The sequence below is a fragment of the Callithrix jacchus genome, chromosome 8 (assembly GCF_049354715.1).
Source record: "Callithrix jacchus isolate 240 chromosome 8, calJac240_pri, whole genome shotgun sequence".
In the NCBI taxonomy this organism is placed as follows: Eukaryota; Metazoa; Chordata; class Mammalia; order Primates; family Cebidae; genus Callithrix; species Callithrix jacchus.
This window is the reverse complement of record NC_133509.1, coordinates 127,155,186-127,731,901: the sequence shown is the minus strand read 5'-3', so window position 1 is coordinate 127,731,901 and position 576,716 is coordinate 127,155,186. Positions and strand designations below refer to the sequence as shown.

Here is a 576,716-nt window from a genome sequence, read left to right as displayed (position 1 = left end):
GGTTCCAAATCCCTTGAAACAAGAGAGGACTTGCCCTCCCCTTGCTTGTCCTTCTAGTTTATGTCCTCCTACAAAAACTGAAGGGGAGATTATATCTTCAGGTGGTAGGGACACCCTGTTCCTCAGCTCAAGGTGTGCTGATAGGTTCTGGGAGGCTCCTGGGAACACACCTGGTGCCTTGCAAAGAAAGGATGAATCTATACGTCTACAGTGAAGATGGCGTGGCTTCCTTCCTAGGGGGAAATGGACATTGATGCACATTGGACCATTTGATCTGTAACAAGTAAACATTAGGCCCAGTTTATAGATGTTAAAACCGAGGCCTGAAGAAACTAAACAGCTTGCCTAAGTTCGCGAAGCTAGGGAGTGGCTGAGCCAGTATTTCCTCCTGGATTTGATTGGCCCCAAAACTCAGGCTCTTTACTACTTAAATAACTTGAAGGCTCGGTTCTACCATTTCCCAAGTCAATCAGACAATATTCATTCATTCCTTCACTCATTCAACAAATATGAATAAGCTGCTGCATACGGACAACCAGACACTTGGTTTCTGAATGCCCATTAGCCACGGGCTCTGCACTCAAAGAACTTACTGTCTGGGGGACAGAGATGAACGAGGTGGGTGAAGAACCGTCCCACTTTGTGGGATACAAAGTGCAGAGACCACAGATGTACCTGGTTCATTCTGTGCATAGAAAATCTGTCTATTTTGAGTCTCAGTATTTAGCAGTTTCCATAGATACCAGATCATAACTAATCAGACCAAATCGAGTGTTTATTTCCATCTTCGACGTCATCTACTTCTAACCTTTTATTCAGTTACATTTATTTCAATCATCCATTCAACACTAACCAAGCACCTACAAGGCCTTGTACTTGAATGAAAAAATAATGGTAATAATCATAACAACAATAACCAAAAAATTACTCACATTGATTGAGAATTTCTTTCTTTTTTTTTTTCTGAGATGGAGTCTTGCTCTGTTACCCATGCCAGAGTGCAGTGGTGCGATCTCTGCTCACTGCAACCTCTGCCTCCCGGGTTCAAGCGATTCTCCTGCCTCAGCCTCCTGAGCAGCTGGGACTACAGGTGCCCACCACCACATCTGGCTAATTTTTGTACTTTTAGTAGAGATGGGGTTTCACCATGTTGGCCAGGCTGGTCTCAAACTCCTGACCTCAAGTGATCTGCCCGCCTCAGCCTCCCAAACTGCTGAGACTACAGGCGTGAGCCACTGCACACAGCCCAATGATTGAGGATTTATGTGCCAGGCACTATTCTGAGGGCTGCACAGTTATTATTCGTTCACTGTGCAACAGCCCTTTGAGGGAGGCACTGTTATCATCTCCTGCACAGGATGAGGAAACTGAGGTGGAAAAAGGTTAAGGATTTTGCCCACTCAAAAATAATATTGGAACAATATCCGTCACCATCTGATTTCTGGTGATCCAGATGCAGCTGGATCTGAGAGTTGACTTTCCTCCCCGGTTCCAAGCCCCACCTTCCTCTTGCTGGTCTCTGATTCTAGCACCAAGCTTTTACATCCTTGTGCCTTCTATATAAGGCTACCATGAAAACAAGCATGTGCCCTCTGGCCCAGGCCTACAGGCTGGCTCTGTGACAAGGCCTACCTAAACTAAATGCTCAGAGTTGGGGGCTGGGGAGCACTTCCAGCCACCCCGACACACCCAATGGCCTCAGGACAGGAGGAGGTCTCTGAGAAACGTTGTGAAGGAAGATGTAACTCTCCTTCCCCTAGGGCCTCTTCTCACACCTCACCACACCCCAGCCCTCATATGTGACCAAGTGGAAGTCAGGCCCTGAGTCCGGGGGGGATGTTGTGGGGATCTGAGCCAGGCAGAGCACAATGGAAGCCCACTTCTCATCCAGAGGTCCTGGGAGTTAGGGAACAAACCAGAGGGTCCTCAGCGCTGAAATCTGGGGGATCTGTACTCACTTGTTACAGTGTCACTAGAACCCTGGGGACAAGGTTGCCTTCCCTTCTCCCTCCCCGCAGCACCCCAAGGCCAGCTCCCCAGGGAGGCCTTGCTGCCCCTTCAGCCCTCACGGACCTCTCAGAGCTTGTGGCCGTCAGATCTTTGACCCTGAAGGCACCCTACCAATCACCGTGATGAGAAAACCAAGACCAGCCTGAGGACGAGTGGAATTTGGACTAGAGTCCACAGCCTGGGACTCCTGTGCCCTGGCCCTTACTCCCTGCCTCCTTCCCACACCCTAGGAGTGGTTTCACCTGCCAGAAACGCAGCCCAGTCACCTGGTCACCCCTCCTTCCTGTGTGTCCTGTTCCTCGCCTGCTCAGGAAGTCAGGGAGGGAGGGCACAGGTCTTCCTGCGGGTGTCCCCACCCAGAAAGCTGTCTTTGGGTTTATTCCGGAAACACGAGATCAGAGGACCTTTGAGCTGAGACTCAGAGAGGCCTGGTTCAAGTCTGAGTGCTGATGGTTTTGGAGGCAAGACCTGGAGCAGGTGACTCACCCTCTGATCTCAGGTGCCTCGTCTGCACGGTGGGACATGGAGGCTCGTGCTGGCTGGTGAAGGTCAGATGACGGGCATCGTCACTGCGCCTCCCAGCTGTAAGCTTCACACACAATATTCTGTGTGATGAGTAGCATCGAGACTTGAACCTGAGATCTCTGCTTCCAGCGCTAGGACTCTTCTGCCTGCACTACTCTGCCTCTTGCTGTGGAAAAGGTTCTCAGAGAGGCAGGGGCGGTGTCCTCTATCTCCTGGGATTCCTAGCATGCCGATCACAGGTGTCCCAATAGACATATTTCTGTGTCCTTGAATGTCCCATTTACATTTCCCCGACTTCTGAACAGCCTGTGCCTGAGCTGGCAAGAAGCCTCCCTCTCGGGCACCTGTGGCTGCCTGCCATCCTGTTCCCACGCCTGAATCAATTGGTCCCCAAGTTCTGTTGTTTTCTCTCATTGTTTTCATGCGGAGGAGTTACCTCCTTCCAAATTGGGAAAGGAGGTTGGAAGAAAATAGCTCAGCAGCTGTCCTGAGCTGCGCCGCCCTTGATTGGCTACGGGGTTTGGGTCGGGTTTCAGCATGGCTTCGTGACAGGGTTGCTTCTCCTTTGGCATCTGTAGTAGACAGAGCATCTGTTGCTCTGAGCCTCGTCCCCTCGGCCCCCCGCTGACATCAGCTGTGACCCTGGTGACCCATCCTCATGCTTGCTGGTGGTTTCCCAGCTTAAAGCTTGACTGTGTCTCTCGGCTTCTCTACTTCAGATCTTTCCTCAGCAGAGCATGGGGACTAGGGACAGTGGTCAGTGGGTACACACCCCAGCCTTGTCATCATTCAAGACAATTCTGAGGTACATTTTACATATTTCCTCACAGGGTCCCCAGTGGAATCAAGCCCCACTTACCCGCATCCTTAGCCAGCTCAATAAAGCACGCTGAGTGGCTCTGTCTCCTTTCTGGTCTCACTCTCCTATGCCTTCACTCTGGCTTCCTGGCATAGATTCCATGTCAACTCCCTGCACCTGAGTCCTTGTCTCAGGCTCTGCTTTAGGAGGAGCCCAAGCTAAGACCAAAATGTGAGCCAAGCTTGCAAAAGGGAGGGGGAGGGGGAGGGAAGCTCTGGCTGAGGAGTCAGGAGACCTGAGTTCCAAACCTACAGCATCTTACATACTCAAGATTCATGGGTTGAATGCATAAATGAATGTATGAGTGAGAAAATTAGGCCAGGCATGATTGCTCATGCCTGTAGTCCCAGCACTTTGGATGGCCGAAGCAGGCAGATCACCTGAAGTCAGGAGTTTGAGACCAGCCTGGCCAACATGGTAAAACCCGGTCTCTACTATAAATACAAAAATTAGCCAGGCGTGGTGGCGCACACCTGTAGTCCCAGCTACTCGGAAGACTGAGGCAGGAGAATGGCTTGAACCTGGGAGGCAGAGGTTGCAGTGAACCGAGATCACACCACTGCACTCCAGTGAGACTATCTCAAAAAAAAAAAAAGAAAAAGAAAAGAAATGGTGGTAGATATTATCTTGACTATTTTGCAGATTTAGGAACTATGGTTGGCATTTCTAGTGCTCATCAATAATTTGCATTTTTTTTCCTTTTTTGATACAGAGCTTTCTCTCCTTCCTGGTCTGACATCCAGGCTGGAATGTAGTGACATGATCTCGGCTCACTGCTGCCTCAACCTCCTAGGCTCAAGTGCTCTTCCTGCCTCAGCCTCCTCAGTAGCCAGGAACACAGGTGTGTACCACCATGTCCTCCTGAGTTTTGTATTTTCTTTTTTTTGGAGAGATGGGGTTTCACTATGCTGCCCAGGCTGGTCTTGAATGCCTGGTCTCAAGCGATCCACCTGCCTCAGCCACCCAAAGCGCTGGGGTTACAGGCATGAGCCACTGCATCTTGTCTTTTTTTTTCTTTTTTTCTTTTGTTTTGGAGTCTGTTGTCCAGGCTGGAGTGCAGTGGTACAGTCATGCAATCATGGTTCATGGTAGCCTTGACCTCCCAGCCTCAAGTGATCTCCTGCCCTAGCCACCCAAGTAGCTGGGACTACAGACATGAGCCACCATGCCCAGCTAATTTTTAAATTTTATGTAGACATGGGGTCTTGCTATATCGCCCAGTCTCAAACTCCTGGCCTCAAACAATCCTCTAGGCTTGGCCTCCCAAAGTGATGGAATTACAGGTGTGAGCCACCATTCCTGGTCACTCACCAACAATTTTAGACATACATTGTCATCCTCTGATGATGCCAGCTTGCTCACCTGAATAAGGGTGACCACATGACTTTCTTTGGCCAATGAAATATGAGCAGAAGTGATGTGTGTCACTTCCAGATGAATGCAGTTAGAAGCCCCTGTGCATGCTCCCTGCTCCTTCACCTGCACTGGCAGCCCTGGAGCAGTGCATTCAGATGGAGGTGCTAGGAGACGGAAGTAGCTGGATTGTTGAGCCACTTTATAGAGGACAGTGACCCTGGAGTTGCCCGCACCAGCAATGCATTTTTTAAAAATGAGTGAGAAATAAACTCTTGCTGTTTTGAGCCTGAGATAAGGATGGTCTTACTTGTTACTGCAGAATCACCTCGCTCATCCTAACTGATCCACAAACAAAGGCCCAGAAGAGCTGACAGTGGAGCCTGCCCGGAACCCGGGCATTTCCTCTCAACCCAGGTGGCCCTGGCCAGTGATAGAGGCCTCTGTTTGTTGCCCTGTTGGTAAGATTTGGCTGTATCCCCACCCAAATCTTATCTTGAATTATAGCTCCTATAATTCTCATATGTTGTGGGAGGGACCCAGTTGGAGATAATTAATTCATGGAGGTGGTTTCTTCCGTGCTGTTCTCGTGTGGTGAATAAGTCTCACAAGATCTGATGGTTTCATAAGGGAAACCCCTTTCACTTGGCTCTCATTCTCTCTTACTTGCCACCATGTAAGACGTGTCTTTTGTCTTCCACCATGATGGTGAGGCCTCCCCAGCTACCTGGAACTGTGAGTCCATGAAACCGCTTTTTCCTTATAAATCACCCAGTCTCAGGTATGTCTTTATTAGCAGCATGAAAACAGATGAATACACCTGTGTTTGAAGTGAGGCAGTGTGGCCGTTCCCACTGTGTCCTGCTTAGCCAACAGCTCTTCTCTTGTCCGCTTTGTGCTGGGGACTCCCGCCCAGAAGAGGATACACTGAGAGGAGTTGGATGAAGGCTGGGCTGGGTGGCCAGTGACGCCAAGATGAGAACATTTTACCTCCAGACTCCTGGGCACTTGAATTCCTCTAATCCCAGACAACTCTGTCCAAATGTGAAATTGCAGGGGCCCTCATCCCTGACTCCCAGCTACCCCATAAACACTCACATTCTGGATGGGAACAGCAGGAAGAGGACACATATTCTGTGGACGTGGCCTGTGTGTCCAGAGTGTGTGGCCACCAGCAACTTGCATGGTTCTTCATGTGTCAACCAGAGGCACAGCTTCTCCTTGGCCTCCTGATCTCATGCCCTTCTGGGACAGGAAAGCAGCTCCCAACAGAATGAAGAACATGGCAGCAGGGCCTGGTCTCTAACCCCAGCTCCATCTTTCACTTCCCATGTGTCTCAGTTTCCTTTTTTGTAGAATAAGAATACCAAACATCAGAGGGCAGACCAGTGCTGTGCTCAGTAGGCGATGAGCCATGATAAAGGCCGTGCCACATGAGGAGTGGGTAGGGGAGGTAGGGGGCTTTTGACCGCAGGAGAAAAATCAGATGGGGACACGAGAGGCAGCTTCAAGCCTCCATGAGGCTCTGACAGGGAAGGCGGCTTAGATATCATTTTTCATCATAGCAATTATCACTAAAGAGCAGAGTATTTTCTATTTATTTGTCTAGAACATCAGCCCCATGAGGCCAGGATAGGGACCTCGTCTGTCTTATTACTAATAGGGCAAAAATGGGGGTATGGGTATAGTAGGTGCTCACTTAATACTTATTGAATGATTGAACTAGTCCTCCGTGGCTTCCAAAGAATGTCAGTTCCAGGGAAGTCACTGAAACTTCTCTGCACCCCTCAACAGCTCTGTTCATCCCTCCCTCCTCTGCCCCATGCCCCCTCCCACTCCCCCTCCCAGAGTCAGCCACTTCCTCAGCTAATTGGAGTCCGAGTGAGACTTCCTGCTGCTCAGGGTGGTGGCTCCAGTGAATCGCAATGGAGCTGACAGAAAGTGGGTGATTAATTAGCTGGGGAGGCTGGAGGTGGGTAGTTGCTGAGCTGAGCTGAGGAACAGATGGAAACTATCCCCACAAAGGGAAAAGGACCCCCACCCCACCACACACCCATCATCCAGCACCAGGAGCTGTGACTGTCGAGTGGTAGAAATCATTATGTTGGCCCCGTGGGGGCAGGGCATGAATTGGGACTCGCTGCAATCACGTTAGTTTTAAGTGGGGTACAGAAGTGGGACTGGCACGGGGCTGTCCTGCTTTGGCCTAGAGGTGAGCCAGGATTGGACTGATTCTGCAATTGGGAAGATGAAACACCAAAGCTGGGGTCATCTCAGGTTACATTACTAGAAGTCTATCCCCGAACACAAGGGAGGGGAAAGTCCACCATGGATCAGGCTAATTAAGTCCTCACTTGCCCACTTCAGTGGCCTGGAGACCTGGTCCTGAGCCCAAGACCCTCCAGCTGAGCCTGCAGGGATTCAGTATGCCAGAGCTGAGAAGCTGTGGGGTCCAATAGACATGGGGCTTGGATCCTGCCTCCATCCTTCACAGCTGTGTGACACTAGACAAGTCACATGACCTCCCTGAGCTTTCGCTTTCTACATGTGTAAAAATGTGGCCAATAACACTTTCTAGAGTTGTTGCAAAGATTAAATGAGGTGAAATAGATAGAGTCCTGTCCAGTGCCTGGAACACATCAGGGCTTCACAAATGTAAGTTTCCTCCCTAACCTCCTCCCCTCCATGGCAGCCCCACTCCCCACCCATAGCCTGCCTGCATCTCTCCTGGTTGACTGAGGCTGTGCCCACCTCACCCACCTGACTGCAGGGCACACCGTCAGGGTCCACAGAGGACCCAGGCTGCTGGAGTCTGAATCTGGTCTCTGCATTAGATCAGCTGTGTGACCCTGGTCAAGTAACTTTACCTCTCTGTGCCTCAGCTTCCTCATTGTAAAGTGAGGACAACACCAGCACCTGCTACATAATACTGTGCCTCCCTCCCATACATTTAGAGAACGTATTTGAAAAGCATGAAATTGTTCCTAAATACAGGAAAGAATCCGGGTTCACATTTTGCCATTTGCTTCAGACCTTTTTTGTTTAGTCAATGATTTGCACTGCCCCTGCCCCCACCAACATCCTGGTTCCTTGCACAAAGCCAGAGCCTGCAGCCTAAGGCAGGATCATGTTCAGGGTCAGAGCCTGCAGCATAAAGGAGCTGCCTGCAGTCTTGGGAGCTCGCGGTGGCGAGCAGGATTAGTATCCCAGAGACATCTGTTTTAGGCAGATGACTTGGGCAAACATTGCAGGGGTGGATAGAAAAGGGGAAGGTAAAACAGGCAGTAGGCAGACCAGCTGGGGGTGGTTTCTGTCATCTAGGGGAGATGGGTAACGGCTGGGAGTAGGGTGGAGGTTGTGGGAATGCAGATTTGGGGGTTAGGCGGTGGCTTGGGGTAGAGAGGGGAAAGGAGTGAAGGTTGGATTCAGGCTCAGGTGGTAAAGTGGATGGCGCTGCCTGTGGCTGCAGTCCCAGAGGGCAGTGCCAGGCCTGGAGCAGATGGAAGCAGAGTTGGCCGTGGTGAGGGGTCAGGGCCCAGGACCAGGGGTGACGGGGAGGTGACCAGCGTGCAGGAGCTGCACTGGAGAGGTGTTAATGAGAAAGGGGGAGGATGGGCTGGGGAGAATGGAGGGGAAGAACAGAAGCTCAAGGGCACTGGGATTTCAGGGACCCATGGAGGAGTCACCAATGTGACTTGTGCCCTTCTGCCCTCCAGACCCCGAGGTGTGTTTCTGATGCCCACGTTCCTATTCACAGTCCTGAGTCTGCTGGAGGCTTGAGCCCTGCTGACCCAGCCCTTATCCTGGGTCCACACCCCTCACTCATTCCCTTGTACGCCAGGGAGCCTGAAATTGGGTAAACCCAAAACCCACCTTGCCTGATGGCAACTCTACTCCTCCTTCAAGTCACATCATCTACTTATAGGAGAAGACCTCCCTTACATTTTAAAAAATTTGTTTAAGGTCATGTAAGTTTCCATCCTTTGTAAATCAAAGAATGCTCACTAACATATGTCCCAAGGCTAATGTCTCTTGGATGTCACTCGAGTCCTAATGTGAAAACTTTATTTTAAAGATTTTTCCAGCCAGGCATGGTGGTTCTCACCTGTAATTCCACTACTTTGGAAGGTATAGGTGGCAGTATCACTTGAGCTCAGGAGTTCAAGACCAGCCTGGACAACACAGCAAGACCCCATCTCTACAAAATAAAAAAATCAGCTGAGTGTAATGGTGTACACCCAGCTACTCAGAACACTGAGGTGGGAAGATCACCTGAGCCCAGGAGTTCGAGGCTGCAGTGAGCTATGATTGCACAACTGCACTTCAACCTGAACAACAGAAAGAGATCTATCTATCTATCTATCTCTCTATCTATCTATCTATCTATCTATCTATAATCTATCTATCTATCTATCTATCTATCTATCTATCTATCTATCTATCTATATCTGTCTATCTATCTATCTATAATCTATCTATCTATCTATCTATCCATAATCTATCTATCTATCTATAATCTATCTGTCTATCTATCTATAATCTATCTATCTATCTATCTATAATCTATCTATCTATCTATCTATCATCTATCTGTCTATCTATTCTTTTTCCAGAATCACCCAGACCTTTATAGTGCTGTTTCTCTGGGTATATCCTGTTAGTATTGGTCATCTATTATTGTGTAACTAATTACAGCAGTGCCCCCTTGCCCATAAGGGATATGTGCCAAGACCCTCCTCTGCCCTGTGAACGCCTAAAAGTGCAGCTAGTACCAAACCCCATATGGACTGTGTTTTAAAATCTGATACAAGATGGCTATTAAGTGACCGATGGGTGGATATGCTGGACAAAATTCACATCCTGGGTAGGATGGAATGACAAGGTTTTATCATGCTACTCAGAATGGCAATAATTTAAAACACATATTTAAAATTTTTGGACTGCTATTGACCAAAAGTAACTAAAACCACAGTAAGTGTAACCTCAGATAATGGGGGACAACTGTACCTCAAAAATTAGTGGCTTAAAACAACTCTCAATGTTTATGATCACACAGTTTCTGAGGGTTAGGCTCCAGAAGTGGCTTCGCTGGGTGGTTCTGGCTCAGGAATCATGAGGTAGCAGTCAAGTGGTTGTAGTTGTGAAAGTTGTAAGGATCAAAATGGAGTCACTAATGCTAAGAAAACCCTGACAAATAGAGCCAGGAAAGGCAATGAATAGAGCCTTCTCACACTTGTATGCATGATCATGAAAGACTACACAAGCCACAACCTAGCACAGAGGCTGTCACAACCTTACAAAAAACATACCTCTGCAAGGACATCTGCCCAGCAAATGCCTGTTCACGCTTAAACTGGCATCACCCTTGTTACTGGTTTTTGTAGCCAAGGATAATTATTTCAAGACAATGATGTAATCTTCCTCATTTTTTCCTTTAAAAACCTGTCTTCCTTTACCTCCCTGAATATGCACATAATTTACTGTGGCACACATATTCCCATTGCAATGCTGTAGTTCCAAACAAACGTCTTTTCTTTTAGAGAACCTCTCTATAGCTGTTGTTTAGGTTAACACGGTCAAGCTGTGAGCCAGGGTTGCAGTCATCTGAAGGTTCAACTGGGGCTGGAGGATCCACTTGCAGGGTAGCTCACTCACACAAATGAAAAATTGGTGCTCCAGCCTGGGCAACATAGGGAGACACTGTAACTACAAATAAAATTTTTAAAAAAAATTTCAGCTGGTCATGGTGGCATATGCCTGTGGTCCCAGCTACTTAGGAGGCTGAGGAGGGAGGATCTCTTGAGCTTGGGAGGTTGAGGATGCAGTGAGCCATGACTGCACCACTGCACTCTGTCTGGGAGACAGAGTGAGATCTTGTCTTCAAAATTAATCTGTGAAGGAGGCTTCAGTTCCCTACTTTATGGGTGTCTCCACTGGCTGCTTGAGCATCCTCCTGACATGGCGGCTGGCTTCCCTCAGAGAGAATAATCCAAAAGAGTGCCAGTTGAAAACTGTAATGTCTCTTATGATCTGGCCTCAGAAGTCATTTACCATTATTTTCATAACATTCTATTGGTCACAAAGGTCAGCCCTATTCAGTGTGGGTAAGGACTGAACCAGGGCATGAATACCAGGAGGTGAGGATGATTGGGGACATCGTGGGGGATGCAGACTCTAGGCTACCTGGTAGTGGTGACTTGGGAACCTTCCTAATACCCACTGTCATCCTGGAGAGAAAGGCTAACCCACCCTTGTCTGCATGAGCCAGCCCCATCTGGCTGTCTCTCCCACCCCTGCGGGCAGCTGCCTCAACTTCTTCCCCAGAGCTGCAGGGCTAATAGGACCCTGAGAACAACCTCCAGCCCACCAGTCTAAGCTGGACACTGTGAAATGGGCTGTCATCCACTTCTCTCTTTGGTCATCTGGGGGGTACTACTGTAACTTTGGTGAACTCTGGTTTCCTTCTCTGACAGGGTGACAGGCTGTGGGCCAGAGAGGCAGGCCTGAAGTCATATGTGGCAGGACATGGGCCAAAGCTCCTCTTCCTAACACAGCTACTCCCAGTGGCAAGTATACAGGAACTAGGGCCATTATTTAAAATCTCATTTTTAAAAAATGGTGTAGGAAAGAGAACAAACACGGGACCAGATGACCTCAAATTTCCACCACAATTCTTGCTATTTTTCCTTGGCTAAGACAACAAAATGTCCTGATTCTCAGTTTCCACATCTGTAAAATAGAGGCAATAATAGTTGTGTTTGTCCATGTTGTGTTGCTATAAAGGAATGCCTGAGGCTGGGTACATTTCTAAAGGAAAGAGGTTTATTTGGCTCATGGTTCTGTAGACTGTACAAGCATGGCACCAGAAACATGATGCCAGAATCTGCCTCTAGTGAGGGCTTCAGGAAGCATCTAATCATGGCAGAAGGGGAGGGGAGCCAGCGTGTCACATAGTGAGAAAGAGAGCAAGAGAGATGCCAGGCCTCTTCTAAACAATCAACTCTTGCATGAATAATAGAGTAAGAACTACTCATTCCAGTAGGGGGAGGGCACCAAGCCATTCATGAAGGATCTGCTCCTGTGACCCATACCCCTCCTACTGGCTCCACCTTCAACACTGGGGATTACATTTCAATATGAGATTTGGAGGATACAAACATCCAAACCATATCAATAGTGCTGTCAAAAGATTAAATTACAACAAACTTCATTATAGATCTAATTGTCTTTTTTTCATAATTCATGAATCAAGGCTGCCTGTACTCTACAAAATATAATGAGTGCTTTCACTAGGCAAAGCAGAGCAGCGGGCTTTGTAAGGTGGGAATAAGGAAACAGAATAGCAGAGGAGAAGCTGATTCAGTAATGTCAGATTACTTCAGGTTACTTTCTCATAAAGGTCAAAGAAGAGGGAACTTTCTTATTAGGCTGACTCTGGTAGGTGGAAATTTCCTGTTTTCAGGAAAAAAAAAAAAAAAAGGTCTGTCTTAGGATTTACCTGCTTCCTTAAAGTCTGAGTATGTGACATTTAGCCTGAGTGACTCCATTTTAATTTTGTCTGATGTTTCTGGGCCTAGTGCAGGGGCTTAGTCCATTGTTTTGTTTAACAATGCCTGTCACCAGTGTTGTAACCACCAAACAGGTTCCTCTTGCCCACTGCACAGAGAGAGCTAATTTACTGAGACAGTGGTATGGCAGTAGAGAAAGGGTTTAATAAATGCAGAACCAGCTAAGTGGAATACAGGAGTGTATTACTTAAATAAATCTCCCGGAAAGCTCAGGGGCTAAGGTTTTTAAACAATAGTTTGGTGGGCAGGGGCTAGGGAATAGGGGATGCTGATTGGTTGGAGATGAAATCCTGGGGGTGTGGAAAATGGACCTTATGCTCTGAGTCAGCTTCTGAGTAGACTGGTTGAGTCATGAATCATGAGTCCAGGTGGAGTCAGTATGTTGCCATAATGCAAAAGTCTGAAAAGCATCTCAAAAGACCAGTCTGAGGTTCCACAATGGTAATATTGAAAAATGACTGGTTATCATCTAAATGTGACTACATTTTAGCAGAAATCAGGTTCTTCTTACAATTCTAATCTAGTAGACTTTCATTAGTTTTACAAAGGTGGTTTTAGGAGTTAGTTTTTTTTTTTTTTAGACGGAGTTTCGCTCTTGTTACCCAGGCTAGAGTGCAATGGTGCAATCTCGGCTCACCGCAACCTCTGCCTCCTGGGTTCAGGCAATTCTCCTGCCTCAGCCTCCTGAGTAGCTGGGATTACAGGCACGTGCCACCATGCCCAGCTAATTTTTTGTATTTTTAGTAGAGACGGGGTTTCACCATGTTGACCAGGATGGTCTTGATCTCTTGACCTTGTGATCTACCCGCCTTGGCCTCCCAAAGTGCTGGGATTACAGGCATTAGGGGTTAGTTTTAAGGAGGGACTATTATCATCCTTTCTTCAAAGTTAAACTACAAACTAAGTTCCTCCCCTGGTTTGCTTGGCCTATGTTCAGGAATGAGTGAGGACAGCCAGCCTGTGAGGCTGGAAGCAAGATGGCATCAGCCATGCTGGACTCTCTCACTGTCATCATCTTTGCAAAGATGGTGTCAGTGTTGAATGAGAAAACATGTAAAGTCCCAGCCCACAGCTGAGACTGAGGGTGACTTTTGTGTGATTATGATTGTTAAGCTTTATGCTCATGAGAGGAAGGGCAGGGAGGGATGTAGTAGCTGAGGCAGGATTGGAACCTGGCTCTGGTGATGCTTCCTTCCCCTGGGGCTGCAGGAGCATCCCTGTCCCCTTCCTCAGTGTCCCCCCTTTTACTGGGTGCTGTCCACTCCCCCTCGGAGGTCTTGGCTCTCTCTGCTCTTTCCCATACAATGCCTGGAGCTCAGGCCACAGGATTTCTTTTCCTGATGGAAACCAGGGCACCTCCCCTGACAATCAACTTCCCATCAATCCTTCCACTGTGTGGAGGGAGAGGTGCTGAATTGTAGAAATACCTCTGCTCCTCCTCTCCTGAAAATCCTTCCATGGCTCTTCCTGGTCTAAGACGAATGCCGAAGGCATGGCCCTCCTCCAGGGCGCCAGGAGTCCCAGGGTGTTGGGACAAGGAAGGGGCTTTTATCAAACACCTGCCCTTTCAGAGATCCTGATCTTCCTGTTCACCCCCCACACCTGCCCTTTTGATGTCCCCTTACTGATGGGAGTGGGTCCTGCCCATCAGGGTAATCAGAGACAGAAAGAGAAACAGTAAATACATTGAAAACTGCTGATTTACACTACAGATGCTACAAGATATCATCCCCAGACTCCTAACCCTAACCTTCCAGAGTGCCTGAGATTCGATGCTGACCTGAATGTGCAGCTCTACAGTCCCACCCCGACACAGCTGGGCACATAGGAGGTCCTCAACAAACATTTGCTGAGCCACTGAAGTTGCTTCAGAAGGGCTGCCTTGGACTGCTGAGTCCTTGCCTTCCATTTCTCTGGGTGGTGGGTGCAGGAGCTTGGGCTGGAGGAAACTGGGGCGGCTTCATCCCGTGAAGCTGTAGTAGGAGATTCATTACCTAGAAGCACGAGGCCTGAGAGGCTGTAGGTTCCTGGGGTAGCGGGTGGAGGATGCTGTTTGCTTTAGTCTCTACCCAAACCCTGCTCACAGGTTGCCTGGCAACCATTGTTCATTTACTCACCATTGACTTTGAAAATAAAAATCAATTTCCTTTATGACGTGAGCCCAGGGGCCACATTAACCCACAAGTTTAAGCAGTTCGATTTCATTGCTCAAAGATTTATGAGCAAGGATGCATACAGAGCGCTATGTATAATAGGAAAAGCTTTTCTGGGGGGTGCTGAACCGCAATGTCTATCAGAGGGGTGTGATTAAAGGGAGGCCCTTTCTTACAACAGAATATTCTGCAGCTGATATAATAATAGAGGTCTGAGTGTACTGAAGGGAACATTCTCATCACGTAAGTGAAAGATACAAGCAGGTTACAGAACAGCATGCAGAGTGTGTTGCTGTTTTATTTGACAAGATGTGCGTGTTACTTAAAAACATTCTGCAAGGGAACACATGCTAAACATACAGCGATTTTCACTGGGGAAGGGGGTTGCAAATGTCAATTGTCTATCTTTCTCTACCATTTAATTTTTAAAATAAAGAAAGCATGTGTTACTTTTTCAGTATGCAAAAACAATGTCATTTTTTTTCTTTTCTTTTCTTTTTTTTTTTTTTTTGAGACGAAGTTTCACTGTTGTTACCCAGGCTGGAGTGCAATGGCACAATCTCGGCTTACTGCAACCTCCGCCTCCTGGGTTCAAGCAATTCTCCTGCCTAAGCCTCCCGAGTAGCTGGGACTACAGGCATGCACCACCATGTCCAGCTAGTTTTTGTATTTTTAGTAGAGACGGGGTTTCACCTTGTTGACCAGGATGGTCTCGATCTCTTGACCTTGTGATCCACCCGCCTCAGCCTCCCAAAGTGCTGGGATTATAGGCATGAGCCACCACACCCGGCCTATTTTTTTTTTTTTTTTTAATGGAGAATTCCAACTCTGAGGGCCAGAGGAACAGCCTCTCAAGGTCCCAGTGGAAGCTGAGACTGCATGGATAGTGCCTTAGTCCATTTGGGCTGATATAACAGAATGCCTTAGACTGGGTGGCATAAACAACTCACGTTTATTTCTCATAGTTCTGGGGGCTGGAAAGTTCAAGATCAAGGTGCCAGCAGATTCAGCGTCTTGTGAGGACCTGCTTTTGGTTCATAGATGGCCATCCATATTCTCCCATGGTGGAAGGGGCAAGGAAGCTCTCTGGGGCCTCTCTTATTAGGGCACTAATCCCTCTGCCCCCATGACCCCCACAGGCCCCACCTCTTGAAACCATCACACTGATGATTAGGTTTCAACATATGACTTTTCAGGTCATATGTTGAAACCATCACAGGCAGCCAGGGCCAGGCTGGGGTTAAGCAGAGGAATAGGAGGAGGAAGGGAGGCTGAGGCTTCCCCTGAAAGGGCAACCAGAATGCTTCCAACTAGGGAGTCCTTCTCTCCAGGCCCTGGGAGTGTCCAGGCTGAAGCTGGGTGCTGGGGAGGGATGTCCTACAGTGGCGAGGCTGGGCCAGACGCCTTATAGAAATTGTTTTTGCAGACTGAAAAAGTAATATGTGCTTGCTCCATTTTAAAAATTAAATGGTAGAGAAAGATAGAAAGACAATTGAAATTTGCAACCCCCTTCCCCAGTGAAAATCACTGTTTATGTTTTGCCGTATGTACCCTTGCAGAATGTTTTTAAGTAACACGCACACCTTATTCAATGAAAACAGCAACACTCTGCATGCTGTTCTGTAAGCGGGAAGGTTGAGCCAATTCACCGATAGGGATGGGGAGGCAGGGCATGGGCCAGAGTTGGAGGCAGTGGAGGGGTCCACCTCTCTTGACTGCTCCTCTCCTCACTGTCTCTTTCCAGGCTGGCGTCCTGCAGGCTCCCTCTCGGCCTCACATTCTACACCTTCCTTCTGGGTGTTCTCATTCATGCTCATGACTTCAGCTACAGCCTAGAGCCTGACCATGCCCACACCTGAGCCCATCCTCCAGGATGCTCACTCTCTTGCCTGAGATTTTCCATGGGCTTCCTTATGCCAACAGGAAGGAATAGAAGACCGTCTGAACCTGGGTTCCAGGCTAAGCCCTCCCCAGTTCCATGCATCTTTGCCTTTGCATAAGCATTTATCTCTGCAATGCCACCCCTCTCCTGTCTACAAAACGAACTCTTCTTTAAGACCCAAAGATCAACCTCCATGGTGAAGCCTTCTTAGTTTCTCCAGACACCGTATCCTCTGTGCTCCCATGATCCTTTGCACACCCCTTGATCACAGCACTCATCACACTTTGCCGTTACTAATGTTGATTTGTCTTTGTTTCACTCTCAGCTTGTGAATTCTGTGAGGCAGATGGCTTATTCACCCCAACTCCAAGCACAGGGCCTGCTCATAGGGGTGCCCAGGAAGTACTGGTAGGATGGATAGATAAATGGTTGAGTGAATGGATGAGGCGGATGGATGCATGCATGGATGGATGCATGCATAGATGGATGGATGGATGCATGGATGGATGCATGGATGGATGGATGGATGGATGCATGGATGTATGGATGTATGGATGCATGGATGAATTGTTGGATGCATGAATGGATGCATGGATGCATGGATGGATGGATGGATTGCACTGTTCCCTTCAATATATGAATATGTAATTTCTTCCATCTAAAAAAACAAAGCAAGAAACTCCCTTGATTCTACATCATCTCTCTTTCTTTATAACAAAGACCCCCACAAAAGTTGTCCACCATATTAGTCTGTTTCCTCTTCTCCCATATGAGTTTATGCTCTCTTGTACCGCCTCCAATCAGGCTTTCACTATTCCACCAAAACTGTGCTGAAGGAAGTTGCCAGTGACCTCTACAATGCTAAATCTAGTGGCCAGTCTCAATCGTCAGCTTCCTTGACCTTGGCAACATTTGACACACCCCCTTTTCTTGGAAACACATTCTTCTCCTGGCTTCCGGGAACCTTACTCTCTTGGCTTTCCTTCTACCCGAGTGGCAGCTCACTCTCACTCTCCATAGCTGGCTCCTCCATATCTCTCCAACCTCAGACCTAGGACTCCTCTGTCTGTTATAACTCCCTTAATAATTCCATTTATTTCATGGCAAATGCCTTACCTTCTCCTCAAAATGTGATCCTCTCACAACTCTCCCCATCTGAAGGATCAGCAATTCCATTCTTCCAGGCACTCAGCCCAAAGACCATGGAGCCATCCTTGACTTCTTTCTCTCTCCCACCCACATCCAACTCTTCAGTATCTCCATGGCTCTACCTTCAAAATGTATTCAGAATCCACCCACTTCTCTCCACCTCCATGGCTACCACTCTGATTCAAGCCACCCGGCTCTTGCCTGCTAACAGTTCATTCTGCTGTTGTCCTCCACCCTTACGGTCTCTTCTCAACCCAACCACCAGAGTGGTCCTTTTAAAACTTAATTCAGATCATGTCCCCTCTCTGTGCAAAAGCAGTCTCACGGCTTCTTGTCTCACTCACTGTGGAATCTGAGGGCCTCACAGTGGCCCTCAAGGCCCTGCAGGATCTACTTCCCCTGCCACTGTTACCCTCTGACTTCATCTCCAGTCTTCTTCCCCTGCTGCAGCCACACCACTCCTCAAACACGCCAGCTCTGCTTCTGCATCACAGAACTTGCATTTCTCACACCTTCTTCCTGGAATGCAATGTCCCAGATACACAACTGGCTCATTCCTTCACCTCCTTCAGGTCTGGTCTCGAATGGCACCTTCCAGGTAAGGCCCTCTCTGCCTCACTGTTCTCCAGAACACATCACCAGCTGTCACTCTTCAGAGCTTCCCTCGTATTTATACATCATCGTCTCCTCTGTTAGACTATTAGCTCCATGAGGGCTGGGCTTATGAGTTTTTCTTCCTGCTGCACCTTCAGTGCCCAGATCAGTGCACAGCATGCGGTAGACTCCTACGTGGATGAGTGAATGAACGGTCTTATGAATCCTCACATAGCCCTACATGCAAGTATTGCTATACCCATGTTTTGGATGATGAAGCAGAAGCCCAGAGAGGTTCAGGGAGCTGACTCCAGTGTAAATGATCTAAATACCATGCAATACTGTCTGGAATGGGGACGATAATAATACCACTGTCCTGCAATTCTCACAAGGTTGTTTGGGGCTCACGTGAAATGACACTTGTGTATATTTTCTCAAACTATAAAACTGGATACAATGTTAACTATTATCATTCTCCCTCTAGTGAGAATTAATGTCTCACTGGACAGGAACTGATATGAACACCTTAGAGATCACCTCGTCTAAACCATGATCGTAAGATGGGCATGAGAGAGACTTAAGTTCAGGACAACTGGGTCACTTTCAGGCATGTGCTGGATGGCTTTAGACAAAAAAAGCTGGGTTGACCTCTCAGACCGCTACTTCTGTGTGGGGAGCAGAGTCTGTAGGTATCCATCTTTCCACCCATCCATCCATCCTATCATTCTTTCATCCATCCATCTGTCCATCCATCCATCCAAACATCATTCACCCTCCTATGCATCTGTCTACACTTCCTTCCATCCACTTATCCATTCATCTATCCTTTTGTTCTTCCTGCCATCCATCTTTCCACCATTCATCCTTCTGTCCATGATCTATTCATCCTTTTGTTCTCCACTCATTCATCCCTTCCTCTGTCAGTTCCTCTATGCATTCATCACTTCCTCCATCCTTCCACTCATCTATGAATCCTGCATTTCTTCATTTATCCATTTTTTTCCACCTAATCATTTCCCCAACTATTCATTTTCCCATGTACCCATCATCTTGCACAGCTCATTTCCTGAGAGCCTGTTGTGTGCCAGGCCCTGGACTCAAGGCTGGTAATACAGAAGTCAATAAGACATCCACTCTCCCAAAGCTGACGGGAGCTTGAACAAGTGCGAAGAGATAATGTGGGAAACTACCCAGCGAGGCTCTTGGTGTGCACAAGTACGCAGGTCCTGGAGCTCTGTTTGTGACAGAGCTTGTCTGAGGCCCCACACTAGGAAGGACTAGGACTAGCTAGACTGGGAGCTGGCCCTAGAGCCTAAGCTTTGTGTGATATTCTTCTCCCCACCCCCCACCATGCTGCCTTTTTCCCAAGAGAATCGCCTGACCACTGTCAGCTGTGGGGAGAAGATGTTAAGGAGGGGAAATGCCAGGCCAGAGCTGCATGCAGCGAGGAGCCCATGCTGGCCATCCTCCTGGTGCCATGATCTCCATAACACAAATGCTTTCGGCTCAGGGAATAGGCAGGCAGGAGAGGGGACCTGAGAGCCAGCTGGGTACCAGCAGGCAGGAGGCCTTACAGGGGAGGGAACAGTTAATTCATTAGTCCTGCAGGCCAGCCATGCTTTACACATTAAGCCCCTTTATCTCCTTGCAATTGCATCTGATCAAGGCCATAGAAAGTATTTTGGTTAAGTGGGTAATTTAATCACGCTGCAGCCGTTCAGAAACCACTTAATGCCTCTGACTGTGATTGGCCCCCATTCTTTGCTTACCTGGAATGCACGCTTCTTCCAAATACAAGGCTTCCGGGCCCCCAGCAGCTGGGTTTGCAGAATGATGAAAATGACAGCTCGCCTTCCTGGCTCAGCCCTTTCAGCTTGAAGACCTGAGAGAGAGGGAACGTGATGAGTTCCATGTTCCCCAGTTTTTCCTCCCAACAATTGTATGGGTGTAGGCACACCTTCAGCTCACAGACGCTGAAACGACCTCTCAGAGAGGTGGACTTCCTTCCATTCCAAGAAGGTCTTATTCCTAAGCCTTTGCCTTCTAGTCAATTGAATCATTTTTTAATTACCTCATTTTCGCTTATTACTTTTGTAATTAAAATTCTTTTCATTATACTACCCAGCCCCCTGAGTCTTCCATTTTATCTCTGAATTGCTTAGCAATTTGCTGCCCTCTCCACCCACGGCCACCAAGGTCAGGCCCATATGACTTTGTGCCAAAACAGTTGCCACCCCTATCCTGCCCCTACCATCTCGCTGTCCCTATCTTGATGTCCTCTACCTGTAGGCTGCGTTTCCGCCTACCTGTCTTTCTAAAGAGCTGATCTGGCCAAGCCTCTCCCCTGCTCCCCAGTGGCTCCCATCACCCCCCGGGGCAGCAGAGTGCTTCCCAGAGCCCCAAGGGATGGCAAAGTGACCAGGGAGGCTCCAGGGCTGCCTTTCTGTGAGATTTACTCTAGAACTCAGCTCCCTGGGTGCACAGAACAGGACAGTAGTGCACATTGCTGCTGCTGTGTTCTGTTTCTCCTTGGCTCAGAATCTTCCCACAGCTTCCCACTACCTGCAGGTAAAATCTAAGCATGTTAGGGCTGCGTTTGAAGCCCTTCACATTCCAACCAACCCTCATCTGCCTTTCCTCCCACTCAAAAGCCCTCACCATTTCCAAAACAAAACACGCACTTTCAACCTCAAACTTAGCAAGCTCCTTTCTACCACAGGGCCTTTGCACGTGCCCTTTCCTCTGTCCAGATCCCCATTCTTCACACTCTTCTCCAGAATCCAACTCCTCTGCCTTCCCCTCGGTGGCTCACCCCATGACTGGCCACTTCTCACACTTTAGGTCTCAGTTTCAGACTCATCTCCTCACAAAGGTCTTCTTAGGCCAGGCTCATTTACACCAAATCCTGACCTGGTGATTCCCGCATGAGTGATTGATTAAGAAGTGCTGTGCCAGTGGAGATGTCGGGAAGGGGCTGGGGAAAGCAGGGCAGGCAAAGGGGAGAGGCCGAGCAAGCGTGGGATCTCAGCCCAAGTCCCAGACTCAGCCTGACCCCATGGAGAGCTGTGGGCAGGAAATTAGATCTCAGGTTTGGTTTTGTTTTCCTGGAGACAGAGTCTCACCCTATCACCAGGGCTGGGGTGCAGTGGTGTGATCATGGCTCGCTGCAGCCTCAACCTCTGGACTCCTGCTATCCTCCCACCTCAGCCTTCTTAGTAGCTGACTACAGGCACTTGCCACTACACTCAGCTAATTTTTGTATTTTTTGTAGTGATGGGTTTTGATCATGTTGTCCAGGCTGGATTCAAACTCCTGAGCTCAAGCAATCTGCCTGCCTCAGCCTCCCAAAGTGCTGGGATTACAGGTGTTAGCCATCGCACCCAGTTCATATTTTTTCTGGACTCCAAGCAAGGGACCTATTGGGCATTCATATTCCTGCACCAGTCAGTGAGTGGCTACAAGCCTCCTGGAGAAGACCTGCAAAGAGTGCTGAGTCGCAGTGTCTCCACTGAAAACGGGGCTTTGTAATTAAGAAAGGGAGATGGAGGTTAGGTTAGGCAGTTCACAGGGTCTGCCACAGTCACGATCATTAGATTGTGTTTTGGAGATTCTGGTCACTAAAAAAGACATAAAGCAATCAGAAAAGTTATAGCTCTCAGAAGGGAATAGAAACAGTAACCTTATCTGAAGATAGTGTAACTTACAAGTCTAGTGAATCTCTGAGGGGAGAGACCTCTTTAGAAAGATACTGTAGAATCTCTGGGGAACGGATGATTGGAAAATGTTGACTGAAGGAGACAAGAGAAAATGTGAATACTGAGCAAATAAAATGAAATAGCTGCAAAGTTCTTTGCTTTTAAATGTAAAATATTTACTTTTATCTTTTAAATAAAGAAAAAATTTATAAGTTGGAAAAACCGGGCATGGTGGCACATTCCCGAAGTCCCAGCTACTCAGGAGGCCGACGTGGGAAGATTGTTTCAGCCCAGGAGTTTGAGGCTGCAGTGAGCCGTGATTGCACCACCGCACTCCAGCCTGGGTGACACAGTGAGATCCTGCCTTAAAAAAAAAAAGTTGAAAAAAAGAAATGAGCATTACCTAATATGAAAATATCAAAAGACAATAATTAGGATGATGTGGTAGCGGTGTGTAGGATTGAACAGATAAATGGCCACAGTGGCATCACTGAAGCAGACTCTAATGGATGGTTTGCAGTTGTAAGGGACCCTATGGAGACACTTGAACAGAGACAAAGCAAAACAAAACAAAACAAAACAAAACAACAACAAAAAACCGCACAGATGTAGGGCTTTCAAGAGCACTATACTCAGAGTCAGGGGACTCGGGCTGAAATCCTAGCTCTACCACACACCAGCTGAGGATCCTGAGATGTCATGTACGTGATATGTACATTTTATGCACATGACATGTACATTACATCATGCACGTGACACGTACATTACATTACGACATGGCACAACATGATGTAATGTATCTGAGCCTTGATTTTTCCCTCTGTACAATAGGGATACTCATGCCTGACTATTGGAAGATGGCAAAAGCACTTTTAATGGTAAAAAATAAAAAATAATACTTGTGACAAATGACAAGTATTTTGGAGTAAGGGTCTGAATTTGTGAGGTTAAGAAAAACCAAACTTCTTATTATCATCAGACAGTAGATTTTTCTTTTCATTCATTCATTCCTTTTTTTGGTGGGGGTGCAGGGTCTTGCTCTGTCACCCAGACTGGAGTGCTGTGGCACAACCATGGCTTCCTGCAGCCTTGACCTCCTGAGCTGAAGTGATCCTCCCCACTCAGCATCCCATGTAGCTGGGACTATGGGCCAACTTTTACATTTTTTGTAGAGACAAGGTCTTGCTATATTGCCCAGGCTGGTCTTGAACTCCTGGCCTCAAGCAGTCCATCAGCCTGAGCTTCCCAAAGTGCTGAGATTACATATGTGAGCCACCATGCCTGGCTGACAGTAGACTTTTCTGAAACCCAATCTGAAAACCCTTACCTTTTACATTTCTTATAAAGTTCATTTACTTTTATTGTGATTAGTCATAGTTTGGATTTATATCTAACTCTATTTTAGGTTTTCCATTTACCTGGCTATTTCATCTTTTCCTTCTTTAATGTTGTATATTGAATTGATCAGGTTTTCTTAATTCCTCTTTGCTGCTCTACCAGTATAAAGTTATACATTCTAATTTTCTTCATTAGTGGTCACTCTTAAAATTTTAACACATTTGATTTAATAAACCCTAAGGTTAACCAAGATTTCTTTTTCATCTCAAATAATAAAAAGACCTTAAAGTGTTTTGGGAAAGGATAACACAGGGAGAAATGCCAGATATAGGTGATGGGGGATGGAGGCAGCAAACCACCTTGCCATGTGTGTACCGCTGCAACAATCCTGCATGATCTGCACATGTACCCCAGAACCTGAAGTACACTAAAAAAAGAAGAGGAAGAAGAAAAAAATGCAAAAAAAAAAGTGTTTTGACTTCAATTCTATCCTCTTGTCTCACATGTTATTGTCAAAGAGTTTTTATGCTTAAACTTCTTCAAATTAATCATATTTACAATTGTGGTTTCCCATCATGCATATTTATTTAAATTTATCCATGTTTACCCGTTTATTTGATCAAGATTTCTTTGAATAACGATTCCTTCCTTGTGATCGGTTTTTCTTTTTTTCTCTAGTGCATTCTTTAGCAGAGCTTAACATGGGTTAGTGATGGTGACTCTCTCAGCCTTTATATCACCCTCATTTATTTTTTCGAGATGGGGTCTTGCTCTGTTGTCCAGGCTGCAGTGCAATGGCGAGATCTTGGTTCACTGCAATCTCCACCTTCCAGGCTCAAATGATTCTCCTGCTTCAGCCTCTCAAGTAGCTGGGATTACAGGTGCACCATGCCTGGCTAATTTTTGTATTTTTAGTAGAGATGGGGTTTCACCATGTTGGCCGGGCTGGTCTCGAATCCCTGACCTCAGGTGATCCACCCACCTTGGCCTCCCAAAGTCACCCTCATTTTTGAATTAATGCATATGTTGGCTGGTAGCTATGTCCCCCAGCACTTCAGAATCTTATTAGAATATTATTCCATTATTCTCTGGATTCCATTGCTATAGGTTGAGAGTCTGTTGTTCCTTTGTAGACAATTTGTCTTTTCTGGGTCTTTGAGATCTCTTCTACTTTAGGGTTGTAAAGTTTCTCTAAACCGTGTCTAATTATGGAATCATTTATTTTTATCTTGTTCAAGGCTCATTGTGCTTCTTCAACTTCAGATTTTATATCCTTCCTCTATAAATCACGGCTGGGAATTTTCCTAGTACAAGGAAAATCCCCAGCTATCACTTCTTCCAATATTAACTTTCTTTTATTCCTGTATTTTATCCTTCTCATTTTAGCCCCAGGCCTCTGAATTTTTCCTTCGTATTCTCCATCTCTTTAACTTGTTCATGTTTCAGCTTCTCTTTATGTGAAGTTTCTATTCCTATTGTACAGAGATGAGCACCCTCCCTGCCCACCAACTGCTTTTCTGAGTCACCCCTGATGCAGGGTGAGGATCTCCCAAGCCCACCCCAGAAACCAGTGGCTCCCAAGGCTCCAGACGCTGGTGTTGAGCTGGTGGGAGTTGTGAGAAGACTCAGAAGCAGGCGATGAGTCCTCCTTCCTCCAGTCTGCCTCAACCCTGGGCCCATGGGCGTGAGCAGAAGGCACAGCAGCTTCTGGCCACATCCGAGGCCTGAAGCGGGGAGATGCTTCCCTGTAGCCTTGATGGAGGCCACCTGGGTCCCCTTCCCTCCAGGGAAATCTCCAGGGCCCCTTTGCCATGGCCTGGAGTGATGCACAGCCTGGTTCCCCTCTGCTGGCTCCAAAGTCAGGGCCAGGCTCCAGGCGTGTTTGCCTCTTTGCTATTCTTCTTCACCACCCTGTGCCAGCCCCATCCTTCATCTTAAAATAAGGCCGACCTTCTCCTAGCCATCATGGTATGATGGAGGGTTTTACTGTGCTCTGGGCTCTGTGCAGTGTGAGGTGAGGGCTGTCTGCCTTATTTTACTTATGGGAAGACTCAGAGAAATTGGCCTGTTTGTCCATGTTTACACAGCAGACGAGAGGCAGGGTCAGGATTTAGAACCACGCACCTAACCACTGGACAAACAGCCCCTGAGGATACCAGGCCAGAGTAGGGAAAGGAGCCTCCTGCAGCTGGTGAGGGCAGAGACTACTCGAATCCAGGTCTCCCGACCCCCGTATTTGTGTTGGGGGTAATTGAGCCAATTCAATGGAGGTGGCCCCCGCTTTATGCAACTCTGCCGTGACCCAATTCTTCCCCATAGGGCAAAACCAGAAGGTGGCTCATCAAACTGCTGAAGTGTCCCTGCAGGTTTGTTAAATAGCAGCTCCCCCTAGTGCACTGAAAAATGACGGAATTGATTATTCAAGAGGGGAAAAGAGAGGAGAGAGAAGCGGAGAAGTGAGGGAGAGAAGGAATGAAGAAAAGGAAAGAGAAGAAAAAAGAAAAGCTGTGAATTGCTTACAGGGAGCTCTGCTACTGCCATCTCTGGAGTTATCAAAGAAGGGAACCAGCATTCACTGGGGCCCTGGGAACAAATGTTCCAGTCCATGTGACCAGGAAGCAGATGGATCTAAACCTTATTGGGAAATCTGCAACCCAGGTGGGCTTCCCAAGCCCCATTCCTGAGTGCCCTGTTAAGGGTCCAGCAGTGGCTGTGCAGGGAGCTGGGGCTCCCTTGTACTGGGTAGACCAGTTGTCTTTGGTTGTTGGGTCGGAGAGACTGGGCTGAGTTTACTGTTGCTAAGCAGAGACTCCCCTGGAGGCCATATTACTCACTGATTCCAGAAAGCAGCCCCATAGAAGAGCCTGGAGACCTCATGGTCCATCTCCCTTACTCCCTTCCCCATGTAACAGACAAAAATACTGTGTTCAGGCCAGACATGGTGGCTCATGCCTGTAATCCCAGCACTTTGGGAGGCTGAGGTGGGTGGACTGCCTGAGATCAGGAGTTTGAGACCAACCTGGCCAACATGGCGAAACCCTGTCTCTACTAAAAATATTTTTTTAATTAGCTGAGCATGGTGGCAGGCGCCTATCATCCCAGCTACTTGGGCAGGAGAATCACTTAAACCTGGCAGGTGAAGGTTGCAGTGAGCTGAGATCATGCCATTGCACTCCAGCCTGCGTGACAAAAACAAAATTCCATCTCTAAAAACAAAACAAAAAAAACCACTGTTCCACCCAAAATGGCATATTCCTGGGCCAGTAACAGAGCTGGTCTGTTGATTCCCATCCTTAGTGTTCCTAATTCTTTTCCATACCCTCTTTAAAGGAAATTCACACTTACTGACAGTCTCCCCGGGATGCTTTCTCCTTGGGTTGTCAAAACAGCTCTCAGTCTGAATAGCAGTTTGCAGGAGATACAAGGGACAAGGAAGACTAAAGGACACTATAAAACAAATGCAAACAGCAAAATGCAAAGAACTCTATGGGACAAATGGCCCAGTTTCATCCACAAATGTACTGCAAGAGAAAAAGTGAGGGAAGGATAACAAATAGATTAACAGAGATGAAGAGACATGCTGTCTCAGACCATGTGAATTGCAATAACAAAATACCTGAGACTAGGTACATTGAAATATACTAGGACTAGAAATTTATTTTCTGCAGTTCTGGAGGCTGGGAAGTCCAAGATCCAGGCACTGGCAGGTTTGATGTCTGGTGAGGGCTGCTGTCTGCTTCCAAATGGCACCTTCTTGCCTCTTCCTGCGGAGAGGATGAAGACTATGTCCTCACAGGCAGATGTTGGAAGAGTAAAAAGAATGAACATCAGTTCCCTCCAGCCTTTTAATGAGGTCATTAATCCCATTCATGAAGGCAGAACCCTCATGACTTAACTGCCCCCTAAGGGCTTCACTTTCAAACACTGGGACTGGGCACGGTGGCTCACAACCACAATCCCAGCACTTTGGGAGGCTGAGGCAGGTGGATGGCTTAAGACCAGGAGCTCAAGACTGGCCTGGGCAACACAGCGAGACTTCTGTCTGTACAAAAATAAAAATTAAATTTAAAAAGTTAGCTAGGTATGGTGGTGCTTGCCTATGATCCCAGCTACTTGGGGGCTGAGGTAGGAGGATCGCTTGAGCTCAGGAAGTTGAGATTGCAGTGAGCCATGACTGCACCACTATACTCTAGCCTGTGTGACAGAGCAATAAGTAAATACATACATAAAATAAATATAAATAAATACTATCACCATGGAAATTATGAATTCAACATATGAATTTGGAGGACATATTTTCCCCATGGTACATGCCAACCAAATGCAAATATAAGCCTTGTTGGGATGATTTGAACAAAGCAACTATAGAAAAATGCAGACACTGACTAGATAGTGACTAGATACTTCCATGCTACTATCAAGTCATTGTCATTTTTTAGGTGTGGTTCAATATTAAGATGATGTTCGAAACAAAGGGATTGTTATCTTCTGCAGATAACCCACAAATTGAGGTGTCTACAGAGGAAAGTCGATGATGTCTCAAGTTTGTCCCATGATAATCCTGAGGGAGTGTCGTAATGGGGGATTGGATGAGACCACGTACGATGAGGATCACCTGGGGGCTCATCATCCTATTTTCTCTCTCATTTTATGTATTTACATTTTCCTTCATTAAAAAAAGTTAAGACATGGAAAATCTGTGATGCAGAAAAGCTAAACCCAGAATATTGACATTTATTTTGCTTATATTTTTTTTCATGACTGCATAAAAGAGTGATAACTGATGTAATAACAATTTACATACAAAATAACAATGGTAAGCAACAAGACAGCACGGTGTCCTGGTGGCCTCGGCAGGATTCTTCCCCTGTTGTCTCAGTGTCTGTGAACTTCAGCATTTTCCATCTTTGCAGAGGAAACAAGCTCTGCTCCATGAAGGAGATTATCCAGGTTCAGCAGGTGAAGCCCGTCTGCATCCTGAGCTGGGGGTGGGGGGCGCAGTGTGCCCTGGGAGCTTTCCATTGCACCACAATCCCTTCTCCAGGGATGCAGACCAGGCCTCGGATGCCAGGAACCCGCTGGAGCAGACATTGATCAATGGCAACCTAGGAGGCCACTGACCGCTGCTGACACTCAGCAGGTGGCCTCTTGGAAACAAAACCGGGGTTGGCAGTGGGTCAGATCCCACAGGAAATGTCGAACCCAAACAGGAATAACTCTCTGTACTCCCTGGAGTTTGGAAGGACAGATGGGGCGTCCTTGCTCAGACCAGACAACTGTACTATTTCAAAATCCCAGCCAAGCTGCTGATCCAGGGGGACAGGACCGGGAGGATCCAGGGACAGCAGATCATCGCTTTCTCCAGGACAAGAGCTGCTTGCTGAAGGTCATGTCTGGTGACCAAAGCGCTGGGGCTGGTATAAACCCAGGAGAGAAGCAGAGTCAAAGGACACCACTGGGCAATGCACTAAAGGAAATATGCAAGTGAGCAATTCACACCAGAAGAAATATTCAGCTTTGCCAGAAATAAAATAAATGAAAACAACAACAGTACACGTTTGTGCCTTTAAAATTGACAAACGTATTAAAAATGCATAATGCTCCAGATGAAAAGGGTCTGAGAAGATATAACACCTAAATGCAATGTGGGATTCTGCATTAGGATTGGGGTCGGGGGTAAGTCGAGAGGGCATTATTGGAAATTTGGTAAAATTTGAATATGGATTGTGGATTAGAAGATAGTAGTAACTCCTGACCTCAAATGATCAGCCTGTCTAGGCCTCCCAAAGTGCTGGTATTAACATGGTGAAAACCCCATCTCTACTAAAGATACAAATCTAGGTGGGTGAGTTGGTGGGTTCCTGTAATCCCATTTACTCAGGAGGTTGAGGCAGAAGAATCATTTGAACCTGGGAGGTGGAGGTTGCAGTGAGCCAAGATTGTGCCACTGCTGCACCCCAGCCTGGAAGACAGAGTGAGATTCTGTCTCAAAAAAAAAAAAAAGAAAAAGAAAATAGCAATAATCACATCATCACATCAACGTTAAATTTACTGATTTTTATAATGTACAGTGGTTATGTAAGAGGTTTTTGGGAAATGCACACAGAAATAACTAGGGATAAAGCATTGTGATGTTTGCAACTCACCTTAAATGGTCCAGAAAGCAAAAGAAGGAGGATGGATGGGGTTGAGAGGGAGGGAGAAGGAGGAGGAAAGCAAATGGGGCAAATGTTAGCACTTGGCGAATCTAGGCAACAGGGGTGGTCTTTGTTCTCCTCTTGCAATCTTTCTGTAAATTTGAAATTATATCAAAATGTTTTTAAAAAGCTTATAGTGCTCGGTGCTGGCAGAAGTGCAGGGAAATGAAAACTCTTGTTTTGGAGTAGAAGCAGAGGAAATTGGCACCTGTGTGCTGGAAGAGAATTAGGCAATGAACAGCAAAGCTTTGACTCAGTAATTCCGCTTCCAGATATTCAGCCTGGAGAAATAAGTATACAGTGGAGAAAGAAAATATAGTCTATACATGCAGTAGAATATTGTTCAGTCTTAGAAGAAGGAAATTCTGACGTGCTACAACATGGATGAAGCTTGAGGACATCACTCATTGCCTGTTGCAGAAGGACAAATGCAGTACAATTCATTCCACTTACGTGAGATATCCAGAGTGGTCAAATTCATAGCGACGGGAAGTAGAATGTGGCTGCTAGGGGCTTGGGAGAGGGGAATGGGAGTTGCTGTTTCATGAGTATAGAGTTTCAGTTTTACGAGACAAAGAGTTCTGGTGATGGATGTACAACATTATAAATGTCTTTAATACCAGTGAAATGTGTACAGTTAAAAATGGTTAAGATGGTACATTTTATGTTATGTGTATTTTACCACAATAACAAAATTGGGGGGGGGAGAGAACAAACCATAGGTGTGTACACAGATCCAACCACAAAGATTTTCACCAAAGCACTGACTGTTCCAGAATAGAAAGTGAAATAAATGGTAGGTTCAGAGAATGAAACCCTGTGTAACCATTTAAACGATATTGTGAAAGAATCACATGGGAAAGTGTTCATAATACATTCAGTGGGGGAAAAAAGGTTCCAAGACATTAAGTTCAGTACCAGTCAAAACCAAACCAACTCTGTGAGTGAGTGTGTGTGTGTGTGTGTGTGTGTGTGGTGGTGGGGTCCATTGTAAGCTCCTTGAGGTCAGGAACCAAGTCTTATTCATTATGGTATTCCCAGTGCCTAGGACGGTGCCTGAAATCCAGGGGATGCTAGTAAGTGTTGTTTAATCAATGAGCAAAGAGCCATTGAAAACAGGACCAGAGAACATACTTCAAAAGGTTCACAGCTGTATTTCTGAATGGTGTAAAAGGCAGGTGATGTTAATTTTCTTGTGTCTGTATCTAAGCTCTAACTGTCCTACACAGAACACTGATCTATTTTGCAGTATATTATTTAAAACAACAAATGAAATTATTTTAGGCAATCGTGAATTATTTAAAGCAATAAATGCAATTACTTAAAACAATTGTAAATTATTTAAAACAATAAATACAAAGCCAGGAAAGTGGCCTTAATCTCAGTGCCCTTGGGTACAGGATTTCTCTGGCATAGGGTTCAAGGTCACCATAGACCACTAGAAATTACTCCAGCCAATTCTCCAAGTGCGTCAGTATTCCAAAAGCCCAGTCACCCTGGGGCCAAAGGGGACAGTGACCTTAAGCAATTCATTGGCTCTCTTCTTGGCCTCTGCTTTCTCCCCTGGAGCACCCAGGACAGGGCCTGTGCCATTAGCCCCTCCCCTCCAAGCAGACATGGATGTGGCAGGGATGGGAAGGAAATTATTATTGTCTCCATTTGACAGATGTGGTGGCTAATGTCATGAGGCTGAAACCCCAGTGGGGCTGTGCGGTTGTGGGGTGCTGTGGCAGGTTTTCCTTATATATCTGTCCCCATTCCCATGCCGGATAGCCAAGAACCCCTCCCCCACCCTGCTGTGACACTGCCTGATCCCAACCACCTGAAAACCTACCTGCCCAGGAGGTGAGACTCACAAGTGTCCCTGTCCTGTGAGTGCTCCTGGAGAGTGCGGTTTCCTGCCAGGATGATAAACAGCTGCTCTCCAGTCCTGGCCCAGACCTGTCACTTCTCTGACCCAGGGAATGATCTAGTGCAAGAGCGGGGCCAGATCCTCTGGGAAGACAGACAGCCTATGGAATGCTCATCACAGGACGGCTGTAGACACAACCCAGGGCTTGTTTTGAATGAAAAGCAAAATGAGTATTAAAAAAAATAGACTTTATGTTTGGGGCAATTTTTAGGTTTACATAAAAGTTGAGTGGAAAGTACTGAGTTCCCAGATACCCCGTAACCACCCGCTTCCCTTGTTAAGTTATATAATGCTACCGTTGACGAGCCAATATTGGTACATAATTATTACTTAAAGCCCATAGTTTACCGATTCCTTGCTCTTCTTTTAATCATGGTAAAATACACACAACATAGGTTTTTGCCATTTTAACCATTTTTAATTGTACCATTCAGTGACGTTAAGTGCATTCGTACTGCTGTGCACCATCACCACCATCCCGCTCCCAAACTGAAACTCCGTACCCATGAAACCGTAAGTTCCCACAGGCTTCACTCTAGGCGTATATTCTGCGAGTTTGGGCACACGTGTAATGATTGGTAGCCACCATTACAGTGTCACACAGAGTAGTTTCACTGTCTTAAAAATCCTATTTATGGCCGGGCGCGGTGGCTCACGCCTGTAATCCCAGCACTTTGGGAGGCCGAGGCGGGTGGATCACGAGGTCAAGATATCGGGACCATCCTGGTCAACATGGTGAAACCCCGTCTCTACTAAAAATACAAAAAATTAGCTGGGCATGGTGGCGCCTGCCTGTAATCCCAGCTACTCAGGAGGCTGAGGCAGGAGAATTGCCTGAGCCCAGGAGGCAGAGATTGCGGTGAGCCAAGATCGCACCATTGCACTCCAGCCTGGGTAACAAGAGCGAAACTGTCTCAAAAAAAAAAAAAAAAAAAAAAATCCTATTTATTCCTCCCTCCCCCTGCTCAAACCTGTGGCAACCTGGTCTTTTTATTGTCTCCATAGCTTCGCCCTTTCCAGAATGTCATAGAGTTGGAATCATACAATCTGCAGCCTGTCTAGATTGGCTTTATTGTTATTTTTATTATTATTTTGAGACAGAGTCTCACTCTGTCGCCCAGGCTGGACTGCAGTGGTGTGATCTTGGCTCACTGCAACCTCTGCCTCCTCGATTCAAGAGATTCTCCTGCCTCAGCCTCCTGAGGAGCTGGGATGACAGGCCTGCACCACCATGCTCAGCTAATTTTTTGTATTTGGTAGAAATGGGGTTTCACCATGTTGGCCAGGCTGGTCTTGAACTCCCGACCTCCGGTGATCCACCCACTTTAGCCTCCCAAAGTGCTGGGATTACAGGAGTGAGCCACTGTACCAGGCCTCAGTTTGGTTTCTTTCACTTAGCAATATGCCCTTAAGACTCCTTCGTGTTGTTTTATGGCTTGATAGGAACATTTCTAATATGGTTTAGCTGTGTCTCCACACAAATCTCACCTTGAATTGTAATAACCCCCACATATCAAGGGTGGGGCCAGGTGGAGGTAATCGAATCATGGAGATGGGCTTTCCAGGCTGTTCTTGGGGTAGTGAATAAGTCTCACAAGATCTGATGGTTTTATAAAGGGTAGTTCCCCTGCACACGCTCTTTTGCCTGCCACCATGCAAGAAGTCCCTTCGCTCTTCCTTCGTCTTTTGCCATGATTGTGAGGCCTCCCTAGCCATGTGAAACTGTGAGTTCATTAAACCTCTTTCCTTTATAAATTAGCCAGTCTCATTTATGTCTTTATTAGCAGCATGAGAACGAACTAATACAATTTCTTTTTAGTGTTCAATAATATTTCATCATCTGGATACACCACAGTTCGTTAATTCAAAAATGAGAAACTTTTCATGATAAATAATTATGTTGGCTAGGTGCGGTGGCTCGCACCTGTAATCCCAGCACTCTGGGAGGCTGATCACCTGAGATCGGGAGTTCGAGACTAGCCTGACCAACACTGAGAAACCCTGTCTCTACTAAAAACACAAAATTAGCTGTGCGTCATGGCGCATGCCTGTAATCCCAGCTACTCAGGAGGCTGAGGCAGGAGAATTGCTTGGACCCAGGAGGCAGAAGTTGTGGTGAGCCAAGATCACACCATTGCACTCCAGCATGGACGATAACAGTGAAACTCCGTCTCAAAAACAAAAAATTATGTTAATTTTTAGAAACCGAGAAAATCCAAGAGAGAAAGAACAAAAACCAATCCTCTGTCACTCTCCCTCTTAAAGATCATGCTGTTAATATTCTGCTATATTTCCTTCCGTGTGTGTGTGCACGCACACGTGTATGCATGAATGTGTGGAATCATTTTGGCTTGACTTGTAGCTACAGTCGCATGGTACAGAAAATTTCTGATTCCTCTTTTTTCACTAATTATCACTTGAACTCCCTTCACATTGTAAATTCTTTATAAGCATTTTTTCTTGTGCATTCTTGTAAATGTCTGCAGTGATTTCCCTTGAGTGGGGATATCACAACTTCTTAATCATGCCTCTGTTTCTGGACTTTGGGGCTGTTTTCAATTTCTTGCTAATATAAATAAGTTTATCCTGAGCTCTGGGTCCATAACTAGTTGTATGGCTCCCCCTGCTCCACCCATCCACTTGCTAGGAAGTGGAATTGCTGAGACAGAGAATGTGAATGTTTTAAGACATCCCCAAGATTTCTTTCTTTTTTAATGCATTTTTTATTTTGGTGGAAAACACACAATATAAAAGTTACCACCATAAACCACTTTTAAGGGTACAGTTCAGTAGTGTTAAGTATATTTACATTGTTGCGAAACAGATCTCCAGAACTTTTTCATCTTGCAAAACTGAAATTCCATATCCATTAAAACAGCAGCTCCTCTCGCCCCCACTGCCCCAGCCCTGGCAATCACCATTCTACTTTCTGTTTCTATGCTTTTGACTATTCTAGGTACCTCACATAAGTGGAATCAGACTGGCTTCCACTTGGTGCTTGTTATTTTGTGACTGGCTTCTTTAATTTAGCATTATATCCTCAACGTTCATCCATGCTGAAGCAGGTGACAGGATTTCTTTGCTTTTAAAGGCTGAATAATATTTCTGCTGTGGTCTGAATATTTTTGTACACCCCGCCTCTGCCAAACAAAAATTCATTTGTTGACACCTGATCATGAATGTTGTGGTATCAGGAAATGCAGCCCTTGAGAGGTGATTAGGACATGGGGGCAGAGCCCTCATGAGTGGGATAGTGCCCTTTATTAAAGCAACCCAAGAGAGGCTCCTCACGCCTTCCAACGTGTGAGGATACAGCAGGAAGATGCAATCTATGACCTAGGAAGTGGACCATCATCAGACACTAAATCTGCTGGCACCTTGATCTTGGACTTCCCAGCCCCCAAACCTGTGACAAATAAACTTCTGGTGTTCATAAGGCACCTAGTCTAAGGTGTTTTGTTCTAGCAACCTGATTGAACAAAGACAATTCCATTGTATGTATATATACCACATTTTGTCTATCCATTCATCCATCAGTGGACATGTGTGTTTCTACCTCCCCCACTTTTTTTTTTTTTTTTTTTTTTTTTTTTAAGACAGAGTCTTATGCTTTTGCTCAGGCTGGAGTATAGTGACACAATCTTGGCTCACTGCAACCTCTGCCTCCTGGGATCAAGTGATTCTCCTGTCTCAGCCTCCCAAGTAGCTGGGATTACAGGCATGCCACCACATGCAGCTGATTTTTGTATTTTTAGTAGAGATGGGGTTTCACCAAGTTGGCCAGGCTGGTCTTGAACTCCTGGCCTCAGTGATCCACCCACCTTGGCCCCCCAAAATGCTGGGATTACAGGCATGAGCAACCATGCCCAGCCATCTACCTCTTGATTATTGTCTATAATGTTGCTATGCACAAGGGTGTACACTATCTGCTAGAGTCCCTGCTTTCAATTTTTTAAAATATATACCTAGAATTGAGATTGCTGATTGTTAGTCCATTTGCACTGCTATAACAAAATACCTAAGACTAGGTAATTTATAAACTACAGACATTTATTTACTCACAGCTCTGGAGGCTGGGAAGTCCAAATGCAAGGTGCTGGCAGGTTTGATGTCCAGTGAGGTCTACTTTCTACTTCCAGGATGGTGCATTCTTGCTGCGTTATCACATGTGGAAGAGAACAAAAGGGCACAAATGCTGCTTTCTTGCATGGAAGGGCCCAGCAGTTCCCTGGAGCCTTTTTTTATAAGGGCATTAACCCCATTCAGGAGTGCTCTGCCCCCATGACTCTATAGCTTCCCAGAAGGCCTCATCTCTTAATACCAACACAGTAGGGACTGAGTTTCAACATGAAATTTACATTCACACTATAGCAGCTAGATCACATGGTAGTTCTATTTTTAATTTTTTAAAAAAGAAACTTTATACTATTTTCCATAGGATTGCAATCCCACTAACAGTGCACAAGTGTTCCAATTTCTCCACATTTTCCCTAACACTTGTTATTTTCATGTTCTTTTTTGCATGGGGGTGGGAGGATTTTTTTTCAGAGCTAGAAGGGATCATCTGGTCAGTGAGTCCCAATCTAAATGACTTTTTGACTTTGAATCCATGTTTCAATACATTTTTGCCTATCAAACAAATTTTACCAAAATTCATTCTTTTCTTTTCTTTTTTTATTTTTTGAGACAGAGTCTTGCTCTGTTGCCCAGGCTGGAGTGCAGTGGTGTGATCTCAGCTCACTGCAACCTCTGACTCCAGGGTTCAAGTGATTCTCAGCCTCTGTACTTGGAATTATAGGCACCTACCACCATACCCAGCTAATTTTTGTATTTTTAGTAGAGATGGGGTTTGCCATATTGGCCAGGCTGGTCTCAAACACCTGGCCTCAAGCAATCCTCCTGCCTTGACCTCCCAAAGTATTGGGATGGCAGGCGTGAGATACTGTCCCTGGCCTTGTTCTTCCCTTCTTCCTGGGCATGCTCCCAGCTAGCGAGGGCCTTTCCCAAAAGCCAGCTGTGGCCATGACACTGTGTTCTCACCAGCAGAATGGGGACAGAAGTGATCTACACCAGCTCTGCCCTTGGCTATTTAAAGGTCTTGTTTGGGCTGGGCACAGTGGCTCACACTTGTAATCCCAGCACTCTGGGAGGCCGAGGTGGGTGGATCACCTGGGGTCAGGAGTTCAAAACCAGCCTGACCAACATAGTAAAACTCTGTCTCTACTAAAAATACAAAACATTAGCTGGGCATGGTGATGGATGCCTGTAATTCCAGATACTTGGGAGGCTGAGGCAGTAGAATCTCTTGAACCAGGGAGGTGGAGGTCGCAGTGAGCTGAGATCGTGCCATTGCACTCCAGCCTGGGCAACGAGAGCGAAACTCCATCTCAAAAATTAAGTAAAATAGAAGTCTTATTTGCCCTGGACTTTCTCTCTCCTTCCTGTAAGCAGAATTCAGGATAGTGGCCTGTCCTGCCAGCCTTGGCTTGCTGTGCTGCTACACAGTCTTTTTGTTACAGAATGTGGCCTGTTCCCTGACTAATACAAGCATAAAGGACCACACACACCCACGCAAAAGGACCTGTGTTATTCGTTGTTCATTCAGCATTATTCCTTGGATATTGCTTGTAATAGCTGAAGACTGGAAACAACCTTAATGTCTGCTAGTAGGTGACTGGTTAAAGAAAATGAGACACATCTGTCCAGTCGAATTCCATGCAGCTATTTTTTAAAAATAAGGAAACAAATCTTAAAAAATAGACTATTTTTTAGTGCAGTTTTAGGTTCAGAGCAAAATTGAGAGAAAGGTACAAAGAATTCCTATATACCCCCTGCTCTGACCCATGCACAGCCTCCCCCATCATCAACATCCCCCACCAGAGTGGTGCATTTATGACAATTGATGAACCACCACTGATGCATCATAATCACCCAGAGTCCATAGTTCACAGCTCACTGCAGCCTCTATCTCCTGGGCTCAAGGGATCCTCCAGCCTCAGCCTCCTAAGGAGCCGTGACTACTCAGGTATGTGTAGGTATGTGCCACCACACACAGCTAATTTTTAAAATTTTGTCTAGAGACAGAAATGTTGGCTAGAGTGGTCTCAAACTCCTGGGCTCAAGTGATTCTCCTGCCTCAACCTCCCAAAATGCTAGAATTACAGGTGTGAGACACTGCAACTGGCCCCAAAGTCCATAATTTACATTAGGGGTTACTCTTGGTGTCACATTTTCTGTGGGTTTGGACAAATGTGTATCCACCATTACAGTATCATATAGAGTAGGGATCCTCCAGCCTCAGCCTCCTAAGGAGCTGTGACTACTCAGGTATGTGTAGCTTTCCCTAAAGGGAAGCTTTTTGGTTAAAGAAAAAAGAAAGGAGGAACGATCCAAGATGGCTGATCGATAACAGCTCGGGATTGCAGCCCTCAGTCAAAGCGCAGAGAACTAGAAGACGCCACACTTTCAGACAAATTCTGGTCACTCACGGAGCAGAAGATCCCCAGTGGAGGAACCACACGAGTCACCAGCGTGACTCTTGTGGCTGGTGCAGTGGTTTCGCCAGCACCTCGGCGCAGCAGCTCTTGGAGCAGAGTAAACAGGGCCAGCTCCCCTTCTGACCGAAGCTTGGAGGACCCACATGGGTCCCCAGCACGACTCTTGTGGCTGGCGCAGCGGCTTCACCGGCACCTTGGCGTGGCAGCTCTCGGTGCAGAGTAAACGAGACTGGTTCCCCTTTTGACCAAGGTTTGGAGCCCGGGGAAGGCAGAGTCGCCCATTATGGACACAAGAAGGAAGCCAGACAGGAGAATCCTGGGCAGAAAAGCACCATCAGTCTTAACGCCGCGGTTCTGGCCCTGGGAACTAACAACTTGGACGTCCAATCAAGAGACATAATCTGAAAGTTGGTAATTTCAAAGACGACAGGAGGATAAATTTACAATGATGGGAAGAAACCAGCGTAAAAAGGCTGAGAATACTCAAAATCAGAACACCTCTCCCTCTAAAGATGATCACAGTTCCACATCAACAATGGAACAAGGCTTGACGGAGAACGAGCACATCCCAATGACAGAATCACTCTTCAAGGAATGGATAATAAGAAACTTCTGTGAGTTAAAAGAACATGTTGTAGCCCAACATAAAGAAACTAGGAACTTTGAAAAAAGGTTTGATGAAATCCTATTGAGAATAGACCACTTAGAGAGGAATATAAGTGAATTAATGGAACTGAAGAATACAATACAGGAACTCCGAGAAGTATGCACAGTTTTAAACACTCGAATTGTTCAAGCAGAAGAAAGGATATCAGAGGTTGAAGTCCAACTTAATGAAATAAAATGAGAGGACAAGATTAGAGATAAAAGGATAAAAAGGAATGAGCAAAGTCTCCAAGAAATGTGGGACTATGTGAAAAGACCAAATTTAGGTTTGATAGGTGTACCTGAATGCGATGGAGAGAATGAATCCAAGCTGGAAAATACCCTTCAGGATATTATCCAGGAAAATTTTCCTGAACTAGCAAAGCAGGACAATATTCAACCCCAGGTAATACAGAGAACACCACAAAGATATTCCTCAAGAAGAGCAACCCCAAGGCACATAATCATTAGATTCACCAGGGTTGAAACAAAGGAGAAAATACTAAGGGCAGCCAGAGAGAAAGGTCAGGTTACCCACAAAGGCAAGCCTATCAGACTTACAGCAGATCTCTCAGCAGAAACCCTACAAGCCAGAAGAGAGTGGGGGCCAATATTCAACATCCTCAAAGAACAGAACCTTCAGCCCAGAATTTCATATTCAGCCAAACTAAGCTTCACAACTGAAGGAAAAAGAAAATCTTTTATGAACAAGCAAGTACTCAGAGATTTTATTACCACCAGGCCTGCTTTACAAGAGCTTCTGAAAGAGGCATTACACACAGAAAGAAACAACCAGTATTAGCCTTTCTAAAAATATACCAAAAAGTAAAGAGCACCAACATAAAGAAGAATTTTCATCAATGAATGGATCAAACAGCCAGTTAACATCAAATGGCAGTAATCCTAAATTTAAATCGACTAAATCCCCCAATCAAAAGACACAGCCAAAACCCAATGGCATGTTACATCCAGACCTGTTTCACATGCAAGGATACACAAAGACTCAAAACAAAGGAATGGAGAAAGATTTACCAACCAAATGGAGAGCAAAAATAAATAAATAAATAAATAAATAAATAAATAAATAAATAAATAAAAAGCAGGAGTTGCAATTCTCGTAGCAGATAAAAATAGATTTTAAAGCAACAAAGATATAGTGGTAAAAGGATCAATACAACAACAAGAGCTAACGATCCTAACACCCAGATACATAGAGACTTAGATTCAATGAGACAGAAAATTAATAAGGATATCAAGGACTCGAACTCAGATCCGGAACAAGTAAACTTAATCAATATTTATAGAGCTTTCCACTTCAAATACATAAAATATACATTCTTGTCAATACCACATCACACCTACTCATAGGTTTAAATAAAACATTGATTGGCCATTATTAATACCCATTTTTTTTTCAGAATAAAGCAATATTTCCGTTCACCCTCCCTCTCTCTCTTCCTCTTTCTTTCTCTCCTTTACTCATTTTTTTTCTTTCCTTCTCTCAAAAAAAGAAATCAACTTGTAAACCTCTAGATCCAGGTCAGCAATGTCTCTCTCATTGCTTGAATTCCTTCCTTCCCTTTCCTCCCTCCCTCCCCCTCTTCCTCCCTTCCTTCTTCCCTCCCTAAAAAAAAAAAAGAAAAAAGAAAGTTCAAAACATGTGCTTGTTGACATTTGTATTTTTAAAAAAGCTGGAGAGAGAATATATATTTAGATTTGCTTGTATAAGCCTAATGGAGGTCAGGGTGGGAGGAAGATTTTCGGTTTGTCTTTTTAAACTTTTTGTTTTTTGAAACTGAGTCTCACTCTATCGCCCAGGCTAGAGTGCAGTGGTGCAATCTCGGCTCACTTCAACCTCCACCTCCGGGTTAAAGTGATTCTCCTGCCTTAGCCTCCTGAGTAGCTGGGACTACAGACATGTGTCACTATCCCTGGCTAATTTTTATATTTTTACTAGAGATGGAGTTTTACCACGCTGTCCAGGCTGGTCTCAAACTCCTGGCCTCAAGTAATCCACCTGCCTCCCAAAGTGCTGGGATTACAGGCATGAGCCACTGGCCTTTTTATACATTTTGATGTTAGAATCATGTGAATGCATTACCTATTCTGAACATAAATAAATAAATAAATACAATGTAAAAGTTTAAATCATTTGGCCAGACTCGGTGGCTCACACCTGTAATCCCAGCACTTTGGGAGTCCGAGGTGGGTTGATCACCTGAAGTCAGGAGTTTGAGACCAGCCTGCCCAACATGGTGAAACCCTGTCTCTACTAAAAATACAAATAAATTAGGTGGGCATGGTGGCAGGCACCTGTAATCTCAGCTTCTCGGGAGGCTGAAGTAGAAGAAACGCTTAAACTCAGGAGTCGGAGGTTGCAAGGAGCTGAGATCACGCCACTGCACTCCAGTCTAGGTGACAAGAGCAAAACTCCATCCCCTCCCCCTACCAAAAAAAAGTTTAAATAATTCATCTTTCTGTTTCACTGTAACTCAAAGTTCAGATAAGTCTACTCTGATTTCTAATGTTGACCCCCTGAGCTGAAAACCTGCCGGCAGAAGGAATGGGGCTGTGGGTGTAGCCTCCATGCACAGAGGGAGTTGGGCTACACCCCCTGACCCTGGGGCTCCTGCCCCTGTCCTGCCCACGTGTGGCCTGCTATGCCCAGGGGAGACCCAGCCCTCCATCTGCCATCCCAGACAGCCAAGCTATTCACCCTCTTCCTGCCAACTGAGCATTCTAATTACACAATAAATACTAATTTCCCATGACTAGGCTCTTCCACAGCTGTAGACATTAACCGAGGCTCACCATTCATTATCTGTGCTCGCTGCTCCAGGATTTAATTATGCTTTGGCAGACATAACATTTCACGTAGGATGATTGAGGACACAGAGCTTGCAAAGATGCCCTCTTCTCATCAGGTGGCCTGACAAAGCTGCTCCAGCCCCTGGGATTTTCCCTGTGAATAGAAGGAGATACCAGAGAAGGAAACAGACACCAGTGCCTGCTGTACACTGGGAAGAACGAGGCATTGTCGAATACATCATTTCATCAAATTCTTGCAACCACTGTGGGAGATGTGTCCCTACTTTACCGATGAGGAAAACTCAGACTCAGTGACTTGCCAAGTAACTGGCAGAGCTGCAGGCCCAGCCAAAGCACTAACAAGAATTATTACATCTTAGTCTCACATGTGTTTGTTAAGAAAACAAAACACTGAAGTATCTGAAGCCTAGAAAGATTGTGACGTACACACAGCCACACACCCAGATTCACACTCTCAGTGTCATTGTCAGGAAGGCAGCAGAGAAGGTGGGAGAGAGATCGGCCCTGATGTTAGACTACCTGGTTCAAGTCCTGGCCTTATCATTGACCTCACTTTAACAAGGAGACCTGAGTCAGGTTACTTGCTCTCCTCACCAATGGCACCTAACAGTTTGGGTGGTCACAAAGATGAAACGATATATTTATAGGGTGTGGCACCTGGGACTTTTTTTTATAATTTCCCCAAGATTTCTTCCTCTAGAGCCACAACACACTAGCTTGTGGCCTTTATTTCAAAGTCACTTTGATAAATGTGGGGGGAAAATCGCCCCACTGATTCATGATTCCCCTCCCCACCTTCTTGTAAGATGACTTTTTGGCTTCTTCCACTCAGAGGTAGAGTCTGTTTCCTCACCTCTTGAAGCTGGGCTGGCCTTATTCTTTGACCAACAGAATAAAACGGAAGTGACAATGTGCCTGGTCTTGCAATTTTCCTCACTCCCTTGGAGCTCTGCCACACTCATGTGAATAAGCTCAAGCTAGCCTGCTGGTTGGGCAAGACACATAGCCCAGCTGCCCCCATCACTCCAGCCAATGGCCAGCCTACTCAGATATATGAGTAAGGCCACTTAGACCAGTCAGTGTCCAGCAGACCTACTAGCTAACTGTAGACCATGAGTAAGCCCAGCTAAGATCAGCCGAGCCTAGTCCAGATGAACAGACTGTCCTATTGACTCACGAGCAATACCGTTGTTTTACATCGCTGAGTTTGGAGGGATTTTGTTACATAGCAGTAGCTAACTATATCACTGTTTATGTAACTTTCTCAGGCAAGAATAATGATGGGGCACAGTATGGTTCACATTTCACATTCCCAACTGCTCAGGCTGGGGCAAAAGTAGACAGCCCAGAGCAACCTGAAGGCAGGTCATGGGAATTATCCTTCTTATTCTCCCAGAATCCGGTGTAACTCACAATTGCATTTTTTTTTTTTTGGTCTGAAAATGTCTTTATTTCATTCTTATTCTTAAAAGAACTTCTGCTGAATATAAACGTCTAAGCTAACAGTTTATGTTTGCTCAGACATTGAAGGTAATCATGCCCTGTCCTCTGGCTTCCACTTTGTTCATGAGAAGTCAGCTGCTAGTCTCATTGAAAGCAATCTTGTTTTCCTTCTTGGCTGCTTTAAAGACCTTCTCTTCCAGGTGTGGTGGCTCACACCTGTAATCTCAGAGCTTTGGGAGGCCAAGGCAGAAAAATTGTCTGAGGCCAGGAGTTTAATAGCAGCCTGGGCAGCAAAGCAAGACTCTGTATCCACAAAAATAAAATTTAAAAAAATTAGCCAGCATGGTAGCACATGCCCATAGTCCTAGCTACTTGGGAGGCTGGTGTGGGAGGATTGCTTACGCCAAGGAGTATGAGGCTGCAGTGAGGTATGATTGTACCACTGCACTCCAGCCTGGGTGACAGAGAAAGACCTTCTCACTCACAACGAACAAATAAACCAAAACTAATTCTTTCTGTTTTTGTGCAATTTCATCATGATTTGTCTATGCGTGGATTTCTTTTTATATATTGGACTTCTTAAATCTAAAGCTTGATTTCTGTGTTAGTTAAAATAAGTAATATATTACTTATATTACTATAACAAACAACTTCCAACTCTCAATGGCTTAGTAGAATAAAAGCTCATTGTGTGATCAGCAGGTGGCCAACTATGAAACTGTCTTGAGGGGAGTGGGGGGGAGGGCACCGAGGGACCTAGGTGTCTTCCATCTAATGCAAGGATTTTCAACCTAGGGTCTGCTGTTGCATCTCTGAGAAGCCCATAAATAGAATTTAGGGAGACAATTAACTTAAATGAGGGAAAAATTACATTGTTTTTTTCTTTACTCTCTAAAATTTAGCATTGGCCAGGCCTGGTGGCTCACACCTGTAATCCTAGCACTTTGGGAGGCCAAGGTGGGTGGATCATCTGAGATCAGGAGTTCAAGACCACTGTGGCCAATATGGTGAAATCCTGTCTCTACCAGAAATGCAAAAATTAGCCAGGTGTGGTGGCGGGAACCTGCAATCCCAGCTACTCCGGAGGCTGAGGCAGGTGAAGCGCTTGAACCATGGGGGCATGGGGTTGCAGCGAGCCGAGATTGCACCACTTCACTCCAGCTTAGGTGAAAGAATGAGACTCCTCCTTAAAAAATAAAAATAAAATAAAATTTAGCATTTTATGTAATTGTGAATGTAGACAACAAACCACAGTTTGATGCCTGTGAATTTGTTATCAATGGAAGTCACAGATATTCTTATATCATATTTTAGCTATTGCAAATATCTTAAATGATTGTTTACATTTATTTGCTACTTTGAAACTGTTGTATTAAACCTACAGTGGGATTGCATGTAATCAAAGACTTTCCATGGATGCTTGGTCAAATTAGCTGGCCCATTACCAGGCAACCTGATACTCAACAATCATTCATCCAAAAATGGTGGCATTTCGTGCTCTCACATTGGTGAGAGCTGTGTGTCCTCTGCTGTGTCCAATATTCTCTATCAATGATTGCTTACTGATCAGCACATGGAAAGGAAGAGTCAAAACCACTGTTAATGTTATAAAAGCAAATTAAGACTAGCCCGCCAGGCACGGTGGCTCATGCCTGTAATCCCAGCACTTTGTGAGGCCAAGACCGATGGATCACGAGTTTAGGAGTTCGAGACCAGCCTGACCAACATGGTGAAACCCCATCTCTTCTAAAAATACAAAAATTAGCTGGGCATGGTGGTATGTGCCTGTAATACCAGCTAACTCAGGAGGCTGAGGCAGGAGAATTGTTTGAACCCAGGAGGCGGAGGTTGCAGTGAGCTGAGATCGTCCCACGGCACTGCAGCCTGGGCAACAGAGCAAGACTCCATCTCAAAAGAAAAAGAAAAAAAAAAAAAAAGAGCAGCCTTCACCCTGATACATCTCTGAAAATACAATTTAACTTTAACTTGCCTACATTTCAATGAATGATCTTGTTTTTTAACGTATTAATAGAGATGTATATATGGTTTTTTGTCCTTTTTCTCTCTTGGATGCCTGCTTCTTTTTCCACTAAGTATGCCATTTCAATTATTATACTTTTAATCTCCAGAAGTTCCATTTGATTCTTTTCCTTTTTTTTGACCATTTTTAATAGACTTTTAAATTTCCTAAACATCTTTTCACATTCATATCCTGCTATAAACTGAATGTTTGTGTCCTCCCCAAATTCATATGCTCAAGTCCTAACCCCCAACGTAATGGCATTTGGAGGTGGGGCCTTTGGGAGGTAATTAGCTTTAGATGAAATCATGAGGGTGGAGCCCCCATGATGCTATTAGTGTCCTTATATGAAGAGGAAGGGACAACAGAGCTCTTGCTCGATCTCGGCCATGTGAGGATACCACAGAAGGCAGCTATCTACAAGGCAACAAGAAGGCCCTCACCAGACACTGAATCTGCCAGCATCTTGATCTTGGACTTCCCAGCCCCTGAAAACATAAGAAATAAATGGTTAAGCCACCCCATTTATGGTATTTTGTTATAGCAGCCTGAGCTAAGATGTATCTCTAGCACCAAGCATAATGCCTGGCAAATAACGGGTACTCAATAAATAGTTGCTGGATGAAAGCACACCTGTTACTTGGCATCATGTGTGCTTGAAGGCAGGGGGTGGGGCCAATGGAGGGAAAAGTGCAGGCCCTCCCGCTGAGGACTCCACAGGGCTGAGCCAGATGCAGCCACACTCACTGCTTACCATCTGTGGTTTCTTCATGTATAAACAAGGGATAATAATTATGTTTCCTTCCAGACAGTAGTGGGGCTAAATTATGAATCACAGCAAACGCTCAGAACATTGCCTCACAGAACTTACTAAGTGCATACTCATTAGTATACTACATATTCCTATAATATCAGTAACTATTTTATTTATGTTACAGTTATTGTTGTTATACACCAAGCCCTGCACAACACACACATCATCTCATTTAAATCCTTATAACCTTACCCAAAGCAATGGACATCATTAGCCACATTTAACATGAGGAAATGGAGGCTCTGAGAGGCTAGGTAACTTGCATTTGTTCAAAAAACAAAAGCTATTATGATTATTATGTTCCTAAGTACTGTAAGAGTGAGACCAAGTTCTGCGAGGGGTGAGGAGAAAGGGTGGTTTTCCATAGGAGACCACATGTGGTGCCCCTTACACAGTTGCTTCATTATCCTCCACTCTAAGCCTCCAGTGCCCTGTGACCCAGGCATCTTTGTCCTGCACAGATGGGGTCAGCACTATTGAGTGACATGTCCAGGCCTCCAGCACAGTCAGAGCCCAGGTCTGCATGACAAGATGAAGCTCCCTCCCTGCCCAGGTGCCTTGGCATACTCAGCAGTGGAGACACTAGTGGCCTTTCAGAAACTAAACATGGCCCGGAGTGAGCCAAGGCAGGGTGTGGAGTGGGGTGGGAGTGGGGAAGACGAAGGCCTGGGCAATCCTGGCACAGCATGAAGCAGGAGGACTGTAGACAGTTCTGGGTAGAAGGGGCCCTGGCCAGGTGCTCTTGGGGAAGGAGACTGATATGGTTTGGCTGTGCCCCCACTCAAATCTCAGCTTGAAATGTAACTCCCACAATTCCCACCTGTTGTGGGAGGAAGCCAGTGGGAGGTAATTGAATCATGGGGGAAAGTCTTTCCTGTGCTGTTCTCATGATGGTGGATAAATCTCATGAGATCTGATGGTTTCATAAAGAGGAATTCCCTGGCACAAGTTCTCTCTCTTTGCTGCCATCCATGTAAGATGTGACTTGCTCCTCCTTGCCTTCCACTGTGATTGTGAAGCCTCCTAAGCTATGTGGAACTGTAAGTCCATTAAACCTGTTTTTCTTCCCTGTCTTGGATATGTCTTTATCAGCAGCATGAAAATGGACCTAATACAGAGACTGCCCTTGAGCTGCAGGCTCTGTAGAGGAAGTTGGGGAGAGGGATCTGAACTTTGTACTCAGCTCCCAGGCTGTGAAGTTCAGTGACCCTTCTGGGCTGGAGTGGGTATCTTCTATTTCTTTTAAGGTCTATTGGGCCCCAGCTGAGTTTCCATGACCCCCAGCAACTCCAGCCTCGGTGTTTTTTGTGTTGTTTTAAGCAATTACAAAATGCTTCCTATATGTTGTTTCCAGTTTCTCTAGGAAGGAATCTCAACTGGGCTTGGAAGCCATGCAAAAGATGATCTTTACCTAAAATGGCTGATTTCAAATTTCCTGTGGAGCCTGAGACCAAACTATATCAGAGCAGGATTCTGCACGCTTGAAGATCATCCTTATCAGGCCACAGAACTTCCGTTGTATACAGGGACAAAAGGTGAATGTTCCCAGAAATGCTCATGTCCCAAAATTCAGAAAGGTTCCACTTCTCACCAGTGCAGAGGTTGAAGCTCTTGGTGTTGAGAGGGTTTGTCCCCTGGTACCCAGCTGGTGGTGGTCAGCGGGGACAGTGTTGCTGCCTCTGAAAGCTGAGTTCATTGAGCTCCATTTATCACTATGCCCTGGATGTGTGTCCCTGCTGGCCTCTGTCACCATTCGTGTGATGGAAGGACCAGAAGCCAGGCATCCTGCAAGGGGACACAAAGATGATCATGATGTAGTTCCTGCCCTCAAAGAGTGCCCAAGTGGTGAGAACTACAGCCAAGGAAACCCCTCCAGTGTGGGTGATGGGAGTGGGGTGGAGGGCTATCTGCCTGGGTTAGTGGAGCCCACCGTGGTTTCTCGTTGTAGCCTTTACTTCTCCATTCCATCAGGCATTGCAATCCATGGCATTGGAAATCGTACATTTATCTGTTATTTAATTTGCCTCCTCCCTTTAGCTATGAGCTCCCTGTGGGGGAGCAACAGATGTGTCACTGTAGTCCTTGTGTCTAATACATGCTTGGCACGCGCCCAGTACATGGTTGGCTTACAGGACACTTTTGGATAACGAGTCAATGAACGAAGTTGGGGAGGATGGTGGGCATGGAACAGGTGTGTAGCCAGGAAGGGGTTTGGGGATGGTGATGGTGGTGACTGAGCTAGAATAAGACAGAATGAGTGAGGAAGATACTTTGCAAGTGCATGTGGCATGTGGGTGGGTGGGTGTGGCATGAGAAGTTGGGGTGCTTGGGTGAGGCCGGCATGAGAACCCTGGGGTGTTACTTTCTCTTCATAGAATGCTCTCATTTGCATTTCAACCCCATCTATTTGAAATATTTCTCCCTTTCAAAACCCAGTTTGAATGCTCTTCCTCCTGACAGACATGTTAACCCTCAGAATGATGTACTTGGGCTGAGGTAGGGGGGTAGGGACCCACCACCTGTGGCTTATACAACTATGGAACTGGAACTGGGGGCTTAAGTGTTGCCTTGGTCCAGTTCTCTCCTGTGGCTGTTTGCCATGGGTAGGGGTACTACCTGTTCCCCTGGAAGCCCCTGGGTCCTGAGAGAAGAGGCTGCAGCAGGCACTGACTGGAGGGTGGTGGGGCTTTGGACCCTGGAGCCTTATTTGCTGGTGATGACTCCAGCGGTGTGTCTGCCATGGGACAGTTTATGCCTCGGAGTGACCATGTCTCCACTGAGTCCTCCTGCTCCTGGATCATGCTGTGCATATTAACTGTACATTAGGAGAACATCAATAATATTCACTTAGTTCTTCTTTCACGGAGTCTTCCCATTATAAAATAACCTGATTATATAAAACACACTCAAATTATCAACATGAAACATGTTCTGCCTGATGATACTCAACTGAGCCATTAATCAAAGACACGAATAATCTCTCAGGAGAACCAAGCTCTCTATGGATTTGCAGAGGTGCCCCCTCCCCCTCCTTTTTCCCCCTATTTTTTAATTATAATGTTACTGCTGGTGAGAGTGCATTAAGAATCGGATTCACTTCTGGTGGGCGGGCAAATTATCACAATCTTTCTGGAGGGCAACTAGGTGATTTGCAAAGAGTCTCAAAAGTGTCTCCACTCTTTAACCCAGTTATTCTAGGATGTATCCTAAGGCATTCATTCTCAATTCAAAAAAAATATTTTTATGACACAGCCTTTTATCACAGAATTATTAGAATAGTAAAAGATTCTTACTCTTCAGAATACCCATTATCACTAAAATAGTGAAGCTGTACTCCAGCCACTTCATAGAAATATTATGAAGCAATTTAAAATGGTGGTTAGCAACCTCAAAAATTGTCTTGAAGATTCTAAAGTGAGGTCCTTGGATTCTAAATGCCATTCTTGACTGGGTGCAGTGGCTCACACCTGTAATCCCAGCACTTTGGGAGGCTGAAGTGAGCGGATCACTTGAGGTCAGAAGTTCGAGACCAGCCTGGCCAACATGGCGAAACCCTGTCTCTACTAAAAATACAAAAATTGGCTGCGTGTGGTGGTGCGTGCCCTAAGTCCCAGCTATTTGGGAAGCTGAGGCAGGAGAATCATTTGAACCCAGGAGGTGGAGGTTGCAGTGAGCCAAGATCATAGCATTGCATTCCAGCCTGGGTGATAGAAGGAGACTCTGTCTCAATATCATAATAATAATAAATAAATAAAATGGTGGTTAGCAGCCTTAAAAATTGTATGGAAGATCCTAAAGTGAGGCCCTTGGATTCTAAATACCATTCTCTGCTAAAAGGAACCACAGCTTTCTGCAGAAATGGCTGATTCCAGGTCCAGGGCAGGGAAGAACTAGATTAGACTGGAACATCTTGGCACGCAAAGAAGCAAAGTGAAGAAAGCAAAGACGTGCTTGAAAACTAATGGGGAGTGGTCAGGCCACAGGTTGAAGGGACTCCCAGGGGCCAAATCTGGGACAATTGAAATATCAACAATGGCCGGCATGGTGGCTCACATCTATAACCCCAATACTTTGGGAGGCTGAGGTGGTAGGATTACTTGAGCCCAGGAGTTCAAGACCAGCCTGGGCAACATAGGGAGACCCCATCTCTACAAAAATATGAGCTGGGTGTGGGGTGCACGCCTGTGGTCCCAACTCAGTTGAGATGGGAGGATTGCTTGGGCCCAGGAGGTTGAGGCTGCAGTGAGCCATTATCACACCACTGCACTTCAGCCTGGGCAACAGAGCAAGACCCTGCCCCCCTGCCAATATATATATATATATATGATAATGATTTTAACATATTTAATTTTTTTAAAAAATCTGTAAGTAGATAGTGATAGTATTTTTTAAAAGGGGGAGTAGAGAGATAGAAAAAAGCCAACTAACAATAGAAGGACTGATGATAGAATTAGAAAATCACCATTTTGCATCTAAATATAATCTAGACAAGGGTCACCAATGCATTGTAAAATTGCTGAAAGTTTGTTAGGGAATAAGAAATTTGCAAGGTCTCAAGGTTTCACACATTTATTGACAAAGAATACACTTTTATAATGGAGAGAACGAGAAGAAACCATTTTAACCAAGTGATCAACGTTAGCATCACTGACATCGCCTGCCTCTTGAAGTGATGTAGTGATTCACATTGCCTATATAGTATTCTTTCCAAAAGTGTTGAACTTGAATCTAATCACAAAGAAATAAATTCTTATGTTATGACTGGCTCATACTCTTCAAAATATCAACATATGAAGGACCAAAAAAGGGAAGAAAGAGAACTGTTCTAGATAAAGGAGACTGAAGAAAATGATAATCCAGTTCAATTGTGGGTTGGATCTTGGATCAGAAAGGAAATTAAAAATAGCTTATAAAAACATTTTTTGAATTGTTAGAAAAATTTAAGTATGGACCATCTATAATATCATTGCACAATGTTAGATTTATTGGATGTGTTAGTGATTTTATTCTTATATAGGAGGCTACTTTTATTCTTAGGTCCAAGCTGGAATATCCTGGGATAAAGTGTCACGACATCTATAATTCAACTTGTTAGTCAGAAAAAAAAAGAACAGCTGGGGCAAAACGTTAACAGTGCAGTCTAAGTGAAGGGTCTATGGATATTCATTGTGTTATCTTTTCAACTTGTCTGCCATTTTTTTTCTTTTGAGACAGAGTTTTACTCCACCCAAGATGGAGTGCAGTGGCACAATCCCAGCTCATTGCACTTCTGCCTCCCAGGCTCAAACAATCCTCCCACCTGAGCCTCCTGAGTAGCTGGTACTGCAGGTGAGTGCCACCACTTTTTTTTCTAGAGACAGGGTTTCCTCATGTTGCTCAGGATGGTCTTGAACTCCTGAGCTCAAGTGATCCACCTACCTTGGTCTCCCAAAGTGCTGGGATTGTAGGCCAGAGTCGCCCCACCTGGCCGTCATGTTTATTTTCATAAACATGTTGCAAAGTTTATGGGAGGTATTTACTGTGACACTGTTATATAGTTACATCAACAATAGATACATGGCTATGGATCCAAATGACTATGCAATTCCATATTCCATTGTCTGCAATATGAATATACATATCCATAGTCTGGATGGCTGCTGTTTTAATTCAGCTTCTGTTCCATCTTCTCCACCTGGGACCATCCTTATTTTCTTTTAGTGCTCAGCTCTCCCCACTTTTGGCTCATGAGGTCTGGATGGGGCATATGAACCACATCCACCTGTTCCCAGGGACTGGTGGGCACATGTCTTAAGTTAGTCCAACTGGGAAAAGGCAGCATTCTTTTTCCCTGAGGCTGCCAAGCTGACTGGATGTGAATTAAATGATGTGGTCATCTTTGAGAACTAGATGCCTATGAATTAAGCTGACACAACAAAGAGCTATGAGGAGAAAGCTTACAGTGTTTGAGCCACTGAAAGTGAACATATCTGAACTTAGGTGAAACTGGATTTCCCTGACAGTGTCAGTTGTGTATTTCCTGCTTAAAACCTGAGGAGTCCTGAGCACTCCAGGATGGAAATTCACAGAAAAGCTAGAGTAGTTTCCTCCCTCTGCATAACAGATTACCACAATTTCAGCAGTTTTGCTTAAAACAACACACACTTATTATCTCACTATTGCTGTGGGTGAGGCATCTGGGCATAGTTCAGCTAAGTCCCTTGTTCTTGGTTTCACAAGGCCACAGCCAAGATGTCAGCCAGGCCTGTGGTCTGGTCCTGAGTCGCCGCTGGGGAAGCACGTGCTTCCAAGTTCATTCAGGTTGCTGACAGAATTCCTTTCCTTGCACTTGTATTACTGAGGGCCTGGCTTTTTGCTGGCTGTCAGCTGGAGGCTGCCAACGCCCTAGACGCTGCCTGTAGTCTCTTGCCACATGGGCTCCCCTCAGGGTTGCTCACTTAATCAAGCCAATAGGAGGATCTTGCCAGCTAAGATGGAATTCTCTATAAAATAATATAACCATGAGCCTGACAGCCTTTCACTTTTCCATACAACGTAACCCAATCTTAGGAGTGACATTCCCTCACATTTGCCATATTCTATTGGTTAGAAGCAAGTCACAGGTCCCACCTGCACTCACAAGGAAGGAATTACATGAAGGCATGGCCAGGAGGCAGGAGATCACTGTGGGTCAGGTAAGGGCCTGTTTGCCACTGATGGAATGGGAAGTATCCATTTACCAACTGCCATGCCTGCCCTTACCCAGTGCTAAGCACTTACTTACTGAATACTTATGAATACTAAGTAACCCTAAAGTACTGTGTGTATTTATTCCAGTTCTTCCTAATTTAACAGAAGTTATCACTGGAAAATGGGAAGAGGGTGCAGTGCTGAAGAGCACTAGAACTTTCTGCTCTGCATATGGCATTGTTTGGGATCTTTACCGTGAGCACGCATTCACATGTTATGTAATTTTAAAATGCAGTTGAAAATGAAAATTGCGGCCGGGCGCGGTGGCTCACGCCTATAATTCCAGCACTTTGGGAGGCCAAGGCGGGTGGATCACGAGGTCAAGAGATCGAGACCATCCTGGTCAACATGGTGAAACCCTGACTCTACTAAAAATACAAAAAAATTAGCTGGGTGTGGTGGCGCATGCCTGTAATACCAGCTAATCAGGAGGCTGAGGCAGGAGAATTGCCTGAACCCAGGAGGCGGAGGTTGTGGTGAGCCAAGATCGCGCCATTGCACTCCAGCCTGGGTAACAAGAGCGAAACTCCGTCTCAAAAAAAAAAGAAAATGAAAATCGTATATAGAATATGGCCTCTACTAAAAGCTGCTCTCCTTCTACTTCCAGACTTTCCGACCTACATACACATTCAAAATTGGGGGAAAAAAAAGGCTGGAAGGAAACAGACCAAATGGGACAACGTTAGTCTGGTGTGTGGGGTCTATGGGTGAATATTTTCCTCTTTTTTGTATTTCCCACAATTAAGGAATGTAATTCAAATAATCAGAAGGAAAAAAACTCCAAGTGATTTGAAATGCTTTTTTAGGTCTAATTTTATGGCTAAGAATAAAGAAAACCCTCTTGTTTACCTTCTGCAGAAAGGCAGTTTCCTGCTTGGGTGGCTGATGAAGTGTCTGTTCCAAGATCTCAAAGAAATAAATCAGATGTCAGTGGGGAACCCACACCTGCTTCCTCTCATGCTGATAAAGAACAATTAACTCTCATCAGAATGTGTCTGGCTTCGTCCCAGAACTGAGCATTATCTGAAAGAATATGGCAGGTTTTCTTCTGGCCTAAAAACTACTGGAAGGTCCTAGTCAAGATGAAAAGTAGAAGATTCTGTGCCAGACAAAAGTGATACACTGGCATATTCAGCAACCAAATAGGCCAAACCCGAGGCTATGGAAAACAAACACACACATGCTTGATCTCATTTCTACTGCTAATTGGAGGACCTTGATGGGTCTTTGGATCTGTCTGTCTGTAAAATCACAGAACTGAATATGAGGAGCTTCTATCAGTGCTGACTAAAGACCACACTTGTAGTCAAATAAACAGAACAGAACTACCAAAAGTAGGTTTTCTTAGACTTGCTGCAGCAAGGGAGACTGTGTACTCAAGCACATCTCAGTAGTGGGAGATAATAGGGGCTTTTTTTTTTTAAGAGCTAGGGTCTCCCTCTGTTGCCTAGGTTGGAGTGCAGTGGTGTGACCACAGGTCACTGTAATCTTGAACTCCTGGGCTCTAGCAGTCCTCCCACCTCAGCCTCCCAAGTAGCTAAGGCTACAGGTATGCACCACCACACTTGGCTAATTTTTAAATTTTTTGTAGAGACATGGTCTCACCATATTGCGTAGGCTGGTCTTGAACTCCTGGACTCAAGTGATCCTCCCACCTCTGCCTCCCAAAGAGCTGGGATATAGGTGTGAGCTGCTGAGCCCAGCTGACAGGGGTTTCTTAAAGGGTTTTGGCTTGTGTTGGAACGCTGTGTGGGAGATTAAGTAATGGGGGCCAGTTCTGGGATGGATGTTAAGAAGCAGGAGTGGCCGGGCGCAGTGGCTCAAGCCTGTAATCCCAGCACTTTGGGAGGCCGAGGTGGGTGGATCACGAGGTCAAGAGATCGAGACCATCCTGGTCAACATGGTGAAACCCCGACTCTACTAAAAATACAAAAAAATTAGCTGGGTGTGGTGGCACGTGCCTGTAATCCCAGCTGCTCAGGAGGCTGAGGCAGGAGAATTGCCTGAGCCCAGGAGGAGGAGGTTGCAGTGAGCCGAGATTGCGCCATTGCACTCCAGCCTGGGTAATAAGAGCAAAACTCCGTCTCAAAAAAAAAAAAAAAAAAAGTAGGGGCAATTTGGTGACTGAGTAGCTCACTCATTGTTATCTAGGAGGGTTAAAATGGGGGCTTGAGTTGATACTGGCAAAGCATCTGTTCAGAAAGGAATAATGCTTGTTAGAAGAAGGGAATGTTTAGTTAAATTTTTGTGCTCCAAGACTGGCCTTGTCAATGTCTTGTTCTGAGTATTGTTTATACTGTGCTGGAAACATGGTTGATTGTCTAGCAGGGCGGTTTTTTCACTATCTCAGCTTCATTCGACTTTATAAACAACCACCCAACAAACTCAAATTTGAATGCACTTTACAACTTAGAAAATGCTCTTTTTACCTATGGAGGAGTTCTTTGTGATGGTGGCAATTTCTCCATTCTTAACAACAAGGAAATTGAAGGTAAGAGATATTAAGTGGCTTCCCAGGACCACAGCTACTTAAGCTTTCAAATCAGAAAATAGTAGCATTCAGCTCTAAGTTAGTTGTGGTTTTGAATATTGTTCATTCCACAAACCTGCACTGAGTACTTACTAAGTTCCTTGCACTATTCTGGGCTCTGAAGAGACAACTGTGGTAGTGTAGAAAGGTCAAGCTTGGAGTCCAGCTGGCGGGGTGGAAAGTAAAGACGCCACCCTGTGAAGCACAAGGACCCTCATCACTGAGGGTGCTCTGGGAGCTCCTCGCCAGGGAGGGATGCCACGCCCATATTCTATGGCTGCTGTAACAAATTACCACAAGTTTAGAGGCTTAAAACAACACAAATTTATTCTCTTGCATTTCTAGAGATCAGAAGTCTGGAGTGGGTCTCACTGGGCTAAAAATGCAATCAGCAGGACTGCATTTCTTTGTGAAGGCTTTAGGGGAGAATCTGTTTCCTCACCTTTTTCAGCTTCTAGAGGCCTCCTGGAGACTCTGGCTCAGAGCCCCTTCCTTCCTCTACCTTCAAAGCCAAGAACGGCATTGCTGCAACCTCTGCTTCCATTGTCTCATCTTCTCTGATTCTTCTGCTTCCTTTTCCATCTTTTAAGGATCCCTGTGGGGTAATTCAGGATAATCTCCATATTTTGTGACACTTAACTGTATCTGCAACACCCACTTTGCCCTATACGATGACATATTTACAGGTTTCAGTGATGAGGGCACAGCCGTCTTTGTGGGGAGCATTATTCTGCCTACTAACACCTAGGCTAGTATTTTTTTCTTTTTGCAGGGAAAGAAGGAGTTCTGATTTCACAAAGTTGCATCTATGCTGACATCAGGAGGGGACAAGAGCCAAGAAGGGTAGGTCTGGAGGCAGGGAGAAAGCTTGGCTAATGCACTGGTGGACACACTAGTCAGCTATTGCTAGCTGTTCCTCCTAAATTTCAGGAACCCACAAAAGCAAAGATTTACTTTTCATTCAAGCCACATGTCCACGGTGGACATGCTTCATGTTTTGCTCTGCTCCATGACGCTTCGTTGCAGGGCCTAGGCTGAAGGACAACCCTTATCTGGGACATGCCAAACTCATGGAGGAGGAATGAGTTAGGTGTTAAAGCCACATATGACTCTTAAAGCTTCTGCTGAGGAAGGGAACATGTCTCTTCCACTAATATTTCACTACTAGTATCTGGCTGGTGAGTCAAAGCAAGTCAGGTCATGTGGCCAAGGCTGTCATCAGTGGGACAGGAAGTCAAATCCTCCCACAGGAAGAGGCAGTGAATAATCAGAACAGTAACAGACTAGCACGGTGGTCAAGAGCTGTGGGTGGAATGAGATGTGGGAAGTGGCCTGAAACTTATGGGGCAGTGAAGGCCAGGTTATGCATGACTTTAAAACTGGTCTCTTCTTCGCAATAGCCAAAATATAGAATCAACCTAAATGCCTATTATTTATGGATGAAACGATAAAGAAAATGTGGCATATACATACAACGGAATATTAGCCATAAAAAGAATGAAATCCTGTCATTTGTAGCAACATGGATGGAACTGGAGGTCATTATGTTAAGTGAGATAAACCAATTACAGAAAGATAAATATTGCATGTACTGACTCACGTGGGAGGTAAAAACCTTGGATCTTGTGGCCAGGCGTGGTGGCTCATGCCTGTAATCCCAGCACTTTGGGAGGCCGAGGCGGGCGGATCATGAGGTGAAGAGATCAAGGCCACCCGGGCCAACATAGTGAAACCCCGTCTCTACTAAAATACAAAAATTAGCTGGGCACAATGGCGCGTGCCTGTAGTCCCAGCTACTTGGGAGGCTGAGGCAGGAGAATTGCTTGAAGCCGGGAGGCGGAGGTTGCAGTGAGCCCAGATCACACCACTGCACTCCAGCCTGGCGCCTGGCAAAAGAGCAAAGAGCAAGACTCTCTCAAAAAACAAAAACAAAAAACCTTGGATCTCATGAAGATAGTGGACTGGTAGTTACCAGACACGAGGAAAGGTGGTGGGGAGGAAGGAATAAAGAGAGGCGAATTAATGGGTACAAATACACAGTTGATGCAATAAGACCCACTGTTTGATAAATCCATAGGGTGACTATAGTTCAATCATCTATTTTACATTGTAAAATGGCCAGAAGAAAATATTTAGAATATTTCTAGCATAAAGACAAATAATTAAGGTGATGGATATCCCAATGACACTAATTTAATCCTTACAAATTATATAAATGTATTATCACATGTACCCCAAAAATGTCTGTTTTGTGTCCATTTAAAAATGTAACAAAAAACCAGTTTCATTTGTTAGAATGTCAGCTCCATGAGGGCAGGAAATAGGTCTCTGCCTATTCGAGCTCAGTGTTTCTCAACATTTTTTTCCTTATTACTACCCCCATACAATCTTTTTTTATTTTTTTGAGACAGGGTGGTTTTGCTCTGCTGTCCAGGCTGGAGTGCAGTGGCATGATCATAGCTCACTACAGCCTCAACTTCCCAGGCTCAAGTAATCCTCCCACCTCAGCCTACTGAGTAGCTGGGACTACAGATGCATGCCACCCCCACTGGCTTACTTTCATATTTTCTGTAAAGATGAGGTTTCACCAAGCTGCACAGGCTGGTTGTGAACTCCTGAGCTCAATCGATCCTGGCCTCCTAAAGTGGTGGGATTATAGGCATGAGCCACTGTGCCCCGCCCATGCATACAAACCTAATACCACAGATACACTGTTACATACTACATGCATATCTGGGGTCTTTATATATAAAAACAGTAAGGTATCTTTGCCCTTCTAGGAAATTTAACCCCTTTGGGGTGACACTACCTATGTTGAGAATACGTGTTCTAGTCCTGATTACATAAGCTGTAATTAATTCTTTGATTTGTGACTTGTACCATATTTATGAGTTAAAGCAAATTGCTAGTAGTTAAGTTTATTTGGAGGTAGTGCCTTTGGAAATGGTTAGCTCCTGAGGATGGATTATGAACGGTCTAAGTGCCCATAAAAGAGGCCCCAGGGAGATCCCTCGCCCCTTTTGCCATGTACAGTTGTAGTAAGAAGAGTGTCTGTGAGGAAGGGGACCCTCAGTAGACACCAAATCTGCTGATGCCTTCATCTTGGACTTCCCAGTCTCCAGAACTGTGAGAAGTAAACCTGTGTTGTTTATAAGCCACTCAGTCTATGTGATTTTGTTATAGCAGCCAAAACATACTAACACAACTATGAACATCTATGGCCAGCAATATCTTCAGGTCATATTTTGCTGTTAATTCTTACGGCTTTTCCCATTTGGGGGGATGCCCTGCCAAGCTGCCCAATCTAAATCCACACAATTGTCAACGTATCTGGCCAGTTACAATTTCTCTTCTTTGCTATGGTTTTAGAAACCAGATGGGCCGTATAACAGATGCTGAGTGAAGGTCTAGGAAGCTGTAAAGGCTCATGCCTGAGCTTAATGCTTTGCCTGATTCAGTCAGTGAGGTTCAATGAACATCAAGAGCAGGCCAATTATGTGCCAGACACTGTTCTAGGCACTGGGGATACAACAGTGGCTAAAAAAGTAATGCCATTCCCCTCAAGGGATCAAAAGACATTTCAGCTGATGAGTTCTGGCAGCATGAAAGTGGTGGTGCCAGGCAGTGAGTCACGCTAAGGTTGGTGAAAGGATGGAAGATGTTTGCCTTCAGACATGAAGGGCTCTACTCTCGATTTCATTTTTTGGTTTGTCCATGACTTGAACAAAGATGAGTTGACTGCGAAGGTGGAGACTGAAGGTTTCGGGGAATCTATAACTTCACTGATTTGGTTTCTTAGTATGTAGCAAAGTACCTCCTCAGGTATACCCTGTTCTCACCTCCACAAAATGAATTATTACTCTTCAGCATTTGCATGTGGAGCAACTGCAGTCTGTAGATGCCAAAACTTTTTTTTTTTTTTTTTAGATGGGTCTCGCCCTGTTGCCCAAGCTGGAGTGCAATGGCATGATCTCGGCTCACTGCAACCTCTGCCTCCCAGGTTCAAATGATTCTCCTGCCTCAACCTCCTGAGTAGCTGGGATTACAGGTGTCCATCACCATGCCCAGCTGTTTTTTGTATTTTTAGTAGAGACAGGTTTTCACTATAGTGGCCAAGCTGGCCTTGAACGCCTGACCTCGCGATCTGCCCACCTCAGCCTCCCAAAGTGCTGGCTCACAGGCGTGAGCCACCATGTCTGAACCCAAACATAGCTTTTTAAAGGTTTTCTCTGTTTAAAGAAGGTAGTGGTTCAGGGGCAAAGGGGGTTACCAAACAGAAAGAAAAAGCGATTTTTAATACAAAGTCCTAACACTGGCCTACTAATCCCTACAGGATTGGCTCCACCCTCCTCCTGCCTCCACTTGTCCCCTTGCAGTCACTCTGGCCTTCCTGCCAGTCTAGTTCTGGAACACACTAAGCACTCGCCCACTCAGAGGCTTTGTGCCTCGCAGAACCTACTCCCTAGAAAGCCCACCCTGTATTTCGCATGGCCCAGCACCTCACTCAGGCCCTGCCACTTCCACGGAGAGAACCTCACTGGCTACTCCCCAACTTACTCTATACCTTCACCCCATTTTATTTTTCTTCACTCACTTAACACTGAGTGATGTATTATGTGTATGCCTAGAGTCCGTCTTTCCCACTTCGGTGAAACCTCTGCAGGGGCGTGGACTTTGTTGTTGACGACTCTATCCCCAGTTCCTAGAAGTGGCCAGTACAAAGGGTCCTCATAATGCAAATTACTTTGCAGCCTTAGAGTGGTTTAAAACAAAATTACTTCACTATCCACTTTTTTCCTTGAGACGTCTTCTATAAATAAGCCTTCTATATGCAGCACGTTTGACGCTCAAGCGTGCTTATGAAAGAGTTTTACTTATTTTGAGGTGTTTTTATTGTGTCTGGAAAGCAGATCACTGATTAGAAGTATGTAAGTTTAGGGCTGGGTGCGGTGGCTCACGCCTGTAATCCCAGCAGTTTGGGAGGTGGGCGGGTCACCTGAAGTCAGGAGTTTGAGACTAGCCTGGCCAACACGGTGAAAACCTGTCTCTCCTAAAAAAAATACAAAAATTAGCTGGGCATGGTGGTGGACACCTATAATCCCAGCTACTTGGGAGGCTGAGGCAAGGAGAATTGCTTGAACCTGGGAGGCAGAGATTGTAGTGAGCTGAGATCCTGCCACTGCACTCCAGCCTGCGTGACAGAACAAGACTCCTTCCTCCCTCCCCCGACCCCCGCAAAAAAACTATGGAAGTTCAGAATCATTTCATTCACATTCTTCTCATTCAGGGAAGAAAAGGAATAAAGTATCAGTCTCCATGTGTGCAGAACAGCCACTAAGAGACCTTTCTCGGGTATTTCTTTTTTCTAGCCATTTAGAGCCTAAAGTCCCTCAGGCCTTTAGGCTTTACCAGTTCTTTCCTTCTTCTTCCTACCAGACCAAGATGCCCACACTGGCCTTTTCCAACACTCAGCTGGCCTCTTGCACCAGGCAGGAGTCCAGCAAAACACACTGAAGTGGCTCCCACCTCCCAGCTCCACAGTGTGAGAGGGCTCTTAGTCTTCTTCAGATAAAGCTGAGCCGCCCCGCCCATTCTACTCCCTCATTTACAGAGCTAACAGGGAAAGCCTATTTCCAACATATCTTAATACAATCCATGCCATTTCTTTGAAGTTTGTGTTCCATAGCAATAAATATGGCATTTTCTTTTTATTTTTTAAAAAATATAGACAAGGTCTTACTCTGTTACCCAAGCTGGTTTAAAATTCCTCACCTCAAGCAATCCTCCCGTCTCAGCCTTCCAAAGTGCTAGGATTATAGGTGTGAACCAGCACGCCTGACCAAAAATGGTATTTTTCAGTAAGCACAAAGTCTAGAGAAAGGGAAATTTTGGCTGGGCGCAGTGGCTCATGCCTGTAATCCCAGCACTTCGGGAGGCCGAGGCGGGTGGATCACGAGGTCAACAGATCGAGACCATCCTGGTCAACATGGTGAAACACGTCTCTACTAAAAAAAAATACAAAAAATTAGCTGAGCATGGTGGCGCATGCCTGTAATCCCAGCTACTCATTAGGCTGAGGCAGAACTGCCTGAACCCAGGAGGCGGAGGTTGCGGTGAGCTGATATCGCGCCATTGCACAGCCTGGGTAACAAGAGCGAAACTCTGTCTCAATAAGAAAAAAATAAAAATTAAAAAAAAAAGAGAGAAAGGGAAATTTTAAAATAATCTTATTTTCCAATTGACACCTATAAATAAAAAGCAGTGCAAGAGCTCTGATAATATATGTGTAAATATATGTATGCATATTTACAATGTCTTTAAATACATTGATTTGAGAAGGAAAAAACTCTGCTCTCATGCAACCACTTTAATTAGGTCAAGGAAATTTTGTGTCATCTGAGTATAAGTGAATGGTAGCAGTTTAAAAAAACAGCCTAGTTTGTTAGCAGTCAAGATTTCCTGAAACTGAAACCCAATTAAATATTTAAGTAACTGCAGAAAAACAATCCCGGAAGCCCGTTGTCAAACTATTTTCAAAGCCAAGAATGTGTAAAGACTGAACAAGGGACCTAGAGACATCTAAACAAAAGCCAGGGGGACATCCACAGAGACGGGAAGTCTGGCAATACATGAGGATGGAGCATGGGCTGGTTTCTGTTTTAAGTTTGTAACCTGGTTTTAATCATTTTCCAGAAGTATTTCCAAATTAGAAGAGGGAGGAACAACTTTAAGATTTATTAACAAGGCCAGGCGTGGTGACTCTATTCTGTAATCCTAACACTTTTGGAGGCCAAGGTGGGCAGATCACCTGAGGCTAGGAGTTTGAGACCAGCCTGGCCAACATAGTGAAACGCCAGCTCTACTAGAAATATAAAAATTAGCTGGGTGTGGTGGCACGTGCCTGTAATCCCAGCAACTTGGGAAGCTGAGGCATGAGAATCACTTGAACCAGGAGGTGGAAGGTACAGTGAGCTGAGATGGCGCCACTGCACTCCAGCCTGGATGACAGTGTGAGATTCTGTCTCAGAAATAAAATAAAATAAGATGTATTCACAAGATTATTACTTTATTCTGTTTGAGAGAAGCCATGACTTAACAGCTGAGACAGCAATGGGCTACCACAGCTGAGTAAGACTGTGCCGTAAGTCCTAGACAGACTTAGTCCTGCGCCTCTACCTCCAACTCCATCTGCTTTCATATGATGGGGAGCTTTCTGCCTTTTTCATCCATGCCAAGTTGAAAACAAAAGCCCACACACACCCAAGATGACCTTTAAAACTTCATTTTCTGATGAAAAATAAGAAACATACACATCTAATAATGTGCCAGAACTTTTGAAGGATTTATAGGGCTTCATGATGGAGACACATTTAAAGAATAGAAACTTCAGTCTGGCTTTCAGTGAGGCACCACGCAGACTGCTTCCAAGATGTTCCCTCTGAAAGGAAGGACTACACCCTTGCACAGCCCACGCTCCCCATATATTAATTATATATGACGAGAGTAGCTGGGTGACAGACCCTAAGAATTCAGACATGTAGGACCAGGCGCAGTGGCTTATGCTTGTAATCACCACACTTTAGGAGGCCGAGGTGGGAGGACTTCTTGAGGCCAGGAGTTTGAGACCAATCTGGGCAACATACTAAGACTCTGTCTCAAAAAAAAAAGAAGAGAGAGAGAGAAGGAAAGAAAGAAAAGAAGAAGAAAGAAAGAGAGAGAGAAAGAAAAAAAGAGAAAAGAAAAAAGAAAGAAAAGGAAGGGAGGGAGGGAGGGAGGGAGGGAGGGAGGAAGGAAGGAAGGAAGGAAGGAAGGAAGGAAGGAAGGAAGGAAGGAAGGAAAGATAGATAGATGGATTAGTCAGGCATGGTGGTGCATGCCTGTAGTCACAGCTCCTCGTGAGGCTGAGGTGGAAGGGCTGCCTAAGCCCAGGAGTTTTCGGATGCAGTGAGCTATGATGGTGCCCCTGCACTCTGGCCTGGGTGCCAAAGTAAGACCCCATCTCCAAAAATTAAAAAAAAAGAGAAAGTTTAAATCAAGTTGGAGGATATATAGATATAAAATTTAACTCAACATGGATCATAGACTTAAATGGAAAACCTAAAAGTATAAAATTTCTAGATGAAATGATAGGAGAAAATCTTTGTAACCTTGGGTTAGGCAAAGGGTTCTTTGATAGAAACACAAAATATCAACAAGATAATTTAAAAACTGACAAACTGGACACCTCAAAATTTAAAGCTGCTCTTTGCTGGGTGTGGTAGCTCATGCCTGTAATCCCAGCTACTTGGAAGGCTAAAGCAGGAGGATCACTTGAGTCCAAGAGTTCAAGGCTGCAGCTAGCTATGACTGCGCCACTGACCTCCAGCCTGGGTGACAGAGTAAGATCCCATCTTTTTAAAAAAGAAAAAAAGGGATTCAGAGATGTAGATGAAAATGAAAGTCAAAACAGACAATACATTGGACCAAATGTAAAACAGACAACACATTTTCAAAGAAAATGTCTCATTTTGAAGAGTATCTCTGCATTAGAGTACCTCATAAAAGCATAGGTTGCTAAGGCAGATTTGATTTCTAAATGCTACAAGCAGGAGTTGCAGGTATCATGAGCTAATCCAATGTATAAGCTGGAAAAAGGAAAACAGGAGGAGGAAGGCAATGAGTGAGTGAATAAGAATCCAAGGAAGACAGCACAGGGGGACGGAAAGGGGAAGACTGGAGCATCCATTGGGAAGAAGTGGCAAACACTAAGAACTACTCACAAGTGACTTCAGCTGCTTTCTGTCTGGCTCTACTCACTAATCTGGAAAAGTCTTGTGTAACAGGCATGAAAAACCATTATTTTAGAAAAGAAAAATGCAGATTTTTCTTTTATTTATGTACTTATAAAAAGATTTACACCAATCAGGCCTATAACATGTAAAAAGTAAATCTTCTTTGCAAAGTTAAATATATGAAAATCCAAAAGCAGACTGAATTATCAAAAAAGAAAACATTTTATTTTTGTCACTAAATACAATTAATTTCCCTGATTATAACCCATAATCAATGTCACCTAATATACAGATGGTCTGTACAGAGGTGAACAACCCAGCATCTTTCTCTACATATATATTAGGACCACTGAACTCAGAAAAAGCAGAGCTGAGCTTGTTAAATTATTGTTTTAGAAACTCTTACCAGTTAAAGGAAATAGGAAGATTTAGGTAGCAGAACAGTTGTATAATAACTTAAAAAGTTAAAAGCTGTAGTGATAAAATAATCTTGTGCACTGTTCTCAGAAATGTTAGGCAATTGGCCTTCCTGCAGATCCCAAGTCTAGAAAAAGACAACCAATCACTGCAACAACGGGGCTTGGTTCATTTGCTGTATGGTTGGTCGTGGTGCATTTCTGGTGTATAAGTCAATAGAACAATCATGACCCAGAGGTGAAGCAAAGCCTAGAGAAAGAAAAAGTAATTTGTGGATTAGTCAATAAACCAATCTTTGCCAAAGGCCCACTGAACACTAAGGGCAGGCACTGTGTCTTATCTGCCTCTGTATCCCTTATGGGGCACATGAAGGAAGGAATGAAAGAAACAACTAGACGAGCTCAGTGCAATGGAGGGTAATACAGAGTCACTCCTACAGAATTCAGTTGAGAGGAGTAAGCCCTCAACTCCAACACATTCACAATATGCACATGTAAGCAAAATAACCAATCAGGTGATTATAATGCAAAGTGATTAAAACTGTTACATATACATGAAGTTGGTTAGAAAACATTTTTAGAACAGAGTTATGGTTAATATTTTGAAAGGGAGTTTAACCAACGTTTGGTGAAGAAGAGATGGGAAAACATTCTAGACAGGAATAATGTGTCAGGTTTCAGAGGCTGACGTAGGGCCCAGAACACGATCCCCAGTGACAAATTTAATTCCCTCATGGTAGTACTGAAATGATATGAGATTCTATCACTAAGTGCCTCACCACTTTGTAGTGTGCCAGAAATCACATCTCCCATGGGCACTATCTCATGACAGACAATGTCCATGTTACTTGTAATCAAGAACACCTGGGAAATCAACCCCTCCAGGGCATATTCTGAATGCTTTCTGATGCCATTCAATTTTTTTTTGTTGCTGTTCTCCCTACTCTTTCCTTCTTAAAAACTTGTTATTAAGCCAGGCATGGTGGCTCAGGCCTGTAATCCCAGCACTTTGGGAGGCTGAGGTGGGCAGATCACTTGAGGTCAGGAGTTCTGGTCCAGCTTGGCCAACATAGTGAAAACACTACTAAAAATACAGATCTCTACTAAAAATACAAAAATTCGTTGGGCACAGTGGTGCGTGCCTGTAACCCCAGCTACTTGGGAGGCTGAGGCAGGAGAATTGCTTGAACCTGGGAGACAGAGATTACAGTGAGCCAAGATTGTGCCACTGCACTCCAGCCTGGGTGACAAAGTGAGACTCAGTCTCAGGAAAAAAAAAAAAAAAAAAGCACAAAACCTTGTTATTTGAAGGAATAACTCTTCCCTCTAGTGGATCACAGAGAAATTTATTTTTAAAGAAAATAGCCCATTTTAATTCAATCCAACTACTTTTAGACATACCTACTCCAAATAGTAGCCTTCTTAGGCACACAGTACATGTGAAATGGCATCCCAAACTACTGTAACCATTTTACCAGAGCTGAGAAATCCAGGAGAAAGTAAATCAACCTGGAGACTCTTTTAGAAAATAAAGCAAAACACATAAAAATAATTAAAGCAACTTTACAAAATCAAGATAAAAAATGGTTTTGTATTGAAATTGTTGTTATCATTAGAAGGGCTTTAAAATGGAGGTAATTATTAGACTGCATTTAAGTTAATTTTATTTGTAGCAAAAGCGTTTGAGGAATTTATATTCTAGACATAATGAATTATCAATTTATAATCTACCAACTTAAATTACTAAAAATGAGTTTTCTCTTTCAGAATTGACTGCTGGCTGGGTGCAGTGGTGCACACCTGTAATCCCAGTATCTTGGGAGGCTAAGGTAGGAGGATCACTTGAGCCCAGGAGTTTGAGACCAGCCTGGGCAACATGGTGAAAGCCCATCTCTACAAAAAGTACAAATAGCTGGGCATGGTGGCATGTGCCTGTAGTCCCAGCTACTTGGGAGGCAAAGGTGGAAAGATGGCTTGAGCCTGGAAGGTAGAGGCTGCAGTGAGCCAAGATCATACCACTGCACTCCAGCCTGGGCAAAAGAGCCAGACTCTGTTTCAGAAAAAAAAAATTTATTGCTAAAATGTCGATAAGATCAGCAGCCAAAAAAACCTAGTTAAAAACAAGTGCAGCACTGTTTTTTCAAACAAGTTTACTTACCATATATATAATTACAAAAACTCGTGCTATGGGGTATCTTCGGAGGAAAATTCCCAGACGAATACTGTGGAGACATAGGTGTAGAGAAGAGAGGAGAAGAGAGTTACATTCAAAACACATCTTCCTGTGGTAATATCTAACGATGCTGATAAATTTCACTCACTTAAACTATTTATGTACCACAGAGAAACAATTTTTATAGTAGACTGCTAAATGATTACTTGAAATAATAATATAAAAGTGCATAGAGGTAAACGAATACTTTTATCATTATTTGGGGCTTGGCTGTTAAGCTTAAGCAGAGGTATTTCTCTTCATTCTATCACCACAATGTAGGAAGCAAACTTGATCCCTCTGTAAATCTTTTTTATTTTTTTAATTTTAATTTTTTATTCGAGATGGAAGTTTTGCTCTTGTTGCCCAGGATGGAGTGCAATGGTGCAATCTCCACTGACTGTAACCTCCACCTCCTGGGTTCAAGAGATTCTCCAGCCTCAGCCTCCCAAGTAGCTGGGATTACAGGCATGCCACCACCATGCCCGGCTAATTGTTTTGTATTTTTAGTAGAGACAGGATTTCACCATGTTAGCCAAGCTGCTCTCAAACTCCTGACCTCGGGCAATCTGCTCGCCTCAGCCTCCCAAAGTGCTGGGATTACAGGCATGAGCCAGTGGCCTAAACATTTTTTTTAACAAAATTAAAGAAATTACAAAAGATAAGGTGGTTGGTCAACTATGTGAATGGGGGAAAAAAAGATTCTGGTTGGTATTAACCTGTAAATAGCAAATCTGGAAGCTTTTGTATAGGTATGTGCTTCTAAAAGGTACAAAGCTATAAAAACTCATGCATCTGAATAAATAGTGTGGAAGCAGTATGATGTCCAGACCTACTATGCCTCTGCAACGTTTTTTTCCTATCAAGATAGATACCTGTAGAAGCAAATACGCCTTTCTGCTTCTTTCACTGCCACTAGCACAATGTCTTACACATAGGTTCTCTAACAACTATGTATGTTGAATAAATGAATAGTTGAACTAGATGTGCTTAATTTGGAGATAATGCCTATGGCATCCTAGTTCTGTGGCTTCAGTAACCTTGGTATATCATTCTTCTTACTTTTAATACAATGGCTCAATTCTGACACAAAAGGTACAAAGATTATTATGTCACAGTTCATTAAAACTTTTCATTATAAACGCTACAAAGAAAAAGGGTATAGGTTATCCAGACAAGAACTTTACCAAGACTATATGTAACTATTAAAATATTTTCTTGATAAGGCAGATGTCTGCTAATGTAAAAAATTTACATATAAACATATTTTTGTTATTTATGTAATATGCATATAAAGTATACAATAAAATGAGTACTGCTCAGTTATATATAGTAACATCTTTTATTCTAATCACATGATAAAGCTCTGGGATAAACATTCAAATGGATATTTTATCTGAAGTAGAAGCTTTCTTAACAAAATTTAATGACGTTTCTAAAAACAGAATGTATTATAGAAAGAAGAGATACAGTCAGGGTTAATCATCTTCAACAAAATGTAGGCATTGGTAAACCTCTTGAAGTAATTTCATGACATTCAAATACCATGAAAAGAGTAAGTCACTTTATGAAAGTGTAAGATAACTGTAAAATAAAGAAAAGTGTATGTAAGTGTAACGTATCATGGAAGAAGTCAGTCACTTTCAATACAGACTCTGTCTGATGGGACTCACTATGATTGAAACCCTGGCAAATGTGAAAACAGCTGATGGCCCAGCGCTCATCCCTCCTGGCACTGCTTACCTAAACTGATCAATTGAACTAGCAGCTTTGCGAACTTTTCCGTACATTCCTGCCAGATTAGTTTCTGTGTCATTAAAAAGAACAGGAACATTTCGCAGACGAGTGCCTATTTAAATAAGAAAATAAATTAATGTAGTGACACAAAAATTAACTTTCTAAGACAGTTATAATTGGAAATACATTGTATTACATGTGAAAGAAATTTTCAAGGCAAACTTCCTCAGCATCACCCCAAAGTAGATAAAACCATTAAAAAAAGGACAGGTAAATTTGATTACATAAATGTTCAAATGTCCATATCTACAAAAAGAAAAAATTTTAACCTAAGAAAATGATTTTAGCAATAATTAAGAAGTTTACAAATACTGAGCATTGACAGGAGTCGATATTAATGGGCCCTCTATTCCTGTGTGAGGAGTGAGGCGGGTGGCCTTTCTATGAAGCTGAGGACTCCCAAATTTGTACTCCAGCCCAGAGCCTTCATCCCCTGCCAGACTCATCCAACTGCCTATTGGCTTCCATCTGGATGTCTAATGGGCACCCCAAAGCCAGTCTAACACTACGATTCTGAGTTCTTGCCCTCACTGTCAACCTGTGTCAGCTGCCATTTCCTTGTCTCCAGGACATCACAATTCCAATCTTTCCATCTGCTCAGGCCAAAACCCTTGACTCCTTTCTCTCAAACTCCATATTCAATCTGCCAGCATATCCTGTCAGCTTACCTTTAAAATATATTCTCAGTCCACCCTCGAAATCCCACTTGGTTCTAGACCACCAGCTCTCACATGTTTAACGCAATGGTTACTCACCCACCTCTGCCCCGCTCTCACCCAGTCTCCCTGCTTCCACTTTTAGCCCTTTGCAATCTATTCTTGATACAGCAGTTACAGGTAGCCTATTAAAATGCAAGTCAGATCAGTCCCCTGTCTCAAGATCCTTCAATGGCTTCCTACTTCATTCAGAGTAAAAGTTCCCATACAGGCCTCAAGAGCCTACTCCAGGCTCTCTGGATTCATCTTACACAAGTATCTTCTTCACTCAGTCTACTCCACAGGCTCTGGCCTTCTTGTTGTTCCTGAAACATGCCAGGAACATGCCTGCCTCAGGGCCTTTGTACCTGCTCTTCCTTCTGCCTGGAACACTTTTCTTCTATGCCTCCTCATTGTTCACTATCTAACCTTCTCTGGGACTTTTCAAAATAGGTTATACTTTTCAATGAGGTCTTCCTTGACCACCCTATTTAAATCACATTGCCATCCCCATACCTGGCACCCAGTATGTCTTAAACATTTTTTTATTAAAAGAAATAATTTAAAGCCAAAGAACTGAGAAATTTGCTGAGTGACAATTTGTAGACTTTATGAAGTTCTAAGATTAAAAATCTGACCTGTTGATACTTATACTATCTTACAATTTTTTTTATTATATATGTTGGGAATCTATAGATCTCTTTATTAAAATTATAGTGCACAGATACAGTTATGTGAACTATGTATTAGCTCTAATACTCCTATTTGCTGGAAGATTATTAAAGCAAATCTTGCTTTAAGTGTCCTGAAAGCTCCTCTGTACTGAACTTCTCACCTTGCCAGCATTCTCTTAAGTATCTTACACATTTCAATATGATTATTGGTCCTCAGACTATTTTCCCCAAGTCTAATACCAGTGAGGAATACCATTATCTGGTTCACTAATGACAATACTAAATAGTACATGGCCCAGGTCTCATATCAAAAAATTGAGTCCTTCATTGGATGAAGTTTCTTTCAAATAAAAATGATCTTTCTGTAATTTTTCAAAACTATGTTTGAATGGAATGTTCTTTTGAGATTCCTTTTTTTGGTTAGTTTACCTTCACCATTGTCAATTCCAGACATATTAATCGAAGACCCATTACTACTACTTCCAGAGGCAGAGTTCATCTGCTGCTCAAGGCGCTCCAGTTGGAAGACTAGTGAGTTCTTTTCTGTGCTGAGGCTCTCTAGCATGGTCTGCTTCTGGATGAGAGTCTCTGTTAGCTGATGAAGTCGACTTTCTAACTCAGACTGACTGCTATTGCTTAAAGTTTTATTGGTAAGCTGAAAGAGAAAATGTTCACAAAATTATTAAATAAAATGAAAGTCATATAATACAGAAATCATACTACTATATTTTCATAGGTAAACTGTGGCATTAATTGATTTCTCAAAATATACTGACTCAGTGTCTACAGAAGTGATTTTTAAAAACAGTGGGGTCACGAAATCAATTTGGTAGCTCAAAATCAGTATTGAAAAAGATAGAATAGAATGGGACATATTCTGATATTTATATAACACATAGTATGTGAGGGTACGATTTTGTGAAACTCCTGTTTTGGTTTTGTACATGTAAGTGCATGTGAGTATTGAGACACGGTATAAACTGTATTTCTCACTGAGGCATCATGGTGAAAATATTTCAAAGCATGGGTTTAGAGGACACAGTCTACACTTTTCAACAGGGATTCAAAAGCCTCCATAATTCAAAGTTACACTGCAGTGCAAAGATCACACCCTGAGGTTTTCATCTCTGCTCTGTAATTTTCAAGCTATTTGACTTTGGATAAATGGCTACACTTCTCTGAATCTGTTTCCTCATCTGTAAGTGAAGGTAACAGCACCTGTTGCACATGGTATTTAGGGATATTAAAATTGCTTGAACCCAGGAGGCAGATGTTGCAGTGAGCTGAGATTAGGCCACTATACTTCAGCCTGGGCAAACAGAATGAGACTCTGTCTCAAAAAATAAAAATAATTAATTAATTTGAGATTTGAAAGTCAAAATTAGGCCTTGGGCTGTCAAATGGATATTGTATTAGCAGGTATGAAAACAATATTAATCTCCTTGTATAGCTCTGTTAGAGCTCTTAGGTGACCAGGAGTATTGTCAATTAGTAGTAACACTTTAAAAGGAATTTTTTATTCTGAGCAGCAGGTCTCAAGAGTGAGCTGAAAATACTCAGTAAACCATGCTATGAACAGATGTGCTGTCATCCAGGCTTTGCTGTTCCCTTTACAGAGCACAGGCAGCACAGATTTAGCATCATCCTTAAGGGTCTTAGGATTTTCAGAACTGTAAACAAGCACTGGCTTTAACTTAAAGTCACCAGTAGCATTAGCCCCTAACAAGAGAGTCAGTTTGTCCTTTGAAGCTTTGAATCCAGGCACTGACTTCTCCTCACCAGGTATCAAAGTCCTAGATAACATTTTCTTCTAATAGAAGGCTGTTTCATCTACATTAAAAACCTGTTGATTAGTGCAGCCATTCTCTTTCTTTCTTTTTTTTTTGATATCAAGTCTCATGCTGTCTCCAGGCTGGAATGCAGTGGCATGATGTCAGCTCACTGCAACCTCTGCTTCCCTGGTTCAAGCAATTCTCCTGCCTCAGCCTCCCAAGTAGCTGGGATTACAGGCACATGCCACCACACCCAGCTAATTTTTGTATTTTTAGTAGAGACAGAGTTTTACGACGTTGGCTAGGATGGTCTCAATCTCTGGACCTCGTGATCTGTCTGCCTTGTCCTCCCAAAGTGCTGGGATTACAGGCGTCAGTCACCACACCTGGCTGGTGGAGCCATTTTCATCAGTGATCTTAGCTAGATCTTCCAGATAACTTGAGCAGTTTCTTCACTGCTGCTTCACTTTGCATTTTTACATTCGGGAGATGGCTTCTTTCCTTATACCACATAAACCCAACCTCTGCTAGCTTCAACATTCTCTTTTGCAGCTGTCTCAGCTCTCTCTTAACTCTAATTGTGTGATTTTTTTTTTTTTTTTTGGCAATTTATTAAGATGCTGATCTCTTTTTAAATTGTACAAGTCAACTTAATTCTACGGGACAAAGGTTTTGCTCTCTTCTAATTTGATGAAAAACCTTGAAGAGAATTCCTCCTGGGGTTAATTCTTTCTTTTTAAGAAACAATGTCTCTCTCTGTTGCCCAGCTACAGTACAGTCGGGTGATCATAGCTCATTGCAGCCTTAACTCCTGGGCTCAAGTGATTCTCATGTCTTAGCCTCCAAAGTGGCTGGGACTTACAGGTAAGTGCCACTATGCCCAGCTAATTAAAAAAAAATGTTTAGAGATGAGGGTCTCGCTATGTTGCCCAGGCTGGTCTTGAACTCCTGATCACAAATGATTTCCCTCCCTGCCTCAGCCTCCCAAGTAGTTAGGACTACAGTCAAGAGCCACCCTATGGTTAATTTTTTTAAGACAGGGTCTTACTCTGTCGCTCAAGCTGGAGTACAGTGGTGCACTCATGGCTCACTGCAGCCTTAACCTTCCAGGCTCAAGTGATCCTTCCTACATCAGCCTCTGAGTAGCTGAAACTGCAGGTGTGTGCCACCATGCCTGACTAATTTTTTGTAAGGTCTCACTATATTGCCCAGGCTAGTCTCAAACTTCTGAGTTCAAGAGGTCTTCCTGCCTCAATCTCCCAGAGTGCTGGGATTTCAAGCATGAACTACCTCACCTGGCCTAAGTTTTGATTAACAAAAATAGTGCAATACTTCAGACACAGTAGGTACTCAATAAATAATTAGTAAGTATAGAAATGTTTAAGGATTAAACCAATTGGTGGTTTTTGCTCCTTCTTTTCTTTGACTTTCTGCTAGCACATCATGTTACCATTTATAAGTATTTCACGCATAGGCAAGGGAAGGAGAAGGGAATGCTCAAACCAGTGAGCTATTCTCAATTCTTATAAGAATTAAGGCAAAATATTTCAAAACATTTACAATTATGGACTACTGGTGTCCAAGTCTGGAAACCTAAAAAACTGAAATTATTTGACTTTTCATAGTTCAAACTAAGTCATTAACTAAAAAATAAAGAATAAATCTTTATGTAAATTACTTAAATGATTAGTAGTCAATTAAGTCAATCACCTAAATATAAAGAAGGAAAGAACAACTACAGTTACAGGGAACGTGAGTGCATGAGTCCATCAGTTAATGAGAAAGGCTTTGGTAAACCTGGGTGGGAGCCACATGAGTGGCATTATTTTCTGTATGTTTTACATTTTCAAGGTTTAAAAAAAGATCTGGGTGACTTTATGAAAGACTCATCAATCATTAACAGGAAGACTTGTCATTAGATTTTTCTTAGGAAAATGAAACGACAATTATAAAACTGGCAATAAGTTCAACCACACTGATGTCAAAAGGTCTGAAATTTCAGGGTAATTCTCATCTACTTGGTGACTTTGGCTACAAGATACTTCTATAAGAAGCAAATTATGGAACAGAGGAAATGTAGACTCAAATGGCATTAGATGAAATTTCTATACCAGGTTGAAAGTAACTAATGTCACCACTGTTACAACAGAACTCAGATGAAAACATGGGAAAGGTCTTACTGCATCCTTTTTTTAAAAAAATGTAGCTTTTCAGTGGCATCTTCTCACAAGTTGTGAATAGTGATTCATACCTGATTCCTGAGTTTTTGAATTTCTTCTTCTCGATCTTTAATTCTGCTTTGCAATGTATTCTTTGTTCGATAAAGATCTTCTTCTATATAGTGAAACTCCTACAAAGTAAGGCACAAATAAAACAAAAGCTAAATATGTGTCCCCTATCCAACCTCAGCAACAAAAACCGTGCCGGGCACATAGCAGACAATCAGTATGTGTTGAGTGTATAACTGAGAGTTTAACTGAGTGTATTATATAATGAGTGTATAACTGAGTGTTTAACTGAGTGTATTATATAATGAGTGTATAACTGAGAGTTTAACTGTGTATTATATAATGAGTGTATAACTGAGAGTTTAACTGAGTGTATTATATAATGAGTGTATAACTGAGAGTTTAACTGAGTGTATTATATAATGAGTGTATAACTGAGAGTTTAACTGAGTGTATTATATAACGAGTATATAACTGAGTGAATAGATGAACAGACTTGGATGGGTCTGATGAAAAGTTAGCACTTCAGCATACATTGTAAACAAAGGCCCATGATAAATAATTATTAGCAGTGTAAATAATCAGAAAACAAAAAAAGTTGATCTTATAGTAATGAGAAAGAATGGGTCATCTCTTCAAGAATCTCGGGAATATAACATTAATAATAATGACAACAAACTGGAAAAAACATAAAATATGTGATAAAGATTAATAACAATATAATGTTCATAAAATAGACTAAAACCACAAACCAGGAACATTTAAAAAACAGGCAAAGTACATGAGACAAAGAAAAATGATAATTCAGTAAGGTGGCAGAATAGAAAATAATATATTGATTTTTATATATTATTTTATATAATATATAAAATATATTAAAAAATTCATTTTTATTACATTATATTTTTACTATGTTATTAAATCATCATTTTTGAATTAAATTAAATTATTAAATAAATTGAAATTTTAAATTAAATTATTAAATAATTAATTATATTTTTATTATATTATTTTATACAATATATAATAATATATAAATTTTTGAAATGGAGTTTTGCACCGTCACCCAGGCAGTAGTGCAGTGGCATGATCTCAGCTCACTGCAATGTCTGCCTCCTGGGTTTAAGCAATTCTCCTGCCTCAGCCTCCCGAGTAGCTGGGACTACAGGAGTGCAACACCATACCCAACTAATTTTTTGTACTTTTAGTAGAGACAGGGTTTCACCATGTTGGCCAGGATGGTCTGCATCTCCTGACTTTGTGATCCGCCCGCCTCAGCCTCCCAAAGTGCTGGGATTATAGGCATGGGCCACTGCGCCCAGCCAAAAATCAGTAGTTTTATATAAAGCAGTTAGAGATATGAGAAAAAGGCCCCAATAAATAATAGCAACAAAAACAAATTAATTTAACAACAGATGTGTAAAACACATATAAAGAATACGTTAAAACATTTCTAAAGGGTAAAAAAATACTAGAACATATAAAAAGTCATACCATATTCTTAGACAGGAATACATCATAAAGATGTCAATTCTCCTCTAAATAACTAATAAGTTGGACAGGATCTCAATAAAAACAAAAGCGGGGTTTTTTCGTTTCATTACATAGGGTTATTCTACTATTCATATAGGAAACTGTAAGAAAGAAAAGCCAGGCTAGGCATGGTAGCTCCATCTGTAATTCTAGAACTTGGAGAGGCTGAAGTGGGTGAATTGCTTGAGCCCAGGAGTTCAAGACCAGCCTTGGCAACATAGTGAGACCTCATCTCTACAAAATATAAAATAATTAGCCAGGCTTGGTGGTGTGTGCCTGTAATCCCAGCTACTCAGGAGGTTGAGGTGGGAGGATTACCTGAGCCTGAGGAGGTCAAGGCAGCTGCAGTGAGTTGTGATTACACCACTGCATTCCAGCCTGGATGACAGAGTGAGACCCTGGCTCAAAAAAAAAAGGAAAAAGAAGAAAATGCAGAAACTCTGAAAAGGAGAATGGATCATAAAGACTTTAAAACATATAAAAATCTCAGAAATTAAAAGCAATGTAGTACTGACACATAAATAAATAGACAAACTGACTAATGGGAGAGAACAAAAGTCCAGAAACAGATTTAGATAACTTGAAAATTTTAGGACATGACAAAGGTGGCATCTCAAATCAATAAAGAAAAGATAAAACTATTTTTTAAAAATGATACTAGGACACTAAGTAGCCATATGGAAGAAAATTAAACTGGATCTGTAGCCCACCATCAGAGTAAATTCCTAATAAAGTAAAGATTTATATACAAAAATGAATCCAAAAAAGTACTAGAAGAAAACTACAAGGGCAAATTTCTTTATAATTTCAGAAAGAGGAACACCATGGCTGAAAATCCAGAAGCCTTGGTAGAAAAGAATGATAAAGCTGACTATATAAAAATCAACTTCTGGCCGGGCGAGGTCGCTCAGCACTTTGGGAGGCAGAGATGGGCAGATCACCTGAGGTCAGGAGTTCAAGACTAGCCTGGCCAACATGGTGAAACCTGGTGTCTACTAAAAATACAAAAATTAGCTGGGCGTAGTGGTGAACGTCTGTAATCCCAGCTACTTGGGAAGCTGAGGCAGGAGAATCGTTTGAACTCAGAAGGTAGAGGTGGCAGTGAGCCAAGATTACACCACTGTACTCCAGCCTGGGCAACAGAGCGAGACTCCGTCTCAAAAAAATAAAAAATAAAATCAACTTCTGCATAGCAACAAAACAAAATGAAAACCCTTCAAACTAAAAGGCAAACGACAAACTGGGAAAAATTATTTGTAATTTATATTACAGACAAAAGGCTAATCTCCCCAAAAAGGTTAATACTTCCAAACTCATTAACAACTGTACTAATGCATTGTTCATTTGTACAATGGATCACTCAGAATCAGCTTAGAATCTAATAGTAAAGCACATGCCAATCCAAAAATGTGTCCAAATCACTGAAATACAATGTAGAACATAGAAGATGGAGTTATTAAGTACTTCCAAAAGCTTTACGCTTAACTGTGAAGACGGTATAAGAGTAAAGCAGCAGTTCCGGAGCTGTCTGAAAAAGTAAAGGTGATATGGCAGCACACTGCTGCAGACTCTATTAGATATTTAGCTCAAGTTGTTCATCTCACAAATGGAAAAAAAATAAGATAGGTGAGAAGAGAGATCATGAGAAAGGCAATTAGGGTAGGAGAATCACACTTTACAAGGTTTGCCTGATTTCTTTTAAGCTCTAGGCTAGTACAAAACTGAAGGTTGATATTACGTAAATTAATAAGCACTAAAGGACTCTTCAATTGCAAGATTAAATACTTTCCATCAGGAACATCTGATTACTAAATAAATAGCCAGAGCTCCATTAAGCTCCATTTTCTTCTACTTAACTCCCTCATTTTAAAATGGACACTGGGAAGAGGTTCAGTAAAACCATCTGCCATAATAAAATGAAAATTATCTCATTAACCATCAAGAACATTAAATTGTTGCCTTTTAATATATAATAGTGCCTTGAATAAGATAAATGCAATTTCTGAAAGGACAGCTAACCTCATAACTAAATTATCTAAAACAGCCCATGACATACCCTGCAGGTGGCTACTTGATGAGTTTTTCTCTGAGTACTCAGGAAACAGATTGGAAGCACAACTTTCATAATTAAAAAAAAATTTCTCTGAGGAGAGAACCAGTTTCAGAAGTAATAAATCCTAATGAAAAACATCTTTAAAGAATTTAAATACACAAAGATGGACATGCTAACAGTAAATTATAAGAATAGTTTTCTCTTTTGTAAAATAAAAGAGAATAATAGTGATTTACTTGTGAGTATGAAATAATATGTACTAAATGCCTATAACAATGTTGTCAGTAAAGTGGTGATGTTATTAACGTTATAGAATCTTATTCTGAAAATGTGGCTATGTTTGTGTTAATACTGAAATTATTATATGGGTATATTAAAGTAAAATAATTTGGCTTGGGAAAATACAACTGCTAATTGAACAATGAAATCTAATTCTAAACATGATTTGTAAGAAGAGTCTGTAATAAGGCTTTTTTCTCAAGAAGAAAGAGCCATTAACATGGCACTAATATTGTATCAGTATTTTTATTAATTATTTTCTGTCGTACCTAGAAAGCAAAAATGCAATAAACTATGAAAACCAACTGATGAATATTTGTTTTTAAGTTTTCTATACTAGGAGATATAACAAAATACAGACAGGATAATGGAAAGCATTCTGGGCTCAGAAACAGGAATCCTTGGTTCTATTCCATCTTTAATTAGTTGTACAATATTAGGCAAGTCGAATCACCATTCTGTGTCTCCATTTTTCATCTGTTAAAAAACAAGGCTACAGTAATCAAAACAGCAGGTACTGGTACCAAAACAGAGATATGGACCAAAGGAACAGAACAGAGGCCTTAGAAGTAACGCCACACATCTACAACCATCTGATCTTTGACAAACCTCACAAAAACGAGCAATGGGGAAGGATTCCCTGTTTAATAAATGGTGTTGGGAAAACTGGCTAGCCATATGCAGAAAGCTGAAACTGGACCCCTTCCTTACACCTTATACAAAAATTAACTTCAGATGGATTAAAGATTTAAACATAAGACCTAACACCATAAAAACCCTAGAAGAAAACCTGGGCAATACCATTCAGGATCTAGGCATAGGCAAGGACTTCATGACTAAAACACCAAAAGCAATGTCAACAAAAGCCAAAATAGACAAATGGGATCTAATGAAACTTAAGAGCTTCAGCACAGCAAAAGAAACAATCATTAGATTGAACTGGCAACCAACAGAATGGGGAAAAATTTTTGCAATCTACCCATCAGACAAAGGGCTAACTAATATCCAGAATCTACAAAGAACTTAAACAAATTTACAAGAAAAAAACAAACAACCCCATCAAAAAGTAGGCCAAGGATATGAACAGACACGTCTCAAAAGAAGACATTTATGTAGCCAATAAACATGAAAAAATGCTCATCATCACTGGTCATTAGAGAAATGCAAATCAAAACCACACTGAGATACCATCTCATGCCAGTTAGAATGGCGATCATTAAAAAATCTGGAGACAACAGATGCTGGAGAGGATGTGGAGAAAGGAACACTGTTGGTGGGAGTGTAAATTAGTTCAACCATTGTGGAAGACAGGGTGGCAATTCCTGAAGGATCTAGAAATAGAAATACCATTTGACCCAGCAATCACATTACTGTGTATATACCCCAAGGATTATAAATCATTCTACTATAAAGACACATGCACATGCATGTTCATTGCGGCACTGTTTACATTAGCAAAGACTTGGAACCAACCTAAATGCCCATCAATGATAGACTGGAAAAAGAAAATGTGGCACATATACACCATGGAATACTAGGCAGCTGTAAAAAAGGATGAGTTCATGTCCTTTGCAGGGAAATGGATGAGGCTGGAAACCATCATTCTCAGCAAACTGAAACAAGAACAGAAAACCAACACCACTTGTAAGTGGGTGTTGAACAATGAGAATACATGGACACAGGGAGGGGAACATCACACACCAGGGCCTGTCCGGGGGGTGGGGGGACTGGGGAGGGATAACATTAGGAGAAATATCTAATGTAGACGATGGGGGAATGGATGCAGCAAACCACCATGGCATGTATATACCTATGTAATAATCCTGCACGATCTGTGTATGTACCCCAGAACTTAAACTATAATAAAAAAATAAAATAAGATAAAAAATAAAAAATAAATCAAGGAGGATGGGATGGGAAAGCAGGAGGAACCTGTCGGGTAACCCTGAGCCTATACTTTAAGATTTCACTAAGCTGCTTTCCTAGGAGGTCTCCTCATATGACCACTAGAGGACACAGTTTCAGTAGCCATCAATCTAAAATCCTGACCTGCTTCAGTCGCTCCAGTTCTGTCTCTAGCTCTTGTTTAGATGCTTTCTGCCCAGCTATTTGGTCGTGCAGTTCCTGTAACTGTTCTCTTGCTGATTCTGCTTCATTAACTTGCTGTGCCTCCATATCCTAAAGACAAAAAGCTTACATGTAAAAGCAATAATTAAACATTCAGTTCAACATTTATTGAGTAATTATTATTATTTTTTTAAAGAGTCAGAGTCTCACCATCACCCAGGCTGGAGTGCAGTGGCACAATCATAGTTCACTGCAGCCTCAAACTCCTGGGCTCAAGAGGTCCTCCCACCTCAGCCTCCCAAGTAGTGGGACTATTAGCACATGCCACCAGGCCTGGCTTAAATTTTATTTTATTTTATTTTATTTTAGAGATGGGGTATTGCTTTATTGCCTAGGCTGGTCACAAACTCCTGGCCTCAAATAGTCCTCCTACAGTGCTGGGATTACAGGTGTGAGCCACCACAATCTGCCTACTGTCCAACTACTATATGCTGTGAACTGGGCTCAGGAGGCACTGAGGAATAAAGATGAGTAAGACATGCTTTTAGCCTACAGGGAGTATACAACCTGACACCTTCATTGTCTACTATGGCTAACAGTGAGCAGAATGAACTGGGGGCTACAGCTGCTGCAGTAAACAATAGCTACTGTAATTATTTACAATTCTTCCACTTTGTTAGACCTAATACTTATGATATATTGCATAAATTTTTACGAGAGTAAGAAAATGGGTCAATGTCATTAATGATGCTGAGCTATCAAATAAAAAAAATATTTTTCATAATCTCACCAAAAAGTCATGGAACAGATATGAGTAAGTTTAGCATCTACCCAATTTCTAAGTTTGCAGGACCGAATTCTTTGGAATTCAAATTTACAGATTAAAAAAAACAATCCTACCTTAATGAATAAGAATAAACCCCGAAATAATAGCAGCTATTATTTATTGAGGGTCTATTACATGTCAGAAACAATACTAGGCTCTTTACATATTTTCCTTTGTCAACAGAACCTTTGTTTACCTACATTCTATAGATGAGAAAACTAAAGCTCTGCAAGATGAAGTGTCTTGTGCAAAAAGCATCTGCTAAGTACCAAAGACAGAATCTATCCAGGCCTGTCTGCTATTCAAGTCTATGCTCTAGACAAGATGTCCTATTCTCACAACTTCCATGCTTTCTTCTGTAGTGCACAAGTCTCACAATATGCAGAGTTAATGCATGGATGAACATTCTTTACAAAAAGTTTCTTTCTTTTAAGAAAAGGAGGATCATTATGCTGTACTTTATCTTCTCTCACCCTCAGAGATTCCTTCCTACAATCTTTATGTCAAAGACTCCCAAGTTTAAGCAAAATAAATGGCCCAATTTTACTTTTAGATTAAACACAGTAATTATACATAAATTATAAATTATAAAAGTAGGGATGAAACTATAATTAGAAGACCATCCCTGAGCCCACACTCACATCAGAAGAATCTCAGCTTCACATATAAGCTCAAATCTGATTTGCTTTTAACCACTAGAATGTAAGATTTATAATTATGAAGATTCTGTTCTAACTCCAAACTTAGGCACATGGCAGGCACTTGGTAACTGTTTGTTGAATGAATGAATCTGTTTCTTATCCCCATAACCTTATGGTCAACTTAGGGATTAGAAACCTGGTTGGGCACGGTGGCTCATGCTTCTAATCCCAGCACTTGAGAGGCTGAGGCGGATGGATCACTTGAGGTCAGGAGTTCAAGACCTGTCTGGCCAACATGATGAAACTCTGTCTCTACTAAGAATACAAAAAGTAGTCGGGCCAGGTGGCACTTGCCTGTAATCCCAGCTACTCAGGAGGCTGAGGCAGAAGGATCGCTAGAACCTGTGAGGTGGAACAGAGGCAGCAGTGAGCCAAGATCGTACCACTGCACTCTAGCCCGGGTGACAGAGCAAGAGTCGATCTCAAAAAATAAAAAATAAAAACCTACTGCTTTAGCCCAGCATGGGCTGCAATAGCCCTGCAATCCCAGCACTCTGGGAGGCTGAGGAGGGAGGATCACTTGAGGCCAGAAGTTTGGGACCAGCTTGGACGACATAGGGATACCCTGTCTCTAAAAATAAAAAAATTAGCTGGGCATGATGGAGTGTGCCTATAGTCCCAGATACTTGGGAGCCTGAGGAGGGAAGACTGCTTGAGCCCAGGAGTTTGAGGCTGCAGTAAGCTATGATCATATCACTCTAGGCTGGGAGACAGAGCAAGATCCTGTCTCCTTAAAAAACAAAACAAACAAACAATCAAACAAAACCTACTGCTTTAGTAATGCTGTTTCCCTAAAATACAGAATCCATCGCCTCTTGAACTGGTAACATCTGAGGGTAAATGGTGTCTATTAAGCTGAACCATGATGAATCTTACCTGTAACTCGGATCTGAGCTGATGTATCTGACCCATCAGCTTCTGTATTTCCTCCCTCTGCATCTCTTTCTCATGTCGAAGTTCTTCCAGCTCCATGCTATTGGCAGTGCTGCTATCCAGGCCTTCAAAACCAGAGCCTTCCTTCAAGCTGTTAATCAATTTTTCCTTAGACTATTATTAAAAAAAAGAAATATGCTTAAGCAAAGTAGAAATTAGTTTGTATACTGAATATTATCTACCATTCAGAAAATAACCTACTACAGAAACATTCCATTATCTCCATCAAAAAGTCCACAGGTTTTCTTAAATTCACATGGATAAAAAAACGCAATAGAGCCTTGCTGTATGATGTCCTTGGACTTTAGCCCCCACAATCATGGTAAAGTTGAAAACTTGTTATAAATAAGACATTTTTTTTCCGGCGGTGGCTCACGCCTGTCATCCCAGCCTGCCCAAGATGGTGAATCCCTGTCTCTACTAAAATTACAAAAACTAGCTGGGCATGGTGGCACATGCCTGTAATCCCAGCTATTCAGGAGGCTGAGGCAGGAGAATTGCTTGAACCTGGGAGACAGAGGTTGCAGTAAACTGATATAGTGCCACTGCACTCCAGCCTGGGCAACAGTGTGAGACTGTATAAAAAAAATTTTTTTTTTAATTTTCATTTATTTATTTGAGACAAGATCTTGCTATATTTCCCAGGCTGGTCTTGAACTCCTGGCCTCCAGCAATTCTCCTGTCTCAGCCTCCCAAAGAGCTGGGATTGTAGGAGTGAGCCACCACACCCAGCCAAACAAGATTTTTCTCACATTTTCTTCTAGTACTTTTTATTTTCCATCACATTCTATTCAATAAGAATTTATTTGGCATGTTGCTAGCTGTTCTGTACAATAAAGATAATGTCTCTCTCTCAGACAGTACCCACTGCCTTACAAACTAAAAGAGAAGTTACAAGTATCCAGCAGAAGGCAATAAACACAAGTGGAGAGAGGGGTATGGTCGGATTACTTGCAGAGTTCTGAGAGGAAAAACCACTTCTGGGTAAAAAGAGGCTTTAACTCTAAGACAGCCTTGAAATATGGGTGGACTTTTTTAAAGTGCAGAGAAAAACAGAGAGCAAAGCATAAAAATGCAAAAGCACAGAAAGTCTATAAGAAAATATTGTGAGATGCAGATCAGACAGCATTTTAAGACCAATTTGGAGGGGCTCCAGATCCCAGGCTGTTTTAATATTATTTGACAGGCTAAAACAAATTACAAAAAAGTGGATATAGGAGTGACATGACCAGAGAAGCATTTTAGGAGGCTAACCTTGCAGGGCTATGAAGAAGGTGTTCACAAACGATGGTCCATGGGCCTGTTTTTGTACAGCCTGCAAGCTAAAATTTTTTTTTACATTTTAAAAAGATCATAAAAAATAAAAACAAAGAGTATGTGATGGAGACTACAGGTAGCCCACATAGCCTACAACATTTGCTATTTGACCCTCTAAATGTTTTCTGACCCCTAGGATAAAAGAGGAGTTGGAGAAGAGATTTGACATGCAAAGACCAGTTTATAAAGTCCCAATTCTAGACTAGCAACAATAAGGACCAACAGCTTTCACCTTAAATTAAAATATTATAAGGTCATTCTCCTCCATCAAAAATAATTTTTCCTTTTCTGGGTAGTAGGATTATGGGTTATTTCCATTTCCTTCTTCAAACTTTTTTTGTATTCTTCAACTTTTCTATGATAAACATGATCATTTATAACATTTTAAGATTTTTTAAAACTAAAAAACCAGAAACCTCCCAACCTCATTCCCCCTTCTAGCTACTGTCCTCATGACCGTGGTCAAACATGCTACCTTCACGTCTCCAGCTCCCAGCCGCCCTGGAACTCTCCCTTGAGAGGTCCCCCATCCTAGTTGCCAAATCTGAGAACTCAGCTTGGTATTCGGCACATCAGAGCTGCCTGCCACGGCTGGCAATCATGCCCCACATGAAACTCTCCCCCTGCTTGGCTTTACTGGATGGCATCAGTCTCCTCCTGGTTCTCTCCAATCTCTGACCACTCACCTTCTCAGTATTTTTCTTTTGCAGGTGATCTCCCTTTGCTCAATTTGTAACTGCTGATGTTTAAGACTGTTTTTAGACCTCAGCCTTTCTCCCACTTAGGCTACACATCGCTTTTGGCTAACCTTACCTATACTCCCAACTTACTTCTAATTACCTTTCTAACATTTTCACCTCAATGTCACATCAATTTTGCATACTCACCATAATTTCTCATGCTCTCTTTTAACCCTAACCCGCTCTCTTTTCTGTTTCTCCTTTTATTAACACAAGGAAACATCATTCATACATTCAAACCAAAAACCTGGAGTCATCCTAGATTCCATTTGCCTTTTTCCCATCCTTCCAATTAAATCTTCAAGTATCATATATATTCTACCTCTGACATATCTCTTAGCTGTCTCCTGCCTGCCATGCTCACTGCCACAAACTTTGATCAGGTCCTCATTATTTCTTATAATCACCTCTTCACTATCTACATGCCACTGATGTCACTATGCTACCCCTTATCACTTCCATGCATTCAATAATTTACTGAGTACCAGGCACTGTGCTGGAGGTACAACGATAAACAAGACCGAGGTCCAAATCTCCCCTAACCTTTTCATCAGGCTGCCACAGTTCTAACACTCAAACCTCATCATGGCTTCTGCCTGACATTGAGCTTTATGAGTCTTTTGCCTCCCATCTCTGAATACTTATGCTCCAGCAATAGAGAACTAGCTGCAGTCCCTTAGAGATGCCACGTTCTCTCCAGCCCCCTTGCTCTGGCGCAGGAAATCTCTTCCCTATCATGAGTCTTCCTATTCATCTTTCAAGTTTCTCTTTATACCACATCTCCTCAGTGCAGTGATAGCCCCAGGCAAGTTTTAAGAGATTCTTGTCTCCAGCTCCCATTGTACTGCATCAATAACTTTATTATATCAATTATCTCAGCTTCTTTCCACTAAAATGAATGTTTTCTTAAAGGAAGAGGACACATCTTTTGAGCTTTGTATCCTCAGTGCCTAGTGAATAGTTAGGCGCTCAATAAGTAACTTTTCAATAAATTAACAAATTAGGGTGATACAAAAAAGTACTTAGAAAGAAGGGTTTGGGGAAGGGATGAATATGATAATTCATATAAATAGCATTAGAAAAAGGTATTCATAGCCATTAGGAGTTTGAGACTAAAGGAAAAAGGTAAAGTCAAAAATGACCCTTAGGTTTCAAGCTCTACTGCCAAACGGCAGTAATATTGACCAAAACAGGAGAATGAGGGTGAAGCTGGTCTGGGAGCTGAATACCCTATGCCTGCACGGTAGGATGTTGAAGTCAGGAGGTCAGGGTTGGAAACATGGTTGAAGTCATATGCAGGTGGCTCTCAGAAGCAGAGTGAGCATATGGCAATGCAGGGTAAGAAAAGGCAATGAAAGAGGGTTCATGACAGAGCTTAGGAGGACTCTGACTCTTCGGAGATTGGGAAGAGGGCCTAAGGGAGACAGAAACAGCAGTAGAAGAGGACAAAAAGAGAGCCAAGAAGATGTGAACAGCATAGAAGGCAGGAGTTCCAAGAAAGTGGGAGGATTAACGGAGCCAAATGTTCTACCAAAATAAAAGGTATAGAGACTAAGAAAAGGACAGAGAATATTTATTGAGGTCATCAAATACTTTTGAGAAGAAATTTCAGACATGTAGTAGGAAAAGAAGGAGATAAAGTTAACAAGGTCTACAGAAATGAAGACGGCATATGTACAACAATTCCGGTAAGTCTGTGCAAAGTGGGCACAAAGCTAAAAGAGACTTTTTCTCTTAGGAGTGTGAGATCTAGCCTTCATTTTTCCACTAAGTAACCATGTGCTCTTGAATAAGCTGAGCCAGAAGGTGGCAGCAGCAGAGAGAGAGGCACACACAGGAAGCAAGGGAATAGATAAACCAAGAAAGGGCTTACATGAGGTGGGAGGAGATAGAATCAGTGCACAGCCAGGAAAATGGTCCTAGAAACAAAATGAAAGGTCATGTTTTCCCTCTGAAATGAGGGACAAAGGAAAGAGAACCTGAAAATGACATTAGATGACTGCAGGCTTTCTAAGTAAAGGGTAAGCTCGCCTTAGATCTGGAGGCAAAAAAAGCTGGATGAGGCAATTCTGAGAACAGGATGAGTCCTAAAGCAGTTGCTGCAAAAATTCCATAGGAGCTTAACAAGGAAGAATAAACAGCTGCCCAACAACAAGCGCTAATATCATCACAGTGAGTATGGTGCCAGGTTGAAGCCCTGAACTTGACAGGGGGAGAAGGAATTTTTTAAAAAAGAATTGGTAGGAACAAGATAGACTGCATCCTTTTAATCAAATTTCTAAAGTAGAGCAAGACACCTAAAGGTAGCCAACCAGCCAAACATGAACAAAGCATCTCACACAGTAACTACAGGTCTCAAAGTGTCTTTCAGTTAACGCGCACATCTGAACATCCAAAGTGTCCATTTCATGCTTACTTGGAGTATTCTAGTAGCTTTTTGCTTGTAGTCAATTAATTCCTGCTTAGAGGACTCCAAGTTCAACTTATATAGCTTGACTTGCTGCTGCAGTTCCTCAACTCTCTTCTTCTCATCTGAATATTTTCTTTCTGCCAGCGTAATTGCTTCTGCTAAATTCTGACGTTCCACTTCCACTTTATTAAGGCGCGCAGCAAACTCACTCTGTGACAAATTTTTATATTGTAATCATTGAGCTTTGAAACATATTTTACAACCATACATTCAGATATCTTAAGGCATTTATCAGCTAAGCCCAACAACATAATAGGGAGGGGAAAAAATTCTTAATTTGTTAGGAGCTAAAGAATAGGAAATCTAAGGTTGTGGCTCCCAAACACGGCAATGCATCAAAATCAAGTAGGAAGTTTGTTAAAAATACAGCCATCCAAGGCCTTTCCCAAGCTTACTAAATTGGAATATTCAAGATTGGCTTGGGAATCCGTTTATTAAGAAATTTCAAAAAAAAAAGAAATTTCCCAGGTGAATATGGTCTCTTGGATACTAGGTCTGCTCTGATACTAGCTGATCAACTGCTTCCAATTTAATAAGTAAATAAATAAGTGTAAATTACACCACATTTTAAATAATCAGTATCCAAAAAAATAATGTAAAATATCTCATTAACAACTTTTCATTTGACTACACGTTGAAATGATAACTACTTTGGATACACTGTGTTAGATAAAATACATCATTAAAATTAAGAAACACACACTACCTGATATTTACTGTCAGGACTGAACTACTTTCACCTGTTGAAAAGCTAGCCCAGACCAGTGGTTTGCAACCCTGACTGCTCATTAGAGACACCTGTGAATCTTGTAAAACCAAAGTGCCAATACCTAGGCCCTACCTCATACAATGGAATGTGACTATTTGCATATGAAGACCAGGCAGTACCACACGGGTGATTCCCATGTGTAGACAGGGCTGAGACTGAACTAGATGCAAAAATTCATCTAAAAGTAAAACTCTTTACATATTACATATAATTTTCTCTTGAAATAAATGAGCCAGATTAATCTGGAATCAGAAAAAGCTTAAATTAATAAAAACCAAATACGGTCCCCCAACCATTAGCATTTAATCAAATAATGGCAATGACTGTTGCAAAAATTAAGTGAAAGATGTATATCTCTAATGCATATTAACTATTTTAATTGTCTCTCAACACATAAAATTAAATAAACTTAGCAAGGATCAAGCTAAATTTTCAAATATCTGATTTTTGTCATGGAAACAAAATTTTCTGACATGTATTGCAGAACTGTATGAAGGAGTTAATGTGCTATGAAACAGCATAAAGTCATTTCTTCCTTGTACAAATAACAATAGGAATCCCTTATCGCCCATTCTAACCTGCATCTGTTTATAGCTCTCCTGCTCTCTCTTCAGAGTGGCATCGGCTTCATGCAGTCTCTCCTGAAGAGTTTGCAGAGCTTGATTCTGCAAGTTATTACCTTCACTTTGATCCTGTATTATTCTAAAGGAAAATGCATCCACGTGAAAAAAAAACATGTCTACAGTGTACAAGTGATAAGGCAGAATAATTTTTAGAGCATTACCTCATTAGTCAAGCACAAAAAAGATGATGTGACTGAAACATTCTTAGACAAATCTTTCCTTTCTAATGGAATGTAATCTATATTTTTAGGCACCCAAATATACGTACACACAGTATAATAAAAAATGGCCACGCATGGTGGCTCATGCCTGTAATCCCAGCACTTTGGGAGGCCAAGATGGGCAGATCGCCTTAAGTCAGGAGCTTGAGACCAGCCTGGCCAACATGGTGAAACCCCATCTCTTAAAAAAAAAAAAAAATTAAAAATAAAATAAAATAAGATTAATGACAATACAAATGCATTTAAATTCAGAATTTGCTAACAATGCATCTCAAGGTTCAACAATGAATCCATTTTGATCATACACATTTCTAACACTACCAAAAGAAATATTCCCCCTTGCAAATTTCCAAGAAAGCTAAGTTTTATAAGAGGAAACATTACAATGCTTACCATTACTTGCAGTGGAAACACAGAATCATTCTATCTCATTTTTTTTTTCATTATTCACAGAATCACGTACCGTGATTTTTCACTCTGTAAGGCTTCTAATGCTTCCGTGCGAGTACTCAGCAGCTGGTCAGCTTCCTGGAGTCTCACTTTCAGTACAGCCAGCTGGGAATCCTTTGCAGCCATAGCTTCAGTCAGGTCATCAACTTGGGCTTGAAGTTCTCGAGTTATTCGATCACTCTTTGAATGGTCGGTGTTCCACTTTTCAACTCTTGCTCTTGCTTTGTTTAATTCTGTAAAAAACTTAAATTTCTCTATACAAGGAAACCAAACACATTTTTCTTGGAGCACATATAGTTTCTACTATGAGTGCCATTAGTACTTTTCTTACTGCCAAAGTTAGGAGCTTACATGTATCTTCAATTTTCTTTGCCCCAGTGGGTCATCCATTTTTCAAAGCCAATATTCACACCTAGATTACAGTTAATAGATTATAAAGAGGCATGAAGCTAGCTGCTCTTCTACAATGCTGTTTATATATCATAAAGCATCTGGGAGCCAAAACTAGTATTAATAGATAGCAGAGTATGTTCTGGAAAGTTCTGCTAGTAACAGGGGAAAGAATGCAAATCTAAATCAAAGGTATATCCCAGTAAGAACAAAACAAGCAAAACAAAACCTAAAGATAAACACAGAAAAGAATCTACTTCTTTCAATTACGTTGCAAAAAGATGCTATTCTTTTGACCTAGGAAATCAATGCAAAAAGAGAAAAGTAGTACTTTATCTCAGAATCCAATGGCATTTCCACACTTTCACATACCATGTGTAATTGCAGTTAGCCACCAAAATTTTTTTAAAATATTGAATCAAACTTTATAGGGTCTCAATTTTTTTTTTTTTTCAGTGAGACAGACCTTTTTGGGGGGGGGGCGAGCGAGCGCACCTCACTCTGTTGCCTAGGCTGGAGTGCAATGGCATGATCATGACCCATGACTCACTACAACCTCCAACTCCTGGGCTCAAGCAATCCGCCCACCTCAGTCTCCAAAGCAGCTCAGACTACAGGTGCATACCAGCACACTCAGCTAATTAAAAAAAAAAATTTGTTTTTTGCAGCAAGGGGGTCTCACTCTGTTGCCCATGCTGTTAATGAACTCCTGACCTCAAGCAACTTTCTAATCTCAGCCTTCCAAAGTGCTGGGATTACAGGCGTGAGACACTGTGCCTGGCCAAACAGCTCTATTTCTATGTCTAAATTAGTCTGGGTAAAGCAAAGCTTTTTCTAAAGTCAGCCCGACTAGTGAGTCTTAAACTATCTACCTATTCTGCTCTTCTGAGCTTCTATCCATGGCTTGGCAAAACTTTTCCCACCCTCCCCCAACTCCTTTCTAATTAGCCCCAGAAACCAAGGCAGCAATTTTGTCACTTGTTTTCTTCTCAGCCACAGTCACAATAACATTTACACTTTTCTCAGTCACCACCTCAGTAATGAGATTATTTCCTTCTTAATTATCTATTTCTGAGGAACCTGAGGTTTTCTACTCCAGGGCCACCTCACTGCACATTTCTCAAGAGCACTGTACTGAATTCCATCTACATTTTATGCACCCTAGAGCAGCAATACTGCAACCCTATTAGTGCCTACTATTTTGTTCAATGGAACAGTTTCCCTTGAAAGTTCAGAATAAGTAAATGAACTAGACTACTACTACTGTTTATTCCTCTCAGTTCTTAAATGTCATGGTTCTTAAAGAATAACCAAAGAAGCCAATACTCTTATGTTTTGGGTTGGTGGGAGGATGACTGATCCCATTTCCAAATCTGGGCCCTGTATTTCTATGAAAATATCATTTTACAAGTCTCATCTAATTTCTCACAGTTTAAATGTAAACACTGCTAACAGTTTAGTTTTTTAAAAGTTAAATTCCCTAATCCTGCACAATTTAAATAAGCCTCTACCTTCTTGAGTTTCTTTGGATCTTTGAAGTAACGAGGCCATTTCTTGATTTAAAGACTGAACTTCATTCCTCAGCAGCTGATTCTCCAGTCGAAGGTTAGATAGTTCATGTGATTTGCCATCATCATTAGGTGCTGGGGTGTGCTCAGTGCAGGCAGCATTTGATGATGCATTTTCCTTTGAATGTTCCTCTTGACCTTCATGGCTAGAATCTGAGTTATTGGCAGCTTCTGCTAAAAAAGAACATGTTTTTGTTACATTGGCATGTTCACCACATATGCATTAATAACTTGCTTTGGTAGGATGCTCAAGTTGACTGCTATAGCTGAAATACCATAAAACGTAAACAAATTCTCAGCTCAGCATGGTGGCTCATGCCTGTCATCCCAGCGCTCTGGGAAGCCGAGGCAGGCAGATCACCTGAGGTCAGAAGTTTGAGATCAGCCTAGCCAACATGGTGAAACACCATCTCTACCAAAAATACAAAAATTAGCCAGGCATGGTGGCACTAATCTGTAGTGCCAGCTACTTGGGAGTCTGAGGCAGGAGAATTGCTTGAACCTGGGAGGCCAAAGTTGTTGCAGTGAGCCAAGATTGCACCACAGCACTCCAGCTTGGGTGACAGAGCAAGACTCAGTGTCAAAAAAAAAAAAAAAGTAAATTCTCAATAGCTTCCCTCTGATGACATTTCATTCTCATAAATGGAGCATATGGACCTCTGAGGATCGTCAAGAGGTCCTTACACTGAATGAATGGCAACAGAGAGTACAACACAGTTTTGTGGAGAACACCAGAGATCACTTGAATGGTTAGGTTCAGGTAAATAATTCTGGATTTCCTTTTGTCTCCATAATGTTTTTGGAAAAATAACTGGGAGAAGTCCCAAACACTGAAAAATTGAGAAGGCACAACAGAACAGCTGCAGGTTTCAAGGCAAGAAGAGTAATAACAGGTCACTGCAATGTTTTTTTTAATTTTGTTTTAACAAACTGGAATCTAAAATGTCTTACCCAAAGAGACAGAGACTCATGAATTCAGATTAATCTTGTTTTTGTTATTAAATATAATGCAAGTATACTTTTAAATTACTCTATTATGTGATGAAAATGAACTATCTAAATAACAAAACTGACTAAAAAATAAATACATGGGTAAAAGACTTGATGCTTTATAAGGTTACATAAACAAATATCAATAATCAAATGAAAAAATTCTGAACATCTTTAGTCATCAAGGAAAAGCAAATTAAAATCACAGTGAGAACCAATAGACACCCCCTAGAATGGCTAAAATGAAAAACACCACATGCTGGTGAGACTGCAGAGCAACTAGACCTCTCACTGTTGGTGGGACTATGAAGTGGTACAACCACTGTGGAAAAAGGTTTTATAATTTCTTAAGAAATTAAACATGCAGCTCCATTACACCCAGCAATTTCACTCCTAGGTATTTCTCCAAGAGAAACGAAAACATTTGCCACAAAAAAGCAAGTACAAAAATGTGTATAGGAGTTTTATTCACAATAACCCAAAGCTGGAAACAAACTCAATGTCCATAAAAGAGAATGGATAAACTGCGGTACAGCCATGTAACACTATATAACAATAGAACAGAATGAAAAAAAAGAACAGTAACATGGATGAATCTAACAGTTCAGTAAAAGAAGCCATATTAGAAAGTATACATACTATATAATTCAATTTATATGAAGTTTTAGAACAAGCAAAACTAAGGAGAGAAAAATCAGAGCAATGAGGGCTTCTACAGACGGGGTTGGGAGATTAATTGAAAAGGAACATGAGGAACTTTCTGGGGCAAGGGAAATCCGTATCAGGTTTAAGGTGTGGGTTACACAGGTATAGCCATTCATCACATAGCTAAGATTTTTGTGCATCTTAATATATGAATATTTTACCTAAAAGAAAAAATAACCACAAAAAGCTAATAATCAAGTGGGGCAGGGAATGGGTACTTAACCCATGATTTTAAAATGGGACCCAGGCACGGTGGCTCACGCCTGTAATCCCAACACTTTGGGAGGCCAAGGCAGGTGGATCACGAGGTCAGGAGTCCGAGACCAGTCCGGCCAACATAATGAAACCCCATCTCTACTAAAAATATGAAAAATTAACCAGGTACAGTGGCGTACACCTGTAATCCCAGCTATTAGGAAGGCTGAGGCAGGAGAATCATGTGAACCCAGGAAGCAGAGGTTATAGTGAGCCAAGACTGAACCTTTGCACTCCAGTCTGGGTGACAGTGTGAGACTCCCGTCTCAAAATAAATAAATAAATAAATGAAAATAAAAATTAATTCAAAAAATCAATTGATTTGTATACTATATTAATATTAAAGAAGAACTATATTACTATCTCCAGTGGTAGAGAAAAAAACCATTGCTAAAATTCAACATGTTAAAAATTCAAACTAGATATTTACAGAAATTTCCTTAACCTAATAAAAAATATCTATGAAAAGCCTAATGTAAAATTATACTTAGGGAAACAAAGAACAAGATACAAAATTTGCTGTTGAGTCCTAGCCAATGAAGAAACAGATTTTTTAAAAGATAAAAGAACTAGGAAGATACAAACTATCCTTATACACAGATAGCTGTGTTGTTGAAAACCTAAATTTATGTCCAGAAAAACATGAAGATTAAGAGCTATCTAGATTACTGTGTATGTATACTCAAAAAACAAAAAGTACAACAGCAACACAGCAAAAATTTTAAAGAAATACCACATATAATTGTTTCAAAAATATAAACTACTTAGGAATAAAACTAACATAAAGTATATAAGATCTTTATGGAGAAAACAACAAAACCTTAATGAAAGACATTACAAAATACGTTGAAATTATACGCTATTAGTGGATAAGAAAATTCAATATAGCAAAAGTGCTGATTCTCACCAAACTATCTATATAGAAGTAATGAATTCCCAATAAAAACACCAAAAGAAATTTTGTGAAACTTCATAAGCAAATCCTAAAATGCATATGGGAGTGTCACGTCCAAGAACAGACAAAGCATTTCTGAAGAAAGACACTAAGGTGAAAGAAGCTACCCTATCAGTTATCAAGGCATATAAAACTACATTAATTAAAACAGGGCGGCACTGGCACAAGGATACACAAATAAACCAAAGAAACAGAATTAGGTGTCCAGAAACACACTAATGAATACTTGATATATAAGACAGGTGGTACTGCAAATTGGGAGGAACAAGAGACTCTTTTCAATAAATGATGCTAGAATAGCCAATTTCCCTATGGCAAAAAAATGGAATGGAATGCCTGCCTCACAGTATAGAAGACAATACAAAAAATATCCTCATGACCTCAGTGTAAGGAAAGATTTTCCAAGATACAACAAACACAAGCCATCAGTCATCTACATTAAGAACTTCTATTCATTGAGATACTACAGAGAGACTGGAGGAAGGAAAAACCAAGGTACAATTGGAGGAGGAAAAGAAAGAATTGGAATTTAGAATATATAAACAATGTCTATGAATCAAGAAGAAAAAAGACAAATAATCTAACAGAAAAAAATTTATTTAAAAAGACTTGAGTAGATACTTCCCAGAAAATGAAACCTGAATAGTCAAATATCTGAAAAGATCTTCAACCACATTAGTAACGAAGGAAATAAAGAGTATCAACAACAAACCTGATCAGCACAAAATAAAAAGTCAAATTGAAAATAAAAAATGTTGGTGAGAATGTGGAGCAAAAGAAGTTCTTAACCACAGCTGGTTAGAATATAAATGAGTGCAACCTCTGCAGAAAGTCACTTCAGCAATAGTAGTGTAGCTGAACACTGTCAAACCCTATAGCTCAGCAATTATATTTCTACACATTTCTAGGCATCTCAGGACATTCGTTCTCAACCTGGGGTGATTTTGCCCTGCAAGTGACGTTTGGCAATTTGTGGAGACATTTTTGGTTGTCACAACTGAGGGTGCTACTAGCATCCAATGGGTTAAGAGGCCAGAGATGCTGCCAAGCATCCTACAAAGAACTGGAGAGCTTCCCACGCTAATGAATTATTTGGCCCAAAACACCAATAATCTCAAGGTTGAGAGGTCCTACCCAAGAGAAACAATTTTTATAACTCCTGAGTATTATAACCAGTTCTAATTCATTTCCCTGACAATTAGGTTCCCTTTAGGTCCATTCTTTATAATTCAATTCAAGTTGTTTTCTTTGAAAGTACAAAAATAAGCCATGCCTACTCAACTTAAAGTCCTCTACTAGCATCTCACTGCCTATGGCAGTCACTTTCAACTATTGGCTAACAACCACCTACAGAACAACAAAATCAGATGCCTTGGCTCCATCCCCAGAAAATGTGATTCAGACTGAAAGACAGACTGAGGTGGGTGAGGTAGACATGTAAACAGATAATTTACATGTGCTCTGGTAAATGCAGCAGTTGAAGTATGGTCGGAGTGTTGTGGGAGCATGAAGAGGAGGTAACTAATTGCCTAAGGTATTCAGAAAAGATTCACAGAGGGTCTGTATTTTTAACCGGGTCTTAAAGAATGAACAGGAGTTTGCCAGGTTAGAAAAATAAGTTAGAAACAGCATTCCATGCAGAGAAAATAAACTCTTTAAGGGGTTGGGAGAGTAGAAAACGCTGTAAGAAAGTTTTGGAAACATGAGTGTGAACTGGATGATGATAAAGAAAATGTAGCTCGCAAACAAAGTTGGGACCTGTCTGTGAAGGCCCTTGTGTCACACTGTTTATGCAATTCAATCCATTACTCCTATAGATCACTGTTAAAGATTGATCCCCGAACAACTGGCTTTAGAATCACTTGTGTCATTAATTTGAAAATGAATTGAGTGCCTTCCCAGACAAAATACAAAAATTAGCAAAGCATGGTGGTGCACTCTTATAGTCCCAGTTCTCAGAAGACTGGGGTAGAATAGTCTGAACCCAGGAGGTAGAAGTTGCAGTGAGCTGAGATTGTGCCAGGGTACTCCAGCCTGGGTGACAGTAAGACCATCTCAAAAAAAAAGAAAAAAGAAAGAATCCCTGTGGTAGGGCCATGGTAGCTCATGGCCATAATCTCAATGTTGTGGGAGAATCATTTGAGCTCAAGACCAGCCAGAGCAACACAATGAGACATTGTCTCTATTAAAAATAAGTTTTAAAAATCAGCTGGGCACAGTGGTGTGCACCTATAGTTCCAGCTACTCGGGAGGCTGAAGCAGGAGGATCACTTGAGCCCAGGTCATGGCTACTGCGAGCTGTGATAGCTCCACGGCACTCCAGCCTGGGCGACAGAGGGAGATTCTGTCTCAGAACAACAAAAGAAACCCTACGAGAACCTACTATCATGTTTCTTGTCTTTTTTAATTTTTATTTTTGGAGATAGGGTCTCATTCTGCTGCCCAGTCTAGAGAGTAGTGGTATGATCTTGGCTCATTGCAACCTCGACCTCCTGGGCTCAAGCAATTCTCCCGCCTCAGCCTCCCAAGTAGCTGAGACTACAGGCATGCACCACTGCACCTAGCTAATTTTTGTATTTTTTGTAGAGATGGGGTTTTGCTATGTTGTCCACGCTGGTCTCGAACTCCTGGGCACAAGTGATCTGCCTGCCTCAGGGTTCCAAAGTGCTGGGATTAGAGGTGTAAGCCACCATGTCCAGCCTACTGCTATTTTAAAACACTTAGTAGGTACTTGAATTAGCCACATTTACCATGTTAATCTCATTTCACAGGTGAGAAGGTGTACCTGTAGAGGGAATTAAACAACTGGGGCAATTAATTCACAGGGAATTAAACAACTGAAAACAAGAATTCTAAGCTCTTGCTTCACTACTAGGTCAATGCCTTCCACTCTTCAACTTGGATCAAAGTTCAGTCTCTCAGCTTTATTTGTGGAGGATGTAGTGGGAAAAACACAAAAAACAACACAACCCAGAAAATATGTGAAGTACAGTCTGCTGTCATTTTTATAATGCTAGTAACAAAAAGGTAACAACTGGGATTGTCCCGATCCATACTTACATGCTTTCTTTCAGATTACAAAATTTTCTCTTTTTAATCTTAAAATGTCTTAGACAATCAAATTTGAAATACTTTGTTAGATGCTGAGTGGGTAAAGTTACCCTGCAGACAACATTCAAAAGTCCCTGCTACAGCTGTCTACTGACTAATAGTACTCAACGATGTCTCCCTTGTTGACCCCACACATGTGCAGACTGTCCGCCCTTATACCAGTGAGGACAGATCCCATAACAGTGGATGAGAAACACCATCGGATCATATGATGACACACTCAATTTGCTTAACTCTAAAAGAAACAGAGGACTGATTAACTACCGGGGGTTTGGCTCCCAAAAGAATTTTCTTCAGTGGTTTTGATGGTGGTTACACTGGGGTTCACAGAACTGACGTTTGATGTCCGAGAACTCTGAAAGACAGGTATCTTGCCTTTTTCCTTTTTGATTTCCACCCTCCCAGTAGGCTCCTTCTGTGAACTATTAAGAAAATCAAACAGCAGCTCATCATCAGGTTCTGACTTTTTTCTTCGCACAAACTGGGATGAAGGCCTAGGAACTGATGCATTTTCAACAGGATGAGAGGCCTCTACGGGTGTCCGAGATCCTACTTTCACATTTGCAGTGCCAGCTAAGATGGTGGCTTTTTGATTTCGAATGTTATCAGCTGCTGATGAAATGTAGGTAGCTTTAGGTCCACTCTCATATGTCAAATCTGTATTTTGCTGGTGAAGTTCAGTATAGTCAGTATTTTTGCTATGTATGATGTTGCTGGTATTGTCTTTCCTACTGAGAGCTGTTGCGGCTCCTTGATCGACTCGGTTTAAAAGATCTTCTGCCTTTCCAGCAAGATCAACAAACCAAGACATGATGACAGCAGAATAATCTTATGGACAAATCTGAAAAAAGGACATAAAATGATCAGTGTGGCATAATGGCAGAGTATAATAAATGGTTAAGACCAGACTATGGAGTCAGGTAGTCCTGGGTTGAAATCCTAATCCTTCTAACCCTACCTAAGTAACCGTGAGCAAACTACTTAAATGAGGCTGAGAAATCTTATCTAGATAAATGAGGGGGAAAGTGTACTTACCTTACAGGATGGTTTTATGATGAAATAATATATAAAAACACTTTGCAAAATGCTTGGCACACAATAAGCACTCATTTTAGTGGCTGCTATTACCATTATTACAACTAGCCCTTCTGTTTTTATTATTACTATTTCATGAAGAGCAAATCTTAATGTAACAAAAGCATCTCTTATGGGCTGAATTGCAACCCTCCAAATTCCTTTATTTAAGTCCTAACCCCCAGACCTCAAAATGTGACTGTTTTTAAAGATGAAGTCTCCAAAGGGATAACTGAAATGAGTCATTAGGGTGGGCCCTAATCAAATATAACTGGCATGTCCTTCAAAGAGGAGGACATTTCAACATAAACAGGCATACAGAAAAGACACAGGGAGGAGGCAGACATCTACAAGCAAAAGAAGTAGGCCTCAGGAGAAACCAACTCCACCAATACCTTGATCTTGGACTTCAAGCCTTCAGAACTGAGGGAAAATAAATTTCTGTCGGCCCAGCCAGTCAGTCTGTGGTACTTGGTTAAAGCAAAATTAATACAGCATCCAAACAGTAAATAACCCATATGGCAAAATTCCAGTACAACCAAATAAAAATAAAATTCACTGAAGTTTGTTTTAAAGGGCTGAAACTTGAAAAAACTTTTCCATTAAATACAAAAGCTATCTTAATGTTAAGCTGTGGCACTATTAAATATAATTTAATGTGCATATAATTTGTCTAAGGCACATGTTCAATAATTCAAATACTCAACACCTACCATGTGCACATTAAGCTAAGTTCAGAATAAAAAACACTACATAACCACTCATTCCACACATATATTTGAGTACTTACTATGTGCCGCAATAAATCAATGTAATAATGAACATACAGATACAGAAGAGCGCTATAATAAAGTCCACAACCATTTCTAGAATATGCACATTGTTCCTTTTGCCAAGAACTCTTTCACAGTTAACGTTCTTGTTCTTGGTCTTCACTCAAATGTCATCTGCATCAGAGTTCTTCTTTCTATCTAAGTTAGGTCAATCATTATCTGTACATGCCCTATTGTTTTGCCTCACAGCCCTTCATATGTTATAATTACGTATTTTTTTTAACATGTCTCTTGTTCTTGGGGCAAGGCGCACAGTGGCTACAATGTCTATTTTGCTCACCAATGAATTCCCAGAGTCTAGCACACAGTAAGCACTCATAAATACTGCTGAATGGAATTTTTATATGACAGAGGCTGTGCACAGGTACCTATGTATCTTTTATCATATGTAATTTTCACAGCCACATTATGTGGTAAACAGCAACATCCTTTTTCCAAAGCAAACGTGGAAAGGGTTTAGAAAGATCACAGAGTTTAGACAGCAGCTCAGATACTCAAGTCTAAGCCTAGAGCCAAACCCATGTTTTAAGCCTTGCTTCCCTATACCATACCACTCGAAATCTAAAAAAACCTCAAGAAGCTCATCCTTTACACTCAAAAACTCATTCTTTACACATGTGACTATTACATGCCTATGTATTTTGGAGTTTATAAAAAAATCAAATGAAAATGGAGATGAAATCTCTGTAACATAAAGAACGCCATACAGGCCAGGTACTGTAGCTCATGCCTGTAATTCCAACACACTGGGAGGCCAAGTGGGGAGGACCACTTGAGGCCAGGAGTTTGAGACTAGCCTGGGCAACTTAGCAAGACCCTGCCTATACAAAAATAGTAATAAAAAAATCAACACGCACTCATTAATTCTTTATATCTTGCCTCCCATTTTAAAATTAATTGGCCTTTAAAACATAGCATGCAATTGCTGTTAATGTTGCAATGAATGTTGATTACCTAATTAAATAAATACTTAGATGGGCCCTGGGCCCTTGCCCCACTGACAAAAACATCTCACAGGCACAAAGCCGTCAATTCCCCCGGCACTGCCCAGGGGCAGAGAGGGTGCGTGGGATGGGTGTGCAGAGGGCGGTGGCAGGGCCTGCTTCAAAGACCAGGCGTCGGCACAGAGGGAAGGAGACTGGCGGTCAGTCGGTCAGGCTTAGTCGGTAGAGCCCTGGGGTCTGTCAGTCTGCGGATCTCAGGAGAGTAGAGACCCCCACTACGCTCCCAACCACTCTCGTTCAGTGCAAGAAGGACGGAGAGGCCAGGCAGGGTTCGGGTGGAAGACAGAGGAGGGCAGGAAACAACGTCGGCTGAAGCCCAAGGGGTCTCTCCAGCTACCCTCCTCAGGCCCCTAATAGGGCGAAGACGAGCGCGACCCGAAAGAAGGCGGACAGACAAGGGTCTCGGCTGAAGGGACTGCGCCCCGACTCCTAGGATCGTTAACACCCCCGTCTCGTCCAGTGGGCCCTCGCCTCCGCCTCACCTGAGGACTCCGGAGAAGCTGCACCCACGGCCTAATCGCCGTCCTGGGCCGCGCCCCCTCAGCAGCGGGCCCAGAAGGGACCCAAACTCAGTAAACCTCCTACCCAACCCGCCCGGGCCCTGCTGCCGCTTCCGGGAGACGTGGAAGGGGCGCGAGGACCCCAAAACAGAGTGGCTTTCGATCTGCCTGAACGGCAGGGAACCGAGAACAGCCACCTGCAGGCAATTCAGGCGGTGGCGCTGGCGGCTATGGGGTCCTCGCGCATGACCACGCCCCTTTCCGCCCATAGCGAGATCTGGCGCGGCGCTGGGCCTGCGTGCGTGTGACGTGACTCACCTTCCGCGGCCCGCACAACATTGAAGGCCACACCCACAAAGGGCGGGGCCTCGCTGCGGGCCACGTCGGTGACCGAAGAGGGTGACCGAAGAGGGTGACCGAAGGGGGTGACCGAAGGGGTAGTCCAGCTTGGAAGGAATACGAGGCTTGAGTTGGAAGGGGCGTGAGACCCCGGTGGACTGGCTAGACGTCATGTTTCTCGCTTTCCTCACCGTCTCCCCCTAGTTTTACGGATGAGAATGCCAGAGGCCCACGGCAGAAGGTGGAAATAAGAAAACATGATCCTGACTGCGTTGCACTTGCTTTCTAGTGGCAGAGACAGATATTGCATAACAGTGAATGGACAAGACGGTTTCAAGGCGTTACAAGAGCTCTAACGACAGGAAACAGGGAAAAGTGACTGGAGGCAGGGGAGTTACTTTAAATCAGGTGGTCAGGGAAATATCTCTGAGGAGATGATATTTGAGCTGAGACCCAAAAAGATGGAAAAGGCGGTACTGGGGTTATGTTATGCATACAGTTCATTGACTATCTGAAATAAGTCTGAAATCCGCATTCAATAATTCAAATACTCAGCACCCACTACGTGCCCAGGATTGGGCTAATTTGGCTGACAAGCCTACAACACAGTTCCAAGTCTCAGCCTTTGAGTTGAGGAAAGTAAGGCTCAAACACTTTAATTTGTCTAAGATCATCAGTCCTCATAAGGAGTCCACATTACTCCAAAGCCTGTGCCCCTTAGACTCAAAGTTTTGTCTCCAAATTAAATATTGGGAATAATTACAACTCCTGCTTTTCTTCCTCTCAGGTCAGGTTTAGCTCAGTATAGTGAAGAGAAAAATTTTCAGCAGCACCAGGAGGTAATAATCATAATGGCATCTAACATTTATCAAACCTTTTATTAAGTGTAGACTACTGTGCTAAGCATTCCACGGGCCTCACCTCATTTAAATCTCACATCAGTAAGGAAGGTATTATTCTTCTCTGGTAGGTGGTATTGTTGATCCTATTAAGTTGCTCTTCCGGTTAAGGAGTGTACATCATCACCTGTCGCTATGCAACTGCAGTGCCTCCTGTGGGAGTAGCATTCTTTTCAGCCTCACTGATGTCAGGCTTGATCCTATGATCTTTTTTTAACCAGTGAAATACAAGCAGAAGTGTCTCTCACGACATCTGAGCAGAAGCTTTAAGAGCTGTTATGTATTTCAACGAGAGAAATGTTTCCTTTCATGAGAGCAGTCTGTCTCAGGTGGGGCTGCTTTTTCAGCCTTGGTCCTGGAAGAAAAGGAATGTGAAGCAGCCCACATTTGAGATGACATGAATGAAATATAAACTTTTATGGTTATAAGCCACTGAGATTTAGGATTGTTTCTTACACAGCCCTACCTAATGAAATCAGACTAATATTAATGTATTCTCCCATTTTACAGATGAAGACACTGAGATTAGTGAGGTTTATTTACTTGCCCATGGTCACATAGAAGCAAAAATAGAACAACTGGGATTCAGACTTAGGTCAATGTGAATCCAGAAACAATGTTTAACTGTTGAAGGGGGATGAGAATGAAAGAAGTTGAGGAGTAACCAGTCTTCCACTGTATTGGACTAAACCTGATCTGAGAGGAAGAAAAGCAGGAGCTGTAATTACTCCCAGTATTTAATTTAGAGACAAAAAAAACTGAGTCTAAGGGGCACAGGCTTTGGAGTAATGTGGACTCCTTATTAGGATTGATGATTTTAGACAAATTACTTAACCTGATTTTTTGTATTTTTGTTTTATTTGAAACAGTCTTGCTCTGTCACCTAGCCTGGAGTGCAGTGGTGCAATCTTGACTCACTGCAACCTCTGCCTTCCAGGTTCAAGTGTTTCTCCTGCCTCAGCCTCCCAAGTAGCTGGAACTACAGGTGCCCACCACAGCACCCGGCTAATTTTTGGTATTTTTAGTAGAGACGGGGTTTCACCATGTTGGCCAGGCTGGTCTTGAACTCCTGACCTCAAGCGATCTGCCTGCCACAGCCTCCCAAAGTGCTGAGATTACAGGCTGTGCCCAGCCCTTAACCTGTTCAAGCCTTACTTTCCTCAACTTGAAGATGAAGACTAAGGACCGTGTTGTAGGCTTGTTATTAGGGCCAAATTAGCCTGATCCTATGCACACAGTGGGTCCTAAATATTTGAATTATTGAATTTGGACTTTAGACTTATTTCAGAAATTCCACAAAATGGCAATGGGCAGGTCCCCAAAAAGAGTGTTTCAAGAATTCCCACATATACTCCCTAAGAAGGTCAGCATATAGATGCCTGCCATGCATGTATTACTGGGGCCAGGGTGAGTTAACCACAGAAACAGCGCAACAGAGAGAGGCTACAACCTTGCCCAGTGGGACAGAAAATTTTCCCTTTTCTTCCCACCTCCTCCCTGCCCTGATGTCACCAGAGGAGCTAACACATAGAAAAGGAAGGGGGAGAAGGAATCCTCTAGTGCTCTAGTACAACCAGGCTAGTCTACTCTAGAGATCAGTGAGAAGAACTTTGAATAGAGCTTAAGGTTGAAGTTTTAAACAAATGAGGCTATATTGTGACTTCTGGAATGGCAGAGTCAGGAGTTCAACAAATTCTCTCCCCCCCCAAAAAATGATGAAATTGGAGAAAATTGTGAAAAACAACCATTGCAAATTCATGGAAATCTACCATAGATGTAACACAAATTAAAAAGCATTTTTTTCAAGAAAAACCATTAAACCTTGGGTAACAACAGTGAGAGTCTGTGACATGTTAGCAAGGGGAAATTCCCAATCCCTCTCTCCCAGTTCCATAGGAATAGTTCTATCAGGGCTGAGTGCATGTGAAAACCAGTGGCTTTGCTGCCAGAGGAGGCTGACTTTATAAGGAGAGGTGCCAGAAAAACCCCATGGCCAAGGAGAAAGATTGATTGGGAATGCCAACATCACAATTGCCTGGGCTGCAAGATGGGATGCAAACAACTGATTAGAAAGCCTGCTAGAAGTTTAGCAGTGAGATCCAGGGAATCAGATAGGGCTTTGTGAGGCACCTGTGGTCTGGTAGGCTATGTCAGTTCAGGAGTCTGGCAAAAGCCCAGGCATCAACTCAACCCTGGCACCTTGCACAGAGGCAGAGGAGACACAGGAAAACAAAAGCCAGGAGAGTCTTGCAGAGATGCAGAGGAGACACAAGAAAACTCAGGAAAACAAAAGCCAGAGCAGTCTTGTAAATTGCCTGAATTTTGAATGTTCTTCAACCCATTTAGATGACACAGGTCCGTCAGGAAAGGGTAGAAGTCTTACTGACTTGAAGTGTCTAATTGCCACCTTTGATCAATCATTGATTAAATGCTAAGCATCATTGACCTTGGTGAAAACCTTAGAAAACCAGCCTTAGAAATAAAAATAAAAGGGAAAAAAACTGAGCAGAAACATCAATGTCAACACACTATGGGAGAGAACCTACAGAATTAGTCCAGGCAAGTCACAAAATGAATGTATAAACTAAGAAAAACAACAAAAACACCCGCTGAGGGGCACATCAAAACACAAGTGTTGCTACACTATATTATCTAAATTGTCCAGTTTTCAATTAAAAAAAAAAAGCAGACATACAAATGAACAGAAAAAAGCGACCATACACAGAGGTGAAAATCAATATAAATGTTGTGCGATGTTAGACTTAGCATATAAGGACTTCAAGGAACTTACTCAAACATGAGATCAAGTCACACAGCGCATCTACTCTATTAAAAAAAAAAAGAAAGAAAAAAATGTTCAAAGAACTAAGTGAAAATATGACAGGCAGGTGTGGCAGCTCACACCTGTAATCCCAGAACTTTGGGAAGCTGAGGCAGGGAGATTGCTTGAGCTCAGGAGTTTGAGAACAGCCTCCTCAAACACAGTGAGACCCAGGCTCTAACAAACCAAAAATAAAAACAAAAAAAATTGCAATGGTTCTTCATAAAATAGGAATATCAGTAAAGAGATAGGGATTATTTTAAAAATCAATGGAATTCTAAAGTTGAAAAGTACAGTAAGTAGAAAATAAAAATTTTGCTGGAAGAGTTCAATACAAATTTGAGTGGGCAGAAGAACGACTTAGAAAACTTGAAGATAGATCAACAGAATGTATCCAACGAATATAAAGAAAAAAGAGTAAAAAATGAGGTGATTCTCAGAGATCTGTTTGACATCATCAAATATACCAACATGTATGTAATGGAAATTTCAGAAGGAGAGAAGAATCAGGAGAAGGGGGGATATTTGATGAAAAAAATGGCCAAAAACTTTCCAAGTTTGATGGAAACATTAATCTGTACATCTAAGAAGCTCAGTTATCTTCAAATAGGACAAACACAAAAACATTCAACCTGGCACATGACAGTCAAGCTGTTGGTGTTGACTTAAGACAAAGAAAATCTTAAAAGCTGTAAGAAAAAATGACTCATCAAAAATAGGGGAACAAGAATAACAGCTGACTTCATATCAGAAACAAGGAAGGAAGAAGGCAGTGGGATAACATATGTAAAATGCTGAAGGGGGAAAAGAAACTGTCAACCAATAATTCTATTTCCAGCAAAACTATTCTTCAAAAATGAAGGCTAGATAGAGACATTCCCACGTATACAGAGACTGAGAGATGTTGTGGCTAGTCCTATAAGACTTGCCCTATAAGAAATAATAAAGAAAATTATTTAACCTGAAAGGAAATGACACCAGGTGGTAACTCAAATCTGCATAAATAAATTAAACAGACCAGAGTGTTAAATACTGAGGCAAGTCTGTTCTAATTACTAAAAGTGTCTGAAAATTATGGAGGTAGGCAAGATGTCATTAAAGAAACTATGGCTCAGAGAAAAAAATGGGAACTGCTATAAATATCTATGAGAATTATTGGAAGAAATTAAACCATTTTCTGTCACTGCCTCCAGTGAGTTGACACTACCTGATAAGTGGATTAAACTAATATCTCAGAGTGTTCTTCTCCTCCAGCAGTAGAAACATAAGCTCCTTTTTGGGAGTGACTCCCCTTCTGAGTCTACCACTTAACTGGTATCACAACTATTATACTCTTTCTTTGAAACTATTCTTCTTTATAACATTTATACAAATGTAATTATATGAAGGAGGGCAGGGACAGTGTCTGTCTTGTCTATGGCTGTTTCAACAGAACCCAGGAAAGGACATGGCACAAAAAGATACTCCTACATATTGAATTATGAATAATAATCTTCAGTAAATTGAAATAGCATGGAAAAAAGGCAGAAATCAGATGAACTGGTTCTTATTTGGCTGTTAATTACCCTCAAGTAACTTAATTTTTTTAACCTTTAATTTTACTATCAGGAAAAAAGACTGTACTCAACTAGAATATATCTAGCCTAGAAAGCAAGAAAACCTTGGTTCTAATCATGATTCTCTAGTTTCTAGCTATGTGAACTTGAACAAACCACTTCTCTTCCCAGGCATCATTTATTAAATGAAGACATTGAACTAGAATTAGGAATCATAAGTCTGCAGCCTCAGTGAATTGCTTTTGTTTGTTTTGTTTTGTTTTGGTCAAAGGACAATGTTTAATTTCACTCTGTTTCACAGGCTGTAGTGCACTGGTACAATCTTGGCTCACTACAGCCTCAGCCTCCTGGGCTCAAGCAATCCTCCCACCTTAACCCCCCAAGTACCTTTATTCATAATGACACAAACTGGAAACAAACCAAATAGTAATAAACTGGTGAATGGATTACGAAATTGTGTTATGGCTGTACAACACTATACTTCGTACTAATGCAAAACAAGAAACCACAACACCATAGATGAAATTCATAGGCATAATTTTGACTTAAGTGAAGCCAGTCTAAAAAGACTATAATTCTATTTCTTTTTTTTTGAGATGGAGTTTCACTCTTGTTACCCAGGCTGGAGTGCAATGGCGTGATCTCGGCTCACGGCAACCTCCGCCTCCTGGGTTCAAGCAATTCTCCTGCCTCAGCCCCTGAGTAGCTAGGATTACAGGCACGTGCCACCATGCCCAGCTAATTTTTGTATTTTTAGTAGAGACGGGGTTTCACCATGTTGACCAGGATGGTCTCGATCTCTTGACCTTGTGATCCACCCGCCTCGGCCTCCCAAAGTGCTGGGATTATAGGCATGAGCCACCGCGCCTGACTGTAATTCTATTTCTATGCAAGTCAAGAATGGACAAAGTTAATCTATGGTTATAAAAGTTATCATAAGACCAGGCATGGTGGCTCATGCCTGTAATCCCAACACTTTGGGAGGTAGAGGCAGGAGAATCACTTGAGCTCAGGAGTTCAAAACCAGCCTGGGCAATGTAGGAAGACCCCATCTCTACCAAAAAAAAATTAAATTAACCAAGCATGCTGCTGTGTGCCTGTAGTCTCAGCTACTCAGGAGGTTGAAGCAGGAAGATTGCTTGATCCCAGGAGTTTGAGGTTACGGTGAGCCATGATTGCGACACTACATTCCAGCCTGGGTGATGGAGTGAGACCCTCTCTCAAAAAAATTTTTTAAAAAAAAGAAAAGAAGAAGTTATAGTATCAGTTATCTTTTGGGAGGGCAGTTATTGACTGGGAGTGGTCAAGATGGAGGTGCTTATAGTGTTCTACATCTTAACATTGGTATTGATTATAGGTGTAGATACATGTGAAAAATTCATCAAACTCTATACTTAACAGTTGTTTACATATATGATGTTATACTTAAAACAGTTTTTTTAAAAAAACATATAAGGGCCAGGCGCAGTGGCTCACGCCTGTAATCCCAGGACTTTGGGAGGCTGAGGCAGGTGGATCACGAGGTCAAGAAATCGAGACCATCCTGGTTAACACGGCAAAACAGTGTCTGTACGAAAAATACAAAAAATTAGCTGGGCATGGTGGCGCGTGCCTGTAATCCCAGCTACTCAGGAAGCTGAGGCAGGAGAATTGCCTGAACCCAGGAGGCAGAGGTTGCAATGAGCCGAGATCGTGCCATTGCACTCCAGACTGGGTAACAAGAGAGAAACTCCGTCTCAAAAAAAGTAATAATAATTCATATAAGAAGGCAGTTCCACTTTTAGGAAATTATCTTACAGATATGCTTACACTTATGCAAAATGACATACACAAATTTATTAATTATAGTGTTGCTTATGACAGGAAATAACAAATTAAATGTTCATTGATTTAAAACTCTTGATACATTCATCCAATGGAATAATATGTGGCTGTTTTTAAAAAGAAACAATCTCTTATGCAGGGACATGAGAAAAGTATATATTCTTAAGAATGTATGTTAAATTAGAAAAAAAAAGAAAATGATGGCATATATATAGTGTGATTTTATAATTGTGCAATGTATTCTTTTTGCCCACTGTGCAGATTTGCTGAGACAGCAGTATTGCAGTAGAGAAAGAGTTTAATTAACACAAGGCTAGCCAAGTGGAAGATGGGAGTTTATTATTCAAAGTCAGTGTCCCTGAAAATCTGGAGGCAAGGGTTTCTTAAGGATAGCTTGGTGAGCTGGGGGCTAGGGAATGAAAGATGTTGATTGGTTGGGTTGGGGATGAAATCATAGAGGGTCATAGCTATCCTCTTGTGCTGAGTCATTCCCTGGGTGAGATTACAAGACCAGTTGAGCCAGTTTCTTGGTATGGGTTACAGGTCCAGGTGGTACTGAGAAGAGTTAGCTAACTTGCCTTAGGTAGACAGCAAGGGAAGGGTCCCCAGAGAGCCCCCAACCCACAGGTCATTGCCTCATCCCCACATAATGTAAAAGGCAGCCTGGGGGAAAAAAAAACTGTAAGCACCAGTAAGGGAACTAGCACAAGGGTTGTACCTGGAGACATGCCCACGGCTGCACAGATAGGAGAACCTCCAGCCCATTCAGATACAAACTTGCACAAACCTCTGGCTCACTCAGAGAAGGGAACAAGGACTGACATAGAAATGTCTTTGTCCTTTTTATAATCAGCAGGCTCCTAGTAAAAAGTTTCTTCTTTTTGGGGGCATGAACACAGTGGGCTCCAGTGGGTTCTGGTGGGCACATTCCTTTCATTTTTGGATTGTGAGCCTGGCCTCTATGAATCATCACTTCAGCCCCTGATTGGTCCCAGGCCAAGGTCCTAGAGCCAAGCTGAATTAATTTCTCCAACATAGCCCACAGACTAAGCACATTCCTTCCCTTCCCAGTCTATAAAAACCCTGGACCCCAGCCTCACAGTGGGCAATTCATTCAGGCCTCCCTCTCTGCTGGTGGAGAGCTTTCATCTTTCGCTTATTAAACTTTCGCTCCCACCTACCCTTGTGTCCACACTCCTTAATCATCTTGGACGTGAGATAAAGCGCTTTGGTGATACCTCACAGGAGAGATTGCTACACTGGTGCTTTGGCAAGACTACAACACCACCAATTGGCCCATCAGAATACAGGGTCTGAGAAATACCATCAACATCAATCTTAGGTTTTACCAATAGTGGTGTTGTTTATATGAGTAAATGGGGAGGTTATGAATCTTGTGACTTCCAGAACAATGGCTAGTTAAGTTTAATTACACTTACATTTTTAGCAGATGTAGACCCCTCCCATAATACTAATCTTATGGCCTTTCATTAGTTTTTTTTTTTTTTTTTTGGTTTTTAAAAAAATTATCGTTGTTTTGTTCTGCTTTTTTGAGACAGGGTCTTGTTCTGTAGCTCAGGTGAGTGCAGTGGTGTGATCTCGGCTCACTGCAACCTCTGCCTCCTGGGTTTAAGCGATTCTCCTGCATCGGCTTCCTGAGTACCTGGGACTACAGGTGCCCACTGCCACACCTAGCTAATTATTGTATTTTTAGTAGAGATGGGTTCTTGCCATGTTGCCCAGGGTGGTCTCGAACTCTTGCCTCAAGCGATACACCCACTTCGGCCTTCCAAAGTCCTGGGATTATAGGTGTGAGCCACTGCACTTGGCCAGCCTTTTGTTATTTTTTAAAAGGTGGTTTTAGTCCTCAGACGAGGAGGGAGTAGTTTAAGGAAGGGATATGATATCATCCTTGCTTTAAGGTTAAACTATAAACTAAGTTTCTTGCAGAGTCAGCTTGGCCTATGTTCCAGAAAGAACAAGGATGGCTTGGAAGTTAGAAGCAAGATGGAATCAGCTATATCAGATTTCTCTTACTGACATAATTTTGCAAAGGTGGTTTCACTACTATTTGTGTAAACATACTTTTTATAGTTAGAGTCTGTGTCTTGAAGGACACCTTGTTTGCATCCAGAGAGGAGAACTTGGCTAGGTAACAGGGGGTGAGAGGAGGGTTTTTTTTAATGCATCATTTTTTGTATGTACCCTTTGAACTCTGTACTATGAGAATCTTCTTTTTGAAAGTAAATAACATTCAAAATTAATTTAAACTTTGAATATCCCGGGAGATAGAATGCACTCTCTATATTGTCACAGCCCTGGCTCTCTGAATCCCTATACCCCACATTTAAAGTATCTGTCCAGCCCCTGCAGGCTTTCCCTAGGGATTTTGTGACTCTCACTAGAAGATTCCTCTGTCTTTCAGCTCGTTGGTGCTGTGATTGATTCTACTTTGCACAGATCTGAATGAAATTGTGAGCCTTTTTGTGCATTTTTATCTTTCAGCAGCAGAGGGCACTTAGTACTTAAAAATACGTACCTTATGTTTGTATGTATGTTGTATATCTAGATTGACAAGTGACACGAGTATTATTATTGTATCCTTTCTTTTATAGAGCGCAGAGTGTGGTATTTCATGAATTAACCTTGGATGACCCAGGGGGATTTCATTTTCCCACACCTTTTTGGAAGTTCCCCAGATGTGACAGGCCAGTTCTGGTGTTTTCTGGACTGCTAAACTGCTCCCAGGGATGGATCCCTTCACTCCTGAGCCCCTGATGAACCTCTTAGACTCCCCCTCTCCCTATCCTCAGCCGTCCGTGCTTTTGTCAAGAGCCCTCCAACCACCATATGACCCCATGTTGGTAGGGGGTCTAGGTGGAGAAGGGGCTTTATGTTGTCCTGGAAACAGCACAAGCCTGGGAGTAAAAAAACTATGTTGTGCCTTGCTGTGGTGTCATGGACAACTCTCTCAGGGCTTCCGTTGGTGGTTTATAAGGTGTATGTGAGTAACTGCTTCTTATGCTAGGAAATTATTATTATTATTATTTTTTTTTTTTGAGATGGAGTCTTACTCTGTTGCCCAGGCTGGAGTGCAGTGGCATGATCTCAGTTCACTGCAACCTCTGTCTCCTGGGTTCAAGCGATTCTCCTGCCTCAGCCTCCTAAGTAGCTGGGACTACAGGCACCCAGCTAACTTTTGTACTTTTAGTACAGATGGGGGTTTCACCATATTGGCCAGGCTGGTCTCGAACTCCCAACCTCAGGTGATCAATATGCCTTGGTCTCCCAAAGTGCTGGGATTACAGGCGTAAGCCACCGCGCCTGGCCAAAATTATTTCTTTAAAGTGCTAAATTGAACTAAATTTGGCCTGAGGATGCCTCTATACTTGAGTTCTTACATGAGGAACTGCAACGTAACTTGGCACATAAACTAATTGAAAGCCTAACTTAGGAATATACTTTTGTAATCAAAGTCTCAGCCAATCATAGCACCAGAGCTTCAGTCAGTTACAGGTGCAAGACTGATCAGACCGTGTCCAAATAAGGCCTCTCTCTCCAGCTCCATCTTAAACTTCTCTCCTCCTTACCCACATGCACCAGCATCCAGCCCTCAGGAACATTGGCCCTGCTATTCTCACTGCCTGGAAATTTACACTCTGCACCCCCTCACCTGCTTTCCCCTTCTTCCCCACTGCTTATGGGTGATCCTTTCCCATCCTGAGGTCTGTAAAGCTCTCCCACTCTGGAAACCTTCCCAGGGCACCTTCAGTAAACCTCCAACCCTCTTCTCTATACAACACTTCATTTTCCTTCAAAATAGTTATAACAATACAATTTTATTTTGTATAATTATAATTAGCACAATTATAATTATGCAAGCTTATAATTTGTACTATGTGTATACATTTTAATTGTGTGTTTATTTAGCGTCCATTTTCCCTCCATGAAAGCATAGACCGCATCTGTCTTTGTCAGGGGCCGTGTTCCTAGCACCTAGGACAGAGCCCACCGCATGATGGGTGCTTACATTTGTGAACAAATGCAATGGACCAACCCTGAGGATTAGAGGTGCAAAATCAGTTAGGTAAACAGTTAAGGATGGTCCTCAGAGAAACAGCCTGCTTGAAAAATTGCAACTGCAGGCAAAACTAGAGCTGCCTGTGGAAAGCGCAGGCCGCGCACGCGCAGATAAGCAGGCAGGGTGCAGCACAGAAGCCTTTTGCTCTTTTTGTGATTAGCAAGCTCCCAGGAAAAAGTTTTCTCCCTTTTTCAGGCATATACACGGTGGGCTCCATGGGAACTTGCACAGGGAGGAGGGGGGCTTACCTAAAACAAACCTACAGTTGTACAAACAAGAGAAGCAGCATTTTGTGCTTGCCTTGAGACATACTCACAGCTACATAGATAACGGGGAATTGTGCAGACAACCTTTCAGATAAGAGTAGTTACTCAAACAGCTACTGAAATGAGAGGAGTTTCTTTCTTTATATATATATATATATATGTATATATATATATATTGCTGTTTAGGTTCTGGGGTTCTTGTGCAGAACACGCAGGATTGTTTCATAGGTACATACATGACAAGGTGGTTTGCTGCCTCCATCCCTCTGTCACCTATATCTGGCATTTCTCCCCCTGTTATCCCTCCCCAACCTCCCTACCCCCTGCTGACCCTTCCCCGTTCCCCCACAACAGACCCCAGTGTGTGATGCTGTCCGAGGAGTTTCTTATAAAAGCTTTTGGATTCAACTGTAAAAACGCAACCCACCCTGGCTCCCCTCTCCATTGCAGAGAGCTCTCTTTTCACTTACTAAACTTTCCCTCTAACTTCACCCATTGTGTCCATACTCCTTAATTCTTTCGGTCATGAGACAATGAGCTCGGATAACACATTAGACAACAAGACCAGTGACCCTGACCTGTTTTAGTGCTAGTCCATGAAATTGGTAGACACCTCAAAAAGAATCTGTTGCATATGTGAGCATCTAGCACGAGGCCTGGCACACAACAGATGCTTAGTAAATCTAGGTATGATTTTTTGTTGTCCCTCTGAGTTTTCCTCTCCATATCTTTTTGCTTGTTCTTCTCTAGCCAGAGTCCATCCTGAATGAATGCTTGGGCTTTACCATTGGCCTCCCCGGCCCCTCCCATCCACCCGCCCATCTCTGCCTCTTTCCTCCAAAACTCATCTTGAGTAGTTCCCTGCTTCGCTTTCAAGGACCCCAGAAATATTCTGCTGAAATGCTGGAGGCACGCCCAGCAAGCAAGCATAATAAAGCCTGGTGGAGTTGCTCATCTCTGAAAGGAGGGGTCTTCATCACCCCTCAGTGGAGGTGTCATCTTTGCAGTTTATGAAACCTTGGTGGACAAGAAGGGTGGCCAAGCTGCAGGGCCAGATCAGCTTCCTTTCCTCAGAAGCCAGGAGCCTAAAAGAGTTGAGAGTGTTGGGAAGGAGGAATGGAGAGTGGGAGCTCCCTGTTCCTAGGGGACAAAATGGGGAGAGAACAGACATCTCAATCTTGTGACAAGACTGGAAGATCTGCCTTGAAGATGGCTCTCTTACGTGACTAGCAATTTGGTGCTGTTTGTTGGCGAATGGCCTCTGTTCCTTGCCACCTGGGTTTCTCTACAGGAACGTCTTAGTTTCCTCACAGAATGGCACTAGAACACCCTGGCTTCTTCATGCTCAGGGTCATCCAAGTGCAGGGTCAGCACCTGAGAGTAAATGCCGCCCAAAATTTTGCACCCTTGGTCCCTCACTTAGCTTGTATCCCAACCCCAGTCTTATCTCCCACAGGGAGCAATCCAAGGGACCCATGAGGAAACCACAGTATCTTTTATAATTCAGCCTTGGAAGTCAGAAACCAGTGCTTCCACCATATTGTACTAGTTTCACAGACCATCCCCAATTCAGTGGGGGAGGAGAATACAGGAGGGCATGTATACCAGGAGGTCAGGATCTGTAGGGGCCATCTTGGGGCCAACTATTATGGCTAAGAAACAAGTAATGCCTGCGATTTGCTAGAAGATGATCTGGACTGGGGGAACTTGGCAAGGGGCACAAATCAGACAAGACTGATCATCATTGATCGACACTGAGTCTGGCTGATCATTACATATGGTCCTTTACACTGTGCTGCCTGCAGTACTACGTATCTGAAATCGATTGATTGACTCATTTTTGAGATGGAGTTTCGCTCTTGTTGCCCAGGCTAGAGTGCAATGGCGCAATCGTGGCTCACCGCAACCTCCGCCTCTCAGGTTCAAGCGACTTTTCTGCTTCAGCCTTCCAAGTAGCTGAGATTACAGGTAAGCACCACCATGCCTGGCTAATTTTTGTATTTTTAATAGAGACGAGGTTTCTCCATGTTGGTCAGGCTGGTCTCGAACTCCCAACTTCAGGTGATCCACCCACTTCGGCCTCCCAAAGTGCTGAGATTACAGACGTGAGCCACTGCACCCAGCCATATTTGAGATTTTTTTAATAATAAAAATTTAAAAACAGGAAAGAAAACGTATATAGGGCGGGAGTTCACCTGCTCAGCCAGAGTGGAGCAACTGCTTTCCCAAACCCAAGTTCACCTTTTCACCAGGCCTTATAGAGTATCTCATACACACTTGTCTAGTTGGTCAGAATTAGCTGGAAGTGAACGTAATTATTAAAAAAGATAAGTTGCAGAAAGATTTGTATGATAATACATATCGTTAAATAATAGCATTTATTTAAAATTTTTAAATCTATAAAATAATACTGTATAATTTTCATAGATACAGAAATGCATATTAAGGGTATAAAAATTTGCAGGAATAATAAACATTAATTAATGATAGTAGTTACTTCTGGATGGAGAAAGCAGGGACAGAGGCCTTTGGAAATATGTTTATAATATTTCTAAATATTATAGGGTCAGAAACAAATGTGGCATAATGTCATCACTTGATAAAGTTGGTGGTAGGAAATGGGTGTTAGTTATTTTACAGCTTTGTCTTTTTTTTTTTTAGATGGAGTCTCACTCTGTTGCCCAGGCTGAAGTGCAGTGGCATGGTCTCTGCTCACTGCAACCCCTGCCTCCTGGGTTCAAGCGATTCTCATGCCTCAGCCTCCTGAGTAGCTGGGATTACAGGCACCTGCCACCACACCCAGCTAATTTCTTGTAGTTTTAGTAGACACAGGGTTTCACCATGTTGGCCAGGCTGGTCTTGAACTCCTAACCTCAAGTGATCCACCTGCCTTGTGTCCCTAAGTGCTGGGATTGCAGGCATGAGCCATGCCCAGCCCCATAGCTTTATCTTATGTTTGAAATATTTTATGATAACAAGGTAATTTTTTTCTAAAAAAAAGCCAGGACACCCATTGCCATGCAGCACTATACTAGAAATCTCAGCCAATATGCTAAACAAAAAAGAAATAAAACATTTTAAATGTGGGAAATTGTCTGCATACTGCTGCAGTACTTGAAACAAGAGACCTTTTAGGGGACTTGGGTAAAGATAATTTTTTTTTTTGGTAACATGAGAGCATTTGTTCAGCAGTGAGAATAGAATGAAGACAGGAGCTCCTTCCCTAAAGGATATAAGGGAAGATAAGGGATTCTGGGAGTTTGTTGGCATAAAGCATCCCTAACAGGATCATCACCACCCTACAAAACTTTTTTGTTGATTCAGGTTACTAGTCACTTACTGCTTCCTGTTTTGACTTTTTAAATTTCCTCAGTCAGCAATCTCACTCCTATGACTTACTGTAGGGAGAGAAGGAAAAAGAGGAACCCTGTTATCATGTTAACTATTTTTATTTTTGAATTAATATGAATTCTTGTGTAAGTGTTTTGCTGAATATGACAAATTAGTCTCACTCTTTATGCAAGTCAGCCCTGGTTTGGGAAGTCATGGGTTCCAGAAATCAGGCACAAACAATAGTGACTTTTTTCCTTTTTTTTTTTTTTTTTTGAGACAGAGTTTCACTCTTGTTACCCAGGCTGGAGTGCAATGGCATGATCTCGGCTCACTGCAACCTCCGCCTCCTGGGTTCAGGCAATTCTCCTGCCTCAGCCTCCTGAGTAGCTGGGATTACAGGCACGTGCCACCATGCCCAGCTAATTTTTTGTATTTTTAGTAGAGACGGTGTTTCACCATGTTGACCAGGATGGTCTTGATCTCTTGACCTAGTGATCCACCTGCCTCGGCCTCCCAAAGTGCTGGGATTACAGGCATGAGCCACCGCACCCGGCAATAGTGACTTTTACCAATATCTTTTTATGCTTATTAGGGTCTGAAGATAGAATATAAGACAATAGATAATATTGATAGTATTTATTTGATTTACTGAACTCTAAATTCAAAAAAGAACTTTTATTTGGGAGAGAAAATACAAAAAAATGAGACAAGTTCCTTGTCTCAACAAATAACCAGTAACTTTCAGGGCATGTCTGAAGGTCAGCACAGATTCAGCCCAGAGTCTTAGACTCTTGCCCAAAGCAACAGCTAGAGAGGTAGCTGGGCTGGAAACCACAAACCTGCTTTGTGGCTAATTTGCTGTGTGATCTTAGGTGTCGTACCTCCTTCATTACTTAGTGTCTCAATTTCTTCATTTGCAAAACCAGAGTCCTGGATATATCATCTCCAGGGTTTTTTCAGTTCCAAAATTCTACAGCCAAAAGTCAGAAAGGGACTTCATTTCTTCTAGAAAGTCACCAGAAGTGGGAGCAAAGAGCAAAGTTGGAACAAAATGGTTCTTCTGGCCAACTCTCACTTATTCATTAACTATTTGACCAATATGCACTAAGTGCTTACAGCAGGAGTCTCCCCCCACCAGGCCACAGACTAGTACACAGCATCTGTATGGACCGGTACTGTGGCCTGTTAGTAAACCAGCGGTAGAGCAGGAGGTGACTGGTGGGTGAGCAAGCAAAGCTTCGTCTGTATTTACAGCTGCTCTCCATCATTGGCATCACCACCTGAGCTCCGCCTTCTGTCAGATCACCAGGGGCATGACAGACTCACAGGAGCTCAAACCCTGTTGTGAACTGCACACGCAAGGGAGCCAGGTTGCATGCTCCTTATGAGAACCTAATGCCTGACTGGGCGCAGTAGCTCACGCCTGTAATCCCAGCACTTCGGGAGGCTGAGGTGGGCGGATCACCTGAGGTCAGAAGTTCGAGACCAGTCTGTCCGACATGGTGAAACTCCATCTCTACTAAAAATACAAAAAATTAGCCGGACGTGGTGGGACGCGCCTGTGGTTCTAGCTACTCAGGAGGCTGAGGCAGAGAATTGCTTGAACCCAGGAGGTGGAGGTTGCAGTGAGCCAAGATTATGCCACTGCACTCCAGCGTGGATGACAGAGCAAGACTCTGTCTCAAAAACTAAAATAAAACAAAACAGAATGTAATGCTCAAATTAGTGGTAATTTGACCCACAGATGGGTCTGTCTAGTTGCAGGGAAAACTGAGTCTACATTATGGTGAGTTGTAGAATTATTTCGTTATGTATTACAATGTAATAATAATAGAAATAAAGTGCACAATAAATGTAATGTGCTTGAATCATCCTCCTCCCCACCACGGTCTGTGAGAAAATTGTCTTCCATGAAACCTGTCCCTGGTGCCAGAAAGGTTGGGGACTGCTGGCTTACAGTATTTGAGGGTCAGGATAAAGCACATGCCAGATTCTTGCTCATGGGCTAAGCAGTGATTTCTGGGTAAGTTGTGGTTGAGGGAACCAAAACAATCTGTCAAGAGGATTTTGGCCAGGTGAGGTAGCTCACGCCTGTAATCCCAGTGCTTTTAAAGGCCAAGGCAGAAGAATCACTTCCTTGAGTGGCAGACCAGCCTGGGCAGCATAGCGAGAGCCTGTCTCTACAAAAAAAACAAAAAACAAGAGAAACAAATTAGCCAGGTATGGTGGTGTGTGCCTGTGATCCCAGCCACGCAGGAGGATCTCTTAAAGCCAGGAGTTCGAGACCAGCCTAGGCAACAGTCTCTATTAAAAAAAAGAAAGAAAGAAAAAAGATTTTGACAGAGCTGAGTCTTCCTCAGCTAGGAGCCTGGGCAAAGTGCTCTCACAGATAATTTTCCAGGGAGGAGACTTTCTCGAAACCGTTAGCTTAAGCACTAGGGGAAATCTGGTTTTAATGTCTTAGAGATTTGAATGGAGTTGATGGAAGAAAACCTCTTTGGAAAGGTTGAAGCAGAGTTTTGGTTTTATCTGTGGGGAGGCTGTTGCTGTCCCTTCGCTCTTGGAAGACTGTGTGAATAATGATCACACACATGACTCTGTATAGGGCTGCCCCTATGCCAGATACTATTCTAAGTCCCACTCAGCACATACCAACATGAATCCTCACAACGGTGTGAGGGAGGTATTATTAGCCCCATTTTACATATGGGGAAACTGAGGCACAGAAAAGTTAAGTAACTTACTCAAGTACCTCCATACAGTAGGTACTGAAGCTGGAATTTGAATCTATATACTGGCAGACTGTGCCCCTGATCTCAACCAATGATGCTTTTTTAAATGGGTCTGTTAGTGATGTAAAAATAAAGCTGAGGTTACTGCACGACCCAGGCTAATAGTTTCCTGTGACTGCTGAAACAAATTACCACTAATTGGGTGGATAATTTCTCTTTGTAGCACCGAGCATCTATTTCCAACATTAAAGATTCATGACACTATATCGATCTGTAAAATCCAAGAGTTTGGGAAGTGCCAGACCAACCGATCAGCAAAAGCGGGATGAACTTTTCACCTTCAAGATGAGAAATCGGCCGAGGCCGACCGTACTGTTGCCACCTGTCCAAGGTTACCCAGCCAGTCTCTGAGGAGTTCATGTTGTTTCCACTGTCACTGTTGTCCCCAAGGTGCCTTCTGAGTCCGGGAATCTAAGAACTCTTTAGTAACCTGCCTATAAGCACACTATAGGCAATGACATTCTGGGCAGGTCAAAATGTTAAGAAACCCTGTGCCAAGACAGATCTCAGGGAAATGCTTGACTCAGCTGAACGGAACTAATCGGGATAAATGACTTGGCCTAGACCAGCCTACGCCATCATGTGTCAGCCAAAGTCTGTGAAATGCACTTACCATGTGACTAAAAAGTGCTTACGGGCCCAGAGGAAAAGATGTTGACTATTTACTTATCTTGGTACCCTTGGTGTCTAAGGTACATCCCCAAGGCTCAGCAGAGTGGAACACGTGACTTGTAACCTCTGGGGTTGCATCCTGGCACCACAATCTCAGTTTCACTCTTGCTGCTAGAAATACACCACGAAGGCACTAGCAAAACTGCCCAGACTCTCAAGGCTGAAGGCACTTGGGGAATACAAGGAAGAATCAGGTGTTTGTGTCTTTATTTATTTACACCCAATCTTCTTCCAGAAGGGATTGAAGGCAGCTTCAAGGATGCATACAATAAAAAGTATAAATTAAAAGAGAGTGTGATACCAAAGTTATGTAGAAATGGAAGACATGTTCCTGACTTGAAGCCCAAGTTTTTATTAAAACTGTCTGTAGAGAATATTCAACTAAAATTTTTATATCTGTTAGCTCTCTAGTCCAAAGTTGTTTATACGTATAACAACTCTTATTGAGGCTATGTGCTGTGGCTCATGCCTATAATCCCAGCACATTGGGAAGTCAAGTGGGCGGATTACTTTAAGTCAGGGGTTCAAGACCAGCCTGGCCAACATGGTGAAACCTTAACTCTATTAAAAATACAAAAATTAGCCAGGCCTGGTGGCGGGCACCTGTAATCCCAGCTTGGGAGGCTGAGGTAGGAGAATTGTTTGGACCCAAGAGGTGGAGGTTGCAGTGAGCCGAGATTGTGCCACTGCGCTCCAGCCGGGGCAACAGAGCCACACTCCATCTCAAAAAAACAAAAAACAAACAGATGTTCTTTATTAGATATAGTACATCCAGACAATGGAATATTACATTATTTAGTGCTAAAAAGACAGCTATCAAGCCAAGAACAGTCATGGGGAAACCTTAAATGCATATTAAAAATGAAAGAAGACAATCTGAAAGGCTACTTACTGCAAGACTCCAACTATATGACATTCTGGAAAAGGCAAAACTATGGAGACAGCCAAAAAGATCAGCAGTTGCCAGGAGTTTGGAGAGATGAAAAGGCAGACCACAGAGGATTTTTGGGCAGTGAAACTATTCTGTATGATACTGCAATGGTGGATACATGTCACTAGACGTTTGTCAAAAACCATAAAACATACATCGCCAAGAGTGAACCTTCGTATGTGCTACTGACGTTGGATGATAATGAAGTGTCAGTGTGGGTTCATTGATTGCAGTAAATGTACCACTCAGATGTGAGATGTTGACTGTAAACATGCTGGGGGCCGGGGAAGGAATATGGGAACTCTGTGTTAAACACAGAGTTTAAGAAAAATGGAACTTTCCACTCAGTTTTGCTATAAACTTCAAAGAGCTTTAGAAAATAAAGTCCATTACAAAATGAATAAGTAGCACAGTTAGTGCAACCAAAAAACTCTTACAGATCTGTGACTTTAGTATCATGCATCTGTTGTGATGGCTCCAAGTGTAGAGGATGCTCTTGGTGCCCTGCCCAGGCTCCCCATACCGGGCCCGTGCACTGCGTCTTCCCTGCTGTGGTGCTGGCTGCTATGAGCTCCCTCCACACCCCTCAGGTTGATTTCCATTCTGCCCTTGGTCGCGGGAAGCTGTCCTTCAACCCTCCACAGGAGATGGTTGGGAAATTACACCCGCCTTATAGGCCAATGACCGACTGATACGGAGGTTGTAACAGCTCAGCTTTCTTGCCTCTGGGTGGAAGGATCTATCTCTATGGTACCAGCCATGATTGAGAGCTCCCCATAAGATCAGGCTGAGGCCCACCATCTCCCGAAGCTTCATCTGTGCAGAGCATCTTCCTTTGCCCTCTTCTATTTCCCTCCCTCCCCTCTAGGTTTCTCCTGAGACCATGCTCTCTGTAACTCACTGGCAACACGTCACAGGCTTTGCCTCTAGCGAAGTGGCCTCTGACAGTTTTAATGACCTGTTGCTGTCTTCCTAGACAAATATATCCTGATTTGTCTTGCAAGATCTTCTGGAAGTTAAGCTTAGCAAAGATATGCAATTCAGTGTCCACAGTGTTTCTTGACACAAACAAACAAAAAAAGTCAATTTTTTTTCTACATTTGTGCAGCTAAAAGCTGCACCTCATTGCACCTGATCCTGACTCCACAGTCAAGTCTTTTCCTCCCAAGAACAAGTTTTTGTATTAAGAGTGATTTAGGGAGGGAAAGTGGGAGTAGAAGAAGACAGAACAGAGGTGGTGACATACCATGTGGCTAGAAGCGAGTCTGAAAACTGTGGGTTTCCCTTGGGTGGGTCACAGATTTTGCAATAAGCCTTCTATTTATCACCACATACACACACACACACACACACACACACACACACACACACACACGATCATTTATAAATTCAGTGCCTCCCCTCTGGGAAATAATTGTATAAAGACCAGTCAGAAATGTCTTCATCTTTTCTTTTTCTTTTTTCTTGAGACAGGGCCTTGCTCTGCTGTTTAGGCTGGAGTGCAGTGGCTCAGTCATGGCTCACTGTAGCTTTGACCTCCTGGGCTCAAGTGATCCTCTGGCTTCAGCCTCCAGAGTAGCTGGGACCACAGGCATGTGCCAGCACACCCTACTAATTTTTTGTATTTTTATACAGACAGGGTCTTGCCGTGTTGCTCAGGTGGTCTCAAAATCCTGGCTCAAGCAATCCTCCTGCCTTGGCTTCTCAAAGTGCTGGGATTACAGCCATGAGCCACCATGCCCTGCCAGGAATTTCTTCCCTCGTCCTCCTAAAAAACATACTCCACCATGTTTGATGGTGGGGCAACATGTTCGATAGGACCCTTAGGGAAGAAAAGCCTCAGCCCAGCTCAATTCCTCTGCTCTCTAGGCTCACCTCCCTTATAGATGTTGGGACACTCGTTTAATTTTTCTGAGGTTCTGTGTTCTCATCTGTAAAATGGGAATAATTATAGTCCCTACTTCACAGATTTTTCATGAAGATTAACTGATAAAATAACACTTTGCTAGTAGGTTCTGAGCTAGTATTAAGAATGAAACAAGGGCTGGGTGCGGTGGCTCATGCCTGTAATCCCAGCACTTTGGGAGGCCAAGGCGGGCAGATTGCGAGGTCAGGAGTTCGAGAGCAGCTTGGCCAACATGATGAAACCCTGTCTATACTAAAAGTACAAAAATTAGCTGGGCTTGATGGCACACGCCTGTAGTCCCAGCTACTTGTGAGGCTGAGGCAGGAGAATCACTTGAGCCCGGGAGGTGGAGGTTGCTGTGAGCTGAGATTGTGCCACTGCACTCTACCCTGGGCAACAGAAGGAAAATATAACAAGAACAAGAGCATTTATTATTCCTGTAATACCAAAGGGGGAAAGTAACTTTAATATTGGACTCATAGGGTCTTTGACTTCAGGTCTGTCTCCTACCTACCCTAAACCTCCTCCTATTCTATCATCATCTGATATTTGTTGAATACTCACAAGACTTCCTTAGAAGGCTGATATGCCTCTCCTTAGATCTACTTTGGGATGACCATTAATGCTGGTGACAGAGGCTTGTCCCCTCCCTTTCTTCCAAGAGTGAGCCACCAGCCTGCCTGTGTGCTCTGAAACAGAGGAGCTGGAATTCAAACTTTACCCAGTTCTCTGTTTTTTTTCTCTCTCTCTAAAGGGTTAAATATATATGCAGCAACCCTCAGTGTGCAAAAGGTTTTGTGTTTCACTATTTCCTTTAACTGCTTGTATCTGGAGCCCTCATGTTGTAAGGAGAAAGAGCAGGGCATGGGGAGGAGATGACTTGAAGCTGTCACTTAGAGACATTTCAGAATCCACTGGTTTAAATCACTTTCCTTCAGATTCCTTTGGAAAAGTGGATTCATCTTTCAGGCTGTCTTCCTGGCAGTCTCCTTACTTTCTTTAGTGATAGTGTAGCAGGAGCGGCCGCGGGAAACTGAATACAGGAGGAAGGAGTTTATTTGGCTGGGAGCAGGGTGGCATAGTTGCCTAGCAGCCAAGCTCCCCTAACAAAGGAAGTCTCCTTCTTTATATAGGCTTATACTTTAGATATTACACGTGGAAGAATCTTAGGTTTATAGCTTAACATATGAAAAGGGTCTTGGTTTACAGTCTCAGGAATTACATATGAAAAGGGCTTCAGTTTACAGTCTTAGGAATGAAAAGGGGAAGTTTACAGTTTTAGGAAAAAAGTGGAAGTTGATCTGAGATGCCTGGGTCTCCCTCTTCATCAGAACTCCTGAGCTTTAGCCAGGCCCATGGCTGCCCAATTGAAGACTCCATTTCCCAGCCTCACTTGAAGCCAGGTACAAGCCTGTGACTCAGTTCTGGCCAACGGGATAATATGTTGCTGCCTGGAAAGTGACATGGTGTGGAGCCATCTTAGACTAGGAATGGAAGAGCTCAAAGGAGAAGGAACCTGGGTCTCCAACACCAAAGAGCTTCTCTGTTAGCTCTGAACTGCTAATACTTGGATACTTCACAAGAGAGAAACCTTCTGTCTTGTTTATGTCACTGTCACTTTGGCCTCTGTCAATGTAGCTGACTCTGCATTCTGACTAATACACTTACTGTTCCCACTTCTCTTTTCCAAGATGGCATCTGGAGACAGGGTGGGCTTTTGTAGCCTCATGGCAGTGGAAGGAGACCCTTTCTTATATGCCGTCCTTCAAGGTTTACTGGTCTCTGATGTTTTGAGACTTGCCTGTTAGTTCCTGGGTCCTGGTGCTTGCTTAGCTGGTCCCACTTAGGGTTTCAAGGTGCTGAATTGGGACTTGCTGCTGGCACCATGCTGCTGTGGCAGATTTGTTCTGAACTTTTGGGCTTTGCAAGGGTCCAGAAACCCTCAGCTCCTTCTCCAAAGTACTCTGGTGTGTGCAGATGTCTCTCGGCTGCCCTCCAGCACACCTGCACACCTGCCTAGGCACATTCCTCAGCCATTTCTTAACTACACCCCGAATGTGGGCCTGTGCTATGGGGGTCTTGCAGATTCCTGGCCCGTGTGCTGAGAAGTGGAGAGAAAATCCTATGTACTAGGACTTCTCCAAGAAGCTATTCGCAGCCTAGGAACCCCTCCTTTCACAGTTGAACCTTGGGGCAGAGAGGAGGAAAGAAGGACCTTGAAGTTTGACCTCCCCTTCCCACCCACTACCCCAACACAGAGAGATGAAGAAGCTTTCTCTTGCTGGATGCCAGCATCTCCAGATCATGTTCTCCTCTTTCCCTGCTCTGTGGCATTATTGTTATTATTATTATTATTATTATTATTTTTTGAGACGGAGTCTAGTTGGAGTGCAGTGGCATGATCTCAGCTCACTGCAACCTCTGCCTCCTGGGTTCAAGCAATTCTCCTGCCACAGTCTCCATAATAGCGGGGATTACAGGTATATGCTGCCACACCCAGCTAATTTTTGTATTTTTAGTAGGGACAGGGTTTCACCATTTTGGCCAGGCTGGTCTAGAACTCCTGACCTCAGGTGATCCACCTGCCTCGACCTCCCAAAGTGCTGGGATTATAGGCATGAGCCACCACACCCAGTTTCTCTGTGGCATTTTGAAGCATAGGGCACCCCCTACACTCCACCTCCAGGACAAACTTCAAGGTTTAGCTCGGTGGTCCTCAGCTGGGGGTGATGTTGTCCCCCAGGGGTCACCTGGCAATGTCTGGAGACATTTTTGCCTGTCACAGCAAAGGGTTTTGTTACTGGTGTCTGGTGGGTAGTGGTCATGGATGCTACTAAACATCCTCCAGTGCACAAATAGGACAGTGTCCCACAGCCAAGAATTATGCTGCCTAAAATGTTAATCATGCTGAGGTTGGGTGACCTGGGCTAAGCCTTCATTGAAGAAGCACTCTCAGGCAATACGATTTGCAAGGGAAGGATAAACAACTAGGTCTAATAATCTCCTATTACAACCCTGCAGATCAGTGTCAGACACAGCATTCAGCCCTAAGAGAGAACCAAGACTGGGGCTTTTCCAAGGTTATTCAACAAGTACTACTGAACACCCGCTGTGTGCCAGGCACTGTTCTGGGCACCGAGGTAAGCAAAACAGACAAAGCTTTCATCCTTCTGCAGCTCATATTCGAATGGAGAACAAGCTAATAAATAAATAGTGGACTCTGTGCCATTGCCTGGCCCTGTCACTTAACAGCTATGTGACCTTGAGCATGTTACTTAATCTCTCTGGCTTTGGTTTCTTCATCAATAATATCAAGCTAATAATAGGATCCACCACATAGGACTGCTCCTCAAAGGGTTATAATGTGAGTTGAGAGAATGAATACGTGCAAAGCCTTTAGACCTCAGCTGCTATCTGTTAAGAAAATAAAAATAACTAGGCCGGGCGCGGTGGCTCATGCCTGTAATCCCAGCTCTTTGGGAGGCTGAGGCAGGCGGATCACAAGGTCAGGAGTTCAAGATCAGCCTGACCAACATAGTGAAACCCCATCTCTATTAAAAATAAATAAATAAATAAATAAATAAAAATAACTACATAAATATCATGACATAAGAGAAGTAAATATGGATACGATGTCAGAAGTTAATGAAAAATAAAACCAGGTAAGGGAATAGAGGGTGAGAGATGGGGGCTCTGGGGAATTTATTTTGTAGAATATCCAGGGCAGCCTCTCTGAGAAAATGACATTTGAGCAGACACTGAACGAAGTGAGGAAATACCTCATTCAATGTACAAGAAAATCAGTTTTAGGTGGATTAAAGACCCCAAACAAGATGCCTATTATAAACCTACCGGATTGGCAAAAAGTAAAAAGTCTGACAATAGCAGTTGTTGGTGAGGTTATGGAGCAAGTGCAACCTGCAGACATGCTGGTGGGAAGGTAGTGAGACAACCCATTTGGAAACTGGTTTTGTGTTACAAAGACAAGTCGAAAATGCACTCTTCTTGAGATGGGGGCGATCATATTTCTAGGCATTTACCCAAGAAAACTCATGCATATGTGCACCAGGACACATGAATACTCATATTCCCATCAGTATTACTCCAAACCTGGAAACAACCCAAATCTCCATCAATAATAGAAAGATAGGCCAGGTGTGGTAGCTCTTACCTGGAATCCCAGGATTTTGGGAGGCCAAGGAGGGCAGATCACCTAAGGTCAGGAGTTCAAGACCAGCCTGGCCAACATGGTGAACCCCATTTCTTCTAAAAAATACAAAAAATTAGCCAGATGTGGGGGTGGGCGCCTATAATCCCAGCTACTTGGGAGGCTGAGGCAGGAGCATTGCTTGAACCTGGGAAGCGAAGGTTGCAGTGAGCTGAGATTGCACCACTGTCCTCCAGCCTGAGCAGCAAGAGCGAAACTCTCTCTCTCTCTCTCTCTCTCTCTAGATATATATATATATAGTGGCTTAAACACAATATTGGTTTATTTCTTGTTCACATAACAGCCCTGGGTAGGTGAACATGTCCTCCAAATAATCATTCAGGGACTCAAGCTGAAGGACACGCTGCTAACTTAACACATGGCTTCCAGGGCCATTTTAGGAGAAAGGGTGTAGAAGAACACAGTGAGAAGTTTTTATTGGCTGGGCCTAAAAGTGGTTCCTGGTCTCATAAGAATTGAGATGCTTACATTTTATTGGTTGGAACTCAGTCACATGGCCACAGCCAACTTCAAGGGAGTCTGGGAAATGTGATCTAGTGATGTGCCTGGGAGGAAGAGGAGAATATAGATTATAATAAGCAGGTGGCAGTTTCTATTCCAGTGTCAAATACTGTGCAAAATATAAAGAGTTCATTATCAACCTCAAGATTGCTCCTAGAAGAGCACAATGCCAATCCAAATCTGAGTTTGTATTAGTCTGTTCTCACCCTGTTAATAAAGACATACTTAAGCCTGGGTAATTTATAAAGGAAAGAAGTCTAATTGACTCACAGTTCAGTGTGGCTGGGAGGCCTCAGAAAAGTTACAATTATGGCGGAAGGGGAAGTAAACATGTCCTTCATATGGCAGCATTGAGGAGAAGTATGAGTGCCCAGCAAAGGGGGAAGCCCCTTATAAAACCATCAGATCAATAATAGAATTTTTTTAAAAATCAGATTTTGTGAGAACTAACTCACTATCATGAGAACTGCCCCCATGATTTTCAGTTATCTCTACCTGCTCCCTCCCACAACATGTAGGGATTATAGGAACTACAATTCAATATGAAATGGTGGGAACACAGCCAAACCATATCAGAGTTTTACTTTGCAAATGGGTGGGGCACTTGTCTGAGACTGGGAGGACATGTGCCCAGTGTCTGGGGAGGGGAACTGGTGGGGCACATGGATCAGGATGGTCCAGAGCTCCCTGGGGCTTTGAGAGGTGGGACGCATGATGGGGAAATGCAGCTCCAAAGGTTCTTCCAGTGACGTGGCATGTGTATACCTATGTAACAATCCTGCACGATTTGCACATGTACCCCAGAACTTAAAGTATATTAAAAAAAAAACCCACCTATCTATTATCTCAGTTCTGTGGGTGAGAAGTTCAGATGAATGCAACTGGGCTTTCTGATTACGATCTCACAGGCTGAAATCAACAGACTGGCCAGTGACAAAGATTCTAAAATTTTAGTCAGGCTTCTGAACCTTCTCTTAGGCCCATCTGTGTATTTCCTTATAAAATCCAGTTTTAGTAAGAACTGCTAAGTCAGTTTGGCAAGAACCCCTCTTTCTCCATATCTGATCACCCTCGATAGCTGATCTATCTGATCAGGTTCCTCATCCTCCCCCGTCTTCTAGGTGATGTTCAATAACCTAGACTATCTTCAGCAAAATTCCTGTTAGGTAGGTTTAGCCAGAATCCCCCTTACTCCTGACATTTCATCCTAGTAATTTATCCACTCTCCCCAACCCTGCTTTTTGGTTATTGCTATCATTTGAATGTCCCCTCCAAAACTCGTGTTGAAATTTAATTGCTATTTTGAGGATATTAAGAGGTTGCCTTTTTTTTTTTTTTTTTTTTTTTGAGTCAGAGTCTCGCTGTGTCTCCAGGCTGGAGCGCAGTGGCACGATCTCAGCTCACTGCAATCTCCGACTCCCGGGTTCCAGTGATTCTCCTGCTTAGCCTCTCAAGTAGTTGGGACCACAGGTGTGCGCCACCACGCCCAACTACTCTTTGTATTTTTAGTAGAGACGGGATTTCACCATGCTGGCCAAGATGGTCTCCATCTCTTCACCTAGTGGTCTGCCCACCTTGACCTGCCAAAGTGCTGGGATTACAGGCATGAGTCACTGCGCCCAGCCAAGAGGCTGGGAACTTTAAGAGGTGATCAGTTGTGAATGAATTAATGCCATTATTGCAGGAGCAAGTGAGTTCTTGTGGGGATGTGCTCCTGATAAAAGAATGAAGTTTGGTCCACTTCTTTCTGTCTTTCACGCCCAATCATTACCATGTGATTACCTTCGGCTATGTTATTTTGCAGCAAGAAAGCCCTCACCAGATGTGCCCTCAGTCTTGGACTTCCCAGCACTCAGTATCACGAGCTAAAGAAATCTCTTTTCTTTATGAATCACCCAGCCTGTGGTATTCTTTGTTTTTTTTTTTTTTCCTCAGATGGAGTCTTGCTCTCTTCCTCAGGCTGGAGTACAGTGGCATGATCTCAGCTCACTGCAACCTCTGTCTCCCAGGGTCAAGCAATTCTCCTACCTCAGCTTCCTGAGTATCTGGGATTACAGATGCGTGCCACTATGCTTGGCTAATTTTTGTATTTTTAGTAGAGGCAGGGTTTCACCATGTTGGCCAGGCTGGTCTGGAACTCCCGACCTCATGATCTGCCTGCCTTGGCCTCCCAAAGTGCTTGGATTTTAGGTGTGAGCCACCATGCCTGGCCAGGTATTCTGTTATAGCAGCAGACAACAGACTAAGTCAGCTGTAGATGCCCACTTACTGTATTTGGAGTTGAGTCCAATCTCTCCTGCTGCAAAATCCCATTGCAGCACTCCCTATATCTCGAGGGTCCTGAATAAAGTCTTCCTCTCCATGCTTTAACAAGTGTCATTGAATAATTATTTCTTTGACACCATTCTGGGCTCTTCTCTGGAGGTTCTGGGGAAGAATCCACTTCAAGTTCCTTCAAGTTGTTGACTGAATTCCATTCCCTGCCATTGTAAAGCTGAAGGCCCCATTTCCTTGCCAGCAGTCAACCAGGGGCTCTCAGCTCCTTAGGGCTGCCAGTATGCCCGTGACCCCTGTAATTTCAAACCACCAATGAACCTCTCCACCACCAGCAAGAGAAAACGCTCAGCTTTAAGGGTCTCATATGATTAGAGAAGGCCTGCCCGCCCAGATAATCTCCCTTTTGCCAAAACATGATGCAGTCACCAGAGTGATATGTCATCATATTCTGAGATTTCACCCATTTTCAAAGGCAAGGAGATTATGCATAGATGAGTGTTATTGGGGCCACACTTAGAATACTGCCTACCACAGTGTATTGATTGACTGGAAATCCTTAAAAAACAACTAGGAAGTAATGGTGTATCTTTTGTACTTCCCTTGCCTTCATCATGGCATGGAACTGATGAGCACTGACTATATGACATTTACTGTTTGGAGCATTGGAGGTATAAAAAGAAGATAGTTTGGGCCCCTGCCCTCAAACAGTTTAAATTTTAGTGGTGAGCCAGGAAATTAACAAACAAGTGTGCATAGTCAGGTAGGAAAGCAAGGTTGAAGACTAGAGTGTGATGGAGGTTTGTAGCTGTTTGAGGGCCACGGGCTCAGGACAGCCTGTCTGAGAAGGACGTGCCATTTGGATAGAGGCCAGCTGTGCAACTGGCAGGGGAAGGGCATTCTAGGAACTGGAAACTGCAAAGGCAAAGACCAGAAGTCTGTCGTGGCTGGAGCGGAGTGAGTGAGGTGGCAGGAAATGAGGTCATGGGGCCAGGCAGAAATCAGGTGGTATTGGCCAGCCAGGATCCTATTTTAGGAGGGATGGAATGAGTGAGCTGGAATTATGATGAAAACATTTGGAAAGAGTGGGGATGGTTGCATAGCAACTTGGATGTAATTAATGCCACTGACCTATACACTTGAAAATCATTAAAATGACATATTTTATGTTATATATGCACTTGCTACAATTAAAAATGTAAAAAGAAAAATTGTTTAAAAGAATAAATAGTGCTGGGTCAGAATTTCTATTTTTTTGAGACGGAGTCTCGCTCTGTTGCCCAGGCTGGAGTGCATGGCACGATCTCGGCTCACTGCAACCTCTGTCTCCCAGGTTCAAGCAATTCTCCTGCCTCAGCCTCCTGAGTAGCTGAGACTACGGGCATGTGCCACCACACCCAGCTAATTTCGTACTTTTAGTTTCACCAAGTTGGACAGGCTGGTCCCAAACTCCTGATCTCAGGCAGTCCGCCCACCTCACCCTCCCAAAGTGCTGGGATTACAGGCGTGAGCCACTGCGCCCGGCGCAGAATTTTTTAAAAAGAGAATTGGGGACCAGAGGAAATAGCATAATTAAATACACAGGAGAAGTTTTTTTTTTTAAAAAACAAACCCCTGAAAGAGGCCCAAGGGAAACTCCTGGGGTGCTGCCCAGGCTCAATTTTCTACCTGAGTGTTGATTATCCAGGTGTTTCACTTTCTGAAACTTTATTTATTGAGCCAGGCATGCATAGTTTGAGCATTTTTCCCCATGTATTTTATACTTCAATTGAAATATTCACATTTGACTCCATCTATGGTGGGGAGAATTGACTGAGGCCACCCTGAGCATGCCGGCGAGTGCCTGATGCTTCTCATATACTTGGTCAGTAGCTGATACATGGTGAGACCCCATTCTCAGGTTTGTTTGTTTTTTACATATACTCACTCATTTCATATTTGCAACAACCCTGTGAAATAGAGCACAGTAACTACCGTTTCCTATTTATAAATAAAGAACCTGAAGCATAGACAGGTATAATTGTCCAAGGTAGTGCAGTCAGCAAGTGCCAAAGCTGGAATATAAACCCAGGCCGTCTCGATCCAGAGCCCACACCTTAATTTTTAAAATTTTATTTTACTTTTTGGAGGCAAAGTCTTGCTCTGTCACCCAGGCTGGAGTGCAGTGGCGTGATCTCAGCTCTCTGCAACCTCCACCTCCTGGGTTCAAATAATTCTCCTGCCTCAGCCTCTCGAGTAGCTGGGACTACAGGCACACACCGCCACACCCAGCTAATTTTTTGTATTTTTAGTAGAGATGGGGTTTCGCTATGATGTCCAGGCTAGTCTCGAACCCCTAAGCTCAGGTGATCCACCCACCTCTGCCTTCCCATTATTAGATTTTTTTAAAAGATTCTTATTCTGAAAGTACTCGTTGGTGCTGTTGTCTCTGGTGATCAGTTATCTTCCACATTCTCATGATATCACTTATTCAGACCCAGCACCAGTCTCGCTAACCTCTGGTTATGTGGGATGGTAGCAAGAGTCCCAGCCATGACTTTTCTTGTGAGAATTCTGCTGGGGGCATTTGATGGAGAGGTTCTCATGCTTATCTGAACACAAGGAGCCTGCCACCTTCCTGCCACCTACCCCTTCCTGCCACCCAGGGCTATTTCAGTGCCTACCTCTGCTCCTGGCATTTTCCGTGGGCCCCGCACTTTCTTCATAATAGTGTCCTCTCATGAGCAGAAACAGGAGCACAGGCACTTCCCAAGGCCACAGATTCCTGCCTTGTTTTCCTCAGCGGAATTCTCGAGTTACAACCCAGCAGCCGAAGGGATCCTCTGAACCCAGGGAGTAGTTCATACATGTCGGGCACTGACTTGGTGCTAAGCACTGTGTGAGCAAATTTAATTCGTGGAGAGACCTTATGAAATAGGTACTGTTTTTTCCATTTTACACATAGGAAAAAGTCGGCGCTGAGAAGCTCAGCTCACACAGCTTGTAAGTGGTAGAGTTGGGATTTGAATCCAGATAGCTTGATGGCAGAGCCCAACATATGCACCTGACCCCTACTCCAGGCCTCTCTCATCTCAGCCTCCTCCTTGTTGCTGGCCTAAGCCTCTTTTGGGGCTACCCTGTACCATCACCATGGAAACCTCCAGCAACCCCTCCCATTAGCCCACAACTTGTGGCCACTCTGTCTTGTTCAGACTCTGAGCTGTCAACCCACACTGTGGCTAAGGGAGACCAAGAGGACTATCTCTTGTCCCGTGTTTGCTTAAATATTTCAGGCATCAGGCTACTGCTTTTATTTATTTATCTAGAGACATGGTCTCATGGTTGCCCAGGCTCGAGTGCAGTGGTGCGATCATAGCTCACCATAGCTTCTAACTCTCAGGCTCAAGTAATGTTCTTGCCTCACCCTCCCAAGTAGTTGGGACCACAAGTGTGCACCACCATGCCCAGCTAGTTTAAAAAAAAACCTTTTTTTCTTTAGATGGATTCTTGTTCTGTTGCCCAGGCTAGAGATAGAATGCAATAGCGTGATCTCGGCTCACTGCAACCTCTGCCTCTTGGGTTCAAACGATTCTCCTACCTCAGCCGCCTGAGTAGCTGGGATTACAGGCACCTGTCAACGTGCCTTGTTAATGTTTGCATTTTTTTTTTAGTAGAGACAAGGTTTTTCCATCTTGGCCAGGCTGGTCTCGAACTCCTAACCTCCTGATCCACCTGCCTTGGCCTCCCAAAGTGCTGGGATTACAGGCATGAGCCACTGTGCCCAGCAGTTTTTAAAATTTTTGTTAGAGACAAGGTCTTACTCTATTGCCCAGGCTGGTCTTGAACTCCTGGCCTCAAGCAATCCTCCTGTCTTGGCCTCCCAAAGTGTTAGGATTATAGGCATGAGCCACTGCACCCAGCTGCATTTTATCCCATTTCAACTGTTAAAGCTTTAATCAGGCAGAGGCCACAATTTATTCTTAGTGAATTAGGGAGTGGTTAAGGACACACTCTGCCTCACTTACTAGACAGTGGATTTCCTGTGTTTAGACTCTTGTAGTTAAAAAGGAAACAAACTCCTTTTTATCTCAATGCTCAGCTGCACCTGGCATATAGGGTGCACCTACTAAATGTGTTGTGGAACAAACAGATAAATGAACTCCAGATGTTTCCCACTGCAGAAGACTGTGAAAGCATAACACTCATGAGAGTTGGCAAAGGACTTGGGCAGACCTGGGCTTGAAGCCCAAGTCACTTCCAAGCTATGATGTTGGACCACGTACTTACCCCAGGTTTTGGCAACTTTCTTTGTGTGAAGAGTTGGACAGCAGACATTTTCAGCTTTGTGGGTCATAAGGCCTCTTACATAACTATTTTTTTTTTTTTTTTGAGACGGAGTTTTGCTATTGTTACCCAGACTGGAGTGCAATGGCACGATCTCGGCTCACCGAAACCTCCGCCTCCTGGGTTCAAGCAATTCTCCTGCCTCAGCCTCCTGAGTAGCTGGGACTACAGGCACGCACCACCATGCCCAGCTAATTTTTGTATTTTCAGTAGAGACGGGGTTTCACCTTGTTGACCAGGATGGTCTCGATCTCTTGACCTCGTGATCCACCCGCCTCAGCCTCCCAAAGTGCTGGGATTATAGGTGTGAGCCTCCGCACCCGGCCACATAACTGTTAATATTAAACTCTGCCTTATTTGTAAAAACAGCCAGAGATAATATCTAAATCAGTGGGTGTGGCTGTGTTCTTATCAGCTTTTATTTACAACATAGGTGACAGGACTGGAGCAGTATGCCGACCTAAGACTTATGTAGAAAAGGACTGTAAAAGAAGACCACGTGAGACAGCCCATGAAGGTAGCTTGAATGTCCTTGGCAAGACTGCAAATTAATTTCATTCAACTCAATTGACTGAGCCTCACTACATGGCAATACTCAAGTGTATCGTATTTTATTTCTCTCTCCAATTCCTTGGGAGGTAACACCACGAAACGTTAGAGAAGTAGCACTGTGTAGGAAGTAAGAGGTTGGGATTCTGGAACCAGATTGCTTAGGTCACTTGCTTGCTGCCACTTAAGACATATGTGACCATGAGCCAGGTGCGGTGGCTCATACTTTCAATCCCAGCACTTTGGGAGGCTGAGGTGGGTGGATCACCTGAGGTCGAGAGTTCGAGACCAGCCTGACCAACATGGAGAAACCTGGTCTCTACGAAAAATACAAAAATTAGCCGGGCATGGTGGCGCATGCCTGTAATCCCAGCTACTCAGGAGGCTGAGGCAGGAGAATCGCTTAAATCCAGGAGGCGGAGGTTGTGGTAAGCCGAGATTGCGCCATTGCACGCCAGCCTGGGCAACAAGAGTGAAAGTCTGTCTAAAAAAAACAAAAAACAAACAAACAAAAAAACCATGTATATGTATGTTATAAGTACAATTTCGATGCTGCAAAAGAAATAGCACTCAAATATAAATTTCCTCAGCAAGCCAATTTCCTTCTATAGAAGGGTGTGGCTCACAGAGGGAACAATGGCAAGCACACACCTGGACAAGGAGGGGAAGGGGTACTTATGGCTGATGGAGGTCCCCCCTACTGCTGTGTCATTTCCCTGTAGGTTAGGGTTAGACCGCACAGTCTAGTCGAACTTCCATTGGCTGTTTTAAAGGGAGTAGGGGTACCAGCGGGAGTGTCAGGTGGGTAGTTTGGTGGAAAGAACGGTTATGGGCAGGTCAGAGCAGGTAATCAGGGGTCAGAGCAGGTAATCAATCAGGGGTCAAAGCAGGTGACCAGAGCAGGTGACTGGAGCAGGTGACTGGAATGAGTCATAACAGAGCAGGGGCCTCGGGGAACAGATGTGATCTACTGATTAGAACTGGTGGAAAAGGTTGTTTACTGAAACTGCAAGGAAGTTAAACTTTAAAATAGACAAAGAATAAGAGAGATGAACATACCGACATTCTGCTTCTTTGAAGAGAAACTGGGGTTCACTATATCTAACATGTGACCTTTGCAAAATTAACTTAACTCCCTGACTTACCCTCCCTCAGTTGCCCTATCAGTAAAGCGGGGGTGACAATAACTGTCTTTCTCTCTCAAAGGGTTGTTACGGGAACTAAATGGGTCCAAATCATCTGAGGCTTTCTAAGGCCTCCAAAACCCAGACCACATGCAAACCGACAAAAACTCACTCCTGGGGGTAAGGCGGAGGTGTCAACCTAAAATAGAGTTTATTTAAGCATAAAGTGTGAGGATGGACCACCCAGAAACACCAACTCCAAAGGAATGGATTTGGCATTCTAAAGTAGGGAAGTTAAGGTTTCATTTATACAGGCAGAGACAGGAGTTTTGAGCAGGGTAACAGTGTTCCTACAACGTTGGCACAGAGATACAGGAATTTGGTTGGTTATTGGCTTCTTTATGGGAAGGGTACGTTGTTTACAGAGGGTGTAATAATCATGGGTTTTATGCCTCTGGTCTAAGCAAAGCAGGGTAGCAAAGGGAAGAAGTTATAATCTATAACAAGGCTCATTACTTAACAAGGCAGGAGCATTTGTCCCTGAAGCGGTTTAATTCTCCCTAGACATGGTTCAATAAAAATAAGGAAGCGAGTTAATCTATAAGGTGGGAACAGAAGTTGTAAGCATACGTGACTGAGATTACAGTCATCTCTTTCTTTCTTTTTTTTTTTGAGACGGAGTTTCGCTGTTGTTACCCAGACTGGAGTGCAATGGCACGATCTCAGCTCACCGCAACCTCCGCCTTCTGGGTTCAAGCAATTCTCCTGCCTCAGCATCCCAAGTAGCTGGGACTACAGCTACTACTACATGGTGCGCGCCACCATGCCCAGCTAATTTTTGTATTTTTAGTAGAGACGGGTTTCACCATGTTGACCAGGATGGTCTCGATCTCTTGACCTCGTGATCCACCCGCCTCGGCCTCCCAAAGTGCTGGGATTATAGGCGTGAGCCACTGGGCCCGGCCAGTCACATCTCTTTCAAGGCTAAAAGTGTTTTTTTGGGGGGGGGTTCCAACAGCTTTTCAATTTTATTTTCACAGGGGCATCAGTATTTTTGAGGTGTCCCTAGATGGGTCCAATGCGCAGACAAGTTTGCAGACCAACGGATTAAAGGGCTCCAAGAGCTGGTAGGATCTTTCCGTACATGCTTCTGGGATCACTGCGCCCCCAGACCTCAAGCACCTGGGATTCCCGACCTCCGCTCATTGCGCAACAGCTGCCCCTCCACCCCCGCGCCCAGTCCAGAAGCCCCTGCCCGTGCGCGCTGGGATTTGTAGTCCCTTTGACTCTCCGGCCTCTTCCTCTTTTCCCTTTGGTTTAGGCAGACGCCACGCCCCGTAGCTCCACCAGTCACCGCGGCGCCGTGGCCGTCTAAACCCGGAGCGGCGGCGCCAGCAGCAATCACAGCAGAGCGGACGTCGCGGTGGCTGGTGTGAGGCTGCGCGCCGCCGCGAGTTCTCACGGTCCCGCCGCCGTCACCACCGCGGGTCACTCGCCGCCGCCGCCACCACCACTGCCACCACGGTCGGCTGCCACAGGTAACCGCGAGCCCCAGCACAGGACGGGGTCGGTCCCCACGCCCGAGGCCAGGGCCTCCCGACTGCTCTCTGAGGCTCTGGACCTCAGGGCTGGGATTTTCATTTTTCCCATCCTATTCTGAGTAATCAGTTTCTCACCCTGAGGGAGAATTTCGGGAAGCAGTGAATCCCGAGGGAAGGGAAACCCTGCGGCCTTTCTGCCTGGTGGGGCCAACGGGGGTGGAGGGCTCTCTTTTCTCATGCATGTTGTGGCTGGAAGGGCGCTGTGCTCTGGAGGGGGAAACTGAGGCGCGGGAGGAGACGGAGTTTGCTAAGATCCCATAGCCAAGGACCCCAACAGGGACAGGGGCTTGGTTCCAGAGTTTGCGACCTAGGAACAGGTGAGACCTTTGATGCTTTTAATGTGGAGGATTGTACCCGTGGGAAAGGTTTATTAACGACCACAACAAAAACACCCAGGCTTATGAAGACATCTATTTAGAGAAGTCGGGGCAGCTCTGGTTCTGGGAGGTTTGAGCTGGTGAGAGTTTCAGGACCACCCACATCAACCTTGGAAGTGAAAGTTAACCGGTTTCTTCTCCTGACCCTATTAGATTTGAGGTTGTACCTACCTACGTGTAGTGTTTCTATGCCAAGCATTGTAGTATCTGAGAGCTGGAAGAAGAAACTTTGTGTCATGTGCCCTGTTTTATGGATGAAAAGGAGTGCCCAGGGTAGGTGACTAGCCCTATGGTATGTGGTGAAGGGAGTAGGCCAGCTTTCTTTTCTCTGGGACTGCATAGCAAACATTCATTGAGCCTTACTAAGCTTTTTGAGTAGAGACTATTTCATAAAGGGGGGAGACAATCTCTAGTGAACAGTTCCAGTGTTAAAGGGCTGGAGTATACAGGCGTGTACAGGGGCAGCATCTAACCCTGACTTGTGGAAGAGGTTGGGACTTCGCAGAGATGGGGAGGCTTGAGTGGTAGTTTTGTTTGTTTTGTTTTTGAGAGGAAGTCTTGTGTCTCCCAGGCTGGAGTGCGGTCTGCGATCTTGGCTTACTGCATCCTCCACCTCCCCAGTTCAAGTGATTCACCTGTCTCAGCCTCCTGAGTTGTGGGATTACAGGCACCTGTCACCATGCCCGGGTAATTTTTGTATTTTTAGTAGAGATGAGGTTTCACTATGTTGGCCAGGATGGTCTCAATCTCTTGACCTCAGATGATTCACCCTCCTCAGCCTCCCAAAGTGCTGGGTTTACAGACATGAGCCACCTCACCTGGCCTTGGAGTCTGAGGGATGGACAGGACCTAGTGAGATGAAGGAAGAGAAGAGTGTTTCATCTGGGAAAACAGCATGATGAAGACAGAGAAAGAGCAAGCAATGCTTTTGCACTGGAGTCGTGGAGTCTGGTGCAGTAAGGGATTTCATGTGGGCAGTGGATTTTATGAGTGAGAATAGAGAGGTGCATCTTGCAGGGCCTCCTGTGCTGCTGTTAGAGATTTGGATGCTATGCCGAATGTCCAGGAAGCCATATTTACTGTAGATCTGTATCTTAGATACTCTGTGGTGTGGAATAGTGTGAGAGAGAGGCCACAAAGGATAGGGAGGTCATTGCAATAATCCCCGGGAGAATTACAAGGGTTTTAAAGATAGTTGCAGTGGTTGGAGGGGGCAGGGGAGGAGAAAATATTTGAGAGCTCTGAAGAGGTAGAATACACCATACCCATTAGTTAGTAAAAAATACATTGAAGTAAACCCTATCTCTTGAGTTTTCCAACTGATGACTGTCTTTTAAAGAAAGGTCCAGTGTGTTTCTTTTTAACTGCACAAGTTGCTTTGCAGAATATAATTGGAATCCCAGTTTATCATGAGGAAGTTGTGACATGTATTGAGGGTATTGAAATCTGAATGGTTAAATAATCATATGATAACACTCAGATTTTCTTATAATACAAGAAATGCACATTAAAACCATCGTTAGATAATTGTATGTCTATCAGATTAGGAATTGTAAAGTTTGACACTATCAGAAACTCATTTTGAAGAAAATGAGATTCTCATTCGCTACTGATTGCGAGTGTGTCTGAATAGGATAGCCACTATCAGAATGGGTGTATCTTGAGATCAGCGGTTCTACTTCTAGAAAATACTAAGAAGCCAGAGACATTTGTATACAAAGGGAAGGATCTTAGGATTGATTGTGGCAACACTATCTATAATGGTTTAAAAAATTGGAACTGGCCTAAATGTCCATTAGTAGGGGAATGTTTGTAGAGTGGGTATATATCTCTTTTTTTTGAGATGGAGTTTCCCTCTTGTTATCCAGGCTGGAGTGCAATGGCATGATCTCGGCTCACCGCAACCTCCGTCTCCTGGGTTCAAGCAATTCTCCTGCCTCAGCCTCCCGAGTAGCTGGGACTACAGGCATATGCCACCATGCCCAGCTAATTTTTGTATTTTTAGTAGAGATGGGGTTTCATCATGTTGACCGGAATGGTCTCGATCTCTTGACCTTGTGATCCACCAGTCTCTCGGCCTCCCAAAGTGCTGGGATTTATAGGCATGAGCCCCTGCGCCCGGCTGGGTATATATCTTTTTATGGTAAATCGATTGGAACAGAATGCTAATTGAGGATAGTGGTTACTTTGCAGTGTGGGGAGGAAGGGATGGGACAGAGGGAACAATTTCATCTGCAATGTAGAAAAAAGATGAGCAGGTTTATAACATGAAAACGGGGAATGGTCTGGACATGGTAACTGGTGTTTTGTGTTACTCTTTGTACATTTCTGTAGTTTAATGTGTACACTTCAATTTCTTGAAGTAGTTAAAGTAAAAATTTAACTTAACATGTAGCTATAAAAGTTAGGTTCAGTCATTTTGGAAAAAAGCTGCAAATTGCACTGTACCAGGTTTCAGAAATAGTAATTTGGGTGAAAGAAAACTCAAATTCCAAATAAGCATTGAAAATAAAACTGTGGAGAAGTTACTAACCATTGACCAACATCTTTTAGTTTTTTAATTTCTTGTGGAGACTGGGTCTTACTATCTTGACCAGAGCAATCTCAAACTCCTGGGCCCACGTGACCCTCTGGCTTCGGCCTCCAGAGTCCTAGGGTTATAGGCAGGAGCTACTGTGCCCACCATTGGCCAGAATTTACTTTCCTAGAAACCTAAGTTCTAACTATTAATAGATTAAAATTTTTTCTGACTACTTCTTTTGAAATACATATTACTTGCTTATACTTTCCATAATACTAAAAGATAATTTCTTTTTTCTTTTTTTGTTTTGTTTTGAGATGGGGTCTCTCTCTGTTGCCAGGCTGGAGTGCAATGGCATGATATTGGCTCACTGCAGCCTCCGCCTTCTGGGTTCAATCAATTCTTCTGTCTCAGCCTCCCCAGTAGCTGGGACTACAGGAGCGTGCCACCACGCCCAGCTAAGTTTTGTATGTTTAGTAGAGACTGGGTGTCACCATATTGGCCAGGCTGGTCTCAAACTCCTGACCTCATGATCCACCCGCCTCCACCTCCCAAAGTGCTGGGATTACAGACATGAGCCATGATGCCCAGCCAAGATAATTTTTTTTAAAAAGGATAAAGTCATTACTCTATAAAATATAAAAATGAACATGTGGGCCGAGCGCGGTGGCTCAAGCCTGTAATCCCAGCACTTTGGGAGGCCGAGGCGGGTGGATCACGAGGTCAAGAGATCGAGACCATCCTGGTCAACATGGTGAAACCCCGTCTCTACTACAAATACAAAAAAAAAATTAGCTGGGCATGGTGGCACGTGCCTGTAATCCCAGCTACTCAGGAGGCTGAGGCAGGAGACTTGCCTGAACCCAGGAGGCGGAGGTTGCGGTGAGCCGAGATCGCGCCATTACACTCCAGCCTGGGTAACAAGAGCGAAACTCTGTCTCAAAAAAAAAAAAAAAAAAAAATGAACATGTGTTAAGGATTTTATTTAACTCATTAATGAGGAAACTTTGTGAGGCGTTGGAGACTCTGCAGTACAGCCGTTTTGTAGATTAGAAATACTGCAATGAACTTGCAAATGAAAGACAAAACTAGCCTCTCTACAGAGGTGAAGAGGAGAGTCATTTGAACTTTTATTTGGTAACCTGCATTTGCATGTCTAGACTAGAATTATTTGCATTGCTGTTACCCATAGTATGCAGAGTTATAAAATAACTCCTATGAATCAGAATTAGATAACCTTGAAGAGTATGCTCTAATCTAGAAGCTAGTTTGCCACAGAGTCACATTTTCTCTGTAGGAAAAAAACAACGGTAAACTAACCTGAATAAAATAGATTTTTCATTTGAGATAAGATCTAGCTGGAGATGATAATTTTTTTATTTTGAGACAGAGTCTTTCTCTGTTGCCCAGCCTGGAGCACTGGTTCGATTTTGGCTCACTGCAACCTTTACTTTGAGGACTGAAGTGATTCACCTGCCTCAGCCTCCCAAGTAGCTGGGATGACAAGTGCACGCCACCATGCCTGGCTAATTTTTGTATTTTTAGTAGAGATAGGGTTTCACAATGTTGGCTAGGCTGGTCTTGAACTTCTGGCCTCAAGTGATCCACCCACTTTGGCCAAAGTATTGGAATTACAGGCTTGAGCCACCATGCCCAGCCTGAATTTTGTTTTAATTCTATTCTTTGACCAGAAAATCCAAGGATTTAAAGGACTGAATGACCTTTTAATAAGTTCTACCATCTCATTTCACAGATGGACCCTTAAGGCCCAGAGAGAGGAACGGTCTCCCCTGAGTTAGTGGCTCTGTCTTGTGTTAAAGAAAAATTGCCTCAGATGCGCCCCCCCGCCCTTTTTTTTTTTTTTGAGACAGAGGACAGAGGTCTCGCTGTCTCACCCAGGCTGGATGGCTCACTACAGCCTTGACTTCCCGGGCTCAAGTGATCCTCTCTGCTCAGCCCCCTGAGTAGCTGGGACCACAAGTGTGTACCATCATGCTGGCTGTATTTGTAGACAGAGTCTTCCTATGTTGCCCAGCCTGGTCTGGATCTTCTGGGTTTGAGTGATCCTTCCGCCTTGGCCTTCCAAAGTATTGAGATTACAGGTGTGAGCCACTACACCCAGCCTGTATCCAGTACTTCTTAAAATTTTTTCTGTTTGACACAAGGTCTCACTGTGTTGCCCATGTTGGTCTCAAACTTCCAGGCTCTAGTGATCCTTCTACCTCAGCCTCCTAAGTAGCTTGGGACTGCATGCGTGTACCAGTGTGCCACGCATGGGTACTTTTTAAAAACGGCAAGACAGGCTGGGTGCAGTGGTTCACATCTGTAATCCCAGCACTTTGGGAGGCTGAGGCAGGTGGATCACTTGAGGCCAGGTGCTTTAGACCAGCCTGGCCAACACGGTGAAACCTAAAAATTCAAAAATTAGCATGGTGGTGCATGCCTGTAATTCCAGCTACTCTGGAGGCTGACGCATGAGAACTGCTTGATTCTGGGAGGTGGAGATTGCAGTGAGCTGAGATCACACCATTGCACTCCATTCTGGGTGACAGAGCAAGACTGTGTCTCAAACAAAATGAAACAAAACCAAAAAATCAAAATAAAACAAAAAGCAGCAAGACATTTTCATCTAGCTATTGTGGTAAGGGAGAGAGAAGTCAGTATGCAATGGAGCTCAGCTGTAGGATGGCAAGGTCAGCTGGGGATTTATAGCCCATGGGCAAGGTGAAGGGGGTCAGTGGAATTCCCTCAGCTTAAAATATTTAGTATCCCAAGGTGCCATGTTTTGAGGTAGTGGGTCCTGAACCCCATCAATAGAATATTACTAAGAGGAACTTGATTAGCCGTCGAGGGTGGGAGATTCTCGTCCGGATTCTTGCTAAAACTGGATGGCAGACCAAGGCCTTGTGGAGAAAGAGGGCTCAGAAGAGTGTGACTAAAGTCTGCTCAAGGAGACAGTTCTTGTCACCTGTCCTGATTTCTTCTGCATGTTGTCAACTGAAAAACCTTGCCGGATGATTTTATTTTTTATTCTTTTTTTTAGACAGAGTCTCACTGTGTCACCCAGGCTGGAGCGCTGTGGTTCATTCTTGGCTCACTGCAACCTCTGCTTCCTGGGTTCAAACGATTGTTCTGCCTCAACCTCCCGAGTAGCTGGGATTACGGGTGCCTGCTACCATGCCCAGCTAATTTTTGTATTTTTCGTAGAGACGGGGTTTCACCATGTTGGTCAGGCTGATTTTGAACTCCTGGCCCCAAATGATCCACCCACCTCATACTCCCAAAGTGCTAGGATTACAGGTGTGAGCCACCATGCCCAGCCTTTAGGATGATTTTATTCTAAACCCCAAGAGATCAGAGAGTACACAGGATCAAAACCTTTAGGTTTGGAAGGCTCTTTACAGATGTCATTATCTAACTACCCGCTTTGCTTGGCTTTGATGGTTTTCTGTGTAGAACCCAGACCCAGTAGTTGGCATTGAGGGGTCACTCCTGATGGTGGTTAAGGTGTAGGCTTTGGTATCAGACCTGGATTTGAACTTGACTCTTCTGCTGAAATGGCCCTGTGAACTTGACCTTATTTAATGATGATTTATCTGGAAAGGACACTGCATCACAAACTTCCCAAATGGATGAAACCTGACTTGATGGTGCATTTCTTGAAGCCAAGTGAACTCATTTTTTGTGAGACAGAGTCTCACTCTGTTGCCCAGGCTGGAGTGCAGTGGCACGATCTTGGCTCACTGCAACCTCCGCCTCCTGGGTTCACGCAGTTCTCCCGCCTCAGCCTCCCGAGTAGCTGGGATTATAGGTGTGTGCCACCATGCTTGGCTAATTTTTTTATTTTTAGTAGAGACGGGGTTACATCATATTGGCCAGGTTGGTCTCGAGCTCCTGGCCCCAAGTGATCTACCCACCTCGGTTTCCCAAAGTGCCGCTAATATAGCCATGAGCCACTGCACTCGGCCTTAAGTGAAGACTTTCAAGTGAATCGCTGACCTGTTATAGCCCTGTAACCTGAGCAGGGACGAAGGACTTGTCACTGGAGGCTGGTGAAGTCTGTAAAGGCTTGTTCATTGACCTTGACTTTATGTAGTTCAGATCCTCCTTTGACACGCTCTTCTAAGACAAGAGCTCTTTATGCAACGAGCCCACTAATGCCTTAAAATAGTAGGGGATGGAAGAGCACCATGGGTGTCCTGTTCCCGGAGGAAGCTGTGAGGGCATGCTCTGTGCTCAGGCCCTGGGGTGCAGAGGGCAGTGCCGATGGTTCTGGGGCCTCCCAGACTTTCACATAAGCAACTCTTTGTGTGACAAGCAGGTGATGTAGTGAACAAGCACAGTCTTTGCCGTCAGATCCGTGTGGTCCCAGCAGTGCCACTGACCACCAAGTTTCTCTACTTCCCTGAGCCTCAGTTTCCTCACCTGTCTGAAAGGAGTGGTGATCCTTGCTTACAGGGCGGCTGTTGTGAGGATGGTATGAATCAAGTGTCTTGCACATCGTGTGGTCTGTAGTAGATACCCACCTCTGTGCCATACCCCAACACGTCCCACTCTCTGGGAATATTTTTTTTCAGATGGAGTTTCTCTCTTGTTGCCCAGGCTGGAGTGCAGTGGCACTATCTCAGCTCACTGCAAACTCCTCCTCCCAGGTTCAAGCAATTCTCCTGCCTCAGCCTCCCTAGTAGCTGAGATTATAGGCATGCCCGACCATGGCCTGCTAATTTTGTATTTTTAGTAGAGACAGGGTTTCTCCATAATGGTCAGGCTGGTCTCGAACTTCTGACCTCAGGTATCTACCCACCTCAGCCTCCCAAAGTGCTGGGATTACAGATGTGAGTCACTGTGCCCTGCCGGGAGTCTTTCTCATCTCCCCCGGTTAGAGCAATGACCTTCTGTGTTATCTTCTCCCTGCACGTGGTTAGCAGACAACACACGTGCTCTAACAGCACCCCTGGGAGATCTTTTCACTCTTGGCACATTATGATCTGCCTTAGGTTCTTTTTAAAGGCTTCACGGTATCCCACCCTGAGGCTGTACCGTAGCTGATCCAGGTAGACATTTACGTCGCTTCCAGTGCTTTGCCCTAATGGATGGGCTGCTGCCCTCACCTCCATAATCTCTTCCCCTTTTACAAGTGACACCTCCCATTCCTACTGGGACTCCCACCCCGTCCAGCCTTATTTTTCTTCGTCAGTCTCTTCATTATCTGACAACCTATGTGTTTAAATGGTCTGTCTCTTCTCTCTAGAATGCCACCTCCACGAAGAGTTTTGTCTGTTTGGTTCACTGTTCAGTGCCTGGGAGCAGCCAGTAGGTGCTCGGTCTACATTTGTTGGATGGATTTGGGGTGTGGGTGGATGAAGGAGAGAGTAAATAGGAGGAGGGCAGGTTAAAGGAGAGGAGGTAGATGATGGTGATGATGATAATGCCTCTGTGAGATGAGTAATGGGGACCGTGGAGAGCCACAGACAAAAACAGCAGAGTCACAAAGAGCTAGTAGTTTAGCAGGGGTCGTTCACTTTTTCACCGGTTTTCACTTTGATAAACCAGGAATCTTAGGGATGCTGCCAGATTATTTGTGACTGTTTTGATGCTTTGACTTTGTCAAAAATTATGCAATAAATGCCCATAGGAAATTAGCATGTAAGGTAGCTGCTTTGAGGCACATTCATTGCCAAGGGTAATGGAATGATTATTTTACTCTCATTTCCCATCTTCATCCCAGGCCTTTCCATGTTTCCCAAAATAGTGTTAGTGTATGTGGTTTTTTAAAGTAGCATTTTCTGTTTAGCCGCATACTCTGAGGCTTTTAACATCCCATCATAGTTGGTGTTTTAAGTAAAATTTTGATGCCACAAACGAAATAGCACTTGAAAATATGTTCATCATTCTCTCTGGCCGGGCATGGTGGATCATGCCTGTAATCCTAGCACTTTGGGAGGCCGGGGTGGGTGGATCACCTGAGGTCAGGAGTTCAAGACCAGCCTGGCCAAAATGGTGAAACCCCAATTAAAAAAAAAAAAAGAAAATATGTCCTCTCAACAAGGCAGTTTACTTCTTCTTCTTCTTTTTTTTTTTTTTTTTGAGACAGAGTATCGCTCTGTGGCCAGGCTGGAGTGCAGTGTGCAGTGGCATGATTTGGGTTCACTGTAACCTCCACCTCTCGGGTTCAAGAGATTCTCCTGCTTCAGCCTCCCGAGTAGCTGAGACTACAGGTGCATGCCATCATGCCCAGCTTTTTTTTTTTGGGAGAGATGGGGTTTCACCATGTTGGCCAGGATGATCTCAATCTCCTGACCTCATGATCCGCCTGCCTCAGCCTCCCAAAATGCTGGGATTACAGGCGTGAGCCACTGCGCCCTACGGCAGTTTACTTCTATAGAAGGGTGCAGGGTCACAGTCCAAGCAGTGATGGCCGCCGCCGCACACTAGGACAAAGGGGAAGGGGTACTTATGCCTAATAGGGGTCATCCCTGCTGGTGTGTCTCCTACTGGCTAGGGTTAGACCACACAAACTAGACTTATCCCGATTGGCTATTTTAAAAAGAGCAGGGGTCCGAGCTGGAGTGGCAGGGTGGGTGTTTTAGCAGGAAGGATGGTTAAGGGCTTGTCAGAGCTGGTAGTCAGGGGTGATCAGGTGACTGGGATGAGTCAGGATGGAGCCAGCGGGGAGGGGGAGCAGATGTGAACTACTTCGAACCGGTGGAGAAGGTTGTTTACTGGAATTACAAGGAAGTTAAACTTTAAAGTAGAGATTTAAAGAATAAGAGAGTGGAGCATGCTGACATACTGATCCTTTGAAGAGAAACTTGGTGTTCACTATAACATCGGGGAGTTACGACTATGTTTATAAGAAAAAAGAATGATGGAGCCGGAGCGTCACCAGGTAGTGACTGTGAAAATGTCATTTTCTGGCCGGGCGCGGTGGCTCAAGCCTGTAATCCCAGCACTTTGGGAGGCCGAGGCGGGTGGATCACGAGGTCAACAGATCGAGACCATCCTGGTCAACATGGTGAAACCCCGTCTCTACTAAAATTACAAAAAATTAGCTGGGCACGGTGGTGCGTGCCTGTAATCCCAGCTACTCAGGAGGCTGAGACAGGAGAATTGCCTGAACCCAGGAGGCGGAGATTGCGGTGAGCCGAGATCGCGCCATTGCACTCCAGCCTGGGTAACAAGAGCGAAACTCCGTCTCAAAAAAAAAAAAAAAAAAAAGAAAATGTCATTTTCTGTATCAGTAGGGCACTTTTCCTCGCTGAAGAGTAAATCGCTAGTGGATTAGAAGATGCAAGATATAACTCGGTTTTGTAAGAATCACCAAGTGGTGCTTTTCTGGTGCCTGCCGTGCGTTTGCTGATTTAGGTGGATAAGCAGGTGTTGTTTGTGCTGTTGTTCACAGTCAGGTCAACCATTTGTTTCTGGCATTTTATTTATTCATTTTTCCCCCTAAATATGAGGGGGTAGAAGTCACACACCAATGCCCCAGAGGAGTGAGCCTCTTTGGGACTATGTCATATGAACGAAACTCAGAATAAACAGGTGTGTAAACTAGGGAGCCCATTTATTGCTGATGAAAGATGACAGTAACAGCCAGGCTATTCCTGCCATGCGGTCTGGGAGTATATTCTCACTCCCTCAGCTGGGGTCAGCAACCTATGGCCACACAAACCACCTATTTTATAGATAAAGTTTTATTGGAACATAACCATGTTCCTTTGTTTATCTATCGTCTCTGGCTGTAACCAGCTCATGGGTTAGTAATTCATCACTAGCAGAGTCCAGTTAACAAGAGTGAGATCTGGTACAAAGAAAGTGATTTATTTCCAAAGAGTTTAGGGGAAGAATAAGCACAGGCATCCCACCTTTAAATGTCCTGCTTTGCTTTTGGAGCAGAAAGCGGGCACTTTTGAAAGGTAGGGGAGGAAGTAAGCAAGGTAGGGGTCTGTATGTTAGCTTGGGGTCTTAACTGCTGCACTGTCTGTCAGTTGAGCTGGTGACTGCTGGCATCTTTGTGAGCAGAACTAGGCCAGAAGCTCCCCAGGTGGGAGGGCCTAGCAGGCGTCCTTTTTTACTATTACCTCTCCAGGCATCCTCCTGGCTGGTGAGAGTTCTGTATTGGGCATGCTTCAGTCTGTAAATCAACTATGAACCCTTAAGGAGTTAGATGAACTTTCCCTGTAGGGAGTGTCTTGTGAAGAAGGGGTGGGTAAAAGGCTGTATTTGTGTTTCTAACAGGCTGAGTAGGAAGTGGGGAACCAGGGGAATGATAAGAGGAGAGACAAAAATAATTAAACCGTCTTAGAAAAATGTGACTACTTGGTTACATGGATACTTTCAGGATATAGTAGCAGAGTTGCAAATTGTGAGAGAGATGGCCTGGCCTGCGAAACCAAAAATATAAAAATATTTACTTTCTGGTCGTTTACAGAAAAAGTTAGCCGACTCCTACCCTAGGGGAAGGCTTCCCAGGGAGGCTGCTGGGTGAGCTCCGGGAAGGTGAGAGTTGTTGGTTGGAACACCTTGGTAGTAACTGTCACAGCTCTTCTTGTGGGGTCATGGAAGAGCTTGGGGGACATGGCTGTTTTTGCTCCTTGACCCTCTCTTGCCTGTCCTCACTGTTGCTTCTTTACACCTTTGTATAATCGTACCTTGTATTGGTTCCTTACCTTCCAGCTGCCAGGGGTGCTTGAACCAGAGTGACTCCATCTTGAACAAAGGCTGGGGAAAATTTGGCTAATACCTGCTGGGCTGCAGTCCCAGGAGGTCAGGCATTCTTAGTCACAGGATATTTACCGTTAAGGGAACAGGTTAATGTTTACCAAACAGACCCAGGAAAGGTCCTAGTGTCCCAATATCTTAAGAACTAAAGCATTTTTAGTTTAATAATAAGCTTTCTTTCCTTTCTTTCTTTCCTTCTTTCTTTCTTTCTTTCTTTCTTTAGAACAAAAGCATTTTTAGTTTGATAATAAGCTTTCTTTCCTCTTTTTTTCTTATCTTAAGAAGAAAAGCATTTTTAGTTTAATAAATAAGCTTTCTTCTTTCTTTCTTTTCTGGTGGCCTGTAATCCAAGCACTTTGGAGGCCAAGGCGGGTGGATCACCTGAGGTGGGGAGTTAAAGACCAGCCTGACCAACATGGTGAAACCCCGTCTTTAAAAAAATAAAGAAAGAAAGAACAAAAGCATTTTTAGTTTAATAATAAGCTTGCTTTCTTCTTTTCTTTTCTTTCCTCTGGCACGATCTTGGCTCACTGTAGCCTCTGCCTCCCAGGTTCAAGCGATTCTCGTGCCTCAGTCTCCGGAGTACCTGGGATTACAGGCCTGTGCCACCATGCCCAGCTAAACTTTGTATTTTTAGTAGAGTTTGGGTTTCATCATGTTGCCCAAAGTGGTCTCAAACTCCTGACCTCAAGCGATCTGCCTTTCTCTGCCTCCCAAAGTGCTGAGATTGCAGGTGTGAGCCATCACGCCTGGGCGTAAGTTTTGCCTTAAAGGTAATAGCATAGATTCTTGTGAAAGGCAGCAGTTCTGCAAAGATTAACCATCCTCTGTCACAAGCCCTTGCAGTAGGCACATCTCCCTGTGATTTTGTTCTGCTTTGTTATCAGGCTCCTGCCGCCATGCCTGGCTAATTTTTGCTTACAGACGTGCCTGGCCTGCAGTTTATTTCACATGTATATTCTTTTCTTTTTTTTTTGAGACGGAGTTTCGCTGTTGTTACCCAGATTGGAGTGCAATGGCGTGATCTCGGCTCACCGCAACCTCCGCCTCCTGGGTTCAAGCAATTCTCCTGCCTCAGCCTCCCGAGTAGCTGGGACTGCAGGCACGCACCACCACGCCCAGCTAATTTTTGTATTTTTAGTAGAGATGGGGTTTCACCTTGTTGACCAGGATGGTCTTGGTCTCTTGACCTTGTGATCCACCCACCTCGGCCTCCCAAAGTGCTGGGATTATAGGCGTGAGCCACCATGCCCAGTCTATTCTTTTCTTATAAATAGTTCATAGTATGTGGTAGATATTTTTCCAACAGTGAATTTTGTTGATGAATTTTATCTGCTGTATTTTGAGTTGTGTCAAAAACTTTTAAAAAAACTTTATCCAGAGACCTTTCTAGATAGATCCACAGGTATGGACAGCCCCTTCTCCACGTGGAAGATGGAGCAATAGAGCTCAAAATAGAATTCCTCTCTTATCTTCATTGTTCTCCTCAGCATACAGTGTCTGGTGGTTAAATGGCCTTATCTTTTTGACCCATTTACTGTATCTTTTCCTAGGGGCTGACAATGTTTATCTGTTCTGGTTTCTTTTTACTTGACTCTGCCTTTCCCTTCTCAGGTTTCTGCAGTTAAACTCCACGGTGCAGAATGGTTTGGAAAGTAGCTGTATTTCTCAGTGTGGCCCTGGGCATTGGTGCTCTTCCCATAGATGATCCTGAAGATGGAGGCAAGCACTGGGTGGTGATTGTGGCCGGTTCAAATGGCTGGTATAATTATAGGCACCAGGTAAGAAAATGACTAATCTCTTTCTTTATGACACTGGCATTCTGAAAACAACTGCAGACATTGTTAATATTAAATAGAAAAGACTTGAAAAGCCACTGATGGACCTGTTAGGCTGGCTATAACATAGGTGTGTTGGTGAGGATGTGGAGAAATTAGCACCCTCGTATATTGCTAGGAGGATTATAAGGTGGTATAGCCATTTTGGAAAACAGTTTGGCAATTCCTCAGAAGTTTCTGTTGCATCTTAGCCTGATGCAATCTTTCTGAACCTTGGCACTATGGATAGTTGGGAACCAGATCATCCTTGGTTGTTGGGGGCTGTCTTGTGCATTTGTGGTTTAGCAATGTCCATGACACCCACGCATTGGGTGATAGCATCTCCTGCTCCTCTGTAATAACCCAGAATGTCTCCAGACATTGCCCAGTGTTTCCAAGCAGCCAGATCATTCAGGTTGAGACCCACTTACTTCAACATCTTTCTTTAGAGATAGGGAAACTGAGGCCTAGAGAGTGGAGATGACTTGCTCAAGGCCACATGGCAAGTAGGGACCAGACAGGACTCAGCTCAGGGCTCTGATGAAAGGATCCCCAGGCCTCTCTGCCCTGCTGTATTGTTCACAGTAGCCAAAAGGTAGAAGCAGCCCAGATGTCCATCAGAGGCTGAATGGATTACACAATGTGGTCTATTTGTAGAAGAAGATATTATTTGACCATAAGAAAGAAGTACTCACACATGCTTCAACATGCGTGAACCTTACAAATGTGTTAAGAAGCTAGTCACAAAGACTGCGTATTTTATGATTCCATTTAAACGAAAGTCCAAATTTGGGAAATCTATAGAGATAGAAAGTAGGTTAGTAGTTGCCAAGGGCTGAGTGAAGGAGAGACTGGGGAGTGACTGCTGATGGATATAGGGTCTCTTTTTGCAGGAATGAGAATGCTCTAGAAGTAGTGGTGATGAGTATACAACTTGGTGAACATACTAGAAACCACTGAATTGTCTGTTTTAGAAGACTGGTCTTTTTTTTTTTTTTTTTTGAGACAAAGTTTAGCTCTTGTTGCCCAGGCTGGAGTGTGATGGTGCGATCTCAGCTCACCGCAACCTCCACCTCCTGTGTTCAAGAGATTCTCCAGCCTCAGCCTCCCAAGTAGCTGGGAGTACAGGCATGCACCACCATGCCCAGCTAATTTTGTATTTTTAGTAGAGATAGGGTTTCTCTATGTTGGTCAGACTGGTCTCGAACTCCTGACCTCAGGTGACCTGCCTGCCTTGGCCTCCCAAAGTGCTGGGATCACAGGCATGAGCTACTATGCCTGGCCCAGAAGACTGGCTTTTATGGTGTGTGAACTATATCTCAGTAAAGCTGTTACTTTTTTAAAAAGTTATTTAAACTTGTCAGTCTCTGAAATGAATGCTAAGACTTGCAGTATCTAAATGCGGGGCTCTCTTCTAAGAGCACTTTATACAAAGTCCTTTGACCCCTGTAGTGGGGTGATGTGCAGTTGGTCCAGTTCTTACTCCTCCTTTACCAACGACTGGACCAAGGCATAGGCAGGGTCAGCAGTTTGCCCACGCGGTACAGCTCACAAGTGGTGGGGCCAGTTTTCAAACCCAGGCCAACTGGCTCTAGAGCAGCTGTGTCTGGAAGGAGCGCCATGGTAAATTTTCTAGTAGTCACATTTAGCCACATTTAGAAAGTGAAATTAGTATTTTAATAATTTCTTTTTTTTTTTTTTTGAGTTGGAGTTTCACTCTGTCACCCAGGCCTGGCATGATCTGGGCTCACTGCAACTTCCTCCTCCCTGGTTCAAGTAATTCTCCTGCCTCAGCTCCTGAGTAGCTGGGATTACAGGTACCCACCACCACATCCAGCTAATTTTTGTATTTTTAGCAGAGACAGGGTTTCACCATGTTGGCCAGGCTCTTCTTGAACTCCTGACCTTAGGTGATCTGCCCACTTTGGCTTCCCAAAGTGCTGGGATTACAGGTGTGAGCCACCATGCCTGGCCTTAATAACTTCTTTAAACAGTATTTCCAAATCACTATCATTTTCAACATGTAATCAATATAAAAAATCAATAATGAGATACCAGCCAGCGTGCTTGTAGTCCCAGCTACAAGCTGGAGGCTGAAGTCGGGGGATTGTTGGAGCCCAGGAGTTTAAGGCTGCTGGGAGCTATGATTGCACCTGTGCATAGCCAGTGCAGTCCAGCTTGGATAGCAGAGCGAGACCTTGTTTAAAAAAAAAAAAAAAGATGGCCGGGCGCGGTGGCTCAAGCCTGTAATCCCAGCACTTTGGGAGGCCGAGGCGGGTGGATCACGAGGTCAAGAGATCGAGACCATCCTGGTCAACATGGTGAAACCCCGTCTCTACTAAAAATACAAAAAATTAGCTGGGCATGGTGGCGCGTGCCTGTAATTCCAGCTACTCAGGAGGCCGAGGCAGGAGAATTGCCTGAACCCAGAAGGCGGAGGTTGCGGTGAGCCGAGATCGCGCCATTGCACTCCAGCCTGGGTAACAAGAGCGAAACTCCGTCTCAAAAAAAAAAAAAGATAATAATGAGATACCATACTTTTTTTGTACTAAGTCATTGAAATCCAGTGTGTATTTACAGTCGCTGAATGAATGGATGAATGAATAACTAATTTCTCCAATCACTTTTGCATGTTAGCCATATAGGAAATTTGGCTTGGTTAAAAAGTGGTTATCATGGCAAAATGATCACTCCTTTTATTGATTGATTGATTGATTTGAGACAGTTTCGCTCATTTGAAAGAACGGTCTCCATGGAACCTAGGCAGATTTTTTTTTTTTTTTTTTGAGATGGAGGTTTGCTCTACCATCCAGGCTGGAGTGCAGTGATGCCATCTTGGCTCACTGCAGCCTCCGCCTCCTGGGTTCAAGTGATTCTCCTACCCCAGCCTCCCGAGTAGCTGGGACTATAGATAGGTTCATGTCATTATGCCCAGCTAATTTTTTGTATTTTTAGTAGAGACGGGATTTCACCACGTTAGCCAGAATGGTCTTGATCTCCTGACCTCATGATCTGTCCCCGACGGACTCCCAAAGTGCTGGGATTACAGGTGTGAGCCCCCGCCCCCCCACGGCCTCCTAGGCAGGTTTTTAAACTTAACATTTTCCTAGAGGTTTACATTTTTCTTGGATTAACACAACATTCATTTACCACAAGTCTCTGTTTAGGGAAGAGTGGCTCACCAGATACAAATTGAACATTGTCAAGTGCTTTCCTATGCATTATGCTTGTTAATTAAGCCTTGTTTTGTATTGATCAAATTGATTTCTCAGTCTTCCATTTTGGGCTGGGATTAAGTGTGATTTGGGGGTCGGGAATTGGGGGTCGGAGGTGATGTAGGCAGGACATTCTGCATCCTGTGTCCTGAGCATGGGGTGAGCAAGGAGGGCCCCTTTGGAAGTCATGGAATCAGAGCGGAGTCTGGGGCGATCAGGGAGAGCTGGAAGAGTGGGATGGGGGGCAGGGGGAGGGTTGCGTGGGTGACGAGGAGAAGTGAGCAGCCAAGCATGAGTGCCAGAGAGGTGACAGAGGCAGACCTGGGGGAGGGGCTGGCAAGATGGCCCAGGATAGGCAGAGGGGACAGGTACCTGGGAAGTGTGGTACGATCCCAGAATGAGCCAAAAACAAAAAAGCTGGGTAGATGGAAGTGGCCTAGGAGCAGACGTGACTGGAAATGGTACCTGGCTCATTGCTGCTGAGCGCATGTGAGTCAGGTGCTGTTCAGGGTGCTGGTGATGCAAGTGTCGTCCCCTGCTCTGCAGTGCTGACATTTGGGTGGAAGAAGGCTGCCCTTGACTCAGTGCTTCCTATGTGCAGGGCTCAAGTCCAAGCACTGGGTATGTATTATCCCAATCCTCAGACAATGCAAGAGGATAAGTCCTATTCGATCTCCATTGTTAGATTTGGAGGTGGGGCTGAGGCACAGAAAGGCTGGATAACTTATCTAAGGTCACACAGCTAGTAAGGAGTGGAGGTGAGATTTAAACCCAGGCAGTCCATGCTCTGGGGCCCATGTTCATAATCACTACTCTAGTCATGTGGCTTGGGTGTCTTGGCATTATTTTATCTTTTAAAATAGTTCCTTTTTTGTATTAAAAATTTAACGCATATTTAAAGTTTATCATAGAAAGCTTAGCCAAAGGAAGCAGGTCATTTGTAATCAGTCATACGCCATATGACAGGTTTGTCCAGTGACAGCCCACACACACGACAGTGATCCCATAGATTATAGTAGCATATTTTTACTGTACTTTTCCTACATCTAGATACACAAATACTTGCTGTTGTGTTCCAGTTGTCTACGGTATTCATGACGGTAACATGCAGTAGAGGTTTATAGCCTAGGATGACCACCTGAGCATCACAGTGAGCATTACCACCTGAGCCCCGCCTCCTGTCAGTCATCGGTGGCTTTAGATTCTAACAGGAGCATGAACCCTTTTGTGAACTGCATATATGAGGAATCTAGGTTGCGCACTCCTTGTGAGAATCTAACTAATGCCTAATTATCTACGGTGGAACAGTTTCACCCCGAAACCATCATCCATCATCCCCGTGTATGGAAAAATTGTCTTCCACAAAACCAGTTCCTGGTGCCAAAAACGTTGGGGACCACTGGGTGAGGCCATCTACGGTTGTGTAAATACACTCCATCATGTTCACAGAATGACAGTCTCATCTCTTGAAGCATCTCTCAGAATGCATCCTTGTCTTTGAGCAGTCACGACTGCTACTCAGAATCAATGTTGCTGGCATTGCATTCTGAAAATGGCAAACAGCAGAATTTTTTTGGGCAGTAAAACAGACTTGGCACATTGGTCCATTTAGTTTAACATTTTTCATTTGAGGTCCATGGTTTGCAAGGGGCATAGGGGAGGATTGTGGAGAATGGGGAGTCAGGGGCCCCCCCGCCCAGTTCACAACGAATACCTGAACTGGAAGCTGAGAATGAGCAGTTCCTACAGGAGCTCCAGGTGCTGGGTTTGGGTCCAGGAGAAGGTGAGCTCCATCAGGAGGGGGATGGGAATGCAGCTTCCTGGAGGAGAGGCTTGAGGTGGGTTTGAAAGGTGACGGTATGCCCTTTCTGTGTGGAGGGAAGAGCATCAGCTGGGAATATAAAAATCACAGTGAGGGGCGTGGCCAGCACATCGGGTGCCTTCAAGTGCTCATACCAGAGCCCTCCCTGGTGGTTTGAATCTGAGGGAGTGTGAAGACTCTAGATGTGGCTTACTAAGCAGTTTAGCCTTGTTATCTCAAACCCAGGTCCTTTTCATCTTTTTTTTTTTTTTTTTTTTTGAGGCAGAATCTCACTCTGTTACCCAGGCTATAGTTTAGTGGTGTGATCTCGGCTCATTGCAACCTCCACCTCCCAGGTTCAATCAATTTTCATGCGTCTGCCCCTTGAGTAGCTGGGATTACAGGAGCTTACCATCATGCCCAGCTAATTTTTGTATTTTTAGTAGAGACAGGGTTTTGCCGTGTTGCCCAGGCTGGTCTTCAACTCCTGGCCTCAAGCAATCCACTCACCTTGGCTCCCAAAGTGCTGGGATTACAGACATGAGCCACCTCGCCTGGCCCCTTTTCATCTTTCTACTCTATCATCATGGTTTTCATTAACTGTCCTCAAATACACTCTCCTCATAGTCACGAAATGGCTGCAGCAGCTCCGGGTGTCACATTCAAACAGAACCTTGAGGAAGACAAAGAGGCCATCTGTGTGTCTTGACTGTTTGGCTTGCTCTTGATCAGAATGTGCATCTTTTCCTGGAGCTGTGGGTGGACTTTGTCCCATGTCTGCCTGGCCAGAATTGTATCACGTGCTCATGTGATACAAGTCAGTCAGTCCCTGGTGAGGGGAAAGGGATTTCCAGTTCTCCCTCAGGGACATTCCTGACCACTTGGAGCTGGGTAAGTCATCTGAGCAAAGTCAGGGCCTTGGTGGAAAGGAAAGTGGCCACAGGACATGCAAGGACAGCACATGCCCAGGTAGAGAGGGATGAGAGAGCAAGGGAGAAAGAGACCAGCAAGTTAGGGTGAGGGCATGGTGAGGCGTGTTAGGAGGAGAAGGACCAGTCAGGAACTCCCCCTTTCTTTCCCTTTCACAGAACCTCTCCCTTAGAACTAGATAAAAGGTTGGACAGGCCCTATGTCACATGACAAGAGCAGGGAGCTCCTCACTCTGTGCTTCCGGCAAGCTCCTTTTCCATCCCCACACTCAGAGCCTCCCACTGCTGTCTAGCTCAAGACTGGAGCCTGCAATATCTTTTTTTCCTGTAAAGGGCCAGATAGTGAATATTTGAGGTTTTGTGGGCCAAGGGGCAAAATCGAGACTGATGGGGCTGAAGGCAAGGCTGCCTTGGCAGACTGCAGCAATGGAGGTGAGAGGGAGTGGCCAGGGGTACAGGCAGGAGGTGGTGGTGACTCACAATCTGCTCTTCTGACAAGCTCTTTATTTATTTATTAAAAAAAAATTTTTTTTGAGACAGAGTCTCACTCTTATTGCCCAGCCTGGAGTGCAGTGATATGATCTCGACCTCCTAGGTTTAAGTGATTCTCCTGCCTCAGCCTCCTGAATAGCTGAGGTTACAGGTGCCCACCACCATGCCTGGCTAATTTTTTTATTTTTAGTAGAGACGGGGTTTCACTGTGTTGGCCAGGCTGGTCTTGAACTCCTGACCTCAGGATCCACCCGCCTTGGCCTTCCAAAATGCTGGGATTACAGGTGTGAGCCACCATGCCCAGACAAACAAGCTCTTAATTTATGGTGTTTTGAGGTTAATCCATGTCATCGCACAGTGTCACTTTTATATTTAAAAAAGAAATCTGTGGCTGAGCATGGTCACTCGTGCCTGTAATTCCATTACTTTAGGAGGCCAAGGTGGGCGGATCACCTGAGGTCAGGAGTTTGAGACCAGCCTGGCCAACATGGAGAAACCCATCTCTACTAAAAATACAAAAACTAGCTGGGCATGGTGGCGGGTGCCTGTAATCCCAGCTACTCAAGAGGCCGAGGCGAGAGAATTGCTTGAACCTGGGAGGTGGAGGTTGCAGTGAGTCGAGTTTGTGCCACTGCACTCCAGCCTGGGTGACAGAGCAAGATTCTTGTCTCCAAAAGGAAAAAATGTAATTCTAGCACTTTGGGAGGCTGAGGCGGGTGGATCACGAGGTCGAGATCGAGACCATCCTGGTCAACATGGTGAAACCCCGTCTCTACTAAAAATACAAAAAATTAGCTGGGCATGGTGGCACGTGCCTGTAATCCCAGCTACTCAGGAGGCTGAGGCAGGAGAATTGCCTGAACCCAGGAGGTGAAGGTTGCGGTGAGCCGAGATCGTGCCATTGCACTTCAGCCTGGGTAACAACAGCGAAACTCCATCTCAAAAAAAAAAAGGAAAAAAAAGAAAGAAATCTGCTTTTATCGTTATTTCTTTTAGTAACAGGGTCTTACTCTGTCACTCAGGCTGGAACACAGTGGTGTGATCATAGCTCACTGCAGCCTCAAACTCCTGGGCTCAAGGGATCCTCCTGCCTCAACCTCCGAGTAGCTGGGACTATAGGCATGCCACCATGCCCAGCTAGTTAAAAAATTTTTTTTATAGAGATGAAGTCTTGCTGTTTCCCAGGCTGGTCTCAAACTCCTGGCTCAAGCGATCCTCTTTCCTCAGCGTCCCAAAGTGCTGAGATTACAGACCTCTGTCTAGCCTGAAATCTGCTTTTAAAGAGGCCCTGGTGGGAAGGGATTAGGCAGGAGGACAGAGGGGACTGTGCAGGGGAATCCCGAGCATATGGGATGTGGGCTTGGGCTGATTTGTGCCGCAGGGCCATGCTTGTAAGTGCCAGAGGCAGCACAGGAGCTTGGAAAGAGTGTGGCTCTAGATGTGCACAGACCTGGGTGTGATTCCTGCCCTCCAATTACGTGCTGTATAAGTTTGAACAAATTACATTGTCAGATTCTTTCTCTGGTGTTGGCAGTGGGCTCAGCAAGGCACCCTGCAAAACCCCAGCCTAGTTGCTCAGCTGTGTGTCAGGAAGTGATCGTATATATATGCTTGGCAGCTGAGCAGAGCTGGCTAGATAGTGGACCTTTCATGGCAACCATGACACGCATGGGGCATGCCAATTGTATTTACACCTTGTTCGGCTTGTCTTTATTTAGCTGACAGCTGGCTAAGCTGGAGGCAGCGCAAGCAGACAGCGTGGGGACAGTGGCCCTATTGGTAAATCACGGGAGTCGTTAGGAAGACCAGTGGAACTCCCAGCACAAGCTATGAAACCAGCCAAGTCACAGTCTCTGTTTGTCATTCCAGAGGGCTCTGCGTGCGTTTCCTAGAAGTCTTGCTCAATACCCTCCTCTTGAATATTACCTCATACGGCATTTCTGGGCTTAAGTGGGGAAAATACAGTATAGGTCACATGAGTTTAAGGGAAGTCATACAAGTAGTAACACCATTTTCAAAGTGTTTGACTGAATCCCACTTGTATCTTTTTTGAGTGCCAGTAAATTTTTGACTTAAATGAAGAACCCCACTGAGTTAACAAAGGTAGAGGCAACCAAGTATGTCTAAGGCCCAGAAGAGAGTCACAGCCTGACAGGGGGTCAATCAGTGTGGAAGAAGGGGTGCAAGGCCTGGTTGGGGTCAGCCATGGCCCTTCCTGAGCTTGCCCCCATCTGTAAGATGAGGATGAAAGCACCCACCTATCAAGGATGCTGGGAGTCCCAGACAGTACAGGAGTAACAACACAAGGCTCTCCGAACCTGCCCCTGCAGAAAATATGTAACTTTATTGAGGCCTAGTTTAAGACCTATTATTTTAATTCACCCATTTTAATTATTTAACTCAGTGTTTTAGTAAATTTACCAAGTTGTGCAAACATCACTATAAATCAATTTGAGGATATTTCCATCATCCCAGTAAGATCCTTTGGGCAGGCGGGGCACGGGGGGCTCACACCTTTAATCCCAGCAATTTGGGAGGCTGAGGCAGGTGGATCACTTGAGGCCAGGAGTTCGAGACCTGGCCAACATAGCGAAACCCGTTTCTACTAAAATACAAAAATTAGCTGGATGTGGTGGCACACGCCTGTAATCCCAGCTACTTGGAAGACTGAGGCTCTAGAATTGCTTGAGTGAGCCCCGGAGGCAGAGGCTGCAGTGAGCCATGATCATGCCACTGCACTCCAGCCTGGGCAACAGAGCAAGATTCTGACTAAAAAAAAAAAAATATTTTGGGCATATTTGCAGATCCCACCTCTAGCCCCAGGTAGCTACTAATCATCTACTTTTTGTCTCTATAGGTTTGTTTATTCTGGACACTTCCTATCAATGGAGCTAAGCAGTGTGTGGTCTTTTGTGTCTGGCTTCTTTTAGTGTCATGTTTTTGCAGTTTGTTCACGTTGTAACATGCATCAGTGCTTCACTTCTTTTTATTCCCAAATACGGGTTTATAATTTTCTGAAGCCTATTTCTCCTTTGAGTCATCTTGTAATTTCCAGCTTTCTCCCTGCTGAAGAAATGAAGATATTTAGTGTTGGGGGTCTCCAGCCCCTCAACTTCCTGTGGAACCCAGCAGTTCTATTGACCCCTGCTATCCTGGATGAATTAAGACAGTTAAATACTGTGTGGAACTTTTATTAGATAACACTTAAAGGAAGTCAGTACATTTAAAAAAAAAATGGATAGATCACATTTTGCCCGCCCATTTACCAGTTGATGGACATCTGGGTTGGTTCCCATTTTTGTCTATTATGAACAATGCTGCTGAGAACATTTGTGTGTAAATCTTTGTATGAATAAATTTTTTTGTTTCTCTTGGGTGGGTACTTAAGAGTTGAAATTGTTGGGTCACATGGTAAATTAATGTTTGACTCTTTGAGAAACTATAAAGCTCGTTTCCAAAATGGCGGTCCCACTTTATGTTGCCATAGCAGTGTATGTATGGAGGCTCTTGGTTCCTCAGTCCTTGGCAACAATTGTTATTGTCTGTCTGGCTGTGAAGTGGCTGAAGTCTCAGTGTGGTTTGATTGGTATTTCCTAATGACTTGTGATGTTGAACATCTCCTCATGTGCTGATTAACCATTTGTGTATCTCCTTAAGAGAAATGTTTTGCATATTTTTGGCTCAGTCATTTTATCTTATTAAGGTACAGGGGTTCTTTGCATGTTTTAATATAAGCCCTTTATCAGATATGTGTTTTGCAAATATTTCCTTGTAGTCTGTTGCTTGTCTTTTCATTTTCTTAATAATGTCTTTGGAAGTGTTAAAGGTTTTAATTTTGCTGAGTTCAATTTATCAAGGTTTTTTTTTTTTTTTTTTTTTTTTTTGAGACACAGTCTTGCTCTGTTACCCAGGCTGGAGTGCAGTGGCATAATCTTGGCTCACTGCCACCTCTGCCTCCTGGGTTCAAGTGATTTCTCCTGCCTTAGCCTCCTGAGTAGCTGGGATTACAGGCATGCACCACCATGCCTGGCTAATTTCTTTGTATTTTTAGTAGACATGGAGTTTTACCATGTTGGCCAGGCTGATCTCGAACTCCTTACCTCAAGTGATCTCGAAGTGCTAGGATCGTTGGCCTCCCAAAGTGCTGGAATTACAGGTGTAAGCCACAGTGCCTGGCCTGATTTGAATTTTTTAAACTAAATAGCAGACAGATAATGTCTATATACCGTGCATACAATAAAATGAATACCTGTATACCTTGCACCTTGCTAAAAAAAAAAATAAGATTATACTAGTACCTTGTCCCTGTCAGATGGACTCCCCCTCCGTCCCTTCCCAAATAGAAGCAAGTCAATAAAAATGAATTAGTTTTCCTATTTGTTCAGTCATCCATTCATCTAATCACTCCTGAGTGCCAGGCCCTGGACTCACCCATTCAGCATTCAACAGCTGTATACCAAGCACCTGTCTTTGTCAAAAATAAGTCCGTTTGCTTGGGACATCCATAGGCAAAGTGCCGGTCTGAATGAGCTTTAGTTTTATCGCTGTGCTCAGTGTTGTTTAGAGTGTAGACTCAGTTGTTCAGGCTGTCTTCCTTGGGGAGGCAAATTGCTGGGTACACGCCTCTCTTTACGCTTACCTATGTCTTTGTTCTGTGAACGACAGGATTAAATGTAAGCAGACAGGCAACATTTTTCCTTTCTGTCTTCTGATGATATCCATGGCATGAAGTGGTAGAATGTTTCATCTGAGATAAGGAAGCAAGACTGTCTTCCCCCTTGCATGGACTGGGAGTTGCATTGGGAACATTTTTTTCTTATTCCTAATATTGTCTTCCTTTGTATTCTTGTTATTTTTAAAAACTTAAGAGGAATTTCTCAATTCCTGAGTTTTCAGTCGGTTCTTTAAACAGTGACTTTGGCAGACAGAGTACTTAGATCAGAAGAATCCTGTGGGAAGCAGAACTAGCTCTGTTGGTTTCTCATTCTGATTTTGAGGATGCTAAAATCCATGCTTTCCAGAGACTGTTATATAGTCTGAACAAGAAAAATAAGTTACTTAGGACTTGCAGAGCCCCTTCCTACCTGTAGACTTGGTGATGGTGGTGTGGTGGGGGTGTTGTGGTGGTTTGGTAGTGGTGGTGTGCAGTGGTGGTGCGGTATGTGGTGGTGTGGTGTTGGTGTTGGTTGTGTTGGTGGTGGTGGTGGAGGTGATGGTTGTGGTGGTGGTGGTAGTGGTGATGATGGTGTGTAGTGGTGTTGTGGTGGTGGTGTGGTATGTGGTGGTGTGGTGTTGGTGTTGGTTGTGTTGGTGGTGGTGGTAGTGGTGGTGGAGGTGATGGTTGTGGTGGTGGCGTTGGTGGAAGTGATGGTTGTGGTGGTGGTGGTGGTGGTGGAGGTGATGGTTGTGGTAGTGATGGTAGTGGTGGTGGTGGTTGTGGTGGTGATGGTTGTGGTGGTAGTGGTGGTGGTGGTGGAGGTGATGGTTGTGGTAGTGATGGTAGTGGTGGTGGTGGTGGTGATGGTTGTGGTGATGGTTGTTGTGGTGGTGGTGGAGGTGGTGGTTGTGGTGGTGATGGTTGTGGTGGTAGTGGTGGTGGTGGTGGAGGTGATGGTTGTGGTAGTGTTGGTGGTGATGGTGGTGGAGGTGATGGTTGTGGTGATGATGGTTGTGGTGGCGGTGGTGGTGGAGGTGATGGTTGTAGTGGTGGCGGTGGTGGTGGTGATGGTTGTGATGGTAATGGTTGTGGTGGTGGTGGTGGTGGTGGTGGAGGTGGTGGTGGTGATGGTTGTGATGGTAATGGTTGTGGTGGTAGTTATGGTAGTGTTGGTGGTGATGGTGGTGATGGTTGTGATGGTTGTTGTAGTGGTGGTGGTGGAGGTGGTGGTTGTGGTGGTGGTGGTGGTGGTGGTGGTGATGGTTGTGGTAATGATGGTAGTGTTGGTGGTGATGGTGGTGGAGGTGATGGTTGTGGTGGTGATGGTTGTGGTAGTGGTGGTGGTGGTGGAGGTGATGGTTGTGGTGGTAGTGGTGGTGGTGGTGGAGGTGGTTGTGGTGGTGATGGTTGTGGTGGTGGTAGTGTTGCTAGTGGTGATAGTTGTGCTGCTGGTGATGGTGGTGCTGGTGCTGGTGCTGGTGGTAGTGGTGGTATTGGTGTTGGTGGAGGTGATGGTTGTGGTAGTGATGGTAGTGTTGGTGGTGATGGTGGTGGAGGTGATGGTTGTGGTGGTGATGGTTGTGGTGGTGGTGATGGTTTGGTGATAGCTGTGGTGGTAGTGGTGGTGGTGGTGGTGGTGGTGGTGGAGGTGGTGGTTGTGGTGGTGATGGTTGTGGTGGTGGTGGTGGTGGTGGTGGTGGAGGTGATGGTTGTGGTGTTGCTGGTGGTGATAGTTGTGGTGCTGGTGGTGCCGGTGGTGCCGGTGGTGGTGGTGGTGGTGCTGGTGCCGGTGATAGTGGTGTTGCTGGTGGTGGGGTGTATGTACATGTGTGCTCACCTGTGCATGTGTATGTAGCTCACGTGTGCACTAGTTTTCTGGTGAATAATAATTTGGATGGATGAGAGGTCATTGAGATAAAAATATCAATGTGTGTGTTTTAAAATAATAATTTAAATACCTGATAGGGGGTGATTCACAGCAAGTCTTCTGTGAGACGGAACATATCACTCCTTAGAACTTCAAAATTGGCCTTCCTGGCAAAATCTAAAAGTTAACCAAATCATTTCTCCCAGGCAGATGCGTGCCACGCCTACCAGATCATTCACCGGAATGGGATTCCCGATGAGCAGATCATCGTGATGATGTATGATGACATTGCTTATGCTGAAGAGTAAGTGGAGAACACTTGGAACTTGGTGGCAGAGGACCTCAGGGTGTTTAAAAAAAGGTCGCATAGATTTACAGGAATCCTAGTGGCCTAATGTTAGGCCAGACAAAAGACCATAGGGATGCCTCACGTTGAGGTTTTTTTTTTTTTTTATTTGAGACAGAGTCTTGCTCTGTCTCCCTTTCTGGAGTACAGTGGTGCGATTTCAGCTCACTGCAACCTCTGTCTCTGGGTTCAAGTGATCCTCCAACCTCAGCCTCCTGAATAGCTAGGACTGCAGGCATGCACCGCCAGGCCCAGCTAACTTTTGTATTTTTAGTGGAGACAGGGTTTCACCATGTTGGCCAGGCTGGTGTTGAACTCCTGACCTTAAGTGATCTGCCTCCTTTGTCCTCCCAAAATGCTGGGATTACAGATGTGACCCACCATACCTGGCCCTCATGTTTATCTCTGACCATAACTTGGGTGTGCCCTGGGAATGGCATAGACAGGAAGTGGGTGCTGATGGGTGCTTTGAAAGGGTTTGAAGCTGAGTTCCCCCTCATCTTGGAAGACCCGTTGGGTTCTAGGGTGCTTGTTCCTAACCTCCAAGCATGCTGCAGCACAGGAGACCTGCATGTAGAATGTTTTCGTTTGTAGGTTAGATCCTCCCACTACCTTCTTAATATTCTTATTTTATTACTTGCTGAGTTTAACTTCACGGGTAGTTCCCTCATGCCACTTATCTGATCAGAGGCAGCACATATGGGCATAAACTCAGCGAGTTCTTACCTCCCAGCTCCTTGCTTACCCTGCTGCAGCAGCGGTGAAGGACGCTACCCTTACTGTGGTCACATTCTCAGGCTTTAAAGCCCATTCTGAGACTTTAATGCTTAAGCTCTTGTATCAAAGTCTTGTCCTCTGTCCTGTCTCTTTCTGAAAGGAATTTCGCTGAGAAAGCTTTTGATGAGATCTTGCCCCCATGATGCTATCTGGTTTCCAGCAGGCAACCAGGAGCACCTCAGCTTTGGTCCCTGCCCGAAGCTTTCTGAGCTCAGCTCCTCACTGCCCCTGCCAAGAGCTCTTGGGCTGTGGGACTGCTGAGATGCCCAAGCTGCTTGAACCACTTACATGCTGGCCACTATGCAGGCCGTAAGTTGGATCTGCAACAAACCTAGATGTTTCCTATTTTTTCACGTTACATGCATGTTTTTGAAGAGAGATTTCGGAGGCATGCCACATTTGCGTTTCAATTGTGTCCTTCCATTTGCAGCAATCCCACTCCAGGAATTGTGATCAACAGGCCCAATGGCACCGACGTCTATAAGGGGGTTCCAAAGGACTACACCGGAGAGGTGAGTGGCTTCTGGGGCTGGAGCCAGCAGGCTTGGTTTTCATTTTAGTGATGATTTTTCCTTCCGTTTCTGGAATCAGAACCTCCTGAGACTGGTTTCTGGCCAGAGTTTCACATTTGTATTAGGGTTTTTGCCTGAGGAGTAAATGTTGAGAGTTTTGAAAGAAAGCAGAGGAAAAGAATGTTTAGAATAAGTGGCAATCTACTGATAGTTCCCAGTCTTCTCATTGTTGAAGCCTGACCATGTAGGTTCTTCCGTATTAACCTTTCTTGAGCTATCCCCATTAATCTGGTTATAGATTATCTGTGCTCTTTTATAAAAATGTTTTCTCAGTACCAGGCTTGGTGCAACGTATCTCAGGATTTTTGCTGAGATAGTTTTTCATTTATTATTATTATATAGTTTATTATATAGTGTATTATAGATATAATAGTATATTACTTCCAAAAACTTTCTTCTTCCTCCTAGTTGAGACTGTCTAAATTGACACATTTTAAAAATCACTGTAATGACTTCATTCTCCTGCTTTTCATAGTCTGTTTTAAATGTCGGATCTTTCAGGAATTAGTTATCCTTTTGATAAAGAAACATGTATCTGATGTTTAACAATTCTTTCAGTTCCATTTTATTTTATTTTTCTTTTAAAGTCAAATGCAATTAAATTTAACATATCATACAGGTAAAAAAGATGATCCTATTTAATGAAATTGTTTCTATATAGTTTTTGTTTGTTTTTTTGAGACAGAGTCTTGCTGGAGTGCAGTGGCACCATCTTGGCTCAGTGCAACCTCCGCCTCCTGGGTTCAAACGATTCTTCTGCCTTAGCCTCCGAAGCAGCTGGGGTTACAGGCATGTGACACCAAGCCTGGCTAAGTTTTTGTATTTTTAGTAGAGACAGGGTTTCACCATGTTGGCCAGGGTGATCTCCAACTCCTGACCTCAAGTGATCCTCCTATCTTGGCTTCCCAAAGTGCTGGGATTATAGGTGTGAGCCACTGCGCCCGGCTGAAAGTTTTTGCTCTTAAGCCGTGAGCCTTGGAATGTGTGGCCTGGTGTCGAGGGTCGGCTGCAGACTCAGCCAGCTCTCTGGGTTGGAGCAACAGCTGCATCTGATCGTGGCTCCTAATTCCTTGTAGGATGTCACCCCGCAAAATTTCCTTGCCGTGCTGAGAGGCGATGCAGAAGCAGTGAAGGGCATAGGATCCGGGAAAGTCCTGAAGAGGTAACGTCTGTTTACGGATACTACACTTCTCCAGTGGCGTGGGACTCAGCACAGAGAATTTACACAGGTGGTGTTCTGTGCTCCTAGCCTGTTTACCTGTGAGAAGGTACAGAGTGGAGAGTTTGGTTCTGACTTAGGACAGGTGCTTAGGGCTGTTGTTTCAGTGGCTTTTCTTGGCAGGCCATTTCTTCACAGAATTCACCTTATAATCCAGGGCCCCTCATTATTAATAAAATGTTCCTATCACTTAAACCCCTCGTTCCTTGTTGTCTGTGGCCCTTAGTGCAGGTATGTCCCACTACCAGCGGAGCCCCTGAGGCGGGTGAATCCCTGTGGTCAGATTACAGGGCCACCAGCTCTGTGCTCTGATCACAGATCAGCCCAGCAGGGGAGGCACATTCATAAGTGCAGAGCTGACCTTCCTGTTGGGGAGAACGAACCCCAGGGCTTACCCCGCTGGCTGTGGGCTAGAGATGTCTTGTTTTTAGTAATTCTTTATGTGGAATTTTTATGTGATGTCAGAGACTCCAGTGGCATATTTCTTTTAAGCTGGTAGGGAAACCTGGGCACAAGTAAGCTTGTGTGAATTAGTGCAGATGCTGGACATGTGGCTCACTCCTGTAATCCCAGCACTTTGGGAGGCCAAGGCAGGTGGATCACTTGAGGTCAGGAGTTGGAGACCAGCCTGGCCAATATGGTGAAACCCTGTCTCTTCTAAACTTACAAAAATTAGCCAGGCATGGTGGTGCTACTCTGGTGGTGGAGGCAGGAGAATTGCTTAAATCCGGGACATGGAGGTTGCAGTGAGCCAGGATTGTGCCACTGCATTCCAGCCTGGGCAACAGAGTGAGACTGTGTCTCAAAAAAAACCAAAACGTTTTGGGAGGCTGAGTCAGGTAGATCATGAGGTCAGGAGTTCAAGACCAGCCTGGCTAACATGGTAAAACACTGTCTCTACTAAAGATACAAAAAATTAGCCAGGTGTGGTGGTGCGCACCTGTAATCCCAGCTACTCAGGAGGCTGAGGCAGGAGAACTGCTTGAACCTTGGAGGTGGAGGTTGCAGTAAGCCGAGATCATGCCACTGCACTCCAGCCTAGGTGACAAAGCGAGACTCTGCCTCACAACAACAACAACAAAAATGAGTGCAGAAATGGACATCTGTGTAGGATGAAGCAAATTGGCTTCATGTAAGTTATTATATCCCTGCCACCTCGAAGCAGTGCTGTCTGGTGGAAGCCCTGGTGAGGGAGGCAGGTGGGCATCCACATGGTGTAGGCCAGAAGGGGAGGCTGCAGACCCATATTGAGCTCATTTTGGGGAGATCTGGTTGGAGAGTGTGGCTGTCTGGGATGAGGCCCAATTGCCAAAAGACCCCACTCTCCACCTCACGCCAGGACTGTCTGATTGTTGCCCAGGAAAGGCCCCTCCTTCTTTCTAGCCATACTTCAGAATTTGGAGGCTCTGGCATATACACTGTGGTTCAGAATCTCACCGAGGGAAGCGGAGGGGACAGGCCAGACGCCAGGCCCTTGTGCTTATCTTCAAACCTGGTTGGGTAACTCTACTCCCCAAACTTCTTAATTTTTTGATTAGGACAGCTTTTTAGAGAAACAGAAGTAAAAATAGCAAAAGGAAATGATTGACCTCTGATTCTGTCTTGGCAGCGGCCCCCAGGATCATGTGTTCGTTTACTTCACTGACCATGGATCTACTGGAATACTGGTTTTTCCCAATGAAGATGTGAGTTTTCTTAACATTTTAAGGACCAACTAGCAGAACAGAAAAGCAAGCCTAGGAGTCGAGATTAAATCCATAGCGTGTATTTGCCATTGTCCTGCCAGGGGTGGTCTGTATGTGTGGCGGTGAATGTGGGGGGTAGGTTTAGCAGCTTGAAATCTATCCAGGGACATCTCTTCCAGGTGACTTTCTCCACATTTCTGTTCATATCGCAGCGTCGGTAGCTGTCTCAGGACTTGGGTGTATCGCACTAGACCTGAGAACAGAGCAAAAGCTCTGGACAAGGTAGTGGGTGAAGAAGTACATCCTCTTCCCCTTTTTAAGTGTGCATAAGACACTTGAGGTGACATTCTGGGATTGTGTTCTTCACCATGATTGCTTCTAGAGATTGGTAGAAAAGAATTTATGAAGCATTATCATAACTTTCGCAGTGGGCCATCCAGCAAATAGTTTCTCTTGATGTGTTGGCCTGAATCAATATTCTTACCTTTCAGCTTCCGGTAAAGGACCTGAATGAGACCATCCATTACATGTACAAACACAAAATGTACCGAAAGGTAATTCTGCCCTTGGGGGAGTGCTGTGAGGAAAGCTGTGGGTGCAGAGTCCACAGTCTCGTGACTGTCTTCCAACTGTGGGTGCTGTGTTTTCTTCCAGTCACTGGTTTCCCAGGACGAGCCTTTCGGCTTTAGCTATTAGATCAGAATCACTGGAGAGTTTGTTAAAACAGAGCGTTGGCCTCGCCCCCAGAGTTCAGCCCAGTAGGTCTGGGGAGGGGCCTGAGAATTTGCCTTCCTGAGTGTCCGTGTGATCCTGCTGCTGCTGGCCTTTGGCCCACACTCTGCAGACTATTCCTAGGATTGTCCTCAGTTTCGGGCAGTTGGGGAGGAAAATACCACTATCTTATTCTCACTTTGAGTCTTTCTCACCCCATGGCACCCTTTACGGAAACTGTGTAGGGCCAGAGTTTTTGGCCGGGTGTGGTGTCTCACGCCTATAGTCCCGGCACTTGTCGAGGCTGAGGTGGGAATATCACTTGAGGCCAGGAGTTCAAGACCAGCCTGGGCAACATAGTGAGACTATGTTTCAACCAAAACCAAAAACAAAAACCAAAAAACCCTGCATAGGTTAGGTGATATGCAACAGTGATGCAGAAAGACGGCCTGCCATGCTGTTTTGGTCTTTGCAACACCTCCCTGCATTAGATAGTGAAACCATTTTCCTTAGCATCACATGGCTCCATTTTCTTTGCATTATTTCAGATAATAGATGATTTTATTCCATTAGCAATGAATAAATCGTTGTGTGGCAGCAGCTTCCATAGCTTCTGGCAGCAGCCTCTTTACAGCAGTAATGTCTCCCAGAAGCAAGCCTGGGGGACCGTTAGGAATGGGTAGAGAGTGGGCAGAGCGCCAGTAGCAGGGCTGGAGGCCTATACCTGGCTGGGATGAGCTCACCTGCTGTCTGCCTCACAGATGGTGTTCTACATTGAAGCCTGCGAGTCTGGGTCCATGATGAACCACCTGCCTGATGACATCGATGGTAGGTGATTGGGGTGCTGGCCTCGCGCTGGGCTGGTGAGCAGGTTGCTCAGATACTGCCGACATGGAACTGAGCATTCTCCACTAGCAGGGGCCGCTGAGGGCAGCCTGGGCCATAGAAGTGGGGAGATACTTGCAGGTAGCTCTGGGCTTCCTCTGCTCCTGAAGGATTGGTAGTCAGGAAATAAAGAATCTGTATGTGAGCCTCATAGTTCTCTTCTAGTAAAACTACTGAAGCTAAAACCACGTGGGCTTTGGACCAGTCTCTATCCTTTGCAATGTGTTGGTTGCTTTCTGATCTCAAGCAGGTGACTGGCCTTCTTTGACCCTCAGTTATCCCCATCTGTAAAATGCAGGTAAAGATAGTGCGTGTCTGTTGGGAGACTTATATTTTAAACACTAGCATTTTCCCAGCACAATTCTGAGCCCATGATAGAGAGATAATAAGTGGTAGCTTTTGTGTACGTTACGTTAATCTAGATGTTTCTTCAATAAATGTCAGATCTCTCTGGAAACCAAATTAAGCCCATACTCTTCCAGTTTCCTGTGTGGTGGAAATGTCAGTGTTCTTCCAGAATAGCATGTGATGTCCTAAGCGTGCCTGTTTGCCAATTGCTGCAAAAAGCATCTATCAGCTGGCTCCTTTCTCTTCCACATTTAATTTTAGATGAGTTATTGTAACCGAATGCACGGGGCTGGGTACATTTACCCTCCTGTACTGATCGCAGGTAGCATGCTTTGATTTCACCAGGGGAGAAAGGATTCAAGCTTCAAGAGTAATCCAAGGGGGGAATAAAATGCAACTCAAAGATCATCTTTAATTCCTCATAGTTTATGCAACTACTGCTGCCAACCCCAGAGAGTCGTCCTACGCCTGTTACTACGATGAGAAGAGGTCCACGTACCTGGGGGACTGGTATAGCGTCAACTGGATGGAGGACTCCGACGTGGTGAGCCCTTTGGGGGCTGGCTGTTCAGCTGGGTTTTAAACGTCAGACTTTGATTGTCTAAGGCTTTTAATGGTTTCGTTTTTGCAGGAAGATCTGACGAAAGAAACCCTGCACAAGCAGTACCACCTGGTAAAATCGCACACCAACACCAGCCACGTCATGCAATATGGAAACAAAGTGAGTCAGGGAGCCCCGCATGCTTGTCCTCTGTTTTTGCGTCCTAGGTGGACTTACCTGGAATATTGATCTCTTGCTAAAGAGAGACAGGATCTGGGTGAGGAATGGTTGAGGCAAGGATGCCTCTGCCTCCCATAGCTACTCCAAACTGGCGACCTGTGGGCTTTGGAATCGGACCTTGCTAGGTTCAGACTTAGAGTTGTGAGGCAAGCTATTTCACTTGTCTGAATTTGTTTCCTCATTGGTCGGGACCCACGTGTACAAGGTAGCTAGGAGCATGAAAGAGGGATGTGTGCTAAGATGCATAGCACAGGCCTAGGATGCGGTAAGAGGTTACTGACTCAAACGCTGCCGCTTTACGGTCTGTGGATTGTCCCACAGCACTCTGCACCTTGGATTCTTGGGGGTCCTGCCCCTTTGCAAGCTGTAGGTTGTTACCTTTACCCTTTTGCTATAGATTGGAGGCATTTCATCCTCCTCCAGAAGGGACCTATGTGGTTAAATGGTATTGCAGCAGGTGACTGCTAAAAGCTTGGGCCCTAAGTGAAGCTGCTAGGGCTAGCTGTGGGCATGTGCAGATAACGTAACAAATGCGCAGGGCCTCCCAGTTGTTCATATGCCCAAACACCATTCCCCAAGCAGCTCAACCCCATGGAGAGCTCACCAGCTGAGATCTGTTCCTTGGGCTCAGGCATTGGCCTTCTAGAAGAACTTGGAGTCACTAAAGCCAGCCATCATGAACCCTTCATCAGAGTGTGGGCTGGGGGACGCGAGACCTGCACCCAGGGCACCATGACCTGATCAGGCTTTGGAGTGGGCATAGGAGAGAGTTGGCGTGGAGGGAAGGTCAGGGAAAGGTGACTCGGAGAAGGCAGGGTCCATGGCAGCGTAGTCCTGGCCACGTGGGAGGCTCTGCCGGGTGCTTTCCATTCTCCTCACAGTATCCTCAGCATTGGCCATTGCTGATCTTGGTTGAGGAGGTGTGGTAGATCTTCTCCAGACTCTGTGTTGTTATATATATTTGTGTGTGTGTGTTATTGTTTATTTTAGAACTGTTTTTAGATTATTGTTGCTTTCTTTAGGAACAGAACGCTTGCAGCATTTACCCCTTCTGATTGGGAGCCAGTCTGTAGTGACTGCTGCAGCCAAATAGAGCCTGGCGGCTGTGCCCATTTGTTAGATCTTGATGCCAGGCATTAGCCTGGCCTCTCTGTGGCCTTAGCTCTGCCCTTCCCAGTGGACCCAGACTTCAGCTCTAACCTGGGCAGATGCTTTGTACCTTCCCACTCCTGGTCCTTAGGGACTTGCAGGTGAGTGCAGGTGGGTGAGCACATACAGGTCGCCCGCCTGGACAGGTGGCATCCTTTGCAGGTGACTTTCTTTGCCTGGAATCCTTTGCAGCAGAACTGCTGTTCTTTAACATACGAAAGGCACTGCCGATCCACAGTCAGGCTGAGCTTGGACCAGAGCTGTCTGATGAAGGAATAGCAGTTATGCTGAAAAGGATGCCAGGCATTTTGAGTTACTCACTGGTAGATTTCAGGGGCTAACATGCACTGCTGGCACACTGCTGGGGTGACCATGCCTTTTCAGGCTGTGATTGTGGTCCTGAAACCCTGAGGAGTGAATGGAGAGGCTGGACTTGGGGTATGTTGGGCACATCTGCTCTTCCCACTCAAACCAGCTCTCTCTCTCCTCTCTCTTGCTCTCTCTCTCCCCAGACGATCTCCACCATGAAAGTGATGCAGTTTCAGGGTATGAAACACAAAGCCAGTTCTCCTATCTCCTTGCCTCCAGTCACACACCTTGACCTCACCCCCAGCCCTGACGTGCCCCTTGCGATCATGAAAAGGAAGCTGATGAGCACCAATGATCTGGAGGTGTCCAGGCAGCTCACGGAGGAGATCCAGCAGCATCTGGATGTAAGTGGTGAAGGGAGCCGTGCCCAGGTGCTGTCCCCAGCCTAGGCAGGCAGCATGCGTGAGCATGGCCCTGCCTCCTGACAGTTGTCCCTGCCATGCCTTTGTGGGAACGGAAGTGTGTGGGAACGGAAGCTAGCCTTTATCCTCTATGTAACGGAAGTAGGTGGGCGGAGTAGTGGTTGCCTCCCATCTTCATGAGTAAACTAACCTTGACCTCTTGGGAGTAGGGAGCAGTGGAATGGTGGCCCGTCTCCCCTGTATCCTGCCAAGAAGCCATGCACATGTCTCTTTCCCTCCTTTATACCTTGTTGCTTAGAGGACATTTTAATTTTGTTGCTTATTGAGTTATTAGCTAATCATATTTATTTTAAAAATCGAGAGCCAGGTACAGTGGCATGTATCTCTAGTCCTAGCTAATTAGGGGGCTGAGGCAGGAGGATTCTTTGAGTCCAGGATTCTGAGGTCAGCTTTGGCAACCTAGTAAAACCCCTTCTCTTTCAAAAAAAAAAATCCACAAAAATGTCTGCTGTTCTCAGAAAAATATAGTCATGCCTAAAATTCTTTTTAAAATGCTTATGCTGTCCTTTACAATCACTGAGTCTGTTTCCAGTAGCTCATCAGTGTGTTTGGAGCTGGCAGAATTGCTATGTAAATTACAGCTGTGCGCTTGCTGGAATGCTGGGCAGAGGCTTGCCTGTCCCATCCCACAAAGCCGACTCTGTGCTAACCCTTGTCCCCATTGTCAGCACAGACCAGTGATGGATATGCTGAAAGACGGCCTCAGGTTTCTAGGCAAGATTTTTTTTTTCCTTTTCTATTTTTTTTTTTTTTGAGACCGAGTTTCACTCGTTACCCAGGCTGGAGTGCAATGGCGCGATCTCAGCTCACCGCAACCTCTGCCTCCTGGGTTCAGGCAATTCTCCTGCCTCAGCCTCCTGAGTAGCTGGGATTACAGGCACATGCCACCATGCCCAGCTAATTTTTTGTATTTTTAGTAGAGATAGGGTTTCACCATGTTGACCAGGATGGTCTCGATCTCTTGACCTTGTGATCCACATGCCTTGGCCTCCCAAAGTGCTGGGATTACAGGCATGAGCCACCGCGCCCAGCTTTCCTTTTCTTGAGATGGAATCTTGCTTTGTCATCCTGGCTGGAGTGCAGTGGTGCCATCTTGGCTCACTGCAACTGCTGCCCCCCCAGGTTCAAGCAATTCTTCTGCCTCAGCCTCCCAGGTAGCTGGGACTATAGGTGTGCACCACCATGCCTGGCTAACTTTTGTATTTTCAGTAGAGATGGGGTTTTGACATTTTGGTCAGGCTGGTCTTGAACTCCTGACCTCAGGTGATCTACCCATCTAGGCAAGATTTTTTTAAAAAATCAGTAAGGTTTGTTTTAAATGCATATATCTAGTTATCCCCAAAATTAGTACCCTGTGTGTGACAACCTTATTAACCAGGACGTATTTGTAGTTGGTGTCGGACACAGTGGATAGCACAGCAGTGTTAAACTGTTTAGTCTTGAGCCTCTTTATTTATTTATTAATTTTTTTATAGAGCCGAGGCCTTGCTATGTTGCCCAGGCTGGTCTCAAGTTCCTGAGCTCAAGTGATCCTCCCACCTGGGCCCCCCAACGTGCTGGGATTATAGGAGTAGGCCACTGCACCAGCCAGACCTCTTTATACTTTTTAAATTATTGATCTCAAAGAGCTTTTGTTCACAGTGGGTTATGTCTATTGATATTTATTGCAATAAATTAAGATGAGATAAAAGGACATTTTTGATAGTTCACAGAAACTGAACCAGAGTTGGTTTGTTGTTTTCTGGGTTTTTTCTGAGATGGAGTTTTACTCTTGTTGCCCAGGCTGGAGTGCAATGACAGGATCTAAGCTCACTGCAAACTCCACCTCCTGGGTTCAGGCTATTCTCCTGCCTCAGCCTCTCGAGTAGCTGGAATTAGAGGTGCCTGCCACCACACCTAGGTAATTTTTGTATTTTGAGTAGAGACAGGGTTTCACCATGTTGGCCAGGCTGGTCTTGAACTCCTGACCTTAGGTGATCCACCTGCCTCAGCCTCCCAAAGTGTTGGGATTACAGGCGTGAGCCACTGCACTCAGCCCAGAGTTTTCTTGTGTTTGCTTAAACACTGTGTAAATCATATAGGACTTCTTTGGTATCTGCTGCAAATTTGAAAACTATTTCCAAGACTATGTAACTATTGTACAATTATACTTTTATGTAAAGTAAAACATTATTATGAAAAAAATTAAAACTAAGATTTAAAAATATTTAACTCATTTACAAAAAACAATATTAAACATGTTTTGCTTTAATATATTTTCTAAGACACATAATTCTTTTCTGAAACAAAAACCACTTTGGTGAGAAGCGTGGCGTTGCTTTACATCTGTGCAGACCTCTTGTGTCCAGCATACGAGAGGACAGCCGCACCCTTGTACTGGCCTCTGCTTTCACTGTTGGGCTTTGTTCTTTAGGCTGAAGTATAAGAAGAAAATCCAGCCTTGCAAAGATACAGAGTTGAGGAAGGGAAGACCATCTGGAGCCTGAGAGCTCTCAGGAGTCTGTGGTTCTGGACCATGCCTGGAGAACTGCTGGTCTAACACACAGTGGGCGGAGGGTCTTTGTGGAATTCAGACATGAAGCAAACAAACCCTGGCTGGAGAGCGGGTAGGACAGAGCTTGCTTGTAGAGTGAGGGATTTATTTATTTAGAGACCGAGTCTAACTGTCACCCAAGCTGGAGTGCAGTGGCGTGATTTCAGCTCACTGCAACCTCTGCCTCCCAGGTTCAAGCAATTCTCCTGCCTCAGCCTCCCAAATAGCTGGGATTACAGGCACACGCCACCACATCCAGCTAATTTTTGTATTTTTAGTAGAGATGGAGTTTCACCATGTTGGCCGTGGCTGGTCTTGAACTCCTGACCCCAGGTGATATGCCTGCCTCGGCCTCCCAAAGTGCTGGGATGGCAGGTGTGAGCCACGGTGCCTGGCCGAGGGTTTTATTATTATTATTATCTTGACTTTTAATAGAGGCGAGGTCTCGCTGTGTTGCCCAGGCTGGTCTGGAACTCCTGGCCTCAGGTGAACCTCCTGCCTCAGCCTCTCAAAGTGCTGGGAGTACAGGTGTGAGCCCCTGTGCCTGGCCAGAGTGAGGGTAGTGCAGAAGTGCTTTCCTCTTCATGATGCTGTGTATCATCATCTGGAAAGAAAACAAAGCCTCTCTGTGCCCCACTTTGTAACGGTTGGATCGTTTCCTGAATGGGCAGAGGTGCCCGTGAACACACAGCACCCTCACGGCACAGTCGTCTGCTTTGGGGCACAGGTTCTGCAGCCTCCTCTCTCCACAGCAAAGGTTGTTTTAGATACAAATGTTTGCCAGAAGATCCCCAAGAGGCAGGTCTTTCGAGCTGTGGCAGGAGCGGGCACACACCCCGTTCTCCTTTCTCGGTGCGCATGGGTTGTTCTCTGCTCTAACCTGCGGGAGGCTGAGGGCTGCGTGGAGAGAGGCCTTCGCTCACCCTTCTCCTAGCCCTGAGAGACTGAGTTCAGGGAGGCTCATTCTGACAGGCCGCGTTTCTCCCCAGGCCAGGCACCTCATTGAGAAGTCAGTGCGAAAGATCGTCTCCTTGCTGGCAGCATCTGAGGCGGAGGTGGAGCAGCTCCTGACTGAGAGAGCCCCACTCATGGGGCACAGCTGCTACCAGGAGGCCCTGCTGCACTTCCGGGCACACTGCTTCAACTGGCACTCCCCCATGGTGAGCAGCCAGCGGGCTCTCCTGCACCTTCAATCAAAAAGCAATTATACTGCCCCCCCTGCCCCCGGCAGCCACAGTAGATCACCTGCCTATAGAAGGTTCCATCCAGGCTGAGGAACGTGGGCTCACTTCAGAGGAAGAAGGCTGGCTAAGCTCCCTGACCTCACGCCTTGGCCCCAGATCACTCCTCTCGTCCCAGTGGGTAGGAGGGTTTGCCAGAGCCATAGTTGACAGTTCTTACTTGTCGTGTGAAGAACAGTTACTTCTCTTCACATTTCTGCTGCCCCTGCCAAACCCCACCCTCACCTCTACCCCTCACAACAGCCACACACGTCTTCTCCCTCTGAGTCTGTTCTGACCTCTTTCCCAAGACAGTTGAAGTCAGGTGTGGCCCATTGGAGGAGAGGTACTGAGTTTCTGCAGATGTAGAATTGGAGGGCACCTGAAGAGGTCAGTAGCATTTGGTGCTTTGATCCTTCTAGAGGAAAGCTGGCAAACTGGCCTACAGGCCTGTTTCTCCCTCATAACCTGTTTTTGTAAATAAAGTTGTATTGGAGCTGGGCGTGGTGGCTCATGCCTGCAATCCTCTTGTTGCCCTTGTTCCCTCTTGTCCCCCAGGCTGGAGTACAATGGCACGATCTTGGTTCACTGCAACCTCTGCCTCCCGGGTTCAAGCGATTCTCCTGCCTCAGCTTCCCTAGTAGCTGGGATTAAAGGCACCCACCACCACACCCAGCTAATTTTTGTATTTTTAGTAGAGACAGGTTTCCCATATTGGCCAGGCGTGTCTCGAACTTCTGACCTCAGGTGATCCACCCACCTCGGCCTCCCAAAGTGCTGGGATTACAAGCGTGAGCCACTGCGCCAAGCCCAGTCTGGATCTTTTGACCTTTGGAGTCATGCACAGTGAATCTCTTCCTTTGTTCTCATAGAGTTCTTGGGTTCCCCTGAAGTTTTTTTTTAAAATTAAGCATCCCCGCGGCTTCACTGTTCCCTGGTGTGAGCCACTGTGGCCTTCAAGCACTCTCCATCTCCCTCGCTGGTGTTTGCCTCCCAGAATGAGGTTCCCAGAACAAAAAGGCAGACTTCCAGGGGAGATCCCAGGCCAGGGTGGGGAGCAGAGCCACTGGGGGTTCCCTGTCAGGAGTCCTGTCCTCAGATTGGGAGCACGAAGCCCTGCCAGCCTCTGCACTTCGTGCGAACCCTGACGTGTGTGATCTTTCCTGGGGGGACGGTCCATAAATATCACCAGATTATCTAAAGGTTGGGAAAGGATCCACGACCCAGTGGCAAGAGCCACTGGCCAAGATGCTTTCCCTCTGTAATTGCAAAAACAGATTGTGAGGTGAGATGAGGATGTTTGATTCCGTCTCGTTGGTTTTCTTCCAGTACGAGTATGCGTTGAGACATCTGTACGTGCTGGTCAACCTTTGTGAGAAACCGTATCCGCTTCACAGGTAACGCAGCAATGGCACTTGAAAAGTCGGTGTCATTCTGAAAGCAGAAGGGGCTGCCATCCTCTTCTGCAACTGGGCAGTTTCACTTCTGCCGGGAGCTCCCTGCAGCTTTTCTCTAGAACCATTTGTCAGGGGCGTTCAGAGGCCGCCCTCTTAGTGGCAGCTGCTGGGCGGGTCTGTCCTGCCTGCCGAGTTCACCAAGTTTCTTCCTGCCTCTCACAGGATAAAATTGTCCATGGACCATGTGTGCCTTGGTCACTCCTGAAGAGCCACTTCCTGGAAGCTTTTCCAAGTGTGAGTGCTCCCCGAAATGTGTGCTGATCAGAGCTGGAGAGGTGGAGTGGGAAGTCCTGGCTGCTCTGGGCCCTCCTGGGGACCCCCTACTCCAGTGCTCACTCCAGGGCCTTCTTCACAAGATGACTTGCTCCCCATTACCTACCTCCCCAGTCTTCTCTGAAAAACTACAGATTTGGGTGGGGAAAGCTGTGTATTGAGAAGGGTTGTATTTGCCTTCTAGGAGGCTTTTTGTTTTGTTTTGTTCATTAGTTTTAAGGAGGAGGAAGTTCATGGGGGCTTCTGTAGCCCCTCTCAAAAGGAGTCTTTATTCTGAGAAATCTGAAGTCGAAACCTCTAAATCTTCAGAATGATTTTATTGAAGAGGGTCGCAAGCCCCAAATGGAAAACTATTTTTAGAAAATAATTATGATTTTTGATTGCTTTTGTACTTAATTCTGCAAGTGTTCAAGTCTTAAAAAATAAAGATTTATAACAGAACCCAAATATTCACTTCTGACCCTGACTTTGTGGCTGATGCTCCTGTGCCTGCTAGCAGGGGCCTCCTCCATTGTCTTTTCCAGCTTCATTGCCCCCAGTCTCTCCTCCCACTGCCCTGCTGTTTTCCACGCCTCTGCATTCCTTGGGCTCTGCAGCATCCACAGAGAAGAGGGCTCTGTGCTTGGCTACTTGCTGTTCCTCCTGCCCTGGAATGCCTTTACCATCTCCTCCACGGACCCTCGAGGTGCAGTTTAAAGTACCCTTCTTTCCTCCAACCTTCCTCACCTTTTCTTCCCCACTCATCAAAAATTGTTTTTGGCTGGGCGTGGTGTCTCACACCTGTAATCCCAGCACTTTGGGAGGCCGAGGCAGGTGGATCACCTGAGGTCAGGAGTTAGAGACCAGCCTGGGCAACATGGTGAAACCCTGTCTCTACTAAACATACAAAAATTAGCCGGATGTGGTGGCACGCTTGTAATCCCAGCTACTCGGGAGGCTGAGGCAGGAGAATCACTTGAACCCGAGAGAAGGGGAGGTTGCAGCGAGCCCAGATCATGCCATTGCACTCCAGCCTGAGTGACAGAATGAGACTCTGTCACAAAAATAGTTGTTTTTATTTAGGATCTTTAAAGTGAAGAGTACCTCTTCCATGGTTAAAAGAGATACATGATAGAAATAAAGATTTTATTACTTACAGGATCTGGGGTGTACGCAGCACATCTGGAGGCCACAGGCACACACGTATTTAACATTTTCAGGTTGCAGTTGACCTCAGATAACTGGAGCCTCAGAAAGTAAAACTGAATAGATATAGGGGACTAGGATATCCATGCAATGGAGTATTGTGTAGCAATAAAGAGGACTGAAGTGCATTGGTGTGACAGAACATTAAGCTACCTGAAAGCAGCAGCCAGCCACAGGCAAATCCTTTAGAAATAGAAAGTCCCTGGAATCCTTAGTTCCAGGAATGAGGGAGAAGGGAAATGAGTAGTAGCTGCTAATGGGTACAAGGTTTCTTTTTGAGGTGATGAAAATGTTATAAAACTGATGGTGGGGCCGGGCACGGTGGCTCACGTCTGTAATCCCAGCACTTTAGGGGGGCTGAGGCGGGCAGAACACTTGAGGTCAGGAGTTCGAAACCAGCCTGTCCAACACGGTGAAACCCCATCTATACTAAAAATACAAAAATTAGCCAGAAATTGCTTGGACCTGGGAGGTGGAGGTTGCAGTAAGCTGAGATTGTGCCACTGCACTCCAGGCTGGGCAACAGAGCATCTAAAACAAGAAAAGCTGGGTGTGGTGGCTCATGCTTATAATCCCAACACTTTGGGAGGCCAAGGCGGGCAGATCACTTGAGGTCAGGAGTTTGTGACCAGCCTGACCAATGCGGAGAAACCCTGTCTCTACCAAAAATACAAAATTAGACAGGCATGGTGGCGCATGCCTGATATACCAGCTACTCAGGAGGCTGAGGCAGAAAAATCACTTGAACCCTGGAGGCAGAAGTTGTGGTGAGCCAAGATTGTGCCATTGCACTCCAGCCTGGGCAACAAGAGCAAAACTCCATCTCAAAAACAAAAAACCTGATGGTGGTGATGGTCAGGCAACTCTGGCCACACTAAATATTATCATATTGTACACTTTTTTTTTTTGAGACAGTGTCCCATTCTGTGGCCCAAGGTGGAGTGTACTGGCGCGATCATGGCTCACTGAAGCCTTGAACTCCTAGCCTCAAATGAGCCTCCCACCTTGGCCTCCCAGAGTGCTGGGATCACAGGAGTGATTGTACACTTTGAATGGAGGAAGTATGTGGTATAAAGCTGTTTTTTAAAAGGCCATGTTAGCTAGATGGCTGTTTCAGTAGATAGGGAAAAAACAAAAAGATAACACAAAGGCCGACACTTTGACCACCCGCCTTTAGGTATACCTGATTGTTCAGCAATGATTGACTCCTTAGTGTTTGGAGTTATGGCCTGCAAGTTGAGATACTGGCATAGAGGGTTATGTCTGTGACAAATTCAAGGATGAAACTCTTGTTCCTAATGGACCCATTTCTTATCAGTACAGATTATCTTTTCTCAATGAGGTCCTCATATGGCTGATCAAACGACTTTGGGATAAAGAACTTTTAATGCCCTCCACATCTGGGGAGCTGTAAGGTTTTAGGTGACAAGTACAAGAAACACACTGAATTTGCTGTTGCCAGGGCTCAGCAGGGGGCCAACTGGAGAGCAATACTGAAAACTAGAGTTTTAAAGGGAGAATTTTTTTTAAAGATAATTTTATTTCATTTTTAAATTGACAACAATTCTATGTATTTATTATGCACAGCATTTTATTTTTAATTTCAATAGGTTTTTGGGGAACGGGTGGTGTTTGGTGACCACAGCAGCGTATACGCTACCCAATCAATGTGTAGTCTTTTATCCCTCACTGCCCTCCCACCCTTTCCTTCAAGTCCCCAAAGTCCAGTGTATCTTTTTTTTTTTTTTTTTAGATGGAGTTTTGCTCTTGTTGCCCAGGCTGGAGTGCAGTGGTGCTATCTTGGCTCACTGCAACCTCTGCCTCCCAGGTTCAAGCAATTCTCCTGCCTCAGCCTCCTGAGTAGCTGGGATTACAGGCAGGTGCCACAATGCCTGGCTAATTTTGTATTCTTAGTAGAGACAGGGTTTCTCCATGTTTGTCAGGCTGGTCTCAAACTCCTGACCTCAGGTGATCTGCCTCCTCGGCCTCCCAAAGCGTTGGGATTACGGGCGTGAGCCACCGCACCTGGCTCAGTATATCACTCTTACGCTTGCATCCTCATAGCTTAGCTCCCACTTATAAGTGAGAACATTTGATGTTTGGTTTCCTATTCCTGAGTTACTTCACTTAGAATAACGGTCTCCAGTTCCCTCCTGGTTGGTACAAATGCCATGATTTTGTTCCTTTTGATGGTGAAGTAGTATTCCATGGTATAATACATTTTCTTTTTCCACTTGTTGATTGATGGGCATTTGGGCTAGTTCCATACTCTTCTTTTTCTTTTTGAGACACAGTCTCTTTCTGTCACCCAGGCTGGAGTGCAATGGTGCGGTCTCGGCTCACTGCAACCTTTGCCTCCCAGGTTCAAGCAATTCTCTGGCCTCAGCTTTCCAAGTAGCTGGGATCACAGGTGTGCACCGCCACTCCCAGCTAATTTTTTTATTTTTAGTAGAGACGGAGTTTCACCATGTTGGCCAGCCTGGTCTTGAACTCCTGGCTTCAAGCAATCCTTCTGCCTCAGCCTCCCAAAGTGCTGAGATTACAGGCATGAGCCATCGCACCTGGCCCCATATTTTTTCAATTGCGAGTTGTGGTGCTATAAACATACATGTGCACGTATCTTTTTCATAGAATGACTTTTTTTCCTTCTGGTAGATACTCAGGGGTGGGAATGCTGGATCAAATGGTATATCACTTTTAGTTCTTTAAGCAATCTCCACACTGTTCTCCATAGTGGTTGTATTAGTTTACATTCCCACCAGCAGTAGAAGGGTTCCCTTTTCAGCACATCCACACCAACATCCATTTAAAAAAAATTTTATTATGGCCACTTTTACTGGAGTAAGGTGGTATCACATTGTGGTTTTGATTTGCATTTCCTGAAGGGAGAATCTTAAAAGGCCTTAAGATACAGGTGGTAAAAAATGTGTTCCTCGGGCTGGGCGCAGTGGCTCACGCCTATAATCCCAGCACTTTGGGAGGCCAAACAGGTGGATCACGAGGTCAAGAGATTGAGACCATCCTGGTCAACATGGTGAAACCCCGTCTCTACTAAAAATACAAAAATTAGCTGGGCATGGTGGCGCGTGCCTGTAATCCCAGCTACTCGGGAGGCTGAGGCAGGAAATTGCTTGAACTCAGCAGACGGAGGTTGCGGTGAGCCGAGATCGCGCCATTGCACCCAGCAACTGGGTAAAAAGAGTGAAACTCCATCTCAAAAAAAAAAGTGTTCCTCTATCTTCTAGAACTGTTAACTACCATAATCACCTGCTTCTCTCTTTTTGTGCCCCCCTCCCCGTAAAATGAGAATGTACTTATTTAACAAATATGGAAACTTGAATGTTCATCGTTCTAAAAGTTGAAAGCAGCTATGTTGCATTTCTCAAATAAATGACGGTTTCTTAAGTCTCAATGCCTGACCTTTTCCCTCCTCATATGGTTCATAGGCCCCCAGTAGAAATTGACCCTCCAGCCCTTGTATTAAGCCATTTTCTATAAGATTTCTGGCTGGGTGTGCTGGCTCATGCCTGTAATCCCGGCACTTTGGGAGGCCGAGGTGGGTAGATTACCTGAGGTCAGGAGTTCAAGACCAGCCTGGCCATGGGGAAACTCTGTCTCTACTAAAAATACAAAAATTAGCTGGATATGGTGGTGCACATCTGTGGTCTCAGCTACTTTGGAGGCTGAGGCATGAGAATCACTTAAACCTGGGAGGCAGATGTTGCAGTGAGCCAAGATTGTACCACTGCACTCCAGCCTGGGTGACAGAGCCAGACTCTGTCTCAAAAACAAATAAAAACGATTTCTTTATTGGTCTGCTCAGGCTGTTACAACAAAATTCCTTTATGCCAGGTAACCTATAAACAACATAATTTTACATTTTGCAGTTCTGGAGGCTGGGAAGTCCAAAATCAAGCCACTGTTCTGTATGGACTCGTGGGTATTTTACACGTTGGGTTGTGATCTAATACTTTAGTGCTCAAATTATTCCATCTTTAGCTAATGGGAGCTCTTCCAATAGGCTGCTGTGTCTATTTGACATTTCCCCTGCACCCCGCTTCAAGACAGGTATTCTTGTTCTTGTTTGAGGACTTCCTTAACTGTCTGCACTACAGGATGCTTCAGGCTTATCATATATTTCCTGCCCCAGCCATAGCATCAGCCATTTCTCCAAGGAGCCCTAGTTCCTTTTATTGAAACATTTATGTTATAAACCAAGACCTAGGTACTAGATGTCTTTGTTGGTCCTGGGTTATTGTTGCTTCTAGGCCCTCTCAGCTGACGGAGCAAGGAGATACGTGTTTACTAACCCATGTGTATACAGACACATACCTATAAATATTTCTATGTGTAACCATACATGAGTTCATACTAATGTCTCCAACTCTAATTCATTACTTCATGGATCATTCTAGCCTCCTGCTCTTTCACATCTGTAAACTCCCACTCCATCAGAGACAAATGTGACACTAACCAGCCACCATCTATTTAACTGATTCTAGAATACATGCGAGGCAACATCAGAACTGTTCCCCACTGGGGAACAACTTTATCCGTCAGAGTACAATGCTTGTACGCAGTTCTGTTTGCCTTTACTCTCACAGCCTCATTCCCAAAATTACTTGGGCAATTTCTTTTCTCCATTCCCTTCAGTGGGGGTGTCTCATACATTTATAATGTAGTTAGATTATTTTGTTGTCTGCGTTCCATCTTGGGAATCCCCTACTTCCTAAGTGATATTTTGAAAATCTACATACATCAAGATTCACTCTTTGAACTATAAAGTTCTATCTATTTTGGCAAATGTATAATGTCAAATATCCATTATGTTGTCACAGTTTCACTGCCCTAAAAATCTCCTTTGTTTCAGTCACCCATTGTGTGGACTTAGGTTTTCGGTTTAGTTGTCTGGATGGTCTGGTTAGACTGTTGAGTGCTGTGGGAAATCACCAAAGTGCCTTCGGAAGCAGATACACTGTTCTGTATTCCCAGCAGCAATGAATGAGAGTTCCTCACCAGCACTTGTCAGGTTTGGGATTTTGGCCATTCTAACAGGTGTGTAGTAATAGCTCATTTTAATATGCAATTCCTTAGTGACAAGTCACACTGATATCTTTTCATATACTTACCTGCCCTCTGTGCATTTCCTTTGGTGACCTTTTGTCAGTTTTTTTCTGGCATCTGATTCCAGATTAATTTGCCCATTTTTTAGTTGGGTTGTTTGTTTTCTTATCGTTGAGGTTTAAAGTTCTTTGTATTCTTTGGATGCAAGTCCTTTATCAGATAGGTGTTTTGCAAATATGGTCTTTCAATTTGTGACTTGTCCCTTGGTTTCCTTAACTGTATCTTTTTTAGATCAGAAGTTTTAAATTTTAATAAAGCCCAAAAGATCAGAAGTTTTTAATTTTAGTAAAGCCCAGTTTACCTTTTCCTCCATGGATGTTTTTGGTATTTTGGATCCCTCCCTCCCTCCTTTCCTCCTTCCCTCCCTCCCTCTTTCCTTTCCTCCTTCTTTCCTTTTTTTTTTTTTTTTTGTTTTTGAGACAGGGTCTTTCTCTGTTGCCCAGGCTAGAGTGCAGTGGCATGATCTTGGCTCACTGCAGCCTCTACCTCATGGGTTCAAGTGATTCTCCTGCCTTAGCCTCCCTGACTGGCTGCGATTACAAATGTATGCCACCACATCCAGCTAATTTTTGTATTTTTAGTAGAGATGGGTTTTCACCATGTTGGCCAGGCTGGTCTTGAACTCCTGACCTCAGGTGATCCACCTACCTTGGCCTCCCAAAGTGCTGGGATCACAGGCATGAACCACCACACCCAGCCCCTTCCTTTCCTTCTCTTCTCTCTCTCTCTTTCCTTTCTTTCCTTCCCTCCTTTCCCTCCTTCCTTCTTTCCTTTCTTTGTTTTCCCTTTCTTTCTCTCTCTCTCTTTCCCCTTGCTTCCCCCTCCTTCCCTCCCTCCCTCCCTTCCTTCCTTCCTTGCCTTTCTTTTTCTCTCTTCTCTTTTCCTTTTTTTCTGTGTTTATTAAAGAGGATCTCATTCTGTTGCCCAGGCGTAGGTTGCAGTGGCACCATCACAGCTCACTGTAACCTCGAACTCCTGGGCTCAAGGGATCCTCCTGCCTCAGCCTCTCTAGTAGTTAGGGTTACAGACAAATGCCATCACACCTGGCTTCCATTTCTTCTTCTTTTTTTGAGACAGAGTCTTACTCTGTCACCCAGGTTGGAGTATAGTGGTGCAATCTCAGCTCACTGCAACCTTCATCTCCCGGTCTCAAATGATTCTCCTGCCTCAGCCTCCTGAGGAGCTGGGATTACAGGCATGCACCACCATGCCTGGCTAATTTTTGTATTTTTAGTAGAGATGGGGTTTTGCCATGTTGGCCAGGCTGGTTTTGAACTCTTGACATCAGGTGATTTGCCCACCCACCTCAGCCTCCCAAAGTGCAGCAATTACAGGTGTGAGCCACGGTGCCTGACCCCACTTCTTTTTTACTGAAAAATATTTTTATCAGCCATCTTAGGGACTCACATCTATGATCCCAGCTACACACTTCCTATTAGGCGGGAGTATTACTTGAGGCCAGGAGTTCAAGACCTGTTTGGGCAACATAGTGAGACCTGTCAAAGAAAGAAAGAAAAGAAGAGAGAGATGATAGAAAGAGAAAGAAAGAGCGAGAGAAAGGAAGGGAGAGGGGAGGGAGGGGCCAGGTGTGGTGCCTCACGCCTGTAATTCCATCACTTTGGGAGGCCGAGGCAGGTGGATCACAAGGTCAGGAGTTTGAGACCAGCCTGGCCAACGTGGCAAAACCCCATTGCTACTAAAAATACAAAAATTAGCTGGGTATGGTGGCGGGCTCCTGTAATCCTAGCTGCTCCGGAGGCTGAGGCAGGAGAATCACTTGAACCCGGGAGGCAGAGGTTTTAGTGAGCTGAGATCGGTGCCCTTGCACTTCAGCCTGAGCAACAAGAACAAAACTCTGTCTCCAAAACAAAAAAAAAAAAAAAAGAAAGAGAGGGAAAGAGAGGACCACTTGAGCCCAGGAGTTGGAGGCTGCAGTGGGCAACAGAACAAGATCCTGTCTCTAAAAAAATAACAAAAAAAAGAGAAGAAAAAAATTCTCTTTTCCATTTCCTTTTCCCAATAATGCCTCTTTAGTCATGTTTCTGTGGTCTTGTTTTCCTTCTCAGTTTTTATTTCTGAAATGATTCTTTTCGTTCTAATTTTTTTCTCAGTTCTATCTAAATTCTGTTTTCCTATTCCAATTTAGGTTATTCTTTCATGTCTTTAACATTTTTTATTTAATTAATTTATTTTTGAGATGGGGTCTCGTTATGTTGCCCAGGCTGGTCTTGAACTTTGGGCTCAAGCGATCCTCCTGCCTCAGCTTCCCAAGTAGCTGGGATTACAGACGTGTACCACTGCACCCCACAGTTTGTATTTTTTTTCATGTTTCTTAGCTCTTTTTGACATAGCAGATTGCATTTTTTTTAAGACAAGTCTCGCTCTGTCACCAGGCTGGAATGCAGTGGCACAATTTTGGCTCACCGCAACCTCCGCCTTCTGGGTTCAAGCAATTCTCCTGCCCCAGCCTCCCGAGTAGCTGGGACTACAGGCGCACAGCACCATGCCCAGCTAATTTTTGTATTTTTAGTAAAGATGGGGTTTCACCTTGTTGACCAGGATGGTCTTGATTTCTTGACCTCGTGATCCACCCGCCTCAGCCTCCCAAAGTGCTGGGATTATAGGCGTGAGCCACCGTGCCTGGCCTTCTTAGCTCTTTTTGACATAGCAGATTGAATTTTTTTTTTTTTTTTTTTTTTTTAAGATGAGCCTCACTCTGTCGCCAGGCTGGAATTCAGTGGTGCAATGGCTCACCGCAACCTCTACCTCCCAGGTTCAAATAATTATCCTGCCTCAGCCTCCTGAGTAGCTGGGATTACAGGCACGTGCCACCGCACCCAGCTAATTTTTGTATTCTTAGTAGAGACAGGGTTTCACCATGTTGGCCAGGATGGTCTCAATCTCTTGACTTCATGATCTGCCCGCCTCGGCCTCCCAAAGTTCTGGGATTACAGGCGTGAGCCACCGCGCCCGGCTGCAGATTGCCTTTTTTAGCTGTTTAAGGGCCACATCTTTGTAGTATGTTTTCATTGTCCCCAGGAGAACTGGTCACTGCCTTTCACCCAGGACAGGTCATTAAGTCAGCTGAGGTGGCTGCAGCCTCTCATGGGAGAAGGTCATCAGGAGGGTTGAAGTGGGGCCTGGGTGCTTGCCTGAGACAGGCGAGGACTTCCCAGGGGCAGGAGTGCCCTCCCCTCTGCAGAATACTTGACCCATAACAAGAACAGAGGCCAGGCCTGTTGACCCCACATGTACTTGGTGTCCCATGTGCCCCTCACACTCCACACACCCAAAGCTGATGCACTCCGTTTGCCCTCAAGGTTGCATTCCCCACTCACTCATCATTCCCCGCTGGCTTAACTGATGGCATCACCCCTCATCACAGCATCCAACCCGGAAATCGGAAGGTTTCCCTAGGATCCTTTCGCTCCACACATTCCAGTCGGCCACCACCTCCTGCTGATTTTCCATGTTCATTTCCCAAACTTAACTCTGTCCCCCACCCGCACTCCTTTCCCCGTTCAGACCTCCCCTCCCAGCCAGAGTGCCAGGGCAGTTCAGGAGAGCCTCCCCTGCCTCAGCCCAGCCCCTCCAATCCCGTTCCATGTGGGTGGACCATTTCCAGACTCCATCTGCTGCCAATCAAGACCATTCAGGGCCTGGTCCGGCCTGCTAACTCAGGCCCCTCTTCCACTTCTTGTCTCAGGCTTTATGTTCAAGCCATCTTGAAATGGCCGGTTCCCCTGCAAACCACATAGTCTTACTAAGTTTTCCATGATTTCTCATTGTCTTCCATCTTCATTGTCAAGAACTGTCAGGAGTCTGGGGTTTTACTCACTCGTGGGCTAGCAAGGCCACCGGTGCAGTCTCACAGGTGCTGCAGATAACAGACTCCTGTGTCAAGGATAAAGGACCCTATGACTCAGGGCGCAGCAGGGTGCACAAGCTTCCTGTTTGCTTTGACGATTCCTACCTGTCAGGTCCCCTGAGTGTTCTACAGGGGTCCGCTTTAGCAGTGAATGCCTTCTGTGCCTGTACGTGCTAGCCTTGAGTTGATTTACCTTTTCAAGAAGATCCGAGACTTCCCCTGCCTGCCCCCACCCAGGAACTTGGAGAATCCCTGCAATGAGCCTGGGAAGTCAGCATATAATATGCATTTTCATTTTAAGAATGGGGAAACTGAGGCTCAAAGTTGTTAAGGATGTGCACAGGGCTTGCAGCTGGCCCGGAGCCCAGGTCTTCCGGCTTCAGTTCAGTTCTTCCCACTGAACCGCTGAGTAGGTTTTCTGACCCGGAAGCCAAACATTTCAGGATTTCCTGCTGGTTTAGGGCTGCATGGGCTGCAAGGGGGCGGTTTCTGGACAGCTTTCCTGGAAGCCAGCGTGTCCCAGCAAACTGGTAGAAGAAAAGCCACCACTGGGAGATGGCACTTTCCTCTCCAAAGCCCTGCTCCACGGGACCTTCCTGTGAAGGCAGGGCCTGCTCCAGCCACAGCTGCTCCCCCTCCTCCACCCAGTGATCCCTCTGAGCAGGAAGCATCTGAATGCTGGATCCTGGCCAGCTGAGCAGGTACCTGGCAACCGCACCCATAAATGTGTGTCTAGCCTTGCAGACATAGCCTTGGGCCTGCTGAGAGGGGAGGGCAGGCTCATCTGTGAGTGCATGTGGGGTGGGGGAAGGGGTGTCTACACTGTACCCAGGGGATACCCCCCCACTCCGCTTCTCTGGCTGCTCCCTGCCCCCGGGCTTCTGTTCTTCTCTACTCACCTCACCTCTGGGTCTGTCCCTGCCAGAAGAAACTTGCTTATTTCTGGGGTGAAGGCAATACACCCCATTAAGGGGTTGTAGGGCCATCCTGGCCAGGCCTTGTCAGCGTCAGTTTGGGACATCTCATGGCAGGCAGGACACTGTCCAGCCGTCATGGGAGGGCCATAGGGATGGGGAGGCACAGGGCCAGGCATGCTTGGTCTCTCTGGGGAAACCCTGGTGGCTTCTCCCAGGACTGCTGGCCTGGTCCCACCCACAGACTGTGCAGGGTAAAAGCGCAGGAAGGAGGGAGCCAGAGGCCATGGGGAGAGGGACAAATGCCAGGGAGGAGACACAGACCCTGCCATGCATCAGGCCAGTGGCCCGGTCACCTTTGGACACACATACGCTCAGCACTGGACTCCTCAGCCCTCGCTCAGGGTAGTGGAGACGCCAGGACTCATCGGTTGCATCCTGGGCCCGTGAGCCAGGTCACAACAGCCACTGCCTCAGGCAGGGTCCCCAAGCGCTGGGGTTCGGCAGCCAAGGCTTATCTGACTTTGGTTTTCTTTTTTTTTGTTTTTGAGACGGAGTTTCGCTCTTGTTACCCAGGCTGGAGTGCAATGGCGTGATCTTGGCTCACCGCAACCTCCACCTCCTGGGTTCAGGCAATTCTCCTGCCTCAGCCTCCCTAGTAGCTGGGATTACAGGCACGCGCCACCATGCCCAGCTAATTTTTTGTATTTTTAGTAGAGACGGGGTTTCACCATGTTGACCAGGATGGTCTCGATCTCTTGACTTTGTGATCCACCCGCCTCGGCCTCCCAAAGTGCTGGGATTACAGGCTTGAGCCACCACGCCCGGCCACCCACTTTGGTTTTCTAAGATCCGTCTCTTGGGGTGCTGCATGGGGGCAGGAGAGAGAGCTGTGGGTTTAGGGTCAGTCAGCCCTGAGTTCAAACTCATTTTGTTGGCACGAACTGGGTGGGACAAGTCACCCCGTTACAGACTAAATTGTGTCCCTCCAAAAATGTGTATGTTGAAGGCCTAACCCCCAGCATCCTAGGGCGTGCGTTTGTGTGTGTGTGTGTGCGTGTGCAGCGCGTGTGTGTCCAGCCCTCCACCCTGAGGCTAATGCTGGAGTCCACCTGTCAGGAGAGGTCGGGGAGCCCTCATGAGCTCCCAGTGGGGTTACCTGGAATATTTGTCACTGCCCATTCTGTGCAAACTCATTTCCTCACAGTTCTGAAGTCTGGAAGTTCGAGATCAAGGTGCTGGTAGGGTTACTTTTTCCTGAGACCTCTCTCCTGGGCTGGCAGAGGGCCACCTTTTCTCAGGGTCCTCACACAGCCTCCTCCTGTTCACAGGTCCCTGGTGTCTCTCTTCTTAGAAGGACATCAGTTGTATTGGATTAGGGCCCACCTGAATGACCTTATTTCATTTATTTATTCTTTATTTATTCGAGACGGAGTCTTGCTCGTCTCCTGCAGGAGTGCAATGGAGTGATCTTGGCTCATTGCAGCCGCCGCCTCCAGGTTCAAATGATTCTCCTGCCTCTGATTCCTGAGTAGTTGGGAATTAGAGGCTCCCACCACCATGCCCAGCTAATTTTTGTGTTTTTGGTAGAGATAGGCCATGTTAGTAGAGAAAGCCATGTTGGCCAGGCTGGTCTCAAACTCCTGACCTCAAGTGGTCCATTGCCTCGGCCTCGCAAAGTGCTGGGATTACGAACATGAGCCACCGTGCCTGGCCTAACTTTAATCATCTCTTCAAAAGCTCTATCTTCAAATGCAGTCACCTTCCCATTTTCCCAGTCACAGCTCACTGGGGGCAGTGGGAATATCTGTACTCCTGAAGCTCACATTATGTTTTCTTCTGGCCCTGCGTCAGGCCCCCAGCTTTCCCGGTCTCAGCTCCCTGGGGACAGATGCATCCAGATGACAAGTGCTCCAGATAACTCCTCTCCTGCTCTCTGGAGGCTCACGAGAGCTCACCAGCTTCTCCTGACAGGTGGATTCCAGCATTGGCCTCAGGATGGCGGGCAGGCCTGGCACACATACGCAAACACACACACACACACACATACACATACACATGCATGCACACATACACACATTCTTACAGCGGCTCTCAGTGCAGCCCACTGGCAAGCTCCATCTCCTTCCTGGAAACCAGGCATCAGAAGCCAGAGCAAGGCAGGTGCCTCATGCACCCTCTGAACCCCAGCTCCACCCTAAGCCTGGGCCACACCCGGGGAACAGGGTGGTTGGGGAAACAGAATCCCGCAACCTTTCCCACCAGGCTTATAAGCCTGAAGATGGGTTTTGAACAATGTATGGGCATCTGCCACCATGTGCGAGACTGCACGGGCCTGGTGGGAGGCAGGGTGCTGCTGGCCTGAGAGCCGGGACAGGAGGCTGTGTTGCCCAGCCCAGCCCAGCCCAGCCCAGGGCTGATGGGAGCTTGGAAGCAGAGGAAGAGGGTGGTGTCTGCACTGGCAGGGACTGGGGTGGGGGTGTTGGGGGCAATCTGAGATCACAACTGGGCATCCTCACCATCTGGGTATTTGCCTTTTTTTTCACATCGGTGATGCTGCACCCGCTGCCACTCACACCATGCTGGCCTGGGCCCAGAGTCTAACAGGTGTTTGTTGACTGGCTGAATGAGCTGGTGGGTGCCTAGGAATTTAACTCAGCCCAGTCCAGTTGTGGTTCCCTGCATGGCCTGCTCAGGGCCATTCATGCTGGGTTCCACACGAGCTTTGTGCTGCTTCCCAGGGCCTAGAGGAGCACTGACACGTGGGAGGCACCCACAAGCACCTATTTCCAATCGACACTGACAGACACAAATGGTGCAAATCTGGTGGAGAAAACAGGGGCCTCAGCTGGGTGCAGTGGCTCATGCCTGTAGTCCCAACATTTTGGGAGGCCAAGGTGGGCGGATCACTTGAGGTCAAGAACAGCCTGGCCAACATGGTGAAACCCCATCTCTACTAAAAATACAAAAATTAGCCGGCCGTGGTGGCGCACCTGTAATCCCAGCTACTCGAGAAACTAAGGCATTAGAATTGCTTGAACCTCGGAAGCAGAGGTCGCACAGTGAGCCGAGATTGAGGCACTGCACTTCAGCCTGGGCAAAAGAACAAGACTCTGTCTCAAATTAAAAAAAAAAAAAAAAAGCAGAGGCATCAGTTGTTAGTTACCATTTGATGGTCTGTCAGACAGTCCCTGGCCCAACCTGGGGAATTAGGAAAGGCTTCCTACTAGCCTGGGCAACACACTGAAACCCCGTCTCTTACACAAAATACCAAAAAATTAACCAGGTGTGGTGGCACGTGGCTATAGTCCCAGCTACTTGGGAGGCTGAGGTGGGAGGACCTCCTGAGCCTGGGTGGTTGAGGCTGCAGTGAGCCCTGATCGCACCACTGTACTGCCAGGGCAGCAGAATGAGAGGAGACCCCATCTCAAAACAAAACAAAACAAAAAAACAAGGCTTCCTGGAGGAGGATGTATAGGAGATAGAAGCTGACCAGACAAAGACTACAGGGAATGGAATCCCTGGGAGAGGTGACAGACGGTTCTGATCCTGAGCTGGGGATGATGGGAACCAAGGATGGTCGGAGGCAGAAGACCACCAGGCTTAGCGGCAGACAGGGGCCTGGGTCCTGAGGGCTGATGGTGCTCAGAGTATGCCACAGGTGCTGGCAGAGGACAGGATCCCCATGGCAAACAGGGGTCTTCTGAAGCCACCTGGGAAGGGGGTGAGGCTGTGAATGAGGGGCTGGCTGTGCAGAGCTCCAGCGCCTTCAGGAAAGGAGATGCCATTTTCAAAAGGGCTTTTATTAAATTCTCCCCACACGATGGCTCCTGCAATTGGCCACGGCTCTGGGGCGTGCTGCAGGGAAAGGCCCTGTCAGTTTTCCCTGAGGCGGGGCTGGGCTTGTCCGTGCGTCCCTGGAGCCAGTCTTGCTTGGGGCTCCAGCGTGTGTCTGGCGGCTTCCGACGGGGTGCAGAGCGAGGGGGTCTGGGGGCGCTGGGAGCTAAGTGCAGGCTCTGCGGCAGAGGTGAGGGTCTCAACACGCACCCTGCGGTACTCCTGAGATGCTGGGTCCACCCTGAGGGCACAGGGAGCAGCCGTGGCCAGCGCCCCTTCCTCGGCCAGTCCTGGGAAACTAAGCTCTGACCCCTCCTTGCAAACACCGAGGATGGGGTGGGCGTGGGGGTACTCACGGGAAATGGCCGGAGGGGCTGCGTGTCAAGAAGGCGGGTTTGTTGGCGGCAGCGGCCCGGGACTCCTCTCTCCTCTCTGAGCCTCGGTTTCCCTTTCCGTCTAATGAAGAACATGGCCTCTCAGTGTCTCAGTGCTATGACCTGCCCTCAGGAATGGCCTTGGCCGCGCGTCCTGATATTTTCACAACTGCCCTGCGACGTTGACCTGAGCACGTCGTGGAAAGCCCCGTGTCCCTGTGCTGCGTGGGCGTCGCCGTCGGGGGTGCGCGGCCTGCGGCGGGGTGAGAGGTGCGCCAGGGGGTGACTGGGGGAGCGTCTCGCAGCCCCCGGCCCCGCCAGCGTCGCCCTCACAGGAAGTTGGGCTCTCGCACCACCAGGCAGGGAGGGCTTCCGCCACCGCCGCCGCCGTCCAGGGGGCGGTAGACGAAGTGGAAGTCGCGCTTGGGCTCGCAGCGCAGCAGGTAGCCCTTGATGCGGTGCGGTAGCGCGTCGTCTGCCAGCTGGAAGCAGCGCCCGTCCACCAGCACGAACAACCGGTGCGCCTGCGGCCGCGCCACCGCGAACTTTTCCGCGCACTGCGCGCACAGCGCCTGGGCCGGGGTGTCCGCCCGCGACGCCAGCGTTCGCGCCTGCTGCTCGGGCTCCAGGTACGACACGCAGATGAAGTCCTGCGGAGACACGCGGGGCCTGCGGTCACGGCGGGACCCTGTCTCCCCAGGCGGCCTTGGCCGGCCCCCCTGCCCTCTCCCGGCCCAGGCTCCTCCCTGGATGGACAGCGGGTGGCGGGCGCCCAGCAGGCGGGGAGTCCAACACCTGCGCCATACCTGGCTGTGCCATGAGCCTGCGGGGGACCAGTCCCCCTTCCCTGCCTCGCCTCCCAGCTGGGCCGACAGTTCTGGGGGATGAATTAAGGGGCGTCTCGGAGACCCTGCAACGAGGAGTGCCCCCTGGCTGCCGGTCCACAGGCTCCCCACCATTCATTCATTCATTCCCTTCCTCCCTCTAGGTAATACCCTGGCAACCCAGGCGCAATGCTGGGCACGGAGGGCAGCACAGATAAGGGAGGTACGAGCCGGCCTGGGCATCCCACAGTGCCGGCGGGCCGCACAGTCCAGCCCCTTAGGGCTGCAAAGGCCCCGGGGCTCTGAGGAGCTGCGCGGGGCAGGGCTTGGTAAAGCGGGAGCGGACCGGGTGAAGCAGGCTGGGCGCAATCGGGTGGGTAAGGCCCAGCGTGAGCCAGGGCGCCCACAGGGCGCTCGCCCGCCGTCCTCCACCCTTAGGGCCCCCGCCACACACCTGCGGGCTTTAAATCCGCTCCCACTGCCTGTGTGGCCTTGGTTCTACGAACCTTGGCTGTGAAGTGGGGACAGCGACCGCCTCCCAGGAGTGGGTGAGCAGACGCGGGAAGCTCCGGCACGGAGCCGCCTCGGCCTCCCCGGGGCTCTGGGTTGCAAGTGACGCTGCGTGCGGGGCTGCCCCCTTGTGGCTCGCTTGGGAACAGCAGGCCTGTGCCGGGAGCGACTGAAGATCCTGGCTTGGTGGAGAACATGAGGGCCACTGCTGGTGAGGGCTTAGGAGGGGCAGGGATCCTGTCAAGAGCTTTATGGGCATCACTCATTTCTTTCAGGAGGGGAAAAGCCTGGCCCACTCCCTTTTAGTGGCTGCCTTAGGGCTTCCTGTCCTTCATTAGGCCTCCCAGGGTCCTATCCACCTGCTGGTGACTGTCCGGCTCTGGGCTTTCCTCCCCAGGGAAGGATGCCCACCCCTCAAGTCATGGAGCGTAGAGGAGGCACTGGGAGGGGGCAGAGGAAGGTGCCCTTCCCAGATCCCAGATGTGGTGCTGAGGGGGACCCCTCCCAAGCTTCCATCTCCCCAACAGTGGTTGGTCAATTTCACCCATGCTTTGCCTGGCTCAGCATCAGGACCCCCTAGGGTGGAGTCAGGAAGTACAAGCCCAGGCCAGGCTTGGACCAAGAGTGTCCATGTCCCCACAGTCCATGGGGGGCCGGTGTGTTGGGAGGGCAGGGGAACAAAGGTGTGCTGGAGCTGGTGGTGGCTCACACTGGCCAGGGAGAGCTGACTGCACACACTTCGTTCCAGTTCCACATTCAGTGATGCCAACTTGAAATTGGCCATGGAGTATTCACACCATGGAAATGGACAGATGTTAAAATCAGAGCTTTTGTTTTTTCCCCAGAGAGTCAGTTATTAAATTGATTAGCCATAGTCAGCCTGTGTGGGCAGGAAAACTGAGTCCTAGAGTGGGGCAGGGATTGCTGAGGGTCACACAGCAAGCTTGTACAGGGCCAGGTCCAGAACTCAAGCCTCCTGCCTCCCAGGCCTGTGCTCTGCTTATTACAGATGCACCATCTTGAAAGCCAGGAGTGGGGCTCAGGACTGGCGTGCTCTGGGTGTCAGGGGAGTGAGTCTGCATAGCTGCTTGCAGCTCTGCATGTGCCCGGCTCACTGGTCCAACTCCTTCCTTTTTTCATTTTCATACACCCAGTCTCACTCTGTCCCAGGCCCTGGGCTTGGGGTCCCTGAGCCATGTGAACCATGGGCTGTGCCCTCCCAGAGGTGACAGCTTCATATTCATATTCAGAGGATGATAGGACATGATATGTGCTGTAACAGGGGAGGCTGCTGGAAGCCCAGAAGAGGGCACCCCACCAAGCCTGTGGGAAGAGTATGTGTGTGTGTATCAGGGAAGGCTTCTCAGAGGAGGGGGCTGTTGGGGAAATTGAGTTGTCTTAAAGGATGGGCAGTGACGGCCAGTGAAGAAGGGGAGATTGGCCAGTGAGGGCGAGAAGCCAGTGAACTGGGCTGGGCATGTTTGGGGACCTGGGGGCAGCCGGATTTGATGCAGCCTGGGGATGGGTGGGGCAATGAAGTTGGGGAGGGGCAGGACTGGTTTGAATACTGAGTCCGTATAGGGAGAGGTGTGGGGAGGGGTGGGCCGCTGGGCTGCTGGGGAGCACGGAGACCCTTGGCAGCTGCTGCATTTGTCCAGGGACTAAGGGATAGGGCTGTAGATCAGTCTGTGGGCTCCTTAAAGGCAGGGACGGGGATGAAAAGTTCACATCTCTAGCCCTGGCAGGGTGCTGGACCATAGGAGGCGCTAAGGAATGATGGGTACACGTGTCTCATTCCTCCCGCAGCCTTCCTGCCTGCCGCGGGAACACCAATGCCTGCTGATACGTTTCTAGGCGCACCCAAGTCCGGGACACACAGTGGCAGCAGGGGTTTGGGCCCTTCCTCTGGTGTGGGGAGCCTCATTGCTCCCTAAGGCAGGGCTGGGCGGCTGGAGCAGCCAGGCGATGTCACGGCTCCTGGGCCAGTGGGCAGCAAGGATGGTGTCTGAGACAAGGTCCCACCAGGCCCCTCCCACTCTCGGTCCCAGCTGTCACCTGTACGGAGGAGCGGGAGGCTCGGGCCTTGTTGAGCGTGCGCCGGCGCTCCCAGCGGTGGATGGAGTCCTGCACCTCCATGCTCAGCTGCCGGGTCACCGTGATCTTGTCGTAGTTCTTGATGTGCTCCAGGGCCCCGTAGGTGGTGGTCAGGTAGTAGGAACCTGCGTGGACAAGGGTATGGAACCCGAGCTAGGACCGCCTCCGCCCTTGGCCTGCCCCACCCACCTCCTCCAAGCCCCGCCCACCACCGCTGCCAGCGGCACACCTGCAATGGGTCACCTGCTTCAACAGCTGAGCTCCACCCACGCCACCATTCAGCCTCCGCAAGTTTCCTAGACTCCAGCCCTGAGCTGCCTGGGCCCTGCTCAAAACATTTTATTGGCTCTCCCTGGGGATAGAACTCTTGCTTATTTTAAAAATGACTTTCAAAACATTTACAAATTTAAAGGATACACAAGAAACAGAAATGGGAATACCTTCAGTGTGGGGAAAGGGGTGGGCGGGAGACGTCTCACTGTGTGTCACATATAGATGGGCTCTCAGTCACAACGATTTCTTCCACTTAACGCGTTTTGATTCATGTGGTGTGAAAGCGATATGCATCCAGTAGAAACTATGCTTCCAGGACCCACACAAGCATCCTGTTTTTTACTTTCAGTACAGTATTCAATAAATTACATAAGATATTCAACACTTTATTATAAAATAGGCTTTGCATGTGTTTTTTTTTTTTTTTTTTTTTTGAGACTAGATCTGGCTCTGTTGCTCTGTTTCCTGGGCTGGAGTGCAGTGGCGAGATCTCAGCTCACTGCAACCTCTGCCTCCCAGGTTCAAGTGATTCTCCTGCCTCAGCATCCCAAGTACCTGGGATTACAGCCACATGCCACCATGCCCAGCTAATTTTTGTATTTTTAGTAGAGACAGGGTTTCATCACGATGGCCAGGCTGGTCTTGAATGCCTGACCTCAGGGGATCTGCCTGCCTCGGCCTCCCAAAGTGCTGGGATTACAGGCATGAGTCACCATGCTCCACCTGTGTGAATGATTTTTGACACACACAATAGGCTTTTTGGTGATTTTGCCCAACTGTAGGCCAATGTAACTATTCTGAGAATGTTTAAGGTAGGCTAGGCTAGGCTAAGCTATGATGTTCAGTAGGTTAGGTAAATTAAATGCATTTCAACTTGATATTTTCAGTTTATGATGTGTTTATTAGGACACAGCCTCATTATAAATTAAGGAACTTTGACCTGCTTTAGAATTTTGAGCCATGTGAATGTATTATCTATTCTAAAAATAATTTTTAAAAAGATGGAGAGGAAATTTTAATTATGGTTATACTATTACATACAATTTTTAAAGATTTTAAATAAGTATAAAATTTGAATCATTCATTTATCCATTTCTTAAGTTAATTCACACATAGCTCACTGCAGCCTCCAACTCCTGGGCTCAAGTGATTGCAGGCTAATTTTTAAATTTTCTGTAGAGAAGGGGTCTTGCTATGTTGCCCAGGCTGGTTTTGAAACTTCTGGCCTCAGGTGATCCTCCTGCCTTGGCCTCACACATATTCGTTTTTTGTTTTGTTTTGTTTTGTTTTTTTGAGATGGAGTTTCACTGTTGTTACCCAGACTGGAGTGCAATGATACGATCTCGGCTCACCGCAACCTCTGCCTCCTGGGTTCAAGCAATTCTCCTGCCTCAGCCTCCCAAGTAGCTGGGACTACAGGTGCGCACCCCCATGCCCAGCTAATTTTTTGTATTTTTAGTAGAGACGGGGTTTCACCTTGTTGACCAGGATGGTCTCGATCTCTTGACCTTGTGATCCACCCACCTCGGCCTCCCAAGGTACTGGGATTATAGGCGTGAGCCACCGCGCCCGGCCACATATTCTTAATATATATAGTTTCCTAAAGTAATTTAAGCTTTGAGATTCTTCAGACTGCAAAATTTTCATAAAGCTTTAAGATAAAAAGCAGTATTTTACACGACGCTTACAAGTTCATTCTCTTCAGCTTGTTTGGGACTTTGGTTAAAGGTTTGAGAAATACTAACTTTGTTAAGCCCCCTCATTTTAGAGAGAGAAAACCGAGTCCCAGAGAGGGAAGGTGACTTGGCCAAGGTCATAGAGAGATCAAGGGCCCCGAGGAGGGGCAGGAGACCCTGGACATCCTGCTCTCTCTGGTCTCCAGTGCCACCCACCCTCCATGGTGCTTCCTTGGGCTTTCCCACCACTGGACAGCCCTTTCTGCCCAGCCTTTCCAGAGCCAGGATGATGATTTTTTTCTTTTAGATGGAGTTTTGCTCTTGTTGCCCAGGCTGGAGTGCAATGGCACGATCTCGCCTCACTGCAACCTCTGCCTCCCTGGTTCAAGCGATTCTCCTGCCTCTGCCTCCTGAGTAGCTGGGATTACAGGCATGTACCACCACGCTTGGCTAACTTTTTGTATTTTTAGTAGAAATGGGGTTTCACCATGTTGGCCAGGTTGGTCTCAAACTCCTAATCTAAGTGATCCACCTGCCTTGGCCTCCCAAAATGCTGGGATTACAGGTGTGAGCCACCGTGCCCTGCTAGGATCATGATTTTTTGACGTGAGGCAGATTCTGCTAGTGCCCCACTCAAATCATGTCCACCCCTTCTACCTAACTGAACTGTGCTTTTATTTGGGGAAGGAACATTAACTGAAATGCTCATTTCCCAGACTCCCTTGCAGCTTGTAGAGGCAGGAGACTCTGCTGTGGCCCCTTAGATGTAAGTGGAAGACTGGGTGGGGCTTCCAGGAAAGCCTTTGAAAGAGGCAGACTTAGTGGATGTATCCCTTTGGGTTTTTGCCTGTCCGCCTTCCTTCTGCCTGGAACCCAGAGGCATTACTGGGGGCACTACAGCTGTCTTCTGATCAGAGGTGACAGGCACAAAGCCAGAGCCCACAAGCTAAGGAAAAATGGAAAGAGCTGGGCCCATGGTTCCCTGGATACAACCGCCCTCCTTACCAGGTGCTTAGCCTGGACTTCTTGATGCAAGAGACAACTTCCTTGCTCTGATTTAAACCACTGTTAGTTACTTTTGTGAGTTACATGGAGCCCAGAGCATTCCTAACTGTTGCACTGGGTGAAGCTGGCCCACACTTCTCTACCAATTCTACAGCCAATATGGGACAAGTTCACACCCTGGTCCAGTAGGTGGCAGGGCAGGGGGGTGGGGGTAAGATAAAAGGGTTTATGGCCACAGGATCACCCACCCTTTCATAGCAGTGTAGGAAAGAGATGGCCGGGTGTGGTGGCTCATGCCTGTAACCGCAGCACTTTGGGAGGCTGAGGTGGGCAGATCACTGCCTGCACAGTGAAACCCCATCTCTACCAAAAATACAAAAGTTAGCCGGACAAGGTGGTGTGCACCTGTAATCCCAGCTACTCTGGAGGCTGAGACAGGATAATTGCTTGAACCTGGGAGGTGGAAGTTGCAGTGAGCTGAGATTGCACTACTGCACTCCAGCCTGGAGTGAGATTCCATCTCAAAATAAATAAATAAATACATAAATAAGATAATGAAAAATAAATAAGAGACATTTTTGGAAAAAACTAAATGTAGAGCTACTATGGAGCTTGGCTTGGTGTCCCTAATGAGAGAAGAACCACTGAACCACTTACGTATCTCCCTTTTGAGTTGTTTAAAGCCCCACCAGGCCAGAATGCCGGCTCTGGCGCCCCCACCCTTGCTGCCTCGACTCTACATCCGTCTACCTGGCATCTCTCGGTCATCCTGTTTCCTGTCTGGCTTATGTCTCCCTGGCTGGCAATGGAACAGGTGAGTGCAGTGTGCTGTCTGTCAACCTCCAGTTTTGGAGCTGGAGAGCAGGGTCTAGGTCTCCGCCCTGTAGCAACCAGCCCTGTAATCTCAGGTGAGCTAATAATGTCCTCTCTCTGCCTCAGTTTCCTCATCTGCAAATGCCATAAAGCTGTGAGAAGGGAAGGAGTATGTGTAAAGTCGAGGGCTTTGGAGTATGTGGCTCCAAATGCATGGTGGCTATGAGCCCTCAGGGAGGTGCTCTGGGGTTGTCTCACAGCCCTGCAGCTGCCCTCCTGCCTGCTCCAGCCCAGCTTCTTCCTGGGGCCTCTCTCTGCCAACTTCCCTCTTGGACTTTCGGCCATGAAATGTCTGCCAGGACCACTAGGTGGCAGGCAGTACCACCGTGAGTTTTGGAGCAGGGTGTTCTCACTGGGGCGAATGGAAAAACCCACTGCCCCTAGAAAGATACCAGCTGGGCACGGCCAGCTGTCAGGCAGACTAAGGAGGTGGGGTGCTGGAAACACAAGAGAGAGGCTAGGAAGGGGGTGGGGGCCCCAGCAAGCTGGCACTCAGGCCTTCCCTTGCATAAGTCCCTGATCTCTCCTGCCCCACATGCCTACTGCAAGGGAAGTGGGACCCCGTGGCTCATCCTGTGCTAAACTGCAGCATGTGGAACAGGCTGAGAGAATCTGAAGGTCCCCAGCTGCACAGAATCTGACTATAAGGCTTTCTGTTGGACAGAGAATGGCTTGCTCACCTGAACTATGAAACACAGAAAGGCAGGGCCCAGCTCCATCCCTCATCCTGCCTCATGTACTAAGGTCTGAATGTTTAGGTCCCCCTACCCCCAAATCCTATTTTGAAATCCTAACCTCCAATGTGATGGTGTTAGGAGGTGGGGCCTTTGGGAGGTCATTAGGTCATGAGGCTGGGGCCCTCATAAATGGGATTAGTGCCCTTATAAAAGAAGTACCAGCCAGGCAAGGTGGCTTGCTTGCACCTGTAACCCAAGCACTTTGGGAGGCTGAGGCAGGCAGATCACTTGAGGTCAGGAGTTCAAGACCAGCCTGGCCAACATGGTGAAACCCCGTCTCTACTAAAAATACAAAAATTAGCCAGGTGTGGTGGCACAGGCCTGTAATCCCAGCTACCTGGGAGGCCAAGAATTGCTTGAACCTCGGAAGCGGAGGTTGCAGTGAGCCAAGATCACATCATTGAACTCTAGCCTGGGCGACAGACCGGGACTCTATCTCAAAAAAAAAAAAAGTACCAGAGAGCTGCATTGTCCCTTCCACCATGTGAAGATACAACAAGAACCCACCGTCTATGAACCAGAATGTGGGGTTCTCACCAGACACTGAGTCTGCTGGTGCCCTGATCTTGGACTTCCCAGCCTCCAGAACTGTGAGAAATAATTTCTATGATTCTAAAATCATCCAGTTTATAGTATTTTGTTAAGCATCCCAAACAAACTAACAGCCAGCCACTTCTGTAGAATACTAGAGCACCCAGACAGTGTGAAAACTGTCAGTCTAGCCCAGTGTCTTCACTTTTCCAAGACAGAGAGTGTAGGTGGTTTGCCCAGGGTCTGCAGCCAGTGAGAGGCAGAATGGGGTCCCAAATCCAGCCTCCAAACTGCTCTTTTCACTCCACTTTGTGTTAGTTCTCAGGGTCTAGCAACTGAAGTTCCCAGGACTCTGGGGATTCTGGGAACCCCCACCTCCCACCCTAAGCATCTCTGAGCTCTGTGGGGCCTCAGTCCCCCTCCTCACCTGTACTGCAGAGGTTGAGGCGATCAGGTACCTCTGCACCACCACTCCACTAAGCCAGAAGAGCTAAGCCAGGGAAACTCAGAGACACCATCTCACCCCTGTCCCTCTGCCCTGGGGCCCAGATCCATGAAGATGAAGGCTCCAAGCTGTTGAAAGGTGGAAGCCCCTGTGCTAGCTGGAGAGCCTCAAGATCATCTTGGTGCCAGAGGCAAACACCTGCGAGGCAGGCTGTCCTAGGTGCTGTGACCTCCCATACCCTGGCTATTGAAGCAGGGCAGAGAGAGGTGTAGGGAGGAACCTGTGCCACTCACCCCACCTGCTGGTGTGCACGATGTGGTGTGGGTTTGTCCTCCCACCCTTGGAGCTGCCATGGGCAAGGTCTGATACTGCTGTGGTCAGACAGGGCTGCCAGGAGGGACAATGGGCCCTCTGCCCTCCCTATGGTGCCAGAGGTGGGGTGGGGGGCTCTGCCTCAAGTCTGACAAAAGGGCAGGATGCAGGGCATTCAGGCAGCCTTGGTCAGGATCTAGGAACTGTTTAAGACCTTTATGAACTTTTTTTTGTACTTTGGCTTGTCCCCCAAATACTTAAAGTAGCCCAGAATTGACATGCTCTCCGGCCTCAAGAACTTCTATCTTTCTCACCCAAATCCCCTAGGCTGGGAACAGGAAGAAGGATCCCAGGAGGCCATGGCAGGATTGGGGTGGGGGGTGGCAAATCCATAGGAGAGGGCTGCTGGCCCAAGGATGTCCCTGCCCTTTTCCTGCTCAGCTACTATGCCTGTGGTTCTTCTGTGTGCATGCTGAGAGCGTCCCTTCCTTGGGGAAACCAAGGAAGAAGGCCCATGAAGGCCTGAGAAGGTAGAAGTCCCAAAATGTGGGGTGCAGAATAAGGCATTCATTCATTCATTCACACAGGCTATCAGCCTTGTCTTGTCCTACACCACAGCCCACGTGTCTGGCATGGATGAATGGGTGGATGGATGAGTGGAGGGGTAGATGGGAAAGTGGATGGGTAGATGAATAGATGGTGGACAAGAGGGTGGGTGACTGGGTAGGTGGGTGGATGGGTAGATGAGTATGTGGATGGGTGAGTGAGTGAATATGTGGAAGGGTGGGTGTATAGGTATATGGGTGGATGTGTGAATGTGGATATGTGGGTGGGTGAATATGTGGATGGGCAGGTGGGTGGACAGATAAGTAGATGGATGGATGGTTGGGTGGATGGATGGATGGGTGGGTGAGTGGATGGGTAGATGGTTATGTGGATGGCTGGGTAAATACATGATTGAGTGGGTGGATGGGTAGATAAGTGGGTGGATGGGTGGGTGGGTGGATGGATAAATGGATGGATGGGTAAGTGGATGGGTGAATAGATGGATGGGTGGGTGGATGGAGGGATGGGTAAATAGGTAGATGGATATGTGGATGGGTGGATGAATATGTGGATGGTTGAGTGAATATGTAAATGAATGGGTGGGTGAATATGTGGATGGGTAGGTGGGTGGATGAGTGGATGGACGGACAGTGGATGAATGGGTGGGTGACTGGGTAGGTAAGTGGATGGGTAGATGAATATGTGAATGGGTGGATGAATATGTAGATGGGTGGATGAATATGTAGATGGGTGGGTGAATATCTGGATGGGTAGATGGGTAGATAAATATGTGGATGGGTAGATGAATAAGTGTGTGGGTGGGTGAATATGTGGATGGGCAGATGGGTGGATAGATGAGTGGATGGATGGATGGATGGGTAGGTGGTTGCTGGATGAGTGGATGCATGGATGGATCGGTGGGTGGATAGGTAGATAGGTTATGTGGATGGCTGGGTAAATATGTGGATGGGTGGGTGGATGGATGGATAAGTGGGTAGATGGGTGGATGGATGGATAAATGGATGGGTGGGTGGGTGGATGAGTGGATGGGTGGGTGGGTGGATGGGTAGATGAGTGGATGGATGGATGGATGGATGGATGGATGGATGGGTAGGTGGTTAGGTGGATGAGTGGATGCATGGATGGGTGGGTGGGTGGATAGGTAGATAGTTATGTGGTTGGCTGGGTGAGTATGTGGATGGGTTGGTGGATGGACGAGTGGCTGAATGGATGGATGCATGGATAGACGGGTGGGTGGATAGATAGATGGTTATGTGGATGGCTGTGTGAATATGTGAATGGGTGGGTGGATGGGTAGAGGAGTGGGTGGATAAATGGATGGATGGATGGATGGATGGATGGATAGGTGAATAGATGAATAAATGATGGATGGGTGGGTGGATGTATGAATGGTGGATGGGTAGATGGACATGTGGATGAGTGGATGAATATGCAGATGGATGAGTGAACATGTGGATGGGTGGGTAGGTGGGTGGATGAGTGGATAGCTGGATGGATGGATGATGGGTGGGTGGATGAATGGACGGATGGATGGGTGGGGGGATGGGTAGATGGCTGGGTGGTTGGATGGATGAGTGGATGCATGGATGGAAGGGAAGGTGAACAGGTGGGTGGATAGATGGCTATATGGATAGACAGATGAATAGATAGATGAGTATATGGCTGCACTGGGCAGAAGATAATCATTGCTGAAGAAACCTTGGCTTCTCTTGAATACCTGGACCTCCTAGAAGACTACTTGTTCCAATTACAGGACATTTTTAACTAAAGAGCAAAAAAAGGTAAATAACAGAGGTCCCAGTGACACAAGCCAAAGTTATATATGACAGCAAATGTCATGGCTTTAACACGCTCCCCTGAGCTGTCAACAACTCACAGAACTATCTTATCAAATTATCACCCCAGAGACTGGAACATGCAAAAAAACTGTGAACAGATGCAAAAAGAGTCTGCTCATCTCAAGAACCACAAAGCCCAAGGGGGACCCTCAGGGCCTGGGAGGATGGTTCTATCCTTTGAGGCTGATGTCTCAGAGGAGAAGTCAGGGCTCCCTCAGAGCTGGTATCTGGGTGGCTTCCCCTCAGGAAATTCTTGGTAGATAGGCTGCTGAGGCTAAGTGGGTGGGAGGATGTGGTGGGAAGGAGGAAAGGGGAAGGGAAACTGAACGTGGGGTGGACCAAACCATGCCTCTGCCTTCATCCTATTGGAGAGTGCAGGGCTTCTTACCCATATCATTAACCTCCCACTGATGAGAGGTCCTGACCCAGGGCTTATGAGCAAGGGGCCTGGGACGACCCCCATCTAAGAACTAATCATCACTCTGTCAGACTTAACTGTGAGCACTACATGCCACTTCACCCCATCTTTTACATTACCAGCTCCTGCTGTTCCCGATAAAAACCTTTTCCCTTTTTTATCAGCTGGCTCCTATTTATCTTTCATTACTCCGCTCAGAAGTCACCTCCTCCAAGAAGCCTTCCCTGACCACACAGTCTGGGTAACATGCTCCTATGCCTTCTAGGCTTCCAGCTATTCCAGCAGTTGTTACATGGAGGTGGCACAGTCTCTGGACTGGCTCATCTCTCCTCCTAATTTGTGAGCTCCTGCCAGATAGGACCTCTGTAGGATTCACATTCACATTCACAGCTCCAGAGCTCAGTGAGTCTGACATCCTGGAGGTGCTACTGGGCCACCCGGAGTGCTTGTGGTGTGGCTGAGTTGGGGGTGTGCAATGCACCTGATGGGTGGGGGGTGGTGACTCACCCTCCCCTAGCTGCAGGGCGGGGTCCATGAGTTCCATCATGTACTCCACATTGAGAAGCATCTCCGTGAGGTTGCTGCGGGCCAGCACATACATGAGCACAGGCAGGAAGTCATCCGCCCCATAGGGCTTCCCTGGGAAGAAGAAGGAGGCAGAGGGAGATGAGTTCCAGGCTCTCCTTGTGAGATGCTCTCTGCCCAGGGTAGGGGACAGTGGTTTGCTAAGTGTGGGTGGCGATCCCTGGAAGAGGAATGTTCCTTCTCTCATGACTCACTCTCAGGACAGAGAAAACCCAGTAACAGCCTCCTCGGAAGGACTGAGAAACAGTCCAGGTTTACGAAGAAGGAACTGAGAAAGTGCCCTCGGCTGGGATGGGCAAGACCCTGACCCCTTCCCCTTTCCTAATCCTCCCTCCCCATGACTGCCCCTTGCTGCTTGCTTGACAGTCAGATTCACGTCACACTTATTTGCGGACCCACCCAGAAGCATTCATGGGTTCCGGGAAGGTTCTCTGTCCCCCATTAAGCATACATCTCCCTCCCACCTGCAAAACAGAAACGTCTTCCCTCACCCAGATACTCTGAGACCTGAAATGTCACCATTCAGTCTTCGTCCTATTTTTGGGTTAAACAGTGCCCTATCCTAAGGCCTTTTTTTAAAATGTAAAGACCCCCCCAAGTATCAACTCATTTCTACTGCCTTTGAGGGTGATGTTCACAGGGCTCAGAGCATCCAGACAGCAACAGATGCCTGGCATGGCAGGTGGAGGGCGCTCTATAAAGGAACAATGGCAGAAAGGAGGGTGGAAGTTGGGTGCGAAAGATGCCTTCCCAGTGTGCTCTCGGCTGGCTCTGAAGATAGCCCGTTTGGCAATGCAAAGCCCAAGGCTAGAACTGTGGGTGGAGAATTCTGAGCAGAATAGAATCTTGCTGCAGGCCCTTAGCTGGCCTTCTGGCGCGCCTCTGCAAGTGCATTGGAGAAATGAAGCTGGGGCGAGCAGTTCTGCATGGTGGGAATGGCTGCGCCTGGTCCCCCAGCCCACTTCTCACTTCCTCTAAGCAAAGGGAGTCCAGGCTCAGGCAAAGGTCTCCAGACTCGGCTGGGGGTTATCAGTTCTGGATGTGGCCCCAGAATAACCCATGCTAGTGCTGCTACCTTTGTGTTTTGGGTGAGATGAATCATCCATCCAAGCACAGGTCAAGCAATTTATAGCTCCTGCAAAAAGTGTATTTCTTGACATGTTTGCAAAGATTTAAGGGACCATCAGGAAATATACCTAATAAAACTGTAACATCTAAATAAAAATTTGAAAACCATCAGGACAAATATAAATTACCAGAGGGATGATACTATAGGAAACATAAAAATACAAATAAACAGTCAGCTGGGGGCAGTGGCTCACGCCTATAATCCCAGCACTTTGGGAGGCCAAGGCAGGCAGATCACAAGGTCAGGAGTTCGAGACCAGCCTGGCCAACATAGTGAAACTCTGTCTCTATTAAAAATACAAAAGAAAAATTAGCTGCGCATAGTGGCAGGCACCTGTAGTTCCAGCTACTTAAAAGGCTGAGGCAGGAGAATCACTTGAACCCGGGAGGTGGAGGTTGCAGTGAGCTGAGGTCATTCTACTGCACTCTAGCTTGGGTGACAGAGTGAGACTCCTTCTCAAAAAAGAAAGAAAGAAAGAAAAAACCAGAAAACAACAACAAATAGCAAGAATCTACACAACTACTCTTTCACAGCAGCAAATTTGGCTTTGAATTTCCTGCTGGCCAAAGCAAAGAGGAAAGCTGTCCACGAAGAAAAAATATACCTATTTCTTGGGGGAACCAAATTCTTTTTCTAACTCTTAGCTTTAAAGTAAATTTTTCACAGATGGCTTCATTTGGGGACATGGAGAGGCCTGAGTGGCAAGTTCCTACAGCACACGGGGGTGTTTCACTCAGCGACGGTCCTCCCATTGCCTCAGCGTAGCTCATGGCAAGTACTTCCAGGGGAGGAAGCTAATTTATTTATTTTTTTTGAGACAGAGTCACGCTCTGTTGCCTAGGCTGGAGTGCAGTGGCATGATCTCAGCTCACCGCAACTCCCGCCTCCAAGGTTCAAGCGATTCTCCTGCCTCAGCCTGCCGAGTAGCTGGGACTACAGGCATATGCCACCACTCCTGGCTAATTTTTGTATTTTTAGTAGAGACGAGGTTTCACCATGTTGGCCAGGCCCGCCTCAGCCTCCTAAAGTGCTGGGATTACAGCTCTGAGCCACAGTGTCCTGCCTTTGAAACAGGGTTTAACTCTGTCACCCAGGCTGGAGTGCGGTGGCTTGATCTTAGCTCACCTGCAACTTGCACTTCCTGGGCTCAAGCAATCTTCCCACCTGAGCCTCCTGAGTAGCTGAGACTACAGGCACACACCACCACGCTTGGCTAATTTTTGTATGTATATATATTTTTTTGTAGAGATGGGGTTTCGCCATGTTGCCAAATTTCATAGTGAATTCTGCATGTTCACATCTGTCCTGGTAACAATGAGGCTGCCCACTCCCTGAAGAGAAGACTTCAGAGACCTAAATTGACCCTCCTGGGCAACTACAGGCTACACAGCTGAAAGGCACAGTGTGAAGACAGGGTCTCCAATCCTAAACCTGGGTTCAAATCCCAGCTCCACTACTCACCAGCTGTGGACTGTAGCAAGCTGCTTCCTTCCTCTCTCCTCGGCAGGGAGGTTGGAGAATGAGGTGCCTGAGGATGTTCGAGGATTAACTGAAATGGGGCAGGTGGTCAAAGCCGTAGCGAGGCCTGAGGCCAAAGGAAAACTGTGTGCCCCACACGTGTTGATCAAAACAGCCTCTCATATTTTGAACCAGGTGGAAAAAGTTAATGAATGCGCTACACTCAAGAAACAATGACTATAGCTAAAATCTGGCTGCCAATCTGTTTGCTATCTATTGTCAGCTGTCACAAACATATGTAGGCTGGGAACTGCAGGCTGATTGGAAAAGACCACTCCTGTGGCACAGTTGCACAGGATCATAAAACAGACAGCCTGACTTCATTGAAAATCTGAAGGCCGGGTGCGGTGGCTCACACCTGTAATCCCAGAACTCTGGGAGGCTGAGGCGGGTGGATCATGAGGCCAAGAGATGGAGATCATCCTGGTCAACATGGTGAAACCCTGTCTCTACTAAAAATGCAAAAATTAGCCGAGAGTGGTAGTGCATGCCTGTAGTCCCAGCTACTCGGGAGGCTGAGGCAGGAGAGTTGCTTGAACCCAGGAGGTAGAGGTTATAGTGAGCCAAGATTGTGCCATTGAACTCCAGCCTGGGAGACAGAGTGAGACTTCGCCTCAAAAAACGAACAAAAAAATAGCCAAAAATGTGAAGGCCAGGCATGGTGGCTCATGCCTGTAATCCCAGCACTCTGAGAGGCCGAGGCGGGTAGATCACCTAAGGTCAGAAGTTCAAGACCAACCTCGCCAACGTGGGGAAACCCCGTCTCTATTAAAAATACAAAAATTGGTTTGTGCCTGTAATTCCAGCTACTCAGGAGGTTGAGGCACGAGAATCACTCAAACCTGGGAGGTGGAGGTTGCAGTGAACCGAGATTGTGCTACTGCACTCAGCCTGGGCAACAAAGTGAGACTCCATCTCAAAAAAAAAAAGTGAATATTTTATTCATCATAACTTTTGCATTAATTTTTATTTCAAAAAATACTGCATTAAAATAGTACTTATCTTGTCACATGAGCCCAAAATTCCACTCTTAGTTATATATACACCTGAGGGAAACAAAAAGATATTCCCACACAAAGACCTGCCCACAAATGTTCACGGCAGTATTGGTCACAATAGCCAAGTAGTGGAGACAGCTCCATGTGTCCATTACTTGTGGATACACAGGCAAAATATGCTGCATGCAGACCATGGAATAGCCTTTGGGAATGAAAAGGAACAACTACTCATACATCCTGTGATACTGATATTTTTCCATTTTTTTGAGACCAGGTTAGGAGACTGGCTATTTTTTTTTTTTTTTTTTTGGTAGAGACGGGGTTTTGCCATGTTGCCCAGGCTGTTCTCAAAATCCTAGGCTCAATAATCTGCCCGCCTCAGCCTCCCAAAGTGCTGGATGACAGGTGTGAGCCACCGTGCCTGGCCGCTGATACTGATAGACTGTGAAGACATTAAGCTAAGTGAAAGAAGCCAGCCACGGAAGACAACATAGTGTACACAGGATGTGATTCCATTTGTATGCGATGTCCAGAATAAGCAAACCCACAGAGACTGAAAGCACATGAGTGGTTGCCTGGAGCTGGGCAGAAAAGAGAATGGGGAGTGATTGCTAATGGGTACAGAGTTTCTTTTTGGGGTGATAAAACTGTTTTGGAATTGGAGTAGTTTTAGTCACATAATCTTGCAAATACACCGAAAACCACTAAATTGTTTTAAAAATTATGTGTGTGTGTGTGTGTGTGTATACACACACACATACACATATGCACACACGCATAATTTATCTTTGTGGTTGAGTTTCTGGAGCATTCCCCTGCATTCTGCCCCTAAGATAAGTGTCTCCCTCACCTCCCCCGAACCCTGGCCTTGTTCTTGGGGCCGAAGCTGGCAAAACCAGCACTTGGTCAAGGATCACCAGCATGAGTGGGCACAGGGCTTGGCCTGCAGACAGGGAGACAGAGGACGTGAGTCAGAGGCGGTTCCCATCTGCAGGACCCTCCCAAGCTGAAGTCCACGACCCTGCCAGGGGTTGGGATTTCGGGGTCTCAGCCGACCCAGGGGTCCTTGTGTTTCTTGCCTGCACGGTCTGTTCTAGCCTGGTGTGACTAGCAGTTGCTACCCTTCCTCCTGCATTGTCCAGTGTCTATTTTCTTTTTTTTTTTGTAGATGGAGTCTCACTTTGTCTCCCAGGCTGGAATGCAGTGCTGCGATTTCGGCTCACTGCAACATTTGCCTCCCAGGTTTGAGGGATTCTCCTGCCTCAGCCTGCTGAGTAGCTGAGATTACAGGTGCTGGCCACCACACCCAGCTAATTTTCGTATTTCTTTTTTTTAGTAGATTCGGGCTTTTGTGATGTTGACTAGGCTGGTCTTGAACTCGCGACCTCAAGTGATCCATCCGCCTCAGCCTCCCAAAGTGCTAGGATTACAGGTGTGAGCCACTGTATACCCATCCCAAGTCTCTATTTTCAAACTCTATTCTAAAACTCCTTTTAGCCAGGACAGGACTTTTAGCCAATAAAGGCTCCATTTCCCATCTTCCCTTGCAGCCTGGGCGGCCTGGTCTCTAGTCCTGCCTCCTGCAGTATGTCACTTGCACTCTGGAGGCCTCTGGTCATTTTTGTCCAGTGAATGTGGGTTTGCTCATGGCCTGTACTTGTTTAATATTTTAGACAATGCTGTGCCTAATGACCTGCCTTTCTGGCCACACTCAGTTTCTACATCTGCAAAATGGGCCAGCAACACTGGCGCTGATGACATCATGTGATGCAGAGGACACCCCAGATGTCCACAGGGCCACTGGTGAGAAACCCTGCTTGAGGGAATAATGACTTTCAGCTAAAGGATGGCCCAACTAGGGCCCTAGGTCTGGAGACTTCAGGGCGGGTCATGTGGGTATGAGGGGGACAGGAAGGGAGGGAGCCCAGGACTGCGGCTTTGTACCCCCTGGCTATGGAAGGTCCTTTGCCTGCTCTTCTCCCCATGTTTTCCTTGAGGAATCTTGGCTGACAATCCCATGTTCCTATTAATTCGACTGTCTTTCTTCAAGATCTACCTCCTCTAGGAAGCCCTCCTGGGCTGCCCCAGGGTTCCTGGTGCTTACTCTACTTTCCATCTTCCAACTTGAGATGATATGCTGCCTCCATCACCCTCCCACATAACATCTCACTGGGCTGCACCACAGCCCATTCCCTGACCTCCGAGTGCATGCTCCCTTCTCCAGGACTTTGCACACATAGTTTCCCCCTGCCTGGGATGGCAGGGATGGAGGCTGTGTGAGCCAAGGTGAGTCACTAACCCTCTCTGAGCCTCTCTTGCATCACTGCCTTTCCAGCCCCCAGCATAGGCTTGGGACGTAGGCCGTTGTCAGTGGACTGAACTGTACCCCATATGTGTTCTTACTGGGTACAACTCTGTCCTGCCAGGGGGAGGTCATGGTCATAGGCACGGGATGTGCTGTGGGCCTTAGACAGTGGCATGCTGGGAAATGCTTAACGACTGGCTTTCTGCAGGGAAAAAAAATCAACCTTGATTTGTAGCATCTGCCAATTTCCATGATCTAAATATTTCCACAACTTCCAACTTCAAGCTGCCAACATGAACACAGCTGGGCAGAGATGCACACAATGAGCTCCCAGGAGCTGCTGCGAGCCGACTCGAGCACACCATCGGCTTTAGTTCATCACGTCCAACCACACTGTGAGGACACTGAGGCTCAGGGCCCTACAGCTGATCAGCAGCGGAGCTGGGACTAGAATCTGGGTCTCTGGCTGTTGACATTCGTGAGAAAATATCCATACAGGCATGATAGCTCCTCATGGACCAACACAAGCTTCAAGCATTGTTTAAACACACAGGGCCCCAGCCCATCATTTTGGCAGTTAGGACTGCACTCTCCTTCCTGAGAAGCCTGGAACCCCAAGCTCAGGGCTCAGCTCTGACCACATCAGGGCCTCAGGAAGCAGCACTGGGATGCTAGCTGCAAAATATTTCTCCTGTGAGCTGAACATCTGTCTTGGGTGGACCAGAGATCACGTCCACTTGGCTGTGCATCCAAAAGCTCTTCTGGCTGCAGCCTCCGCTTCCTAGTGATTTCTGCTTTCTTTTTTGCCAAGTCACATCTGGTTGCCATCTGTAGTTACGGGGGTAGCCGATCACAATTCAAAACCCTGGGTGAGGCGTCATGCGTGTTTCTTTGGCTGGGAGATTTTGGAGAAGGAAAGCTCTCTTTAGGATCAAAATGAGCTGAAGGGTGCTCAGCTGGGTCACACAGACAGTGAGGATTAGAAAGGCCCTAACTCTAGCCTGGGCAACATAGTGAGACTTTGTCTCTACTGGAAAAAAAAAAAAAAATCAGCTGGGTGTGGTGGAATGCACCCATAGTCCCTGCTACTCTGGAGGCTGAGGTAGGAGGACTGTTTGAGTGACAGAGTGAAGCAGCATTGTCTAAAAGAGGGGCTAGCAAATTTTCTTCTGTAAAAGGCCAGAAAGTGAATATGTTCAGTTTCATGGGCCACACGGTCTCTGTCCCAAATATTCAACTCAGTCCTTAGAACATAACAGCCTTAGATGCTGAGTGTAGGTATGGGTTGTGTTCCAATAAAACTTGTCTTGCAAAATCAGGTGGTGCGCCAGAGATGGCTGGGAGGGCCACAGTTTGCAGACCCTGATGGAGAGGAAAGGATTGAGCATCTTATCAAAACTACTCCCCCTGCCCCACCCGGGCCCCCATTTGTTGACTGGGCTCTTATTGAAAGCCAGTGGCTGGTCCTGCAACCCTGGGACAGCACAAGGCTCATGACACTGCCCTGCCCTGGCCCTCACTCTCCATCACAATTCCCACTTAAAGTCACTTTCTTCCTCGACTAGGCCCAGTGTCTTTGTAATGGTTCTCCCCAGTTCTGGCATTGCAGAATGGGAAAATCAATATCATACGTTAACTCAGAGAGGCCTTCCCTGACCACCCAGCCCCAGGACAGCAAATTCTTCCAACACTCCCCAGACCCCCCGACCCTGCTTTATCCACCCCAGTTGCACGTTTCACCTTGGGAGATATATATTGCATTTCTGTTTACTTGTTATTGTTTATCTCCCCCACTCAAATATAAGTTTTACTCGGGCAGGGACCTTATCTTGCTCAGTCTTCATATCTGACACCTTAGTGGTGCCTGGCCTATAGTAGGTGTTCAATGAACATATTTGCTAAATGCATGAATGAATATCATCACACTGCAAGATGCTTGCTTGTTTAATGCTGGTTTTTCGCTTGAATTGTGAACATCCTAAAAACATGGACTGGGTCTTCCTAGGTTTTGCTCATTGTCAAAGTTTGCTGAACCACTGAATGAATGAATTTACTTGATAAAAACATACGGTATCAAGAATTAGAGATCATTTAGAACAGCGGACTTCAAACCTGTTTGCAGAGGAAGCCTTTGGTAATGGGAAACTCATACAGAGTTGAGCTTCTCTGGTTGACTCAGGTGGAGCAACAGGGTTGGCCTGCTCATGTCCTTTCAGCCATGACCCTCTACTGTCCCGAAGGTGGCCCCCAGCTATGTCTGTGGACGCTAGAGAGCTTCCTGGAAATAGGAACTACACTGATCTCGTCAGAACTCTCAGCTGCACAGATGACAGAACTGAAGCCTGGGCAGAGAAATGGTTGGTTGGAGGTCACTTGTGAAGTCTGTGGCTGTCATGAGATTAGAAGCCAGCCTCCTCTCTCCCACTGAGCTCCTTGAAGTCACCCTGTTTGGTTTCTTGCACTTTGCACAGAGATTGGTTAAGTCTCAGTTCTGCTCTGAGCAACAGTGTATCCCTGAGGAAATCACTCCAGTTCCCTGGGTTCCTCTTCAGAGAGTTCACCCCACAAGCCAGTCAGCTACGCAGGCTGTGGGCTCTGAGGCCTGAAGCCACAAAGTCCCACTCTGGCTTGAGAAGGGATGAGATTGCAGGCACTGCAAAATGCAGCCATGACTTGTGTCTGTCTGTTCTGAGGTCATCTCTGACCTCAGGATGCCCTGGGGAGGCAGGCCGGAGAAGCTGGGGGGGTCCTGGGTTTCAGCAAAGGAACCGGGTTCAAGTCTCAAGTCAACCACTCACCTACTCAGGTATGACCCTAAGCATGCTACTTAACCTCATTGGGCCTTAGTTTTCTCAGCTGTAAAATGGGGATAATCACAGTATCCACATTCCCTGGAGTGTCTGTGAGGATGACAAGACAGATGGAAGGTGATTAGCATAGAGTAGTAAATGCTAGACACAATTATTATGGAAGACAGGAGGGGAATGTGTCCTATAAGCCTTAGAACATGACATCTTAGGGGGCCTGCACTCCATTTGTGTTATGGGGTGAAAAAGCTCTCTTTCAGATGTCCACGACCCGCCTTCCTGTAACTGGATGTCAATCCTTAGGGAGACCTAGGAAGCCTTCCTATGCATGGATCCCTGAATGACCACATGGAGCATGACCCTCCACCATCCAACCCTCCTCCATGCAATTAGACTTATATGAGTGAGAAATACACTTCTGTAGAGTTAGAAATAGGAGGGTTTATCTGTTATAGCAGCAAATGTTTCCTTAACCAATTATCTAGCTACCTATCTATCTGTAGTTATCACAAAGGACTACAAAGAAATTCACCAACATACTATTGATCAATTTGCAACAATAAACATGAATGACTTTGATCATCAAAAATCAGTTTAGTTTTTTGTTTTTTTTTTTGAGACAACTCTCGCTCTGTTGCGCAGGCTAGAGTGCAGCAGTGCAATCTTGGCTCACTGCAACCCCCACCTCCTGGTTCAAGTGATTCTCCTGCCTCAGCCTCCCGAGTAGCTGGGACTATAGGCGCACACCACCAGGCCCAGCTAATTTTTGTATTTTTAGTACAGACAGTGTTTCACCATGTTAGCCAGGATAGTCTTGATCTCCTGACCTTGTGATCCACCCGCCTCAGGCTCCCAAAGTGCTGGGATTACAGGTGTGAGCCTCTGTGCCCAGCCCAGTTTAATTTTTTTAAATACAGATTTAAAAAACCAAACAGCTTGACCTACCTTCCTGTCCTCTCTACCCCCAGTCAATGTCACAAGGCCCATTATTCCATGCCCCTGGGGTCCCCATCGAAAGCCTTCCTCCTATCCAATCCTCTGACGCTGCCCCTGCCTGAACCAGCTGTGGACTCTTGACTTTATGGTCCCTGCCAGGGAAGTGGATGGCAAAGGACCTGGACTCTAGCATCACCCAGTTGGCCCCCACATCCCACCACCTGGTCATTAGTGTATTCTATCCCCAGAGCCAGGCCCTATTTCCAGAAGCTCATGTGGGTGGTATCAGGGTGTCTACACAGACTACTCAAGCAGCTGAAAAGGCAGCCTCTGGCTATCAGTACCCTCTGGGATGCCTCCTGCTTGGGATTCACATTAGAAGGTTCCCGAATTGCACCCCTACCCTCTTTGTTTTTTTTTGAGATGGAGTTTCGCTCCTGTAACCCAGGCTGGAGTGCAATGGCACGATCTCGGCTCACCGCAACCTCTGCCTCCTGGGTTCAAGCAATTCTCCTGCCTCAGCCTCCTGAGTAGCTGGGACTACAGGCACGTGCCACCATGCCCAGCTAATTTTTTGTATTTTTAGTAGAGATGGGGTTTCACCATGTTGACCAGGATGGTCTCGATCTCTTGACATTGTGATCCACCCGCCTCAGCCTCCCAAAGTGCTGGGATTACAGGCTTGAGCCACTGCGTCTGACCTCTATCCTCTTTTTTGCCCTCTCATCTTAAGGAAGGTTCTCTGGGCTTGAATCTATTTCTCCCCAGCAGCAGGACCAGCTCTGAATGACTGGTCTCAGACATCAAAGAGGTGGGAATGACTTCTTTGTCAAAGTAATAGAAGGGATGAATCTAGCAGCTAGAAGTTCTAGCTGCTCTCACCAAGCCTCACGAAGTCCGTGAAGAATCCAGTCTGTTCCTGACTCCAGAAGGGAGGGCCACTTTATCCAAAGCCATTTGCTTCTGTGAACTCCCCAATTTGCCTAACCCAGGACCCTGAAGTTGTGATAGGAGAAGACACACTTGACCAGGATTCTGAAACTTGGGGTCTATTCCCAGGCCGGCCACTGGCATGGTGATGGAAGCACAGGCTTTAGAGTGAGGGAATTCTAGGTTTAATCCTGGCCTTATCTTTCTGGAGAAGGCAGCATGGCCAGTTAACTCAGGTCTTGTGTCTCCATGTTTACCCCTTTCCTCACTGTTCAAACAGGTCTTGCCAGTGGCCCACCCTATTTTATTCCCGTTTCAGGTGGTCCATGCAGGTACCACATCAAGCTACCGTTGCCTGCATCGTTGCAATGAGGCAGGTGGGTGAGGCATCTTCCCTGGAGGTGAGGGGGTTGGGAAGACTAGAGGCAGGTCTAGGGCAGGGCGGAAGTCAGGAGTGGTGGCCAGGGAGGGCTGTTTTCTGCTTAAAGCAGTCAGTGGTGGAGGAAGTAGGTCAGAGGTGGAGGTACGCAGGACTTGGGCTGGCGTCGGCCTCTCTGTGGGGTCACTCATAGCTCCCAGGGCTCAATGAAGGGGCTGCTGGGCTGCAGACCACACCTCGGGTAACAAGGCCATAGACCACACAGCTGCCTGATCAACTGCCAGTGGGGAGGCCTGAGTCGAATGCCTGGGACCTCGTTCTAAAACTGCTGAATGTCAAAGTCAGAACTGAAGTCAGTTGGGATCTGGCTGAGAATGTCTCACCTCAATCTAATCATCAGGAAACATCTGACAAACACCAAATGAGGAACTTTCATTAAGAAAAGGTGGGGGCGGAGAAAAAAACCAGTATCCCTCAATTATCGTTAAAAAAACATCAATCATCGTTAAAGACAAAGGCTGTGGAAATACAGTGAGGCACGTGATGCATAACGAAGTTTTGGTCAACGATGGACCACATATATGACGGCAGTTCCATAAGATCAGAATGAGGATTTTTCCTGTACATTTTCTACATTTAGATATGTTCAGATACACAAATGCTGACCACTGAGCTATACTTGCCTGCAGTTTTCAGTATAGTCACATGCTGTACAGGGTGGTAGCCTGGGGCCAATGGGTGAGACCATATAGCCCAGGGGGTAGTAGGCTGTGGCATCCAGGTTTGAGTGAGTAGCTCTAAGATGTTTGCTCAACATTCAAACTGCCAAATGACACATTCCTCAGACTGTATTTCCATCATTCCCCAACAGATCTGAGATATTCCAAATTAAAGGAGGTTAAAGACACATGACAAGCACATGCAACATCTAGCCCTTCCCTAGATCCTGAGCCTGAGGGGGAAATTCTAAAGAGGACCTTATTAAATCACGTGACAACCTGGCAGCTTAGATAAAAAACATTGTATTAATGTAAATTTCTGCAATGGACAACTCTACTGTGGTTATGTAAGAGTTATGTAATCTTACATACATACATGCCACAAAATACCTAGGACAGTGTTTAGGGGTAAAGGACCCAGATGTGTGGAACTTACCCTTATGCAATTCAGAAAAAAATTTATGTATGCAGAGAGAGAAAGAAAATGATGAAGTGGAGGAGGTAGGATGTCAACAATTTGCAGAGTCTGTAGGTGTTCCTGTTTCTATGTACTATTTTATTCTTAGAGTTTTTGAAGTTTGAAATTATTTTCAAATGAAACGTTAAAAAAATAGAACTCTTGAAACAAAATTCCATGAAGAACCCCATGTGTAAAACAGGTACAAGCAGTGTTGTCTGGGGCAGAGCTGGCTTGGGACCCAGCTTGTCTTGCAAACCTTTGGTGGCCCCTGGGGTGCCTTGTGGAACCCATCTTGGAAACCACTGAGTTCAACTTCTCTATTTTTGGGAATGTGGCTGGGCAGCAGCTGTTCCTGCATCCCAACATCTAAACACTCATTCATAAATTCTGATCCTCACAATAGCCCAGAGAGAGGCACTCCTAGCCCCATTTTAAAAGTGGGAAAACTGAGGCTCAGAAAGTATCTCCTTGAGCACCTAGGCTGTCCCAGCCCCTGCATAGCAACATGACAAGTGTTTCACCCTCATTTTACACACAGGAAAAGGTCCGGGGAGATTAATGTCTAAGGCTACAGCACGGAAGCTAGGGTTCAAACTCAGGACTGTGGATGAACCCCAAATCCGCTGCTCTTTGGATTTGGAGTTGGCAAATCCCAAACCCATTTGAGCAATTCCACCCAGGTGAAGATGCGAAGGCTCCAAATGGAGCAGCCCTGGCCAGCAGGGAGGGGCAGAGATGAAATTGGGAGTCATGGTGCTCCCAGTCCAGTGCTCACCCAGTGGTGGGAGGGAAATATTCTTTCTGTTCCTTGATAAGAAAACCATTGGTTTCTGGGGGAGACCCTGGGCTGACCCTCATGGCTCAGAGTCTCCCTGCCTGGGCCTGGCTTCTGGATCCGCAGAGATTCCAGCCTCCCCCACTTCTCACCTGGTGAGGATGGAAAGCGACAAGCACCTGCTTCTACTCTACTCGTCCGCATACTGCACTGGCCATGCCCCCTCCAGCAGCTCCTTTCTTTCTTCTCCCCCTCCTCAAAATTATCCATTCCTTCCTCGAGTCCCTGCTCTCTGGTTAGTTAATAGTAAGCGAATTCATCGTTAGCAAAAATCACAGTGTTTGATTCTCAACACAAAGACAGATTCGGTCATTCCAAAATGTATATATACTTGAAAGCATCATGTTGTAACAGTAAATGCCATACAATTTTCTCTGTCAATTTAAAAAAGTCAGGCTGGTTGTGGTGGCTCACACCTGTAATCTCAGCACTCTGGGAGGCTGAGGCAAGCAAATTGCTTGAGCTCAGGAGTTTGAGACCAGCCTGGGCAACATGGTGAAACCCCATCTCTACAAAAAACACAAAAATTAGCCAGGTGTAGTAGTCCCAGCTACTGAGGAAGCTAAGGAGGGATGACTGCTTGAGCTTGGGGGGTCGTGCCACTGTCCTTAAGTCTGAGTGACAGAATGAGACCCTGTCTAAAAAAAAAATATATCATGGTTTTTTTAATGTTGCTGCTCCCTCGTGGGGTTTTAAAAAGAATTCCAGGAAGCCAGGGGTTTCTGGATAAACTGGGACGCCTCAAGAATGGAAGTGCCCTTTCCAGCCCAAAGCTGTCTTCCTGATCATGTCTCAGGGTCTGTAAAACTCTTGGTCCTGACTTTTACCACCAAGTCCAGCAAGTCCCAGGGGAAACAGTTTCCCTATTAGAAACTCAGCATTGAAACCAATCAATAGCTATTGTGACTAAGTGCCAGCAGCTGGGCAACATGCAAACTTCAGACTCGTCTAAACCTCAAGACAGGTCTGCAAGGCGGTTGTGGCTGTGCCTATTGAACACAAGAGGAAACTGAGGCTGAGCACCTAAGTCATCTGAACACAGCCACAAGCCGAGAAGCGGCAGAACCGGCAAGGAAGCCTGGACCTTGCTCTTCCATGTCCCCACAGGGTCCCAGGGCCAGTCTGCCTGCTCTCCCAGAGGCTGTTCCCAGCAGAGGGTCCCCCGTGGCTCTGTCTCCTTTCTGCCTTGATCCCCTGCAAGCCTCGTAGGACACATCTCAGCCTGCTTCCCTCCCCGGCCCCTGCTACTGCAGAGAGTTCCAGGACTGCCTCTTTCTGAGAAGGCTCGAGAAGGCCCAGCTTGTTCTCGGACACCCTTTGCCAGGCCACAAGAGGGTCTTAACCCTCCGTCTCATGTTGCCTGGCAGGGCATACTTGACTCTTTCCCTGGGTGCCAGCCCTCTGGGGCTGACCAGGTCAAATTTGCAGAGAGCTCTGGGCTCTGCAGGCTGCCTGCTGCCCCCCACCTACTTCTTTTGGCGATTTTCCTGGAGGTTACTCAGTTGTGGAGTTCACATCCTGGGCCTGTTCTCCGAGCTCCAGGCTGCACAAGATACCCGACCTTTGAGCCTAATGTCCACTCTGTGGAAACAAACACATCACTACATTCTGGTTCTACTACAACTCTCGCTCTTCCCATCACATCTCCAACATCAGGCTGAATGACGTGTTAATATGGAATTTGCCTCGGTATGGTGTCTGCTTTCAGGGTACACAATTCTAAGATATGTTTGTGGGACACAAATCAGTTTGACACAAAATGGACTCCAACCTGGAATTGTGGCCCATACCAGATCGAAGAGGAAAGGTTTCTCGGGTGAGGGGGTCTGGCACCACCCCATCACATCCCACAATTGCTTTCTGTTGGTCGATGGCCAAACTGGTTTGCCCTTCTCCAGGGGAGATGAAGAGACTCGTCTCCTAACACAACCATGTGTGTTGAGCCTGCCGGGTGCTGTGCATGGAGGCCATCGTTTCAATGCATCGTTTCTAATACTCACAGGTGACTGAGTATGGCTTCCAAACCATTAGGGGTCTTAGGGACCCTCTCTATAAAGCAGCTTCCTCAGGTGAGGAAATTGGGCTCTAAGGAGTTAAGTAAATCATTCGAGGTGAAACAGATAGTAAGTGATGGACCAGGAATTTGAACCCACATCTGTGAGTCTACAGAGGTGGCTTATCCATCCACTCTCTGTTACCATGGCAGCCCTGTCCAGGTACACGGTTTGCTCACTGCACAAGGGCATCAGCTGAAGGAAGGAATTCTGCCAGCTTTCTCTTCATTGAGCTGTGCCCTAGTGAGGCCTGCTCTTGTTTGCCTGGGGGACTGCAGTCAAAAGTCAAATGATTACAAATGGTCCCAGGGATTCCCCTCCCCATATCCACACCCTTTACAATGTGCCTTTGTATTCTTTCCATCAAGAGGGAGAATGTTCCTCAATTCTGGAGTCTGGGATGGTCTTGTGCCTAAACAAGTCAATGAAAGGTGTGAGAGTGATGTCACACACGTTCAGGGCCGGGCCTCAATGGGCCCTGCAGGCTTTGTTTGTTCTCTTGGGCCCAGCTACTGCCATGGGCACATGCCTGTGCTAATCTGCTGGAGGACGAGAAACTCGTGGCTCAATCATCCCCATCCCAGAACAGCCAACAGCTAATCAACCCCCCAGCATATAGGCAAGGCCATCCCAGATAAGCCAACAGCCAACCACCCACCCAGCACGTGAGCAAGGCCATCCCAGCCCAGCCAACAGCCAACCTCCCACCCAGCATGTGAGCAAGGCCAACCCAGACCAGCCAACAGCCAACCACCCACCCAGCATGTGGGCAAGGCCATCCCAGACCAGCCAACAGCCAACCAACTACCCAGCATGTGGGCAAGGCCATCCCAGACCAGCCAACAGCCAACCACCCACCCAGCACGTGAGCAAGGCCATCCCAGACTAGCTGGCCTCCAACTGACCCACCTCTGACCACAGACCCATAAGTAAGCCCCCTCAAGCTCAGGCACGGCTGACCAAGATCAGATAGTGGTCCATGCCCCATGGACTTAGGAGTCAAATCAATGCTAATTGTTTAGGGCCCCTGTTAGGGGTTGAATTGTGGCCCCTCAAAATTTATATGTTGAAGTCTTAACCCTCAGTACCTAAGACTGTGACCTTATTTGGAAATAGAGTCTTTGTGGCTGTAATGAGCTGAGATGAAGTCATACTGGGGAAGGGTGAGCCCCTAATCCTATGTGACTGGCCTTCTTATGGAAAGAGGAAATGGGAACACAGACGCACACACAGCAAGCACACCACATGAAGATCAGAGTTCTGTGGCCACAAGCCAAGGAGCTACCAGAAGCTCGGAAGGAACAGAACCTTCCCTAGCATCTTCAGAAGGAGCCCAGCCTTGCCTGCACCTTGATCTTGAACCTTCCAGCCTCCAAAACTGAGACAATACACTTCTACTGGTTAAGCCACTCAGCTTGTGGTATTGTTTCCGAAGCCCTAGGAAACTAACACCATGCTTTTCCTAATTCACACAAAGTTAAGGTATGGGCTGGCTTCCTCACTTGCCTCCAGGGCAGCTGCCAATTATGGCTCTCCTCCCAGTCCCTAGGTAACTCTTAGAGGGCCCAGGAATTGCACCCCCACCCACCCCTAGTTCCTCCCCAAGGTTGACCTGAATCTGGGAAGTCTGCCGCCTTCCAAGAGCTCTAGAGTCCCTGTCAGGGAGGGGTCATGGACCCATACAAAGAGAGCTCCTCGCCCAGACCCCTGCGGGCTGCCCACTGACCTGGGTTGCCGAGAGCCATGGAGTCGTAGATGAGTTTGCAGGTCTTGAGCAGGATGGAGATCTTCTTCTCTGGTGAGTAGGCCTTGTGCATGCTGGAGAACTTCTGCAGGATCTTCTCCATGACAGGCACCTCTGGCACACTGGTGGTCACACCTAGGTCGGTGGTGGTGGTGGCCAGGATCACTAGCTGGTTCTCCTTGAGCTGCTGCAGCGAACCGTCCTTGCTGTGGATGTCATGCAGGCATGAGTTGATGGCTTCCTTCAGGGGCTTCAGGACACATTTGTACAAGGCGGACTCTACAATTGCTTCTGCAGGTGAACAAGAGAGCAAGGGTGAGGAAACCAGAAGCAGGGATCCTGACACCTGGTTCTGCTTCCCAAGAGCACAGCATCCCCATCCCCTGGCCCCTGGAAGGACACGCACAGCCCCAGCAGTTACACCCTGTGGTTCTGACACACGAGAGCGTAGTATATTCAACAGAAAGCCATACTGGAGAGGCACTGGCACAGGAGCCCCTGGGGCCTCATGCTACCTGGTCATTGTATCCTGATGCTTTTCACAGGGCCTGGTAGAGAGCAAACTCTCACAGGGATGCCTATGAGTACATAACTTCAGAGGGTGCTATTTATACTGGAGTTGTGCAGAGTACAACCTGGGCAGCTGTAAGCTCATGGCCTGAATGTCCAGTAAATGACTGGTGGAATTATTCTTGACATCTCCCTTCCAATTCCAAAACCCACTTGACGCTAGTCTCAAAAATACAGTATATCCATAACCTGACCTTTTTTTTTTTTTTGAGACAAAGACTCCCTCTGTCGCCAGGCTAGAGTGCAGTGGTGCAATCTCGGCTCACTGCAACCTCCACCTCCCGGGTTCAAGCGATTCTCCTGCCTCAGCCTCTGCAGTAGCTGGGACTACAGGAGCGAGCCACCAAGTAGAGCTAATTTTTGTATTTTTAGTAGAGTTGGGGTTTCCCCATGTTGGCCAGGATGATCTCGATTTCCTGACCTCATGATCCACCCGCCTCAGCCTCCCAAAGTACCGGGATTACAGGTGTGAGCCATCACGCCCAGCCCGGAACCTGATTTTTTATCACTTTCATGGGTACTACCTTGACCTGGGTTGTTCAGGCTACTGCCATCATCTCTTGCCTGGGTTATGTCAGTCGGCTTTTGCCCTGGCCCTTACATCCCTTCTCAACACAGCAGCGGGTACTGTCCTGTTATGATATCTTTGATCATGACATTCTTCTGTTTGGAAACCTCCAATGGCCCCCACCTCCCATGCAAGCAGATCAAAGCCAAAGCCTCGCCATGGCCTACGAGGCCCTGCTGTGATCGAGCCCTGTGGCCGTTCACTCATTGCTTTGCTTGCTCCCCGAGCTCAGGCTGTTCCATCAACTGCCAGGCCTGCTCCTGCCCCAGGGCCTTTGCTCCTGCAGTTTGCTTTGCATGGCACAGTGGCCTTGCAGCTGTCCACACGGCTGGTTCCTTCACTGTTTGAATGCCGTCCTATCTGACAAGCAGTCAGATCTGCTCTTGGAGCAGGAGTTGGTGCTCTGATCTTGTAGCTGCTCTGATCCCCACTCTGAAGATGGACCAACTTAGGGTCTCAGGAGGTAGGTTGGGGGTTGAAGGAGGACTTGAACTCATGTCTACCTGACACCAAGGGACGCTCCGTTGCTTTGGGTGACTGTAGGAACATAATCTCAGGAAGTTGTTTTGGCTCTGCTCTGTCTCCAGGGGATGGGTCTTGGCTATGTTCCCAGTAAGGGAGGTCCCAAGTCCTGTTCCCGGAGGGAGACACCTGGGCTGCCCCAGACCTGGGAGAGGGAGGGACTCATGTTCCCCTGGGGCTGGGTCTCAACAGAGACCACTGATTCCCCATGGCTAACCCATGGCCATCCTGGTCCCTTGCTGCTGCCTCCCTCTTCCCCTTCGGCAGAACACAGGGCTGCCCTCACCTCCCTCAGCCCACTCCTGACCCTCCTTCCACACCCACCTCCCGACCTCATTGTCCTTGGAGCCTCCATAGGTAGAGATGGGAGCAGATGGAGTTGACCCGGGAGCAGGGGCTTGCACTTCCCCACTGTCCGGGGCTTCTGCATGGCCTTGGCCAAGTCCCCTCCCCTCCCAGGGCCTGTTTCCTGAACTGCAAAATGGGAGGGCTGTGCCCATGCCCTCCTGGCCCCTTCACATCTAAGAGCTGCAGGTTCTCTTCCTGGCACCTCCTCTCCCTCAGACTCATGCCCTCAGCAGCCATACGCTAGGACTGTTTTGCTCCAACTGTTCCTTGTGACATGTCTCCCTAATAAAACCAGAAGCACCCTAAGCATGGAGTTCTGTCAGCCTTTTTTTCTCTCTCTTTTTTTTTTGAGATAGAATCTTGTTCTGTTGCCCAGGCTGGAGTACAATGGCGCGATCTTGGCTCACTGCAACCTCCACCTCCCCGGTTCAAGTGATTCTCGTGCCTCAGTTTCCTGAGTAGCTGGGATTACAGGCGCCCACTACCACACCCAGCTCATTTTTGTATTTTTTGTAGAGATGGGGTTTTGCCATGTTGGCCAGGCTGGTCTCGAACTCCTGACCTCAAGTAATCCACCTTCCTCGGCATCCCAAAGTGTCGGGATTACAGCTGTGAGCCACCGTGCCCAGCCCTGTCCAGCCTTTTATGTGGTTTAAGTTCCTCTACCATCTGACTGTTCACATGGGCAGAGCTCAGAAGGAAGAGGCAGAGGCAGAGCACTCAGCTCATGGAAAAGGCAGGGTTGCGTGGGTCTCAAGCCCAGCGCTGCTACCAGCTCTGTCCTCGTGGCTAGGTCACTAAACCTCTCTTAGCTGTGGCTTCTTGGGCACAATAATAGCCAAGCCCATCGGATCTGGTTTGCAGTCATGAGGCTGGCACGTGCAGTGTCTGGAATGACACTTGCTGTGGAGCTGACCTTGTTCCCGCCCTCTGGAGGGCCCTTCTCCCCATCTCTGCAGAGCCAGCCCTCCCTGTCCTTGGTGGCTCAGCTCAGCTGCCACCTCCCGCTGCCTGGAAACCTCTCTGCCTCACACATTTGTGCCACGACAGGCACTGGTGACACTCTGCCACATCACCTGCCAGGACAAACTCTAAGTCTAGCACCTTTTGGCATCTGATGCCCAAGGCAGAGTTGGGCTTAACAGGACCCATGGTATATCTCCATCCTGCCAGCCGGCTGCCCTGAGGCTGGAGTCACTCCTGCTGTTTCCAGCTTGGCTCTACCTCCTTTTCTCTGCTGAAGGCCACGGGGTACTAGCCTTGCCCTACCCCAGTCTCCTGAGCAGTCCCCATTTCATTCCCTCTGCTTTGCCCTCCACACACACCCTGCGGGGGCTCCATCACCTCTGGGCCAAATCCTCAGGCTGACTTTCACTGCCTGTGTGAATGGCCCGTGACCCTCCAGCCTCATTCCCCACCTCTGTGCCTTTGTCCATGTTGTCATCTCTTTCCAGAAGAAAAGTACTTCACCACCCTTTCCATGGCTCAGCACCCCTGACTCCTCCCTTGGGCCTCAGTTCTTACACTCCCCCAACACTGGAAGGCAAGGCTGACCAGAGCCTCCTCTGGGCCACTTTGAGTTTTCCATGTCCTTCCATGTCCTCTCATGCCCTTCCATGCCCTCCTGGTCTACATGGTGCCTGGGGCTCAGTCCTCAGACCCAGATGATCTCATCCAGTCTCATGGCTCCTTTTGGGCTGACACTTCCCAGACAGCTCTCTTTAGCCCCAGAACTGCAGACTCAGCCCTCTATGGCCCGCTCAACCTCCCCACCTGGTGTCTAATAAGCATCTCCACTGTCACATGTCCCAAACCAAGCTCCTCAACTTATCCCCAGTGCCTGCCCCAGAATGGATGCTGTCCTCCCAGGGACAACATTGCCTGGACACATCCTACCTCCCCTCTCCCACTCCCACATCCAGGCTCCAGCGTCACAACAGGCCCAGAACCCAACCACGTCTCCCCATCTGTGCTGCCTCTGGCCTGGTCCCAGCCACCTTCACTGCTCACTTCGGCTGTGACAGCAGTGGCCTCACACTGAGTCTGAGTTTCTCTGCTGTTCACATGTGAGTAAGATCACCCACCCTTGGACGTGAACCCTGCATGACCCCATCTCACGTACAGGAAAAGCCAGGTCTACAGGGAGGCTCACAAGGTCCTAGGGGTCTTGCCCCCAACAGCCTCCTGACCTCACTCCCATCCACATGTCCTCACTAATTACATGTCATAGTTCTGTCTGCCTGCCTTCCTTCTTTCTTCCCACCCTCCCTTCCTCCCTCCTGACCTCCCTCCTTCCTTCCCTCTTTCTCTCCTTTCTCTTTCTTTCTCCTTCCTTCCTTCCTTCCTTCCTCCCTCCCTCCCTCCCTCCCTCTCCCTCCCTCCCTTCCTTCCTTCCTTGCTTCTTGTCTTGCTCTGTTGCCCACGCTGGAGGGCAGTGGCACAATCTTGGCTCACTGCAACCTCTGCCTCCAGGGTTCAAGCTATTCTCCTGCCTCAGCCACCTGAGTAGCTGGGATTACAGGTGCACGCCACCATGCCCAGCTGATTTTTGTATTTGTTTTTTTTTAATTTAATTTTTATTTTTTTGAGACAAAGTCTCGTTCTGTCGCCCATGCTGGAGTGCAGCACCACAATCTGAGCTCACTGGAACCCCCGCGTCCCAGGTTCCAGCGATTCTCCTGCCTCAGCCTCCTAAGTAGCTGGGATTACAGGCGTGTGCCACCACACTCAGCTAATTTTTATATTTTTAGTAGATACGGGGTTTCACCATGTTGGCCAGGCTGGTTTCATACTCCTGACCTCACGTGATTTGCCTGCCTCAGCCTCCCAAAGTGCTGGGATTACAGGCATGAGCCACTGCACCCGGCCCTACTCATCCTTCTTGCAGATTGCCTGTCACCCCTGCTAGACTGTAAGCTCCCTGCAGGCAGGAACCTGCTCACCTCTGTCTCTAGATCTGAGCCAGCACCTGATGCAGTCGGGTACCCAATAACTCTTTGTCGACTATCTGCTTGCAGGGGCCTGGGCACACACACACAGCACTGGCCTCAGGTCTCAATCCTACCACCCTTCACCACGCCTGAAATGCCACCATTAATCCTGTGGCCTGGCAAACCTATCAGTTTTCAGGAGTCTGCGAGCAAAATCCAGAAGCCCTGGAAAGGAACACCCAAAGCTCCTTTTCTAAGAAACATTCACTATGAATCTGTGCTCAGAGCCCCACATGTCCCTTACTGTGCCCAGCACAGACTTTCATGACCGGGTGGGGAAGGAGAGGCTTAGGGAAGTCAGGGGACCGTTTACCAACTAGCTCAGAAGCAGCTAAGTGTTTAGCAACCACTTTGGCCAAGCAGTGCGAGCTGACAGAATGTATTATTTTTTTTTCTTTTTGAGACAAGGTTTCGCTTTGTCACACAGACTGGAGTGCAGTGGTGGAATGCTGGTTCTTTGCAGCCTCGGCCTCCTGGGCTCAAGCAATTCTCCTGCCTCAGCCTCCCAAGTAGATGGAACTACAGGCGCGTGCCTCCACACCTGGCTTAATTTTGCATCTTTTGTAAAGACGGGATTTTGCCATGTTGCCCAGGTTGGTCGCGAACTTCTGGGCTCAACCGATCCTCCTGACTTGGCCTCCCAGAGCACTGTGGCTACAGGCTTGAGCCACTGTGCCTGGTCTGAATATTTTTAATATACATAGGTATATGGTTGATCACAACTACTTCTCCCTGGGAACCACAATCCTAAAAAGCTTTGATAATTATTGGACTCAAGGCTGGTGAGGGTGGGCAAGGCTGGGGACTACTTTAGAAGGGGTGGTCAGAGGAGTGAGCTGTTTTGGGCTGGTTCCCTGAAAGCAGAGCCTGAAAGTGGGATCTGGGTGTGTGTGATTTCACGGTGAAGATACTCAGAAGACAGGGCGTGAGAGCAGTGGGGAGCCGCAGAGCAAGCTTGAGCAAGGATGATCTGTGAGTCTCAGCCGGATCTCACCAGGCCCTGGAGCATAAACTGCATCACGCAGTGGTCCTGCTTGAGGCAAAGGGGCCAGTCTCTGTTCCCACATGGCAGGGAGTAATGGGCAGTGGGCCCCTGGTGGTGGAAGACAGGGTGCAGATAATATAGATCCTATTCAGCCAAGGTCAATTCTCTAGGAAAGGGGAGAGCCATGCACCATTACCAGGCTACCTTGCAGCAGCTGGAGAAAGGTGCTGGTGCCCAGGAAAGGGGATGGGAGGTGGGCACCAACAGCATCCGCTGCATAGGCCTCTCTTGTCCTAAGGGTTCCTGAGTCTATGAGCCCCACCGCCCTCTCCTCCCTGCCACCTCCTCCCAGGGCACTGACCGAGCTCCTCCTCGGAGTGCAGGGCAGGGTCCACCAGGACCTTGAGCTCGGTGCTCTGCAGCAGGTAGCTCTTGAGCTGGGTCATCATGGTGCGGATCTCCTGCAGCATCTCTGTGCTGGAGGCCTGGCGCGCCATCATCTCCAGGCTGTACACCTTGTAGTCCTGCACCAGGCTGCCAAAGTACGAGGCCTTGTCCTCCGCCAGCTCTACCACCTTCTTGTATAGCTTGCGGTTGTTGGAGAGGAAAGCATGGAACATGCTGCTGAAACTGGCGAAGCTCAGCCGGTGCCGCGCCTTTCCCAGGATCATGGAGGGCTTCTTCTTCACGCTGGGGCTGCTGAACTGCTCCAGCTCCTCCTCTGTGCTGCTGGTCGAGTAGGAGTCCTGGTCAGCGGCCGTGGCAGGCAACCCCAAGCTGTCTGAGAGGGAGGCCAGGGAGCCCTTGAACTCTGGAGAGCTCTGGGCATGGGCAGCAGCTGGGGCATGGGGGTGCTGAGTCCCAGCCTGCGGGGCAGGGCTTTGGCCATCTCTGGGTGGACCTGGCATGGGTGTCTCCAAGGCCATCTCCTGTGTGCGGAGCTCGGCGCTCTCTAAGGGAGTTGGGAGGGCTGAGGCCAGTTGTCGAGAGATCCGTTTTTTCCTGGGCGGTGGGACTGGGGGTTGTTTGGTCTTCCTGGGTAGCTCTGGCATGCTGTCGGGGTCGCTGGCTTTCACCTCTGTTTCCTGGCCTTGTTCTGTGCTACCCTGGGGCATGTCCTCAGGGCTGCCTGAGGTCCCTTGGGGAGGCAGGCTGAGCTGGTCCCCCTCTGCTGCCATCCCTGCACTTCGGTCTTCTAAGGACACCCTCTCGGAAATGCGTCGTCTGGGAGGGGCAGTGGGAAGGTTCTTCTTCGCTGGCAGTGGTGGGGCGGGGGCTTGCTGCAAGGGGCTGGAGGCTGCCCCTGGCTTCATGGCTTCCTCCCTGATGGGGCCCAGGCCTGCGGTGGGGCATGGAAGTCTCTCGCAGGCTGTCATGGGTGGCTGGCTCAGATGATCTGGGGGACCTGGGGCATGGGGTGTGACGTGGGGGGCAGGCACAGGGGGAGAGCTGGGCAAAGGACAGACCCGGGTGGGGGCAGGTGCAGGAAGCAGAGGGGGATGGGCTGGGCTGGAGGGCTGGAGGGGCAGCGCTGGGGGAGGGGGCGGTGGGCGGCGTGGGGCCCACCTGGAGGTGGGCGAGGTAGCATTAGAGGGGGGTGGCAAGGGGTGTGCAGGGCAGTTTCCAAGAGGTGGCTGGTCAGTGGGCAGGGCACTGCTGTAGTCCTCGATGAAAACAGGATTCACAAACCACAGGCGGTCATTTCCTACCGCGAGCTCGATTTCACAGGCACAGTTTGCGTCATGGGCTGTGGGCCTGAGGCTGGAGACTGGGGGCGATCCGGGGGCGCGGTCTCTTGGGGGCTCTCCTGGCTTCCCTCTTTCTCGTGGAGGATTCAGCGAGGAGTCCCAGAAGCCTGTGGAAGCAAGAAAGGCGCAGGTGGTCAGTCCGGACCAGGCACCAGGGTTGCTGTGGTGGGTGGGGTCTGTGGGAGGGGCCTACGGGTGGAGTGGGGCAGGGCCGTGGGAGGGCTGTTCAAGGTACTTGCTTCACTACTCCGCGGGTTGTTTTCCCCTCTTGGACGCTTTTAAACCTCTCCCACCACTTCCTGCCTCCAGAGGGGAAGCCCCGCTGGGTCCTCCCCAGCAGTGTGAAGCGGGGTGGGGCGGGGCTGGGCGGGGGGGGGGGGGGCGGTGCTGTGACAGGCTCAGCTTCAGTTCTCTTCCTGGATCTGAGAGCCCACCTCAGAGGGCACTGATGACGCAGGGTGGGGGGTGACAACACTGTGCTCTGGAGCTGTGGGGAAGGCATGCTGAGGACACAGGGGACAGAGGTCCTGGAGTTCCTGCAGCCAACCAGCTGGGTGCTCTGGGACAGGTGGCCTGATCCTCCCAGGCCTCAGTCTAGCCATCCCTAAAATGGGGTCACAACAGTACACACATCCCAGGCGTGTGAGGAGGAAGGAACTTTGGTCCTTTTTTGGCCTCCATGATCATTACATGCAGGAAGAACGAGCCTATGGATTGTGGCCGGCGAGATCAGACCCGGCTGTCCAAGTAGGGAGCACCTACCTTCCACAAAGTGATTTTGACTCCAGCCAATCTCTAGATTAAAAGAAGAAGCTGGTCCTCTGCCCAGTCAGGGGAAGCCAAGGCTCCTGCACCACGGAGCTGCATTGCAGTGTGTGCCTCTCTGCTGACCCAGTCCCTGGGGGCTCAGCCATGGCTTTGGCCACCAAAGCAGGCTAGGGACAGGCATTCTTGATTGGTGGGGACCACACCCTGCCAAGCATCTGACAGAGGCTTAGGACCCTCCAAAAAGGGCACAGAGATGCCACATCTGGCCGTATCACAATTGCCGTCGGCGCACAGCCCACCCTGCGCTCACTAGAGCTTCCTCCTGAGAGGAACGTGGGTCCCAGGTCTTGTTCAGCCTGCTCGGTTGGGAGCTGGACAGGGGATTACCCAGGCAGGTGCAGTGTTCCTTGTGAATTGGTGGGCCAGCCTTTCACCCAGGACTCTTTACTCCTGGGAGGAATTCACCCTTAAGAAAATATGAAAAATGACATGGAGGATAATCAGAGGAGCGAACGTTCATGGCGTTCTTGCTGTGGGTGAGCCTATGCGCTACTTGCTTTACCTGGGTTATCTCACCCACCCGATCACAGGCCTTACTCCCAGTTCACAGATGAGGGTAAGAGGCTCAGAAACATGAAAGCACTCGCCCCTGCCCCGTCACTGGGTTGGGGAGTGAGGCGCGGGGATCTGGCAGGTCGAGCTGGTTCTACGCCTGTGTCCTGTGCGTTGAGCCTGTGTGTTAGGCAGCCTTCCTCCACAGGAACTTGCGCCACTTCCCATGGCGGTTGCTCTCCTGGCATCGGTAAGGAGCAGGGAGGCTTGCAGCCCAGAACTGAGGATGTGGCAACAACACAACAGGCTCTTGATGTTGCAAGGAGACCTCACAAGATGGCCTGGAGCAGCTGAGCACATGCTCGCTCTAAGAGGCGGGCACTATCAAGGATATAGGCATTCGCCACCTTGCTGGCCAGGGGACACCAATGCAGTCAGGGCAAGCGAGTGCTTTCCCAGGACAAAAGGACTGAAGAAACAGAATGGAAGTGAGCTGCGGCCCACCAGCTGTGTGCATCTGTCTGAGGTGCAACCCCCAGCCCTGTCCTGGGCAGATACCCTCTGCCTGGCCACCTGAATATCATAGCCAGGGGAGAGATGCCAGCTGTCATCACATTAACAAGCACGACAACCTTTCCTGTGACTCTTTCCAATGTGCAAAGCTCTGTGCCCATCACCGTCACCGAGGTCACAGTATCCAGAGTGGCCTCTCCCAGGGCCTGGACGAGCTGCTCTTCAAGACTTTCTTGGGCAGTTCCTGGCTCCTCCATGAATGCCTCACTCTCCCAGGCACCTTGCCTTGAGTACATACATGTTTAAGCCTCTGGAGTGTTTGAAGCACTGTGCCCATGTCTACACAGGCCCAACTAAGTTGGCCCCTTGGTAGTTTTCCAGGCAAGGAGAAGCAGGCAGCTGGGTTGACCCCACGGTAACTGAGCAGCAGCCCCACATGTGAGCTGAGACCCCTGGTGCCCACCTCCAGACTCTTCCTGTGGGCAAAGGTGGTGTCATGGGGTAGATAACATACAGAACTGCCCATTGGTGCCGGGATACCCCACAACTGCTCCCCCAGATCATAGTTATAGTGGTCCCCTCTGCTCCATTCTCCTCCTGCGGTCCTAGGCTGGGCGTATGGCAGGCCCTGGGTGGCTCTCTGTTGAGAATCACTCTCAGCCCTTTAGCCTGGCATTCAAGGCTGCAGGATCTGGCCCCTGCACATCTTTTCCGACACCATCTGCCGAGTCTTCACCCCACGCTATCTGCTGTTCACTTCTTCCTCAACATGCCACATGTGGCCCCATCACCGGGTCTTGGCCAATGCTATTACCTCTGTATGGAATTATTTTCCCTCCCTCTTCACCTGGCAAATGCTTACTCATCTTTCGAGGCTCGGGCCGAATGTGACCTGTCCGTCGGTACCTCCCTGATGTGCTCGGGCCTCGCCCACCCCGCCTGTGTTCCTGTAGCTATGATGTGCCTGTGACAGCAGTGACCATCAGTGGGACTCGAATTCTTCGGTTTTGCCTGACTTTCCCACCAGACTCAGAGCTTCCAGAAGGCAGTCAAATGCTTCAGCTATCTGAGTTTTCCCAGCACCTAAGCCTGCTTGGCCCAGAGCAGGGGCCCTGGGTCAGCCCCTTGGCACCCATGAGTAGATCAGCTTAGCCAGAGCAGAGAGTCAGGCCTCTGAGGAAGGGGACACAGGCAAGGTTAGTTTTAAAGGAAAGATTGGAACAACCTGAACCACGGGAGGATGTGTAAAGATAAGACAGTGAGAGGAGGGAGGCAGGAAGGAGGGCAGAGGAGCCCTGTAGGCGGATGGAGCACCAGCTGGGCAGCCTGCCATGGGACAGGATGGGTTTATGAGGCACAGAACACAAGGGCACATTTCCCATTGCTCAGGTGTGGATTTTGGCAGGAACAGAGCAGACATAGGTTCAGGGAAATAGGCCCCAGGCCTGGGTAACTGAGAACAGCTTCCCTGCCTTAAGACAGGCCTGGGGTTTGCACCCTGGCAGGACAAAGGTCTCAAAGCCAATGCCACTCCGAGGAGGGGGGGCAGCCAGGAGCTAAAAGGCTGCGTCCAGGGTCTTGGGGCCTGTTTGGGAACCACAGTGGCATTGCAGGGCTTTATGCTCCAGAAAAAGGGAAGTGGGTAACTTTCTCTGCAGCCTGCCGAACGCCAAGGCCAGAGGAGAAGCGGAACCCTGTGTCTTGCAATCCGGGTGGTTTGGTTGGCAAAGCTGTGGGGTCCAATGCCCAAATGCAGCATACCAAGCCTTGGCTCTGCTGCAGGAGTTCTCCTAAAGAAGGACTCAGCCTTGCCCTGGCCTCAGACTGAGGCCACGATTTTGCTGGCCTGAGACTTCTTGAGCATTGGCTGGGGACACCTCTTGCCAGATGTCCACTCTTTCAATCGTTAGAGAACCTGGGTCACATCACAGCTAGGCTGTGGGTCCTAAGGGTAAATTAAGGCTCTATCCCTGGGAAGCCTGGGGCCAGTGGCAGGTTGGGGAAGAGATAAGTAAAGGCAGCAAATGTTCCAGATGCTATGGACACACTAAAAAATCCAGTGAGGTCAGTGAATAAATATTCATGCAGCATCCCAAAGACAGGCTGTTGCATAGTCATTGAAAGCCAAGTTTTTAATGAAGTTTTAATAAGTAGGAAAATGCTCATCATCTGATGTAAAGGAAAAGGCAAGTTACAAGCAAACTTGGAAGAGCCACAGAACATATGCCTTTCCTCAACATATTTTTAAAGTCTGAAACACACATACACTGGAAACATGTTTGAAAACCACGGTAAGAGGCTTTCCCCTATTCTCCAAATCCCTTTTAGACTTTTACTCAACTGCTGAATATAGTTTCATGCTGAATTGCTGCTCCCTATGTTAGTTTTTTGGCCTTGACTCACAGGAAGCTCTTCAAGTACAAGATTACACCTTATACAGCCTGCACGTTCGAACGCCGGCTTTTCCAAGTCCTAACTGGACTTTATGACGTCAGCTCATGAATGCACACTGTGCGCCACTGCATGGCGCTGAACCTGCGGGTCAATAGCTGGGTTTCAGCTACATCATCCCTATCTCAACAGCTCCTTGGGAGTTTTCTGAGCAAGGAGAAGCAGGGAGCCAGGCTGACCCCATAGTAACTGCATATCAGCCCCACATGTGAGCTGAGACCCCCGGTGCCCACCTCCAGACTTCCTGTGGGCAAAGGTGGCATCATGAGGTAGATTACAGAATTGCCCATTGGTGCTGGGACACCCCAGGACTGCTCACCCAGATCACAGCTGTGCAGGCCTGGTGCAACTCTCTGGATATTTGTTACATTCTTCTCATAGAAAATGGGTAGCACGCCAAAACAATCAAATTGATGACACTAATGATAAGAAATACATAGGCCTCACGAACTTTCCGTAACTACAAGATCATCCAGTGGACTGAAAACCAGTAAATCTTTAGCCTTAACTAGACACTCCTTGGCTCTGGGATCTAGGGAAAAAACTGAAAGTCACGAATACATTCAGACAAAACCAGAAGGCAAGAAACCAAAACCGTATTTTCAGTTGCGTATAGGCGTATTAAGGAGAAGAAACTGGAAGCAAACACATTCCAAACTTGCAGTAGTGGTAAGACTATGCATGGTTTTCATCCTCAGCCTTTTCTGGTCTTGTCAGTTAAAAACAAGTACACACAACATGCTTGACTTTCATCATAAGAAAAAAGATGTAGGCTGGGCACCGTAGCTCATGCCTGTAATCCCAGCACTTTGGGAGACTGAGGTCAGTGGATCACAAGGTCAAGAGATCGAGACCAGCCTGGTCAACATGGTGAAACCCCATCTCTACTAAGAATACAAAGATTAGCTAGGTGTGGTGGTGTACACTTGTAGTCCCAGATACTCAGAAGGCTGAGTCAGGAGAATCACATGAACCCGAGAGGTGGACACAGCGAGACTCTGTCCCAAAAAAAAAAAAAAAAAAATGAAAAGAAAGAACGAGAAGAAGATGTAATAAGAAAAAGCAGCATATGGCAGGAGGCATATGGAGGGCATGGTGCAGAGGGTGAGGACCACCGCCCTGCCCATCCCAATGCCAAATCCAGGCTTCCTTGGCAAAAGGGCACCATGCTGTTTTCCACTGGAGGCACAGTAAGTGGAGGGGAAAGGGCCGAGGGGCGGGAAGCGGTGAGGAGGGCTGGCTGAGAATCCGGGCACAGCGCAGGCAGAGCAAGCCCTGAGTGTGAATTCAGCTTTTGTTGACCTTCCAGTGAGGAAAGCCCTTTAGTCGACCTCTGCTTCTCTCTGGATAACAGCTTTAGTGAGATACCACTCACCTTCCACACAGTTCACTCATTCGAAAAACACACCCGTGGTTTTCAGTACATTCACGGAGTTGTGCCACTCTCACCACAATCCATTTTAGAGCATTTTTATCACCCCCTAAAAGAAAGCCCATGCATGTGAAGCACCCCCTTTCCACCCTGCTTCCCATCCAGCCCCTGGCGATCGCTAATCTGCTTTCTGTCTCTATGGATTTGCCTACTCTAGACATTTTCTTCAAATGGAACTGTAACACATGGGGTCTTTTGTGTCGGCTTCCTTCACTTAGCATGTTTTCCAGGTTATTCCACGCTGCATCATGTGTCAGTACCTTCACTTCATTCGTTGTTATAGCTGAAGAAACACTTTAGACTCCTCAACTTTGCATTTCCTTATCTGTAAAATGGGCTTTTTTGTGAATAAATGAAATAATGTATGTGTGGGCATGGGGCAATGAATTTACCCCCCACTGTCCTTTTGGTCTTCCCTGAAATGCTGACCAGGCAAGGTAACCCCTGACTCACAGGGCCTCATCACTAGGCTGGCCAGGGATCATCTGGATTCTCCTTGGAGAATCTGAATGAAGAACAGTGGTCAGGTGGGGCTGTTAGCTGAGTCAGAGCTCATCTGGTCAGGGGAGCAGAAGAGCAGGAACCTGAGTCAGCAAGGAAGCCCTGTGCAGGGAGCAAGGGGCTGGCGTGTGCACAGAGCAGCTGCAGTCACCTACAAAGCCTGGCTCTAGACATTTCTTCAAATGGACCATCTCCATTTCTCTGAGGGTCCCTGGTATACTTTCTCTAAGTCTCTTTTTTATGCTAGTTTGAGTGGGTTTCACTTCTTTGCCACCAAAGTCCCTTCCTAGAACAATGTGTGACATGCCAGACACAATGCCTGGTGTGTCAGGGCCCTTGACAAATGCCGCTCTTTGCATATTTATTATCACTTTTTCACATGAAGGTTGGCAGGGCTCAAGCCTGCCCATGCCAGGGCCAAAGTCTCTGGCCTTGATAGGATGGCTCCTTCTGCTCTGGGAGTCCAGTCGTTCAGGAGATGACTGAAAAGTGAAATTTTGCTTGGCTGGAAAAATGACTGGCATTGTGTCTCTGGGGACACCAGGTCTGCTCAGAACCCTTCAGCTCCTTAAGCTGCAAATACTCAGCTTACACTTAAATCCTGTTCACAAGGAGGTAGGTGCTGACAGATGAAAGTGAAGTGCTGTCAGCTTCCCAAGTGGAAACCTCCCTCTCCACTTCCTCCTTGTGCTGAGATCAAATTCTCCCAGGAGAGAAGGCCTTGTCTATTCCAGAAAGGAATGCAGTTCTCACAGGATGAACATCTCCCTTCAAAAAAAGCACGTTTCTAGGTCTTAGGAGAAGCTGCACTCTTGCAGGTAAGAGGAACCAGCAGGGAGTCCTTGGCAGTCAGTCCTAGGGATGCCTGCCTAAGCCCCATAGTGGGGTCAAGAGGTACAGCAATGTGACAGAGACCGAGGCCATGCATCTCACTTGCTCTACCAATGTGGCCTGCGAACTGGCCACTGACTGCTCGCTGCAAAAACAACAGAGAAGGTGAGGAGGCACAGCCGAGGAGCAGTGGAAAGGCTGTGCTCAGAGGCAGAAAGCCCTTGGTGCAAGTCCTGTCTGGGGCACTTTACTGGTGTAAGCCACCGCCCCCGGCCCTGAGGATTCCTTACAGGGAAAAGGAGAGCATGTTTCACACAGTTGCTCAGGAACCGCTGAGGACAGAAAGCCTTTGGTGCAATTCTTATCTGGGGCACTTTGCACAAGATTCCCAGCTGGGCTAAAACTTGTGTTTTTTTTATTTTTTTGAGGTAGAGTCTCAGTCTGTCGCCGATCTCATTGCAACCTCCGCCTCCCAGGTTCAAGCAATTCTCCTGCCTCAGCCTCTGGAGAAGCTAGGAGTATAGGCACATGCCACCATGCCCGGCTAATTTTTGTATTTTTAGTAAAGACGAGGTTTCACCGTACTAGCCAGGCTGGTCTCGAACTCCCAAGTTCAGGTGATCCATCCGCCTCAGCCTCCCAAAGTGCTGGGATTATAGGCATGGGCCACCACGCCCGGCCAGTGTTTTATCTTTAAAATGCACAAAAATGACATAAGACAATGCCAAGCACTCTGCAACAGTCGGTGTCATCCAACTCCTAGGGGAGGTCATTTGCACCTTACAAAAGTGTAAATTACGAACTGTCATCTGTCCCACATCCAAGGTCCTGGGAGGGAGGGTGAGAGCCCAAAAACTAAAATTCTGGGAAGCAAAGTTTAATAGCAAGTTTATTCCAATAGCAACTGAAAACTGGCCCTTGGTTTTACAACTGGGCAAATGAGACCTAGAAGAATTTGGAGAAAGAGTTAAGGGGCACCATGAAACGGTGGTAGGTGCAGGAGCTAAGTGGCCTGGGTTCATCCCAGCCCTGCCATGTGCCTGGGATGACATTGGACATAACTTAACCTCTTGTGCCTCAGTTTCCCCTGCCATAGAAGGGGAATTACAATAATAGTACTTGCTTTATAGGACTGTTTGAAGCTGCGATGAGCCAATGCAGCTAAAGAGGGTAGAATGCAGTCCATGCTCACAGAACACTAACATCCAAGGACCAGAACCCTCCTATTTCCTGGCCCCTGACCACGGCTGCCTTGTGGTGTCTCTTGCATTGCTGCCCCTGATGGACCCCTCTGAGTGGTGAACAGTGGCCTGGCTTGGGAACCAAGGGGTGTAGTCTTTCATCCCAGGTCTGCCCTCACTTCCTCTGTGACCTGGTTCTGCCCTCTGGGTCACTGTTTCTTCCATTCCACCAATACTGGTGAACAGGGCACCCATGTTCTGGGCACTGTGCTCAGCCCCATGGAGCACAGTGTTCTATGTATGGCTGAATTTTGCTAAAGACTTGCTGATGAACTGCTCTGCTCTTAAACGTGACCTGGCGGCCCCAGGTTATGAGGCTCTGGGGCCTGCAGCGGCTCCTGAGCAGCTGTGTGAAACATGCTCTCTCTTTCCCTGGAAAATTATCAGGGCTGGGCACAGTGGCTCATGCCTATAATTCTAGCACTTTGGGAGGCCAAGGTGGGAGGATTGCTTGAGGCCAGGGGTTTGAGACCAGCCTGGACAACACAGAGAGACTGTGTCTCTATAAAATATAAGAAATTAACCAGGCATGGTGGCATATGCCTATAGTCCCAGTTACTCAGGAGGCAGAGGTGGGAGGATCACCTGAGCCTTGGAAGCTGGGGCTGGGGTGAGCCATGATCATGCCACTGTACTCCAAGCTGGGTAATAACCTGTTTCAAAAAAAAAGAAAAAAAAAATTCTCTGCTCCCAACACACGCTGAGAGAGGCAGGTGGCCCAGTTTCTCGGCAGTTCCAGACATGGCATGCTTGGGCTTCTTGAGGGCCAGTGAGGTGAGGCCCTAGTTCTAGGGGGCACCTGCAGATGGCATCCTTGCAGGATGCTCAGCACAGCCTGTACATGGAGGAGCCCACTAAAGTGAGTCCTTCGTAGAATTCTGTGAAAGGGCTGGGGTCAGACACACTGGGCCCTGCCTCCCCTTCTTTTCCTCTCCCCTCTTTACCCCTCAGGAGCTTAGAAGGGTGGGGTGGGGTGTACTTAGGGTCAGTTGTCTCCGCCTGAGACAGGCCCCAGCGAGGGCCACACCCAAGTTCATGGTCACACATTGGTGCTGCTTTTTCATTTGATGAGGGGCAAGGGCTGTGGTGGCTGCCGGCCCCAGCTCTTTGGTCCCCACTCAGAAGGGCCCTGGGGTTGAGCTTCGCTTTCTCCCAGGACCACACCAATCTCTCTGGTCCTGACCAGGCCCTGCTCCCTCAGACCAAACATGGCTGTGCCTCAGGGTGTCCTGAGCAGCTGACAGAGGCAGTGTTTTGGAAACTGAACAATCTCCCTACCATGTGGCTTGGGAGCCTGAGGCAGGGTTGTGGGTGTCCCGTGAGAGCTGTGACTCAGGCTGTCCTTCTGCACGGGCCGCCCCTGGGGTGGTCCTAGGGCCTCAGGTCCTAAGGCCCCACCAGCTCCCCCGGCCCCTTGGAGAGGACTCACCCAGACCCAGGTTGGCGATGGTCTCAAGGTCCGTGTAGCTGCTGGCCTCAAGGATGGCCTGGGGCAGCCTCAGCGTGAAGGGCAGTAAGTCTCTGTGAAGACACGAGGGGCAGAGGTCAAGTCTGGGGCCACTGCATCCATTCCCAGCCTCCACAAAGGAAGAGCCTGGCATGCCCGCTGGCTGCTGGGGTCTTCATTACAGCCTAGAAGCTTCCCTGGAGCTGAAGGGCAGATGCTGAGGCAGAGGGAGCATCCAGTTAACTCTAGGTCCCAAGCCAGCACCAGGGATCCAGAGAGGTGGAGACCCTCCTCAGGAGTGGGAAGCAGGGTCATTGCTTTTCCTTGGTTATCCTGGCCTGCTGAGCCCAGGCCAGTTCCTCTAAAGGCATTCTTAGGGTAGAGTGAGTGGCCCACCCCTTCCCACCCTCTTACTCTTTCTGCTGCACACTGAGATGTGCAGTGAGCGCATAGTCAGCATCGCCCAGTAAATGCACAGTCAGGCAGCCCCCGACAAACACACAGGCAGCCCCCAACAAACACACAGTCAGGCATCTCCCAGCAAACACACAGTCAGGCAGCCCCCAACAAACACACAGTCAGGCATCTCCCAGCAAACACACAGGCAGCTCCCAACAAACACACAGTCAGGCATCTCCCAGCAAACACACAGTCAGGCATCTTCCAGCAAACACATAGTCAGGCATTGCCCAGCAAATGCAGTCAGGCAGCCCCCGATAAACACACAGTCAGGCATCTCCCAGCAAACACACAGTCAGGCATCTTCCAGCAAACACACAGTCAGGCATTGCCTAGCAAATGCAGTCAGGCAGCCCCCGACAAACACATAGTCAGGTATCTCCCAGCAAACACACAGTCAGGCAGCCCCCGACAAACACACAGTCAGGCATCTCCCAGCAAACGCATAGTCAGGCAGCCCCCGACAAACACACAGTCAGGCATTTCCCAGCAAATGCACAGTCAGCCAGCCCCCGATGAGCGCACAGTCCAGCATCTCCCAGCAAATAAACGCATAGTCAGGCAGCTCCATCTGATGGCTTTGGTCACCATGGGGAACTGCTCAGGGTTCCCTCCAGAGATCTTGCAGAAGGAATTCAGACCGATGGGGAAACTGGGGCCTGGAGAGGAAAAGGGATGGCCAGGCCACAGGGTAGCTGAAGGAACTGTGTACTGAGTCTAGGGCTTCTGAATTCCAGCCCAGGGCTGTTTCACAGGGTCAGGAAGGGGTGTGTGGCACTGCCGGGGCCCTAGGATGGGTAGTCCCGATTCTATGTTTCATCCTAGTGTTTAAGGCCGGGCGACCCCCTTTCCAGCCATGTCTCCCACTCTTTCCTCATTATCCCACCTACCAGTTCTCTGAGCCCGTTTCCTCCTCTGTGAAGACAGGGCAGCCAGCAGTGGTTATCAAGGTCTGGCAGCCACCACTATTTTCTTCCCAACCTGTTCCACCCTCCCTCACTCACACTTTGTCCACGTTCTCCCCAAATCCTGATGCCAGTCACTGAAGTTCCATCGTCCATCATCTGCTGAGCCTCCCACCATGGCTTCAGCCAGAGCCACCTCCTCCCTGAGGTCTTTGTGGCTTTACTGTCTACATCTCATCTTCCTGGTGACATGAGGCTGTGAGCCCTGGGAGCTCCTGGAATGGGTGGGTGCTGCCTTCTGGGTCTCCAAAGCCCCGCTGTGCTTAGCACTCACCACGAGGCTCCAAGGCTCTTTGCTGAATGGACCCAAACTCAGGAGCTGAACTGGAGGCACAGCAACAGAGAGACCACCTGGGATGGGCGGGCCCCAGCTGGGGCACCTCTGCCCAGCGAAGTCAGCTTCTGTGGCCTCCCAGGTGCCCCCATGGTCTCTTGGGAAGTGCTTTGATGGAGCTGGAACATTTGTGTTTACGGAAGAGTAGGATGGAGCAGGCTGTGGCACAGGTTCTGGGTCCTTTTCTGAGGTCCTGGGGGTGGCCTTGTGCTTCTCCACTGTCAAATGGGCTGGGGGCCAGCCAGCTGCTGTTGGCATCTTCTGTCATTGTGTGATTCTGCTGGAACCTGAGGTCTTCTGATAGCCAGACTGGATGGGCCCTCTGTGCTCCACTCCCCTCTCAGGCCCTGCACCACCACCACTAACCCCAGCTCTAATTCTGAAGGGGGGCAACGTTCATCCCAAGTTGCCTCAGTTTACTTCAGTTACCTGGTGGCTTGTCAGCAGGGTTTCTGATGGTCTCTCTATGTCTGTGTGTATCATGGTGGCCAGCAGAGGCCCTCAGTCCATCTGTGCCCACCCCTTCCCATCTCTGAGCTTATGCATAGAGGTAACAGCCCCTCATCCTTACCATCTATGTCCACTTACACTCTATACACCCTTTAAGGCCACACCATGGACCTCTTCTTCCTCCACGACATGGGATTCAAGGGTCTCATGCATCTCTGCTTCTCCATATCCTGCCCAATTCACTGCTTCACCCAGGAGAAGCTTCTTCCCGTCCAAAGGAAAGCACACAGAGGATGTGGGTGTTTGTTGAGCGTCTACTATGTGTCAGGCATGGGGCTAGGTGTTTTGGAGGCTTTAAATGATATTCTTACTATATCACAGGCGCCCTGAGGGCAGGCATTAGTACCTCTGTTTTACAGCAGACACAGAGGCTCAGAGAGGTGAAGGGATTCACCCAAGACCCCCCAGCCAGTAGTAAGTTTCCGAAAGAAACACCGAAACATTTAAAAATCTACACTAATATAAAATTTGATTCTCTACAGGGCAAAACTCTCAATCAGTATCACAAACCACTTGCTACATTATTTTTTAAGGAAAAGGAACTACCACTTGCTAAGCTTTATCAATCACTCACCAAGAGCCTTCCCCGCTATCCCATTTAACCCTGGAAGCAGTCCTGAGATGGAAGCGCTATCGTCTCCATTTGTTAATGTTGGATTTTTTTTTAGTTAGAAAAGAAACACATATTTACTATAGCCAAAGTCATACAGTACAAAAGTGCTTAAGATGTGCAGGTCCTCCCTTCTCCAGAGGGTCCTGCTGTCTACCCCAGGGTCCCCCACTCCCCGGCCACAGACAGGTATCAGGCCCTGGCCTGTTGGGAACTGAGCTGCACTGTAGGAGGTGAGTGGCAGGGGAGTGAGCAAAGCTGCATCTGTACTGACAGCCGCTCCCACCAATCGCATGCAGGGAGTGAGAAAAGCAGCATCTGTAATGACAGCCGCTCCCATCGCTTGCATCACCGCCTGAGCTCCACCTCCTGTCACATCAGCCGTAGCAGTGAGAACGAAACCTACTGTGAATTGTGTGAGTGAGGGATCTAGGTTTTGTGTTCCTTCTGAGAATCTAATGCCTGATGATCTGTCACTATCTCCCATCACCCCCAGATGGGACTGTCTAGTTGCTGGAAAACAAGCTCAGGGCTCCCACTGGTTCTACATTATGGCGAGTTGCATAATTATTTCATTATATATTACAATGCACTAGTAACAGAAATGAGGTGCATAATAAATGTAATGTGCTTGAAGCATCCCGAAACCATCCCCACGCCACCCCTGGCTCATGGAAAAATTGTCTTCCACGAAAGTGGTCTCTGGTGCCAAGGTTGGGGACTGCTGGTCTACACTCTGGAGAGTGAGCTTCCTGGCCCTTCTTTAATGCACAAACATGCATGGCCAAGCACACATGCACACACACCATTAAAATATATATATAATTTTTTTTGTAGAGACAGGGTCACACTATATTGTCCAGGCTGGTCTTGAACTCCTGGCCTTAAGTGATCCTCCTGCCTCCGCTTCCCAAAGTGCTGGGATTACAGGCATGAGTCACCCCGCCCAGCCCACATCATGTATTTTAAAAATGAAAACGACACTATGTTCCATCTATTGCTCTGTAGCGTGCTTCCCTCACTGAACAGTAAAGTTATCTATATAGTGAGCAAGTCCACACATGTGCATTGGCTTCTTTTTCTGTGCTGCAGAGCAACCCATGGGATGACCGTCATTTATTTTATATTAGTTTTCTGAGACAGAGTCTCACTCTGTTGCCCAGGCTGGAGTGCAATGGTGTGATCGCCACTCTCTGCAACCTTTGCCTCCCAGGTTCAAGCAATTCTCCTGCCTCAGCCTCCCAAGTAGCAGGGATTATAGGCATGTGCCACCACGCCTGGCTAATTTTTGTATTTTTAGTAGAGATGGGTTTTCACCATGTTGGCCAGGCCGATTTTAAACTCCTGACCTCAGGTGATCCACCCACCGTGGTCTCCCGAAGTGCTGGGATTACAGGTGTGAACCACCGTGCCCAACCACCATTTTTCTTCTTTTGATGATCATCTAAGCTTTCTCTCTCTCTCTCTCTCTCTCTGTCTCCCTCCCTCCCTCCCTCCCTCTCTCTCCCTGTCTTCCCTCCTCTAGCCTCTTTCTCTCTTTCTTTCATTAATGCTAACCATTACAGAGCTTACTAAGTGTCCATTTACATGTATTGGCTTTTTAAATCCTCTTATCAACTTCACGAAGCAGGTGCTTTCCTTAGGCTCATCTCGCAGCTGTGAAGACTGGGGCACAGAGAGACTCAATGGCTTGTCCCATTCCACAGCTTATAAGTGACAATGCCTGCATCTGAATGCAGGGTTCGGGCTTGTAACCCCTAGACTACTTGTTTTTAGCAAAAAGTTATTTCCTAATTGCCACTGGATCCAATTGTGCTGAAAAGAACGACTTCAGCCCATCATCTTTCTGCCCTCAGGCTAAAATTTCTTTTTTCTTTTTTGAGATGGACTCTCACTCTTGCCAAGGCTGGAGTGCAGTGGCATGATCTTTGCTCACTGCAACCTCTATCTCCTGGGTTCAAGTGATTCTCCTGCCTCAGTCTCCCGAGTAGCTAGGACTACAGGCAGGCACCACCACACCCAGCTAATTTTTATATTTTTAAGTAGAGATGGGTTTTCTCCATTTGGTCAGGCTGGTCTCAAACTCCTAACCTCAAGTGATCTGCCTGCCTCAGCCTCCCAAAGTGTTGTGATGACAGGTGTGGGTCACCATGCCTGGCCTCAAGCTCATATTTCTATTGAATAAATTTCTGGATGTAAGTCTGCTGGGCCACAAGGTAGATATATTTGGAGAAATGACAGAACTTACCAAACTGATCTCCCTTCCTCAAGCTTGCTCCCGTTTGCACTCCCACAATGCCTCTGATGGGCTCAGAAGTGAATGGTCCCAAGCTAATGGAACGGCCGATGCCTGCTCCTCCTAATTCTATAATAAAAGACTGTCACTAAACACCTGAGTCTTCCAACCTCAGCTTCAGTGTGTCCTCGTGGTGCCCTCTTGCTCCATGACAAAGGTGAAACCCCGGCAAACTGCCCAGTTTGGGGTCTGGAGGTCAAGTTAGTTTCATGCCTCCGTAAATATTAACAGGCATGAAGAAGAGGAAGGCAGGAGTCTCAAACTGGTGCTGCCACGCACGGCTTATTCATCCCCAACTGCTGAGTTCTTAGGGCTTGGAAAATACCAAGAAAAACCTCAGATAGGGTGCTGGGGTGGTGGAGCCTCTGCCTGAACACTCACTGGCAGCCAAAAACCAAAAGGGAACTAGGCACCAGTGAGGGACTCCCCTGGGGCTGCCATACCCATGCATACTCTGCAGGCTGCCTGGATCAGAATCCTCTAGGGGATCTGCTAGAAATACAGATTGCTAGTTTCCCAACCAAGGGTGCCTAGCATCAGGTCTGGGGATAGGCTGAGAATCCACTTTTTTTTTTGTTTGTTTCCGAGATAGAGTCTCGTTCTGGCACCCGGACTGGAGTGCAGTGGTGCGATCTTGGCTCACTGCAAACTCTGCCTCCTGGGTTCAAGCAATTCTCCTGCCTCAACCTCCCAAGTAGCTGGGATTACAGGTGCCTGCAACTCCCCCTGCCAATGTTTGTATTTTTAGTAGAGACTGGCCAGGCTGGTCTTGAACTCCTGACCTTCATTGATTCGTCTTCCTCAGCCTCCCAAAGTGCTGGGATTACAGGCGTGCGCCACCATGCCCAGCTGAAAATCCACATTTTTAAACAGCTTCTGGGGGGATTCTGATGCATGCCACCAAGGTCAGGGCTATTAAAAAATATTAAAATTAAGCAACCTTCCTGACGTGTGTGTGTGTGTTTATAAACTAAAAAATCCACTAAAAAGCATTCACAACAATAGGAATTTTGAAAATGAGATTTCCAGAATAAATATCCTGACATTTCCCCCACACTCTCTCCCTGGGAGGGTCAGCTTGTGCACTTCCCAGGGAGCCAGTGTGCCTTTCTGGAGGTCTCGGTTCTAGCTGGTGCTCTCCAAATGTTTGTAACCAGACAGAAATACCTTTGACATCATGACACGGCATATGTGTACGTGCACACACACACCACTGAAAAACTAAAGTATAGCAAAATGAGACTTATTCCAACTACATGAGATTCTGGTAGTTTCTAGTCCAGTTTACTTTTTCATTTAAAAACAAAAAAAGCCAATCACGATCCACTAAACTGATTTTATAACCCTCTCTGAAATGTTTTCCAACACCAGCAACCAATTCTCCAATTCTCCAGACGCCAACTGGGTGTACAACGATTCAGCTCAATTCTGACGCTAATTACCTGGATGGAGAGTTAGACTCTGCAGACTTAGGGCTTCAGTCCCCCAAGACTGCCCCCTCTTCAGAGGCAGGTGCAAGTCTCAGGCTACCAGTGCTTCTGACTGGCCGGCTACAGATCAGAGCTTCCCAGGCACAGCGATGAGATTTCTTCTAGGGCCAGGATGCCCAGCCAGCCATCCCCTCCTCGGGGACAGGAGGGTGGCGGCTTAGTCACAATGCTGGGTACATCCTAGGGTGGGGCAGATCTGAGAGGCTCCTCTCTTCCTTCCTCATTCTGGGTAATGGCGCCCACATCTTGAGGCCAGTGACTCCAGTGCCCAGGGCTGTGCTGCAGATCAGGCCCCATGATCCTTGCAAGGTGCTGAGCAGAGCACCTGACACCAAGTAAATACTCAAGAAACCATCAAGCATGTTCGTTCTCCTCTCGTCAAAGATGGAAACCCCAGCATCTCCCATCTCCCCCTGCCACCTCCCTCAGTGGCTGCGCTCATCCCTCTGGTTCCCCTAGCTATTGTCTGGGGAATAGGGCCAACGTGGCTGCAGTAGCCCCTTGCTGGTCTCTGCTCTCCCCTTCCTCCAATCCCACAACCTGCCATGGCCAGGTCACTCGCTGAACAGCAGTATGATTTCAGCAACAGGCTCACAGCACCTGCAGTAGGAAGTCCCTGAACCTCCAGTCTAGGTGTTCGAGGCTTTCCAAGCATCTTATCTCCCACCCATTAAGCAGTTCTGCCATGAAGCCACTCCTGAGGCTGCTCATAGCTTTCCCACTGCCAGGCCTTTGCCCATGCTGTCTTCTCTACCTTAAATTCCCTTCCCACCCTTCTTTGGCTGGCTCCCAACATCACTTTTCCATAAAGAGGACCTCAGGTCTCCCACATGTGGAGGGAGCAGCTGGCTCGGGGCAGCACAGGCATCCTCCCAGCCACAGGCCCAGCAGTCAGCCTCCTGGGCAGAAGCAGCTGGGCCTTGCAGCTCAGACATGCTTGGGTTCAAATCAGCTCAGAATTTAGCTGTGACACTGGGGTAGGTCACATCCCCAGCCTCAGTTTCTCTCTTTTTTGTTTCTTCTCACTCTATAGTCCAGGATGAAGTTCAGTGGCACGATCTCAGCTCACTGCAACTTCTGCCTTCCAGGTCCCGGTTCAAGCAATTCTCCTGCCTCAGCCTCTCAAGTACCTAGGATTACAGGCATGTGCCACCATGCCTAGCTAATTTTTGTATTTTTAGCAGAGATGGGGTTTCACCATGTTGGCCAGGCTGGTCTTGAACTCCTGATCTTGTGATCTGCCCGCCTCGGCCTCCCAAAGTGTTGGGATTATAGGCATGAGCCACCACACCTGGCTGTCTCAGTTCCTTTATCTATAACAGCAATAAGAACATGCTTGATGGTTTTTTGAGCCCTTACTTCGTCCCAGGCACCCTGCTAAACCCCTTGCAAGGATCACTGGGTCTGATCCTCAGCACAGCGTTGGGGGCTGGCATCACTGAAGTGGCTCTGCAGATGGTAATCCCTTCCCTAAAGGTGTTATTGCTGTAGGGGTTAGAGGCAGCTCTGGGCAGTCACAGCACAAAGCGTCACCCAGCACAGATGCCCCATCAGCAGGAGCCAGTCACCAAGCCACTGCTGACACCCCACCCACCCTGATGGCTTTACCAACTCTACACACCAACCCACTAGCCTCAGTGGGGTTTGCCCTAAGTGCTGGCCCTTGGGACCATCAGGGCTTGTTATGTGCTGAAGCCTCACACATGCCTAGGAGTGGCCCAAGATTTACTTTATGCTCCAGAGCTGCCCACAGGACCAGGCCGAGGTTGGGCTCACCCTGCAGTCGCACCCTCACTGGACTTCTCTCACTCCCCGTCCTGCTCCCTACTCCCTCCTGCTTTTTCCTCAAGGACAAGTCCTGAATCATCCCTTGGATATGAATCCTGTCCCAAAGTCTGCCCCTAGAGACCCCTAGCTAAGCAATTGGTATCATTCACCTGGAAGCAGTTCTCAAACCCTGGTCTGAGACAGGCTCGTTATAAATGCAGATTCCTACTTTTAGGAGGCTGAGGTGGGTGGATCACTTGAAGACCAGCCTGATCAACATGGTGAAACCCTGTCTCTACTAAAAATACAAAAAAAAAAAAAAAAGAAATTAGCTGGGGGTGGTGGTGGGTGGTAGGTGGTGTGTGCCTATAGTCTCAGCTACTCGGGAGACTGAGGCAGGAGAATCGCCTGAACTCTGGAGGCAGAGGTTGCAGTGAACCAAGATCATGCCACTGCACTCCAGTGTGGGCAACAGAGTGAGACTCCCGCTCAAAAAAATATATAGATTCCTATGTCCCACCCTAAAGCCACTGAGTCAGGATCTCCTAGGTAGACCCCAGAAGTCTGTATATATATATTTTTTTGAGATGGAGTTTCGCTCTTGTTACCCAGGCTGGAGTGCAATGGCGTGATCTCGGCTCACCACAACCTCCGCCTCCTGGGTTCGAGCAATTCTCCTGCCTCAGCCTCCTGAGTAGCTGGGATTACAGGCACCTACCACCATGCCCAGCTAATTTTTTGTATTTTTAGTAGAGATGGGGTTTCACCATGTTGACCAAGATGGTCTCGATCTGTTGACCTCGTGATCCACCTGCCTCAGCCTCCCAAAGTGCTGGGATTACAGGCTTGAGCCACCGCGCCCGGCCAGGAGTCTGTATTTTTAACCAGCTCTTTGGTGACTATCGGAGCCAGCCCCATCTGGAAACCCTCTCTAGAGTCCTCACACCAGTCTACATAGGCTTTGCATTAGGTTTGGGGTGAGCATCTCAAAGCAGAGCCTGTCCCCTTTTTTACTTCTGGGGACAGAGGCTGCCAACAGAGCACAGCTGTGCTTCCTGAGTGCTGGATTGGGAGGGACAGGGGTGTCCTGCTCTGGAGAATTTTAACTGTGCAGCTTGGCCCTCTGGGGCCTGCCATGGTGTCCCAGGGAATGAACTCCAGGAACAGGCTCCCAGCCCAGCCACAGGCCCCCAGTGCTCACTGACCAGAGGCTCTGGGAACGGAAAGGGGCCTGGTGGGCTTGCTCAGGGCCAGGCCGGTGGTTCGGCATAGCCTAACTAAACACCAGGACTGACAAGCATCCACTGAAACACCACTCTGTGTCATGTTCTGGAGGTGACACAAGGCACATGACATGCCTCTGGGATGTCACCCACTGTGCCTCTGGCAGTTTGGCTCTGGAGGAGTCTGTAGGGCAGGACTTAGAATTGCACAACCACAGAGCTCTAGAACTTGAGTGTTCCATCTTGGCTAACATCCCCTTGATGAGGGAGGCAACCAGGGCCAGGAGGGGTCAGGTGACTTACACAGGGTCAGAGGCTACTAGGTGATGGCTCTCCAACTCCCAGCCCCGGGCTCTCCCTCCCACAGTATCTCACTTCTGAGCTGCTCACAAACTCAGGCCTTGGAGCTGACACCCCCCAAAATATGGTAATGCCAGGCTCTGTGCCCTGTGGCCTCCTTGAGAGTACCCTGGGAGTTTGAGGGTAGGCCCAGGGGCACCTGCTTTTCTGGAACATGGAGGAAAGGTTGAGAGGTGACAGCAGTAAGCTTGGTGACTGTGGCTCCAGAGCTCCCTGGACACAGACGAAGTCTCTGCTCCAGAAAACCCCTATGGCCCAGTTCGTGGAAATAGAACAAGCACACTGACTGGGTGTGGGGCAGGGTGCTGTTTCTTTTTGAAACAGAGTCCTGCTTTGTCACTCAGGCTGGAGTGCAGTGGTGCAATCTCGACTCACTGCAATCTCTGACTCCTGGGTTCAAGTCATTCTCCTGCCTTAGCCTCCTGAGTAGCTGGGATTACAGGCACCTGGTTAATTTTTCTATTTTTAGTAGAGATGGCATTTCACCATGTTGTCTAGGCTGGTCTTGAGAACTCCTGACCTCAAATGATCCTCCCTTCTCGGCCTCCCAAAGTGCTAGGATTACAGGTGTGACCCTCTGCCCCAGGTCAGTGCTGTCTCTTTACCTGTGTTACCTTATTCCCTCCTCCAGCACCAATATTACAATATTATAATTCCAATTTGGCAGAAGAGGAGGTTGAGGCTCAGAGAGATTGAATAACAAGCTCAAGTTCTGGGCTTTGCCATTATATCATCATTCATTCATTCACAGCACATAGCATGTGCCAAACACGGCTGGGCTTCTTCCACTATGGTTTAAGAACTTGGAGCCAGCCTCTCTGACAGCCGAATGTGTCATAACGTGCCAAGGGCCAGGAGGCTTCTGATGTTTTGCCTTGTGGGCCTACAGGGACCTGCCAGGTCATCAGAATTATTGCAGGATGCACACAGTGAGGCCTCTGTAGCACAGAGTGTGCACTTTGGAGATGTATCTCCTTTGAACCCCTGCGCTGCCGCCATTTACTAGCTGGGCAAGTGACTTCTCTCAGTCTCAGTTTCCTCATCCATAACTTGGGGATAATGAGAGCATTTACCTCCTGAAACTGTTTACAAGATTTCAAAAGAGGATGGCCATAAAAGCCCTTAGCACAGCACCAGGTACCCGCTGTGCTCTTAGAGGTGGCAGCTGTTAGCAGCAACTATTACCGAGACAGGAAAATAGGGTCTGGAGGCAGGGGACGTAAGGCCAGTTCGCACTTCAGCTGTGACAGGAAATATCCTCTCCACAGGGTGTAGGTCAAATAAATGACTTTGCAACTTTACTTCATCCTCTTCATTTACATAAGGTGTACCCCAAGTAACCAGTGGAATCCGTTCGAGGGTATTTAAGTTCCCCCAAATTCTGCAACAGTGCCCTTGAGCCGCTATGCTTGGGCCCGCTCCCACACTGTGGATGCACTTTCATTTTCAATAAAACCATTTCTCCCTTGTTTTGTGTGTTTTGTCCAGTTCTTTGTTCAAGATGCCAAAAACTTGGACACCCTCCACCGGTGACATATGTTGGCAAGCCAGCCAGGGGGAAGAGGTAAGCGCAAAGTTTGGGATTTCTTTTTCTCCTTTCTCCTTTTCTTTTCTGTTCCATATAGGAGAATCAATCTCTCTCTCTCTCTCTCTTTTTTCCTTTCCAACTCAGGACCCTCGGTGGGCAGCGCCTACGTACAGAAGCAACTGCAGGTTTCTGGCGATGGCCAGTGAAGCTAAGGGGTTTCCAGAGGAGAAGCCTAACTGCCCCCGCCCAGTTCACTTAAGGGACCAGGGTCTTTTTCATTTTTCTCCCCCTCTCTTTTTCAGCCTTTCAGTAGCTGTTTCCCAGTATCTCCTTAGTAATTGAGGGTAATTCACTGGGGTCACTCACCAGTATTGCCTGAAGGCCCAGGAATGAAAGGAATAATTGCCCTGTCCAGAATGGGGAAGGATTCTTTTTTGTTTTTTTAAATCTTTTCTGAGTGTGATCCCTGATCCCTGATCCCATGGGTGGCAGCTCAGAGCAAATTTGCATATTTCAGGACTTAAACCATCTTTTCTTATGCTAAATTCTTCCCTTCTCCTGTTCCACTGGCTAAGGGCAAAAGAAACCCACCCAGCCTCCAGTTCCTATCATTAAAGTTCATGGAATGGGAAGCCTGAGAAAGCATGTCCTTATCAAATCAGAAGGATGCTAAAAGTCGGGGATTACACCCAGGTACCAAAGTAAAGCTCACAGCAGGCTCTCGAAGTGGCGCCAGTGCCCACCTAAGGCCAGAGGCATCTGACACTTAGAGAGTAGTGTCTGCCGGGCGCGGTGGCTCAAGCCTGTAATCCCAGCACTTTGGGAGGCTGAGGCAGGTGGATCACGAGGTGAGGAGATCGAGACCATCCTGGTCGACATGGTGAAACCCCGTCTCTACTAAGGATGCAAAAAATTAGCTGGGCATGGTGGCGCGTGCCTGTAGTCCCAGCTACTCGGGAGGCTGAGGCAGGAGAATTGCCTGGACCCAGGAGGCGGAGGTTGCAGTGAGCCAAGATCTCGCCATTGCACTCCAGCCTGGGTAACAAGAGCGAAACTCCGTCTCAAAAAAAAAAAAAAAAAAAAAAAAAAAGTGTGTCACCCCCCCACAGGAGGATGCCCTGGGGAATCCTATAGACCTCAGCTTCCCCAAAAGGAAGAGGTTCTGAGGTCTAGTACTAATCTCTCCTTAGAATTTTCTCTCGCAGTTGCAATGCTGCTTGGCCCCCAAATTGTTTAGAATCTGGAGTTTACTGTCTACTGGGAACATGGGATAGCGTTGCATGGATCCCACTTGTGCTGCTGTTGTGAAGAACAAACAGCTCCTCTTCAAAGGGTTTTGGTTCTTGGTTCTTTGTTCTAAGAGGTCATCTTATCCATTCATCTATTAGCCCTCCCTATCTCTGCTGTGCCTAAACACACCCAAGATGTACTGTCCTGTCCTCTTCCTTTGAAGACGTCAACAGCAGCCAATCGGAATTAGCCTAGATTGTACGGTCCGACCCCAGCCCACGGGGGAGGGCCCAGGAACAGCAGTGCGTGGGGATAAAACCCCGCTCTGGTTGTTCTGGCGGCTGTTCTCTGTTTTGGCACGCCCTCCTCTGTTTTGGCATGCCCTTCTTTGTTTTGTCGCGCTCTCCCTTGCCTCTGCTTCGCATGCAGGAAGCGCCCTTCTATAGAAGTAAATTGCCTCGCTGGGAAAACTTTTGCCTGAGTGCTGGTTTCACTTTGTGGCACCAACAGTTTGTTTCTAACAATCTGGGGGCTTGCCTGGGATTCCCATTCTCCTCTGGGGAAGGGGTCTCTGGTTATCTCCTGGCATAGACTTGTCCCACTGCCTCGTTGTGGTGGCCTCAGGGGGTAGAGATCAAGACCCCACTTGCTGTGACGAATAAACGTGGACTCTTAGCAACGTGAGAAGCAAAGGCTTGCCTACGAACACCGCGGTGACCAGAAAACTGCACAGTCCAAGGTAAGAAACGCCATGGGAGTGGTCAAGTATTTCCTCTGTTGACCTGCCTCTCCCCACATGGAAGGTGTGTGTGAATGATCGCCAGCACTATTGCTTGCAGTGCTGCTTGTGTGACTGGTGATAAGCACTACTGCTGTGTGGAGTGAGTGGGTCCTATCTGCGGCTCCATGCTCACCTCATATGCCATCCATGGGGCTATACTGGCACACCAACGCTAAGAAGGACTTAATTTCCCATGAGGGAAGCAGCCAGATAGGATGAAGCAAACGGAAATGAGGGCAAGGAACCTCCAATTGGGTGGAGGGAGGCTGAGTCTCTAGAGAAAAGGGAAGGCAAGAGATCTCTCCTGAGAGAGGCTGAGCCACACATACACTCGAGGGAGCGTCCAAAAACTCCAAGATGGGAAACACTCCCAGTTAAACAGGGAAGTATGGGCATAGGAGGATCCCCTCTGATAGTCCTTTAGGTCTCATGCTAAAATACTGAAAAGAAAATGAGAGGACTAGGTGCAAGAAAAAGCAACAGATGACAAAATACTGTTGTTGCATTTGGACCAAGGAACCCATCCTCAAACCTGACATCTTCTGGCCAAAATTTGGATCAGATGAGGATTGGGTTTGTCAACTTTTAATTTAGTCTGTGAATGTCAAAAGTTTGGTCTCACAGGAAGAAATAGACTATGCTTTCTGCTGGAGAAAAGGACCTGTTGTTCCCCTCTTTCCCCTAAAGAATGCAGGCGAAGGATTAGACGTCACACTCCCCAAAGCAGGCATAGTAAAACCAACCCCTAGGCAGAAGGATCCCATGCCTGGGACCCTCTAAGCCACCTTCCTCCATTTAATCCCCCCCCCCATTGACCTGCCCCCTCCCCAGGCATCTGTTGCCATCCTGGACCCAGTCCTAGATCCTTCTCCTACTCCTATTATTCCTCCCCCTTATAACCTGACTCTTGGGAATTACTGCCACCCCATGAGTCTGCTCCTTGTCAGCCTAAGTATCCTTCCCTCAAGGGACTACACCGGGAAGTAGAGCAATGTAAAAAAGACTTTTGAAATCTTCCTTTCCCCTCTGCCTCTAAGGAATTAGCTCCAACTCTCTTCTCTTTGAGAGAGGTGCCCCAGGGAGAAGGAGCTGTTGGCTTTGTCAAATGCTTCTTTGACTAGTTCAGAGGTTTGAGGTTTAAAGAAAGAGCTTAAGCCCCTGCTAGATGACCCATAAGGGGTAGCAATCCAAACTCATCAATTCCTAGGCTCCCAGTTATATATGCTTGGGCTGAATTAATGTCCATCCTGGGTATCCTCTTCTCAGGGGAACAAAGGGGAATAATTTGCAGGACCGCTATGACAATTTGGGAACGCGAATACCCTCCCGGCCAAAATGTTCCCACAGCAGACCTGCATTCCTGGCCCCAGATCCTCAATGGGATAATAACACAGTCCACTGGGAAAATGTGAAAGATCTCAGGGAAATGATAATTAAAGGAATTCGGGAATCAGTGCCCTGCCCTCAGAATCTTTCCCGAGCATTTGACATGCAACAGGAAAAAGATGATGGCCCCATGAAATTTCTAGAAAGACTAAAGGAACAAATGAGGAAATATGCAGATTTAGATCCAGAAGACCTTCTTGAGCAAGGAATGCTAAAGCTACATTTTGTCACAAATAGCTGGCCAGACGTTGCAAAGAAGTTGCAGAAACTAGAAAACTAGAAAAACCGGTCCATAGAGGAACTCCTAGGGGAAGCCCAAAAAGTTTATGTGAGGAGAGATGAAGAGAAGCAAAAACAAAAAACGAAACTTAACGCTATCCACCTCCCAACAGATGGCTTCAAGCCCGTACGCTTCTAAACAGAGACTCCGGCGGGCCAGGAATTATAAAGGGTCCAAACCTCTGTTTGGAGGACCCAGATCCTCAGCTACCAGGTGCTCTAAAGCATATGGGGGAGCAAGGTCAAAGAATCCTAGAACTGAGGGAGAGGAAGGATGGGGTAAGGGCTCCAAATGCGGAAGAGCAGCCCACTTCGAAAGAGAATGTCTTGAGTGAGGAAAGGAAAAAGAAACTGATGGCATTCAAGGAGGAACAGGGAGTCAGGGGCTCTGTCTTTTCTCTAAAGACCCACCAAGAGCCCTTGATAGACTTAGAGGTGGGACCCAAACATGAGCTTACCACCTTTTTAATAGATGCTGGGGCTGCTCACTCCTCTGTTTGCTATCCGCCCTCTAGTATAAACTCATTAGAGGAACTTCTTGCCTCAGGGGTGAAAGGGGAAGGATTTAAAGCCAAAATTGTAGAAGAAATAGAAGTTAAATACAAAAATCGATCAGCTAGTATTAAATCCCTGCTAATCCCTGAAGCAGGACAGACCTGTTAGGAAGAGACCTGACGTTAAAACTAGGAATAGGCCTGCATGCCTGGCCTGAAGGATGTTTCACTTCATTGAACCTGCTCACCACCCCGGGAGAAAGTTACATTCACCCCAGTGTGTGGTCAAAAGAAGGGTACCAAGGGAAACTATGAATACCCCCAATTCATATAAAGTTGAAAACCCCTAGGGAAATAGTAAGGAGAAGGAAATGTCCAATTCCTCTAGAAGGCAGGATAGGCTTCAAAACTGTAATTGAAGGTCTTATTCAGGGTAAGTTATTGAGCCCTGTATGTCTCCATAAAATATCCCTATACTACCTCTAAAGAAATCAGATGGGTCATATGGGCTAGTACAAGACCTCCAGGCCATTAACCAAATAGTCCAAGCTACTCACCCTGCTGTCCCCAATCCTTACACTATCCTCAGCAAGATTCCACATGACCATCAGTGGTTTTACAGTAATAGATTTAAAGGATGCCCAAAGACAGCTGAGACATACATGCTTTTGAATGGGAAGATTCTCATTCAGGGTGAAAGCAACAATACTGCTGGATGGTCTTGCCCCAGGGATTTACAGACTCTCCTACCCTGTTTGGCCAAATTCTTGAACAAGTCTTAGGGCAGATATCCATCCCAGAGTAAGAAAACTAATAAGCAGACCCTAAGAAAACAAGCTTTTAGGGGCAGAAGCCCAGGATTAAGGCCATTTCAAAGCATTCAAGTTGACTATGCTGAAATGCCCCCACTAGGTCACCTTAAATACCTATTAGTAATAGTAGACCACCTCACTCATTGGGTTGAAACCATTCCCCTTCTCAGCTCAGCAGCTAATACTGTGGTCAGATTATTACTAGAGAACACGATTCTTCCATTCAGCCTAGTAGAAGACACTGATTCAGACAGTGGGACCCATTTTTTTTTTACTGCAAATAACATTAAAGGGCTTACTCAAGCTTTAGGAATCAAATGGGAGTATTATAACTCCTGGCATCTGTCCTCGCCAGGAAGAGTAGAAAGGATGAATCAGACTTTAAAGACTCTTCTAACTAAGTTAATTTTAGAAACTTGATTACCCTGGACTAAGTGTCTCCCCATCACTCTACTCAGGATCCGAACTGCCACTCGAACTATGGGTCACCATAGTTAAGTTCCATTAGCGATATTCCCACTTTTGAGACTAAAGATCAATTCCTTAGGAACTATATACTCGGTCTGTCTTGTACCTTATCTTCCCTTAGGATTAAAGGTCTCTTGATGCAAACCCCACCTCTTGAGTTTCCAGTCCATCAGCACCAGCCTGGAGACTACGTCCTCATTAAGAGCTGGAAAGAAGAGAAACTTGAACCTTCCTGGGAGGGACCATATCTCGTGCTCCTAACAACTGAAACTGCAGTCCAAACTGCTGAGAAAGGATGGACCCACCACACCCAAGTCAAGAAAGCACCAGCCCCTCTGGGGTCATGGGCCGTAGTCCCTGGAGAAAATCCTACCAAACTAAAGCTAAGAAAAGTTTAACTCTCTTTTCTCTATTCTATTACTCCTCCTTCTTTCCTTGTTCTGTTACTAGCTACCTCGTTATTAATGTAACTAGATCAGACTCACCCCAGACCATTACCTTTGATGCTTGTTTAGTTGTGCCTTGTGGGGATCTCGAAAGCCAGAGACAGCTTGCAGCAGCGGATAAATATCTCTGCCCCTCCACAGCAGATGCTTCTAGGTTCTTTATGTTACCATTATGTCATACTTGGGAATATGTCGTTTGGACCACTCAAAGTCAAGACTGGGTCCCCTCAAGTGATTTCCCACTAGCAGTTCTAAAGCCCTATATCCATTTTACTAAAGGAAGTGCCCCTCCCAATTGTCAATATAACCAATGTAACCCGGTGCAAATTTCCATCACTATCCCAACTCTCCAGGATTCCTCCCCAATCCTAAGCCGTTTATATGGTATGGGAGCAGATGTAAGCGGAAAAGACCCCATAGGAGGCTTCAGGTTGGACTTCATTGCACCCCCACCTTCAACATCTTCTCAGCCTGCTAAGACTGTCATCTCATCTCCACCTAATGACAAAACCAAAGTGGCTATTTTAGAGGTTAAAAATTTACAACAAACATTGGCAATTGAGACAGGATACCAGGATGTAAATGCCTGGATGGAATGGATTGAATATTCCGTTCAGACTCTAAACAAAAGCGACTGTTACGTTTGCGCGCGTGGTAGGCCAGAGGCCCAAATTGTCCCCTTTCCAGTTGGATGGTCTTCTGACCCAGTGGGCATGAGCTGTATGGTAGCTCTTTTCCAAGACCCCACAGCCTGGGGTAATGAATTCTGTCACGCTCTCTCTCTGCTGTTCCCTGAAGTTCAACACTCTGTGGGTCAGCTGCCGAGGGCCATCCAGCTTCCATCTCCGGACACCAATTTTACTTCATGTCTCTCACGACAGGGAGAAAATTTGGTGTTCTTTGGGGACCTAAAGGGATGCAGTGAGGTGAAGCCTTTCCAAGAGCTTACCAATCAGTCTCCCCTTGTTCATCCCCGAGCTGATGTATGGTGGTATTGCGGCGGACCCCTACTGGACACTCTGCCAAGTAACTGGAGTGGCACTTGTGCTCTAGTTCAGCTGGTCATCCCTTTCACCCTGGCATTTCATGAAACAGAAAAAGAGAAACTACAACGCCGTAAAACTAGAGCGGCCCCTCTTGGATCTTTCGACTCTCATGTCTATATAGATGCAATTGGAGTCCCACGGGGGGTGCCTGATAGATTCAAAGCCCGAAACCCAATAGCTGCGGGATTTGAATCCATATTTCCATGGGTAGCTATTAATAAAAATGTAGATTGGATAAATTACATCTATTATAACCAACAGCGATTTATTAATTACACTACGGATGCTATCAAAGGCATAGCTGAACAATTAGGGCCTACTAGCCAGATGGCGTGGGAAAACAGAATGGCCCTAGATATGATATTAGCCGAAAAAGGTGGAGTTTGTGTTATGATAGGAGCCCAATGCTGCACCTTCATCCCCAACAACACAGCTCCTAATGGAACAATTACGAAAGCTTTACAAGCTCTTACCTCCTTATCAAATGAATTAGCCACAAATTCTGGGATAGATGACCCTATCACAGGATGGTTAGGGAAATGGTTTGGTAAATGGAAAGGATTCTTTGCCTCTATTCTTAGCTCTCTTGCAGTCGCAATGGCTGTGCTTATTCTTGTTGGATGCTGCATTATTCCCTGCATTCGTGGACTAATCCAAAGACTTGTAGAAGCAGCTGTTAGCAAAACCTTCCCTAGTTCTTCCGAATCCTATACTGATAAGTTCTTCCACATGAAAGAACTACAAAGACGAGTCATGTTAGATAAGTTTAAAGAAGAAAACGTATAAATTCAAGAGGGGGAAATTATTGTTAAGAACAAATAGTTCCTCTTCAAAGGGTTTCGGTTCCTGGTTCTTTGTTCTATTCTAAAAGGTAACCTTACCCATTCATCTATTAGCCCTCCCTATCTCTGCTGTGCCTAAATATGCCCCAGATGTATGGTATTCGTCTTCCCCGTCAATCACCCACCCTCACCTCCTTTGATGACGTCAACAGTAGCCAATCGGAATTAGCCTAGATTGTGCGGTCCGACCCCAGCCCACGGGGGAGAACACAGGAACAGGGTCTGCGTCAGGGATAAAAACTCCTGCTCTCCTTTGTTTTGGCAGCCCTCCCTTGCCTCTGCTTCGCATGCAGAAGTGCCCTTTTATAGAAGTAAATTGCCTTGCTGAGAAAACTTTTGCCTGAGTGCTGGTTTCACTTTACGGCGCTTACAATTTGTATCTAACACTGCTTTTCTAAGCAGGGGACCTGGTTAATGTGTGATTCCCTCCTTTTGTTTGGCCCCAGTCCCCTTTGGAGTCTGGGGAGTTTTGCCGTTTAAAAATCAAACTGCCATGAAGACTGCTTTCCCCGAAATTTTGGTTCACAGCTTTCATTGGATTATCTATTGGGGCAAAGTAAACCAGAGAGCTTGTATTGCCATCTCAGGGCTAAAGTTCCAAGCTATTGCATCTGTGTTTATGTGTGTGCATACGTTTAGTTGTGTGTATGTGTGTATACACTTATTGTTATATGTCGTGTCAACCGAAATTGACTTGTAGGTAGGAGAGTGCTAATAAGTAAGTCTGAGCAATTTTCAAGTTCACGTGTCTTAAGAATAACTTTACTAAACCAGTTAGCTTAAAAATTATTGGTGGAATAAAAACAAATGCCTTGAGAATTGTCAGCATACATTTGGTCTGAATTCTATGTTTGCCTTTGCTAGATATTTTAAAATGTCAGTGTTAATTCAAGCTGGGAGCTGCTTGGAGCAAGCCTGCTTCCCATTCTATTCAAAGTCTCACTGAGTTAAGTGCATACCTGATTGCCCCATTTGGAAAGGGTAATGGGAAACTCAAAATAATGCAACCATTTGTCTCCCACCTACCTGTGACCTGAAAGCCCCCAAGTCACCTCCCTGCCTTAAGTTGTTCTGCCTTTCCTGACCCAACCAGTGTTCATTTTACATATGTTGATTGATGTCTCCTGTCTCCCTTGTTAAAAGTAAAAAATAAGTACAGTGAATGGGATAAATATTTTAGGTAAACTTTTTGTGTAAATCAAAATCTTAAAGTGATTTTTGATGCTCATGTACTGAGTCATTTCCAGTTAAAAAAGGTGTGATATGGGGAAATATGTTTCTCAAATTGTGGAATTGCTCTTGTCCATAAATGCCCATATCTAATAGTTCAGGATTTCTTGCTTTTTAGGGTTTCAGTAAGATTTTAGGTTACTACAGATAAAAATTCTAGTTAACATGTAATTTCATATACAAAATGTGCCGGAAAGGGTTATGTTATTAGTGAAAAAAAGAATAATTTTGTCTATTTCAGTAATTATCTAAAAGTTAGTTCAAATTACAGATCTGAAAAGGTTATCTATGAAACAATATAGCAAGGAACCATTAAATGGGGGAGAAAGATGTAGACAAAGTTTAAATAATAAAACATTCTTTAAAACCTGATAAAGAATTGGAGACATTTGGTTAATTAATGTTTTTATAGTTAAAGCTGTTAGTCTGGATTAAAGTAATGAGGACTAAACTCTGATTTTTGAAATAGCATCCAAATGCCTACCTAAGGGGTCTGAGGAGCCATGCCCTACGAACCATAAAATTCTCATCAGATGGGTTTCATTTAACCGTATGTAGTGTGACTTATTTTCCAATGTGACTCTGGCATAACATTACGAGACAAAGAAGAAAATAAAAATATTTTTCCCCCAAAACATGTTTTTTGGTCACATTTTGAAATGGCCCTGAAAGCCGTCCTCTGTGGGGAAAAATTCACATCTGTAAAGAATCCGTATTAACACGGCTAGACCATTTCCTTCCAGGCCTATCCTCTCCAATTCCGAATAGCCACTTCTCTGGCTTTTAAACATTGTTTAACTTGCCTGCTTTCCAGCTAGGTAAAGGCCTGAGGACAGGTGGAGTTGGCTCTAGCTATGCTGGGAATAGTCAAACCTTGTCAGAACATAACTTAACAGGTTTTATGCTAAGATTCGCCATTATAACCTGCAATTAAGACTACTAGAAACAGTTTTATATGCAAAGAGTGTAAGAACAGTACAATGTGTGTTTTGTTTTTTTTTTTTGTAAAAGGTTATAGAAGGTTTTTAACTGCTTGAAAATTTCTGAGTCATTTTGGCAAAATAAATAATTTATAGTATTCTGGAATTCCAAAATCGAACTTCAGTTTCAAAATTGTCTTTCCTAAGGCCTGGCTTTTTGGATGGATCAGAGGGCCCCTGAAAACATCCAGAAAGGAGGTAAACAAGATTATTTGACATGTTTAGGTACATGGGATTGCCAAAATGATGTTCAATTTTTTTAGGTTATATTTTGTGAATAACAGTAATATATGTTCCAAAATTATATGGGATTTCTAACATTTTAATGTCTAAGTATATGCTATCAATTATAATTATGGTTGTTATGTTAAGTTACTATAAACCACAAAAATAACCAAATTTTCTTGTCAGTGCTATGTACCTAATTAGGAAAAACAACTGGTATCCAAAGGATGTAAGTCTAATGTTAACAAAGCATGGCCTTGTGGACAACCAGCACGGCCATCTTGTCCTTCCTGAGTCCTTGCAGCTTTTACTATTAAAAGTTCTGCATTTCATGACTCACCGTGGAAAAGATAAAATGATGCAAATCGAATACATTGATGTAGTGACTTATAAATTACTATAATAGTTTATAATCAATGCTTGATCGCATCTTCCTGGGAAAACAATTAAAGCTTCAGGTACATTTGGTCACCTGATAAGCCATTTAAACATTTTATAAAGGGATTTCATTCCATTGTTATTTTCAGTTCTGGTTGTATAAAAGCTTTCCCATGCAAGAGGGTTGATGTTGTAACAGTAGATTATTATGCTACAGTGTATTTTCACCAGGTAAAAAAGCTTTTTATAGTTTGGATCTTCTGAGAACATCAGAGAAAGACTGTCCTTGCCATCCACACTGCAACAAAACTTTGGGACCTTAAACTTTGGGTTCACAAACTCACAACTGAGAAGGGTCCCTCCACGCTCCGGGAGCTGTGCAGCCATTGGAACCCTTGGGGTAAGGCTAACAGGGAGGTTTCTCCCCAGAAGATGACGGCATCCTTGAAGCGAACAGCTCTTCCCAAGTTCACAGGTTAAGGCTTCCACTATCATGGAACTCTTATCTTTGAATATTTTCCCTTGCTTATGCCTCTATGAACAATAGACGTGGAAAAGGGGTCTGTTATGTGCACTTATGGGGTGTGAACTTTTATTCGCGAAGGAGTTTGCAGCCAGCCTTATACATGGATAACCCTATATTTTGATAGATAAAGGATAAAGGCCCAATGTAGGTTTTTAAAAAAACTTGAATGGTACCTCATTATGGTTGCCTCCTAATCAGTCAGAGACAAAACATTGGCTCATTTTTTTTAACCCACATCATGGGTTAAAGAGAACACTGCCAGGAGGCCTTCACTCTTCTAGAAGGGCATCATTTGTTTGGCCCTTTTCCCATGGTTTAAAGTGAAAGAAGCAATGATTGGAAATGTATTCCTCATGATAAGCAGATTCTACTGTAAAGGCTACAGTTACACAACAGGCTTCAAATTCTCTTGTGAAAGTTATGATAGACTTGGCTGAACAAAGAAGTATCTGTGCAGCTGCTGGCACTTACGGCCTATGGAGAAATACATCGAATGAAGATTATAGAAATTCAGTGGTAGGGGATTAACAGAGAAACTGCTTAGTTAAGTCATTCTTTGATCTATTTGATTTTAGGAGGTTTGGCTTATGACGACCTTGGGTAAGGAGCATACTCCAATTTCTCCCTATTATCCTCCCAATAGTCATAATAATGGGTCTCCCTGGTGAGCTGGATTCTCTCAAAGGTTTGAATGCTTGCATGCAGCCATCTCTAGAATGTCACATGGTCTCTCTTCAACTGGAATAACAGGAGCTGAAAGAAGAGTGTGACCAGGAAGACACCGTATCCTGTGAATGACATGCTGAGACTGGAAACCCAAAATGATGGTAACTGAGAGTGGTGCTAAGACCCTAAGCTTGGTCACACTCTCACCTAAGTGAGAACTTAACCAAAAAGGGGGAATTTCTTTAAACAAAATTCTAGGAGGCCATTGTTTTGGACTAAGCTCATGCACTAGGCCCCAACAAACCAAACCAAAATGGAATCACTTGTGCTAAGACTTTAAGGAAACACATAGATTCTAGAACAGACCACGTTTTGCTCTTTCCTCCTGCAAATCTCGATAACAAACATTCCTGACAGCATAGGTAGCCACCCCCTGAAGTTCCCATTAAATCTTTTAACCAAATTCATTTCCTCTCACCTAGAGACATCAAGCTTCAGATGATCATGCAACAAAGGCTCCAGTCAGTTCCAGGTGAAGATACCACCCCAGCCATCAAGAAGCTACCCTGCTTCCACTAGACAGAGCAGGTGAGAGTCCCTTGATCCCCAATAGGTAGGGACTGTGCCCAAAGCCAGCATGAAGCAGTTACAGAAAAGAAAGAGACCATTGGTTCCTCTGCCTCCCATAAAGATTTATGGGGATCATATCTCCCAGGGAAGAGTTGAGGCAGGAAATAGGGTCTGGCGGCAGGGAACACAAGGTCGATTCATACTTCAGCTATAACAGGAAATAACCTCTCCACAGGGCGTAGGCCAAATAACTGTCTTTGTAACTTTACTTCATCCTCTTCATTTACATAAGGTGTACCCCAAGTAACCAATGGAATCCTCTAGAGGGTGTTTAAACCCCCCAAAATTCTGTAAGAGGGCCCTTAAGCCCCTATGCTCGGACCCACTCCCACACTGTGGAGTCTACTTTCATTTTCAATAAATCCCTTCATTCCTTTCTTGCTTTGTGGGTTTTGTGCAATTCATTGTTCAAGACACCAAGAACCTGGACACCCTCCACTGGTGACATGATCAGCCTCAACTTTCCTGCGAGGGTTCTGGCAGCTGGGGAGGGGTGGTCTAGGCTGAGCATGGTTTTCATCAGAGGCAGCAGGGAGTTGTGGGCCTAGAGCCCACTGCTGGACCCCAACACACCCCACCCAGTCTCTCACCAGCCCTTGTTGAGGTCCTGTAGCTTAAGTCATTGGCTTACGGCACCAAAATGTATTTTTAAATTCTTACTGAACCAAAACGAGTTCTGAATAAACAGGCAATTCTCAGGGTGGTTAGCAGACACCCACTTCACCCAGCAGCTGCTCAGTAATCACAAGCTACCTCCTATGAAGGGGGATCAGCTCTTGTTACTACCCCTACAGGAAGATCCCTCTAGAACCCCTGCAATGGGTCTGGTCCACGCAGGACTCCAGGCTGTCCTTGAAGCTGATAACACAGGAAGCTGGGAGACAGGTAGTGAGCCTCAGGTGCAGGTGTGGAGGGCGGGGCTCTTATCAGCTAGTGTGAGAAAGCCTCAGAGCCTCACGTCCCTTTGTGGTTCCCAGAGGGGCCTGTGCCCTCCCTCTGCATCCTCTGGGCTGCACCCCTCCCTCTGGGGCTTCTAAACACTGGGGTCTATTGGGGGGAAAAGGGGAGGGCCAGTGGGAGGGGGAGGTGGGGAGGGATAGCCTGGGGAGAAATGCCAAATGTGGGTGAAGGGGAGAAGAAAAGCAAAGCACACTGCCATGTGTGTACCTACGCAACTGTCTTGCATGCTCTGCTCATGTACCCCAAACCTATAATCCAATAAAAAATTTAAAAAATAAAAAAATTAAAAAAAAAAAAAAAAAAAAAAAAAAAAAAAAGATGTCTGCTGCAATCAGACGACCTCTTGCAGGGCTGGGTCTACTCACCTACTGACACAGTAGAACGCAATCAGTCTGAAGATGTCCTCAAACACAAGCACGGAGCCTTCCAGGTACAATACTGGGGAGAGACAAGAAGGGCTCTGGGTGAGGTGACCTCAGGTAAGTGAGAAATGGACTTCCATCATGTCAATCCACTGAGATTTTAGGGGATTATCTATTTGCATTACTCTGTTTTCAGGCTGCTGATAAAGGCATACCCAAGACTAGGTAATTTATAAAGAAAAAGAGCTTTAATGGACTCACAGTTCCATGTGGCTGGGGAGGCCTACAATCATGGTGGAAGGCAAAAGGCACATAGCAGAGAGAATGAGAGCCAAGCGAAAGGAAAAACCCCTTATAAAACCATCAGATCTCGTGAGACTTATTCACTACCATGAGAATAGTATTCGGGAAACTGCACCCATGAGTCAACGATCTCCCACTGGGTCCCTCCCACAACACATGGGAATTATGGGAGCTATAATTCAAGATGAGATTTGGGTGGGGTCACAGCCAAACCACATCACTATTAGAATAGCTGGTGTTAATATACACTCATCATTTTTGGCAAAATAATGCAGAAGGTTCTAGACTACAAAGCGGAATTAAACATTTTTAATAGATCACAGTCATCCCAAGCAACAGTCTCAGAACTTGGCAATTCTGAGGCCCAGGAGAGGCCAGCAGAAGGGGTGTTTCCCAGTTTCGCCTCAGCCTCCAGGAGGAATATAGGTTTGGGACATAGCAGTGGAGCCACTGGCCTTTCACCCAGATCTCCAGGGCCTCTTAGAACCTAACCTGATTGGCTGCACAGCTCACCCAAGGGTAAGGGCTACCCTAATGTTTATAGCTCTGGTAAGGAAGAGGGATCAAAGCTTTTTTTCAAAATCCATGCCAGGTTGGACGAGGCTGCTTGGAGGGGCAGGGTGCCAGGATGTGACCATCAGTGCCTGAAGCCGGGGCCAGACTGACCAGTGGAGAACACAGCACACCATGCTGTGCTCTGCTTGGGAGAGCCAGGGCGAGGGACTCAGAAGGTTGTTGGAGGTCCCACTGTTCATTGGTGCCTGGCAGGCACCTGTTCCCACAACTCCTGACTCATCCTTGCACCCCACACCGAACGGTCATGCTCCCTGCAGGTGGGAGCCCCACCTGAGTGCTCTCTGGCTCCGGAGGGGACAAGAAACAAGGGACGCCCCACTGTGGTCCCAGTCTCCCAAGGTTCTAGTTTCCATGTGATAGAGAGGGAAGGCAGGACCAGGCTTCCGGGTCCGGCTCTGAGCCTGGAACACACAATGAGGCCTCAAGTGCACCCTTTGCCCCTCAGAGCCTCTGTCCTTCTACCTGTAAAGGGAAAGGAGACCTTTCCTAAAGCCACACACACATAGGGGACATCAGTTTGTGGTCCTGTTTTCAAAGCCCATGACAGTACCCCACAGCATTAGAGGTCTCTGAGATGCTTACAGGGATACATGAACCAACGTGTTGTGTACGATTAGCTTCATTTTTATATTTGCATTCTTTCTGCATATCAAACACTGTACTCAACAGTTCACATAATTTTAAAAAATTATATTTGTCTATTTATGGCAAGGAAATCATGGTTTCCCATTGGGATAGATACAAAATTTTAAGAGGATATAAAAAAAGAAAAATATTAACTAGATGATGGAACAGGAGGTATTTGGAGGATGCCTACAAATGACTTAAGTCTGAGAGACCCCGGCCAGTGGCATTGGAATTCACAGGGAGCTGTGGCCCCGGGCGCCCCAGTGCCACCTAGTGTCCGCATCTGGTGCATTGCCAACTCCTTCCACAAGGGGCAGCACAGGCATGGCCAAGGGAGGCTCAGGCCAAAAGACTGAGCAGCAGGGCGGGGAGACGGAGACTCCATCTGTAAATGGGAATGGAAGGAAGGGCCTTCCTCAGGAATGCCTGGAGTGGGTTAGTGGTAACGTACACAGAAAGTCCAGCCGACATACCGGGCATACTCAACAGCCAGCGGCCTTCCTTTCCATGGAAGCACACCCTCATCTTTGTAGAACACAGATAAACTTTGAAAACAAACTCAGTGACGCCCCCTTCCATGCCCCCTGGCACTTTACGCAAGCCCTGGACTCCTTTCCTGAGACAGCGTCCCCACAAGGCTTGTCATCTAGTCGGCTTGCTGGGTCAGCTGCTAGTGCAGGGACTAGGCTCTTTCGCTTTGGCAGCCAGGGCAGCACAGTGCTAGACGCAGAGGCCCACTGACTGTTTTACTGTTGAAACCCCAGATTTGTAAAATCATAAGCAAGCCTTAAGGGTCATGCTTGTTTCTTTGCAATAAGCTTCTCCCCTGATCCCAGACCCTGCCCCTTCTGCCACCTTTCCACTCCTGACCATGCAAACAGCATCCCCTCACACCGAGGCCAAACAGGGGGAGGCCCTGTATGCTTGGGCAGGCTTTGGTCCATCTTTAGTCTCCCTTAGCGCCCAGCACAGGGCATGGGAGATTGATGAATATTTACTAAAAGTCTGTCTGTCTGAGAAAGAGACCCCAGAGGGGTAAAGGCCACAGGGCACCGTGGCCAGGGTCTTAGACCTCTTACCATGTGGCTAATGGCCCTTCCCTCTAGGGTCCCAAAGGGACACCTCGGACTTGAGGAAGTTCCAACAGCCTCACACCTTTCTAGAACACAGGTGAGTGCAAATTGGCATAAGACAAAACAATCCTTTGTTCTGATGGGTGGTGGGCTTAGATTCTAGACTGCCCCCTGTACTGCACTGGCCATGTTCCAGGGGGCGTGCGGGTTCCCAGGCCCTGCCATCTTCATGTGAGCATGTTCCGAGGTTGTTGCTTCTCCTCTCTGTGCCTCAGTTTCTTCAGCTATACAACAGGTGACGTAGTTTGGATCTGTATCCCCGCCCAAATTTCCTGTGCAACTGTAATCCCCAGTGCTGGAGGTGGGGCCTGGTGGGAGGTGATTGGATCATGAGAGCGGATCCTTCTGTGTGGCACCTGGGCCCCCACCTTGCTCTTGCTCCCACCATGTGAGAAACCTTGTTCCCCCTTCACCTTCCAACGTGATTGTAAGTCTCCTGAGGCCTCCTTGGAAGCTGAGCAGATTCCAGCATCATGCTTCCTATACAGCCTGCAGAACTGTGGAACTGTGAGCCAATTAAACTTTTCTTTCTTTCTTTTTTTTTTTGAGATGGGGTCTTGCTCTGTTGCCCAGGCTGGAATGCAGTGGCCTCCCAGGTTCAAGCGATTCTCCTACCTCAGCCTCCCGATAGCTGAGACTACAGGCACATGCCACCGTGCCCAGCTAATTTTTGTATTTTTAGTAGAGACGGGGTTTCACCATGTTGACCAGGATAGTCTCGATCTCTTGACCCAGTGATCTGCCTACCCTTGCCTTCCAAAGTGCTGGGATTACAGATGTGAGCCACCGCGCCCAGCTAAACTTCTTTTCTTTTTTTGAGACGGAGTTTCGCTCTTGTTACCCAGGCTGGAGGGCAATGGCACGATCTTGGCTCACCGCAACCTCCGCCTCCTGGGTTCAGGCAATTCTCCTGCCTCAGCCTCCAGAGTAGCTGGAATTACAGGCACGCGCCACCATGCCCAGCTAATTTTGTTTGTGTTTTTAGTAGAGACGGGGTTTCATCATGTTGACCAGGATGGTCTCAATCTCTTGACCTCGTGATCCACCCGCCTCGGCCTCCCAAAGTGCTAGGATTACAGGCGTGAGCCACCGTGCCAGCCCCTAAACTTCTTTTCTTTTAATTGCCCAGTCTCAGGCATTTCTTTATAGCAATGTGAGAACAGACAAATACAACAGAGGTAGTAAAGTACCTACCTGTTGAGGATTGACTTGTGTTCCTGCAAAAGATATGTGGATGTGATACATGTGAATACATGTGAATCTCTAAAACATGTGAATGTGACCTTATTTGGAAATAGTGTATTTGTAGATGTAATGAAGATGATGTCATACTGCATTAAGGAGGGACCTAAATCCAGTGGCTGGTGTCCTCACAAGAAGGCCATGTGATGGGCCAGACATGATGCCTGTAATCCCAGCATTTTGGGAGGCGAGCGAGGTGGGTGGATCACCTAAGGTCAGTTGTTTGAGATCTGCCTGGCCAACATGGTGAAACCCTTTCTATACTAAAAATACAAAACTTAGCCAGGCATGGTAGTGGGAGCCTTGGGAGGCTGAGGTATAGGAATTGCTTGAACCTGAGAGGCAGAGGTGAGATTGCACCACCGCACTCCAGCCTGGAGGATAGAGTGAGACTCTGTCTCCAAAAAAAAAGAAGGCCATGTGAGTTGCTTCTTATGGCTGCCACTGCAAATTATACAAACTGGGAGCCTCAGAACAACATAATACCTTACCCAGTCTCAGGTATTTCTGAGGGGAAGGGGAATGCAACGGAGGCTGGAGATGGAGATTGCAGTGATGCAAGCAATGCCAGCCAAGGGATGCCAAAAACTGGCAGCAACCACCGGAATCCAGGAGGGAGGCATGGAACAGATGCTCCCAGAGTCTCCAGAAGGAACCAAGCCTGTCTACACCTTGATTTCCGACTTCTGGCCTCCAGAACTGTAAGAGAATGAGTTTACGCTGTTCTAAGCCTCCCAGTTTGTGTAATTTGCAGTGGCAGCCATAAGAAGCAACTACATTACTTCATAAACATCACTGTGAGCATGAAATAAGCTACGCCATGGGAGTGGCTTGGAACAGTGCATGCACATTCAGTCAATGGGGATATTACTAAACTGTCATTTTATGCATGCAAGGCAATGTGGTGTGAGGCAGGGGTGCAGGGAAAGGGTTCTGCAGACCCACTGGGTCGCATTTCCTATCGCACTTCAACAGAAACCCTGTCTGTTGGCTGGGCGTTTTGCCCCCTCTCCCCTCTTCGTACAGTCCTCACTCCCACCTCCTTGCCTTTGTTCATGCTGTTTGTCTTGCACAGAGAATCCCTGCACCTCCAGAGCCCAGCTCGAGATACACCTTCTACCTCAAAGCCTTTGTTTCCCAGGGATTCCACCCTCTCCCATTGGAAAGTCACAAACAGGGTGCGCTGCCCAAAATGTACATCAGGGAAATGCCGCCCATGTGTTTCACTGTGAGTGAGAGGCAGAGGCTCTTGGACTACAGCTGGGGCAGGAATAGGTCTCAACTTCCCCTGTCCCCTGCACTGAGCCCAACACCATGCCTGCCACACAGTGAGGCCCTGTAAAGAAGAGTCAGGTGAAAGGGGCCTTCGGGTGTTGAGATCCACAGCGGGCCAAATAAACAGAGACAAAGGAGAGGAGTGGTTGCTTAGGGCTGGGGGAATGCTAGCTAAAGAGTATGAGTTTCTTTCTTTCTCTCTTTCTTTCTTTCAATTGTAAACTAAAAATAACACACAATTTAGCATTTTAACCAGACAGTTCAGTGGCATTAAGTACATCATTCACACTGTTATGCAACACAAGGTTTCTTTTCTTTTTTGAGGTGATAAAATGTTCTTTTTTTTTGAGATGGAGTCTCACTCTGTCACCCAGGCTGGAGTGCAGTGCTGCAATCTCAGCTCACTGCAATCTCTGCCTCCCGGGTTCAAGCGATTCTCCCACCTCAGTCTCCTGAATAGCTGGGATTACAGGCCTGCGCCACCATACCCGGCTAATTTTTGTATTTTTAGTAGAGATGGGGTTTCACCATGTTGATCAGGCTGATCTAGAATTCCTGACCTTGTGGTCTGCCCACCTTGGCCTCCCAAAGTGCTGGGATTACAGCCATGAGCCGCTGCACCCGGCCGAAATGTTCTTAATTGACTGTGATGACGGTTGCACAACTCTGTGATATACTAAGAGCCATTGAATTGTATACTTTAAGTTGCTGAACTGTAGGATATTTAGTACTTTTTTAAAAATTATTTTTTTCTGCCAGCACCTTGATCTTGGAAGATATTGAACACATTAAACATACCCGAATAAAGCTGTAATCTGCTTAAAAGATATTGATACATTAAACAAACACATCTGAATAAAGCTGATATTAAAACCAGAGACACACGCACACATGCAGAGTGGACTGAATTTCACTTCCTGCATTCTGTTTTCCTGCAATCTTTATAATGAGCATATATGACTTCTGTAAGCAAAGACACAGGCCAGATTTTTCTCTAAAGCCCATTGGTTTCCAGTGTCCTCTCAGTTCACGCCGCTTTCAGTAGCAGCTCAAAGCCCTACTTGACACAGATGACAAGCCCTCTGTTCAACTTACTGCCCAGGAGACTACATCACCTGTGAACCTACCAAGACATCTCTGATAGGGCCTCAGGCTGTCCAGCACCCGCTTCTGCCCTGGGCAGGGATCCCGCCAGCCTGCTCCTCTCAACAAAATTGCCAGCTCCAGCAGTTCCAGAGACTCATCGCAATGAGTACATTCGCCCACGTCCCTTGCAAAAGCCTCAGGGGAAACATACCAGACCCTGTCCAAAACGTCTCAAGAAGTGAAGTGAGGTGTGAGAACAGGCAGCAGGCAGCTGAACGCAGTGCAGTCTGAGTTGACAGCAGGTGACAACAATCTGACTCTGCCTTGGCTCAGAAAAAAGGAAACCTTTTACCAGTGACTCTCCCTCAAGGCTGGGTCAGGGCAGGTAGAGATGCTGGGTACACGCATGCCAGCCCAGCACCTGGCACTCACAGTCTCAACATCAAAATGGAACATCCATGAAGAACTGAAAGCGATTAGGTTTTTTTTTTTTTTTTTTTAAAGAGGTTAAATTCTTCATGAATGGAAAACTGTATATCATATGTTCTCATAAGTGGGAGCTAAGCTATGAGGATGCAAAGGCATAAAAGTGATGGAATGGACTTTGGGGACTGGGTGGGAAAGCTGGGTGTGGGGTGAGGGATAAAAGACTACATGTCTAGTGAACACTAGACTGGTGACTGGTCAGGTGACTGGTGCACCAGAATCTCAGAAACCACCACTAAAGAACTCACCAATGTAACTAAAACCCACTTGTACCCCCAAAACTATTGAAATAAATAATTTTTTTAAATGTAAGTTTTTTGTATAATTTAATAAACAACTTTAAAATGCTAAGAAAGAGCAGTTGGGCATGGTGGCTTATGCCTGTAATCCCAGCACTTTGGGAGGCTGAGGCAGGCGGATCACTTGAGGTCAGGAGTTTGAGACCAGCCTGGCCAACATGGTGAAACCCCATCTCTACTAAAAATATAAAAATTAGCCAGATGTGGTGGCTGGCACCTGTCATCCCAGCTACTTGAGAGGCTGAGGCAGGAGGACACTTGGACCCAGAGGCAGAGGTGGTAGTGAGCCACGATCATGCCACTGCACTCCAGCCTGAGACTCTGTCTCAAAAAAAAATAAAAGCTAAAAAACAGAGAGAAATTCAGTTTCATCACTTAGTAATGCAAATGAACTATCAAGAGAAGACCGCATGTGCATTTTCTGTTTTGCACAGAACCCCCAGCATATACCATGGTGGTGGGTACATTGCCAGTTCTCAAATATTTGTTTAATTGCATTAATAAAATAAACAACTGTATTTATAAAATAGTTTATTTTGGAATGCTTACAGATTCACAAGAAGTTGCAAATAAATGAATAGGGAAGTCCTGTGTACCCTTCATCCAGTTCCCCCTAGTGGTAACAGTGGTCGTAATTAGAGCACAATGTCAAAACCCGGAAATTGACCTCAATGCAATTCCTAGATGCTATTCAGATGTCAGCAGTTTTATATGGACTCATTTAAGTGGCTTTGTTTAGTATTATGCAATTTTATCACACAGGTATCTTCATGCAGTCACCACAATCAAGATATTTAGCTCATCTAACACCACAGAGCTCCCCTGTGCTATCCTTTCATAGCCATATCTACCCCTCCCCATCACTAGCCCTGTCCACCACTAATCTATTCCTGTCTGTATGATCGTATTATTTCACAAACATCACATAAGTTGAATCATAAAGTATATATCCTTTGGAGACTGGCTTTTTTCAGTGTAACTTCCTTGAGGTTCATTCAGGTTGTTCAGTGAATCAACAGTTAATTGCCTTTTATTGCTGAGTAATAGTCTGCAGAACAGATGTACCATAGGTTGTTTAGCCATTCATCCACTGAAGGACATTTGGATGGTTTCCAGTTTTTAGTTACTATGCAGGAACCTGCTGTAAACATTTGCATACAAGTTTCCATGTGAAACATGTGTTTTCATTTCTCTGGGATATATACCCAAGAGTGAAACTGCTGGGTCATGTGGTAAGGCTATCTGTAGTTTCCTATCCTTTTTTGGAGATGGGGTCTCACTCTGTTGTCCAGGCTGGAATGCAGTGGTGCCATCATGGCTCACCACAACCTCAACCTCCCAGGCTCGTGATCCTCAGCCTCCTGAGTACCTGGGACCAGAGGCATGCACCACCACACTCAGCTAATTTTAAATTTTTTGTAGAGACAGGGAACTCCTAGCCTTAAGCAATCCTCCCACCTGGGCCTCCCAAAACAATGGAATTACGGGCATAAGCTACCATGTCCAGGCTCTAGTTTTCAAAGGAACTGCCAAACTGCTTTCCAGAGAGGCCACACCATATGACATTCCCAGTAACAATGCAGGGGTGATGCTGTTTCTTTCCATCCTCACCAGCCTTTAGTGTTATCCCCACTTTTTATTTTAACCATTCCAATAGGTGAAGTGATACCTTGCTGTGGTTTTAATTTGCATTTCTCAAATAATTAATGACATTGAACATTCTATCATGTGATTATTTGCCATCTGTATATCCTGTTTGATGAAATGTCTGTTCATGTCTTTTGCCCATTTTGTAATTGGATATTTTTCTTTATGGCTGAATAATAATATTCTACTGTATGGATATATCACATTGTATTTTTCAACTCAGCAGTTGATGAACATTTGAGTAGTTTCCCCATTTTGGCTACTATAAGTAATGCTGCTGTGAATATCTGTGTACAAGTTTTTGTGTGGATATGTTTTCATTTCTCTTTGGCATATACCTAGAGGTGGAATTGCTCAGTCATATGGTAATTCCATATGTTTAAGAAACTGTCAAACTGTTTTCCAAAGTGACAGAACCATTTTAAAACCCCACCAGCAATGTATGATGATTCCAATTTCTCCAAGCCCTTGTCAACACTTGTTATTGTCCATCTTTTTTATGACAGTTACCCTAGTGGGTATGCAGTATATCTCATGGTGGTTTTTTGATTTGCACGTCTGATGATTAGTTCTGTTGAGCATCTTTTCATGTGTTCATTGGTCATTTCTGTATATTCTTGGCAAAAAAAATATCTATTCAGTTGCTTGGTCTATTTTTGATTGGGTTACTTACCTTTACTTATTTATTTTTTGAGACAGGGTCTTGCTCTGTCACCCAGACTAGAGTGCAGTGGTGTGATCATGGCTCACTGTAGTCTGAACAACCTGGGTTCAAGCAATCCTCTCAGCTAAGCCTCCCAAGTAGCTAGGACTATAGGCAGGCACCACCATGCCCAGCTATTTTGTTGTTGTTGCTGTTATAGATACAGGGTCTCAGTATGTTGCCTGGGCTGTTCTTGAACTCTTGGGCTCAAGCGATCTTTCCACCTTGGCTTCCCAAAATGTTGTGATTACAAGTATGAGTAACTGCACCCAGCCAAGAGTTCTTTATATATTCTAGATGCACATCTTTTGTCAGATATGTGATTTGCAAATATTTTCTCCCATTCTGTAGTTTTTCCTCCTTTTTTTTTTTGAGACTGGGTCTGGGGTTTGCTCTGCTACCCAAGCTGGTCCTGAACTCTAGGGCTCCAGGGATGCTCTGACTGCAGCCTCCTAAGTAGCTGACATTATAGGTGCATGCCACTGCACCTGGCCTTGTCATTTCACCCTCTTAACAGGGTCTTTCCAATATTTTTTAAGAATAAAAAAAAAACGCTGTCCAAGCTTGTTGTATAAATAATTCAACAGGGCCATTCTCAATCTGCTTTAATTAACGGTCAACTCTTCTATCACTATCATTAATGAATTATGGGCCTTTAACCAGTTATTATTGTTATCTAGGCCAAAGTTCTCTCTAATTTTTTTTGATACTATTATTTCCCTTTGTAGATGCTTTCTTCACAGAGAGTGCAAAGGTAAATTTCAGATATGCCCAGTTTTAATTACTACAAGTTCCCAGCTATTGAGGCTGATGTATTCGACAAATGGAAATTTGTCCTTCGTCACACTGACTATAAGGAAAGAATGCCTATTGACACATGCCTTCATTACAGTCTCATCTATCTTTGCCAACAAATGAAGGATGAGTGTTTGTTAATATAAGCTTGACCCTGGGCTTTGAGAAGGAACAGATTATGATATGAAAACATGGAACAAGGATGAACCTTGCCAAGGATGATTATTTTTGAAGTGTACACACACGTGTGAAACACAAACCCAATCTTCATATTAGCAGACAGCTTTGTTAACTCCAGAGATCCCCCTTCTAACCCATTTCAATCGACAAAAGGAGTTGTTGTTAATAAATTTTCCAATTCTGATCCCCGTTTGAAGGACTTGGTCAGAGTTTCTCTTTGGCTAGGACATTTTCTTTACATTACTCATCACCGAGGACTTATTGTGATCTTAGTCTGCAGAAATAAAGGGTAAATGGGGCCAGGCAATGGCTCAAGTCTATAATCCTAATACTTTGGGAGGCCAAGGTAGGCAGATTCCTTGAGCTTAGGAGTTCGAGACCAGCCTGGACAATATGGTGAAACCCCATCTCTACCAAAAATACAAAAATTAGCTAGTATAGTGGTGCATGTCTGTGGTTCCAGCTACCTTGGGAGGCTAAGACAGGAGGATCGCTTGAGCCTAGGAGGCAGAGGTTGCAGTGAGCTGAGATTGCGCCACTGCACTCCAGCCTGGGTGACAGAGGGAGACTCCATCTCAAAAAATTAAGAAAAAAAAAAAGCACAATGGATAAGGAAATTGAGAGGAAGCCTCACAGTTAGAAGCGTAACAGGGAACCTTTCAGTGGTTTGAGCCCTGGGACCTATCTGTAATTCTTTTTTGGTGGGGAGGGGCAGGCAGAGATTCAGAAACAATCAGCTTATTCTCTTTTGATGATTGAACATTTGATTTCATAGGGCAAGAGATGTTGATTGATTTTATCTAAGGGGAAAACCTTGCGTGCAGCAAGGCCTCAGTATGCATGCTTATGGGATGAGCACTGGATGGATTACAATGGATGGCTTAGGATTGCCCAGGAGGAAACTGTCACCAAGGGAGGAAAGGAAGGCTTGAACACCACTCCCACAGGAGAGGGGAGTTTCTGGCCTTTCCGAGGACTCAATGCTTGGAGAAAAAATGCCCTCACACCTGTCTAGGAAGGGACCTTCACATGAACCCTGGAAGTGGCTTTAGCCCCAGGTCCTTACATAACGCTACTGAGCCAATCTACTCTGAATCCTCCTATCACCCAGATGGGTTGGAGTATTCAATCCTAATGGATTCTGATCCCCTTTCCTAAAAGGGGCCCTAGATCACTGGGCTGGGTCCCTGACAGGAAAGGCCAGGCGCGCAGCCCCTGAGGACGAAAAGTCAAAGTGACAAGCGGCTGGGGATTGGTTCTCAGCCTGGGAGCAGGAGGGAGGCCCCATGGGCTGCAGGGGTTGGGAGTGCAGGCCCTTCAGGTCCATGCCACTCTTCCATGGACCCCCACCCACCTTGGCCAGCTGGTGGGCCATCCTGCAGGCCCCTGCAAGGGGCAGGCTCCTTCCTCATTTTGAAGGACGCAGTTGCACTTTGGCCAGGGTCCACGGCTGCCCAGCAACCAGTTGCCATAGGAACCACCACTTGGCCAGTTTGCGGCTGAGGTGGAGAAAGGAATGTTTGCTACCATCACAGGGCTTACTATCCAAAGGCATGATTTTCTGAAACAGATGGAAATTGCTTTCTCTATTCCCAGGGGTGGAAGTGGTATGAACAGCAGTTTCTCTGGAGTCCTGGGGATCCGCTGGTTCCAGGCCCAGCCCTGGCATCCACTGGCTTTGAGATGATATTGAAGAACTACCCTCTCCCTCCTGAGGGAAGGGCGCTGCTAGACCAGGGCTGCCAGCACTGCTGGTCCCAGCAGAAAGCAGAAGCTGCCAAAAATGAGAAGAGCAGACAACCCTATGCCTAGCCTGAGTAGCTCCTCTGTTCTCTGAGATTCGCTACCATGTAAGGACAGGAACACTGCATGAGTAAGCTCTTGTTTTTGCTCCAGACAGAGCCTGAACCTGGATAGCACTGAGCAGGCGCAGGCCCCTGGGTCCACCAACCACGTACCATGAGACTTGCCTTCTCTAAGCGCAAGGTGAGGAGAAGAGTAACTGAGTTCCTCCTGCACCCTCTGGGCCGCTGTGCAAAGGCTGGAGCCTTACCCAACAGAGACTCTGAATGCAAGACAGCAGCCACTCCACAAAAGACAGCACAGAGATCTCCAAGACATGGGCAGGGGGTGGAAGGGTGGGGAGGGATAAGGGTAAGTCAGGGTTCAGGGAGCTGGAAGAAGATGCTGATTGGGAAAATGTGCTGAGAAAAGCATCCTTTCTCTCTCCCTGGCTGTTACTGATGATCTGGGGTGGCACCTTTGCCTCTGAAGCTGGCTCTGGAGCTTGTGTGTTTCCAGCTGAGCCTCCCTTTGTAAAGCCCTAACACCTGTCTGGTCAGCAGCTCTCAGAGTAAGATCATCCCTCTCTAACCCCAGTTTGTACCCACCAGGGCCCTGGGGTGAGTACACTGCAGGCTTGCAGTGCAGAGAAGGGCAGTGAGTTTGCCTGAGTTGGCCTTTGGCCAGAGGCCAATGGGAAAGGGATGGGGAGCCCCCAGCAGCCATGGTCAAGCAAAGCCACTTCCAAATGACCCAGATTACAGCCCTGGACAGGGAACCACTGAAAGCCAGAATGGAAGGGTTCTAAGAGATGGCTCTGCACCATCCCCATGGCACAGATGGGGAAACTGAGGTCCAGAGGTGGTGCATCATCAGCTTGAGAGAGGGGACCAGACTGGGTGCTTTCCAGAGTTGGATTCTAGTGCTCTCTGGAATCAGATTCTGATTCAATGGCAACTGCCACTGTTTGCCTCTTTCTGCCAAATTCCCAGCACTGGACTTTGCACAGATTCGAGCCTCCTGAGAAGTCATGGAGGGTGACAGTTTTCAAAGTTTGAATAATAATAATAATGTCATCTGCTATTAATAAGTGCTCACTGTGCCAGGGTCTGTATTTCTAATCATCATGACAACTCCATTACCTACCTTTAATAGGTGAGGGAACTGAGGCTGCAGCCTCCCAAGGTAGCTGGGATACAGGAAGGCTAAGTGACTGGCCCAAGGCTGTGGCCAACTTAGGACCCACCAGCCAGTACAGCAGGTGCCTTTTGTTGAGAGAGGAGGTGCAGGGTGGAAGGAGGGTGTCCTGGTGCCTCCTACAGGAATGCAATCAGCGTGTCCCTGCCTCACTGTTGGCAGTGCTGCCTTCCCTGTGGGTCATCATCTCCCCTGTCATTAGGCAGACCCCAGGCAACCCTCTGGTGAGGCCTTCTTGGGCAGAACTGCTGGCGCCTCCCACTGGCCTGGGCACTGGGCACATAGCTGACTTTACAGCTGATCACAGCACATCATGATTTATTTACAGGCCCAGCTCTGGCCCAGGATGAAGCTTCCAGAGAGCAGAGCGCAGACCTCATTCTTTTTTTTTTTTTGAGACGGAGTTATGCTTTTGTTACCCAGGCTGGAGGGCAATGGCACGATCTCAGCTCACCTCAACCTCCGCCTCTTGGGTTCAGGCAATTCTCCTGCCTCAGCCTCCCGAGTAGCTGGGATTACAGGCATGCGCCACCATGCCCAGCTAATTTTTTGTATTTTTAGTAGAGACGGGGTTTCACCATGTTGACCAGGATGGTCTCGATCTCTTGACCTCGTGATCCACCCGCCTCGGCCTCCCAAAGTGCTGGGATTACAGGCGTGAGCCACCGCGCCCGGCCTGACCTCATTTCTTTCTACCTTCCTGGGTCCCTGACCTCGCCTGGACCATCTCACATGCTTCATGGGGCTCGCCATGGCTGCAAGCGTCATGTCCCACTGAGGCGACTCCCCACTACATTGTTCATGCTGTAATAAAAGTTTTCTTTTTTAGGAAACTGCTTTGCCATACTGAGCAACTGTGTATATGAGGCTTTTTAAAACTCTGAGAAAAGGAATACAGTACAAGCATACAAACTGTCACAATGCAGCCAGGACGTTGTCGGGGAGCTATTTATAGGTTCAGATGCCAAAACAGAAGGGGAGACATTGGACAGATTTGTGAATTGCCAAGTGTCAGGGAAGGCTAAATAAAGAGAAACCAGGCTGGGGAGATTTCTGGGAGAAAGGGAGGTGGAGGGAATGGGGGGAGATGCTGGGCAAAGGTGCCACCCCGGAAAGAGGTACATGTCAGGGAAGGCAATCCCATCTGCTCCCTGCTCATGCCACAGGGCCGGGGAGATGTCTTTGGCTGCACCCATCAAGAAAAAACACTTTGTTCTCTCTGGAAGCAGAGGGGACACGAGGGAAGGGAGGTGGGTGACAACAGCCCTGAATGCCAGAGGAAGACCCTCCAAGAATGTCCATAAAATAACAGCTTCAACATCAGGATCTTACAAAGTTCCCCACCTCCCCCCACAAGTTTTGGAACTTTGACCTGAGGTCTAGAAGAAAGTGACTGCCACTGGGAGACCCAGAGCAGCTCAGTAGCTCACTGAAGGCCACAGAGCTAGGAGGCAACGAGGCTAGGACGTGGCCTTGGGCAGGTCTGACTCTGCAGTCTGTGCCCTCACCTACCACGTGCAGCTGGTGCAGCTCTAGGCCCATGAGAAACAGAATGTGAGCCATGTGTGCAATCTCAATTTTCTCATAGCCACATTAGAAATAGTAAACCAAAACAGGTAAAATTAATCCCAGTAATATATGTTATTCAACCCAATATATCTAAAATATTGTCCTTTTAAGATACTATAAATATATTAAAAATTACTAGTAGGACATTTTACATTTTTTTCATATTAAGTGCTCACAGTCCAATGTGTATATTACACTCACAGCTCAGCGCTACCTTGCCATCTCATGTGCTCTTCCAAACAGGACAATTCTATTTATCCTTTAGGACCCAACTCAAATATCTTCACCCCTCAGACTTGTTCCCCTGGGGCCTCATGCACCAGTCAGTGTTGGGGGGTGGGGGTCCTTCCTCTGACTGCAGTAAAATCCTAACATCGTTTTAACATAATCATCTCTGTGTCCCTAGGGCCTAGTGTCCTTAAACTAAATAACCGAATGTCTTCTATAATTCTCTATTTCTGTAGCATGGGTGATTCTTGCATCCCAGAGTGAATAGAAGTCTCCCTGCAAGCAGACCCATGTTTTCAACTCAAGAGCAGTACCACACAGTATTTATAACTCATGTTGGGAACCAGGTTTCTGGGGTTTACATCCTGTCCCCACCACTTACTAATTAATGTGTGATCTTAAGTAAGCCACTTCAACTCTCTGTGCCTCAGTTTCTTCTTTTGTAAAAGGAGGGTGATCATAATTCCAGTTATCTATTGCTTTGTAACAAATCACTTGCAAAATTTAGTGGCTCTGAATAACCATCTTATTGTAGCTCACAAGGTGTAGGTCAGGAATTTGGCAGGGCTCAGCTAGGTGATTCTCCTGCTCTTTGCGGCACTGACTAGAGCACTTAGTGGTATTCAGCTTGGAGGGTCCAAGACACTTTTGCTTATGACTGGTGCCTTGGCAGGAACAGCTAGAAGGTTGGATTCACCCAGGCCTGTCTTCCTTTTGGGTCTCTCTCCCTCCTTATATAGTGTCCATAGGCCTCTCAACATGGTCTCTCCAGTATGGTGTTCTCAATCATTAGATTTCTTACACGACAACTCAGAGCTCCCAGAGTCCAGGCAGAAGCTGTCAGTTCTCTTAAAAGCAACATCTGGGACTGGGGTAGTGTCACTTCTGCTTTATTTTATTGATTGGTCAAAGAAGTAACAGGCTAGCCCAGATCCAAGGAGAGGAGCAATAGACTTTACCCCTTGATGGGAAAAATGTCAAAAGAATGCATGATCATCTTTAATCTGCCATGCTATACTTTTATATTGTAGGGCTAATATGCAGATTAAATTAATTCATATAGAAGGCTTAACAAGTGACTGTCATTATGATTCTACTTCCTTAGTCTCTCTCATGGTACCTAGTGAAGACCTGAGCACCCAGCAAAGTCTCAATAAATATTGTGTGTCATAACTCAGTAGGAGAAGAGGCACATAGAGAACATTCTAGGTTGGGCTACATAGACAGGGTTTCAGGAACCAATCTGGAGCCACATTCTGCAAACTAGGGATCCAACTGGAGTCCTAAGACTGTGATATCAGAACAGAGTTCTGAGGGAGCCCAGGAGAGAAAAGAGAACTAACACAAACCTAGCAGAGTCTACCCAACTCCAAGGATCTCCCAAAACTCTATTTGGAGGTACCATATTATACAGATGAGGAAACTGAGATTGAAGAGGCTCAGGAATTTGCCCAAGTTTAACCAGGTAGTAAGTGAGAAGCCAGGTTTCAAATCTAGGTCTGCCTGCCTGTTGGCTTCGTCCATCACAGCCACTGCCACTGGCGTTCCTCAAAGAAAACCATGGAAAATGCTTGACCATATCTTCTCAATGAATGACAGGGCTTTGGTTTCAGGACCCTGAAGCTGATGAGAAGTAGCCCCTCAGGTGTTCACAAGGAAATACTTGATGATTTCAAAGGTCATCCCATGATCAACGGATAGTCTCACATTATCCATCTGATTTCTCTGAGAATCTATGCTACACTTGTCCTGTCATGCCCTGCCTGAAATTTATTTCCTATTTCTGCAAAGACACAGCTAAAAGAAACAGTTTTTCATGTAAGAATTATAAAAAATTATATGTAAACACACTTCATCCCATCTATCCACAAACATGTCATGTTTTAGTTTGCAAAATGCTCACATATGTGACACCTCCCCATGGTTCTATGAGATGGGTATTACCATTCGCATTTTCTAGATGAGGAAACTGAGCAGTAGTGAGCTGGTAAGTGCTTAAATCCAGCTCTCCACGAGGGAAAAAACCCTGATTTACAGCATTTGCCAGTTTCCATAAGACATTTACTACCAAGTTAGGAAGAGATTCACACAATTAGCTCTTACCAGTTGATATGAGTCGGCTCCAGCATGCTGCCCAAAACAGCTCAGGCACAAACCCACCTCCACCCAGTTGTTATGAGGCAGAGCCAGGCCTGGAAGTAACTCCTCCTCACCATGGCTCTCTTTGTTGAAGCCATCTAGCCCCAGCCTGCCTGCTTTCTGCCCAACTCTGGTACTTTGCAATAAAGATAAAGCACTTTAATATACTCTTAGCTTAAGCTTCAGACTCCAAGGGTAATTCCAATGTTCTTTGTTAAATAAATCCCCTGCTAAAAGAGGAAAGGATAAGCCACAACCATACAAAGAGTATCAGGGATTTGATTATTAGCTCTTCTACTTCCTCTTTGGAGTCCTCCACCTTCCTCTATCTTGGAGAGTCATTTGGATGAGGAATATGGGAGATAAGACAGGAAACAACCTGGTACAGGTGAAAGAGTTCGCATGTGGCATCTACAGACCCAGGTTTAATCCCAGTTACATGCTGGGCCACACTTCAGCCGCAGACTGGAGATCCTACCACCTGTTTCATAGTGTTGTGAAGACGGAGAGGCGAATGTCTATGAAACCCACATGGTACCTGGTAGACAGCAGCTCCCCAATACTTAGTTAGGGCTGAAGGCTGAAGAAAAGTAAGATTTCGCAGCCTACTTATTGGGGAACTGGGTCTCACCTGGGGGATCCTACTTGTGTAGGTACAAAGGGCAGCCTTGCACTGGGAGCTACATTAAAGGAACATCCCAGCAGGGGAAATTCCTCTGGGGCAAGTTCCCTAAAAGTTTCCAATGTGAAAACTAAGACTGAGACAACAATACAACATGTAACAGGATTAGGACTGCGGACAAAAGCAGTGCAAACTACTCCTTGATCCTGGGCAGATAAGGGGAGATGGACATAAAGAGACACAGAAAACATCAGTTTATTTCTGTGGGACTTTCCAGAAAGTCTCATGTCTGACTTCTTGCTTAAATAGTTTAGGCAGAAAGAAGTTGGTGAGACAGGCATAAGAATGTGGCTTCCTCTGGGTCCTCTGGGCTGCCTGAACACTGAGCAACATGTATTTTCCTTTATAATCCAGGTGCTTGGGACATCTGGGGTCAGGCAAAAGAAGAATGGCGCCTTCTGCCTGTGTGGGCCTTTCTCTTTCCAAGGCACTTTGTATCTATCTCTTGCCAGGTGAGGCCAGGGGTCCTTTCTCCCAGGAGGCTCAGAGATGTTGAGTGACTTGCTTCAGACCACCCAGTGTTACTGGGGAAGCCTGATTAGAACCTAGTTCACTGACGCACACCCATGGCTTTGCACAAACTCACCTTGGCTCGAACACTGCTCACACTGCCTAGAGATGAGGCCACCTAGGAACTCCCAGAGCAAAGCAAATCTGGGAGGTGGGTCCAGAGGTGCTCAGAGGTAATAATCAACTTTCTCTTTTAGGAAAACCCCCTCAAAGCCATGTTCCCCTAGAAACATCTCGTTAGAAGTCCTCTTCATGGTGTGATCTGCTCAGGGCAAGCTAAGCATCCATACAGGATGCTGTGAGAACGACAAAGCACTTGCCAAGGCTCTCGGTGTTGCTTCTTCCACTCTTGCCCCAATCCACTCAGCTATCCAAGTGATCCTTTTGAGAGCAGAAGCTGGTCCACCTTCATCCCTTTGCCTATAATGCCATCCCTGCAACCCTCTCTTTTTTCCTTCTCCTTTGGCTCACATTGATCACAAGAGCCCTGATTACACTGTGTTACAATTGAAAACTCTGTCTCTTTGGCTAGATTTGAGCTCCTTGAGGAGAGACACCATCTTATCATGATCCAGGGTTCAACAGATGCTAGTTACCTATATGCATGAATATAGGTAACTGCATCAATGAATGCAGCAGTATCAGCTCATTCTTGGATTTCTGTCAGATTTTAGGTATGTTCACATATATCTTCTTATCTGTTCCTTATAACAACTTCCCTGGAAGTATCATTAACCCAATGATGTGGTTGGTGAAAAGGAGGATCAGAAGTCAAATAACTTGCTTTAGCTTAGGGCTAGTTGAGTGGGAGAAGTGAATATGAAACCAGGTTTTCTTCTTTGGTTTATATGCATTCAATGCTAAACATTCCCTCTAAGCACCGTTTCACTGCTTCCTACAAAGTTCAGTAAGCTGTGTTTTCATTTTCATTTATGTCAAAGTATTTTTAAATTTCTTTTGAGATTCCTTCTTTGATTGCGTGTCGCTTAGAAGTGTGTGGTTTAATTTCCAAGCACTTTGGGATTTTTCCAGCTATCTTTAGGTTATTGGTTTCTAGTTCAATTCTCCTGTTGTTTGAGAGAAGACACTGTATGACTGCGATTCTTTTAAATTTGCTAGGGTGTGTATTACGGCCCAGAATGTGGTCTATCTTGGTCAATGTTCTAGGTGAGCTTGAGAAGAATGTGCATTCTGCTATTGTTGGATAAAACGGTCTATAGATGCCCGCCATATCCAGGTGATTGATGATGGTGCTGAATTCAACTATGTTCTTACTGATTTTCCACCTGCTTTATCTGCTCACGTCTGATGGGCAGGAGTGCTGACGTCTCCAGCTATGATAGTAGATTAATCTGTTTCTCCCTGTAGTTCTATCTGCTTTTGCCTTAAGTATTTTGATGTTCTGTTGTTGGGTACACACAAACAAAGGACTATTAGATCTTCATGGAGTACTGTTCCATTTATCATGATGTAAAGTGTTTACCCCTGAACATTTTCCTTCGTCTGAAGTCTACCCTGTCTGAAATTAATAAAGCTACCTCTGCTTTTTTTTTTAAATTAGTGTTAGCATGGTATACCTTTCTCCATCCATTTACTGTCAATCTATATGTGTCTTTATATTTAAAGTGGGTTTCTTGTAGACAGCATATAGTGAGTCTTATTTCTTGATCTATTCTGACAACCTCTCTCTCTCTTTTTTTTTTGAGATGGAGTTTCACTCTTGTTACCCAGGCTGGAGTGCAATGGCGCGATCTCGGCTCACCGCAACCTCCACCTCCTGGGTTCAGGCAATTCTCCTGCCTCAGCCCCCTGACTAGCTGGGATTACAGGCACGCGCCACCATGCCCAGCTAATGTTTAGTATTATTAGTAGAGACGGGGTTTCACCATGTTGACCAGGATGGTCTCGATCTCTTGACCTCGTGATCCACCTGCCTCGGCCTCCCAAAGTGCTGGGATTACAGGCTTGAGCCACCTCACCTGGCCAACCTCTCTCTTTTAATTGGTGCATTTGGACCATTAAAATTCAAAGTGATACTAATATTGTTGGATTGACATCTACCATATTTGTCACTGTTTTCCATTTGTTGTACTTGTTCGTTTGTCCTACTTTTGTCTTCCACTCTTTCTTGGCCTTTTGTAGTTTTAATTTGCATTTTATATGATTCTATTTTGTCCTTTATTAGTTATACTTCTTTTTAAATTTTTTTAAATGGTTGTCCTAGAGTTTGCAATATACATTTACAACAAATCCATGTCCATTTTCAAATAAGACTATACTGCTTCACAGGCTGTGAGGGCAGTTGGTCCTCCATATCTGCAGTTTTCACACGATTCAACCAACCATGGATTGAAAATATTTGAGAAAGAGGCCAGGTGCAGTGGCTCATGCCTGTAATCCCAGCACTTTGGGAGGCCAAGGCGAGTGGATCACGAGGTCAGGAGTTTGAGACTAGCCTGGCCAACATGGTGAAACACCATCTCTACTAAAAACACAAAAATTAGCCAGGCATGGTGGTGGACACTTGTAATCCCAGCTACCCTGGAGACAGAGGCAGTAGAATCACTTGAAACTGGGAGTTGGAGGTTGCAGTGAAGAGGTCACACCATTGTACTTCACCCTAGGGAACAGTCCCTAAGATGGACTGACGGAAGGAAGGAAGAAAGGAAGGAAGGAAAGAAGGAAGGAAGGAAGGAGGGAGGGAGGGAGGGAAGGAAGGAAGGAAGGAAGGAAGGAAGGATATATTCGGGGAAAAAAGTTACAAATTTTGGCTGGGCACGGTGGCTCATGCCTGTACTCTAGGAGGCTGAGGCAGATGGATCACCTGAGGTCAGGAGTTTGAGACCAGCCTGGCCAATATGGCGAAACCCCATCTCTACTAAAAACACAAAAATCAGCCGAGCGTGGTGGTGTAGGCCTGTCATCCAGCTCCTCAGGAGGCTGAGGCAGGAGAATCTCTTGAATCCAATCCAGGAGGCAGAGGTTTCAGTGAGCCAAGATCACACCATTGCACTCCAGCCTGGGCAACAGAGCGAGACTCTGTCTCAAAATAATAATAGTAGTAATTCTAAAAGCAATACAGAATAACAACTGTTTATATAGCACTTACATTGTATTGAGAATTACATGCAATCTGGAGGTGATTAAAGTATACAGGATGGTGTGCATAGGCTATATGCTAACACTGCACTGTTTTGTACAGAGGCTCAAGTACCTATTGATTTTGGAATTGTGAAGGTAGTCCTGGAATAATCAATCACCCACAGATACCAAGGGATGTGTGTACCTTGGTTTTTTTTTTTTTTTTTTTTTTTGAGACAGTTTCATTCTGTTGCCCAGGCTGGAGTGCAATGGCATGATCTCAGCTCATTGCTACCTCTACCTCCTTGGTTCAAGCAATTCTCTTGCCTCAGTCTCCAGAGTAGCTGGGGTTACAGGCGGGTGCCACCATGCCCAGCTAATTTTTTGTATTTTTAGTAGAGACAGGGTTTCGCCATGTTGGCCAGGCTGGTCTTGAACTCCTGACCTCAGGTGATCCACCTGCCTCGGGTACCCAAAGCACTGGGATTACAGGTGTGAGCCACTGCACCAGGCCAACTGTAACTTCTAATAACAAAACAAGGTTATTTTTTCCTCCCACTCCTTGTGTCAATGCTGGGCCATCATTTTGCTTATACACACACACACACACACACACACACCCCATAAGTAATAGAATATACTATTGCCATTATTTCCAACCAACTGTTATCTGTTAGATTAATTAAGAATAAGAAAAGTAAAAAATTTTCTTTTGCCTTCCCTAATCCTTCTCTGATGCTCTTCCTTTATATGGACCTGAGTTTCTGACCTTTATCATTTTCTTTCTCTCTAAAGAAATTTTAGCATTCAAAAGGCAGGTCTACTAGCAACAAATCCCATCACTGTTTGTTTGTTTGAGAAAGTCTTTATTTTTCCTTCTCTTTTGAAGGACCATTTCACAGGGCACAGAAATCTTGTTTTTTTTTCCTTCAACACTACATATTTCATTCCACTATCTCCTTGCTTGCATGATTTCTGAGAAGTCAGATGTAATTGTTATCTTCGTTCCTCTATAAGCAAGGCGTTTTCCCCGCTCTGGCATTTTTTTTTTTTTTTTTAAGACTTTTTCTTTGATTTTCTGTTGTTTGAAAATGGTATGCCTAGGTTAGTTATTTTGGCATCGATCTCGCTCAGTGTTCACTGACCTTCCTAGTCTGTGGTTAGGTGTCTGATGTTAATTTGAGGAAGTTCTCAGTCATTATTGTTTCAAATATTTTTTCTGTGCCCTTCTTTTTTCTCCTTCTGGAATTCCCATTATATACCTGTTACACCTTTTGCAGTTGTCCCACAGTTCTTGAACACTCTGTTCTATGTTTTTGCTCAGGTTTTTTTTCCTCTTTCCTTTTTCGGTTTTCTACCAAGATATTATCATGCTCAGAGATACTCCAGCCATGTCCAGTCTACTCACAGACCTATCTAAGGCATTCTGCGTTTCCATTACAGTGTTTTTGGTCTCCAGCATTTCTTTTTGGTTCTTTCTGGGAACTTCTGTTTCTCTGCTTACATTCCCCATTTGTTCTTGCGTGCTGTCATCTACCTTACCATTAGAGCCTCAGCGCCTTAATAATATTTGCTTTCAATTCTTGGTCTGACCATCCCAACCTTTCTACCATATGTGAGTCGGTTCTCATGCTTGCCCTACCTCTTCAAACAGTGTTTAATGCCTTTTAATATGTCCTGTAAGTTTCTCTTGGTGGCCAACTGTAATGTACTAGATAAAAAAATTTGCTGGCTGGGTGCGGTGGCTCAAGCCTGTAATCCCAGCACTTTGGGAGGCCGCGGCAGGCGGATCACGAGGTCAAGAAATGGAGACCATCCTGGCCAACATGGTGAAACCCTGTCTCTACTATAAATACAAAAAAATTAGCTGGGCGTGGTGGCGCACGCCTGTAGTCCCAGCTACCCGGGAAGCTGAGGCAGCTGGGAGGTGGAGGTTGCAGTGAGCCAAGATCGCACCACTGCACTCCAGCCTGGTGCCTGGTGACAAAGTGAGACTCTGTCTCAAAAAAAAAAAAATTGCTATAAACAGGGCTTTAGTGATATGCTGAGACGGTGTTGGGGAGGGGGAGAGTTGTACAGTCCTAAGGGTAAGTCACAGTCTCACTGAGCCTGTGCCTCTGGACTGTTAACTTCAAAAGTTAAAGTTTTGAAGCTGCAGTTCTCTGCATTCGCCTATCAGTCTCTCCAGTAATTTCTGTCTCAGTTTTTTCCCCCTCTAAGTTGGGCAGGATGGCTAAAATCGGATGAAGGTGTGCATTTCCCTTTCCCAGGCAGGTTAGGCTCTTGTATCAGGCCATTCTTGCGCTGCTATAAGGAAATACCTGCGACTGGGTAACCTATAATGAAAAGAGGTTTAATTGGCTCACGGTTCCGCAGGCTTTACAGGAAGCATGGTGCTGGTATCAGCTCAGCTTCTGGTAAAACCTTGGGGTGCTTTCAATTATAGCGGAAGGTGAAGTGGGAGCAGGCACTTCACATGAAAAGCAGGAACAAGATAGGCAGAGTGAGAGGATGCCGTACACTTTGAAACAACCAGATCTCACCAGAACTCGTTTCTGGGAAGACAGCACTAAGCCAGGAGGGATCCACCCGTGACCCAAACACCTCCTACCAGGCCCTACCTCCAGCACTGGGGATTACAATTCAACATGACACAGATCTAAATTATATCAGCTCTGGTTACAAAGTTTCTCCTGAAAGCATACCTTATTGAGAAGAAGGAGGGCTCTGGCATATTTCAAAGCTGTTCCTACTCCCTTCCCCCTGCAGGAAGAATGAGGAGATCTTCCTGCAGGAAGAATGCAGGAACCTGGTCAAGCTACTGGTGGTAAAACTCACAAAAGTGTTGAGGCTCCTTGAGGACTGGGTTCCCTGGAGTTTTCACTCAGGCTTGTCCACAGTGAACTAGTTCACTGGTTACACACTGGGTTTCCCTCTCTCAGCACTGGTGCCCATGGGAGTTTGTGCTTTTGAGTTGCTGCTCTGGCAAGCTGCAGTTCCTTGCATTTGCCTATTAGTCTCTCCAATTTTGAGAACAGTGACTTGGCCTGTGACCCCGCCTTTATGACAGATCCAAGAAGAGTTGTCGATTTTTCAGTTTGGTCAGGTTTTTACTTGTTAAGACCAAGTGGTGACTTCAAGTTTCTAACATGCTAGATCAGACAGAACACAGGTTTCCTAACCCTAAATACCCATGTCACGTGGGAGGGAGGCAATCAGGAATGGAGGAGTGAAAACTAACATTTTATGAGCACCTCCTGTGTGCCAGGCACTACTGCACAAAGTTTCAGTTAATCGCCACTACGATTATGAGCCCATTTTACAGTTGAGAAAGCCAAGGCTTAGTGAGGTAGAGGCTTGAGTAGCATTGCCAAGATCTCACCACTGATGAAAGCTAAGGGGTGGGATTTTAATTTGGATCAATTGGGTTCCAAAGCCCACCCTCTCAGTCCATCCAGATCAGGCCCTCCTTGCACAAGTGTGAGCTGTTATTAGCTAACTGACCAATGACCCAGTATTTGCTGAACACCTGCAGCATGACCTACCTTCTGGGGGACAATGGATCCCAGATGTTGTATGAGATGCAAAGCTTCAGCCCAGATGGGGAAAGAAGATGTGACAATATGAAACAGACAATGAAGGATGGGGAACACCTGACGAGCTGAGAGGAGCAGGGAGACCAAACCAAGCAGAGGAAACGGCACAAGCAAAGGCTCAGAGGTGGGAGTGAAAGTAACACATGCAAAAGAGAGGCAGAAATGAAGCAGCGTGGCTCTGGAGGGGGCTGTAGGACTGTTACTCTTCCAGGGGGCTTTGCACTGTGACAACCTGGAGAAATTGCTCTGAACAGGCAAGAACAGGCAAGAAACCATGAAATTTCACTGTGCACCTAAGTAGCCTTGCAGGGAAGTCAGAGGGTCAGGGTGAATGTGGGCATAAGGAGGATGCTGTCAGTCAGAAAGAGGTTTACAAAGAACAGGTTCCCCCTCCTCTATTTCAGGATGGCCAGGACAAACTAACTCCCACACTTCATGAGCTAATGCCTGACATTCCACGATAACATCAACACGAGAGCTTTTATTCCTTCACATTGCCCTGGCAGAGAGCACTGCTTTACAGTGGTATTACTCTTGCACGTGCTAGGACTAGTTTGGTTACTGAGTAGAGAATTTCCTGAGAGGTTTTCAGGGAGGATGGGAGAGGGAGGCAGATACAACGCAAAAGGAAGGTGAGTGCCCAGATGCAGATGTTGCCTCCTTTCATGCTGCTATGGTCTGAATATTGGTGTCCCCCTAAATTCCTGCGATGAAACCTAATTCCTGATGCATGAGTATTAAGGGGTAGGGCCTCTAGGATATTGATTAAGTCATGAGGGTGGAGGCATGAAGGATCCACCCTCATGAATGGAATTAGTGCCCTTATAAAAGTGTGCTGTGGCTTGAATGGGTCCCCTCCAAAATTCATGTGTTGAAACTTAATGGCCAACATGATGCTTTGAGGAGTTGGGGCCTTTAAGAAGTGATTAGGCCATGAGGGCTCCTCCCACGTTGATGGGACTAAGACTCTCATAAAAGAGCTTTCACACAGCATTCAGCTCTCTGGCCCTTCCGCCTTTGACCAAGTGAGGACACAGCATCCCTCCCTTCCAGAGAATGCAGCTTCATGGCACCATCTTGGATCAGAGATCAGCCCTCACCAGATAAGAGAACCTGCTGGTGCCTTGATCTTGGACTTCCCAGTCTCCTGAACTGTGAGAAATAAATTTCCATTCTTTATAAATAACCCAGTCTTGGTATTTTGTTAAAGCAGCACAAATAGACTAAGACATGCTGAGTCAAGATTACCCACACCTGGTGCTCTCCTGTGACAGAAGCCCAGAAGGCACTGTGGCCTTGGGCCCTGACCTCTCCTTTTGTCACTTCCAAAAGAGCGGTGTCTGTGCAGAGGTTCCTGGCCCCTCACAACAGTTGAATTGGGCTACTTTCCCAGCTTAGATGTGTTTTCTGCAGCTGCAAGGCCCCTGAAGGTGGCAGTCCATGTACACACAGGCTGTGGCCACCCACAGTACTAACCCATTTCCCTCATCTCTCCCTTTTCTCTTGCTCTCTTGCCTCTGAGGCCATGTGTTCTAGATCTTTCTCCATCTCTGTCAAAACTTCTTCTTGTGTCCAATTCTCTCAGTGTAAAACAAACTCCTCCACTGTTTCTATGTTCCTGTTTCTTGGAGAGGCCTTGCTGCACCACAGACCGTCACAGGCCCCGACCCACTGAGAGGGCTTCCCTTCTAGTGGGTAATGGCTGCTCCCGGGCCTGCCCCTTATCTTTGCTCCCCAGTCCCAGTTTGTAGGCAGCCATGAAGGCCATTATCTGAGACAGGTGTCTCAAGCTCCTCCCTCCTCTTCCTCTGTCCTGGCAGAGTTACTGTCCTGTTCAGCTCCCACATAGTCAAGCTCTATTTTGAAGCACCAATATCAGAGGGCTACTTCCTGCTCAAAAGCTTTGCATGGCTTCCGACAACACTATAAGCCAAATCTCCAACACCCTGGGGTGGTTGTCAAGGTCTTTCATGACCTGGCCGAATCCCACCCTCTAGCCTCAACTTTGACTCTACTTCCAATCACCTGTCCCCCAAAAAGAGTTCTGCCCTTTACTGATTCTCTTTCCCGCATCTGAGCCCTGATGCAGGCTGTGGTCTCAGCTTAACACATCTGTTCCCCAGTTTCTCTTTTTCACAAATATTTTCCATCTTCCAAGGCCCAAAGGAGGCCTGGGTGGATTTCCCTGACAGTCACTGGTTTTGATGACCCAGAGTACATGCCTACATTCTAACATTTAGGACAGTTTGGCCTGTATTTCTGGTTAAGTATGCATGAGTCCATCTCTCCCACTGGTTCAATGCCAAGAACTATGTCTTCGAGCCTGTCATACTGTCCTCCTTCAAAAGCCATTCAACGTGTATTTAATTGGTGGCAAAGTCTTTGAAATGTTCCATAACACAGAGAAAGCTCATAATAAAATGTCTAAGTGAAAAAAACAGAAGCTAAGAATGCACAACTATGATTGAAGATCTTTTTTTTTTTGAGATGGAGTTTCGTTCTTGTTACCCAGGCTGGAGTGCAATGGTGCGATCTTGGCTCACTGCAACCCCCGCCTCCTGGGTTCAGGCAATTCTCCTGCCTCAGCCTCCTGAGTAGCTGGGATTACAGGCATGCACCACCATGCCCAGCTAATTTTTTGTATTTTTAGTAGAGATGGAGTTTCATCATGTTGACCAGGATGGTCTCGATCTCTTGACCCCATGATCCACCCGCCTCAGCCTCCCAAAGTGCTGGGATTACAGGCGTGAGCCACCACACCTGGCCTTTTATTTATTTATTTATTTATTTAAAGAAATTCACCACCAAAGTTTTACAATAAAGTTCTTGGAGTTAAATTATCTCACGATGTATTTTTTTCCTGGCCCAACTCCTGTGTTGGAGGCTGAAAAGGGGAATGCTGAAAACAGAAAGAAATAAACGTGGCTATTTTAGCCAAAACCGCTATGAGTAATAACCAATGTGAGATAAGAAGAACGAATCAACATCTTACAGGAGTTCTCCAAGAGCAAAGTGTTACAGGAAATGATGGGTTTTGTGGTATGAACTGCATGCTGCTCAAACTCCACAGCTAATTATAACTGCTAGTATTTATGGTGCACTTACTACATGCAGACTTTTTCCCATAAATTGTCTCCCATTTCATCCAGGAGACAAAGTTGTGGAGTGCATCCCATGTGCCAGGCAACATGGTCCCAAGCTGCTATATATACACACATTGATTGATTTGCTCATCAATCCTCCCAATAGCTGTGTTGCAGATGTTCCCATGTTGCAGATGGGGAAAGTGAAGCAGAGAAATTAAGTAACAAGTCCGATGTCACAAGGTGACAGAAACAGAATTGAAACCCAGAACTGCCAGCCTTTCTAAACCTCATGCTCTCAAAAGAGGTTTGCATTAATGAGAGTACAAGACTCACCACGATGCAATCAGTACTGCCTTGCTGCTGAAAATTCAAAAACAAAAAATACAAAAATTAGCCAGGCACGGTGGCGTGTACCTGTAGTCCCAACTACTCAAGAGGCTAAGGTGGGTGGATCACTTGAGCCCAGGAGGTCAAGGCTGTAGTAAGCTGTGATCACACTGCTGCACTCCAGAGCCTGGGTAACAGAGGGAGACCATGTTCGTTTGTTTTTTTTTTTTTAAAAAAAAAACCATGGACTAGCTTGGGCAGGGATTGCTGAACAAATCTTCCACTCTAAGGCATGTGATCTCAGGCTAAGTAGTTGAAGTTGACACATTTGTCCTGGGAAAGAAGCCCATCTCATAGCCAAATGCAGTGAACCCTTGTGCTAATTGGCATTGTTGGTTACCATCACTGGACTGTGGGGACCTTTGAAACTCAGGAAACGAGACATTCTAGATGAGTCCTCCTGGGCAGTGGAGATCTGTGTGCATGGGTGTCAGCATCACCCAGAATGCCTTTGAGTTCTGCTCTTAGGTTTGACCTGACCCATTATCCTAGAAAGAGATTTGACCCGGATTTAAATCAAAATGTAAATCCAGCACTCCAGGAAGCCAGTTTGAGACTAGCCTGAATAACAAAGAGAGACTCCATCTCTACAAAAAATAAAAAAAAATTACCCGGACACAGTGGCACCCTTGTTGTCCCAGCTACTTGAAAGGCTAAGGCAGGAGGATCGCTTGAGCCCAGGGGGCTGCAGCTGCAGTGAGCTATGATTGTGCCATTGCACTGTAGCCTGGGCACCAGAACAAGACTCTGTTTCAGTCAGTCAATCAAGCAAGCCAGCCAGCCAGCCAGCCAGCCAGGGAACAGGCAGGGAATGAAGCAGGGCTACCTGGGAAACACAGGGTAAATGGCTCAGATTGTGAGTGCTGGGCAGCTCACTTCCTGTATGGGCATCTGTCACTGTCTCATGGCTCCTCTTCTAGAGATGCGGCCAACTTGCCTTCTTTTTACTTTTTTTATTTTTTGAGATGGAGTCTTTCTCTATTGCCAGGCTCGAGTGCAGTGGCGCAATCTCGGCTGACTGCAACCTCCGCCTCCTGGATTCAAGCGATTCTTCCGCCTCGGCCTCCCGAGTAGCTGGGACCACAGGCACATGACACCATGCTCGGCTATTTTTTGCATTTTTACGGGGTTTCACCATGTTGGCCAGGATGGTCTCGATTTCCTGACCTCGTGATCCACCCGCCTTGGCCTCCCAAAGTGCTGGGATTACAGGCGTGAGCCACCACACCCGGCCTGGCCTTCTTTTTAAAGCCGCCAGCAGAAAAATGCCATCACTTGAATCTGTCATTGTCACCATCTTCAAAGCTCATGAATGAGAAAGTAGCTGGTATCTTCCTGGCTAGGTGGCTCGTTTCAGCCATAAAGGGGCAGGCTGCAGCTCAGCAGGCCTCCTTCCATCCTGGGGCTTGGCCCTTGATCCCATACATCCCCTGCTCCTGTGCCTCTTCTGCTGGTCCCTCTCTCTCCACATACATTGGGCCTCTGAGGGGTCCCAGTGAGGCCAAGTGGAGACTCAGACATCTTAGTCTTCTTGTCACCTTCACGCCACAGAGAGGAGAACTGTGGATGCAAGAGAGGGTTAGGCTTGTTCAAAATAGTGGCTAACTGGCCTTGTGGGTCACATGCTTGCAGGAGGATTAGACCTCCCATCCTATTGGAGGCTGGCTTGGCCATGTGACCTGTTTCAGCCAATGAGATGTGAAGAGAAGTGACACCTGCCTTCTCTGAGTGGAACCTTTGAGAACCCTCATGGAATTCCCGCCTAAATACCCCAGATGGGTGCTGCTCCTTCAGCTTGCATTCCAGTATACAAAAGAAGTTGCAAAGAGCCTCAGAGGGAGTGAGAAATACAATTGTTCCTTTGTATCTGTGGGGGGTTGGTTTCAAGACCCCCCTTAGAAATCAAAATCTGAGGATATGAAATGGCGTAGTGTCTGCCTATAACATAGGCATGTCCTCCTGTATATTTTAAATCAGGGGTCCCCAACTCCCAGACCAGGGAACTAGACCATGGCCTGTTAGGAACCGGGGTGCACGCAGGGGTGAGCAGTGGGAGAGTGAGCTTCACCACCGGATCTCTGCCTCCTGTCAGATCAGTGGCAGCATTTGATTCTCATAGCAGGAGGAACCCTTCTGTGAATTGCGCATGTGGGGGATCTAGGTTGCAGGCTCCTTATGAGAATCTAATGCCTGATGATCTGAGGTGGAACAGTTTCATCCAGAAATCATCCCCCATCCCATCCAGGGAAAAATGTGGTGCATATACACCATGGAACACTATACAGCCACAAAAAGGAATGAGATCATGTTCTTTGCAGGGACATGGATGAAGCTGGTGCCAAAAAGGTTGGGAGCTCTGCTTTAAATCATCTCTAGGTTATTTATAACACCTAATACAATGTAAATGCTATATAAACAGTTGTTGCACTATTTTTAATTTATTCTATTTTGTATTGTTGTGGTGTTATTTTTTATTGTTTTTTTTTCTTTGAATATTTTTGATCTATGTTTTGTTAAATCCATGGATGTGGAGACCACAAGTATGGAGGACCAACTACACACTCATTTTACTTTGTGTACCCACACGTGTGTGCGCAAGGCACTGGGTAGGGTTGTGTATTACCATAGCAAGACTAGTCCAAGCTGACTGCTTCAGGGAGTTTCAAGGAAACACTTAACAAGAAACCAGAGGACAATCCAGGCACATGGAAACGTAAGTGGTCAGAGTGAGTGTTTCTTCTTCAAACAGAGCATGGTCAGAGATGAAGTTGGCTACCCCTTCGGGGCATCCCCGTGTCTCCTTCCCTTGCCTCAGCTTTGTGTGGAGAGCCCCAACAAAAGGCCCCAGTTTCAGGCCTGGGCTTTTCCCTTGCCCACTTCCCCCTCAGATTACCCTCCCTGCAGTCACCATGGCCACCACATCTAAAAATCCTAAGCAGTGTAGACACACAAACCCCTCCCAGTGCCCTGTGATGGGGCACCATCATTATCCCCGTCTTATACTCAAGGAAACTGAGGCCTGGAGAGGTAATGTAACTTACACAATGTCACACAGTTAGGAGAAAACAGAGCTGGGATTCAAAAGGCTGTGTGGCTTCCATGGTCTGTCTCAATTGCTATGTCAAGGAGGAGGGCATTGAACAGGAAGAGAGAAAAGAGGAGCGGCAGATCCACTCGGCAAAAAACAAGGGAGCTGCTGCTTTCTAAACCGTCTGGCTGCACCCTAGTGGCTGACCTCAGGGGAATGAGGTCTGGGCGACAATGGAATGATACAAGGAAGCAGCAGGCCAGGTGTAGTGGCTCATCCCTGTGATCCCGACAATTTGGGAGGCCGAGGTGGGCAGATCAACTGAGGTCAGGGCTTTGAGACCAGCCTGGCCAACATGGTGAAACCTGGTTTCTACTAAAAAACAAAATTCAGCTGAACGCAGTGGTGCACACCTAATAGTCCCAGCTACTCAGGAGGCTGAGGCTGGAGAATTGCTTGAACCCAGGAGGCGGAGGTTGCAGTGAGCCAAGATCACATCCATCACACCAATCACACCACTGCACTCCAGCCCAGGTGACAGAGCAAGCGTCCATCTCAAAAAAGAAAAGGAAAGGAAAGAAACAGCAAAATCACACACACAAACTTAGGGATGACATCTGTGTATTTATAGTAAATGTACAAGAACGATGATGGAAAGTTACATGAAAGATTTTTGGCTTTCATCGTATTTTCAGCAAATTGAGCACTGAATTTTTAAAAGTTTAAAAATGGAAAGTGAGATTTGGCCGCATGGCCCTGGGAGGAAGAAAGAACCCATAGAAGTAGGCTGGCTGTCTCCGTCTCTGAGTGCCCCAATTTGTCCCTTGGGCTTAAAAAAATTCTTTGCTTGACCAAAGTTTAGTCAGGCTCCTGAAACTTCTCCTAGGCCCATCTGTACCTCCTAAAATCGTTTTAGCAAGAATCCTGCTTCTTTGGTTTAGAACCCCACCCCTTTGATCTTTGACATCTGATCGCTATGGCTATCTGATCAGTTTCCCGTCCTCCACCATCCCCTGGGGTGCTGTCTGATCACCCCGCCTGCCTCCAGCAAGAATTCTGTTGGGTCAGTTTCACCAGAATCCTCCCTACTCTTAATGTTTTCCCTTAGAGATTTTCCATCTACTGCCCCTGATCCTGCTCCTTGGCTATAACCCCCACTTGCCCATGCTGTATTCGGAGTTGCGTCCAGTTACACACCCAGATCTCTTTGTTGTTATTGCGATAGTTCTGAGCAAATCCTGTTTTTACTGCTTTAACTACCATCCAGCTCTGGTTTTTCATTGTTGTCTAATGGGAAATAAGACATGAAACCAGATACGATGTCCTGGTTTCCAGGGGTATCACTGGGTTGGAGAGACAGTGGAGTGGTGACCCTGGGGCTGGGCGGGGAGGTAGGGAAGGAGTGTGGTGCAAAGGATGACGGCAGAACTTCCAGACAGGCTGCTGGTCCGGCCTGATGTGCCTTTCCTCCAAGAAGCCTTCCTGGCCACCCTTCATGTAAACAGCACTCCCTGCTTAGGCTCCTAACGGGTAACATGCTCAGCTCATCATAACCTCCACTGTCAGCTACTTTCCCAATGTTGGTGTGGAAATTCAAGAGCACAGTTGGCTCTTGGGTTTCTAAAAGTTATAGGTAACTGGCAGGTGGCAGCTGAGTCCCTGAAAGTCTGGTTGGTCTTACTAAGCGACAAGTCTGTACCCTCCTGGCCTCTATTATCTGCTAATAGATAGGCGATAGTCCTATCTCTCTGGAGACCATTAGCACACCCAGGGGCTGTGTGGCCCCAGAGGCACCTGCTAAGAAGGCCTGGCCCTGGCCAAATGAGAAGGGACCTGGGTTCTTGGAGAGCAGTGGATGCCCCAAACAGCCCTACCTCTTCTGCTGTCATCAGATGGTGCCGAATACTTGTTCTGGGAAAACGGCCACTCTCCTCCTTCTTTGAGAACCCCACACTTTCTTCCCTGCTGGACTTCACAGGACAGAGGGGTCATTCAAGTTTGCTGTATAAATGAACAATCTTTGCCCCAACCCCATACTCCCTATCCTTACGACCCATGGATCTGGCTTCTAGCAGTTCAAATTTCAGGTGCTGTTCCTTTTCCCGAGCACATGGCTGGACCCAGTTTCCCTTGCAGTTAGCTGTGATCATGTGGCCAAGTTCTAGCCAATGGAATGTGGGCACAGGTGACACACCCACTCCCAGGCCTTGGCAGGAAGACCCAACCACAAGCCTTCTTCTCTATGCTCTTTCCCCCTTCCAGTCTACTGGCTTGGAGTCAGTCCTAGGAAACTGGAGGCTGCACGCTGAAGGTGGCAGAGCCTCTTCTTCCATCGGGGTCCCTGATCCTTCCCCACTAGCCAGGATTCTTGCCTGTGAGTGGGAAACCAGCTTCTGGGTTTAAGCCATTATGCTGGTTCTTGCGGCAGCTAGCTAATTATCTACGCTCACATGTTCCCCATAGCATGCCTCTCCATCTGCCAGTCACCCTGGATGGTTACTTATCATCCCCTCCCTCCACCTGAAGTGAGCTCTGAGAGGCAGTACATAGTGCCTGGCATGGAGGGGGCACTCCATAAGTCTCTGCTGAACACACATGAATGCGTGGGTTGTGTTTTATCCATTCTGTGGGGCTCTGGGGCTCTGCAGAAAGGCCTCCTTACAGCAGGAAAAGCAACCTGCTTCTGGATTCCCTTCCTAGTCTACTTTAAGGGCTAGAAGATTAACCTTCAACTGAACTATTATACTCACCTTCAGGACTCAGCCTGGGTGCTTCCTCCTCTTAGACACCCTCCTGAACCCTCCCCACAGTGACCTGCATCCTCTGTGCCCCCGGCCGGAGGTCCCTTTGCAGTATCACCTTTTGTTACACTGCACAGCAAGTGACGTCTGTCTCCCACGCCAGCATGTCCCCTCCTTCCAACCAGATCTGGAGGCCCCCGAGGCAAGGAACTCTGTCTTCTTCATCTTTGCATCTTCCCAGTGTCAGGTACACATGTTTCTTGAGAAACAAACACTTGAGAATATTTAATGAGTCTTCTTAACTGTTGTCACTCTGCTGCCAGCTGGGGTAAAAAGCTTCCCTCAACACCCTGGATCCATTTACAAGAAATGTAAGCCAGTGCTTGGAATATTCTATAGATTCTTCTAATAGGCTTTTTGGATCTGGATGCCTGGCATGTATACACATAGCCATTGAAACCACCTTTGCAAAAATTATGAAGAAGAAATTATGAGAATGAAAGAGATCTGACCCAACCAATTCCATCTTGCTTTTAACCTCCAAACTGCCCTTGTTCAGTCCTGGGCATAGGCCGAACTAACTTTGGAGGAATTCAGTTTACTATTTAACTTTGAAACAAAGATGGTAACGGCCTCTCCCCAAAACAAACCTCCTCCTTGCCTGGGGACCAGACCACCTTTATAAAACTAACAAATTAGCCACGAGATTAGAAATTATGGACCAGGTATGGTGGCTCACATCTGTAATCCCAGCACTTTGGGAGGCCGAGGAAGGTGGACCACTTGAGGTCAGGAGTTTGAGACCAGCCTGACCAACATGGTGAAACACCATCTCTACTAAATAAAAATACTTAGCTGGGCATGGTGGTGCATGCCTGTAGTCCCAGCTACTTGGGAGGCTGAGGCAGGAGACTCACTTGAACCTGGGAGGCAGAGGTTGCAGTGAGCTGAGATTGCACCATTGCACTCCAGCCTGGGCAACAAGAGTGAAACTCTGTCTCAAAAAAAAAAAAGATTAGAAATTATGGCTCAGGAGTCACGTAGCCAGAGGCCACAGGATCACTAATGTCCCTAATTGTTCCTGTAGATAATGCTACTATTATAAAACCTGAGATTGGTGTTTGAGGTCTGTATTCTTTCTTATGGATCACCTGGTGCCAGCTACCCAGACCAGTAAACTGGCTCATCTGGGCTTGTGGCCCCCACCCAGGAACTGACTCAGTGCAAGAAGAGAGATTCAACTTCCCTGGATTCCATCCCTGACCCAAACAATCAGCATTCCCTTTCCCTCTCCCCGCTACCTGCCAAATTGTCTTAAAAAAAAAGCTCTAGCCTCCAAATTTTCTGAGCGGCTGATGTGAGGAATAATGAAACTCTGTCTCCTGTTTCGCTGGCTCTGTGTGCATCAAATTCTTTCTCTGTCACAATTCCTGTCTTGATAAATTAGGCCTCTCTGGGCAGAGGGGTAGAAGCACCCACTGACTGGTTACACCATGCGAGGAGGAGGCAGCTGGCATAGATGGGAGCCCAGCAGTCCACAGGCCCCAAACCCAGTGACACTGCATTATCAGAATAAACCCGCCCTAGACATTTTCCCACGGAGGCCCATGCCTACTTCCAGCAGCACTGTGCAAACACAGGATTTTTGTCTTTTTTTTTTTTTTTGAGACAGATCTCCCTCTGTCACCCAGGATGGAGGGCAGTGGCACAATCATAGCTCACTGCAGCCTTGCCCTCCCTGGCTGAAGCCATCCTCCTACCTCAGCCTCCCAAGTAGCTGGGACCACAGGCGCATGCTGCCATGCCTGGCTAATTTATTTTACTTTTTGTAGAGATGGGGTCTTTCTACATTGCCCAGGCCAGTTTCCAATTCCTGGGCTCAAGGGATCCTCCTGCCTCCATCTTCTGAACTGTTGGGATTATAGGCAGGAGCCATCAAATCTGGCCTAGATTTGTGTCTTTCTAAGTGTTTGTCCATTTGACCCTCACAAAAGCTCTGTGACTGTTATGTTCATTTGACACAAAACTGAGGCTCAGAAAGATTCAGTGACTTGTCTGGGATCCTGGATTGAGTGTGTGCTGAGCTGACACTAGGACCCAAGGGTTCAGACATGTCATCTCCTTTTCTTCTCTTTCTCCAGCGTCCCTGTGCTGAGCTATCAAGAGGAAACCTCACCACGGCCATGAGAACACAAAGCCAACCAGCTGCGACGAGAGCGAGCGGAAATTCACGCTGACATTGGAGTGACGAACCGACTTCAAAACAAGTCCGGTCAAGTAACTTCAGCGACTGAAAGCTTTTCCTCCTTCTAATTTTAAACACCATCAACGCATGGAGGAGAGCCTGTGGTTAGAAGGTGCAGCCTCTCTGCTGCTGCTGCTGCTGCCGTGTGGTCAAGGTAAAAACCGAGAAGACGGGTACTTACTCGACTTTTCTTCCTTAATGGTGTATTCGAGCACCTCGGCCGAGCTCTCGTTCAGGGGAGGAAAGTGGACACACAGTATCAGGTGTTTCGAGCTGCTGTCCCGGCGGACCAGAAACATCTGAAACCAAAGAAGGCGACAGAGCTCCGTGAATCAAAGGTTTGGGTGAAGGTGAGGAGGACAGCAATGAGATGGAAGACATCTGGAAGGTTCCTGGAATGAGGAGCCAGGCTAGGGAGGTCAAGAACACCCCAGGGGCACTGGGGGTTCTGCCCCAAAAGCCTTGTATCACCTGGACCATGTCCACATTGAGGTTCCTGCACCCTCAGATTCTCATCTACCCACTGAGGGGTTCAATTGCATCAATGTTTCTGTAAGGATATTGGAGATACAGAGTCCATAACAGGGGTGAGGTCTTAAAATTCCTATCCCACCGCCTCAAGACGCTGGTTCTGTAAGGGGGGCTGCAATTGGCTGGCTCTGATGTGGGTGGTCCTGAGTCCACACTCGGGAAACCTCTAATGCATGGGAGTCAGGTTGAATTTCAACTCTCACCCCAGCATAGGCTCTGGGGGAGGCTGTTGGAAACAATCACAGATATTAGTCAATTCACACCTTTTTTCCCTCTGAAAAAATAAAAATAGCTCATACTTAATACAGAGCTCTCTCTGTGACAGGAGCTGTTATGACACTCCACATATCGTAACTTGCTCCATCCTCTCCATCATCCCATGACCTGAGTTTTATTGTTATCCCCATTTACAGATGAAGGTAGTGAAGTACTCTTGATTGTAACAGGACACCCCCTCCTCAAGCTGGCGAGATGACTGACTGAGTTAATACCCGTAAGGGCTTGGCCCACAGGACATGCTCTGGAAGGTGATGCTGGCCAAGGTCTCATGGCTGTAAGGGAAGAACCATATTCGGCCTCTGGACACTGGTGTCAATAGTTGGGACCTCCATGCTACGAGGCCTCTGCAGCAGACCCCAAATCCTGCGTAGGAAGACTTGCTTCTGCTGTGGGTTTACTCTCTTCTGATAAAACCACGCCTCCAGGCCCTGGGGACGCAGCTGTGCTCTAGAAACCAAACACTGGCGGAGGTCTCACGCAGAGCCAGCATGTTCATGGACACTCGCTTCTACTTCTTGTACTTTGAGCAATGGTTCTGCTCCAGTGAGTGTCCTGAGGGCAAGCATGGGGAGTGAGATTCTGCTGTTTTCACAAACTCTGCTGTTTTAAAATGTCCTTTGAGTCTCGGCAGGTCCCAGGAAGCTCATCCCTCCTGCCCCAGCCTCCTGTGGCACAGCTTCCCCAGGAAGGGGGAGGGGGCATGTCTCGATAGGAGCAGGACTTGGTCAGTGTCTTCACCTCCCGGCTCCTGTCTTGACCCCACCTCTGGAGCTTAAGCCTCTTCCACTCAAGCCCCAAACTTCTGGGCTAGAGTTTGGAAAACTAGGTGGCTGGCCAAGGCTGCTGAAGAAAGGCTGGGGAGCAGGGACACTGGGACATCTGTGTCACAGGTGTTTGAGCCAGAGTGACCTCATCTCGAATAGGGGCTGGGTAAAATGAGGCTGAGACCTGCTGGCCTGCATTCCCAGGAGGTCAGGCATTCTAAGTCACAGAATGAGACAGGAGGTCGGCACAAGATACAGGTCACAAAGACCCTGCTGATAAGGCAGGATGTGGCAAAGAAGCCGGTCAAAACCCACCAAAACCAAGATGGCGACCAAAGTGACCGCTGGTTGTCCTCATTGCTCATTATGTGCTAATTACAATGCATCAGCATACTAAAAGACACTCCCACCAGCGCCATGACAGTTTATAGATACCATGGCAACGTCAGGAAGTTGCCCTACATCTAAAAAGGGAGGAACCCTTAGTTCCGGGAACTGCTGGCCCCTTTCCTGGAACACTCATGAGCAGTCCACCCCTTGTTTAGCAAATAATCAAGAAATAACCATAAGCATTCTCAGTCGAGTGTGAGTATGAGACAGTATACCAGGATAGAGCAGCCATTCTTTCGTTTCTTTACTTCTCTAATAAACTTGCTTTCACTTTATTCTGTGGGCTTGCCCCAAATTCTTTCTTGTGTCAGATGCAAGAAACTTCTCTTGGGGTCTGGATCGGGGGCCCTTTCTGGTAACATGAGGACAAGGACCCAAGCACAGATGATGCCCCAAATTCTGCTGCCATTGTACTGATTACTAATATTACCATATTGCGGTGTTATCATAATCTTTGCTGTTCTATTGTTAGATATAATTGTTAATATTATTATTATTATTTATTTATTTATTTTTTTTTTTTGAGATGGAGTTTCGCTCTTGTACCCAGGCTGGAGTGCAATGGCGCGATCTTGGCTCACCGCAACCTCCGCCTCCTGGGTTCAGGCAATTCTCCTGCCTCAGCCTCCTGAGTAGCTGGGACTACAGGCACGCGCCACCATGCCCAGCTAATTTTTTGTATTTTTAGTAGAAACGGGGTTTCACCATGTTGACCAGGATGGTCTCGATCTCTTGACCTTGTGATCCACCCGCTTCGGCCTCCCAAAGTGCTGGGATTACAGGCTTGAGCCACCGCGCCCGGCCTGAATTGTTAATATTATAACCATGTTGCTATTACTAACAGCCTCCCTAGTCTACCCCAAACCCAAATACCAGTGCATTAGATTCTATGATATCCTTAATTCTCCTATTAAACCTATGGAGGAGACACTATAGTTATCCCCATTTCATAGATGAGGAACCTGAGGCAGAGAGGCAAGTAATGCTCATGATCACAGGGCTGTAAGTGCTGGAGCTGAGACCTAAAGCTCAGGACCACCCCAGGAGCTTAAGCCTCTCCTACTCCAACCCCAAGCTGCTGGGCTAGAGTTTGGAAAACTAGGTGTCTGGCCAAGGCTGCTGAAGAAAGCCTGGAGAGCAGGGACCCTGGGACATCTGTGTCAAAGGTGTTTGAACCGGAGTGACCCCATCTTGAATGGCGGCTGGGTTAAATAAGGCAGGGACCTGCTGGCCTAGATCCTGAGCACTCAATTTTGCCTCCATTTGGCTGAGAGAGGGTGGCCCTGCAGCTTAAGATACTGGTCTCCGTAAGAGTGTGCGGTCCTTCCAGAGCAGCAGCACGATGAATCATTAGTCACTGAACTGGGGTTGGAAATGAATTTTTAGCAGGCCCTCTGCTCCAGCAGAGCAGGGTGGAGACAGCATTAGATCTAGGAGCAACAGGGGGAGATGGAAGGGGTACTCCTGGTGATACAGCAGCTAAAAAGAAATTATTTAGGCAGATAGTGAGGGTAAGAGAGTCCTCTGCAGAGCTTCCCTTTTAACAAAAAGCAGCCCCCAAATCATTACTTTTCTAGTAAACAGCAGCCTGAAAAATCAAGCTACCAACATAGACAAGCAAGCTGGAAGCTTGCAGGGGTGAATGCTGGCAGCTGTGCCAGTAGAAAAGGGCTACCTGGAAGCCAGGTATGTTCAACATGGAGGCTCCAACTTCCATCTTCTTTGTCACCATGCTTACAGTAGAAAAACAGACAACATGGCCCCAGACAGGTAGAGAACCATCTGCATAATAAAAGATTAGGGTGGGCAGCCAGCTGCTTTTAGTGTATGCAAATGACACACATATCCAGCCAATCTCTGGTGCCATATGTAAATCAGATACCACCTCCTCAAGCTCGTCTATAAAACCTCCTGCACTTCACCATGGACTGGAAGACCAGTTCAGGACCCCCTCTCTCTGTAGGAGAGAGCTTTCCTCTTTCTTTTGCCTATTAAATCTCCACTCTTAACCTCATTCCTTGTGTCTCCATGTCCTTTATTTCCTTGGTGTGAGGCAACGAACTCAGGTATTACCCCAGACAAATGACACTGCTTCACTGGGGGTGGAAAGGCGAGGAAGGCAGGGGTGGGGGTGTTGCCTGCATGGAAGGTGGTCCTGCTGGACACCAGCTTACCTCTAGATGCCTCTGCCAGCCCTGGCTCTCTGCTCAGAGGCTCAGAGACAAGCCTCAGCTCCTGCCAAATCCTCACCCTACCTGGAGCTGCAGCATCACTGAACCAGTGCATTCACCGGAAGTTGAACTGACCCCAAGACATGGTGTCTTTCAAATAAATTCTGTTGCTTTGCCTCTGGAGGTTCAAGGTCGAGCTGTCTCCTTGCACAGCAGGCCCATGGGAAAGAGCAGTGTGTGAGGGACTCTTAGTGTGTGTGTGTGAGTGAGTGTGGTATAGTAAGACAGAAACACATAGCCAGTCTTTTTACCCAGTCCTGGCACAGAACTTCAAAAACTCTTGGAATTTCCTGAAAGATTAGAGTGTCTTTCATTGTTCATAATAAACCCCTTTTGACCTTACCTGAGTTTCTGCTATTAAACAGGAACTCCCGGTGGAACCTTAGATTCAAGGGAGGGGCTGGCCACAGAAAGACTAAATACCTGCTTAGAGGGTTGGAAACTTCGGCCCCACCTGTGACCTCCAGAAGGGGGACAGGTACTGGAGACTGAGTTCAATCACATGGCCAAAGATTTATCAAACACGCCTCTGAAATGAAACCTCGGACGTTCTGGCTGGTGAACACAGATGTGCTGGGAGGAAGATGTACCCAGCTTCTACGAGTGTTAGCTACCTGGATGTGTCACCAGTCTTGGGATGTTCTGGAGCTGCCTCACCCCCTAATTTTGTTTTGACATTCTTCTAAATCTAGTAACCTGATTTGTCTCCAGGTGATCTTCAGTGAGAGATGCTGTCTCTTCAATATTCAAGGGTCACTCTTCCGGCAGGGCACAGTGGCTCATGCCTATAATCCCAGCACTTTGGGAGGCCGAGGTGGGTGGGTCACCTGAGGTCAGGAGTTCAAGACCAGCCTGGCCAACACAGTGAAACCCTGTTTCTACTAAAAATATAAAAATTAGTCAGGTATAGTGGTACACACCTGTAATCCCAACTACTCAGGAGGCTGAGGCAGGAGAATAGCTTGAATCTGGGAGGCAGAGGTTGCAGTGAGCCAAGATTGCACCACTGCACTCCAGCCTGGGTGACAGAGCAAGTCTCTCTGTCTGTCTCTGTCTCTGTCTGTCTCTGTCTCTCTCTCTCTCTCTCTCTCTCTCTCTCTCTCTCTCTCACACACACACACACACACACACACACACACACACAAGGTCATCCTTCCGCAGGAGACCCATAGACTTCCCATCAAGTAGGACATGACAGAGGCAAAATCCTGCCCATCTCCCTTGGACTTGCTTGGATACTGCTTTCACCAACCCACGGAGCCACCTGTCCTGACGGCTAGCAGAGGCCAAGACCCACAGAACCATCCCCACTGTCCCTCTCTCTAACTGCAAGAAGCAGTTACAGAAGACCGACCATCCATTTTCCCCAAGGAACTGGGGGCTTGGACTCTTGAGGGGGAAATGTTACAGTAGGTAGTCGGACAGGAGCAGTGCAGGAGAGTCCCCCTTCCCCTACCAGGAATGTCAGGCAACCATCAGATGATGGGCAGGTGGTTATTAACTATCTCTCTAAAATAATAATTAGTTGCGGCTAGCACGCCAGGGAAACGGTCTCCCAATAGAAAAAACCTGAAAACCCATGATCAGCATCTTCTCGATAACATCTCACAAGCTGCGCCAGTGGGCTCAAGCATGAGCCCTAAGAGGCAAAAGGGCAGAGTGTAACTGGTATAGGACCTTATTCTAGAAACACTGGACTGGTAAGGGAAGAATGCCTCCATTGAGCATGCGCACAACTCCAGTAAATACACTGCGCATGTGGCCCCTCCCAGGCGCTGGCAGACCACTGCGCACACGGACAACCCACCCCAAGGGAAGAAGCCCACTCCAAGACGCAGGACAGAAGGGATGCAAGACTCTGGAAGCATGCCAACACTGAAAACCCTAAGGCAAAAGTCAAACCGTGCACTTGATCTCAAGCCGCCCGCCTGGCCCTCTTCCAAGTGTACTTTCCTTCCTTTTGTTCCTGCTCCAAAGGTTTAATAAACTTTCACTCCTGCTCAAAAACTTGCCTCAGTCTCTTACTCTGCCTTACGCCCCCTTGGTTGAATTCTTTCTTCTGAGGAGTCAAGAATTGAGGACGCTGCAGACCCGTATGGGCCCCCCTGCTAATAGGAGGAGAAGTGATGAAGACTCTGCAGCTGCACCGCCTCAGACCTCATCCTATGTGCCTTTTCCATTTGGTGGTTCCTGTGTTGTATCCTTTGTACAAAACTGTAATTGGAAGTACAACACTTTGTGAGTCTTTGTGTTGTCCTATCGGATTATCAAACTTGACTGAGGATCATGGGAACTCCTGAATTTGAAGCCAAATTGGACAGGAGTGCAGGTAGCCTGGGAAGCCCACTCGTGGCTGGCATCCGAAGGAGGAGCAGCCCACGGGGTCTGCACTAACTCTGGGTAGTGTCCAAATTGTTGGACACCCAGCTGGTATCAGAACACTGTGAGTGTGTGTGTGTGTGTGTGTGTGTGTGTAGGTGAGTGTTGTGAAATTAAATCATTGCCACTTAAAATAATTGGGACTTAAAGCTGTTGGAACTTCACATTATTCAGAGCCTTGGGAGGAATGTGGCTTCGCTGCCCAAGTCACGCTGCAGGCAACTGGAACTTCTGCAGTTGGTTTCCTGTAAATATTTAAGACCAAACAGCAGCAGAGATAAGACTCCCTCAGAACACTCCCCTTCTTACAGAGCATTAAAAGAAAAACCTTAGAACAATTAAATTGAACAAAATTTAATTGGGCAAAGAATAATTCACAAATCAGGCAAGTCCTGAACCAGATTAGGTTCAGAGAGACTCCGGCATAGCCATGTAGTGGAAGATTTATGGACAGAAAAAGGAAAGCAATGGACACAAAAATGGAAGCGAGATACACAATCAGCTGGATTGGTTCCAGCTACATCTGCCTTATTCGAACACCGTTTGACCAGTTGCCACCTCTGACTAGCCAAGACTCAGTGACTGCTGCAAGGGTGGTTTACAGTCTGTTTACACCTCCAGCTAGGTTACAGTTCACTACAACTAGAGGAACAGTTAGGCAGAATTTAAAATACGTAAGGAGGCGTTAGGCTAAATGGAGTAATAAGTAATCTTCCCAGGATGTAGCAATCTGTAACCCATCAAATCACTGGGGCAGGCAGTAGTCTCATGTGGAGAATGTCATCCTGCTAAAACTTCTCTGTCTCTGCCTGGTTAAGTAAAACTGTAACTTCACCTTGAATGCTGGCCTTGTTCATTTACAGTCGGTGTCTCCTGGGTGGCCACCCTCAAGCTTTGTGCTAGCATAAACACCATACCTAATCACATTTTCTAAATGTCATTTTTCTTTTCTTTTTTTTTTTTGAGACAGAGTCTCACTTTGTCACTGAGGCTGAAGTGCAATAGCATGCTCTCAGTTCACTGCACCCTCTGCCTCCAGGGTTCAAGTGATTCTCCTGCCTCAGCATTCTGAGCAGCTGGGATTACAGGCATGCACTACCACACCTGGCTAATTGTTGTATTTTTGTGGAGATGGGGCTTCACCATGTTGGCCATTCACCATGTTGGCCAGGCTGGTCTCCAACTCCTGATCTCAAGTGACTCGCCCACCTTGGCTACTCCCATAGTGTTGGGATTACAGGCATGAGCCACGGCGCCCGGCCTGAATGTCATTATTTAAGGTTGACAGTGTGTGTGTGTGTTTTGTGTGTGTGTGTCTGTGTGTGTGTGTATCTGCAGCAAGGGAACTCTGGGGTGCCCACAGGGCCTCCCTGCTGAGCATAACATGGAAAGAAAGGCAGAGCAGAAGTCAGTGGTACTCCTGGGAAGGCAAATTCTGACCCCTGACTCCAAGCCAGGGCAGGAGCTGAAGCTGGAGCCTCTTAACTTGCAACCAAACTGCAGATTTCTGTCCACACTGGGAAAGTGCTCTCTTTGTGGTGCACCTGTTGGGGACACACACCCAGGTCACTGGTTAGAAGCACAGGTACATGGCAGGGCTGCCCCATCTTTAGGTGTCAGGAATGGCACAGGAAGGAAGGCCAGTGTTTTTCAAACTGCAGGTCATGATCCATTAGTGTGAATGCCACCCAACATTTCTTTCTCCAGAATGAAAGAGAAGAAAATAAAATAGAAGACCCTTGCCTATGGTTGGAGGGTGCAGATCTCCACAGCCCAGGGTCACAGTACAACACGTATTTTTTACTCTACTCATGGTTACTTTCTCCCCTTACTCTTTTGACCCCTCCTCCCCAGTCCCCACTGATCTGTCCCTAGGGTGACTGGCATGACGGATTCTGGTTGCTGGCTTCAACTAGGCTGACCTTCGATGGTGCTCTGCACCGAATCGGCTCTTTCACCCAGCCCATAGCTATTTCTAGGTTTTATCACTTTGTTCAGACATGGACCCTGTTCTCCATCCTCACATTCCAAGAGAGAAAGAAAAAAAAGCAGGAGCCTCAGAGGGAGCTCCTCCAGCTGGGGGCAGGCCCACAAACTATATTTCTTCCTGGGCTCCCAGACAGCCCTGAGTGGCCAGGTATCAGCCCTGGGACTCTGGGTGATTGTATGGTTTCCCTGAGCCTCCGGGTTCTAGTCCGTAAATGGGAGTGGCAACACCTGCCACCACCCAGCAGAAAGAAAGAATGAAACCAAGGCCCTGCCTCTCTGGTTGGAAGCCGTATGGAGAAGTTGCAGAGGAAAGCACCCAACGGGACGCTCACTGAGGACCACGCTCCACTCACCCCACCCGCAGCTGGTTTTGCCCTTCTGTCTCCCAGTTTCCAGCTTCACCTAGACCTGGGGGTCTGTCCACCATGTGTGTTTATTGTGAAAAAGAATCAGAAGGGATTACCTGACCCCAGAAGAGATGAAACTTACAGATCCAGGGCAAAAGGAGGCAAATACAAGACGATAAACTAAAGAGAGAGCGGTTCAAGTCCACAGTAGGGAGCCAGAAGTTAAAATGGTGGCTAGTGTGTGCACATTGGGCCAGGCGCCTTCCATGTCGTATCACTCAGTCCTCCCCAGAGACACACAGATGGCAACTGCCAGAGCAGGACTAGGCCCAGGCATCCCTACCACATGGTGCAGTATCTCTCCCCTCTCGCTGTTGTGCTGTGTTATCCACTCGCTGGGGATGGGTGTCAACAGGAATGGAAAGCCCCCGAGGTTGGACTCTGCAGCTCTGAACCCATCACTCACCCTTTCAGCATGGCCACAGGGCTCTCATGTGGCTCTTGTCTTCTGACTGAAAAGCAGGCTGGAGGCTCTGAGTTCACAACAGACAGTAGCACAGGGAGGGACTCTGAGTTTGGCCTGGCTCCAGGAGTCCACTGTTGCTTCCTGCCCAGGTGACCATGGATGAGGATGACACTGATAGGTACCTGCTATGGGCAGAGCCAGGGTCAGTGGTCTACCTTGGCCAACTGGAATAAGAGGGTCTGTTCTGTTCCCTTCTGGGGAAGTTTAGCTGCTGAGCTAGTCACAGAGACCCTTCTAGAAGGTATTCACAGATAGCACCTCAATTACAGCATCACTGTGCCACAGTGACACCTGAAGAACACTTTAGATTATGAATTATCTCAGCTTAAACCTGGCAGAGTTTAGCCCAAGTCAGTATCACGCAGCAGACCATCTTCATGAGCTGTTTATATCCACGTTACCCACCTGCCCACTCCCTGATCAGGTGTCCTTAGGTCAAACTCCAAGGGGATGTTGTCCACGATGGCTGTTGCAGGTGAGTACACAGCAGGGTGTAGAGCTGAGGGACCACCCAGAGCTCTTTCTCCAACACTTTTGGGGGTTTCATATGAAAAGTCTCAAAGCCCACCTTACTTCCCCCTTTCTGCCCCCTGCAGCCAGCTGTTTAGAGACACAGTGAAACACAAATACTACCTCTGTCCCTCACCAGCTGTAGGCAAGTTACTTTTACTTCTTGGGGTCTCAATTTCCTCATCTGAACATGAGGACAATAATATCTATCATTCAGGATCACTGTGAGAATCAATGATCATGTGTATAAAATGCCTTGCACAGAGAATGTACTTAATAACTTATAATCCTGATTATCATTTATATTATTATTAGAGATTGCTCTCATTTACTGATCCAAATCACAGGCTATGATGTTAAGTGCATAATGTCATTAGACAAATAAATGACAACTACCAATAGGATTATTATTATGCTTGCAGCTGGACCAAAGAGACAGGAAAAAGGACTCAAAGAGCCTTCATCTCCATAGTAGATTAAAAAGAGCCACAAAGTCTTTGCTGCTACCCCTATTGAGAGATGGAGTCTATTTTCACCTCCTGGTGAAAACAGGGTGACCTTGGGAGTGGCACTGACAAAAAAAAAAAATGCAGCAGAAGAGACACTGTGAAGTTCTGAGCTTGGGCTTCAAGAGGCATGCAGCTTCCATGTCACCCTTTGGACTGTGCTGTCACGTAAAGAAGCCTGAGCTAGCCTGCTGGAGTTGTGTGGCCCAGCCAACAGCCAGCACCTACCACAAGGCACAAGTGAGGCTATCATAGACCATCCACCTCTAGTCAAGCTGCCAGATGATTGCAGCCACATGACTGACCCCAGAAAAGACCAGCAGAAGAACCACTCAGCTGAATCCAGCCCAAATTGCTGGCCCACAGATTTGTGAGCAAATAAAATAGTGACTGTGGTAAACCACTGATGTTGGGTTGGTTTGTTACGTAGAGTAGGTAATGATATAGCCATGGGGTATATGGACATGAGGCCTCCACCTTTGGGTATCCCCCTACTCTCTTCCATGAGGCACTGCTGATGAATACACATAGCTCAGTGGGAAAGTTTCAAAGCCAGTGATGTGGTCCAGCCCCTCACTCTACAGCCAAAGAAACTAAGACCCAGAGAAGTAAAAGGACCTCCTGAGGTCACATCACTTGTTAATGTCAGAGCCAGAAAAAGAATGCAAACCATGTGACTTCAGGCCATGTTGTGACCACTACAATACATAACCTCTAGCCCAACCAACCTGCTGGTGTTAAAGAAGCATGTACTCCATGCCAGGCACCAGGCTAGGGATTTTAGATACCTGCAACAGCTCCTTCCCTGAGGCTCAGAATACCACACCCTCTGTGCAGATGAGAAATGGTGTGAGGAGCAGGTTGGTAAGGAGACAGGAAAGGGGATAGGTATTCAAGTGGCAGGTCTAGAGTGTTGGGCCTTGCACCCTTTCTTGGACCCTTCCGCCCATATGCTCTGGAGCTGAGCTTTCCAACTGAACTTCAGTCCTTAGTTGGCCACTTGAAGCTATGTGAGCTCTCTTGGGCAGCTTCTTTTTCGGTGAAATGGGATCATCATAGTTTCTGCCTGTGAGAGTTACTGAGTCAGCTCCCCAAGAACCAGTCCTCTCTCCCTGTCCTTGCTAACAGACCCTGATTCTGGCCCTGGTGGCAATATGTCCTGACTCAGGAGAGGTATTCTATTTGGTCAGAGCTGATCATGACCGTCCTGCTCTCCTTGGCCATTCACCCCCTTTCCTGGCTTTCGTCACATCGGGGTGGCCAACAAAGCATTAGAACGACATGTGTTCCCTAACAATAATGCAGAGCCTCGGAGGAGAAAGCCATTTGCCTGTGACCTCCTGCCTTTTGAATGAGTGAGGTGTCTGGAGCTGCAGCTGCCATTGTGCAACCATAAGGTGAGAAACTGAGGACCAAAAGCCAACGCCTTGAAGATGGAGGAACAGAAGGGTAGAGAGGAGCCAGGCGGAGTAGTGTGGGAACCGAAGGCATCAAAGAGCTGCTAAACTAGCCTGGAGCCCAACCTCGAGACTTCTCGCTAGATAAACAATAGCATCCTTATGGCTAAGGCTACCATAGCCAGGCTTGCTGTTAATTGAAGTTGAAAGCATTCACCACCAACCCTGTGCCTCAAAGGATCGTTGAAAAGGCTGCACAGCCAGCACTTTGGGAGGCCGAGGCGGGTGGATCATGAGGTCAAGAGATCGAGACCATCCTGGTCAACATGATGAAACCCCGTCTCTACTAAAAATACAGAAAATTAGCTGGGCATGGTGGCGCGTGCCTGTAATCCCAGCTACTCAGGAGGCTGAGGCAGGAGAATTGCTTGAACCCAGGAGGCGGAGGTTGTGGTGAGCCGAGATCGCGCCATTGCACTCCAGCCTGGGTCACAAGAGCGAAATTCCGTCTCAAAAAAAAAAAAAGAAAAGGCTGCACAGGTGGTATCAAAGAGTGCCTGCTATACAGTATGCAGTCAGTATGTGGTACTTCCTTCAGATGTGGTACTTCCGTCAGATGTGGTACTTCCGTCAGATGTGGTACTTCCGTCAGAGGCGGCGTGTCCTGATTTCCTTACAGCTCCAGAGCAACTTCCTTACAGCTTCAGAGCAACTTCCTTACAGCTCCAGAGTAACTTCCTTACAGCCCCAGAGCAACTTCCTTACAGCCCCAGAGCAACTACATCTTGAATAGGGGCTGGGGCAGCTGAGACCTGCTGGCCTGCATTCCCAGGAGGTTAGGCATTCTCAGTCACAGGATGAGACAGGTCAGCACAAGATACAGGTCACAGAGACTCCGCTGATAAAACAGGATGTGGTAAAGAAGCCGGCCCAAACCCACCCATGGCAATGCAAGTGATCTCTGGTCATCCTTACTGCTCATTATGTGAGGATGTGTTAGCATGCTAAAAGACACTCCCACCAGCGCCATGACAGTTTACAAATGCCATGGCACATCCAGAAGTTACCCTATATAGTCTCAAAAGTGGCGGACCCTTAGTTCCAGAAATTGCCTACCTTTTTCCCAGAAAACTCATGAATAAGCCACCTCTTGTTTAGTATATGATCAAGAAACAACTGTAAGTATATTCATTGGAGCAGCCCATGCCGCTGCTCTGCCTATGGAGTAGCTGTTCTTTATCCCCTTACTTTTCCTAATATACTTGCTTTCACTTTACTCTGTGGACTTGCCCCTGATTCTTGCCTGAGGTCCAAGAACCTTTTCTTAGGGTCTGGCTTGGGACCTCTTTCTGATAACATTTCCTTCCCCAGACCCCATCTACCTGCCTCCTGGCCCTGAGGATGAATGTCTCAAAGCCCCTAGCATTCCTGATGTCAGTGTTCATAGATGTCTCCATGAATCAGAAGGGCAACAGGGCAGGATGTGGGGCACCTTGAGACAAAGAAAGGCATCCTGACGAGCAGCTCCAGACTTCAGGGCTCAGCCTCAATGAGAGGATGAGCCAGGTGGAGAGCAGTGAAGGATCACGGGGAAGCAAGTGCCAGTGCCGGGGCTACGTTTGTCCACTTCCAGGACACTCATGGCGGGGGCTATTCGGGGTTCCTACAATGGAGCAGTTCACATTGATGCCCATGGTAGGGCCCTCCATCTGCCACTGCTCCTGAAAGCCTTCCCTGATTAGCCACCAACAAAGCTTCCCAGGCTCAGTCAGTGTCCTTACTCTTCCTCCCTCCTCCCTGGGAACAAGCCTGGTCTGTGCCTTGCTGAGTCAGCTGTGTGTGTGTGTGTGTGTGTGTGTGTGCACGTGCGTGTGTTCTTCCTCCATTCTTCATCCCTCACTGTAATGCATTAGGGACTCTCAGCAGAAATATCCTCTTCCATCAGTTGTACAAACTGCTGGGCTCATGCCATTGTGAGAGTCCAATTTTCTTTGAAGAGTTAGTATTCCCCCATGGAACCCCCCTGCCAAAACAACAGTGGGCAGTGGTAAGAGCACTGGGCTGTGGGTGAGACACTTGTGTCCTTCCTAGTTCTGACACTGGTTTGCTCTGTGTCCCTGAGCAAGCCACTTCCCCTTTCTGAGCTGGCTGTTTCCAGTCTAGAGTGAGGGAGGTAGGCAGAACAATCCCAGGACTCCTTACTTCCAGAAGATACTTCTCTAGCACCAGTGCCCTGGGGATCTTTCCCAGTCCCCCAGAGGCTTGCAAGAGGGTGAGTTTCATGGTAAACTGATGTAATCCAGGAAATGGTCTCGCCAGTCTTCAGACCCTCTTCCTGTCTACCTTCAGCCAGGGTGACTTTTGGAAAGACCAACTTATTTCACTAACAGCTGGGACAGAATATGCTTAGGGAGAGAATTATGCAGCTACCACACTCCCCTCTTCCCCTCCAAATAAATACATAAAAATCCAAAGCTAAGTGCACCATAAGTGGTTTTGTTTTTACCATTCATTGTTAGCCTGGACAATTCAGAGCTAATCTGCTTTTCCACTTTAGTTATTTTAGGATTATTTTCCAGTTGCTTGGGGAAAATTTCCAATCATGCCCATTAGGGCAGAAACAGAAGTAGCTGACTCTTCTGCGAGGCTAACATCCACAGGAGTTGTGCCTGCAGAGGTTGGCAGCCAGTGGCTGGGGCCCATCCTAGACAAAGGTCCTCATATCCTCAGTCCTGACTCTGACACACCTAGGGGTGTGCGTGTGTGTGCGCGCGCGCGTGCGTGTATACAAAGCTATAAGAATGTCAAGCCACAAATCCTCAGAACCACTGAGTACTGGAAATGGAATTAAGGGACATATTGCCCAATACCTTTATTTTACATATGGGGAAACTGAGGCCCATATTTTAGCATAGCACAGAGCAATTCGCAACTCTGGCTGCACAGCAGAATTACCCAGGAAGCTTTTAAAACATGCTGATGAGGCCGGGTGCGGTGGCTCACACCTGTAATCCCAGCACTTTGGGAGGCTGAAGTGGGCGGATCACAAGGTCAGGAGTTCAAGACCAGCCTGGCCAACATGGTGAAACCCCATCTCTACTAAAAATACAAAAATTAGTCAGGCATGGTGGCACATGCCTGTAATCCCAGCTAGTCGAGAGGCTGAGGCAGGAAAATCACTTGAGCCAGGGAGGCAGAGGTTGCAGTGAACTGAGATCGCACCCCTGCACTCCAGCCTGGCAACAGAACAAGACTCTGTCTCAAAATAAAAAAAAATAAAAAAAAAAATCATGTGGATGGCTGAGGCTCACTCCAAAACAGAGAGTGAAGCATTTCTGGGGGTGAGGCCAAGATACTAATTTTTTAAAAGCTTTTGGAGACAGTTTTAGGTTTAAGTCAAGTTCCACAATTTGGTAGCCATATGACTCAGGCAGGTTTCCTATCACAGAGCTGAGTTTCCTCACTAATAGAATAGAGATCATACCCTTGTTTTGCAGGGTTGTTGGAAAAATGAGAGATGGTGCTTAGCCAAAGTAATCCTGCAATAACTGATGATTATGCCTTTTACACTGGTCTCACAAGAGAAGGGAGACTCAGAAAAGGGTCTCTTTTCTGAGATGGAGTTTTGCTCTTGTTGCTCAGGCTGGAGTGCAGTGGTGCAATCTCAGCTCACTGCAAACTCCGCCTCCTGGATTCAAGCAATTCTCTTGCCTCAGCCTCCTAAGTAGCTGGGATTATAGGCACCCGCCACCACACCCAGGTAATGTTTTGTATTTCTAGCAAAGATGGGGTTTTGCCATGTTGGCCAGGCTGGTCTTGAACTCCTGGCCTCAGGTGATCCACCCACCTCAGCCTCCCAAAGTTCTGGGATTACAGGCATGAGCCACTGTGCCTGGCCCACTGAAGGTTTTTACGAAACTAATACTGAATGGAATTGGTACTCCCTCCCTGGGGAGGGAGACTTGAACCACCTAGGTGGCTGGTCCATATCACAACTCAGTTTATTGCAACTTTTGAGCCAACCTTTCACGTCCCTCACCACCAAAAGCAACCTTAAAAGAGGTTTCTTTCATTAAAAACCACCTTGGCCTAGGAGCAACTGACACTTCAGTAGCAATGAACACCCAGGGTACCCAGATCTTGGTTTCTAATATCATTCTCTATAGGAGGAACCAGGGCTTCTTGGAAAAATGGCTGATTCTAGGACTGGGGCAGGAAATATACAAGATGAGCACGGAATATCTTGTATTGCCAGGAAATGACGAAGTGTTCCAAAAAAACAAACACCCACACGCACAATGATGATGGTGTGTCAAAGGCATACAGGCACCAACTGAGACTCCCAGTGCCCAAAGCTGGAACAATTTGAGCAACAAAATAATTAAAGTAGTATTGGATTATAGTCCAAAGTATAAAAGTATTCTGTTTGACACTGATAAAAGTAAATGGCTTAATACATAGATGGAAGATAAAAGGCAAATCTCTTGTGAAGACAAATTCCAAGTAATTTATTAGATACCAAATCAAGGAGGTGGAGCTTAATTAATTAATTCCCCATTCCTTAAAGGTGGGCTGAGCACACTGACTGCCTTCCAAAAAGGACAGTCTAGAGAGGGAGTGGGGAAAGAGTCACCTTGAGGTGTAGAAACCCTACGAACACAATCTAAGCAGATGATCAAGGTCAACATCACCAATGGTAAGTCATTCTGATAGTCTGTTGCCTTGATATGATGTGATTAGAATATTTTACCACTGTGGTCTCCCTCCACAAACCCCTAACCCCAGTCTAACCATCAGACAAGTCCTGGTTGAGGAACATTCTATGAAAGACTTGACCACTGTTCCTCAAAACTGCCAAGGTCATCAAAAACAAAGGAAGTCTGAGCAAATGTCACAGCCAAGAGAAACCTAAGGAGATATGATGACTAAATGTAATGTGGGATGGGATGCCTAAGCAAAGGCATTAGGTAAAACCTGGCCAGGCGGGTGGCTCATGCCTGGAACCCCAGCAGTATGGGAGGATTGCCTGAGCCCAGGAGTTCAAGACCAGCCTGGGCAACACAGGGAGACCTCGTCTCTACAAAAAGTGCAAAAATAAATGAGCTGCGCATGGTAGTGTGTACCTATAATCCCAGCTACTCAGGAAGCTGAGGAAGGAGGATCACTTGAGCCTGGGAGGTAGGCTGCAGTGAGCCGTGATTGTGGCACTGTACTCCAGCTTGGGTGACAGAGCAAGACCTGTCTCAAAAACAAAACAAAAAACAGGAAATCCGAATAAAGTATGGACTTTAGTTAATGGCAATGTATCAAGATCAGTTTCTTTACTGTGGTGAAGGTACTACCCTAATGCTAGATGTTAACAATGAGGAAACGGGTGTGGAGTGTAGGGGCACTCCCTGCGCCATCTGTGCAACCTTTCTGTAAATCTAAAACTATTCTAAAACAAAAGTTTGGTTGCCTTGCTTCTGGACACACACAAATCGAAAAATGGGCTAGCATGTTCCCAAAACCTTATCAGAGAAGCAGGCTGCAGGGAGGGGAAGTGAGTAGCGGGGAAGGGGTGGGATGTGGTCAAGGTCATACAGATATTTAGAACAAAGGGCCTGGATCTCCAGCCTCCTGAGCACCACCACCAGATACAATGAAGCACAGTCTCTCATTGGTGCCAGCAGGGCTAGACCCAGGTGGTTTCTGAGGACCTTTTGAGTTCCCACAGCCTGGAGACCACCCATGGTGTCTGTATCTTTAGAAACAATGACATCATTACATGGATGCCAGTTCTGTGGGAGCGCTATTGTGCAGCAAAGGGCCTTGCCACCTGAAGATCACACCAGATAGACTCTGCTCCTACCAGCTGTGTGCCCTCAGGCAGGTGAGTTGACTTCTCTGTGCCTCTGTTGCCTCATCTGAAAATGGGAACACTAACGCCTACCTGATAGAAATCGCTGGGGATCAAGTAAGATCATGCATACGGTGACTCTGGGGAAAAGCTGGCAACCTTCATCCCAGCACGTGCACTCAGGGCTTTCTGTATGCTCAAAAATATAGAGCAGGGAGGGAAATGGAGGGCACGGCTCCTCCACTCTATTCTCAGGGCTGACCCAGCTGCTACGGCCTCAGAACCGGGTGGTGAGTGGGTGGCAGTGGAAAGGGAATGGCTGCCTCCTTTAGTGCAGTCACCTGTGGTCTCAACACCCTCCATACTCAGCACCTGGATGGTAGAAGAGTTCTCTGGGCCTCGGCTGACTGGTGCCTCCCCTGCCAGGGCTGAAGGCGTGTCCAGGCTTCTTGCACCACTGAGGCTGGGATTAAGGCCTAAGGCCTTGCTTTAACTTGTGCTCACCTAGAAAATAAACTAAGCTCCGTGGCCTTTGCCTCTTGCCACAGGCCCTGAAGAACCTAGCCTGGCTCTGTCAGTTTGGAAGTAGCAGATTCATTTGTTCCAGTGAACAATCAGAGCCAGGCTCACTCTGTGCTCCGAGACCTGAATCAGTCAATGGCGTTCCAGGTAGATGAATGCAAGGTGGTCCTGCTTGCCAGGGTCCCAGTGGGCTCTAATTCCGCCACTCTCTTTCAACCCCAAGGGCCCCAGGCAGGCTCACATCCACCTCTAGGCCTTGGCTTCTGCTGTTCCATCACCCACTACTTCCCAGCAGACTCTGTCAGCTCCCCCATCCCATCCTGCCCATCCATTCTACATGGCCCAGCTTGGTGTCTACCTCCTCCAGGAAGTCTGCCCAGATCACCCCACCTGGATGTGCTTTCTTCCTGTTCCAGGTAACTCACTGCCCTGCCTTTCACAGAGCACTTAGCTATCTCCTCCCAGTGCCTTTAGGTTCATATTTGTGCATGGAGCCCCCACCAGACCCTTGAAGAGGACAGTGGTAAGACTGCATCTTACCCATCTTTATAAACCTGGCTGATATCCAACCCCATCCAGCACTGATTGACTTCAGAAAAGTACTTTTATGTCTCTCCTGCTACTCACTTCTGGAGGGATGGGCTTGAGCCTCACCAGGCCTGGGTTCAAACCTCAGCTCTGAACCTCACTAGATGTGTGACCTTTGGGAAAGTTACCCCACTCTAGTACTAGGTGCAGCTCGTGACCCACCCATCCCCACAGGGCCTTATCTTTTTAGCGGACTCCAGCCCTGCTTCCACCGGCCAGCTCTGTGTCTCTTCACCCAAGGATTTCTGGCAAGAGTCAGATCTTACAGTCAAGGAAGAGAGAAGGGGGCTGGGTGCAGTGGCTCATGCCTGTAATCCCAGCACTTTGGGAGGCCAAGGCGGGCAGATCACCTGAGGTCAGGAATTCAAGACCAGCCTGGTCAACATGGTGAAACCCTGTCTCTACTAAAAATACAAAAATTAGTCAGGTGTGGTGGTGCATACTTGTAGTCCCAGCTACTCAGGAGGCTAAAACAAGAGAATCACTGGAACCCAGGAAGTGAAGGTTGCAGTGAGCCGAGACTGTGTCATTGCACTCCAGCCTGGGCAACAGAGCAAGACTCTGTCAAGAAATAATGAAAGAAAAGAAAGGAAAGAAAGAAAAGAAGGAAAGACTAAAAAAGGGAGAGAGAAGGGGCTAGAAAATGCATCCTCACACCCCACAGCCTTTGACCCACGACTATCAGGAGTCGGTGAATAATTCACAGTTCCCTCGCCCCTTGGGTGGGATAACCCCAAGATATGTGTTCCACAGTGGCTCCCAGAGTTCTCCAGCAGGGATCAGCTCCAGTATCCCCCAGGGGTAACTCGCATGACAATGTACCTTTTACAGTCCCTTCCCCTTGGTTCCCCTACTGGTGCTTCCTGGGGTTACTTCCCAAATAAGCCACTTGTGCTCAAATTCTTGTCTCAGGGATATGATTCTGGGGAAACCCAAACTGAAGCATTTCTCTTAGCCTCAGTTTCATTATCTGTGAAATGGGTATAATGGCAGAACTGACCTCACAAAATGACTACAAAATGATATCTCCAAAGCACAGAGGCTGGAATAACTCAGCATTCTCCAACCAGAACCACTACAGTTATTTTTAGTTGTGCTTATTTTAATTTTTTTTTTTTTTTTGACAGATTCTCACTCTGTCAATTGGGCTGGAGTGCAGTGGCGTGATCTGGGCTCACTGCAACCTCCGCCTCCCCAGTTCAAGTGATTCTCCTACCTCAGTCTCCTGAGTAGCTGGGATTACAGGTGTGTGCCACCATGCCTGGCTAATTTTTGTATATTTTGTAGAGATGGCGTCTCGCCATGTTGCCCAGGCTGGTCTTGAACTCCTGGGCTCAAGGGGTCCTCCAACTGGGGCCTCCCAAAGTGCCGGGATTACAGGCATGAGCCACCGCGCCCAGGCTAACTTTCTGAAGAGAGGACTGAATCTTTTTACATAGCAATCATGACGATGTCCTGCCCAGCTTGCTCTGGAGAGCCAGCACCTTCTCCTGGGACCATCCCTCACCATCTGGCCAATCCGCATCTGGACATGCCCCTGTTGATGACCAAAAAAATCTGGAACATGGCCATCCCTCAGCATCAGAAACTTGCCCCTTGGGCTGGTCTTGAGCTGCCTCCTCCCAGCAAGAGTGGTAAGTTCATTCCTGAGAACCCACCAGGGGAGCTGGGGACCAGAGCGGGTACTGGCTGAACACTCATTGGCAGAAGACCCTGGTTTAATTTTCTACCCAGGTCTTTCCAGGCCAGCAGTCTTCCTGGTCTTGGCGGGACTCTACTGTGCTTTCAGGCCACCACAGTCCACTCCCTGTGACAGGGGCCTGTGTGGCAAAAGGAGCTTGGGACTTTGCAGAAGACCCCATCAGTTCCAGTAATTCCAGTTTGCAGGTACAACTGGAGACTTGATGCATTTTCCCTAGTCCGAGGTGAACGAGTCCACTTGCTTTCTGAGCCCTGTACTTATACATCTGGACTCTTCCCGGGAGGCAGACAGCCCTGCAAGCACAGCAGGGGAGAGACCATCAAAAGTGCACGGTGGCTGGAGGACACAAGTCCAGCTGAGCCAAATAAATCTGTGCTCAACATAGCACAGGGCACCCAGACTGCCTGGGACCAGATGGATTCCCACTTTGCCATTTATTCACTATGTCCCCTGGGGGACGGCACTCAACTTCTTTGTATCACGGTTACCTCATCTGTAAAATGGGCAGAGTGGCAATGCCTACCCCCTAGGGCTGCTATGAGGTTACATGGGCAGATTCACATGAAGAACCTACAAGAATTCCTGGAGCAAAGCAAGTACTCAGTGAATGCTAGCCACAATAGAGGCGTGAGTCTATACGGAAAATGTTCGGACAGACGCACCGCATGCAAGGTGACTTTGGAGGCAGATTGGTGTTACAGGGCTGCAGGAGGGGAGGAGGGGGAGGGACTGCTTAAGGAGTGATGGGCTTTGTTTTGAGCGATGAGATGCTTTGGGACTAGATAGAGGTGGTGGTTGTACCACATTGTGTCTGTACTATATGCCACTGAACTGTGTACTTTTATATTGTGTGAATTTCATCTCAATTAAATTTTATATTGTGTGAATTTCATCTCAATTAAAAAAAGAAAAAGCTTCTGGGGATTGAGTTTGGTTAGAGTAGGTGGAAAAGACCTTCACTTTTTACACTTCTGTCCAGCTTGGCTTTTTGTTAAGTAATGAACACATATGTGTATCACTTTGGTAATTAAACAAATTCAAGTTGTTTTTAAAAGGAAGCAGTGTATAGGAGAAAATGTGTGTGGGTGGTAAAAGGAATATATGATGAGCTCTGACTCATATTTCATCATCTATCACCTGCTTATCTGTTGTCTGTCTGTCTGTTCATACACCCATCCATCTATCTGTCCATCTGTCTGACGTCCGTCCATCTGTCTGTCCACCTGCCCATCCGTCCGTCCATCCGTCCGTCCGTCCATCCATCCATCCATCCATCCATCATCTATCTTCCCATGCAACAGGAACAAGAGCCTTGGAGGCGCTGTGAATTTCTCTATTTCAAAGCAACAAAAGACAGGCTTAGAAAATTTAAGCCACATGTCCACTCACAGAACCTGACCTCCAAATCATCTTTTGACTCCATCATGCAGCCCTTACTTGCATATGCAAAACAGGGAGCACAAAGCCATTTTTACCTTGGCTCTGATTGACATTCTCTAGACCCTGGATGCCTGGCTGAACTCTTGAAGTCAGAGCAGGCCAGCATGGTCCTCCTGACCCATCAGTCCCGCCTCTCAGGTGCCCAAATGCCCAGAGAGCCTGTAAGCCACCCACTCCCTCCTCTCCAGCCATGAACACCTGCTCGCCAGAGCAAAAAGCAGGCCTCCCAGCAGCCTCCCATGCCTGCATTCTGGAAAAATATCATGGCCGAAAAATTGACACATGTAAGAAAGGGAAACATATAGGTAGCCATCTGCATGGTAGCTGCTTCCATGTGGGAGTCAGGGTGGGTATGGAGCATGCCTGAGTCCCTCATGGTGTGCATGCTACCAAGTGGCAAGTGCCCCCACTCACCCCGGCTGCCTCCCGGTGCAGGATCCTGGCCACCTCTGCCTGGCCCAGACTCAGCTGCAGCCACACTGGGCATGTTTTGATGAGCTTCTCCAGGATGCTGATGCCCCGGCGGTGAGGAAGGCAGTTCTTTAGGGTGGCCGGCAGACAAAGCCCCATGCCATCTTCCTCTTCCTCTTCCTCTCCTTTGCCAACAACTGGAATGGGACTGAAAAAGAGAATCAAATGATCAGCCATCCTGCAGCCAGCCCAGAGAGGGTTAACAACACTTAGGGATTCCATTCAGCCATGCTTACTTGTTCGGCATTAGGTAGTCAGTGCCCCTGTGGGTAATTAAAAAAAACACCAAACCATGGTCTTCATCTTAGGGCGCTTATAGGAAAACAGGCGAGACACAGCTACAGTACAAGTAGAAATACAACAGAAGCACAGTGCAAAAGCAGCAGCTAATTGCATCCCAGGGTGGGTTCAGGAAAATGGATGGCATGTGAGCAGAGCCTTGAAGAAGAGTTTTTAAAACTTTTAAAGAGTAACACACACAGTGAAATGCACACGTCTTGAGTCTACAGCTAGCCACATTTTTACATATATCTACACCTGAGTAACTACCGCCCAGGTCAAGAGAGAAAGATCTGCACTGCCGTAGCCACTAGACAAAAGTGGGTATTGGGCTCTTAAAAGTGGCTTGTCTGAATTGATATGTGCTGTAAGCACAAAACATACATAGGATTTCATTCCAAAGACTCCTGGCTTCAAGCGATTCTCCTGCTTCAGCCTCCCGAGTAGCTGGGATTAGAAGTGTGCACCACCACAGTCGGCTAATTTTCATATTTTTTTTAGTAGAGATGGGGTTTCACCATGTTGGCCAGAATGATCTCGAACTCCTGACCTCAAGTGACCCATCTCCCTCGGCCTCCCAGAGTGCTGGGATTATAGGCATGAGCCATCGCGCCTGGCAAGATAATGTTTCAAATGTGTCATATTAAATAAAACATTATTAAAATTACTTTGCCTGTTTTAATATGGCTGCTACAACATTTAAAACGACATATGTGGCTTACAATAGATTTCCACTCAATGGTGCTGGAATAGGACAGTTCTAAAAAGTTCCTTCTTACCCTTTCCCAGTCAACAGTGTCTGAGCCCCAGGATGAGGATGTGTCAACACAGCACGGTATGGGGAGGAGGATCACAGACCCAGGAAACAGCAACATCAAGCTGAGGAGTTTGCTGGGAAATGGCACTGCCTACTGTTCATAGTTCTGTCTGGTTTAAGAGATCCCAGACCCTCCCCGCAAGACCCTCACATTTGTCTTCCCCGTCCCAACACACACAGGCTGGTTTTGATTCCCGAAAAGGAGGAACATCTCGGAGCCTCACATCCTGAGTCATGTGGGCTGTAAGGTCTTCCTGCCTCCTACTAAGGCATCAAGTTTCTTATGGTATCTGCAGGAGTGAAAACCTTCATCAGACAGAGGAGGGTCTCAGGAAGCTATGAAGCTGTGGGTGTTGCCTTCCATCTTGCCCTGTGTCTCTGTGATGCTGCCCAGGGATGCCAGGGATCAAGGCTGGTGTTGGTTCCAGAAGCATCCAGGGCATGTGCTTTAAGGAGCCTCTCGGGGCAGATGGACAAGGCCTAGGTAAGCTCTGTAAAAAGGCACAGGAAAGTGGAACCGCCTGAGGGCGGGGCTGAGGGGTACCGGGGGTCCCACGGTGGTGGAGGGGTCGGGCAGCGCTGGATTAAACAGGCCCAGCAGTGTTGTGTGTTTTGAGCAGTGGGTTTCTGAGAGAACTGACTGGGACTGCCTGTCATGAAGAAGGGGGTGTGAGGGTCAGTGTTAAGTTGTCTGCACCCTGGGATAAAGTTCCCTCCCACATCCTCTGGGGGGCCCTGACTCTCACGAATGCTATGTGTGCTCCCGGCTGCCTATGGATTTCCCCTCCCGGTCCACAGCCTGCAGCCTACACAGTAGAAGGAGCCAGGTCACCAGGAAAACATGAGTGTCCTGGGAAATGGCAAGAATCCTGGGGCTGGTAGGACCAGGGCAGGATGGCTCTGTGGAAGTCCATGGCTGTGGAACTGAGGCTGAATGGTCTCATTTGGAGCTCAAGGCCAGGGTGGCCTGGCTGATATGGATGTAACCACTTCTCAGGCCCTGAGTGTGGTCCCAGCATCTCATCTGGGAAAAGTTAAAATGATGGAGGTCTGAGTTTCCCAGAAAAGAAAACACTTGGGCTGCAGTTCCTCCAACCCCACTTGGAGACACAAAGATATCTTCTGGCACCAAAAGATATTATAATCATCCTTAAACATCCCTGCTTGGCCCCCAGCTTCCCCCAGGCCAATTGGGACTTTTAATAATAGGGAGCGAGGGCAATCGACTTCCATTTCTTCTCTGCCGTGAATATGGTTTAGCACTTGGCCAAGTCCTTTCCCTCTCCAGGTCTGTTTCCTCATCTGTACAATGGGGACGGGGAGAAGGAAGATTCCCCCATTTGCTGGGTGGCCCTAGGTGTGCCCTGGGCTCATCCCCATTTTCTTTCATCTGCAGAACCAAAGCTGCCATCAAACACAGAGGTTCTGGGAATAATGAGGGAGTGGGCCTCTCATTCAGTTGGGCTGTGCTGTTTCTGTGGACCTGCCAATGTCAGATGTTGTTCCAGGCACAGTTAGAGCAGTGAATAAGAGTAAAAAATAATAAACCTTTCATGGTATTTACATTCTAGGGGAGAAGACAGGCAATAAACAAGGCAAATGTGTGACTAGAGGATGTCGGATGGTAATACCACCACAGAGGAAGAGGAAAGGGTCCGGGAATGGGGACAATTCCAAACTGGATGACCAGGGAAGACGCCTGAAAAAGGTGACTGTGGATGATATGCCTGGATGCAGGTATCTGGGGAAGAGATTTCCAGGCAGAAGGAAAAGCAGACTCCCAACCCTCCAGTTCCTGCTCCCAGAACAAGTGCAAGGAGAGAGTGAGAGAAGGGTGAGAGTGGGCGGAGGTGAGGGCAGAGGGGATGGGAGAGGGCCCCATGAGCATCTGGAGCCACAGGGAGAGGTGGCCCTAAATCCACATGTACAAGCATTCCCAGGCTTGGGAGGAGAGGCTGGGCTGCCAGCTAGCTACACGGCTAGACCAGCACTCAGGCTTCCTTTGCAAGAATAAATGGAGATTATTTATCTCCATGAAGATCTGGGGAGACCTGGGTGGTCTCAGGGCTCAGGACAGGCTGCTAGAATTCACAGAGATAAACCTGGTTCCCAGCCCTGCATCTTGAGGCCTGAGGCTGCTGCCCTCAGGGTGACTGAGTGAAAACTGCCCCAGGCTCTAGCATCAAGAGGCCTGTACATCTCCCTGTCTTGTGATCACATCCCTTCCTACTCTAAAACTTTCAATGGATTCCACTGGCTAAAGAATTCAGTCAGTCCCCTAATGTTGAAGGCATTCCCTTTCTGGGCCTCTGCCCCTCAACCCCAGACACCCCTTACAAAGGGCTGCTCTCCATCACCCAACAGAACCCACACTTCTCCATCCAGAGCCAGTGCCCATGCTGGTCTGTCTACCTCCTCCTTCAGGGTCTATTTCTTCTCCCAAGATTATTTCCACCTGGTAGGCAAATATATTAGCCCAGACACAGAAAGCAATGATCATAAACGAAAAACCAGATTAAGTTAGACTGCATCACAATTTACAACTTCTGCCCATCAGGCTGGGGGAAAAAAATTACAAAACATATATCCAACAGAGAGCAAGCAAATCAATGTTTAAAACGGGCAAGAGATTTGAACAGGTACTTCCAAGAAGAAGACATACAAACCAACAACCAGTAGGTGAAAAAGCGCTCAAAGTCATTAGTCATTAGGTGAAATGCAAATTAAAACCACAATGCGATACCACGGTACAACCACCAGAACGGCTAAAATTAAAACAACTGACAGCATCACATGGTGGTGAGGATGGGAAGTGATCAGAATGCCAGGGCACTTTTGGGGAGAACGTACATTGGTAAAACCACTTTAGACAAAGATATGGCACTTTATTTTATTTTTATTTATTTATTTATTTTGAGATGGAGTTTCACGGTTGTTACCCAGACTGGAGTGCAATGGCGCAATCTCGGCTCACCGCAACCTCCGCCTTCTGGGTTCAAGCAATTCTCCTGCCTCAGCTTCCCGAGTAGCTGGGACTACAGGCGCGCACCACCGTACCCAGCTAATTTTTGTATTTTTAGTAGAGACAGGGTTTCACCTTGTTGACCAGGATGGTCTCAATCTCTTGACCTCATGATCCACCCGCCTCGGCCTCCCAAAGTGCTGGGATTATAGGCGTGAGCCACGGCGCCCGGCCGATATGGCACTTTTTAATAAACCTAAACATACACCTATCCTATGTCCCAGCAATTCCGCCCCTACATGTATACCCAAGATAAATGCAAGTATACTAGTCCAGAAAGACTCGCACACAAATGATCACAGCAGCTCTCCTCCTAATAGCTCAATACCACCGGGTTCCAGTGTCCATCAGTGGTAGAATAGATAAACAAACGGTGGCATGTCCACACAGCGGGCCAGTAGTCAGCAATAAAAAGGAATTACCCATACACACGACCACATGAATGAATCTCAGAAGCATTATGCTGAGTCAAAGAAGCCAAATGCAAAGAAGTACACATGGCACGAATCCACTTACATGAAGTTCAAAGAGTACACTTAGATGTGTGCATTTACTTTTGTCACATGCAAATTTTACACCAAAACAATAAAAGATAATCATAACTAACTAAATACTGAACTCTGGTTAACTCTAGTTACTCATGCTGACCTTCAGGGGCGGTCTGCAACTTTTTATGAAATACATTAAAAAGTAAGATGCATTCATGGATGGGTAGAGATATGTAATGAAACAAATAGAGAAAACCACTGAGGGCTACTGGTGGGTGTGTGGGTGTTTACTGCAAAGTTCTTTCAAATCTTCTGTATGTTGTATATTTTTAATGGTGAACTATCGGGAAAACAGTTCTTCCCATCCTTACAGCCCCTTCAGATGAGGCCTGCCTGCTTGCCTTGGGTTTGAATGCAGGCTGTGTGACCTCTGGCCAGTTATTAATACTTTACCTCTCCAGGTTTCAGCTTAACTACCGTAAAAGACATAATTTGCTGGGCGCTGTGGCTCATGCCTGTAAGCCAAACATTTTGGGATTAAGGCTAAGGCAGGAAGGTTATTTGAGCCCAGGAACTTGAGGTCAGACCTGGAAAATATAGTGAGACCTCATCTCTACAAAACTTTTTTAAAAATTAGCCAGGTGTGAGCAGGTAGTCCCAGCTACTCAGGAGGCTAAGGTAGGAAGATTGCTGGAGCCTGGAGGTGGAAGCTACAGTGAGCTGAGATCACCTCACTGCATTCCAGCCTGGGCAACGAAATAAGACCCTGTCTCCAAAAAATAAATAACTAAATAAATAAACAAAAATAAAAATAAGTAAAAACATCATAGCTGTCTTTATGTAAGAGGGTTACTGGGGAAATGTCATGAGTTGTCAACTACTTGCATGGTGCCTGACACGCCATTCAGTAAATGGCACGGTTTTCCATCCTTTTAACCCCTTAGTTATAAACACGTCTCTTCCTCTTTCTACTACCGTTCTCTCACTTTAAAGCCTTGATTTTAGGACTCAGCACATTTGATTGACGTGACTGCGGCCCACATCTGTGTGTTGCTTTTCTTGTGCCCAACATCTGGCCCCAGGGTAACCCACAATTTCAAGTGCCTGGGAACCACGTGGCATGGCTTGGCATGGACACAGAAACAAACCACTGGGAGGATCCCTTTCCCACCCTGTGAAAAGACAATAAGGCCCAGGATCGTCTCAGACACCTCAGAGCACTGAGTGCTGAAGGGGCCAGCCTGGAGGCTCAGACTCAAACACCAGAGAGGACACAGGCCCCTAAGCCTCTGCTTTCCACACACCACCCAACCCTTGCGATGCTCTCCCTTCCCTCTGGGTGGTCCCTGTGGCTGGAACAAGGGCCCTCCCAGAGACCTGCTCAGGCCTCCCAGAGACCTGCTCATAGGCAGATGCAAGGATCTCAGGGTTGAGAAGAATCTGTAAGAGAGGGGTCAAAGGCTGCAGCCCCTTGGCTTCCAGCAATGCCTAGAAGTTAGAGAAGGAACAGCTGGAGTTAGGGAAGTCTGGACCTTGAACCGTGTCCCTGGAGTAACAGGGCCCTTAAGGGACAAAGTGACATGGCATCTTCTCTGTCCAGGCCAAAGAAGGGTGACAGAACCAGACAGCTGCCATAGGTCACCCGAGTTCCTGGGTGTCCACTTCCGATTGCAAAATGTCTGTGCCAAGGATGGCACTTGGAGCAGGATGGCAAAGACGGAAGTGCCCAGAGCAGGTAACACGCAGGCTTTGTTTTAGACCTGTGATGACTCTCATCAACTGGCCTGGCCACAGCAGCCCCAGCGGCCAGGAACTGTCACTAAGCCCACCCGGCATCCAATCAGCCATCTGTTGGCAGAGCCGGCCACTCCAACACCCACACCCTCCCTCTCACCAGCTGAACTCCAGTTCCACCAAGGACCCTGCAAAGGCAGAACCGGGACCTTGGATAATGAAAGGCACTTGCTGTTAGAGCCTTGGAAGCTTTGGAGCGGCTCCACCAGACACAGAAATTGCTCCATGACATATTGTTCCCCCACTCTTATGGAATAGAGTAATGAGCTCAGAGCAGCAGGGCCACAGGCTTCTGGTCCTACGGCTGCCACTGGATACCCACCCAGACTGTTCTGCCCGACGCAGTGCCAGCAGACACCCCAGAAAACCCAGCCCCTCAGCTGCAGGACTCAGTCTCTCAGCTTCTACAAGGATTTTCTCATCAGCTCCCTAAAGGAGGGTGGGAATTGGCCTGGAGTGTGCACAGCTCCTGGGCATGGTGCCTGTGCCTGCATTCAGGCCTATTCAGCCTGGGGGTAGAAGTGGGAAGCTCGGCTTCAGGGTGGAGAGCTGGCCCAAGGGGCTGACCAAGTGTGGGGACGGAGCGGTGAGGATGGCAGCTTGGGATGTGGGGCCCTAGCTGGATGCTGCCTGTTAGGAGTGGAGGGAAGACACAGAAGTCTCCCAGCTCCACAGGGTGCCAGCTTATGTCAGCCCGAGGGAAGCAGCTTGGAGAGTTCCAGTGTGGCCTCACTTCTTGTATAGACTTGGCCAGAACACACCAGGGGTGGGGGAGCGTGTGTGACAAAAGGGGAGGACCAAAAAGGCCGTCCCTACCCCACCTACCATCCTGACCCAAGGCAGGGTGACCTTCCAGCTTCAGCCAGGCAAAAGGGGTCTACAGGAATGGAAAGGCCTGGTCCCTGGCCTTAGAGGGCTCTCCGGCCAGTAGAAGCCAGTGTGACTCTGGTGATAAATGGGACAGGATGGCCTGGTCCCACAGGACAAAGCATCATGAGTACACAGAGGAAGTGCAGGGGCCCTGGGGACACCAGCCAGGACAGCAACCTGCCTGTGTCATGAATTCATAGTACACCACACCGTGCCCACTGTGGGCCCCCAGAGCCGGTTTTCAGTCATCCTCACACCTGCCTGATTCAACATCGGAGGTTGATTTGTGTCTCCCAAGAAGGTATGTCCAAATCCTAACCCCAGTTCTTGTACATGTGGCCTTATTTGGAAAAAAGGATCTTTGCAGATATAATTTAGGGCTACTGAGATGAGATCAACCTAAATTTAAAGTGGGTCCTAAATCCAATGAGAAGTATCCCTATAAGAAGGAAAGACACAGAGACACAGATGAGGTCCGTGCGAAGGTAGAGGCAGAGACTGGAGTTGTGATGCCCCAAGCCAAGCAGTGCCAGAGGTGGACGGCAACCAGCAGGAGCTGGGAGAGAGGCACGGGCAGACTCTCCCTTAGACTCTCCAGATGCAAACTGCCCAGCTGGCACCTTGGATTTGGATTTCTGGCCTTCAGAACCATGAGAAAATAAATGTCTGCTGCTCTGAGCTGCAAAGCTAGTGGTAACTTGCTACTGCAGCCCTAGGAACCGAATATACCTATGCTACACCTAGTGCTGCCATGTAAAGATGGAGACACAGAGGCACAGAGAGGTTAAATAATTCACCCAAGGTCACACAGCCAATGCGTGGCAGAACTGGGATTCGAACCCTGGCATTCTGGCTCCAGAGTCTATGCTTCTAACCACTCTACTCTTCTAGCTCTTGAAAGTTAAAAAAAAAAAAAAAAAATTAATGTTTACATATCCTTGCAGTACCTGGTAAAGAAAGGGTGTTCAATAATGTTCATTATTCCACTTGGGAATACATACAAACACACACAGTAGAAATACTTTCCAGAAGGCTATGTAAGATATCGAGTTATTTTAGAGAAATGAAGGTGGTTTGTTTCAAAGTTTTATAATAATTATGCGTCACTAACATGATTTAAAATCATCTAAATAGGCCAGGCATGGTGGCTCACGCCTGTAATCCCAGTACTTTGGAAGGCTGAGGCAGGCAGATCACCTAGGTCAGGAGTTTGAAACCAGCCTGGCCAATATGGTAAAACCCCATCTCTACTAAAAATACAAAAATTGGCTGGGCATGGCAACACATGCCTATAATCCCAGCTACTTGGAAGGATGAGGCAGGAGAATCACTTGAACCAGGAAGGCAGAGGCTGCAGTGAGCTGAGATCCCACCACTACACTCTACCCTGGGTGACAGAGTGAGACTCTCAAGAAAGAAGAAAAAAGCATCTTAAATAGGCCAGGCACAGTGACTCATGCCTGTAATCCCAGCACTTTGGGAGGCTGAGGTGGGAGGACAACTACAGTTGAGGAGTTTGAAACCAGCCTGGGCAAAATGGTAAGACACTACCTCTACAAAAAATCAAAATAATCAGCTGGGCACCTACGTGTGTACCTGTGGTCCCAGCTACTCAGAAGGCTGAGGCAGGAGGTTGAGGTTGCAGTAAGCTGTGTTCACACTAATGCACTCCAGCCTGGGTGACAGTGCAGGACCCTGTCTCAACAGTAATAATAATAAAATAAATAAAAATTATCTTAAATGAACAGGTTTTTCTTTTGAGATGGAGTCTTGCTTTGTCACCAGGCTGGAGTACAGTGGTGCCATCTCGGCTCACTGTAACCTCTACCTCCCAGGATCAAGCGATTCTTCTGCCTCGGCCTCCTGAGTAGCTGGGACTACAGGCACACGGCACCATGCCCAGCTAATTTTTGTATTTTTAGTAGAGACAGGGTTTCACCATGTTGGCCAGGAGGGACCTCGTAATCTGCCCTCCTCAGCCTCTCAAAGTGCTGGGATGACAGGCTTGAATCACCTTGCCTGGCCAACAGTTTTCTTATCTGTACAATGGAGCTGGTAATACCTGGCCCATAATAACGCCTCTAATAGGTCACATTTTTCTGGATGTAGCAACCACACATAGGGTCATGCCCTCTCTCCCAGGGACACCGATTGCTTTGGGGACCCTGCCAACCTAGTCTACCAGGCACATCTTCTCATTCTCCAAAACGCCCTGCTTACCCCAACTGCTCCTCACTTGCTCCTCAGGAGGGATGATCTGAGGCTGGGGAGGAGCAAAGCTCCCCCGAGAATAAAAAGTTGCGCCAACTATGATGAGGACCTGTCAACACTTAAAAGAAATGCCGGAGGCCACATTCCAGCAGCCCCACTCCCTGGACACCCGTGTTTACAGATAGCCGCAGCTGCAGCATTTACAACAAAGAGAAAGTGGAGAAAGCCAATGGCCACCATAAGAGAATGGATAAACAAAACGTGACTCAGTCCATCCCGGATAATCACATAGCTGTTAAAAGGCAGGAAACTCAATAAATCAGTGGAGTGGCTACAGTAGACATTAACCTATTGTATATAGCAAAACAACAAGAATAATTTAAATGTTCCCAGCATAAAGAAAAGATAAACATTTAAGGTGATGGATATCTCAATTCTCCTGATTTGATTGTAACACATTATATTACGTATCAGAAGATCACATGTACCCCAAAAATATTTACACCTACTATTTATCAATAAAATAAATGGCCAGGGGCCGGGTGCAGTGGCTCCTGCCTGTGATCCCAGCACTTTGGGAGGCCAAGATGGGTGGATCATTTGAGGTCAGGAGTTTGAGACCAGCCTGGCCAACCTGGTGAAACTTTAGTCTCTACTAAAAATACAAAACTTAGCCAGGTGTGGTGGTGGGTGCCTGTAGTCCAAGCTACTCAGGTGGCTGAGGCAGGAGAATTGCTCGAACCTGGGAAGCAGAGGTTGCAGTGAGCCAAGATTGTGCCACTGCACTTCAGCCTGGGTGACAGAGTGTGACTATGTCTCAAAAAAACAAAACAAAACAAAGAAAAAGAAAGAGAGAGAGAGAGAGAGAGAAAAGGGCCGGAATCAATGCAACACAGATGGTTAAATCTCAAAATTCTGTTTATTGCATAAATGTTAATTTCCTGATTTTGGTTCTTGTCTTTGAGAAATACCCACTGAGGTATGTGGTGTAAAGAGATAAAATGTCTGCAACTTACTCTCAAATCATTTAGAAAAAAACTAGAAGCCAGGTGTGGTGGTACAGGCCTATAGTCCCAGCTACTCAGGAGAGTAGGAGAGGCAGGAGAATCGCTTGAACTGGGGAAGCAGAGGTTGCAGTGAGCCGAGATCGTGCCACTGCACTCGGGCTTGGGCGACAGAGTGAGAATATGTCTTGAAGAAAAGAAGGGGAAGGAAAGAGGGGGTCGGACTCAATGCTACACAGATGGTTAAATCTCTAAATTCTGTTTATTGAATGAATATTAATTTCCTGATTTTGGTCCTTGTCTTTGAGAAATATCCACTTAAGTATGTGGGGTAAAGAGATAAAATGTCTGCAACTTACTCTCAAAATCATTTAGAAAAGAATTAGAAGCCAGGCTTGGTAGTGCGAGCCTATTGTCCCACCTACTTGGGAGGCTAAGGTGGGAGGACCACCTGAGCCCGGGGAGATCAAGGCTGCAGTGAGCAGTGATCGTGCCACTGCACTCCAGCCTGGGTGACAGAGTGAGACCCCATTTCAAAAAAGAAAAAAAAAAAAAAGAAAGAAAAGAAAAAAATAAACAAGGAAATGTGACAAAATGTTCACAATGAGTGAATCTGGTGAAAGGAGTATACAAGCAAGAATTCACTGGACTATTCCGTAACTTTTCTGGAAGTCTGAAATCATGTCAAAACAAAAAGTTAAAAGAAAAAGTTTTAAAAGCAATCAAACAAAAACAAACCAAAAAATCAACCTTAATGTTGAATGAAATAAGCAAATTACAGAAGGAATGAAAACATTTATATAAAGTATATAAAAACCCGCACCACAGTCCTATATCCTGTTTGTGGATATAGGAGACATGCACACACCAAATTCAGCAAGATGTCTGCCCTTGGGCTGAGGAAAAAGATAGGATCAGGGAGGGGTACAAAGGAGGTTCCAACTAGTTCTGCAACCATTTATTTATCAAACCGAACCAGAAGATCTGAAACAAACATGGCAAAGTGATAGGAATTAACAAAGCTGAATTATGGGTGCTAAGGCCTTGCAAAGTTTTTCTCTAGACTTCTCTACACTGATATTTAATTCAAAAACAAACAAACAAAAAAAGCTCACATGCATACACACATACCTACCCCGGGGTCCCAGAGCATACCCAAGTCCAGGAAATGTGGAGTGGAGCAGAGCCCAAGGCACCTAGGCCTGTTCCTTCTGCCAGTGCCATGTCCCCATGACCATCAGCTGCTTTTTTCTTGGCATTTTAAAGTTAGTTCAGAAGCCTGAGAGCCCCATGTTGGAAGGTCATCAAAATGAGTCTAGCCTCAGGAATAGATTCAACTGGCCATCCAAAGAATCAGCCCCAGCGGACTTTTTGGGACCCCCCTCTGGCAGCTGTCACAAAGCCACCAGAGCAGAAGCCAGAGAAAGTCACTGGGGCCAAAGAACAGCTGATGCCAGAGGACACCTTACCCTGAATGTCCCAGTTCCGGGAGAGACGTAAGAGGGAAGAGCGCAATGTGGGCTTCAGGCAATTGGGGCTGGGAGAACTCCTCACTCCTCATTCCATGGTGTAATAAACAGATACAGGCTTCAGGCTGGGCAGGACCTGTGATCCTCGTGAGCGCCTCACCTCTTTGAGCCTCAGTGTCCTCTTGTGTAAAGCAGGGAGACTCTGCCACCCACCCCAAGGATAGGAACTAAATGGGACAGTGTAACTAAAGAACCCAGCCCACAGCTGACTCTTACTTAGCAAGTGGTAATTACCAAATGAGATGGGGTGGAGGGGGAAGGGAGGTGGTTCAGGAACAGTTTATGGAGGATGCTAGGGTTGATAGAGGCATGGAACAGAGCAGGGAAGGAATTCCCACTGGGCTGGGAGGTGGATCTGGGAATATTTGAAGGCAGGTGAGCACACAGAGATACCTCTTGGAGCATAAATCAGAGGTGTTCCAATAAAACACCTGTCTAGGACAGTGAATAAGTAAATAAAAAGCAAAAGCCTCCCAGCCTGGCCAACATAGTGAAACCCCATCTCTACTAAAAATTAAAAAATTAGGCATGGTGGCGGGCGCCTGTAATCCCAGCTACTTGAGAGGCTGAGGCAGGAAAATCACTTGAACCCAGGAGGTTGCAGTGAGCCAAGATTTAAAAAAAAAGCAAAAGCCATGATGTGAAGCAATTGCCAGTTTCCAGGGCGTAAACACTCCCATCATTGCTGAGGTCAAGCTCTCCAAAGGTTTACACCTAGCTAGCAAGATTTCTGGTTAGTTAACAATAGGCTTTTGAGAGCCTACTCCTTTGGTTCCCTCTCTACCATCCCTAGCAAGCCGCAGCTGTATCTGTTTGAAGACCTTTAATCTCATGAGCTAGCTACCTCACTGGGCAACCCATTCTGCGAAGTAATTCTCAAATTCTATCTGAGATTTCATCTGTTCCCCTGAAATGTTTCCTCTTATTGCTTTTTCTACATTTTACCGGGCCATGAGGACAACTCCCCCTGCTCCCCATAAAGCCTCTAAACTATGGGAAGATGGCTTGTGCATCTACCACCCTAGAGGGAAGGTTTGTCAGCTGTGGTTCACACTAAGTTGGGTGTCTCCAAGAATTTCCAGATAGAGTACTTTGTTTCTTAACGGCATTTAAAGTAACCAATTCAGTGGTTTTTAACATAGTCACAGAGTTGTGCAACCACCCCACAATCAATTTTAGTACATATTCATCACCCCACAAAGAAATCCCTTACTTATGAGCAGTCACTCCTCCTCACCCCTGACCCCTTCCCTCTAGCCTGAGGCAACCACTAATCTTTCAGTCTTTGTAGACTTGCTTATTCCGGACATTTCCTATAAATGGAGTCATACCCTATGTGGCCTTTTGTGTCTGGCTTTCACTTGGCATCACGTGTTCAAGGTTCATCCATGTACTAGCAGCTAGTGGAATTGATCGGTACTTCTATATCAATGTTTCATTTCTTTTTATCACCAAGTAACATTCCACCTTATGGAAACACCACATTTCACTTAGCCATTCTTCAGCTGACTAACATGTGAGTAGTTTCCAGCTTGGGGACATCACAAATAATGCTGCTAATATTCATGTGCAAATGTTTGTGTGGAACGTATGTTTTCAGTTCCCTTGGGTACATATCTGCGTGTGGAATTGCTGGATTTTATGGTAATTCTGTGTTTAGTATTTTGAGGAGCTACCAGACTGTCTTCCAAAGTGGAGACGCCATTTTACATTCCCACCAGCAGCATATGAGGGTTCTAATTTCTCCATCACTTTTCCAACACTTGTTACTGTCTTTTTGACTATGGCCAATCTATGTGTCTCATTGTGTTTGGATTTGCAATTCTATGGTGGCTACTGATGTTGAGCATCTGTTCATTTTTAGCTGGTTTTTTTTTTTTTTTTTTTTTGAGATGGGGTCTTGCTCTGTCACCTAGGCTGAAGTGCAGTGGTATGATCATGGCTCATGGAAACCTTGACCTCTAGGCTCAAGTGATCCACCTACACTGACCTCAGTCTGCCAAGTAGCTGGGACCACAGGTGTGTCACCACACCTGGCTAATTTTTATTTTTTGTATAACAGGGTCTATGTTGCCCAGGCTGGTCTCAAACTCCTAGACTCAAGCAATCCTCCTGCCTCAGCTTTCCAAAGTATTGGGATTACAGGCATAAGCTACCATGCCTGGCCCATTATTGGCCGTTTGTATATCTTCTCTGGAGAAATGTTTATTCAGATCCTTTACCTATTTTTGAATTGGGTCTTCTATTACTGAGTTGTAAATTTTTAATATATTCTGGATATAAGTCCCTTATCAGAGATATGATTTGCAAATATTTCCTCCCATTCTATGGATTGCGTTTCCACTTTCTTGAGAGTGTCCTTTGAAACACAAAGGTTTTAATCTAAGAAGTCCAATTTGTCTAGTTTTTCTTCTGTTGTTTGTGGTTTTAGTGATACCTAAGAAACCATGACCTAGTCTCAGATCATGAAAATTTATCCCTGTTTTCTTCTAAAAGTTCTAACATTTCAACTCTTAGATTTAGATCTTTGTCCCATTTTGAGTTAGTTTTTATATATGGTGTGAGGTAGGGTCTGACTTTATTATTTTGCATGTGGATATCCCAAATTGTTCCAGCACCATTTGTTGAAAGACGATTCTTTCTCCATTGAATTGTTCTGGCAGCCTTGTCAAAAATCTAATGACCATAAAACATGGAGTGGTTCTGTGCCTCTTTATCATACTGCTTTTATCCTTTTGAGTATAATGAGTATCCTTTTTTCTTTGTACCTCTGAAATGTGGAGTCCCCAAATAGAAACAATACTCAGGTGTGCTCTGAGCAGCACAGAAAGGAGTGTGACCATCACCTCTCTCAGTCTAGATACTCTACTTGTATTAACATAACCTAACATCAGTTTTTCTGTAGCTCCACAATGCTTTTGGGAAATTAATTTGAATTTGGATAGTGGAATCCCATTGTGGAGATGAACGGAGATAACAAGGGTTTATGAGATGGGTGGTAACGTGGCAATGCTGTAAAACCATCAGAAGAATGGGTATGATATAAAGGAAATGGCATTGTCTGGTTCTGTTATTTACTATGTGACTTTGGGCAATTCACTTTCCTTCTCCAGGTTCAGCAGCCTCTTCAATACAAACAGTAGGTTGAACCAGATCTGGGAGGCCAAGTAGGTTGAACTCCCAACGGGAACCCCAGTTGACTGACAACAGCTGCCTAGACTCTGTTCTGCCGAGGGCTCAGCTGAGAGAATGCAGGGATCTACTGGTGACGAGTGCCATGGGCTCTGCCTGGGAGAGCAGCAGCAGCTGAGCTATGTATTTCCTGAGCATGGATCAGATCAAGGACTAAGGTTTCTTCCAGCATCATAAATTCCACAACTCTGTACCGACCCTTGGCTAGCCACCACCTGAAGGCTTCTCTTCCAAGCCAGACTGGCCCTGCCCCAATGGACAGCCCAGAAGAAGGCAGGCAGCCAGGCAGGCTTCTCCGTGGCTTCGGGTCTGCCAGATCCTTCTTCCTAGATGTGTGTGAAGCTAAGCCACAGCTGCTTCCTCATTCCACCTCTGGCCCAGGCTTTGGTGCACACAGAAACAAAAACACATTTCCAAGCTGACCACGGAGGTCCCGTGGGGATGGAAGAGAAGTAGCAGTTTCAGAACCAGGAACTCGCACACATGCACGAAGCACAAACGCTCAACACATGCCTTCAGCCTACTTCCAGGGGCTAAACCACCATACAGGGCCCTGGCGGGTTTCCATAGATGCTTGTGGCTCCAAGAACAGTGTCTGGAAAATCTTGTGAAAAAGTTCCCTGGGTTTCTCCTCCCTCAGGAAACCAAAAGACCTTCCATTAGGGTTGGGGGAATAGAGTGCAGCCTAAGGCCCCTCGGTGGGTCAGCCACAGGAACAGGGGATGGGTTCTGCGGGCCCCTGCCCACAGCCTCAAACAGGGAAAGTCAGTTTAGGCAGGTCTTCAGGACCTCGGAAGTGCTGAGAGCAGGCCAGACTGCCTCAGCTCACACATCACAGCCCACATCAAGGGGTCTGACAGGTCAAAGGCCTTCAAGCTTTCCACATCTGTGTGTGCTGCATGGTTTCTGTCACTCAGTGTGTGTCCAGCACTCTCCAGCTACCAGCCTTGCCTTCCTGACTCCAGCCAGGTGCCCTGCTGTCCCCACTGGGCTCTACCTGTCTACACTGACCACGCAGTGTGGAGTCCTGGTGGAGTCAGCGGAGGCAGCCAGCTTCAGTGCTGAGGCCCTTCTGATGGTGGCTCCCACCATGCCAGGCCCACCCCGGGGCCCCTACTCAGCCACTGTGGTTGATAGCTCATGGCTTTGCTCTGCTGAGCCTCTACTCCCAGCTGCTCTGTCTTCTTGGGCTCTGCTCTTGTGAACCCTGGAAACCCCAAGCCTCCTAGGAACCTTGACTTCCAGTTCCTCCACCCTCCCTCCCTCTGGAATCTTCTCTGGTTCAAAGGTCCTAGCCACTTTCCCTATCTGGGTCATCCAGGATGGGGTGGTCATCCAGGATGACCCAGATAGGGAAAGGCCTAAGCTGACTCAGCCTGCCTGTCCTGCTGACCGCACCACCTGTTCTGGGCAGGTGTGTCCACTCCCACCAGGACCCAGATGACGGCACCAATCCTGTCCCTGGTGCTGCATGCAATTCAGCCTTCAGTCATCAACCAGAGCTATGCGGTGTAGTGGTTTAAGCATGGACTTGAGAACCGGGCAGCCTGGGTTCGAATCCCAGCTCGGTGGCCTTCACAAGTGACTCAGCCTCTCTTTGCCTCAATTTGCTTATATTTAAAATGGGAAACATAAATTAATACCTTATGGGTTTGCTGTAAAGAGTTCAGGACAGTTGACTGGAGTACAGCAAACATTCAGTGACGTTAGCATCAACGATTCATTCTCCCAGTAAGTTATTTATTCAGTACCTACTATCGGCTCAGACCCTATTCTGGGCATAACGTTGTAACAATTACAATAATAGTCATATGAAAGTGCAGCTGACGTCCCCCCACCCCAAGGTCCCCAGAAACGTCACTGAACATGGAGATAGTTACTGGAGAAGACAGGATTTAGGGACCAATGACCTGGCTGGGACTGAAGCTGGAGGCAGCAAAGACACAAGAACCAGGTCACCAAGGGCAACAGGCAGGCCCTAAGTACGCCTGTCATGTATATTAGGACAAGCCAAGGCCATCTCTGCAAGGACAGACCTGAGAATGATCAGGTGGCATCCCTGGAGATGGCCTGGGAGGCCTGGGGACAGGGTGTACACCCTTTTGTACCCTTGGAATTTGAACCGTGTGACTATATTGCCTACTCAAAAAATAACACAACTTGAAACTTTGAAAAATAGTTTCCCTTAAGAGTATTCATATGTGGTACTGAGCTGGGCTGTGTACAGGCATATTTAGAGAACTCTGTGCTCTTTTTCTGGCTAAGACTGCACAGTGCAGGCCATTTTGCTTCTAGATCTCAAAGAGATACTTTTGAAATGCAAATGAAGCTTAATGGACAAAGATGTTCACTGTCACATGACTTGCAGTTGTGGAAAACTGGAAACAGTCAAACGATACTGCCTGTAAGGTGCCGGTCTCCCCCCAAACTCAAGCTTTTGTTCCAGTGTCTGGCCTATCTACCACCGCATGCCCAAGCCCAACATAGAATAAGGGCTCAAGAAAGAGTGTTCAACAGTGGAGTGGTTAAGGAATATTAGTACCATATGAAACTGGCAACATCCAACCATTTTTGACCTAGAAAGAAAGCAATTTGAGATGTTCAACCTCATACAAACACTGGAATAATATATAGCCATCAAAAATAGTCCCTAAGGTACTCACTTATAACTGGAGGAAGCATAAATTAGTACAGTCTTCACTGAGGGCTGTTCAGTAACTTCTATCACAATTGCAAACACATAGGCCCCTTGACCCAGCAATTGTGGGAACTCATATGTATGGTTGCAAAAGGACGCATAGACAAAAGTACTCACTGGATTCAGGGGAGCGTTGTCTGCCATGGAGAAAAGACTGGAAACAATCTAAATGTCCATCAATAAGGGACCAGGGAAATGAATGGAATACTCCACAACTCTAAGAAGAATCACAAGAATACTTTCTGTGTACTGACGTGGAAAGATTCCTAGGGCGGGTGTGTGGTTGAAGGACAAAAGCGACGTAGGAAGTAATAGGAGATATTAGTATCATATGAAACAACCCAACCACTAAGTGGTTAAGGAAATATTACCCACTTACATACATACAGAACAGTATGTATACTGTGCTCCCTTGTTGGAAAAAAAAGTAATTATCTGTATTTGCATAAAGAAACTCTGGAAGACGATACAGGACACTAGCAGTCAGGAAGGGGTATAAACAGGGACCTGAAGGGACCAAGGTGGGAATATGTCTTCCCTGTACATCTTTTTCTCTATATATTTTTGTTTTAAATCGTATGAGCATATTACCTACGCAGAAATAAATTATGTTTCCAGAGTTTACTATTTACTGTGTGCCATGCATTGCTGTGTCTGGTTAACATATATTAACCAAGTTAATTCTTTAAAAGAACGCTATAAGATTACTCTGGCTGTCATTCCCATTTTAGAGAGGAAGAAACCAAGACACAGAGAAGTTAACTCACTAAGGCTACAGAATTAGCCAGTGGCAGCGTGGGGATATGAACCCTGGCAGTTTCTTGAGTCAATAGTCTATGTTTCTAATCACTGGCAAATTTCTACTGATGCCTGCTTATGATATAAACATTAAATATCACAGACACACAATAGGAGAAGCAGGGATGGAAGGACAGATTTTGTCCATGGAGTGGAAGACAATATTGACAAGGCATCAATTCTACACAAACAGGTATACAGAATCAGTACGATCCCAATGGGAACCCCAAAGGTGTTCAATAAAAAAAGCAGAGAGAGACTGGGTGTGGTGGCTCATACCTCTAATCCTAGCACTATGGGAGGCCGAGGCGGGCAGATCACCTGAGGTTAGGAGTTTGAGACCAGCCTGGCCAACATGGCAAAACCCTGTGTCTACTAAAAGTATAAAAATTGGCTGGGCATGGTGGCGTGTGCCTATAATCCCAGCTACTCAGTAGGCTGAGGCAAAACAATCACTTGAACTTGGGAGATGGAGGTTGCTGTGAGCTGAGATCATGCCACTGCATGCCAACCTGGGTGACAAGAATGAGACTCCATCTCAAAAAACAAACAAACAAACAAAAAAATCAGTTCTGGGTAGACTGTGTCCTAACCTAAAGGTGGAAGGTAAAACAAAAAAGCTTGTAGAAGAAAGTAAAGAATGTCTTCATAATCTGATGGTGGAGAGACTTCTGAAAAAGCATGCACGTGCCTGCACACACACACACACACATCTGCCAATCTTAAAAGAAAGGACCGATGAAACTGAATGCAGTAAAACAAAGACTTCCTGTTCATCAAGACATCATAAGGAGAATGAAAGCTCACCCAGGAGGCAGAGGCTGCAGTGAGCCAAGATCATGCCACTGCACTCCAGCCTGGGCAACAGAGCAAGACCCTGTCTCAAAACAAAAAAAAAAGAAAACAAGAATGATAGCACAAGCCCTGAGTGAGAGAAGATATATTTACAGACACAACCAACAAAGGGTTCATAACTACACTGCCCACAGCAACAGGGAAAAGATAACAAACAGGGAAATGAGCGAGAGGCTTGACCCGGTGCTTCTTACGGTGGATCTCCACATGGCCACGAGTATATGAAAAGATTCTCAACAGCAAGAGGATCAGGATATCATAAACAGAACAGCAACGGCCCATCTCCATGGGTGTCACAATGGAGGCTGACACTTCCAAGGCCTAGGGAGGATGCAGAAGAGCCGCAGCTCTCCTATTCTGTAGGTGGGAGTGGAAACTGGCACAACCGTGGCAGTTAATCCTGAGATAAAGTGATTTCTTTCTCCTCCTTTGCACTTTCTGAACACTCCATATTTTTACAGTAAATGTGTATTATGATGACAATCAAAATAATAGGTGAAGACTTTAGGGGAAACAATAAAAATGGGAGAATAGACACTGGGGCATGAGCCTTCCCAGATCAATGTGCTTGTTAGAGCCTCTCTCTCACATACAAGACAGTGGAAGGTGTAGGGATTTGAGAAGAGCCGCGCTGCCTGGCTGCCCCTCGGCTGCTCTGGACAAAACCAGGGCAAGAACCTCTCTGTCCCGAAGGAACAAACCCATTGCAACCTCTCCTCACTTGTCCATTTATATATATATTTTTTTTTTTTTGAGATGGAGTCTCACTCTGTTGCCCAGGCTGGAGTGTAGTGGCATAATCTCAGCTCATTGCAACCTCTGCCTCTCAGTTCAAGTGATTCTCCTGCCTCAGCCTCCCGAACAGCTGGGATTACCCAGCTAATTTTTGTATTTTTAGTAGAGATGAGGTTTCACCATAATGACCAGGCTGTTTTCGAACTCCTGACCTCAAGTAATCCGCCCACCTCAACCTCCCAAAGTGCTAGGATTACAGGTGTGAGCTACCACACCAGCCTCATTTACTCAGCTACTCTATGAACCTAAGTTGACATATGACTCAAAGGATGTAATTTTTTTAAATGGGGAACATTATTCTCTTACCCATAGACACTGGCCAGCCTCAGAGCGGAAGGCAGGCAGGGCACCCAGCTGCTAGGCAGATCAGATACAATCATTATGTGGAGAGAGTTTATAAACTCAAGAAGTCTAACTCTATGGATAGCCACAAATACGCAAACATATATAAAACAAGCCCAAAGGAACCAAGCTGATTCCAAACATGATATTTTGACTGGTAGGGTTTCCTAGTTTCTGGTCTAGCTAGTGCTGTCCAACAGAATTTTGTCATTGCTGGAAATTTTCTTTACCTGTACCATCCAGTATGGTCACCACAAGCCATATGTGGTTATTAAGCACTTGAAATGAGGCTATTGCCATATTAATAAAACATTTGTTTATTTACATAGGTTTTTTGGGGGAACAGGTGGTATTTGGTTACCTAAGTTCTTTGTGGTGATTTCTGAGATTCTGGTACACCCATCACCTGAGCAGTGTACCCTATACCCAATTTGCAGTCTTTTTCTCTTACCCCCTCTCACCCTTTCCCCCAAGTCCTCAAAGTCCAGTGTATTATTCTTACGCCTTTGCATCCTCGTAGCTTAGCTCCCACTTAGGAGCGAGAACATACGATGTTACTTCACTTAGAATCATAGTCTCCAATCCCATGCAGGTTGCTGCGAATGCTATCAATTCATTCCTTTTTAGAGCTGAGTAGTATTCCATCATACATATAGACCACAATTTCTTTATCCACTCGTTGACTGATGGACATTTGGGCTGATCCCATACTTTTGCAATTGTGAATTGTGCTGCTATAAACTTTGGGTGTGTGCAAGTATCTTTTCATATGACTTCTTTCCGTCTGGATACATACCCAGTAGTGGGATTGCTGGATCAAATGGTAGATCTACTTTTAGTTCCTTAAGGAATCCGTACACTGTTTTCCATAATGGTTGTGCTACTGCCACATTTTAATGAATCTAACCTGTAAAATAGCTACATGTGACTAGTGGCTATCACCCTGGACAGTGCAGATCTAGACTTTTCTAAAGTTTACATCTTTTCAGTGTATATGTGAATTCACGTATTATTTGTGGGATTTGTTTTCAAACAGAAGGAGAACTAGACGCATGTTGAGTATTATTACCTTTAGCCACCACGCTGTTTGGAAAGTTCTTCAGGAACACAAATCAGTCCTGTGCTATCTGTTTACCAGCCCCTCCTCCTGGGAGCTGCCACGGGAGGCTAGCACATTTCAAGGCCACTTCCCGGGCCTGGTCTTTGCCTGAGATGAGACTCCTGGATCTCATCCCCTCCAAAGCTCCCTGGCCTTCAAGAGCCTCCCAGCTCCCATGCTCACCTTCCTTCTGCTGCCTTCTCCTGCCCAGAAACAGACCGGGCTGGGAAAATGAGCAAGAGGGCTAGAGGCTCAGACAGCTCTGGGGAGACTGCCCCTCCTCTGGGAGCACCTGCAACACGTGGCGGCCCACACATCCCACCGTGGCCCTGTGACCCCTGCCTCTGTCCTGCCTGCTGCTTACTCAGCGGTTCCTCATCATCTGGAGTTGAGTGGGGGACACGGAGAGGAGACTGCAGCCTCCCCCTCCCCTGCTGAGGCTGAGGAGGGAGAGGGAGTGGGGAAGAATTACACCATGGTAGACACAACCTCCCCCAGAAGGGAGGATAAGGAGCCTGGGTGCCCTGCCTGCCTTCTGCTCTGAGGCTGGCTAGTGTCTAAAATGAGATGACCCCATAGGATTAGCTGTGAGGACCAGAAGAACTAAGGCATCTGGTGCTTAACAGTGGGTCAATTAATAGTGGCTGTGGACAGTACTCATCCTGGGCAGCTCTGGGTGGTGCAGAAACCACTGTATGCTGGAAAGGCAGCTGGGGTCTATTCTAGCCTGTTGCTGTTCGCTTCCTGTGTGACCTTAAGCAAGTCTCCCTCCTTCAATGAGCCTAGGTTCTCTTAGCAGTAAGATAAAAGAAGGGAGTCATGCCTGTAATCCCTTTGAGAGGGCACTTTGAGAGGCTAAGGCGGGTGGACCATTTGAGGGCAAGAGTTCAAGAATAGCCTGGCCAACATGATGAAAACCCATCTCTACTAAAAATCAGCCAGGCATGGTTGCATGCACCTGTAGTCCCAGCTACTCAGGAGGCTGAGGCAGGAGAATCGCTTGAATCTGGGAGGCGGAGATTGCAGTGAGCCGAGATCGCGCCACTGTACTCTACAGCCTGGGTGACAGAGTGAGACTCGGTTTCAAAAAAAAAAAAGGAGACTTGCCTCCACTTTTGTCAAGGGCTTACTAGGGGGAGGGGTTTAAAATAACTAGGGAGATGGGAAATGTGCTTTGGCAGAGTGAACTACCATTTCTACACTGGGGGGAGGTCAGAACACACTGCTGGTTCTCCACAGCCACCCTCCCAGGGGCACTGTCAGTGTCGTGAGGGTGCAGGCCAAGGAGAGCAGCCCTGACCCGCCCCTTGCAGGAAACTACATCAGCATCACATTCCTTCCACCCCCTGGCGACACTGAGTCACCCTGCAACCCACCTAATAGTTGCTGTGACCACATTTCCTCTGCTGGGGAATAAACGTGTCATGTGCCTACCCCAGGCCGACTACAGTTCTGACGCCTCTTGACGGGGCCGTCTGCCAGGCCCAGGTGCCCTTGCAAAGCAAATGGACTTGGCACCCCTGGCTGGAAATCCCACCACCAGGGTTTTGTTCCCTGTTAACATATATGTCCACCTGCCCCCATCAGATTATAAAGCATGCAAAGTCCCTTGTGCAAAGGCATGAAGTCACTGTGGGTGAGTTTTCAAGAGTGGGAGGTTAGAGGAAGCTCAGGACACTGGCTGTCATACACTAAGTGTGACACTAAAACACTTGCCAGTATTTTATTGAAATACTGGCACAAGTGTCATAGACTAAGTGTTCGTGTCTCCTGAGAGGATAGGATTTCACCATAAACATTTTGGGGGGACACACACATTCCATCTATGACAGTGTTTGGTGTTTGGTGACTGGGCCTCGCCACACACAGAATCTGCTGCTGCCTTCATCTTGGACTTCCCAGCCTCCAGAACCACAAGAAATAAATTCCCACTGTTTGTACCCCCACCCAATCCCCACTGTTTGTAGCCCAAGCTGATGAAGATACTGTTGAATTAACTTTGGGGACAACAGCGAGGCAATGAGGAGGTAAGATGCTAAAAAGAGGAGTTCCAAGGCACGACAGGCACACCCATCCCACCCAGGTTACAATGACTCCCCAAAACTCCAAGGCACACCCATCCTACCCAGGCTCAATGACCCCCAAAGACTCCAAGGACAGCAACTATGGGGTGGGACCTTGCCAGCAGATGACAAGAGAGAGACTGGTGGGTGAGGCCGGGTGCACCTTTCTACACCTCCCAGGTTCTTCACCTGGGTTGTCTGCATAGGACTAACTTGGGTAGAGGATGGGGAGGTCATCCCCTCAGTGGGGCTTGGAAGGCTGCAGAGGTTCCAGCAGTATCCCTTCCAGGCACACTTGGATGTAGAAAAGGCAATAAGGGACCAAGAACCTTGGATAAAGCACAGAGTTGCAGGGAGTTCAGGGGCTAGGGCAGAGAATATGGACTCAAAGAAACCCGGATTCAGGTGGCTGAATCAACTGGTAAGTGGCCACAACTCTGCTACTGCTAAGAGCTTTGATCCACTCACTTGCTGTGCCTCAGTTTCCTCACGTGTAAACTGGGCATTGTAGTTCCAGCCTCAGGGGGCTATGACCATTAACTGATAAAAATCTCGACCCTTAGCAAATGCTCAAGACATAATCTCTGTGATTATCAGTGTCAAATCTGTGAAACTCAAAAATCCCTGCTTTTTATTTGCCTTGATTGATACTACTCCCTACAAGAGTCTTTCTGTTAAAATCACAGGAAATAAAATATTAGCACTGACCACTTCCTTCCTTGGAAACTGTCTTTTCCAACCCTTGAATGTCACTGGAGATGAGAAGGGATCAAGGCTCCAAGACTGGAGGGGCAGTGCATATCCCAAGGACTTGTGCATTTTCAAGAAAGACCATAGCTAAAACCCGGTACTTCTTAACCCAGAGGCATGAGCGGCTGACAGTAGAAGTGAGCACAGTGCAGGGGAGAGTTTAGGGGCAGATTTATCCACATGAGGAAGATACAGTTGATTTTCATTATTCATGATGGTTTTGTTCTATAAAGTCACCATGAACACTGAGTTAGCAAATACTGAATCATTGCTCCTAGGGGAAATAGAAGGCTAAGTTCCTGTAAGCCTCTGGTCACAACATTTTCATCAGCCAATCAATATATAACCTTGTTTTATGTGTGTCTCTGTTGAAGGGCGCCTTATTGAATATATAATCTTGATTCATTGACATTGAACTCACAGCAACAGGACTAACTCACGCCTGAGTAAAGCTTATTGAACACATGTATTTTCTCTGTAAGACACATCACAGCCTTCTTACACTTAGGAACACAAGACAGCTGTTGAACACTATGCTTTGGGGCCTAAAAAGTGAAACCACTTAAAAAAGCATGAAAACATTACACAAAATAGACCTCAACAAGGACACTTGTTTGCAGCATGGGAGCTGAAAGAAAACAGAGCATCTCCCTGTTCAACCTCAGCTGGGAATGTGCCCATCGGACAACTTGAATATTTCATTGCTCTGCGCCTATGTCCTCGAATGGCTTCAAAAGGGTTGATCTGGGGCTCACGAATGCATTTTAGCAAGTAGGCTGATTTGCAAATACAGAATCTGTGAACAATGAGAACTGACTGTAAGGACCCCTTGTTAGGCTGGTATCAATCATAACCAACCTGGACATGAACCCTATCTCGTGTGAGGGGTGGTCTCCATCAGCTGGCCTGGATTCTGGGGGCTGCTGTGCCATTTGAACCAGGACCCATGACACCTCTCCCCTTGGAGCCCAGGCCAGGTGCCAGCTCACCATGGGCCATGTAGCTCAGAGGCTGACAGGCCACCACCTTCATCAGCTTCCATCAGTGACAGAGGACAAATTTGGGAGGAAAAGGGGCTATGTGTGGCAGTGGCATGAGGAGCCTCTGCCAGCCCCCAAACTGGAGTGTGTCCCATGAACCAGTCACCGAGGCCTCTCTCCATCATGTCTTCATGCCTCCTGCAAAGTGCCTACTGTGTGCGGGCTGCTGTGCCACACACTGCTCACATGCCACCTGGCACAGTATGACCCTGCACCTCCACACTATATGAATGGACCAAGCAATCATCCTAGAGGTCCCACAGGCAGCCAGGGCAGACCTGGTCAGGGGACCTGCCCCCAGTTCCCAGATGAAGATGCCGTCCACACCTCCAGGGGGCTACAACAGGCACTACTGCCAACTGCAAGTGGAGTGGACAAGAGGGTATGGAATCAGGGCCCTTCAGAAGACCATGGAAACAGCACCTACTACGTTCCTGACTCTGTTCCAGGTCCTTACATACATCCACTCATGTAACAATACACAGCAACTCTGAATTAGGAGCTGTCATTTTACAGATAAGGAAACTGAGGCACGGAGTGGAACGTGAATCCCAGCGGTTTGCTCCAGGGCTCACAGCCCTGACCACCACACCATACTGTTCTACTGCTCGACCTCCACATGTCCAGACAGCTACACTCAGCCACAATGGCCGTCGCCCCGGGAGGGAGGTGGTAGGAGGGAAGAAAGGCGGCCTCCTCGTTCCCACAACGCACACTCGTCTCCCGCCAGGCTCCATCCACTCAGCCTCCCAAGACACTCCAGTGAGCCCTCCTGTCCCCGAGCCACCTCTCCCCTCCCTGACACCGAGGCCCTAGTCCAGGCACCAGTGCTTCCCTGGACCCCCCACTGTCCCCTTCCCGGCCCCCTCCCTGAGCTTCCCCCACATCCTTCCTCACATAGCAGCCCACATGCAAGCCTGCCCGCATGGCCCCACTCCGAAAGAATATGCAAACATTTGTTAGTGCCTGTATTTGTCATCGCCCCAAACTGGAAACAACCCAAATAGGCTTCAGCAGAGAAGGGATAAACACGCTGGTAGATCCACATGACGAAATATTCTCAGCGACAAAGAGGAACCGACTCCCGAGTCACACAACAACACAAGCAGACCACATGCAGGAGGCTGAGAAAAGGCCAGGCACAAGGTGACATGCTGTGACTCCATTCAGAGGACGTTCTCGAGATGGCAGAACTCAGGGATGGAGCAGAAACAAATGACTGCCAGGGTCTGGGGCACAAGAGGCGCTGACTACAAAAGGGCACGAGGGCTTCTGGAGGGTGATGGAATTTTCTGTCCTGATTGCCGTGGCAGTTGCATGGCTGTTTGTCCAAACGTGCAGAAATGTACACTAAAGACAGTGCATTTTACTCCATATAAATTATAGTCTGTTACAGTTTCCATCACATCCCCCCAAAAGATACAGTCCTATAGCACTTCAGAAAGTGACTTTATTTAGGTTTGTTGCAGATGTAATGCTAAGATGAGGTCCTATTGGAGTAAGCTGGGCCCTAAATCCAAAATGACTGATGTCCTTATAAGAAGGAAAGAGAGGGCTAGGCATGGTGGCTCATGCCTGTAATCCCAGCACTTTCAGAAGCCGAAGAGGGTGGATCACTTGAGGTCAGGAGTTCGAGACCAGCCTGATCAACAAGGTGAAACCCTGTCTCAACTAAAAATACAAAAATTAGTTGGGTGTGGTGGTGGGCACCTGTAGTCCCAGCTACTCAGGGGATTGAGGCAAGAGGATCACTTGAACCCAGGAGGAGGAGGAGGTTGCAGTGAGCTGAGATCATGCCATTGCACTCCAACCTGGGTGACTGAGAAAAAGAAGAAAAGAAAAGAAAGGGAGAAATATAGACAGACATGGAGAGAAGACAGCCAGGTGACAATGGAGGCCAAGAGTGAAGAGGTACAGCCACAGACCCAAGGGATTGCCTGGGCCACTGGAAGCTTGAAGAATCCTTCTGGGAAGGCCTTTGGAGGGAGAATGGCCATCCCTTGACTTCAGACTTCTGGCCTCCAAGGTATGAGAGAATCAGTTTCTATTGTTTCATGCCACCCAGTGTGTGGCACTTTGTTACAGTAGCCCCAGCACACTGAGACATGGCTCAGTGTTTATTTATTAATCTATTTATTTATTTTTTTTGAGACAGGGTCTCATTCTGTTGCCCAGGCTGGAGTGCAGTGGTGCCAGCTTGGCTCACTGCAACCTCTGCCTCCCGGGCTCAAGTGATCCCCCTGCCTCTCAGCCTCCCAAGTAGCTGGTACTAAACGCATGTAACACCATGCCCGGCTAATTTTCTTTTTAATTAAAATACTGAGTTTTATTTCACATGTATATTTTTGTCTCCCCGCCATTTCCATGTCTGACCACCACTACTACTATCATAACATTTCATACACACTTAGAACCAAGCAAAGGGTTTTAAAAAATCTTTAAAAACTACAGGCACTTTGGACAACGCCTTCTTGGCAATGGAACCTGGACAATATTTATCAAATACGGTAGGGAAAGTTCTCACTCTGCATTATAAAAAGGACAGCCAGATATCAACTGTTACAGAAATGAAGTAAGATGGAACATTTTTAAAAAATGGTTTAAACGAGTTTCTTAAAGAGACTTCCCCCACTGCCAGAGATCTTCAACAGCCTCCTGGTCAGTCCTTCGGAAGCAATTCTTCACATAATTGATGAACTTGGCTTCCCCTTTGGGAAGGGAACCACCTTCTTCTATACTTGCTTGCATTTTTGCTTTAATGCCTTCTACAGAGCTAGGTCCTTTTGGTGTTTTAGGAGTTTTTTCCTGTTTTTTGAGGGATTCTTGTCCTTTTGATCTTGGTGTTGATGTTGGCTTAGAGTCTTTTCCATTCTGATTTGACTTGTGTGCATTTTTGGCTGGAGTATCGCGTATAAATTTCTTCACTGGTGCTTTTTCTTCAGTTTCCTCATCACCAAAATCATCATCATCTTCTTCATCATCAGCAGAAGCAGTAAGTTTTACTTTTTTCTGTGGAACCCTGCTACCACCTCCAGGGGCAGACCGCTTTCCAGACATACTCAAGAGTTTCACATCCTCCTCCTCTCCACCTTCTGACTCTGCATCTTCCTCCAGAGCTACCAAGTGCTGTGATATGAACTGGCCCTGAACCACACTTCAATCATAAGACCACTGGTGGTGTTATTTCCAAGCCCCCAAGGGAAACCGCTGGCTGAACAGACATTTTCAAAGTTGCCAGTGTTACTTTACTTTAGTTGGACTGCCTTCGTAATTCATTGCCTCTGCTTCAACAACATGAAATTCATTCTTTGCACCAGCTTCTAAACTGATGGTTCTTAAAGATAACTGGTGCTCATTTTCATCATTGTCCACCTTAAACTGATAATCTTGTCGGTCTTTAGTTCACGACCAAAAAGACAGTTCTGGGGCCTCAGGGGGCTCATGTCCATGTCCATCGAACCTTCTACCGGGTGGCGGCACGCACTTAAGTGGGAGAGAAGGCGGATGGAGATAAACAACCACTGCTCAAAAGAACAGCCCCGCAGGACAGAATCACACCAGGGCCTGACTAATTTTTTTTAAAAATTTTGTAGAGATAGGGTTTCACCATGTTGCCCAGGCTATATCGAACTCCTGAGCTCAAGTGATCCAACTGCCTCGGCCTCCCAAAGCCCTGGGATTACAGGTGTGAGCCACCGGGCCTGGCCAATAGCTCTGTTTTTTAAATGGGGGGAAAATTCCTGCCCATAGTCTCCATTGCCCTCAGGATATGGCCCAAGAGCCTCTGCTGTCTGGTCCCCTCTCCTGTCCGTCCAGTAGACTGTCAATGGCAGGTAAGTGGAGCCTGCAATAGCCCCTCCACCCCCACCACGAGTTCACCTGAGAACTCCCAGACACGGCTTTGTGTGGCACTCACACCCCAAGGAAAGGTCCCCCAGACACCACCCCAGTCTGAGCAGGATGCCCCTCAGCCAGCCGGAGAGCCCCTGGCTCTCCACAGGACCGTCTGCCCTGCACCCTGTGGCCACAGCACTGCATATCACTCCTGCATCTTCACAAGACTGAAGGTCCCTGCAACAAAGACAGGTGATCACATCCTGGCTGGCGCAGTGCCGTGCAGACCAGAGCGGGGCTCCGGGACATGGTGCTGCCTGAGAGGCTATAGCTGAAGGGAATCTGGGGGCCTTGGCAACTCCCCCCCCGACTGTGGCTGGCCCCGCCCCATTCCTGTGGCTGGATCCTCTCCCTTGGCTGCCCACCTTTTTTCTCAGATGTTCACAGTTCGCAGCCCTCTCCACCCCTGGCAGGCCTCCCAGTGGGCCCTGTACCCTCTCCCAGAGGCCCTCTGTCCTGGGCAATTCCTCTTCACCTGTCTGGCATGAACCCGCCATAGAGTCATTCAGCAAACACTTACCAAGCCCTGCGCTAGATCCTCCTTTCTTCCCCTTCAACTCTCCATCACGCCAGTGTTTGTGGTGAAGCATTCTGTGCCCTGCATGGTGCTGACCCGGTAATGCCACCCCCACACCCCACCAGGAGGAGCCACTGTCCCTGCTGCTGGGAGCTTACAGTCTAGTGGGGTCACACACAGAATGAGCTGCCACAGGCATCAGGAGGGAGTGCCCAGTGTGCTGCCGGCTCTTCTATGGCTGGGGTCCTTGGTAGCCTGTAGAGGGCCTCTGCATAAATTGGAAAAGGGTGCTCTGGCTGGGCACAGTAGATCACGCCTGTGATCCCAGCACTTTGGGAGGCTGAGGCGGGCGGATCACAAGGTCAGAAGTTCAAGATCAGCCTGGCCAACATGGTGAAACCTTGTCTTTACTAAAAATACAAAAATTAGCCAGGTGTGGTGGTGCATGCCTGTAATCCCAGCTACTTGGGAGGCTGAGGCAAGAGAATTGCTTGAACCCAGGAGGTGAAGGCTGCAGTGAGCCAGTATCGTACCACTGCACTCCAGCCTGGACAACAAGAGTGAAACTCCATCTCAAAAAAAAAGGAAGGGGTGCTCCTTGCTGCCCATGGGTACAGGCCAACCCCCACCTCACCCTTATCCATATCTGCCATGACATGAAGCTTGGCAAGATAATGACATTTCAGCCCCTACCCAGCTTTGCCTCAGCCAGGAGCACGTGAGCAGTGAACAACCTGCACAATGGTGTATGGCAGTCCTGCAGGCCTCGCACAGCCTGGGAGGCTTCTTGCAAGAGGTAGAGGTGGGGCACTTATGCTTCGGCCCAGAGGCAGGAAACAGCTCAGCCCCTTCCAGAGGCTAGAGAGGGAGGCAGCCAGTGAAGGCTGATGTGCCCACATTTCATCTCTGGGGCCTCATGCCATGGAGTGGCCCGGGTGCCACCGTACAGAGCGTTGGAGACAGCTGGGTCTAGCTGTGAGAGCTCGGGGAAACCACTTCTCCTCTCTGAACCACCAACTCTTCTGTAAGCAGGGACTGGATGAGAAGTTTCCAGAGCGACACCAAGCTCTGACACCTGAGGACTGCAGAGCTAGGGCTGGGGTGGCCTTGTCCGGTGGAAACAAGACCCTCACTGTCCTTCAGGCCACCTCAATGGGATCTGGCCCAGCTTCTCCAGACAGCCCATCCAGCTAAATCCCAGGCCATTCCTGGGGCCTCTCATGTCCTGGGAGTGCTCTTTGGCTGTTGCTGAGCAGCTCCAGGCAGGCTCTTACAGGCTCAGAACAGGCCTGTACCGTCCCTGGAAAAGGGAGTTCAAGTCCCAGCCGTTTCAGGACAAACCTTTCCCGAGGCTGGGCAAAGAGGTGAAGTGAACACTGAAGACTCCCAGTGGCCAGCACAAACCCAGCTTGACACTCAGCAAGTGCCAAGGTATGGCCAAGGAGACCCCGAGACCATCTCAACAAAGAGACGGTGAATGAATGAATGACAGCATCTCAAGGATGCAGCATTGTTGAGACTGGGCCCCAGGCCTTTTGGTTTCGTTTTTTGGATACAGACAGGATCTCACTCTGTCACCTAGGCCGAACTGCAGTGGCGTGATCATAGCTCACTGTCACCTTGAACTCTAGGGCTCGAGTGATCCCCCTGCCTCAGCCTCCCAAGTAGCTGTGACTACAAGTGCACACCACCATGCTCAGCTCATTTAAAAATTTTTTGTAGAGATGAGGTCTTGCTGTGTTACCCAGTCTGGTCTTGAACTCCTGGCCTCAAGAAATCCTCCCACCTCAGCCTCCCAAAGCACTGGGATTACAGGCATGAGCCACCGCACCTGGTCTCCAGGCCTTTCTTGTGCTGGTGTGGTGGGGACACCAACTCTCAGGAGGAGCTGGACAACACTGGCACGGGGGGCGGGGGGTGTTAACCTAGCAGAGTTCTCAACCTAAGGCACAGAACTGAGGCTGAGGGAAGACACGTGGCTGCCTTCATCACCAAATCTAGCCCTGTCAAAGCACAAGGATTTGGAGTCAGAAACACAAACCAGAATAAACAGTCCGAAGCTTCTGGTGAAATCTAAAACTCATAAACACTCAATATGAAAAAAAAATGTTTGCAATCTAGTCCTTGTAACAAGAGCCTTAGCGAGTGCAAAGCTGCCTCTCCTCTCTCCCCATCTTCCTCTTTCTTGCCTCCACTAGAAAATGGGATTGCAGGTAGCCCTGCAAAGCAGCTGAGTATTTCAGGCATATAATCTGGTGCTACATGACAGAGACAGAAAGCTCTTTGTGTTCATCAGACCTAAACTTGTAAGTGACAGAAAATCTAAAATAAGAAATTAAAACAAGATAAGTATGGCTGGGAGCAGTGGCCCATACCTGTAATCCCAGCACTTTGGGAGGCAGAGATGGGCAGATCACCTGAGGTCAGGAGTTTAAGACCAGCCTGGGCAACATGGTGAAACCCCATCTCTACTAAAAATACAAAAATTAGCTGGGCGTGGTGGCAGGTGCCTGTAATCCTAGCTACTCAGGAGGCTGGGGCAGGAGAATTGCTTGAACCCAGGAGGCAGAGATTGCAGTGAGCCAAGATCATGCCATTGCACTCCAGCCTGGGCAACAAGAGAAAATCTACATCTCAAAATAAATTAAATAAATAAATAAATAAACAAGATAGTATTTATTCCTCTCATAAAAAACTGGTAAGTTGTCTGGAGCTGCGATGATGGTCTAACATGTTTGGGACCCTTACTATAATATATCGTTTTTCTATCCTGCATAGCTTCTATGCTTAAGTTCACCTCAGAGTCCAAGATGGCTGCTTCAACTCCAGCCATCACATCTGCATTTCAGGCAACAGGAGAGAGGAAAGATGAGAAGAACATAAACCTTCATTTTAAGGGCTCCTCCAAGCAAGTTATACTCCCCACTTATATCTCACTCTCCTGAACTTAGTCATGTGGCCACAACTAGCTACAAGAAAACTGGGAAATGTTCAACTAAGACTTACATCCAGCAAACATTCAGGGGCCAATAAGCAGCTCTGCTTTACTCCCAGAATCAAAGGCTCCAGGAGGATGACAGATATCAAGGAAATGGTCCCTAAACCCTAGATCCACAGAAGTTTTCAGGAGCTTCATTTAAAACGAGGGGACTTGGAAAGAAGTTAAGATAGGCACATGAAGTAACCCTGACCATTAAGATGATCATAGTGTGATGAGACCATCGAAGACGGCACGTAGGCAACCTAGGTCCACAACACAGCACGTAGGAACGTGTACCAGAGGTGACACTCAGCGAAAAAAACGTAAGTTAACATGTACTTGGACCAAGTGCAGATTCAGAGAAAAAAATGTTTGATGCTTTAAATGTCCCTATTTTCGGTATGTCTGTGTGTGAACTTTTAAAGTCTATATTTTTCGGAAAATTCAATAGCACATGCACACACACACACAAACACACACACTCACACCACATACGAACATGTAAGAGCCCCCCACCCATCTCACAACCCAAAAAGACAAGAACATCATCATCTCGGGTAACCCTCACAACAAGAGCAGGCAGCAGAGGCCAACTCTGCCTAACAGAGGAGGAGGAGGAAGGTGCTCTGGCAGGTGCGCTTTCAGTGTCTTGCCTGGGTTACCCCGCTACTAAGCGGAAGAACAGAACGATGGTCCTCACCACCATAGTAAAAGTCAAACTTGTCCACCTGTAGCCAAGGGGGCCCCAACCACCTTTCCAGGCCCACCACACACGGAATCTTCTCCCTGCCCCCACGTCAGATTCTTAGGGCTCCCACACACCACTTGTCCTTTCCCACTCAATACACTTCTCCCATCTGCAATACACTTCTCTGCATATGCTTGATTTCAGTGGTTAAAACCGTACATACCCTTCAAGATCCAATTCAAATGCCACCTCTGCCAGGGAGTCCTCCCTACTCAACCTCCACAGCCAAAGTGTAACACGACGTCAGCAGCTTTTTATGTAGTGCCTTGTGCTTTAAATATGCACATATTTCTCTTATTTTCTGTGTTAGTCCATTTTGCGTCACTATAAAGGAATAGCTGAGGCTGGGTAATTCATAAAGAGGTTTATTTTGGCTCATGGTTCTGCAGGCTGTATGAGAAGCATGGTGGCAGCATCTCCTCCTGGTGAGGCCGCAGGAAGCCTCCAATCATGGTGGAAGGGGAAGGGGTAGCAGGTGTGTCACATGGTGAGAGACGCAGTAAGAGTGAGAGATTGCGGAGGTGCCAGGCTCTTTTAAACAACCAGATCTTGTGTGAACTGAGAACTCACTCATAACTGTGAGGATGGCACCAAGTCATTCATGATGGATCTGGCCCCATGACCCTAACACCTCCCACCAGGCCTTACCTCCAACACTGGGGATCACATTTCAACATGAAATTTGAAGGAGATAAACATCCAAATCACATCATTTTCCTTACTATGATAAACTGGAAACTCCTAGGTGTTCAGGTGTTTGATAAATGGATAGATTGATGGATAAAGGATGAAAGGGTGGGTGGGTGGATGAATGAATGGATAGGTAAATGGATGGATGGAAGGGTGGATGGGTGGACAGGTCAATAGATGGATAAGTAGATGGATGGATGGATGGAAGAGTGGGTGGATAGGTGGATAAGAAGATGGATGAATGGATGGATGAAGGGTGGATGGGTGAGTGGATGGATGGATGGATGGATGGATGGATAGATGGAAGGGTGGGTGGGTAGATAGGTAACAACTAGATGCATGGATGGATGAAGTATGGGTGGACAGGTGGATGGGTGAGTGGATGGCTGGGTGGATAGGTCAATGCGTGGATAAGTGGATGGATAGATGGATAAATGAAGGGTGGGTTGGTGGGTAGGTGGGTGGATGGATGAATGGAAGGGTGGGTGGGTGGATAGCTCAATAGGTGGATAGATGGATGGATGGGTGGATGGATGGATGGGTGGATGAAGGGTGGGTTTGTGGGTGAGTGGATGGATGGATAGATAGACGGAAGGGTGGGTGGGGAGGTCTATGGGTAGGTAAGCGGATGGATGGATGAAGGGTGGATTGGTGGGTGGGTGGATTGATGGGTGGGTAGATGGAAGAAAGGGTGGGTGGAAGGGTGGGTGAGTGGATAGAAGTGTAGATGGGTGGAGAGGTGGATTGGTGGGTAAGTGGATGGATAGATAGATGGATGGATGGAGAATAGAATGGATAGTGAATGTTTGGGTGATGATTAGGAGGATGGGTGAAGATAAATGAGGAAGACATCCCTTGTGAAAAGAATCCCTGAATATATTTTAGATGGATGCTCTGTCAAAAATGTCAAGAACAGAGAAAAGCAAGGATAATAAATGCTGTCATCAGTGCCGTCGGTAGAGAGATGAGTCCTTGCTTTGAACTGCAACACCCCTAGGGAAATTTACATTATCAATCTCTGACACTGACTGAGATTAAAAAGGCTGGGAACACAGAGGATAGGGAGAAAGGTCCCCGGTGACTTCTTTCTTGACAGCTTGTTCCCTTAGCCAGAGATCATCAGATTGTGAGTTTCAGATGCAAAAGCCCTTTATTTCTTTGGTCTGTGGAGGTGGGTGAAGAAGCACACTTCACTTATTGACCCACAGAGCAATTTAGCTCTGGGAAACCTTGGAGGAGAGGCAGGCTTCTCTGCTACCATTGGGGTGCCCTCTGTCCACTCCCTCTCCAGCTCTCCTATCAGTCCCTGACACCCCATGTTGAACATCAGTTGGGAGGTAGGGTGGTGTTTGGCATCTCTTCACTAGGGAATAAAAAGTTCTCGGCTTTGATAAAGATCCCAGAGTCAGTGGAAAATGGGGCCACCTTCACAGGGGAGTATCCTCTAAAAGAACCCCCCTAGGGCGGCCCCTCGAGGATGGGCTCAAAGTCCCCACACCCATCTCCCTCTACCGGAATCCTTGCTTCCCCATGGCTCCAGGCTTGTGTGTCGAGCCAGGCTCTGTGGCTCTCTCCGTCCCAGAGGGCGGGTGCAGGCGCCATTACCCTACAGGACGTGGCCTGAATGTGTGCCGCCACTTCACACACAGACAACAGGCCTTGACCACAGCCACGGCCAAGGCCGTTTTTGCTAAAAAGGGAACCGACATTTCACTACAGGCTCCTTCATTCCATCAAACGCGTACTGGTTGAGGTGGGGGCATCCCCTGGGTATTACTGAGGTCAAGTTGAGGCGGGGGGGTTCTGCAGCCATGTTCAAAGCTTCTGACCATCGGCGCTGTTTCTGCTTTGGGGGTAGCCCCTTCAACCCCTATCCCCATGGAGAGGAGATGTGCCAAGGTCGCACAGACACCCTGCTGGCAGGAGAGTGAGAGGGGAGGACACGGTAGCTTCCAGACTCTTCTATAAAGGCTGACGCCACACAGAAAGTAAGGCCCTCCCACTGCCCTGTGGACACCAGGCTGAGGGCAGGCCTCCTCTGTACCCCTCATCCCTCTCCTCTCCATGAAGGCCATGTTGGCAGGAGGGAGGGGCTGGATTCATGGCACCACACTGTGTGGGGGAGGGAGGCACACAGCGTCACTGCTGCCCTGACCTGCACAGGGACACGCTGGCGATTGCTAGGCAACCCTGGGCAGGGACCCGAGGCCTGGCAGAGAGCTCCCTCCCTCAGTCTGGGCACCTGCCTCATCCTCCCTTGGTAGGGCTGCCCCTCAGACCCCAACCCTGACAGGGGCAGGCTTCACAAACGACTTCTCAACACCAGACCCCCAAACCGCAGCTGCCTGCGATCTCCTCAGCACCTCTACAGCTCCCACAGCTGACGGCCAGGCAGGCTCCACCCCACCAGCCCAGCCTCCCTCCAGAGGATTCTCCGGCCACGCCAGGGCTCCTTACCTGAGAAACTGGCCCAGCTCACCGTCCACTTAGTGAGAAGCCATGGGCCCTGCCGCAAACCAAATGTACTTTTTGCAAGACTAGTTTTTTTCAAAATAAAACCACAGCAATAACAAAAAGAAAAATAAAAACCATTTCCTTCCAGGTGCTTGGTCAGGATCATGACCCAGAAGTCTCCTTGTTGAGTCTTTGTTTCTTGTGAAAGTGCCTGCATGTTCTAGACTGTTCCATGGGCTGCTTCAGCTCCAGTGGGCACTTGGATCCCCAGAACGCTGATATTACTCTAGGATGCCAGCTTCCGCTGCCTGCTAGCTGGTAACTCGGGGAGCTGCTGACTGTCAGAGCAAGCAGGGATCATGAGAACATGGAGATCTTATCTCAGATGGGAAAATGAGGTCCGGCGAGAAGCGAGTGGCTTCCTAGAAAAAAATCCTAAAATACTGGAGGAGACAGACTCCAAACTCTCTAGCCTTACTGATGACCTTCAACACACAAGTCCCTGTGCTGCTTCCAAATCAGCAAAGGACACTTCTGCCCGGGAAAAGACACATTGGCAGCCTTGGCTGACGCGCGCGCGTGCGCACACACATACACACACACACACACACACACACACACACACACACACACACACCCCACCCTTAATTTCCTAGTTTCTCAGTGGTCCAGAGACCTGCATTTGGGACCCACTGTCGCCCCAGGACTCCCCCAAGTCTGTACACACAGCTATTCTCATTCTCCTGGCTGGAGACACAGTATCTGTTCATGACCCAGAGCTGGCCTATCCTTCCCCCACTCTTTCTCCCTGACAAGTATCAGGAGCACAGCTGGAGAAGATAAAATTAGGGGCGGGGCCCAGGAGGGCCCCTACTCAATGGCCTGGGTGGCCTCCTCTTTCCAAACTTAGAGAGGGGTGTGTAGCCTGTGGTGGGGGTCACCAGCTACTGCAGATTGGAGGTGGGCTCCTCGCCCCCAAGCCCTGGGCCTCTCCCTAATAAGCCCCACCCTGTGTTCTGGGCCACCCTGTAAACACCTCCAGAAATTCAGGGACTCCAGGGACACAAAAGAAAAGACTGTGCAGCCTTCAATCCATGTATCACTGGCCTTGAGCACTTATTGAGTGCCAAGTGTGTGCAGGACACAGGGATATGGAACTAAAAGATCTGACCCCTTTCTTCAGTAGTTTGTAACTGAAGTAGTTTGATATTAAAGAGGTTTTGGCTTCTTTCAAATGGCACACAAGCAGTTCATGTGAAAAAATGCTATGAACATTCAAAAAGGAGGAATCCCTGTGACCTGGCACAGATGGAAGGCTTAAAGGAGGAGGCGAGCCCTGTAAAAACGGCAGAAGGAACCTCATGGGCAGAGGCACGAGACCACAGACAAGTTCTGCACATGGGGGAGGGCAGAAAAGTGAAGCTGTGCATGGCTTCGAGCAGGGCTGGGCTGGGGTACGGAGGACAGGGTTTCTCGAGGGACCTTTTCAATAGGACAGTATGTCACCTGAGGGCAATTAGGGGGCTTCGGGGGACACATCACTTTCCCTGCCCAGCCTGAGGGTCCCTCTAGCTCGATAAGCAAGAACCAAACCAACAGAAGGACTCATTGGGGAGATCCATAGTTTGGAAAAGTCATTGAAGTTGTGATTTTCATCTTTAGCTCCAATCCTGGGGTAAAACATCCATGTTTCAGACACTTTTGGGGGTCAGGAGTTCAACTTCCTAGTTCTCAGAATAAACACTGGTTCAGGGCAATAGTTGTGTCAACAGGACATTCTGGAGTTGGACATCAGAACAGCGCCAACCAACTTCCCAAGAACAATATGATAACTCACGGCCCCCCACTCCCTTCTAAAGGTTGCTCCCTAATGGGGTCAAATCGCTGGGGGCCAACAGGAAGTTAAGGGGCCTTGGGGGTCATTTCCCCTATGTTAAGGCTGTTTCTGAACACATAGATGTCCCCTCAATCCCCTAGATGACCCAGGCCCCAAGGACGGGGTTCTGTGGACAGCCCTCTATACTTTTGCCCCTTTTGTCAATTTCTCCCCAGCTGAAATTCGTCTTCCGTTTTCTGAACCAGTTATCTGGTAACAGTCATTAGTAAAGCAATGTGTGTCACGTGTTTCTGGGTTTAGAAGGGTGCACTCCTTGCCCACAAGCTCCTCAGCCACACTTTCTCACCTCCCAAGCCTTTGCTCAGGCACCTCCCTCCTCCGAGCGGCCTCCCTTCTTCCTTGCTGCCCACCCAACTGTGCTGACTCATCACCACCTAGATGACACAGCTTGCCATGACATGTGGAATCTTCCGGGGGGGGCGGGGGGCGCAGTCCACAGAGACAGAGTTTGTGACCATCTGTCACCTGTTCTTTCCCTGTCTCTGCTCTGGCCAGAGGCTGGGAGGCACCCAGACCACCTCAGGCTCCTGTCTTCACAATGGAGCTCCAGGGAGGCCTAAGGGGATGGTGAGGCGTCTGGGTATCCTCCTTCAAATATCATGCCTCTCTCTGCTTCCATCTGAGACCAATTCCTGGTTTCCAGTTTTGATTTCTGGATCTCCTGGATTAAAATGTGGGTGCCCTGTGGCATTTTAAGCTTTTCACACCTGCTGCTTCAGTGAAGATCATAGATCAGAGACCCAGGTCTAGGACAGAGAGGCACCAAGGGGGCAGGGGAGATGAGGAGGGCCTCAGGGGTAAATGTGCTGCGATTGCTTCATCCCAAGAGGACCCTGCACCCCTAGCCCCTTGCACTCCCAGCTGCTTCTCAGAGGATGTACTGGGGCCTCTTGGGGAGCCCAGGAGTGCAGGCTTGAGCTGGTGAGGTGATCCTTTGCTGCCTGTGCACCAGGGCCTCTGTTAGGATCTGTAAAGGGCTAGGTCTCCTAGATAAGTGCCAGCCAGGACCTCCAGGGAACATTAGCTCCTTGAATCCAGGAAGCCCAGGTCAAGGGGCAGAGCTGGAGCTTCGAACTCATACCCTGAATCTATCACTGGCCCTGCTCTGGGTGGGCCCCACCCAGAAAGGCCCCCCGTCTCACCCTGGAGTGGTTAAGGGGCTCCTCTTCAGGACTCCAGCAGGACCCTTGCATTAGATCAGGCCCAAGGCTCAGGAGAGTTCCACCTTCACCTCCCACAATACTGGGGAAGGCAGTTCCCCTTTCTGGGTCTCTGGTTCCCCATTGTTAAATGAGGGGATCGATTAGGTCAGTAACGGCCACATTTTTCCAAGAGTGGAATCCTTTTTCAAATGAAATCTTAAGCAGACCTTTAACATAGCAAAGCTGTGAAAAGGTGACTGGTCTACTCACCATGGTGGGGTCGCATGGGGGTGCCCGCTAGGTCTCTCCCCACCCCTTGAAAGCTACTGGCCTGAGTGGACTCTGAGAACCCATTCTCCCCAGACTCCGTACAGCTGGGCATCTGTCCCTGAAGCACTGACCCCTGGACAGACAGAGCGCCACCAGAGTCACCCTCCACTCCTCACTCCCTCCACTCCATCAGCAAATCCTCTACCCTTTGGAGCCCTTCCAACCCTAAAGGTCCTCTAAAACAAAGCGATGTTTTTAGCAACAAACCCATATTCATATAGCTCTAGAATGTACTGAACACAGTTCTAAGCAGGCCTGAACTGATGCATTTCTCCTAAGCTGCTTGGGGACCGCTGCTCAGCTTTGAACTCGGCCAATCCACCAAACAATTCTATGCGGTGTGTATGGCTAGTATCCCCAGTTTACAGGGGAGGCAGGGACTGGGTCACTTGTCTAAGGTTACACAGTTGACAAATGGAGGAATCACACCCAACAAATGATAATAATGGTGACAATTATGATTAAGGGTTTACTCTGTAGGTGAATGTGTTCAACTCTTTCTATGCATTTAGTCCTCAAAGCAACTCTAAGGGGTAGTTACTATTATTTATCATCATTTTATTGGTAAGTGAGCTGAGATACAGAGAGTTTAAATAACTGACCCAGTAATGAACAAAGAAAGGCAAGAGGAAGTGGCCAGCCTAGGCCATCCCTGGGAAAAATGAGAAGTTGGCAAGGTCAGGGCCCTGGCCCCTCACCTCCCCTTCCTCCCTGAGAAACTCCTCTCGGGCTCCACCCTGCAGTCTTGGGTGTGGCAGATACTTGCAAGTGAGGATGGGGGGCTCTTCCCCAAGGAATTCTCAGTTCCTCCCACCGAATGGCATTTGTCTTTGCAGAGGTTGCTTTCAAGAGAAAGAAACCAGCATGCAGAATTTCCGGGCTGGCAGGAGGGAGGGAGAAGAAAGGAAATGTTCAGATGTAGATGAGCTTAAGGCCCCCTCCCAGAACCTCCCAGCTGAGTGGGGGTCAGTCACCTCCCGCGGCCCGCCAGTTCTGCACAAGATCGGCTCCCGTTTCACACAGCAGAGAACTGAGGGCCTGGGAGATGAGGTCACACCCCAGGCCAGGGAGCGGCAGGGCGTCCGTCAGGGAAGTAGGCCCGGGACTTTTAAACCAAAAAGCTGGGAATGGCCTCCCCAAATGCGCTCCTGGGCACTCAGAAACGTTCTGATAGGCTTTCCCTGGGAATCTGCCTCCAACCTGGCGTCTTCACAACACCTAAAGCTTCCCAGGACGCCCTCTGAGCTCGGCGGGGCGAGAGGACCTTCTCCTAGAGCCCAGTCCGGAGCAAAGCCCGAGCTAGCGGGATGGGGCCGGGGACGACCAGGCGGCGGAGGCGGAGCGGCGACTTAGTCACCAGGGACCCCTCTCCAAGTCAGTTCCCAAACCGTTCGGCGTCACGCATTCCACGCTGTGCCTTCTCCCCCGGGATCCCACAGCCCGCGCGCAGCCGGTGCGCCCTGGATCCTATCCAAGCACCAGGCTTGGCCAGGGCCGGTCCGAAGGTCGCCGTCTACGGCCAAGACAGAGGGGCGGAGGAAAAGATCCCAGTGGTCACTCGGTCCAGGAGGGCCGGTCAGCTGTTGGGCCGCGGGCACCGAAAGCTGCAGGGGTCCAGGTCTCTGACCCCGCGCCCAGCGGGGTTCCAGAGCCTGAGCGCGCGAGCTGGGACTCGCTGAGCGGCGGGTGCAGCAGGCTGGCGGGGTCGAGACCGCGCGTTTCGTTTGCAAAGTTCAGGCGGGGCAGGAGCCAGAGAGGGGGCTGCGTCCAAGCGGACAGCCCTGGCTCTGACAGGTAGAGGCGCACTCCCTCGCAACCCGCCCGCCAGCAGCTTAAGTGTGCACTGGGTTCCCAGGGAAACGCCTGGCCTTAGAAGTTTAGTCAAGTCCTCAGGTCCAGCGGAGTCACCAGGGCCGCCCCTTGCCCGGCAGAACCGGGGTCTGGCCTCGGGGTGGGAAGCCCGTCTCAGCCCGACACCCCCGAGGTCCCGCGCCCGGAGGACCCTCGGGGACAAGAAATGGAGTTAGTGGGGCGGCCAGGACGGGGCCGTGGGGACCGAGAGGGAGGAGGGGGCAGCCGCCCGGACTTACCCCGTATGGTCCCCGCGCGCGGGCGCCCCGGCGCGTCTCATCATGCCGCCGGCAGCTCCCGGACGAGGAATGGAGGGGCTCAGGCGCCCGGCGGCGCGGAACGCGGAGTCCAGGGCGCCCGCATGTCCCTGGCGCTGGCCCTAGGGAAGGGCCCGGGCCGCCGCCGCCGCGCTCTGGGGCGCTCGCTCCCTTCTACTTCCTGTATCGGAGCGAGCGGGGCTTTCAGGAAGAGGCTGGCCTTGGTGGTCAAGGGTTTTTTGTCAAAAGCCATTCGGCAGAGGCTCGCCGCCCGGAGCCCCCTGGGGCACACGGAAGCCCGAGCGGCCGCGCCCCCGGGGCCGGGCCTGGGGGCGGGGGTTGCCTGGGCCGAGGCGCCGCGCGGGCGCCCGACCTCGGGGTGCCGCCTCCGCGGGCTGGGGCTGGAGCGCGGGTGTCCCGCCGGGCTTCGGAGAGGGAAACGTAGAGAAAAGTCTTCCACTTGGCGTGGGGACGCGGGGGGAAGGAAGACGCCGACCGCGGGCCGGCAGGTGGGGAGGCCAAGAGCTGGCGGGAAGTTCGGAGTTCGTCCCACACGGAGCCAAGGCCTTGTCCCAGGGAGCCTCGAAATCGTTCAAAGGCAGCCTCAGTCCAGAGCCAGGGCGCCTCCTCCACATTCCTGACAGATGTCCACGCCGCCCCCTCTTGGATGCTTTCTGTAACAAGGAGCTCACTCCTCAACAAGGCGAACTGTTCATCCATCAAGCCTGGCATCTAGTTCACCTGTGCCAGCTACTGCAGCTGGAGAACGCCCAGCAGCTTACACAAAGGCAACCGCAGGTGGGGCCAGGAGGCCTCTCTTCTAAGTGCCTGGGTGCTCAAAAATGCCTCCTGAGTCCAGTCTTTATCCATCATAAGTGTCCTCTGGGGCAAAATCGTCTAGGTCCAATACCTTCATTTTAGAGACAAGGAAACAGGGCTACAGAGTGGAGGTGATTTGCTCAAGGCCACACAGCAAGTGGGGACCAGACCAGGACTGAGCCCAGGGCTCTGGTGAAAGGATCCCCAGGCCTCTGTCCTGCTACTCTCTCCTCACACCCTCCTCCCCCATCTTTCCTGGATTTCCACCAATTCAGCCTACCAGAAGTTAGAAAAAGAATCCACGTCTAAGCATACGTGAAAAGTTCAGCCTTCCCCATGGGATGTAAAATGGTGCAGCCACTTTGGGAAAGAGTCTGGCAGTTCCTCAAAAAGTTAAACATCAAATTAAGCATATGACCCAGTAATTGCATTCCTAGTTATATAGCCAAGAGAAATGAAAACATGTTCACTCAAAAACGTATACATGAGTGTTCGTAGTAGTATTGTTCATAATGGCCAAAAGGTGGAAACAATCTAATGTCGTCAGTTGACAAACCAATAAACACAATGTGGTATATCCATACAGTGGAATATTATTAGGCCATGAAAAGGAATGAAATGCCCATGCACAAACCTCAAAAACATTATGCTCAGTGAAAGAAGCTAGTCACAAGGCACATTCCACTTATATGAAATGTCCAGTATAGGCAAGTCCAGAGACAGAAAGTACACTGATGGTTGTCAGAGGCTGGGGGAAGAGAAGAAAATGAGGAATGACTGCTAAGAGTTATGGGGTTTCTTTTTGGGGTGATGAAAATGTTCTAAAGTTGATTGTAGTGATGGTTGCACAACTCTGGCTGCAGTAAAAACCATTGAACTGTATGCTGTAAGTGGGTGAATTATACAGTATATGAATTATACCTCAATAAAGCTGTTAAATTTTTTTAAAGGGGGGAAAATGTACAGTCTCCAGGAGGCCACCCTGACTGCTGCATCTCACACCCCTCCCCCTCTGCCCAGATTCCTACAGGTTCCCCTAGTTAGGTCATAACCACCCCCCACTGATTTTTCCTCTCCTCCAGAGAGGCTAAGCTGTTTCCTCCCTGGATGGGAGTGAGTCATCTTCTCCACCATCTTCCTCAACAGGGCTGTAACATGTTTCCAAGGGTTTCAAAGCCCTGTTTGAAAACTTGGGCTTTGAGGACAGACCCATGTTCAACTCCAACCCCAGCACCTTCTGGCTGGGTTGAACAAGTCTTCCCCCAAAGGCTCATCTATAAACACAGTGAGTACAAATGAGATCCCCTGCCTCCAGGACCCCATTATGATTCCTTAGTTGTTTCTAAAACAAGTCTGTGGGTCACTCTCAGGCCTCCCTGGGCCCCAGGGAAGCAGTCTTACGTAACTACAGTACCTAAAACGGTCCCTCAGCCCTTCCCAGGCTGGTCTGAAAGGTTTCTTTCAGCTTGTAGGGACACTGCTGAGAAACACAGGACAAGTCTCTCAAAGCCTGGCTTCCATGGGCCTAGCCCCAAGGCTCACCTGCTCTGAGAAGCCAAAGTTCCTCAGGTGGACACCAGAAAGGGCCCCACCGTGACCCTGTGGCTGACAGATGACCATAGAGGAGACCGTCAGGATTCCAGGAATCTGGGCAGCCCCTTTTGGTTGTGGGCCCATGGTGCACCTTGGCTAAGCTTGCCCTCTGCTCTCTTCCTGGGTACTCTTTTCATTCCCAGGTCCTTGTGCTCTGAATTTCTGACCAATAAAATGGTTGTTGTTGGGGATATTTTGTTTTGCAAATGTAGATTATCAGAAAGCAGCTCATCTTGCCAGGGTTCCATCTTCTTCTAGCTCCCAACGAGGTTCCACATGTCCATTCCCTCCATTTCAAAGATTTGGAGAAATCTTTAAAAGAGAGACAGACGGAGACAAGCTCTGTTATTGCAAAATCAATTAGTGTCTTCAGGGCCAGATGGGAACAAAATTGCACCGACAGGGTAGGGTTGGGATCAGCTGGGAACTAGGCTCTGGCAAAAGGGACAGCCTCTTCTCTGTTCTCACCAACAGCTGTCCAACAGGAATGAGGGCCTGAGCACACAAGGCCTTATGATTTAAACATGCTGATAATCTGGATTTTTTAATAGGAAAGTTTCTGATTTCTAAACTTTTTATTATTATTATTATTATTATTATTTTTTTTTTTGAGACAGAGTTTGACTCTGTTGCTCAGGCTGGAGTACAGTGGCACCACCTCAGCTCACTGCAAACTCTGCCTCCTGGGTTCAAGTGATTCTCCTACCTCAGCCTCCCGAGTAGCTGGAATTACAGGCGCCTGCCACCATGCCCAGCAAATTTTTGTATTTTTAGTAGAGATGGGGCTACATTATGTTGGTCAGGTGGTCTTGAACTCCTGACCTCAGGTGATCCACCCACCCTTGCTTCCCAAAGTGCTGGGACTGCAGACATGAGCCACCATGCCACCGTGCCTGCCCCCAATTTCTAAACATTGTACTGGCTAAGGAAGCACTTCAGAGAACCAGGTAACCCCATGGGGGCTGGCCTGGCATCTGCCCAGATCTCTTACGTGTGCCTGTTCTGAGACTCTGTGTGGCAGGAAGGTGACTCTGACACAGGTGTAGGTGTGCCTTGTGATCCCCATGGGTGGTCGGGGATTCCCCCATTCTGGAAGGGAGGGGCCCAGCAGACATGCTGGGGGTGTCTCCCATGGGATCATACAGACCTCCTTCAGCATGGCTCTCTGAGATTCTGCCTCATTGTCCCCCCTCTGCAGGTCCCAGTCCTCTTTCTCTCCTCTGCTGAGAGACTATCTTGCAACCCTCAAGAATACATGTCTCCACTACAGCTACATAGAAACTGACCAGCACCTCACAGTCCCAATTCCCGATTCTCAGGACGGGTAATCTCATGGACCCATCTTACCTGTAAGGGGTGAGCAAACTCAGAGAGAGAGGGTACTAAGTTGCTGAGGAGACAAAAAGCTTTCTAAGCAGCCCCCAAGCTTTCCCTGTGTTACTGGGGAAGCTTCTTGCCTGGTGTCCTGGCATCCCATTTCTCCTTGGCTAGCCCCACCCATTACTGGGGGCAGAAACTGGAGGTTTCCAATTTCTTTCTCAGGGAACTTCTCCCTGCCCAGACAACCAGCTGCATTTGCTCATCTGACTCCAGGATCTTCCCAGGAAGCCTGTCTGCTCCCGACTGAAGTTCCCTATTAACCTGCACGTGTTACACATTGCTAGACACTGCAGGGTTCTTACACTTCAATTGTCCTTAGCATGGGTGCAAGCTCCTTGGGAGCAGGGAATACATCTTCCTTTTAGCATTTTCTCACCCTCCTCTAATATCGAGGGGCCTCTGTAAACAGTAATAAACTCTTGCTGGCTAAATAAAAATGACTTGTAACCAAGGACAAGGGCTTCTCCATTTCTGAGTTTCGTTTCATTCTGATTCTGATTGTTGCCGGATTGTGATGTCAGAAGAGGAGCTAAAATCAGGGCCAAGAATGTTCTTAATTCATACAGTCTACAAAGTTATAGACACCACTGAGGCATTAGGAGGTCATGAAGTCCTGTCCTTGAGCAGCTTAGATGCTAGTGGGATGAAATATGCCATAGGAAGATGCTCTTGGGTGTTAAGTGACAGAAAACCCTAGCTCTAAGTGGATTGAGTACTTGGGAAACTGATTACCTCATTTAACTCAAAGCCTAGAGATAGGGCAGTGTATTCATTATCTATTGCTGTGTAACAAATTAACCCCAACCAGCGTAGCTTACAATAACACATTTTTTTTTTTTTTTTTGAGACAGAATCTCACTCTGTTGCCTAGGCTGAAGTGCAATGGTGCAATCTTGGCTTACTGCAACCTCTACCTCCTGAGTCCAGGCGATTCTCCTGCCTTAGCCTCCCAAATATCTAGCACTACAGGCATGTGCCACCACACCCAGCTAATGTTTGTATTTTCTAAGTAGAGATGGGGTTTCGCCATGTTGGCCAGGCTGGTCTCTAACTCCTGACTCAAGTGATCATCTTGCCTTGTCCTCCAAAAGTGCTGGGATTACAGACATGAACCATGGCACCCAGCCTTAATACACATTTATTATCTCACAGTCTCTGTAAGTTAGGAGACTTGGCATATGTTGATGTTTGCCACTGCTTCAGGCTGTCTCACAGGACTGCAATGAAGTCACTGGCAAGGGCTGAGGTCTCTTCTAAATGCTCAGCTGGGGAATGACCTGCTTCCAAACACACGGTTGTTGGAAGGATTCAGTTCCTTAAGGGCTACTGGAATGAGGGCCTCAGTTTCTTGCCAGCTATTGTCTTGAGGCCACCCTCACCTTCTTGCCACATGGAAATCTCCGTATGACCACTTGATTCATGAAAAGGCAAAAAAGAGAGTGCAACATGCAAGTCTCAGGCTATATAACCTTATCACGGACATGACATCCCAGTTTTGTTGATTAGGAGCAAGTCACAGGTGTTGCCCACACTCAAGGGAAGGGGCTTTATCAAAGGCCTGAAGACCGGGAGGCAGGAATAATTGGCAGCCCTCTTAGAAGCTGCCTACACAGCTGCCTGCTATAGGCAGGCTCTAGGTGCAAAACCATCAGAGACTTAATGTTGCCATCAATCACTCAGTGATTGATTTAGTCCCTCTTTCTATTCTGATCTCTTCAGTGTTGACTTCATCCTAAGGCCAGTTCTCCTATGGTTCCAAGATAATTTTCAGTGACAACTGGGATCATGTTCCCTGGGTCCATCCTATAGAAAATCAGGAAAAGCCTCTCTCTTAAGCATGGAATAAAATTCCGTATAGTGTGATTGGTCAGTGCAGGTCTCATCCCTGCCCTAGTCACTGAGAGAATGTCATGCACTGACTGGCTTTGGTTAATTAGGATCTACGCCTGGTCCTGGGATAGGAGTAATCTTCTCAGATCATACTGCAGAGGAGTTGAAACCTGATTAAAATTAAGATTCTATTGGGAAGGAAGAAATAAATGGATATTGGCATTAGAATAGGACATTGCCCCCTACATTCACTTAGAAATTATTAAAAAAAAAATCAAGGCCACCGTGCAGGGGGAAACTTTCGGTGCTGACTGACATGTTCATTATCTTAATCACGGTACTGGTTTTATGGCCTATACTTAGATCCAGACTTAGCAGATTGTACACTTTAAACTTGAACAATTATCATGTGTCAATTACACTTCAAAGAGGCTGGTTTTAAAAGTATGTCATGTCTTTAGCCATTATGTTGTGAAAAGCATAAAAAACTAAGAAAATTTCCTTCCAGTTTTCAAAGCCTACTGTCTTACTCTGCAATGAAGTCATTCACGTTGTTGATGAATGAGTGAAGTCTGACTTACATCTATATTGTTTCAGTTTGGTTGAATCCAATTAGTATAATCAAAAATGTCTTCGTTTACAACATTCATGCTGTTCATCAATTGCAACCATAGGTTGGTTAGAGATACAAGAGTTTGGCAAAAATCAGTGAAAGCATTCTGTGAAAAACAATTGGCTACATGGAATTTATAGTAAAGAGTATTACATATTTTATTATTAAAAAAAACAAGGCCACGAGTTATAGAGATAATTTATCTGATAATATGGTTCATAAAGGTTTGGCACAAGGGAGTGATTTTTCATGGTTTTCTTTGCTTCCTCCCATTCTGTGAAGGACAGTCAGGGAGGCCTAAAGTAGGGAGGAGGTGGCCACTGAGTGGGCCTTGAAGGCCTCGGCCCCTCAAGCACCAGCTGTGGGCAGTGGGAAGGCAGCTGGCTCAGGGAAGTCTTCACATGCTTGGTTACCACGTTCCTCTCCCTGGCAGAGCTCTCAAGGAGAGAATGAAACTGGACTTTGAAACAGTGACCTCTGGAAAACAAAGTAACTTTTTTTTTTTTTGAGACAGTGTCTCCCTCTGTCGTCCAGGCTGGAGTGCACTGTCACAGTCTCAGCTCACTGCAACCTCTGACTCCCAGATTTAAGCAATTCTCATACCTCAGCACCCCCCACTCCCCAGGAGCTGAAATTACAGGCATACACCACCATGCCTGGGTAATTTCTGTGTTTTTACTAGAGATGGGGTTTTTCCTTCTTGGCCAGGCTGGTCTTGAACTCCTGCCCTCAAGCGATCTGCCCACCTCGGTCTCCCAAAGTGCTGGAATTACAGGTGTGAGCCACTGCACCCAGCCCAAAAGTCACATTTTTTTACCAGAGGCCAGATGAGTAAGGATTAGCAGCTCATCATCTATAAGTTGGCTCATCTACCAGAAGGCAAGCCAGGAGGCTGGGGCTTTCTTCTGGGAAGCAGAGCTCCTACTATATGCCAAGCATTGCACTCCTACTGTGCACCAAGGTTTGGGGAGGACACCAAGGGCAAGAACACAGATGTGATTTCTTGTGTTATGAAACTTGTGTTATGAAAAGTAATCATTAACCATGTCTGATTAATTTACTTATGCCTTGGATGGAGGCTTGGGATAGTGAATAAATGGGAAAACCCTGTGTACACAGTATTAGTTACTCCTTGATGCATAAGAAGTTACCCCCAACTTAACAGTTTTAAATAACAGTGAGCATTTTAAAAATCTTACCTGGTTTCTGTGGGTCAAGAATCCAGGCACAGTTTAACTGGTTGGTCTGGCTCAGGCTCTCTCATGATGTTGCAGTCAAGATGAAGTCAGGCAGCTGTTCTGGGATATGAGGCAGAGGCTCTGTGCTAAGATATGCAGAGCAACAATACAGAAGGAGTCTGGGTCTCTGGCACCATGGAGTGCCATACCAGCCCTACATTGAGTGTCTTCGTCTTCTACAAGAGGAAGAAATAGAGCCCTATCCTGTTTAAACCACTATTCTTTGGAGTTTTCTGGAATAGGATTTCAACAGGTAGAAATTAGAAAAGGGCATCCTAGTGGGAGGAGATGGTATACAGAAAGGTCTAGAAGCAAGACCCCTCTTTTTTTTTTTTTAATTGAGACAGAGTTTCACTCTTGTTACCCAGGCTGGAGTGCAATGGCGCGATCTCGGCTCACGGCAACCTCTGCCTCCTGGGTTCAGGCAATTCTCCTGCCTCAGCGTCCCGAGTAGCTGGGATTACAGGCACACGTCACCATGCCCAGCTAATTTTTTGTATTTTTAGTAGAGACGGGGTTTCACCATGTTGACCAGGATGGTCTCGATCTCTTGACCTCGTGATCCACCCACCTCGGCCTCCCAAAGTGCTGGGATTACAGGCGTGAGCCACCGCGCCTGGCCGCAAGACCCTTCTTACCTCTCAAGGTAGTGATGAGGGAAAGAACCACAGGCCTCCTTGGTTTACTGTGCTTCATTTTACAGCACTTGGCAGATACTGCATTTTCTATAGGTTGCAGTTTTGTGGCAACACTGTGTCAAGTCGATCAGAGCTACTTTTCCAAAAGCATGTGCTCACTTCATGTCTCTGTGTCACATGTTGGTAATTCTTTCACCATTACCATATCTGTTGTGGTAGTCTCTAATCCATGATCTTTGATGTTTCTGTTGTAATTGTATTTGGGGTGCCATGAACTGCACGCAGTTAAGCCAGCGAACTGAATAAATGTGGTATTCTGACTGGTCCACCTACCAGACATTCCTCCGTTACTCTCTCCTAGACCTTCCTATTCCCTGAGACACAATAATATTGAAATTAGACCAGTTAATAACCCTGCAGTGGTCTCTCTCTTGCAATGGAAGCCTGCAACTGTTCGAGGGAAAGGAAGTGTCACACATCTCTCACTTACTTTACATCAAAAGCTAGAAATGATTAAGCTTAGTGAGAAAGGCATGTTGAAAGCCAAGACAGATCAAAAGCTAGGCCTCTTTGACCAAATGGTTAGTCAAGTTGTGAATGCAAAGGAAACGTTCTTGAAGGAAATTACAATGCGACTTCAGGGAGCACACGAAAGCTAAGAAAGCAAAACAGCCTTAATGCTGAGTTGGAGAACGTTTGCGTGGTCTGGACAGAAGATCAAATCAGCCATGACATCCCCTCAGCCAAAGCCTAGTCCGGAGCAAGGTCTTAACTCTCTTTGATTCTCTGAACCCTGAGAGAGGCAAGGAAGCTGCCGAAGAGAAGTTTGAAGCCAGCAGAGGTTAGTTTGTGAGGTATAAGGAAAGAAGTCATCTCTATCACATAAAAGTGCAAGGTGTGCAGATCAAGGGTATTTAAAAAATAAAAATAAAAAATAAGGTACAAGGTGAAGCAGCATGTGCTGATATGGAAGTTGCAGCAAGTTATCCAGAAGATCTAGTTAAGGTCACTGAGAAAGGTGGCTATGGTAAACAACAGATTTTCAGTTGAGACACAACACTTTCTCAACACTTAGATGGAAGAAGATGCCATCTAAGTCTTTCATAGCTAGAGAGGAGAAGTCAATGCCTGGTTCCAAAACGTCAGAGGACAGGCTGACTCTCTTGCTAAGGGCTAATGCAAGTGGTGAATTTAAGTTGAAGGCAATGTTCATTTACCATTTTGAAAATCCTCAGGCTCTTAAAAATTATGCTAAATTCTGGTGCGTGCTGCATCCCATGCTGCACGAGGGTTCAAAGACCTAAGAGGGAATGGTGGGGGATAAAGAAAAACACAAAGGCAAGCATAACATAGAGAAAGCAGAGCCAGACGGTCCGGGAAAATGAGGATGTTAGTTTCTGCCCCAATCTGTCTCAGAGTACTTTATTTTATATGTTCACAGGGCACATAGCAGAGAGAGGGTGAAGTTACGTAGAATAGCCTGTGGTTATAATTCTCATACTTCAGTTAACATATGTCAGCTAACAACTATCTTACAGCAAGGTCAGCAAAAGCTGGTTATCTCTCTCGGTCCTTCTGCTCTTCTCTGAGGCATACATGTCCTCTTACTATGGTTTCATTTCTCTGGAGTTCACTCAAAGTTCACAGCAGCCTTGCTGCTGATCCCCTCAGAGGCGGTGGGCTACTCTGTCTCTCTACACTAAATCAACTCTGCCTATAAATGAAATAGCATTTCATTATTTCTAGAAATGAAATAACGAGGCTTGAATAAAAGCACATCTGTTTACTGGTTTACAGTAAACCGCCCATTTGATTTACTGAACATTTTAAGCCCACTGTTAAGACCCACTGCAGAGAAAAAAGATTCTTCTCAAAATATTACTGCTCATTGACAATGCACCTGATCACCTATGAGCTCTGATGAAGATGTACGAGGAAATTAACGTTGTTTTCATGCCTGGTAACGCCAACATTCACTCTGCAGCCCATGTACCAAGGAGTAATTTAGACTTTCAAATCTTATAATTTATGAATACATTCCCTAAAGCTATTGCTGCCACATATAGTGATTCCTCTGATGGATCTGGGCAGTGTAAATTGAAAATCTTCTGGAAAGGATTCATCATTCTAGATGCCACTAAGAACACTTGTGATTCATGGGAGAAAGTCAAAATATCAATACTAACAGGAGTGTGAGAAAAGTTGATTCCAACACTCATAGTTGACTTTGAGGGGTTCAGGACTTCAACGGACGAAGTCATTGCAGATGTGGTGGGAATAGCAAGAGAACTAGAATTACATGGGCACCCTGAGGATGTGGCCGAATTGCTGCAACCTCATAAAACAAATGGATGAGGAGTTGCTTCTTACGGGAGAGCAAAGAAAGTGGTTTCTTGAAATAGAATCTGCTCCTGGTGAAGACATTGTGAACGTTGTTGAAATGACAACAAAAGATTTAGAATATTCTACAAACTTAGTTGATAAAGCAGCAGCTGGGTTTGAGAGAATGGACTCCAATTATGATACAAGTTACCCAGTGGGTAAAATGCTATCAGGCAGCATTGCATGCTACAGAGAAATCTTTCACAAAAGGAAGAGTCTCAGATGCAGCAAAGTTTGTTCTCCCCTCATTTTAGGAAATCACCATAGCCATTCTGAACTTTAGCAACCACCACCCTGATGTGTCAGCAGCGATCAACATCAAGGCAAGACCCTCCACTAGCAAAAAGGCTCAGGTGATCATCAGCATGTTCTAGCAATACAGCAGATTTTAATTAAGGTATCCACATTGATTTTTTTATAGTAGACATAATGCTACCACACACTTAATAGATGACAGTATAGTATAAATATAACTTTTTTTTTTTTTGAGACAGAGTTTTGCTCTTGTTGCCCAGGCTGGAGTGGTGTGATCTCAGCTCACCACAACCTCCGCCTCCCGGGTTCAAATGATTCTCCCGCCTCAGCCTCCCAAGTAGCTGGGATTACAGGCATGCGCCACCACAGCCAGCTAATTTTGTATTTTTAGTAGAGATAGGGTTTCTCCATGTTGGTCGGGCTGGTCTCGAACTCCCAACCTCAGGTGATCCACCTGCCTCGCCTCAACAGAGTGCTGGGATTATAGGTTTAGGCCACCGCACCCGGCTAAATATAACTTTTATATGTACTGGGAAACCAAGAAAATACACATGACTTGCTTTATCGTGATATTCACTCTATTGAAGTGGCCTGGAACTGAACCTCCAATGAACCTGCAATGTCTCTGAGGTATGCCTGTACTGCCATGCAAGCTTAAGAGAGGCGCCGCAATTGCCAATCATTGCTAATCCTGCTCGCCTGTCTTTTGCTTCGAGGGCTGGGACTGCATCTGACACTTCCTTGTATAGTTTGCTTAGCAAAAAAGACATTCAGTAACTACTTGAGGGTAAGGATGTGATTTGTTTCTGTCTCACTTCTCCCTTTTGGGGATATTCACTTCCTCTGAAAATCAAATGTGGTGTTCTCTAGTGTCCTTCAGAGTAATAAACCAGGGTGGTTCATTTGAAATCATGGTATGGCAACAAGCCAGTCAGTTTGAGGGGAAATCTGATCCCACATTGGTCTTCTCAGCCACAGTCCCAGCCTGGGCCTCTGCTGGCATCCCAGATGAGAGTCTGCAGATAGGTGTGCACTCAGCAGGAAGCTCTGGCTTATTTGGAACCACATAGCCCAGGTTCCTGTCTCAGCCCCACTGTTGCTGGCTGTGTGACCTTGGGCAAGTTTCTTCTTACCCTCTCTGGGCCCGTTTTCTCTTCTGGAAGATGGGTGGAGGTGTACCTACCCCAGCGCTGCTTGTGAGGGTTATATGGAGAGTGTCTGTAAGTTCATGACACATGTCAGTTTCCCTTTATTGATTTTTTATTGCTTTATTGATTTTTACAAGAGTAGAACAGGGCTGAGTGAGGTGGCTCATGCCTGTAATCTTAGCACTTTGGGAGGCCAAGGCTGGTGGATTACGAGGTAAGGAGTTCGAGACCAGGCTGACCAACATAGTGAAATCCTGTCTCTACTAAAAATACAAAAATCAGCTGGGTGTGGTGGTGCGTGCCTGTAATCTCAGCTACTCAGGAGGCTGAGGCAGGAGAATTGCTTGAACCAGGGAAGCGGAGCCCAGGAGTTCAAGTCTAGCCGGGGCAACACAGCAAGACTCTGTCTCTGAAACAAACAAACAAACAGAAAATCCAAAACAAAAAAAAAAACAAAGAAATCAAGCTGATAGAGACTGAGCTGTGGCTGTGAAGTCAGCTGAGGGGACAAGCTCCCAGGCAGGTGGAATTCAGCCAAGCTCCCGCTCCCTTGTCTGTTCCGTGAAGCCATGGGCAATGGAAGGGGCTGTGGCTTCTCAGGCTGGTTCTCACAGTTGCTAGCCTAGAGACCCCTTTGTAAAGCAGGGATAACACCCACTCTGTTTCATTAGCTTTGTAAGCCATGAAGTTCCAGATAGCATGAGGGACACCGGGATGCCCAGAGCCTTGAGTACAAGGCCTGCAGAACCCGCAAAGCCCACCCACTGGAATGACCGAGACAGGGTCCTTCCTACTTCGTAATTGACTTCTTATCTCTTAGATGAACTGGAATGAGTTAAAATGAAAGGGGTTTCCAGCCAACTCTCATCTAAAGTAGAACTTCTTGAACTATTTGTGAGCAAGATTCAAACAATATTTTAAAAGAATTGTAATTCATTGTGGACTGATATTTTTGTAATGGAATACAAAGAAATTACTGGAAAGACGCAATGCAAAGCCAGATTCCACAAAATTACTCATCACATTTCCATCAATGCTTAGATTCTCTCTTGATTTCTGCACTTGTCTTGCTGCAGACTGATCAGAAGCCATCTGTGAGCAGGCTTGGGTGTGAGTCGGGCTGATCTATCGTCTCCCCACTTGATGTCAACAGACTACGTGGGCATCACCCAGGAAGTTGCTAGAACTCTAGCATCTTGGGCCTCATCCCATTCCTGCTGAACCAGAACCTGCTTTTTTCACAAGATACCCAACTGATTCGTGTGTATGTTAAAGTGTTCGGTGACACCCATGGCATCTGGGACTCAGGAATGTTTTGCAGAATGAGGGAATTAACCGAAACTTCTACTCCCAAACCTCAATTTCCCATGACATAAGAGCTGATGATGTAGACCTTCTTTCTGAGGAGCAGGCCCAGCTATGTAATTTGCAAAGCCCGCTGCAAAAGGAAAAGGTGGGGCCTCTTTTTAAAACATCATGGAGAATGTCTAAGGTGGTGACAACCAACCTGTGTCCTTCCAATGTTGGCCATATGTGACTGCACAGGTGCCATCCTAGGAAGCTGATGAGCTAAGATTGGGTCATTCTGGACTCACTCATGCTAGCCAAGGTAACTGATGAGAGTTCTGCTCTGTTTCCATCTATTACCGACCATTGTCATTAAAAAGCTCCAAACCCTTCTCCTTTTTGAAGTTTATTTTTTTCTTAATATGCAAATAGAAATGGTTTCAAATGGCTGTTATTCCAATGTATAGAATTCTTTCAAAAATACAAATATGTGCGTGTCTATTAAAACATGAATAGAAGCTCTATTTAGGGAAAGACAACTTGTGCTCATTTATTTTATTGACAGTGTACAGATTTTGATATATTGCATTACAATACTGACTGCTAGATTTCTTGGAAAGGTTTAGTTTAGATTTACGGTAGATTTTTTTTCACAATAAAAATAAACTCATGCCAGTGTTCAGTAACCAATCATATCAATTCAAATTTAAAGACAGTTTTATTAAACTAAGAATCTCATATCACAGAGCATTCACAGTGCAGGAGGTCACAGTTATTGAAAAAATAAATAGCAGGATAAACATACTCATTATTTACAACTTTTCACCTCAATGCTCCTGCTTTGTCCATTAGAGAGAGAATGAACAAAGATCGTGGCGTGCGGCTCAGCATGCCAGAACGATCTTAGGGGGATCTCGAACAATGTGTGAACAGCCCCAGAAGTTCTTGGTTTTGGTTGTTTTTAAGGAGGTTCTTTCAGCAAGAGTCCTCTGATTCCATCTACCTGCTACTTGGTAGGTCAGGACAGGGCCCAGGAAGACCCAGGTCTCCCTCAGGAACCGCGTCTGGCATCCCCTTGGGCATCTTGGATCTGCCTGGCCTCTCCTGGCCCCGTCCCTTCCTTAGCAACTCCTGCATCTACCCAAGGACCTGGCTGCATCTCGCTGACAGCCTTTTTCCTCCCTAGGTAATCAAAGCTCTCTTTGTGCTCAGACAGCATCAACTACTCCCTGCTGGCGGCTGCTGGGCAGGAGACACAGGCAGAGGCGCCCTGCCAGGGAGTGTGTGCTCTGAAATGGAGACTCAGCCTCACAGACCAGCAACCCCCACTGTTGGGCTCCCCAAGAGCTGGCCACCATGGCTCAGCCAGAGTTCTGTCTGCTGGGGCTCCAGGTCCCCAAGGTCCAAGCCTCATGCAGGAAGCTCAAGGAAGCAGACAGTGTGGTCATGGGGTCTGCAGCTGAGAGGGCAGGAATGAAAGGTGAGGGCAGAGATGCCCAGTGGCCAGAAAAAAAAGAAAACCTCACAAGAACATCTTGTTTGGAAAAACAGAGCTGCCTTCTTCACGCTCCAGTCATTTTCAGGAGGGGAAAGTCCTCTCTTTTTCCATTGAAAGAGGACCGCATGTCTGTCCTGAATGGACTTGGGAAATTCTGTGTTGAGAATTCTGGAGCGGCAGCAAAGAAGGCTCTGTTGCTTTGCACATTCCCTTTAGGCACAAAGGCAGATCACACCAAACCATGCATCTAGAAACCAAAAGCTGCTCATTCCCTCTCTTGATACCATAAAACACTTGTTTTCCAGTGATGGGGTGATGAGGGTACCGACTCTCTGCAGGATTAAGAATTTTATTGGCTTGGTCCACAGACAAGTCCCAACCAACATGTTGTATAAAAAGCAACTGCTTGGGCCGGGTGCGGTGGCTCACACTTGTAATCCCAGCATTTTGGGAGGTCAAGGCAGGAGGATCACATGAGGCCAGGAGTTCAAGACCTACCTGAGCAACACAGCAAGACCCTGTCTCTAAAAAAAAGAAAGAAATTAGCTGGGTGTGGTGGCATGTGCCTGTAGTCTCGGCCACTTTGCGGGCCAAGGCAGGAGGATCACTTGAGCCTAGGAGTTTGAGGCTTTTGTGAGCTGTGATCAAGCCACTGCGCTCCAGCCTGGGCAACAGAATGAGACCCTTTCTCAAAAAGAAAAAAAAAAAAAGCAGCCGTTTGTATTCTAGCAACAGTGGGAATAGGTTTGGCTTAGGCCAGCATTCACTGGGGTTATATAACTAAGGAGCCGCCGATTCCCAGACCTGTAAATCCAAGGGATGGAAAAGCCACACAGCCAAGGGCTCAACTTTCCCAGAGGCACCGTGTGGATTTCAGCTCTCAGAGATGCCACCTGTGCCCTCAAGTCCCGGTACAAGAACATCCCAGCATCAGACATCATCCTAGCCTAGAAGAGAGTATTTTGTCAGCCCCGTTAAAAGCAGGAGGAAGAGTCACAACTTTGACAGCTGGACACTGACACTGTGAGATCTGATAAAGAGCCTTAGAAACATGCAGGCAAAAGACGAAAGACCACCTGTGCCCCTGGCAGTGTGTGCTCGAGAATGTTTGAGGGTTTAACAGAGACAATGGCACCTGGGAGCCATTTGTCATTGAAAAGTTAGGAGTTTTAAAACCCTCATAAAATAATCAAAGCCCTAAAACCTCTCAGCTCGCTTCCCTGAAAAGACAGTGCCACCATGGTTACAGAATGGAAGGGAAGCACCTCTTCTCCTGACTTCGGGCAGGCACCCCTTTCCTTGGGTTGGGAGCACAGTGACAGGCTGGACATCCTCCCATTAGCTACCCAGCCTAAAGCTGAGCACAAAATTAGTGTCCCAATTTAGTTTTCTTTATCAACAAGCAAATACAGCAATCTAAATCAAAATGTCTTTTTTGGCCAGGCACAGTGGCTCATGCCTGTAATCTCAGCACTCTGGGAGGCCGAGGTAGGGGGATCACTCGAGGTCAGGAGTTCAAAACTAGCCTGACCAACATGGCAAAACTCCTCTACTAAAAGTGCAAAAATTAGCTGGGTGTGGTGGTGTGTGCCTGTAGTCCCAACTACCTGGGAGGCTTAGGTGGGAGAATCGCTTGAACCCGGGAGGCGGAGGTTACAATGAACCAAGATGGCACCACTGCACTTCAGCCTGGGCAAAAAAGCGATACCCTCTCACAAAAAAAAAAAAAAAAAAAGCCTTTTTAACACCTGTACCCTGGCTAGGCACAGTGGTTCACGCCTGTAATCGAAGCTGTTTGGGAATCCAAGGCGGATGGATCATGAGATCAGGAGTTCAAGATCAGCCTGGCCAAGATGGTGAAACCCCATCTCTACTAAAAATACAAAAATTAGCAGAGCACAGTGGTGGGCACCTGTAGTCCCAGCTACTCAGGAGGCTGAGACAGGGGAATCATTTGAACCCAGGAGGGGCAGGTTGCAGTGAGCTGTGATTGAGCCACTGCATTCTAGCCTGGGCACAGAGCAAGACTCCATCTCAAAAACAAAAAAACCTGTACCCTGTGGATAGGCCCTTTGGGGAACAGCTCTTTGCAGCAAGGTGAAGGGGCCCCCACACAAGCCAGGCTGGCAAAGGTTGTGGGTCAAAGTGAACAGCAAAATCCCATGTTCTCTGCCCTGTGGGACAGGCCTAGAGAAAGATCCCCTTGCTCTTGTTCCCATATAACTGACACAGTGGGGAAGGTTTTCCCAAAGGACAGGAAGGGCCCCTCTCCGTGCTTTGAGAAGCCCCAGAGGGAGGCTTCAAGCCTGAGGGGCTCACAGGATGAGCTACAGGAAATCCTCTGGGTGCGCACACATAAAGAGAGGGCAAGGGTAGTGCTTTGGGCCTAGGATTGGGTAGGGGTTGATGGACTTCCTGCCATCCAAGATCTGCACACAGAGCATTTTCAGAAATTTCTAGAAGTTTCTATGGGCACAGTGTGGCAACAAAGCTGCCAAGATGAGGACCACCTCAGATGCCCCATGTATGCCTGCTAACTGCCCCCAGGGAAGAACATCCCCTATGCAAATCACGTCTAAGAGGGCATTAGAGAGACCATGAATGTTTAAAGCATGGCATTTGGGTACAATCTCCTGAGGATTTTCACCCTAACAGGTTAAGTTCTTTGTTTATTTGAGCCACAAGCATTTGCTGAGAGTGATCACAGGAACAGCACAGCCACCTTTTTCCAGCCAGGGAGGAGCATGGCCAGGAAGGAAAGGAAAGATAGGGGTGGGAGACAAAAGACCAACCCCTGCCCCAAGGACCCATTCACCCTGGGCAGAAAGGACTCTGCTTCTCAACTGCTGAATCCCAGGGGGAAAGTTCCAACATACGGCAACAGAACCTTTGAGTTCCAGTTTTCTAAGCCTCAGTCACCCGTCTCACGTGGCAGGAAGGCACGGAAGGCAGCCCCAGCCGCTGGCTTGGGATTCGCTCTTGCTTTTTCCCAGCAGGCGATGAACTCTGATCCTCTCCTCTGCCTCTCCTGTCCCTCAGTCCACCCCAGCTTTAAGGAGGGGGAGGGGCCCCAGGATGCAGAGAGGAGAAAGCAGGGTATCCAGCAATGACACAACCCACACCCTTCCTGAATTCCTGGTCTGTGCTGGGAGTCGGGGGTTCTCTGAGATGTGGGCTCCTGCTGATGCTATTAGGCTTGCAAACTCCCATTAACAGGGAAGAGCAGGCGGAGGAAACCTGGACCCGGAGCGCCCAGGAACGGGCTTTGGTCAGGGTCTGCAGGACACCCCACCTGGTCAGGGAAGCTTGGTGCCTTTTCAGCAGCTTGGGTCTGTCAAGGCAGGGTACCCACAGGGGCAAAAGCAAGAAACAACCCTAACAAGTGAGGGGTAATGAGCAGCTGAAAATTCACAAGGTCAGCCTGGGTGTGGTGGCTTACACATGTAATCCCAGCACTTTGGGAAACTGAAGTGGGTGGATCACCTGCAGTCAGGAGTTCAAGACCAGCCCGGCCAACATGGTGAAACCCCCGTTTCTAGTAAAAATACAAAAATTAGCTGGGTGTGGTGGCAAGCACCTATAATCCCAGCTACTTGAGAGGATGAGGCAAGAGAATTGCTGGAACTCGAGAGGCGGAGTTTGCAATGAGCCAAGATGGCACCACTGCACTCCAGTCTGGGCGACAGAGCGAGATGCTGTCTCAAAAACTAAAAACAAGAAAATTTGTAAGAGCACCCAGCTCTGTGCATAAAGAGGAGACACGAGTGACAAGGGGAAGAGACACAAGGGCCAGCAGGCTGTGGGTAACAGGAAGGATGGGTGGGTAAGGTGAGGACTCTGTCCTGCTCACGGTGTCCTTAATCACCAGTCTCTCACTGCAGCTGACCCAGAACCTTCCTCCAGGGCCAGGTTCTCAAGATACTGGACACCTTCCACCTTGACCATGCTTGACCTGGGGAGGCCAAATTCCAAACCAGAAGTCCACAGGAACCACCTGCTCCTGTGTCTATAGGCATTTTCCATCTGAGTACAATGGTTTGTTTTTTCCTTCTTTCCTGCCCTCAATGAGAAGAGCTAAATTCATTTTTTCCAATTGCCTATTTCTGTACCAGAGTAATTACCCCATGCTAATTAGCTTTGGGAATAAAATAAAGTAATCCTGCATAGTGATGAAAGCGTAATTTAAAAAGGATGGCCTAATTAATCATGCAAGTTTTTAAACTTGTGATGGAAAAATATTTAGTTAAAAAAGAGAATTTTCCACCTACAGTGTACACACAGTTTTCTAGATTTAATAGATGCATAGATCCTTTAAAGGAAGTTACATTGGCACATTAAAGTCAAAAGAAAATCAGCCAAGAGGAGCACATCACATATTAAAAAGATTATTTTAGTTTCTAACTGCAACTTTAGAGACTAAGAGTATCCATTTATAATCTCAAATGGATTCTGCTGAGGAAGAGGAGGGTAATTAGGAAATGTATGCTCTGAAAGCTACACAAGCCTTCAGAGATCGAAACCAGCAGGGACACCATCAGGCGCCACGTGGCCTGTGCCTTGTCATAGCTAAAAACAATTTTTGGTCTTTCTTTTTTCAAGAAAATAGAGGCATTGGATAGGGACTGATATTAGGATACGACCTGAGGAACCCAGGAGTTGATGATATATTGAAGAGGTTTTGACTCAAACTGTAAGTACCAACCAGGAGGATGAAGTCACATCCACACTCACTCCCCAAGTGTGGCCAACTCAGAGGCTGGACTGGGAGGGGTGATGGGCTGGTGCTTGGCCTCCCTTCTGCTATGACTGGCCACTGAACTAGAGTCCCTTGACCTCTCGAAGACACTACTTTCTGTTAAATGGGGAGAATAATCCCTACATATATCACAGGACCATTTGAAGAATCAAAACAGAGACAGAAGCACTTTGGAACCTGGCTGAGCCTGTAAGATGGGAGGGACAGGGGAACTAAGCTACTCAGGGCACAGAGTGGACTCAAGGGCTCTGGAGTCCCTGAAGCTAAAGTTTATACTGGTGAACTGCAGGGTCCCTGCTTTCATGCTTTGCTGATTTCTTAGGAAAATCACCCTCATCCTCAAGTGGAAGACCATTGAACCCAATTTCTAGGTAAAAAAAAAAAAAGAGAAAAACCTGAACTTGGCGTAGCTATGATACAAATACTGATGTGAATCCCGAATAGAAGCCTGGGGGTGGGGGTGAGGGCCCATGGCAGGCTCACGCAACAGGGAAGTCAGCGACACAAGCATGAACACTTTCTCCTTTTGAAACTCAGGAGGCCCTAAAGAGCACAGAAATTTCCACCCGGGTCACCATCTTTGAGTCTCAGGAAGGGATTAGCTACTGGATTTAAACTCATCACTAAGTTGCAAGCGATGTCTGGTGAATCAGGAAAAATGTTCTTTCTTCTTACATCATCATGGGTAGTTCCCATACATTCATCCGTGCAAAATATCTCAATATTCAAAGTGCATCAAATCGGATAGACTTTTGCAATAGAAATATTAAAAAAATAAAAAACCTCTCTATAAAATTAATTGTGCTTTCTTTTTTTAGAAACCATACCTGGTTTGTATTCATACATCTTTTAAATATATATTTGAGAGCTATGAAGTGGTGGAAAATTATTTTATAACTTTCTATCTAGTTTTGAGTCAGCATCCCATTTGTGGCCTTTCACATGTAAATGACATGATTCCAGAAGCTTAGCTCTATAAATATTCTAAATTATGATTTTCACACTTGCCTTCCGCTAACCAGAAAGCAATCTGTGGTGCTGCAGGCAATCTCTCTTCTCGTCACTAACCAGCACTTCGGATACTCAGTCCAGTTCAGCAGGCTATGAAATTTGTTGGGCATATTAACAACTGGGCCTTTCCACAGGGTAGTTCTGAAACTAGAGTGTTAACAAAGACGTGACAAACCCACATGGACAGTGCATTGTCACATAGAAGATCTGGAAAGTACAGCTGTAAACTATAATCTCCAGTCTCTGAGTTAGCACCTTTCCACATCCGTCTCTCCCCTTTTTCTCTATCCCGAACCAGGCAACTCAGCACCAATGCAAGATGGTGCACAGAGGATCTGTGTCTCTATGCTCGTGACCTTTCTGGTCTGTATCACGATCCTTTCATATGGAATGGAAGTTTTCAAGTATGATGACCTAGATGATGTTTCCTTGCTTATTCTCATATTTCATTGCTTATTCTCTGAATGCATCAATTAAAGTGGGAAGAATATTCACTCATTTTCTCTCTTCTGCAGAAAAAATTATTTTCATTCTTACAGTTTTTCCAGGAAAAGGGGTAGAATGTCTGCCATCATGGGCCCTAAACCCCCAACAGGTTGAGGTCTTGCCTCTTCCAAACCATGGGTGTTTCTGGCAGAAGTCAGAGGCTCCCAGGAGCACTTGCTGCCTAAGGAACCACCTCTGGGTCGGAGGTGACACTTCAGAACAACATTCCTATTTTGCACCTGCCCTCTGAGCGCTCATGCTTACAAATGACCTCATTTTCAAGGCTGCCTGTGGAACAGAAAGACAAACTGCATGCAGAAGTCCTTCTGACTAACGTGTGCAGGAGAGACGAGATGCCCACACATCTCTGCAGTTGGCAGCTCAGGGGTCTTGGAAGCTGCTCAGATAATGTCCCCCAAATCCAGCCTTGCAGGGACGGAACTCCAAGGAGGAGGAGGATGCCCGGCAGCCTGGCCTGTGACCAGACAAAGACCACATGACTCTTCCTTCCAGTGCGTGAAAGAACAGACGGTGGCTGCCTATGCAGGAGAGACCTGTGGTTGGGGGTGGTGGGGAGAGGAGGACGCCAGTGTCACAGGGTGTCCAGATCAGCTCCCAGGGGCCACGACTCAGCGCTAATCATCTTCCCGGCACATTGGCAAGTTGACGAAGGTAAAGACGTTAAACTCTATCATTATGGAGAAGCACAAGAAGATGGCGTAGAGAACCAGCACGTAGACGCCCAGCTTTCGGTCCAGCTGCCACTTGTTTAGGTGGATACCGAGGACCTGGGAGGACAGAGTGCGGGAGCTAGGCTTGCAGGACAAAGAAATACAAGAGGCATTTCTATAAAAAAGTGACACCTACGTGAGGAAGCCTAGAACATTCTGCAGAATGTGGGCAAGAATAGGGGCTGCTGCAGGAAGACCCTCAGTTTGACCTGAATAAGTGAGAGGGCTTAGACTTGCCCCATGAAAGGGTGAGTCTCTGGCCCAGCCGCATTGACTCAGGGACACACAGCAGCTGCCCTCGTAGGACCGACCCAGCCCAGGCAGGCACGTCACTTCCTCCTGGCCAGTCATAAGCATGTGGTCCTCCTTGCCCAGGCCTTCTCTAGAGACAAACAGGGGTTTTAGTTGGATGATCCCTGTGCTGTGCTTCAGAGCGTGGCACCATGATCTTTCCCCCCACTTCCTTAGAACAATTTCCAAGCCTCCTATGGATCCCTGGCTTTGCAAATGTCTGCTCTCTCTCTCTCTCTCTCTCTCTCGCTCTCTCTCGCTCTGTGTGTGTGTGTGTGTGTGTGTGTGTGTGTGTGTGTGTTTGGGGTAGAGGGTTAAAGCACAGAATTATCCTACATTCCTCCCTGACCCTTCTACTCTTCCTTCCACTGCCTTCCTCCTTGTCCCTTAATCAAGGCTCCCTGGGGCTGGATCCCAGGAACCTCACTGGAGCATTGGGGGTCAAAAGTTATGAGTTCCATCAGAAAAGAGTAACCTGGGTTCAAATCCTAGCTTTGCCATTGCCCAATTCTGTGACACCAGAAAGTTAACCCCTGAGCCCCGATTTCTTCTGCAGTGGGAATGATGATAGTACCTCCCTCATCAGGTGGTTGTAAGGAGAGAATAAAGTGATGCCAAAGTCAAGAGCTCAGCACAGGCCTGAGCATGTGGGGGAAGGAAGCCTCGATTATCCCAACGTGCCATCCTGAGGGATGTCAAGCCTCTCATTTGTCAGCTCAGATGGGCAGGGGAAGATTTCTCTCCTGATGACACTAGAGAGGGACTGGGGCCAGGCCACGGGAAGGAAATGCCGTTCGCTCCCTCTGGGGACTTCTTATCTACCCAGGGAAAGCACAGTGAGGTGGCAGTGCACATGGCGGAAACTGGACTTGGGAGAATCTGTGAACATCTACATTTTCTTGCCTTTATCCTTCACTATCAAGGGAAGTGACAGGGGTGTTTAGAGTCACGTAAGTGATGAGGCGGAATCAGATGAAATCAAGTATGCATGAGGCATCTGTGTTGGAATTGTAAACACTCACGGTGAGAGCGACAGAGCCCAGCAACAGGACCACCGAATAGACCAGCCCCCGGCTATTGATCTTCACCTGGAAAATCAAACACACATGCCCTGAATCTCTTGACTGCTGGGAGCCAATCCATCCTGAAATCCCAGCATGCCTCGGCCAATGCATTCCCTCATCAGGAAAACACAGGTGTTTACTGGTGACCATGTGGCCACGAAGGGCCAGGGAAATATGGATTCAAGTCATGACCCTGCTCATCTGAGGAGTTGGCCTGGATGGGGACAGGCACGCCAGTGGGCTAGGATAAGGAGTGGAAGTGCAGACATCCCTAGGATGCTCTGGAAGCTGTTATGGAAAGTGGGTACGTGAGTGCCACAGAGAAGAGGAGGGCATCTCCCAGAGCCTCTGGCTGGAACTGGGCCAATGCCACTATCCTCTCTGGTAAAACACGTCTGTTCAAGGTGAGAGGAACTTACCGTTGATCCGTAATTAACAACCATGGTCTGCAAGCCCCATGGTACGCCAAGTCCTACCAGGATGTCAAACACATTGCTTCCTATGGTGTTGGAGACTGCCATGTCCCCAAGACCTGCAGGGGACAATGACACATCTCTTTTATTAAGAGCGGGTCACCAGAAACCTATATTCTTTCTTCCAACTGCTCTATCAGCACCATTCCTTGGAAAGGAATTCCTTCTTCAAGGACCTTACATTTCTAAAAGCATTTCATGAGGCCTGAGATTCGCTCCCTTCCTGAAGCCTAAAGGGGACTATTATGGGTTGAATGGTGACCCTCCAAATTCAGATGTTGAATTTCTAACCCTCAGTACCTAAGAATGTGGCTTTATTTGGAGATAAGGTCTTTATAGAGGTAACAGGTTGAAATGAGGTCTTGAGGGTGGGCCAATATGACTGGTGTCTTTATAAAAAGGAGAAATTTGGACACACAGGGAGAACCTGGGCAAAGATGAAGACAGCCAAGGACACCGAAGCAAGAGGGGCCCGGAACAGATTCTCCCTCAGGCTTCTGGCCCCCAGAACTGTGAGACAATACACTTCGGTTGTTCATGGCACCCGGTTTGTGGGAAAGACGGCCTAGCAGATGCATATGGGCTCTTCAGGATCTCTCCTGCCAGGCTCATCAGCTGAAGTTCTCTGAGGACTTCCAGCAGATGTCCCCCACTTCATGCTCCCAGCTGCCCAGGGCTGGGTGTCGGCGTGGGGGCATCACCTCACGTCACAGATGATGGAACTGAGGCTTGGAATATGCCCAAGGGCGTGTTTTGCAGGTGGCCCGAAGACACCTGGTCCAGCATTCTTTATACCAAGCCTTGAAGCATATGGGACCCAGGCATGTCCCCACTTCATGTCCATCTGGGATCTGTCACTGTGGCTTTATTTGGAAATAGGTTCTTTGAGGATGTACTCAAATAAGGTAAAGTCATACTGAATTTGGGGGGGTTCTAATCTGATAACTGGTGTCCTTATAAGAAGGAGGAAGTCAGCCAGGCGCAGTGGCTCATGGCGGTAATCCCAGCACTTTTGGAGGCTGAGGCAGGTGGATCATGGATCACTTGAAGCCAGGAGTTCAAGACCAGCCTGGCCAACAAAAGTAGAACTAAATTTTAAAAACTTAGTCTCTACTAAAAGTACAAAAATTAGCTGGGTGTGGTGGCACATGCCTATAGTCCTGGCTACTCGGGAGGCTGAGGCAGGGGCACTGTTTGAACCCAGGACGCAGAGGCTGCAGCAAGCTGAGATTGCACCACTATATTCTAGCCTGGGTTACAGAGTGAGGCTCCATCACACACGAAGAAGAAGAAGAAGAAGAAGAAGAAGAAGAAGAAGAAGAAGAAGAAGAAGAAGGAGGAGGAGGAGGAGGAGGAGGAGGAGGAGGAGGAGGAGGAGGAGGAGGAGGAGGAGGAGGAGGAGGAGGAGGAGGAGGAGGAGGAGGAGGAGAAAGAATAAGGAGGAGGAGGAGGAGGAGGGAAAGAGGAGGAGGGGAAGGAAGAGGAAGAGGGGAAGAAGGAGGAGGAGGAAGGGAAGAAGGAGGAGGAGGAAGGGAAGAAGGAGGAGGGGAAGGAGGAGGGGAAGGAGTAGGAGGAAGGGAAGGAGGAGGAGGGGGGAAGGAGGAGGAAGGGAAGAAGGAGGAGGAGAAGGGGAAGGAGGAGGAGGAGGGGAAGGAGGAGGAGGGGAAGGAGGAGGAGGGGAAGGAGGAGGAAGGGAAGGAGGAGGAGGAGGAAGGGAAGGAAGAGGAAGGGAAGAAGTAGGAGGAGGAGGGGAAGGAGGAGAAGGAGGGGAAGGAGAAGGAGCAGGGGAAGGAGGAGGAGGAAGGAAAGAAGGAGGAGGAGAAGGGGAAGGAGGAGGAGGAGGGGAAGGACAAGGAGGAGGGGAAGGAGAAGGAGGAGGGGAAGGAAAAGGAGGAGGGGAAGGGGGAAGGAGGAGGAGGAGGGGAAGGAGGAGGAGGAAGGGAAGGAGGAGGAGGAAAGGAAGGAGGAGGAAGGGAAGGAGGAGGAGGAAAGGAAGGAGGAGGAGGAAAGGAAGGAGGAGGAGGAAAGGAAGAAGGAGGAGGAGGAAAGGAAGGAGGAGGAGGAAAGGAAGAAGGAGGAGGAGGAAAGGAAGAAGGAGGAGGAGGAAAGGAAGGACGAGGAGGAAAGGAAGAAGGAGGAGGAGGAAAGGAAGAAGGAGGAGGAGGAAAGGAAGAAGGAGGAGGAGGGGAAGGAGGAAGAGGAAGGGAAGGAGGAGGAGGAGGGGAAAAAGGAGGAGGATGGGAAGGAGGAGGAAGAGGAGGGGGAGGTGAAGAAGGCAACAGCACCCATGACCTGGCTGGGATCATAGGACATTGGATTTTATGCCCTAGTGGTTTCTGAAGGGTGAGCTCCCTTTCCTCAACCAGACTAGAAGCATATCAGAGGCTGGGGCCCATGTCCTCGTCCTTCCCCTTCCTGTCCAGCTGTCCAGTATTCAGCTAGCCACACAATCAGGAAGCTAGTAACTGGAGAGGCATATAATTAAGAAAGCAAACTTTTATAAGTAAGACTCGTACTGGCTGGAATCTGCCCGAACCCGGCCGTTTAGCCATATTTCCTCACTACTCTCCTAACCTGGCACACACATACATGTTTTTGGAATGAACAAACCTGAAACACAAATGCCTAGATTTACAACCTTGCTTTGGTAGCTGGAATGCATGGTGGCCAACTCGAATCGGTACCCAGACAGTAGGCCCATCTCTGTCCGACCGCCAGCCTGCCTGTCACGTAGCTGGTCACCTCTTCCTCCCTTGGTCTTTGCTGTCATCTGTTGACCCCTTACACTCCTCCTCCCAGCCTTCCCCAAGCACTGTTCTGAGTGACTTCAAAACCTCAGCAACTTAGTCCTATTAGGGGTGGTGTCTCTGGGAAACTGGCCTTCTGGTCTCCCAGTGCCTGGCAAGACGTAGGAATGTCCAACAACTGCAGAGGCCCAGCTAGCTGCCCCTGGTGAAGGGGCAGGCACTCCAGCAGGTCCAGGGTATAGAAAGGTGCCTGAATTTGCAGAGGAGGGAAAGAGCGGGTCTCAGGTTTAGTGGACTTCCTGCTCTGCACAAACGGGGCTGCCGGCAGCTGTGTGGGCCTTTGAGGACTTTCTAGGGCAGTGTGACTCAAACTTTAGCAAGCTCAGGAATCACCTAGGGGTCTTGTGAAAATGCAGATTCTGATTCAGTGGGCCTGGGCAGGGCTTGGGAGTCTGCATTTCTCACAAGCTCCCAGGTCAAGCTGATGCTCAGGGCTGGGTCCATGCTTTGTGCTGGGGGCCTGGAGGGAGCCCCGGATATGGTGCCTTTGCAGTAGAGCACACGCTGCGTGGCCTCCTGGTTCGTGCAGCAGACTCTGAACAGGGGTTCTTCCATCTTTTGTCATCAGGAAGCTATTTTTTTTTCTTTTTTTCTCCTTCTACTTCTCTTCCTCCTCTTTCTTCTTTTCCTCTTTCTTTTTATTTGTAATGAAGTCTCTCTCTGTCACCCAGGCTGGAGTGTAGTGGCGCAATCTCAGCTCACTGCAACATCCACCTCCCAAGTTCAAGCAATTCTCTCGCCTTACCCTCTGAGCAGCTGCGACTACAGGCACAGGCCACCAAGCCTAGTTAATTTTTTTTTTTTAATAGAGATGGGGTTTTGCCATGTTGGCCAGGCTGGTCTCGAACTCCTGACCTCAGGTGATCTGCCTGCCTCAGCCTCCCAAAGTGCTGGGATTACAGACGTGAGCCACATGCCCAGCCAGGAAGCTATTTTTAAACACGTTTGTTGGAGTCCCTGTCAATCATATCAATGTTATCCTGAGGACAACTGCACACCCCACCCCTGGCCTCACCCTTCCTCAGTTTCTGTACTTGCATATTTCACTATGGCCACTCTGAGATGATGTCCTGCTTCAGAGCCCCATCTGTCCCTTGGTCCTAAAAGAGACTCTCTGTTGACCTTCGTGGGACACTTGGGACACTCCTGCAAGTCCTTAAACATCCAGCACCCTGACACCGCTCTCTAACCCGATCTCTGGGTGCAGCTGTGTAAGCTACACACTGACTTCCCACTGTGTCCACCCAGCCGACCGCAACTGGGGATGAACTTGTCATCTGTTCATCACGACTAGGGATGAAGTTGTCATCACGCTGGAGCTGGCATGACTGAATCCCACCAAGTTCATGTCGCTGAACATCCGCCAGGCCCCTGGTGCTCACCAGCTTTCCCTCTACTCACTGTCCTGGGCTGAGTACCCTGCCCCCTTCATGTCCACCTGGAACCTGTGACTGGCTTTATTTGGAAATAGGCTCTTTGAGGACGTACTCAAATTAAGGCAGGTCATACTGAATTGGGGTAGGTTCTAATCTGATAACTGGTGTCCTCAAAAGAAGGAGGAAGTTGGCCGGGCGCAGTGGCTCACGCCTGTAATCCCAGCCCTTTGGGAGGCTGAGGCAGGCAGATCACTTCAGTCCAGGAGTTCGAGGCCAGCTTGGTCAATGTGGCATAACTCCATCTCTACTAAAAATAGAAAAATTAACTGGGTGTGGTGGCACGTGCCTGTAGTCCTGGTTTCTCAGGAGGCTGAGGCAGGAGCACTGCTTGAACCCAGGAGGCAGAGGCTGCAGTGAGCCACAATTGCGCCACTGTACTCCAGCCTGGGCAACAGAGTGTGACTCCATCACAAAAAAAAAAAAAAAAAAGAAGGAGGAGGAGGAGGCGAAGAAGAGGAGGGAGATGAGTGGGAGGACGGGGAGGAGGGGAGGAGGGGAGGAGGTAGAAGCAGGAGGAGGAGGGGGAAGGAAGAAGAAAGAAGAAGGAAGAAGAAGAAAGGAGGAGAAGGAGGAGAGGGAGGAGGAGGAGGAGGAGGAGGAGGAGGAGGAGGAGGAGGAGGAGGAGGAGGAGGAGGAGGAGGAGGTTTGGACAGATATACAGAGGGAAGAATGCAGCCTGAAGGCAGAGGTAGAGATTGAAGTGTTTCAGCTACAAGCCAGGGAGACCCAAGGACTGTGGTGAACACTGGAAGCTAGGAAGGGGAAAGGAAGGGTCCTCTTCTAGAGCCTTCAAGGGACCATGGCCCTGCTGATGCCCAGCTTTCAGACTTCTAGCTGCCAGCGCTATGAGATGATGAACTTCTGTTGTTTCAAGGCACTCAGTTGTGGCACTTTTATGACTCCCCTAGGGAACTAACATGCTCACATAGAAGGTCACCCAGTTAAATTCCATTCCCCTCAGCTGCTGTCCCTAACTGTCCCCATGCTCTGTAAGGGCCCTGACTACCAGCAAACATACTCCCACTCTTCCTTTCTCTCGTGGTTTCTCAGGCCCAACTCACTAACCAACCAATCAACCTTGCTCTATCTTGGAGGAGTCAAATATCCGGTCCCTCTTCCCAAAGCCAGCCTTTCTCTTCGGGCACTATTCTCTTCTCGTGTCTTCTGTGAGATTTCACTCCATTATTCACCTATCCCCATCCCAGTACTTTCAAACTCTGCGCTGCGAGGAACATCTGTGGATGCCCATGCTGGGATGCTACCTCGCTAGCAGAAAAGGAGAAGTCAGTAAAACCCTCACTTGCTACAGATCTTTTGTTCCACCAGCAAAGCCCATACACTCATTCCTCGTCTTGCTCAGCCCATGCCATGTACGATACCCAAAACAAAAACCACCAAACAAACCCCAATGTTACAGACATTCTAGAGGTCAGAAGAAGAATGGGGGGGTTGGATGTACAGGATGCCTGTGCTTTGCCTTTCTGGGACCAGAACGTTTCTTCTTATTAGCTCATTTGCTGTATAAAGTCTGGGTTTGGCCTCTGTTCAATCTCACATTAACTGCTGATCTCAGAACATTTTTGTTTTTATATAACCACCCTAGCAAAGGCTTCTAGAGAGAGGTCTGGAGGAGTTCATCTTGGTAGCTTTCTCTCCCTGGATGGAATTGAATAAATGATGCTTTCTAGATGTCACAGGTTTTCTCCATAGCAGGACTTGACCACTGCCAGTCACAAGAGCCACAGCTTGATCAACTGTAAGTCAGGCAGGGCTGAGGACGCGGCAGCCTGTGTGACTGTGAGGGCTGGGGCATAATCCGTACCTTGTCTTGCCACAATTAAGCTGGCCATGCAGTCTGGAACACTTGTCCCTGCTGCCAGGAAAGTAATGCCCATGATGACATCCGGGATCCCAAGTGTGTATCCGATAATAGTCACCTGCGGGATCGGGTGGAGACACGAGCGCTCAACCAACAGTATGTGGACTTACAAGACATTCCCAGTATTAGAGACACTGTACGCATGGGAAACTGGGTTATTTTGGAATTAGTGGGGCTGCCTCTTTTTTTTTTTTACCCTGAATGATGAGTCTAAGAAGGCAGAGGATGGAAGGATGGAAAGAAGGAAGATCTCGTGCATGCACATACCATCCAGAGTGCTCAGGACCAGGGATGCCACACGAGCCCTGCTTTACCCTGGACTCCAAGCCTGGGCCCTCTGAGCCCCCCGAATCTCAGGCTTCAGACAGGGAAGCAGGTTCAAGTCCAGAGCCCCAGGGGCTGGTCTTGGCCCTGTCCTATCTGTGTGACTTCACGGAAGTCATGTTTTCTCTTTCGTCCTCAGTTTCCTCAACCGCACAAGTGTGCTGGGGACATGGACAATCCCTTTCCAAGTCCCCTCCCTTTTGAAACTGACATTCAAGAATCATTCTTCCAAAGCCTTGGGGGTGAGAGCTATATTAATAAAAGGTGTAGGTGAAGGGGATGGACAGGTGGGGCTTCACTGCTTGCTGGATCCTCACCAGGACATAGTGAAGGTAAGTGCAGGGCGCCCAGGCGAGCACACCTTGCATAGGCAGAGATCAAGGCTACCCTGGGCACTGCCTTCTTCATAGACTTTTACTGACAAGGCCATTCTACTCCCCCAAACTGAGGCTATCTGAAGTTCAAACCCATAGGTAAGAGTGCCCCAGTAAAGTTGTTCCAGTGACCCCAGAACCCTGGTTTAAGAAACAAGGGGCCAGACGCAGTGGCTCTTGCCTATAATCCCAGTACTTTGGGAGGCCAAGGTGGGCAGATCAGGAGGTCAGTTGATCAAGACCATCCTGGCTAACACGGTGAATCTCTGTCTTTACTGTAAATATAAAAAATTATCTGGGCGTGGTGGCACACACCTGTAGTCACAGCTACTTGGGAGACCAAGGCAGAAGAATCGCTTGAACCCAGGAGGCGGAGGTTGCAGTGCGCTGAGATCACGCCACTGCTCTCTGGCCTGGGTGACAGAGCAAGACTCCATCCAAAAAAAAAAAAAGAAGAAAGAAAGAAAAGAAAAGAAACAAGGGTGGGGTTTATAAATCACAGTGGTGGGGGCTGGGGTGTCCTGTCTCACTGACAATTAACAGAACGGATTTAATCATACTGTTATTTTCTGTAACTACAGAAGAATTTCACATATTTATTAATTTCATCGTCCTGATTCTCATGCCCACTCAAATGTCATAAAATACTTTCTTTACTTGTAATATTGCTTTGAAAATATACTCCAGTAAGAGAAATCACTGGATCCTTTCTTTAAAATGTAGAGATGGACTGGCCTTTAATTCTATTCAGAAAAATTAAAAATCGCAAATCCAATTCACTTAAGGCACAGTTTTCATTATCTCTGATTGTCATCTTTTTCTAGGGAGTTTTTGTTTGTTTGTTTGTTTTTTGAGACAGGAGCTTGCTCTGCTCTACAGCCCAGGCTGGGGTGCAGTGGACTGATCACAGCTCACTACAGCCTCAACCTCTTGGGTTTAAGCAATTCTTGTACCTCAGCCTCTTGAGTAGCTGAAACTACACTAGGCATGGCTAATGGCTATTTTTTTTATGTTTTGTAGACACAGGGTCTCACTATGTTGCCCAGACTGGTCTTGAACTCCTGGGCTCAAGTGATCCTCCTGCCTTGGCTTTCCAAAGTGCTGGAATTACTGGTGTAAGCCACCACACCCAGCCTCTAGGAAGTTTAGAAGTTTAGATAGTAACTAATTCCAGCTCTTCTCCCACATCACCCATATGGAGTGGGTTATGGGGACTTTAATCATCATGGAAGCATGGAAACAGCATTGGCTGCATCTCATGGTGAAAATGGCTAATATTTACTGTTATGAGCATCCAGCCATGCTGCAAACTCAACTCACAATGCCTGAACAAGATGACGTAAGACTAGGTTGAAATTGGGTCTAATGTACACAACACTGATTCAACACAATAAGGGCACTATAAGAAATCTCACTGCTCAGTGGCCAAACTGTGCATTATTCAGCGATGCTTATGATCAGCTGACTGCTACCAGGTAATCACCTCTAACTGGCTGTTGGTTTCAATAAGTGGCTAACTACTGGATGCTTCTGACACTGTCTAACCACACCTGTTTCAGGCTGGGAGTAGGGTATGAAAGGGAGTGGTCAGGAGGGACACGAATGAGTTCCTTGGCAGGGGCGGACTTGAATGTTAAAGTGTCCCCATGTCCCCCATTCAGCTGAACCAAGGCCAGGGTGTTCCAAGTGTGTGTGCCTGGGGCTGGGGCAGATGCCGGGGGCCTGGAGGCTTGGAGTGGTTCTGCTCCTCCTGATACATGACTTGATTCATTCACTAAAACACAATCACAGAGTCAGTTCTGAGCTTCTTTCTGGGATACAGAGCTCTAAGCAGGTACCAGGAGAAAGGGAGCAGGCTGGGGGCAGCGCCTTCCACCAGCTGGTGTCTCGGGGAGGCTCTGCTACAGGGACAGGGGGGCTGCTGCACTGATAGGTGTAAGGACACACACAGAGGCAGGGGCAGGTCCCTAATCAGCCTGAGGAAGAATCTGAGGCATGGGAACAGGCCAGGGGCATGGGATTTCAGGAAAGCCCAGGCAAAATGGCTCCCATGCACTGTGCAGAACCCAGCAATGCTCTGGGAGGGATGGGGGAAGGCGCAATTGGGTTGGGGAGAGGGAAGAGCCAGGATTGGCCAAGTGCCTAGAATGTGCTGGGCTCTCCTTTCATTCTCCCAGTGGCCTTGTAAGAGATCCATGATCACCCTTACTTCATAGAGGAGATCACCAGCTTCCAGGGTTTGCAAGAGGTAGGACTAGGATTCAGCACTGTTTGCATGTGATCCAGGATCCTTTGTTCCCCGCTAAACGGCACGGTTTCTCTGGAGTTAAGTGAAAGGTGGCCTCTGTGCCAGGATGGAACATTTGCTGGCCCTGCTGTCTCTCACATCAAGATCACTTGCCTTCTCTACTGCTGCTGTCAGCCATTAGAAGGAGAATAAAGTGACACAATGCTAACCACTAGGGTGTAAGGGGCTGAGAGTGAGCTTCACAATCAACAGAACTGCAGCCATGCTGGAACCACTTCCCCACTTTTTGCTCCTGGGAATGAGGAGGAGAAGTGGGAACCCTATTAGGTGGTATACAGAGAGTGGGGACGGAGGCTCCTGCGTGGCCTGACCCAACTCAGTCCAGTCAATGAAAGGTTTATATGGGAACCTGTCCTGTGTGCCCATGGGAGCTTGTGAGGAGCTACAACAATGCCTCTCTGCCTGCAAAACTCCCATTCAATGAAATCTGAAAAGTCCAGTAGCAAACTGAGAGGGAGCTTACAGGAGTAGTTGAGCTCATGGGCTTAGGAGATCAATACCTGGGTTCTAATCCTAACTCTAGCACTCACTGACTGTGTAACCTTGGGGAAATTACTCAATTTCTCTATGCCTCAATTTCCCCCATTTGTTAGATGGGGATAATAATGCCCATCCCTTGGGGTTGTTATGAGGATAAGAAAGAGTTTATATGAAATGCTTAAACAAGTATCCAGCACATCAGTTGGAGGGGGAGCATTCCTGGGCAGGAGCACAGAACAAGCTGTCTTGTGTCCAACCTCATCTCCCTCAACTCCAGTCTCCTTCCTACACATTCCCTTGGGACCCTGGAAACCAAGGGTGCTTGGTGATCAGCCACCTGTCATATTGCTCTGCCTATGGCACCAGAGCAGTGTGATTTAGGCTGCCCGGGCAAATGGTGGTCTCCTCCCCTCACCCTTGAAGGCAAGCACAGTGCTGTGTCTCCACATCCCAGGTACCGAGCACAGAGTCATGCCCCTCATTCAAACCCTTTTCTACTGAGAAATATGCTGTGGTCAGTGAGGCCAGTGACTTGACCAAAGGTGGCACAGCAGTACCTGTGGTTAGCCTTGAACCCTGCTCCCTACCTCTCCTGGGCTGTGCACACAGCCCACCCCCTGTTCCCCATACTCACCAGCCACACCATGATGTAGGAGAACACAGCGATCCACAGCGTGGCAGTGATGAAGGTGACCATGAAGAACTTCTCCCAGCGGGGCTTGCTGCAGTTGGGAATGGTGACACACAGGAGGAAGATGAGGGGCCAGGTGAACACCCACTTGACTTTGTCCCCTCTGGCCTCTGCAGTGGGGAGGGGCAGAGAGAGAAAGGAGGGGGAGAGAAATACACTGGGTCACACACCTGCCAGTCTACCTGTCGGTTTAATTTTCAAGCTAAATAAGAGAATGCCACTGATGTGACTCTACACAACTGACCTTGCAGAAAGACAGAACTCCATAATGTCACCAAGTGGCAAGACAATTCAGAAAGTGTTTGTTGCTTGAATCAGTTCAGTCATTCCAAATCCTTCATTTGACAGGATAAGGAAATTAAGACCCAGAGAGGGAACAGACTTGCCTAGAGGAGGAGCTGGAATGGGGATGTGAACCATGGTTGGGCTTTGGAATCAGACAGCCCTGGGCTGGAAGCCGAAGGACCTTGAGAATCTCAACTCTACTTCCTCCTCTGACAATAATAGCTTAGAAGTAACAACAACAGGGCAGCAATAATCAACACATCCAGTATTCGCCATGTGCAGCAGGCACAGTGCTCAGTACTTTGCATCTTATTGGTTTCCTCATCTGTTAAATGAGAAAGTTATCTCTTTTTTCTTTTCCTTTTTCTTTTTTTTTGGTTGTTGTTTTGAGATGGAGTTTCGCTCTTGTTACCCAGGCTGGAGTGCAATGGCGGGATCTCGGCTCACCGCAACCTCCGCCTCCTGGGTTCAAGCAATTCTCTGCCTCAACCTCCTGAGTAGCTGGGACTACAGGTGTGAGCCACCCACCATGCCCAGCTAATTTTTGTAGAGATGGGGTTTCACCTTGTTGACCAGGATGGTCTCAATCTCTTGACCTCATGATCCACTTGCCTCAGCCTCCCAAAGTGCTGGGATTATAGGCTTGAGCCACCGCTCCTGGCCTGAGAAAGTTATCTCTTTCTAGGTTGTTGCAAGAATGATGTGACAGAGTGTACATAAAACACCCAGCTCAGAAGGCCTGACACACAGTAGGTATTCTGGAAATTTCGGCTCCTTTGTCCCAAGGTCCTATAGTCAAGACAGGCACAAGACTAAAAGGTGGCTGTCCTGGCTGGCAGTCCAGATCTCATTAGCCCCTACAAAGGGAATCCACAAAAAATTCAACGGAGGAAAAGAGGCCTCATACGCCATTGAGTGTAAGCATAGTTTCCTTAATAAGCCATTGAATGTAGGTGTGTACATGCAGGTTAAAAACTGGCCTGCTTGTCAATGAAATGGTGGAGGGAAGACCTCTGCAACTTTTATTTTTTATAAAAGCAATGAGAACAATGGCAAAAAGTTGTCAGAATCAACTTTTTCCGACCTCTGGAATTAACCTAAGGTTTGCAGCATCCAAGGAATGTCTATTTAAAAAAACCAGTTGGACCTTAGTAAGAACAGTGAACTCTGTGCAGTTTTAACTTTCCCTGTTTTTATTCCTTCTTGCCAGGTCTGGAGTAGCCTTGGAATATAGCAGCATGCAACCACATAATGAAAAACAGCAGGCTAGCAGCCACCAGAGCAGGCAGAGCATGGTTGGAGGACCTCCCAAGCCCATTCCCATGGAGTTGTTACTATTTGACCTGTCTGGTGGTTTCCTGGAAGGCTCCATTTTCAAGGCTGTCTTTATTTTACCAGAATCTGAGCTCATTTAGTGTGCACAGCCTTTTTCTTGGAGGTGTTTGTCAAAAACAATTAGAGGCAATTATTAAATCATGTTGCTGGAAATGGCAGATGGCAGCTGGGACAAACAATAGGTTAACCAAAAAGCATAAAAGGAAAAGCTGGAGAACGAGGTATCTACAGTGGACTTTGAAGAGCTCCTAGATATCTCTGGGAGTCGTAACAGACCATGAGCAAGCACAGGGCTGTGCCCAGGGTTCTTCACATGCTCAGGAAAAACTCGAGACTGCTGTAAGCTTTCACCTCTGCCTAAATTTGAGGCTCTGTGCATATAAGAAGGAAAGTCTACTGCACAGTTGTAAACCACCTGCCTGAGTGTTGGAGGTTGCCCCAGAACACATACAGAGGCCCTTGGCAAAGACTGGGAGAACGACTGGATCCAGGAATCTAGGGAAGTCTCTGTCTAATCATTAGCTGACCTCTAGGCTAACCTAGCAGAGACTTCAGTGGCCACACACAACAAAGAATATGAATTTGACAGAATTCGTTTAGAAAATTCACTAAACAACAATAATAAAGAATAACAACTACAAGCCCCAGAACAGGACATAATCTCCTCCGAGGCTCTGTACAAATAAGGTCATCTCCATGATATAACCTCCTGTTCTCCAAATACAATAGAATTAGAAACTGACAACAGAAGGAAAGCTGGAAAATTCACCAACACATGGAAATTAAATAATGTACTCCTAAATAAAGGATCAAAGAAGAAAGCACAAAGAATTAGAAGATACTTTGAGATAAATATAAAAAATGTAACATACTAAAACTTATGGGATATCATAAAAACAGTACTTAGAGAGAAATGTATACCTGTAAAATACCAATATTTAAAAAGGGAAAGATCTCAAATCAATGACCAAACGTTTCTTCTTAAGAAAAATAAAAGAAGAAGAGAGAAAATGAAGTCCAAAGAAAGCAGAAGGAAGGAAAAAAAATCAAAGTTAGAGTGAAAATAAGTGAAATAGAAAATAAAAAACAGTACAAAGAATCAAAGAAATCGCAAGTCGGCTCTTTGAAAAGATCAATAAAATTACAGACCTTTAGCTAGACCAAGGAAAGGAGAAGACTCAAATTACTAGACTCAGGAATAAAAGAGGGATATCACGTATGTCACAGAAATAAAACAGACTATTAGGGAATAATAGTTTTTTCTGGCACACGAACAATTATGTGCCAACAAATGAGACAATCCTAACAGACATAGTTCTACAAAGGTACAAACTACTGAACTGACTCAGAAAGGAAGAGAAAATCCGAATAGATTTAAAACAAGACATGGAAATAGTAATTTAAAAATTTCCCTTAAAGTAAAGCCAGGACCAGATGGCTTCATGGTGACTTCTACCAAATGTTTAAAGAGGAATTAACATGACTCTTTCACAAACTCTTTCAAAAAGTAGAAGAGTAGGGAACACTTCCCAGTTTATTCTATGAAGCCAGTATTACTTTGATACCAAAAGCACACAAAGATATCACGTGTGAAGAAAACTGCAGACTAATATCCCTTATGAAACCGATGCAAAAATCCTTAACAAAATTCTAGCAAACTGGAATGCAGTAACACATAGAAAGGATTATACACCACCACCAAGAGGGATTTATCCCAGGAACGAAAGCTTAATTTAACATATACAGTTCAATCAATGTAAAACAGTACGTTAATAAAATAAAGAATAAAACTACACAATCCTCTAAACTGCCACAGAAAAGACATTTGACAAAATTCAACACTCTTTTATGATGAAAACACTCCACAAACTAGGAACTGAGGGAACCTTCTCAATCGGATAAAGGGCATTTATGGAAAACCCACAGCTGACACTTTTACTTAAGGAGAAAGCGTGAAAGCTATTCCAACCCTCCCCTACCCACCCACTGCAGAATCAGGAACAAGATGAAGATGTCTACTCTTACTCCTTCAGCACTGAATTAGAGATTATATCCAAGAAAATTAGGCAAGAAAAACAAGTAAGGTAACTCAGATTGGAAAAGAAGAAGTAAAACGATCCCTATTTGTAGATAATATGATCTTGTATATAGAAAACTCTATGGAACCCACAAAAACCTATTAGAACGAATAAACAAGTTCAGCCAATTTGTAAGGTATGTAATCAATATACAAAAATCAGTTGTGTTTTTATACACTAACAATCCAAAAATAAAATTAAGAAAACAATTCGATGTACAATGCCATCAAAAATTTTAAAAACCTAACATTTATATAAGGAAATTAGTATAAGCTGTATATGCTGAAAACTACCAAACCCCATTGAAAGAAATTAAAGAATACCTAAATAAATGAGAAGAAATCCTGTCTATGAATTGAAAGACTTAGAGTGGTTAAGACAGTAATATTCCAAAAAAAAAACAAAACAAAAAAAAGACAGTAATATTCCTCAAACTTATGTACACATTCAATGCAATCCCTATCAAAATCCCAGGTAGCTTTTCTGCAGAAATTGACAAAGCTGAGCCTAAAATTCATATGAAAATATAAGGAACCCCAAATAGCCAAAAGAATCTTGAAAAAAGAGCAAAGCTGGGAAATTTACACAGTGTGATTTTAAAACTTGGTACAAAGCTACAGTAATCAGGAGAGACTGCTACTGGAAGAACGGAATGAAATTCTGAGTCCAGAAATAAACCCAGATATTTAAAGGTTTATTTATGGACTCAACATTTACTGGCATAAGAATGGAATAAAATTTTGAGTCCAGAAATAAACCCAGACATTTAATATCTTGATATTTCACAAGGGTGTCAAGACAATTCAATAGGGAAACAATAATCTTTTCAACAAATGGTGCAGAGACAGCTGAATACCCATAGGCAAAAGAGCAAAGCTGGTTCTCTATCTTATACCATACACAACAGTTAAATTTTAAACATGACGAAGACCTAAATATAAGAGCTACAACTACAAAACAGCATGAGCACAACTCTTTATGACCTTGGATTAGGCAACGATTTCTTAAATGACACCAAAATCACAAGCAACAAAAGAATAAATTATATTTTATCAAAATTTAAAATTCTTGTGATTGATAGAATGCTATTAAGAAAGTGAGGCTGGGGCCAGGCGCCATGGCTCATGCCTGTAATCCCAGCACTTTGGAAGGCCAAGGTGGGTGAATCACCTGAGGTTGTGAGTTCGAGATCAGCCTGGCCAACAATGGTAAAACCCCATCTCTACTAAAAATACAAAAACTACCTGGGTGTGGTGATGCATGCCTGTAATCCCAGCTACTTGAGAAGATGAGGCAGGAGAATCGCTTGAACCCAGGAGGCAGAGGTTGCAGTGAGCTAACACCATTGCACTCCAGCCTGGGTGACACAGGGAGACTCAGTGAGGCTGGGCACAGTGGCTCATGCCTATAATCCAGCACTTTGGGAGGCCAAGATGGAAGGACTGGTTGAGGCCAGGAGTTCGAGACCAGCCTGGGCAACATAGTGAGACCTCATCTCTACAAAAAATACAAAAACTAGCTGTGCATGATGGCTTTATTTTAGTCTCAGCTACTTGGGAGGCTGAGGTAGGAGGACTGCTTGAGCTTAGGGGTTAGAGGCTGCGGTGAGCTATGATTGCTGCTGCACTAGGCAACAGAGTGAGATCCTTCTCAAAAAACAAAACAACAACAATGAAAAAAAAAAACAAAGGAAAAGAAAGACTGTGAAAATACTAGTTACAGAATGGAAAAAAAAACATTTTGCAAATTACATATCAGTTAAGAGTCTATTGTCCAAAATATATAAAGAACTCCTACTTCTGAACAATTAAACACAATTTTCTTTAAAAAGGCAAAGGGTTTGAATAGACAGTTCTCCAAAGAAAATGGCCATTAGGAAAATGTAACTCAAGACAATTTCACAGCCACAAGTATTACTAGACTAAGCAAGATAAATAACAAATATTGGTGAGGATATGGGAAAACAGGAACCCTCACACATTCCTGATAGCAGCTGCTTTGGAAAACAGTCTGACAGTTTCTCAAAGTGTTTGACCCAGATATTCTACTCCTACTTCTACCCAAAAGGAATAAAACATATGTTGACACAAAAACTTTTCCTCAAATGTTCACAGCAGCATTATTTACAATAGGAAGAAATGAAAACAATCCAAATTCAAACTAAGTGATGAATGGATAAACAAAATGTGGTATCTATATACAAAGGAATATTATTCAGCCATAAAAAGGAATGAAGTGCTGATACGTGGTATAACAAGAACGAACCTTGTAAACATTATGCAAAGTGAAAGAAGTCAGACACAAAAGGTCATATATTGACAGATTCCATGTATATAAAATGTCAAGAATGGGAAATTCAGAGACTTTAGAAAGTCGATTAGTGGTTGTCAGGGGCTGGGAGAGGAGGAATGGGCTCGTGGGCCTATGAAAGTGGGATAATAAAGATCTTCTAGAATTATATTGGTGATGACTGCACAACTCTGTGAATACAGCACAAACTATAAATTATATAGTTTATAAGTATGGATGTTATGGTATATAACTTATATCCCAATTTTAAAAATTGCAAAGTAGACTGGCACTAGCTGTGTTTGCTCTGTAATATTTGTGCTAGAATCTGCCTAAATCATTAAAAGTTTTTTTTTGAGATGGAGTTTTGCTCTTGTTGCCCAGGCTGGAGTGCAATAGAACAATCTCAGCTCACTGCAACCTCCACCTCCTGGGTTCAAGCGATTCTTCTGCCCCAGCCTCCTGAGTAGCTGGGATTACAGGCATGCACCACCACTTCCAGCTAATTTTGTATTTCTAGTAGAGACGGGGTTTCTCCATGTGGGTCAGCCTGAACTCAAACTCCCAACCTCAGGTGATCTGGCCGCCTTGGCCTCCCAAAGTGCTGAGATTATAGGTGTGAGCCACAGCGCCCAGCCATAAAAGTATTGTTACTAAAATAGAATATTCAGCTGCTTATAATAAGAAGCCAAGAGAATATGGTTACCTTGAAATCAGCAAATCCATTCTTCTCTTTTTAGATCTTTCTCTATATACACCTTTCTGTACCTTGTAGTCCCTGTACAAATGGCCAAAACTTTCCTGCCTTGATTGGATTGTCCAAAATTCCAGGCTGTTCTCTTGTGAGTCCACAAGCTAACCCATCCAGGTTGCTGAGGAAGGCCTAGGGCATATATAGAATTGACCCAAAACTCCATATGTAGAGGAAGAATTCACTTTGGGGAACTGTAACCCTGGACACTTAAATGCCTAGGAACATTTTTGCAGGTATATATAAACCCCACAGTAGAAGGATTATTTTGTTTTCCCAGATACCAAACTGCACGAGGCGTTTGCATTTTCTTGCCTAACATGGGTTTTGCATCCGGTTTCAACACTCACCCCCATCTGGCCCCACCCAAGTGGCCAGTGTCATGCCCTGCCATTGTTCCTTAAGAAACAATGCTTCCACCAACCAATTCCATTGCTGTGTTTTTCAACCGTTGGATGCGATCCAGGAGAGGATGGTGAAATCAATCTAATGAAGGGCAACCAGCATTTTCTTTTTTAAAAAGTATAAAACAGAGTTCCTATACACAGTGAGAGTTCAATATCATTCCAGGAAACTGGTTTCCTTTCTATGTTTCCGGGTATGTGTATAAAATATTCCTGTAGGTCACGGTCATGGTGTGGAAACCTTCCACGGTGCTCATGCGGACGATCTCTATGCCACTGTGCAGTGCAACCCTCTGGACCCCCAGGCTTCCAGCCATCTGGCCTCTCTTCAGCCTCCCCAACGTTCTGACTCTTCTAAAAAGCCGTTAACCCCATCAGCCCATGGTGATCTCTCCCTTCTGTAACTGCTTTGATTTTTAAGTATTTATGAATTATTGAAACTCTACCCACGTTGACCCATAGCCTTAGTATTTGAATCCGCCATTCCTACCTCTCCCGGCTGGGTTGCAATCACAGCTGGTAACAGCTCCTGGTGCCCTCTTGACCAGTGTGGACCATACAGTTAGCAGGAGGTGGTACATGGTCTTATTCTAACAACCTGCTCTGCATAATTGGGCATTTTGTTTACTGCCTTGTTATCTAATTGCTCTGCATTTTGAAGCACAATGCTCAAAGGCCAAAGACAAGGCAAGCAGTGGTCAAGCTCTGGTATCTGACCTGGTTCAAATCCAGTGGACGAGCTCATCAGCTGTCCATCACTGGGCGAGCAGTGCCCACGAGCCTCATTTCCTTACTGTAAAATGTGAGTGACAACAGTACACTGGGGACTTGGAAACATGATACTATTTGTCAATAGAAGGTCATAGAAAAGTCTCCGTAAATGGCACATCTCACCATTACCATCAGGGCCATATGTCAATACAGACACAGTTTCAAATATAGGCTGGGCCTGGTGGCTCATGTCTGTAATCCTAGCACTTTGGGAGGCTGAGGCGAGGGATCATTTGAGGTGAAGAGTTCGAGTCCAGCCTGGCCAACATGGCAAAACACCCATCTCTACTAAAAAATATAGATATATAAAAATTAGCTGGGCATGGTGGCAGGTGCCTGTAATCCTAGCTGCTTGGGAGTCTGAGGCAGGAGAATTACTTGAACCTGGGAGGCAGAGGTTGGAGTGAGCCAAGATCACACCATTGCACTCTAGCCTCGGCGACAAGAGTGAGACTCCATCTCAGAAGAAAACAACAACAACAGCAACAAAACAAATACGGTTTGGAGCTGTCAGCCCATAGCTCTCAACGTCTGGCTTGGAAGAAGTCACTTGCATGAGTTCTGAAGCTAGACTGGAAGCCCCTTGCAGGCAGGGGCCTGCTGAATTCTTGCACGGCTGTGGAAGAGAGCAGAGCCCCCAGCCCAACCCCTGACCCGTGGCAGAACTCAACACATATTAAATGCATGGGATGTTACAAGGGCCCCCTCAGAATCAGGAAAAGATAATCTGAAACACACGTTTTCTAAAAATCCCACAAAATGAATGTGATAATCACCATTCAAAAGCTCATTAGCAACAAAGAAGCCCTACCTATTACGGTGATGAAATTAGATATTTCCTAAACTTATGCCAAGAGACCAGACCACCAGGAAACATTGCTGGAATGGAAAAGTTAGAGAACCCAGTTGCACTTGATCAAGGTAGAGGCATGGACAGTCTTGAAAGCTGTCCCAGGCTTTGATGGTACCTATAGAGGTGCCTGGGTGCAAGAGTTCTGGTTCAGTAAGAATCCTGGGACACCTCTGGCAGAACCAGCCCAGCACCCCCGATGAGGGAACATTTTCTCCCAGGCACGTTTGTGCTCCTGGCTGTGACTAGCCCAAGAGTAGCTCTAATCAGACTGAGTCAATCAGAGCCTGTCCCTGAGGACACTGAAATTGGAAGCAATTTCAGCCTGCGTGTGGCTGAAACTGTGAAATCAGGAGAAGAGAGGCAGAGGCAGTAGGTCTGAGGGGCAGGACATGAATCAGGGACAGAGACAAGCATGGGGAAACGGGCTGCCTGATCATGTTTCCCGGTTCCAGCTGTCCTGAGACTCAACCGCACCTCTGCCCTGGCTCCAGGAAACACCTCTGTATCTTTCTCATAAAGTCCTCTTTCCTGCTGAAATCAAGATCTAGCTAGTTTTTGTTACTTGTAACCTCAATGTCCTAAGCAACAGAGTTACGAAGACAGAAACAGCAGGGAGGGGCTTTTCAATCCACACTAGCCAGGAGCGTCTGGCTCCTTGTTTTAATTCTGAGCCCATCATGCAACCTCCTGCCCCCAGGATCTGGTCTCCCAAGTAGACTTGCCCACTAGGCTGGGCCTTGGCCTCCTCATCCTCCAGTGAGAGACTGAGACTAAACCAGTTGTTTTCAAAACCAGCGGAACGGCCACACCATCTGTGGGGCTTGTTAACATAAAGATTTCCGAGTCTTGCCAATGTCCTGAAGGTCCTGCTTTAAAGTCCTTGAGTTCTACGTTCATGCTCAAATATATGCTATTTGCCAAACCCACATCTAATGTGTTTTTAAATGTAGCCAGAATTTGTTTTAATTGGGCATGAAAAGACACAGAAGTATAGAAATGATGGTCATGAAAAAAGTTTTTGTACTCACAGAAACTAGAAACAGGAGGCAGGGTGGGCCACGTGAGGAAGCACCAGTTTCGGTCAGGAGGCACAAGAAGCAAGAGGAAACATGGGCAAAAGCCCTATTGTGGCTTCTGTGGGGCAAGGGAGGGAGAGTATGCAAGCCTTAGAACTGAATAGCTTCTATACTGCTGGTGGGAATGTCAAACAGGACAACCACTATGGAAACAGTGTGGAGATTCCTTAAAGAATTAAAAGTAGAAATACCATTTTGATCAGCAATCCCACTATTGGGTATCTACCCAGAGGAAAAGAAGTCATTATATTAAAAAGATACATGGATACTCATGTTTGTGGCAGCACAATAAGCAATTGCAAAAATGTGGAGCCAGCCCAAATGCCCATCAATCAATGAGTGGATAGAGAAACCGTGGCACATATATACATATATACACGATGGAATACTACTCAGCCATAAAGAAGAATGAATTAATGGCATTCACAGCAACCTGGATGGGATTGGAGACTATTAGACTAAGTGAAGTAACTCAGGAATGGAAAACCAAACATCGTATGTTCTCACTCATAAGTGGGAGCTGAGCTAGGAGGATGCAAATGCATAAGAATGATACGGTGGATTTTGGGGACTCAGGGGGTATGGGTGGGAAGGTGTGAAGGATAAAATAACAAATTGCGTTCAGTATATTCTGCTTGGTTGATGGGTGCACCAAAATCTCACAAATCACCACTAAAGAACTTTCTCATGTACCCAAATACCACCTGTTACCCCAAAACTTATGGAAATAAAAAATATTTAAAAAGAACTGAATAACTTCAGGGAGCTCTGGGGCTGAATCTAGTTGTCTGTACCCTGCCCCAGGATGACTAAGGCAGAGAGGAATGTTGCCTCCTAGGGTGTAAGGGCCAGATGGAGGAGGCAGTTCAGAGTAGGGCTCCGGATTGGTTTGCACATGTAAATCATGCTCCCAGCGGGCAGCTGTTTGCTATCTCTAAGAACTGAAGGGGCCTGGAAGGGCAGTCTCTCCCCAGGCAGGGAGGCCTCAGATGCCAGAGCATCAAGAATACAGAAAATAAGAACACAGAGTTAACACATACTGTTAACTTCATAAAGTGACTTTCAGGTCTATACATCAGCCAACTGAGAGCTTTGCAAATGTGAATTGGTCTCTCAAGATTTTTGAGCAGTTCTGGGTTGTAGAGGGCATTCATCGTTCTCCTATGGCCAGCATACATTCCCCTTTAATGGTAACGGCATGCCAATTTTCCTTTATGGAACCAACCCTCTATTCCACATTAAACTCACGTGGTTTACAAAGGGCTGACTCCTCTCCTTGATGTCTGGGTGGGTATGAGATCAAACTAGGCTAATCATGTATTCCATAATATTTAGTGTGTTCATTCCCCATGCTAGGTACTATTCTAAGTACTGGGAATCCAACATAGGACATCTTGACCTCTTGCTATTATGGGGATGGATAGGCTCTAGGCTGGGTGTGTAATATAACGAGGGTCAATCTTGGGAATTCTGCCAAGAATCACTGCCTCTAATACCCATGGCCCCTTCCTCCTCACTAATGAAACTCTCTTTCCCTTGAGACAGTAGTTTCCCAGCTAAAAATCCTAATTTCCCAGGCTTCCTTGCAGATAGAGGTGGCTATAGACAGTTCTGGACCACAAGGTGCAAACTGAAGTCTATTTGGTGGAGTTTCTGGGAAAGTCATTCTCTTCTTGATAAGGTGAAGGAGGCTCAGTAGCATAGGCCTCCTGCCATTTGTCCTCCTTGTCCCTACCAGGAATAGGGGGTCGGTGGGGTTGCAGAGGCCAGTGGGCAACCTCAAGGGCAAAAGCCACCAGCTGAGTATGGGCAACAGTAATTGGATACTGACGATTTTACTGCAAGATTCCCTACTCTCAGGACTTCTTGTCACACGAGAAAAATAAAAATCCTCCAGTTTAAGGCTCTGTCACTTGAGTTTTCTGTTACATGCAGCTGAATGCAATCCTTAAGAGACAGTGGCACCATCTGTTCATGGGGCTAACCCAATGGGATGTAAGCTTAGATGGAAACCCAACACAGGGGTAAGCCAACCCCGGGGAAAGCGGTGCTGAGAGATGGATGGTGTCTTGTCGTTTGCTCTGAGCCCTGGGTCCAGCCTTGCCAGAAGGCAGACTCTCTCTGGGAACCTGCCACCATATGAACTTTTTGGCTTTAACTAGCCTGAATAGGGGTTCTCTAACCCCTAAAGAAATGATGGTTCTCTGCCATCATTTCTTTCACTAAGCTCTCAGATTTCTCTTTTGAAGTAGAAAATTACAATTTAATTATGTGAAAAAAATGTCTTTAAAATGAACCGTAATAAAACAGATGGCTCATCAGACTGGAGGAAAAAAATTAATAACAGATGCAATTGCTGATGAAAAACCTCAAGCAAATTAATGTGGACAGTAAACGAATTCCAATTAAGGGAGTGGTTAACCTGTGGTTTGAGGGATGCGTGTGTCTCTGGATGATGCAGAGTAGATATGCATGGACCTGGGAGCTCGGAGCATTTATATGACCTGCAGAGCATAGATTCTGAAGCAATGTTTCTCAAATTTGAGTGTAAATCAGAATCCCTGGAAACCCTGTTAGATCACCACAGCCACAGTGATTTGGCAGGACTAGAGGAGAGGGTGTTCTAAGAATTTGTATTTCTAACAAGTTCCCAGGTGCTGCTGCTGACAGTCCCAGGACCATACTTTGAGAAGCATCACTCTAGAATAATTCCAGTTAAAGCAATTGCGATGTAATTAACATATCATAAAATCACCCATTTAGAATGTGCAAGTAGGTGGGTTTTAGTATATCTGAAAGTTGTGTGACTATGACCACCATATAATTCCAGAAGATTTTCATCTCCCCAGTGGAAACTCCAAGCCATCAGTGGTTATTTCCGGTCCTCATCTCCTCCAGCCTCTTGTAACCACTAATTAATTTTCTGTTTTTATAGATTTGACTATTCTGGGCATTCCACATAAATGGAATTGTAACATGTGGGCTTCTGTGTCTGGCTCCTTTCAATGAGCATATGGTTCCTAGGCTCGTCCACACTGTAGCATCTATCAGTATGCCATTCCTTTTTATGGCTGAATAATATTCTATTATATGGATATACCACATTTCACTTATCCATTCATTCATCACTTGATGGATATTTGAGTTGTTCTACTTTTTGGCAATTATGAATAATGCTGCTATAAACTATTGTGTATAAGTTTGCATATGGACATATATTTTCATCCTTCTTAAATACAGAACGAAGAGGGAAATTGTTGGGTCATATGGTGACTCTATGTTTAACTCTTTCAGGCAACATCAGGCTGTTTTCCAAAGCAGCAGCCCTATTTTATATTTCCACTAGCAATGTATGAGGGCTCCAATTTTCCTATCTCTTCACCAATACTTATTATTGTCTACCTTTTCTGGATTATAGCCATTTTAGTGGGTGTGAAATGGCATCTCATCATGGTATCTCATTTAGATTTCTCTAATGCTAATGATGTGAGCATCTCTGCTACTCTTAGTAGCCATTTGTATAATCTTCTTTGGAGAAATGTCTGTTCAAATCTTGTGAACATTTTCAAATTGGATTGTCTTTTATTGTTGAGTTTTAACACACACTACACACACACACACACACACACACTACACACACACGATACATGATTTGCAAATGCTTTCTCCCATTCTGTGGTTAGAAACTGCTGCCTAATGCAAGGTCACAAATATTTATACCTATGTTTTCCTCTAAGAGTTTTATATTTTTAGCTATTACATTTAGGTGTTTGTTCCACTTTAACTTTTGCATATGGTGAGCAGTAGGGGTCAGACTTCTTTTAACATGGTTATTCAGTTGTCTTAGCTCCATTTGTTGAAAAGACTATTATTTCCCGCATTGATTTGTCATTACACTTGTCAAAAGCTAATTGGCCTGAAATGTATAGGTGCATTTCAGGACTTCCATTTGTATTTCATTAGTCTATATGTCTATCCTTATGCCAGTGCCAGACAATCCTGATTACTCTATCTTCGTAGTAAGTTTTGAAGGCAGGAAGTGTGAGTTCTCCAACTTTGTTGTTTTTAAGGACTGTCTTGGCTGTTTGGGGTCTCCTGCATTTTCATATGAATTTTAGGATCAGCTTGTTGATTTCTGCAAAAAAGTCAGCTGGGGTTTTGATAAGGATTGCATTAAATCTGATCAATCTAAGGACTACTATCATTTTTAAAATGTTAAGTCTTCCAACCCATGAACACAGGATATCTTTCCATTTATTTGTCTTTAATTTCTTTCTACAATGTTTTGTAGTTCAATATACAAGTCTTGTACTGCTTTTGTTAAATTTACTCCTAAGTATTTTCTTCTCTTAAATGCTACTGTAAATGGGATTGTTTAAGATCATTTTCAGATTGTTAATGACCAAGGCATTGAAATACAACAACTGAATTGTATATATTGATCTTGTATCCTGCATGTTTATTAATTCTAATAGTGTTATTTTTGTGTGGGTCCCTTAGGATTTTCTATAAACAAGATTATGTCATCCATGAATACAGAAAGTTTTGCTCTTCCTTTCTCATCTGGGTGCCTATTTCTTTTTCCTGCCTATTTTCCCTGGCTAGAGCCCTCAGCATAATGTTGAATAGAAGTGGTGAGGCACTATGTCCAGCAGGGGATGCTGGGTTACGCTGCAGCATAAGCACACCCCTCTAAACTTAGTTTTAAAAGTCACTAGAGTGGATCGGCAACCAACAGAATGGGAAAAAATGTTTGCAGTTTACCCATCTGACAAAGGGCTGATATCCAGAATTTACAAAGAACTCAAACAGATTTACAGGAAAAAAACACACAAGCCCATTCAAAAGTGGGCAAAGGATATGAACGACACTTTACGAAAGAAGACATACATGAGGCCAACAATCATATGAAGAAATGCTCATCGTCACTGGTCATCAGAGCAATGCAAATCAAAACCACATTGAGATACCATCTCACGCCAGTTAGAATGGTGATCATTAAAAAATCTGGAGACAACAGATGCTGGAGAGGATGTGGAGAAAAAGGAACACTTTTACACTGTTGGTGGGAGTGTAAATTAGTTCAACCATTGTGGCAGACAGTGTGGCGATTCCTCAAGGCCTTAGAAATAGAAATTCCATTTGACCCAGCAATCCCATTACTGGGTATATATCCAAAGGACTATAAATCGTTCTACTATAAGGACACATGCGCACAAATGTTCATTGCAGCACTGTTTACAATAGCAAAGACCTGGAATCAACCCAAATGCCCATCAATGATAGACTGGATTGTGAAAATGTGGCACATATACACCATGGAATATTATGCAGCAATCAGAAATGATGAGTTTGTGTCGTTTGTAGGGACATGGATGAAACTGGAGAACATCATTCTCAGCAAACTGACACAAGAACAGAAAATGAAACACTGCATATTCTCACTCATAGGCGGGTGATGAAAAATGAGAACACATGGACACAGGGAGGGGAGTACTAAACACTGTGGTCTATTGGGGGGAAAAGGGGAGGGCCCGTGGGAGGGGGAGGTGGGGAGGGATAGCCTGGGGAGAAATGCCAAATGTGGGTGAAGGGGAGAAAGGAAGCAAAACACACTGCCATGTGTGTACCTATGCAACTGTCTTGCATGTTCTGCACATGTACCCCAAAACCTAAAAAGCAATAAAAAATTAAAAAAAAAAAGTCCCCCTTCTAGCATAAGGAAGCTTGTGTGGGCTTCTGTGCTGGCATGTGAAGTTCCACTGGGTGGGCTTCTGTGTTGGCATATGAATATCTGTTGGGTGGGCTTCTGTGCCGGCACATGAAGATCTGCTGGGTGGGCTTCTGTCACTGGTATTCTGTTCACGACCCTGATACATGGTCCTAGGCAGGCCTTTATCTCCTACTTCTCCTCCCAGCACAGGGTGCACTGGCTTGGCTGGAGGGGTGGCATGGAGTGGATTTCTAGGGCAAGTGGCCTGGATGGTTCTGTTTGGTAGACACTGTCCCTTGGGCAAGCCACTGCCCCTCTCTGTCCCTCAGCTTCCTGCCTTGGAATATAAGAAAACTAGTTTAAATATTCCCAAGACCCATTTTTAACTCTTGTTTTTCTCCTGATCTTAGGGGAAAGCTTTTAGTCTTTCACCATTAAGTACGATGATAGCTTTGGGGTTTCTGTTGGTGTCATTAGTCAGGTTGAAGAAGTTTCCTTCTATTTCTAAATTTGTGTTTTTTCATCAAGAAAATGTGTTGGATTTTGTCAAGTGCCTTTTCTGTGCCTATTGAGATGATCATGTGGTTTTATCCTTTAATAATGTGGCATATATCACATTGGTTGGTCTTTGTATGTTGAACCAACCTTGCATTCCTGGAATAAATCCATTTTATTGGTGAACTCCATTTTATAAAGAGGAAAACCAAAACCAAGTCCCATGAAGGTTAATGAACTACCCAAAATCTCACATAAAATTAGTGGCAGAGCCACAAACAGACCCTGCTTCCTCAGTCAGTGGCCTCTGTGCTGGCCTCTGCAGGGAGGGAGAGAGATGCAGGTAGATGCAGGAGTATCGTCAAGGCTGGATTATGAATGACCACCTCACCATTAACCAACACTTGTGTTGTGCCTCACATCTTAGAGGTTGTTTTCACAAATACTGTCTTTGTTCCTCATATGAGCATTGGGGGTTCTTTTTCCTATTTCACAGGTAAATAAACTAAACTTTGGTGAAATTCAGTGACTGACTGAAATATCACAGACAACAGGAGGTAGTACCAGGTCTCGAATGCAGATATTAAGAGTCTAAATCCTGGGTCCTCTGTACTGTGTTGCTTGCCTTCCCTCTGAATCCTATGATTTCAGGGCCCGTGGAAATCCCCCTGTTACTTACCAGTGGGCAAGTGTTAAATGTCAGATTAGAGCCCCATACTTTTAGCTCATAGATTTGATCTAAATAGAAAAATCCTCTTATATTTATGGGAACCATTAAAGTTTTTCCAGTCTCTTCTTCCTTGGGGTGAATAAGCTTTAGAATCAGTAATTTTTGGTATTTTTATTATTTTTTGTGCCATTATTTAGACTTATTAAATTGATTGCCTTCTAAAGAGTACTGAAGCTTTGTGGTAAACAGTGAGCTAGGCGCCCAGGTTCAAATCCCAGCTCTGACATATGTCAGCATTAGGGCGCCTAGGAAAGCATTTAACCTCTCTGTATTTGTTTTCTCATCTATAAAATGGAGATAACAAGAATCTCCACCCCACTGTGCTACTGTGAGACTAACAATGAGCCAACAAACATGACATATTTAGAACAGCGCCTGGTGCAGAGTCAACACTCTGATTCTCGCTACTGCTGATATGAACCCCGCTACCTTCCACTTGCTGAGCACCTACTATTGTCAGCATTGGGCTGGGCTGTTTTACAGTTGGAACAAGCTCAGAGAGGTCGGGTACCTTGTCCGAGGTTACACAGCTAGAACTGGCAGGCTCAGGACTCAATTCCATGGGTGACCAATGCTAAGGCCTCTTAGCAACAGTGTCCTATCTCCTGCAGGGTGGGTTTGATGACCCTTGGGGCATTAGAGGGGCAAAGAGAAGCCCAGTAGAAAGCAGAAGAGGTCAAGACCTGCTGTTGAACACCCTGAGGTTTGGCGAGGAGGGGAAGAATGAAAGAAATGATGTGAGAAAGAACATCAGGTATTAGCAGGCGCAGGGGCAGGCCCGGCTGAGCACCACACACCAGGTGGAGGTTGTCTGGGCTGGGGTGGTGCAGAGAGACCACAGGGCCAGGGAGAGACGCCTCCCTGGCAGCACCATATAAAGGCCTGGAGAGCTCTCAGGGATTGTGGAAAGGCAGCCTTGGCTCAGTCTCCCTCTTACAGAGGCACAGTCAAGTGACACTGGGACCCTGTCCATGCTTCCTCACCAAAGCAGCTGCCCTCATGGGGAGGGACAGACTGGAGCTGCAGACCAGGCTGTGTCAGTCAAGGGAGAAGCTGGGCCCGGATTTCCCTTGCCTGGTGCCAATCAGACAGACCCTATCCCAGGGACCCTTGGCCCAGACCTGCAGACACTCCCATAGCCCCTACCCTGAGGCTCTGTGCCTGGTTTGGAACTGGATGTAAATGGGTCCCAGAGCTGGAAGGATGTCAGGGTTGGTACACCAGCTCCCTCATTCTAAAGATGACCTGAAGTTACAGCCCGCTTTGCAACTCACTGCAGGGATCTCAAGGCTTCTGGCAAAGTTGTCCTTCCCCATCACTCTTGATGGTGTGGCACTAGGAGGACCCTTAATCTCTCTGGGCCTCCAGGTCCTCACCTGTGAGACAGTGATAACTGTCCCTGCCCACCCACTTCAAGGATCCCTGGGCAGATGAAAGAAACACAAAAAGCACCAGGCACACTGCCCTGCCTCTGAAGGCCTCATCTTGAATTTGGAGGCCCTAGAGAACACTAAATCGAGGCTACATCAGAGGGACACCAATAGAATCAGGGAACACGTTGTTGGTGCTCCGTCCTGCTGGCAGGCCCTCTCTGCTAAGCCTTCAGCAATACCACCAATGGCAAGGTGAGGCTGGCCAGCTTCCCTCTATTTGCACATTTGCACACCACACAGTCCCAGCAGCCAGCCTCCTCCCTTCCTTTCCTTCCGGCTGCCAGGCGCATTCCAGCATAGACTTTCGGCTCAGGACTGGGCCCTCCTGGCCAAAGTCAACAGAGGAAGCAGTCAGAGGACAGCTCCTTGGTGTCTGGCAGATGTGGGGTGCTAGATCTGATCATGGCACCTATTCACCTGTGGGAGGCTTCCTGAGCCCCGGTTTTTTCATCTGGGAAATGGGGACCCCGCCAGCTACACATCAGGGCTTCCATGGATACTCTAGTACTGAATAGAAGATGCCAGGCACAGTGCCGGGGCCAGAGCAGGTTCTTGCTGGAGGGCACTCTGCTATGTAGCTGCTGGCTGGGGCCCTGCCTTCCTCCATCTCCCCTAGGAGGTTCTAAAAGCTGCACAGCTTCCTTGGTGGCTCTTGGGTCTGGTCCAAGCGAAGTCATCATTAAGATGGCTTCCTTGCTTTTCTTCAGCTTCACCACAATGCCCGTGGAAGGGGATGTGCGGATCCTGACATCCTCGGCAGCCCCCATATTCCAGCCTCTTTCTAGTGGCTGGAAAGCTAAACGTGACATTTCCCAGAAGCTAAAGTTCTGGATTCATATTAGGTCTCTGATTTGAAAAGCAGAATTGTGGTGAGGCTGGACCAACCACCTTCCTGCCACTGTCCAGCAGGGCTGGGGGATGCTAGGTTTTGCTACGCCATCAGCACACCCTGTAAACTTTTCAAAGTTCCCCTTTCAGCATAAGGAGGCTTGTGTGGGCTTCTGCTGCTGGCACGTGCGGATCTGTTGGGTGGGCTTCTTATTGCTGGCATTTTTGTTCAGGACCCTGACATGTGGTCCTGGGCAGGGCTTTATCTCCCCACTCCCAGCATGCAGTATATTGGCCTGGCTGGAGGGGTGGCATGGAGTGGATTTCCAGGGCAGGTGGCCTGGATGCCTGGTTCTGTCTGATCAAGACTGTCCCCTGGGCAAGCTGCTGGTCCTCTCCGGTTCTCACTTTCCCATTTTGGAATATAAGAAAGTCAGTCTAAAAATTCCCAAGATCCCTCTAGTATTCAGAGACTGTGGGCTGCTAACCACAGAGAACTTAAAAGAATATTGCTTTAATTTTGACAAAAAAAATACTGAGCTTTCTTCTCTGTGATGCTTTATTTTGTCTTTTCAAGAACCACTTGTAGCCAAAAGTAGAAACCACTCAAATGCCCATCAACTGTGAATGGATAAAATGTGGCCTTCATTATCCATACAATGGCATATTCAGCCATAAACAGGAATAAAGTACTGACACATATTACAGCTCGGATGAACCTGGAAAACACGTTAGGTGAAGGAAGCCAGTCACAAAAGGCCACATATTGCATGATCCTCTTTCCATGAAATATTCAGAATCGATAAATCCAAAGACATAAGAAGTCAGTGAGTGGTTGCTGGGGGAGCCGGGGGAGGTGGGAAGGGAGGTGGGAAGGGGTGCCTTTTGGGGTGATGGAAATATTCTAAAACTGATGTTGGTGATGATGGCACAATTTTGTGAATATACTAAAAGCCACTGCACTGTACACTTTAAAGGTATGAATATGGTAGTAGGTGAAAAAGAAACCTGTTATGTGAAAAAATAAGGATGCCCAGCCAGAGTGTGTTTTAATGGGTCTGTGAACTGATATTCCACGCGGCACAGAGTGACTGAAAAGGAAGCTCCTTTAAAATTCTCACCTTGATTTATGAGACAGTCAACTGAATGTGCAATTTCTCTGGTGGCTTCCGAGACCAGGGTAAGAACAAAATCATTTTCATTATAAAGTGCTGTGTGTCTCTGGGGGCCTGGAACAGGCAAGGACTTTGCGTGGAACTGCATATGTAAATGAGCCCACAGCACCTGCAGTTCCTGCAGTGCTTTCACCAACGTGCCCAGAAGCTAAGAGGCAAGGACAGGAAGGCGGAGTGTTAGCGAGTTCCATTTCTGCAGTGCCGCCTTCTGAGCTTAAAAGGACTACAAAGGCCTCCCTCCTCCCAACCAGTAGAACCCTCTCAAGAGCTATTTAGAACTGAAGAAGACGGGGGTGGATGGGGAGAAAAGCTCTAAAATCTTCCCAAAATCTTCCTGTTGCCTGTTACGGGTTTTGCTATCACAACGGAAGAGAAGGCTGAGTGGTGCCATCTGAGCCCCGAAGAGAGCATGTGAGATTCCAAAGGCCCTAACTTCACCCCAATTCAACACGGTTTACTCGACACACACACACATTATTTGGCACCCAGCACGCACGCTAGAAGACACGAGCGTCCAGACAGAGGCAACCAATTCCCTTATGAACTCCCAAGGATAGAAGAGCAAAAGAGTCCCTTGGTGGGGTGATGGTGCTGTCCCCTCAGCACATCTGGGGCCTGGGTTCAGAAGGCCACTGTGTAAAGCCCAGCTCTGCCCCTTCTTCCTGTATGACCCTGGGCCACTCAGCCTCTCTGTGCCTCAGTTTCTCCACCTGTGAAATGGGAACAATAACATTATCCACCTCCCTAGGGTTTTAATGGGTTTAATGACTTAATAGGTCTAAAGCACCCTATCTGGGCCAGGCGCGGTAGCTCACACCTGTAATCCCACCACTCTGGGAGGCCGAGGTGGGTGGATCACTTGAGGTCAGGCATTTGAGACCAGCCTGGCCAATATGGTGAAACCCTGTCTCTACTAAAAACACAAAAATTAGGTAGGCATGGTGGTACGGGTCTGGAATCCCACCTCCTTGGGAGGCAGAGGCAGGAGAATTGCTTGAACTTGGGAGGTGGAGGTTGCAGTGAGCTGAGATCACACCACTACACTCCAGTCTGGGCAACAAGAAGGAAACTCCATCTTAAAAAATAAATAAATAAACAGAAAATGAAATACTGCATATTCTCACTCATAGGCGGGTGATGAAAAATGAGAACACATGGACACAGGGAGGGGAGTACTAAACACTAGGGTCTATTGGGGGGAAAAGGGGAGGGCCAGCGGGGGGGGAGCTGGGGAGGGATAGCCTGGGGAGAAATGCCAAATGTGGGTGAAGGGGAGAAAGGAAGCAAAACACACTGCCATGTGTGTACCTATGCAACTGTCTTGCATGTTCTGCACATGTACCCCAAAACCTAAAATGCAATAAAAAATTAAAAAAAAAAATAGATAGATAAAATAAAATAAAGCACCCTGTCTGGCCCAGAGTAAGTACTTAGTGTGTTTTACCTCCTGTTCCTATTCTAAGAACTTCCATGAGCCTGGACTTTTGTGATACACACACTTATCCCGTGGTTTCTTCACTGAGAGGAGCTGAATTGCATCGTAGACCAAGGGTACATAGCTAAGGCCATGCGCTGGCTTCATGACAGTCCTGGGCTGGTAGCTTGGGACTCGGATCCCAGCTGGACCAGATCTTGAGGGTATTCACAGCTTGGGAAGCACAGAGTGGAAAAGTGGCTCCCCACACAATGGCTGTGTGACTCGTGAAGTCCCACAGTCTCTCTGGGCGTCAGTTTTCACCTCTGCAGATGAGGATAATGACATTCCTCCCTCACAAGGCAGCTGTGAAGATGAAATGGGAGTGCATGGAATGAAGAGGCAGTACTCAGTGGATAGTGTAGGGTGCTCAGGGTGGAAGACTGCTCACTGCACCTGCAGAGCTGCTGGGTAACCATGGGCCATCACTTACCCTTCCTTCTCTGTAAAGTGGAGATATAATCATCCCTGCCTCGTTCTGTGGCAAGGCATGAACAAGGGGATACACGTAAAGCTCTTAGAACAGGGCATGGCACACAGACGCCCCGTGAGATCCTACCACTGACTGAATCATTCCTCTTCTTCCCCACCCACAAATTCATATGTTGCTGTACTAACCCCCAATGTGACTGTATTTGGAGATAGAGCTTTTGGGAGGTAACTAAGGTCCTAAGAGTGGGGTCCTAATTCAATAGTGGCCTTAGAAGAAGAGGAAGAGAGGGATCTCTCTCCAAACGCATGCACCAAACCAGAAAAGGTCACGTGAACAGAAAGGCAGCTGGCTACAGGTTGGGAGGAGGGACACAGAACCCAACCATGCGGGCGCCCTGATCTCAGAGTCGCAGCCTCTAGAAATGTGAGAAAATACATCTCCGTTGTTGAAGCTGCTGGTGGCATTCTGTGACGACAGCCCGCGCTGACTACTGTAAGAATTAGAGCAAAGGAAGAATTTCCCATTTCCTGCGTAGTGCCTAACGTATGCCCAGGCCCCAGGAGCTGTCTGCTGGCTGCTATAATAAAAGTGGCACGAAGGGCTGCGTCCCGGTAAGAACAACGTGATTTCCTTACCCTTATGAGGGCAGGAGAAAGTTCTGTTGACGGGCCCGGGTGCAGCCTCAGCGGACTCACAAGATCTCCGGGACTGTGGGCCAAAATAAGCAAACAAACCGCACCAGGAGATTTCCCGGCTGGGCTGCGGCTAGGGTCATTGCCATCAGTTTCAGGGCGGTGCCAGCACTGCAGACCATGGTTTCCACGGGAGAAAGCTCCTCTTCCTCTTCTTTCCCCCACTCACATCCAGCCCTGGGAGGCCTAATTACCAGCCTCTGCTGTCTACGGTGGGAAGAGCATGCCTGTATTGGGTGTCCACATGGAAATCCACCATCAGGACGGGTGGGCGCCAAAGCCGGGTCCTGCTGATGCTGCTGGGCTCTACCCCGGCAATCCCAGCGACTCCTCTCCGGGTCAGCGAGGAGGGAACAGGCTACGGCTTCCCACCTCCCCACCTATCAGCTGTGTGCTAGGAGCAGAGATGATGCATAAAGCACATTGTGCTCAGATTTACTCTGCTCAATTTACTCTGCAAACCCAGAAGCGCCCAGAGGGCAGGGACTGTGGCTGTCCTGTTTCTTTCTGAACCCCAAAGCCTAGGACAGAGCCGAGCCCTAACTATTTACTGACTGAGAGGATCATCTTATCTGCAAAGTGCCTGAAGCCCAGACCTGGCACATAACAGGGGCTTGGTACAGGTTAGTTTCCTCTTCTCGAGCCCTGGAATGACCAATTGTCCCGCCAGGGATTCTGGAACCTATGATCTTTCTAGAACACTGTAGTCCCAAAATGGGAGGATAACGGAAGCCACATGGTTAAAGCACACTAGGAGTCACACTAACATTTGTGCTGTGTGCCAGACACGGTGCACAGACCTTGACTAAAGTATCCGATTTGTGACTCAGGTCAACCCTGGGAGGTAGGTGCCATCATCCCCCACTTTGTGGATGAGGAATGGAGGTTGAGGGAGGTGAAGCAGTTTACCCAGAGTCACCCTGCTGGTGAGTGGCAAGACTGAGATTTGAACCCAGGACTTCTGGACTCCAGAGCCGGCCTCCCAGCTTGTCCTTGACAGCACACACGAACTGCACGTCGATACGGGGCTAGACTTATTCCTAGACACCCGAAGCTATGCCGGTTCCAAGCTCACCGGCAGAGTGGCTTCTCCCTCTTCCTGTGGCCCCTGGCCCTGTGACTCCTCCCCTGGCTCTGTGGTTCCTTCCAGTGCCCCAGCTTTGGAAAATAGGAGCTGCATCCACCCCTAAGAAACACCCACCCCTAAGAAACACCCTCAAAGCCATCCTGCAGCCCCAGGCCACTGTGACACCTGAACAAGGGGTGGGTGGGGTGAGGTAGGTGGTGGCAGGGCCGGGGACTGGATACAGGGTGTTTCTGTCGGGGTGCAGTTTCACTGATTCGTTCCAGTTTCCTGCTAACCTCTGCCCACCTGGGGCCTCAATTTTCCTGGCAGCTGTACACACCTAAACGAGAAGCAGCCTAAACAAGAAGCAGCTGTACAGCTCTGTTCCCAGCCCCTGCTCCTGGGGGGGGGAGGGAGGGAGGAAGGAGAAGAGGAAGCTGCTTGTGGTTTCCAGGGACAACACCTAGAAACACATCCGCATGTGCACAAAGGAGGCTTCCCCCGGGAGGCAGGAAGCTGAGGCCTGTTCCTGAGGACGGCGAAGACCCGTGCTCGGAGGAAGCGTGCTGAACTTGGCTCAGGGATGCGCCGAACTTGGCTCAGGGATGCGCTGAACTTGGCTCAGGGATGCGCTGAACTTGGCTCAGGGATGCACTGAGCCCAGGAGAACAGCCCAGAGCCTCTGGCTTGAGGAAGAAGGCGGGCCACTATATAGCGGGAAGTCCTCCCCCAGGCAAGAGCAGAGCCCCTCAGAGGAGGACTCAGGGGTGCAGAGAACCTGGGAGCCAGGAGGACCCAGGAGCCATCTGGTCCTAGCCCCTGCAAGACAGCTGCATTCTAAGCCCCTGACCCTGGGAGGTGACCTGTCCAGAGGCCGCACAGTCACTTCTCTGTGAAACAGTAGCTCCCAGGACAAGGACAGAGTGAAAGCATGGCTGGTCCAGGGTCCTCCCTGCACAATCCTGTCAAACTCTGGGCTTAAGCAATGGAAAGATGAGGCATCCCTACCTACGGCTGACTTGCTTAGGTAAGGATGACCAAAAAGGGCATGTCCCTTCCCCTGGTTTTCCTGCAGCACCTGGACAGTGGACGGCCTCAATACCAAGATTCAGGTGAAGTGGCCACTGCGGGGGAGTGGTAGCTGTGGCCCCATCAGACCCCACATCTGCAAAATGTGGATTCCGCCACCCACCTCATAGGGTGGAGAACGGGCACAGAGAGCTCTCCAGACAGCAAGTCGCTCCCCCTTGCCCCACCCCTCATAAGCTCGGCTGCTTCCTGGACTGCGGTTGCATCTCCTTAAATGCAGCCTGCTCTGGCACTCCGGCCCTCCCTGGCATCCGGTCTCCAGGCCCCAAGGAACTGAAATTCCTTTGGTGACTGTAGCTCTGACCTTTCCCCAGCCTCATGTGGGCACAGGAGGGACACTGGGCTGGGGATGTGATAACCTGGGGCCGTGAGGGGGACCCAGAGCATGAATCGTGGCCTGTGCCTGGACCTTTCGTGAATACAGGACCTGTCTTGGTTCATCACCGTGAGCTGGTTCTGTGGGTGGACGCACTGCCCTCCCAGCGCCGTGCCGTGCAGAAATCCTCCCTCACCTGATGCATCCAAACAGGTAAGCTGGAAAGGGGACCTAGGATCTGGAGACCACTCCTCCTGCTTTCCATGTCCCACACACGGCCCTGGTGGCTGAGTTGACCCAAGCACGGAGCAACCTCTATCCCCACCAGCCAGACTGGCTGAGCAGGGCCCCTGTTCCCCACAGGGCACGTGGGCAGGTGTGTGGATGTGCCAGGGAAGTGTTTGAGACAGGCCCAGACACCAATCCCCTCAGGGCGGAGGCCTGGGAGGCCTGGACCCCTGGGCTAGGCTCCTCTGTGACCTCAGTCAGGGAACACATTTCATTTTCTGAGTCTGCCCTTAATGTGAAGAAAGCCTGGGACGTGGTAGGCAGTAACAATGTTCAGCAATTCTGAACCCAGCCAGGTCCCAGGAAGCAACAGAAGAAGTTTTGAAAATGCAGATCCCCAGGCCCTGCTCCAGACTCTGGAATGTCCAGGATCAGAACCAGGCCGGGCATTTTGGGATGAGCCCCTGAGTAGCTGCGATGAGCATGCCCTGGAATCTCTCTCACCCAGAAGCTCTAGGGAAGCTCTGTGATCACAAACAAAGCCTGCATTTTCATGCTGAAGCAGGCAGCAGAGTACCCCAGGCTGCCAGGCCCACACCACCTATGGCAGGCGGGTGTTCCCATAAAGATGGGACAAGAGGCAGGACAGCGTCTGTCCCTCCAGAGTCACCTCCCAAATTAGGGGCTCAGTGCGCCTGACGTTAAGTACAGAATTCTTTTCAGAAAACATCAAGTTCTGGACTTGAAAGTTCTGGAATCTTGCCTCTTTCCAGGATGGTGGACACCAAGAAAAATGCCTCTGAGAATGGGGCCAGACATCTCAGCTTGGGCCTTTGCTTCCCACGGAGGGCTACAGAGGACCTCACGGAAGGTTTAAAGACAAAGCCTGGCTGGGTGGGTCCTGGGATCCCCTAACACATGAATACCTGCATTCACAGGTACCTACTAAGCCCCGACTACGTGGCCGGTCCTGAACACTGGGAATGCAGATAAATGCAGTAGACAAAGGTGACTACTTTGTTGAGCTGTTATTTTAGTGGGGGCAAGAGACACAAGAAAAAGATGAAATATTTTAAATGAGGTAGAAGGAAAAGGTCACAGTGAAAAGGTGACATTTAAGCAGAGACCTGAAGAAGGTGAGAAGTGAGCATGTGGACCCCTGGGGAAAGTGCATTCCAACAAAGGGCAGGTGCAAAGGTCCTGGGGCAGGCACACGCCTGGTGTGTTCTAGGAATGACAGTGAGGCGGCTGGTGTGGCTGGAACAGGGGCCAGGAAAGGGACAGGGACAGGAGCTGAGGTTAGTAGGAGTCAGCAGTCAGATGACATGAAGCCTCGCAGGTCAGACTCCAAGTGAGACAGGAGGACCCTGGAGGGCTTGCTGCAGAGCCTCAGTCTGATTTGACTTGTTTATGGGTAGGAGATATTTTCAAATACACAAGGTATGTCTGCCTTGTGTTTTCTTTTCTTTTTTTTTGAGACAGAGTCTCGCTCTGTTGCCTAGACTGGAGTGCAGTGGTACGATCTCAGCTCACTACAATCTCTGCCTCCCAGGTTTGAGCGATTCTCCTGCCTCAGCTTCCTGAGTAGCTGGGATTACAGGCGCGTGCCACCACGCCTGGCTAATTTTTACACAAGGTATGGCCGTCTAAGGATCATCTGTGGCCTTAGAATTTCCTGTCCGGCAAATAAGAAGATGTACAGGAAAACGGCCTGCCCATGCTGCAAGGGCTAAGAGAGTGCGAGAATGTCCCTAAAAATATCCTCACGGACTGCCTTTTCTTAGACAAAACATCTATTGCCCTAAGCATTTAAGTGTGGTCACTAGGGGTCGCTGGTGTTCCCCAGGCCAGCGGCTGCCCTGCTCTCTGGCCCAAGGCTCTTGCTGCACTTGGCAAGGCCCACACCCCACTGCAGCTCTAAGCCACAGTTCAGTACTGAGGACAGATTCACCTCCTAAGTATTCCAATGACCTAATATCGACCCTTCACACCAGCCCTCCACCACCCTTACAAGTCCATGCCCATCCTGAAGACCTGGGCTTGGTCCCGATGGAGCCCCCAAAAATGCAGCCCGAGAGTCCAGCACCCCCAAAACTCACCGGGCATGGAGAACGGGGACAGGAAGCCAGCCTCTACCGGCTCTGGTTCTGGGGGCTGTGGCTGTGGCGGCGGCTGCTGCTCCTGATTCTGCTGAGGGTCTTCGGGGTTTTCCATGGGAACATTCCCGTTCTCAATGTTCTCATGTCTTCCGTTTTGAAGCGGCTTGCTGCCCACACCGTTTGCTGAGTTGATCAGTCTCTGCCGCTGTGCGGACAGGAGGCAAGATGGACACCAAGGCGTGTGATAAAGCAACAAGCTATTGCTATATGCTGGGTTCCTTATACATACCCTGCTCTTACAGGTTCCCAGACCAACATCCCTGGGGACAGGTTTGCCTGAGAATCAGCCCCAGGATATTGGAATCCTTCTAAGTTTGGTTATTTCCATTTGCATGGTTGCCAGGAAGCCTTTGAAGATTTATCAGAGGGCCTGGGCCACCCCTTCCAAGTGCCAGCTCAACAACCCAGCCCATGTTACTGATGACAGCCATCATTCGGGGCTCTCCCTGGCGATGTTCATAGCTGCCTGAAAGTGGCTATAGGGAAGGCCCTGCATGCATTTTCTAATTTTTAATTTTTTAGGTACCTTATGCAAAATGTACACTTACTGCTGGCTGCGGTGGCTCAGGCCTGTAATCCCAGCACTTTGGGAGGCCGAGGTGGGTGGATCACTTGAGGTTAGGAGTTCGAGACCAGCCTGGCCTACATGGTGACACCTCGTCTCTACTAAAAATGCAAAAACTAGCTGGGCGTAGTGGTGGGCACCTGTAATCCCAGTTACTCAGGAGGCTGAAGCAGGAGAATCACTTGAACCCGGGAGGCAGAGGTAGCAATGAGCTGAGATCGTGCCACTGCACTCCAGCCTGGGCAACAGAGCAGACTCTGTCTCAAATAAGAAAAACAAAACAAAACAAAAAGGCTGGGCATGGTACCTCATGCCTGCTAATCCTAGCACTTTGGGAGGCTGAGGCGGGTGAACTGCCTGACTCAGGAGTTCGAAACCAGCCTGGGCAACACAGTGAAACCCCATCTCTACTAAAAATACAAAAAGATTAGCTGGGCATGGCAGCGTGCGCCTGAAATTCCAGCTATTTAGGAGACTGAGGCAGGAGAACTGCTTGAACCTGTGAGGCAGAGCGGAGATCACGTCACTGCACTCCAGCCTGGGTGACAGAACAAGACCGCGTTTCCAAAAAAATAAAAGTATACTTACACTAAGTACACAGCTTAATGATGTTTTACATGAAGATATACAACATTTCCAGGCCCTTCAGACTCCCCTCAGACACTTTCCTAGTCTACGTGCCCCTACTCCAGAGGGAACCAAAGCAAAGACTATGCTAACTTTTATCAACATTGATTAGTTTTCCTTGAACTTGAACTTCATATAAATGGACTCAATTAATAATGTATATTTTATGTCTTGCTCCTTTTATGCTACCAGTAGCCACGAGACTCCCCCAGCTTGTCGCGCGAGTCGGCAGTTTGTTTTCTGTGGCTGTGTAGTACTCTATTATATGAATAACCCACAATATGGCTTTGCCTATTGATGAGCGTGTAGGTAGTTTTCCCTTTTTGGTTATGAAGAATGCAGCAACAAACACCTGTGTACATGTCTTTTGTGGACATACAGCCTTTCAGTGTGTGTCACTGAAATTTTTAGAGCTGAAAGCATCCTGTCCAATACCCTTAGATTAAGTGGGCTAGTGGCTGACGTGAGACTGAAGCTCAGAATTCCTTCCTTCTGGACCCGGCTTCTCCAGCTGTGCACTCTGCCTTCCAGGTAGCCCAATCACAACGCGTGGAAGATAAAGTCTTCCCAGCAGCTTACAACATTTCGGGCCTAATAACCAGTATCTTAGCAACTTATCAAAACCTATTCCTTTCCTGGCTATATATGCCATGAAAAATATACTATACACCCCAATCTCTACATCTTTAAAAGTTGTTCAACCCTCCCCACCCTCAGCACCCAGTGGGTACAATGAACACTTGCCTGAAAGGTAGCCTGGATTGTGTAAAATTTCATTGATCCAAATTTCACTGAATTGGACCAAAATGATTCGCAATGATTCAAAGCTTTGGAAAAGCGTTTCCTTTTCTTAATATACTCTCTACAGAAAGGGCACAGTACACATGAAGTCAAAGCAGAAATGTTTACAATATAGAACCTGTAGGCGCCGTGAAATACTGTTCTTGCATAGAACCTATGTGTTAACTCCTAATTATCAGCGATCACAGTTTGAAGTCTACCAACCCATCTGCTTCTCAGAGTAAGTGCTTAAAATTTCAAAATAAGCAGACGTGTAACAAAGACTGGAAAAGTTGGTGAGCAATGACCCTATCTTTGCTATACTGTTTATATATTAAATAACATTAAAATTATTATCTCTGCAAATGAGAAATAAAAGCACCCCATATAAACACAGCAAGAGTATAAAGGAAGCCCCAGGGCTGGGGGTGGTGGCTCACACCTGTAATCTCAGCACTTTGGGAAGTGGAGGTGGGCAGATCATGAGATCAGGAGATTGAGACCATCCTGGCTAACATGGTGAAACCTCATCTCAACTAAAAATACAAAAAAAAATTAGCTGGGTATGGTGGTGCATGCCTGTAGTCCCAGCTACTTGGGAGGCTGAGGCAGGAGAATCACTTGAACCTAGGAGGCAGAAGTTACAGTGAGCTGAGATTGTGCCACTGCACTCCAGCCTGGGGACAGGGTGAGACTCAAAAAAAAAAAAAGAGAGAGAGAAAGAAGAAATGAAAAGGAAGCCCCAGAGGTCACTGTTGCTCCTTAGTGTCTTAGGTTTCCTCCTGGAGTTCTGTCCACAGAGAACAGGTGTGAACTCACCTTTTCTTTTTTACCCTAAATAATATTTTAAAGAAACAGTCCGTGCTTCAGACTGGTCTTTCTCCAATTAGTTCCACTCTAGTGCCTGACAAAATACTTAGTGAAACATCTCAGCCAGGGTATTCAATTGCTGCAGGCTTTAACATATCTTCTCAAAGGATACTTTGCTGCCTGTGGGTGATGGGCAGGCTTCCGGAGGCCCCAGGGCATCCTTCCTTAAACAGGTGTGGTGATCAATGGCGCCCGGAAGAGCCCTAATGAGCCAGGGCCTCCTGTTTCCACCGCTGCTCACTTTTATGGTCCTTCAAGCAAACTTACCTCATTAATGATGATCCTGCTGGCCATCCGTAGTCGGGTCCTGGGCCCAAACTTGTTGGTGATCATGATTCGTAAGCCTGCTTCTGGGAAGGTGAACTTGGGAGGGCTGGAGCTCATGATCTCGTCCACCATCACCACGGGGCTCTTGCCATACTGTGGCTTCTCCTTCACTATTGAGCACAATGCCATGATTAGTGCTGGTCTCTCTGAGAACACCCAAGTGCTGCGGTCACTGACTTCCCCTCGCCTTGTGAGCTGCCCTAGGCTGTGGTCCTGGCAGCTGGCAGCCACCTGGAAATCTGGATGCCTGGCTTCAACTCCTCATGTCAGGCAAAGTGGGTCACTGGCTTTGAAACACCTGCCGACCTCGCGTGTGAAGCCCAGTGGGTCCCCTTGCTCCAGGACCACTCATGGGCAATTGATGCTCTTCTCCCTCTCTTCTGGGGCCCAGTCTTGGCTAATTACAAGGGTCTTTCCGTTCCTCATATAAGCCTCACCAGGGCAGCCCACTTACAATACAGACAGGGGCCTACTACTTTTCTCCCATGATTATGAGGGGACCTTTCTTTCCTCCGTTTATAGAGCCTCGGGTGAATTTTTGCAAATCAACAAGGTCCCCAGGGTGGGGAAAATGCTGCAGAGCAGCAGGCACTGGCTCTGAACTTCCTATGAGGCCACCTGCTCTGGTCTGCAGGAGAGGATGTTAGTAACTTTGTTCTTTATAGGGCAAGTGGTAAGGTCAGAGATTTAGATCATGGGCCTTAGACAGGCAACTGAGGCTCAGGAGAGGAGCCTGCTTGTTTGAGGATGCATGGTGAGCTGCAGGCTGAGCGCCGTGACTTTATAAACCCTGACACCCTCCAGAGGGAGGCTGGTCTCTCTGACCCTTTCCTTCCCCTCACAAGGGGGAGGAACAAAACTCCTTGTCCCCAGACCTCTTCCTTGCCATCTTCATAAACCTGCACCGTGCCGGTATCCTTGGGGATTTGACACTTGACTCCGATCCCTAGGAGAGTCTAGTTACAAAACCACTCATGAACACAGCATGCAGACGTAGGCAGAATGTTCCTCCAAAGGGCTGTAAAAATGGCCATGCCTGTTCCTCCGCACTGGTTACCAGCTCCTGGTGAGTGCGCATTATGGGCTATAGGGTAACCAGGGAATCAGTCCGTTGAGCAAACCCGTGTAAGAGTTAATAGCACAAAAATGCACAAAGGCACACAGACACACACACTCCTCACCAAACAGGCAGCAAGGCTCAGCAGACAGGAGGCATGTGGGTTAGAAAACAAAGCCAGGAGAACATGCATTCGTTAGAGAACCTCTGATGAGGCTCACGGTGCATCGGTGGGCCGGGCTTAGGTTGGTTGTTTTGCTTGAAATGCAGGTGTTATCGCGTGGATGAGAGCTGACTACTTACAATTTAGAAGAGGAAGAGAGTTAAGGAGACAAAGGCCAACAGAGATTGCCAGAGACGATTAGCGTGCGGTGGGTGCTGAGTGTCTGCGGCAGCACTCCTAGTGGTGGCGAACACGCCAGGGGTTATGTGGCGGAGGGTGTTAGTAGCTATGGGGAGCTTCAACGCTCGGGGCCTCTGGCCTTTGGGATGGCTCCTATCCTGGCTGATTTGACGGCTCTGCTTCCACTCTGAGGAGCAGGAGTGCCCCCACAGCTCACGCCCTCAACCCCTCACTGATGCCGAAAAGATCGAATCCCTCTCGGCTCAGGTGCCTCCATCCCAGCAGGAGGTGGAACCCACAGAAACGGCAGGCTCTGGCTCCATCCTACAGACCAGCCCCATGCCAGGTACTGCTGGGGGAACAACTGGGCTCAGAGGGAGGGAGCCTGGAGTCTGTGAGACACGAGTCCAGGAGTCCAGGCCTGTGCCTCCACGCCCTTACATACTCTCTAGGGAGCTTTCTCCCTTGGCCCTTATCTAAATGCATTCCCTCTGATAAAAGCTACAGGAAGATGGGATTCTCCCACCTTTCCCAGGATGCCTGGCCCTCAGGACACCTTGTCCTGGTGCCCACTGACCCACGGCAGGACAAGGTGGTGTGCCCACACCTGGAGTGGCTGCCCAGACAAGAACCCAACGACAGCACATTCTCCTGGCAGTTCAGCCCAAGGCCGGGCATGACCCCAACTCTCCCCACTCCAAACCAAGGCCGTGCCCAGGGCCGGGGCAGCCCGGAAGGGTCCACACTGAGCCTCCTGGGTGAGGCTGGAGGCTGGCGGCCCTGGCTGTCAGGCTGTGTGCGAGGCCACCCGAGCACCATCAGGAGGCTGCGTTGACGAGCTGAGCCATGCAGCCTTTAAGAATGTTTCAGTACCCAAAGGCCTTTTATCAGTGTGGTGGGAAAAAGACTTTTTCCCCACCTTTCCTGTAAAGAAGTTGGAGGGAAATACAACTGAGAACAGCTTGATCAGGCCTGAGAGAGAGTGTGTGCTCTTGAGAGGATCTCCCAGCCAGCAACCTATGTCTTCCTTTTGGTGGGGTGGCCGCACGGCAACCTGCCTGCAGCTGGGCATGGGGAGGAAAACTCCGATGTCATCTCCAGCCAGAAGGTTCCATGGCAGCACCCTTAGGAAAGGAAAAGCCCCCAGGCCCGACCTCCCCAGTCCCAGCCGGAGTGTTACTGGGGCTCCTTCCTCCTGTTCAGTCATGTCTACGCAGGGGACAGTGAAGAGCAGTGACTCTCGCATGGCCCTCTGGGAGCCTCTTATGAGAGAGGCAGTAAAAAGTGGGGTGAGGAAATCCCCACATCTGCCTCTCCAGGCCTCCCTTTCTCTGATTCCAGGCATCCAGGCCTGCTCCCCACTTCCCTCCACACTCTCTAGGGACTGTTTCTCCCTTGGCCCTTATCTAAATGCATTCCCTCTGATAAAAGCTGCAGGAAGATGGGATTCTCCCTCCTTCCCCAGTGCCTAGGGGCAGTCCCATGTCCAATCATCCAGTTTTCTAGAAAATGTCCTGGACTTAAAGAGATTAGGGAAAAAATAAACTTTCAGGGGAGTCCCACTGTCAAAGGCACAAGAGTGATGGGGACAGGCACCGCAGTGCCGGAAAAGGCACCGCGTGGGCGGTGCCTCCAGGGAGCCTGGGTTGCGGGGGAGGGTGAGGAGCTGAGGCTCCCGGCCCGGCCGGGAATGAGGAGTGCTTCCCACAGGGTCCTGGGAGGTCTACTTGGTCAGCCACAGGGTGGTAGGTGGCTCTCGGGTGAGCATCTCCCACTGGACTGAGTGACTCAGCACACAGTACTTCTCTTCTTCGCCACAAAGGCCCAGAGAACCCAGGAGCACCGCACATAGGACAGGGCAGCAACTAGACTCAGTCCTGCCAGCCTGCGTGTGGGGACCAGTGATGGGTGTCTTGGGGCCACTGCGTCCGTGGAGCTAAAATCTGACACAGCAGCCCACATGGCTCCTTCCCCTTCTGAGGTTGTCCTGGAAACTGGCTTCCCCTGGGGTAGGCTGCTTGGCGTTTATGAAACACGGCATGCGAACCAAACTCCACACTCATCAGCTCCTCAGCTCTGCCCCTCGTGGGTGGGCCTTGGCAGCCAGGCTGTGGCCTGGACCGCATTTGAGAAGCTGCAGGAGGCCCAGGCTGGCTCTGCCACCCCACCTCAGCCGCCTGTCGTGGGCCCTTACATGAGTCAGGGACACCACTGCACTCTGAAGAGCCTTGTGCCTTTCTCAGGAAGCGTGGGAAAACTCCCAGGAATGTGGCTGTGCTTTTCTGGTGTACTTCCCCTCCATCCCTTCCCACCTAAGCAAACCCCATCTCCCATACTGACTCTCCCTCCTCACTTAGGGCACCTGCGGTCAGAGGTAAGAGAGTGACAATTTAGAGGGGGAACTTTGTCAGAGGGTGTGTGTGTGTGTGTGTGTGTGTGTGTGTACACTAAAGAGAAGGAGAGAGTGGCTTCCAGGACACATTGCTGCCCACTCCTGTCTGCTCAGCCTTACCTTGCCCCAGCAATGGCACGGAAGGGTCATCATAGCTACCATCATAGAAATCATTACCAGCCTCCAGCTCACTGTTGACCGGGTTGCCATTTGCAATGCTCTTTTGTTTGATTGTAAAAAAGGCTTGCATCTTCACATTGTACCTGGAAGTGAGGGGAGGCAGGAGGTCAGGACAGTGAAGAGGAGTCCCACCGACTGGGCAGGGGGCCATCACACCCCAGCCCTGCACGCAGTCAGCACAGCGTGGGAGTGGTGGGTGGCAGGGGAGGTGTGGAGCCTCGCCTTTTCAACTGGGCTGACAGTTTCCTGATAGGGACCGGGGAATGTCTGGGGGCACCTGCTCCTTTGAGCTGGTGGTGGGCTTCCTGGGGGCATAAGAGCCTTTTTACCCAAGAAAATGACTGAGGCCTACTTACTGGAGCCTGCCCTAATAAAGGAAGCTTGGCCTCACCTCCGGGACAGGCCCACAGGGGGCATTACCAGGCTCACAACGGGCAGGCCTGTCCGCTCTGCCCCAGCAGCACACCTTGCTCCCGGGCTGCTCACAGGCACCCCCTGCACCACTCACAGCCAGCACTGCCATCGCCCCTGAGGGAAGAGTCTCTCCATCTCAAAGAACCTCAAGCCGGCTCCTCGCTGAAAGGCACTCAGAGTGCAGATCATTTAAGGACAATGCTTTTGCAGTCTGACAGTTTATCACCTGTTTTTATAAAACATTATAAATGTTTTATATAAATGTGGGATTTATATCCTCATAAAACCCAGAGTGTTGTCTTTCTTTTTAATTACCTATCAAGATATGAAGAGGAAGATAAACCTGAATGTGGCTCAGCTCATGAGTAGAGATTGTGTGTGTGTGTGTGTGTGTGTGTGTGTGTGTGTGTGTGTGTGTGGTGGGAAAAAATACATATGTCATAAAATTTACCATTCTAAGTACTTTCCCCCTTTAAGTGCACAATACAGTGGCGTTAATTACACTCACATTGTTCTACAGCCATCACCATGGTTTCCAAAACATTTGTATCATCCCAAACAGCAACACTGCTCCCATTAATTAACTCCCTCTTCCTTGCTCCCCAGATGCCTGCACTGACCTCTGATCCACCTCTATGAATCTGGCTCTTCCAGATCCCTCGTGTAACTGAAATCAGACAATATTTGTTCTTTTGTGACTGGCTTCTTCCACTTAGCATAATGTTTTCCAAGTTCACCCATGTTGCAGCCTGCCAGAACGTTATTCCTTTTTCTGGCTGCGTACTATTCCTCATGGGTGGTTTTGAGATGGTTCTGACCTGGGTAGTTCTGGAGGGGCTCAAGGTTGCATAGCCTGAGTTTGCATCCCCAGGACCGTCAGTGGTGCTGCAGTTGTACAAAGCAGTGGCCCTGAGAAGTGGCATTTTATGAAGCCTGGGGCAGAGGTTAACCTGCCTGGCTTTTTGAAAAGAGTGATATTAAATTATCGGAAGGCTTCTAGAGACAACAAAAGTGAGTGGTTCCCCAGGGCATGGAGAAGCTGCCCAGAGCAGGGCGGGAAGGAACTCCCTGCATGCTCCTTGTTTGGGGAGCAGCCTTGTGGTCCACACATCACCCAGCAGTGTGATTCCCCTTGCCTCAGTGTGGACGGCACCCTGAAACAGCGTCTAACACCCCTCCCCTACTTCAGCTGTCCCCCCCAGGCTGTCCACCAGATGGCTGGGGCTGGCCTAAAAGGACAAAGTTCTGACAGATGTTTTTCTCCCTGCTGTCACAAAAAGCTAAAGCAGGCAGGGGCGCAGGGTGCTGGCAGCCCCAGGGAGGAGAAAGGGCACTTACTTCATGATCAGAATATAAAACACATACAAGATGATGAGCACCAGGCCTTCCCACCTCAAAGAGAGAAAGGAGATTGCAATTAGAGCTTGGGGCCCATGGCATGTGAAGGCAGGGACCGAGGGGTCCGGGAGTGGAGGAGGGTGGGATGTCTTTACCTCCCCCACCCCCAGTGCCAGGCCCAGAACCTGGGCGCATGACAGACCCCCAGCCTGTAGCTGTCTTGCCACCAGCAGCCCTCTTGGTGATCAAGCGAGAAAAGCTGAGGGGTCTCTTCTCAACTAGAGAGGTCTGCAGGACAGAGGTGGGGTTCCCCCAGCTTCCTAGAAAAAAGAGGGACTAGGACCACCATATCTCAGGATTCATGGAGGCTAGTGGTCTGAAGTCACACAGACTTGACCCTGAGAGACCCTGTGGTCACCCAAGATTCTGGGCAGGAACCAGAGAAGCTGTGGGTATGGGTGGAAAGGGGCCTGATTCCCAGAAGTGGGGCCTGAGAGCTGAGCGAATACACAGCAGGCGGCACAGGAGCCTCCCAGGCCTTATGTTGGGCATGGAAGGGTTCGGGTCTTCCTGGGATGCACAATCACTACCCTCTGGTGCACTCCACCCAATCCCATGAGCAGTGGGGATTTTCGTAGCTCTAACCATAAGCCCCTGAGGGAGCACACGAGCTTTAGCTCATTCACTCACTTGACATGTATGAACCAAAGCCCCCTTTGTGCCCAGCATGGGCTACAGCTGTTTGGGGAGCTCTTCCCTTTGCTGACCTCCAGATCATGGAACCACTGTTGCCATCCCAACTCTGTCTACAGATGACAAAAATGAGACCCAGGAGTTCAGAGGCCTTCCTGGGGCCACACAGCAGGTTGGAGACCAGGATAGGACCAGAACCAGGTTTCTCCCGGCCTACAGTACACAGCTGCTCAGGGCAGGGGGCTGATGCCCTTGGTCTGATCATCTGACTCTATTTCTATAAGTAATAATACAGGATACAGCCTGTAATCCAAGCACTTTGGGAAGTCAAGGCAGGTGGGTCACTTGAGCTCAGGAGTTCCCAGCCTGGTCAACATGGTGAAACCCTGTCTCTACAAAAAATTAAACATTAGCCAGGTGTGGTGACACACATCTGTAGCCCCAGCTACTTGGGAGGCTGAGGCACATGAATCACTTGAACCCAGGAGGTTCAAGTGAGCCAAGATGGCACCACTGTACTCCAGCCTGGATGACAGAGTGAGACTGAGTCCCAAAAAACCAAAAAAAAACCAGGAAGCAGATTCTGAATTGTTGGCAATCAAAAGAAAACTTTCATGATTTATTACTGTAAGATGCATTCCCATGCTATCAAATAGAGTGGAAACATCAACCTGTTCCTCAGAAGTTTGCGATTTATGTATCTTGTTGGGGGCACAGGGTCTCACTATGTTGCTCAGGTCTCAAACTCCTGAGCTCAAGCCATCTTCCCACCTCAGCCTCCTTAGTAGCTAGAATTACAGATGTCAACCACCATGCCCGGCTATGTATCTTAATTAAGAAATCAATTCCTACCTCAGTGTCTTAAAGATGAGTCCCTATATTTTCTATGACATTTTCTAAAAAGTATCATTTTTACAGTAATATCATTAAATCACCTGGAGTTTACCCTTGTATAAGGTGTGAGGTAGGGATATGATGTTGTGTTGGGCTGTGTGAATACCCAGTTGTCCCTGAGCATTCAAGACTTCATTCCTAACTCACTGCCTTATTATGACATCTCTGCAATATCCCCTATTCCAGAAATAGGCCCATAACTGCATTCCATATTGGCTTATCCTTATCCCTGTGCAAAATACCGTAATGTTTTTACAATTTTAGCTTTATAATATATCATGATATCTATCAGATATGATACTATAAAGGGAAACAATTTTTCTCACTTTGACAGGATAAAGAAAGGCATGATTGCTTAGAATGATATCTTTTTTTACTGTCACAAATTAATAAGGTTAAGTTTATAAAAATAATTTTAAAAAAGATTCAGGGAACCCAACAAATAAGGATACTGGCAACAACAACAAAAAAGAACAATGAAAAATAAACTTAAGACACTTACCACACAATTTGTTCATCATATATGAACTGGAAGGCAAAAGAAACAGAGTTGAGGTGGCTGGGACATATTTATTTCAAAACAAGAACAAGCACAGACACTCAGGCACCCAGAGCCAACTTATACTGGCCTTGTTATATGTGTTATGAATTCATTTCTGAGCTGCTCACTTACAGGCCTTTCCTCAGTGGAGCCTAGGCCAGCAGAGTGCTGTAACACATGGCCCCAGCTTAGCATGGCCACCCCAGAGATATGGCCTGTGCTTTATAACAGTGTGTACCTGCTGGGGCTAACCTGGCAGAAGCCTCCCTGCATTCATGGAACAGAGTCACTATAATCAAGAAATCTCAGAGTCTGAAAAGACAGGTGTGTGTGTGTGTGTGTGTGTGTGTATGGTGTGCAAATGTGTGTTGGAGTGTGTATCTTTTTTTGTTTGTTTTTGAGATGTAGTCTCGCCCTGTCACCCAGGCTGAAGTGCAGTGGTGTGATTTTGGCTCACAGCAACCTCCGTCTCCCAGGTTCAAGGGATTCTCCTGTCTCAGCCTCCCAAGTAGCTGGAATTATAGGCACGCACCACCACACCTGGCTAATTTTTGTACTTTTAGTAGAGATGGGGTTTCACCACGTTGGCCAGGCTGATCTCAAACTCTTGACCTCAAGTGATTTGCCTGCCTCAGCCTTCCAAAGTACTTGGATTACAGGTGTGAGCCACTGTGCCTGGCCTTCACTTCATTTTATAAATCAAAGCATTTTTTTTTTTTTTGAGACAGAGTCTCACTCTGTCGCCAGGTGCCAGGCTGGAGTGCAGTGGCGCAATCTTGGCTCACTGCAACCTCTGCCTCCTGGGTTCAAGCAATTCTCCTGCCTCAGCCTCCCAAGTAGCTGGGATTACAGGCATGCGCCACCACGCCCAGCTAGCTTTTGTATTTTTTAGTAGAGACAGGGTTTCACCATGTTGGCCAGGATGGTCTCGATCTCTTGAACTCATGATCCGTCCACCTCAGCCTCCCAAAGTGCTAGGATTACAGGTGTTGAGCCACAGCACCAGGCCTTAACTCAAAGTATTTTTACATGATTTTAGTGAATCCTTAATTTTCTAGTAAGGTAACTGTCATGCAAATTAAGGAACGATTAGACTTTGCTCTGTCAGGAGTTTTATCAGGACTCATCTACTGTGGAAAATCACATCATCACCATCGGCACCACCCACGGGGCTTAGGTGCCAGCCCAACACACAGGCATCAGTCTGCATTTGTACTAGATGAGCTCAGAGACTGTTTTTGTGGGAGGGAACCAATCCCTTCATTGGATCTCCTAGCATCTCCCTGCCAAAGCATTTACATACTGAAAGATATGTTTTTCTATTATAAATTACATTTATTTCCCCTTTATATTATAGTTAGGGCATATGTTGACCTTTTTGAAATCATGTATCCATAGATTGTTTTATCTGTAAGTTCTATTTCTCAGGGCTGTGACAGGCAGCCTGCCGGGGAGTCCCCATGGTCCTACTGCCTGACATTCATGCTGCCCCTGGTGACTTGCTTCTAATAAACAGAATATGGCACACATGGCAGGTATCGCTCCTGAGAGCAGGTTAGGCAAAGGCTGTGGCTTCCATCTTGGTGCCTCTGGCCCTCGCTCTGAGGGAAGCCCACCACCCAGCTGAGAGCTGCCCTGTGGAACAGTCAGCGACCCGAGTCCTGCCCACAGCCACGTGAGTCACTCTGCAAGCGCAGCTCCACCTCTGCCGTGATTCTACCCTGACTGACACTGTAACTGCAGCCCGGCAGAGGACCTGGCCTGGGACCCAGCGATACCATTCCTGACTGGTTTCTCAGCAGTTTAAGACCAAGATTTATTATCTCTCACAGGAAGTGGGAGAAAATAAATCTTTGGCTTAAACTGCTGAGTTTTGGGGAAATTTGTTATGCAGCAGTAGGGAACTAATATAGGGACATGACCATCTATAAAGTTGGCTGTAGGTCCTGTTGAGAGCTGTCACCCAAGGGCACATTCCACCCCTGCAAGTCTGAGCATATACGTGCCCCTTTCCCCCGCTTCAAAATTCTTTTGGTTTGAAATGCTCCCTGTGAATGCAGCTATGTCTGGCTGTATCACCCACCTCACTATCAAGTGCCGTCATGTCACCCCAGCCCTTGGGGCCCAGTGGGGACACCCCATATCACTCCAACAGGTCCAGGGCCCCATTGAGCGATCCTCTCCTCTCCTTCCTCTCCTCCTGGCTCCTCTCTTGCTACCAGCTGCTCCCTCTGCCTGCCCCAAGCTGGCCTGCTCTCTTTCCCGCCCTGTGGGCAGCAGAACCAGAAATTCTGCATTTTAAAACCAATCCATCAAAGATTAAACAAGGCTTACACGGGGAGCAAAAGGGTCCCAGATGAGTAAAGCACCCGAGCTGAATTGCGCCTGCTTCCGAGGCCTTTTTGTCTTCAAGATGGCCCCTGGATTTGCTCCATCACCAAGGCGCCAGGCCTGAGATTTTGGGGAAATGGAGGCGCAGTGCTGGGGTGGGGGTTGGTCATTGTCACCACAGTGAGTGGTCAGCACACCCCACTCTTGGATGCTGTGAGTCCTCTCTGGTCACAGTGCCAGAGCAGAGATGGGCAGGGGTCCTATGCCTTCACAGGGTTCCAGCCAACCTGATCTTGGGGGCAGAGGGGCAACTCACCACGATGAGCACAATGACAGAGATGGTATAGTACACGGAGTCTCGGCACACGGCCCACCACGTCAGACGAACCACCTGCCGGCAGAGCCCTCATTGTCAGCTGGTATTAGTAGGGAGCGGGGAGGGGGTGCACCTCCCCAGAGCTCCTCCCCTCATAGTGCAGGGCACACCTACAGAGCTCCTCTTCCCAACTCCAGACCACACTTACTCTTTCTTATATTTTGGGAACAGAATGAAACCAAGTAATGTTCTCAAGCCATGGCACCATGGCAAAGCTGCCCGCTGTTCCTCTGAGGTCAGAACAGCACGTGTTTCACAGCAGAGGCCAGAGGCTCGCTCTCCACCTGATCCTGGCACCTTCAGGCAAAGTCGGCTGCCCACCTCCATCTCCCTCCATGAGGCAGGGCCTCACTCATGAGCTCGCCTCTCTGAGGTCAAGTTCAACATCCCCCCTGGTTTCTGAAGGTAGCTAATGGGGTATCAATGACAATCCAGCTTCATGCTCCCTGTTAGGGAGGCCAAAACCAAGCCCCAAATGTATCGAGAATCCAGCTCAGGTGTCCCCTGGGTGTCCTCACTGCTGCCCCACCCTCTTGTCATAGAGGCTCATCCCCCACACTTGAGGGCCTGCATCTGCTAGGCTGAGGGTGGAACCACTGACCTGCCCAGCAAACAGCCCACACACTCCGATTATACACAGGATGTTGAACACGGCGGAGCCCACGATGGTGCCGACCCCGACATCCCCGTGGGTGATGAACACACCTGGGAAGGAGACACACAGACGCCGGCCCTCCGTCACACGGCCCCAGCCTGCCCCTTCCTCAGTCCCCCTTTCACGGGGCGGTGAGTTGTTTCACTATCAAACAGAACACTCATGGAGCGGGAGAGAACGGTGGAAGCAGCAGCAGAACCAGGGAGGTGGGAATGCCGCCAGGGAGCAGCTACTCCAATCTTCCCATTTTAACTGAGCGGCTTTATCCAGATATAATTTACATGCTGTAAAATTCGCCCATTTAAATAAACAATTTGGTGGTTTTGGTATATTCACAGAATTCTGCAACCAAAACCACAATCTAATTTTAGAATATTTTTATCACCTACTCTACCCCAAGAAACCACCGGTCTACTTTCTGTCGCTCAAATTATCCCATTTTACAGATGAAAAAAGTGAGGCTCTAAGCTGACAAATGCCCCCACTGCTCTGAGCACCAAAGGGATTCTCTTTAGATGCTGTGCCTCGGGCTGGAGGGGATTTCTTACCAATTACAGAGGCAAACAGCTCTGGTGTTGAGCTTCCTGCAGCCATGAAGGTGGCTCCAGCCACATCTTCGCTCAGATGCAGCCTCTGAAACAGAAGTGACCACAGAACCTCAGGGTGTGCCATGGGGGCACTGGACATCACCGGACACTCCACGGTCAGGTAGCGTGCAAGAGCGCAGTGCTGTAGCCGGAGTCAACCTCCTCTGGCCACAGCCTCTCACTCCTGGGCACATGCTGTCTGCCCTCTGCCATCTGCCCCCCACCCTCTACCTGGCATTCAACTCAGAGCCCCTTTCCCCTCCCCTACCTATCTCCTTTCTGTTCGTTCATCAAGCCCCTGACTGAATAATGCCTCCCTAATGAAGTCTTTCTATGCATTTACTCAGAGCTAGCCATTCCCCTCAGATGCCTGATATGTTCTATCTGCTGTTATTGAAATGTGAATTTCACATGAGGGTTTGTGAGCCACACGCTTGCCTTCCCTTGCCGGATGATGAGGGCAGCAGCTGTTCGATCCCATCTTTGTCTCTCTGGTGCCTAGAACAGGGCCTGGCATGGAGTGGTGCCTGACAGGCACACATCAGTCTATCGGCCCTCCCCTCCCATGCCAGTTTTGGGTGCTGGGGGCTTCTATGAGAATGTCAGCATTGTGGACCTGGAGGCCCCTGGGCTGCAGCTGGGCCTTGCATTCCAGAAGGACTTCTCCATGGCCAGCCTGACATCCAGCTGCTCACAAAGACCAAGAGGTACTGGTTCCAGGGTTAAGCTGCTCGGGACAGGGTGGGAACTCCTGATCAAGGCCCGTCTGCCTGTGCAGGCCATGTTCCAGCCACAGAGCCCATCCTCTGAGCTGAAAGGTAGTGCTGGAGGCTTTGGATGTTTGGAGACACCATGGAGACTCAGAGTCTGCCTGAACCCCAATCTGGAGACCCCTCAGGACAGGGCTCACCTCCACCAGCCCCGCCTCCCAAAGTATCCCTGAGCAGCCTGGACTCTGGTGCTGCCAGGGAGCCCACTGATCGGGCAGCCTTAGAAGAGTCCTCAGAAGGGTCAGAACTCTGGGCTTGACAGAGGCTGGGGTGGGGGCACAACACTGATCTCCAGGATGGAAGCTCAGCCACCTTAACCCTGCCAAAAAGCAGGGTCCCACAGAAGAGGCCCTGACCCCAAAGGATCTCCAGAAACTTTCAGCAGAACCCAAACCACGCTTCCTCCTGTCCTGCCTCCTCCCTGCCTTTGCCTGAGCCATTTCTTCCTCCCAGAATGCGCTTCTCTTCCCACTCTGCTTGCTAAACTCCTTCCCACTTCTGAAACCTGGACCCAATGCCACCTCCTCCACAAAGCCTTCCCAGATTTCTCCCCCAAGAGAGATGCTCTCCCCTCCTTCCGGCTCCCCTGTCCTTTGATGTCTCTTACTGAGCCTCTGACATTGGTCTTACCTACAGGGCTAAGAACACCACCCTTGCTCACCTCTGGGGTAGGGGCATAGCACTGATCTACATGGGGATACAGGCAATCCCATGGGGTGCATGTCACCTCCATGTGTATGGCCCTACACTGTGTCACCCACCTTCCACAGGCTTCCATCAACCCGTTACTATGGCCTCCCCAAGCTCTCAGCCTAGTGGGTGGGTCCTAGGTGTGTATTCAGTAAGAATCAGCTGACCGCATTCTTCCCAAGGGCCCCCTCGGGAAGACAGAAGCAGCAACACCTTTAACAACCACTGCCCCCCAGTGCACACTCCACAGGGGCCCTGGGTGGACCCTCCCGCACCATCATCCCAGTGGGCATTTCCAGACTCTGTTCCTCACCCTCCTCCCCTGGCTTCGCTCTCTCACTGACAAGCGTCTGGATGGAGGCAAGCACATGGCTCCATCTGAGGGGCTGTGGGGTGAGGGGAGGCCTTTGCACACATTTGCCAGGTCACTGCTTGGGGGGCCCAGGTCCAAAGCAGCCAGTCCTGACTCTGGCGGGACATGGAGCTCCCTGAGCTGGGCCAAGCAGTGGGAGAGTCCAGGGAACACATGCCCCGAACAACCTGCCTTCCCAGCTGCCAATGTCACCATGATGACACGGCTTCAAACCCCTGGGAGGTTTCACAGGGATGAAGGGTGGCAAAGCCCTGGGCACTCCGCACACAGGAGGTGCTGCAAATGGAAGTCAATCTCCTCCTTGATTAGAAGCCAAGAGTAAGGTGGAGCAAAGAGATATGCTGGTGTCTTGTATATGAGGAGAATTAAGGAAAGAAAGGAAAAAAAAACCAGCAAAATAATTTTGGGGAGAAAACGTCAGCGTGCAAAGATCAGCACAGAAGGGAATTCTCTGACGCTGCAGCAGGCGGGCGCCCTGGCGGGATAGGGGTGGGCCCCTGTCACCTGTCACCTGCAGCTGGTGACAGGCAATGCTCCACTGCAGCTGGCGGGCCTGCCTGGGCTTTGTGCCTAGCCAGGTTGGACATACACGCCGACAGCCTGCTGTGGACCCAGTGGTTCCGGGTAGTGATCTCGCACTGGGAGCATCTTCTTCTGCCGACCTCTGGGAGAGGCTGTTATCCGCCAAGGCTAATGCAAGGGTTTCCGGCAAGGCTTCACCATGGGGCAGACACTCAGGGCTCAGTGTGACAGTCTTTACCACCGGCATGCTCCCCACGTCAGTCCTGGCCTTCTCAGCCTGGCATTTATGAACCACCTGCCTGCAATCACCCCCAACCCTCCAGCCTGCAACAAGGCATCCCAAGTCCCTTCCACGTACCTCACAGATCTTCTCTAGAGACGGGACAAAGAAGTCATCGCACACTATGGCCAAGGCATAGAACATATACAGAGCCTGCGGAGGAGAGAAGAGACAGGCAGGGTTGGTGAGGGCCCCTCCTGCAGCTGCAGAGGGCCCACTGTACCCCACACCAGGCTGCCAGCACAGAGGCCAGGTGCACAGAGAGGGGCACACAGGAAAACTCCAGCACCATAGATTGGTTCCCTCAATCCCCTTACTAGCAAATGGGGAAACTGAGGCCCAGAGAGGCGATAACATGCTGAGCAGAGGGAACAAAAACCTGGCCACTCAGGCTCCCTCCTCTTGTGATCTAATAAGAAACATCTATGTGGTCTCTGCCCTTGGTTTCTGGTACACAGTTCCTGAAACCCGTGGAACCTCGGGCATTCCAGGAAGGTCTTCTGCATGTTGAGATGACTGGTGGCTGGGGGCACCTAGGTAGCTTCAGGATGGGGGCAGGTCACCAGAAAGACCAAGGCAGGATGAGTGAGTTGGGACTTTGAGCCCCAGCCCCCAACCTCCAGGGAGGAGTGTGGGGCTGGAGGTTGAGTTGATCACCAGTGGCCAATGAAAGAAATCAGTCATGCCTGTGTAATGAAGCCTCCATAGAAACCCAAAAAGACAGGGCTTCAGGGGTTTCCCCATAGCCGAATATGTGGAGGTTCCTGGCGGGTAGCAGGCCTGGGGAGGGCGTGGAAGCTCTGGACCCCTCCCCCATACCCTGCCCTACACATCCCTTCCTCTGTATCCTTTTTTGTTTTTGAGACGGGGTCTCACTCCACCACCCAGGCTGGAGTGCAGTGGTGCCATCTTGGCTCACTGCCGTCTCTACCTCCTGGGTTCATCATGCTCCCACCTCATCCTCCCAAGTAGCTGGGACTACAGGAACACACCACCACACCCGGCTAATTTTGTTTATTTTTCTGTAGAAATATTTCTCATTATGTTATTCAGGCTGGTCTTGAACTCCTGGACTCAAGTGCTTCCCCTACCTCAGCCTCCCAAAGTGCTGGGATTATAGGAGTGAGCCAAGGCAACTGGTCCTGTATCCTTGGTAATATCATTTATAATAAATTGGTAAATGGAAGTAAAAGTATTTCCCTGAATTCTGTGAATTCATTGAGCTCTAGCAAATTCATTGAGCCCATGGAGGGGGTCGTGGGAACTGATTTATACCAAGTTGTTCAGAAGCACAGGTAAAGTAACTTGAGGGTTGTGACTGCCGTCTAAAGCAGAAACAGTCTTGTGAGGCTGAGCCCTTGGTGTGTGGGAGCCGCTGCTGTCTCCAGGTAGACCGTGTCAGAACTGAACTGAGTTAGAGGACACCCGGTGGTGTCTGCTGAATTCTTGGCACGTGGGGAAAAAGCCCACACGCACTTTACTGAGCAGAGATGAAGTCGAATGTGGTGAGCGAGTCTGAGAGCAGGAAAACCATTTTTATTCCTCACTCTGAAGTATCTCTTCTTAAAGCAGCAGCTCTCTCTTCTAGCACCAGAGTCTGCCCTCAACAGGCAAGAGCTAACCCTATGGCCAAGGAGGAAAGCACTCAGAATAACCATTTTGAGAATTTAAAATAATAATCACAATCCTGATTTGTCCCGTTCATTTTTAGGGAAGGCATTAAAGTGATTCATCCACTGCCGAAACAAACAGCAACTTGAGGTCCAGAATTTCCTGGGATGCTACTTAATAATGTCGGCACCATTAAAACACACAGGCCACTGACATTCAGAGGTTCCTGGAGTAAAGAACCCAGATTCTAAGGCTGGTTCTGGAACTGACTTGTCAAGTGACTTTGGATTTAAAAACTTGTCTACGTTTTGGTTTCATCATCTGTCTCATGACGAAGTGAGAACAGATCAGCAGGTTTAATGTGGTTTCATATCTAGGGGCCTCTCCCTGGCCCATCCCTCTGTTCAGCAGCCAACAAGGCTTCACTGAGCTCATCCTCTGTGCCAGGCACTACCAAGGGATCAGGGATACAGCAGTGAGGAAGCCAGGAACACCCTCTTCTATAACTTACCTTAGTGGGGAATAAAGAAGCACAGTGGCCAATAAAATATCTACCAGGAAACAGCAATGCAAAGGCCCTGAGGCAAAATGTGTTTGATGCACTTGAGGAATGACAGGTAGAACAGAGAGAGTGGAAACGGAGAATGTGAGGTTAGAGAAAGCAGCAAGGACCAGAACACACGGAAAAGAGATGGGTTTTTCTCTAGCACTGGGGGAAGCCATTTCTTTCTTCAAAGAAAAAGTGCTGTGGATGATTTGTTTACAAAAGAGAGAAAGGCTGGGTGACTTCAGCTAAAACAGTGTGATACTCAGTGACTTCACCATTCACTCATTGTGATGAACAGAGTAGAAGATCCATTAGCAGCAGCCAGGGCATCTGAGGCAGGTGTCTACTGGATTTGACTCACTGTCAACATTCTAGGGAAGACGAGTGAAAAGAAACAAATAGCAGGGGTGTGGGTAAAGGGGAGAAGGCAGGTGGGGGAGACCCTGCTACAAAGCTGAGGATTCTGACTTGAATTCACGCTCCAGCAATCCCCACCCTTGTCACCTCCTGAGAGGCCAAAGGGCCTATTTCTCTTCTGAATGTGTTTGATGCGCATCTCTTGGCCCATCTTCTCTCTCCTCAGAAACAATGGAAAGAGAAGATGGGCCAAGATGGTACCCCAATTTCCATTTCTTGGGTCATGGAGCACTGCAGGCAAAACTGGCTCCTAAGCTAGGTCCTTTTTGTGCTCTAAAGAAGAGGTAGGTCAGCATTCATCTACCCATTCAAATCAAAACAAGAAAAAACAAGAGGTCAGCAAACTTTTTCTGTAAAGAGTCAGATAGCAATATTTTAGGCTTGCAGGCCAAATAGTCACTTCCACAACTACTCTGCTGTTGTGAAACAAAAACAAGCCATCGAATGGGTGTGGCAGTGTTCCAATAAAACTTTATAAAAATAGTTGGTAGTATGGGGGATGATTTTCCCATGCTGTTCTCATGATAGTGAGTGCGTTCTCACGAGATCTGATGGTTTTATAAGGCAGTTTTCCCTGCTCTTGCATGCTCTCTCTTCCCTGCCACCATGTAAGATGTGCCTTTTCCCTTTCCACCGTGATTGTAAGGTTCCTGAGGTTTCCCCATCCATGCAGAACTATGAGTCAATTAAATCTCTTTTCTTTATTAAAAACAAACAAACAAAAAAAAACAGTTGGTGAGCTGGATTTGGCTCTCCAGCCAGTTTGGTAACCCCATGCTCTAAAGGGTTCCTGTGAAATTCCCAGGGTGCACCAGGTTCAGCAGAAACCTGAGGTTTTATCTCAGCTATACCAAGACTTTTATGAGGCAGGACCACACAACTACGGGACCAGTTAGCCACATCCACACTCCCTTAGTGAAAGAGGAGGGAATATAAAGCCAGAGAAGCTTGAAAGAGAATAACTCTATTATGGAAATAATAAGCAGGCCTATTGTTCAAAATGTGCTGCCAACCCTCACTCTAGTCTTCGTTTTCATTAATGGTTTACCCTGTTAATTAAAACTTCACCCATTCATTATTTTCTGGTTGTTACTATCTATGTGGGAAGTCCAGATTTCACTTTCTTAATGATCTCTTACAGAGGGTAATATTTGGTTGGGTTTAAATATACAAACAGATGGTGCTGGGTGGTCGGAGAAGCTGATCAGGAAGAAAATTTGCTGTGGTTGATCCAAAGCAGAGAAACAAACCTTGACCAGCTACATTTCTCCATACCACTCAATAGTGTCAACAAACCCTTTCTCTAAAGGGGCAGATTATAAATATGTTTGGCTTTTGGGCCACGCAGTCTCTGATGCATGTACTCAGCTCTGCCCCTGAAGAGCAAAAATAGGCACAGATATTACAGAAATGAATAGGAGTGTCCGTGTTCCAATAAAACTTTATTTAGGGCCAGGCTCTGTGGCTCATGCCTGTAATCTGAGCACTTTCGGAGGCAGAGGTGGATGGATTGCGAGGTCAAGAGATCGAGACCATCCTGGCCAACATGGTGAAACCCCGTCTCTACTAAAAATATAAAAATTAGCTGGGCATGGTGGCGTGCACCTGTAGTCCCAGCTACTCGGGAAGCTGAGGCAGGAGAATTGCTTGAACCCGGGAGGTGGAGGTTGCAATGAGCCAAGATTGTGCCACTGCACTCCAGCCTGGTGCCTGGCAACGGAGCGAGACTCTGTCTCAAAAAAAAAAAAAAAGCAAAAGACAACAAAAAAAACCAACTTTATCTATAAAAACAGGCATGGGCCAGACTTGGCTGGGGTTGTGGTTGTCTACTCCAGCACAGCAGAGTGACTTGTAACTCAGATTTGAACCCCTATTTCTTTTCAAATTACTTCTTGACCTCCCTCCACCATTTGTCATCAAGGTTCATCTGAATATGGAGGGAGGTTTGAGAAGTACAGCACAGTTTTAAACTACAGATGCTCCTAGAATTACAATGGAGTTACAGCTTGATAAACCCATGTTAAGTTTAAAATACTTTCAGTGGACCAGGCACAGTGGCTCATGTCAGTAGTACCAGCACTTTGGGAGGTCAAGACAGGTGGATCATCTGAGGTCAGGATTTAGAGACAAGCTTGGCCAACATGGTTAAACCCTCTTTTTACTAAAAATACAAAAATCAATTGGGTGTGGCAGCAAATGCCTGTAATCCTAGCTACTTGGGAGGCTGAGGCAGGAGAATCACTTGAACCCAGAGGCAGAAGTTGCAGTGAGCTGAGAACATGCCACTGCACTCCAGCCAAGGTGACAGAGCAAGACTCTGTCTCAAAAATAAATACATACATATATACATAAAATACTTTAAAGTGGAAAATGCATTTAACCCAATTAACCTACTGAACAAGTGATGTTCAGTATCATAAACATACTCAGAATACTTAATTAGCCTACAGCTGGGCAAATTCATCTGGCAATACAGTATCCTGTAGAGTACTGGCTGTTTGTTTACACTCATGCCCACATGGCTGACTGGGAGCTGCAATTGCTCTTACTGCCCAACTTGAGGAGAGAGAATCACTGGCCCAAAAAAAGATAAAAATTCAAAATTCACAGTGTAGTTTCTTTATACTTCCAGAATAGGGCACTGAATATGTCTCACTATTGCAACATCGTAACACTGAAAAATAGTACTGGGGGACCATCTACATAGTGATGTAAAGGTGTTAAAATTTAGGGGTAGTCATGGGAATCCTGACAGCAAGCACTTGTAGGAGATATCATGTGCCACACAACGTTGATGCCCTTGACCCATATTCATTCATATTTACAATCTGTAATAGGCACCATCATCCCCGTTCTATTAAAGCAGAAAATGGGGTACAGGAAAGAGTTGCATTCCTGTGTTGGCTTGGGGCCACTAGCTCTGTGACACTGGGTGAGTCACCTAACACATGCAAGACATCATATCTTTGTGGGTAAAATGTGCCCATTCTCTGCTCTCCTCACTGGGCTGTTACAAGAACAAAAGATCTCAGACAGGCCACGGCTCTGCCCTGCTGTGCAGAGAACAAAAAAGATCTCAGACAGGCCACGGCTCTGCCCTGCTGTGCAGAGAACAAAAGATCTCAGACAGGCCACGGCTCTGCCCTGCCGTGCAGAGAACAAAAGATCTCAGACAGGCCACGGCTCTGCCCTGCCGTGCAGAGAACAAAAGATCTCAGACAGGCCACGGCTCTGCCCTGCCGTGCAGAGAACAAAAGATCTCAGACAGGCCACGGCTCTGCCCTGCTGTGCAGAGAACAAAAGATCTCAGACAGGCCACGGCTCTGCCCTGTTGCGCAGAGAACAAAAGATCTCAGACAGGCCACGGCTCTGCCCTGCTGCGCAGAGAACAAAAGATCTCAGACAGGCCACGGCTCTGCCCTGCTGCGCAGAGAGCAAAAGATCTCAGACAGGCCACGGCTCTGCCGTGCTGCGCAGAGAGCAAAAGATCTCAGACAGGCCACGGCTCTGCCCTGCTGCGCAGAGAGCAAAAGATCTCAGACAGGCCACGGCTCTGCCCTGCTGCGCAGAGAGCAAAAGATCTCAGACAGGCCACGGCTCTGCCCTGCTGCGCAGAGAGCAAAAGATCTCAGACAGGCCACGGCTCTGCCCTGCTGTGCAGAGAGCAAAAGATCTCAGACAGGCCACGGCTCTGCCCTGCTGTGCAGAGAGCAAAAGATCTCAGACAGGCCACGGCTCTGCCCTGCTGTGCAGAGAGCAAAAGATCTCAGACAGGCCACGGCTCTGCCCTGCTGTGCAGAGAGCAAAAGATCTCAGACAGGCCACGGCTCTGCCCTGCTGTGCAGAGAACAAAAGATCTCAGACAGGCCACGGCTCTGCCCTGCTGTGCAGAGAGGCTTCATGTGCCAGGAGTTTTGTGACTGCTCTGGTAAGACCACTTACACCAAGGATGTGCAACAAGACAGCTCCATGCTGACGCTCCTTATTGGAGAACAGGTCTGTGGGGAACTCGTGAATCGCTGGAAAACAAGAAGAGATGGCAGAGCGTTAGTCATCTGTGGACCTCCCGACAAAGCTCACTTGACATCTGGGAGCTCACTAAGGAACTTCAGAGCCTACTGGGGTCTGGACTGATCAGCGAGAAGGCCGGCCATTTCTCAGTCCAGGGGCAGGCCAGTGCTCCCAGGAAATAGTTGCTGGATACTAGATTATCCACAGATATTCTAGACCCTTGTAGTTGATCATGTTTTAGATATGTCTTGCATTTTAAAAAACAATATGAAATGCTTCACACACACTACGATAGCTAGAATCCAGAACAGATAGTAATAAGTGTTGGCAAGGATATGGAGGTACTGGAACCTCAACTGCTGCTGGTGGAAATGTAAAATGGTACAGCCCTGGGAGACGATCTGGTAGTTCCTCAAAAGATTAAACATAGACCATATGACCCAGCAATTCCACTCACAAGTGTATGCCCAAGAGAAATGAAAGCATATGTCCACACTAAAACTCACACATCAATGTTCATAGCCATATTGCTCATAATAGCTTAAATGTGGAAACAATCCACATCAAGTGCTTTGAGTTTCCTGCACCCCCAGGCAGCTATGAGCAACTCACCTGCTCAGTAATAGAGAAATAATCCCTTCTCACCCCCCCACTGCAGCATTCAAAATGATCAGTGGATAAACACGCTCACCAATGGACCTATACAAATGAATTCCATTGCTACAGATCCTGTTTAGGGTGCTCCCAGACCTCCACCCATCCTCACCACACCAGCTAAACTGGAAGCTTCCAGAAGGCAGGGATCCATAATTCCCTGTTCGCCATTTCACCCTTGGTACCTAGGCCAGGCCTGGTACACAGTAGGTTCTCGATCAACCTTAGCAATTGACCGAATAAACAAAGGCAAAGTATTAAGAAAATAACAATATGCATCATCTCATCTTACTAGAATATTTTTATTACCCTTGTAAACCCCTCAAACAACTGGAATGATACCTGGTTCATAGTGGGTGCTTGATAAATCCTTGTTAAATAAACCCCCAGGACAGAAATCCCTTCTCTGCAAATATAATTTGGCCCTAAGCTCTGAAAATGATGCTTTCTCCCTTATATGGAAACTTTCCTGATTTTTAAGATCTGATTCTCCTGGCAAGCCACAGAAAACACCAGCTCCCCAGACACCCAGAAAATGTTCCCACTTTGAAATAAGCAGCATTTAATGAAAAATAGATTCTTTCACTTCCCTCACATCTCTTTCTTTTTTTTGTAATCAAACTTCTTTAATAGAGTTGCTGCTGTCGGTTCAAGGGCACAAATTGACTTCAAAGTTTGTCGGCTCAGAGATGGAGAATCTCCCTATAGGGAGAGACTTGGCATTGTGAGGCCAAGATCTTCCTTCAGGAGAAACGCAGCTGTCTGGGATACTTCAGTGCAGATCAATAGACATTTCTGCCATGAAAATTCGAGACATTTCCTGACCAAACCAGGGTCAGAGAGCTGACTGATTTATCCCATCCTGGGAATCAGAATAACATCTTTGAAAATTTTTGAAAAATGAGAAGTTTGGAAAATTAGAATAATGTCATCTTTCTACTGCTGGGGACATATAGCCTGGTCTCCAGCAGGGAGGTGACATGGGTTATAAATGGCTTTGCCCTTGGTAGGAACAGGCTTCTACTCACTTTGCTCTGCACACCCATGCTGAGGGCTGTAGAGGAGAATGAATGGCATCTATGGCCTTAATTTTGCCAGCTAAGACAGTGGTCACCGGCAGAGCTCCCGACTGCCTGTGCCCTCCCAACCTCTGTACCCATCCATGTCTTCATGGCCCATCTTGAACCCACAAAGCAAGCACTAGAGCCAACAACGTTCCTGTTTTCAGATGAGGTTCAGAGAGGGAAGTAACCAGCTCAGAGCACCCAGGCATCTACACAGGTACTCACAGCGGGACCTGATGTTCCTCATCAAAGGTTAAGCCCTGCCTCTAACACTGAGCCGATCTGGCTGAGTGAAAATCATGGCACTTTGTGGGACTGGCATCCTAGCCTGACCACCCCTGAGCTTGTGTGGCCCTGCTCACATCCTGAAACCTCTCTGACCCTGTCTTTTCAGTGGCAATCTGCTGCTGCTTCCACTTGTCCAGCCTCATGCCTGGCTTTGCACCCCTGTGTGTTGGGGGGCTGTGGAGGAGAACGAATGGCTTCTATGGTGATGAATCAGGAATCCTTATGTGTGGCATGCCCTGGCATGGACATCAAAGGCTGTGAGCAGTCAGATATCCACCCCGCCCTCCCCAGATGGTGGCTGATAGCTGGGATCAGTCCACCGCACAGTTCAGGATTAAAATCCTCCAGGAACTGGCATGGTGCAGGGGGTGGGTTTGCCGCTCTAACAACTTAGAACTGCAGATGTCCCACACAGCTGTTCAGTGCACCATCTCTAGCAGCAGATAGGCTTAGGTTTCATCCTGATGACCTGTGGGACCTGGGCAAGTTGCCTAATACCTCGGGGACTGCTCCCTCACCTATGAGTGGAGATCACAGCAGAACCTGGGCCATAAGAAGTGAGACCACATATGCACAGCACTGAGCTGAGCCAGGCTCTACTCACTCAGCATCACGAACTTACAGACTCATTCCTTGACATCCATTCTGTCCCCACGGCTCCACAGAACACACAACCTTGGTGTATGAAAGCTAAAGAGAAGGCAAAACTGGCTTCTTGGAGAAAGAGAGAAAGAGCAAGAGAATGAGAAAGTAAGACATGATTCGGGCTACATGAGAATCTGAAGCCGGGAGCAGTTTAATCCCAGGTTCCCAAGAAAACCTTCTTTCTCCTCCCATGGTCTTCCTGGGATCAGGAGTCACTGGGCCACGTTCAAGGGTGTGATGCTTGCGTGTGTGAGGGGGCTGAGCCTGCCCTGTCCGCTCAAATCCCCACCAGGGAGGAGGGAGGGATCAGCACGGAATATACACATGGCTTTTGAGGTCATGCCTAAGCCTTTAAGCTGCAGAAATCCGGAGATGGAGGGTGGAGGGAAGGGAGAGATGTATCTGCAGGTGGAATCAGGCTCAATGAACAAGGGATGATCCTAGCACCCTCAATGCCCTGGAGACATGGAATGAAGGGAAAGGGGGGACAGGAGGGAAGGCAGCGGCTCCTCATTCCCCTTTGGACCTCAGTGCCCAGAAGTGCCTTCCATCACTCTTGATCCTGGAAACACCCAGGTATCCTCACACCCCAGGCATCTGCCTCCCTCCCGTGTGCCCATCCTCTGCTGTGAGCAGGGCCCAGGGAAGCTGGAGGACATCTTTCCTGCCATTGCCTTCCTGAATATTGGAGGGGAAACTCCAGCATCCTTGGGGACAAAAGCACCTCCAATGCCCCCAGCACCCTACAGTCTGCCATTTGGAGGCCTCAAGGCACACCTGAGCTGTTTTCTTTACACACAAAAAGCTCCATGGGTGATGAGCCTAATTAGTGCTGCCCATTCAGGGCTCCAAACTTTCACCAACATTGCTCCTGCTTCTCAAAACGGATGACTTTATTCAACAGCATTTACAAAGCACCTGCTTGGTAGCCACTGGACCATCTGGGAACGGCTGGATGTGACCCCAGTGGACTCTGGGCACCCTCAGACATGGCAGCTCTTCCTCTCACAGGGTGGCTTGACTTGGAGAAAGGCAAGTTTCTCAGAAGGTGGAAAGTTATTGAGGTGGGAAAACCCCCAATCCTGAAAGAATGTGAATCGACGCGTGTTCCTTCAGCATTTACTATGTGCCAGGCACTGGACTAGGCGTGGAGCCTCATGGATGTGCCTGGTCTACAGGACAAGTAAACAAATGACCGAGAGACAGTGAGAAGCCTGTTGCGATGGGGCAGCATAGAATAAGTCAGGGGTCACCGACCCGGGGGAGTTGCTGGGAAATGTGCAGCCAGCCCCAGGAGTGGGTGGTGCCCACATCAAGCCCTGAAGGCTGCTCCCAGTCAATTCTGAGAAACTCATTATTCTCATTTTATTGAGAGGAAGTGGAGGCTCTGAGAGACTAAAGTCACCTACAGTCACACCTACAAAGTCTGGCACAGATAAGAGAAGAACCCAGGTTGGGAGGCCAACCAATACCAGGCTCTCTTTATTGGAGCATTTTAACCCCAAGAGACATACATCTCAGATCGCCTCCATCCCAGAAGCAGTCCTTGTATTCTTCTTTTTTAAAAATGTATTGCACTTTAGGTTCTGGGGTACATGTGCAGATCATGCAGGACTGTTGTATAGGTACATACATGGCAATGTGGTTTGCTGCCTCCATCCCCCTGTCACCTATATCTGGCATTTCTCTCCATGTTATCCCTCCCCAACCTCCGCACCCCCTGCTATCCCTCCCCTAGCGCCCCTCAACAGACCCCAGTGTGTGATGCTCCCCTCCCTGTGTCCATGTGTTCTCATTGTTCAACACCCACCTATGAGTGAGAACATGAGGTGTTTAATTTTCTGTTATTGTGTCAGCTTGCTGAGAATGATAGTTTCCAGATTCATCCATGTCCCTACAAAGGACACAAACTCATCATTTTTTATGGCAGCATAGTATTCCATGGTATATACGTGCCACATTTTCCCTGTCCAGTGTATCATCAATGAGGCCCTGTATTCTTGTAAGCTCTAAGGGCCATGCCAAGAGGCCATGATCTGAAATGTACATTAGATTTTGTTGGTCAATTCTGCCTGCATCCCAGAATTCACCCATACAGAGGTCTAGGCCATTATTAAATGGATCCAGAGAAAACCTGTCACATTCCTTGATCTTGAAACATTTAATGCAAGTGACCACTTCCTATTTGCACATGAATGAACATATGTATATAATGAACATATGTGTATATAAATGAACAGATCAATCTACTCATCTATCTTAAATACACTGAAATGCATTCTTCATGGTGTGCAATTGCATGGGTTTTGAGAAACACACACAGTTGTGTATCTACTGCCACACCTCAGACAGAATCGTTCCATGACCCCTAAAATTCCCTTGTGCTGCCCTTTTGTACCCACCCTCCCTGCACCCCCACTCCTGGTTGTTTAGGCTCCCCAGTTTATCGTATTTTGTTATAGGAGCCTGAATGGACCGAGACGAATGGGAAACGGAATGATCAAATCCAATAGCCTCTTGTGCAGACATAAAGAAGAGCACATGACTGCCAGCACAGCCTCTCCACACTGAGGTCTTTGTAGCCCTGACTGCCAGCGGAAACATGCCCCTATCTGGTGCGCCATACCACTGATGCTTCCTTTCCCCATAGTTTGCCTTTTCCAGAGCGCCATATCAATGGATTCACGCAATACGTAGCCTTCGTAGTCTGGCTTCTTTCCCTTAACAAAATGGTTTAAGATTCATCCATATCATTGGTTGGGTGATCCCACCTTTTGGAAACATTCTTGCTTAGCTTCTTTGGCCTCCCCTCTCCTCACTCACCTCAGTCTCTTCCTGAGGGTCCCCTTCCCCCACGGGACTCCCAAACGCTGTGTTCTTGGGGCTTCACCCTGGGCCCTCTTCTGCCCATGTGACCATTCCCTGGCTTTGACTTTTGAATCTCCATGTCCAGCTCACAAATTTCCTTTCTGAGCTCAAGACCTAACACGGCCAGCAGACAAATGAACATCCCTCCTCTGCCATCCTATAAGCACCTTCAATTTGCCTTCAGTGAACAGCCTCCCCTCTGTCTGGGTCTGTGTGAAACAAATCCTGACGCTGTCCTTGATACCGCCTCCTCCCTCCTATGTTGTGATAGGTAGACAGGCCAATAGGCACTCAATGTCCTCTTCTCTTTCCTTCCATGAATCTTCCCCTCAGGGACCCTAGATATGGGTGTGCAAACTGTGCACTGAAGGCTCATACGGCCCAGTCCTACTTCCCGTTGTGAGGAGCCCGGCTCCCTTGCAGCTAGGATTCTGCATGTGAAGCAGGTTCTGCCAACCTAGGGGACTCAGAGGGCAGAAAAGAGGCAGTGTGTTCTTCCTGCTGCCATTTCCACGGGCAACCAAGGTTACAGAGAACTAAGCATCAAGAGGATCTCCTGCCAATCAGGTCCACTTCCTTATTCCTGCACAGGATGTTACCGAAGCTGATCATTCTGGCTCCCACTTGTCTCAGTTCATCTGAGTGGCTATAACAAAATATCATAAACTGGGGTAGCTTAAAAAAACAACAACAGAAATGTATTTCTCACAGTTCTGGAGGCTGGAGGGTCCAAGATGAAGGCACTGGCAGATTTGGTGTCTGGTTCGGGCTAGTGCCCTGGTTCACACACAGCACCTGTCTCTGCATCCTCACACGGTGGAAGGGACCAGTAGCTCTCTGGGGTCTCTTTTATTAGAGTGCTAAGCCCAACCATGAAGGCTCTACCCCCATGACCTAATCGCCTCCAAAGGCCCCACCTCCTAATACATCACCTTGGAAATTAGGTTTCTGCAGAACATACACACATGCAGACCGTAGCACTGTTCCTCCAGCCTTCCCTGTAATATTGTAAGCATCTCCTTTCCTGAATTAAATTCCTTTCTGTTGAAAATACTAGACATGGCTTCAATTTCCTGCAGGGAACACTCACTGATACACCATCTCCTTTTCGGCCAATCCTGCACAAGTCCTGGCAATCCTACTCCTGTTCTGCTCTTGAGTCCCTCTGCCCCTTCATCTCTTGCTGGATCACTGCACTGCCCCCTCGCCAGTGTCCCCAGGTCCTCTCTCAGTCTGCACCTTCCTGTTTTCTGCAGACAAGCTTTTCATTATGCACTTAGGACACATGCCAAAGACTGCATTTCAGCCTTCGAGGTCCTGCATGGTCTGGCCCTGCCAACCCTTCTAGCTTCATTCACACCACCTTCCCTGTGGCACTGACTCTGCTCTAGCCATATTGGTCAGGCCCGTGATGATAGGCCCTGGCACAAACCTGGCACAAAGCAGGTGTTCATGAAATGCCTATGGAGTGAATATGCATCGGGCCCCTCCCTTTTGACACAAACTCAGGAGCCACCAGTGAGACCTCTGCCTGAAGCTCTCCAGGAGGCGGTACGCTGGGCCTGCCTCCTCTGCCCCCGCCTTCCCACACTGCTTCTTGGATGCTGCACACCGAGCCTTACCAGGCAGAACATTTTTGACAGAGATGTGCTTTCTGTTAGCTGCTTGTTTTTCTTAAACCTTTCAATTAGTCGATTCTCTTTAGGGAATGTAAACTGTGAGTTGAATTTTTTTAAAGGAGAAAAAAGAAACCCAGCCTCCAAACATGCCATTCTCTCTTTGCTTTCTACCCTTGTTAAAAATAACCCCACCTTCTAAGCCTTGATGTATATTCTGAAACGATGAAACCAGACTGGAAGGCTGGGAAGTAATTTAAATAGCCTCAATTTTTTATTGTTTCAACTTATATAAGGTATATGTTTTAGAAACCATCCCAGTGCCAGAAACCAAAAGAAAAAACACTGTGATTTTATCCCCCCGACTGTACAGTTGAAGGTAACTTTGCTAAGAATCTTGTGCCTTTCATGGGCAGTAGTCGGAAGGTCTAGGATTTTCTCCCATCACCCTCATGTCCCAAACGGGAGTAAAAATAATTAGATTAAATCACTGACTCAACTAGCAGGAGAAGGAGTTTAAAATCCTGCCTTTCTTTCAGTACTTTCCAAAAGAGGTTCAGTGCCATGAGAAATATGCCTGGAAGACTCAGCAACAGGAATGTTCTTTCCAGGACCAACCACCATGCAATTTCTACAGCTGGACGAGAGCCCAGGTACTATGTGCTTTGGCCGTTCTCCACCAGGAAAGGAAGTGGACTTGTCAATGTCACAGGGCAACGTTTCCTAAGGTGGTTTAAAAGAGCCTGGTACTTCTCCCCCCGTCTCTCTTGCTTCCTCTCTCAGCATGTGATCTCCACACACACTGGCTCCTCTTCACCTTCCTCCATGAGTGGAAGCAGCCTGAGGTCTCACCAGACGCAAATATCTACTCTTGAACTTACCCACACATCAGAGTCATGAGCCAAATAAACCTTCTTTACTTATTACCCAGCCTTGGTATTCCTTTTTAGTGACTGAGACACAAATCCTGTTTGATTTAGGGCCCCATTATGACCTCATCCCTGCCAACCCCACCTCTCTCCCTGCCCTGATGCTGAAGATCCCGAGAGTCACTTAACCCTCCGTTTTTATTGATTGATTGATTGAAACAGGGTCTTGCTCTGTTACCCAGGCTCGAGTGCGGTGGTACAATCACACTGCAGCCTCAACCTTCCAGGCTCAGGCGATCCCCACCATCACATCCTCCCAAGCAACTGGGACCACAGGTGTGTGCTATCATGCCCAGCTAATTTTTGTATTTTTTGGTAGAGACTGGGTATCGCTATGTTGCCCAGGCTGGTCTTGAACTCCTGGGCTCAAGTGATCTGCCTGTCTCAGCCTCCCAAGGGTGCTGGGATTACAGGTGTGAGCCACTGCATACAGGCGCAATGCCCCATTTTAAAGAGGAGAACCCAGCAGTCCAGAGAGGTCACGTGCTTTGTTCAGCATCACAGCTAGTTAACAATAGACTTGCCAGAGTCTGAGTTAATACAGACAGACAATGGCTGCTCCACACAGGACAACAGGACTCTGAACCACAGCTCCAAAGCAATTAGGCTGGGATGTCAGACCACAACCTCTGCGGGAATCGGCCCAGAATGGTCATGTTTTGTCAGTAACAGCTCCCTTCGCTACTGTTTTCTTCTGCTTCCAACTCAAGACCAAGCAGAGAAAAACCATAGGTTCCCTGTAGTGCGTTGAAAAATGTCCCTCCAATAATTCATGTCCACTGGGATCCTTAGAATGTGACCTTATTTGGAAATAAAATGTATTAGTCAGCTGGGGCTGTCATAACAAAATATTATGGCCTGGATGTCATCAACAATGGAAATTTACTTTCTCCCGGTTCTGGAGGCTGGAGGATCAAAGTGCCTTCAGGGTTGGTTTCTGGTGAGGGTTCTCTTCCTGGGTGGCAGACAGCCACCTTCTCCTTGTGTCCTCACATGGCCTTGTCTCTGCGCACACACTGCTGGCGTCTCGTCCTCCTCTTATAAGAACATCCATTGCTGGCTGGGCTTGGTGGCTCATGCCTGTAATCCCAGTACTTTGAGAGGCTGAGGTGGGCATCTGAGGTCAGGAGTTCGAGACCAGCCTGACCAACATGGAGAAACCCCATCTCTACTAAATATACAAAATTAGCTGGGCATAGTGACACATGCCTGTAATCCCAGCTACTCGGGAGGCTAAGGCAGGAGAACACTTGAACCCAGGATGCAGAGGTCGCAGTGAGCTGAGATCTCACCATTGCACTCCAGCCTGGGCAACAAGAGTGAAACTCTGTCTCTAAATAAATAAATTTAAAAAACAAAATAAAATAAAGAACATCAATTGCTATAGTTAGGATGTTTGTTTCCTCCGAGTCTCATGTTGAAATGTAATCCCCAGTGTTGGAGGTAGTGCCTAATGGGAGGTGTTTGGGTCATGGGGGCAGGTCCCTCATGAATAGATTAATGCCCTGGGGGCAAGTGGTGACTTCTTATTCCATTAGTTCCTGCAAGAGCTCGGTTTCCTTTCTTGTTTTTTTAGAGACAGGGTCTCGTTCTGTTGCCCAGGCTTTGGTGCAGTGACATAATCATAGCTCACTGTAGTCATGACCTCCTGGGCTCAAACGATCCTCCTACATAAGTCTCCTGAGTAACTGGAACTACAAGCATGTGCTACCATACATACATACATACATACATACATATATATATATATACATGCTCTATGTGGTATACACACCACATATGTGCATATATACATATATATGTACACCACATATAGCTTATATATATTACATATACATATATATACATAATACACATATATACATATATATATATATATATATATATATATATAAGATTTTTATTTTTTGTAGAGGTGGGGGTCTCACTATGTTGCCCAGGCTGGTCTCAAACTCCTGGCCTCAAGCAAGCCTCCCGCCTCCGCCTTCCAAAGTGCTAGGATTATAAACACCAGCCACCATACCTGGCCAGAGCTGGTTGTTAAACAGAGCCTAGTGTCTCTCCTCCCCCTCTCGCCATGTGATCTCTGCACACATTGGCTCCCCTTCGCCTTCCGCCATCATGAAGCCGGCGGCAGCGGCAGACGCTCGCTCTTGAACTTTTCCAGACGTCAGAATCATGAGCTAAAGAAACCGTTTTTCTTCATACATAATGCAGCCTCAGGTATTCCTTTATAGCAACACTAAATGGACTAAGACCCCAGTCCTATTTGATCAGGGACCCCACTCTTTCGACCTTATTTAACCTTAATTACCTCCCTAAAGGCACTATCTCCAAATACCCCATCGCATCATATGAATTTGGGGAGACACAATTCAGTCTTTAACATAAGGTCTTTGCAGACATAGTTAAGTTGAAATGTGGTCACACTGGATTACAGGGGGCCCTGAATCCAATGATTGCTGGCCTTATAAGAAGAGGAGGGGACACACAGAGATAGTGAGAACAAGGCATGGGATGACGAAGGCAGAGGTTGGAGTGGTGTGTCTACAAGCCAAGAGTACTGGCAGCCAGGAGAGAGGCCTGGAACAAATTTTCTCAGAGACTCCAGGAGGAACAAACCCTGCTGATACCTTGACATCAGACTTTGGCCTCCTGAACTGTGGGAGTTTTCTGCTGTTTTAGGTCACCCAGTGTGTTCTACTTTGTTATGGCAGCGCTGGGAAGGCAAAACATTCCCTAAACCAATGCACACAGCGCCCTGCTTCCAGTTAGCTGCCTCATGCCAACAGCCTCCACCCAGGGCACGCCTGAAGCCTCCCCAATCCCTTGCCTGACTTTGAGTCTCTACCAAATGCAAACGAGGACAGCTGACTCCCTTGCTATAGTAAACTCTGAATAAATATCTTGGATTGTTTTCATTTGTGTGGTCTTGTTTATTTCCACAATTAGCAGCAATCTTTAGTTGTTCTATGCTGTTTTTCTCCTGCAGTACGTTAAGTGTTTTCAGAGATCTGTGGTAACAATTAGTTTGTTCCTGTATTGTCTTTACCTCTACTAGACAAGGCATGTACTTAATATCTAAAGTAAATCAGGCTGGACATGGCTCACACCTGTAATCCCAGCACTTTGGGAGGCCACAATTTGGGAGCCCGAGGCAGGGGGATCACTTGAGGCCAGGAGTTCAAGATCAGCCCTGCCAACATGGTGAAATCCCACTCTACTAAAAATACAAAAAGTAGCTGGGCGTGGTCATGTGTGCCTATATTCCCAGCTACTTGGGAGGCTGAGGCAGGAGAATTGCTTGAACCTGGGAGGCAGAGGCAGGAGAATTGCTTGAACCCGGGAGGCAGAGGTTGCACTGAGCTGAGATTGTGCCCACTGCACTACAGCCTGGGCAACAGAGCAAGTGAGACTCTGTCGCAAAAAAATAAAATAAAATAAAATGTACATTAGGGGCTGGGTGCAGCAGCTCACACCTGTAATTCCAGCACTTTGGGAGCCGAGGTGGGAAGATTGCTTGAGTCCAGAAGTTCAAGACTGGCTTGGGCAACATGGCCAAACCCTGTCTCTAGAAAAAAAAAAAAACCCACAAAAATTATCTGGGCATGGTCATGTGTGCCTGTAATCCCAGCTACTCAGGATGCTGAGGCAGGAGAATTGCTTGAATCCAGGAGGCAGAGGTTGCAGTGAGCTGAGATCACACCACTACACTCCAGCCTGGGCAGCAGAGCAAGTGAGACTCTGTCTAAAAAAAAAATACATAAAATAAAATAAAATAAATTAGGGGCTGGGTGCAGCAGCTCACACCTGTAAACCCAGCACTTTGGGAGGCTGAGGAGGACTGCTTGAGTCCAGGAGTTCTAGACAAGCTTGGGCAACATGGCAAAGCCCTGTCTCTACAAAAAATACAAAAATAATCTGGGCCTGGTGGTGCGTGCCTGTGAGCTAAACTCAGGAGGCTGAGGTGGGAGGATCACTTGAGCCCAGGAGTAGTGATGGCACCAATGCACTCCAGCCGGGATGACAGAGTGAGATCCTGTCTCAATAAATGAATACATAAAGTAAAATAAAAATAAATTTGGAACCTAGATTCCTATGTACTGTGCAACAAAGCTATGAGCCAATCACCAGCGGGCAACACAAGTACCACCGAGTTTATCCAAAGAACAGGCATCATTAAGGGAAACCATTTCTTCTGGAAAAATAGGTTCCGTAGGCCTAGGCTTCATCGAAGAGAGACCTATTGAACATCCCCTGCACTCTAGGCAGAGGAAAGCATATTACCACTAAAAAACTTTAAGAGCCCCCCACTGTTTTTCTCTTTGTCACACCATTCATGGCAAGGATGAACAAGTAAGAAGCCCCTCGGTTCAAGCACCTGAACACAGCACGCATTAGCCATGACTGCCTCCCCTGGAGGAAACTTTGGGACAAGGCTGGACTTGAAGGTGAGTTCATCTCCAGAATCTGGAGTTCAACCGCAGAAGCCTGAGAAGCAGTGAGGGCTCTGATGCCGGGACCCGTTCTCAGGTAGGCTCACGACCACAGGCACTCGGCATCCCAGGAAACAAGACCACAGCATCACCTGAGCTCACTGTCGCCGATGACAAGAACAGAACCCAATTTACTCAGGGACAGGCCCCACGTGAAAAAATGCCCATGCCTGCCATGGGCATTCTCATCTGGTAGAGGTGGACTCTAAACTGAATTTGAGCTGCAAGTACATTTGAGTTGTCTGATCTATCTGCAGAAACAGTTCTTCATTGTCTAAATAGACCACATGGCTAGTAGCCTGTGAAAGGTCCCAGGGATGCACCTTGACATTGTGAGAATGAGCTGCTACTGCTGTTGATGATGATGTATCTCCAATACTTAGATCAGAGCCTGGCACATAGTAGGTACTTACATTGAGGTGAGCCTGGCACATAGTAGATACTTATATTGAGGTTTTTACAAAAAGGTTTCTTAGGTCTGTCTTAACAAAGTAGTGTATACTTAAAACAACAGAAACGTATTTTATCACAGTTCTGCAGGCTGGAAATTCAGTATCAAAGTGTCAACAGGGTTGGTTCCTTCTGGAGACTTAGAGGCAATAGGCTCCATGTCTTCCTCCCAGCTTCTGTGACAGCTGGCAGTCCCTGGCATTCCTTGGCTTGTGGGCCCACCCCAATATCTGCCCCTGTCTTTACCTGGCCTTCCCTCTTTGTCCCTGTGTCCTCACATGGCCTTTTTATAAGGACACCAGTGATTGAATTGAGGGCCCACCTTCATCCAGTATGACCTTCCTTGACTAAGAACATTTGCAGAGACCCTATTGCCAACGAAGGTTGCATTTACGAATACCACGTCCAGACTTTGACATACCTTTTGGAGGAAAACAACTCAGCCCTCATATCTGTTGACTTGATTGACACTTTATTCATGAAACACAGCATGAAAACAACTCCTGTATGAGTGAACTCTTACAAACAACATAGCAGTTGTCATTATGGGATATTTTATATCCTCTGATTTCTCTAGGACATTTCTGATTCATATTTGCTGTCCAGTGTAATGAATAGTATCCCCCTTCTCTCAAAAGTGTCACAGTTTGAATGATAAATTTCATGTTCACTCTCCTCATTGGGAGTACAAGGACCTGGAATAAAAATGAACACCAATTAGCCAGGAGATGCCAAAGCAGCTCATGGTACCATGCCAGGAGGGACTTCCATCATTCCCGTCATGTGGGAAGGTAGCTGCTACGGCTTGGTGCCTGGATCCAGAAGCACCTCCACCCAAGCCAAAGGAGGGTGGATGATTTGCCAGAGCAAGCGGTCCATGCTTGCCACTAATCGGGAAGGGAGCTGGAGGAAGGCTAGAATGATGCCTCCCTTCACCTCTGGCAAGCCTCAGTTCTGAGGTCTGGCCGGGTTGCCAGCCACATGTGATGGTGAGTTCTATGTGCCAACTTGGCTGGGCAATCATAGCCATGCCCAGTTATTTAGTTAAACATAAATCTAAGGGTTGCTGTGAAGGTATTTTATAAACGTGGTTAACATCTACAATCAATGGACTTAAAGTGAAGGAGATTATCCTCAATAATGTGGGTATGAATTCAACTCCACCCCAATCAGTTGAAGGCCTAAAGAACACAAAAACTGACCAGGTGTGGTAGCCTCTGCCTGTAATCCCAGCACTTTGGGAGGCCAAGGCAGGTGGATCACCTGAGGTCAGGAGTTCGAGACCAGCCTGGCCAACACTGTGAAACCCCATCTCTACTAAAAACAAAAATTAGCCAGGTATGGTGGCAGGTGTCTGTAATCCCAGCTACTCAGTAGGCTGAAGCATAAGAATCACTTGAATCTAGGAGACAGTTGTGGTGAGCCAAGATCATGCCACTGCACTCCAGCATGGGGGACAGAGGAGTAAGACTCTGTCTCCAAAAAGAAAAGAAAAAAGAGCCACAAAACTTGAGGTTTCTTGGGGAAGAAGAAATTTGACCTCAAAAGCATTAGCTTTTGCCTGGGAGCTTCTAATCTACTGGCCTGGCCTACAGATTTTGAACTTGACATGCCCTATAATCATATGAATTAATTCTTTAAAATATACCTCTTTATGAACACACACACATACAGGATAGATATAGGGTATGTTAGTGTATGTGTGCACCTCCTGTGGGCTCTGCTTCTCTGGAGAACCCTGACCAGTGCACTGGATTGTGGCAAATTGGGGTTGGGACGGAAAGAGTGAGGAGTCACAGCTACCCCAGACAGGCAGAACCAGGAGGCCAGGCTGGCAGCAGGACAAGTGTGTAGAGTTCAAGGAGGAGCCTGACAGCCGTGGGCCAAGGACCCTCTTGGCACTCTTGGCTCCTGCCCAGTCTCCCACCTCTGCTCCCAGGCTTCCCTGTCTGTTCAGCAGTCTTTCTCCTTGGCATGATCCTTCCTCTCTTCCTAGACCAAATCCCTGCTGTTCCCTGAGCAGCCTCAAGGCAAGAAGTCTCAGGCCAGGATTTAGCAACAGGGCCTGAGTCCATTGGTTATGTTTGGGAGGACCCAGGGAGATCTCCCTCGAAAGGAAGGAACAGCTTCTTCTTCTGTAAAGCTGCTTGCACACAGCAGACAGTTCCTCGGTGGGTGCTGGTTGAGCCACTGCAGTCCTGTGTTGCTGAACGATGGGTCTGCATTCTGAGAAATGTGTTAGGCAGTTTCACTGCGGCACGAGCATCCTAGAGGGCACGTACACAATCCTAGATGGTCTAGCCTGTGACATACCTAGGCTATACGAGGAAGCCTGCTGCTCCAAAGCCTCACACCTGGGCAGCGTGTAACTGTACTGAATACTGCAGGCAGTTGTAACACAGTGAAAAGCATCTGTGTATCTAAACACAGAAAAGGTACAGAAAAAAATATGGTTTAAAAGATAGAAAACGGTACACTTGTCTAGGGCATTTACCGTGAGTGGAGCTTGCAGGACGGGGCATTGCTCTGGGTAAGTGAGTGAGGGCACGGTCAGTGAATGGGAAGGCCCAGAATGTGACTATCCACCTCTGTAGACAAAAGGCTATCAACACAGGACACTTAGGCTACACTAAATTAATTCTAAAATATGATTCATCAATAACCTTAGCTTACTATAACTTTTTTCTTTATAAACTGTTTAAGTTTTTTTAGCTTTTTGACTCTTAATAACACTTAGTTTAAAACACAAGCTCATTCTACAGACATGCAAATATATTTTCTTTATGTTCTTATTCTATAAGCTTTTTCTATTTTTATTTTTTATTTTTTAAACTTTTAAATCAAAAATAAAGACATGAACACACACATGAGCCTAGGCCTATGGAAGGTCAGGACTAGCAAGATGTCACCAGGAGATAGGGACTCTTCAGCTCCCTCGCAGTATAATCTTTTGTTTTTCTTTTTTGAGACGAAGTTTTGCTCTTATAGCCGAGGCTGGAGTACAATGGCACAATCTCTGCTCACTGCAACCTCCATCCCCAGGGTTCAAGTGACTCTCCTGCCTCAGCCTCCCAAGTAGCAGGGATTACAGGCATCTGCCACTATGCCCAGCTAATTTTTTGTATTTTTAGTAGAGATGGGGTTTTACCATGTTGGCCAGGCTGGTCTCAAACTTCAGACCTCAGGTGATTCACCCGCCTCAGCCTCCCAAAGTGCTGGGATTACAGGTGAAAGCCATGTGACCGGCCTAGTCGCATAATCTTATGGGACCATGTCACATATGTAGTTTGTTGTTGACATGAATGCTGTTATATGGTGCGTAACTGTACGCGGTCCTTGTAAATATTACAATTCTCACAGGACCATCCAGGCACTACGGTTCAACCAACAGGATGAAGAAAGACTGCAGGTTGAAAAGAAGAAACTGGCAGGCTCAAGGTATCTCCAGGTCTGTCTTACATAGAGTAAGTGCTTAACGTGTAGAATGACTGACAGTTGCAACTTGGACATATGACCCCTTTTTCCTTAAATCTCAGAACAAGAAAAGTCTGCCTAATTCCTTCTAGGCTTGGTGCTTATTCTTATCCTTGGCTCTGCCAGAAACAGTTCCACTGAAGACTCAGCAGGGTCTGGATTTTATTCTTGGCTTTCCTTTGTGAGCTTGTGGAAAATTACATCGCTTCTTTATTTCCACAAAAGCACCGTGAGGTTTCAGGAGGTTCTTAGCTTGTTACAAACCAGAGCTTCATCAGGATCACAGAACAAAATATGCGCTGAGTCAGTTGAGTTCACTGAGCCTCCAGCCTGTGGCCTTTTCCTCCCTTAGGCATCTCTTTGGACCCATCGCCTCTCTTCAAAAACACCAGCAAAATTAATGAGGCAGGAAAGAATCGGAAAATGTGCACTGGATTAAAAGTCTGGGAAGTTCAGTTCTGCCACTGTTATTTTGGCAGTGCTGGTCTCAGTTTCCTCCTCAGGAAGAGGACAGCAAAGGGTGACCCAAAGCCACCTGATCACCATGGTATCTCAGCTCAAATTCCTTTGCACTGAATCCCCTTGGGGCAGAGCGCACAGCGCATGGCAGGAAAGATGCTGATCGCCAACACAGGGACACGCGTCCCTGCTTCCCATCAGCCTCTCCCTCCCCCTGCTTACCTGCAGTGGACTCTTCACCCAGCACGTTAGGCCTCACATCTAATCTGAGAGGCTAGAAACACTGACAGCAGAAAAGTCACTGGCGCACGCGCCCTTTCCTTTACTATAATGGGTGGTGGGGATTTCTCTACATCTCCACAGAGTTTCAGGCTTAGAATTTAAAATCCATGCATTGGAAAACCAAACATCGTATGTTCTCACTTATAAGTGGGAGTTAAACTATGAGGATGCAAAGGCATAAGAATGACTTTGGGGACTCGGGGAAAAGGTGGGAAGCGGTGAGGGGTCAAAGATTAAAAATTGGGTTCAGTGCACACTGCTTGGGTGATGGGTGAACCCATACATACCTCACAAATCACCACTAAAGAACTTACTTGCGTAACCAAATACCACCTGTTTCCCAAAAACCTATGGAAATAAAAAAATTAAAAATTAAAGCATAGAGGCTGGGTGCAGTGGCTCACGCCTGTAATCCCAGCACTTTGGGAGGCTGAGGTGGGTGGATCACCTGAGGTCAGGAGTTTGGGACCAGCCTGACCAACATGGTGAAACGCCATCTCTACTAAAAATACAAAAATTAGCTGGGCATGGTGGTGGGTGCTTGTAATCTCAGCTACTTGGGAGGATGAGGCAGGAGAATCACTTGAACACAAGAGGCATAGGTTGCAGTGAGCTGAAATAGTGCCATTGCACTCCAGCCTGGGTGACAAGAGTGAAACTTCATCTCAAAAATAAATAAATAATAAACACATAAAAAATAAAATCCATGCATTCTTCACAGTGCGTCTGCCACCATTTGTGAGCCTATTCTGGCTCATGACCAGAGGCAAGGCACAGGACCAAAGGTGAGAGGTCAGACTTCCCACGTTGACCGCTCACCATGGAAAAGCCTGGGGACATCATCCAGCCTGTTTCCAGGGAGAGCCTGGCAGAGGAATGCACTGGCGGGGGGGTCTGACCTCCAGTTTCAAAGCACCCCGCTTTGGAAAATGATCAGGGAGTGAAACAACTCATGAGAAGATCAATGGAAAAGAACAACTCCAGCTCTTCCTCAGGAGAATTCTCAACAAGGCCAGGCCTTCATGGAGGTGTGCCAAAGAGTGGCCATAGAACACCTTCCAGCATGAGGTGAACTGTCACCTTTCCACTGTGAGTCCAACACCATCCCCCCACCTGCTGGTGCATACCCAAAGGAAAGGCCGCTGGACCAGGACGATGTACCCCGCATCGCGGCAAGGGCCTCACAGCGACATAATTCCAGAGCACATGGTGCTCTCCACCCAAGCAGAGAACATTCTCTAACATGATTCTGGGTCTAGCACTATGCTACAGTGTGGCCTATAAACTCTGTCACCCACTCGTGACAGAACAGGAATGGAGAGTGAGAATGAGCATCTAAACACTTGTCAACCAATCTGAGATTGCAACAACCACGTGATTGCTTTCCTTTCTTTTTTCTTTTCCTTTTTTTTTTTTGTTTTTGAAACAGAGTCTTGCTCTGTCACCCAGGCTGGAGTGCAGTGATGCGATCACAGCTCACTGCAGCCTCAGCCTCCTGAGATCAAGCAATCCTCCCACCTTAGCCTCCCACATAGCAGGGATTACAGGCATGCATCTTCATGCCCGGCTAATTTTGTTCGTTTGCTTTTGTAGAGCTGGCATCTCACTGCGTCACCCAGGCTGGTCTCGTACTCCTGGACTTAAGGGATCCTTTCACCTTGGTCTCCCAATATGCTGCGATTACAGGAGTGACCCACCATGCCAGTTTTTTTCTAGGGATTTCTTTTTCTAGTATTTGACAAGCATATTGGTCAAATAAAGTTAACAAGTCTTTCACCACAGGTAGTGGGAGAAACCCTCACATGGGGAAGTAGTTCTCAGCCAGGGGTGATAGTTCCCCGTACCCCTTGCCCTGCCTATGACAGTGGAGACAGTTTTGGTTGTCACAACTGGGGCAGAGGTGCTACTGGCATTTAGTGGGTAGAGCCAGGGATGTGTCTAAACATCCTTCAAAGCACAGGACAGCCCCCCCCCGCAACAAAGGATTATCTAGCCACAAATGCCGATAGTGTCCAGGTGAGAAACTGTGGTCTGTGGTTAAAACGATGGCTGCTGGGGCCGGGCGCAGTGGCTCACGCCTGTAATCCCAGCATTTTGGGAGGCCGAGGTGGGCAGATCACAAGATCAAGAGATCAAGACCATTCTGGCCAACATAGTGAAACCTCGTCTCTACTAAAATATAAAAATTAGCTGGGCGTGGTGGCGCGCGTCTGTAGTCCCAGCTACTCAGGAGGCTGAGGCAGGAGAATTGCTTGAACCTGGGAGGCGGAGGTTGCAGTGAGCCAAGATCACGCCACTGCACTCTGGCCTGGCACCTGATGACAGAGCAAGACTCTGTCTCAAAAAAAAAAAAAGATGGCTGCTGTCTTTGTAACACTGATGCCTGCCTCCTTGTAATGAACACCTTCACACTCTCCCTTCACACACAATTTACCTACTGATTCACCTGCTGTCACAGCACATGCTGTCCTTTCTCAAAGAACTCGCTAACAAAACTGGGTGGCTAGGAACATGCAGGAACGTTCTCTGAATCTCACCCCTTCTCCTAGGTCCCCACGTCTACTTAAAGTATCATTCAGTCGACTCAAAGCCACCTCTTCCAACAATGGCACATCTTTTGCCTATCTCTACCCACAAACTACAGGATGACAGCAAATCCCTGTTCGTTCTGCCTTCGTTTACTATTTGTCTTCCACCAGCTGTGGCTCGGCAGTGCTGTGTTCCTACACAGCCAGCAGGTCTGTCCCTGGAACGGAAGCTGCTCCCAGCCCAGATTTTGACTTTCAATCTTTTCAACAAGCACGGATCGTGTGGTATCTACTGGGAGGATTTGTGCTGAGGGCTGCAAGGGAATACGGATGAATCAGGCAACGTTTGCAACCTATGGAGGAGGGGGAAACAGATGTGCAGCTAATGGTGACTGTAACAAGACACATGCCGTGGGGAGAGGTTTAAACGGAGCTTTAGTGGAACCCAGAAGAGGGAACAATTAATTTCTAACTCAGCAAAGATGACTCAGGGAAGAGCTGGGCTCAGGATTTCCTGGGAGACATCCAGGTGGAAGGAGAGATACTTTCTAGGCAAAGGAATGAACTGGATGCCAAGGCTGGGAGGCGGGAGGGAGCCCAGGAGACTGGGATTTCTGGGCAGGCGTTCCGGGAGGTGGGAAGGCCACAGTGGGAAGAGAGGCTGGAACATGAGATCAAATGGATCAGAGGACACAAATTTCAGGATAAGGACTCTGGCTATGCCCCAAAGACGCTGGAGAGCAGCAGCAGATCGCTGAGCTCGGGAACAGCAGGATGAGAGAGTATCCTAAACCAACAGTTGGCAAACTTCTTTCTGGAAAGAATCAGACAGACAGTAAATATTTCAGGCTTTGCGGGCCATATGGTCTTTGACACAACTATTCAATGCTGCCGCTGTAGCGTGAAAGCAGCCACAGACGAGACGTACGCAAACCGGCATGGCTGTGTTCCAATAAAACTTTACTTACGTTCACTAAAATCTGAATTCCCTATCACTCTCCTGTGTCACAAAATAGTATTTCCTTTTTAATTTCGTCCAATCGTTTAAAAATATGGAGGCTGTTTTTGGCTTGTAGGCTGTATTCCAAACAGGTGGGGACCTGGATGTGGCCCGCTGGCTATAGTTTGTTGGTCCTTGCTTTAGAAACATCAGGCAGGGTGGGAGGAGGTGGGAGGGAGCAGGAGACAGAAGCTTCAGGTAGAAGCTGTTGGAAGAACATGGAAATAGAGAGGAAGGGATGGTGTAGAACGGTGATGGCCCTCCGACCCGCAGGATGGAGGATGGGCGTGAAGCGGAGAAACCTGGGGTTTCCAGCTAGGGGGATGAGGGCATGGTGACGCCATGAACCCAGATGGGGGAAGGACACTGGATGGGGACAGGAGGGCTGTGGGCTGTGGCCACCAATTGCATATCAGAGCCAGATCACACCAGTCAGCTATTCAGAGTGCGGGGCGGTGATGGGGTACATCAATACCTGTTGTTTTTGCCTGTCTGGCACCCTAAAACCCTGGTTCTCCTGAGGGGAATTGCCCTTCCCCTGTTCTCATCCATATGATTTGAGTGGGGCTGGTCCCACAAAGACAACCAAGACAGCTCCAGCTGAGAGACAGCAGGCTCTTGGGGCCGCCAACTGTTCGGTGTGTTTCAGGTAAGAGCCTGGGTGCCTGGCCCCAGCTTCAGCTACAGACAAATGGTCCAACGTGAATCACTCCCGGGAATTCTGCTGGACCTTTTTGAACAGGTGAGGCTTTCTTTCTGCCAGACCCCAGAGTGGTAAACTGCAGGCTTGTACCTCTCAAGGCCCCTTTGTAGGGGGAGACTGGCTAGGGAGAAAGCCAGCATGAAAGAGAGATGAGACGATCCTGATCTGGCCACGCCCAAAGCTGGCCCAGGACTTTGCTCAGGAGCCAATCACCTCTCATCTTCTGCTCAGTCCAGGCTGGTTTGTCACTTGCCACCAGAAATCCAAACACACTCAGCCACTGTTAGAACGTGCCCCAGAGGGCAGAGGTCTTAACCTTGGAATCGTGTGTGATCCAGTTCCTGTCTTAGAGGAGTATTTGACAGTCTTGCCCAAAGCATTTGCATCTGCTTTATTTATCTCTAGACAATGCTCCTTATAGAGAGTAGGTGCTCCACCACTGCTGGTGTGGGAAGGAAGGCACATAATCCCAGGAAACCTCACACACTGAGCCAGAGGAAACTCTATAAAGAAACATCAGGAGACAATATGGATTTCCCTTCCTCCTCCACCAGCCAAAAGGTCAGGGAAACCATGAGCTACAGGGACTTGGTTCTGTCTCATACAAACAGCCAAGACGAGAGACAGCAGGCTCTTGGGGCCACCAACTATAGATGTGTTTCAGGGAAGAACCTAAATGAAAGAAGGGAATTATCTGGTCTCAGAGATGGTTAGGAAAGGGGCAGGTCTCACGCTGGGCTGGAAATGTTTGCTATTAGCAGCAACTCACTTGGAGAGAGAGAAAATGAGCACCAGAGCTCTCACTGGACTTCTCAACCCTGATCACGGGGTGGGTGGGAGGATCTGGGCAAGTAGATGGGCAGCTTGGGATTCCAGGCCAGGGTCCTCAACAGAAGCTCCTGGATATTCAATTCAAGGGTGAGTTTCCATGTACTGTGAGGACAGAGACACTGATTAATGGAGGGCTTGCTGGCAGAATGAAGGGAGCACTATATGGGAAGTCAACACAGAGGTTCTGAGTCCCAGCCTTCAACCTCACTGAATGCCTGACTTCCCTCGCTGGGACCTGATTTCCTCATCTGTAGCTGAGAGGGCTGGGCCAGAGGTGTGACTGTCAATCTGAGGGGAGAGCTCAGAGTTTGTCCAAGAGGTGCTCAAATTCATGCTAATGGGGCCGGGTATGGTAGCTCATGCTTGTAATCCCAGCACTTTGGGAGGCCAAGGCAGGTGGATCACCTGAGGTTGGGAGTTTGAAACCAGCCTGACCAACATGGAGAAACTCCATCTCTACCAAAAATACAAAAATTAGCTGGGCATGGTGGTGCATGCCTGTAATCCCAGCTACTCGTGAGGCTGAAGTGGGAGAATTGCTTGAACCCAGGAGGCAGAGGTTGCAGTGAGCCAAGATCACACCATTGCACTCCAGCCTGGGCAACAAGCGTAAAACTCCATCTCAAAAAAAAGTCCATGCTAATGTAAAGAACATGACATGAGCACACTTTCCACAGGTATAGACATCAGGCTTGTGTAGAAACTTGTCTTTGGGTGAATTTCTATGTTAATCAAATACTAAACTTGCAATAGCACTTGGTTATTCTCCTTTCTCTGTGCACAGTTCACCATATCCAGATGAGAGGCACTCCACACCTTCATTCAGAGACCACAGAGGCAAGACAGAGCTTCCCTGCCTGGGTCCAAATTCCTGCTCTACACTTACTAGTGGTGTGGCCTTGGGCAAGGTTTTTCACTGTGCCATGTCTGCTTTCTCTTTGTAAAACAGGCATAGTATTAGTATCTACCTCTTAGAATTGTTCAGAAGACGAGGTGAGCAGATTACGTAAAGGCGTGAAAGAGGGCACAGTGAGGGCTCAGTACAGGTTTGCTATTCCATGTGATCAGTGACACTCTCTCATGGCTGTCCATGGTAATTTTTGCTTTAAAAGGGTACCTTATAAGCCAGACGTGGTGGCTCACACCTATAATCCCAGCACTTTGGGAGGCCGAGGCAGGTAGATCACCTGAGGTCAGGAGTTCAAGACCAGCCTGACCAACATGGAGAAACCCTGTTTCTACTAAAAATACAAAATTAGCTGGGTGTGGTGGCACATGCCTATAATCCCAGGTATTTGGGAGGCTGAGGCAGGAGAATTGCTTGAAGCCAGGAAGTAGAGGTTGTGGTAAACCAAGACTGTGTCATTGCACTCCAGCCTGGGCAACAAGAGTGAAACTCCATCTCAAAAAAAAAAAAATATTATAAAACTAGGCTCTGGTTCGTGCCTGTAAACTCAGTGCTTTGGGAAGGCTGAAGTGAAAAGATTGCTTGAAGTTAGAAGATCAAGACCAACCTGGGCAACATAGTGAGACTCCATTTCTACAAAAAATCTAAAAATGAAGCAGGCATGGTGGCACTCCTGTAGTCCCAGCTACTCAGAAGGCTGAGGCCGGAGGATCGCTTGAGCCCAGGGGTGTGAAGCTGCAGTGAGCCATGACTGTACCACTGCACTCCAGCCTGGGTGACAGAGTGGGATCTCATCTCTCTTTTGTGTTAAACATTTATTTCAGGTGCGGGGGTACATGCAAAGCTTTGCTACATGGGTGAACTTGTGTCACAGGGGTTTGTTGTACAGATTATTTCATCACCCAGGCATTAAGCCTAGTACCCAATAGTTACCTTTTCTGCTCCTCCCACCCTCCACCCTCAAGTAGACCTCAGTGTCTGTTCCCTTCTTTGTGTTCAGGAGTTCTCATCATTTAGCTCCCACTTATAAGTGCAAACATGTGATATTTGGTTTTCTGTTCCTGTATTAGTTTACTAAGGAGAATGGCCTCCAGCTCCATCCATGTTCCCACAAAAGACATGATCTCATTCTTTGTATGGCTTCATAGTATTCCATGGTGTATGTGTACCACGTGCTCTTTATCCAGTCTCTGTCACTGATGGGCATTTAGGTCAAGTCTTTGCTATTATGAATAGTGCAGCATGTGAGGCCTCATCTCTTTAAAAAACCCGACAAACCCCAAACTTAGTCTGTGCTGTCACCATTCAGGAGACTGGTTGCCCTATCCTGGGGAGCATGTTAGGGAAGACGGGGTATACTCCCAGTCTGGTAATATTTTGTTTCTTGACATGGATGCTGGTGACATGGGCATGTCCACTTTGTGAAAATGTACTGTGTTCTTTCCAGTATGTTATCATTCAATAAAAAGTTCTAATAACAGAGGAACTCTTGAACACAAAAGACAGAGAGCATCGTCAGCAGCTGCACAGCTTCAGATGGGAATAACACTGAATATACCGCCCTTTCCATTCCTTGCTCCCAGGCAGCTGTACCATCACTGTGCTTCACGGACTCAGCCTCCAGCTTTGCTCAGCTTTACAGGAAGCATGGTCACTGGGAATTGCCCCAACACTCCCCTCCGCACCCCCATTCCTAAGTCCATTTCTTCATCCAGTCGCTCAAGATCTCTTCCTGTCTGGAGTTGTGACATCAGTTTCCTGGACCCCTTCCTGGTCTCAGAGACCCAGAGCAACTGGATGACTGAGCTTGGAAAGGCTTGAGGAGACTGAACTTGACTCCATGTTGGCTGAGGAGCTATTTTTCACAGGCTGTCCTGACCCAGCCCCATCTCTGTCTGTAGAAACCCCAGCCAAAGCCCAGCTCACATATAAGCCTCACTCCTTTCATCCTACAGACTCAGCCAGCCAGTCCTCAGGCCAGATTTCCTTTCCCACACCTTTTCTCTCTCACAAAACTCTAGCCTCTAGGATGTTCTATGTAGACTGGCCAATCATGACTTATAATTCACAGATACTAAAATAAAAATTCCCGTGACCACTGCGGAAAGGGTATTCATAAACAAATCTTCCCTACCTCGATTTTCCTGCAGGAAAACTTCCTATTGGGGGAACAAGTATAGATTAATCTACTTCAGAACAACTAAGAAAGCAAAACAAATACTGGTCAACTTCGGTAGAGAAATAAAGCAATCCACATTTGTTTGTCATAATCTTATTTAATCCTAATTACCACCTAGAGGGTAGATCTTATTATGTGTATTTTGCAAATGAGAAAACTGAGGTTGCAAAAAGCTAAGTGACTTGCCTGAGGCCATTCAGCCTGTAAGCAGGACAGCCGGAACCCATCCCCGAGCCACACAGACCTGGCTCCAATCCAGGGAGGTTTTCTACCTTGGCTCACTCCTCACAGGCATCATCTTAAAACAATCAGCCCACCTATGAAGGCTTCCAAGGTAAAATAAACTCACATCCTTGCAGAGAGAGGAGAGCTTTAGCTGCAGTTGCCAACACAGAGGCATTTATTGCTCGCTATTCTGGGATAGTCAAGTAAATAACGAAGTAAGCCACTTCCTTAAACAGATAGGCCCAGAAGACTCAATTTAACCACAACAAACACAATAATAGATTCAAATATCAGGTCTATTTAGTCACCCCCTTTTACCCTTCTATCCTGACTTATTCCCCCTTGTGGATGTGAAACACACACACCCCCCGCTGTAGCAACAAGCATAAATAGAACCATATGAGCATCCCATGATAATTCAGCACTTAGGTTATTGGAAAATATTGCTTTCTGAATCCACACCAGGCCAAAAAACAAATACACACACACTCACACTATCACTCGGCAGATGGTGTATCTGATCACTCTGTGATATGGTGGATTTGTGTCCCTGCCCAAATCTCAATCATTCGGCAGATGGTGTATCTGATCACTCTGTGATATGGTGGATTTGTGTCCCTGCCCAAATCTCAATCATTCGGCAGATGGTGTATCTGATCACTCTGTGATATGGTGGATTTGTGTCCCTGCCCAAATCTCATGTTAAATTGGAGGAGGGGCTTGGTGGGAGGTGACTGGATTATGGGGCACGGATTTCCCCCTTTCTGTTCTCATGATAGTGAGTTCTTATGAAATCTGATCATTTAAAAGTCTGTGGAACCTCCTGCTTCTCTCTCTCCTGCTCCACCATCGTAAGAGGTACTCGCTTCCCCTTTGCCTTCTGTGACTGTAAGTTTCCTGAGGCCTCCCAGTCATGCTTTCTGTTAAGCCTACAGAACTGTGAGTCAGTTAAACCTCTTTTCTCATAAATTGCCCAGTATCAGGTGGTTCTTCATAGCAGTGTGAGAACAGACTAATACAGAAAATTGGCACTGAGAGTCGGGTACTGCTATAAAGATGCCCAAAAATGTGGAAGCAACTTTGGAGTTGGGTAACAGGCAAAGGCTGGAACAGTTTGGAGGGCTCAGAAAAAGAAAGATGTGGGAAAGTCTGGAACTTCCAAGATACTCATTGAATGTTTTTTTTTTTTTAAATATGGAACACTTCACGAATTTGCGTGTCATCTTTGCTCAGGGGCCATGCTAATCTTCTCTGTATCGTTCCAATTTTAGTATATGTGCTGCCGAAGTGAGCACTCATTGAATGGTTTTGACCAAAATGCTGATAGTGACATGCACAGTGAAGTTCAGGCTGAGGTGGTCTCAGATGAAGATGAGGAACTTAATGGGAACTGGCATAAAAGTCACTGTTGCTATGCTTTGGCAAAGAGACTGGCAGCATTTTGCCCCTGCTATAGGGATCTGTGGCACTTTGAACTTGAGGCAGATGATTTAGGGCATCTAGCAGAAGAAAGTCTGAAGCAGCAAAGTGTCTAATATGTGGCTTGGCTGTCCCTAACAGCATACAGTCATATGTGTTCACAAAGAGATGGTCTGAAACTGAAACTTATATATAAAAGGGAAGCAGAGAATAAAAGTTTGGAAAATTTGCAGTCTGACCATGTGGTAGAACAGAAAAACCCATTTTCTCAGGAGAAACTCAAGCCAGCTGTGGAAATCTGCATAGCAAGGAGGAACTGAATGTTAATAGCCAAGGCAAAAGGAAAATGTCGCCAGGGCATTTCAGAGACCCCACCCCCCCACCCCCATCACAAGCCTGGAGGCCTATGAGGGAAAATGGTTTCATGGGCAGGGTCCAGGGCTCTCACTGCTCTGTGCAGCCACAGGATATGGTGCCCAGCATCCCAGCAGCTTCAGCTCCAGCTGTGGCTAAAAGGGGCCATGGTACAGCTCAAGCCCATTTCAGAGGGTGCAATCCCCAAGCTTTGGCAGCTTCCACATGGCATTGGGCCTGTAGGTGTGAAGAAGACAAGAGTTGAGCTTTTGGACGTTCTGCCTAGATCTCAGAGGATGTATGGAAATGCGTGGATGTCCAGGCAGAAGTCTGCTGCAGGGTAGAGCCCTCATGGAGAACCTCTACTAGGGCCATGCAAAGGAGAATGTTGAGCCCCATACAGAGTTCAAACTGGAACACTGCTGAGTGGAGCTGTGAGAAGAGGTCCTCCAGACCCCAGAATGGTAGATCCATGGAGTGTTCACTGTGCATCTAGAAAAGCCACAGGCATGCAACCCCAGCCTGTGAAAATTGCCATGGGGGCTGTACCTTGCAGAGCCAGAGGGGCAGTGCTACCCAACACCATGGAAGCCCACCCCTTGCATCAGTGTGCCCTAGACGTGAGACATAGGGTCAAAGGAGATTATTTGGGACCTTTAAGATTTAATGACTGCCCTGCTGAGTTTTGGACATGCATGGGGTCTGTAGCCCCTTTGTTTTGGCCAATTCCTCCCTTTTGGAATGAGAACATTTGCCCAATGCCTATACCCCCATTGTATCTTAGAAGTAACTAATTTGTTTTATATTTCACAGGCTCATAGGCAGGACTCTTGGACTTGGACTTTTGAATTAATGCTGAAATGAGTTAAGACTTTGGAGGACTGTTGGGAAGGCATCATTGGTTTTGAAATGTGAGAAGGACATGAGATTTTGGAAAAGGCAGAGATTTGGGAGATTTGGAATGATATGACTTGGATTTGTGTCCCCACCCAAATCTTATGTCAAATTGGAGGAGAGGCTTGGTGGGAGGTGATGAGGTCATGGAGGCAGATTCCCCCTTGCTGTTCTCATGATAGTGAGAGAGTTCTCATGAGATCTGATCATTTAAAAGTATGTGGAACCTCCCTCTTCTCTCTCTTTCTCTCTCCTGCTCTACCATGGTAAGATATACTTCATTCCCCTTCACCTTCTACCATGATTCTAAGTTTCCTCAGGCCTCCCAGTCATGTTTCCTGTTAAGCCTACAGAACTCTTTTCTTCATAAATTACCCAGTCTCAGGTGGTTCTTTATAGCAGTGTGAGAATAGACTAATACACCCTGCAAACTAGTTCAACTTTTGCCACTGTATGCCACTACTGGAATGAGGCTCATACCAGGTAATCCCTGCCTTGCTATCCTAATGACTCAGAGTCAGGAGCTGATGGAGAAGTTTCTACTTGATTGTTCAGATTTACCTCTTTGTTACAAACACAAACAGCTCCTATGACCTGTTCTTAAATTTACCCATCATTTCTTTGGTGGAGACAGACTTCCAGCTGGAGGGATAACTAATTTACCTGGTCTGCCTGGCTGGGCAGACACTACTCCTGGGACATTGAAGAAATGTCTGCAACAGATGAGTTAAGGGCACAAAGAGGTTAGGCAACTTGCCCAAAGTTGCACAGCAAGTGGCAAAGTTGGGGTTTATACCCAGGCAGTCAGCAACACTTCATCACTACACTGTGTGGCCTCTCTGTTTAGGGAGACAGATATGTACCCACCTATAACACCAAGAATAGTATTTTTTTTTAATCTATTTCTGTTTTATTTACGTTGAAATTTATGAGATGTACTCTTTTCTTTTCTTTTGCTAGATATTTACTGATGACCTATTATGTGCCAGGACTAGATGAGAGGAATAAAGGAGAGAACAAGAGAGAGATGATCCCTGCTGCTATCAAAATTACATAATGAAGTAGGGGGTGGGAGTGGAGAGGACATACAAATATTTAAGATTCATTCTGATAGTTTCCAGTGCTTATGAAAAAAATAAAGTTGATATTGAGATACATATGTGTGGCAGGGGAGTGAAGGGATGCATGCTTTAGATGTGGTGGTTAGGAAAGGCCTCGCTAGGAGGTGTTATTTGCACAGGGACCTGAATGACCAGAAAAAGAAATCCGTGCAGAAGTCTGTAGGTGGAGGATGTCAGGGACAAGGAACTGCCAGGGCTGACATGCTGCTGTGTCAGAGGAAAGAAAGAGGCCCAGCAGCGTACATCTCCTGCCAGTGCGCTGGAGCACTGTGATGGATGGGGACTGTGGGCTCAGTGGGGCTAGCTATATAGACTGCTGGGCCTTAATGCATAGGGGACGGTTGGTCACAAAGAGGAGCTTGAAATTTTTTTCTATTTGCACTATAAAAGGTCTGGATGGTTTAGGCAAAAAAGTTGTGTGATCTGATTCCTCTTTTAGAAAGGTCCCTCTGGCTGTCATAAGAAGAGACTGTAGTGAGGGAAGAGCAAAAGAAAGCAAGACCAGCTGGGCTATGCAACAGTCCAGCCAGAGATGATGGTAGCATTAGAAGACAGTGACAGATACCAGTGAGATTTGAAGTAGATTTGGAGTCAGAGCCGAGTAGCTTCTTACGAGTAGGGAGGTGAGGTTATATATGCCACTGTTAATTCAGTAAGACTTACTCTTTTCTAACACAGTCTGTAAATTGAGGCTCTAGCAAGCCCAGAGTGAAGCTTGTTCAAAAATCTTCTTTTAAAAATGTAATTTTTCCCAGAGAAAAAGAGGTGTCAATCAATTACGTATGCATATAAACCAGCCCCATCAGCTTCACCTCTTAACACTGGGCATCAGCAGCACTGAAGAGAGTGACTAGGCAGAAGAGATGTAAGATATGTAATGGAGGAACACAACATATGTGGGAACATAGCAGAATCTGTAGGGAAGGGCATTTGAAAGATGTAGAAGAAAGAATAAATAGATGAGAGATGCCTACTTTGAAATATGGCTAAAGCTGGCCCTAACTGTATCTAGAAGAGGGGAAGGCAATTCTCCCTGATTTCTGAGGTCAAGGTTACACACCTCACGCTCCAGCCAGTCCTCTCAGAGCTTTAAGTCTGTCATCTTGAACTAATTCTGTGTGCAGGGATGGGTGACTGCATCATGGCTTAGAAGGTAGACTGCTCCCCAAAGATTCATGCTGCCCTTCCTCACTGACTGCTGAGAAAAGGCTGCTCACCTAGAGGACTTCATCAACCAGATCACAAGTGCCATGCATCGCCTTGGCCTTTGTGCTTCAGAAGTATGTGTGTCTTCTCAACTCTGTCCCCTTCTGCAGGACCTGGAAGCCACCTGTTGAAGATGGCAGAGCCCCAAGACAGAAGGAGCATGGGTCCCTGGGAGGATCCCTGCTGAACATGCATGCTGGATGGCTGTGGGAGTGAAAAACTCCTACTGGGTAAAGCTACTGAGATTTCAGGGTTTCTCTGCTACTGTGAAGATCTGATATGGTTTGGCTATGTCTCCACCCAAGTCTCCTCTTGAATTCACATGTGTTATAGGAAGGACCTAGTGTGAGGCGATTGAATTACTGGGGTGAGTCTTTCCTGCACCGTTCTCATGATAGTGAATAATTCTCACAAGATCTGCTGCCTTTATAAGGCTGAGTTGCCCTCCACAAGCTCTCTCTTTGCCTGTTGCCATCCATGTAAGACGTGACTTGCTCCTTGTCTTCCACCATGATTGTGAAGCTTCCTCAGCCATGTGGGACTGTAAGTCCAATTAAACCTCTTTGCTTTGTAAATTGCCCAGTCTTAGGTATGTCTTTATCAGCAGCATGAAAATGGACTAATACAGGATGGTTATTCTAACTCATCTCCAAAGGAATAACATTTTCTGATTTTTCAAGCTCTCAAAATGGTCTTGAAGCAGCAGCCTATATTACCTGGCTGGAAGTTTTGATCATAGTATGTGGACCACTCTAGGTGACTTGAGGGAGCTGGGACAACCTTCATGGCTGTCACCAAAAATATATACCTGAGAAAAGGAAAAACTTTAGGCTACTGATATATAAATCAATGTATTTCAGGACGATCACAATTAGAAAGCGGATGGCTTTCCTAAATTAAGTTGTAATCCCACTTAGCACTCAATCATCCTGCCTGCCTCGCAGAGTTATTTTTAGAAGCCAGGGGAACCAATTTTATGTCTTGCTTTTGACACGAGGCTTACTTCTTCCAGCAAATATTAATATTGTTCAGCTTTGCCCTTGTACTTTAAACAAGAATAGAAGTTGATAAATGTTATCTGAGGACTGCAATCAGCAAGCTAAAAAGTGCAAACTAATATATTCCATCACTTTTATGAGCCCATTGTCAAGGAAATAAGGTAATGGGCTTACATGAATTTGAATATGTTTGGCACTTATGGACATTGGTGTTCACAGGAAAACAAAGAACACATTTTGCTATTGGTGGGTGTATTTGTATTTGGTATCTGTCTGGTCTGGAGACCAAGAGAAGGCTGGAGCCTTCGGTAGGGAGGGGAATGAGTATATTGGGACTGAGACACCTCCCTGCCCGCTACACTACATTCCTATACTACAGCCTGGCTGGGCAGACACATCCCAGGACATTGTGGATACAGCAGCAACTCATGTAGGTCACAGAGAGGTTAGATAATTTGCCCAAGGTCACACATGAAGGAGCACATTTTGGATTTGAACCCAGGCAGTCTGGGTGTTAAACAATCTCACTGCCACTCCACAACACTGCCTCTCCGCTTAGGGGAATGGTCTTCCAAAGAGTGGCCCTTTGTGAAGCCCTGCATGGCTCTAGGCGCATGCTGGGTTCCTTCTAAATCCTCCTGTGCTTTGCACACACGTGCACTCTGGCCACAATCATGTGGTACCATGGTTGTTTCTCTGTTCTTCTCCACGGGTAGGCCATACTAGCCCGTAGGGTGTCAAGAATTAGAAAAAGTCTTCCTCAGGACATTTTGCTTCCATTTGCTGGAATATTCTCACTCTAAAGAGACAAATAAACAATGTCTATGGCTTGAACGGCACCTTCTAGGATTGTGCAGTACACAACCTGCACAGCGTTTCCATCTGGTGCCCTCCCTGTCTCCCAGCACAGCACTGGGCACACAATGGGATACAAAAAATCCTTATGGACTTGATTTGCAAGTGTTGCTGGCTAAGTCAACTCGAAGAGGCAGGTGTTTTCAGATGCTTCCTTACGAGACAGGGGGATGAGCTGTAGCCTTTTTTCTTTTTTGTGTCCTCCTGCCTTGCTGGTGGAGAAGCAAGGACCGCCAGATACTGGGTGCCTTGTGTGTGTTCCCCCCTCTCCATGAAATGAAGACACTTTCAAAAGAATCTCTTTCACTTCAGCTTTCACTCCCATTTCCTGATTTTTCCTCTCAAGCAAAAGCACACGTTGAGATTTATTTCCTGCCTTTCGTCAGTGGCTCTTCAAACACACTTGTTTCCACCAGGCATCAACACTGTTGACAAAAGCTCTTTCTATCTTGCATACGCAAAGTATGCATCTCCCACAAAACACCAATGCCCACAGAAATAAACAAGAAAAGGCAAAGATAACAGGGGACCCACTCGCTTAGGCTAGTTTCAGACCTGTCAGAGGGAACCAAATGAATTAACTTCCTATCGTTGCAGCTAATTACGACGTGGTCTCATCTGATAGAGGATTATGTTCTCAGTTACATCTTGCTCAACACTTTCCAGGGAGGGATGAGCATGCATAACGGGGGTTCAAAGTCAAGTGTAAAAAGAACCGTGGTCCTGCGTGGCCCCAAAGAAGGCAGCTGTGTCCAGAGCCTCTCATCAATCCCTACAGATTTTCTCTCCCCCGTTTAGCTGCACCCTGGCTGTGTGTATGTATTTTTCCCCCAACTCTGATTTTTTTCCAGTTTATCAAGGTACCGTAATTACAGGTGATTAACAGAACACCACCAATTCTAACATATTGGTACTTTATTTAAAACTGTGCCCTGGCTGGCCATGGTTGTTCACGCCTGTAATCTCAGCACTTTGGGGGGCTGAGGTCGGAGGATTGCTTGAGTCCAGGAGGTTGAGGCTGCTGTGAGCTACGAGCATTCCAGCCTGGATAACAGAGTGACACTCTGTCTCAAAACACCGCCCCGCCAAAAACAAAAACTATATCTCACCTGCCATCCACTCCTCCCTAATTCCACCCTCCAATGTTCAAACAAGGTTAAGTTCTCCTTCTCTGCAAAGGTCATACTCAACTCTCTTCTCTAACTACCTTTGCAGTTAATAAATTTCACCGCAATTGTCTTAATTATCCAATCTAACAAAAACTCTCACTGGGACAATGTGCTGGGTTAGCTCAAGCCCCTTCATATTGCAAAGCCCCGGTAGCCTGCTGAAGTTCAGCCCCAGTACGTCACCAGTGTGAAGGCCAATATAAGACCCTGCAAGATGTCACAGCCATCACCAGAAAGCAATAAAGTAGCTTTTTATCAAACCATGGGACATTTAATTTAGAAGTCAACTCCAGGAAATATGGATTTCTCCCTTAGGTAACACCTTGCATATGGAAAGTAACAGTGATATGATTTTCTATCCAAGTTTGGTGAAAATCCAACAGCTTTTCCTCATTTCTTCTAGATATATTTGACTCACTCCTTTCGGGGAAAAAAAGGAAAAACGTGATGTTGTAGTTGCTAATCTGAACTGTTTCCATCCATCATGCCAAATGGAAAATCTTTATCCTTACGTAGTAGGTGCCAAAATCAAGGTGAGACCCAGCTGCATAGGCAAGTTTATAGCAATTTAGACCCCACAGAGTGACATTTTTAACTCGGTGTGCATGAAATTAACAACATGTCCTTTTCTGAGAACCCAGGGTCCGGAGAACTCTATATCCTACTGAAAATGCATTTCAAGATCAGTTGAGGCCTGAATAAATTAGCAGGGCTCTCCCCAGGTACCGCTTGAGAGTGCTGGCATTTAAATGTCATCTAACAAGGCTTAACAGGATTAAGTTGTTAAGATTGTTAATTAAGATCCTAAATCTTGCTAGAATCCCCCTGAAGTAGGATACTTGATCATCCTCACTGTAGAGTTGCAGAACGTGTCATCAGATTTAAATCAACAAGCTGGCATAGAGGTGATGATTTAAGGAAGGGTGCCACCCCAAAGGGAAGACGAATGTCCCTTCTGCAGAGACTCCCTCCATCTAGTGCAGCCATCTCTCCAGAGTTTCCACTGAGGGCAAGAGGGGTTTGAGATGGCATGCTGGTAATTCCTGGCCTGTGAAGCCCAGCGTGTTCAAACAACTACAGTAACCCCCTTTCTCACTTTGGCTAGTGTCGGGGAGGGGTATGTTCTGAGCCATGCCAGGTGGGACAGATGTGAGAGAACCTGTCCCAGCAGCCCTGGGCAGGTGTGGTCCTGGGAGCAAGGGGCTAAGGCTAACAGGCTTGTTCTTAGGGCATTGAAAACATCAGGAAAGAGGAGATGTCAATAACATCGGACATTGGAGGCTGACCTGTTCTGTGGTGTTTCCCTTCTCTTCTTCCCACCTCCAGTAGTCTTACCCATTCTTCCTCTTTTTTTTTTTTTTTTTTTTTTTTTGAGACGAAGTTTTGCTCTCATTACCCAGGCTGGAGTGCAATGGCGCCATCTCGGCTCACTGCAACCTCTGCCTCCTGGGTTCAGGCAATTCTCCTGCCTCAGCCTCCTGAGTAGCTGGGATTACAGGCATGCGCCACCGTGCCCAGCTAATTTTTTTGTATTTTTAGTAGAAACGGGGTTTCACCATGTTGACCAGGATGGTCTCGATCTCTTGACCTCATGATCCACCTGCCTCGGCCTCCCAAAGTGCTGGAATTACAGGCGTGAGCCACCGCGCCCAGCCTCTTCCTCTTAAATGATTCTCCCATGCCCACTTCTCCAATGCTCCGTGTGGATGCTTGCTGTACCCACCAGCCTGCTGCCAGCCTCCCCCACGTCTAACCCTGCTGCTGTTCTGCCAGGCCATCCCTCAGAAGCCCTCAGTGTCCTCTATTGCTCCAAAGATAAGGGCATCCTTAGGCTAGCACTCAACTGTCCTGTTGCTAAATGGCTTCTGACCACCAGTTTACCAACCATGAGGGCATGTTTCAACCAACTTAAGCATGTACACACCAGGCATATCTTACAAATGAAAACAAACCCTCTCTTGGTGTGTGGACCAAAAGGGATGACAGCCACGGCCCCAGCTCCTCACAGCCCAGTGTGCAGGCGTGGGATAAGGGCTATGACAGAGGAGGTCACATGTGCACAGGGCCTGGCATAGGGGACAGTCTCATTATTGGGTGCGTGACTTGTGCTCAGTGAGGACACTGTGAGGGGTCAGGCTGGGCTCCTGCTGCCCCGTGTAATTCAGAACTGATTTGAAGCCAAATCCTGCTTATTCTATAAATGATAAGTATCAGTATGTCAGTTGCTTCTATTTTTAGAGCGAGAAAAATAATAAAGGTAAGAAGAGCCCCTCTGCCAGGTGGGCTCTTACTTTTATTAAATCCCAACTTCCAGCACTGGATAATGACAAACAGAACTCATGGAAATCTTATTCGTTCCTTCCAGAACTTGGCTATGGCCAGCACTTCCAACCTTGTCTGTCACTCTCCTCCAGAGCTGTGCTCACACTGGCCACATCAGCAGTGCACACCATCCCTGTCCACTCTGACCTCTATGCAGTTGTAGCCATTGCCCCTCCCGCAGTGTGCAGATTTAAATTTCCAGAACCCAGACAGGATGCCCCCTCCTCCAGGATGCTTTGGCAACGATGTTCATGCAAAAAGCTCATTCCTCCTCCTGTAACCAGGGAAAGAGCACTGGGCTAGGAGTTAAGAAGGCTGCACTTGGCTCATCACAGATTCATTTTCAAGCCAAAGACACAAACCCAAATAACTCAAGGCCGTGATTGTTCAATTAGTCACAGATGGTCGCTCCACATGGTGACTCAGGGACTCCTCCCAGTGCTGCCCAGCCAGATGCCAAGCAGGAGCAAAAGGAGCTGGGCACAGAAGGAGGCTAATTTTCCGTGGGATCCTGAGAACAGATACTTCTGCATTCCAAATGCAAATTTCGGATTATCCACCGTGATAGATTTCACCTCACCCTCCAACGTCAGAGCAACTGAGAACCCATTGCATGAATTACCACAGCCAAAGAGGTGAAGCTTTTTCTCTTTCACACAATGCTTCTTTATACTAAGACTTTAAAAGCAATCAAAACCCAGAAATACGTAAGAAGAAAATGTACACTTTCTATCTTACAGTTGCTTGCCAGATTAAGAGAAAATGCTATTAGTGCTTTGAAGGCAGGAACCAGAGTTGTCCATATCAGACTCTCCAGGGAGCACCGTGTCCAGCATAGCCTATAGCCCCAGATGTAGAGCAAGTCTTAGGGGAGAGAGTGCAGCATGCAGAGCGGGTGACAAGGAGCTTCGATTAGCTCTGTCATTGCAACTCAACAGACTGTCACACAAGCACAAAAAAGAATTCGGACTACTGAAGAGATATAGAAAAGAAGAAAGTAGATAAATGGAAAAGTAGAGTGTAAAACCAGGCATGCTGGGCATAAAACCTACCCAATCCCAGACAATAGAGCTACAGACACTCTAGAAGTAAACTGTCACAGCAAAGCCGCTGCAGGTGTATTTTGAAATACGCCATGAAGCGGTGGGGTGATGCAGAAAGTCACATTCATAGATTTGGTCCCCATTCCCTCTCATGCTGATGCCCACACTCTGGTCTTTGATCAGGAACAAGGGTTCCCAAACCTTTTACATATTTTTTAAATTTCTCTTTTTACACTGTGGTCCATGAAAGATAAACAAAAGCACCTTGGGCTCCCCCAAGCTCATCTGTTTCGAGTCCCTGATAAAAAGAAGCATCACTCCACGGCAAATTGCAGGGAGTTGGGGAAGGACAGGACTGTGATTTACTCCAATTAAAATATACACAAGCCTCAGTCTGTTTTCTAGCAAAATGATAAGCCCAAATATGCAAATACGGCTCGCTTTACCCTGTGATGCAACAACCCACACCAAACCTGACTGGTAACGCAGCTGGACGAATCGTGATTTGCTTATAAGAGAAAGGCAAGAACAGCAGTTAAAAACCATGACCGTCTCACGACAAAAACACAGAAGGTCTGCCCGAAAGCATGCTTCCTCCAAGTTAAGCCAATTCCAGCTCTCTGCAAGGGCGTGTGCGTGGTTGGAACTGGGCAATATTGTCCATGACTGAGGGCAAGCCTGGCTTCTTATGGAATCCTGGCTTAGGGCCCTCACACCCTAGAAACTCCCTAATTTTAGTTTACAAATAAAAAGTATTAGGAAAGCAACTCTTATTGCTGAGTCTTTAGGAACTCTTGATTGTTTTTGCAAATGAAGGTTTTGGAGCTAGCCTCAGGGTACACCATTTGGCCATAAAACTAGAGGGGTGGCAGGGGTCATTTTTTGTGTGTTTTTTGTTTTGAATCATCCCTGGCCTGTAAGGAGTCTCCTTAAGGGGCTTTTGATTAAGCCCCAGAGAGTCCTCTGAGAATGGCTGCTAGAGAGTGGCTTTCTGTAACCCCGCAGTGTTCCAGGCAACGGGGCTGAGGTTGGCTTCCACACACCAAGTGTAGCTTCATCTCCCATTAACTTGTAACCTAAGGCACCTGAGCCCTTACCACAGGTCAGACAGAAAGCCTGGCTGTAAAAGTCAGGCAAAAAGATGGGCCCAAGCTGTCTTACCACTTCTAAAGAAAATAAGATATTTACAAACCTATCTGGGGTCCAGTTCCGAGCCGTGTGCTCCCTTATCCATCTAGAGGCCACTCCGACCCTTCCCTGTCTCCCGAATCCCCTTGTCTTCCTGCTCCCATGACACTCACGCTGTGGCTGGTGAGTTACCCAGCAGCTGGGGTCTCGCAGCACCCTTAACCCGCATCCTTCTTTGGTTGGAGGAAGGTGGGAAATGTGCCCACAAGCAGAAAAGCCAGGGTTCATTAAACGTCACTTACTCTCTCTCCTACTCTACCCACCGTTAAAAATTTAACGTTCCGTTGGTCAGTGGCTCACAGCTATAATCCCAGCACTTTGGGAGGCTGAGGCAGGTGGATCACCTGAGGTTGGGAGTTCAAGACCAGCCTGACCAACATGGTGAAACCCCATAATCCCAGCTACTCAGGAGGCTGAGGCAGGAGAATCGCTTGAACCCAGGAGGCAGAGGTTGCAGTGAGCTGAGATAGTGCTACTGCACTCCAGCCTGGGCAACAAGAGCAAAACTCTGTCTCAAAAAAAAAAAAAAATTAACATTGACAGAGAACACCTAAAAATGGTCCTGCTTGATACCCCATACGATATGGCTTCAAAGATCATTTCAGAGTGGTCTCCAAAGTTATTTGGGGAATAACCTGAGCTTCTGCTGACATAATACCACCTAGTCCTAGATTCCTTTATGGTTGTTTTGAACAAAATTTTATGTAAAATTAAGTATTACAGTAAAAACAGTAATATGACAATTTCAGGAATTTCCCATCCGGACTGCCACTTAGCAGCAGGCAGAAATCTATACATATGTTTTGAGTAGGGGTCTCACTCTGTCGTCCCGGCTATAACCACAGCTTATGGTAGTCTGGAACTCTCCCAGGTGACTGGGGGTACAGCTGAATACTACCACACCCAGCTCATTTTTTTTTAATCTTTTATTTATTTTTGTAGAGATGGGGTCTTCAATGTTGCCCAGGGTGGTCTTCAACTCTCGGCCTCAAGTAATTCTCCTGTCACAGCCTTCCAAAGCACTGGGTTTATAGGCATGAGCCATCAGGCCTGGCCTGTATTTCTTCTGCATTTTAAAAACATTACAAATAAATGTGATTTGCCCAAACCAAGAAAAGCATTCTCATTTATAAGGGGAGAGAAAAAATGATAAAAACAATACTGAGAGAATAAAAGATGAGGGAAAAATCAGAGGTCACAACACTGTTCCTGTTAACAGTGTGTCATTTGGAATGGCGGGTCACACCTGCAATCCCAGCATCTTGGGAGGCAGAGGTGGAAGGATCACTTGAGCCCAGGAGATAAAGACCAGCTTGGGTAACACAGCAAAACCTCATTCTGTAATTTTTTTTTTAAGACGAAGTCTTGCTCTGTCACCTAGGCTAGAGTGCAGTGGTGCAATGTCAGCTCACTGCAATCTCTACCTCCCTGGTTCAAGTGATTCTCCTGCCTCAGCCTCCTGAGTAGCTGGGATGACAGTCACCCACCACCATGCCTGCCTAATTTTTGTATTTTCAGTAGAGATGAGGTTTCATCATATTGGCGAGGCTGGTCTCAAACCCCTGACCTCAAATGATCTGCCCCCCTTGGCTTCCTAAAGTGCTGGGATTACAGGCATGAGCCACCACACCCAGCTTAAAAAAATTCTTTTTAATTAGCTGCATGTGCCGGCCTGTAGTATCAGCTACTCAGAAGGCAGAGGTGGGAGGATCACCTAAGCCTGGGAGATTGAGTAAGCTGTGATTGCCACCGTACTCCATCCTGGCAACAGAGCGAGACTCTGTCTCAAAAAAAAAAGAATGTGTCTTCTTGGAAACCATGGCCACTTCCCTGGATGTGTGACCAGGCCTGTTCAGGTGGCCACCATGCACTCAGGGCCAGCTCCCCTGCACCGTTCATGCTGCAGGAGACAGCTGGTCACCATGCTAGGGACAAGGAAGGGAAGTCCCAGGACCTCCAAGCAGCAACTGTACCTTAGAAACCTCCAGAAGAGGAGCTTCTCATCGATAGCTTGGATTCTACAAATGACGGAAAAGGAAAGTCCACCTGACCTGACCATTTTGCAATTCCATCACTGACACGTGTCTGGTCTGTGCAGGCTGCTTTAACAGAATACCTTAGGCTGGATGATTTGTAAACAGAAATTTACTGTTCACAGTTCTGGAGGTAGGGAAGTCTAAGATTGAAGCCCCAGCAGATTCAGTGCCTGGTGAGAGTGTGTTTCTCATAGATGACGCCTCCTATGTGATCTCACACAGTGGAAGAGGCAAACAGGCTTCCTCCGGGCTTCCTTTACAAGGGCACTAATCCCTCACTTCCCCAAAGGCCCCACTTCCAACACTGTCACGCTGGGGATGAAGATTCAACACGTGGATTTGGAGGGACACCGACATTCAGACCATAGCAAGGCATCTGGATGTCCCCTTCCCCCGCACTCCAAGACCCTCTTTGCAGAGCATTTCTGAATGTCAACACATACAGCAACCATGAGGCCGCTACAGCCCTCATCGGAAACAAGGCCGATACTGGCCCCCACAATCTAGAGATGAGAAGCTGTCACCCCAGTACATACCTTGAGAACAGCCCCAGAACACAACAGAGTGATCAGAGCCTAGACCTCCACGAGGCAAGTGACAGACAGAAGGGTCACCCGATAAATGCCCTGAGGTGCCCACCCCGCTGAAACCAAGTAAGGCTGACAAAGTCGGGGGACTCAGGAGAAAAAGAAAGCCATATTTTTGCTGTTGGCTTTTCCTAAGCGAGAATCATACCCCTAGAACAACAAGTCAATTGCTGTTGTCTTTTTTTTCAATGATTGTAAAATGATAAATGAGAAGATAACCACCTAATATGTTTTTCAGCTCAAGACATACTTGTTTTCTCCACACTAACCTTTAAATCCAGAGTCCTGCATTAAGCCTAGAAACCTATAATCGATGATGAGTTTCTGATAATGTGGAAAAGATGGGTCAATAGCATCAACAGGGCCCCAGGAAGGAGGAAGGAGTAGTTAGAGAAAGGTGCCTCCCGGACTCTCCTTAATTAGCCAGGGCTGGGGGCTCCAAGAGAAGTCAGGGGGTGGAGGGAGAACGTGGAGCTGGGGTCAGGAAGTGTGGTTCTCACTTCAAGTCTCATGCAGCTGCAGTCAGGCGCTGGCCGAGGTCACCATCATCCCAACACCCACCATTGCGCACTCACATGGCTGGCAGCTGGTGCTGGTGGTGGGCTGGGAACCCAGCTAGGGCTGCAGACCAGGACACCTCCAGATTACCTGGGCTGCTCAGAGCATGGCCTCTGGGTTCCTAGTGGGAGAGTCCCACAAGACACAGATGAAAGCAGCAAGGCTTCTCATGATCTATTCTCAAAAATCCAGAATGTCTCTTCTGCCACATTCTACTAACCAAGAAAGTCACTAAGACCAGCCCAGGCAGGGACTCGATGGGGGAGTGGCAAGGTCACACTGCAGAAGAGCACGTGGGATGGAACATACTGTGATTGCCAAGCATGGCCACTGCAATCAACTGCACCTACCCTATAGCAAACACTATTTTAGGCACACAGGGGAAGGGAGTGTGGACAGTGGCAAGTGAGACATGTTGTTTGCATGGAACTTACCTCCCAGTAGCAATGCATGATGGGTGTTGGGACAGACTCTAGGGAAACCCAGTGTTTAGGGTGGTAACATCCCACCTCAGAGACCCTGGCACCTGGGGTTGGCACAAGGGTTGGGCTGGGACACACAAAACCTGGAGATCCAACCCTAGGAAAGACTGAGCAGGAGGTCAGAGCTCAATGAAATGGACAGTTATCTCTTCCACTCGGATCTTCCCTGAACTCCATGCCCATAGATGGCAGGTGTGGCTAGCTGCCTCCAAGATTGGTGGCTGTCTCTTCCCATGGGAAGTGGTGGCTGAGGAATTACCGTCCAGCCAGGGGCATTTTCCAGGTCCCCTTGCATGTAGGTGGGGCCCGTGACCAGCTCTCACTGGTGGAAGTGACATGTGCCCTTGCAAACCCAGGGAGCCCAGCAGCCGGTGCATTTATTCCAGCTCTTTATCGCCATCCACTGGGCGCACATCCAAGACCCTGGACCTGAGAGGAGGCAAGCTGCAAGATAGAAGGAGCCTGGATCCCTGAATGACCACATGGAAGACGCTCTGCCAACCAGAAACACACGCTGGAGTGTTGCATAAATGAGGTGTAAACCTTTACTGTGCTGAGACCCTGAACCTTAGGGCCTCCTGCACCTGCTGGCATCATCCTGTTCAATACAACACCACCTTCCTGGTTACATTCAACTCAAGATTCCTAAAGTAGGAATCGTAATGTTCCCTGTTAGGCCTGGTGCCCATGCCACTTTGGTAAAGAGCTGCTGGATGGCCTGTTTGGGGATGAGTAAGTGCAATGACATAGAAAGGCCCCAAATGGCTTACGGGGCCAGTGAAGGAACCCCCAGCCCAGTCCGGCAGGGGACAGAGGACAGTCACAGAGGATGTTTTCCCATTCTTGTGACTGCTCTCATTTCAAATTTAGGGCTTTGAAGGAATAAAGTTTCAGAAAGCATTTTAATAAAATATATTGCCAGATCTTAACTCTGGGGAAAAATGAACTGGAAGGAGAGCCATGCTTTAACTAGGGGAGGGGTTACAATTGTGGCAAAAGTGTTCAGAGTGTTTAAAAATATCTTAAATGTAACGAGGGCTGACAGGCTGACAAAACCAAGTAGGAGGCAGGGAATTTGGGTCCTGTTAGGGAGGAGCTGTGCCCTCTGCTTGTGGGGAGGCTCAATGCAGGCGAGATGGCATAGGCATGCCTCATTGTGGCAGAGAGAAATGTTCTTGCTTTGCAAGGGAGAGAGAAAACCATCAGCCCTGGCTCAGAGACCCCAGGAGACAGCAGCAGCAGGGACAGCTGGGCTCTGGCGGGGACACAGGCTTGGGGACTGCAGGGATGACCCGGACTGGGGAGCCAGGCTCAGGGGTGGCCAGGAAGGCTGTGCCTCCTGCCCACAACCACACAAGTGCACAGCTGCAGAGTTCACCCCACAGAGATGGTAAGCGGCCTGAAAGCCAGGAGCACGTGGCGAACCACGCCGTGGGCAGCTCAGTCCAGAGCTGAGGAGGCTGTCAATGCCTGTGGGTCTTCGTTAACCAAAAAGAAGACTGGGAGGCGGTCACTGGGAGCTTTGGAGAAGAACAGAGGATGTGGCAAGGAACCGAGCCTGAGCAGCGGCAGCCTCAGAACCACTGACCTCACACCCGGGTCCTGGGGAAGACCCACCCTGAGTCCCACTGCCGGGAATCTGTCTCGAGGTGCCAAGGGACACTCCTCAGGCATCTCCTTTATACGTCACACCTTAAATCTCACACACACTTCCTTCTGTGGTCTCTCTCAGGCTATAACAGGCCCCAAGAGAGGAAAACAATACAAGACAGATGCCAAGGGGAGGCTAGAGTGTCCACCCCAGCTTCAGCCAATAAAGGGGTATATTGTGTTTAAACAGTTTCAAACAGTATGGAGGTTCCACCAAAACTTAAATATAGGATTAGTGTGTGATCCAGCAGTTTCATTTCTGGGTATATGCCCAAAGACCCACAAGCAGCGACCCGGGCAGACATTTGCATACTCACGATCACAGCCCTTTTTCACAATTGCCAAACGGTGGAGACAGCATGAATGTCCATGGACGGATGAATGGATATACAGAATGTGGTGCACAGATGCAGCGAAATTCTTCCGCCTTAACAAGGAAGGGAATCAAAACACAGGCTACAGCATGGGAGACTCACGCTAAGTGAAATACACCAGTCACAAGAGAACAAACATTGTGAGTCCACTTTTATGAGGTACCTGGCGCTGTCAAATTCATAGAGGCAGAAGGTAGGCCGGGAATTGCCAGGGGCTGGATTGAGGAGAGATGTGGAGTTATTGTTCACGGGTGCAGAGGTTCGGCTTGAGATGGTGAGAAAGTTCTGGGGACTAAAGTGGTGATGATCACACAACAATGTGAACGTACCTAATGCTACTGAACTGCATGCTGACGACGACTAGAACGATCCATTTTATGTTATATATATTTTACCACAATAAAAGTAAATGACTATGGTCACCATTGGCCAGCAATTTTAAACATCAGTGATAAAAATACTCCCGGCCAGGCATGGTAGCTCACAATTGTAATCCCAGAACTTTGGGAGGCCAAGGGGGGCAGATCACATGAGGCCAGGAATTCAAGACCATCCTAGCCTACATGGCAAAACACTGTCTCTACTAAAAATACAAAAATTAGCTGGGCGTGGTGGTGGGTGCCCGTAATCCCAGCTACTCGGGAGGGTGAGGCAGGAGAATTGCTTGAACCTGGGAGACGGAGGTTGCCATGAGCCAAGATCATGCCATTGCTCTTCAGCCTGGGTGACAGAGCAAGACAAGAAGGAAAAGAAAGAAAAGAAAAAGAAAAAGAACTCTTCCCCAGGGTCAGGCCACCCTCACAGTGCCCCCTGCCTGGTTGCTCCCTTGGCATCACTGCCCCACCCCTACCGTGATGTTTCCTTCCTTAAGGGGAGTGGAGGGCTGGTGGAGGTGGGTCTACAGAACTGAAGAGATTCTCATGGAAGCCAGGATGCGAAACTACAAGGGTGAGAGAGCATGGGGCCTCTGGAAGGTCAAGGTCGAAGCGCATTTGTGCACACGCTGGCCTGAGAACACATTTCCGCAGCTGTAGGAGCCTTCTCCCTTGACCTGAAATCTCACCACCTGGAATTTTGACACAAAGAACGAACCCCGCCTCAAGGTTAGCGTCACAGACCAGCAGCCCAGGCCACAGCCAGGCAAATCATCCTGCACAAAATCCTAGTTCTGCTCAGATAATCTGCTTACACATTAAACACGGATTAGCAGAAACGTCAAACAAACCCCTTTAGCAGGATGGGCTCACATCGTGAACTACATGCTTCTCTGATTTTTGCTGGTTTAACTGCCTTTTAGGGTGAGAGGAGAGAATGAGGTTGGCTTTAAATAATTCTGGTTAATAGCAGATACAATTTATCATTTGAGAACTTATCACGTGTCAGGCGCTGTGATAACCCAAAAGAAGGGAGACTCCATGGGGCAGGGTCTTTCTTGCTCCTGGCGGGTCCCCGGCACCCTGCGGATCATAGGCACTCCAGGGAAACTGGAAAATGCAGGCCTGTAAACACTCTATGTGCTTTCTAATCAGCTGATCTGCACACTGCCCTCAGAAGGTAGGTCTGTTATGATCCCATTTTACAGCTGAGAAAACTGAGGCACAGAGAGTGTGGGTGACTTGCTCAGGGTTACAGGAGTTACAAGCCCAGGTTCCCCTCTTACCAGCACCACTCCGTGCCTGTCACAACATTCTATGCCACAGACTCCCCTCCCAAAGCATTCTCTCCCACCAAGCTAGAACCACCTATCAAAAGGGAAAAACCTAAACTGTGAAGGGAAATATACCCAATAAACTCCTAAAAATGGGGTCTTGGAGTCTGAAAATCGTGCCTCTGAGGGATCTCACAGCTGCTTTGGATGGCCCTCCAAAAAGGCACAGGACCCAGCACCCTGCAGGGGCAAGCTGCCTTCAGGCCCCTAGAACCTGCGATCGAGCCATCCAAGCAGACACCCTTACTACTCCATAACTGCTGGCCTGGCCTGCTGCAGAGGCAGACACAGTGCCGCCTGCTGCTCACCTTACCTCTCTCCTCACGTCCCAGGAGGTGGGACATCAAATTCAAGAAGAGCATTAAGGTCTGGGATGGGGGGCTGGGAGGAAGGATTATGGAATGAGGAGAAACTGTCCTTGCAACACCCAGCTCAGCCTCATGGGACAGGGGCTCATCACTCTTCCCAGGCAGCTGGGGGACACAGCCGGTGCTCCGAAGCCCCAGTGTGCATCTAAACAGGGCATTGCAGCTGTGCCACCGTGATCATGCCACCTCCTGCTGAGCCCGCCTCTCCTCTTCAGCAATGGGAACTATGTGGCAGCCCCTCTCCTGGGTATAAGTAATAACGGGTGAAATGGTCTCTGGGTGACTTGTTAGATCTTTGTATGTAATTGAAAATAACATGGTCCAGCCAGGCCAACATGGTGAAACTGTGTCTCAAGTAAAAGACCAAAATTAGCCTGCTGTGGTGGTACATGCCTGAAATCTCAGCTACTTGGGAGGCTGAGGCAGGAGAATCTCTTGAACCCAGGAGACAGAGGTTGCAGCAAGCTGAGATTGCGCCATTGCACTCCAGCCTGGGCAACAGAGTGAGACTCTGTCTAAAAAATAATAATAATAATATGGCATGATTTTTTTAAAAAAGGTAATATATAGAAGGCACAGGTAGGAACCATGTCTTAGCAGAGATGCTAAGAGTTAAGGTGAGACCCAAACTGGGCAAGATCAATCAGCTGGTAACTGTGGCAACTGTAGCTTATTAAGCACTTGCTGTTTGTCAGGCACGGTTCCAGGTCTCACATGCTGCTTCATTTACAGCTCAGAGCTCTCTTATCTCTTAGGTAACCTCATCCCACTTCATTACAGATAGGGGAATGGGGGCTCAGAGCGGCCAAGTCGCTCATCTGAAATCACACAGCTAGTGTGGGCAAGGGCCAGAATTCAGACGCAGGTAGCGTGTTCCACAGAGCTCTGTTTCTTAAACCTTATGCTCCTCCTAGCAGTGGCCAGCCTGAGCCAGGCTTTAAATCGGGGCAAGAGGATGAGGGAGGTAGAGAGAAGCCAGATCCTTCCTTTCTTTGCATCCTGCCCATGGGGTCACTTAGTAACCCTTACAAACAGCCTTCTGACAGCTCCACTGTTATGCATGTTTAAAGCCTCAGGATCTTCCAAGGCCTGCCTAAAATGCCACCTCCATGAAGCCAGCCAGGATTGATCTGCTGGGGCTCCGAACTTGCTGCCTTTTCCTAGAGCCCCTACATGTCCTTACACTGAATGTATAGCTACCTGCCTAAGGGCAGGCTTCTTAGCCAATTTAACTTCAAATCCCCCACTTTGCCCCACCCCCATCTCAATCAAGCACAGGCCCAGAGCAGGCCCCCATCCATGCGCACACACTGAAAATGTTTCTAGAAATCAGAACAGACCTTAACACCTGCCTTCATTAGACATCCCCGAAGACACATCAGCTCTCAAGTACGATTTATGCGATACTGTGCAACACCCCTCCCCTTCAGTCTTGATCAATGCGGCCCTGAAATTTAAAATAAACTTTAATTACAGAAGAGAGGCTAAAACCTCTGCCTGAGGAGGCCTGTCATTTTCTTTTCTTATGCTGATAATTTCCAACATTACTTTACCCCAAAGGCCCTGTTCACTGGGCTCTTCAGAGGAGCTGTGGAGTGTATTTCATGCTTGAGTTGGGGGCAAAAAAACCACCAGTCAAGGCAGACAGAAATATCCACAATGCCCAAGTGGTAATCAAAAATTCATTTTGCTCGGTGTTTACTCTGTTCGTATCTCATCTGAGTCAAGCTGGAGTCATTAAGTGGTTTGCTCCAGACTAATTCTGGCTTACATTTCAGAGCTGCTCTGCTCCGCTGAAAGTGTGCTCTCCTACCACAGTGAGCAGGGTCCAGCCGGCCACGACTCGGGACCCACTAAAGATCTTCCCAAGGAAATGCTGGGTCCTGGGAGGGGATAAGAAGGTGCAGCTGTAGCTAGAGACCCCAGGGTGTGTAGAGGGGCTCAGAGGAGGCGGCTGACAAGGACATGTAGATGTCTGGGAAGCATCTCCCCTTCGGCATGAACGTTCACACATAGTCAAGCTCATTCTGTGCCGGTCACCTTGCTGGGGTAGGGCGGGCCACTCGGAGAGTTGATACCGTCTCTCTCTGTCCTCAGCAAGCTTCTGGTCTAGCAGGAGAGGCCACGTGGGAAGCAAGCACATTGGTACCAGCTTGAGCCGCAGCCGGGGGAGATTAAGTGCAGGGGTAACAGTGCTGCCTGGCGTGTAGATAGGTAATATTCCAGAGGAGAGGTTCAATTGCACCTCACAGGCTAGGTGGGTATACAGCTTGAGGCAGAGAGAAGGAAGGGCCCGCCAGGCAGTGAGGCAGCACCTGCAGAGCCTCTGTGACATTCCAGTGTTTTGTCTTCCATCTGTGGCACTTGTGTAGCCTGTCAATTCCACATTTGAACCTCAGGCCTCCCAGTTTCCTCCAGGGCCCATGCAGAGGGGTATGCAGGAGGGGAGGGCACAGAATGAGGAAGAGAGCAGAGTGGGGGGGGCCCCATGGCTCACTTCCAGCTGCCACTAGACTTCAATAAACACTGTCCTAGTGTTCATTAAACATCATATGATGTTTAATAAGGACCCCGGTGTCTTTAGATTAGAACCCCAGGGTCTTTAGAGGTGACTGTAACAAGAATGCATCTGCTGTTATGAAGATGACTATGAAGCCATATAAATGACAGTAGGGGGAGTCAGGCAGGCAAGCAGCTGGCAGACTACTCAGGGGTTCACACGTGGCCAGTGAGGGCCAGGCCCAAGGCAGGGACATCAGGAACTGAAGCTGAGAGATACTAGCTAGCCAATAGCCTCACTGCTGGCAAGGGAAGAGGCAGGTCCGGTGGGGCAGGTTTTCTGACTCTAAATCCAGTGCTTTTTATACCACAGTAAGAAACTCCATGGCCTAGAAGACCTGCATTCCTGTGTCTGCCACTCGAGGGCAGGGTGCCCAGGGCAGGACCTGGCAGAGCCCCCGCATCAAGAAACAGTCCTGGTCCACTTTTCCTGGTAGTTTTCTCTAAGAATTTCTCTAGGATGGATTTCCAGGGCTGATCAATTCCTTTGTTTCTAGGTAGGGGTAGGGGGCCAAGGCATGACCCGTGGAGGGGCAGCCTGGACCTAGGTTCCAGTTCCTGCTCTGATGACAAGTGACCCTTCTTCCCTTAGTTCCTGCTTCTACCGACCTCAGAGGGTGGGGGCATTCGATGATTCAGGAAGATACAGTAAATAAAAGAACCTAACCTGGTGCTTTGTTAGTACTAAAAAGATCAGCTGGCCGGATGCAGTGGCTCACACCTATAATCTCAGCACTTTGGGAAGCTGAGACGGGTGGATCACAAGGTCAGGAGTTCAAGACCAACCTGGCCAAGATGGTGAAACTCCATCTCTACTAAAAATACAAAAATTAGTTGGACATGGTGGTGGGCACCTGTAATCCTAGCTACTTAGGAGGCTGAGGCAAAGAAGTGCTTGCACCCAGGAGGCGGAGGTTGCAATGAGCCGAGATTGTGCCACTGCACTCCAGCCTGGGTGACAGAGTGAGACTCCATCTCAAAAAAAAAAAAAAAAAAGATCAGCTGACACAAACAGCACTATCTGTGAGGTGCTGTTCTTAGTGCCTTATGCATATTAAATACTTTTGTTTTGTTTTGTTTTGAGATGGAGTTTCGCTCTCGTTACCCAAGCTGGAGTGCAATGGCACGATCTCGGCTCACCGCAACCTCCACCTCCTGGGTTCAGGCAATTCTCCTGCCTCAGCCTCCTGAGTAGCTGGAATTACAGGCACGCGCCACCATGCCCAGCTAATTTTTTGTATTTTTTTAGTAGAGACAGGGTTTCACCATGTTGACCAGGATGGTCTCGATCTCTTGACCCTGTTTGTGATCCACCTGCCTCGGCCTCCCAAAGTGCTGGGATTACAGGCGTGAGCCACCGCGCCCGGCCGCATATTAAATACTTTTCATCCTCACAGTAACTATGAGACAGAGACTACCATTATCCCCACGGAACAGATGGGAAAACTGAGGCTCACAGAGGTTACCTGATTTGCCTGAGGCAGAGATTGAAGTTGTAGAGCAAGGCTGTTCTGACTTCAGAGCCAGAGAAACAGACACACACGTTTGATAATTATCAAGTGATAATGATAATGGCCAACATTACTTTACGCCAGGTGCGTGTATACATATGTACACATAAATACATACACTTATATATATTTATATGTGTGTGTGTATGTATGTGTGTATATATACAGGAATGCAGATTGTTACTAGGGAGTTGACCAACATTTTAAACAACAGGAAAGATGGTAGGTTTGAATAGCTACAATAAGGCAAAATCTATTTTAAGAACTTACATCCATTTAAAAAATAACCCATCTTGGGTTTCCTACAGATTTCTGAAGGTGACTGCCTGAACAGTCTTAATCCTAAGGCCTCTCCACCTTACGATTCCATGGGGGCTTGAAACAACCCTGGTGTCTAGGCCACACCCCAAGTGTGGGTGTCAAGTGACTCTATCAATAATGGCAGAGGCGGGGGACTGGACAGCTTTTACTGTATTATTTTAAAGCTTGCCGGGTGAAGGCGTGGCCAGGAATAACTGGCCTAAGAAGATAAGAACAAAGCAAAATATTGCTCAATAATTGAAGAAAAAAACAGCACACAAAGGCATTGAAAATTCTCTTTCCTTAATTTTTTAAAGATTTTACTTTAAGTTCTGGGGTACACGCGCTGAACGTGCAGGTTTGTTACATAGGTATACACGTTTTGTGACGGTTTGCTGCATCTATCGACCCGTCATCTAGGATTTAAGCCCTGCATACATTAGATATTTCTCCTAATGCTCTCCCTCCCCTTTCCTTCCACCTCCCAAGAGGTGTGTGATGTTCCCGTCCATGTGTTCTCATTGTTCAACTCCCACTTGTAAGTGAGAACATGTGGTGTTTGGTTTTCTGTTCCCGTGTCAGAAAACCATCATTCTGAGAATGATGGTTTCCAGCATCATCCATGTCCCTGCAAAGGACATGAACTTGTTTTTTTTATGACTGCATAGTATTCCATGGTATATATGTGCCATATTTTCTTTATCCAGCCTATCATTGATGGGCATTTGTGTTGGTTCCAAGTCTTTGCTATTGTGAATGGTGCCACAATAAACATATGTGTGTATGTGTCTTTATAGTAGAATGATTTCTAGTCCTTTGGGTACATACCCAGTAATGGGATTGCTGGGTCAAATGGTATTTCTGGTTCTAGATCAGTGTTGTGTGGCTCAGTGGCCATCTCTGCTAACCCCCCTCTCACTGCATGCACACCCTCCCAGGGGCTGTTCACTCCTGAACCCTCCAGGAATGAAAGCCAAAAGGAAGAGTACTTCCCTTCTATACAAGATGCCACTGAGGCTCACAGCAGTCACCTTCCTGGTCCACAGTCACTCAGCTCATGAGCAGCAGCACCTTGAGTCCAACCCAAGCCCCTTGTACCTCCAGAGCCTCTGTCCTGTCCCCCGGGCCTCCCCACCCAGCCTGGCACCCTCCGTGCCATGGGGAGCAGAGGGAACAGCCCTTGCTTGCACACAGAGAGTCCCGGTGCTGGTTGGCCCAGCACTGTGTGACCCTGTGTGGGAGCTGCAGGTTTCTTCCTGGAGCTGATACATTACACCTGCCTCAAAAGCAGAACGCCATGAAGGCAGCGATGCTGGGAAGGGAAGGTCCAGGTTTTCAGGAAAGCATCACCTCTTGCTCCAGCCATTCAGAGATGTCGCATTTAGTGTGGGCTGAGGCACTGAAACAAAATCGCAGATGCTCCCAAGATGATCAGCCATCTTGCATTTCTGAACCCAGTATGGCTTCAAGGGGGCAAAAAGTGGCCTTCTCCAAGCAGGTTCCTGCCTGAAGCCAGGAATGCAGCCACGTGCGAACCCCTCCTTCCTAACCAACCAAACACCAAGGATTATAAGGAATCAGGAAGGAAAGTTGGCCACCTCCTAGGAAACTCAACCTGCCCCTTAGAGCTTAACATTCCCCTCGTGGTTCTCTTTCTAATGAGGGCAGAGGGGTCTGAGGGAACGTGGCTGCTCTACCTCCAACCCTTGGATCACTCTCGGTCACTGCCAGCCTGTTCTGCCTTCCCATACAGAGCACCTGATTTTGCTTCAAGCATCACGTCCTCCTGCCTTTAGCGTCTGTGGCCCTCCCATGTGCCAGGTGCGGCAGGCACGGGCATGCAGGCAGTAAATGAGTGAAGTCCTGCGCCAGGGGATTGGCTGTGCTGGTGGGAGGGAGGGGGATGCTACCCCAGTACCCCCATGGCACCATGTGACCCAATGTCAGGGAGTATTGAATACCTCGAAGACAACACAGCAGGTGAGGGTGGAGAGGCAGGAGGGAGGCCTGGATGACTGAAGTCTAGAGAAGACGCTCCAGCCCGGGGCATGGTCTGGGCAAAGGCCCCAAGGCAGGAAGTATGGGTGTGCCAGTGGGACAGAAAGGTCAGCCTGTGATGGGGAGGCGGTGGGAGACGGGGGTGAGCAGGAGGCATGTGAGTTTTGAGCATGACTGCTGGCACTCGTGGGAACGAGCTCTGAGCTCCATCAGACTGGGCACCACCCAAGATGGCACAAATGGAATCTGGGCCAGTTGGTGTCCTGGAAGTTGCCTCTCTCTGGCACTCCCATGGCCTTCAGGCAAGAGCTCACCTGGCCTTGAATGGGGAGGGGTAGGAAGTAGGAGATGCCAGAGAAGAGAAGGGCAGGGGTGCTTCCTGCCATGACCCTGGTACCCATGGTTCTCCCCACGCAACTCAGGCCGAAGCCAGGTCCTTTCCTTCCTAGGTGATTCCAGCAGCCCCTACCAGGCCTGTCTCAGACCTGCCCCTGCAACCAGGTAGGAGCAGGGGTTAGGGCCTTTGAGTTCTGAACAGAACCACTGAGAATGCCAACATCCCTCTTCAGAGCCTTCTCACCTTGGTGAACTCAGGGGATCCTGTGGACACTCTGAGAATCTGGGCAGAAAGCACCTCCCTTTCACAGGCAGAGAACTGAGCACCTGCCCAATCAACAGAAGATCCGAGACTCCTTTCCCAGCTCATCCCCACCTCTCACTAAACCAGAGGGATTTTCTTCATTCCCTTAAAAAGCACAGTAGCCACAGCACGGGGCTTCCAAGATACCTCTCTCGCATTCGAAGATAACTCTCTCTTATTCCAAGATACCATTTTGCTATCTATCTGGCTAGCTATTCATTTTAGAGACAGGGTCTCCCTCTGTTGCCCAGGCTGGAGTGCAGTGGTCCTACCACAGCTCATTGCAACCTTGAATTCCTGGGCTCAAGCGATCCTCCCCTCAGCCTCCCAAGTAGCTGAGACTACAGGTCTGCACCACCACGCCCAGCTAATTATTTTTATTTTTATTGAGTCAGGGTCTCGCTATGTTGCCCAAGCTGGCCTCACACTCCTGGCCTCAAGTGATCCTCCTGCCTCGGTCTCCCGAGTAGCTAGGACTACAGGCACGTGCCACTGTGCCTGGCTCATTTTGTTTCACTTTTAGTAAAAACAATGGCTCCATTGCTGTTATCATAAACTAATATGCTGATTACAAACTTTCACTCAAAAGCTATCAGTAAGGGAGTGGAAACGAAATGCCCAGTGGATAAGGAGGCCTCGCAGTACACACATCTGACAAAGGACTTAGATACAAATCAATCAGAAAAAGACAATCTAACAGAAAGCTGGAGAAAGACTCGCGGTGGAGAAGATATCTACACAGCCCAAAAACATACACAAAGACACTCAGAACTGCTATTCTCCAAGGAAATGCATATTAAAACCACAAGAGACAACAGCAGAAACGTTGGTCATGAGGCAAAGTGATGAGAAACCCATACATTCTGGTGGGAGTGTAGAGCGGTCCACTTTGGAAAACCATTTGGCCCTGTATCTGAAATATGACAGACATGTGTCCACAGCCCAGCAATTCTATTCTTATGACTCAAACAAAAATTAATGCATGGCCCTCAGAAGGCATGGACAAGAATGCCCACAGCAGCATTATTCATAATGGCTGCAAACAACCTCAACGTTCATCAATAGATAAGTGGCCAAACCAATCACATCTGTATTTGCACCATGGAATTCTACAGAGCGATGGAAAAGAGTGAACGATTGCCACCGGCAACGTGGATGGCTTCCACGATGAGAGAAAGCAGCCGGCTGCAAGCAGACCCGTTCCTGAGGTCAGTACCAACCCCAGGCTAGACACACCCTCCTGCTCATCCCACAGGCAGCTCAAACTCTGTGCCGCATCTCCCCTCCCACCCCCAGAACTTCTGTGTCCCCCCTTTCCATTAGGTACCAATACCTGCTTCCCCAGGCTGGTGGCCAGAGTCACCCCGGCCCTTCTTCCTCACCTTCATTCAGCAAACCAGTCACTGAGTTCTGCCTATTCACCTGCTGCCTCTTCCGCAGATCCATCCCGTTCTCCATCCCCTGCCGCTTCAGCCATTGGGTCCTCATCATCTCAGTTCTGCCCAAGGCCTCCTGACAGCCTGGCCCACTGGCACATTCAGGTCCATCCTCCACACAGCAGCCAGCATGCCCGATCTAGAACATACCTTGACCCCATCACGCTCCATTTTACCCTCAAGATAAAGCCCAAGCCGTTCTGCACAGCACATGAGGTCCTCTGAGTGGGCCCTCCCTGGCCCTGGAGCCACGCTGTCTCCTCCTGCCTCCTGTTCCTGCTGTTCCACCTTCTTAGAAAACCCTTCCTACCTCTCTCCTACGTGGTACTGTTTCCCATCTTCACTACTCAGCTCAGGTGTCATCTCCTCAGTTTGAGCAGACAGTTCTCCCTTCCACTTTTAGCCTTTGACATAGTATATTTCATCTGCCGGCTCAAGGCCTGCCTCCCTCATGCCCCAGGCACTTTATGAGCAAGGACCATGCCACGCGGCGCTCAGGCAAGACTGGAACTGTTTAAATGTGGGTTCATCTAAATAAAACGTATCTTCTACCACTTGGTCTTCATAAAGTGGCCCTGACATATATAATTCTACCTGTTTTACTGAGGGGCAGTTAAGGAAGCACACTCTGGAGCGAGGCAGATCCAAGTTCGAATCCCAGCACTGCCATGTGGCAGCTGGGGGGGGGGGGTCCCTGGACAGGCACTCATCCCTCCTGGGTCTCACCTTTCTCATCCATGAGGTGGGGAGACACCCACCAGGCTACTAGGATGACTGATGAGATGCACATGGCGCCAGCAGCAATGATCCCCTCACGGGGAGCTTCCCAGTACAACAGGTTCACTCAGACGAGGGTTCCCAGCCTCAGCACTGCTGACATTTTGGGCCAGATAGTTCTTGGTTCAGGGGTGTGGCCTGTGCATTGTGGGATGTTTAAAAGCCCCCTTGGCCTCTACCCACCAGATACCAGTAGCATCCCCTGTGCCTCACCCCAGGTTGTGACAACCAAAACTGTCTCCAGGCATTGCCAGTTGATCTCAGTGAGGTGACCGAGAACAAGTCACTGCCTTGGAGTTTGATCCCAGGAACTTAAGAACCCCAGGCACCTGAGCTAAAGTAGGTTTAACCAGCTGACCTTGGAGCTGGGAGGATAATCCCTGCATGGAAAAACCTATCTGCCCCAGCTGGCTCAGAGCACACTTGCCGCCTCTTAGCAGGGGCTGGACAGGTATGGGCCAGTTGGTTGGCTGGTGAAGGGCTTCAGGGGCCCTGGCCAGCCCCAGCCCAGACTTCTGTATGCAAAAGGTCATGGACCGATCACAGAGGAAAGAAAGGCCAGTCATCTTCCACACTGCCCCCGGCCGCTTCGTGGCCTGGGAACATGCGTGGGCTCGGAACACATTCCTGCCCATTAGCTCCTGCACCTGTGTGACAAGGGGGTGCCAGGGAGGGACTCCACTTTTCCTTTTGCAGAAAAGTGGCCACTAGAATTGACCCAGGCTGCCAGCTTGGAGCCATTCATGGCTGACCTTAAGAGCTTTATCTCCTCACCAACCCTGTGAAGTAGGTTCTACGGCAGCTCTGTTTTACAGATGAGGAAAACGAGGCTCAGAGAGGCCAAGCAACTTGCCCAGCATCACACAGCTTGCCAGGATTTGAACCCATGTCTGCCTTGCTCCAGAGCTCATTCTGTCCCATACGGCCCTGCTGGAACACCCGCGTGCAGATCCTCCCTAACGGACTTACGTGGCCTCACAGCAAACAGGAGAAATAGTGTGTTACGAGATTCCAAATGGTCTCTCTTTGCAATTGAGTGAAACTTAAGTTATGAAATCAGTCATCTCACAGTTCAGCAGCATTTTGCACTTTCACACTGCTGTGCACCCATCCGCACCATTTGTTTTAAACACACACCACCTTTGGGAAGGACCACCTTGTTGCAAATATTTTCCTCATCGCAAAATCAAACTCTGTACCTGTTAACCAGCTACCCCCCAGCTGTATCCCCACATCCTTCCCCCACAGCCCTTGACAACCATCAGTCTGCTTCCTGTCACCATAGATTTGCCTATTCTGCACATTTCATAGAAATTAAATCACGCGGCTTGTGGCCTTTTTCATCTGGCTTCTTTCACTCAGCATAATGTGCTCTAGGTCCACCCATGTTGTGGCATGGAGCAGTGCTTTATTCCTTTAAAGGCTGAATAATGTTCCATTCTATGGACATAGCTCATTTTATTTACCCATTCATCAGCTGATAGACATTTGGCCATTGTCTACCTTTTGGTTTTAGGAATAATCCTGCTATGAATATTTGTTTACAAGTTTTTGTTTGAGCAGCTGTTTTCAATTCTTTGAGGCGATACTTAGGAGCAGAATTGCTGGGTCAGACGGTAATTCCATGTTTAACTTATTAAGGAACCTCCAAACTGTTTCCCACGGCAGCTGCACCATGTGACTTTCCCACCGGCACGGTCCAAGGGTCTTAATTAATTTCTCCACATCCTTCCCAACACTTGTGAGACAGAGTCTTGCTCTGTCACCAGGTTGGAGTGCAGTGGTGCGATCTCAGCTCATGGCAACCTCTGCCTCCTGGGTTCAAGTGATTCTCCTGCCTCAGCCTCCTGAGTAGCTGAGACTACAGGCATGTGCCACTGTGCCCAGCTAAATTTTGTGTTTTTAGTAGAGATGGAGTTTCACCATGTTGGCCAGCATGGTCTCAATCTCTTGACCTCATGGTCCCCCCGCCTTGGCCTCCCAGAGTGCTGGGATTCCAGGCGTGAGCCACTGCCCCCTGACCATTGTTGCTGTTTTTTAAGCCAATGCCATCTTAGTGGATTGGCTTAAAAATGGTATCCTCCAAACTGTCTCTTAATAAAACACTCAATGAACTTCATTCTAAGAGGTCCTTCGATTACTCATGGGAGTAAAGGGTTAAACCATACTTCATCCTAGCAGGCTCAATCCCCAGAGAGCTTGGTAAAAAGTTGGGACTGTTTGAGGGAAATCTAGTCTTTGGTTTAATTTCTCATGTTTGCCTGGTCTTGCTCTCAGAAGTTCTGGAGTGAAGACAGAGGGCATAGCCTCGTTCCTAATCAGATGTAGGTACTGTTATAATTTTGCAATGAAAAAATGGCCTCTTTAATCTGTTGACATTTTGTTACCCAGAGGACTCAAAAACACATGTGCATTTCAAAATTTAATAAAACCAAAAGATAGGAGTAAATGTGTAAAGAGAATTAAAGATCTATTAACAAAAGTAGGTCAAGTGAGCAAACTGCAGAACGTCGCACCCAGCATTTAAAGGTCCCTAACTTTATAGTTGTGTAATAGGATGCTGAAACGTTCTGTTTCTTAAGGCTCCATATACCGAGGGCACGAATATGAAATGCAGACTCCAATCTCCAAGCCGGAGCATCATGAGAAAATGCATCAAGAGCTGGTGGCGCTGAGAGTTAAGGAAGGGAAGGTGGAATGGACCTGGTTGCAAGAGACTTTTCTGGAATCCCTGAGCCCTCTGCAAATGGTGGAGGAGGTGCTCAGCACCCATCTGACAGGCATCAGGCTATGGGAGTAACACGGACGTGGAAGAGCATCCACATGGAAGCTTCCATTTACAATGACCTTTGTGACTTTGTACTGCCTTCCAAGGGACTGACTGTTCACATATCCTTGACCAGACAGTTGGGTTCTTTAAGACGATGTTGGGTTGGACCATGGCCTTGTCCCTCACTGCCTGGGGGACCCAGGGACAAGTTGCTCACTGGTCTGAGCCTTGGTCTTCCCGATTGACTGGGAACCATACCATCTCCTCTATCTGATGGAGAAAGGTACAGTGGGGCCGTGCCTCAGGAACGGTGAGTTAAATAACAATCACAAAAATCATGCAGTGCCAAAACCATTCCTAATGGTCCCCCAAACCATGCTGCAATCTCTAGGACTTAGACACAGAGACCCTCAAAAGCAAAGCGCTTTCTGGGGTTCTCTGCATTTCGGCTGGGGCCTCTCTTGCCAAGGTAAATAGGTGTAATGATAATATGGTTGAAAGTCACACAGTTAAGGTGTGGCAGGTTCAGGCAACTCCTGTTCCTAAATCTTCGTCTTTTTGCTCTATGTTCTGGGAGACTTTCTCAATTTTATCTCAATCCATTTTAGAGTTCTTCAACTGCATTTAAATTCTCTGGGTCCTCTTTTGCAATTTTTTAAAAGCTATCTCTTACCTGAGGGACACGATTTTTTAACATCAACTTACTTCGAGACTTCTCAATCCTAAAGAAGAGTTTCAAGAATACAGTGAATACCCTTTGCCCAGGTTCATCAACTAATATTTACCATAGTTACTTTCTCTGTATCACACATTTGTTTTGCTAAACCATTCTGAAAGTAAATTGCTGACATTGTGTAATTCAACCCTAAATCCTTCAGTATCTTTAGCTCCTTAGGACAAGAATATTCTTCTCTGTACCAATGAGTCAACCATGGACAAATATGCAACCCTCCCGAAGGAGACATCTGACAATGCACAGAGACCTTTTTATTCTAGACTTCGGGCTGAGTATGCTATTGGCATCCAGCAGGTAGGAGCCAGAGACGCTGCTAAACATCCTATAATGTACAGGACGGCCCCCACCATGAAGAATGACCCAGCCTAAATTGTCAGCAGCGCCCAGGTGGAGAAACTGTGCTTGTACCCTATAGTCACACTCTTATGACTGCCGAGGAATTTGTTCTTGATTCAACATTATCTCACGTACAGCACATATTAAGATTTCTCCAATTATTCAAAAAATATCTTTTACAAACACATTATTTTTTCCAGTTGTGGATCCAACCACTGCATTTGGTGGTCTTGTCTCCATGATCTCCTTTCTTCTAGAGTCGATCCAACCTTTTTCTTCTTCTCATTGACATCTTTGAAGTCTCCAGGCCAGTTTCTTGTAATTCGCCCCACGTATGGATTCACCTGCTGCTGCCCTCATGCTTCCATCCATGCCGAACACCTTGGCGTGAATATTACACAAATAATGTAAATTCTACTTTCATTCTGGGAATCGTGACTGCCCCCTAAATTTCACCTCCCTCTCTGCGTAGTCAGTTACCTCCCAGTTGCTTTCCTTCAGATTGTCTGGGACTCACCAAGTCAGACCTTTCCTGGGGCGTCTGCCTGTCTACCTGGGGAGTCTTGCCCACCTGGTTTCAGGTAAGAGGCATGAAGAGCTGCCCGGGCACTCTAGGCACTCTGGGCCTGGGCACCCTCCTGCTGTGATGTTGCCTTCTCTGTTTTTCATCCCTGCAAAGCACTCTGACCCGCAAAGTCCCTCAAGCACAGACAGTGACCGAGGGGTTGGAGTCACAGCGTACAAGCACCACCTGAATCCAGCCTGGAGCTGATGGCCTTATTGTGGGGTAATGAGGCTGTTTCAGGGGGCATCTCTGGAGGCAGCGTCTTTGGAGCCCTCCCTCAGGATGATAGGGCTCCCTAGAGAAGAACATTCTGGTCTCCTTGCATGTGGGTCCGGAACTGGCTGCCAGCTGTTCTGCCTTAGGAGCAGGTAAGGAGCTGAGCAGGGGGGAGGGAGCTGGAAGGGGTGCACTTGCTGTTAGTCCCTTTCTTCCATGGATCCTCAGTTTCCCTCTCTCCAGGGTAAACCCTCTTTTTCTGCCAAAGTTGGGTGAGGCAGGATATTCTGGTTGTGCTGCCTGGACGAGGGGAAGGAGACCTCAACATTGACCTTTAACCTGGCCTCCTGTTTTTGGCTCCCCCTGCCCCACCCTCAGGGTCCTGGCAGCAGCCATCTTGGGGTGACTTTCTGCCCTGCATACTTCAGCTTTCAGCTTCCAAAAGTCTTGCTGTTTTCTCTTTCTTGTCTTTCTGGATTTTAGCTTTTCAAAAAAAAGTCCTTTCACTGTAGGAAAGGGCTTCTGTACTGGGCTTCTGAGAAGGAAGGTGATGGTGGATTTCAATTCATTGCCTTCAACAGTCAGCCTGCGTTCTTCAATATTCACATAACAGCCAGGGTCCCAAACCCATTTACTATAGGAAATTCAGAGGGACCTCTCCGTCCAGATGTCTCCAAAGACTGCTAGGAAGAAAAAAGTATCCAAGTCTCCAAAATGAGGCAGACGGATGTCTCCTGTCCTTTAAGTGTCATACTGGAGCCCTTGTCTCACAGACCCAGTGAAGGGTCATGAAGCTCTCCTGGGAAGTAGCTTTGGTGATTTATTCCTGATAGTGAAGTCAGGCGTTAACTTGTTGGAAATGTGTCTTTCTCTGTCTGGAGGGATGAAAGATAATCCCAAAGGTTATGGTTTCACGGCCCTAGGATGTTAGGACGTTAGTGGTTTTGTATCTAACTTAGGAATCTCACTCCAGTGTTCTTTCACTACCAAGATATGTCTGCTTCCTGTATCTTTTCTGGAACCAGCTTTGTCATCCTGCTGCTTCCCTCATTAATGAGTTAAATAAGCCTTTGATACATGCTGACTGTCTCTTTGTATGAGAATTATGTATTTAACTTTTTCAAAAATATGCTTTGACAATTCTCCAAAGGCTTCTGTTTCTCCACGCTGCCTCTCTTGAATGCTCATTCTCCACTCTGCAACTCACAGGCAGCAAATACCAGCTTCTCCCTTTCTCTACTACGCCCTCCATGCTGTGATGTCGCCTCCTCTATTTTTCATCCCTGCAAAGCACCCTGACCCATAAAGTCCCTCACAGGTAGACAGTGACTGAGGGTTTGGAGTCACAGCGCACAAGCACCACCTGAATCCAGACATCAACCAGCCGCACTGAGCCACCCTGACCATTTCCTGCAGGAAAGGCAGTCCCTCTCCTTGAGGGGCATGGTACCCTCTTTTTCCAGTTCCGTTTCTCCTGTGGAAAGCCAGTTTCTCCCTCTGGATACCCTTCACTTCTCAGGCAGAGCATATCAGCTCACTACCTCACATCTCATCTTCCCAGCTAGGCTGGGGAGCAACCTTGGGATAAACAAAACTTGACTCCATGGCTCTGCCAGCTGTGCAGGGTGAGGGCACGTCTAGGTATGTGAGTTGGAATCCCAGCTCTGCAGCTCACTATCTGGGCAGCCGTGGCCTCCCTCTGTCTTGGTTTGCTATGTCATTTCATATTGATCGACTTAGCACAAGTGAAGTGAGTTAATACACAGTTATACACACTGTTAGGGTAGCACCTGGCACCCCATGAGAGCTCAAGAACTACTGGATGCATAAGCCCTGGTCTCCAGCCTTAAACAGCACAGAGCTCAGGCTGGCATGTTGGACACACTCTGGTTTCTTTTGATCAATAATTAAAGGACACTTCCCGACCTCTGAACGGGCAAGGCACTTTTTCCAGTCTTCCTGCTGCACCAGAAGGTGGTAAAGTGATAAACGAGGACTCCAAGAATTGCTGGATGGAACCTGGGGCATCCACCTGCTCCCTCACTCCACTTCTGGAACGTCCGTCAAAGCTGTGCAGAAAGTACATTCCTCGACCTGAGCCAGGAGGACCAGGAAGGCACTGACCCCAGAACAAGACACCCTGTTCTGGTCCCGGCATGCCCTTCCTAGCCGTGTGACCCTGGGTAAGTCACACAGTCTCTGAGCCATGGGCTAAAAAGAAATGAACGTAATCACCCTGCCTATTCCAGGGTTATTTAAAAATCTAAAAAGAGATACTTGCGAAAACCCACAGAAAAACATGAAGTGAGAATCATCCCCATGCTCCTCATTATCCAGGAGACAGAAGGTTAGGCCACATCAGGGTGGATTCTGTCATCCAAGCAGTTCCTGAAGACATTCCAAAGTGATGCTGGCCCCAAAACCTCAGTGGAGGATATTCAAAGCAAATGGTATTATTTCAGGGCAGGGAGATTCCACCGTCAGCAATGAAATCACAGGGTAGCCCTGTGCCTGACACGCCAGTGAAATCTGACACCAATCAATATCTTCTCTTCTGCTGTAGGATGCAAGGTCAGCCCCGTTCCCAACAACCACTCAGCCACCTGCAAACCTGCCTGGCTGAAGAAGGCTACCGTGACCTTGTCCCTCTGGCCAGGGACCAGAGCTGTTTATCCCAAGAATCTGGCTGTCAAATTCCTCTGCCCAAGGGGATGGACTCCAACCTCATCATCTCAGAACCCCATCTGCCCACCAGAGAGGTCTTGGTACACCTGCCGGACCATGCCCCCTGAAAACACTGCCTCACCATTTTCCCAGAGGCTTGGCCTTTGGTTCAGGTGCTCTTAGAAAGCCAAGGTGTCTGGCACCTGGGTAGCACATCCAGCAGGAAAAGCGAGCATCCCTCTCCACTCAAGCCAGCCTTTGTCACAATCATTCAGCTTCTCAGCGCCACTGTTTTCTCATCAGAAAATGGAAATACAATGGTGCCTATCCCACAAAGCCTGCACAGATTAAACCAGTTTACAGGCGTGAAGGATTTGTAACCGTGCCTGCCACACGGTAAGCTCTCAACTCCAAGCTATTGCTCTCAGCACCTTGTATACAGCAGCTGCTCAGTACGTGCAGCATGTACTAATGTGTGACTGTGTACTATGTGTGAAGGTGGGCTCTGGGGCCAATGGCCTGGTTCAGATCCGACCTCTGCTACTTACACCATCCGACCTTGGGCAACTACATTACTCTCTCACGCTCTGCCTCAGTTTTCTCAAGTTTGTAAGAATTCATAGTTAGCCTACAGGAAATTCCAGGAACTGTGGCCAACACACAATAAGTCAAAAATGAACATGAGTGGCTCCCCAGCACACACACTCCGGGTGACTCTCAGGCCCTGGGGAAAAGCCTGGCTGGTTGTCACCAACATGTCACATTGTAAGATAAGCCATCATGGGTCCCCACGGAGGGGGAGGGTCTGGGAGGCAAGGTGGCATAGACCGGCACCTGGGGCCTCCTTGTAAATGCTAGGGCTCAGGCAGCAGAGACCTTAAGGTCCCCGGGGATCAGGGTGTCCACCTAAGCCCCCCTGGGCTGGCCCCACCAGATATAAAGGCCTGCATGTGACTCACAGGGCCCATCCAGAAGGCTCTGTTCTAAACTGGCAAGGCTCAGAATGGACATGTCTTAAGAACCCCGGCTGCTCTGCAGAACCAGTCTCACCAACACTCCCACTGCCTGGGGAAGTAAATTCAGGCTTAACTCAGTCTTCCCCAGCAAATGCCAGTGTGTGCCAGGCAACATGAGCCAATGATGGCACACAGTCCTTGCCCTCCAGGAGCCCTGGAGATGGGGCTGAGGCAGCCAGGCAGTAGGAGTTGGGAAGACTTTGGGGATGGCAGTGCCAGTGGCCTGAATGTGCCAAAGGAGGAGAGCCCACTTCAGGCCAGGGGTAGCGAGGAGGGCTTTAAGGAGGAGGCACCGCATAAGCTCAGCTGGAGTGATAGGAGGGAGAAGTCCTGGGCAGTGGAAAGGGCAAGGCAGGAGGAAGAGGCTCCCAGGTCACCTTTGGGACCACAAGCAGGCTACTGGGGTTCAGGGAGGAGGGCAAGCAATAGGCTTCCTTCAGCAAACACTCAAGAAGCACCCAGTCCATGCCGAACCTGCTTGAGATTCTGTTGGCTACACTGGAGCAGGAGCCACCTGCCTTGGTTACTCCTGCAGTCTGTCATCCAGGAGGGGCCGATGGAGAGGCTCTGAGATCCTCTGAGTGGTCAGGGAGGTGAGGCCGGAAGGAAGAAGAGGAGCCAGCCATGCGCAGATGAGGGATGAGTGCACCAGGCAGGGGGCAGAAGCTGTGCTTGCCTCCCACCCACTTCCCAGCCTCCTGTGACCACGGGGCTCTGAGGGGGAAGGAAAGGCTATTTTCCACTGGGCTCTGTGCTCCAAAGTCACCCTGGTCCCCACAGTCACCATCCTCCCATCTCCTCCCGCTGCCCTGCACAGCTGCTGCCGACTGTGAACACACCTGTTTTCATCCGGTGTGTTTATGGGTAACTATTTGTGCCTTCTCTGCTTCTTCCTTTCCATGGCCCTCAAGGACAGCTATCCCATCTCCCTTCCCTCTGTGGCTCTCAGCTGCCCTGCCTCCTCCTGTCTTTCACACTCTGCTCTTCCCCCAGCAGTCTAGCAGAGAGGATGGGGGTCACCCAAGGAGGTAGCTACGATCCCATTTGACCCATTCTCTAAAGGTCTGGAACCGTCCTATGCTAGCCACTAGCTGGGCAGTGAGCTGAGGCACTCACAGCGTGTCTGGAAAGACAGCTAATTATGATATGCTAATTACATGACACACTAATAATTATAATCTAATTATGTCATGAAAGCAGTGGTGGAAAAACAGAATAACAAACTCTGCCTGAGAGTGGGGGGAATGCTTCTGGAGGGGAGGTGCCAGGTACCCTGTGAGCAGAAGGAGGAGTGAGAGTCACCTACAGAGGATGTGGGGACAGACGAGAGGCAGCAGACCCTGCAAGCATCCAGAGGCGCCACAGTCAGGAAGCACTGCGTGGGTCAGCATGGCTGGGACGTCAGAGGGCAGAGTGATGGGGGCCAGCTGGCAGGGACCAGGGCAAAGGGCAGTACCAATTCCAGGCTGAGATTGTCTTCTTTACTCTGAGGCCAATGGAGAGTTCTGGGGACGTTATCCAAAGGAGGGACATGGACAGCAAGACCTTTCAGAAGGTCAGTCTCGCAGCTACATGCAATGTTTGGCAAACCCCTGGGTGCTGTTCACCTGGACTGTTAACACAGTGTGAAATCGTCAAGTGCTGTAAAGGTCTGAGGCGTGCCGGACAAGGAGCAGCCATTGGCCATCTGCTGACAGCCAATGGACCACGGCACACAGGCTGGCCCTGGACAGCAAGGGGCAAATTTGCTTCTGGCTGCAGGTGTCTGGACACCCCGCACAGTATCGGCCCCAGCCATATCCTGACTCCATGCCCAGCCCCAAGCTGACCTGTTTGGTCTTCATGTCCTAAAAGTGTGACCTCTGTGGCTTGGTGCTAAAGGCTGGTCCTGGAAGCACAGACTAGAACCAAGCAGTTGGTCTGAGTCCCGCTCTGCATATCACGGTGTGGTACCCACTTAAGAGGGAAGCAGTCAAATGACTGCAAAGTGTCAGGAATTTTCCCTTCCTCTTGGTCATTAGTTTTTAAAACCCACTGGCATGCTCCAAGCTTCGTTAACTAGGGCTTGGCACAAGCAGGGCGGAAGCAAGCTGGGAGAAGTGGGGCAGGCTGAGCGCCTCTCCTCGGCTGTTCCCTGCGGCATGCCACCTGCCAGCATGGCGTCTGCATACAGCAGGCGTCCAGCATTGGCTGACTGAGTTTGAACAGCATGCCTGGTCCTGCCCGGAGCTGTCACATCTCTCTGCACATTCATTCTGAAAAATTTTCTGAGCAAATTGTGCTGCCCCAGCACAAGCCCAGGCACCAGGAAAGCACTGTAGAGATTCGGAGAGGAGGAGAGCATGGCCACACGGGAGACCAGGGATGGGGTGTGCTGGTGCCTGCCACCTTGGGGGCTCACTGTGACAGGGTGAGTGGACTCCAGAAAACACATCCCTTGTTTTTAACCAAAATTTCCATCTCCCTGGCAGCTCCTAAGCTAGAAGCCATCTCTTCCATGACCCCCCAAATCCCTTCTATGGATGCCCATCTGTGTCAGCCACCAAGTAGACGTATTGGCTCAATGGCTTGATACGAATCTCAGAGTTCAGTTCAACCTATACCTGCCCAACTGGTCCATTGACCCAGCTCCCAGCCCACTGAAAGTGGCAAGAGGTGAATACTGTGGGAGCTGACCAGAGAGGGTCCAGAGAAGGGGGAAGGGCGGGGTGAGAGAGGGAGCAGTTACAGGGGTTAGAGCAACAAGGAGGGGCCAGAAGGCCACAGGTGCGAAGGTTTGTCCATTCAGACATCTTGGAAATGAAGCTCTGAGGCTCTCTCTGGAGACCCGCAAAAAGCTGGGGAGGAAAAGGCTAGACTGGCATGCAGAGTCTAGGGACCTGAGAGGTCCCTGAGGTCAGCAAGGATTCAGGCCGGGGTGAGACAGAGAAGCTGGGGCCTGGGATTTGCATTTTAGTGCAACCACGCAAGAAAGGAAAGTCCTAGTACTTGTCCCCAAGACTCTCAGTCAAGTGACCGCACCTACTCTGACCTCCCTGAGCTCCAGGCCGCCATCAGCATTCATTACTTCAACAAATACTCCTCGAGCACCTGGGAGCCAGGAATAACCAGGGTCCCAGAATAGGGTGTTTCCCAAGGTGCCGCCCCCTCAAGATGCCATATCCAGGCTCTGTTCCTCTGATGTCCTCAGATCCATTTCCAACTACCAGCTGGATGCATGCTCCTTTCTGAAGGATCCATGGAGACCTCAAAATCAATACCATTCAAGCCAAGGGTATCATCTGACCCCCACCAGCACCCACCATCCTGCCCCACCCAGACACGCCACTCAAAGTCGAGGCATCGCGCCTCTCTGTGCCCAACACTGTAATTATCACCCTGCTTTGTTCATTTCACCAAACAGGACACTTGTGTACAATTTCTCTCCTGTAACACCACGAGGGCAAGGACTCTGTTTTACGTTATTGCTGTCTCCAGCACCTAGCAAAAGTCACATTTTAACGTGTTGGTGGAACAAATCTAGTCATGCTGTCCTTGCTCCCAAAGTGTCTCTCTCTTCATTTCTTTCCTTTCCATTTCAAACCTCAGTTGCTTTATTTCCACAAGGTGACTTAGGTGGCAACCAGAAACTCACATCGCTGAGACCTTATGGTTTAAAGCAGTTCATCAAGCCGCCCCCTCCTTTGCACTTTCCCAAGACCCTCCCTTCCCGACCTTGCTTCTCTACCCCCAGATCATTTTCCAAGGAGAACACCTGAACCCAAGATAATTCAAAAGAAAATGTTTTTGGCTAGTACAGGGAACATTTTTGCACTTTCAAAAGCTATCTTCAGAAAAAAAAAAAGTTCTGTTACATAATCGGTCAACATCCTCAAGATGAGAAACGTGTGGGGAATGATGCCAACTGCAGGGGAGCCTTCTGCAAAGCTCGCAGCCACGGGCACAGTCGGCATAGTTTAACCCTGAGCATCCTGCTGCTTCCTACCTGAAAGCAGAGGCTCCAGTGCTCGCTGAGAGCATGGCAACACCCTCTCCTTTTTTAAGATTAAACCATTCCCTTTCATTTCAAATGTGCATTTAAAGGGCTTGACTGCTTTTTCTAATTACTTCTGCACATGGAATGTCTTGTCGTCTGAAATGTAAGGATAAACGCTGCGCAGCCGAATTAGGCATTCAAGAATGTGGTCTCGTAGAAACCCTGAGAGGAGGCTCTGGGGTAACGTGGCTGTGTGGTGGGTAGAAAGGGAGACAGCAGATCCAGGGACTGAGTTTGTTGCTTACTAGCTGGGCCAACCTGGCAAATGACTCCAACCAGATGGGGATGTGCAATGCGTCATTAAGCCTCTCTTCTTTGTGCAATGGAAACGGAATGTAAATTGATACAAATGCGGCCGGGCGCGGTGGCTCACGCCTGTAATCCCAGCACTTTGGGAGGCCCAGGCGGGTGGATCACGAGGTCAACAGATCGAGACCATCCTGGTCAACATGGCGAAACCCTGTCTCTACTAAAAATACAAAAAATTAGCTGGGCATGATGGTGCATGCCTGTAATCCCAGCTACCTCAGGAGGCTGAGGCAGGAGAATTGCCTGAACCCAGGAGGTGGAGGTTGCGGTGAGCCGAGATCCCGCCATTGCACTCCAGCCTGGGTAACAAGAGCGAAACTCCGTCTCAAAAAAAAAAAAAAAAAAAAATGATACAAATGCTTGGTTGGCAGTATGATTGGCAATTCTATTTCCAGGTATTACCCTACAGAAATGGATGCATGTGTACAGGCAACATGCACGTAGGACGTCTGTAAGAGCACTATTGGTATTAGCCCCAGGGAGAACACAACCCAAATATCTCACTGCAGATGGATAAACAGTACAGTATCCCACTGTATGAAACAAGCACAAGGGATATGAACCACAGCTACAGTGAAAACATGGACAAAACTAATAGCATTGAGTAGAGAAAACACACAGGGCCAGGCACAGTGGCTCACGCCTATAATCCCAGCACTTTGGGAGGCTGTGAAGGGAAGACTGCTTGAGCTCAGGAGTTGGAGGCCACAGGGAGCTCTGACGGTGCACTGCACTTCAGCCTGGGTGACAGAATGAGACCCTGTCCCTCAGATAATAATTTTTAAAAACACACACAAAAATGTATGTGTGTGTGTATGTGTATGTATGCGTGTGTGTTTTACTGTAACTCCATTTACATAAAGAGTTTTTCTTAAGGCAAAATTGAAATCGTTACACCTAGTTTAGGAAATGGAAGGCAAAGATGACATCTAGGTCAGGACGGGACTGCTCGGGAAAGCAGAGGGATGTGATTGGCAGGATGCCTGCAGGAAGAAGGCTCCTGGGGCCCGGCCTGCTCTGTTTCTTGACTTGAGTGATCGTGACATGACTTTCACTTTATAATTACTTGTTACACTTAACATTTATGTTTCACGTGTGGTTCTGCATGTGTGGTGATGCTTGATCCCTTTTTCTTTTTTTGAGACGGAGTCTTGTAGTCACCGGGGCAGGAGTGCAATGGCACCATCTTGGCTCGCTGCAACCTCTGCCTCCTGGGTGCACGTGATTCTCCTGCCTCAGCCTCCCGAGTATCTGGATCTACAGTAGAGATGAGGGTTCACTATGTAGACCAGACTGGTCTCTCACTCCTGACATCGTGATCCACCCACCTCAGCCTCCCAAAGCGCGGGGATTACAGGTGTAAGCCACCATGCCCAGCCTTGATCATTTTTAAAAAGGTCTTAACAAGCCATCCTGGCTGTGTTAAGACTAAGTTGGGGTTGGGGGAGAGAAAAACAGGGATCTCAGAAAGATGCTCTTCCACCAGCTTAGGTAAACCTGCTAGGCTAGGCTGGAGAAGACCAGATAAGGCCTGTGGGCTGGGCTAGGCTAGAGGACTTCCTTAGACCAGAATGGCCTCCTGGACTAGATTTTAGCCCCCTTGACTAGATGATCACTCTAGACTCCATTAGAAAGGATGGTGGAGAGCTGGCTTCCACCTGGAGAGCTGGTAATGAGATAGAAAAGAGTAGATTGGCCGGGTGTGGTGGCTCATGCCTGTAATCCCAGCACTTTGGGAAGCCAAAGTGGGCAGATCACTTGAGGTCAGGAGTTCAAGACCAGCCTCACCAACATAGTGAAACCCCATCTCTAGTAAAAAATACAAAAATTAGCTGGTGTGGTGGAGAGTACCTGTAATCCCAGCCATTTGGGAGGCTGAAGCATGAGAACCGCTTGAACCTGGGAGGCAGAGGTTGCAGTGAGCACCGCACTCTAGCCTAGCTGAGGTGACAGAGAAAAACTCTGTCTCAAAAAAAAAAAAAAAAAAGGAGAGTAGATGTGGGATCTGTTTCAGCAGTAGACTACTTGGATGGGTGGTGAAGGAAAGAAGATGGCGGTGCAGAGAGGGGTGCAGGAAGACATCAAGGGTCCTGCCTTGATCATGTTAAGTTGGGGGTGCCTACTGGATTCCCAGGAGGAGGTGTCTGGGAGGCCAGAAGATATTCCAGCCTGGAGTTCAGCACAGTATGATGAGTACCGGGCAGCGGAGTGAGCAGTCATCACTGGGCAGCCCTGCCAGCACCCCAGCTCCTACAGATGGCGTGTGGCTCAGCAAAAATACATGACTCAATGTAATGGGATTTCCACCTGTGCTCTCAACAGCTGAACCCACATGCATGACATCTATCACTGCCAAGGGTCAATGTAATTAAAATAAACATGTTTCAAAATGGGTCACCATTTGCTCTGTAGATGGAAGGGAAAGAAGGATCTATCCCAGTTGCATATATTTAACTGCCCTATCTGAACACCTAGCTTTTTCTTTTCCAATTCCCCACACACTATTTCCACCTTCTGTCCCCTCTAGGTAGAACTGAAGCAAGCAATTTTTGGAAGAAAAGAATTTTGGAGTAGAAAAGAACCAACTTCAATTTCTGTGTCTGCTCCACGCTTTATGACAAAGCAACCTCAGTGAGCCTGCCAGGAGCACATTCTCGGAAGTTAACTTGTTGAAAACAAACATTCACTCAAAGTTCTGTGCTTCAAGGAGTTCTGTCTGCAAGACTTCCATTTTTCATTCCACCGAAGGCAGTCCAAGACCAACTTCCTTCACTTGTCACAGTTTTGAAATGCAACAGACTTTAAGCTGCAGGAATTGCAGTAAAATACACGTAAGATTTGCCATTGCAACCGTTTTGTGTTTTGTTTTGTTTGGGATTTTGGGGTTTGTCTGTTTGTTTGAGACAGAGTTTCACTCTTGTTGCCCAGGCTGGAGTGCAATGGCGCTATCTCAGCTCACTGCAACCTCATCCGCCTGGGTTCAAGCAATTCTCCTGCCTCAGCCTCCTGAGTAGCTGGGATTACAGGCATGCGCCACCACGCCCACCTAATTTTTTGTATTTTTAGTAGAGACAGGGTTTCATTATGTTGGCCAAGCCGGTCTCAAACACCTGACCTCAAGCGATCCATCCACCTTGGCCTCCCAAAGTGCAGGGACTACAGGCATGAGCCACTGCGCCCAACCGTAACCGTTTTTAAGCATACAGCTCAGAGGCAGTAAATGCATTCACGCTGTTGTGCCATCATCACCACCACCCAGCTCCAGAACTCTTTCCATCTTCCCAAACTGAAACTCTGTGTCCATTAAACAATAATTCCTCCATCGCCCCCAGTCCTTGGCAACCACCATTCTACTCTCTGACTCTCAGAATCTGATGGCCCTCGACACCTCCTATCAGTGGAATCATACACTATTTGTCCTTTTGTGACTGGCTTAGTTCACCTAACAATGTCTTCAAGGTTCATCCACATGTAGCATGCGTCAGAATTTCCTTCCTTTTTAAGGCGGAATAACATTCCATTGCATGTATTTTCCACATTTTATGTATCCATTCATCCACAGATAGACACATAGGTTGTCTCCTCCTTTTGGCTATTGTGAATAAGGCTGCTATACACATGGATGCACAACTCTCTCAAGTCCCAAATGCAAGATATATTCTTCCTAGTTAAGTTTCCTGAGCTAAATTTAATCAAGCTGAATCCATTTCTGTTTTTACACCAGGAGATCTGATTCTTTCTTGCAACCAGCCTTTTTGTCTGGGTCTGTCTTGACTTTAGAAGTTATTCTCCCTGAATCTGAATTGTGCCAAACTGGCCACGGATAATCCTAATCCTCACCCTCCAAGAAGGGCTGAAACATCATGTTGGCCCTTGTTGGTGACATAGCTCGAGTAAGTCTCAGGAAACAGAAAAATAAGGTTCCAATCCTGAGGGGAGAATGCAATCATCCAACTAATACTCATTTAAACTAGTAATGTGATTGAGTCGAATACAGAGGAAGCTTCTCCACTCAGTCCCAGAACAAGCCAGTGCCCCACCCATGCGATACTGAGATCATTTGCATAAGATTCATTCAGGATTTAAAGCACATCCTCGGTCCTGCACATACCATGTGGGGGTCTGGCTTAGTGTTAGAGCCTCAGGGACAGAAAGCTGTCATGTGTGTGTGAGGGTAACCAGCACATAGATAACAGAGGCCAGATCCCAGAGACAACTGAATAGCGTCCCACTGCAGAATCTGAACGTCATTGTGTGCCCATGAGAGCCCAGTGAAGCTCTGTCTGGGAGAAGGACAAGGTCTACAATGCATTAATATATTGAGCACTCGCTATGTTCCAGGCCCTGCGCCGTGTGACTCATGTATTAATTCCTCTAATCCTTACAAGAACTCAGGCCTTGTTGTCACCATCCCTATTTTACAGTTTGAGAAACTAAGGCACAGAAAAGTCACTCGCCCAAGGTCACACAGCTAATGACCAATAGATCCAGGGTTCAAATTCAGGTGTTCTGGCTTCAGAGTTTACGTTCTTACCATGAAGTGGTACCACCCTGCAACAGTCCCCATGGTGGCATGCTCATTCTAGTTTTCAAGAAAGAAAAACATTTCACAAGGAAAATGTCACGTTAATTTCATCAGAACGCCAGGTTTCCTGTGTGGACTAGAGGTGTGCAAGCCAAGCACAGAAGTTCTTCAACTGACAACAGAGTCACATCTCGATAAACACATTGTAAATGGAAACTACTGTAAATCAACACTGCATTAAATCTAGCTAACCTACTTACTGAACATCCTAGCCCCGCCCATCTTAAGCATGCTCAGAACACCTACATCACCCTGTGATTGGACAAAATCTTCTTACCCAAAGTCTATTTTATCATCAAATGTTGACTATCTCATGTAGTTCACTGAATAATACTATACGGAAAGTAAAAAACAGAAGAGTTGCATGGGTTCTCAAAGTATGGTTTCTACTGAAGGCAAATTGCCTTCATGCTATCGTAAAGTGAAAAAAATCCTAAGACAAACCATCTAAGTCAGGGACTGTCTGTATTCCGTGCAGCTCAGCCCTCAGACCTTCCAGAGGCGTGCACACACCCACAAGCCAATAAACACACGTGTCAGAAAGCAACGAGGGAGAGCACAAGCTCTAACAGGAACCCACTTGCTGAGCTCCCAAACTCAGGGCACCCTTGCCTGGCCGACTCTCAGGCCCAGCATCACTCATGACAGCTTTGTGTCACCTCCAGCTACATACAGAACTCAGGCAGATCCTCAAAGGCCTGAAAACAGGGTCTCAGCCAGACTCTCCTGAAACTGACGCAGGCAAACCCAAGTTTTGCCTTTCTGTCCTTTGCTCGCCCCCAGACAAGTCTTGGCTTCTCATATTTAGGCGGAGGTGTTCTGAAACATCAGATCCATGTCTGCATGGACTGAAAAAGTTTCCACACCCGGAATCTTCAAGTAAAAACCCAGGGTCCAAGGTCCCGGGTTTGAGAGCTGGCTTTTGAGCTTTTGGGCAGGTGAGCTTGTCTCTCTAGCCTTGGGATCTACCTGAGAGTAAGACCTCACTGGGCTGTTGCCAGTATCCATACAGTGTCCATGTGTGCTTCCATGACCTGCAGACCCTGTGCCACCATGTGTCCTCTTCCCAATCTCTCTAGGCTGCTGTCCTACTGCCCCCACCTGCTGCAGCCACAATCACCTCCTTGTCCCTGCGTTTACCGGCCCACCTTGTCACATCCTCCACATCTTGACTCACATATCACTTCTCAGCAAATTGAGGCTTCTGCAGGACAGGCTAGATGATATTTCAACCACCCCGCCCCAGCAAGTACTCTAGGGCCCCTGGCCCCATTGCATCTAACATTTTTGTTATTGTTGTTTTGTTCTGAGACAGTCTTTCTCTGTCACACTGGCTGGAGTGCAGTGGCTCAATCTCGGCTCACTCCAACCTCCACCTCCTGGGTTCAAGCGATTCTCACGCCTCAGCCTCTCTAGTAGCTGAGATCACAGATGTTGAACCACCATGACTGGCCAATTTTTGTATTTTAAGTAGAGATGGAGTTTCGCCATGTTGGTCGGGCTGGTCTTGAATTCCTGGCCTCATGCAATCTAGCCACCTCGGCCTCCCAAGGTGCTGGGATTACAGGCATGAGCCACCACACCCAGCCAGCAGCTAACATTTTTTAGGGCCCTGGTACTCAAAGTGTGCTCTGGGAGCCAAAACCATCAGGCTGACCAGGGAGCTCGTTAGAAGTGCAGAATCTCAGGCCCCACCCCAGATCTACTGAATCAAAATCTGTATCTTCACAAGATTCCCCAAGTGATTTGTGTGCACATTAATTCTATTCCATTAAAAATGTAAATAATGAGCCAGAAATTCTATTCTATTTTTTTTTTTTTTGAGGCAGAATCTTGCTCTGTCACTAGGCTGGAGGGCAGTGGTGCCACAATCTTGGCTCACTACAATCTCTGCTGCCCAGGTTCAAGCAGTTCCCCTGCCTCAGTCTCCCAAGTAGCTCAGATTATAGGCACCTGCCACTGTGCATGGCTAAATTTTTTGTATTTTTAGTAGAGTTGGGGTTTCACCACCTTTGCTAGGCTGGTCTTGAACTCCTGACCTCATGATCCACCCACCTCAGCCTCCCAAAGTGCTGGGATTACAGGGGTGAGCCACCACACCCAGCCCAGAAGTTATATTCTAACACATCATATAGTCTGCCTACTTGCTCCTTCCTTTCCACCAGACTGTAAACTACATAGGGCAGGCACTTATCCATTCTAATCTTCACTGTGGTCCCCAAACTATCAAAATAGCTGCTACATGGTAGGCATGCTACTCTGTAACGAACAAGTGAAGGAACTAAAAGCAGTCGGGTAAAATAATGTGGGGTACGATCACCCAGCAAGGCTTGCCAGGAGGCTAAACATGCCTTCCTCAGGGGCAGGGGAGCTCACGAAGGGGCCAGATCTGGCTCCCAGTTTCCACAGGCAGTTCCTCTGGCCAAACTAATGAGAGGGACACAAAACCAGGAGGCAATGTAGCTTCATTTCTCTTAGCAAGTGACTGTGGGGTGACTCCCCCCACAGTCCATCAGCCCTCCTGTTCTCTGGGCCGGTGGGCAGGAAGTGACTGAGGACTGTGGCAGGGGCAGGTGGGGTGGGGAGCCAAACCTCAGCTCTGCTACAGGGTTACAGCTGCTTCAGGGAACTGAACACTCAGGGTCCCTCCCCTGACCGTGCCAGATTTATCTTTGGGGAACCTGATCATGACAATCCCTTTTCTGACAACACAGCCCAAGGAGTATGGGACTGATTAAATGCCTGCATGGAAGAGGACATGAAGAGCAAGCAGAAAGGGAACCTAAATGACTCCAATAGGAAAAAATGCTCAACCTCACTCATGAGTGAAACAAATAGAAACTACACTGAGATCCCATGATTCACCCTCCAGACTGGCAAACTCAACAGGTCTGATAACACCATAGGGTGGGGAAAAGTGTCCCTCTCATCTCTGGCTGGTGGGGCAAAGGCTGCCCATAGGTACAGACTTGATGGAGGAGCCTCTGACACCATCTGTCGAAATTTGTCCTCCCTCTGACCCAGCAATTCCATTTCTAAGCCACTCATCACAGCCATGTTTTTTTCCCTCTTTTGCTACAACAGTAAACTAAATGCATAAACATCATTAGGGAATGAGTTAACAGATCATAGCCCATCCATACAATAGAATACTATGTAGATGATTAAAGGATTGACTTGGCTTAGCCTCCAATAGCGAAGAAAGATAGGTTTGGATGGACGTGTACGTCATGCTCCTGATGACAGTTTGAAATATCTGAGTCATCGCATAGCCCCTTATTCTGTACATGCACAAACTGCTAAGCGTTGCCTTTGAGGAGGGGGTTTGGGCAGCCGTGGGACAGAGATGGGAGACAGAGGTTTTACTGTATAATCTCCTGTGCGTTTTGAATTCTCAATCATATGAAAATACTGCCCATTCAAAGACTTTAAGTGTTTAAATGCCCTATACTGAACTGCACAGATACTTTCCAGGGGCATCTTCTTATAAGCACCACCAGGAAATCCTAATCAGAATGTTGGGGGTTCCCAACCAGAATGACATTCTCGGACAACTGGAATATTCCACACGTGGATGAAGGCATTTCCTGTTTCATTAACTCAGAGACAACCTCAATTCCTTTCTTGAATGCCCTGAAGGGGGCGTGCTGCTCTCAACCCCATATGAGTCCCCCTGCAACTCTAACTTGCTCTAATTTAAGCTGGATCAAACCTCAGACATCAGCTACCACCTTCCCTTTTGGCAGATGGAGAAACAAGGGCCAAAGAATAAATGAATCTTGGCCACCTCCAGCTTCCGATGTATTTCAGGGCCCTGGGCCTTGGCTCCTCAGCAGCACAATGAGGAGGTTGCCACACATTGGACAATCATAGTCTGAAAATAGAACCTATTCTAATGGCAATGCAGCACCACAGAAGGGGAACCTCCTCCATCAAAGCCCAAATTCCAACCCCTTGCCTATAAGGTCCTTCTCAGCACAGCTCCTGCAACCGTATGGCCTCATCTCCCAGCTCCTTCCTCCTGTCGTTTTAGTCCAAACACACTGAACTCACCCGCATGGCTACAGCATATTCATAACCTTCCCTGCCCCAGGGCCTTTGCACCTGCCATTCCCCTCCTTCATCTCTCTCTCTCTCTCTCTCTGCTTAAGTAACTCCTATTGTCTAATGTCCAGTGTATCTTAAGTTAAACATACTTTCTTTGGGGTAACTCTCTCACTAGGTCAAACCTCCATTCTATGTGGATTGCCTCCCACACTTGTTCACGGTGCCTCTCATTCATAGCTCCTTGTTCAAGGTCTCTCTACCCTGGCAAACCCCCTACTTTTCCCTAGAGGTCAGGACTCTTGTTCACTGCCACCTACAACAGTACTGACGGAACAGCAGAGGCTGAAATGTGAGTTCCCTTCCTCCCTTCTGTTTACTACCAACATGTCCCAGTCTTACTCCCAACTCCCTCACTAAAACTAAACCTACACCTACTTTTCTTTCTCTCTTCCTCTTTCTTTTCTTCCTTCCTCCCTCCCTCCCTTCATTCCTTTCTTTCTTTCTCTCTCACTCTCTCTCTCTCAATTACCCCCTCCATCCTTCCCTCCCCCTCTTTCTCTCTTTCTTTCTCACTCTGTCACCCAGGATGAAATACAGTGGTGTGATCTCAGCTCAATGCAACCTCCACTTCTTGAGTTAAAGCAATTCTTATGCCTTAGCCTCCCAAGTATCTGGGATTACAGGTGTGTGCTACCACACCTGGTATGGGTTTTTGTTTGTTTGTTTGTTTTTAGTATTTTTAGTAGAGACCAGGTTTCATCATGTTGGCCAGGCTGGTCTCAAACTCCTGGCCTCAAGTGATGCACCTGCCTTGGCTTCCCAAAGTGCCGGGATTACAGGCATGAGCCACAGCGCCCGGCCTGCCTGCACCTTTCAATTAAAAGAAGGAACACAAGAATGGCTGCAATAGGCACATGTCTTGCTCATTTAGTGGAGGCAGAAGAAAGTTTAGAAATTTTTTTTTTCATGGAACAACAGCAGCTAATTTTTGTTGAGCTCTGTTTGCAAGCCTGAGGTAGGTCTTATTATCCCCATCTTATGGATGTGGAAATAGCAGTTTTAAAAAAATAATCCCAGGGTCCCATAGCTTATATTAGAGATGGCATTCTGAAGCCCAGCCTATCCTGCTAAGCACCTTTAGGTGCCTATAATTTATTCTGAGTTTTCCGCATAGGCAGTATGGTTGGGGTGTGTGTGTGTGTGTGTGTGTGTGTGTGTGTGTGTGTGTGTGATTTCAGCTAACCCCAAGTGACCACTGGTTTCCCTAATTAGGAATCTGTACCCAAGGGTTATGTCTTAATTTGGGCTGTTGTAACAAAGTACCATAGATTGAGCGGCTTATGAACAACCGAAATTTATTTTTTACAGTTCTGGAGGCTTGGAAGTCCAAGATCAACACGCCAATATAGTCGGGTTCTGGGGAGGACCCTCTTTCGGGCTGCAGACTGCTAACTTCTCACTGTATCATCACAAGGCAGAAAGAGGAAGCTAGCTCCTTGGCCTCTTCTAATAGGGCACTAATCCCATTCCTGAGGGCTCCCACTTTCATGACCCAATCACCTCCTGCCTCCTCATACCATCAAATGGGGGGTTAGGATTTCAACATATGAATTTTGGGGAAACACAAGCATTCAGTCCATTGCAGGTGGTAAGTGAGCACATCCGGTCAAGCTCCAAAGTCCTGCAGCTATGTCTATTTCCCATTAACATCAGAACTCTGCTCATCTCCACAATGAACTGAGTTTACTGGTCACTCAGTGACTTGGTCATTAACGTGTCAGATGCTAGAAATGGACTCATGTGGATGAAATCCATGGGGTTTGAGACGTGTGGATAGACTAAGGAGTTTGGAGTCATCATCCCCACCCTCAGATGATGAGGGAGGGGTTCTGTATCCTGGGGTCCTTAGGGATGGTACCCAAGGCCTAATCCCCAGATGGTTCTCAGTCTGGCCCCTGAGTTAGGAGGGTCCTGCTTGCTTGATCCTGACTATAAGGTTAACTGAATCCTGGCCCTTGAATATTACTGATTCTACTTTGAGTCATTCTTTCCTGCAAATGCAGTCAGAATACCTGGAAGGATTTCACCTGTCTTACTGAGGGTTGCACATCTGTACACAGCAGGGTTTGACTGGCAGCTTACTTTACAACGTGGTGGCAAGGCTGCTGAGGGGCAGCTAGCTCTAACCCGCCACGCTTAGCAGCTCCCAAAGAGGGAACTTAACGGCACACGATGCAAGTGGCATAGGTCAGTTTGCAACAAGTACTCTGCCTTGTCTTTCTAGACAGAGAGACTTCAACAGGGCTCAACACACTCCTAATCCTGCAGCTACTGAGCACAGGTGCATTCTTCTGGGCTTTGGCAAGTTTGCCCAAAGTAACAAGACCTCCATGGTCAGCCCCAAATGACTTCTTCTGGTGAAATATCTGCCAGGTAGGTGGTGAGCGTCTGCCCCACAGTGCCTGTGAGGCAGCGCATCTTCAAACCCACAGGAATGGCCTCATGAAAACAAACAGCCACAAAGCTCCTTTATCCGTCATTCAAAAAGGAGACATCTGCTATTGGAAACAAGACTCTCAGCCACAGACAGCATTTGAAAAAGTGAGTCATTAAAACAACTGAACCTCATTGCTGGCTGAGGTTGAATCCCCCAAAATTCAATAAGAGCTTATATTTTAAAATGCCTATGGCAACGTGAGCAGTCCTTGAGGTGATGGAATCTTGTGTATCTTGATTGTAACAATGTCAGTATCCTTGCTGTGACCCTGCACTATCGTTTTTCAAACATTATTACTGGGGAAAGAAAACAAGGCAAAGGGCATATAAAATCTGTCTGTGTTATTTTTGACAACTTCGTGCCAATCTACAGTCATCTCGAAAAGTGTAGTCTAAAAGCAGAAATGCCCTAACACTTAAGAAACATCTTCCCGGCCAGGTGCGGTGGCTCACACCTGTAATCTCAGCACTTTGGGAAGCCAAGGCAGGTGGATCACTTGAGTTTAGGATTTTGAGACCAGCCTGGCCAACATGGTGAAACCCCATCTCTACTGAAAATACAAAAATTAGCCTGGTGTGATGGTGTGCACCTGTAATCCCAGCTACTTGGGAGGCTAAGGCAGGGAAATCGCTTGAACCCAGGAGATGGAAGTTACAGTGAGCTGAGATGGCACCACTGTACTCCAGCCTTGGTGAGAGCAGGACCCCATCTAAAAAAAAAATCTTCCAGTCACTTTTATTATTTAAGACATCGGAAATCTGGGAAGAAATTCAACAGCAATCCTTACACAGGGCTTTTCTTCCCTGGAAGAGGGGGGTTATCCCATTTTTCCCTTTTTGTTCATGATGGTTTATCTTATGAGATTCCCAGAGCCTGCTGCATGACTTGGTGCCTCTGTGGGAGTTAGTAACTCCAGATTACAAGCCACTGTCAGTGGCTAAACCTTAGGCAAATTGGAGTTTCCTTCCTGAGTTTAGGCTTTCTCTCCTGTTAACACTCACAGTAATCAATGCTCCAACATTCATGAGAGCCTGGCTCTACCCCTTGGTGGCCTTGGGCTTCCAAAAACCTTCACCAAAGGGGGCTCCTTAGAATGCTTTGCTTCAAAAGGATTTTCCCCATGCACATCAGAAATGAGTCACAGGGAAAATACACGAGCATACTGCTTCTGTTTCAGATTTCTCAAGTAGAAACCTTGCCTTAGTATGGATCGTAGGAAAAAAAAGTCTCAGAAAACTAATCAGTGGACAGAACTCTGCATCTTCAGTTCTGATGGTGTGCAGTGTGGATTCAGAGGTACGGGTCCCAGGGACTGGGAATCAGGAAGCCACCAACCAACTCCGTGACCTAGAACAGGATGGGCAGACTATGGCCCAGGGCTGGGAAAGTTTTCTCGCCACACATCCACCGGTGGAGTCACCCTATATTGGCAGAGTGGAGCAGTTGCCATAGAAACTGTACGGCCCACAAAGCCTAAAATATTTACTATCTGGCTCTTTACACAAAGAGTTTGTTGACCCCTGACTTAGAACAACTGTCATGATAAAAATACTACTGTGTCAATGTTTAAGTACCAGGCTCCACGCCAAGCGCTTTGGATGCCTTCGCTCATCCAGTCCACACGACGAATCTGCAAAGCTCAGATCATCACCATCTCATAAACAGGGAAATGAGACGTAAGGAAGTTAAAACCTGCTGAGTTTACACTCTGAGTAAATGGAGCACCTTAGTCATTCTCTCACCTCCTGAGCAAGTCCTTCTTCTCCCTGGGCCTGGGTCATCATCTGCGGGGATTTCAGGGTTGCAAAAGCAGCTCTAACATCTCAACTGTTCTTTGGAATATGATGAGGATGACTTCTTTCCAATCAAAATTCTAGGCACAAGGCACAAGTATTTTCTTTAAAAGTATTTTTATAACCCAAACACTTCCAAAAAGGTTTGAGATCAGAGTAAAAGGTTGAAAGCCAAGTAACAGTGTGGGAAAATAACAGTAAGATGTGAATGGACTTTGCAAATGTTTTAAGGGAATCTAAAGCAATTGAGCATAAAACATTTGAGCTTCCTGACAGCCAAAGCAAAAGGGAAACAACGTGAAAATGAGAATCTCACTACCTAATGAAAAGCATCACCCCTTCCTCATTGTTATTTTGCCTTGAATCTTCAGTGTTTTTGACTCCGCCTTTGGCTATTAGTAAGATCTTATGCCACAAACTGACACACCAGTCTCTTGGTGCCTTCGGGTCCTTGAAAGGTTCAGTACCTCCTAGTACAAAAAGAAACCAGCCAATACGAGCACTAAATGGTATCGAAATTGTATTACAGCGGAGCAGTCAGAAAATATATTTGGAATGAGCAGATGTATAATACCAGGTGTTAAGTATTGTGAGGAAAATAAATAGGGATAAGGAGATAGTGACTGGTATGGGCTTGGGGACCTAAAATCAGGTGTTTGGGAAGGTCTCAAAGTAGACAGGACCACTCAGCAGAAAGGTAAGGGGAAGGGGATGTGGAAGAAGATTTTCCAACCAAGCGGGTAGGAAGTGCTAAGACCCCAGTGATAAATTCCTTTTATCACACTGGCCAAGGCATATCACTAACTCCCCAGGAGGAAGAAATAGGAGATTAAGATCAGAACCCACTGAAGAGCCTGTACTTTTGAAATAAGAATATAGAGACAACTGTAAAGCATTCTCATTTTTTATGACACTTTTTTAGAAGGTTAAAGATAAAGTTATGTTTGGCGGCATAAACGGCCCATACTAGAAGCAGGGGCTATAAAGGAAGTAGCTGAGCCAAACGCTGACTCTTGGGGTCATTCTTACCCCAGCCCCATAGCACAGGGGTAGTGATCATAGACCCTGACATACACAGAACCTTCGAGAGCCAGGGAGGCCACATCCCCACCCAACCTACCTCAGTGCACTTTTAATCATGGCCACACATTTGATCACCGGGGGAAATTTAAAACCACCAGACTGGGTCCACACCCAGAGATCACAATTTAGTCTGTCTGGGGCATAACATCAGCATTTTTTAAAGTTGCCCAGGTGACCCTAATGAGCAGCCAAAGTTGAGAACCACAGCTCTAGTTCCAAACACTGTTTCATAGACATCATCGTCATTTTCCCTTTTCACGAGTAAAACTACCACGGCAAGCAGTTATTACTGCAATATAAATAACAGCTTGAACATAAGGCCTTTTTAATTTGTTTAAGTAGATGGTTACAACAATGATCTATCCCTCCCTTATGACTGCAGATCTCATCCCAACATGTTATATCCTTGCCCTCAGGTCACTCTCTCCCAAGACTTGTGATTAGTGTTGACTGAATGCCTCATGCGTAAGAGACTCAAGGCAGGTGACCTCATGCTTTCTCGATGGCCATCCTGAGAGGTAGAGAAGGGCATGCCAGTTTACAGATGGAAAAACTGAGGCTCCAAATCAAACCCAGAGTCTGAGAGTGATGGGCTCTCATATTCCTGCACCGCTTCCTATAGCACTGCATCTGCTATGGAATCTGAACTTGTCATGAAAGCAGAGCATGTCAATTTCCTTAAAAAGAAAAGGAAATCTTTCAATGAGCTCCATCTGTCCCAGTCACAGCAGCCTCCTCACTGTTCCCAGGACAGACAAGCACACGCCCTCCTCCGGGTCTCAGCACTTCCTACCCGCTTGGCTGGAAAAACTTCTTCCACATCCCCTTCCCCTTACCTTTCTGCTGAGTGGTCCTGTCCACTTTGAGACCTTCCCAAACACCTGATTTTAGGTTCCCAAGCCCATACCAGTCACTATCTCCTTATCCCTATTTATTTTCCTCACAATACTTAACACCTGGTATTATACATCTGCTCATTCCAAATACATTTTCTGACTGCTCCACTAAGCCATGGGCTCTGCCAAGGTGGTGGGCTTTTGTTCACTGCTGACTCCCAGTGCCTGGCATACAGGGGGTGGGTGCCCAAGGAACACCCCCTTCTCAGAACATCAGCTCTCATTCGGCAGCAAACCCTGCTCTAAGTGCTATGCCTTCTTTTTTTTTTTGAGATGGAGGCTCACTCTGTCACCCAGGTTGGAGTACACTGGCACCATCTTGGCTCACTGAAACCCCTTCCACCATGCCTAGCTAATTTTTTGTATTTTTAGTAGAGACATGGTTTCACCATGTTGACCAGGCTGGTTTCAAACTCCTGACCTCAAGTGATCCCCAGACTGGGCCTCCCAAAGTGCTGGGATTACAGGCATAAATCCACACCCAACCTCTGAGTGCTATGCTTTTGTTAATGCATTTAACCCTACGACAACCCACCTCAGGGCTGCCATCAGCATTCAGGAGAGAATGAGACAGAGGCACAGAAGGGTTCATAAGTAACTCGTCCCAGGTTGCTGCCAGTAAGTAGCAAAGCCAGGATTCAAGCTCCAGAGTCCAACTTCACAGCTTATGCTCTTAGCCACTTTGTTGAATGAATGATGAATGAATGGCAGATGCCACTCCACTAGCTGATGAGCAAGGCAGGCCAAATCTAGCCCTCACTCAGCTAAAGATTCTGCATCTCTCATGGGGTCGTCCTGAATTTTATGCTGGGGCACAATGCACCTTAGCCGGGCCCTCTCGGCACTCCATCTGCCCCTCAGCCAGGCCGTGATACCTTCACACTTCGACAATTTGTACAGTGGCAGAATTTCAGGAGGTTTCAGAACAGAGAGGGAACCTGAAGTCTACCCAAACCTGGCGTGTCTCTGCAGACATCTCATTTTTACACAGTAAAATGCAGCATTTTGGAAACAGGCCGTGCTTAAATGCTTGGCAAGCCAGCCAGACAGAGCACAATGGGTTCGTCCTGCTCTCTGTTTAGGGCGGACCCAAAGGAACAAAGCTCCCTCCCTGGAAAAAAAGCGGCCCCTCTCCCTCATTCATTTTCAGGTGGTTGCCATGTCTTCATAAATCTGATCAAACCCAGTCTCTGAAATCAGACCCTCTCTCCACTTTCACTGTCTCAGCCCTCCTCCTTCAGGCCTGGACATTCTACAGCCTCAAACACCTCCCCAGGACCAGTTCCATTCTCTGCCCTGAGATTGGAGTCATACTCCCAAAGCACACTTCTCAGCATATCAATCCTTGGCTCAGTAACTCTCCCCAACTCCAAGTGCCTCAATAAAAAATGCAAACTCCTTAGCTAACATTTGATTCAAGATGACCTCTCTTTTCCAAACATCCCCCGACTTAAGACTACACATGAGCAGACATTAACCTGCTACTGAGAAACTGTATCAGTCAGCTTTCACTAGGTTATGCTGCGTAACAAACAATCCCAAAAATATCTGTGACATATAACACACAATGTTTCTCATTTGCATCACTAGCTGGCAGTGAAGGAATGGCTTCTCTTGTCTTCCGTTCTAAAATCCAGACAGAAGGAGGAGTGCCATCTAAAACACACCATCCTCATGGGAAAGAGAAAAGGGCAAGAGTTGGCAGAAACATCCAGGTTTTAAAGCTTCTGCTCAGACATCATGTAAGTGGTGTCTGCTCACATCCATTGGCCAAAGTAAGTCACATGTCCATATCTGAAGTCAGTGTATTTAATACTCTATTAATGCAAGTCACGTCCCCACTTATACAGGAAAATTTGGAAGCTGAGTAAACGCAAACACTAATATAAGCCATCACAAAAAAGTCCTGCCTCACACCTGTAATCCCAGCACTATGGTGGGTGGATCATTTGAGGTCAGGAGTTTGAGAACAACCTGGCCAACATGGTGAGACCTCGCCTGTACTAAAAATATATAAATTAGCCAGGCATAGTGGCGAATACCTGTAGTCCCAGCTACTCGGAAGGCTGAGGCAGGAGAATCCCTTGAACCCAGGAGACAGAGTATGCAGTGAGCTGAGATGATTCCACTGCACTCCAGCCTGGGTGACCAAGTGAGACTCTGTCTCAAAAAAAAAAGTAAATAAATGAGTGAGCAGCTTGCCTGAACAGACTTCAACCCCAGAGGCAGCAGAAGAGGAACAAATGGAGAGCCCAACTGGTCTGGGAGGCGGGAAGAAGCTGGCTGGAAAAACCTGGCTTTAAGGATTAGCTAAACTCAAAGGTAACCACGACTGAGTCATGTGGAGGGTGACGGAGAATCTCTGGTAAGTCTGCAAACTGCTTCTCCCTTTGTCTGCCAGCTACTCCTGAAAGTAGTAGCATCCGGGTATTACACTTTTACAACACAGGTTATATTCAAAAGGCAACTCTTATGATATGATTACAGAAGAGGAAAAGGAGGTGAATGAACAGATGAGCTGTAGCAAAACCCTATCAGGCAAACAATGGGGAAGCAGGCCTGCCATGTCATTGCAGGGTTGCATCTGTCAGTTGTTGCTAATATTGACACTGCCATATACAAAAACAGGGAAGAAGTGGAAGGGGCAGCTGCAGAGTTCCCAGGAAGATAGCTCTCTTGGACAGGCGGCTGCACAGCCAAAGATGGGAGCTGTGCAGGGGTGCATGTGATGGTGCAACAGCTTGCTGACATCCATCTCCAATGCCTACAGCTCTGCAAAGGCCAGAGACCAATTCACCCTTGTGGGACCCTGGAATGACTCGCCCAAATCCAGACTGGCAAACACCACTGCTTCATGGACCACTCTTTATGACAGACTTTTACACCCAATTCAAGGGAATGCTTGCAAGAAGATGGGCATGGAGGAGCCTGATCCAAAAAGAAGGAGAAGCAGTCTTTATCTTCTGCTTGTGTAGTGGCTGGAGACCAATGGCACTAAAAAGTCATGGAGACTCTTTAAATGGGGGATGTGATCAAGAATCAAAATTGTGGCTGGGCACAGTGGCTCACGCCTGTAATCCCAGCACTTTGAAAGGCCGAGGCAGGCAGATCATGAGGTCGAGTTTGAGACCAGCCTGACCAACATAGTGAAACCCTGTCTCTAAAAATACAAAAATTAGCGGGGCGTGGTAGTACCTGCCTGTAATCACAGCTACTCAGGAGGCTGAGGCAGGAGAATCGCTTGAACCTGGGAGGTGGAGGTTGCAGTGAGCTGAGATCGCACCACTGCACTCCAGTCTGGGCAACAGAGCAAGACTCCATCTCAAAAAAGAATAATAATCAAAATTGTTATCCTCATTTTGTTTAGTCATTACCTCCAGGGCAGGCACAGTGGCTCACGCCTGGAATCTCTGCACTTTGGGAGGTAGAGATGGGTGGATCACCTGAGGTCATGAGTTCGAGACCAACCTGGCCAACACGGCAACACCCCATCTCTACTAAAAATATAAAATTACCTGGGTGTGGTGGCGCATGCCTGTAATCCCAGCTACTCAGGAGGCTGAGGCAGGGGAATCGCTTGAACCTGGGAGGCAGAGGTTGCAGTGAGCCAAGATAGTGCCACTGCACTCCAGCCTGGGCAACAAGAGCAAAAGTCCATCTCAAAAAAAGGGGGACAGAAAGAACTTGGGAGCATGTCAGAAATGGAGACCCCTACACCCCCACCTCAGACTTCCTTCATTTTTATTTTAACTAGGTCCCCAGGTGATCATGTGCTCATAAAAGATGGAGAGGCGTGGCTCTGAGCTGCAGCACACACTGCTTCCTCCAGGATCTCCTCCGTGATCCCTTTGATCCCTTCTGAGACCCCTCGGACTTAATCGTGTGATTCTCAGCATTGGTGATGAGCTTGGGGCACGGGGGCCGTGGAAGCAGCGGCAATATCCTCCCAGTGTGTGTGGTCTGCAAATTAGGTACCAACTTCCCCACCTTGCCTTTCCTTCTCCTCCACATATGGGTCACCCAAAGCCCACAAGTCATTGAGTCACTTTTCACACAGGGCTATATCAGAATCTTTGCTGGCTAAGGAGAAAACAAGCAAGGTTTAAATGATCAAAGGTATTTCAAAGCAATTCTTTCCAAGGTTTGCCCCCCTCTGAGGCCCAGAGAAGAATCACTTGGAAATTAGAGTGAAAAGATGGAATGACCCAGCTATTCTGTTCTGCTGCCAGCAGAGAATGGTCTCTAATAAACCCTCCAGCACATGGCCCCGTCTAACTGTAACATCCCAGGGGATGGAATTTTCTCCCATTTTCATGGGGAGACTGTTTGAGGCAAAGGCTTCCTGTAAGCATCACTTTAGGGGAGGCGAGCTGCCCCTGGATGATTCTTCTCCCGGGTCTGGCAGTTCCCCAGATGCAGTCCCTGCAGCTGTGTGAGCCACTGCAACACCGTCTCAGGTGCTCTTGTTCACACAGCTCTCTTTGCCAACGCTTACCTAATAAGCCAGAACCACTTAGCTGCTCTGATCTCTGTTTATAAGTCATTTATCTACTCCGTTAATCGTCTTTATCAACACTCCTGTGGGTCTCTGGGGAGTTTCCACCTCTTTCTGGGCACTGGGCTTCTCCAGGCTGAAGGCCTTTCGGGGCAGTGACGCTCATGTCCTGTTCTCAATTACCGCTGGCCAATCAGCATGTCCTGCCTTCCCTGAGCACCCGCTCAGAGTGTTGTTCACACCCCCACGGTCAGGCAAGGTCAGCAACCTTCACGAGGACAGCTTATTCAGCAACCAGAGGGCATTTCGCAGAAGGTGCCAGTGGCCCCTCCCTGCCAGGTGTCCATCTACTAACAAGGCAAGACACAAGGGCCACAGGGCCACCAAAGGAGGTGGGGCCGCTGCCACTCTGCCTGTTGCCTGTGCGGCGTGATGCACTCTCTTTGGGGATGAGCACTAGCCAGCCCCCTGCATACTCATCTGAGGAGGCTCTGAGAGACAGAAAAGGAAACCAGGATGACTGAGAGCTGGCTGTCCGCCTGAGAAAGCCCCCAACTCTCCCCTTTCGCATGTTATATGCAGTGCCCTACATTTCATCAGCTCTCCCTGTCATTTTGTTTGCACGCCTCCAATGTGGCTTCTAACGAATGCATCTGCTTTGGGGCCTCAGCAAAATCCTGCTAGGATTAAGCCCTACTGATCTAAAAAAATGCAATAAATTGGGTGTCCCAATGTGTGAGGTGATGAATGGAGGGAGCACAGAATTAGGGGGATCGGTGCCCCCTCTCGGTTGTGCTTCTAATGGTGAACACCACACCCTTGCCATCCTTTGGCTCCAGGTGCCCAGAGGTGAAAAGATAAGCAGTTCCTAGGGTGAGGAGAGGAATCTTTCCTACTCTTAAAACCTCACGAGACAAAGCCCAGCCTCCTGCAGCGGCACACACAGGGTTTGGCATGACCCAGCCAGGGGAGCCACCACACCCAAGGACCTGACCCCTGAGAGGCCAGCTGAAAACATTCATCTTGCCCCTGAGTTGGTCAGGTTCTCTCTCACCACCCTATTTCTGCAATCGCCGAGTCCACTGCCAGAAACGTCCCACCATCTCCATCTGTCCAGCAAATACCTGCTTGCATCAAAGCACAGCTCACATACTGCATGCTTTGTGAAGCCGTCCAGCCATGCTGGACATGGGAGCATGTCACCCCAGGTCACGTGCAGTCATTACGGGTTTACCTTGTCCTCTAACATGTGGGCCCAGTGAAGACAGGGATTTCTCTCCTTTGTCCCAGCCTCACTAGTGCCCCACCTACAGGTACAGTGAGTGCTTGCTGGGTGCATAGTTTGGGACAGAGAACATGGAATATAAGCCAGCCACTGCCCTTATACTACATGGCTCTTCTTGGACTAGTCTCCTGTAGAGGGGTCTAAATCAAAGGGAGGGAAAAGTGCTGTTCATGCTCCCATCTTGGAAAATGAAGATGTGGTTTATCTGCAATCAGGATTGATGACCCCCACCTGCCATCTTGCACCCCTAGCATCTGCTAAGGCCTGCAGATTCTGCCTCTCTCAACCTATTCCTTGACACCCTAACTGAGACTATCACTTCTGCCTAAATCTCCTTGCAATAACTTCCCATTATTCTCCCCATCTTTATTTTCTTTTGCCCTAAAAAGGTGACTAAGCATAATGCTAAGGACTTTCAGATTATCTCAGTTTCAGTTCTTCCCCATGTTGCCAGCAGATCTAACTTCATAAAACCCAGAACTGCTTGGAAACCATCCCTGGCTTGGAAACCCTACAACAGAACATGAAGGCCTTTGGGTATTTAAGGCTCTTGGTTCCAACATACATTGCAGGATGATTCGCCACCCATACCCACCTGCACCAACCGTTTCCTCAGCCAGGGGGACCCTTCACCTTACCCCGCAAAGAGCACAGGCTCCGGAGCCAGGCTGCCCAAGTTCAGATCCTCACACTGCCAATTCTGAGCTAGGAGACCGTGGGCAAGTTATTGAACCTCTCTGTGCCTTACTCGTATCTTTCATAAAATGGGGATGATAATAGCACACCACCGCCATCTACCCTCAGGACGGTCACAAGGATCAAGGAGGTGATGTGTGCAAAGCACTTAGAACGCTGCTACCCAAGTGTCTACTCCACTGCTGGCCTTCAGCAGCCATACTTTCCCATCTTCAATGTCACCTTTGCTGGGATGCCCTCTTTGATTTTGACACTGGGGGCTTCACTCATCCCTCCTCTGCTTACCACCAGGATCGCAGCCCTGAGCATTTCCCCCTCATATTTCAGGTTAATATTGTGGATTCTTATCCTGTCAACTCAAACAGAAGCTCCCTGGAGGCCGGGTCCACACCTAGGACAGTTTCAGCTTCCCCATGGGACCAGCAGACAGAGTTGCTCAATCAACATGCATCTCGCAACTCAGTCTTTGAGCTCAAACACTTAACTCCTTCTGAGTGTCGTCATCTTCCCCAAGGCACCGACAGGCTAGAGAGGCCAGCCAGGGAGAGAGTAGCCACTTTCGTGGGGGCACAGCTCTCTGATGGCTACAAGGAGGGACTCTGTCTATCCAGTCACCGTTTGCTGCAAGCCGAGACTACATCTGACTTCTGGTCTCATCGCTAAGCCAAGGACAAAGAGGACATAGTCCCTGCTCTCAAGGAGCTCAAAAGCAAGAAGGGAAAGAATAGCAAATATCTACATTTTTATCACTGCAATCTGCCATAGGCTAAACACAAGGATGACTTTCTACCTGAGGTCAGGGAAACTGCCCCCAATACGCCTCCTAAGTAGGGTGATGTTTGTCATAAATGTGGTTATTTTAATAAACAGATATCTTAGGTTCAGAGCTGAACAAGCTGTTGTGGGATCTGCCCAGCCATCACTGAACTTGCCATTTACAATGGAATCCAAAGTCAGACATTTGTAGTTTGAAATAAGATAAACCAACAGTGGGGTCATATGAGCTGGTATGTTGGGGCTGGTATGGGGATCCTGAATGGTCTTCCTGTTCCTATTCTAGGCACACACTGCATCAGCCACATTAGTCAAGCACCATGCTTTCACCAAATCCTGTTCATGATGTTATAGATCAATTCTGAAAGCCCCAAATAACTGATGTCCTCTATTTCACAAAGACGGGATGTCTTAGGCCAGGCGTGGTGGCTCACGCCTGTAATCCCAGCACTTTGAGAGGCCAAGGTGGGTGGATCATGAGGTCAGGAGTTCGAGACCAGCCTGACAAACATAACAAAGCCCCATCTCTACTAAAAATACAAAAATTGGCTGGGTGGGTGGCACATGCCTATAATCCTAGCTACTCAGGAGGCCGAGGCAGGAGAATCATTTGAACCCAGGAGGTGGAGGTTGCAGTGAGCTGAAATCTCGCCACTGCACTCCTGTCCAAGCGACAGAGTGAGACTGTCTCAAAAAAAAAAAAAAAAAAAGCCATGTCTCCAAAAGGTTAAGCATCTATTACAGTCATGCAAACAACAGTAATCACATTTGCATAGCACTTGGCACTTCATCCTTAAAAACCTGTAGGGCAAACCACATCACCATTACACCCATTTCACAGACAGGAATTAAGGCTCAGACAGGCAGAATAACTTGTAGGAAATCAGGCTGTGTCAGGGCCAGAATGCAGGCTCTCCAAATTCCAGCTCCCATTCACCAGGTCCCACATCACCAACAGAAAGGACGAGATCTAGAACAAACACACTGAGTACCACTGCGCCCCACATAATCTGGGTCATCTCTTGGTGTCAGCCATGTGAAAGGTCAACAGCTTCTTGTCCTCAAGGAATTAATAACAAGCAAATATAAGCTCAGATATTTGTTTTTAACTTTAACTCCAAATGTAGCAAATACTGAACTTGTAAAATTCAGCCTCCAGCCTTCATCAGAGGGTGGCTCCAAAAGTTTATACTGTGAAGTTATACTTCAATTTCAGTCCTCTGTAAGAGGTAACTGCAGCTGCAAAAAAACCTGTATAGTGCTCAGTCTCATGCCAGGCACTCCTGTAAGCACTTTACGGAGATTAACAGCAGTCAGTGTTCCTGAGATAATGCCGCCATCTGACCTCCAGGAGCACACACGTGTGTGCCAGCACTTGCATGCACACACACTCTTATTGAGTGCCAGGCAGACACATCAGTGAATGAAACCTACTCTGCCCCTTTCCTTGGGTTAAAAGGCAAATTCACCTGTTCAAGGTCACAGAGATATAGCAAGGGCAGTGGCAGAATTGGAAACCACATGGTTTAGCTCCAGGGTCCATGTTCTTTGAGCTCTCTAACACTTAACTCCTTCCGGGTGTCCTCATCTTCCCCAAGGCACCGACAGGCCACAGGGGCCAGCCAGGGAGAGAGTTGTCACTTCTGTGGGAGCACAGCTCCCTGATGGGTATGATGAGGGACTCTGTCCATCCAGTCACCTTTCGCTGTAAGCTGAGTCTATGTCTGACTCTGGTTTCACCTCTAGAGCCAAGGACAAAGAGGACATAGTCCCTGCCCTCAAGGAGCTCAAAGGCAAGAAGGGAAAGAATGGCAAATACCTACGTTTTTGTCATTGCAATCTGCCATAGGCTAATACTGAGTTAAGCAGAGCCTGTCAACTGGGGAGACTGCCCCAACTGTAGAGTATTGAGAACCACTTTGCCAACTTCCTCCTGGGCCAGTGCAGGTAGCTGGCATCTCCCAGGCATCACTGCCACCCCCTCCCCATGCTTTAAAAAAAATCGAAGTAATCTGATCCAGGCGTAGCCCTAGTTGAGCACTGACTCCTTGATAAATCCCCAAAGCCTAATTACTTACTATTGTGCCTGGTAATTTTAGGAGATGTTTGTTTTCTCTTTCCCCTTGGACAGCCAATGAGCAAGACACAGTGGTTGCTAGCAAGTGTTCCTCCAGGTACAGTAGATGATGCTGCGATTTCTCAAGGAGTAGTTTCAGATGCACGGCGCTGTCTGCCTAAATATCTTTCCACAGCCTCCACCTACCCTTTGAGGCCAGGCTCAGACATCGTCTGCTCCAGGGAGGGTGCCCTTACGCTGAACCACCACCCTGTCCTCTGCGGCACCCTCCCTAGGGAGATCCCGCACTGCCACTGTGATATTTGCAGCAGGTGGCTTGGTCTGGTTTTTGAGCCCTGGCCTGTCTTCCCCATGCTCCCTGACAGTAGGGAGGGTCCCTTCCAGCTTCAGAGCCTGGTATAGTACAGGGTGTGTGGACATTTAAGAAGCACACACTGCCCATTTAATTTCTTGGGCAATTACTAGGAGACTCAGGGCGGGAGCCATGCACTGTGCTGAATTACCAAAGGAAGCTGTAAGGCCAGAAACCAGGCAGCCATGTGTTCCCACCGCCAATGGGAAGACCCCCTGGGCAGGGAGCTCTTTTGTTCTCAGCCACACAGTGACTTCTGTTCCTTTCCCAAGGGGGACATCCACTGCTTTTTCAGAAGGAGCAGTAAATTATTCCGGCACATTTATTTGTATTCCTTTTTAGTAAAATGCCATGTTCCAAAGGCCTCTTCAATAATGGACAATGTTAAATTTAAAAAAATCCCTTTTCAAGCATTCAACTTTTCTGTTGCATTGAATGGCTGGATCTCTTTCACCCAAGGCAACACATGGCAATGCTTTATAATTTCCATTTTTAACTCAGGCAGGAACGTTCCTCAGAGTTCAGGAGGAAGCCGAGTGGGCGCTCTCTAGATTGCGGTAGGCCACGCTGCATCAGCAGCGAAGAATCTGCAAGTCGGGGGCAGCAGGTGGCCCAGCAAAGAGGAGAGATAGCTAGCAGGTAACCCTGATCATTTGGATGAGGCCAAAAAAACTTCTGATTGCAAACAAATTGGTATTAGAAACATACCAAGAAGCATGGTCCACACAGGTGTTTGCTGCTACAGCGGACAGGGCATTCTCTGTTTCTCAGATGGGCAGTGATAGGCTGGAATCTGCCACAGAAGTTCTGATCTCTAGTTTGTCTTTTTCTAACCCATTTATTAATAATTATGAATAAGAATATAGGAATCACAATTCAGACCTCCTGAATTAAAAATCTTGTTCCACAGAGGATTCGGGGGGTAGTAAAACTATTCTGTATGTTACCATAATGGCAGATAAGTGACATCATACATCTATCAAAACCCGTGGCATGAGGGCGAGGCATGGTGGCTCATGCCTGTAATCCCAGCACTTAGGGAGGCTGAGGCACGCAGATTACCTGAGGTCAGGAGTTCGAGACCAGCCTGACCAACATGGTGAAACCTTTTTCTTTAGTCTCTACTAAAAAAAAAAACAATAACAAAAACAAAAATTAGCCGGGCGTAGTGGCACATGCCTGTAATCCCACCTACTTGTGAGTTTAAGGCAGGAGAATTGCTTGAACCCAGGAGGCAGAGGTTGCAGTGAGCCAAGATCATGCCATTGTACTCCAGCCTGGGCAACAAGAGTGAAACTCCATCTCAAAAAAAACAAAAACAAAAAAAACTATGACAGGTACCACATAAGGAGGAAGCCCTAATGTAAATGGCGGACACAGTTAATAACAGTGTATCAGTATTGACTCATCATTGTAATGAGGTATCAATAATTGTAATACATTGTAATACAAGGTATCAAAAACAGAGGAACCAGTGAGGATGGAGAGGTAACATAAGAACTGTCTTTCCTGCTCAGTTTTTCTGTAAACCTACAACTGTTCTAAAACAAAGCTATTAACTAAAAACAAACACATGCCACTGGCTCTGCTTTTTGTTGTCTGAGTAACTTGGACTAGTTGGGTTTCTTTTACTTCATCGGCAAACTGAGGACAGCACCTGCCTTCAGAGTTGCTACAAGAAGCAAGTAACACCTGAAAAGTGCTTAGAATAGCACACGACACAGAGCACCTTGGATTTAGCGATGATGACGACGATGACGATGATGACGACAACGAGGATGGTGGCAGCTACCACGGGCTCTGTATGGTTCAAATGATGACGATGACGGTGGCAGCTACCACGGGCTCTGTATGGTTCAAATGATGACGATGACGGTGGCAGCTACCACGGGCTCTGTATGGTTCAAATACTTCCATATGACATGTGGTGTAACACAGCAGCACTGTGAGACAGGTAGGAAGAGCTGCTATCCTCATTTTACAAAAGAGAAATCCTGATGCTTAGAGAGATTATGTAACTTGTCCAGAGTCACATGGCCAGTAAGGGGTGAGCTGGCACTCAGACCCTCACATCTGCCTTTGCCACGGCCAACTACCATCTCCAAGACAGATGGACAGGAAGGAGCCTTTTCTGGCTGCTGAAAACCTTTGTACTTATCCAAACCTTTGTACTTTTGTTAAGAAAGAGAAAGGGAGAGAGAATAACCACTAGATTCCAGCAGGCAGGATCTGGGAACAACCGATACTAGAACTCAGACCTTCAGCTCCCAAGCCACTGACCCACTATATAACATCCCACTCCATCCCCCAAAACAGGCATGAGTGGGCACAGTGAGGACAGCTGCCATCTTCCTCAGCCTTTGTTTGTAATCAGACTGGGAGCTGTGCCAGTCTGTGGCTGTCCAATATGGTTGGTGACAGTTTCCCCCAAGAAGCTGCCCAGCCCTCCAGGGGTTGCCCATCTCAGGAAAGGCCCTCTCCAGGCTGGAAATCCTGCCTCTGCTGTCTGGGAAAGGAATGGAACCCGTGTCCCTGCCCACAGTAAATTCAATTCTTGCTTTTCTAATTCAAAATTTGCTTTTAAGTAAAGACTTTAAAATTTGATGTGTGACTTGTCTCCCAAGCCCACTGAAGCATCACTCCAACAGACGTTTGCTCAGAATCCAGACACTTCTTGCCGCCAGTGCCACTGCACCTCCCCACCCACTTGTCCGGATGTCCTTTTTGCAGCTCTGGGCCCCTCATCCTTCTCTTGATTTCTTGTGCTTTCTCCACCTCTGCTCCCTGCACAGGGGCATCTACAGAGGCCCACCCCTGAGGGCATCTGCTTAGTGATCTCATCTCCTCCTAGCCCAGCCATAGTGCTAGCTCCTGTGCCCAGGGTCCCACCCCCACCAGACCTCCCTTATACCAGCCTGGTACAGAATAAAAAGTAAGGTTGGATCAGAACCAAGCTAACCACAGAAGATTCTCCATCTAGTGCATGCATCTGTCTCCTCTGCTCCCTTGAAATGCTACAAAGCACCTTTCTTTTTGGACCCTCCTTAGCACCCTGCATCAGCCCGCTTCTCCCGGCCTACCTTCTGTGGACACACAGCTCAGGCATCTTGGATGTATTTGGAAGAAGGAAAACCAAGCACAATAAAGCAAATTCTAAAGGAGGATTTAAATCCCTCCCACAACAGGGGGAAATCAAGCCCCTCTCCGTCTCTTCTTTTTTAACATGGGGTATAGGACGTTGGAAACCCAAACCAACAAGGGTCACACAGTGGTGAATGAACCACTTATTCAGCCTCAGGAGTGGGGCCGGGCATGGTGGCTCATGCCTGTAATCCCAGCACTTTGGGAGGCCAAAGCGGGAAAATCGTTTGAAGCCAGGAGTTCAAGATCAGCCTGGCCAACATGGCAAGATCCCCATCTCTACTAAAAAATACAAAAATTAATCAGATGTGGTGGTAGGCACCTGTCATCCCAGCTACTCTGGAGGCTGAGGCAGGAGAATCGCTTGAACCCGGGAGACGGAGGTTGCAGTGAGCCAAGATCATGCCACTGCACTCCAGCCTGGTGACAGAGATTCCGTCTCAAAAGAAAAAAAAAAGTTATACACAGGCTAAGCACAGTGACTCATGCCTGTGATCCCAGAACTTTAGGAAGCTAAGGCAGGAGGATTACTTCAGCCCAGGGCAACGCAGGGAGACCCTGTCTCTCAAATAATTAAAAAATTAGCTGGGCATCGTGGGGGAGCACTTGAGATCCTGGGTAACAGAGTGAGATCCTGTCTTTAAAAAGTTACACATTTCCTTCAATGCTGCCTGGGATAAAAAAAGAAAAAAAAAAGTTATACATCTTAATAGATTTTCAACTGAGAGGGGGATTGGCACCACTAATGCCTGATTTGTTCAAGGGTCAACTAGACCTCCACTTCAGAGGATTGTTGGAACAAAATGAATCTGAATACCTATCAGCACTTAAAACAGCGTCTGGCCCAGAGTACATGCTCAGACACTAACTTCTCTCTCTTATCACTTTTTCATCTGCTTACCCCAAAGACGATACAATGCCTGTGTATGGTAAGTACTGAAAAACTATTTGTCAGTTAAATTTTCTGAGGGCAAGTTAACAAGTAAACATCTTGCCACACAATTATTCTTTTCTCTTCTGGAAACAAATTTGTCTGATTTTTTTCATAGCTGGGACTATAGGCACCCACCACCATGCCCAGCTAATTTTTTTCTTTTTCTTTTCTTTTCTTTTTTTTTTTTTTTTTGAGACGGAGTTTCGCTCGTTACCCAGGCTGGAGTGCAATGGCGCGATCTCAGCTCACCATAACCTCTGCCTCCTGGATTCAAGCAATTCTCCTGCCTCAGCCTTCCGAGTAGCTGGGACTACAGGCGTGCACCACCAGGCCCAGCTAATTTTTGTATTTTTAGAAGAAACAGGATTTCACCATGTTGGCCAGGCTGGTCTTGATCTCTTGGCCTTGTGATCTGCCCACCTTGGCCTCCCAAAGTTCTGGGATTACAGGCATGAGCCACTGTGTCCAGCCAATGTCCAGCTAATTTTTTTGTATTTTTAGTAGAAATGGGGTTTCAACATGTTGGCCAGCCTGTTCTTGAACTCCTGACTTCAAGTGATCCACCTGCCTCAGCTGCTCAAAGTGCTGGGATTAGAGGTGTGAGCCACCACACCTGGCCTGCTTAACACACATTATATATGTCACATGTATTACACACTGTATCCTTACAACAGAGTAAGCTAGAGGAAAATTTTTATTAAGAAAATCACAGGAAAGAGAAAATATATTCAGTAAGTGGAAGCAGATCATCTAATGGTCTTCATTCTCATCATCTTCATGTTGCAAGCCAAGTAGAGAGCCCTCACCAGACCCCTTGACCTTGGACTTGCAGCCTCCACAACCATGAGAAAGAAATGCCTGTTGTTTGAGTGATCCTATGATATTTTGGAGAAAGAGGAGGGGATGGTCTTGCAGTCTCAAGGGTGTCAGAGACAGAAAAAAGTCCACATGTAAGTGACCCGGGTTTGTTCTAGAGTTAATAGCAACAGTAATTATCACCTTCATTTTACAGGTACATACACATACTATGGTTTTAAAATGCAAACAAGACTTTCCCCCTTTATAGTCTAGTTAGGGAAAGCAGATAATACAATAATGGACAGAATTAGTGCCTGTGGGCCATGTGTGGTGGCTCACACCTGTAATCCTGGCATTTTGGGAGGCCAAGGCAGATGGATTGCTGGAGCTTAGGAGTTTGAAACCAGCCTGGGTAACATAGCAAAACCCCGTCTCTACTAAAAATACAAAAATTAGCCAGGCATGGTGGTGTGAGCCTACAGTCCCACCTATTTGGGAGGCTGACGTGGGCAGATGGCTTGAGCCTGGGAGGTCGAGGCTGTAGTAAACCAAGATCATACCACCGCACTCCAGCCTGAGTGACACAGTGAGACCCTGTCTCATTTTTTAAAAATTAATTAATTAATTAAGAATTAGCACCTGCAAGGAATTAAAATAAGAAGCCAAGACAGCCAGCAACTCAGAGGGCTACTCTGGACTGGGTGGCCAGGGAAAGTCTGTGAAAGCAGCAATGACAAGCAGGAGCCCATCCTGGAAGATCTGGACAGAAAGAGTATGGTTCCCAGATACTCCAAAAGTCAGCCACAGAACGCATCTGTCACTGCTTCTGATTTTGCAGGTTGGGGCTGGGCTCAGGCATCGGTGCTTTTCAAGTCCCCCTGGCGTCTCTCACTCACAGGCCAAGATTGAGAAACACCAGGTCCATTCTCAGCTGTCTTCGAATATTCCAGGTGATGCATGGAAACTCATTGGTTCCTTATATAGACCGAATGTTTGAGTCCCCCACAAATTCACAGTTTGAAGCCTTAACTCCCAATACGATGGTATTTGGAGGTCAGGCTTTGGGGAGGTAATTAGGGTTAGGAGAGGTCATGAGGGTACGGCGCCCATGATGGGATTAGAGCTCTTGTAAGAGGACAGAGAGACTGTGTGCTGCCTCTCTCTGCCACTCTGAGCACAGCGAGAAGGTGGTCATCTGCAAGCTGAGTAGAGAGCCCTCACCAGACCCCTTGACCTTGGACTTGCAGCCTCCACAACCATGAGAAAGAAATGCCTGTTGTTTGAGTGATCCTATGATATTTTGCTAAAGGAGCCTGAGCTGAGAGTCTTCAAGGGACTCCAAGTCACTGCCACTCGTTCCTACTTCATACATGTGTCATGGAGAGACCTACTTCCCTTTTTCAGTGCTTGCTCTGCACAGGCCATAAAAATAGACATTTAAGGTCTAGAGACCCATGTGTTGCCTTCAGATCTCTAGGGAAAAATTAATTATAAATTTTCCATAGACAACATTGAGCAAAAATAAAGCAGATTTTCTTAAAGCTTTCCTACATTAAAAAAAATAGTTTTTAGGAAAATGGCTCCATTAAACAAGTGTTAACTTTCACATTTTTGTTTGAATTGCTTTTGCTCAACATCCTCCCAAGTGTCCAGCAGTGCTCTAGCTCAGAGAGCTGCCTGGGCATCTCTTCAGGATGCCACTTCTGATTCGGGGGGCCCGAGACTCTGCATTCCTGACAAGCTCCCAGGTGATGCCCCTGTGCTGAGCAGTAGGTCTCCAGCCCAGTGAGAACCACCTCTGGCTTCATCCTGAAATTGCCTGGGGAGCTCTTAAAAAGTGTTGATTCCTGGGCCCTCCCCCAAACCAATGAAATCAGACACTCTGGGAGTGGGGCCTGGGCATTTTAGAATATTCCTATAAAGCTCTTGAGGTGATCTAAATATGGAGCCAGCATTAAGAACTGCTCTTCTGGCCGCAGAAGAGGTAGCCCTCAAGGGTAGATACCCAGCAATGAAGTGAGTTATGGTAGATAGTGATATATGTCATAAAAACAACATAGGGAGCAGGACATGGTGGCTCAAGCCTATAGTCCCAGCACTTTGGGAGGTGGAGGCAGAAGGATTACTTGAGCAGAGGAGTTTGAGACCACCCTGGGCCACATGGCAAAACCATACCTCTACAAAAAATAGAAAAAAATGGCCTGTGGTCCCAGCTTCTCAGGAAGCTAGGGCAGGAGAAGCACTTGAGCCAGGGTGGTAGAGGCTGCCATAAGCCATGATCACACCACTGCATTCCAGCCTGGGTGACAGAGTGACAAAAACAAACAAAAAACACAGAGTAATAAAGGGGGAAGGGAAAGGGGCTGGTGACCAGGTGCGTATGCTGAAACACCAGTAATGAGATCAAAACGCTACCACCAAGATCTGTGGATACAACCCAGGCAGAGCCCATTTTCCATGTAGAGTCTTCAGGAAAGACTAGAGCAGGGTCCCATTCAGGTTTTTGGAAAACAAAGTTATTCCTCTCACAGGTAAAGATGAGCATGAGAAGGCACAGGTAATAAAGACACACATTGGAGGTTCTTATGGAGACGTGAGCTTATGTTTGTGGGACACGCAATCTAAGGGGTGCCTCAGCACGGGAGGGAGCCTTTAAAGCTCCATCTTCCAACATCCCTGAAAGCTCTGCTGGATGAAGCATCCTTGAATTCATGGAGGCGAGCCTAAAGCTGAACCTGAAGAGGATGCAAAACGCCCTGCAATTCTTTATGAGGAAACCCCACCAACTGTACAGAAGGGAGGCAGCCATCAGATAGTACTGCCTGGCACACCCCTGAAACTCACTTGAAGCTCTAATCCAGCCTTCATTATCTCAGCAAGCCCCAGGATGGGAACCCAGGGGGAAGAGGTGTAAGAATTGAGTATTTGCTCCCCAGGTACCCAACCTCATGGACCCCCGGGTGGAGTTCTGGTGGTAGGAGTGGCAGCTTCAGTCCCCTCCCTCCAGAGGCGGGGCCTGTGACCAAGGTCTAAGCCAGTCCTGGGACCAGCACTCCCTCGGCCAGATCAATCTGCAAGAGCCGTCATGCAGCCCAAGCCAACAGAACTTCCAGACTTCTGCAGAAGCCGCTCAGCCTCAGCATACTTGAGTCTGGGAGGACATAAAGTTGGGTCAGTGGTAACCGCCTTCCCATGCTAGAAGATAAGTGAGCCCAGAGAGGGAGAATCAGAGCCATGGATACCTTGTAACCTTTGGTCTCACACCTCCAGTTACTGAGCCACCAAATTTCTATTTCTGCTAAACCCAGTTCTGTCATGGCAACTCTAAATGGCCTGCCTCATCTAGTCCCCCAGGCTACACAGAAATCACTAGGTGATTTCTGAAAGATACTGGGCCAGCTCATCCTCCTCTGGGCACCTGCAGTGCCTCCTGCAGGGTTGCTCACTGAGGCACCTCTGGAGTCCCCCAGTGTCACCTAGCTTCCCCTGTGTTGAGATCTTGTTCTCTCTACTCTAAGTTACTCAATGACAGGAGTTTGCACCTTATACCCCCACTACGTGTCCACAACAGAGCTGGCCACACACCAGCAGGTGCTTGCTATATAGACTTGTGAAATGAAAAGGGGGCAGAGATTCCCATAGATCAGGGAGGAAGATGCTGGAAGGGAAGGCTGGCCACAGCCCCCACCTGGCCTGAGAGGAGAGCTGGGGGCTGTGCAGGGCTAGGGAGAAGCCTGGCATCTGGAGCCAGGTGGCCCCAGTATGTTCCAGCTCCCCAAGAGATCTTAGGAAGCCACTACACTTCTGACCTTCGTGTATCTTGTCTTGGCAAAAACAAGATTGGGATTAATATGTGTGATACAGGCTGGGCATGGTGGTTCATGCCTGTAATCCCAGCACTTTGGGAGGCTGAGGCTGGCAAATCATGAGGTCAGGAGTTTGAGACCAGCCTGGCTAACACAGTGAAACTCCATCTCTACTGAAAATACAAATATTAGCTGGGCATGGTGACGCGAGCCTGTAGTCCCAGCTACTTGGGAGGCTGAGGCCAGAAAATCGCTTGAACCCGGGAGGTGGAGATTGCAGTGAGCTGATATTGTGCCACTGTACTCCAGCTTGAGTGACAGAGCGAGGCTTCATCTCAAAAAAAAAAAAAAAAGTGTGATACATCAAAATGCACTTTCATTCCATCATTTGACCAATATTTACAGAGTCCTTTCTATGATCCAGGCTGTATTCTGGAAACAGTCAATATAAAGCATAATGCAAAAGTTAACTATTTTTAAAGATACTATCAAGTTCCTCCACTTCCCTCTTCACAAAAGGGACAAGGTAAGGCCTTCCTGTCGAATAGAACAGATGCTTTATTCGTTAATTGAATGATTTTTAATCAGACAGCTAAAGACAGACACAGGGCCCACAATAGGGCATAGGAGGACTCTCATAAGAAAGGGGTCCCTGTCTAAGCCCACATACTCAGGCTATGTATGACAGAAGTCATCAGAGGAAGGCATGGCCAGCCCAAGATGAGGGCACCAGCAAGCTTGAAACCAGCTAAACATTCCCAAACCCTGATTCTTTATCCAGAGTAGCAAAGTTTTCCCATGGGGATAGTGCCAATTCCAGCATTTCTGGTGCCCGGAATGGGTGGGAACAGCCCCCAGCATTAACCATCCTTGGCCTCATGCACGTTGTTTAGTGTGGCACCAATGACCCTTGCCATTTGTCAGTCGGCCCATATGTCCACCAGCCTGGCTGATGAGAGAAGACACCCTGGGGGAGGGAATGACAGGATGAGCACCCCCGCCTGCTAGATCACCTGGACAGGTAGAATCACCCAGGGTCCAAGGCAATCCCAGCCCTTCTCTGCAAACCTGCACTTGTCCACCACTTCTCAGAAGGCATCTGAGGGCAGGGAAGCTGATGGTGTAAAAAACAGTATGAAAACTTTGACAGGAGGCCTCCCCCTCCTAAGCACCAGGAACCAATCGAAGTTACACAGGCCCAGGTTCCCAAGCCAGCCTCACCTCTTACGAGTTGTGTGACTTTGAGCAACTTGTGCCTTCTCCCTAAATCTTTCCTGACCTGTAAAATGGGGGTGAGACTTGCCTCATAGAATATGACCATCAAACACATGGAAACTGCCATCCAACCCTGCTCCTTTGCCCTGGAGCTCTATCCCCTTTTATACCCAGTCCCAAATAAAACCTTCCCAGTTCCTCCCAACAACCCTGCAACGGGCAACTATTCTGCCCATTTACAGGTGAGAAAACAGAGATCCAAAAAGATGATGTGATCTGCCCAGCAACCCAGTAGCAAAGCCATCTATATTAACACCTCACAGTTCCCTAAGAGCTTATGAATGTATCATCCCCCAGATCCTCCTCACAAAGCCCTTAAGGGCTGAAGCCAGAGCTCCAGCGTAGATGTGCCCAGCCTGAGGTCTGGGCAGTGGCTGTGAGTTCTGCTCTCTACCCATATGCTCTCTTCTCCTGGGAATCTTCTTCACTCATTTAAGCAAAGCCTGCTTGTGGCAGGAGAACAGACAAGATCCTCTGGGTCTCTACTGCCTCAGACCCCCAAGAAAAGTCTGAAGAAGAACATTAAAACGGGGCAAGCAGAATCAGTCTCCAGGGCTGAATGATACCCTGCAGACTCCCATTGGAGAGAAATGGTCGCAGCACCCCAGCACGTCCTACCCCTGCAGCTGCCCACGCATGCTCAGACCCTGGTGGGCCATCTCAAAGCACTATTGCCACAGCAGCTGGATCTGCCACTGTGAGAGCTCCGGTAATGACTACAATGAGCAAAAGGGAAAGAAAACAGAGTCATCTCAAGCAACAAACAAAATCCAGAGAGCAGGGAAAATACTGAGCTTTCAAGAACACTGTGAGAACAAAAAGTAACATTTTAAACTCTTGAATGTGACCTTTTCAGTTGCTAGATAAAGAAAGCACTGAGTTGCTTAGCAGCACCATTGACGAATGTCTTTCTGTTACCTTTCAACACCTCATGGCCACCCTTTTCCACTCAGGTCCATAAGCTACCTCACTCAGCTCTGGCCATGACTGCCCACATAAGCACCATCTCCAGCTCAGGCCAAATGTCTTAGTAGACAGGGTGGAGAAGAATCGATTTCTTACCAGGATCTGTGCAGTTCTTGGCTGTCTGTGTCCCATTCACTGGGGCCATCAATTTTCTATTTCTCCATGTGTCTGGCAGGAAACGTTTGCTAGAAGCAGCTGTTTTATGCCCTGGATTGGAAAACAAGTCACAGGTGCCATTAGGTCAGTGTGATGGTGGCATTTCCAAAGTGACTTTACATTTGTGTATCTAGCTATGTCAGCAACAACCCTGCTTGCCTATTCAGAGCCATCTTTCAGGACTGATAGGATGATTGGAAGTATAATAGCACCTGCTTACATACAACAGTCTGTTTCCTGGATCAAGTTCATTGTTTCTAGTCCCAGATGGGTCAGCACCTTGGCCAAGACTGAGGTGGTCCCAGCACCTCACAGGTGCAACAAATGGTTTAGACAGGTGACCCTGTAAGTGTTCTTCCAGTAAAAGACACTCTCAGAGGCCCCTACCCTGGAGGAACTACAAATGAATAGTAAGTCAGAAGCAGGTGGGCAGGGCGGATGCAGGCTGGCCCAGTGCTCCTCACACTTGAATGTGCACGAGGATCACCTGGGGATCTTGTTAGAATTCAGATTCTGATTCACCAGGTCTGGGGTGGGACCTGGGATTCTGCACTAACAAGCTCCCAGGTGGTGCTGATTCTGCTGGTCCAGGGGCCATACTGAACAAGAGAGAATTTGCGGATGCCCACAACCAAACACACTTCAATGCCTAAAGGTCATTCCTGATCCAGCAAATAAAAATGATTTTCACTTTAAGACCTTCAAAGTATTCATTTACCTCTCCCGATGTGCACTGCTTCAGCTGGGTAATAATACCTCTTCTGTAATGTTGACATCTAAGAGCCTCTAGGTATGTTGTTATTTCTGGTGTGTAATTGAGGGGGAAAATAACCCAACACTGACTTGCCCAATTGCAAAGCACCAGGTACTAAGATATTCGAAATAACCTGCCTGGGTTTCACTGGAAAGAGCCACCATTTAACCCTGCATCTTCAAATCACAAAGTTTAGATTTCAAAAGGCAGTGATTTTGAAAATGTGAAGTTCCACTTGATTTTTACCTATCAGTGTAACCTTAACCCTAAATTGTCTCTGGATGTTGATGGCCTTTCTAACTGCTCAAGAAGCCACCATCCGCTTTACCTCCATGTCTTGGTCGTTAAATCACCAGCATTTGTTTTATTTTATTTTATTTTTTAACATTAAAAAAAAGAAACTAAAAGGTTCACAGCATCAACTCAAAATGAAGCGATAGGGAAGTGAATGTCTCCTGAATTAGGGAAGTGAATGTCTCCTGAACTTTACACATGGGGTCATATTCCCCTAAACAGATTTCTTCGATTAGTTCCTTCTCTCTTCCCACTCCACCCGAAATTCGTACAAGCCTAAACGACTCCCAAATCCCTTCTGTTGGAGGAGGGGGCATGGGTCGAGGCTCCACACACCAGCCTTCTCCCTCCATGGGGTTTAAGAGGAGTTGAGAGAAGCGATGGTGAAACATGGCAGCAACCCCCCGCGGCAGACTGCCCCAACGCTTTTAGGGTTTGGGAAGAACACCTCAGGGCACCCCTTTGAACCCGGGAAGGGCGACACTCAGTGACAGTTCCCAGCCTCTGAAACTGGGTTTTCCAGGGACCCAGTCCCTGCACGATCCTTGCGGCTCTGCAGAATAGGAAAGCGGGCCGCTCAGTTTTGCCCACCCCAGACCAAGAGAATCCATGCCTGCAGCCGGCAGGTGCGCTGCCCTTTCTGGGCGCACTCCCGGGACAGAAGCGGTTCTTGCTTTCGTCGTAGTAACACACACCGGCAGCCGCGTCCTCAGCCCCCAGGGGCCGCGCGCAGCTCAGGGGAACCAGCGCCACCGCCCAGAGTGTCCATCAGCCCTTCAGGGCGCGCTCTACCTGCCCGGCGGGGAGGAGACTGGATGAACCCTTGGGACCACGCTGACGAGGAAGGAGGGGGAAACATCTTGGAGCTGCCCCGAGACTCTCCAGCCAAAGCCCCCAACTCCCCGGGAAGAGGGGGCCCGTAGCAGCACCCACCCAAGCTGCCGAAGAGGCCGGAAGCACAGCACACCAGGGCCAGCACCGCGCACACGAAGCCAACTTGCTGCGGCAGCGTCTCTCGCCTCCTGCGAACTTTGAGCGGCCGAAGGGTCCCGCGGAACGCCATCCCGGAGCGCCTTGGGTGCCGTCCCTGGGAGAGGATGGGGAGCTTCAGCGGCCGGAGTGCTATCAGTGGCCGAGCGGCGCTGGGGCTAGAGCAGGCGGTGCGCGGCTCAGAGGCGAGGAGCTCGAGGCCAAAGCCTCATGGCCCGCTGGAGAGGTCGGCGAGGGAGCCCCTTGGGAAGGTGGGGACGCGCGGCGCGGCCGGAGCTCAGAGTCCCGCGCGCGGCGTGCGCGCTCCGCGCACCATGGCTCAGTGGCGAGGAGGCGACGCGGGCACGGTGGCGCTGGCGGCCCGGGCTCGCAGGGCTGGCGCAGTCCTGGCGCTGGAGCCGCTACCTGCCCGCTCCGCCTCGGCCCGCTCGCCCGGCCACAGCCCTGGCAGCAGCGCCGTGGGATCACTCAGTGCACCCACGCGCCCCGCGCCGCCGCGCCCACTCTCAGCATCCTCCTCCTCCAAGTTTGGCGGCGGCCGCCCCGGCTGCCAACCGGCGATGCTCCCCTGCTTCCTGGCGAGCCGAGCCCGGGCAGCCGAATGCGCGCAGCGGGAAGGTGGGCTGGACGCGCGGGACCTGAGACCCTAGCGGCGAGCAGGCTCGACGTCGGCCCTCCCAGGGGCGAGCTCTCCCCGGGAACTTTCTCTCCGGCTCCTCGGCTGCGGGCGCCTGCGTCTGCGAGGCCGTGGCGCCTCCAGCCCGCTGCTCTCGCCTCCCTACTCCTCCCCTCCTGCCCGCCTCTCACCCCCCGCCCTTCCCAGCACGTGTACTCCACCCGTAGGTCGCACTCCCCCGTGCACCCTTCCCTTCCCCCGTGAGGTCCAACTATTGACCAATATAATCCCCTTCCTTCTCCCTTTTTCTCTCTCTCCTTCCATACGGAACTGCAACGAGCCCTTCCTTTACCCTCTGAGGCTGCTGCAGAGAGGAACAGGTTATGGCACCGCTGGGGACTCTTAGAACAAGGGTTTCTGCAGAGCTGTCACTCCGGTCCGGGCTCCCCGAACCCCGAGGCGACCCGAAGCGCTCTCCCATTCCCACCCCACCTCAACCCGGGGCAGGAGGTGCAGGAGATTAATTGCTAGTGTAGAGCTAACAAACAGGCTCGCACCAAGCCAACAGGCACCCGGACCCCCTGGGACCAGTTCCTTCAGGGCTCTCCGGGCTGCTGGGGACCTGCGGGGCCACGACGCCGACCTGCAAAAAAGCTGGAGACCGGGCAGAGAGATCTGCGGGCCCCACCACCCACCGTGGAGCTTTTGATGTTCCTAAGCCTTACAGCTTCCCAGGGCTTTCTGGTTTGGTTTTGCCTCTCTGGTCGGCTCTCTCTGATGTAAACCGCTTTACAGAAGAATGGGGCAGGAGGGAAATTTTCGGAATGGCAGCTGAGGGGTGATACGGATGCAGGCAGGGGGAGGGGACCCCAGCCCAGGAGGTCTGTGACTACCCCTTCCTGGCTGATTCATCGCCACCTGTTTAGTGCCTGCTAGGGGTTAAGTCCACTTAAAATCCTTTTTGGAACAAGGCCAACTCTTTAATTAAATAAATACCCACCCGTGTGCAGGCCCTGTGCCAAGTGCCAACCGGAGAACAAAATAATAACAAATGTATGAGACCCAGTCTCTGCTTTCAAGGAACCCTAAATCAAAAGGGAGCAAGGCCCTTAGATAAACGCCCGATTCAGGAGGGTCCTAAAAGTCACTGTGTGTAGAATGTGCAGTGTTCCCTCGCAGCACCCTTCAGTACTGGGTGGTCCTCAGCAGCCTGGGAAGTGCCTAAGAGCTTATGAGACACACAGACTCTAAGATCCCACCCCAGACCTACTGAGTGAGAATGTACATTTTTAACAAGATCCCTTGGAAATCTGTGTGCACCTTCACATGTGAGAGGTGCTCCCTTTTCAAGCGTGCTCAATGCTTCTAGCTGGTCACCACCGACACACACAGTTACCTCTGGACAGAGTAAGTAGGGATCATTTTGCTTGTGTTAGTCTGGCATAGTGACACAGGTTAGAGGTGCCAGAGGGCCGAGAAGGGAGAAGCCTCACTGATTATTCTCAGCAGCTCTGTTTCAATACCAACAGAGATACTAGAGGCATGAACACAAAGCTAATTGCAGTGGAAACCCCTAGAGGAAATGAAATGGAAAAGGCCAGGATTCTGTGTTTGTCTATAGAGATGCCTTAACACTGAGTCTTGCTCTCCTTACTGGTGACCTCAACCAAGCATGCCTGCCAGTGACAGAAAAGACACTTTTCATACGTTTGCAGAATTCTCTTCTCATTGACTACACTGCACAGGGAGGCATTCGGCAGTAGCAAACAGAAGACTATAAAACATTGTTCAATATGACACTTGGAGAGCTAGCCAAGGGCCCTTGGCAGCAAATTTAAGCCAAAGGGAGAAGTTAAAGTGATAATATACTGTTGTCCCGCCCAGAAAACAGTGTCAGGGTCACACTGGTTTAAATGCACGAAAAGCAATGCCAATGAACAAAATGCCATCTTGTTACTAGCATTTAATAATTCTTTTCTTTTCTTTTTTGATATGGAATCTCACCCTGTCACCCAGGCTGAAGTGCAATGGCATGATCTCAGCTCACTGCAACCTCTGCCTCCTGAGTTGAAGTGATTCTCCTGCCTCAGTCTCCCAAGTAGCTGGGATTACAGGTGCATACCACCACGCCCAGCTAATTTTTTGTATCTTTAGTAGAAATGGGGTTTCACAAGGTTGGCCAGGCTGGTCTTGAACTCCTGAGCTTGTGATCCAGGCACCTCAGCCTCCCAAAGTGCTGGGATTACAGGTATGAGCCACCGTGCCCAACCAGCATTTAATATTTTCTTAAAACTGTTGTCCATGGAGCTCTCACCTAGGGCTGGTGAAAATACATGTTTTTTAGTCCAAAACAGGCCAAAGGGGTCATTAGGTGTCTGTCTTTAGCCATTTCGTCGGCTCTTTAATAGAACATTTTCTTTTCTTTGACATGTTTCACCTGCTTTCAGTTAATAGTTAGAACGCTTGGAATAATTTCTCGTGTACAAATGGATTCCTTTTACTTGACAGTTTAAAAAGCAATTCATTTGAAATTGTACTTTTCACTTTATTTAAATAGTGCCCATTACCAAATAGCCTCAGCTACAGCTCTAATGACTCATTCTGCAGAAGAGAGAATTGGGTTTTATGTACCTTTTAGATTCAAAGCATTCAGGAACATTTTCGAAATCAGCAAAGGCCATGGGACAAATGGAAAATGAGTTGCTGGGTTTATCTTGGTCCCAGCTTCAGTGACTTTGAATTCAGAATATCTCCTCTGCAATCACGTCTTCTGATATGACACTGCAGAGAACGGTCTGCATGGCCAGAGTTTAGGCCATTGTGTTAGGAAGTCTCAGCCCATGTTAAGTAGGTATCATGATATTTTTCCTGAAAAATCCTTTCCTGTGACAGGATGAGCCTCACCATTTAGTATGTGTCTGACCTCATTTTAAAAAGTTTTCTGCCGGGCGAGGTGGCTCACACCTGTAATCCTAGCACTTTGGGAGACTGAGGTCGGAAATTCAAGACCAGCCTGATCAACATGGAGAAACTCCGTCTCTACTAAAAACACAAAATTAGCCAGCTGTGGTGGCGGGTGCCTGTAATCCCTGCTACTTGACAGGCAGAGGCAGAGGCAGGAGAATCACTTGAACCCGGGAGACAGAGGTTGTGGTGAGCTGAGATCACGCCACTACACTCCAGCCTGGGAGGCAAGAGTGAAACTTCGTCTCAAAAAAAAAAAAAAAAAAAAAATTTCTTTGCTAGAATGACCTCCATGACTTTTAATTTCTACTCTGCCTTGAAGATGACTGTCCCTCAGCCCCAGATAGGCAGCGGTTCTCAAACTTCAGCATGCTTCAGAATCCCTTGGATTTTGTTAACCACCCGCTCCTGACCCCCCAGAGTTTCTGCTTCAGTAAATTCAGATTCAGAGTAGGGCCTGAGAATGAGCATTTCTAACAAGTTCCCAAGTGAATCTGATGCTTCTGGTCCAGGGGCCATACTTCAAGGAACACTGGGCCAAGGGATGCTATGATGACAGTCACAGCACTGAAACAGCAGAAATGTGCTTCTACCTCAGGTTTCTGGTCTACCAAGAGGTGTGTGTCTCAAGGAGGGGTTACTCAGGCACATGGAAACAGCCACAGTCTCACCTTGACTGTTTGCAGTGCCCGAGGGACAAGAGACCTCTGGCACCTCCTGTGCTGATTCTCAGATGATCTGGCTGGGACATGACTGCTCTCACCTCTACTCACCACTCATGGGTCCAGGCTGGTCACATGGCCCCACCAAACCATGAGGAGGTTCAGAAGTACCATTCTTCCACTGCTGGCTAAGATCGGAACTCCACAATGGGCAGCCTTGAGGATGATCACATCAATGCAAACCTTGGCCCTCCTCTTGCATTCTGACACCTTCCTTGCCTTCCTCTTCCTCCTCCCTAGTAGAGTTGATTCCAACATGCCCTAAAACCGGTGGAGTACATCTCAATTGTAGCATTTCTTTTTTCTTTTCTTTTCTTTTTCTTTCTTTCTTTTTTTGGAGACAGTCTTGCTCCATTGCTCAGGCTAGAGTGCAGTGGGTGGCACGATCTTGGCTCACTGCAACCTCCGCCTCCCGACCTCAAGCAATTCTCATGCCTCAGCCTCCTGAGTAGCTGGGACTACAGGCATGTGCCACTATGCCTGCTATTTTTTTGAATTTTAATAGAGACAGGGTTTCACCGTGTTGCCCAGGCTGATCTCGAGCTCCTGAGCTCAGGCAATCCACCTGCCTCGGCCTCCCAAAGTGCCGGAATTACAGGCATGAGCCATGGCACCCAGCCTCAGTGTAGCATTTCTATCTCATTGTTTTGTGATCTGTCTCCTCTTGGTGGGCGAAGGCCTCGGGAGTTGCCATCTTATCCACAACTCTGAACACAGCACCTGGCCATTAGGTGCTTAATGTATAAAGTGTTGAATGAGCAAACAAATAGATAAAGAACAGTTGCCCCTGTTAGATGGCGTCTGCTCTCACCACCACTTCGGCCCCACCCCAGGCACCGACGCCCACTTCACTGTCCAGGTTACCAGTAACCTTCGAACACATCTCCCAGAATTTGACCCTCTTACACATATGGCTCTTACTAGCCACCGTTCCTCACTTTCTTGACAATGTGCACTTCTGGTTTCTCTCTTCCTTCTCTGACCAGCTCACCAGCTCCTCTTGGTCCTTTTGGGATACATCCCTACCTGGTCCTCCGGGGTTCTGTTCCAGTCTCTCTTTTCTTCTCACCATTTACCCCTCTTCCTGGGAGAGTGCATTGGTTCTCTCTGCTGCCCACATACAAGTCTGTATCTCTAGCTAGAAACTTCTTGGTAATCTGGACCTGCATGTTCAAGGGATGACCTTTGTCTTCCCACATCTCCCACATGTTTCTTCCCAGCCCATCATCAACCAGCCTCGGATCTGTCCACTTCTTGCCATCCCTATCGACAGGCGTCGGTCCATTTCTCATCAGGATCACTGCAGCAGCCTCCTTAACCAGCTTCTCTAACCCCAGTCTTTCTGTATCATTCCCTTCTTCACCCAGCATCTGGAGAAAGAAAAATCTGATTACATCCCTTCCTTCCATAAAACCATCAGAGGCTCTCTGGATAAACTTCCAACTCTTCAGCTTGGCTTTTAAGATCCCGCATGGTCTAAACTTCCAACACTGGCTGCACATTTGAATCACCTGGGGAGCTTCTCAACCATCAGAGGTGGAGGTGCCCTGAGCATCAGTATTTTCTCCAAGCTGCAGCCAGGGTTGAGAACGCCTGCTCCAGACCCTTCTGGCCCCTCCAACCCAATCTGTCATCATTCTCCTCCTCCAACTCCAAGCTCCAGCCATCCTGAGCCTCTCTGGGGCACTTTCTTGTTCTTCAAGGGTGACCCTTGCCCCATTTGCCTGGAACATGCTTCCCACTTCCAAAGCCCCCTTACCCTGGATAACTCTTGCTTTGCTTCCACCTTAGAGGAGAGATTATTTCCTCTGAAAAGCATTCCAGGAGCCCTGAAGCCTGAATTAGGAGCCCTCTTCTGTATATTGATGGTGCCTTGAATTTCTATCACATAATTCATCATGCTGTATGGGAACTGCCCACTTCCTTGTATAATACATACTTTCCACCAGACTCTAAGTTCTGTGAGGACAGGAACTACCATGCTCACTACCTGGGCTTAGTAGGTGCTCAATAAATATTCTTGGAAGAAAGAGACAAGCATACCCAGCCCACACTCAGAAAATGTGACTTGACTTGTCGTGTTTCTTCCATTGGCATCTGCCATATGCAGTGTTTTCACCATTGTTGTAGCTCTTGAGTGTGTTTCGTAGCCCTAGGGAGTAGGCAGAGCCAGAATTAGCATCTCCATTTTGCAGACACACAGGAAGCCAAGGTCCTTCACAATTAAGTGGCCTGCTCCAATTTGCACGAGGAGTCAGAGACAGATGGATTTGAACTCAGTCTTCTGCCCTTTAAACACCATCCACCTACTACCCCATGTCACAGATGCTCACCCTGACAGGCCAGCTGATTAGGTCATGGGATAAGTTCATTCCTGTAGAGACAGAAGGCTGTGTGCCACAGCTGTCTCCTGCCTGGGCCATCTTGTGGTCACTGACTCATGGTGGCAACCCCCAGCAAAGAGGAAAAGATCTTAAACAGACAAGGCCTGGGGTTCCCTGCAGTCACCGTGTATAGCTGCTACATATGTTCTAAGGCTGCTTCTCAGATTCTTGGGATTTACTGTTTTGGTGTTTTTGCTCAGGCTGGTTTCAAACTCTTGGGCTCAAGCAATCATCCTGCCTCTACCTCTCAAGTAGCTGGGATGACAGGCATGAGCCACCATGCCCAGCAGATTCTCAGAATTTAAACATGGAAATAACCAGTCCCTTTGCTCACCACTCATTCAGAAAGCATTTATGGAGCACCTAACTGTGTAGCTCTTTACAGTTCTCTATCTTACTATACCATAGCCTTATAGGAAGATATGAGTTAGAGAAGGCTAACATACCCTATCAAAGAAACCCAGCACTGGAGCAACTTAAAGAACAAAGCAATTTCTTTTTTTTTGTATGCAATATCCTTATAGAGTAGTCCAGGTGTGGAAGGAAGCTCTGCTTCTCATCATTACTCAGGGACCCAGGTTCCTTCCACCTTGTGGCTCTGCATCCCCTGGGGCATTATCATCATCCATGTGGTCAAAGCTGATTCACCACCACACCTGGGCTGCAGTCAACAAGAAAGGAGAGGAGAGCATGGAAGAAGCATGCCCAATGTCACAAGTCATAGACCTGGAAGTGGCCAGTGTCACTTCTCCTTGTATTCCATCGATGGAAACTTAGTCATATGACCACACCTAAACAAGGAAGTCTGGGAAATGTCTGAGCAGCATGTGCCCAGTGAGAATTCTGTTACTGTGGGAGCCAGAAGGGACTTAAGTGGACAATGATAAGCCTCTACCAGAGTTACCGAAGTGTTACTAAGTGACTAGTCCAACCTCCCTCAGGTAATAAGTGGCAGATCCTAGCTGCAAACCACAGATTACCTCCACCCACTGCCCTCTGAGAATGTAGAGGTTCTTGTCCGTCTGAGAGTGGAAATAGGCAGGTTGGGCTGACCACAGGGAACAACAGGAAGGACTATTCGGCAAGGGCTCAAAAGGGGCCTCCAATTCAGACCCTTCCTAATATCCTGCTGTTGGATTGGCCTCTCCTTGCTCCATATAAGCTGTGGCAATACACAAGAGCCAGATTTCCCTTTATGGCCAGTGCACTGCACAGCCAAAGGCTAGAGCAGCTTGGGTTTTCTTTTTTCTGTGGCCATGTTCTCTCTTGCCTTCACATTTCTTCATTTCTTGCTAATGGCTCAGGCCTTAAAAGCTCTGGCATCTGCATCTCCGGAAGGGCCTTCAATACATGGGTGGAAATGACAATTATGCCAGGAGAAAAATGACAAGTGCTAGGAGAGTGGGACAGTGTTGGAGGAGATTTTAATCAAAGGGAGAGAGATTCTGCCACAAGGGGAGTTGCTAAATGCAGCTGGGACTGCTGGGACAGACACCTCTCCAACTCAGGTGCACGTCTGCCAAATCACTCCCCAAGAGAAGCCAGCACACATGGTGAGCCTCTTTCAGTCCTGCGCTTTGTCGGGAAGTGTGTTTTGCTTTGAGTTTTAATGAGGAAAATTTTTACTCAGCCCACTTTGGAGGCTCCTGTATGAACATTCCTGCTAATTCCCACTCAAAAGATGGCCAAGTCTAGGAAGACAGAGACAGACAAAGCTCTGAGGACTGAGATCATGTATTTTGAACATGGGCTACTGCCTGGGTAACCTGAGTAGCTCCCTGTGGCATCTGGGTGGAAACGCTGCCCCATTGTCCAGAAGGCGGGGGCAGTAAGCCCAGGCAGCCAGCTCGGGCAGCTGTCTGCAGGAAGCTTGCCAGAGACCAGGCCAGCCCTTGCTAGACATACGAGCTCTTGTCCCCAGCTGGAGGACTCAGTGTCCTTGGGTCGTTACCCAGATAACATCAGTAACTGGGAGTCAAGTGATCGGGCCATTGCAAACTGGTTCAGTCCCTCTGAGAAAATGTCTTAGTCCCCATCATACTCGGTACCTAGCCTGGCACTTTGCTGTAGTAACTCTAGCTGTCCCCAAATCTCATGAGCTTAGCACTTTTGAAGCTTATTTCTCACTCACATGAGGTCCAAAAATGTTTGTATTGGCAGGTGGCTCTTGTCCAAGTGGTTATTCAGAGCTCCTGTCCCTTGTATCTTGTGGCTGTGCCATCTTCCACACATGGCTTCTGGGGGTGCCAAACTCATCTGCACTAAAAGAACAGAGGGGTAAGGACATGGAGAATCTCACGTGGAAGGTTTTTATGGGTCAACCTGGATGTGGTGACTTTGTACCCACCTATATTTCACGGGTTAGAACTCAGCGACATGGCCAAGGCTTCCATGAAGGCTGGGACAGGGGGTGAAGGAGGAGAGGAAATGGTTTAGTGAGCAGTCATCTTGCTAGGGCCTCAGCAAGAACAATCATAACAGATCCTATTTCTCTAACCCTCCTGTGGGCCAGGCAGTGTTCAAATAACTTTATATTTATTGACCCATTCAATCCTTTCAATACTTCTGCAAGGTAACTACCATCATGATCACTAGTTCACACAGGTAAGAGCCCAAGGCTCTGAATCATTACGTAACTTGCCCAAACTCAACACACAGCTAGTAAGTGACCAAGCTGAGATTCAAAACCAGGTGGGCTGGGTCCCAAATCCCTGCTCTTAACCGTCCTGCCTCAAGAATGAGCCTTCCTGCCCAAGTCCTCCTTTGATAGATGGGGAAATTGACACCCAGAAAGACAAAGCGAGATGGAAACTCAGTGTGTTCTACGTCCAGCCTCACTCTCCTGCACAGAGAAGCTGTCAGTCAACACTTGGTAAATGAGTGAACTGGTGGTTCTGCCTTTGCATATGATTGGGAGTGTTTTAAAAATATACAGCACCTCTTTAATGCTGGATGCCAACTTTTGCATGGCTCACCATCTTGCACTGAATAGGAGGCTGGGATGAACACAGACTCAGCTCATTCAAAAATAAATTAGCAAACTGCAACTCTTTTTGGGAATTTTGAAAAAAAGGCCCAAAGGAGATTTACTACTGGGTTGCATAATGAAGTGCCCCCCAAAGTAATACTAATACGTTAATGGCTGTTATACAATGTCGATGAGCCTGTATGACTCAGTGTTCTAAATTAATTTACAGGATTTCTGATGAATGTTGTTGGCTAGCTTTGGGGGCCTCTCCTCCCCCACCCCCAGCCCTTTTTATCCAGGTTCTGAAAGCAAATTCTCGAGCAAATTCTTACTATAGGATGAAGATATTTCAGGTAGGAAAATGCAGATATTTTAGAAGATATCAAAGGAGAGAGAGGAGTTCTTCAGCCATCAAAACACACAATTACGTTCTTCCCTCTGCCAAAGGCTAAAACCATCTTCCTCTGGGTCATGCATGTGAGCAGTCATATGGCCACTCAAGCCGAGAGAATTCTAATCCCTCAGGCTGCTGGTAAATAATAGTGTATAAACTTATTATTAGTATTCTGTTTCAAAGGTCAGTGATCAAAAGACAGTTAGCAGACAGCCAGAACGGTGAGCTTTAGAACTCAAATTGAACTGTCTTTGAAGTCACACTTCACAATGGCCCTCTGTGGATCCAAACTTCCAATCTTGCATTCTTGGCTCTGCAAAAGCCTTCTCTAATCTTTTCTCAGTCCACTCACAAATGCCCCCCACTGCCTTGGGACATGCCTGTGTGTGCAGGATACACTTTACCACAGGGGACAGGAGAGGCTTCCTGCAGCCATTTCGTCTCAGCCTTGCCCTGCAGAAGACAGCCTTAAGTGGAAGCTCAAAGTATCTGGCCTTGAGACACATACATTTAGGACATTTGTGCCCTTGAGCAAAACTTAATAAATGGAGCCCCAGCGACCTGTAAGAGAAGAAGCCTTTCTGAGACAGCAATTTTCTCCTTGCCACAAAGCATTAATATTCAGTAGCTGAGTTTTATAGCAAAGAACCATGTGATGATTTTTAGAAGCATTCATGCTAGAACCAAGGAAGAAACTGGGGATGCCATGGCCTGCCCAAGATACAGCTGCTACGGGTCCCTTTTGTTTTCCCATTGTCTGCCCTCTTTTGCATAGTTTCTGTCCCTCACTCCCCTACCTCCTATCAAGATACCAAAATCTCATCTCATACGGTTTCATATCCAAATTTCTATAAAATCAAACTTCATTTATGAGGTATTAGCTGGTAAGAGTTTAAATGCAATGGGCCACCATCTTGAAGATCATGGAGACCTCTGAAAATCCAACTAATCCTATAGACATTTCTCTATGTTATTGTATATGGTTTGTACACTTTAGAAAACTATATGCTTTTAGAAAAGTGTACAAAGCATACACACAAGACCTTGAATATAATTTCTGGAGGGGAAGCCTTTCCCCAAAAGCCATCTTCTAAGGACTTTCAAGTCCCTGCTTTCCTTAGTAGAGAGACCAGGGCCCGCGGAGCTGCCTGCATGCAGGCCGAGCTGAGGCCCATGCAGCCAGTCAGTGGTGTCCATCTGGGCTGACAGAGTTGTGTTGAAATTGAGAAGTATGATTCGGCCTCTAGACTCAATGGGAAGGAATATCCATGACCAGGGGTGAGGGGTAGGGGTGCTGGGTGGGGATGCTCAGGAGCACACACTGGGTGAGCATTTGTAGTGCCTGGACAAGCCCTCATTCTGGTCTTGGTGCCATCACAGACCTGCGGGACAATGGGAAAGTCACTTCACTTCTTGAAGCTTGAAGCTCCTCATCTCTAAGTAATGGGGGAGTCCCTGCCGGTTCTATAAGTCACTCCTAGCCCCTCCTGTACTAAATGCCCCCCTAAGGAAGGGCAGAGTACTCAGGGAGTGACCTTTTGCCCTCCAGCCCAGCCTGGCTTTGGCAGTCCTCGCTGTGAGTTCCACCAGCCTCCCGCTTCTCAGCACCTTCCGAACGGCAGGCCTGCTGGCTTGGGCTCCAAACCCCTAAATTGGGAAATGTTCAACTGCAGATTGTTTACATTGTGTATTCAGAGTATGAAGTGGTGTTTGAGAAGTGTTGCCATGGAAACAGTGAAGTGAGGAGGCAGCTAACTATGAGGGGAAATAATCCAATATTAACACTCACAAGCTATGCTCCTTTACTGCTGTAAATGAAACTTCACGTTATTGGACAGCCCCTCAAGGCAGCCACTGTCCATGTGCTGGGCCGTAGTCTTAAAAACTGTAGGAAACTACTTCTTGGGTCCAGCTGATTAAAGAAACTGTAGCACATTCAGAGGCTCCCTGACGTTGGGTCCGGGGCCTCTTCCAGCTCTAAGAGTCGCTGCCTCTAGGCTGATGGCTCTCTAACTTTGCTGATGGGTGACCCGCTAGAGCAGGACAAAAGACCTCATCGTCCATTGCCTTATCAAGTCCCAGTTTTCCATGGAAAAGGTACTGTGTGATAGTAGGAAGTGCTGCCACAAAGCAAATCTGGGGAACCCAGAGGTGCACGAACACATCTATCTGCCTTTGCAGCAGGCACGTGGAGGTTCCCATGGGAATCATAGTATCTATGACACTAGAGTCTAGTCATTGGAAAATTATAGACTCCCCAGATGGTTGATGCAAAATGGGCATCACTACGCACGGCAGAGTTAACCAAACAACCCCCTACAAACACCATGGAGATGGGTGAAGCTGAATTCACAGCAATGTGCAGCCAAGGAGCAAGAAGAGCAACGACTGAAAAGCACAGCCAACTCCAGGCAACACCAGCAGGACGCTAGCAACGTGTAGCCTTCCCCCAGACTGCAGAATTCCCAGCCACCTCTGCTGCCAAGAGCTGGATGGCAGCCAGACTTCTCAGTAGGACACTGTGTTCGAGTCCTCAGTAAACTCCAATGTTGGCTCCTTTTACTTTATAAACACCAAATGTTAGAAACCCTTAATACTCATGTATTAAGTGACCTGGATCATCTGTGAAGATGATAGCCTTTGAGGTGGTACACGCTTTGCCTGGGGGAAGGGTTTGTGTGTTTCTGTCCGGAGGGTCTCCGAGGCCCTCCTCTGGGCTGCAGATCATGGAGGATCATGCATAGCAGAATCAGGTAGGTAGACTTGCCCGCAGCTCCATCCTCGCTTCTCCCGGCCACTCATTGTAGCACTTCGCTGAGAACATTCATCGCCCACTCCCGGCTGTGGGCAGCTGCGTGGAGTCGCTGTGGGAGTTTTGAACATGATACCTTCCTGGGCCATAGCTCTGGAGGTTCTGATCTACAAGATCAGGGATGGAGCCCAAGGATGGACATTTTGAGAATGTCACACGGAGTGTGTGAGGGGCAGCCAGGTGTGGAAGCCCTAGGCTTTGGGCCGGTGGGGAGGGGGGTGCGGAGTGTCAAACAGACCAGGCTGAACTTCTCTCTACCACATCTTTCCTCCTGGAAACTTGGCCTCAGTGGGAGAGCCTTGGTGCCTCAGTTTCCCCATCTGTATGTTGAAGATGAAATGCCTGCCTCCCAGGGAGATGGGAGAGTTCCAGGACAAAAGACTGGAGAGCACTTGGCTGTGGCAAGTTCCCGTCAATGTTCCTTTGGAGGTCGTGTGGCCCACAGAAAACCCAAGGGGGCAGGTTTCCAGGGGAGGCATGTTCTTGTTGTGGTTTATGACCCACATATACATTACATGTGTTCTTTTGCATATATGAAATGCTTTGTATTTGTTTTTTAAGTCTATTCAGGAAAAAAAGAGAATATGATTTGGAGTCTGAGCAACCAATGTTCAAATTCCAGTTCTGCCGGTAGCTGTGGCCACTCACTGTGTGACTGCCCCTCTCTAAGCAGGAGTTCATGGTCTTTAAAATGGAAATAATAATTCTTACCTCTCAGAGTTTTTGTGAAGGTTGAAAAACAAATTTACCTTAAAATTTTTTTTGAGACAAATCCAGACATAACTATATGAATAGAGTAAATGAACGGATTAAAAACATGGAAGAGTACATGGCATGCTTGGTACATGCCTTGGTCAGAGGAATCATTCGGTGAGTGGGGCCCTGCCTCCTGGATCCTCCCTGTGAGGCCAGCATGGGGCTCATGGTCAGACGAGCACTGGACAGACACCTCAGCTGGACAGAAGAGGGGCTGACAGCTGAGCTTCTGCTGGGTGTACAGAGGAATTGCAGCTCCTTCGCAGGTCATGGGTGACTAGCATCCCAAGTCCAAGGGGAGAGTCCCATCGGTGATTTGACCAGAGTCCAACTTTAGAAGATTGAAAGGAACAAATCTGGAGTCACTGGCATTGTCTTGCTGCCGGGGCTCAGAAATGTAAATATAACCACTCCACGGCAGTGGTCAGGGCTCAGCTCATGCATTTCCTGCCAATTTCACAAGGTGCTCAGGCTTTCCCTGGACCCCCACCTTGACAGGCTCAGGAATCTCTCAGAGGTGCCTCTATATACCGAGCATTTGGTGAGATTTGTGTGTTCTGTCCAGAGGGGCCAGTCCTGTCTGTCCTCACCTTGTACCCCATAAACACTTGAGTAGCCCCTCAATACAGGCAGAGCCCGTGATGCTGCTGGGGACACATAATGCTCTAGGTCCTGCTGCCTGGCAGGGGTGGGTACTGCCCAGCCCATGGTGGCTCCCCAGGGAGTAAGGCAGGCTACCCCTGACTGTAGAGTCCCATGCAGAGCTGGCCTGGGCTCCCAGCATTTGGGTCCTTCAAAGCCAGTTCAACTGTTTTCCTGGGGCACAAACCCTGTAGAGCCTGCCTGGGAGAGCTGTCTGGTAGAGCTTCACCTTATATTATTCTTACCTCTGGCCTTTGCTGTGGGCCAACCCTTTGATACTGTCTCTACCACTTCCTGCCTCTTGGAGAATTTTATCTCAGAGGCTACATTGCCATTTCCCGATCAAAGTCACCTCAAAGGGGTGGAGCTGCGGTCTTGGCCCTTTTCCTCAAAGGAGACTCCTCTGCTCCTTGCCCAGTTCTTTAGCAACCTCCAAGCTGAGCACACCAATGACTGCATCAGGGCAAGATAATGCAGTTCCACACACCCAGGGAGCCTGAACACAAGCCCCTGTTCAGTCAACTGTGCTGTTAAGCTTGTTCCCAGCATGCCACCAGGAGACCAGCTGGGCACGAGGTAGCATTATTTTTACTTAACAATCAGGTATTGTTGACTTCCTCTGTTCTCGGCATTTGCCTAGAACAGAGCATAGGGAGGACTGCTTGAGCCCAGGAGCGCAAGGCTGCAGAGACAGACTTAAAAGACACAGCCTCTTCCCTCAGGATGTTCACAGTCTAAGAAGAGAGACTTGGACACAAATAATAACATGGAAAGAGAGTTGGGAGTTGGGCCAGCATTCCAGCACCCCAGGAATGGTGCTGAGTAATTATCGTGATTCCAATTCTATTGGAGACCGGGCTTCCAGGCAGTTACCAGAGCGAGATGATGGTACAGAGAGAAAAGCACAAACCCAGTTAAGAGAACTAGAGTCCAGAGAAGACAAGAGGAAAGAGCAGGTAGGATCCTCATGATCACCATGGGGACACCAAAGCAGGCACGATGCTCAGGACCCTGCGTGAGACCCAGTACTCAGCCCTGGGTCTTGATGTTGTATTGATGAGGAAGGTTGATCTGCTGTGTCAAAGAGAACCCAAAATATACTGGCCCGAAGAACAAAGACAATTCTTTGTCTTTACTATCGCAAAGGTAAAATATAGGATACTCAATTACATTTGAATTTCAGATAAATAACAACTTTTAGCTTAAGTATGCCTTATGCAATATTTGAATCATTCATTGTTTATCTGAAATTCAAATTTAACTGGGCATGCTTCATTTCACGTTGCTAAATCTGGCAACCCTAAGACAAAGGTGTATTTCTCTCTTACTAAGAGTTTGGCTGGTTTAGACTGGTAGACCAGCCCAGCTCCTCAGTCATTCGGGGACTCAGGTTCATCTTCTCACTTCTCCATCCCTTGAGGCAGAAGTTCTCAAGGCGTGGCTTGCCAACCACCAGCAGCAGCATCACCTGGGAACTTCTTAGAAATTCCTGGGTCACATTCCAGAAACACTGGGGGTGGGTCCAGGAATCTGTGTTTAAACAAGCCTTCTGGGTGATTCAGATGAGCTCAAGTTTGAGAAGCACTGCCCTACTGTGTTATCATCTTTGGTATGATTGCAGCTGGGTCCTTGCCACATCCTGTCTTCCACCTAGAGGGGATAGGGAGAAGGAGAAGAGAACATGGAGGAGGCTGACCAGTCTTTTAACACCCAGCCTAGGAACTGGCTCACATTCCACTGAAAGCTAGTCACATGGCCACATCCACCCACAAGGAAGGCTGGAAAATGTCATCTCTAGTTAGATAGAGTCTAGCTACAACTCTATAAATAATGGAAGGAGAGAATAGATTTTGCAGGAGCACTAACAATTTGTGCTGTACATGTCCTCTGGTCACCCTGGCCCTCACAATATGGGGGATTGAAGCATCTTAGTCAGCAAATGAAGTTCCCTGCAATAGGAGGAGGATTAGGCCAGACATGGTGGCTCATGCCTGTAATTTTTATGCTTTGGGAAGCAGACGTGGGAGGATCACTTGGGCCCAGAATTTGAGACCACCTGGGCAACATGGCAAGACCCAGTAGCTAACATATATATATATGTATGTATATTAGCCAGGCATGGTGGTATGTGCCTGTAGTCCCAGCTACTAAGAGGCTAAGGTGGGAGGACTGCTTGAGCCCAGAAACTCAAGGCTGCAGTAAACAATGGTTACACCTCTGCTCTCTAGCCTGGGTGACAGATGGAAAACATGTCTCTATCAGAAGGAGGAAGAGAAGTAGAAGAGAAGGAAGAAGCTGGGGCATTGGTGGAACCATCTGCAGAGAACACAAGAGCACGGAGAAAGGGGCATATGGCCTGAGGGGCTGACCAAGGCCCCCTTTACTTAAGTGTCCAACTCCATTCTTTTCAGCCTTGCAGCACTCCCGACATCCCCACTGAAATCTCCCCAGGGCCTCTCTGCTGCAACATTTCAGGCTTTCTTAGATGTCCTCTTATCAAATCTTACCTTCTCTCTATCCCGTGATTCCAGATAAAACCTAGATAAAAATAATTGCAGCCTCTGCGGCATTCATAGAAGTGCAGTGTCCTATCCAAAGATATGATGTTGCCAGGTGTGGTGGCTCAGGCCTGTAATCCCAGCACTTTGGGAGGCCAAGGCGAGCAGATTACTTGAGCCCAGTAGTTCAAGACCAGCCTGCGCAACATGATGAAACCCCATCTCTACAAAACACACACACACACACACACACACACACACACACACACACACATTAGCAGGCACCGTAGCACATGCCTGTAGTCTCAGTTACTTGGGAGGCGGAGGTGGGAGAATCACCTGGGCCCAGGAAGTTGAGGTTGCAGTGAGTCATGACAGTACCATTATACTCTAGCCTGGGTGACAGAGTGAGACCCTGTCTCAAAAAAAAAAAAACGGAAAACGAATAAACAGAAAACCCAAAGAGGCAATGGTAACAGCTCTACTGTGTTTATCAGGTCACAGGTAGACTCTCCTGTCAAGTTCTGATGGTCCCATGTTTAAAGGAATATTAACAATTTAGAAAACATTTAAAGGAGAGTGAAAATGATAGTGAGGGTATCTCAAAACTTTAGGGAATCATTTGGCTTGAAGAGGAAGACCTGGGAGTGGAAGGCAAGGGAATTATCGTTAAACATACAAAGGTTATAAACGAGAGCTCCACTTCTTCCATGTAGCTAAAGAGGACAGAGCTAAGAGTGCTGGGTATAAGATACAGGAAGGCAGACCTGCATTCCCCAATCTAAAGGTGAACTAACTATAAGGTTTAACCAGCAGTGGAAAACAGCAGTTTTCTTATGAGAAGGTAAGTTCCTCATTGCTGGAAGGATCCAAGCAGAAGTTAGGTGACTGACTACCTATCTAGAATATTGTAGAAGAGATGACTCAGGCTAGATGAGAGTTGAGTCAGTCCCAATCAGAGGAGTCTTTGGTTCTAATGTATATTTGGTGATCCTAAGCAAGTTGTTTGACCCATCCAAGTGTCAGTTTCCTCATCTATACATGTGGGAGTTCCTGCCTTGCATCATTCAATAAGAATATTGCGAGGGTCCAATGACAAAATGGCAAAAGCCCCTTTAAATGTAAAGAGCATATCTGATGATAATGACAATAATGGGGACAATGACAAGAACAAGCACATCTATGCCTCTATTATTTTAAAGGAACTTTTAGAAACTCGGTGCCTCCAATGATGGAAAAGAGACAACTGATGTTGGACACTTTGGGCATGAAGGAAGATTGTCAGCGGCAAGGAGGATGGTATTTTTCTTCAAACAGAACATTGGGAAGCATGTCCTCCGCCTACATTTATGACAAGTCTAGCTGAAGCTGTGTCAGCTGGAAGTCCACAAACCAGGCAGGACATGGCATCCACATGCTGCCCTCGCATATAAAACTCACCTGGCATTTGAGTATTGACCGAGATTCTGCTGACCTCTGGCTCGTGCTCAGGAAAACCCCCCTCTCATTATAGCCCAGCTTGGTTTTGCTGAGACGTCTTTCAATGTTTCCAGCAGCAGTGGGGGTAGGGGCACATTTGTATGTGTTTCAAGGTGAAGTTGTTTCAGAGTGGGCTTTGCATAAGGCTGCGGTGCAGAACTGAGCCACTGTCAGGGGGATCAATGCAGGTCCATGGGCCCATTATCTGAACTGCAACAACTATTCAGGAAAAGCCCACTGGCTGCCATTGTGAGGACTCACTTGACCAAAAAGCAGAGCGTCGCAACTGTGGCGGGCCAAGCCGAGCACTCCACTTCACCGATTGTGTGACTAGGGGGCTGGAGAAAGTTTTATCGACTGGCATCATTCAGCTGCAGCAGAGTGAGAATTGCTGGGGCTGCTATCCCTCCTCTGCCTCTTCGTAGCTATGCCAACAAAGAAAAAGGAAAAAGTGTTACTCATCCTATAACCTACAGCCTCTATTTGGTTGGATTCTTAGTTTGCCCTGTTTATGGTTTTAATTAGTATTATCACCACAGAGTATATGGTGATATTTTCGAAACCATGATGTTTATAATATTTTGTTGGATTGGTTTCTCTCATTCAGAAAAATAAAGATATAAGTAGGGGACCTGACAGGGAACTGGAGGTAGTCAATATTATTTTAAGAGCAAATCTTTAACATTTAAAGGTTGATTAATAAGTCAACTTATAGATAAAGAAACTGGCTTGTTCATAATCAGATTCTAGGATTCAAACCTGGATTCCCAGTATTCTTTCCAGCACAACATAACAGCTTTCTTTCATTTAGTAAATACTGATTGAGACCTGACTGTGTGCTGCATCCCCTGCAGGGCCTGGCAATAAGGCAGCGAATCAGACCAAGTTCTTGCTCCGTGGAGCTTATATTCTAGCGAGGGAAGACTTATATTTTTGATGCACAAGAGTGTACCTCCTAGTATGTCTTGTCAGGTGCTGGACACCTAATCACTTGTTAATCAATATTTAATAAGTGAATGAGCAAATGCCCTAACAGTGACCTTGATCTATGACTCTTTCTTCTCTTCCCTTCCCCAAGGCCATGTTGATGGGGCATTCCAGCTAATAAAGCACCCAGATGAAGGTGAGGTGGCTTGTGGACGGGTACAATAGCTCCATTCCAGGGAGCAATCTGTAACCTTTCTCACAAATCATGCATAATTTCCAAATGGCTGATGCACAAATTATTTCTCCAAGGAGAAGACAATCTTGTCCTCCCACTTTTCATCATGCAAATCTTCCAACCATGGTTGGCAATAAGTAGAAATAGATAAATGAGATCCGAAATTCACATTTAACTGTGAAGGGCAGTTTTGGTTGGAAAAAAGAAAACAGTTGAACAGAACAGGGGGCCAGTGAGGACAGGATCTGTGTCTGAGACATAGATGAAGACGAGGTGAAAGTCACAGCAGAGAGGAAGGAGGACAGAGTTTCAGGGAGAATGGTTTTTTAACTGTTAAT

At 47.2% G+C, this 576,716-nt stretch overlaps 4 protein-coding genes, 6 long non-coding RNA genes, 1 other non-coding gene and 1 pseudogene across 25 annotated transcripts; 5 read left to right on the top strand and 7 right to left on the bottom strand.

Moving 5' to 3' along the window:
• Nucleotides 1-26,753: 26,753 nt before the first annotated feature.
• LOC103795889 (uncharacterized) lies at nt 26,754-55,337 on the bottom strand. Its single transcript, XR_008474557.2, has 9 exons — nt 55,185-55,337; nt 54,836-55,022; nt 53,062-53,118; nt 48,100-48,298; nt 46,895-47,268; nt 45,113-45,157; nt 41,189-43,835; nt 35,298-35,389; nt 26,754-31,379 (listed from the first exon to the last, which is right to left on the bottom strand). It is a non-coding gene; the product is annotated as an uncharacterized LOC103795889 (long non-coding RNA).
• On the top strand, nt 37,202-54,842 carry LOC118145019 (uncharacterized). 5 transcript variants are annotated; one of them, XR_008474564.2, is made up of 5 exons: nt 37,202-37,260; nt 46,838-47,018; nt 50,698-50,811; nt 52,820-52,902; nt 53,071-54,842. It is a non-coding gene; the product is annotated as an uncharacterized LOC118145019 (long non-coding RNA). The 5 variants fall into 5 exon arrangements; XR_013521471.1 differs by having other exon boundaries at nt 52,820-52,919; XR_004730088.3 differs by lacking the exon at nt 50,698-50,811.
• An 8,379-nt stretch (nt 55,338-63,716) lies between the features above and the next one.
• Nucleotides 63,717-99,786, bottom strand: GOLGA5 (golgin A5). 4 transcript variants are annotated; one of them, XM_035261317.3, is made up of 13 exons: nt 99,125-99,786; nt 96,528-97,104; nt 90,191-90,421; nt 88,303-88,522; nt 87,574-87,697; nt 86,173-86,376; nt 81,643-81,813; nt 79,222-79,350; nt 73,331-73,429; nt 69,737-69,962; nt 67,885-67,990; nt 66,088-66,151; nt 63,717-64,179 (listed from the first exon to the last, which is right to left on the bottom strand). In XM_035261317.3, exons 2-13 carry the CDS (start codon nt 97,072-97,074, stop codon nt 64,099-64,101), a joined length of 2,202 nt encoding a protein of 733 aa, XP_035117208.2. In that variant the 5' UTR covers nt 97,075-97,104; nt 99,125-99,786; the 3' UTR covers nt 63,717-64,098. The 4 variants fall into 4 exon arrangements, with proteins under 4 accessions (XP_035117208.2, XP_078191766.1, XP_009004717.3 ...); XM_078335640.1 differs by having other exon boundaries at nt 90,191-90,418; XM_009006469.5 differs by having other exon boundaries at nt 99,657-99,786.
• Nucleotides 99,787-135,492: 35,706 nt separating this feature from the next.
• LGMN (legumain) lies at nt 135,493-177,285 on the top strand. Its single transcript, XM_035261316.3, has 14 exons — nt 135,493-135,631; nt 148,928-149,094; nt 162,298-162,395; nt 163,645-163,726; nt 164,863-164,948; nt 166,615-166,690; nt 167,182-167,244; nt 168,163-168,229; nt 169,060-169,178; nt 169,266-169,355; nt 171,077-171,277; nt 174,878-175,048; nt 176,438-176,505; nt 176,728-177,285. The coding sequence occupies exons 2-14, from the start codon at nt 148,957-148,959 to the stop codon at nt 176,768-176,770; spliced, it is 1,302 nt and encodes a 433-aa protein (XP_035117207.1). The 5' UTR covers nt 135,493-135,631; nt 148,928-148,956; the 3' UTR covers nt 176,771-177,285.
• Nucleotides 177,286-187,456: 10,171 nt separating this feature from the next.
• LOC108593557 (uncharacterized) lies at nt 187,457-214,174 on the top strand. Its single transcript, XR_013521469.1, has 4 exons — nt 187,457-187,716; nt 209,810-209,905; nt 210,147-210,276; nt 211,064-214,174. It is a non-coding gene; the product is annotated as an uncharacterized LOC108593557 (long non-coding RNA).
• Nucleotides 191,717-366,008, bottom strand: RIN3 (Ras and Rab interactor 3). Of its 4 annotated transcripts, XM_035261311.3 has the most exons (10): nt 365,815-366,008; nt 323,370-323,574; nt 301,197-301,314; nt 264,396-264,468; nt 239,092-239,183; nt 227,987-229,480; nt 221,625-221,933; nt 204,751-204,882; nt 195,530-195,693; nt 191,717-192,790 (listed from the first exon to the last, which is right to left on the bottom strand). In XM_035261311.3, exons 1-10 carry the CDS (start codon nt 365,856-365,858, stop codon nt 192,470-192,472), a joined length of 2,952 nt encoding a protein of 983 aa, XP_035117202.2. In that variant the 5' UTR covers nt 365,859-366,008; the 3' UTR covers nt 191,717-192,469. The 4 variants fall into 4 exon arrangements, with proteins under 4 accessions (XP_035117202.2, XP_035117203.2, XP_035117205.1 ...); XM_035261312.3 differs by lacking the exon at nt 204,751-204,882; XM_035261314.3 differs by lacking the exon at nt 301,197-301,314.
• Nucleotides 252,225-258,768, top strand: LOC118145018 (uncharacterized). Its single transcript, XR_013521470.1, has 2 exons — nt 252,225-252,620; nt 256,223-258,768. It is a non-coding gene; the product is annotated as an uncharacterized LOC118145018 (long non-coding RNA).
• On the bottom strand, nt 351,556-352,643 carry LOC144577460 (nucleophosmin pseudogene; annotated as a pseudogene).
• Nucleotides 366,009-379,539: 13,531 nt separating the features above from the next.
• SLC24A4 (solute carrier family 24 member 4) lies at nt 379,540-558,378 on the bottom strand. Of its 5 annotated transcripts, XM_009006465.5 has the most exons (18): nt 558,293-558,378; nt 556,925-557,078; nt 554,884-554,994; nt 451,420-451,496; nt 444,981-445,055; nt 442,229-442,313; nt 441,627-441,730; nt 440,966-441,040; nt 438,280-438,305; nt 436,191-436,244; nt 434,379-434,521; nt 430,407-430,576; nt 427,238-427,442; nt 399,568-399,734; nt 395,391-395,505; nt 389,272-389,384; nt 388,811-388,876; nt 379,540-387,554 (listed from the first exon to the last, which is right to left on the bottom strand). In XM_009006465.5, exons 2-18 carry the CDS (start codon nt 557,052-557,054, stop codon nt 387,402-387,404), a joined length of 1,869 nt encoding a protein of 622 aa, XP_009004713.1. In that variant the 5' UTR covers nt 557,055-557,078; nt 558,293-558,378; the 3' UTR covers nt 379,540-387,401. The 5 variants fall into 5 exon arrangements, with proteins under 5 accessions (XP_009004713.1, XP_009004714.3, XP_035117199.1 ...); XM_009006466.6 differs by lacking the exon at nt 558,293-558,378 and having other exon boundaries at nt 434,436-434,521; nt 556,925-557,722; XM_035261308.3 differs by lacking the exons at nt 436,191-436,244; nt 558,293-558,378 and having other exon boundaries at nt 556,925-557,722.
• On the bottom strand, nt 415,137-425,340 carry LOC118145017 (uncharacterized). The gene is made up of 3 exons (XR_004730077.3): nt 425,107-425,340; nt 419,787-419,988; nt 415,137-419,384 (listed from the first exon to the last, which is right to left on the bottom strand). It is a non-coding gene; the product is annotated as an uncharacterized LOC118145017 (long non-coding RNA).
• LOC103795886 (uncharacterized) lies at nt 423,143-427,244 on the top strand. The gene is made up of 3 exons (XR_001914080.5): nt 423,143-423,283; nt 424,581-425,123; nt 425,912-427,244. It is a non-coding gene; the product is annotated as an uncharacterized LOC103795886 (long non-coding RNA).
• LOC118145236 (U6 spliceosomal RNA) lies at nt 478,275-478,381 on the bottom strand. The gene has a single exon (XR_004730364.1). It is a non-coding gene; the product is annotated as a U6 spliceosomal RNA (small nuclear RNA).
• Nucleotides 558,379-576,716: the final 18,338 nt, after the last annotated feature.

Bases quoted from the DNA above. Each gene is read 5' to 3' on its own strand.
- SLC24A4 (XM_009006465.5), bottom strand. From the start codon at position 557,054: ATGGCGTTCCGCGGGACCCTTCGGCCGCTCAAAGTTCGCAGGAGGCGA. The intron at 434,522-436,190 runs GTAAGTGCCCTT...CCTCACTTCCAG, and splicing joins TTTTATATTCTGATCATGAA to GTACAATGTGAAGATGCAAG. The intron at 427,443-430,406 runs GTAAGTTTGCTT...CTGTCCGCACAG, and splicing joins GCAGGATCATCATTAATGAG to CGGCAGAGACTGATCAACTC.
- RIN3 (XM_035261311.3), bottom strand. From the start codon at position 365,858: ATGATGAGACGCGCCGGGGCGCCCGCGCGCGGGGACCATACGGG. The intron at 301,315-323,369 runs GTGAGTGGGGGC...CTTTGGTTTCAG, and splicing joins TGCACCGGGAGGCAGCCGGG to ATGTTTCTGGTCCGCCGGGA. The intron at 192,791-195,529 runs GTGACAGCTGGG...GTGTCTCCGCAG, and splicing joins CCTCCCGCTCCTCCGTACAG to GACTTCATCTGCGTGTCGTA.
- LGMN (XM_035261316.3), top strand. From the start codon at position 148,957: ATGGTTTGGAAAGTAGCTGTATTTCTCAGTGTGGCCCTGGGCATTGGT. The intron at 166,691-167,181 runs GTGAGTTTTCTT...CTTACCTTTCAG, and splicing joins TGGTTTTTCCCAATGAAGAT to CTTCCGGTAAAGGACCTGAA. The intron at 169,356-171,076 runs GTGAGTCAGGGA...CTCTCTCCCCAG, and splicing joins TCATGCAATATGGAAACAAA to ACGATCTCCACCATGAAAGT.
- GOLGA5 (XM_035261317.3), bottom strand. From the start codon at position 97,074: ATGTCTTGGTTTGTTGATCTTGCTGGAAAGGCAGAAGATCTTTTAAAC. The intron at 88,523-90,190 runs GTAGAGGCTTAT...AGTTTTTTACAG, and splicing joins ATCCAAAGAAACTCAAGAAG to AATTAAACAAAGCAAGAGCA. The intron at 73,430-79,221 runs GTCAGGATTTTA...CTTACTTTGTAG, and splicing joins AACTGGAGCGACTGAAGCAG to GAGTTTCACTATATAGAAGA.